General features: G+C 47.2%; 27 protein-coding genes and 4 long non-coding RNA genes across 70 annotated transcripts in view; 16 read left to right on the forward strand and 15 right to left on the reverse strand.

The window, feature by feature from the left end:
* Positions 1-45,067: 45,067 nt before the first annotated feature.
* ACYP2 (acylphosphatase 2) lies at positions 45,068-78,711 on the reverse strand. Of its 15 annotated transcripts, XR_008429817.1 has the most exons (9): positions 78,417-78,711; positions 77,840-77,856; positions 76,306-76,415; positions 73,840-73,965; positions 73,077-73,191; positions 72,021-72,145; positions 51,224-51,339; positions 49,064-49,110; positions 45,799-45,884 (listed from the first exon to the last, which is right to left on the reverse strand). XR_008429817.1 is itself a non-coding variant. In XM_053937686.1 (7 exons), the coding sequence occupies exons 3-7, from the start codon at positions 64,559-64,561 to the stop codon at positions 45,770-45,772; spliced, it is 495 nt and encodes a 164-aa protein (XP_053793661.1). In that variant the 5' UTR covers positions 64,562-64,564; positions 72,021-72,145; positions 73,077-73,166; the 3' UTR covers positions 45,068-45,769. The 15 variants fall into 15 exon arrangements, 5 of the variants coding, with proteins under 5 accessions (XP_053793661.1, XP_053793659.1, XP_053793660.1 ...); XM_053937686.1 differs by lacking the exons at positions 73,840-73,965; positions 76,306-76,415; positions 77,840-77,856; positions 78,417-78,711 and adding exons at positions 50,357-50,513; positions 64,502-64,564 and having other exon boundaries at positions 45,068-45,884; positions 73,077-73,166; XR_008429822.1 differs by lacking the exons at positions 51,224-51,339; positions 72,021-72,145.
* A 12,297-nt stretch (positions 78,712-91,008) lies between these two features.
* On the forward strand, positions 91,009-135,418 carry PSME4 (proteasome activator subunit 4). 2 transcript variants are annotated; one of them, XM_053937451.1, is made up of 47 exons: positions 91,009-91,326; positions 97,085-97,225; positions 97,716-97,832; positions 102,158-102,202; positions 102,895-103,044; positions 103,735-103,798; positions 106,041-106,115; positions 106,233-106,355; positions 106,765-106,857; positions 107,805-108,070; positions 109,517-109,703; positions 110,659-110,748; positions 111,704-111,768; positions 111,869-112,019; positions 113,134-113,232; positions 113,588-113,657; positions 114,067-114,134; positions 114,649-114,864; positions 116,011-116,168; positions 116,778-116,873; positions 117,457-117,512; positions 118,102-118,158; positions 118,346-118,401; positions 118,484-118,582; positions 118,669-118,731; positions 118,886-118,981; positions 119,309-119,440; positions 119,985-120,194; positions 120,327-120,463; positions 120,696-120,749; positions 121,277-121,406; positions 121,989-122,070; positions 122,374-122,527; positions 123,093-123,162; positions 123,601-123,726; positions 124,064-124,216; positions 124,628-124,732; positions 125,204-125,295; positions 125,673-125,804; positions 126,407-126,615; positions 126,741-126,826; positions 127,555-127,683; positions 128,256-128,411; positions 131,242-131,404; positions 132,203-132,336; positions 133,188-133,322; positions 133,924-135,418. In XM_053937451.1, exons 1-46 carry the CDS (start codon positions 91,154-91,156, stop codon positions 133,320-133,322), a joined length of 5,463 nt encoding a protein of 1,820 aa, XP_053793426.1. In that variant the 5' UTR covers positions 91,009-91,153; the 3' UTR covers positions 133,924-135,418. The 2 variants fall into 2 exon arrangements, with proteins under 2 accessions (XP_053793426.1, XP_053793427.1); XM_053937452.1 differs by lacking the exons at positions 91,009-91,326; positions 97,085-97,225; positions 97,716-97,832; ... (1 more) ...; positions 102,895-103,044; positions 103,735-103,798 and adding an exon at positions 104,210-104,277.
* Positions 135,419-140,087: 4,669 nt separating this feature from the next.
* GPR75 (G protein-coupled receptor 75) lies at positions 140,088-144,650 on the forward strand. Its single transcript, XM_053939594.1, has 2 exons — positions 140,088-142,395; positions 144,448-144,650. Exon 1 carries the CDS (start codon positions 140,292-140,294, stop codon positions 141,816-141,818), a length of 1,527 nt encoding a protein of 508 aa, XP_053795569.1. The 5' UTR covers positions 140,088-140,291; the 3' UTR covers positions 141,819-142,395; positions 144,448-144,650.
* Positions 144,651-144,955: 305 nt separating this feature from the next.
* LOC128786361 (toll-like receptor 2 type-1) lies at positions 144,956-151,547 on the reverse strand. Of its 2 annotated transcripts, none has more exons than XM_053939596.1 (2): positions 151,306-151,547; positions 144,956-148,672 (listed from the first exon to the last, which is right to left on the reverse strand). In XM_053939596.1, the coding sequence occupies exon 2, from the start codon at positions 148,669-148,671 to the stop codon at positions 146,047-146,049; it is 2,625 nt and encodes an 874-aa protein (XP_053795571.1). In that variant the 5' UTR covers position 148,672; positions 151,306-151,547; the 3' UTR covers positions 144,956-146,046. The 2 variants fall into 2 exon arrangements, with proteins under 2 accessions (XP_053795571.1, XP_053795570.1); XM_053939595.1 differs by lacking the exon at positions 151,306-151,547 and adding an exon at positions 150,161-150,514.
* Positions 151,548-153,867: 2,320 nt separating this feature from the next.
* ERLEC1 (endoplasmic reticulum lectin 1) lies at positions 153,868-162,512 on the reverse strand. Its single transcript, XM_053938204.1, has 14 exons — positions 162,207-162,512; positions 161,641-161,745; positions 161,469-161,549; positions 160,965-161,042; positions 160,348-160,411; positions 159,225-159,265; positions 157,270-157,493; positions 156,061-156,190; positions 155,590-155,751; positions 155,232-155,291; positions 155,011-155,135; positions 154,499-154,576; positions 154,252-154,327; positions 153,868-154,117 (listed from the first exon to the last, which is right to left on the reverse strand). The coding sequence occupies exons 1-14, from the start codon at positions 162,510-162,512 to the stop codon at positions 154,046-154,048; spliced, it is 1,602 nt and encodes a 533-aa protein (XP_053794179.1). The 3' UTR covers positions 153,868-154,045.
* ASB3 (ankyrin repeat and SOCS box containing 3) lies at positions 162,476-175,872 on the forward strand. 5 transcript variants are annotated; one of them, XM_053938199.1, is made up of 10 exons: positions 162,476-162,536; positions 168,972-169,182; positions 169,482-169,643; positions 170,417-170,529; positions 170,895-171,030; positions 171,229-171,406; positions 172,731-172,928; positions 173,665-173,916; positions 174,642-174,775; positions 175,349-175,872. In XM_053938199.1, the coding sequence occupies exons 2-10, from the start codon at positions 168,987-168,989 to the stop codon at positions 175,594-175,596; spliced, it is 1,617 nt and encodes a 538-aa protein (XP_053794174.1). In that variant the 5' UTR covers positions 162,476-162,536; positions 168,972-168,986; the 3' UTR covers positions 175,597-175,872. The 5 variants fall into 5 exon arrangements, with proteins under 5 accessions (XP_053794174.1, XP_053794178.1, XP_053794176.1 ...); XM_053938203.1 differs by lacking the exon at positions 162,476-162,536 and adding an exon at positions 165,353-165,436; XM_053938201.1 differs by lacking the exon at positions 162,476-162,536 and adding an exon at positions 165,353-165,436 and having other exon boundaries at positions 173,665-173,910.
* CHAC2 (ChaC glutathione specific gamma-glutamylcyclotransferase 2) lies at positions 163,419-168,958 on the reverse strand. Its single transcript, XM_053938205.1, has 3 exons — positions 168,199-168,958; positions 166,315-166,350; positions 163,419-165,499 (listed from the first exon to the last, which is right to left on the reverse strand). Exons 1-3 carry the CDS (start codon positions 168,331-168,333, stop codon positions 165,116-165,118), a joined length of 555 nt encoding a protein of 184 aa, XP_053794180.1. The 5' UTR covers positions 168,334-168,958; the 3' UTR covers positions 163,419-165,115.
* A 13-nt stretch (positions 175,873-175,885) lies between the features above and the next one.
* MALL (mal, T cell differentiation protein like) lies at positions 175,886-179,395 on the reverse strand. The gene is made up of 4 exons (XM_053938206.1): positions 178,312-179,395; positions 177,070-177,237; positions 176,742-176,870; positions 175,886-176,403 (listed from the first exon to the last, which is right to left on the reverse strand). Exons 1-4 carry the CDS (start codon positions 178,411-178,413, stop codon positions 176,341-176,343), a joined length of 462 nt encoding a protein of 153 aa, XP_053794181.1. The 5' UTR covers positions 178,414-179,395; the 3' UTR covers positions 175,886-176,340.
* Positions 179,396-180,015: 620 nt separating this feature from the next.
* On the reverse strand, positions 180,016-192,444 carry NPHP1 (nephrocystin 1). 4 transcript variants are annotated; one of them, XM_053938195.1, is made up of 20 exons: positions 191,841-192,444; positions 191,619-191,683; positions 190,854-190,914; positions 190,300-190,436; positions 189,768-189,963; positions 189,497-189,598; positions 188,918-189,009; positions 188,768-188,807; positions 188,406-188,490; positions 187,749-187,843; positions 187,328-187,456; positions 186,438-186,512; positions 186,059-186,169; positions 185,056-185,138; positions 184,068-184,144; positions 183,696-183,792; positions 183,474-183,586; positions 182,122-182,195; positions 181,846-181,890; positions 180,016-180,434 (listed from the first exon to the last, which is right to left on the reverse strand). In XM_053938195.1, the coding sequence occupies exons 1-20, from the start codon at positions 192,027-192,029 to the stop codon at positions 180,156-180,158; spliced, it is 2,145 nt and encodes a 714-aa protein (XP_053794170.1). In that variant the 5' UTR covers positions 192,030-192,444; the 3' UTR covers positions 180,016-180,155. The 4 variants fall into 4 exon arrangements, with proteins under 4 accessions (XP_053794170.1, XP_053794169.1, XP_053794172.1 ...); XM_053938194.1 differs by having other exon boundaries at positions 183,414-183,586; XM_053938197.1 differs by lacking the exon at positions 189,497-189,598 and having other exon boundaries at positions 183,414-183,586.
* A 93-nt stretch (positions 192,445-192,537) lies between these two features.
* On the reverse strand, positions 192,538-193,494 carry MTLN (mitoregulin). Its single transcript, XM_053938207.1, has one exon. It carries the CDS (start codon positions 193,361-193,363, stop codon positions 193,187-193,189), a length of 177 nt encoding a protein of 58 aa, XP_053794182.1. The 5' UTR covers positions 193,364-193,494; the 3' UTR covers positions 192,538-193,186.
* On the forward strand, positions 193,413-217,059 carry BUB1 (BUB1 mitotic checkpoint serine/threonine kinase). The gene is made up of 41 exons (XM_053938208.1): positions 193,413-193,518; positions 193,623-193,705; positions 194,257-194,371; positions 195,445-195,573; positions 195,776-195,892; positions 196,597-196,715; positions 196,847-196,948; positions 197,579-197,705; positions 198,603-198,804; positions 199,310-199,454; positions 200,522-200,707; positions 200,969-201,033; positions 201,317-201,404; positions 201,635-201,704; positions 202,231-202,450; positions 202,558-202,648; positions 202,896-203,009; positions 205,117-205,176; positions 205,299-205,443; positions 206,063-206,259; positions 206,745-206,785; positions 207,049-207,143; positions 207,451-207,497; positions 207,598-207,788; positions 207,955-208,103; positions 208,476-208,813; positions 209,463-209,515; positions 210,031-210,171; positions 210,930-211,025; positions 211,344-211,434; positions 211,803-211,878; positions 212,393-212,573; positions 213,065-213,143; positions 213,550-213,773; positions 214,156-214,296; positions 214,866-214,981; positions 215,620-215,781; positions 215,904-216,061; positions 216,145-216,322; positions 216,480-216,586; positions 216,766-217,059. Exons 1-41 carry the CDS (start codon positions 193,498-193,500, stop codon positions 216,959-216,961), a joined length of 5,256 nt encoding a protein of 1,751 aa, XP_053794183.1. The 5' UTR covers positions 193,413-193,497; the 3' UTR covers positions 216,962-217,059.
* A 4,480-nt stretch (positions 217,060-221,539) lies between these two features.
* BCL2L11 (BCL2 like 11) lies at positions 221,540-229,547 on the forward strand. The gene is made up of 3 exons (XM_053938817.1): positions 221,540-221,906; positions 226,408-226,520; positions 228,927-229,547. The coding sequence occupies exons 1-3, from the start codon at positions 221,555-221,557 to the stop codon at positions 229,014-229,016; spliced, it is 555 nt and encodes a 184-aa protein (XP_053794792.1). The 5' UTR covers positions 221,540-221,554; the 3' UTR covers positions 229,017-229,547.
* Positions 226,509-244,059, reverse strand: LOC128785928 (uncharacterized). Its single transcript, XR_008430110.1, has 3 exons — positions 243,938-244,059; positions 227,009-227,389; positions 226,509-226,671 (listed from the first exon to the last, which is right to left on the reverse strand). It is a non-coding gene; the product is annotated as an uncharacterized LOC128785928 (long non-coding RNA).
* Positions 244,060-245,522: 1,463 nt separating this feature from the next.
* ANAPC1 (anaphase promoting complex subunit 1) lies at positions 245,523-270,908 on the reverse strand. The gene is made up of 47 exons (XM_053938485.1): positions 270,592-270,908; positions 269,651-269,812; positions 269,472-269,523; positions 268,440-268,549; positions 268,206-268,288; positions 267,313-267,386; positions 266,930-267,075; positions 266,079-266,299; positions 265,243-265,452; positions 264,863-264,958; positions 264,524-264,614; positions 264,369-264,434; positions 264,079-264,216; positions 263,596-263,736; positions 263,301-263,361; positions 262,825-263,012; positions 262,345-262,419; positions 261,940-262,205; positions 261,640-261,731; positions 261,196-261,344; positions 260,154-260,232; positions 260,039-260,075; positions 259,876-259,946; positions 259,584-259,762; positions 257,449-257,675; positions 256,220-256,338; positions 255,580-255,851; positions 254,869-255,103; positions 254,047-254,138; positions 253,773-253,907; positions 253,572-253,654; positions 253,379-253,457; positions 253,008-253,082; positions 252,415-252,491; positions 252,135-252,225; positions 251,988-252,041; positions 251,535-251,728; positions 251,228-251,314; positions 250,712-250,829; positions 249,870-249,947; positions 249,491-249,558; positions 248,402-248,540; positions 247,755-247,841; positions 247,232-247,327; positions 246,880-247,078; positions 246,284-246,418; positions 245,523-245,804 (listed from the first exon to the last, which is right to left on the reverse strand). The coding sequence occupies exons 1-47, from the start codon at positions 270,802-270,804 to the stop codon at positions 245,689-245,691; spliced, it is 5,856 nt and encodes a 1,951-aa protein (XP_053794460.1). The 5' UTR covers positions 270,805-270,908; the 3' UTR covers positions 245,523-245,688.
* Positions 270,909-280,659: 9,751 nt separating this feature from the next.
* MERTK (MER proto-oncogene, tyrosine kinase) lies at positions 280,660-297,044 on the forward strand. Of its 4 annotated transcripts, none has more exons than XM_053938748.1 (19): positions 280,660-280,816; positions 284,041-284,386; positions 284,513-284,616; positions 284,706-284,879; positions 286,021-286,107; positions 286,683-286,798; positions 288,977-289,160; positions 289,369-289,520; positions 291,722-291,875; positions 292,146-292,299; positions 293,407-293,492; positions 293,585-293,680; positions 293,877-293,957; positions 294,071-294,163; positions 294,256-294,374; positions 294,585-294,694; positions 294,849-295,008; positions 295,299-295,435; positions 296,514-297,044. In XM_053938748.1, exons 1-19 carry the CDS (start codon positions 280,747-280,749, stop codon positions 296,905-296,907), a joined length of 2,817 nt encoding a protein of 938 aa, XP_053794723.1. In that variant the 5' UTR covers positions 280,660-280,746; the 3' UTR covers positions 296,908-297,044. The 4 variants fall into 4 exon arrangements, with proteins under 4 accessions (XP_053794723.1, XP_053794727.1, XP_053794726.1 ...); XM_053938752.1 differs by having other exon boundaries at positions 292,179-292,299; XM_053938751.1 differs by having other exon boundaries at positions 291,725-291,875.
* A 1,875-nt stretch (positions 297,045-298,919) lies between these two features.
* Positions 298,920-304,125, forward strand: FBLN7 (fibulin 7). The gene is given in 8 exon segments (XM_053937899.1): positions 298,920-298,940; positions 298,943-299,189; positions 299,279-299,449; positions 299,776-299,901; positions 299,986-300,123; positions 300,563-300,700; positions 301,700-301,838; positions 301,953-304,125. Coding segments are annotated over 8 exon segments (1,353 nt in total). The 3' UTR covers positions 302,326-304,125.
* Positions 304,126-305,860: 1,735 nt separating this feature from the next.
* On the forward strand, positions 305,861-319,205 carry ZC3H6 (zinc finger CCCH-type containing 6). 3 transcript variants are annotated; one of them, XM_053937889.1, is made up of 12 exons: positions 305,861-306,110; positions 309,969-310,149; positions 310,432-310,557; positions 311,114-311,369; positions 311,570-311,709; positions 311,799-311,915; positions 312,845-312,956; positions 313,478-313,587; positions 314,067-314,320; positions 314,776-315,278; positions 315,670-315,909; positions 316,786-319,205. In XM_053937889.1, exons 1-12 carry the CDS (start codon positions 306,019-306,021, stop codon positions 318,285-318,287), a joined length of 3,633 nt encoding a protein of 1,210 aa, XP_053793864.1. In that variant the 5' UTR covers positions 305,861-306,018; the 3' UTR covers positions 318,288-319,205. The 3 variants fall into 3 exon arrangements, with proteins under 3 accessions (XP_053793864.1, XP_053793866.1, XP_053793865.1); XM_053937890.1 differs by having other exon boundaries at positions 305,862-306,110; positions 311,588-311,709; XM_053937891.1 differs by lacking the exons at positions 312,845-312,956; positions 313,478-313,587.
* A 665-nt stretch (positions 319,206-319,870) lies between these two features.
* On the reverse strand, positions 319,871-328,174 carry LOC128785380 (uncharacterized). 7 transcript variants are annotated; one of them, XR_008429860.1, is made up of 10 exons: positions 327,921-328,174; positions 327,562-327,778; positions 327,239-327,419; positions 323,899-327,093; positions 323,137-323,379; positions 322,702-322,874; positions 322,326-322,443; positions 321,108-321,303; positions 320,913-321,016; positions 319,871-320,555 (listed from the first exon to the last, which is right to left on the reverse strand). XR_008429860.1 is itself a non-coding variant. In XM_053937888.1 (9 exons), the coding sequence occupies exons 2-9, from the start codon at positions 327,765-327,767 to the stop codon at positions 321,043-321,045; spliced, it is 4,209 nt and encodes a 1,402-aa protein (XP_053793863.1). In that variant the 5' UTR covers positions 327,768-327,778; positions 327,921-328,174; the 3' UTR covers positions 319,871-321,042. The 7 variants fall into 7 exon arrangements, 4 of the variants coding, with proteins under 4 accessions (XP_053793863.1, XP_053793861.1, XP_053793862.1 ...); XR_008429859.1 differs by having other exon boundaries at positions 319,871-320,691; XR_008429858.1 differs by having other exon boundaries at positions 319,871-320,758.
* An 82-nt stretch (positions 328,175-328,256) lies between these two features.
* NAPB (NSF attachment protein beta) lies at positions 328,257-337,044 on the forward strand. Its single transcript, XM_053937897.1, has 12 exons — positions 328,257-328,363; positions 328,459-328,870; positions 330,753-330,832; positions 331,109-331,225; positions 331,965-332,011; positions 332,089-332,166; positions 332,837-332,892; positions 333,102-333,186; positions 333,762-333,866; positions 334,111-334,179; positions 334,391-334,441; positions 335,417-337,044. The coding sequence occupies exons 2-12, from the start codon at positions 328,773-328,775 to the stop codon at positions 335,519-335,521; spliced, it is 891 nt and encodes a 296-aa protein (XP_053793872.1). The 5' UTR covers positions 328,257-328,363; positions 328,459-328,772; the 3' UTR covers positions 335,522-337,044.
* Positions 337,045-337,522: 478 nt separating this feature from the next.
* Positions 337,523-346,045, reverse strand: LOC128785382 (GDNF-inducible zinc finger protein 1-like). Of its 3 annotated transcripts, none has more exons than XM_053937895.1 (6): positions 346,021-346,045; positions 342,945-344,223; positions 341,351-341,445; positions 340,718-340,885; positions 339,551-339,708; positions 337,523-339,080 (listed from the first exon to the last, which is right to left on the reverse strand). In XM_053937895.1, exons 2-6 carry the CDS (start codon positions 344,207-344,209, stop codon positions 338,769-338,771), a joined length of 1,998 nt encoding a protein of 665 aa, XP_053793870.1. In that variant the 5' UTR covers positions 344,210-344,223; positions 346,021-346,045; the 3' UTR covers positions 337,523-338,768. The 3 variants fall into 3 exon arrangements, with proteins under 3 accessions (XP_053793870.1, XP_053793868.1, XP_053793869.1); XM_053937893.1 differs by lacking the exon at positions 346,021-346,045 and adding an exon at positions 345,367-345,450 and having other exon boundaries at positions 342,945-344,220; XM_053937894.1 differs by lacking the exon at positions 346,021-346,045 and adding an exon at positions 345,367-345,446.
* LOC128785386 (GDNF-inducible zinc finger protein 1-like) lies at positions 345,588-357,421 on the reverse strand. Its single transcript, XM_053937900.1, is given in 6 exon segments — positions 345,588-346,148; positions 346,953-346,999; positions 347,002-347,097; positions 347,657-347,824; positions 348,367-348,461; positions 356,811-357,421. Coding segments are annotated over 6 exon segments (1,260 nt in total). The 3' UTR covers positions 345,588-345,905.
* On the reverse strand, positions 357,418-360,696 carry LOC128785383 (GDNF-inducible zinc finger protein 1-like). The gene is made up of 4 exons (XM_053937896.1): positions 360,676-360,696; positions 360,350-360,456; positions 358,248-359,159; positions 357,418-357,658 (listed from the first exon to the last, which is right to left on the reverse strand). Exons 2-4 carry the CDS (start codon positions 360,361-360,363, stop codon positions 357,418-357,420), a joined length of 1,167 nt encoding a protein of 388 aa, XP_053793871.1. The 5' UTR covers positions 360,364-360,456; positions 360,676-360,696.
* A 26,715-nt stretch (positions 360,697-387,411) lies between these two features.
* On the forward strand, positions 387,412-391,007 carry CD93 (CD93 molecule). The gene has a single exon (XM_053939733.1). The coding sequence runs from the start codon at positions 387,446-387,448 to the stop codon at positions 389,123-389,125; it is 1,680 nt and encodes a 559-aa protein (XP_053795708.1). The 5' UTR covers positions 387,412-387,445; the 3' UTR covers positions 389,126-391,007.
* A 2,712-nt stretch (positions 391,008-393,719) lies between these two features.
* Positions 393,720-397,347, forward strand: THBD (thrombomodulin). The gene has a single exon (XM_053939242.1). The coding sequence runs from the start codon at positions 393,864-393,866 to the stop codon at positions 395,517-395,519; it is 1,656 nt and encodes a 551-aa protein (XP_053795217.1). The 5' UTR covers positions 393,720-393,863; the 3' UTR covers positions 395,520-397,347.
* A 564-nt stretch (positions 397,348-397,911) lies between these two features.
* SSTR4 (somatostatin receptor 4) lies at positions 397,912-400,202 on the reverse strand. The gene is made up of 2 exons (XM_053939243.1): positions 399,824-400,202; positions 397,912-399,334 (listed from the first exon to the last, which is right to left on the reverse strand). Exon 2 carries the CDS (start codon positions 399,285-399,287, stop codon positions 398,046-398,048), a length of 1,242 nt encoding a protein of 413 aa, XP_053795218.1. The 5' UTR covers positions 399,288-399,334; positions 399,824-400,202; the 3' UTR covers positions 397,912-398,045.
* Positions 400,203-417,433: 17,231 nt separating this feature from the next.
* FOXA2 (forkhead box A2) lies at positions 417,434-420,859 on the forward strand. 2 transcript variants are annotated; one of them, XM_053938411.1, is made up of 3 exons: positions 417,434-417,648; positions 418,334-418,403; positions 418,883-420,859. In XM_053938411.1, exons 2-3 carry the CDS (start codon positions 418,335-418,337, stop codon positions 420,125-420,127), a joined length of 1,314 nt encoding a protein of 437 aa, XP_053794386.1. In that variant the 5' UTR covers positions 417,434-417,648; position 418,334; the 3' UTR covers positions 420,128-420,859. The 2 variants fall into 2 exon arrangements, with proteins under 2 accessions (XP_053794386.1, XP_053794385.1); XM_053938410.1 differs by lacking the exon at positions 417,434-417,648 and having other exon boundaries at positions 418,317-418,403.
* Positions 420,860-423,314: 2,455 nt separating this feature from the next.
* Positions 423,315-441,521, forward strand: LOC128786497 (uncharacterized). The gene is made up of 4 exons (XR_008430306.1): positions 423,315-423,415; positions 429,646-429,800; positions 433,940-434,068; positions 440,616-441,521. It is a non-coding gene; the product is annotated as an uncharacterized LOC128786497 (long non-coding RNA).
* A 16,267-nt stretch (positions 441,522-457,788) lies between these two features.
* LOC128786498 (uncharacterized) lies at positions 457,789-462,325 on the forward strand. Its single transcript, XR_008430307.1, has 2 exons — positions 457,789-457,931; positions 459,212-462,325. It is a non-coding gene; the product is annotated as an uncharacterized LOC128786498 (long non-coding RNA).
* A 42,798-nt stretch (positions 462,326-505,123) lies between these two features.
* On the reverse strand, positions 505,124-510,875 carry PAX1 (paired box 1). 2 transcript variants are annotated; one of them, XM_053938312.1, is made up of 5 exons: positions 510,770-510,875; positions 509,395-509,976; positions 508,041-508,186; positions 507,620-507,833; positions 505,124-505,751 (listed from the first exon to the last, which is right to left on the reverse strand). In XM_053938312.1, the coding sequence occupies exons 1-5, from the start codon at positions 510,771-510,773 to the stop codon at positions 505,660-505,662; spliced, it is 1,038 nt and encodes a 345-aa protein (XP_053794287.1). In that variant the 5' UTR covers positions 510,774-510,875; the 3' UTR covers positions 505,124-505,659. The 2 variants fall into 2 exon arrangements, with proteins under 2 accessions (XP_053794287.1, XP_053794286.1); XM_053938311.1 differs by lacking the exon at positions 510,770-510,875 and having other exon boundaries at positions 509,395-510,085.
* Positions 509,898-513,769, forward strand: LOC128785590 (uncharacterized). The gene is made up of 4 exons (XR_008429943.1): positions 509,898-509,965; positions 512,883-512,975; positions 513,174-513,272; positions 513,367-513,769. It is a non-coding gene; the product is annotated as an uncharacterized LOC128785590 (long non-coding RNA).
* Positions 513,770-538,044: 24,275 nt separating this feature from the next.
* Positions 538,045-540,385, forward strand: part of NKX2-2 (NK2 homeobox 2) — an 8,397-nt gene continuing 6,056 nt past the window's right edge. Inside the window, exon 1 of one of the 2 annotated variants that reach the window (XM_053938531.1) lies at positions 538,045-538,370. The gene's annotated coding sequence lies outside the window, so the exon portion shown is untranslated. The remainder of the gene's footprint in view (positions 538,371-540,385) is intronic. The other variant, XM_053938532.1, reaches the window with a different exon arrangement.

Here is a 540,385-nt window from a genome sequence, read left to right on the forward strand (position 1 = left end):
TATCAGCCTGGCTCTTTTGGATATTTTGTTCTCCTTTGGTTTCCAAGACTGCCCTGCCAGAGCCACCTCCTTACAGCTCCTGCAGTGCATCCTCCTCCCAGTTTCCAGTGAGACCCCATAAGGACTAAGTCCCTTAAACATGGGCCTCTGGCATTCATAAAGTCTCTTTAAAATATTCTGTCACCATGAAGCCTACAAGATTCTTGGTAAGATCTAAGAACATACTTTCATGCTTGCCACTTGTGCTGGTTCATATCCAGACCTTGGGATGCAGTAAAAATGTGTGTATTTAGATACAAATTTTTAAAAATATGTTCAAATGCTAGGATGTTAAGAAATATCCTAAAAAAATCACCTTCACTCAATTATTAATATCCATCAAGCAAGTTGGAAGAGACAAAAGCCTGCAATGTCTGGAAATGAGCAAGGGCATGCAGTGTATTTTGGGATTCGTTAATCCCCATAGCTCAAAGATGGGTGGACCATGGATTCCCATGGAAATAACTGGGTAGGAATGAATGCCTGGAGAAGCAAGAACCAGAATAGCAGGGGGCACTGTGGGCTCCAACCAGTTATCCCAGTTACTGACAGACATTTTCTCCTTTTTAAAGAGCTGACATTTGGTAATGAACCGGGCAGGTACAAGTGTTGTGCTGATGATAGTTCACAGAAGCATTCCCAGATTTGACAGAGAGGATGCTCATTTAATTTTAAAAACCACTGCACCAATTTGTTTGTGTTTTCAGCATGAACCTTCCACTTGCAGAGTTAGAAAGCCAAAGCCTACAGCCTGGTGACAATTCATCAGGGAATGCTCACAAAGGTAAACTAGCAGCACTTCTTAATGTCAGTGAGTAAAGGCAGTCAGACAAACAGGTTGTTCAAACTGTTCACATTCCCGCTCCTTTAATCAAAATGAAAGGACTGGAAGGAATGGCCATGACAGAAACTGTTGTTAAATGAAGTGGAAAGGGGCAGCAACAATGTTGGGCAAAGTCACTCCCCTTCAGCCCTGTTACTTTGTAGTTAGTTTGGCTCTGAAGCTCAAGGCTTTTGCCCTCACACATTTTGCCCAGGCAAACACATTTCTTCACAGTTGAAGCAATATTTAAGCTTGGTTTTTTTTGTTTTTTTTTTTTCCTTTGAAAATCTACCAATGCACCACACTCAATATTATTGTTTGATTGTCATCCCACAGGAATAGATCCATATGCATATTGACACCTTCACCCAGGGGAAAACACTGCACAGGTGTATACAGGTAATCATATTTCAACCTCTCTGAAAGATAATTTTAAAATAAATCCTAGTTTAAATAACCTAATGTGTCATTCAAAATAAAATTAATCAAAATTGGAAACATAGAATGGTTTAGGTTGGAAAAATCCTCTAAGATCCTTGAGTCCAACCATTAACCCAGCACTGCCAAGGCCACCACTAAACTATGTCCCCAGGGCCTACATTTGAATTTGTAAAAGGGTACTTCCAAGCAGATACAAAAGCAGTAGTCTAGATGAGATATTAAGAGCCACAATTGTTAAGGCAATACAAAAACTCAAAAAAAAAAAAAATCTACTGAAGGATGGTGTCAATTTCCAACACAATAAAAATGCATACCATGAAATTCACACTGTAATAAAAAACTCCCTCGCTGTTCCATTAGACTGGAAAAGCCTCCTGTTATCAGACAGTTCCAGTTCCACAGGTTCCCAGCATGACTGAGATCCATTCCCCTCACCAAACACACCTTTCCTCCACCTGTAACTCCTGGTTGCAGACACACAGCAGGGCTCCAAGGCACAAATCCAGACTGGAGCTTTTTCTCGTGGCAGACTTGGCCAAGCTCTTGAGAGGAAAATCAAAGATGGGCAAGAATATGCCCAGAGGAAAAACTCAGCTCCCTCAATGTGCGTAGCACGTCTGGAAGAAGGATGGCTCCTCTTCACAAACATTTCCTCACAGAATCCTATTTCTCCTCAGCACCTTGGTTACACCCAGCTCAGGGTTACATCCTTATCTTCAGGAACACGTTGTAGCAATGCATTCCCCAGAATGGATTTTCTGGGATATTCCTGTTCCCCAATAGTCACTGGAAACATAAATGTATCTGATCCTCAATCCTTAGTTTGCCTTTGCTCTATGACCAGCTCAGGAGGTTGACCTGTCCAAAATTCTGCATCAGGGAGTAAACACTCATCCAGGTATCCCCATGCAGCAGCTACAGGGAAAGAGGTGTGTGAAACAGGAAGGGGCTTTACTGGGAGAAACAAAAAGCAGGGACATGCAGACCATTTGTAACTCTACTCTCTGGTTGCACATCAGAGGTCTAGCAATACTCTTTTGTTGAGAAAGCCTTATTTTGCTAAGTGCTCCCCAACTCTCTGTGCCTACCCTGTCCCCAGAGCATCCATTCTCAGCTGTTTTCTCTCCACCATCAGCTCCCTTGAGCTCCAGGCCGATTTCTCCATGTGCCCAACATGCCCAACATCCCCAACCCTGGAAAATGACTCAACCACAGGGTACTTACAAAAGTTTGGCCTTGGCCTCAGCCAGCTGCTGTCTCCTTCCCACACCACCAGAGTCAGCAGTGGAAATGCTGACACTGTGAAGACAAGATGGCTTTCCTGCTCTCCCTGCCAGCATCACAGCAATCTCCAGTGGCCAGGAGGAGTCCTGGCAGGAATCCCTGTGGAAGGACAGGAAGCATTAGTGAGAGCTGGAAGGGGCTCGGGGCCAGCATACCACAACATCCCCTGCAGACCTTCCCATTGTGTTCAAGACAGTACATTAAAAAATAAAATAAATGTCTTGGGACCTGCTCTTGTGTCCTGTGGGCTCCACACAGAAGAAATCCAATCACAGAAGATGCCTACAACTGCACAGGAAGTTTCTTGGCCTTTCAAAGCCCCTTTTGTGGTGCAGCAGTTTGAGGCTCTATGCCTCAAAGGTGTTGATGCAGCAAGGTTTCCCCACCCAAAGAGAAACTGGGAGGAAATTTGACCAAAATCTTCAGCATTTATCTATCCCACAAAAACCTACACAAACTATGCAAAAAACTTTGCCCCTTGTTGCCAAACATTATTCTCTTTCCTTGTGTTTTACCAGTTTTACTCCTCCATTTCCTCCAGATGCATCAGAAATGCACCTAATTAGAAATTTAATGGTTTTAATATGAAAGAGAATAGTTTTAGATTAGATATTAGGGAGAAATTCTGTGATGGTGGTGAGGCCCTGGCAGAGGTTGCCCACAGAAGCTGTGGCTGCCTCATCCCTGAAAATGTCCAAGGCCAGGTTGGACAGGGCTTGGAGCAACCTGGGATAGTGGAAGGTGTCCCTGCCTATGGCAGAGGACAGAACTGGATGGGTTTTAAGGTCCTTTCCAACCCAAACCATTCTATGATTCTATGAAAAATACACATCAGCCCGTGCAATTTGACAAAACAAAGTTGTCGGGTGCAGGTGGTCCATTAACTATACTACAGGAAAAAAAGTTAAGTTTTTAGCCCTCTCCCAGATTTTATTCATTTTCCTAAAAACCTGCTTACTTTTCCTACAGAAACTGAAGCTTTCAGGTCAGGTTAAGACATCAGCACATACTCCAAGAACCCACCAGCATAAACAAACTTTTAAATGCTTTCTGTGGTGACTACCTTGCTCTGGTAATGCTGGGCTTTAACTGCTGAGGCTGTGATTCCTTGTTCAGTTCCATGCAGCTGGACCATGTGCAGGGATGTGTCTGACATCAGTGAAGCCTCATCCAGGTGCAGTCATCTGCTCACTCTGCCTTAATGCTGCCACAAAGATGGATGGAATGATGATGTGAGAGGCACATTAACAGGAATTATTTACCAGGAGGCTGCTCTATCATTCAAAGCTCCAGGCTGGAGCTGCTCCCTCCCATGCTCACAACTTCCATGTCAGATCCTGGACACGCTCCACACTAGGGCTGTCGCTCAGGTGCAGGTCTGGAAGCAAAAGCTTGTAACTTTTAATTCTTAAGACTCCCCTTTCCTCATTTAGCTGAGGTCTCTCATCTGCCTCCATGCAGGACTGCTTACTCTAAAAATGTCCTGGCCTGTAACAGTCACTGCCTTAGTGAGCAATTCTCTACATGAACCCCAGGAATTAGAAATTTGAGTGTGACTCTGTCATGTTCTGGTGGGCAAAGAGCCCCCAGTGTCATGATTCTGCCTTACAAAGAATCTGGCCAAACTTTAAAAAGTCAAAAGTGGCCAAGCACAGTAGATTTTAAGGGCTTAAGACATTGCCTGCAGGATTTCCTTAGAATCCCCACACAGTAAGACACCTTTTCACAAAATCTGACTTTCAAACAGCAGTCAGAAGTTCTGCAGTGACTTTGAAGGCCCAAGTTTCATCTTCAAGTATCACCAGAGTCTTGTCTGTGTCCAGGCAATAGCACCCATATTCCCACATCACTCCCAAAATGGGATTGGATCCATGCAGCATTTGCAAACAAGGAAGGGGAATCTCTTGGTGAATACAGTTTTATCAGCCCCCCCCCCCCCCCCCCCCACTGCCCAGCCACGTTGTCCACAAACCACCAGCAACCTTCAGCATGACAAGGGAAGTATGAAGCAGCATTTGGGAAAATTCTGGCAGAGAAGGGAAATGTAGGCTCAGCTATTTATAAGTGAAGTCTGGAGTCAGCTTCAGCGATCACCCTATAAATAGTGGCTTGCCTGAAATCCAAAGCAGAGGATCTGGTATTTCACACACTCCTGCTCCTTGTTCTAGAGCAGCAGATTTCTGCAGAATGCTGCTTTCCCCCTCTTGCTGTGATTCTATTTTAAAGCTTTGCAAAGTTTACTCCTACACACTTCAAGGTCCAAAACATCTTTATTCCACAAGGAGAAAAAAAAAAATCAAGAGCATCAAGAGCCCTTTGCAGAAAGGATATGAAGGGAAATCTTATTCCACGACTGTACCTACAACATTTCCTTCAACATTTTCACTATTTCCTTGAAAAGTCCCTTTTGCAGGAGAAAACCCTGAGGCAAGCCCTGGAGGGGAGATGGGAGCCTCATTAGCACAGCAGCTGAGGTAGGAGGAAATTTTAAAAGCCTGCTAATATTCAGATAATAACAGTTTCTCCATGCCTCGAGGATCCCAGCCATCTGTTGGAAATTTCATCACAAAGCAGGATGGCTGAGGGGGGAATGGTGAATTGCAGAATTAAGTCTTAATTGTGGGCTAGTTTCCTTGGAAAACTCTCAACTTTTATCTTTATTATAGTTAGCCAGAGGTCACAACGTCTAAATTCCTGTCTTTCAGCATGTATGTTATTCCCAAAACTGCCAAAGCATAGAACAAGTTAGAACACTATTGTTTAACACACTGTCCCTCTAGGAACAAAAAACAAAGTGAGAAAAAACAGAGCAAAACTCACACAGCAGGTGATGCTTCTTGCATCCTTCCTGTCTAGGAACCCTGTCTCCTGGAAGCAGCTTTGTTTCCAGTTGACTGAGTGGTCACCTCATCTTCAGGGGTTATGACTTTTTATCCAGGGTATTTTCATGAGGAAAAATGTAAGTTGTACAGAGCCAAACAAACTGATATTTCCCTGTGAGCCATGGGGATGAACCCAGCACACTTATTCCTACCTGAAAAACACCAGGTAAATATCATGGTCCTGGGGAAGCAGCAGTTCCAAACCCACATGGCATACTTTGGCACCAAAACTGGGGTTTGGATTTCATGAAAAAAAAATATCCAGAGGTTTCTGCATTTTCAGGCAACCCAGCTTTGTATAAAGGACTCTTATTTGGGGGGAAAAAACCCCAAAACCAAAATGGCTATTAGGAAAGTCTGACAAGTGGGAAGCTGATGGGAGGAGAGGCTGTGTAAAATCAGACTGTCTTTGCTGCTTTTCCCAATCCTTAAGTGCTTTTAGAGCCTCTGTCTTACCCACGGCAAACAGCAAAAACCCAGGGGACAGCATGATGATTCTCTCAGCCAAGAGATGAACTTTTTTAAGCACCTGACAGACCAGAATTTATTTTTTCCTGTATCCCAATTCAAGGTACCACAAAGCACTTTCCAACTCAATGCTTTGATCTTGTCTAGCCAGTGGAAGCCTAGTTTGGGAAAACAGCCTTTAATAGATGACAAGAGAGTCTGATGCCGGAATTTCAAGATGAAATACATATGGAATGGTAAAGATTTGTGATGCAACTTTCCCCTCAAGTGTCTGGAACTCACGGTTTTATGCATATAGTTATTTAAAATCCAAATGTACAGTGTTGAATAAAAACAAATGTGGGTTACATAAAACAGGTTTTGTGGTACAAGGAACCAGAACTTGTGAAACCCACACAAGAAGAATGTCCCCGAAGTTTATAAAGAAAATAAAGGGGGGGATTTTTGGGACAGCACACTCCACAGTAGTTGTGGTCCTTCCCCAACCTTATAAACACAGCTCCACACTACAGAAACAAACTGGAGCTGTGTTTACCCGGAAGGAAATTGTAGCTTGTCAGGATACAGTTGTATAAATAATTTAAAAAATAACCCTGTACATACTGCACATCCTTTTAAAAAGGAAAATAATAGAATGGAAAATTCTATTTTCCCACTGTGCACAGAAAGTCATTCAAGTGTCTGTGACACACAGGCCAACGCCTGCTGGAAGTTTCCTTCCCTGAGCTTTGAATCAGGTCCATGCTGAAAACGGGGAAAATCATCGACATCTTTCCAATTAAGGTCAAAGAATTCAGCATGCACTTATCACTTGGAATAAAAGTTCTGTGTTTATAATGCAAAAGAGGGAAGGGAAGTAAGTGTTAAATGTAACCAAAATAAGCAAAAGTAATACAGCATGAAAACACAGCTTTTTTTTTTTTTTTTTTTTTTTTTTTTTTTTTTTTTTTTTTTTTGTGACTTTCAAGTGTTTTTGTTTCATTTTAGAATGAGAGACTTACAGGGAGTTACAGGAAAAAAGTAATAATTAAAAAACACTCAGTGGTGCTAGGGATAACTTTGGATATCCCTGTTTGCCCTTGGAGTTCTGGTCTCATCTCACCCATTTTTCTCCTGTTTTGCCACTTCCACAGTGGCTGACATTCACTCCTTAGAAGCCTGAGCTGCTGGACACAGGGAACCAGCCTGGAGCTTTCCCTTCTGGGAACAGTTGTTCCCAAAGAGGCCAAGACAGAAATGAGGTCCAGATTCAGATCCATGCTTAAAAGAATGTAAATTTTTCCCTAAATTCCTTTGTCCAGATGAACCCATATGGGCAAACTGCTCTCTGCAGAGTGTTCCCATGGAGCAGGGAGTGCCCAAGGAGGGCAGCCTGGAAGGTGCCAAGGATGCAGCTGTGTGAGGGAAGGGTCACTCCCAGAGCTGCTGTCCCCATGTTGCTCCACAGGTCACCACGAGGCACTGCCGGCCCTGCCCATCCAAATCCACACTCCAGATATTGCCAGGTCTTTGAGAGAAGGGTTTCAATGTGATTTCAGGGGCCCACTCAAAACCAGGCTGGCACCTTCTGTGCTGGCTGCGGGGAAAGCTGTACACGGCAGAAATGTACCGAGGACATCCCACATAGTCTGCACCAAGGAGAACAAAAGGACTAGGATTTGTCATTATTTATTTATTTCACAACATTTCTACTATTTATTGTGACTGATGGGTGTTGGGTCAGGGGAGCAGAGAATGATGCCTGAGGGTTTTTCATATTCCAGGAAGCAGCACACTGAAAGGTGTGGAACTTGCTTTGTGTTTTTACTCAGAAGGCTTTTCCACAAATCATTGCTGTCCTACAATAGACTAAAATATTTTATCACAGGAGGCCCAACTCACTACTAGCATAAAGATCACTGAAATGTGTTTTATCAGGGTTTTCCTTATGGATTTTAGGAGAGTAATTTAAAATTTTACACGTTCAGATATCTTCATAACTGCCTTTGACATTATGACAAGGGGAGAATCTGGGTCAACTCCCAGTCCCACTCCAGTTTGTTTTCCAGGACAAAAGGATGGCATTACTTCTGTTGTTACTGGGAATGCTGCTGGAATGCTGCACCTGCTATTGAGAGCTACGCTTGAAAAAAAAGTTTAGTACAGGGAAAGGATCAGATGGAAGTATAAAGTAAGTTTCCTTTTAGGAAACATCTAAAAAGTTAATTAGTGCTAAAAATTCAAGTGCTGAGTTCAGCCAGCAGCACCAAAAGATATTGGGAACGAAGAAGACACAGATGTGTAATCCTATGTGAAACCAGGCTAAAAATCACTGCAAAATAGTCCAGGTTTGTTATTGCTCTTATTCCCTCTGTTTCAGTGGAGTCAAACTAAGAGCTGAAGGAAGGAAGCTGGGGAAGCCTTCTCTTCCTCCATGTACCCCTGGATAGTTGTCCAAGTCCTTCCCTGGATGGAAAGGCCTCTTTGCATCCCTTAGTCCAGAGCCCGAAATGTCAGCGCTGCCTCTTTAACTCCCAGCTGGAAGTTTGTGATAAGGAAAAGCAGGAAACAACCTCACAAATAAACAAGGACATGTTCAGGGTGGATCCACATCCCCCTCAAAAGGGAGACTTTCCATTATGGAATGTACCTAGTAATAATCCATATCTGCTTTTCACAGTAAAGCCATATTCACTCAATGTATTTTTGCACTAAAGTTCATCAAAGCTCCCAATCAGATCAGAAAAACAAAGGATAATCTCAGTTTCCATTCCTGGGCTGTTGTTTGGAAATATCTTATTATCTTTCCATTAATTAAAGTAAAATAAAGGTATGACTAATATACTTTAGTTGTTCACATAATGACAAAAAGGAAGAAGTAAGTTTATTTTCCTTTTTAGCCATTCAAAAATGTTTTAAAATGCATCTGAGATCTCTGAAAGGCAAATATAAGAATGCACCCACTTTCCTTTTTTCTTCAATCTCATGAGATTTTAACCTACCTCCTCACAAGAAGATGTGATTTAGGATGGAGTGGAAGTGCAATGAGGCAGTAGCGCAAGACAAGAGAAGGACATTCACCTTCTCCCCTAATTCCACAAATCAACAGCACTTCAGGAAGCCATGGAGAAATCCACTAGTCTATGTTGCAAAATGCCTGGTGTTCCTTGGCTTTTGGAATTCAGATCTTCACACAAAGTGGAAGACAAAACAACATGCCAAAGAGGAAACTCTTATTAGGAGAGGGGACATGGAAATGGAGCTCTTCACCTCTGGGATGAACCCTTCAGGTCGTGATTGAAGAACAGCAACACAGGAGGGTGGAGAATCCTGCAAAGCCAGGCCTGGGGTTCTATCTGCACTGTGCATAAACACAGAGCTTCGCTTTACTTCCATACTTAGGACTTTCCATAAGGCATTGATTTCATTCTAAAATATGACTTTTACATAATCAGTACATTCTGTGCAAAATTGGTTAACTCTGTGCCCTCAAAAATATCATGTACTTACCAGCACATAAATCCCAGACCCTGACATCTAAAGAATGCTTGGCAGATCCAGCAAGAAGCACAGCCAAGGGAGAAGTCAAAGGTATTTGTTAGGTTTCCAGCCAGCCAAGAATATTAACACCTTGCCCAAACATAAAAGGAATAAGATTGTTGTGGTGCATGGAAAAGGTGATTTTAAGACAGTTTTTATATGTTCTGCAAAGGATTTATGTGCTGGGTTGGCTTTGAATGCACTGCCATGGGAAGAACACTCTAAGAGCTGCAAATATTCCTTCAGAGCTGGACTTGGTAACCTCATCTCAGGACAGGGCCCTTTTCATGTGTGCACATAATGGAATTATCTGGAAGACAGGAGTTCTGAAAGGGAGAGAGATGCTCCCAGGTGACAGCCTGCCTTATCTCAGCTGCATTTCACTGAGTGTCTCTTCAGAAAACTGCCATCGACAAAAACCTTTCCACTGCCTTGAACCAGAGGAAAATGGGAGTGGAAGAGATCCCAGAGGACTGCTATTCCTAGGGCACACCCAGACCTGTGTTTGAGATCCTTCTTTTGACAGGCCTTCAGTCACAGCCTCCGCAGTGCTCCCTCCCTTCTCTATACACCACTTCAGCTTTTCCAATTCTAAAAGTGTGCCCTAAAATCCAGCCCAAATAGTGGCACACCCTAAAGCAGGACAGTGGGATTTTCATACTGGATTGGCATCCCCCAGATTTTTACTAGCCTTACTTCGCAGTGGTTTTGCACCAGCTGAGGGGCTCAGCTGTGGGCAAGCAGAATATCCCCCCAGCCTTGGCAGAAATCAGGACACCTTTTCCTACAAGTTCACTAGGGATCTCTCAAAATCTAGGTGAGATTTGAGTGGATTTTGCAGGCAAACATCTGGGAGCAGTGAGGGAGTAGCATGTCAGCTGCAGGACTGGGAGGAGCAGAGCCCTCCATGCCAGGAGATAGCAGAGGCCACGGGGCTGGCCCCGGCCCACTGGCCTCCTTCCCACTCATTAGAGCCAACAGGTCTCCACCCAGGACAAAGCCTGGGACTTCCTACCCTTTTCCAAAAGGCCAGCAGCCTCTGGGGTTTATAGCAAAGCCCCAGAAAAGATCCTTGTTTCATCTTGGCCACTATACTCAGAGCCCTACTAGAGGTCAGCACTGCCTCCACAGCAGATTTTCCAGTGGTTTCCCAAATTATTTCATTGATTCTGGCATATTTCAAGGCATCAATATAATTTTCATGTTTGGAGGAAAAATGATATTTCCTTCCCTTCCCCCTGCCTCCCTTCCTGTGTTACATCATTGCTGCCTATATCCAGGCTGCAGAACAAATCCCTTGTCCCTGGTAGAGGCCTGAAGGTCAGGATCAGCTTCCTCTCAGCAGCCAATTCCCACAGGGAAGGCTGGAAATGGGAGCAAGCAGGCAGAGGGTCAAAAGCACCTTCTAGAATCATCTGGTCCCTGATGACCTCAGAACTCCAGGAGAGATTTGGGGCCCCTAAAGATGATCCTTCCTCCAGCTTTTCCAATGATGCTCACACTGCCAGGCCAGGCTTGTGCAGAAGAGAGGAGCCAATGGAACTGATTTGGCTGCCACCAAGTCAGGGAAAGACTTTCTGCTCCTTCCTGCACTTTCCCATGCTCATGGAAACCTGACTGTCCAAGAAACAGCATTCAAGTGGTGGTCAAGCAAAGCAAATGTAGAAATGTCAGGACTGAAGGAACAAGGACTTCACAATTAGGAATATTTGCCCGAATACCCCTCTTCCATATGCCACAACGCTCCCCATGATAATTTCCTTCCCCAGCTATAAATCCTGGGCAAACTGGATTACATCTTGGTTAGGTTTGTGTTCCTTAGAGATTTGGAGGTTCCAAGGGGAAGAGAATTCATTACTCATTCATTATGCAGCCTATTACATTTTTGCAGTGATTACTTACCCTCCTTGGTGAAAACAAAAAAACCCTGAGAACAAATAAAAAATACCAAGCCACTCCTCTGACTAATGCAACTTTCCAGTACTCTCCCACCTCCGCAGATGAAGAGTTGCTTGTGCAATTTTAATTCAGCCCTCCCTGTTATGAACTATTACACACTATTTTTCCCACTGGGCCCCAGCCTTCTTTCTGTCTCCAGGAAAAATGATCCCTGATAGCAACGAGTAGACACTGTTTTCTCCTCATTTTTCTACATGTTACTTGATGCCTGGTTTTCTGCTCTTAACTCTAATTTCTCATCTCTGTGCTGGTTTTTGGGTTGGTTTTGTTTTCCCTGGTGCTCACAACTAACACTCTGCTGCTTCCTAGCCCTGCCTGTCAATCCTCATTATTTGGCTTCCAATTGTTACCTCTGTTTATCTAGTCAAACTCAGGCTCCATGAAACCTGTTTTATTCATACTGATCTACTAAATTCCATTCCACCAGACCTCACCCTTGCACCAATACATCCCTGAAAGTGCTGTCTCCTCCCTCTTCTGTCAGTCAGGCTGCCTTGCCCTGCTGGCTGCCCTTCAGGAACATCTGTCACCCCTGGACCAGGGCATTCCTTGATCAGTGTTCAGCCCAGTTTTACTCAGAGACTCACCCAAGACCTGTTTCACCATACAGACTCTTCCCTGACAAACTCTAACAACCACCTTCCAAAAGAGCAAGTCAATGAAGTTTAAGCAATCAATAATAAACAAAACATATATGTGGGACACACTTGGTTATACAGAAGAGCTGAAGTGCTTTTGTTGAAAGCTAAAAACCCACAGCACAAACAAATTCAAACTGAGCCTGACACTGAGGGAGGGACACTTTGGTCTGAAAAGCTCAAATCTGACATTCACAAGCTACTGGAAAAGGGTACTTGAACTCTCAGCCAATGTGTCTGTGCCATTTATTGGCACAGACACCTGAATTTTCTACAATATGTTTTTTCAGCAGCTGAAGGTTTTGGGACATGTCAATGTCTTAAGACAGTCTCTGCATGCAGCTTTTCCTTTTGAGATGCTCTATCAGATACAGTTTTTCTTGAAAAAACAAAACCTGTCCCCACCCTTCTGATCTCTGTTCTGCTGCAGCCATTCCCATTCAGCCAACACCTCCAGAAAATTACAAGCAATTAATTCCACCAAATGCTCCCCTCTCCTGCAGCTCTGTTTAGGAAACACTCAGTGATGTCAAGGTCTTTTGGGTATATTTTCAATGCTCAGAGCCAGGCCCTGTGGCTCTCACACCAACCTGCTCTTCTGCCCACCTCCAGTGATGCAAGAAAGGATTTTCCTTAACAAAAACCAAATCTCCAGCCTTTCCTCTTCTGGAGAGAACAAATATAAATGGATTGCTAAGCCTAAAAGTCCATCACTGATGCTTTCTAGGATGAGAGCATTTATTTATATTCTCCTGAGATCACAGCTCACCTGTAAACAAGGAACACTTCTGAGCAAGCTAATAAAACAGCAACTAATACCTAGGAATTGTCTAAGGGAGCAGACTGAGTTATTCTTACAGTCAAAGAGAAAGATGGAAATGTAAATTATATTTAACTCCCAAGCAGCCTGCTGAGCAAAAATCAACTCAGGATATGCTAGGGAGCAGCAAAGTTGGGGTAAGAATGGCCTAGCCATTGAAAACAGGCCTCGTGATCCCAAATTAATGTTGGAACAATGCATGGGCTCACACAATGTGGATGTCTTCTGTGGATCTGGATGTATCTGTGACACTGACCTGGCATGCAAAGCTCTGAGATCCTCTATCTTCCACTTAGGTTCAGGCACATTAAATCAGTCACAGTCATGCACCAAACACTGAGGAAATGGTTAAGAGGTCTCCACACCCTATTTTCTCTCTCTTCTTCCTGACTAGAGCCTCCCAAGCCCCTTTTAGTCCCTCAAACTAATTGCAATAAGATGTCCTGTCATCACAGAGAAATATGTGTGTTAAGCATCTGCAGGATTTCTGCTCTACATTCCAGAGGGAGTCCCATGGCTCTGCAGCAGTTCCAGGAATGAAGTGAGCCCTCACTCATCAGAGACAGCACCACTGGTCTATATGCTTTGAGGGTTATGGATGTTGGATAGACAGCTCCTTTAGGCCTAGCAAAGGCCTAGCCAAGTGTTGAAAATAGTTTGCTTTAAGCTAGCAGCCAGCCCTAGTGATCATTCCATCATCTCAGTTCCATAAAGTTTTACCACTCCTTGCATGGAAATATCTGCACATTACTAACTGATGTTATATGTATCTATATCTATATTCTGATATAATTAAGACTGAGATTCAGCACAAATCTACCAGGCTACTCACACTCTGGTCAAGTCAGATGCTCCTTTGGGGTGGCACCAGAGGCTGGACCACCGAGATACTGCACACACCCATTTTACTCCAAGGAATAAAGTGTACATGGAAATTGGAGAGCAGGACAAGGCAGCAAGGCTGGCAGCACTGGGCTCCTCTGAAGTTTCACAGCTCTGAAGGGAAGGTTTTCAAGGGTCCCACGTAATTCAAAGTGATGTGATTTTTTTAAATCACAGAAAGAGTTGAGTGCACAGATATATGCCTTCAGATCCCTGCTTTGTTCCCTGTCCCTAGATATCATCAACACTGCCATGAAAGAGCTGTGAACTGGAAGATATGCACATATTGAAATGGAAATGAGGATACAATAGTCTCACCTGGCTCCAGGAGCTATTACGCACCCCCAGTGACTTCTGAACCAGTGGAGGCCTTAACAAAGGGCAGGGCAGAAGCATTAGATTCTTATGGACATGTGTTTACCCTGCAGATGTATCTAGATGGCTCCAACTGGTGTGGTAGGAAGGATGTGGAATAATTTACAATAAAGAAGTCAAGTGTGTGTTGTTCCTCTAATCTCTGCTCCTTGGCCTCAGATCCTGCTGTCCTGGATGCTCAAGAGCCCTGCCTTACCCTTCCGGATGCTGGAGTGCCTCGAACTAAGGTGGCATTGTGGAAATCTCAATTGTGGAAACAAGAGCCTTCCTCAATGAAAAGTACTCCTTGGGCAAGGAGAGATGCTCTCACTGGTGTCCTAGAAAATGCTCATGCTAAATTGGACCAACTCTGCACGAGTCCGAGCAGCTTCATTCCCACTGAATTCCATGTGAGTCACTCCCATGTGTTCCAGGTTTGGGTTTTCTCGGAGTCTCTGCCCCAGTGCTCCCAGGAATGTGCTGTCCTCCCCTGCACTGTCACTCCCATTTGGATTGGCTCTCCTGCTGCCCAGAATTCCCATTTCACTACTGGCTGTGCCTGTCCCTGCCCCCAGTATTCACCTCCCCAGCCTGCCTCCCTGCTGCACTGTGCCAGGAGCATCCAGAGGTTCTCCTGCCTGGCTCAGACACACATCCTGGGGACACGATTCCACTCCAGTGTCACTTGCTGTGAACAAAAAGACTCTCACTGACTCTGACAGTTACTTCCTTTCAGGTCCAGGACAGCTACTTCCCCATTCCACTGGTACCAGTCTGATTCAGCTTTTATGTTGAATTCAAACCAGAAGTGCACTCTGCCCAAACAGTTAAATCCCAGCCACATTCACCTTTGCCTTGACTGTTAAGGCTTCACATCATTCTAATCCCTAAGAAGCTGCTCCAAAGATGGATCCATTCCATACAGGCTTTTCTTTTAATTTACCCAGTTGCCCTTTGATATTGTGGATCTCTGTATTTTATTATGGGAGCTGAATGAGGTTCATATCCTATCTCCTGGTGCACTTTGCTCAGGCCTGTCCTTTCTTTTTGTGTTTGGGGAAGGAGAGTGCAATTCTTGGAAGCACAACTCTTTAATTTTAATAAACTTCAAGTGCAAGAGTAAGCTCACCTTTAACTGCTTGTCATTGTCAATGCATGAATAAACAACTGGCAGGGGAGGAAGAACATTGCAAAAAGGTGCTTCTAGATGGATATGTTCAGCAGCCATAAAGGACCTCAGTGATTTCCTGGGGCACAAAGGCCTTGGTGGTACTGCTCTGCTCCTTCCAATCAGCATAAAGGAACTACTTGAAAATTCTCCTTGACTGCTGAAAAATAATAATAAAAAGATTAAAACCAAAACAGATCTAGGAGAAAGAGAAGTTTATGTTACACCCCAAATTTGCAGTCCAGTTCTCCAGGAAGGAGAACTGTCACTTTGAAGTGAGCAGAACAGGTAAAGTGGGATGAAATGGAAACTCAGCTGGGAAAAATTCCTCTTGTTGCATTTGTGCCTCTACATCTGGTCTGACTGAGAGTCTGACCTCTTCTATTTGTAGCCCAGAACATTGTGGGGTGCACTGACAGCAACGTGATCATGACAGACTTACATTATCGCACAGGCAGGTCAGGACTTCGATCATGGATCCTCAGGCCAGCTTCATGCAAGCTTTGTACCACCAGAACATAAAGGATTGAGGATTTGGCCAAAGAGGTTGGATCCTGAGCTGGAGAGCTTCTCATTTCAGCACAGCAGATGCACTGTGGAATTCACCTTTGGGCAGGATCTTCCTGATCCTTGTGGGCAGTGCCAGGCACTGGAACAAGCAGCCAGACACTTATCAGTGCAACAGTCAGTACTCTGCTCTTTGGCTAATTAGCTGAGCTAGTACCCCTCTCAGATGACTTATTTTTAGTCCTTGCCTGCAGGGAACTGAGCCTTTAAGAGGCTCTGGAATGGGTCAGCTGGAACAGGCTGTTACATTATGTATGTAGCAGCTGTGCTTGGCAATATTCATGGGCTGGGACTGAGGCACCTGCAGGACCATCTTCACCTGCACCTCTTACCTAGTGTTCCAAGCCACCACTGAATGGCATCCTCCTTGTGCCATCCTAGCTCACCACAGGGGTTTAGAGTGTTCCCTAATGGATAAAACCAAAATCTGTGTCTAAAATTAAGCTTCTGGATTAGCTATGCATGGTATAGCTCATTAAAAATGGATCCTCCTTTCAAGCTCTGACACATACATAGGGAAATATATTGCTCCATATGCACAAAGTACTGGAATAAAATATCCATTACCTGCATGTCCCTGTTTCAGCACAGGACTACGGAATGTGGTGGTGGTTACAACAGCAGATTTGGCTGTCCTGACACAGATTGTCCCTGCTGCTGGGTTATGCTTATAAAGCCCTTGGGAAGGTGGAGGAAGTGAGATCAATGAGTGGCTAAGTGTCCCGTGGACACTGAGTCCCAGGCCATGGGAACAAGCCTTTGTCCCAGAACAATCCAGCTTGGACTGCTGCTCCTTTGAAGGTCACCCAGAGCAGGAGAGCAGCAGCACTGGAGAGCAGCCAACCTCTGCAAGCAGAAAACAGTCACAGGTCCTAAGGAGAGCTTTGCTATGGAATAATGAGCTCACAAACTTGTTCCTCCAGAGCTAACAAGCAGGGCTGCAAGGTCAGTCACAGAGAGCTCTGTGCCACAACCCTAAAGGCAGAGGGCTTCTCACTCCAAAAATTCCCCATGCCCATGCCCAGACATTTCTTGAAAGGCCAGCTACTTCATTATTATTACTACTACTATTATTATGTTAATATAGTAATACTACTACTACTAATATTACTGTAATAATAGTTCTGCCTCAGTAACCAAGTGAGGGCTGCTACTCTCCTTCTGAACATACTGCCTCACATGGAAAAGACAATGCAGTGGTTTATTGGTACCTGCTGCTTCTAATCCAGGTGTATGCTACAGGTTAAGTGTATGAGGGGAAATACATACCCAAATATTTTAGCACACTATCTGCATGATGGTCTGTGAAATGGTGATGAACCAAGGCACAGGTGAAGTGAACTGGGAGTCCCAGTGACAAGGACTGCAGTGGGTCCACACCTTATTTTGAGGAGACAGGCTTCTTACAATGTATTTCTTAATATCTGGGAGTAGTGCATGAACCAGCATTATTGAAAGAAAAACAAAAAAGACAGTGTCTTATGTGCTGTAATAGGATTAAACTGTTTTTCAAGCTCAATTAGCTGACTCACAAATTTAACTTGATACCAAGACTGCAGCAAAGTAATTTGTGGGATAGATGGCAAATACCTCCTCAAAAGGATGAATTCTACACCATGTAAGGTTGCAGGTATGTGTGAGTGAGCTGTAAACAAACCAAAAGGTTTTGGCTTCACCAAAAGATTTGTTTTGTACCTGTGATTTGGTCACAGAAAAGACATAATTTACCCAGTATGGTTCTTACATTAATCCTGCAGCCCGAGGGCTCTCTTCGGAGTAACTCGCTAGACAACAGGTCTGTGTGAACAAAGATTAAATCCCCTGTGTTCACGCCCAGCATTCGTTCTCACCGAATTCCCTACCAAATCCCTTCAGCTGCAATTGCTGCCTTTCAGCCCCATCGCGGGTGACGCAGGCTCGGGGACCAATTAGTGACACAAGCTTCTGTCACCTAGGAGATCGGGAGGCAGTGTCTTAGCGTTCCCATCTTCAGAGACTCTCCCTGAGAGTGGATTTGGGCTCTGCATGACATTTTACCACATCGGCACACTCCCAGGACAGCTAACTAAATATTATGGCTGGCCATAGTATTGCTACAGTTGTCGTGGTGCCTGAAATGCATGAGAAGCTTTAAGGATTCCTACAAAGGAGGAAAGCAGCATCTTTACATGCTTCTACAAATTGTCTAGCTCACTGTCACCCTGTGGCTGGGAGCTGAGAGCCAGGGATCTCAGATCTCCCCGGTCCCACCTAAATGCCAAAAGCTCATCATTCTGTTCCAGCAAATTCCTTCCTCTATTTCTGATAAGGAGAACTAAAGCTTGAAATCGCTCTGCCTAGAGATACAGGTCATGGTGACACTGCCAGGATGTGTTGCCTTTGTAATGTTTATATGAAAGGGTACTATAAAATCATGTAAATCCACAGCGACCCATTTCAGTGACAGGAGTAGCAATTGTTCCATGAAAGTGGTTCACAGCTCAGCAAAGCACCCCAACTATGCAAAAAGCATTAGAAAAATCATTCACTATTGATTACTTAAACACAGATACTTTTCTGTAATTTTACATGGCCAAGATTACTATGATTCTTAGGTTTAAAAATGAACAAGTCTATAAGTTTCCAATAAAAGTGTAGGAGAAGATTCTCCTTTTTAATTTATTTGGATACTCAGCAGCAGACTAAACATTGCTCAGATTGCCCACATTCTACCTTGGCATTTGATTAATGTTTAATTGACATTTGCAGTGAATAAATGATTTAGTGTTTTCTCTGTATTGTTCTCTCACAAGAATGACTCTGGAGCAGCTGAACCCAGTGTCTGTGTTGCACATCCCACCTTCAGAGACATTCCACTGTCCAGAGCTGTTTCCAGGCAATCTGGTATAGGGAGGAAGGAGCAGGGAAAGAGATGGGGAGATCAGTGCTAAACCTGTGTGCAATGCTCACCTCCCCCACACACCTCCTTAACTGCTTCTTGGCATCTAAAAATTCAGATTAGGACTTTTTAATGATCCCATTGCTCTCACATCTTCTCTCAAGTAGTGGCAAACAGATTTCACACTGAAAAACAATCTTTTTGAGGAGAGCTGGAGGGAGATTGGAGGCAGAGAGAAGACTACAAGCACAATTGCATTGGCCTGTGGTATGAAGGGGTTCTAGACCACCTGTACAGCTCCCAGTAAATCTGTTTTGTTACTGTTAAATTTAATAAAATCTTGGTCAGGACAGTGATCAGGACACCCGCACTTACTCTACAGAATTATTTCCTAGAGCAGACTTCAAACCTTTTGGCCACTGTGTTTGGGGTTTACTCACTTCATATCAGATATTCCTCACTTTCAGCCCTGGTCCGACCACAGTGTTTCACAGACACTCTGTGGTTGCACAAACCACTTCCCCTGCCATGTGCAGTGACAGCAGTTGTATTCACAAAGTAGTTCTAGTAGGAACTTCCATGGGTTACAGCTTAATCCCTGCTGATTTGTGCCAAAGAAACACAACGCAGAGCTGGGGCCTTTTCCAAAGACTGTACTTTTGTCCTGCCCCGATTACTTACTGCAGAGGGGAAATGTGTGTTCAACTGGGGCTCCACTCCTTTTGTTAGGCTGGAGCCACTGACGCTGCAGTTTCATTAACTTGGGACTCGCTGAAAGCCACGGCTCTCAGAGACAATTGGAACACAAAGTGCCGCCACCCGGCCGGATCCAACTGCTGCTGGCAGCATTTTCACTCACTCCAGCCCCACTCTAGAACTAAAGACTGACGGGAAAAGACTTCGTCGTACCTTACAAGTTATTTTGATTTTCAAGTGTGTTCTGTTCCCCACAGTGGCTGCCGCTTTACTGAAGGTAAAGCTGAGCATCAGCCGCCAGGGATAATGGCACATGCCACGGGAATGTGAGGCTATCCCTGCTCAAGTTGCCATGGAAAATGACAGCATGCTGTGATGCTCCAGTGAGGCCATCTCAGGCTGGTTCACTGCCCTTCACAAGCAGCCCCGAGAGAGGAGAGGTGAAATTCCTCCCACCCTTTGCAATTGTAGCCTCAGCACTACACTTTGGTGACTCAAAACCTGGGCAAGACACAATTCCCAGCCTGGGACTGGCTCTGGAAGCTGGTGATAAGCCATAATATCCCATATTGCAGCTGTTTTGGCTGAATTCCTGCATTATGGAATGATGGAATTTATGAACTTGCCACTGGACTGGAAGCAGACATGTCCTTGTGTCTCAATCAGCTGAGAGCAACACAACAATTCAGGCTGTGCATTGCAATTACAGCTGCTGACTAATTGTGAGAGGTTCCAAAAATTCACCTGCTCACCAGATAGATTAAATCTCACAAGTTCTGTTAAACCAGTGCTATGGAGACAAAAACAAGGCTAATCACTCACTGTCTTCATTCCACAGCAGAAATGCAGCAGCCTTGAATAATGAACCACCTTCAGCTTGTCTAGACTGGGGTTTCCTGCACACTGTGGAATCTTCTCCCAGGTTTCTTTTCACACAATTCTGCCTGCCCAAGGCATGCAAACAGATTGGTAACTCACATCACAGAGTGGCAGACACATGACCCAGAGACACTGAGCAGCACAGAACCCAAAGGAATTCCTGGTGCCTGAGTTCTGGACAACACACATGAGTCTGTCCAATTGATCTCTACCCACCATCCTGAATCACCTCTCCAAGGAGAGAAAAATAAATAGATCTATGTTCCCTGAAGCTCCCCTCATATTATATTCAAAAAACATGGATATCCCATTGACAAGATCTGCCTGGGAAGGATGAGTGTGCTACAGAGCAAACAATGCAGCCAGGAGCTGCCAGAAGCCTCAGCCACAAGTTTTGCCATTTTATGATCAGCTGAAGCAGCAGTAAAATGAGTTCAGTGCCAGATCCTTCCCTGTGAAGGTGGTGAGGTTGCCCAGAGAAGCTGTGGCTGCCCCATCCCTGGAAGTATGCAAGGCCAGGTTGAACGGGGTTTGGAGTAACCTGGGATAGGGGAAGGTGCCCATGGCAAGGGGTTTGTCCCTTCCAACCCAAACCATTCTGTGATTCTGTTGTTTCCCATCACCTAAACCAGGACAGGGCTTCCTAGCTGGTGCAAGAATGCTTCCGGGGCAGGATTGTGGAGTCTGCTCCAGTGAAACACCCTCTCAGGGCTGAAACCTGAGGCACAGCCTGCTCTGGGCAGTTGCTCTGTTCTGATCTACATCAGCAGCCAAGGGGGCAGCAGGGTCTGTCTAGTCAACACCTCCCCACTGAGCCTGTTTGGGTGGCTGTAAACTGGGCTGGTCACCTGTGACAACATAACCAGTGCTTTCATCCTCCTCTTGCTGCCTCACAGGATTTTTTAGCTGGCAGATGAATGAGCCAGACACTCTGGGTAGCACAGCTCCTGAGGAAATTCCTCGCGCCCGAGCACCTAACAATGCCTACAAATGTCACAAAAAGTCAGCAAACACTCTGAAAACCCAACTGCACATACTGGGAACTTCTGAGTTTAGTATCCACTATCAAGAGTCCTAAAATGTTGGCACATTTCAAAGATTCTACGATATGATTTTTCATCTTGGGCTCACAAAATCTCTGATTAAAAAAAAGAGATGTAAAACAAGACCCATCTCTTCTATATTGCACTTATTTCCTAAAACTCTTCAGGATACAGAAATGTATTTCCTAACAAGTTCATATTAAATGGCACTGATATCTCACTATGTACGGTAACTAATGAATTGATTTTACTGATCCTCAATGAAAATAAAAAGATCTGACAGACAGAAGTCCTCAAACAGATCAAAGTACAGGAAACACTGCTGTGGTGCCTCAGATCTGGTTGGTGATGATGCTCCAGGCACTCATGAGACTGAAAAGACACCAGATGTGATAGCAACACCCTCTCCATCATGTGAACTTGGTCTCCCATAGATTTTAATTTAGGCATTTTGTTCCTTTGAGACATCTTTTCTAAAAGCAGACTTTGCAAAACTTCACAGTAAATTAACATAGTTTGGGGATCTGTGTTGTTACGTAAATATCTGATTAAATATAATGCTGAGCTGCTGCCACCTCATGTTAAAAAACCTACCCAGTGAAAGTGCGCAAGAAGAAATGAAAAATTATCACAGCATGGTATATAGGGGAGTGTTTTTGAGTTAAAAAACAAGAATACAGGAGAAAATCTATTGGGAAGACCAGTGAACAGTACAGGGAAATATACTGGAGATATATTAATAAAACTTGTCCTTCAGCCTCTTGAACAATTGTTTTCTCTTAGTTTGGGGGGAAAACCCTGAGTAAATTTACTGTTTTCTTGCTTAATGTACCCCATTATGAGAAAAAAAAAAAGTAGACTTAAATCTTAGGCAAAAACATCCACTTCTCCCCCAAAAGGGCTTGCTTCAAGGATTTGTCTTCATTAACTGTGGAGAGTAGTGACATATTATTTTTGCGTTCCTGTGGACTGCAGCAAATTGTCCCTCTTGGCTGTCATTGTTTCCTACGGAAGCAACAATGGCTCCCATTTATCACAAACTGACACCACCCGGCATACAGAATTACTGTTCACACTGCAGCACCCAAAAGGATGCGGTAAATAAAGCCCCCAAAACACCTAGCAACCAGCAAAAACATGAAAGGAAAAGTACAACTAGTTCAGAAAATGAAGCACCTTTTCATGAATCACAGTGGCTTCCACTTCTAAGCAGTAGCTCTGAAAACATTGACAAACTTAAAAATTGTCTCACGGGGTGCAGGGAAGGAATCAAGGGGCTGATGGCACCAGGGAGGCAATGAAATTTCACCATTAGATAAGGTTCTGAAAAACACAGAGTTTTGTGGAGACATCAAAGCATGGTGCAGCTGCTGGTACGTCAAAGGAGGATTGTGCTGCCTCCAACAACTCCCTGGTGTCAGCTCATGGTTGGTGTCACAGACACATTTGAATCAGCAAAGAAAGCAACTCCAGGCTCTTTTTTTCTGTCACTTGCTGCTGGCTGGATCAGTGTCTCCATGTTTTCCTGTGCGGGAGGTAAAAGCCTCCTCCTGTAGTGATGGAAAGTGTTTCACTGCAGGACATGAAGGGCTCCTCCCCAGCAGGGCAGCCAACATCCACCTCAGCTGTCTGAGAAATGCCTGAACTTTTGTGTCCTCCCACAGGAATTCTGGGGTATGCCTTGGCTATTTCTCTGACGTCTGGTTTTGATAAGTGATTTTCAGAGCCTAGTGTCTCCTAGGAATTCTGCAGGAAGAAAGTGGGTGAGGTCATTCAGCTTTTCACTAAGTTTCCTTTCTCTGCTTTTGGCTGTTCTGGTGAACATGGCCCTCCAGCACTCGGGAATATTTCTGTCCCCTTAGGAGCTATCGACCACTCGTTGGTTTTATCAGTGCACACACAAAAGTTCCATATCGCTGGAAGGGGAAACAAAGTTGACATTAAGCAGGGGAACACAAGCAGCTCAGAGATGCAGCTGTGAGCTGAGTTAATTTATGAGCTCAAGTGCTGGCAGAGCCTACGCTTGTTTCTCGGCCGCTCCGCTGGCCCCTAGCCTGGCTCCGAGTAGTTGAAGGCCATGGAATAATGGCTGGTTTGTCAGCCCCTTTCATCCATGGCAGGAATACTCTGAACGAAGCAATAAGTAAAAGAAAATGCATCTTATTTTCTCTGCTTCACCAGCACTCTGCTTCAGCAAGTGTGTGACTCGCATACGGCTTTCCTCAGTGAGACTCTTCATATCAAATTTCATTTCTTGCTCCATGGGTTGCCATGGAGACAATGCTGAACCACTGCTTTTGTAGGCCAGGAGATTTATGACTGCATCCCCAACCAGTCTGCTCATCAGAGCCACACAGGATTCTCTTCAGTATTATGTTTTTTACATAAACAGAAGGGGAAAGAAGAAGGCCCTGCATTTCTCAAAATATTTTTCACAGTCAAATCCTCTATTTTGGATTTCTTGAAGCCTATCAGGGTCTGTTTATATATATATCAGCATATTTATGCTAAGTTACTGATTAATAAGTAATGTATAATCACATGTACAAGCTCCTGAGTGCCCAGGTCTGACAAGAGTTAAGTGCCTGTATCAAAACAGACCCTTCTGCATTAGCCCTGTTCTTATCTTACTCATTCCAGCTTTTTTGCAGGCAGAGACAGTGGGATTCGGTGAAGTCACAGCATAAACACCCTCTTTAGAAATCCAAATCATGTGATTTATGATTAGGTTATTGTTTATCAAGCCCACAGGAAGCCTGGGTGCTACAGCACACACAAATACAAAGGGGAGCATGTCCCAGCAGCACAAAAGAGCGCGTCGTTAATGTTAATTGTTAGCCAATCTAAAGCATCTGACAACAAATCTTCCTACTGCCCAGATAGTCGGAAGCTCTGGGATAAATGTTCTGCTCCACCTTCCTGGATGCCATTAATCACACCGGATGCACATTGTCCCACCTTCCCTCAGATGGGCTCATTACCAGACTCCCTGGCATTGCACCAATGGCTAAAGGAGGTCTGTTCCTGGAACAACTCCAGGAGACCTTTGGATGCTCTGGGAGCCACAAGTGGAACTGAAGAATATATTGTTATAATATTGTCAGGCAGCACTTGTGGGACATGGCCAAGGAAGCCCACAGGGCACAAACACACCTGGCAGCTGCTTCTCTTGAGCTGCTCGAGTGCATTTGCCAGACAGGGAGATCACAACACTTCCCACAAGGGAAAGTGGGCCAGGAGTGGGATAATGGGCTGGGCTCACACATGTTACAAACACATGGGTTTGCTGAGGGACAGTGCTCTGAGCTGGCTTCAGGGCAGTGCTTTGGCTGGCCTCTGGATGAAAAACATGTCAGAGGGATCATTTTTACAGTGCAGAGCAGAAAAGGCCAGTCAGATCACTCAGCACGTGCCTGAATATCCCTTACAGTATCCTTCTTCTTGTTTTCCTGTAGATTTTTTACCTCTTCATGTTTCCCATCCCCCCGGCAGGGCAGTTCAGAACACGGGTTCAGCACCAGTTGCCATTACACCTTTACCAGCAGCCTTCCAGGCATTTTTCCATCCATTAGCACAGCAGTATTACCCTCTAAATGAACACAAATAATTTTCCCTGTTAATATTTAATGAAACACAGACTGACCCATTACACTGAACCATGACACACCCAGGCACAAGGGGAAGAAAACAAGTGCCAAGCACAACTTAAATTATCTGTGTCAAATCCTCCAAAATGGCCATAAGTTCTGAATCTTCAGCTTGAGGCATGGCATCAGCCCAGGCCCAGTGGTGGACAAGTGCTCCCAGCTGTCTGGAAGCAGGGCTGGTTAACATGTTTCAAGTGGGTCAGGCTGTCTCACTGATCACCAGGGAAATGTAGGCCACTGCACTTCCATCTGCACAGCAGCAACTCAGCAGAGTTGTCAGAGTCACGGGACACAACCCCCTCAAATAAACCCTGAATGTGGAAGTAGAGCTGATATAGAGTAAATCTGTAGTTGGCATCCCTGTGATATAACCAGCAGCCCTTGAACAGATGCTGATTTATTGCTACAACGTTGGTGGACCAAGGCTTGCATCTGCTAAAGGATCCAGTCCTTTTGAAAAATATATGATATCCCATTAATATGTTGAGAGGCATCTATTATTAATTAAGTAATTAGATAATTATTAACCTCAAAAGAGCACATTTTCTAGGAAAAAAAAATCCAAATTGGCCCTAAATCAAGCTCTCTGCTGCTACAGCCAGACTGCCCCCTGTGCCCCCTGTAACTGAACCTGCTAATTTAAGGACATTTATTTTGGGAATATGCACCATCACACAGAAATAGTGGTCCATGGGCCCCAGATAGTAGCAAAGGCCAGATCAGGTACAGGAGTCTAAGTATGATAACCTGGAGTCCTTTGTTAGAGCAATAGCCAGGGAAATAGACTATGGGATTGGGAATCCAAGGTTGGCAGCTCCTCAAGGTCACCATGGCTGCCAGGCAGAGAGGCCAGAAGGGAAGGAGCCCACAGAGCACCAATGGATCTCCCACTCTTCCCAAACTAGTTGGCTCAATGAGGTCGTAATTAACATGAAGCAGTTTGTTAGATCAGCGTCCATCTAGTATTGACACACATGGCCAAGGCTGTTAATATGCTGGAAGTAGTTAATTAGTGCTAACATGGCTCTGAAGATAGGGCAGACCTACATTCCAGCAGGGGAGATAGAGCAGTTTTGTAGGAGAACGCATCAGTTTTTAGGTCAACCATGGCAGAGCAATCCTAGGCTTACCCCTGGTTTTCACCAGTTGCAGGAGGGGAATGGCAATCCCTGCAGCTCAGGAATGCAAACATAGCTCTGGAGTTCCTACAGAAGTGCACACCATGGATTTGTAGCTGTTCAGGAAGCCCTACAAGCTCGAGGCATCCGTGGAGCTACAACTTTCCGAGCAGGAATGAGGCATGTTTAAAATGAGTACTTTTATATAGAGAATTGTTTGGTTTGGTAGAACTATAAATTGCCTGATTCCTGATGTTTAATAACCAAATCTACACATGCAATTTTAGGAGACCTTAAAGGTGAAAAACAAATTTAGATGGAAATTCTAGCTCCCAATTTTAATGCTGGAATCTAGGGGTATACATTTATATATATTCACATCAACCATGGCAGTAGCTGCATGAACAGTATTGTTATCAATTCCAGACTCTGACATTTTTCAGGCATCAAAAGCATTATTTAGAGACAAGGTAGAATCCACACGTGAATAATGCCATTGTTGACATTTTGAGTGTGCATGTAGCTCCCATAAATGCACTGAGCATTTTTTTCCTCAATACCCAAACACCTGCTCAGAAGATCAAAACTCTTTTCTTAAAAATTACTTTAAAAGTTGAATACACTACATATCCTCACACATTTCAGTTTTGCAAATGAATCTTCCATTAAAAGACATTAGTTCATTCCCCTGAGTGGAATTTATAGCATCAAAAATCTCTTTAGATCATGCAATATATATTATGTAAATATTCCAGTAGAGGGTCTTAATAAGTTAATATTTCCAATAAATTAAAAAAAAACCTCATGCACATGACTGAAAAAAAACCAAATTTGTGTCTCTGCTTTCTTCTCACAATATTGCAAGTTTTCCTGGGAAGAAACTTGGCTTTTAGCATTCCAACAACTCTCTCCATATCTGTCCAAGTCTTGCACAGAGAAGATCATTCTGTGGTCAATACACAACCCCAAGATGCTCAAACAATATCACTGCAAACATTTCCAGAGTTAAAACTCCAATCTAGCCTACTTCCCTAAATGAAATGTGTGTGTGGCAGAGTGACTTGATGTGTTCTTTATTCCCAGTTGGAGGAAGGAGCATTGCTGCAGTGATTTGAGTGGTTCTGCCCACTGTGTCTCACAGTTGCAAAGGCTTTTGGCTGCAGAATTAAAAGCCTGATGATTGCTCACCATTTAGGGAGGGAAAAAATGCAGAATTTCAGACTGACTTTATAAAAAAAAAAATGGCCTGGATATGACACAGAATGAAGTCTCTGATGATCTGCCTGTGTTTTTCAAATGGGGTCACACACACACAACATCTACTGCAGGTTTTGTTGACACTACAGACACTTCAGAAATGATGTGATCCCTCACTGGCTGCATCACCATCAGGCAGCTTTGCTCCAGTGATGGTGATTCAGGGAATTGTGGATAGCTCAGGAACTCACAGAATATTTTAAATTGGTGGCTTCTCACTGTATTTAAACGCCCTCTTCCAGCAACCTTTAACTTCCCCCCCTCCTCCCCCCCGCTTGATGCAGGGCCTTGGCATGGAGGAATCTTACTGATGAAGTTTGAAAATTATATTAACTTACTTGTGCAGCAACATGCAACCAATCTGACACTTTATAAAAAAAACCCAAACCCCCCAAAATCCCAACATGATGGGTTTGGTAGTGCAGGGCATCTCTATAATCTGTTTCATGAGCCTGAATTCCAGCTGAGCAACAAAAGCTAGATTTAGTTAACAAAACCAGATGTAGCTGTTAAAATACCTGTAAGGAATTGGATTAATAAGAGGGGGAATCCTTCTGAGCCTCAGGAGGCAGCAGCCCATGCAGCCAAGTTAGCAACATAACCCAGCCCCAGCTATTGTTTTATTGGATTCCTTTGTGGGGGAGAGGGGGCTGCAGAGCAGGAAGGAATTTTTATGCATATATGCATAGAGAAAAGGCCTGTTTTTTCATCTATGTAAAGTCAAAACATACTGGAACCATAAATTACACCCTGGAGAAGTTCAGAGTTTGTATCCTTTTAAGGAATACAGCATAAAGTTAGCACCCCTCTTCCAAGGTATAATATTCCATCAGTGAGAGATGCTGCTGCCTGATTGCAGCCAGACAACTGGCTCAGCACCAAGAGCCCCAACGTGCCAACATATGGAAACAATTGCTTCCCTTCAGATTGGAAATGACATACCCTCGGTGTGTGGACAACACCCCCCATCAATCACCCCAAATGGTTAAGTATTTGGACTTTAACTTATTATCCAGTGGAGATCCCCAGAGCCTGGTGTGAAGGGCAGCAAAGGTATTTACACAGAGCAGAAAGCAAGAGAGTTGCTGCCCCAGTCTGAGCCTCTCTGGACAAGGCTGTGTTTCACACACCAGCACAGATCTTGCTCCAGCTTCATATAAAAGTAGCTAAATCTTGAAGTTAGACCTCTTCTTGCCTTTTACTTTCCCCTTTCCCTTGAAATAGAGCACACTTGTCATTTAAAGGTACCTGTGACACAAAAAGTTCATGAAAAAACAATCTTTGGAACAAAATCTCAGCTACTCTAAATAAGAAAATCCTACAGAAGCCAAAAACCACCCCCAGGGCTCCAGAAAACCCCCACACCTTGGCAGCCTCAGCAAGAGGAGTGAGGGGAGAGGTTTAAATGTTAATATCTGTCCATAAGCTACATGCTTTGACACCATTGACAACATTTCTGTCTCAGTGAAGCTGCCATGGGCCTGCAACACAAGTGAAAAATCAAGAGGATGTTTTTTAATGATCTGGAGGTAAGGAAGATAAATTCCTGTTAAGAATGTAAGGAAAGCCTTCATTCAAGGAGTTTTCTGGGCTCATACAGCAAAGGATGGTGAAGGGAAACAGGCAACTTCCTAAAGAACTGCTGGGACAAGTGAAAAGCCAGGAAGGGTCTGTGTTTTAAATCAGTAAACACCAGTGATGGTGGCACTTTTGGAGCCTCTCCTTAGACGTCCCAGGAAACTGAAATTATGGCTCAGTAGAGGTGAACATATATTTTTCTCTTGCTTTCACCAGAGCCAGGGGTTCACAGCAATGTTGGAATTCTATGGGTGATGTGATTATTTCATGCTAATGGAACCTCTGGAATTAGCTCTTCTGTGGATTATAGGAAAAGCAACATTTTCACATGGAAGACAAGAGGCAGAAGCATAACCGGCTGCACTGCACAGGAGATAAACCATAACCTGGGCTTTTGGCAGGAGTGGGGCTGTTGGTTAAGATCTTGTCTGGGCTACCAAGACAAACAGACTGAACCCCCACTGCTGTTCCTGCAGCAACTCCAGGTTTTCTCCAAGCCTCCCCAAGGCAGATTTTCCAAAAGCACGTGAAGATGCAGACAAGCACTGTGGAGGATTTACAAACACCTCTGCAGGCTGGAAGCTTATCAGCACCTGTTGGTGTCCTTTGGGTCCTGTCTGAGGGAACATTACAAATGTCATTATTCAGATCCAGCCAAATTCTCCCTTCAGGCACAGAACATTTCCATGCAAGTGAAAGAGCAGCGAGCTCATATCCAAGGGTGGGACTGAGCCCCAAGTAGAGTAGGAAAAAGGATTTGCTGTGTGACAAAAATAGGCCAAGTGCCTCGTCACATCTGACAAATGCTTCAGATGGCAGGGAACAGCTTTGGGGGGCTATTAAAAGAGCTCCTGTTTCCATGAATCAGCTGACTCCTTGTCACAGGTAAGTTGGTGGTCCCCTTCTTAATGGCAATGTAAACGGGTCTCAGCATCAGCAGGCAGCAGGGAACCATTATTATTTCCTCATCTCTAATGTTTACCTCATTGTCATTTGTTGATGAGCAATTCTAGGCTGGGTTCTGCAGATCACAGAACTTTTTATCCTCACTTACTCACAGGAGCTGCTCAAATTTCGGGAGAAAAAAATAATTGCAGCCATTTACAACAGAGGCTGCCAAATCAGGCGCTTTCTTGCTGAAAGCGGGATGTGATGATCTGCCTGGGTTTGGAGGTTTCCAAACATAAAATAAAATTAGGTCAGACCTGATACACATTCCTAAAGTCAAGGGCCCTGCTGCAGACAAGGATTTAGGTAATCACAGTGATCTGCTGCTAACGAGCAGTTAATTCGTGTTCCTTTCTTGTGTTTATCATTTGTAAACGGAAAGACTATATTAACAACTAACACTCGAGGAACCCCTTCAGTTGTGGGTTTTGTGTAACTCATCCCAGTTTATGTTCACTAAACACCTGGGGAGAAATCAGCTTGGTTTTGCTGCAAGGAAGCAGAGTGCCCAGATGAAAAGACCTCTAACTCATTTCAGTTTGAAGAAACAGAAGTGGGCAATTACATTTCCCAGCAGATACTGCTCCGGTGCAGGAGAAATATTTGTTGGTCTGCCCCTGGCTGGCAGACAGGCAGTTGTTGGGTGTGTACCACACAAAGAATACTTTCATTTTTTGGCACGGTGCAGCATTGCTGAAATACCAAAGACCATGGCTAATTAAGTGGAGTGATGGAACAGAATGATTTGATGATAATATTTAATTGGTATGAACGTTCCCATAGAGGAGTTACTGTGTCCGTCTGGGAGGACCAGACGTTCAGCTCAGGGGGGCATTGCTCAACTGGAGCTGAGGGGTAAAAGGCACAGGGGTGCCCTGTGCTTGCTCCCAGTCCTGGCACTCCAGCAGCAATGTAGGGAACACTGAACCAGTCTTTTGCTGTCATGTAGCTGCAAACCACCAGGATCAATCACAGCCCCTTTCCCCCATAGTGACTGCTGGGCGATGGAGTCAAAACGGAGCACCTATTGAACCTGAGCAGGGATGGGACTGCACCAGATGCTTCACAGGAGCACAGACCAAGAGCCAGCCATTAACTCCCTAATGCTGGTGCTTTCAGCTGATCATTCTGATTTTTCAATAATAAAAGATGCTTATCTTAACTTTCTAAACAGGAAATCAGCCACTCATTAGACTGATCCTTGCTTCACAGCTTGGCTGACATCACTGGAACAGGTTCCCCCAGTATTCCCCACGTGTACCTGCATAGAAGCTTTCCCCAAGTCTCCCATTTGGGGCTCCAGACTGGACTAAACTGGCAGTGCTGCAGTCTCCAGGGATACAAAGTTCCACAAGGCAAAAAATCACTGATCAAAGCACAGGGCAAGAACCACAGCCATATTAGGAGCAGTAAATTGGTATTGCCAAGGGGAAGGGTTGGCCCTTCAGAGCATTCTCCTTCCTTGGACATAGACAGATGATCCAGCATTCTGTTACAGGCCACTTCCATCTGCCTTGACACAAGGCCAACACCAAACAGCCAGGAGAGCAGAGCCAAGATCTTTCCTAGAAGAGCCCAAAAGATTTCCTGCAAGCAAACGAGATTTGTCACAAGGGAACATAGATCTTGTGCTCAGCACATGTTTAGGTCACCAAGTCTGGCAACAGCACCCATGGAAGAGTCACAGGCTTCAGGATCCTCCAGGTAAAGGTAAATACAATCCGCACACTCCAATTTTCACTATTACCTCTATAATGACTTTTGCTGCAGAAAGAATCAGAAAAATGAAAATAATTCCCTGATTATTTGTCTCACCCTTCTCAGCATTCAGCAAAATCTGTCATGGTTCTAAATGTGGCCTTTTATTTTCTACTACACAAGCTTGACTATACAGACTGAATCTTAAAACATGGTTTCATAACTCCCATTTGGCTGTGAATTCACTGCAAGAGGGTCTGCACAATTAGAAACCTTGCAGCAGTTGGGCTGTAACAGCAGCCACCTGACCCCTGAGCACCAGGTGACACTGGATAGAACATACACCCATGAGTTAAGATGGTCTCTGACTGTCACTCCTTTCTGCTAACACTTGGCAGGGATCCCCTGAAGAGCCAAGAGAACTGATTTACAGAGATTTGTGCCTGTCTGTATCATGACATTCCTGTCCATGCTCCCCTCCTTCAATAGCAGGGAAAAAGAGCCAACAACTGCTATTCTCTTTCCCCTTCCACCATGGAGGAAAGAAAGCCAGCACATGATAGTTCTTGCTGCAACACAAATGGTTTTCTTCTGATGCTGTTTCCTCCTTTTGCTGCCAGAGACCTGGAAAGCTCCAAGATCTGCCCAGTCAGCATCACCTTGGCTTCTGTGTCTTGCAGAATGGATCTGCTTCTTCAATTACTCAAGAGAAAGAGCCCTAAGTAAACACCCCTTCCCCTCCTTAAACGAGGGCAGACAAGAAATTGTCCCTCTGTTCAAGGAAACATCTCCCCTTCTTCCTCCCCCCCTCTCTTAATTACCATAATTGTCAAAGGGTTTTCCCTCCATATCTCAGATTGCTCAGAAGTTGCCAAGTAGGGAGCCCCCCTCTCTCCCAACTTGAAAATCTGTTCCTATTAGCCCACAGAAACAGAGCAGCTCAGAGCATTAGAGAATTACGCTTATTTCAAATATATCAGGCTCTGGTACTTGGGAAAACACATTGGGTTGCTAGAGTATAATTTGCTGTGTTTCCAAGTGTTTTTTGGCATTAAACAAGGGATCCACAGGACAGAGGTTTTTCAGTTGAAGAGAATGCAGCTCAGCCATAACACTCTGGTCTCCAGTGCTGATGCTGCCACGCTGCTCTCCTGAACACCCTTCGGTGACAGCAGCAGGCTCAGCTGATCCTCTTGGCATGCTCAGCAAGGGTGTTGGCTCCCAAACCAGTTGCCCCAGAATAAATATACATGAAGTGAAGAAATGCAAGATAGCAGTTCTCTCTAGCAACTTCTTGCAGAAACAAGCTGTGATGAAAGTCACAGCAGCAGCAGTTGAGGGTGAGTGGCTGATCAGACAGTGCTCCCAGGCCTCCCAAAGGACACCTGCTGTACCAGACAGGCAGCTCACCTGCTACTGACATGCTTTTAGATGAGGCTTTCCTGCTCACCTAAGTCTGGTTTTATGGAGCATTTAGTTCCCCAAATGCCCTACTTGCAGGGAATGACAGGCCAGTCAGCCATTATGCTGACAAAACACCAGCAAGAGGGAGAGAGCCTGTCTGAGCAGTTGGTTAAAAATTGGTCTAGACTTGCTCTCATTAATTTGCTTTAGAGACAGCTGGGAAAAAGGATAGAAGACTGAATTTACTTGCCCCGAGACAGTCCTTGTGACTCTGTGCTACCTATGCTGCTCAGCAAGGGGACACTGCAAACACTTGACCTCCCATGGCCCAACTCAGTCAAACTCTTTCAAAACCAGTAACTCTACCTTCGAATAGTTGAAGGGAGGCTCTTCCAACCTCACAGCCTCCAGATGTGGAGCTTTTAAATAGAAGTACTTCCTCATATGGTAACTCCCAAAGGTTTGCTTTATCCATGCCAGTAGAAGGGTTGTTACTGATACAGGGTTATACAGCAGGTGAACTCTCAGTTTTTATAGCTGTTTACTCAGGATGGGAACAGAGCCAGGAGGAAACACCTCAAGTGACATCAGCAGGGTAATTTTTAACAAGTATTGCTATATGGAAACAAAAATCATCTCTGCACACAGATGCTCCCCATAAAGTATATTTGAAAAAATGTACCTTTTTTCCATTTCTGAAAATAGGCAAAGATGAACAACACAACTGCTAAACCTGTTGGCAGAGAGCAACTGCTTGACTGTGTCCACAGTGCAATCAAGTCAGGTGACATCCAGTACTGGAGAAAAGTTTGAGGGTTTTCAGCTTCTGCTGATTGAACTCGGACAGCAAAGCCAACTCAGGCTGGTGCCTGATCAACTTTTAGGGGTCCTACAATTCAGTGGAGTTTAATGACACACATGGGACCTTAAAACCCATCCAGTCCCACCCCCTGTCATGGTCAGGGACACCTCCCCCTCTCCCACTTGGCCTTGGATGGGAAGGGGTAGCCACATCTTCTCAGGGCAACCTGTGCCAGGACCTCACCACCTTCACAGGGAACAATTTTGTTCTGTTTTGTTTTTCTTCTGTCAGCTGAAGCCATTCTCTCTTCTAATATTGAAAGAGGAAGTGCAAGTTGTTCATACCTAGCTTGTTTTGGTGCCTTTTGCTCCCCAATAGTACAACTGCTCATTTAGCAGCCTTACACTGCAGCTAATTAATCCTGAACAATGTAATTTGGATTATTGTGCCACTGGTGAACATGAGCAGCGTTTATTTGGGAGAGATATAAAGTCTCTGTTGGCAATTCTTGTGCCAATATTAAACATTCCATCAGTATTCAGGCTAAAAGACAAAAGAAGACAAGGAAGGAATTTTTACACCAATACACAAACTCTCCTCATTGATATTTAAATATGTTTATACCACTGTGTACTGGTTCAGAAGTCAGCATGCCCCAGATGAACCAGAACAAAGTTAATCTGGCTTTAAGTTTCTGCAAATGCCAAAAATTAAATTTTGTTCTCATTCACATTAATTTACTTCTACTTACTCCTGATTTATATGAGGGCAATGAAGGTCAGTTTGTACAGAAAGCTGCAGTGAAAATGACTCCTTGGCTCTCCTAAACTAAGATTCTGGCTCACTTACATCTACCACTGGATCCTGAAAGCACAAAATGGATTCCTGGACCAGGCTACCTATTTTGAGAGCTTGTTTGGTGTTTAATCCTGATTTAAATCTGTGATTTCTTTCCCTGATCAGACCATGATGCCAGCTTTCTTTCCCAAGTGCTACTGCCTTGCTGATTTCAATGGTTTTGACTGCTCTTATCAGCTGCTTTGGACACTGATTAGCTAAGGACTTTATGCCTCATCAAATATTGTTTTCCTGATTTGCTTGCCAGGACTAATCTTAAGCGATCTCTCCCAGAATCCCCAGTCACCTCTCTGTGAGCATTCCCAGATGCTCCATAGTCTCCTCCTCCTTTTCCTGTTTCCTGTCCCACAATGACAGCTCTGCCACTCCACTGACACCTTAATAACGTGCAGTTACCGGGCTCCCCCATCCTCTCTCTGCTCTCATTTGGATCCATGTCTCCTTTGCAACAGAAACCAATTAGAAGCAATTAAGTACTTAAGTTATAAAAGGAAATGGTTCTCAGTTACAAAACATTCACCAGCCAGTTCAATCAAGACAATGTGAACTGAACTTTTATCACAGTGGTAAACCAGAACTGATACTGTGATCTACAGTTAATGTTGAAAAAAGAAATGCTCTCCATCAGGGCCAAAGGCTGTTTCCTGATAATTTTCTCGCGGTGGAGACTTCTCCCATTGCCTTTGAGGAGGAATCACATCTCTGAAAATTTCCAGTTGGTTTTATTCTACATTCCAATTCCACTTACAAATAAATGCCTTTTATTAAGAGATTTTCTTAGACTTGGCAAAGATGTTTTTCCTGTCTAGGAAATCAGGTACATTAACAAAATCTTTAGAGAGTTCAGGTTAACTGTTGGTCTCCTTTCCATTTGTTCAAAGGTTCTAAATGAAGTCATAATGAAATCTTGTCACTAGGTCAAATCTCATGAAATAAGACATTTCTATGAACATTAGACACTGCCCAGCATTCTTTAAGGTAGGGACTGCAAGAGAAACCTTTTTTCCACTGGAATTCAGACATTTTTGTATCAGAAATTTTACAGAGTTGAGGCACAACCCTTTTTTCTTTTCCTGTGTATGTTTCGTCACTGCTGAGGGTGAGCCTTTGGATCCCAAATGCTAATTCCTGCACTTTTCTCAGGCTACTAAACCTTATGTATTCCATCTTTTATACATCTTTCTTTTGGCTGGCAGTCAACTGTTGTCCATTGTTCTGCACTTCCCCATAGATTCTGGATGTGCACAGAAGAACAAACACTTCCGTAATGGTGGCCACAACTTTGAGAGCTCAGGAAAGGGAAGCTTTTCCCTATATGGAGTTATTGGATGCTTGATGTTTTCCAGGATCCTTCCTTGGCCCCACACAGAAAGCCCGTAAGAGCATCTCCAGAGGATCCAGGGTTCACCTGTGGACACCATTTGACAGGTTTGGGGATTTAACAGGCCTGAGTTTCCCTGACAAAGCTAAATCTCATCTAAAATACCAGTATTAGAAGTAGGCATTGCTTCAGAGAGCCAAAACAGTGTTATTCTGCAAAATCTAGACTGCATTAAAGTTGATGATATCCATCTATTATGTGGCCTGGATATTTCCAAATACACTTAAAATACCGCAGCAAAACACTGCAAAAAGAGGGATTCCTGTATTTTTCCTAGCCAAGGTTCCCCAAAAGTAGTTTATTAGCATGAAATAATTAATGTTATTAACATGTATATTTCTGCCAGAAGAGGCAAGACCTGAAATACTTAGAAAAATACATAAAAGGTCTTATGAAAACCTATTTTGTGAAAGAAATGAGGGAAGAAGGAGCTTAGCTTTTAATCCTGTAATGGGGGACTCACTAATGAAAAACATTCTTATAGAAGTCTTTCCCAGGAAATACCTTGCTTCATAAAATTTGTATAACATTCCCATCTTTTGGATTTGGAAAGCTCTTTGAAACTCTGTTTATCCAGCATGTGAGTGGCTAAGTTAAAAAAAATAAGGGAGAAAAGAGAGAAAAAGAAGTAACAAAGAGGCAGTTTGATAGAGGAAGTCCCTTCAAGAAAGGTATCTGTACATAGGTTAGAGACATCCCTCCTCATTCCCAGGCCTGAAATATCTGGAATTACACAGAGCTGGAGCTTGGCTCCACATGGAGCCCTGGGCAGAGCCTTCCTCTTTGGCTGTGAGGAAACAGCTCCTGAAAGGGGCTGTTCCTGCAGGCAGAGAGGAGAAACAGGGATTGATGGAGATAAATGGCCTGGAGAGAGGCTGCTTCTCCGCCTTCCGCAGTTTGGGATGGAGCCTAGGATAATCCCCCTTGGGTTGTTTGAGCTCCCCATTCCCAGTTTCCAGCTGGTCATCTGCAGTATTACTCCATAAGGAAGTCAGAGAAGTTTTACCTTCCTGCACCCAGCTCAGTGTCTCCATCACCAGACATACCTCAAGCAACCTCTGGGTGCTCAGAGCCTTGGAAAAACAACATATCCAGAGTATTTTTTCTGTAATTCCACTTTGCACCAAAAATCTTTGCTGCTGTTTCAGCTCCGAGGAGAAATGAGCTGCAAAGGAAGAATATAACCTACAGGGTGATGTTCTGCAGCCAGACCCAGCTTCCAGCACCTGGGCAGACATTTCACTGTGGCAGGAACCATGAAACCCACCACACCCAGTTTAAATTACATTTTAGAGCCTCCTTCTCTTGGGACTGGACTCCTTAGTCCCTGCTTCTTTCAGAAACCTCATCCAGTCCTAAGAAATAACTTACCTGAAAAGGAGGAGAGTTGGAGGTTTACATTTACAGCCAGCACCTGAAGGAAATGACCCTTAATGTGTCACTGAAGCCACTTAACCTGACCAAGGGTGGATTTAAGTTCTCTAAATGACACATTTGTTCCCCCCATGTAGAATCCCAAGTGAAGCATGTCTGCAAATGTAAGTGGGTGCACTGTAGAGACTGAGGAAGGCACACAGAAAACTGTCTTCTGTACCTATAGTAAGAGTTAAAAATAAAGAAACTTGCTAAGTTTGGTACCTTGCAGAATTATTTAGGCACCCTGGATTCCTGAGGAGACCAACAAAGTGCCAAACTGGGCTTCCACTTGTTTGGCATAAGCCAATTGACTCTGAAAGGATTGTGGGATGCAGTCACAGAGGGATTTAGCGGGGGCTCCAGGGAAGGAGCTGAGGTGGTGAGGGAGAGATAAACTAAGTTTCAGGGTCCTAATAACACTGTTTACTGTAAAGCAGGATGAAGAAGAAATAAGATTGGTTCATGTAATTTTGTTTTCTTGGATTAAAGTTACTTGACTCAGGGCTAAACTGATGGCTCAGTGATTGAACTTCCCTAAGCCTACATATGCATGACTTCATTTTTTGAATATTAACATTTTCTTCATAATGAAAGAAGAGCAGATGAAATTTGAACAGATGAAAGAAAATTCACTGGATACTTATTGCAAAAAATCCCCACAAATTTATTGAAAATCTTAAATATTTGAGGGAGTCAGAGGGTGTATTACTGTACCTACACAGGGGAGAGTTTTTGAAGAACACTGGAAGCCCCAGCCCTACCCCTGGCTGGCAATTTTCCCCCTTCTGTGTTTATTTTATTACACTAGACAGGCACTTTCTCTTTTCTGCATGCCTGGCTAATGCAATCCCCAGTGGGGCTATGCTGTCAGGAAGGATCACCCCCAAAGATCCAATGGAGTGTGGCTGGTGAGGCCAGACTTCTGAGGGAGACTGAGTCCAGCACAAAGAGGAGCCATTAGTGATCACTATCAGCTAAAATGGAATAGGTTAGAAGAGAGCAATGAGTAGGGGGAATATAAGGTTGTTCCCAGCTTAGCATTATGCAGGGAGACAGATCAGTGGCAAAAGCCTGAAATAAAATGGAAAGGTAAAGTCCCAAAGGGACAGAGCAGAGCGGCAGAGGTTTCTGGGAGTTCACAGACTATAAAACTCCAGCTGACCTCAGACTCAAGGGGACTAAAAAAGACTGGAGAGAAGGAGGTGCCTCGGAATTGGCCAGTGGGATATAACAACTCTAATCTGAAGCAAAGGACTGTAAAATCAAATGGAAGCAGCTCAGTGTGGAAAAGCCTGTGGATGGTCCCTACACTCCATGCTGCAGCTTTCAGAGGACATCAAGAGCTCTTTAAAGTGCTTCAATATTTTAGGCTGTTCCACTTGAAATTTTATGTCAATATCCTACATCCAAATCTGCAGCTCTTTCATAAAGGAAAATGGTAACCAGGAAACAAGAGTCTGAGATTCCATCTTGGACTAAGAATAAACATCTCTGTCACAGACAGATGGATAGCAGCTCAGCTGTGCAAAACATGAGAAAAGATGTTTGAGGAAAAATAAATTAGTGGGGAAGTGTAAAGCTGGGAATTGGTAGGATTTATCTCACTAAAAAGAATATTTTCTGTACCAATTGTGATATACAGAAGCAGAACTAAACAGTCCTCACCTACCGAGCAGCAGGTACTACAGGTACTAATCCAGCCAAAAAAGCACAGGACCAAAGAGATAAAGATCCCCATTTCCCCCTAATTTTCTAGGCAGCAGATCTATATTCTGTCCTGAATCCTTGTTTCAAGTGCATTAGTTTAGTAGTTGCTTTGAGTCACTGTGGATGGGTTGTCCTCTCAAGTATTTTTCTTGCTGCAAGCCTTTGATTTGTGGTTATTTGGTTTGCTACCTCAATCAGATATTTAAAATTCAGAGGGTATTTTCCCTTGCTTCTCTTATTTGATGCATCAGTTGTTTGATACTAAATAATGTAGAGCTGCCATCTCATCTTTTCTTTTAGGGACTACAAGCATCTAAGGTGAAACTTGCCTCCTCCTCCTCCTCTCCAGAAGTTAATTCTCCTGGCTTGCAGCAGCACAGAGGAGAATCCATTTTTAATCTTTTGCTTTGTAGTGAGGGCAGCAAAGCTACCACGTTGTTGCTAAGATTCTTCAGAATTGATAATTCTGGGGCATTTTTAGCTGGTTTGAAAAACCCAACGGGCTTTCTTATAAAGCAATTTAATGTATCCCAGCCTTTCTCCCAGGACCCAGCACCAGGAATTCTGTAGTGATTTGCTTCAAGGCACTGAGCACATCAAACCATGTTAATTATCACAGCCTCATCACAACCACTCCAGCTTTTGGTGGCTCCACAGACAGGTTTAAAAAAATGCAGATAAGTCCTGGCTGTGGCTTTAAAAGGAAGGAAAAAAAAAAAAAAAAAAAAAAAAAAAAAAGGACATTAAACAAATCTCTCAGCTTTCCTGTGTGCTTTCATTCCTTACACTTCCTGAATGCTATCTGAAAATTCAAAAAAGCAACTAGCAACTGTTATCTCAGTACCTCCAGAACTCCAGAACAATTAACTTATTTCATTCAGAACACTGGGAGAGTTTTAAACATACCTTGACTAAGCCAAACATTTCAGAAGCTGTGGCTATTTCTGTCCCTTCCTCTTCCTTTCTCCCCAAAATATTACAGAATTCCCACTCAAGGGTAGCTCAGGAGTGCCACATTTCCTACCACCCACAGAGCAAATTTTATGGCTGGGTCAGAACAAAGCTGTTATTTCACACACAATAATTTCTACAAATAAATGTGTGCAGAGCTGTGAGGCTGCTCTCAGGACCCTCAGGGTATTAACACCAGAAAAATGAATTATTATTTATTCCACAGGACAAATCCCAGTCACATAAAAAGAAGCTGGAAGCACCCACACACTGCCAGCTCTAAAGAGGGATGATGTCCAACCAACACTTCATCACCAACACTTCTTACATGTACGGAATGACATCCCCCTATACCCATCAGATAAATACAGCAGGATTACTACTTTAAATAGCAAAATGTAAGAATTCAGTGGGTTTAACACTTTGCTTCACACAAGTCTTGTTACAAACATTGGTGTGGTATCTTAGAAATAAGACAAAGCACAATCGTGTCAATCACTCTATGCCTACAGTTCAGTTTAAAACAATGAAAATAGTTTCTTCCTTCTCACAGGCACATTGCTGCCTGCTAGATTATACTGGCTGCATAATGAATTGAAGGAATCAGCATTATGGTATTGAGGCTATGGCTTAACTGTGATAAATAGTGCCTAAATCCTATTAATCTTGGTGTATCACTCATTCTTTGGAGCATACACTACTATTTAGTCATCATTTTGTTTCCAAAGTGTCAGCAAACTTAGATAACTGCACAGTTGTGGGTTTTTTTGTTTTGTTTTGGGTGTTTTTGGGGGGCTTTTTGTGGGTTTTTTTTTTTTTGTTTTTTTGTGGGTTTTTTTTTGTTTGTTTGGGTTTGTTTTTTTTTTGTTCTTGTTTGTTTTTTTTTTCCTCCCCAAGTTATATTGTAGGTCATTAATGAGTTTTAACATGGTCTGCAAATTTTTTGTCTGCCTGTTTCCTGACAGCAGGCAGTAACATCTGCCCGAGATGGAAGAGATGTTACTGTTAGAGCCCCTCACACAATTCAGGGTTGTTTTCCTACCTGGTATTGAGATTTTTCTCCCAAGTGAGCTGAACTACTCACAGCAGTACAAAAGTTGTAGAGTCCAGGAGTGGATGGTCAAGAAAAGTTTGAGTCTGGTTGGTTTTAAACAGGGGGAAAATACAAAACCTCACCAACAGCTAAACAAGACTTGCAGTGAGTCTCAAATCCCTGCTGTGACCTGTCCAGAGCATGCAGATGCTGCCATCTGAACTGAGCATTCCCTTATCAGCTGATGAAACATTGGCCTCTCTTCTCATGCTCCAAACATCTCCTGAACTTTTGCTTCTAAACACTTTTTCAGACCCTTTTCTGCCAAGCTTCTCTTCCCCAGCCACCCCTTTTCTCTATGCTGCTCACATAGAACTCATTTCCAGTGGTGCCAGTAAACAACTGCAGGTAGATTTCTCCATATTCATCTTAAAACTACTGCCCCTGCTCCCTTCCTGTTCTATTTACCATCTCTATGCCTGCACTAGAACTTTACTTTTAATTTTAAGGCTTTGAAGAGTTGCATGTATCCACTCTCTGCTCCCACCCTTTGCAGAACAACTCTGTTACTACAAATTGGGAATTATTGGCTTGCTTGGGAGAGTGAGTATCTGGCATGGTTTTAAGTGCTGAACTCCGTGCAAGAAAGTTCTGGCTTTTCTAATGTTTCTGAAGCCCCAGTGATTCCTCTGTAATTAGGAAAAAATAAAACCAGCACCAAGAAAGTGGCTTAGTCTTTATTTTATCACCCCCTGCTCAAACACTGTCCCATTAATAATGCATTTCCTTGGTTGCATGACCAATTTCTGTTCCCACTAAAGTCCATGGCAGCATTCCAGTAGAACCTAAGTCAGCGCCTGCAGCACAGAACAGTTACCTTCCTGCCAAATCCAAGGGAATGCCAGGTCACCTTCCAGCTAGGAGAAACCCTGGGATGCTGGGTATTCCTCTAATTCAGCCTGTCACACCCAGAAAAGAATTGCTCCCAAAAATCCACAAGGGCATTGCCCCATTTTTTCTGGAACAAACACCATGGTTATGATGGACAAAATTTGCTTCTTGGTGCTGATCAATTGTCAATGAAACAAAAATATGGCTTAGAGCTTATTGCCCCCTTTTAGAACAACACAAATGCCGGAAGAAATGTTATAAGACTTTCCTGTTTCCAAATTGCAGGAATCACAGGTGTTAATTCCAACACCAAGGAATTATTATTATTATTATTATTATTATTACAGCTATGGGAGAGCCTACAATGCCTTTCATCAGAGACAGATGCTCATTGGATTTTGAGACAAAAACTTCTCCTATTCCCCCATTAATGCTGTTCAGAGTATAATTCTTTGCTTCTAGGGTAAAGACAACTTCATCTCACAACTGATTTACAGTGTTATTCATCAGAAACTACTTTTAAATATTTATATTTGCACTTACATATATTAAGTTTTATAGTAACACCATCTAATTGTGGAAGACAACTGGTCTCCTCCTAATTATTCAGACCATTCAGGAATTTTGATTGGTAAAACCTTCCAACCCACTCCTGCAGCCCTTTTAACCAAAAGTGAAGTTGTTCCTCCTTTGACCTTCCATGTCAGGATTTTTTATTCAATTATGGCAGTATTACTATCAAATGAGTTGGGGCAATTTTAGTTATTTTAAGTCCCTGTAGTGTTTTTTGAGGCAAAAATAACCTCTCTTTAATCCAAATACTTCTACCCACTACACAACAGACTGTGAGGAGCCTTTAAGAAAGAACGATAATACAGAAATCTCAATTTACGGGATTGCTTTTGTATAAACAGACTCTAAAAAATAAATGATAGCACAGAGCAGTGTTTGCTCTCATCCCTCACTGCAGCATTCCCCTCACAGCAGAGTGCTTGCAGCAGGATGGAGCCATGCATTAATCAGGAAGCTCGAGTGACTAATCCAGTTCACTCTGTCTAGTAAGAGGATTCCAGCAGCAAACATGCCCAGTTTTCCAAGAAGAAAGCAAGCCAAGCAAGGCAGCTCCAGAGGACATCAAGAAAATAAGAAGTGACAGATTGGTGTCACCTAAGAGAAAGTATGGCAGGAGATGCCACCACGCTTTTCTCCACACAGAAACCAAGAACGAGCAGGTCCAGCAGAACATCCCTGTTCTGCAAGGTTACATCATTCCTGGTGAGGCACAAAGCTCTCCTTCTGCTCATGGCCTTGGCAAGGTTTTATTTTTTTATTCTATAATCAAATGCAAACGAACCCATACATTTCTGAAATACCTGTCATTTAGGAGTTAAACTCCGATTTTAATTAACATGTCAAGCCTTTAGGCTTAATGAGGTGAATTTTCCTGAATTCCAGTAAAACACAAGTCAGGCACAATATTTTCCCCTCAAGAAAGTTAGCATTGTCCAAAATGCGCAAACAACTTGTGGAAGTCTGTTCCCACTGTTTATTTCCAAGTCTCAATCCTTTTTAGATAGAAAGTATTAGGAAAACAGAATAGAAACTACAGATAGAAAATACTTCTATTTAAATAGAAACTATTTAGTGGAAAGAATTTCCACTTACAGCAAGAATGAAGCTGGCCTAGGCATCATACATTCTTGCTGCACTGCATTTTGAAAAAATAAAATTCAGCTGTATCTATGGTCATAACTGAGTGATATTAGAATGGAGTAGAAAAGGAAGCATGTCTCAACTCAGTTTTGATGTCTAATTATCCAACTGTTCTTGCTTTTTTTCCTATCTTACCATTGGGATTCTTTGGCTCCTCAAAACCAATGATGTTCTTATCAAATCCAGAGACACTGCTCTGCTGTTCTGCACACACTGTACTTCCACAAATGGGATGGCTTTGGACTCAGGATACTTTACCAGAATCTGAGGATTAAATAAAATGAGAAGATTAATGCCCACAATGCCAGCCAAGGCTCCATTAGTTTCAGGAACACAGTAACACGTGATTTGCAGCACAGAGAAATGCTCTCTCTTCACATTTCCTCCCCCAAAAAATTAGCACTTTAAATGGCTGCTTCCCTCTCCTCAAGCCTTGCCTTTTCAGGGGAGTTGGGGTAAAACCCCCAGGTCCTTTTGAGCATCCAGCTCCACCCCAGGAGCACATTAAAACAATTTTTGGCTGCTCTTCCTCTGTATCCAATGACTCCTTTGTTTTTTGCCTTCCTCTCTCCTTGTTCCTCAAAATATGAGCAAAGCACTTGGCTGGAAAATCTTTGACTAAGGGGGTATTTTCTGCCAGGTAGCTCCAAGGAAAATGTAAACTACTTTGTTAGGCAGGATACTGTTTTCCACAAGGATGGAACAGTTATTGAGCTCCTGCTACACTTGAACTTTGCCATTTACCATCAGCTGAACAAGAGCCATTGATCACAACTTCAACAATGGGGGCTTGTGTATAATCACAGAACAACTCATAAGCAGCTCCTGCAAATTCTAGAAAGGAGATTTTACTGATTAACGCAAAGGTCCAAAGAAAAATCAATCTAGTGGTGAGCAGAAATACCTTTTAGGCACACCTTGCACTGATGGAGAAGTGCAGTGTTTAAGTTAGGAAATGTCCTACCTGAAATTCAAACCATGAGCTGCAGATGGTGGAGCTGCCCAAACTGACACCACCTACCCCAGGAAGGGGGACAGGGCAGCCAGTGGAAACACCAGCTTCGGTATCCTCATGAAGTCTCCCTGAATGTTCTAATCCTGACCCACAAGCACTGCAGGAGTGAGGATCTAGGTCTGATCCAGTCCTGACTAACTCCAGGGTGCCTGTGGAGACAGCGCTGGACATGGGAACTGGATCCACAATGGATCAGACTTATCCAGGATTTATTGCAAGCCCACAGCTCAGGACTTCCATGGACTTCAGATGACGGATGTGGGTGCAGGTTCCACCACAGTCTTAACTCAGGAGCAAATGCACACCCATATGGAAAATCTCTTAAATCTTCAATTTTAGTAAGAACAAAAAGCAAAGAGATTTAAACATTCTTTACAGTCAGCATGGATGTAAGCTACAGGTAGACAAGAGAAAAACAGGGTGAGAGGCCACACATTTCCTCACCTTGGAACAAGATTTATCTGAATTACAAAGGAGAATTTTAAACCAGAGCTGGTTAGATAATCGTAGTTTGAATCAACATATTTATTTTAAATTACCACTATAACCTTATTAATTATCACAAAGAGCCTGGTCTATAACAGACTTGTTACAGAGAACTCTCAAGTTATCCAGTTCTGTAGTTATGTATTTTTGGTGAGATTACAAACAGTAGAACATAAATTTATTATTTTTCATCTAAATATGACTCACAGTGTAAAGATTAGGTACCATCTGGTTGTATGTAACAAGTCTCATTGTGCACAAATAATCACCAGCACTTCTAAGCTTTTATCTGTCTTTCAAAGCTGCAACAAATTAGATATTGGCATTTTAGACACTGAATGTTGACATTCATGCTAAGATATCTAACACAGCAACCAGGAATTCTTATTTGGTGGGAACAGGGAGCATTTATGTTTATCCCTAGTACAGAAAAGTATCTCGATGCTCTTGTGACATTTGATGGAGGCACAAAAAATATCATGCAGCAGAAATGCCAGAGTTTTGTGCTTAGTGAGGTGCCCTCCTGTTAGTATCTAGTGTTGAAATCCGAGAAGTCAAGCTTGGAGATCTCCTTTTCATTGGAAAAACTTGTTTTATCAATGCGGGAACTTGGGCTTCCAACTTTGCTCAGCCAGGATTTCCTGCAGGAAAAATAAGAGAGGGTTAGCAAAAAAGGAACTGGACATGTGGGGGTTATTCTCTGTCATGCCTTCATTCACTTTTATTTTTTTAAGAGCCATAAAAAGCATCTTTCAATAAGAAAATTACCATAAATCTGTTCTTTTCTGTTTTCCCTCCCTTTCCCCTTTAAAAGCCAACCAACCTCTTTAAAGGTATCAGTGTTTCCAGGGGATTTACACAATATTACATACAAACACAGCTGACAAAAAGGCTAAAACAGATTTACTGCAATGATCCCTCCTAAACACTATTAATAATACTCCAATAGGTATAATTATCTTTGCAGAGTCAATACTGTGCTTTTAGCAAGGACCTATAAACCACTGATAACTGAAAAGAGACAGGAAAACAGGATCCCAACAGCCAGTTTGCTCCTTGCTGGCAACTAAAAGAATGGGAACTGGAAAGGAATGAGTTCAAAACCAGCAAAAAGACAGAAATTATGTCAGAGCAATACTGATTTGTAATAAATACTGAATGTTATACTCGATAACTGGATACCCAAACACGGGAAATGCAGCAGGTGAGTGCTTACACAGGTTTATTTACAGAAGTAGAAGAGAAAGTATTTTATTGTACCATATTGAAGGAGAAATATATTTCCATGCAAATAATTTTTAGAAGTTAGTACAGATACTTATTATTATTAAAAAGAAATAAATATTCACTTTATTCTGATTTGAAAACAATAGGAGCTGTCTTATTAAGGGTTAAGCTAATTAATCCTTTGCAGAATCACACTGAGCATTGTGAACTGCAATATTCTAGCAGTGAGATTTAATTTTGATGTTTTTATAATAAGAATCATGCACAGAAATTACTTACTTTGAGCCAGTAAATCAGTATATCACATCTGAGATACAGAAACACACCTTGCTAGAGACCCTACATGCAAGATCTTTTAAAAAGCAGTTCTTGACACCAGAAAACACTGCCAAACATCTCAAGGGGCTTCACCAGTTACCAGAGAAAAATAATTTCCCCATGAATCATGTTAGTCTCTCACAGATGGGTCTCATCACTGGCACAGACAGTTCTAAACTTGCACTCAAATTAAACAATAAAAAAGAGCCTGTGTATTCAACAATAAAAGAGCCTCTGTATGGAAAAACTTCCTGCAAAGCGGCAACCAGGTATCTCATGTTCCAAGTGTGACTTGCTTTATTTTAGCATAGAGAAATTAAAATATCTGTCAGATGCTTCTACTTCTTCACACCTCTTGTTCTTTGCTGCATGTAATGAACAACCTCCCCTCCTCTGTCTTAGATGAAGCCTTTCCAGTAAGGAATAGAACATGGGAATAAGAGTCCAGGAGTAAAACAGGAGAACACAACTTCCCAGTTCTGCTGGAAGCCTCAAGACAGAAAGGATATTTCAACAGAAGGAAACAAGCATAAGGACAGACCAGTCCCTTTTGCTTTATATTCACAAAAAACCTGGAAATGGTTCTTGCTTATTTACCAGGAAGTCTCTAATAGTTGGATGTCCTTGAGTGAGAAGAAAGAACATGTATTTGAAATACTGAATTAATCTCCTGAAAATAGTAGAAATTGCTTTTTAAATAATGTGATAGTTTGTTCACTATTTCCTTTTGTCTTCTCATTTGGAAGGTGAGCTTAATCTGGAAAAAAAACCAAAAGTAACATATTCCTTGTCCAGCCTTCACAACAAAAATTCATCCCTGGATGCTTCCAACTCCTAGGTTCTGCTGGGTGAAGAACTCTGACCAGAGCAAACAATCCACTCTCAGCTCCACATACCCTCCTTAACATGAATAAGGATGAAGCCGAAATTATGAAAATCCACTTAGAGCAACCCAGCTCCATGGAAACTCTACAGGACGTGTGTGTTATTTCTTGTTTAATGCAGCAGGGAGGGGAGGAGGCAATACCTCCCCTTATGTTCAGTTCAGGGAACTGAAGAACTTTGGGGCTCAGCTCTGCATTGACGGACTTTCCTCAGCCATCTCCCTCTCTCTGCTCAAGGGACAGCCCAGTCACCAGCACTATGAAGAAGCACATTTTTTACAAGGCAAGAAAGCAGACAATCAGTATTTCCTAGAAGTTAAATGTCATCTCCAATCTCATCACTACTAGGGGTATTTATTTTCTTCAACAGTGAAGAAAAGGTTCTGCACTCTCCTCCTCAGCCTTCTCAATTCCCATTCACCTCAGATCTCTTCATGTGTGTAGAGATGAGCTACAATTACTTGCATTTGGGCTCTTAGCTTGTCATTTATAGCATCCATGTTAAAATTCACTGCTCCTTCCCACTTCTCCTCAGGAGTGCAAAGACTCCCTCCCCCTCATCTGAAGCAAACGAGGACATTGCTGAGAGGACACCACACAACTTACTCTTGTTCTAAAGGATTTATTCCCAAAATTACTGCTCCAGTGAATCCAGAACAAGAGCTAACCTCTAAATAGTAATTGCTGACCATGTTTAACTTCATGGAATGGTTTGGGTTGGGAGGGACCTTAAAACCCATCCAGTGCCACCCCCTGCCATGGGCAGGGACACATTCCACTATCCCAGGTTGCTCCAAACCCCATCCAACCCAGCCTTGGACACTGCCAGGGATAGGGCTGCCATAGCTTCTCTGAGTAACCTGTGCCAGGGTCACCCCACCCTCACAGGGAAAAATTCCACCCCAGTATCCCACCCAGCCCTGCCCTCTGCCAGTTTCAAGCCATTCCCCCTTGTCCTGTCACTCCATTCCCTTGTAAACCATTCCTCCCCAACCCAAGCACTGCCTGTCCATGAAGTCACTCTTGGCCATGCTCTGATCCCACTGAGTTAACTGTGGATAACCACGGATTTCTGAGTTATACAACCTTCCTGTCCAGGGGAGAAGCCAGTGCTCCTGAAACAGCTTCCCAACCAAACCACACAGTTTTCCTATCCCCATGTTCATGGGGAACGTAAAACAATTTGATCTGTCACTCTTTCCCTTCTCTCCTTTCATTAACTAAAACCTTGCTAGGAGACACTGCCTTGACACCCAGGCAACAGAGCCCTTGCCACTCCACATGTTCTTGGAAAACAACATCCAAAGAGCTGGGGTTTCACCACCCCAGTTTATATCCCTGTGGAAACAGCCTAGCTGTGCACAGTATTCCAAGCAGGAAAACACTCATACCTGTTAACTTGGCAGAATGGAGTCTGGTCAGGTATCTGGAGAGCTCCCTGGAAAAGTTATTTAAGGAGTTACATCTCTGTAACACAGGATAATCACAGAATCCAGTGTTGGAAAAGACCTCCCAGATAGATTCCAACCTTTGACCAAACACCATCTTGTCAACTAAAGCACTAAGTACCATCATTAATAATAATGATTAATAACACTGGCACAGCCCTAAAAACCACTGTGCTTGAAATACTATGGTAACAGAGTAACTTTCTGATTTCCTGAACAATATTTATTTTTTAACTCCAGTCTCTGCTACAAAACAGATCTCTCTAAAATAAACAACTTGCTTGGCATTATTCTCTGAAGTATTTCTTTACAATATGAAAACTACTCCTGCAATAGTTCATTTTGTTATATGCAAAAAGACAAACTTTTATCCTGATATTGGAGAAATTTACAGTCTGTGGTGCTAGGAGAGGACCTGGAAATGCCCTCTAGCATTAATATATGAGGAACTAGGCACAGGTTAAGAATATGTTCTTCTCTCTTCACCTCAAGCAGAGTGTCACTTAAGTGGAACAGGAGAAACCTGTGCTTTTATTTAGCTGAAGAAAAAATAAAGGCACTGGCTTGTTTACACTATATTTCCCTTTGTTTAGGATAAATACTGCAGAGAATGTTACTTTTCGAAGATTGTATTTACATCTGTGACAGCATATAGACCAGGCTTGCAAATATTTATAAAATCCCTCCAAAAATATTTTTGCCTTCTGCAACAGCACTGTTCAATTTTCATAAATCCTGATATTTCAATGTTAGCAGAAGAAATGTGGAATTCTCTCTCATGGCTGTCTGGCTTCTGAGCTTTTGGAAAGAACTTCTGCCACAGTTTTCAAGCTTTGCTCTATAATCTATAGGGCCAGGAACATTTACTCAAAAATCTTTGTTTTTATAAACCCAAAATTCCTCTACATAAAGACACCTCCCACCTTTCCCTACTCAGCTTACTGCAGAGCCATTCCCATTGTCCCTACACCTTTGCTCCTCCCGCCAGGAAAATAGGTAATTGTAAAGAAAATTTACAGGGTTTCTAGTTGTGAAAAAGTAGTAGAAAGAATAAAAACCCTGGCAAAGAAGTGTGTTGGAAACACTGGGATTTGAGAACAAGGTGAAGTGCAAGGAAGGGGAATTTGAACCCCATTATTAGGATGGCTCCACCAGAGCCCACCACATCCAAGCCAGGTGAGGGGTTACTCCAGAGGATTAAAGCAAGGAAGCAAAAGCAGCAGGATTGAAGGATACAGACCAAGCAGTGGGCGGCTGGAAATGAAGGGACCTGCTGAGGCATGGGCATGGTGGTCCAGAATAGAGCTGCAGCCTGGAGGTGTGTGGGAGCCTGGCTGCTCCGTGCATCCCAACAGCAGGAATGCCTAGGCCCATTGGGTATTTAACACAAGGGCTGGAAGTGTTGGAGGAAGGAGAGAAATGTAGTTAATAAAAACTGGTGTTTGACTCTGTTTTTAAACACAGCTGTCAGATGAATGCTGTTAATTTGTTTATATTTCTTCCTTCCTTGCTGCACTCAGGGGCAGCATTTCCCTTGGGAATCCACAATGAGCTTTTCCTCGAGGTATATTGGAAAGGATGTCAATAGCAAGGGCAGATTAGCAGGATGTGAGATTTTACAGATATTGTGGGACACGGCCCTGAGTAAGCCTCAAATACACATTTTGGTGATGAATTTCTATTTATAAACTTGAGAAAAGTGACTTATGTGTTAATCATCACATTCTGTATGGTATTGGCAAGTTTTTTTTTAATGTAGAAGTGATCATGGCCAGTTTGCATCAGGGGAGAATTTGGCTCTATGTACCTCAAATCCACTCTGACACTGGTATCTGATCTATGTTAAATGTCCTCACCTATTACTTTAAAGAGGAGGAATTATCCCACAATGACAGAAGCCAAGCCTGGAGTTGTTTTGGTTTTGTCATGTACAATGCCAAGATCTGTTGTGCATTTTCCTGTTAATCATCTTGGTAACCTTCAAGGAGGATTTAATCATTTCAACATGAGATCATAAGTATATTTTTATTGAAATTTATCAGCATACCTCTTTGTTTAGGCCATGTTAGGCAAGTCACTTTTGGCTTCTTTCAGAGATCTTACCAGAAAAATCTCAGCAACACTGCAGTCATTTGTTCCAAAGTAAAGAAGTGAGTGGAAAGTAAACCCAAATTCAGCCATTCCAGTAATTCAAACAAAGCTTTTATGTCCACACTGACCTACAGAAAAGCAGGAGACAAAGGGAATTTCCAGTTAAACTTGTGTCCTGTCTCCCAGAGCAGTAAACATCCCAGGAAGCCAGCAGCAGCCAAAAGGCCCATTGTGTTTTCTCCCTGGAATCTGTCTGCCCCTACAGGGACACTTGGTTCCCCAGGCTGACTGGGAATTTTGGCTAACCCCACCCACTGCACAGAATGCCACTCAAGGTTCTCTGCCATTCCACATCTATTAAACCCAAGGCCACAGGAAGCTTGGATGAGGAGGAACTGCTGCTGTTAGGGCACCAACAAAAGAAAAGCTCTTTCTAATGCTCAGCACCCATCACCCATATAAGACTGAACAAGGACTAAAGGACTTCAGCTTCTGACCAACTTTACCCATCAAAATGTTAAGTAAACCCTTACACTGGCCGTTTCAGAGCCACAATGAATCATGACACTTGACCAGCTCAGCTTTACTTCAAGCCCGTGTCCTTACATAGCCTGGCAGAAATCCAAGAGCCAGAGTCCAGCTGATCAACACAGTCAGGAATTTGAAAGACAACACTTCCCTGTTCTGCAGTCCCAAGGTTCAGCTGGACACAAAAGCCACAAGGAACAACACCCACAGTTCTACACTTGCTGCATCTCCTCAGAGGAGACACACTGAAGAATAATTTATTATTATGCAAGAATTAAAAATAACGCCAGGCCAAACTGGAGTGAATTCCTTCAAGCACCTCTGGGATTCTATTTTCCTCAAAAGTCCCCCTTTACAAATCTCTTCGCATAGTTAAAGGACTGAAAAAATAAAAAAGTTAGAAGGCTCACTGAGAAGTTGCCATTTCCAATTGTAAAGGTCTTAAAGGAAAGCATCAACACTTTTAAAGCATCCTCTTGTAGAGCTCTGAGCAAGTCTGACGGCCAATATTTAACATTTTCAGTGTCGCAGTGACTGCACAAAAACTTATCTTTTCCTAGAATGCCTCTAAGAAAACTCATAAATGCCTTTGTGAATATTTCACAAACTAGCAAGGTTGGCCTACAAGTAGGAACTTTGGGTTTCTTTTTATCCTTAGTTTGCAAGAGTTTTGAAATTTTTTTTGTCAGTTCAGCTCTATTTTTCCCCAATTTTACACTCTGTGATCTAATTTGTTAATTTAAATTGCACACTTTCCAAGGAAGCAGTTACACCCCACCTTTTAACCTCCCATCTCCAACGGTTTTTTTTAAAGCAACTGTGATATAACATATAGCATAGATATAACATATAACATAGCATTTCACAACATAAGAGCAACAAGAAAATGTTTTAAATACATAATATTAGAGAGCACAAGTGTTCAGGAAAACAAGTGGATTCCGCTAGCTAATAGTCTGCTTAAATTTTACAAGCTGAGAAAATTTGAGCTTTATCAAGACTTATTTTCATAATGCTCTATTTTTTTTGGTATTACAGATATAGCTCCAACAAGCAGAAAGCAAAAAAATTAACATAAGGATGTTGCAGGGATTCTGTTCCTCATTTGACAAGTGTTCCTTGTAATTTCCAGCACACCAGAGCATGGAGGTGCATCCAGCAGGGTGTGTTTACAAGGCAGGGAACACTGCACCTATTATCCACAGGAGGCACACACAATATTCCCTGGAAAGAGGAAAGGAACTAGGATATGTATTATTTATTGTTTCCATCATATAACCCCCAAGACCCTCTGTCTGCTCTGCCTTGAGGTAAAGCTCCAGACACAACAGCCTGAGGCAGGAGGGGCTCCAGGATGGGATGTGCCAGGCTGTCCCTCAGGGACCTTATGGAAGCAAACACCCCTTTCCACAGTCACATCCCAAGGAATTGTATTCCACTTACGTTAAGAAAATAACTTTCATTCTTCAACACATTACTCCTTTATCATGTTTTTCTTATGACCTCACCTGTATTCAAAATACCATTTCTGGCAGATCTAATCTCAATTTCATTTCTCCCTGGCTTTCCAAGTTCCATGAGGTTATCCTTTCACTCTCTGCAGGCAGGTATTAAACACATCACCCTAACGAAGCCATTCAAGCCTTGATCCCAAACCACTCCAAAAGGAGGGATGCTGGATAGATCAGCTGAGATATCAAATAAAAAACAAATATAACTCAGCCAAGGCTACCTGATTTTCTCAAAGTCTACCTTACAACATCTCTAATTGTTGGGCTTCATACTTTCTATTAATATTTTAAAAAATAGAAAATACTTTTTCACCACAGCATGCTGAGGGCAAAGCCCATTCTGGGGTCCATGATCTGTCACTATGGATATACTCACTGAGGAAAAATAAACATACTTAAAGCTCTCAGCTATTTAAGGAAGCCATCAGAGTATGAAGAAGTATCCTGGTTCAATGTCTCTTTGTTTAAAAAAAAATGTTAAACAAAGCTTTTAATAAGTACTGAAATGAGATCTGATACATGTTCTTGCTGTTTAGTGTTGTACTACATCATGCTTTTATTAGATCTAATTTTCAGAGTATTTACCTAAAAGCATTCTCCTGTTTATCTGCAACAGTGATAAAATGAATGAATCAAGAGATAGATTTCTTTGAACCTTTTCTCCTACAAAATGAAGCCATACTGGAAATACCAAAATCTTGGCTTCTCAAGGCAGCTCTGGAACTTCCTACTTGAAATTACCACATACTGAAAACAAAACAGATTGGTTTTATTATAATTGAGGATAACTGGTTGCATCTTTCCATCTACATTTCCCATGGATTTGGACATTTTCCTGCTCATTTCAAATCTGCCTGTCAACAGTACAAGGTTAGGGTAGTGAGAGCTTCAGACTCCAAAAAAATCAGAATAAAAGTAGTACTCTACTAAAGGCAGTATCTTATTTCTACTGAAGTTAACAGCATCTTGTATCTACTAAAGTCAACACTTGCTAGGGACAGAGAGATAGACCTGATGTCTGCTTTTACAAAATTTAAACAAAGAACTACAACTACAGAAGAAAGAAATAACAAAATCAAAAGAAACCATCTTTGGAAGACTATTTCATACTGTTTAAGTATTTCCAAATAGGTCTTGTTAATATTATTATAAGTATCTTGTCCTGCAGAAATTGTTTTATTTCGTTGTTTATGCCTCGTAATTCCTTAATATACAGCAGGTTTTGATATTTTGTGAGATGCTTGGTAAGAAGAGAATTATTGACAAAGCATAAGTATGTTCCTAAACTCCATATTCCTGTTTTTTTCTATTTTTCCTTCAAGCTTCAGGGGCTGTCAAGAGGTATCAAACTCATTTGTTTTCTGTAATTCATGCCATTTTCTTTTTTTCCCTTCCCCCTTTTTGAAGTTGTTCCTATGGCTTTCCCATGGAGTCTGGCTGCTGCAGGAGCTACATGGTTTGGGATGTGAATTGACAGCTACAAAAAAAAAAAAATCCTTGAAAGCCACATATCTAACTAGTGGCTCATTTTACTGAAATTTATGTACAAGTATTTCAGAAAAACCCTCTACTCATTTCACAGTCAACTTGAAGTTCCTTGGTGCTTCCAGTGACAAATACTTCCACAGGCAGGGAGCTGAAACCCTTGCACAGAAGACAAAGAAGCATTCCTAGAATAAAACCTCTCAAAAGGCAAGCTCAGGCTCTTTGTTTTTGCTCATGGTTTATTTGAGCATTTCTAAGTGCACAGAGAATAAAAGATGTTTTCAGCTTTTGGCAACACCAAGACATTTGAAGCAAACCAACAAAAGTAATAATTTATAGGAGGAATTATGCAAACTTCCAAACATTAGCAGTGTATGACTGGGGGAGCTGCTGTGAAAAAATAATTTCACAAAATTCATGTCAGAACAGTTCGTGTCATCATGCTTTTTATAAAAACAAGCTGCCTGGCTGTCCAGAAAAAAACAGTCCAAACACTATATAAATCATATCAGTTAAATATGAACTTCACAGCAGCTGCACTGAAATTCAGGACAGAGCATGTGTGGGACGAAGAGAGTGGCTTGACCATAGATCTGCCTCCAGATAAAGGCACTAAAAGCCTCCAGGAATTCCCACCCTGAGATAAGGACTGAGTTTTACGAATATTTATGATGATATGACAGATTTTACCACCAAACTGAGATCAGGAAGGAGATCAAGAGCATATCACCTTTGAGTTACATTTCAGGCTCTCAGACTGCGTACCAGTAAAAGAAGGAATCACTGGAAGTCTTTCCAAAGGCACAGAAACAGCATTTCATCCTTTATAATCTCAACAAGCAGGAATAATTGCCATTTCATTCCACACAGCATTAAGACACAAGTGCAAAGTCAGTCTCATTTCTTACATCATGCTGAATTCCTTCTCCTGTGTTTGGAGAAATGACTGGTTGATTATTCTGCTGGAATTTTCATCAGTAAACATACATGCAAAGACATCTGAAGCAGCACAACTGCTGCTACTGTGTGAATAGATCCTACTGAGGGCAAATTTGCATTTATACCTAGAGTAAAAAAATATAAAAAGCTAATCTTGACTGTGACAACTCCACATTGAATATATTCTCAACCATATATAGGTTTCCAGTTCCAAAGACATTCAGTTTTAAAACAAGCCATCCCTCAAAGTCTTAGATACCAATCACCAAATTTCCTCTTGAACAGACACACTCAATTATTTAGGCAAACCAAATTCCTCGAAGAGACTGGAAATCCTGGCACTAAGAAGTCAACAGATGTCAGAACCCAGTCAACAAGGACTTCTAGGAATTCATTAGCCAGTGAACACCTGTAATGCTGATTCCAAGCATTAAACACATAATGCCATAAACAACCTAATTCAGAGCTGCTGCATCAATTTTCTCTGCAATCAAGGGCATTTGGTCACAGAACTTGACAAATTATTAAATAAATAATTCAAATTACATCAACCACTTTCCTGCCTTTGTATGAAATTCTGTGTGTGGACTGTAGGGACCAAATAAAACCAGAACCTTGCATTACAAGTTCATAATTCCCACATGGAACTTGGCTCTCCAGCTCCTTTGCTACAGGACAAACAGTACAAGGGTTATTAGGAAAGTGCCTGCAAGTAAAGAAATTCATCTCTACCAGAGAACAACTTTCCCCCATAATATAAAGCAGCAAAAAGGATTTTTATTTAATTAAAACATCTGTTTTGGCTTTAAAATTAGTACATGACATCACAGGCCTGCCTACATATTTATTTGTTTATTGAAACAATGGAAACAAGTTCAGGATTCAAATATTGACAGATAATCTACTATTGTGATGTAAATCCTTCTGTTCTTTCATTCTCCTTTGATTTCATGATAGCAACAACCTTCTCTTTATGCAATTTTGCTCATTTATCCATATATTGATCCAGTATGTAGAAAAATACTATGGCATTTCCTCAATTTTTAACCCTCTCAAACAGATAAAACTCCATATTTTAGCTTTAAATCATTATTTTCACCCCATTTTTAACTGTTGGACACTTTTAATGACTTACCTTTCCCAATACTGGAAGACAAAGCTCCAAAATTCCTAAGTATTGATGGGTCCAGTTCTTAAGAGTCCTTCATCTTCAAGGTGTATGTTAAGAAGCAGCTCAGTGACCATCTAGGAAACCTAACCACTACAATAATTTTCTATTTTGTATATAAATTTATAAATATTTTTAAGCCAAGTGTCTGATCCCCTACAAATACACCCAAACAACTGGTAATATAACTAACTCAAGGATAAAGTCTACCAGCTTGAGAAATCTGGGCTGAACTTCTCAGACAAAGAAATCCAGCAGGAACTTCAAGAAGCAACACCTCCAGCTAAAAAGTAATACGATTATGGTTGAGATCCAGAAATTTTCATTAAATATTAATATCTCCTGCTTTGCCTTGCTCCTGCAGCAGCAGCAAAAGGATAAAAACACAGAGAGAAAAACCTGCCCAGCTAATCAAGTTGTAGATGCTGGTTAAATGAAACTTTGACTCCTCTCCCTGTATTTAGAGATAGAGAATGAGAGCTCTGAATTGCTGGAGCAGATTCTCTCCAAATCCCACAGCACTCACAGATCCAAAATGCTGGATGGCTCCCAAGAACTGGTAACAGGATGACAATTCCCTACCTTTCACAAAACACAAACCACTGATTTTATTAGGAAACAACATACATTGTTCCCAGGTACACAAATGATACACGGCTGGTGTGACCAGAAAACAGCAACTGACCAAACCCTGAAGCAACGGGGCAGAAAATAAAACCTCTTTATTCCACCTGAACACATTTACAACCCTTACAAGACTAATTAGAAAATAAACAGGGAGAACCCTAAGGACAATCGATTACCAGAACAGAAAATCATGCATAAACAATTCAGGCCTTTATCTGCATGTATAATTTTAACACAATTACATTTACCACAAGCACATGGGACAAAAATGGTTGTGTGGCTGAAGCTTTAACATGAACCATAAGCAGCTCAAAGCTGTCACAATTAAACAGAGCAGCCACACAACTCTGATGGAAACCTGGCTGAACACCAGAGCCAAGCAGAAACACTAAAGAGGGTGCAGAGAGCACTTAATTCAGAGTAAGGAGGAGCTTTCTCATTCAGTTCTGTGTGGATAAACCTTTTTGTCTCTCTTCACCACCTTTACAAATCAAGGCTACCTTGCCATATCTGGAGTCCATTGCACACCTTAAGTGACAGCTGTATGTTCCCAGCACTCTGCTGCTTGGCACAATGATCACTTAGGAACTCAGCAAAAAGGACAGATGAAACCTACAAAACTGTTTAGAGCAGAGTGAAATGTGGCAAAGAGTAAGTATAAACAAGACATGTGCCTAAATCTGCAGAAATCAAAGCAGAGCAACAGCTCTCCACAACACCTGAGCTCTACATCCGCTGGTTTTATGCTCAAAACAGCCACAACATGCATCAACATAGGCAGAAGCAGAATCCCAGGATTGGTCAGGTGAAAAGGGACCACAGTGCCTCAGTCCAACCATCCCAGAGCACACAGCACAGGATTGTATCCAGCTGGTTCTGGAACATCTCCAGAGAGGGAAACTTCACAGCCTCTCTGGACAAACTGTTCCAGGAAGTTCTTCCTCTTGTCCAGGTGGAATCAGTTCCTGCCTGTTCATCGTGCCATGGCTGGCCCCCCTGGAACAGAGCCTGGTCCCTGCAGACAGGGACACCTGGGCTGAGGGCCCCTCTGGAGGCTGAACAGTCCCAGCTCCCTCAGCCTTTCCAGGGCACAGAGATGCTCCAGCCCCTTTATCTCTGCAGCCATTGCTGGCCCTGCTCCAGGAGCTCCCTGTGCCTCCTGTCCTGATGATCCCAGAACTGGACACAGCACTCCAGATGTGCCTCCCAGGGATGGGCAGAGGGGCAGGATTCCCTCCCTGACCTTTTGGGAATGCTCTTCCAATGCATTCCAGGTCCCATCAGCCTTCCTGGCCCCCACAGCACTGCTGGTCAGGGATACCTTGGTGTCCAGTAGGATCCCCAGGACCTTCTCCACAGAGCTGATATCCAGCAGGTTGGCAGGAGAAGTCTATGGAGAATGAGGGCAGCACTCCAAACCTCCTGAGGAGGTTCCTTGGTTGCTGAGTCTGTAGGAGAGGCAGTACAGCTCCAATGTGTGAGGGGACACCAAGTGACAGGTGACAAGGACCAAGCTTTCCTTTTGATCCCCATCCTCACACATGGAAGAGAATCAAAGAACAGGGTACACTTTCCACTCCTGTGCTTCTATAAAAATCACTTTGTAGGCTGCTCCAAAGCAACAGAGCTCAAAGCTGGGGATTTTTAAGTAAAATGTGATAAAGAGGACCTAAATCTGTTCCATGATGTTACTATGCAACATTCAAACTACAGCCTTTTCTGATATGTTTTTTTAAAAAATACAGTTTCAAAGAAAATTCCAGGTATAAAGCAATTACTTATTACTTACAGTTCTTCAAGGCATTTCAATGAATCCTGGGAGAGATTGTGTTTGCTAAGGAATGCAAAACAGTTCCCTTATGGCAAAATTCTTTCAGACAAAGAAACTGTTGCAGGCTAGAGAATACAAATCATCCCAGCTACATCAAAAGGATTTTTGGTAAAGCAAATTATTCTTCATTAATTATTACTTTATATACATTCACCATTTTAGCAGCTGTTTCACACAAATTTATGTCTCTTGAGCTGATATTCAGCCCTATGAAACAACACAAAATAAATTATGCATAATTGTGAAGGTCACCTTCTCCCATACACTGTTCAGGAACCTCCAGTCAAAAACCCAGGACTTCAGTAAACTCTTCAAAAATCCTAAATTAGAAATTTATATTTTCCAGAAGTTCAAAAGCATTTTGAGCTACCAAGTGGGACTGGGCACCAAAAAGCCTTTTAATATTTTAGAATAAAAAAACCTCACAATAATTAAAAATTTAAAGTTGGGTCAAAGAAATTCAGACCTGTCTCACTCTTCATCAGAAATCAACTTCATGATGAAGAAGAACAAACTCCTCAAGTCTCTGCATATTTAAAATTCTTATATAAATTTATTTTAACAAGCCATGATGCTCTGTCTGGCTTCTCTTTTACTGCTGTGTTGAATATATTCCTTCCCTTTTTAAACTGATTTCTAAATAATATAATTCTCCAAATGACTAGAAGTTCCAGCCAGTTTGGTTCTTCAATGATGAACCAGAAATAGAATTTTTAGTCTATTAAAGAAAATCCTGGAAAACTGTATTAATAAGGCACTTATATGCAATCCAAAAAATAAAAATTAATAAATATAGGATTACAGCATAACATAAGACATCATCTTGGTTCATCTTTCACAAATACAAATTAAAACAAGTTTTAAACACTGCTTGACTAGGAAAAAAATAGCTTCTATACTCTGGGGCCTCTCAGAAGAAGCAGAAAAGATCACAGAACTGAAGCGGTAACACAAGGGAAGAGGTTAATTTAATGAGGAGTTATATATTAAACAGCAGCTAATAACAATTATTAGTTGCTCTGTGACAAGAAACTTCCACATCATTCACTAAATTCTGCATTCCTAGCAGGAATTAGGTCCATTTATTCCTAAACAATTCATTGGAGCACTGGGTCTGCAATGGCAAGGTGGGAAATGCTTTTTTAAATTCAGAGATCTCATTTCAATCAAACCCTGAATGGTGTTTGAAAAGAGGGGGAAAGATTAAGAAATAAGACCTGGATCAAGTTTCTGTACATTGGCTGAAATTTCATTTCCCATTAAAGCTGTCAACCAGCTTTACTGAAATAAGTGATTTTAATTACACTTGACAACCCCAAAACTGCTGTCTTATTTGCTAAAGTCCTGTTCAACATCAGCTACCAAAAGAAAATCAATATTTCAACTCATTCCTTTTCTCCTGGCATTGATTCCCCTGCAAAGTAGATGGAAAGCAGCATTTTTGTAGGGGAGTTGCTGAGAGAAATATCTAGAAGGCACAACATGGTAACTTCCACATATGCAAGTAGATTGACATCTAGTGTAAAAACACTGAACTACAAAGCCACGTGAACAAGGATTAATTTAAAATATCTTTTTTAAAATGACAAAATAATCAAATCCTCCAAATACAACCACCTTTTTTTTTATAGCTACACAGAGCCAAAAACACTGTACCAGTGACTGAGGAAATATAGCTTCCAGCAGAGGAGAAATGAGATGTCAGCAGTGAATCAGAACAGCAAATGAGAAAAATCAAATTAAGTGTGTCAGGGAGAACGAGGAAGAGGAACACAGGCCAGTTGGTCAAGAAGAAGCTTTTTCCACCTCTGGATAAGGTGAAGTGAATAGCTAGAGACAAAGGCAGAACGTTTGCGTGGTTTAATTTTAGAATTTATGACTGAAAGATATCTTGGATACTCCCATTCCTGCATTGCAGGCCCAGAGTCTGATGAGGAGAGGTGTAAGTAGTCTCTAATCAACTGTGTTCTTTAACACAATGAATAGGGAAAGAAAGTGTATATGTTGTAGAAAAGATAAATAAAAGGCTTTTCAAAGTCATTCCACTGAAGACTGACCCCTTGTATCAGCATCATGATCCTAGAATTTCACTTATTAACTATCTTTGGGCAAAGATGTTTTCATTCCTTTCAGAGGAATACATTTCAAAGAAATTTCAAGAGTTTGTCACCTTTTTACTCTGTCCAGTACTGGTGGCATTGGCAGAGATTTTGGACCTCACCATGTTTTCCTGGCTGTTTCAGCCCTCTTTTCAGGTTCCTGCCTGTAATAATTTCACAAAAGAAATATCTAAAAAATAGTAGATTAAAAGCTGAGAGACAAGCATCCAAACAATTCCTCACTCATTCATAACTCATTTTCCATAATAATATTAGGACATCTCTGTCTCAAACCAAATTACTCATTGTGTCCTGATAGCCTATTGCCCTGAGTTATGGTGAAGGTGATATTTAAAAAAAAAAAAAAAAAAAAAGTAAATGCAATTCCTCAGTTTGCCACTGACCCAATGTGTTAATCATTACACAACTGACAGTTTGTGCTGTTGTAGATATGACCCAAAGGTTCTTTTGACTCAGGAAAATTAAGGACTCCAGGGAACCTCTGCACGATGAGTCAGAGGTGAGCCATGACTTTGGGATAAGCTCTGGAAATGGCAAATACAGCTGGAAAAATGAAACAAGGGCTGCTTCCAGGGCCATTTTTGCAAGGGCACAGGAGTGAGCTCCACTCTGAACTAAACTTTCCTGACAGTAACAACACTGTACACGCCAGGTCAGCTGGAAAATGGTTCCCTGGCACCTCTTAAACCCAACAGTATTCCGAAGGGAAAGCTAAGGAGAATTTGCTCAGTCCCAAAGACCCCACCAATCTCAAATGCATCCAGTTTTGCTCCTCAAGCTAAGGATGTTCAGAAACTGCAAACAGGTAGAACCCAAGGAAAAAAATCCAAATGTTGTCAGTTTTTTGTTTTGGGCTTGAAACCTAACAACATGAAATTAACTGGAGAATTGTACAACAGAGCTCTGTGACTACCCCCAAGTAACTACTGCAGAAATACACTGAAAATAAGGGCAAGTTACATGGTTTTGGAACAAAACCCTTGTTCTGTTTTCCTTGAGTGTCTGAATTACATTTTACATCCCTATCTGCTAAGATACAAAACCTCCACAGTCCAAAGACAGACTGCAGGAAATGATCCATCACTGATTCAGGATCTGCTTTTTCTCATTTGTCATCACACTGCATCACACTGGGTCTGATAAAAAAAGGTAAAACTTAAATATATCATAGCCTTACTTGAACATAATTGGGGTTTTTTAAACATTTTTTTAATTAGGAGAACTAGACACCAAAGCAGCAAAGTGTGCAATGAACCTGAACAGAGTAAGAAATACCTGGAAATTATTCATAATACTCTTACTATCTCCTTTTCACTAAGGATTAGTAATAATCCCTCATGTTCAGATTTATTAATCAACTGCCAAAATATCATGAGACCAGCTGAAATCTGAGATCATTACACCAAAACTGAGATGTTTTCCTGCCTTTGGGTTTCGGCATTATCTCAACAATGCAATATGGAAGGCTACAAACCTTTATTTAAAACAGAATTTCAATTCCTATAGAGTAGTTTTGTACCGAGGCCTTGGGCCTTGAGCAAAAAACATCAAGTATTGTCACAAATGTTTAATTAGCAATGCAGTCAATCAAGATGCTATCACTGAGTCATTAGTGAATTAAATATTATCAGTGCACCTGAAAACAGATTTAAAAACCACTAAATTCCCCATAATTAGCTAAAACTAATCTCCCTTTCTAGACTTTTTTTTTATTCAGCAACTAAAACACCAGAAGTTATTTGCTAGAACAACAGCCCTCTTGGCATAATTTCTTAAGTTATAAACCTTTCTCCAAGAGGAATTTAATTTTTAACCTTTCTTAAAAAAATCTTTTCATCAAGACCCATATGATTTGAAAACCCACTTCCCGAGGCTCTACTTTTTATTCATCACTAGACAGCTTAAATGTCATAAAGACAGAATTTCTTTGTCTTCCAGTCACTCTGCCACATTACAGTGGTATAAAATAACCAAAAATTCAACTTAAATTGCCTCCAGAGGATCTTGCTTCCTGTCAAGCTGGAATGGAGCCAGCCACAAAAGTGCTCCCGGATTTCAGTGTCTGCTAGTGTCAAAACAGCTGCTCTTCCCTCTCTTGCAGAGGGACAGAATCACCAACAAAAATGGAGGTACCTGGTTGTCCTTCCCATCTTATTCTCTGCTTTTTGAGCTGGTTACTGAACCAGAAGTAATATTTTCTTTTATCCAGCATTTAGAGTACTTTTCCTAATTCATTGCTCTTCAGCAAATCCCAGGATCGCTGTATAAAAGCCATACAGAGGATACTCTGCTCTTGCCTAGACTAGGGGGAAATATATCACAGTCCTTCCCTTTTGTTCTCCTGTATTTAGATGTGACCTTGAGATGAATTCCAAAAGCCACTAGCACGTTCCCTGCTGATCCACTAAGAGCAGGGAGGCAGGCTGAGAACAGGGTTACCAACCACAGAGCTCCAAACAAGTGGCATCAACACTCCCTGGAAATGGACTGTGTGTTCCACCCTTGGGCAGCCTCTGGCACCTGTGTCCCTTTCCACACCAGCTTCCACTGAAGGGTTTGCCCAATCGCATGACCAGCACAACATGCCCATTCTTTAATTTGAGAGCGTGGATCAGAGAACTTATTCCTACCTAAAGACAGCTGTTCAAAATTAACACTTGCTGCATACCAGGTATAACTTCATTGGCATCAACACATCATTGACTACAGACTCTCTGTCCTTTCCCACTTCGTCCTCTGAGGTCCTCTCTAACAACAGCCACAATAAACAGCTGCCTGCCAGGCAAACCACCCTGCAAACAAACACTTGGCTGCCTTGGACAGTACCCCATATAACCCAAGAACCCAAGGCAGGCACAGTCCCTGCCTTCAGTGCTCTGGCACATCCATTCCTGTTATTCACTGGAATCACTGGGATAGGCAGCACAGATCATCTGGCCCAGAACAAAGAATATTCTACTTCTGGCCAGTCCCCCACATCTCAAAGCACACACTGTGACTTAAATAGGCCAGAGGAGTGAGGGAAGTGTTTCCCATAACAAGTCAGGGAGATATGCACAGGCACAATCCCACTGAAGGTACCTGGACTCTGCACTCAGCCATCCATCTCAAGGTGAAGGTCATCCTTCTGGAAAGCCACATCAGCTGGAAAAACATGTAGAGAATTTCAGGAAGTTCTGTTTTCAAACCCCATGGTAACACAGACCACTTTTAGGCCTTTCTATAGGAGTCACATTCTCAGTGACTTGATCCCCTTGGGAGAAGACAAATTTCCTTGCAGGACTCCAGCTAAAGCCATTAAGTTCATTTTTTACCTCCATTTGGGAAGATAATTAGGAAGGGGAGAGCTAATAACACAGAGTGGTTTCCTCAGGGCAAAGGCATTGGGCAGGTCTCCAGCAGGAAGGATTTTTTAGCACAGGTCCCAGCACCATCCCAGAGCTCCAGCATCCCCTCCCACATCAATCCCACATGGCCAGGGGACATTTTTAGTCCCAGGCACCTCTGCCACCACCACACGGCTTCATGCCTGAGCCCCATGTGCTCCAGACTTGGCAATTCCCAGGTCTCCAGCAGGCATGGCTTGCATGTCTGACAACTACAAAACTCAAGATGATTTTAAATTCTATTTAACAACACCAAGCAAAATATTTAGCATTTCTCACAACACGTGAATCAGTAAATACCTATGTTGTCAGCCTTCCACACGCTCCTATTATTCCAAACCAGAAATATCCCATTTGATATTAGCTAAAATATTATACCAGATACCAAGTTGAATAAGTTTTTGTTAGTCTGCATAACTGTGACTAAACTCGGGCAAAACAGCAGCTTTCAAATGAGAATAATACACAGTTCTAATAAAATACAGCAGGTCTGGGGTTTTTTAATGTCCATCTCAGGGTCTACCAGCCCTTCAAAATTTGCTGTGTGTAGTCAGAGCGCATGGCAGAGAAATCCTGTTGCTCTTCTGGTCCTACACCTCTAAAAGGATAATGAAGACAGCATCACATTTCAGAAGATATTTCCTGGATGCCTGCTGAGCTGACCTTGTTTACAAGTACTCACTGAAACTGATTAATTGCTTGTATGTTCCACTCCACACTGCATTTTCTGCCTATACTATCCATATGGACATGAGCCAGAACAAAAATTTCTATGTAATTATCCAATTAATTATTATTAATGCTAGCATTTAACAACAACAACAACAACAACAACAAAAAAAGCCAGCTGGCATGTAACAATTGCTTCACTTCTGGTGTGTGAGAACTACAAAGGGCATGCTGGAATTTTATAGCTACTAACAAGGAAAGTTGAACAGTTTTGTTTTGTTTTAAACTACAGGACCAGAAGAGCAAAGAGCAGAGTGGTGAAGGGAACAGGGAACAACTTGAATCCAGAGTCAGCATCATAATTTCTGTGCAACTGAGCCAATTAGCTCCCCTCAGTACTAATTTACAAATGGAAACCTATAGCACATTCTCATTCTCTGGCTCTATTCCTTTATTTTACTATCTGTTTCTTGATAGTAAGAATTTCATGTTGATAAAGCAGAACAAGGTCCTGACTGACTCCAGCCTATCAGTTTTTTTTTCACTGAACATTTTGAGATTAGAAATATGGATTTCTTCTGGACCTGGCAGAAAGCAACAGTTCCATCTGGGCCAGAAGAATCAACTGATACAATAATACAGCTGTAGGGCTTGCAGCAGTCCAAAAGCAGTTACTGAAAATTAAACAAGCACATAACACACCCTGAAATTCTGGACAGTGATTCACTGACATTAGTTAACCAATGCACAGAGCCCCAACAATTTACAGGAACAAACTCTGTTCCAAGGATTAGCATAGGACTGGGTATCAACACTCCCACACTGCCTCTCAGCTCCATCACAAATTTGCCATAAGAGACTGTACTGACTCTGGTCTGTGCCCTCATTCCTCCATGTCCAGCATGGGAATAATCCATGTGTAACTACTCACCAAAATTATCTTCAATTTTAATTCACATTTGCACTAGGAATTTTTTTAAAAAGTGTTTACCAAATATTGTCTAAGCCCTCATTCCAAATTTAGGTAGTCCCTTCATAGCTCTCAATTTCAGCTTCACTAAAATACCAAAAAGCAAATATGAACTCTGGTATTTAAAGTTGCACTGCACTGCTGCTGATTTGGCATTTAGGACATCACAGACTGCAGTAAGATGATCAACCACCCCAGGCTGGGTAACAGCAGGTCCTGACAGCTGAACTTGACACAAAACTGCTCAAGTGTTGTGTGAGCTGGACAAGACAAATCTGGAAAACACAGAAATCCATTAGATCTTGATCACATCCCAGCCAAGGCTTTTTAAAACACAGGTGGACACAAGGAGTGATGTCTGTGATGAACAGCAAAGGTGTTTTCCCATCCCCGAGGTGGAGTGACACGGCTCAAGCATTTTTCCAGCAAAGCAGGGAGTAGCACAGGCAACAGAAATCTGCAGCAGCAGCAAAATTCCATCTCTGCGTGTACTCCCAACCAGAGACAGGTTACAGGTGTTACTCCCTGGAAAACTGATTTGCTGTAGGTTGAACAGATTCACCTCCAAAAGGAACTGAATTTGCAGTTTGCTGGGAATCTCCACTCCAACAAAGGAGCCCTGCAGCCCTCTGACTGCCAAGGAAGACCTCAATTTCCAGGCTCCAGCTCCTGGATCCACAGCCTGGAAAAGCAGGGCAGGTCAGGGAGATATGAAACTGGCTGCAGGCAGCTGCTTTCTTCCAACCCTCCTAGAATACTCAGCCAAGCATTCTCCTAATCTCTTGAAATTTACCCTGCAAATCACCAACCATCTAAAATTAAAGATTATTTTAACCCTATGCAGACCAACAGGGGGGTAGAATTGTGCTGCCTGAAAAGTTCCTAGCATTGACATTAAAATCTGATTTCAATGAAGGGTTTTTATTATACAGTGAGAAGGGAGAGAGGCTCAGGATCAGCACTGATAGAGTGTGATGGTTTCAGGTGAGCTCCTCTATGGTACTCCAAACCAGCTCAGATGTATAATGAATGAAACATCATTAAACAACTGCTAGGAGATCTGCAAACAGGAATGGATTGGGATTTTGCTCCAAATGGGTTTGTTTTCCAGCACGTATTAAAATTCTACAGCTCTAGAGTAAAAACGGGAAGGAAAACTCTTTGCCCAGGATCCTCTCCCACCAGAATGTCCACTGGGTGTTCAAGGAAACTGCTCAAACTGAGTATCAGCTGCCCAGTTTTAAATCAGGCATTAATTAAATTTAATGCTTGATTTTTTTTCCTAAAGTTAAAAACTCTGCCTTCCCCCCACCCCGCCCCCCATGAAGTTCTGAACACTTGGCAGCCTGATTTCCTTTGTTCCTTTAGCAGCAGGAAGAGCCCAGAGCATAAATGTGAACACCAGTGGAAAGCACTGAAGGTACACAACAGAGCATTCATTATAGATGAGCCCAGTCAGCTGTTTCACCCCAGCTAGGGAAAAAACATCTCCAAGAAAACCAGCTTTGAAAAGAAAGCTTCTCATCCAGTCACAGAGTGACTACAGTAAATCAGCTGGAGAGCAAAAGGCTGACAGACCAGGGACTTCTCCAAGTGACTCTTTCTAGAGAGACTCCAGGATCCCCCTTCAGACGGGCCACATAAAGACAAAGACACCAAAACTAATATTAACTCTGCAGGATAGCTGATGACATCCAGCACAGTTCAAGGGAAAAATCTCAGGGCACAATCTTAAACAAATAAACACTGTATTTCTGTGGAGAGTCAGACTACGGAGTAGAGGGAGGGAGGAACTGGGGAAAAAAAACAAGGTAAAATTGAGTTATGTACTTAAATCACCCAGAGAGACTTTTTTTTTTTTTTTACTGCTGCAATTCTCCAATAGTGGCTGAGGGAAGAGCAGCATCAGAAGTAATTTTGATTTTTTTTGCTGCTGGCAAATGGTGTATCTCAAGTACATGAGTGTGAAACATACTCATTTTTGATAAAAACATGGTAAATAAACTGAACACAGCTTGTTAATGAACCAAAGCAGAACAGCAGTAATTAAGGAATAAAACAAAACATCAACAGGCTTCAGAGCTCTTTCCCCATAAAAGCTGGAAGTAGCTTCCTCTCCCTTTCTGGCTAACACGGCATAAGGAAGAGATTTTGCTTCCAGTCCTATATTCATCTGGCTAAGGAAGTGCTGAAATCTCAGGGAAGATGCTTTTCACCATCACAATGTTGATAAAATCAGCAGCAGCAAGACCCACAATTTGTGCATAATTACACCAGCAAATTCAGAACTGCATCCACCTCCTCAGCACAGGGCTCTTGGTTAAGTCTGCCAAATGTTTTCCATTTGGGGTACACCTTGGCATTCGTGTGGGAGAGCTCCTGCTGTACTACACACAAGATTTAATACCCCTGGAAACATTCCCTCCTCACTTGCCACCAGGAGCAGCTTCACCTGAATATCTACCCACTTGTGGCACCCCTTTTGCGGACAGTAGCAGCATCTCCACAGAGGTCTTCTCATCCTCACATTATGCAAGTCTAATATTAGTTTAATGTTGCTTTGTCCTGTGGATTACAAACACAAATCTCCAGATCCAGAATAACACTCTTCAGAAAGAAAAATGGTCATAACAGTCTTGTTCCCTGCTCAGTAATTTTCAAATATCAGCACACCAAAAGGAAAGCAAAAAAATTGCAGTTCTGAAGTTGTTCTTTAAGAGTCACATGAGTTGGTTTGTATTTTCAGAACTTGTTTGAAGCATCACATCCAGAATAGGTTTCCAGGAAACTGACATTAAGTACATGTTTTTATTGATAATTACCAGTTTGTTGCCAAAGATCTATTTTTGACTGTGTGCACAGTTAACCACCCTGCTAAACAAAATAACAAAAGCCATTAAAAATCCTAGTTTAAGCTGAATTTTACTCATTAATGTCTCTCTAAGTGTTGTGGTAGAGCACTAAAGACACATTATACGTTTTATTCAGCACAAAAAGCCAAATGAATGGCACTGAAATGCACCACATCCTACAGCATCAGCAATAACAGAACACCTTCACTTTGGAAATAAAAAAGCATTACATGTGGCTAAATAATAAAAAATATCAGCATTAAAGAATGTATAAATGCTCAAGTGAACAAAAAGCTCCCAGTAAAAATCATGCATTACATCAGAAATTTAATTTTGAAATCAGTCTCCCACAAACCTCAACCAATCCTTCATAGAACAGTTATTATGGTTAAGATTAATTTTGAGCCAAAAGAAGTCCGACTTCCCAGTGTGGAAGAAAGGCACATGAGTCCTACTTATACAGTAAAATGCCTAAATTGAGTGTTCAAACAACAGGTCAACTTGTCTGTGTTTACAGTACAATTCAACAGAGCCTTGAAATCCTTCCTGCTTCTAATTGTTGCAGCTGGGATGTTGGGATTGAGTGTTCTTGTTCTTCATCAGCAAAGCCAATAAAAGTCTGGAATTCCACAGGAAACTCCACCTTGGTTCCTAACACTGCTAAAGGAGTGGGGAGCATTAATGCAGCATCCACCAGAGACAGGAGAAAAGTGAACTATCTTGCCCAACATCCCATTCTGAGCTTTCCAAGACAATGCAAACACTAACACTGCTTATTGTAGAGCCAAAATCCTAGAAATTCAGACCTGTTTACATGCAGAAATATCTGGTAAATGCTCTATAAACAAAATCACTTCAGCAGATACTTAATAAAGAATTCCAATTCCACAGAGCTACTGTAAAAATAATCTACAAGGTCATGCAAGGCAGCTATTTTCATACTCCTGCAGAAGAAACAAGGGTGTGGAAAACTTTTTTTTTTTTTTTTTTTTTTTGGCACTATTCTATATCCAGAAAGACCCAAGCATGGCTAAAAGCTTTTGTGGTAAGCCATTGCAGGGAATAGGCACATCCAGCACAGTGGAAAGCAGAGGAGCCATGCCAGGAGGCCACTGCTATTTCTGGCTGTCATTGGTAGGCTGGTTGACATTCAGGGCACAGGGACATCTCTTCCCTCAGCCCCTGGGGCACACAGCCTTTTCCTGGGCTCCAGAGAGACAGAGGACAGGGGAATTCCCTTAGGACACTGCACAAGATGAGCCACTGGGCCTCTGGGTTTCTGCTGGAAGCACATGCAGCTCTCCTTCAGCTAAGCAGCTCACTCACTTTATTCTCAGTAACCAAAAGCTCCATGTTCTGACTTACCTGACCCATTTCTTGGCTTTTAAAGAGAATACAGTTGCTACAACAAATTAATTAGTTCATTCATCTAATTTTATACGACTAAAAAAGCTCAAATAACAAGGTTTACTCCTGTTTCTCCCAGGCCGTCATTAGTAACAGTTCAGTACATTTCGTTTACAGGACCAATAACTACAATAATTCACAATTTAGACTGTCAATTTTAAGCAATAAATAATTATAGAGAAGAAATTAATACCTCAAACATTCAATATGAAAAGCAAAAGAATCACATTTACCATTTTATTACCCACAAAAGTTATAGCCTAATTTAGTTTTCCAGTATACATTAGTCTTACCTGTAAACAAAAATTATAATCAAACATAAAAAAACTAATCTTATTATTGGAGCTACACTGAATTATAAAATTCCCATCATATTTTCCTGTCATTTGCTATTGATTCACTGAAACACCGTAAATCACCTTCAGCAGTGATTAATGTAAAAACTGTTCTTCATTACCATCATAAATGAGACCAAATCTAACACCTCTCACTGGTTTGCATTTTAACAAAGTTTAAAAAATATTTAAAAACGTGATTTTCATTTCCGTCTGCCCTTTCTCCAAAATCTGTCACTGTCAGCCTCCCAAGAACAGCACATCCCAGGAGTATTTCAGCCATCCTCCTGGGGCACATCTCTGCCTCACCGACTAGTCTGCATATAAATCAGTGTTAAGGATTCTCCTAAACAACACTTCTAGTTTGAGCAAAATACTTTTAAAATGGAGAAAAATGTCAAAACATTTACTGAAATCTGTTCATTTTATAAGTAAACATCAATTGGGTATTAAGATCTGGATTTTTTTTACCCCCAGGTATTTTTAGTAGCATTTAGTTTCATTTAAGGGCTATTCTCTGCAACCAATTAAAAATTATATTGGGGAAAAAGGTATTTATTCAAAGTCACTTGGTACAGACCAGAACCTTGGCTACACCTGATTACTGAAAGAATGACAAATATGATAATAACAATTCAGAGTTTCATTCTCCTCTTCTACATGATAAAAATCTAGATTCTTCTATGCATTTATACACTACAGTAATTTAAGTCTTGTGTCAGTTAAATCTTAATTCTTCTTGACTGACATTGGTAATAAAAATGACATTCAAATTAAATTAGTATTAGTTCCCTAATTAAAACCCATTTCCAAGATAAGCCATCTATATTTAGAACTCTGCCTTTCTCTAGAGACGAGAAGAACACTCACTGTGCTTGTGCCTAAAAAATATCCTAAGATTTCACATTTTCAAGCCTGATTTGAAGCCTTGGAATTTTGGGGTAAATTCTGAATTTGGCACTCTATAGACTCTTATCTTACCTTTTTAGTGGATAACTAAGCAATTTGTCATCGAAGTTCCAAAAAAATTCTCCCAGGAAAGCAACTTCCAGCCTTCAAGTGCTGGTTGCTTTGGCAACAACCACCATGAGTATGCACGCCCCAACCTTATTTAATGGGGAAAGTGGAAGAAATAGCACAAGATAATATAATGAAAAATCCTGTGGTGCAAGTATTCCTGGAAAAAAATTAAATAAAACACAGGACTACATTCCTCTACCCCATTTTTAATCATCAGTTCATATCTTGGCTGGCAAAAAAAAGCCTCCACTCTACCATAAAATCTTAGTATGTTACAGAAATGGTGCAACTCTGCTTCTCTTGGGACTTGACAGGTAAAACTCTCTGAAAATGAGCTTTTATTATCTAAGGATAAGGGGTGTGATGTGTGCGGAGCAGAAGCAGCAAAGAGAACAGGACTATGAAATACAGTGAGAAAAAAGATGGATTCTACCATAACAGTCTAAAAATAGATTCCCTGCAAACAGAGCATGAATGGTTGAGGATCTTCAGAACTAACAGCTCCATCTAGAGTTAAAAACCAAGGGATACCAAAACAAGCTGACAGGTAGAAGGTTCTCAAGACTTCTTAAAAACACCCTCTAAAACATCCTCCAAGAGCTCTCAATTTAAGAATTTGCTTAAAATACTTTACATAAAAGTCACCTAATCCCTGAGAACCTAGATGGCTTTCATTAAAACCAAACTGAATGCAAAATTGAAAGGATAATATCTAAAAGTGCTCATCTATCCCTTGGGCTTCCTGCAGCTCAGCTGCATTCCCAGTGCGATCTGAGGCTTGGGGAGGTTGGTATATTTTGCCAGTTTTCAGTGGGCTCAAGATCTTAGCACCACAGAGTGTCAAGGAACCAGTCTCACAGCACTTCCAAAGAAATTCATACCCATGTTCAACACTAAATGAATGGTCCAATCAGGGATATGACTTCCTGCACATGCAGCACTTCCCAGGCCCCAGCTGTTCACACTTATTTAAAATTTAACACTGGCTTTCTGCAGAGGCAGGAAGCTCCTGCTCACCTGTTTGCTCCAGAGCAAAATATTTTGCATGGCATCTCCCAAAGTAACTCAGCATGACTACATTTGATGTCTGCTCATCCTCTTGTTCCTCCTAAGTTATATCTTACCTCGCAACCTGCACAAAAAAATAAATTATATAAACCCAATGCTTCTTGAGGTTGAGCATGCACTGGATATATTGTGGCTGTGCCTCCCAATATAATTGGTGATACAAAAATAGAATATAAAGGGGCAGAAAATGGGGAGCTGCTGGAAAACCATTGGGTTAGAAGTCTGCTGCATTCCTGCTCCAGAACAAGGGTAGCCTTTGTTAATCACTCCATGCTTCTGGCAACACTGGAGAGCCTCATGGGCTTTTTCCCACATTTTTTACACTTTCCCTCTCTTTACTGTCCTCTCAATCCCTTCTTCCTCTTTCTCCCCCTTAATTGCTTTGTCTATTTACATGTAGGACACCTGTACTTTACAATGGCATCCCTACTCCTTTTAGTCCATGTTCTTGATTCTATTAAGCACCATAAAAAGACAAATATTGTTTAGGACAGATCAAAACACCTTTACTACTTCCCCCTAAAGTACATTAACATTAGAAACCCAGAACCAGCAAAAACAACTGACAAATTTTCTTACCATCACCATGTGATTTTTAAGCTGTTCTGTGCTTCATGTTTAATTGAAAAGCTGGGGCAAGTGTGAAAATACTGGTCTAAATGACACTGCACAAACTGTTCTGGAAAGATTCCCACAGAGTAACAAACATTACCAGGAAGCTTTCTTGAAATATATGACTATTGATTCATGCACTTCTTCCTCTGCAGAGTGTTTGGTTTCCTTGACCATGCAGGAGCTATACAAGTTTTTAACAAGTGTCATCACAGCGCCTTTAAGTCTTGAAAAGATAAAACACAAACCAGGACATGCATAGGCAGTTGGTAATGGAATTTTTTCCTGGTGATTTATCACATTTGGAATACAAATACATGTTTAGGGTTATTGGTTTGTATCAATTTTCCTACAGCATAAGTAATCCTCATTTTGTTGGTTTTTAAAAATAGCATTTTAAATAACATTTACATCTAAGAACACAGCATTATGAATTCATAGCATTATTAAAAAATGCTGAAAAAACCTTTCAGAACCTCAAAGCCATTTTGATCCATCATTCACTAGTACCAGTAGAGAAAAATACAGGTCTTTCAAAGGCGCAGTTTACACACAAGCAACTTCACCAAGTTAATGACAAAAATAAACTCACTGCCTTTTCCATACATTGGAGAGCACAGAGGGCACAAGGAAGATGTTTCCTGTCAGGGTCAGCTGGTGAGACCCCAACAGTGTGAAAGTGCTTGTTCCCCTAGCCCAGCAGCTGAAGAAGAGGTCTGGAACATGTGAAGTCGAGTTTTCAAGGCTGTTTATTTCTCCTTATCTATAATATTTTCTCTCTGACCTGCCGAGGTCCGCCTAGTACAGAAGCCATAGGAGTCTGGCCTCGTATCTTGGGCAGCTCCCACATTATATACTCAAAATTACGTGTTATATGTTTACATATTTTTACCAATGCCCACCACCTATGTTAAACAGTGAATCTCTACCTTAAACCAACAGAAAAATGTCACCATCACAGCAGGACATGGAGGACAAGAAGAAGGAAGAAAAGGCTAAGACATGCCCAGATTCCTCCAACTTGTACCCCTGAATTACATTCTAAAAAATCCCAAAATTCTACTTTTTCACCCTGTGTCAATTAACCTATTACACTACTCGAACCCTTTTGGCTTGTAATTCCTCATATAGAGTTGGCAGCCTCTCCCACAGGCTAAAATCGAAGCCACAGGGGTTTCTGACTTCTTGCCAAGGTCCCCGAGCCCCCTGCTAGGGTCTTGAGACAGCCAAGGCAGCCAGAGGGATGTTCTGGACTCCGACAGTTTCCTTTTTCAGAATTTTACTCCAGGACCCCAAATTTAATAATCCATGGGTCAAAAACCACACTTTGACTTCACATTGCCACATTATTCCCACATCAGAGGAACACATTGATTTCCAACATGAAATAAAGGAGCAACAACCAAAACCAACTTTTTATTTCTTCTGGATCTGTGTTTTTAAACAAAAAAGTAGGACAATAAAGAGAAAACAAACCCTGGTTTCTCACGTGGTCAGTTTCGCATTCCAAGTTAAATAAAAACGTGGCACCAACACAGAAATGTACAAAACAGGAAGAGATCTGGATATTAACAAACTCCTACAAAAAGTAAGTGTAAATTTGATACAAGAAAATGCCTGACAATTCTCTGGCTTTGTACATGTTTTGCAGCCTGAGATAAGCAACCTCATGTTAAGCACAAAACCAAGGAAAATGACTGGAAATCATTTAAATCTCCTGACTAGAATGTGCAATACTTTTGTGTGCATAAAGCCAACTTGTCTTCATCCAAGTTCAGTTTTGAAGCAATTCCTGTTTGGGAAAGTGTTGGCAGAATGTGCACTGCTAATTTCCCATCTAGAAAAGGAAAGTTCTGCCCTCACTCATTCTTTGTTGAGAGAACAAACCCCTGAAGGATTTTTTAAAGTTCCCAACAATCTCCCTGTACACACTTGCAAAAAATGATAGTTGGAAGTAACTCAATCAAGCTTTGTGTTTTTCCAGGCATCATTTCCTCAGTGATAGCTTTAACCTCCTGGAAACTGGCAATCTCATAATGAAAATTATTACCCATTTTTTAAAAGACACCAAAATACTTCAAAACTCATTTCCAAATGGTAGAGACTGCGGGCCTTGGCTAAAATGTGTATTTATGTATTAGGAGTTTTTTTAAATCAGAAAAAAACATAGTATTTAAACCAAGTATCCTTTAAAATATTTTTTAAGCACAGACTGAGAAAGCATTTTAAGAAGTTCTTCTGTTTTTTTAACAAGAAAAGTTTTGATGAATTAAAAACCAGATCTTTAGTCACATGAATAAAGACTTTGTTTTCATTTCACAAGAAATGAGGACATTAAGGAAATACATTAACAAACTGTGTGACACTAGAAATGAAAACACAGTATTTTTCAAGTCTAAAGACTTGTTCAAAGCTTGAAGAATGCATCTCCTTACCTCCAAAGCTGAATAAAGACACTGTTACATTACTGACATATGGATCTACTTGTCGCTTTGCATTAAAACACTTTTGTGAATGACTTTAATGAGAGTAAGGAAAAAAAAAAAACTAACACAGAAATACTTACATTTCATTCACTTTCTCTTCTGGGCCCTGAACTTGGCCTGTCACGGTTCCTTGGCTGGTATTCTTAACCCAGCCAACCACTCCTAATTTTTTGGCTTCCTGTTCTGTGTACTGATTTGGGAAATAATGAAAGAGGACAGTCAGTGCCAGCACAGACATCACAGACAGAACACTTAACCCCCACCTGCATTTGCCCAGCTGTAAAAGCCACACTTAAAAAATAAAAATCCATGAGTGATGCTCATCCTCAGACTTTCAGATGTTCCTGGCAGCTCTGGAGTTGAAGCAGGTACAGCTCATTTTCCAAAAAGAACAAGATTTTGATTACAAAGGACTCTACTAATCCCACACCATTCCCTTGTACCTACTTTATTCCTTTCCATAGCTTCTATCACTGCTCATTTGACCCTTCAATCACCACAGTTTTTAAACTCATTAAATCTGCTACAAGTACAAACTTCCCAGTTCCCTTTCAAATCCTTTCCACCAGACTTCCACCTTTTAAATCCTACCCCAGCTGCAACATTTCTACTGACAAACAGCAGCGAAGACCATAATCTAATAGCTAGAAAAAAACAAGCATATTTCTGCAATATCTAAAAATTATGGTTTCCCAGCCACACAGTTGTGATGAAACTCAGAAACATCAAGAGCCAAACTTCAGGACTGTATGACCCATTCCAAAAGAGAAAACATGCTTTGGGGTGATGTAGCCAATGAAAAAGCAGTGCTAACTATGAAGAGCGTTTTCCAAGGTGATTATGAGCAGCTTTTCCAAACTAATTTGCCCAAAAGCACAGGAATGCAGCGGCAAACCTTTTCCTCAGTACTGCAGAGCAGCTCAGGACTGGCACTGAGCTGCTTCAGGTCAGCTCAAAACAAGGGACAGCAAGCTTGGACTTACCCTTTAATCTTGATAGAATAACTAAATTCAAGGCAAACTCTACGGCAGTCCTCTGTTCATTTCCACTTGGCACTATTTCACAATATAAACTTTACATAAAATCTCTCAAGTTTAATATTAAGCATGGGGCACTATTTTGAGACAAAAACACTATTCTTACTTGAATTATGTCCTCTTGTTTCGTGGATTTCTGTGAAATGCAAAACCACCTGCTGCACTTCAGAGCTGGTGGAGTCCCTTGCTCAGGGTATGAGCCACAAAGTGCTTATTTGCAGCACATTTTTTCCCACATTTTTCCACACTAACCTTCCTGAATTACAGGCACTGAATTGCCATTTGAAAAATTGAACTCAAAACACCTTGTTTCATATTTAACCTTTCAAAATATTAAGGTGTTACAACATTCTTGTGGCTGTTACATCACAAGTAATCCAAACCACAATCTACACAAGCAACACATTATTAAGCTTCTAAAAATCCATTTTAATATAAAACAATTTTAAGTCTACTCAGAGTACATAACCATCCAACCAAAGGCTGGATATGTTTACACTCCATAGACCTGCTGCCTTATTTTTAGCACTGGAAATATTATACCATAAAGTAGCTAGCAAATCCAGCATTGCCTTACCATCCTGAAACAAACACCTAAAAAAAGAAAAAAAAGAAAAAAGCAATTAAAGTCCTGTGCAAGCATATCACCTGTAGGAATTTCAGTTAATAAAAAAGAGCAATGATGTGCACACAAGTCACCCGTTGTGTTTTACTACGGAAATTTCAGTGACGTTAATATTACAGAACAGGACTTGTGTTTGAGCCTTCCCTTCGTCACACGACTATTGTATTCATACATTCACGTATTTAGAAGGTAATGAAAACGCCGCAGTGTGAATGGGAAGGACGGGAGGGGCATTTCCACACACCCGCGCTGACAGAAGCCAGGAGCACAAGTGCGCGGAATGGGAACTACTTTGGACAGAGCAGCCCGTGCTGCAGGAGGAGCCGAGCCTTAGGGAGGGGGACTATTTACAACTATTAAAAATTTAAAAACAAACACCTCACAACCAAAAAACTTTCCCGTCCCGCTGCGAACGCGGCGGCGGCGGCTCCCACCTCCCCTCAGGCCGCTCCCACCCCGCGCACGCGCGGTGGTGCCACCGCCTCAGCGCGGCACCCCTCGCCCGGGAGCCCCCTCAGCCCGCCATTACCTTGCACCCGCCCGAACACTTCGTAATCCACGGATCTGAGTGCGCCGGAGGCTTTGGCCGGGGCGGACATGGCAGCAGCGAAGGAAGAGTCGCTATGGCGGCCGCTGGTGCTCCACGAACCAGCGGCGCCCGGACGGGAGCGCGAGAGGCTCAAGCTTAGCGCGTAAGCGGCCGCTTCACGTGCGGATGGGGCGGACACGGCACCCCGAAGAGAGCTCCGAGTGAGGGGAGAACAGCCGACAGCGGTGGATGGAAACATCGTTCCTCCTGTGAGGGGAAGCACACCTGACAGCGAGGGGTGACACAGCTCTTCGTGTAAGGGAAAACATCGCTGCTTCTGCGAGGGGCGAGCGCCCAACCCCGAGGGCGGGAAAACGCTCCCGCCGTCAGGGATGCGGCCTCGCATCCCTAAGGGGCGGCTCCTACAGAGCCCTCGCAAGGGGTCATTCCCATCTCTGTTTCAGATTAGAAATATGTTCAGAGAGCAGCTGTCCAAATGTCATCATCTCCTCCTCCCGGACTGGTGCTGCCACATCCACACCTGGAGTCGCCAGCATCCATGGTGCAGGAGAGGAGCATTAGTCTTTCCAAGTCATTTTTAGGAATCATTGAAAACAAAGTGTGTTCCTTACATTGCTGAACTGAGGTAATTTTGCCTGGTAAGGTGGAAAATCAGGTAGTTGAAAACTAAAGCATAAGAAAAAACCCTCAAATTTGTCTTGGGCATCCCTCCCTGAATGAGGCTGAGTGACCAACTTACATCTCCAATCTTCACATGACTTAAAAAACTTCAGCTGGAGTTTGAACAGACCATTTCTCCCGCCCTGTGCTGGGCAAATGCCAGACTCCTCAGCTGAAGCAGCAGACCCCAGAGAAAGCAAGCTCGTTCCATGCAAGCAATTCAACTAGCTTTCAGCAGTATCTAATAGTGCTTATGTTCTCATTATAACACCTTTCCAAAACTCATCGTGAAATTTTTTTTTTTTTTGTCTATATGCTACAGATAAAAGAAACAAGTCAACAATTTATTATTTAGTAGGTTGAGTCTCCAGCAACACACCACACAGGTTTTTCTCTGGTGTGTTTGATGTTTTCTTGAAGTTTAACTTTCCCACCACCATATTTGTTTGTTTGTTTTTTTTTAAACAAAACTTTTCAGGCAAAATTCTACATTAGAAACAGCATTTATCCAACCTTAGAAGATGAACTCTGCTCTCACCAACAAAGGTAAGTTAACAGTAACTTCACAATAAAAATCAAAATAATTTTATTTGTTCTCTCAATTAAGTAATTTCCATCCACATACACCTTTTGTTCTACAGTAATACAGTATAACCTGAGTTGTTCACAGGTTTGGATCTTAAGACTACAGGGAGGTTCAAAATAAAGTCCTAGAAAAGTAACAAAATTATATTTCCCAGACACACAAGTTAACTAGAGAAACAACCACTCAATTCAGCACAGAACACAAATATTCACATAGAAACAAAAAGCTTCCAGTATGACAGGGAATAGGAACATAATGGACAAAACTTCATTTGCTTTACCTATATACCACATTAAAACAAATCTTTGCCTTTCACAGAGATCATACATTTTTTCTAATGTGGAATCAGCACCGTTTTGTTTTGAAAGAGGAGGATTCCACAGAAAGAGGAGCAGAACACAGAAAATCTTTTGTAATTTGCTGCCATCTGGCAGCAGTGAAGAGCAAGACCAGTAGTATTTATAGAAAGCCACACAAGCCCTGAAAGCAGAGCTTATCCTGGTGCTGATGACACTTTGCTACTTGCAATTCCAGCACTGGCAGCAACATTTTTTATCACTACAGTCTTTGACATTTCAATTATTTGTCATAACATCTTGTCCATCTTTCTTTAGACAAGTCCAACTTTCTCCTTATTTCATGACAAGTAGCAGAAAACTTCTGAAGGTGATACTGTGAAACATTTAATATTTTGCTGCCTATGTAATCAATATTAGAAACCAAAAGTTACTCAAACACACTAATTAGCAAGAGAGCTTTAGCACACACTATCAAAAAATGCAGGCAGCCTACAGAGAGTTCTGAATTTCCTTCCCACTTCCAGCTGTTTATTCCAGGGTGGTGGCATTGGCCAAAGTAGAACCAGTTGCCTGCACTTCCCAAACCTACAGCTAGTTTTAAAAAATAACAATAACACGTTTCACCACCAGGCCCTCTGCCCCTCCTCTGGACTGTAAAGCCTTTAAAAATCACCCAGCATTCACTCCAAGCACTGCAAAAATTTCCAACAACACTGTTCTTTAGCCATGGCATGAAAAAGGGTATAGTAAAAACGATTATTACTGGAAAACACCAAAACCCAGCAGTAGTACTCTTGCAGCTGAACACCAGGGACCAGCACAAACAAGGCTTTGCAAGGAGTAACCTTGGCACACCAGTGACAACAGCCTCACAGTACCTGGACAGGTAGAGGCAGGGCTGCCAGCAGAATCCCTCCAGGAGCAGAAAGCTGGCCTGGAACCACAACTACAACACAGAGGTAAAACCAGGACTGAACACACCCATGATTTAAAGGCAAGAGTTCTGCTCAGCCCTCAGCTTAGTAGAGCTCCTGCACCAAAGAGCAGAGGGGGCATGGGTGGGTCCCAGGTGAGGTTGGTTGGGAGGGTCAGGGCTGTTGGTGCCCTTGACTCTGGCCAGTACCAATAAAAAGAAATTTGATTAAAGCATCTCAGTTACTAAGTTTTTGAGTTTGTCATTTGAAAGTTGTAGCTTTCTTATTTATGCTGTTTGTTCATCTCTGGCACTGAATAGGTGGGAAACCAGCTTTCTGGTTCTTTCATTAGGCACTACTACTGCTATCTCTGTGTGTGGCTGTCACCTCATACCACTGCACATGCCTGATGTTTCCCACTCCCAAAATTACTGCCTTTGGCATTCACATGGATACCCCATCAAGCACATAACCTCCCACCTTGCTGTCTTGATTCATCCTTCACCTTGTAACTACTCTATTTTTCTGCACCATTTTTAGGTAACCTGGCTCCTCCTCAAATCTCCCTTGATTGCATGTCTCTCTCCTGCTATTTCTTATCATAAAAGTTTCTTGATGTATCTTTTTAGCTGTGCAGCTCTGTTTAAACTAAACTCTAGACCTGATTTACTTGCAAAGTGTCCCCAGATGATTTTGATGAGTTTCCCAAAGGACACCAAAGCCTCCAGATAAATAAATAATAAAGATACTGCTTCTGTTGCCAGGTTATCGCTGTTACCTAGGAAGCATGGAATATCAGGGATGAAGGTTGGAAAGCATTTAAGCTTAGTTTGACCTTTCCAGCGTTTTTCCTTTATTTTCTGTAAATGGTAAAGCACATCAGATTTTATTTTTCTGTCCTTTTAAGAAAATGCACTGCTGTTCCTTTATGTTTTATTCTTCAGGCAAACTTATAAACTTCTAACGTTTTTCACTAGTCTTCCTTTTTTCCTTATTCTCACAGAATGTTTTCTTTTCCTAAATTGCATTTACTTCTCATTTCTGAATGAAAAATAAGGGGATTGCTTCCTCTACTTCAAAGCTGTACAAGCTTCTTCAGGGTCTTTTTTGCAGTCCTTATTTATATAATATCTAAATATACTGAAACCTTTTGGAGGGCTTAATCTCCCAGTTTTTCCTCTTTACTGGCTATCAGGAACTTTCTTCTTTGTAGCACTGCAGATTATATTTGGAAGTCTAAAGGGCAAGACAGGCACAAAGAGGGGTTCTTCGAGGGCTTTATTCTGGTGGTTGAGTGATTAATGACTTTATAGCTGATTCCCCAGCATGCCCGTAGCACAGGGAGGTGACCTGGTTACAGCACATGTCTCCAGGATCCAAATCCAGGGACATGATCCGTGTGGGAAGAACCCCACACCTGCGCAGCATCCCCTGAGCAAGGGGAGAGTCTTGCAGGGTATGAGTCACACCCAAACAGATCAGATTTCAGGAGTGCAGCCAAACTTTGTGTAGACAGGAGCTAAATTTGTCCCTCGTGCTCCAAAATCCCAGACTGCTTACATAAGGTAACACAAGTGACCCATACAAAATTGTAAGCCTGTTATTCTATATTGTTTAGATTTTGTGTTATTTCTTGTTTTATTTTTGTGTCATAGCCTGATTCTTTAGGGCATGAAGACCTATCAACTGTTTCTCTGAAAGGAGTTTTTATTTTTTAAGTTGGGCAATAAACCTCTAAACCTCCACCAATAAAACCACATGGAAAAAAGTTCAAAATGTTTCAGTCTAAATTAAGCTTTAAAAGTATTTTCACTGATATATTAAAAAAAAAGAAAGAATTTTCAGGTAAATAATTCTTAATTGGTAGTTGTGAAGTTTTAATCTGAAATGATAATAAGAAACTAAACCACATAAATACTTGCTATGAGGAAATCAGCCTTGGAAACTTGCATGATCGCTGCAAAGTTCTTTTAAACGACAAAATGTTGGGAATTAAAACATGAGTATATGAACTGATGTGTCGTATGGCAAAAAAAAAACCCATCTCAAACAGAAGTGTGATGGATAAAGTTAAACTATTCAGTACCAAAGCACGGGAATCAGGTAGAATTTGGGGTTAAGTCTGTCAGTTGTCTGCTGGCATGAAAGGTCAAGTCAGTCTCGGCTTGATGACTAAATCCAAACACAAATCCACCTACTATAACACCTACATTTAAATTGTTTTGATAGGTACACAGATTGATCCAACATTTGATTTATGAAATATCCATTTACAGCAAACTCATTAACATTTGAGGAAAACATTGAGATTCTACTGTTTTGTTTTCCCCTCTTGCACATGCTGAGGAGGAGGAGGAGATCTGGTCATTTAAGGCAGTAACTTTTATTCCCATTGAAACATAGGAAATTTTAAGCATCACCCTTCCCACAGCTACAGAACAATGCTGTAAAATTTAGGGAGGATTCAGGGCTCTACAGAAGATCTAAGAACACACAAAAGAGTGTGGGTTGCTAAAGGAATGGTTTTTCAGGGAGGTGGGTTGTCAGCATTACATTTTGCAGCTCTGTGAAACTATTTGATTCATTCTCCTTAATTGCATTATTTCTTCTCAAAAGCAACAAAGAGAAAATAGTGAGTATTTCAGAATCTTGCCCTGTATTAGTGCAGCCTGTGCCATCAGAAGAAGTCTCACCAAATTAATTACTGCTTCACTACTAGGAATTGGATAACTTCTAGATTTCATTCTCCAAGTCTGAACATGTGGCCAGCTCTCATGAAAAGTATGATTCAAAGACATTTACTTGTGACAAATTTGGTGAAAGTCAGCATCTGGGTGAAGAAAGATGCTCCCTTGCATTCAAAAGGAGGGATGCTGTCAGTCCTAAACTTTCATCCATCTTTATAACTTGATGGCACCTTCCCCATCCAACCTAGCAGAAACTTTAGTGGTTCTGATAAAACAGGAAGAATCAGCACGATTTTTGTAGACCACACAGGTCTGTATAATCACAGATGGCAAAGAGGCCTTGCTATTTCTCACATGGAAGAACTCAGGTCACTAAAAAATTCCCAGATGAAAAGTTACCAACAATCAAAAGTGAACAACTTTTCACACTGTGCATGAATCAGAAATTACTGCTGCAGAACATAAGGAGCTTAAAGAGCAGATGAATGAGGGGATGAAAAGCCCATTTAGCACTATTAAACAGAACTAAATAGCCTGTGACTCAGGATGTCTGTCTGTGAACTAAGAAAATGGAGAGTATCCAGGGGGGAAGTAAGATTGTATGCACGCCCAGTTCTTAATCATTAGTTCTGAGTTTTAGTCTTGTCACAGGAAAATGTTCTTGCACATTTCCACAGCAAAGACTGAGGCCAGCCTGAAAGAAACAGAAAGCTTTGCAGAGAGAACAAGGCACCGAGTCTGGGAATCTAGTGAGAAAATAAGACTACCTAAGTGAATATCTAACTTCAAAAAAATCACAGTGAGGGCACCTGAAGGAGATACTCTACAAAGTAACTCTGATGGTACCAGCTGCTCCCTGAAAAGCCCCCGGAGAGCTGGTGGATGCCATCCCTTGCTCTGTGCAGTGCAGGATCAGGTCAGGTGCCCTGGACTGCTGGCCCTGGCTGGCAGGGCTGGCTATGGCTGCACTCAGACTGCTGCAGCTGCTGTGACTGCTGCTGAGGTGCTGTGCACATCCAGCTCTTCGTGCTCTGAACTTGGTAACACCTCTGGCATCCTGGACACCACCCCAAATTCACTTTGCTCCTAACTTCCCATCTCAAAACTCCCTGCTTTTCAGAGGTGCTAATTTGCTGGGGATATTGAGGGGTAAGCAGAATGATTCTGGCCCAGTTTCTTCTAATTTCAGAGCCTGTCAAGCCTCCTGCTAATACTGAAACAGAGATTTTTGGAGTTAAGTTAACAAAATGAATTAAGCATTTATAATTTAGCTTATAGAGTTATGTATTGAATTTTAACCTTTTACTTAAGAAACCTCTGCCTGGTACAAAGGGCATAAGAAAATGCAAATTTCTGAAGCTTCTTGCATAAAGAACAATACCAGAAGAGGCAAAGAACCCAGATAAAGAAGCTCCTCTGTCTCCAAGCCTATCAAGACTGACAGACCTACTCAGATAAGCACCAAAGGACCAAAAGCGCACACGCAGAGAGGAAAAGCTCAAAAGTTCAGCCATGAGGAAGACCACAATCTTCAGCCTCAGGACCACCGAGAGACCCCCGTATGACCACCACAGCAAACCACGCGTGCCCAGAAGGGCGTGGACTTATTTAGCATGAGAGGCGAGGACAGGCAGAGCCAAGGGTTGAATATGCATGAAAAAGTTGTGCAATGTATTGCATATGGAATATCTTTGAGAATAAAGGTGTGGGTCAGACTGAGTCTGACCACAGTGGGTCATACCCACTTCATAACTACCCCAGGTTATGGAGTCTATCTATTTATTCCACGTATCGCTTCAATACCACTGCAGATGCTGATGGCTTTATCATTCCCAGGCGAAGGGGGCTGGAATCTCCAAGGACAACCATTTTTCCAGCAATGCCTTTGGGTAAACAGATTAATTCAGAGCATGGCTACAGGATTTGAGCAGGCATTTGGCAAAGCCAAGAAAGCATGAATCAGGTTCTGTATCCATCCATTGCAATGCTACTGAAAAAGAAAACACATGGGGGTTGTAGATAGTGGTATCACAGCCACAGTGAACGCCCACCGAATTGTCCTGCAGAGCCCTCTCTGGAGATTACAACCTTTCTTTTTCCTGCTTTTTTTGTTCAAGGCAGATTCTGTTTCTCACTTGAATTTTCTAAACCCCCTGAGTTCTTTCACCCAGTTCTCAGTGCTTTGCCCAACAGAAGGGCAGCTGCTGCCTTTGTACTAAGCAAGGCTCAGTTTTCCACTGAGCTTGGTCTCAAAGTAACAACACACAAATGTGGCAAAAGCAACATTTCCTCTCCGTGGGATCTCTGAATTTACAGGCCTCATGTGCTCTTTAATTGGAGCATTCCTTCTATCCTAAACGGCCTTTCTGACAATTATATTTCCAAGGTTATAAGGAAGTGTTAATTTACAGTCATTGTTTCACTTTGAACCCTTCTTAACGGGATACCTGGGACCATAATAAACCAATTTACAATTCCTTGAATCCTGGTGTTAGTCAGCAGGCCCAGCACTACCATAATTATGCCCCTGACATAATTACACTCATTATCCCCACATTACCAAGGCATAGACATGAACACCAGAGAGCTCTGAGTTTGTGCCCTGTGATCCTCCCAAAGGTTTGTCAATCTGCTGGGTATCTCCCTAACACACCCCATGAGAGAAGCTGCTGCTTTAGAAACGTGCCAAAAAGTCTCCCATGCAAATTCCATGCACAAAACCACTCAACCAGAAGCAAAGGCTAGATAATTCTTTAGCAGGAGAGAAAGGATTGGTTGCTTAAGAGAATATTTAAGTGAGATTGCTTCTCCTCCAGAATTTATAAATATTTAAATACTTCTGATCCACATGTCCAAACAGTGAACACACAATCCACCCACAGAACTAAAGCCTGAACAACTACTTGAGCTATGGCCATGATAAACACAATTATTTGTGCTGAGTGCTGCTTGAAACAAGACTGAAAACCTGAGCAAAGATTTTTGGTTGTTATTTGATTTATCCCACGTTGGGAAATCAGACCTTATTTTTTTTCTTTTGATTTTTAAATAGACATTGCCAATTTTTCATCTTGATAAGGAATAGACAAACCAGAGAACTGCAGATGAAGCTGCAACAGATGCATTTGCCACTTAAAAACAATAAATATGATCATCCACCCAGGCACTTGGGGTAAGGTGTGTCACAATCCTCTCTGCCAAACACAGGGCAGCTGCATGAGATGCCTAAGTCCATAATGAGCAGTTTCTATGTGAGTGACTGAAGGCTGCCAAGGGACTGTGTTTCTGTGGTTTCCTAGAACAGCAGAATCCCTAGGAATGACCTTTGCGAGTTCACTGTCATCACATGCTCCTCTGAGGCTGATTTCTGTTTGGCAAGAGAGGGAGACAGAAAAATCCATTTCAAAGGCTCAAGAGGAACAGAAAAGTAACCCTAATGTCTCTTTCCCCGAAGTTGGCTGCATTTCTGTTATGTCCAAGGAATTATTATTTATTTCAAATAGCTGTGAGTAATTTGGAAAGAACCTCTTACAAAGAGGCTCAAGTCTATTGCTTTTTCTCCCTGCAGGCACAATAGTTTCCAGGGATATCTTTGGGAGTTTCAGACATGTAGAGGAAACAGCCTGTCACAGGCAGAACCTCTGCTGTGGATTTGGGACATTTATGCTTTCCAAATCTTAGGCAATAAGGCACCAAACGAGAACAAATCCAGGGAGTGGAGAGGAAAAAACACACTTTTCTTATAAATTAATTTATTTCACCAAGGAGAATTGAGGTCCTGTTCTTGTACAGATTGTCCATTGTAGGCACAGTAACCCAAGAAGTTCAGCTGGAGAAGAGCAGAGGCCAAACAATATCTTGTGAATGGATATAATTGAGGATGGATTTAACTCTCATAAACAGAACCACTGCGAATGTAAAGTGAAGGATAACAGTGCTGCACCTATTTGGTCAAGCTTGTCTACGTAATAGAGTTTTAAAAATTATACAGGTACCCATAATAACACTTTAACCTTTTCACAAGGGCCTCTAATTTCTGCTGAACAGAACTGTTCCACTTACATTAGAACACACAGATCTAAATAGGCATTGCAGAAAAAGAACAATATTCAGCGTATGTGCTGTAGGTGACACTGAACCCGCCTCCCCATCCAACTTGAAACATGTCATGGAGTATTTAGACAGCCTTATTTTAGGGACCTAAAATTAGTTCCTCTGAATCACACTTTAGAAGAACCCATTTTTGTCCCATACTACACAGGAAACTTTAAGTTCCTCATTCATATGCTGCAATTACTCTTGCCCACATCCCCCAAATAGACAAACTCTCTGTAAAATAGAAGTTTATGAGACAGAGATGTTTCTGAGTTGCCTCTTTGGCACCTTTCAGCACCAGCTTTGGATGACTGACCAGTTTAGAAATGCGGGGTTGAGGGAAAGTCTGAGTATCCTCATCAAAAAGCAGCTATTCCTCTTGTGGCACTTTGTGAGGTATGGAGGGTCACAGACTAGGACAGGTATGATAGAGGTAATATGAAGCTCCTGTTGGATTGGCTATTCTTTTCCAAACTGTAAAATCATAGAGTGGTTTAGGTTGGAAAGGAGCTTAAAGCCCCATCCAGTTCCACCCCCTGCCATGGGTAGAGACACCTTCCACCATCCCAGGTTGCTCCAAGCCCTGTCCAGCCTGGCCTTGGATATTTCACAGCTTCCCTATGCCAGGGCCTCCCCATCCTCACAGAGAAGAATTTCTTGTGTATATCTCATCTAAACCTATTCTCTTTCAGTTTGAAATCATCCCCCCTTGTCCTGTCACTCCAGGTCCTTGTGAAATGTCCCTCTCCACTTTTCTTGTAGGTTCCTTTCAGGTACTAGAAGAGCCGGAGGTGCTGAAAAATGGGTAGAAATCTGTCACTTAAAAATTATCCAGCTTGGGTGGAAAAGGACAGATGGGTCACCAAGGAAAACATCTGTGCTAAGTCATCCCTGGAGAGCTGAGGCAGCAGGAAGCAAGGCTGAGTGACAAGATTCCCAAATCCCTGTGCCAGTGCTGGTGCTGGCTGCCCTCGGGCATTGCCCAACGAGGGAATATGTGGACAACCCCCAGCATGACCCACGCCACTGTCAGCACTGAAAGTTTCTCATGAATGGGAAGATTGTGTTTTTCTCACAACTACTCCACTCAGATTCATCAGCTCTCAGGAGGCAATGCCAAAACCAACAGGTGGCTGCCATGTTTGGGTTGCTGGCAATTCATATTCCTCCTACTTAATAAGAGAGGAAGAAGCTGTTGATGTGAAGTGGCACAGACAGGTCCTGTGTTATGAAAGCCCCATCCTTCATCATCTGACTCAGGAACCAAATGTGCTCTCACACACTGCTGCAGCCAAAACATATTCCAAACTTGAACAACACATTTATTTTTTACTCACTTGGCAAAAGGTATCTCTTTTTTTTCTCTTTTTAAAGAGCAGAATGGCAGCATAGGAGGGAGGGGAAAGGATTACGGTTTTTTAATAATTACTAAATGTAATTAGTAAATGAATCAACATGCAGAAAATACATTCAAAAAGCAAATACTACAGGTATGCTTACAACTGTAATTACTAATGAAGAGGAATCTCCTTTCCCCTTGTTTCAGACTCTGAAACCAGGAATGAAGAGATCAGATTAGTTAGTAGGATGGCTGTCAGAGGTGCTGATGGCATATTTTTCCCCAAAAGAGGAGTGTTTAATCCTGGTGGAAGGCGTTCATGTGTCTGAAGCCACAGCTGAGAAGGCAGCTTGTTGGCTCAGACAGAACAGGCTCCCTGAGGTCAGAGGTGTTCATTCACATGCCAAATTTTCCAAAATGCCTGAAAAAATCAAGGCTTAGCTTTAACTTGGATTAGAAAGGGCAGGAGTAATTTTTTACAACATGGCTACAAAGCAACAGAATGCAGCTGGGAAGCTCCTGATGTATCTGCCAACTTCAATTTTAGAAAACTGGGCTAGAATTTTGATTTTTTTCTCCCTCCAAGTCCAAATAAACTGCATGCTTCAAATTTGACAAACACTTTTCCACACTGGAAATGTCTGAACAAATCACCATTGTGATTATCAAGAATTGCCTCTAAGTGACAGAAAGTAATTTTAGACTTTTCAATTTCAATGCACACATATTTTCACTTACCCTTTTCACTAACTATAGATATAGGGTTTTAATTACAGCTTTTGGGCCAATTTATCCTTGACTGAATTGCTGATAAAACTATTAATTTCATATTGTTTATTTCAGTTTTCACTAGAAAAATGCTAAACCAAGATACACTTTATCCCCACAGAAAGCTGACCATGATCAAGTTTTCATTTTTAATTCAAGCCAGAAAGGGCAGAGATTTATCTATTAATTGTTTTGCCTCATGCAGTTATGAGGCAACACAAGCATAAAGTCCCTATGAAAGATGGCAACAAATTTAGAGAAGTCCAGCTATTTTGTAATAATGTAAAAGTTGTGGATGTGATCCACGAGATCATGTGATACAAAATCTTCTAGGAATGGAAGGGTATTTCAAAAATCCTGGTGCTCCCTTTATTAAAAACACAGGTCTAGGAGGGTGAGAAAAGTAGATGATGTAAGTGCATTCGCCAGGAAGATGCCATGATGCCTTTGCCTGTCATACTTAGGTTTTCTGTGGTGGTTTTCCTCTCCCTATCGTGTTCCAGAATTTAGTTAGCTGTCTTTTTTTTTTTTTTTTAATTTTAAGCAGAGCTAGTTTGAGCATAAAGATAGAAAACAGGATTTGCCCTTGTCAGTAGCTCTAAATCTAATCAGTTTGCAGCTGTCGTATGGCCACGATGTAACTCTTGAGGGGAAATTCAATTATATTAGGACAGCTGGAGATAACAGCTATCAGTGCTGTTATCACATATCCCTCAGCAGTTTATCCCACACCCACGGCCCGCGGGCGAGCTCTGCGCTCCTGACTGGCGTTATTATTTCAAATAAGCCTCTTAGGCAGCCGCGCAATCTGCTATCAAACTCCGGGGCTAATTACAGCACTACTGAATCAATTAGGTTGGCAAAGACCTCGGAGATGATCGTCGAGTCCAGCCTATGGCCCGACAGACACCGGCACTGAGTGTCCGGTCTGTCCCTGCACCTCTCCAGGGATGGGTACTGCCCCGTTATCTCCAGCACCCGCCCCATCCCCACCTCACCCCGAGTGTTTTTGAGCGAGAACCAATGCTTGACTCCCTCCCGATGAGAGCAACCGGCGGGTGAATGTTTTCACTCCGAATTACGCGTCCAGGTGGTGGCAGTTTTAGGAGAAGGGCTTTTCAACAAACCGCAAAGCCGCAGAGCGCGACCCCTGATCTCGGGCGGGCGCCGTGGCCTTTCCGCCCCTCCCCGCGGCGGTGCCCAAAGTACCGCCCCAGCCCAGCCCCAGCCCCGCGCCCGGAGGCGACCCCGTGGAGTGCCCGGAGCCGCCCCGGACCCGCCTTCCGCCGGAAGTGAGCGGCGCAGAGCCGAGCGGGGCGGGAGGGGCGCGGCGGCCGCGGTCACCGGCCCTCCCCGGGCAGCGCCGACATGGCCCGGCCGCCGCAGAAGGAGATCGTCTACAACAAGCTGCTGCCCTATGGCGAGCGCCTGGAGGCTGAGGCTGCCCGCTTCCTGGAGCACATCAAGGGCAACCTAGCCCGCGCCGTGCAGCTGCAGGAGCTCTGGCCCGGCGGGCTCTTCTGGACCAGGAAGCTCTCGACGTGAGTGCTGGGGCGGGACGGGACGGGGAGCGGGGCCTCGGGCTGCGAGCGGCGCGTCAGTCCCTTGCCTTGCCTTGCCGAGCCGAGCCGAGCCCAGCCAAGCTGTGCCCTGCCCGCCAGGAGCGCCTCCCGCATAACGGAACCGCTGGCGCCCGGCCGGGCCCCGCTCCCGGCCGCTGTCCCGTCCCTGCCCTACACAAGGCCAGCACTTCCACGTCGGAAACGGGGACAAAGGTGGCTCCGGCCGCAAGAGCTCGCCTGCCGCCTCTGAAACTTCCGAATTCTACGACTTAAGCGCTTGTGCGTTTAGCTCGTGCTTTTGTTTTTAATACATGTATATTTTTTAATGCCTGTCTGGCCACCTGTTTCACCTCTCCCCTTCTTAAGCAAGTTGTGGTTGATACAATCTCCGTGTAACTACTGATATAGGGACACGAAGTCTTTCTCAGGACAGCCCATTTGTTGGATCAGTGCTGGCAGGATTAAACTCTGGCTTAATGCTGTGTAAACTCCGCTGGTGCCCTTGATATCTTGCCTGAACTCTGGCGTGGGGTAGTTTGTGCTGATGTTGGCCGTGCTATGTGTGCTGGCAATGTTATTTTTATACAGATGAACCCGTGGTGGTTTCATAGCACTGAGTACGACATAGGTTTCTTCTCGTGAATTTTACAAAGTACACTTGACCCTATTTTATTCGGGACAATCTGGCACTGTGTATGGCATCATATGACAGTGAGTCCTGTAGCTGCAATCAGTAAATTCTGTGGATGTTTATCATGTTTGTTGCTGAAGGCTGTGTGCGCTTTCACAAACAGCGTTTCCTGTGTGCCAGAAACAACAAAAGTACGTGTGTTTGAACCGTTTTGAAACATTTACTTACAACTTCTCTCCTTACATAAGTCCTTTTTTATAATATCAATTGAGAATTAATATACATTTGTCAGTCAAAGCCTCTTAGATTCGACTGTATTGGAATGTAAGCGTCTTTCTGTTTCCCAAGAGGCAGTCTTAGATAGCATTACGGTGGTGGTTGCAAAATGACTCACATGTTTCTGTTATATGACAGTTTGAACCTGCTTAGAGCCAGTTCAACACTGCTTCCCTTCCCACCCCCCAGCCATCTGCCAACTCATACTGGTTTCGGTGGTACCTGTTGCCTACACCTGTGGTGGAACTTCCTTTTTCCATCGAGTTGAAATAAACTTAGGCATCCCTACTGTGAGAAAAATGAGCTTTAGCCAAACAGGCTGAATAGGCGCAGAAATTAATTCTAAATGTGCCTTAGAATCACCCTGTTACTCACTGTGTAAATGGCAATTGCTGTTACCACTTCAGGCTCCAGGGCAGTGAATTTGGCCTGTTGGGAACCACTGCTGTGCTGCTTTATGAATCACAGAAAGGTCAGCAGGCTCCAATTTGTGGTTTTCCACCTACACTTTGAAGTTTGAATTCATTGTGAGTGTTTGCAGCTTGTCTGATGCCTGTTAGTACCAAGATTTTCTTTGTGGCATTTTAGATAAAGGGAGACTGTGAGTGTGTTTGGTGTGGGCAGGGGAGGAAACAGTGGGCTTGGTGTAAAAAAAATAATCTGGTGTAATTAATGTGAGAGATGTGCTGCTGCTCTGTTTGACTTGACAAAGTACTTACAGGGATAAAAGGCTGAGAGAATCGAGGTTGTTCAGCCTGGAAAAGGGAAGGCCTGGGGCAATCTAATTGTGGCCTTCCAGTACCTGAAGGGAGCAATCAAAAAGATGGAGAGGGACTATTTGTAAGGACCTGGAGTTCCAGGGCAAGGGGGAATGACTTCAAACAGCCAGAGGGCAGGGTTAGATGGGATATTGGCAAGAAATTCCTTCCCTGTGAGGGTGAGGAGGCACAAGCTGTGCAGAGGAACTGTGGCTGTCCCTGGATCCCTTGAAGTATACAAGGCCAGGCTGTATGGGGCTTGGAGCACCCTGGGATAGTGGAAGTTGTCCCTTACCCATTGCAAGGTGTGGCACTGGATGGGCTTTAAGGTCCCTTCCCACCTAAACCATTCTATCATTCTGTGAAATACAGTAGCAGAAGTTCAGGAGTAGATAAAACACTTCCAGTCCTTTGGTGTTCATGGCAATAGAATCCAGTTTCTACTGTCTCTCGATAGTCAGGGACTCATCTCCAAATTTACTTGCTCTCTTTTTTCTCTCCTGAAAAAAGCTATAATTAATAAAAAGAAAACGCTCAGAATCTTCATAATGGCATGATGGCTGCTTAGATTTGTTGCCAATATCTGAATTGCAAAGGCCAGAATTCTTGCAGTATTCTGTGAAACAATTTACGTCTTTATTTATTGTACAGATACAAATGTTAATACAGATACGTGTATATGCAAATGAGCAAAGCAGACATGGCATGCAGATAATATACCTGCATAGTTACACCTCCTCAGCTTTTTACAACTCTGTGCCACAGGAGAGAATGAAAGTGAAACTCGGATCTTTTTTTTAATTAAAAATTTGACATGGTGACAGCTGAATTTATACCCCCCACAGCTGGAACCATGACTTGCACATATTTATCTTCAGACCAGCTGTTTCAGCTGTCTGATGTCATGTACTGAGTAGGGAGGCATATAGGAGTTCATCAGACGTAAAGTCTGTAAGCTGATTTGAATAATTCTTTTATGGGTCATTTTCAGTGGTGACACCTGGTTCTTTTGGGATGTATGTGTGGACTGTGATGACAGAACTTTCCTTTGAGGAGAGTAACTTATGATTTGATGAGGCTTCTGAAGCAAGTAAAACTTGCCCCAAAGACTGGCAGTTAAATCTGTAATAATTGCTCTAAGATTCCTTCAGCTTTGTCTGGTAAAAGCTTGTAAAATACCAGACAGAAGAGTGAATCTCAGCTTGCCACAGTGTGTGTGGGGAAAGCGGGTTACATCAAAATAATTTGCTTAACTAGTCTTGCTCCATAATTTTTTATGGTCTTTATGTCAGCAGTATACATTGTCTCAACTTCCCCCTCTTTCATGATTCACAGATTGTTCTAAAAATTAAAAAAAACACTAAAGATAGTCAATAAATCAACATACTAATATAATATGGACATTTCATGGTTACTGTCCATGGAGTTAACTCTGCAGCCAGGCAAACAGACAAATGCTTTTCTATGCTTTCTGCTCCAGCAGTCAGGGGTGTGGGAAGATGAAGGACTCAATTGCTGTCCCTGACAAGGTCATTTTATGTGCTTGTCAGGTGTAGACTTATAAAATGACATTCAACTGTCTTGCAGTAAGGTGTGCAAAAAACTCAGCTCAACTGTTTGGAAGGGGAATGACAGGACACAAAGTTATATTGAGGATGGAAATGTCTCCGTGGGACTTTGCCAAGTATTTTAATCACTATCACCTAAAAGTCTTGTTTGACATCTTTCGCTCATCTTTATCAGGGAAACAGAAGCTTTCTTTGGCTGTGTGAGGGACGTGTGTGCTGTGTACATGTACATGTGATTTAAGCAGTCCTGCTGAGCATGATTCATTGCTTTTCACATCATTTGTCAAAAACTGAGCTTTAAACCAGTCATGATCCTGTTCTGAGTGTTGGGAAATGCAGATGGAGAGCCAGGAATTTCAGGGAGTGTGCTGTTCAGCTTCTGGGGGAGAGTTAATTTTTAACTGTAGCAGAGCAGCCAACTTTCTAGGGCAGTTTGGGGTGGCCACATGATATGATAGTACACTTCCTAAAAATAGACCTATTGTACTTTTGGAAGGAGAGACTGGATACCCAGCACTCCTAGACTTTGGCTTTACGTTTTTGTTTTTTTTGTTTGTTTGGTTTTTTTTGTTTGGTTGGTTTTTTTTGGGGTTTTTTTTGTGGTTTTTTTTGGTTTTTTTTTGTTTTGTTTTGGTTTTGTTTGGGTTTTTTTGGGTTTGTTTTTTTTTGTTTGTTTGTTTGTTTGGGGTTTTTTTTGGTTTTTTTTGTTTTTTTTTCTTTTTTTTCTTTTTTCTTTTTTTTTCTTTTTTTAATCTCCAGAGACCCTGTACTCTGTACAGAAAGGCTGGAGTTGGAAACAGAATTTTCACGCCTTAGGTTTTTCATGTTATGTGGGTGTGTTTTATTTGTTGGATTTTGGAGGTTTTTTTCATGTAGCTGAACAGTGAAGGACAATAATTTTATCCTTTTTGCAGGATAAGAACTTATATCATCTCAATGTAGTATTATCTGCTTTCAGAAGTCTTATCTTTTGTTTTGCAATAATTTAGTTCTACAATTATTTTTTTCCCCAGTAACTCAATTCTCTTGAAGAGGCACCATTTCTATGATGAACATTATCTGTCTGATTAGCTGCTGGACACCCTTCAGGGCTTATGAAGTTCTGCCTATATTCTTTTATTTAGTAATGGTGATATTTCATCCCTTCTGAAGGGATATTCTGAAAATTTTGCAGTTCCCCTCTGAAATATTTTTCCTGTTTAATCTTGAGGAAAATGCTGAGCACCCATTTCTAGAAGGATTTCTTTTTTGACACTGCCTTAATGCTCAGCTGGATTAATACAAATAATTGACCCCTTTCAGGTCTGCCTCCCTCCTGCATAAAGAAGCTGTAAAATATGGGAGCAATTTGGCATCAAGCCCTGCTGCTTGGGCATAGTGACATCTTTGTGTTCAGCATGTTTCTGTGTACTTTATTCCTTCCTTAATTAAACAGCATTTTGTGTAGCAGAGCTGTTGTTAGCAAATGTCACGAAGGAGAACCAGACAAACATTTTATTTTCAGTTATATATAGCAATACTGGCAGATAAATGGGATCTCTGTGTTTCTTTTACAGGCTTCTGCAGTTTATTTATTTATTTTTTGAATCATACATGTTTCACCCATTTTTCTTTCCCTGAGGATTCTTTTTCGTGTCTTTTTTAGGCATGTGAAAAGTGTAGGTGTTCAGCTCTTGGTGGTGTAATTCTGTAGGTAGGTAGTGTCTCTGGTCAATCCAGATTATTTAGGTTCCTGTGGTGGAAAAGTGGGTTATCCTGTATTTTGTTTGTTTCCTTCTGTGTTAAAAGTAAGTACAAGATGAGATGTTGAAATGAACATTAGTGAAAATACTGCCCATCAAAGGTAAACATCCACCCCCCTTGAATCTGACAGGAAAAGGGAAGTGGAAAGCAGCTTTCTTATACATCTTTAAGAACAGTCAGAGCAGTAATAAAAAGGGAAGTTGCCTCCCAGTGAACAGTAATTTACAGCTGTGCCACACCTAAAATGCTCTGATAGCACCTTATATAGGTTTTTCTGGTGCAGGATACCTTCCAAGACTTGAAATATGTTTCTTTTTTTCAATCTCAACTTAAAACCAGCAAACACTTCTTCTGGAATGAGTCTCATGGATCTACCCTTGCTGAAGACAGTGGGACACACCACCGGCAAAGCTCAGTGTCTAAATCAATTGTTCATCCTTGCTGGAAGCTATTGGATTTGGGCTTATCTTGGTACTTTTTGGGTTGTTTTTTTTTAGCTTCTGGATTGTGTCCTGCCCATGAGGTTACAGTATTTGTAGAATCTTAGGGGGCTGTAAACTTTATTTGGTCATTCTTTTTCTTCCTGTAATTGCAGTTGTAAATCTTCCTTTGGTGTGTGTCTTCAGGTTCTTACTTGTTGGGCTTGAGAACCAGGTTTAGTTTTGTTTCACTAAACAGCAAATCAGAGGGATTCTGGCTCAGGTCTTGGATAAATGGGATGTTTTGAAATATTGCTGACTCCCCTTGTGTTTGGTTTGCAGATACATCCGACTGTATGGGAGAAAATTCAGCAAGGAGGATCATGTGCTGTTTATCAGACTATTGTATGAGTTGGTGACAATTCCAAAGCTGGAGATCAGCATGATGCAAGGATTTGCACGACTGCTGATCAACTTGTTAAAGTGAGTAGAGATTTCTGCTGACTCTGGAAACTTCTGTGTCAGAACACTTGATCTCTTGCTCAATGTTGTACCTTTCATGTAGCAGAGTTCTTACAGATTACTTCACTTATCTGCCCTCTGCAGTGCTGGTGGTTAAAGGGTTCTCTTGTGCAAACACCTTCAAAGCCTTAGGAGTGGGACTGAAAGTGGAAGAATGCCAGTTTTCCCCGTATCAGGAAAACCAAACAGCTCAGAGAGCCAAGAATTAAGGCTGAATCTCAGCTAGGGAGAAGATGAAAACTGGCTCACAACTCAATAATGTTTATTTCACTTAGTCAGGGAAAATTTTGACAGTGTCACTTGTGCTGAAGGCTGCCAGTGGCCAGCCTGGTCCTGCCTGGCCTTCCTTCAGTTTGTGCCAAACTGGGAGCAGGGATGGGGGTATTCCCATGTGCAACATGTCCATGTCAGTGTTGAATCCTGAACTGCCTGGTGTTTTGTTTCCTATTAGGAAAAAGGACCTGCTTTCCAGGGATGATTTAGAGTTACCATGGCGACCACTCTATGAAATGTTGGAAAGGATATTATACTCCAAAACAGAACATCTGGGATTAAATTGGTTTCCCAAGTAAGTTCACATTTGAAAACATTTGATAGACTATTAATACCTGCTTTACAGTACTTTGTAATGTGCTTTTAATATTGGGAATTTGATACATGGGAAATATTCTGGGTTTTTTTTTCACAAGGCATCTTTCAATAATTGCATGCAGGGCTGCACTGAATCATATATCTCCTGCTTTGTGTTTGTCATGCTGTTTCTTTCTTTATGAACGTGATGAATTTTTAAATACACTGCAACAGAGGTCTCGCTCAACTGATTTTAGGGTGATAACCCACAGTTTAATAAATTTAGTATGAAATATTTAACAGTATTGTTGTGGTTTAACCCCAGCTAACAACTAAGCCTCGCATACTGCCCTTCCTGGTGGGACTGGGGAGGGAACTGGAAGGGTAAAAGTGAGAAAACTTGTGGGTTGAGCTGTAGATGGGTAATAATGTGAAGGAAGTTAACTTAGCCCAGCCAAAACCAGCACAGGTTTTGTAAGTTAAATGTATGCTGTTCTCTGCTATAACACAGTAAAGTTGTGGGGGAAAAGATACAAACAGTACTGTCCTTCAGTATTTGTCCTGTAATCATTCCCAGGATCTGGAATCCAGGTATAAATGAGTCTGCTCTCCAAGAAAAGTGAAATATTTTCTATAGGAAATACAGGTATTACTCAAAGTGATGCCATGATAGGGAGAAATAATTTCCTTTCTCCAGTTAAGAATTTTAGACATGTTCTGCTGATTTTAAAAATGAAAACTTGTTTTCTTTGCTTTCTCTGCGCTGTCAATCCCTCTCCATCTGTCAAATTTTCAGACTTAAAATTTTCATAATTATGCTAGTCAGAGAAGGTCCTGCTCTATAAATTACAAATTATAAAAGATAGCACATGGATTATGCATTATCTTTGGCTGAATTGAAACTTTATGTCAAGAAGTGCAGTTGAAAGTGCTTCATTTCCTTTTAAAAAAATAATTTTCTGAATGAAACTGAAACACTGCCACTGATTCTTGAGGGGAAGATCCTATTGCTGATAAGGAACATGAAGAGGAAATATGTGGAGCATAAATTTCTCTTGTGGCTGTGTAGCTGAAAAAAATCAGTTTGCTAAATTGAATTATTTTGGTAATGTAGGTAAAATGTGAAAGAGGAGAGCCTTCCTTGGTTTACTTTTTAATTTTTGTACCTGCACACCTTGCTCTGGGGGGATGGTGTTGAGTAACTGCTCACTGTGTAGGGGAGAGGGAACTTTTCAAGGAGGATAAAGGAGTTTAAGTAGGAAGGAAGATTTCTATTGTGATGATCTGACTGAAGCAATTCAATTTTATTAACTTTAATCCATGTCAGACACTCCATGCAGTGCGATTCCATCTCATACAGTGCTTATCCTTTTTCAAGAGGTACCTTTTTGGTGGAAGTCAAGGTTTTAAAAGCTAATTTATAGCTGTTTAATTTATCTCCAGTTTTAATTGAATTTTATTTTTGTTTACATTCAGTTCATATCGACCAGGCTGGGCTTCACCTAAAACATATGTGCTTAATGTATTACATAGGTGGTAAGAATGATTCTCTTTTTTTTTCTGTTGAGCTCTGGCCAGTGTCCCTTATGCATGTTCTGTTGGACTGTAACACTGTCACACAGTTGGAAATCTCTGCATAAATAATTGTATTTGGAAGGCCAATGTTAACCTGACACCACTGGTTATGAGAATGTCGCACTGGATGTAAACCTTGCTAATTGGGGACCCAGGCAGTGAGTGTGGAGTGGCTCTCCAGGGCTCTGTTCTAACTAATTAAACCAGGAAATATATTTCAGGGGTTTAAATGAGAGCTAAGTTTTCCATTGGAGCAATTGTTGTGTGTGATTATGGATAAAATCACCATTGGTGCAGGACTGAGTGAGGGTACCATCCTCTTAAATCCAATGAAATCATGGAAAGTGCTTTAGCAGTGAGATAATGGCTTCTGGAAAGTCCACCCAGCTATAACCGTGGGGCTGTGAAGAGGTTCTGTGTCAAGAGTTCACTGGGAATTTTTGTAGGGAAACAATATCAGGAGTTCTGGTATATGATAAATGGAGAAAACTGGTGGAAGTGGCAGCGGGATTGCATTGGGTTTGCTTTGTTTGGGTTTTTTTAGAAACAAGGGCTTAGTTGTACTAATCCAGTGAGAGATGGCTCACTCTTTTTAAGAGATCACTGAAATAATTTGTGAAACTGTAGCTGGTTGCTCTTTCCATTGTGTTAATTTAAGCTCTGTGGTGGAGTGTCCACTTCAGGACTGGACTTCACCATCAGACCTTCTGAAAAACTGTAATTTGTCTTAATGCTTTTTGATAATGTAATTGTCATTCCTCTCAGTTTACATGTTAATCATTTTAACTGAAACATGTTTCTCTGTGTAAATGCAGGGGGGAAAAAAAATCAATTGGCAAATCGCTATCATCATACCCTTTCCAAAAGAAGAAAATAATCCTGTAGTGCCAAAAAGGATAACAGTGATAGGCGTTGAAAGTGGTGTTGAGTGTTCTTTAATGTACCTCCCCAGCTGCATTGTCCTGTCCTTTCCTAACAGTCCCCTAATGGGAATGTTCCGGGATGTTTCTTGTAGCTGGGCAGTACTTGAACACTCTCTTGATGGAAGTCCCTTGGGTACAAAATTGTCTTGCTGTTGCTTTTTGTTTTCTGGCTTCCTAAATTTGTAACCAAAAGAGAGAAAAGAACATCCCAATCTTTCTCCTTTGCTCCCTCACACTGACAAACACTGAGATCTGACTTAAAACTCGTTAATTTTAAAAATTTTTTGATCTCTGGCCTCAGTGTTTGTTAAAATTCCCATCCTTCAGGTTTTCCTTAGTGAGAGCTGACTTGACTGGAATGATAGTCTGGGGAGAGCTTGTTTGTTTTTGTTACCCAAACATTTATCATGTAAATTTTTAATGTTCTTAAGGAATGTGCTGGTTCATGCTTTATTTATCTGCTCTTGGAACAACTGTTATCTTTTTTCTAACTCCTTCAAGGACAATATTCACTTGAATCCAGGATCTTCCTGAGCTTCCTGCAGAGTTTGGTTTTATTTTTGTTTAATGACTGGTTGGCCTTTCTCCTCCACATTTTAGAGTCAGTTAGCTTGAAATTTTCTTTCTGGGAGAGATCCTGAGTTGCCTTTGTCACTGTTGCATAAAATGTACATAATTTTGCATCTTCTAGGGCACTGTTTGAAGCAGTGCTCGGAGGGCTGGATGGGCTTTTGCTGGCTTGTATTGAGTGTTGAAGGAAATTGGTGGTTTATTCATTTTTCAGTTCTCCTGGCTGTATGGGATCAGTTTACTTCATGTAGGACTGGAGAGACAATAGTACAGGCTGAATATTTTTGTGTCTCAAAGTAATTTGATCTTGGTGAAATTCTAAAGATTATATATTTGTATCATCTTTTTCTGAGCAGAAAAGCATTTTTCAACGTTCCTTTGGGATGACGAATGAAAGAGCACACTATTTGTGTTTCTAGAGAAGGCGTATCTAAAAAAGAATTTATTCTGCCAGAACTTTTTTTTTTCATTCAGAGAACGTTTTTGGGTAAAAGTGCATGTTAGTCTTGAGGTGGTTGTGTAATAAGTGGAAGGTTTGAAGAACGTGACAATTTACTACCTTTGTGCTTGCATTGGTTGATCACTCTCTGCTCCCCCTCCCTTTTATTCTTTGAGCTAATTCTGAGATTTAGTCTTTTTAAAGGTTTGATGGCATCCTGTGACAATAGGTGACAATAAGAGTTGAAATGATTTCTCAAATAAGTGTTCTTGTTGCAGATGAAAGCACTTTTAAAATCAGCTGTTACTTGGGAGGGGCTCCAATGAAATAACCCTTGATTTGCACATAATTCCTTTCTTCTTAAAACCGCTGGACAAAGCCCAAAACCACATTGAGAAGGACAAATATGGTGTTTGGAGCCTAAAAACAAGTTGCCTTTTATTTATCTTACAAATATTCATTAATTCCACAAACCCATTTTTCTATGTTTTCATCTCCCCCAGAAGTCACTTTGCTGGTTGTTTATGGACAAAATGCAGGATGTCATTTCCATGAAGTGATAGTAATCCTTCACTTAAATGCAGGAAATACCAGAGTAGTATATAAAAAATAGGACCAGGAGTTGAGCAGAGCAGTTATAATTGTTATAGTTAGGTCTGTGGAGAAGGCAGGTAGCTAATGCATGTTCAAAGACATCTAATTACATCAACATTATCTTAAGCTCTGGAGGGAAAGGTCAGCAAATGGTTGTTTATTTTATACTGTCTCTGAAATTTAGTAATGTATTATTCCTAACATTTCCTCTTCTCATTTCAGTTCTGTAGAAAGTGTTCTGAAAACACTTGTGAAGAGCTGCAGACCGTAAGTGTTTGTTTCTTGATTTTTTTTTTTTTTTTTTTTTTTTTTTTTTTTTTTTTTTTTTTTTTTTTGTATCTTTAATATGAGTTTAGGAAGGAGGGGAAAAGTGTTTAAAAGACCCTACTCTACCTGTCATTGCTTGGTTGCGGTTTAAAAATATATGATGGAGGGTAGAGACTTCTCTGGGGTTTATTTTTCCTTTTTAACAGCCTTGGTTGCAATAATTCTGTCGTAAGAAAAATCTATCTAATACGCATTTTAAATACTGCATTGCATGCATACTTAGTATGTTTTAAAATAAATTAAATCACCAGTGTTCCTGTAATGTTTCTATAAATGATCCTTGTGCCTGAAGTGATTTTTTTTTTATGTTGCATCAAAAGTGAGTAATAGTTGTTTGATTTGGACCAGCCTTCACAGTGAAATGGTTTTGCATTGTACAGATTCTTCTCTCGTTCAACAAGACAAGAATCTTTAATTGGTGGTCTTAAAATGATGCACCACAATGTCCTTGATTTACCTGTATTTTGTGAAGGTTTTTGATGGTGAGGGCTGCCTGCCTATGGCCCCTGGGCACATAGTTTTACTCTAAAGCAAACATTGATGACAAATTAATAGCTGGTTTTCAATATGCTTAAAAAGAGCCAAACTTTAAAGCCAAGTCTGTGCATATTCAATGGTTTCCTTGTTTTCAGGTATTTCCCAGAAGATGCCACTGCAGAAATGCTGGATGAGTGGAGGCCTTTGATGTGTCCCTTTGATGTGACCATGCAGAAGGCCATCACCTACTTCGAGCTCTTCCTGCCCACCACCCTTCCCCCTGAACTTCACCACAAGGGTTTCAAGTAGGTGTCACTGAAGAGTGCTCTGTTCCAAATGCAGGGAATCATCTTTTACAGGATGATTTGAAGTCACTGGTGGTGGGATACCAGGACACCATATTTGTCCTTCTCGGCAGCATTTTTAGCAGGAGTTCAAGACAGGAATACTGTCAACCTGCTTCTTTGGTAAAAGGAACCTGCAGGAATCTTAGTCCCTTTTCCCTACTGAATAAAGCACACAGCAAATCAAACTAAATTGAATTAAGTGGAGCTTGTAAAGGTGAATTTAAGTGAGAGACTGGTGTGGAGGGTTTGCATCCTTGGCCTCAGGTGAATTCAGAGAAGGAGCTAATGACACTTGTGACCACTGATCAAAAGGGACAAAGGCAGAGGGAGATTAAGTGTAATTTATTTTTATCTGTTGGGATGGTAGAGCTGAGGTAGGTAAGGAAACTCCTGGAAAGATGGTTGTGTGAAAGGGGAACCAAAAGAGTCAGAGGAGAAATAAAGAAAAAAAAGCAAGGACTAGAAGTCATTGGGAATATGCTGTGAGCAGCAAATTGATAAAAGTGTGTCCATGTTGATCTCTGTTCTTGCTGAATGAATTGAGGGACAGGTGAATTCCTGCAACCACCTCTCAAAATGAGGGATAAATATTCAATGAGGGAGCTGCTTTCTCAGTGTTAAAATTATTTTGCTTCCGTTTTCTTTCAGGCTTTGGTTTGATGAATTTATAGGCCTTTGGGTGTCGGTTCAAAATCTTCCCCAGTGGGAAGGGGTAAGTATTTGCTTTTCATCTACACTGGAAGAAATCCTCATTTAAATATTCCTACAATGTGCTTGCAACGAATTGAAGCTGAACAGTGATTTAATGATTTTCTCCCTTCTGCTTTAACAAGTACAAGAAAGCAGAGACAATAATTTCATTATTGTTGGCAAGCAATTACTGTCTAAATAAATGAGACTGCAGTTGTGCTTGGTGAACATTGTCTAATGGCCAGTTCAGGCAGCTTTTCATTCTAGCCTTGGGAATGCTGGCATTTTCCAGACTGCCTGCTAATACTTAGAATTATGCGAAGTGCAGTTGTGATTTCTAGAAATTACGCTTCTGTTCTGTCTTCTAATACATCTTGGGTGGTCCCTAATTTTGATGGTGATATTTTGCCTTCACTGCAATGAGCTGCTGTCATCTTTGAGATACAAGAAAGAACCTGCACTTCCCTTGGCCAAAAATTCCCTTGGGCTGTATCTTTCAAGGCAAGTAGTCTGCCATGTATCCGTATGCCCCTGCTGTGTACCTCATGTGAGGAGATCCAAAGCTGGGAAATTAAAAACTCTTATCTAGAGGCAGCCCCAGCGGCAGCTCAGGTGCTGTTGGTGTCAGCTGAGCTGTGCCTTGGCTTTGCTGCAGTGAAACTTGGCCTATCCCCAGTTTCTTTCTCTGCTCAGTATGAACACAAGCTCATTGGCCATCTGTCTCCTTTTACTAATCTCCTGCCTGGATACACAAGGAGAACTTCTCCATGTCTGAGGAGAAAGCTGATTTCCAAACCACCGTGGTTGCACATTCCGTGGGTCTTCCTGCCTTCCATCACAAATCCAGGGAGGCAGCCTTGGACCCAGCACTTGGCAGTTGTCCAGATTCAAACACTGGTGATGCCAAAGCTGATTTTGAGATTCTGTGTTCACTTCTGCACTTTTCTGATGGCTTTCTTCCCCCCCAAAAAAACATAATTCTGTCTATTCCTTCTGGCAGAACTGTGGCAGCCTGCACTTGAACATCATGATTTAGTTTGTTTCTGTCAAACTGTGTAACAAATAATCATCAGCACCCTTTCACAAGTTATCTCTGACATTTTTTCTTTCTTCCACTGTATACTGATGGTTTGCTTACTTTTTTTCCCCTAAGCTTTCACTTCTCGTTTGCTTTTCTCTCATGTCCATTTCCTAAAGTCAGGTTCATTCCATCAGGTTGGAATGCAGATAATTTGACACATGGGTTCTGACTCTGCAATCCAGTTTAAGCCTCTGTATCCTGCAAGCTTTTCCTCAGCTTGCTTTGCCAGGAGTTAGACTTGCTGTTTGAAGGGGAGCTGTGGAATTAATTCCTTGTGTGCAAAGTAAGGTTTTTTTTTCAATGTGTATTTCCTCATACCTAATGAAAAACGCAGATCATTAAAGAAAATGTAACCCTTGTCTTCAGGCTGTGTCTGATGTCCTGAATTGAATTTGGGAGTTTTCCAAAGCTGTCATGTCCTTCATCCTGAGAGGTGACCTGTTCCTCTGGGCTATCTGTCTCGGAATTAGGCAGGATTATTTAAGGCCCTTCCCTTTGGCTTTGTCATTGCTTCAAAATACTGATAGAAGCATTGAGAGCCTGGTGGGTCTTTCCTGATTTGGAGAAGCTCTTAAAAGCAGAGTTGGTGGGTGATGTGCTTTTCATCATTAGGATACAAGAGTGATACTTCATCTCCTATTTTTTTGGTTCAGTCCTGATAACTGTCTTTCATGAGGACATCTTCCAGTTTCCTTTTCACCTCCTGAGGCTGTCTTCTGGTGATGGAGTGTCTAATTCTTCATGGGCAGTCACAGACTGCTCTCCCAGCTGACAGCTGATGCCTGTGACCTTTACAAGCCACTGATGGGTTTAAACCAAAACACACAAATGTGGCAGCCAGCAGCTTACACTGAGCAGGATGTATCCTGCAGGAACTAATTGTCCTAAACAGCTAAATATGAGCAGGATGTATCCTACAGGAACTAATTGTCCTAAACAGCTAAATATTGGGAAAAGCTAGATGGATGAGTTGGTGGAATTTTCTGCCATGTCTCTGTATAAATGCTATTTTAGGCTAATGAAACACGTTTTGTTGTTTCTGATGGAGTGAAATATCCCTTCCCAAGTGCTTTTAGTGCCATGGGTAGTATTGAGCGTGTGTTTGTGAAGTACCTGGAGGGCTTTGCATCTTTTATTCTCCATATATTCTAATGAATATTCCCTTTTTTCTGGTTATTTTCAGCACCTAGTCAATCTTTTTGCTCGCTTGGCCACTGACAACATTGGCTACATAGACTGGGATCCATATGTACCAAAGGTAACAGTGCTCTTTTCATGATATGCCTTACTTACCTTGCTTGGTGGGTTTGGTTTTTTAAAACACCTTTGGATTAGAAAATTAATTTTTGCCAATATGTGTTTTTCTTCCTGTCAGATTTTTACTAGGATTTTAAGGAGTTTAAATCTGCCAGTGGGAAGCAATCAGGTTGTTGTTCCAAGATTCTTAACAAATGCTTACGATATAGGACATGCAGTCATGTGGATCACAGCCATGATGGTGAGTAACTACTTCATAAAATAAAACAAAAATTAATGCAAACATTTAAATATGTATTTAAGATGAATATTTGTTCTGCTGAGCTCACTGCAGAAGTGTGGTTTTGGGCTTTTTTTCCCAAATTATATTGTCAAGTCCATTGTTCCACTGTCAGTGTGTAATGGGGCTGGAAAGGTTTGTGTTACAGCTGCTGCCTGTGGCATTTGGGAAAAGAACAGGCACCTGTTTTAGTGTGAACATTGGCAGATGGGGTGGAGAGAATTTGCTCGTAGTACTGAGCCAAGGGTGGGATGTGATTTGCTGCTTTGAAGTCTTACTGTGGGGAGAGCACTCCTGTGCCTCATGCTGCTGTTACCTGTTCATTTTGTCTTGGTCTGTGTGATAAGATTCTGTGGTTTATTTGTTTCAGGGTGGACCAAGTAATCTGGTGCAGAAGCACTTGTCTGGCTTGTTCAATAGCATTGCTTCTTTTTACCATCCCTCAAATAACGGGCGCTGGCTGGTGAGTCAAGTGGTTTGGGTGTCAAGACGAGAACTTTGGCTGGGATTTCAACCTGTCGGCCCTGTGTGCTCCAGATTGTCTGTTGATGTGTGGTGCTTGGAGCCTTGAATTATCAAGATCCATTATTGCACTGTCATTCGAACGATGCTCCTATTCTCATGTCAATGCGGAGGTCCAAAGCAAGACATCTAATTTGGATATAGCCAGGAAAAATAAGTCAGCACTTGAAATGAGGCTCACACACACTGTCAGTATTACCTGTGTGATATCACTTTTTTCTTACTGACTTACTGCCTTCAAGTTATAAAAATCTAGGATGGGCCTTAGGGCCACTTGTTCTAGTGGAGAGTGTCCCTGCCCATGGCAGCGGGTTGAAATTGGATGAGCTTTGAGGTCCCTTCCAACCCAAACCATTCTGTGATTCTATTAAACAAAGCAAAAAGGATTTTTAATGCATAGTCTAATTTGAAACATAATTTTTTGATGGTGTAACTAGAGGAATCTTCTGTTAAAGAATGTGCAAATCTCCCTGTGATAGCTGGTGGAAAATAGAGATTAAAACAGCAAGGCTGGTCACAGCAGTGCCAAGGGAGTTGGCTTGTTCTTGAACAGGGTATTTGCTTACATGTGAATGTGCAGAGAATGCTCCCAAAGATCCAAAAGATGTCCTAATTATGTAAATCATATTGATTCTTGACTGTTTAATGATATGATTTTCATTACTTTTTAAATCATAAGGCACAGTGCTGGCAGCACAATTACTGATATTTTGGGAAACAAAGTTTAGCGGCAAATTGTGAACATTGTAATTTAGAGCCCTTCTGAGTGTTCCCTTATTGTGGTCATGTAATTCCAAGATCTTGCCTGACTCATTTTTTGTTGTGCCCTGAGCAGCTCAGGTTGTGCTGCTGCCAAGCCACTGACCAACATTTCTGGCCTGTTCACAGAACAAACTGATGAAGCTGCTGCAGAGGTTGCCCAGTGGTGTGGTAAGGAGGCTGCACCGCGAGCGCTACAAGAAGGTGACCTGGTTAACTCCTGTCCCTGAGAGCCACAAACTCACCGACCAGGATGTGACAGACTTCGTGCAGTGCATCATCCAGCCTGTTCTCCTGGCAATGTTCAGCAAAACTGGAAGCCTGGAGGCTGCCCAAGCCCTGCAGAACCTTGCACTGATGCGTCCTGAATTAGTAATTCCACCTGTACTTGAGAGGTAAGTTTTGGAGGAGCGTTGCAACATCTGTGTGCCCTTCCCAAGAAGTAAATAGGAAAAGCAGTCATACTAAATAATAAATTAATTGCTTGCTGTGAATGAATGCCTGCAGTGAGAGAAGCTGCTGATACACCCTCCTGAGCAATCACCTCAGTCAGAATGGGAGTAAGGGAGAAGTCGATTTTTAAATTAATTTTATTTGTTTTGTTTGGTTTATTTTTTTAAACACCTGGCAAGTGGCATAGTTTTGGGAGCTGTTGACAGCTCGTGTGCTTTAGGGTAGGCAGTCCTTAGGTGGCTTGCATTTCTGGGAGCATTTTGTATCAGATAGTGGGTGGATCAGTTGAAAAAGCAGCTTTACATCCTTTATTCATAAGCCACCTGGTAGGTTCCAGATACATGGGATGGTTGTGTAGCAATAAAGATATAGTTTATATTTCTGTTTGGTTCAGAGCATGTTACAGTTCTAAAATCACTGGCATTGATGACTTTGTAATTGTCAGATGGTGTGCCCCGGTGAAGTACTTGGTTTGTACTATTTCTAATGCCTTGAGGCCTGAAATTCCCAAAGAAAAATGGTGCTCCTTCCTGCTCCACTGAAATCTTTCCTCCTAGCCCGTCTGTGTTCCCTATGCAGCCTTTTGTACTTTAATAAAACAGCAGAGGATTGAGTTTGATTGAAGAGCCCTTCCCATGTTCCACACCTCCCTGACGCAGCTGTTTGTAAAAACTCAATAAATCCACTCTTCTGCAAAACATCCCAAGCCCAGCAGTTGCAAGCAGGACAGCAGTGCTGGGTAGAGGTGCCCTTTCTGTTTTGAGAGCAGACCCAACATCTTCTCTGTAATTCAAACTATCCCTGGAATGTTTGTCTTGTCTGCAGTTCCAGGTGATTTGGGTGAGGTGTGCTCTGGGTGACTTAGGGCAGAGCAGTGTGACTCCTGTCTGGAGGCTGTTGGTAACAGCAGGAAGTGTTGTTAAAAAGTGTTAAGTGTTGAAAAAACATTAGGTTTAAAAATCACAGTAACTTCCAGGTTTTGATAAAGAGGTCGGGACTTTAGTATAGCATGAAATAAGAGATCCCCTCCCTGTTTAGAGGCAGCCAAGGCACATTTTTATGTTTGTCACAAGAACCGTAGAGCTGGCATTTCCACCAAGTCCAAACAGGGAAATTGTAGTAGCTTTGGATGCAGTTCTTAATTCCTGTGCTGCAGCATCTCAGATGGTCTTTAATCCTGAACCAGTGGTGGATAGCACTGATCCAATGGAGGGAGCATTGTAACAAAACAAAATTAAATCTTTTGGAAAATGATAAGAAAACCATTTTGGAAGCATGAAATTTTTTTTGTCTTTCATGCAGAAAATGCCATGTGCAGTCCACTTCTATTTTTTTAGAAGGCTTTAGAAACATTACTGTTGCCCATCTGCCTGCCTCCCATTTTACAGAACATATCCTGCACTTGAGACCCTGACAGAGCCTCATCAGCTCACAGCCACCCTGAGCTGTGTCATTGGAGTGGCTCGGAGCCTGGTATCTGGGGGGAAGTGGTTTCCTGAGGGTCCCACACATATGCTACCTCTGCTGATGAGAGCCTTGCCTGGGGTAGACCCAAATGACTTCAGCAAGTGCATGGTGAGTGTACAAATATTGCCTTTTTTAGAAGATAACCAGCCAACTAACTAATATTTTATATAGAAATATTTTCTATTTCTCTGAAAGCAGGTTAACTCCCATGTCCAGAATTTATCAGCCTTTTTTTTCTGCACAATTTTATTTATAAAAATTTAATATTGTGTGTCGCCGTTGAGTAGGACGGGAACAAAATTACGCCAATTCAAAGGCAAGAGAATGAACTGATTTATTTCAAATGCAGTGCTCTATATATAGAGAATATTGTGCGGACTAATTTCATTGGTCTTAGAGTAAAAACATCTCATACCATTGGTGTGCAGTGAATGACACACAGTGGCAGAACATATCTATAAACAATGTGAATAACAGAGAGATTAGAGAATTATTTACATTCTTTCCCAACTGTTTCCCAGGCTCTGGCCTGGTTAGAAAACCTTCTTTTTTTCTCTCTGACTGAACTGAGAATATCCACAATTATGAGCCTCTTTCGCTCATTTAACAGAGTAGTAATGATAAGCATTGTACTGACTTCTTGGGCTGTTCTGAAAAACAGAATTAAATAGCTGCTCCGCATCTCCTTGCAAATATTTGTAGTATTTTAAGATCAAAAGGAAGCCCTGTATCACTAGGTTTTCATTATATTAAGTTATAGAAGTCCATGTTTTCAGAAATTCATATTAATTGACTTAAAACAATGTAGATATTGAGGTTTTGTAGCTTTGAAGGTCAGCATAGAATAATGGCTACATTACTTTAAAAATTGAGACTGTTTTTACAGTGCTGCCTGTTAAGTTTTATATATGAAATCTGAAATAGCTGTTGAAGTTTTAGGGTGTAAGAATTGAGTTCTGGATTTATTTGGTTTTTTAGTATCATTTTCTTTAGATCCTATACATTAACTGTAGATTGTAGATACAATAACACTCATTAAAGAGCTGTTTGTACCTCTCAACAGATTACATTCCAGTTCATTGCAACATTTTCTACTCTGGTGCCTTTAGTAGATTGCTCATCTGTATTGCAAGAAAGAGATGATCTTTCAGAGGTAAGAGTGCTGGGTTGGTATAAAAACAAAGCTGTAGCTTAGTTTTCAATTTAATTTCTAGCAGTGTATGCAAAGATATGAATCCTGTTTGTTTCTATCAGTGGAGCTGATACCAGTGTACAGATAGGCTTTAGCAATTGTTCTTAGTCACAGCTTGTTGCAGAGAATGTTAAATTCAGGCAATTTAATGTTTCTATGTCAAAACTAAATTGCTCAGGGCCCTGTGTGGTGTCATTTAACCTGGAGCTTTCCCTGCCTTGAGGAGGATGTTGGACTCTGTAGTTATTTTAGATAGTGCATTAGATGGGTTTTTTCCTTTGTTTTCCAGGGCTGTTTTCTTCCTGAAGAAACCCCTGCTCTTCTTTAAAGTCCTGTTTCCCTTCCCTGATTGAGATTCTATTGCTCTCACTCCAGATATTTGTTAATCTCTTCCAGTCAGGAGATAGTAACAGCATTAGAAAATGAGTCTTATCCCCCTTATCACCACACCTGGTTGCTGCTGGGACACTTTGTAGCACAGACAGCTGCAGGTTGCCCAAATTAAAAGATGAATTTCATTGCTCCAGAGCAGCAGCACTCAAAAATGAAGAGGAGTTTGTTCAGTGAATATTTAATGTAAATCTCTGCCAGGAGAGCAGGTCTGGCAGCACCCCTGGCACTTGCTGACCTCCTGCTGCAAAGGAGGATCAGTGGTGAGGCCAAAGGTTGTATCAATGGAGGCAGACCTGATTTCACCGGAGAGGTTATTTGGATACACATCCAGGCCAGGAAATTAGGACAGGACAATGTCAGGAACCTGTAATAACTGTTTCATGGAGCACTTGAGTCTGTATGGTGGGAAATACACTGGAAGATGTTCTCACATGGACATTGGAAGTAGTTAATACAGGAAATAAACTTTGTTTCCTTAATAAAAGCCAACCTCATGTGTTTCCTTTGTGTTGGAAAACTGTAGGTGGAGAGAGAATTGTGCTCTGCATCTGCTGAATTTGAGGATTTTGTGCTGCAGTTTATGGATAGGTGAGTGAGCTAAGGATAGGGGAAAGCTTTACATGAAGAACTTTATCAAACTTTCCAGTTTCACTTACTAACCCTGCACTTACTGGGTTTATTTGTGTAGATGTTTTGGACTTATAGAGAGCAGCACATTAGAACAAACCAGAGAGGAGACTGAAACAGAGAAAATGACTCATTTGGAGAGTCTGGTGGAACTGGGTCTCTCCTCTACTTTCAGCACAATCCTTACCCAGTGTTCAAAGGATATCTTTAAGGTATGTAGAACATGGGCTTTTCATCTCTTTTGGGAACCTTAATTTTGGGTTGACAACAACTGGTGCATTCAAATCCTTCCTTCCTTTGTGAATGTGAACTTCTGCATTTAACCAAGGAAAGGACTGAGGGGCAGCTTAAATTCTTGTTAGTTTGGTTCATGATTTTATCTACATCCCTACAGAGCTCTCCTGCAAACTGATGATGAACACAAGAAGAAATCATTCCAACAGTTTATTTTATCCCTGTATCAGTTTAGGTTGTGGATTTTCCTGTCTTGATAATGCTGACCCACCCAAGCTCCCGCTTTCCTTTTCTCTTCCCCCTCCCTGCCACTTCCTCAGCTGGGCCAAAGAGGCTGTTCAAGGAGCTGTGTGGTTTATGGGATCAGAAAAATTACCTGGATTAAAATAATGCAGAGGGAGAGGGTAGAGAATGTGGGTTATTATACGGACAGCTTCTTTCCCTGTAGTTTGGGTTACTGTATTTCTGCTTAAATAAATATATACTTGGAGATACCAGGCTTTGGCACTTGGGTATGATTTTTTTTTTTTGAATCTTTTGGTAAATGCAAGTCTTAAGTTATTTCTTTGTTGTCATTAAGTATTTAATTTGTATTTTTCCTGTTTGTCCATTATTAAAGTATTTGTGGAATCTATATTGTATATAGTTGAGCTTGCCTTGCAAGGTGTTGCATGGAAATAATCTGCTTTAAGATTACTTAAATAGTTGCTACTTAATTCCCTATCTATTTGTTAACTAAGGGATGTCTTGGCTTTCCTTCACTGTGACATGTAAAATAAGTTTTCCTGTCATCAGCCTGTGACTTATTCCTGGAAAACATTTTCTGTGTAGTTTTTCAGAATTACCCTAAACTTATATTAGTCATCAAGAGTTATCCACCTCTTCTCTTCCCAAAGAGAACATTTCAGACTTTCCACAGAGCTACTTTCTCTGGCTCTCTATTCTGATTTTTTTTTTTCCATATGAATTCTAGGTTTTTGGTTTAAGAGAACACAGGGTTATTTAGAGATAGTGCTTCTTTGTAACATCAAACATTGAGAGATACCTAATTTGTTTTTTTTTAAAAAGCAATCTCCGTCTTTTTGTCCTCAGGTTGCCTTGGAGAAGGTTTTCAACTTTGCTGTTTCAAATATATTTGAGACAAGAGTTGCTGGTCGAATGGTTGCCGATATGTGCCGAGCTGCAGTAAAAGTGAGAGAAAATCCTCGTAACTTCACTCCCTCTTTAAAAAAGAAAATAGCTAATGCTGCTGCTTTTTCCTGTGTAATAGCTGTGTTTTTTCATGTCAATACAGGTAGCTCTTACTATTATGTCTTCTAAAATTGGCTTGTTGCATATAGCAGTATTTCAGGAGATTAATTTATGCAGTATTTATCTTGCATTTATGTTAAATTTAGGTTTTATTGACTGGGAATCATGAAGTCAGGCTGTCTGTAGGTTGAATTGGAGTTGGGATGTAATCTAGTCTTAGATATTTATCAGTGTGTGTGCTGAATTCCCTCAGATATTTTGTTTTAAAATGGACTTTTTGTTATGTTGTTTGCAGTGCCGCCCTGAGGAGTCCTTGAAGCTTTTTGTACCACATTGCTGCAATGTCATAACTCACCTCACAGGCAGTAAGTTTCTAACATTTCCAGTGTTAATGGCTTGCTTTTGGGTTGATTTTGTGAAGCATGAAAAGGATACCTAAAACTTCTGGATGTTTTCCCCAAGTTCATTTCAGCAATGGACAAAACCATTATTCTCTCTAAAAACCCCAAAGTAACAATTGTGTAATTTCAAGGCCAAAATCTGTCCGGCTGCAAGACCACATTAAAAATGTGGCAGTTTGAAATGTCTCCAGACATTCCTCAATTTCTGGACCGCACATCAGCTAAAGTGACTTCCAGCTGGACATGGGTGCAGTGTGAGTTGGAGGGTTGGGAGTCAGGTTTTTGGGATGGAAGCATCTGGATTCTGAGGCAGCTTATTTGGAAAACTTGGCTGCAGTGTGGTGACAGCAGTGCTTATCCCTTGTTCCTCTAGATGATGATGTATTACATGATGAAGAACTAGATAAGGAGCTGCTCTGGAATCTTCAGCTTTTATCAGAGGTATTCCCAAAAATGTTCTTGCCATGCTTGGTGTGTCACTGCATCCTGCTTAATCCTGCCCCTGAAAGGAGAAAAATATAAACTTCTATTAAAGCAATGTAAATGTTGTCTGAATGGCACTGGAGCGCTTCTGGTTTTTACCTAACTTTGAATGCAACACGAGTGGCTGTTATTTGAAGCAAATAAGCACAGTGTTGCATGTGGGATGACATTAAAGCAGCTATTGAGGGGGAGTGAAAGAACAGGGATAAATGCAGGGAGAAACATAAAAAGCTTTTTAGTAAATAGAAATATTTTTAATTTAAGAAAATACAGAAGTATTGCTAGAAAATTCAGGATGGGGTCAAGCAGACGGTATCACTGAAACTTTACCAGCAGCTGTGGCAGCATTGGTTTGTGTACAAGTTCAGTGGGAGCTGGAGAAAGGAGCCTGGCCCAGCTGGGCTGAGGAGTGTGACCCTGTCCAGCCCTGCAGGACCAGACTGATGTTTGCAATGTCTCTCTGCGCCCCCAGATCACTCGAGTGGATGGCAAGAAGCTACTACTGTACAGGGAGCAGTTTGGGAAGATACTGCAGCGCACACTACACTTAACCTGTAAGCAGGGTTACATTCTGTCTTGTAACCTACTGCACCATCTTCTTCGTTCTGCTACACTTATCTACCCCACAGAGTACTGCAGTGTGCCAGGTGGCTTTGACAAGCCTCTTTCTGAATACTTTCCTATCAAGGCAAGGATTTTCATTTATTTAGGATTAGAGGATTTTACTTTTGTTTGTTTGTTTGTTTTATTATAAAAGGCAGTTGTATGCGCTGTGGTTTTATTTGGAGGTTTCTGGACTATGGTAGCAAAGTGATGCTTTGGGCTTTGAAATAGAAAGGAAATGACAATTGATTTAAAGTATATTGATATCAAAAAATGAATACTGACTGTTGTTTGAGTAGTTGTGTAGTTTTGAATAGTTTTATATGACTTACTAGTGGTTTCTGATGTGTGTTTTTTACCATGATTGCATGATTACAATAAGTTAATACACAACAAGGAGATGCGGTGTTTTACAGGTCAGCAGAATGACAAATAATGATTCTACCATAAGCTTGAGATAAAATGAAAGCAGAAGTGGCAATATTGAAAGCTACTGCAACTGTCAGAAGCCATATGCTGCTCTGCTGTTAAGACTTTGAGGTCAATTTATCAATATTCTGGTTTAAAGGCAGCAATTTTCAGCTGGCCTGTTTCAATATACAACTGCATTTTGCTGAAAAATGTTTTCACATAATTGCCAATTGCAGATAATCTCTTGTTACTGAAAGCTAGTCCAGTTTTGTAACTGATGGAGATATCCATTTGGGCCAGTTAATCATTTAAAAACAAGCAAAAATAGCCTAAATGCTAAGCAGCGAAAACCCCCATCAAAACAAACAAACCACAAACCCCCCAAAAAACCAACAATCACACAGTCATTTTAAATTCCTCCTCTGAAACTGAAAAAGTTCACAATGACTTTGCTGTTCTCTATGGGAGTATGAAAAGTCTGAGTTGTACTTAAAAATGTGTAAGAATTTATATCCAGTCAAAGGAATAGTTAAGTTATATTTCAGTTAGACCAGTGCAGTCCTTTTCCTTTTAGTGCTTTCAGATATGTGTTATTTTCTAGATATGTGTAGACATACATAGGATTGGGATTTCTGTTTGATTTTATGGTAATGGTGTTTTTCCTGGACTTGTCAGGATAACTACTTTACTTTATAGCAGTAGCTAGTTCCCATGTGTTTGGTTTTTTTTTTAATAATATTAAATGGTTTTGTTTTTTTTTTTTTTTTTTTAACACAATTCAAATAGCTTGATTAATAAGAAGCATCTTTATTTGCCGCAGGACTGGGGTAAGCCAGGTGACCTGTGGAACTTGGACATCCAGTGGCATGTTCCTTCATCTGAGGAAATAAGCTTTGCTTTTTATTTGCTGGATACATTCCTGCAGCCTGAGCTCACCAGGCTGGAGCTCTATGCACTTGGAGAGCTGGAAATGTCCAGGTAGGATGGAGAAAGGTGCACGTATCCGTTCCTAGTAGTTATTGCCAGCCACACAGGCAGTACAAAAATTGAGAGGAAAATACTATAATGTTGCACTTTGATGTTATTTTAAGATTTCCAAAGCTCCTACTTAGCTGAGATAGCATCAAGATTCCCTTAAAGTAACACAGGAAAAAATTTGTTCACATTTTGCATTTTAATTTATCTTCAGACTGTAAAATATGCACTCCTAAAGTATTCCCTCATCCTTCCCATGGACAGAAGGAATTGTCTTGGCCTTGGGGTAAGGAGTTATTTCATAGATTTTATCTGAGAATTAGATAAAATTCATCAAAGCAGTTTTCACATTAGTTTATTTTACCGGCACAGTTTTGAAATATAAAACCTCCCATGTTTTCCAGAAAATGAAGTTAAATATTGGGGTTTGTAAACAAATTAGGTTGTCTCAAAAAAGCCCAGCTTGATTTCTGCAGTTCTTCCTCCTGTGTTTAGAAGTGTTGCAACTAAAGAAAAAATTTCCATAAAACTTCACAAAAAAGATGTGGTCTGTCATTTGTGTATTTTCAAGCGATTAACAGATAAGTAACCAGGTTTTCATCTTTGTTTAAGAGATGATGTGCAGCAGTGTCTTGCCATTGTGCACAACTGCCTGATTGGTTCTGGGAACATTCTGCCTCCTCTTAAAGGAGAAAGGGTGGCTCATCTGTAAGTAGCATTTATTTTGTATCCCAAACATTCTCATTGATTATGTTCCTTCATGCTGTGTTTTATGCTTTCTTACTGCTGTTGTCACACAGCTGCTGCTATAAGCCTGCTTTTAGGGAACACTCATAGTAGATACCAAGATACAGAAAATTCACTTGTCAGGAAAGGACTCAAACTCTCCTGTCCTTCCCTACAACAGGGAGCCATGTGTGTTTCAATGAGTGTGTTCACAGGTTTGACAGAGACCAAATTCCTGCCTGTTTAATAGAACTGAAGAGGTTCTGTTAACTGGGAAATTAAAATTCTGGGTTCAAGGTGTCTTTATGGTGTCCCTGCCTCTGACAAAGTCTGACCCAAAGGGTCAGACCATTAAATGGTTAATTTAATCAAATTAACCCATTGAATTAACCATTAAATGGTTAATTTATAAATATGAGAACTGAGACAATACTATTACTAAATCCAGAAGTCTGTGTGCTACTGCTGTGAAATTTAACTTGTTAAAATGAATTAAATGCTAGTGAAATGCACATACCTCATTATTTGTGTAATGTGTAATAATACTTAATTCATTGTCATGCAGGGTCCCAAGTCTGGTGTCTTTGGAAGAGACAAAGCTGTACACTGGTGTTGAATATGGTGAGTAGATCCCTGTCTGTTCAGGTAGGCTTTTAAGTGTTGGGTGTTTGTTTTTTGGTTTTTTTTGTTTTTTTTTTTTTGTGTGTGTGGGTTTTTTTTGTGGTTTTTTTTTTTTTTTTTGGGGTTTTATTTGCTTTGTTTTTGAGTTGGTTTATTTTTTTGCAAAAACAATGGGTTATTTTGGAGACCATAATTTTGATTCTTTTTCTCGTAGAAATGGGTTTTTATGACCAACACCAGAGTTCTGTGTACACACAGTTTTATTTTCAGCAGTGATACACGAGATGTGGATCTGGCTGGGGATGGGAGCTCTGTGTGTTCCTCAATTCCCTCAATTCCCATAAGCCAAATGAACTGCCTGAACTTAAAAATAAAACCAACTGTCAAGGCAGATAAAGAAGGTTGTGTACCTATAAAACCCAAGCAGCTGAGGTGATAAACTGATGAGAGCCATGTCCTTAGATATAACAAATGGTTATTTTTATAATAGTTCATACTGCCAGTTCTGAATAGTCTGCTCTGGCTTTCCACAATAAATTGCTTTTAATGCTGTTGTATGATTAACAGAAAATGTTTTGTTTTCTTTTAGATTTATCCAGGGAGAATTACAGAGAAACAATTGCAGGGGTTACAAGGAAATTGCTGCGTAAGTTTGACCACTCCTGTAACTAAAACCAACAGTGTCATACTTCAGTATGATTTTATAGATGAGGAAATTGTATTTGTTTACTTTGCCTGTAATTCTGAAAGTTAAGCTTTGCAGAAACAAATCATTGCTAATTTTTAAAGCTCTTTTCCTGTCTGATTATAAATTTCATTTCTCCCAATTGTAGATTACATTCTTGATAATTCAGAAGATGATACCAAGTCATTGTTTCTAATAATAAAGGTATGCTTTACGTTTGTCAAACTTACAGCCAGATGACTTGTTTTGCAAAAAAATCACTCTTATCCTCTCTTTCTTTCCACAGATTATCAGTGATGTTTTGCAGTTCCAAGGGTCTCATAAGCATGAGTTTGATTCACGATGGAAAAGCTTCAATCTAGTGAAAAAATCAATGGAGAACAGGGTCAGTGACTTGGCTTTGTGAAGCTTTGGTTCCTGATTTGCAGATCTGATACTGAAATCTAAACCAAAGGATGCCTTTTCTTGCAGCTTCAAGGAAAGAAGCAGCACATCAGAGCCTTGCTGATTGACAGGGTTATGCTGCAGCATGAGGTAATTCTTACCCTTCAGTCCTCACTAATTTGCTTGAAAAGCTGCTTTGCATAGTTAGCTAAATGTCATCATAACAATAGTCCCGCATTGGTGTTTTTATATGTGTGAAAAGTAAAAACAATCTGTCCTTTCTTTGTGCTTCCCATGAATTCAGCTGAGAACTCTGACAATGGAAGGCTGCGAATACAAAACTTCCCACCAGGAGATGATCAGGGATCTTCTGTATTTGTCCACGAGTTCTTATGGGCAGGTGAGGAGCAGCCCTTTTAAACTGAGATTTATGGAGTATTTTGTTGGTCCTTTCAAGTGATTCTACATCCTAAATCTATTGTTCTGGCTGTTTGCTTTCAAATGTGCTTAAAAACACCTGGTTTCTGGCAACATAAGGAATCTGCTGTAATTTTGTAGCTGTTCTCATGTAAATGCCAGTAACAAGAAGTAGGTTTTTATAAACAAGTTGGGGTGTTTACAATCTTCCACAAATAATTTTGTTTCTGTGCACAAATACATGATAAAAACTTAATGCATAAATAATAGATGAGAATGTTACATTTATCTAGTAAATTTTTTTTTTCAGGTCAGAAGTAAAGCTCAGCAAGCATTCTTCACAGCTCTGGGAACCTACAATTTCTGTTGCAGAGATATCATTCCCTTAGTTCTGGAATTCCTGCGTCCCGACCGGCAAGATGTCACTCAGAAGCAATTTAAAGTACTGCCTCATTAACTTGTTTTTGTGGTTGTCTTTTGAAAGTGTTTTTAGATGAGAATTTTTAATGGGGAAAGTGGGATTTGCTTGTGTATCAGCATGAATGATATTTTCATGGCCAATAGGCATGACTGGTGGAAGGAATTATTTGTATCAGATCTATTTTCAGGAGAAATACTGTGTTTAAACATGTTCCCTGTGTGCTCAGGTATTACCAAAATGTGAGTTAGCACCTATTTTTAAGTTATGGAATGGAAATTGAGAAGCTGTAGTCAAGGTGAAGCAGTTGTGAATCATCTCCTCTAACATAATTGAGAAATCAGGCAGCCAATCTGTGGATAAATTAATTGGCAGGGCTTCCAGTCTTATTAAATGAAGAGGACTCTGCAAAATCTTCAGTAATTTGACAGTGACGCTGAATGTTTATGGACATTTTAATGATTTGGTAGCTGCAGCTGAGTTTTTATTCTGCGTGGGTGTGTGCGTATGTCAATATCATGGATGAGCCGAGCTTTAACCTTCCCAAACCCCATCTTCCGCTCCACAGGGTGCCTTATATTGTCTTCTTGGGAATCATAGCGGGGTGTGCTTGGCCAATCTGCACGACTGGGATTGTATAGCACAGACGTGGCCAGCAATTGTTTCTTCTGGGCTTAGCAAAGCCATGTCCTTGGAAAAGCCATCCATAGTCAGACTCTTTGATGATCTAGCAGAGAAAATCCATCGGCAGTATGAAACCATTGGGCTGGATTTTGCAGTGAGTGAACAATTCCTTGGTGTTCAGGCTTGTCTCTATGGACAAGGAAATTCTGTACTCTGCTGAGTCCAAAGCAGAGACATTAAAAACTTGTTAGTTCAAGTCCCAGATCTTTGCATTGTCCATCAACAGGTTCCAGAGAAGTGCATGGAAGTGGCTGTTCTGCTGCAGAAGTCAGGACAGCCAAGTTCAGAGTTCCCAGCTCTGGGATCAGAGGAAATTCAGTTGGGGATTCAGCGACAGAAGGAGAAGAATGCTGAGGCTCTGAGGTGAGTTCAGCTTCCTTGAACTGCACATTAAATGTCATAATCCAAAGTGGCTACACTGAAAAATCCAGTATGTCCAAGGATTGTTGGGTTGCATCTTCTTCTCTACATTTCTATTTCCTCTTTGCTTCTTCCTTTTCACCTTCACACACCTTTTGTTGAGGAACTTTTCCTCTATTTTTCAATGGATTTCTAAAATAAGATGTGATTGATAAACTCCCTCTCTTTCTCTCAGGAACTATGAAAATTTGGTCAACATGCTGCTGGATTGTGTGGAGCAGAGAAATCTGTAAGTCCCCCTTTTTTGTGCATGAAAGCGTTTTTTCAGGGTGGATTGGAGGTGGTTGCATGGATCAATATCCAGGAGGACAGTTACCATGGTCTTGGACTTATTTGCACTGGGAGCTTGATTTGTTAATATAAGGCATCATCGCATCTTGGATGTGATGATTCAGCTTTTTCCTTAATTAGTCTGGACTGTTACTGAGTTTTTTTATATTTTTTTAATTAAAAAAGCTCTGGTTCTGTCTGTAACACTGACATCAGAATAGATTCTAATTGTTCCCATAGTATTTGTGTTAAAAAACTTTTAAAATAATATCCCTATAGGTATTTTACACCATGCATTTTATATTTTTACACCTATGTGTTCCCAGAACACTGGAGGTTTCCCAAAATGAGTTAAGCTCATTGATTACAGCAGTGCCATTAATTTATGTATTTCCATAATCTTAATACATGTAATAATTTCTGAGTAAAACCAATACATAAACTTTGGTATTTACACTCTGTTTTGAATATTTGGGGTTTTTTCAGGCCCTGGAAGTTCGAGCACATAAGCATTGGCTTCCTGTCCCTGCTGCTGAGGGATGACAGGATCCTGCCCCCCCGTGCCATAAAATTCTTTGTGCAGTGTCTCAACCATGATGCGATCGTGGTTCGGAAGGTGAGCCCAGGAGGAGGATTTCCTTTGGGTCTGCAGCTCTTTGGCCTTTATATCAAGTGCTCATAGGGTTTTGCTGGGATAAAGCACAAAAACTGAGATGGAACTCCCTCCTCCTCCTTCCAGCCATGCACATGCACAAAATTCCCAGTCCAAGAAATGGCAATCTTGGCAACACTGTAGCATGACACGTGTAAATCTGTAAACTGTGAAGATGTGGGATGGGCTGTGTCCTTATTTATTTCAGAGTTCTTTTGCAGAATTTCTTTTGCAGATGGCTGCTTTTCTCACCTGCAGTTTGTTATTTGAAGGGAGCCATCGATGTATTTTGTCTGTTCTGTTGCTGCCTCAGTGAGGCTCAAAACAAACCATCTTTTCCCCCAAAAAATTATTAAAACAAAATTATTAGTGAGAGTTTTCTGGACTCTAAAGTAATTCATGTCCTGTATCCCCTGAAATAATCAGGATTATTTCTTTATGGGTTCACTCCAGCGTTCAATGCCTTTTTAGGGATGATGAGCCACATCCTTCTGAGGGAAATGTATGAAATGAATACATTAATGCCCATTTTTTACTTTTCTTTAGGTGGCCATCTCAGCTGTGGCTGGGATTCTTAAGCAGCTTAAGAGAACACACAAGAAAGTGCCCATCTGCCCTTACAAAATAAGTATGTTTTATTCAATATAAGACATACCTTACATTCATCCTAAAATGTTTTTTAAAGCTTTTCTGGTTAAATTAAAAATAGATCTTTTCTCCCTGTTTGTTAATGTTCTAAGAAAATAGGTAAATATGATACAGAAGTAGTATAATTGGTAATTTTTCAGTTTCGGGCTTTTTTTGCTTTTGGGGGTTACTTTCTCTCTGAAAACCTTGTAATTTGTGAGAACAATTTGTATGTCTCCTTTAAAATTTTTATATATTTTTATCATTTTTATGCATGTTAATTTTGATTTTCCTCTTGGATCAGGTAGGAGCCTGAAGCCTTCCAGCATCCAAGCTGGTGACAGAGCTGACAACCAGTGGCTGCACTATAACAGCCAGAGCCTGCCAAAGACCAAGGAAGCCTGGGAATCCTGCTGTTTTGTGGAGAAAACACACTGGGGATATTACACCTGGCCCCAGTGAGTAGTGTTAGTGTTGAGGTGGAGCTGGGAGAATCAGCAGGAAAAATTCTGTGGGAAATAAAATCCTGGTTTATTATGATTTTTAATTTTTCTTGTATATATGTATTTAAATTGATTGAACCACACAAAAAAAAAAAAAGGCAATTTATTTTGTCCTTTGTGCTTCTTGCTTGTTTTAACATTTCTGGGTGGGTTTTGTGTTGGTTGGTTTGGGGCTTTTTGTTTATTATTTCTTTCCTACCCGTTTCTCTCTTTATGGGCTATAGGCACAAATTCCACATGGCTGTTAAACTGCTGCTGTTAAAATGAAATATTCATATTGGAAATTAGATACATATAGAGTATTCTATCCCTAATAATTCTACGTTGCTTGTATAGCAAAACCTTTAACAACAAACTTTATTCTGTTGTAAATTTTATTTAAATTTCAATCTTTTGGAGTTGAGGATAAGTTCTATTCAACATTGAGAACATGGAAAACAACACCATAGAAAGCAACAACATGTGCTAGTGTGTTTTTATTTTTTATTTTTATTACTTATGTTTTGTTTTTAATATTCAGAACTATGACAGTTTATGCTCCAGCTGAGCAGCAACCAAAGCTTGGGCGAAGGAGAGATGAGCTGACAGAGGTAAAAGTTGCAAGTTTGTGGGGATTTTTTTAATAGTACTTCTTCTCTTGATATTGTTAACAGATAACTGTGGAGATGCCCACAAGATGCTTTTAATTGTATTTTTCTAATTCTTATTGTCAGCATACCAGCAGGAGTTGTTATTTTAATGTATTGCTGCTTTTCTCTCAGGGATCATAGAATATTTGTATTAATGGACACCTTCTTGTTCCCTTTCAAATCATGATCAGACTTGAAAACAAGGTCATTAATGACAGTGGGAAGGACTAATTTTTAGGGGTTGTGGTAATTCCCCCCTATAAAATGCAAAGGGAAGTGGATAACCAAGACATTTCTTTCCTTGAGAATGCAAATGAAACATGGGACTTGTAAAGACTGGGGTATCACTGTGACAAGCAAACACCTCAAAGCTAATCCTTTTTTTTCTTCCTGTTACAGGAGGAACAAATTATATATGATCACTTTTCTGATCCCAATTTTGTTGAGCAGTTAATAAAGTTTTTGTCTTTAGAAGACAGAAAGGGAAAAGACAAATTTAATCCTCGCAGATTTTGCCTCTTCAAGGTAAGGAGAGTTCAATCACTAAATTGCTCTCATTTTGTAGACAATTCCCAGAGCATGGAAAAGCCACAGACTTCTGGGCTCATACTGATGCAAAACGTTGATTTTTAAAGCTGCTCTGGGTAATTCTATTAATCCTCTCTTCTGATTAACTACTTAAGGAAACATATTTAGAGTATTGTAATGGTCTGAAGGACACTGGTGTATAATGCTCTTAAAAAAAGCAAAGTAATTTCACTTTCTGCACATTCAAACTCAAGTGTTTGACAATTCTATGATGTTCTTGGGAAGACAGTGTTTTAGATAGTTCCTGAAGACCTTTTCCCCTCTTGTTTTCCAGGGCCTTTTCAGAAACTTTGATGATGCCTTTTTGCCAATTCTTCAGCCCCACTTGGAGCAACTGGTTGCAGACTCCCATGAAAGCACCCAGAGATGTCTAGCTGAAATCATAGCTGGCCTCATAAGAGGTTCTAAACACTGGACCTTTGAGAAGGTGCTGGAGCAGTATTTTTGAGTCATTCTTGGAAGTTAAAGAGTAATTTTGAATTATTAACTCTATTAGAAGTTGAGGTCTTGATTGCCAAACTCGGAGCGCAATTCATTGCTCGGTTTGGCTCCTGTTCTTGCCAGGTGTTAGGAATATGCTCCAGTATTAAAACTAGGAACAGTTTGGTGTAAAGGAGATGGCAAAGCTGATGTGGTTTGTAATTTCCAACAGGAATAAGTGATTATGTCCTCCTTGGACTGCTAAATATTTATTTAATTCAGGCTCAGCTGTCTATGCCAAAAAATAATCCTGGGAGAATCAGTACAAAAATAAAGAAGACATTTTAATATCTGGGCTGGGTAAAATCTTTTAAAAGTAAAATAGTAAAATCTTGTCTCTTGTGTTTTTGCTGGGCAGGTAGAAAAACTTTGGAACCTTCTGTGTCCATTGCTTCGAACAGCTTTATCCAACATCACAGTGGAAACATACAATGACTGGGGCACCTGCATTGCCACCTCCTGTGTAAGTATCTCATTTTTTGTCTTCTAAAGCTGGATCCACTGTGGATTAACATTCCTGCAGTGACCTGGGAGCTGTGGTGCAGGGCAGCAGGGTCAGTGATAGGTCACAAATATCTTGGGTCAATAATTCTTTCACACCACTCAGCAGAACTCAGTGTAGCTTGTCAGCCAGAACCCTAATTAGCAAAATTCAGGCATGGTTATTCAGATATCTCAAAAATGAAGCTAAAATTCCTTCTATTCTGATTGTATTTACCAATTAATTAAAACTGTGTATGGTTTTATTGGGTTTTTCTTCTATTGAAGTTCATTGTGAAAACATCCTGAATATTGCCCTTATTTAATAAATAAATCCAGGGGATGCAAAAAAAGAATCTGTCAGAACTTTCCTTGTTTATACGTTTTTTTATACATTATTTATGTTTTAAACCAGTCTCATTTACTTACATCTTTGATCCCTGTTCTTTTCCAGGAGAGCAGAGATCCTAGGAAACTGCACTGGTTGTTTGAATTGCTGTTGGAATCTCCACTGAGTGGTGAAGGAGGATCATTTGTAGATGCCTGGTAAAATTAATTTGAACTGTTTTATTGTGGTTGAATAGAGTAGGAAATACAGCCTGGATAAGCTGTATTGAGAGGATGCCGTGCCAGCTGCCTTGTAGGGGAGGGGAACAAAGGCAATGCTTTCCAAATAGCTTTCCCCAAACAATGGCAGGTTCTTCATGGTAATATTTTTTATGTAACTCAGTTAACAGGATGGGAAGGTTTGGGGCTGGCAGAGCAGGCTGTTGTTTCACTGGGCAATTTTTACCCATTTTTGCTCATTGAAGGACACTCTGGTGCACTGACATACTTGTGCACATTCCCAAACGAAGTCTGGAGGGGACTGGGGGAAGGAGGAATGTTCTGTATGACTAAAAATGAGCTGTTCTGATTCCCAGCCGGCTTTATGTGCTGCAAGGGGGCCTTGCCCAGCAGGAGTGGAGAGTGCCAGAGCTGCTGCACAGGCTGCTCAAGTACCTGGAGCCCAAACTCACCCAGGTCTACAAGAATGTCCGAGAGAGAATAGGAAGGTTAGTGTTGTCTGCTGCAGTTCTTGTTGGGTTTTAAATCTTCATTTTATTTGGGTAGTCAGGTAGCTAAATAATTAACCTGAAAAGCATTAATGCTTGTGACAAAAATCAGATGTATAATTAAGAGACTTGCTTCAGAAATTCAGATGACTTCTTTATATTTGTCTTTTCATAGAATGTTCATCTTTTCATTTGTCTATTCACAGAATGTTTTGGACTCGGAGGGACCTTAAAGCTTCTCCAGTCCCACCCCTTCCATGGGCAGGGACACCTTCCACTATCCCAGGTTGTTCCAAGCCCCATCCAGCTTGGCCTTGGACACTTCCAGGGATCCAGGGGCGGCCACCGCTTCTCTGGGCAACCTGTGCTAGGGCCTCACCAATTTCTTGTCTGTGTTTATGTTTGACATCTCTAAAGCTCTTAGAAGAGACATTTGGTTTTAAATAGCTTTGAATTGAAGATGAGAAGAAATTTTCTCTTAAGTATTAACCCTCAAAGGTCACCCAATTGATCTTGGATCATTTGAAGTTCACAGGTCACTGTTTTCTGGACAAGAGTCATGCTGACTGTGTGTTCCTGCTGGCTTTGTTTGTTTTTTTTAGTGTGTTGACCTACATATTCATGATAGATGTTTCCTTGCCAAACACTGCTGCAACTAAATCTCCTCGTGTCCATGAATTTACTACCCGGATACTTGAAAACCTCAAACCCCTCATGGAAGCAGATGAAGAAATCCAAAATCATGTTATGGAAGAGAATGGAGTCGGCGAACAAGATGAGCGAACTCAGGGCATTAAACTCTTGAAAACCAGTGAGTTAAGGAGCTCAAGGAATGGGGGGTATTTTAGCACATGGTGACTGAGGTCTGCAAATTGTGTAGCAGAGTTGTTAATATTTTTCTTCTTAATCAGTGATAGTTTCTCTTTATTTAAACAGTTCTGAAGTGGTTGATGGCGAGTGCAGGACGTTCTTTCTCTACAGCTGTCACGGAGCAGCTCCAGCTGTTACCTTTGTTTTTCAAGGTACAGCCTTCAATTTCTCCTTTATTGGTTATGTTTGATTAAAGAAGGATTATAAAAATAAACTGAAGTTACTTTATTTATATATATTTGTAATATTCCAAGGCCACGTTACACGTGGCATTGAACCACCAGCTCTAGTGGTTGTGTTTTATGTTTGACATCTCGACCCAAACCATTCCATGATTCTCTAAAGGACCTTGAGTTAATTTTCTTTTGTTTCCTGACTACACAATTCTTGACACACAATTGACTACACAATTCCTGACTACACAATTCTTTCTAAGCAGCTCCTGTTGTTCCTCTGATTCTTGTATTCTTTGAATCTGTGTCATCCAGTCTTACCTCTCTGAAATAATCCATGTGTGCCCAAAGTGCACAAACACAGTAATCTGTGTGAACATAAAATAAAGGTCTATTGAAGTGAAAGTGGCCTTGGTAAAGCTTTGTCTCAGTTTTGGACCTGGATCTAAAATATGAACTTAATTGGGTTTGATACCAAGAGAATAGCAGTGGGGAACCAAAATCTCACCAGGATATCTTGATCATTTACTGAGAATATTTAATGTCATATTGATTGTTTTTCCCAGCTAACCTAATCTTTCAGCATTATATTGAATGTATTTTTCCTAGATGCTGTCCTTTCATAAGATTACTCTTGTTTTGAGGATTTTGCTGTCACCAGTGCCTATTTACTAACAGAGTTTTGTTCCCTCCCTGCTCTTGTTTAGATTGCACCTGTGGAGAACGACAACAGCTACGATGAGCTCAAAAGAGATGCTAAGATGTGTTTGTCCTTGATGTCTCAGGGTTTGCTGTATCCTCAGCAAGTGCCTTTGGTACTTCAGGTGCTAAAACAAGTGAGTGTGGTCTAAACAGCTTAAAGCTTCTTCTCATCTCATGCATCCTCTGCTTTCTTTTAAGAGTATACAATACTTATGATTCTAAGCTAATCAAATACTGATTTAGATCTGAAAGGTTTTATTTAAAGTATTTTAAAACACTTAGTAAGTTTATCTTGTTTAACATTTAAGCCACTTACTTCTGATAACAAATGGAACAATATTTTGATATATTAACATTTAGTTCAGTAGTGGATCACTTTAAGTCTCCTCATGAGTGTAACGATTCAAAATCCAGTTTCAGAATGAGTCTTCAGCTAAAGAACTGCCCTTGAATCTGATTTTTTTTTAGGGTTTTACAGTATATTTCTGTTTAACAATCTGCTGTGGAAGTGAAGCCTGTGAAAATTATTGCCTAAATAATAACTGCCTATTTTGGAGATAAAAGGTCTATGAAACAAAATTACCTGAATAAAGGAAGTTCTTTGCTACTGCCTCCAGAAGCTTTTTTCTTAAATATTGTTCACTTTCCAGCAGGGGCCTGCTTTCTTTGACATTTTTGCCTTCTCACCCTGATTTATTCACTGCAGATAGCAAAAAGCAATTCTTGGCATGCCCGATACACCATCTTAACCTACCTCCAGACCATGGTGTTCTACAATCTCTTCATCTTCCTCAACAACAGCGAGGCAGTCAATGACATCAGATGGCTGGTGATAAAACTCCTGGAAGATGAACAGCTTGAGGCAAGTGATCCCTTCTCTGCACTGTTTCTTGCCTTTGTCAAGTTTTATGGAAAAGCTGACATGTAAATTAATTCAGGAGGTATTTCTAACACAGCATTCTTCCTGCTTTGAAAATGAGCTTTATAGGATTTGTTTCTTTCATATTCATTCCAGGAAAACAAAATACTCCATTAGTATAATAAAATAATAAATTGGATAATAAAATACTCCATTAGTGACTTTTTAAAAGTTCCACTGCTTCTCCTTTTTCACAGAATGTTGCATCACTTGGAGCTTGGTTTCAGTACATGAAATAGGGATTATTAATTCCACTATAAATGGGTGTTGGCAGAAAATTCAACATCCAAGGTCAAATCCCTTCATGTCTGAAAAGTGTGTAAAACCACTATTTATTACTCTATTGGTCTGCCTCACATCTAATCATATATCATATTAATGACAAAAATACTCTTTATATTTACATCAAGAACTACTTAGAACTGAGGGGCTTGCATTAAATTATGTTAATTTAAGTCATGTTTAAGCAAAGTGAAGAATTTTTAGTGTTAACCTCCTGCCTGTCCTATCTCCCCTATCTCCCTATCACCATCATTTTCCTTGGTGTTTTTGCAGTTGCCAAATATCAATGAAATCCTACTTTTGGATGCTTTTTTCCTTCTAGAAGAAACATTCTGCATCACTTTGCAATCCTACAGAAGTTGTTTGTCAGAACATTTACCTCATAATCTCACACCATTTTGAAAAATACCTTTTATTCACTTGAATGCAATTTATCGAGTTACTTTAAATGTACCAAATTATCTCTGCACCACAGAGGTGCAAATCCAAAAAGCCTACCTGTGTTCATAACTACTCTGGATCATGCTGTTGCCATGGAAGCTTTCACTTTTCTCTGAAAAGTAATCTTGTTCTTTCTTGGTAATAACTGACAAGATGCAGTATCCTGCTGAGTAATTCCTTTGTAGTTTTTGGATGCTGGATTTTTAAGATGAGAAACATTAGCTTTGACTAGGGTTTGGTGTCTTTGCTCTATAGAATTGAGGTTTTGGTTATTGGATTTTATGATACTTTTATTTTTTTGCTTATTTTGATAGCAAAGGCCAGACCTGATGATGATTGTTTTAATATGCACAGCACTCAGTCTTGATAAGCATTTTTTCATATTGCATTGCAGTTTTACAGGAATGAGAGTATTTTCTCTCTGTTTAAGTAGGTCCTTTCTGCAGTTGGGTTTGGCTTGTGCTATTGAGTGGTTTTGTTGTGATATTGCTGCACTTTTATAGACAGTGATCAGTCCCTTCTGACCAAAAAAAACCAAACCCCATAGGGGATGGGGAGATTCCTCTAATTTTTATATTCTGTTTTTATTTCATTGTGAGTGTGATCATTTATAAATTATTTAGTGCCAGAGGTGGTGAGTGATCAGCTGCTTCCTGAATGGTTTTAAAGGCTTTGCTTCCAGGTGCTCCTCATAGCAAAGTGTTCCTTCTAGCTGGGTGATTAATTTAGAAATTAAAGTGGTTGTAATACAGGGAGTAGGGATGTAAATGAGCTCCGCTCTCCTGAGAGCTCACTCACTTCCCAGCCGAGCTGCTTTGTGTCTGGCTCTTATATTAGCACATCATGTCTCATTTAATAGCTCATCTCTTCAGGGATTCACAGTCTGCTGATAAATAGCACTGCCAGCCTCTCACCTCATCCTTCCTCCTTCACTATCAGCAAAGTAGATCACGTTAGAATAGTACCTGGTAAAAATTTAAATTGAATGGGTCAGAGTCTCAAGAGCTGATTTGAACTTCCTTTGTTTAATTATTGCAGCTTTTGCAGCTGTACTTATGGCTTTGTGAGGCTTAGAACATCATGTTCAAGGACGTAATTTATTATTAAAATCTGCTGCATTGGATTCAGAGCAGGTGTTTGTGCTCCACAGAGACAAGTGTTCTGTTTGCAGTTACTTGTGACAGAATGTACCTATCAAAAATCTGGTGGCAGCATCTCAACCAGTTGATTTGGTTTGCAAGTTTGTAAATGTTAGGAGGCTTTTGTCAGAATGTAAGTTTGGAAAGTGGGAGTGAGTTTTGGAGGGACTCCCAATTTAAATACAGTTTTACACATCTATAACTTCCTGGCTTTGGGAGATTTGAGGAGATGAGAGAAATTAGTAATACTGATGGATTAGTCACTTGTTTCTAAAAGCAAGGATGAGTTGTCTCTACTTGGAATTCACTAACAAGGTGCTGTGGCTTCTTTAAAAAGAATAGAAAAGGAGATCTGTATTTAGAATGCCTTGGCAATTAGATGAAAGCTAAGTTTAATCTTGTTCTTTGGGATTTCTGTGTTACCCTTAAAAATATATTTCCAACCTGGATTTCTAGTTTTATTCATGCAGTGCAGAGATCTGGTATTTGAGACAAGGAAATCTGTCATGCTGGAGCATTACAGAACTGAGTTGTTGATAAAAAAGTTTGTTTTGTTGCTTATTAACTGATGTCAATGCAGAGCCTGTTAGGAATTTTGTGAAGCAGGTTGATTATTTGGTCTCAGTCAGTGTTTGTTTTTTAAACTTTCTAAAGCTCTTCTGTTGACAATGGAGTTAAATGTCATTATTTCCTTGAGTAGCAGGTCTCCTTATGGCAAATTTTTGACAGTAGTTCTGTATTACAGCAACGCATGTTTATTAATTTTAAAGAGATGTCTAATAAACTACTAATAGCAGGATAATACTTAAAAGGCTTTTGCTGAGCAAGATTTGCTCACATGGGTTAGTGGGGTGTGCTTAAAAGGGCAGTAATGGCATAAATAAATTGTGTTGTGTCCCACCTGTGGCCAGGTGAGGGAGATGGCTGCCACCACACTCAGCGGGCTCCTGCAGTGCAACTTCCTCACCATGGACAGGCCCATGCAGACTCACTTTGAGCAGCTCTGCAAGATGAGGCTCCCCAAGAAAAGGAAGAGGGACCTGGCCTCAGTGGGGGACACAATTCCTTCAGGAGGTAAGAAAGCAGCTCAGGAAGAAAATCAGTGTTTTGGGTGACATAGACTGCCATAGAATTTGATTTGCAACGTTAATGGTAAGAATACACAGCAAAGGCAAATATTTTGAGTATGTTAAATTAATTTCTTACTCTTTTAGAATTAACATTAAAGATGTTTTTCCAATTTCCAGTTCACAGAGATAAGGATGCAGATGATGAGGGATAGCAAGTTCCTCAATAAATAAAGTTCCTTAGCTGTCACAACATAGTTTCACTCCTTGCCCACCTTACCTTCTATTTGTTAGCAGTGTGGGTTTTTTATTCTTAAAAAAACCAAACAACAAACATACAAAACAACCAACCAAAAAATAAACCCTTAGTTAACCCTGATTTGGATCTTTGGCTTCTGCCTGGGCATTTAATGCATCTGAGTTGCAGTCATTTGATCCAGAAGTTTGCTTTCCATATTGTCCAGTAGTTCTGGGATTTGAGAAAACAAAGAATGCAGATAGAGGGGAACATGGAGATGTCATTATGAGTTATTAATGAGTTTCTTTGAGAGAGGGAAGCTCATTTGAAATGTTTATAAAGTGTCCAGCAGTTGCAGATTGATTCCAGTTGGAAGGAGGTGTAAAAAATTAAAGATACAAGAATGAATCTGGGATTCTGAGTAAGGAAACAGAAAAAATCTGGAGGTCCATAAGTTCATATCTGTAGAAGTCTCTGGATTTCTACAGAGCTGGAGGTCTCTGCAGTGCCAGGGAATTTGTTGCTGATTTTCTTTAACTGATGTAGGTTGACGCCCTGTTTTTGCAGACCTGGTGAAGCGCCACGCCGGTGTCCTGGGGCTCAGTGCCTGCATCCTGTCTAGTCCCTATGATGTGCCCACCTGGATGCCACAGCTCCTCATGGATCTCAGTGCCCACCTCAATGATCCTCAGCCTATTGAGGTAACAATACAGCAACTCTCTATTAAACAGAGCACAGCTGAATACCTGACTCATTCTTAGTTCTCTTTTCCTAGAAAAGCATAGGAACCTATTAAGAAATTTAATTTCTCCTGCCTTTTACTAAATGACTCTGAATAGTTTTAAAGCATGACCTGCTTTTAAATATTTATTGTGGTATATCTGTCCTTGCTTTCAAATTTAAAGCATTTAAATAAAAGCTACAAGAACTGTATTTATGAGGAAGTGGGTTTTTTTTCATTAAAGGTGTCACTTTTGTGCATGCCATTCTAGGAAACATCAACCTGAACCAAAACATCAGTCTGGAATTTTTAAAATTAAGTGTTATGAGCTGCCCTAGAAATAAGTTTTTAAAGAAATTGTTGCCTTTAAGTCTTACTGTTTTGTCCTGTTTGTTGGGTTTTGTTGACTGTGGCTGTTTTAGCCAGAGGAGTTAGATGAATAATTCCTTTGATGTTTTCAGACCAAAAACACGCTATTGAAACAGCCAAGAAAAAGGCAGTGGGGGAAAAGCACTTGGCTTTTATTTTGGCAGTGGGGGAAAAGCACACTTGGCTTTTATTTTATAAGAAAGTCTTAAGTGTTTCCCAGCTCAAAATTGTAGACCCTGGAGTCCTTTTTATAAGAATGTTGGAGTCATGACCCTAGTCAAAAGACTAAACAGAACTGGGAAAATAAAAATCATGGACTGAATTCCCCAGAGCCCTCCTATCCTCTGGGTTTGCTCCAAGCCTTGGTGGTACTGAGCAGTTGTGTTTGTGGTCTCCAACGTTGGTTTTGGTGTGGAGCTGGGGTCCCTGACTGACAGAGCTCCATCCCAATTGTGCTGGCAGATGACGGTGAAGAAAACACTGTCCAATTTCCGGAGGACCCACCACGACAACTGGCAGGAGCACAAGCAGCAGTTCACAGATGACCAGCTCCTGGTGCTCACTGACCTTCTGGTTTCACCCTGCTATTATGCATAGGTGGGTCAGCTGATGGGTTTTGCCATAAGGTTCACTCTTAGGAATTCTACCCCAGAGTCAGGAAGAATCCTTAACCACAGGGAAAATTTCTGGCCCTTGCCTCTTCCAGTGGTTTTGGTCAGATTTATTTTGGTTAAATATTTTAAATATTACCCATCTTTCTGTGCATCCCTGTGCTTTGCTAAGACATTTACACTTCTTTACTTGAGTACTGATGTACCTTTTTTCCATTTTATGCCAGTTGGCCGCCTTTTAAATGCCTAGCAGTGCCCCTAAAGTCCTGCTTTGTACTTCTGATGCCTCTGAGGACTTTACACCACCCAGTCCAGGCTATCACTTATATCTTGGGATAGGGAATGGCTGCTACTACTTGGTTTCCTCTTCCACACTCTGGCTTTGCTGCCAAGGACTCTTCACACAGGCATGTCCCCAAAGAGTGAATCCATTCCTGGGGTTTCTCTTTGTTACACTACAAGATTCCCATCTCTATTGTATTGCGATGTTTTGTGACAGTATTCCAAGAGAAGCTTTAATTAATCTTTCCATATGAACAAGAGCACGAGGCAATATTTGTGTTTTGAACTTTCTTCTTTCTTTTCAGGCTTCTTCTGGGGAGAATGAGGATGTAGGAATTTTTCTGCGAAATAAAGGAAACTCAAAAGAAATTGATCATGTAGAGAACTTTGTGCTGGAAATCCTGATGCCTAATCAAAACTACTGTTAAATACAAACATAGAGACCTGGTTGTACTCAAAAGGAATTTCACGTCCCTGGGGAGCAGCTGGGGGAGCCCTGAGGCTGCACCTGCAGGGCCTCATTGTGAGTCCATGGCAAGACTCTTCTCCTTGGCCTGCATCACACATCAGTCTTGTTTCTGCTTCCTTGCACACAGTGATCTACACTGCACATCCCTCACCCCCTTCTTCTGCCCCCTGTTCCTGACATTAAGGATGTGCAGAACCAGAGAGTGCCGCAAACCGGAATTTTCCCAGTGGAGCTCTCCAATTCTGCCAATGCAACTCCTCCCCCAGTCCATACGCAATCCCAGGAGCCTTCCTTCCTCAGAGTTTTATTTTTCACTACTGGGATTTGAGTACCATCCAGTCCACCTCAGGGCAGCATTGCCTTTTTCTATTCTTTCCCTTGTGCAAATGTAAATAGCTGAGCTCTGTGCAGTGCAGGATGCAGCATGGGCAGCTCCTGCTGCCTGGCCAGGCCTTAGGGGGTGTCTTGACCATGTGTGGAATAAAACATCTATTATTCTCTGCATATTTTTAAGAGGGAAATGGGTGTTTCCATGTCATTAAAACCCACAGATAGGAAATGATGGACTGTTAGTGGTGGTTGAATTCACAGAATGAAATGTATGCACAGTGTGGAAAGGCAGTTCTTAACAGTGTATTCTCCTTAAGATTGAGCAAGCATATCTTGTTTGAAGATTGTGGAAGCTCTGTGTTTTTTTGCCTGCAGCTTTGTTAAGAGACTGGTATCAACTGGCTGTTTAACAAGCTGTTTAGTAAGTGTTACATAGTTGTAAAAGACTGTATAAATTGTAGAGGTATTGCATTGACAAAGCATTGTACAGTTTGCAACCTTTTACATAACACCATTGTGAGATTAATTTGTAAAGATTCATACTTAGGTGTTAATAGAGTAGTGGTTCTGGCTTTTGTATCAAAACAAATGCCATTCTTAGTTTTTTAAATTATTTTCTTTAACAGAATATCTCTTTGTGTCTGAGAGGGTTTGTTTTGCTTTTCCTGTATCTCATGTCTTTATCTCATTCAGGTTTTACTGCAACACGTGTGGCCATTTCTCAGTGCTGACATCACATATTCTGGTGTGATCCATTCATAGAATGTGAGGTACTTGGTAATAACTCATAAACTGGCGTGTGTTTCATCTTTCATGCAAAATCCCCCAGGAGCACTGAGACCTTTGTGTGGCTCATCCCAAATTTCCAAGCACAGCAGTGCTCCTGGGACAGTATTTTAAGGAGAGTCAGCACACGGATGTAACCACTGTATAGCGTAGTGCCAAAATTATGATTTCAATTGTGTACGTAGTTTAAGGCCCAATAAATGGACTGTTTGTAACTACTGCATCTTCCTGTATTTTTAAAGAGGAAATGTGTTGGTTTGAGACCATAACTTCAGGTTTTTACAGTGCTTTTGGATGAGGCCTGTGTTTGTCCTGGGATTTGGTAATGAGTTACGGTAACATTAAGGATTAATTAAAGATCTTGTTCTAATGTCTAGGAAATCAGCATTTACATTTATGGAAAAATATCTTGTGCCAGGAAAACACCTGTTAACTTGTGAGAACTGGAGAAACTAGTTTTTGTTGGAGAGGGTTTTGCTGATTGAATGAAATCTTTACAAGTGATGGAAAGCCTTTGCTGCAAAAGATCATCTTTAAAGGATTCTTGGCTGATGATGTGTTGGAACAGAACATGTGCTGTTCTGCAGCTCTGCTGCTTTGTTCTGTACTTGTGAATCTTTCTTTAGTCAGGGTGTAGCTGGAATTGGTTGAGGATTCAGTGCACTGTAGGGAATCATGCTCTGCTCAGGAGTGGTATTAATTCCCGACACCTTATAAATCTACAGTAACTTGCTTTATCCAAAGAGATCCCCCAGTAAATACAGCAAAATATTCAAAATACATTTCTATATGAAAAAATGCACCTGTGGTAGTGTGAGCGAACTTGTGCTGATTGAGTTTTTGGTGAGGGAAGAATTGTTAGTCTCTTGTCCTGAAAATGCAGGAACAATTTTTTACCACCAAATCTTCACCAAATACCACAACTCCATTACTGGATTTATTCCATAACTTTCCCCAGGCAATACCTACATCCTGAATTCTGAACTTACACCAGTGATGTCTTGTACTGTCTCTTCTCTGAAGCTGTCAAGATGAACCAACTGCAGTACCTGTCTGGAGAGGGAGAGATTTCTAGCATGAGAAGAGAGAATTTTTCCCCTTGGAACAGGAAAGGAGATGGAAAAATATCTTGAGCATAGTTTGATAGCCTCAACATTCTTAGTGACCACCTGTCAGAGTGCACAGATAACCTGTGACCATCATGGGGAAGCACCAAAGAAAGGCAAAGATGGAGGACAGAATTTGGAAGGTATTTTGACTTGTTGAGGTTGGGGGTTTCTTGTTGGATTTTTTGGGGGTCTGGTTTGGTTTTTAAGCGCTCAAGATGCCAGTGCTATACTGCTCAGTGATTCCTGCTAGACCATTAAGTGGTGTGATCTCCCATATTTCGATAATCAGATGGGTATATTTGATGCTTATTTTGATATATAAGGAAATTACCAAGTAGGCAACTTAGACTTTTAACCTGTGCTTTTGGGTGGTACCACAGTCTCAGCATTGGTGAATTGTGTTGGTAACAAGTTCATGAATGGATGGATTTGGGTTTTAATTAAAGAGGCAAAGATTAAGTTCCTTATTTTTGGTATGACTGTATTCCTGTTATGTCCAGGTATCTCCCTTGCCCCCTTCTTTCCCAGGCTGCTGGGACTGCTGCGTTGGGTACACTGGGTGATGTGATGTCGTCTCCTGTCAGTTTTTCACAGTTAGGCATCCCCAGCATCCCACACCCTGCTCAGTCTCACACTTCCTTCCACAGCTTCAGGCTTCCTGGAATCCTGCAGCAGAGCCTCCAGCTCCCTTTTCCCCAGGGCTGTGGAAAACACAATAATCTGGTAAAATGCAAGGGGGAAAATAAAGCCCTGTGGCAGTAAAAGGGTTTGCTGGCCTCTGTCCTGGGAGGATTTTAACTCTCACCCTGCTGTGAGTTATCAGCTGATGTGTTTTGCATCCTCATAGCATCCTGCAGTACCTGAAAGGCAGTTTCTGGGGATTTCTAATTAAAGGAGGGGGATTTAACCTCAGCCTGCTCTAGACTTCCTGGGTGCCAGCAAGCAGAGGAATCCCTGCTCCAAGGAAGGGCTTCTAGGTGGTTAATCCAAGGCAAGGTCCTCAGGGCATTGGTGCAGTGGTAGTTACAGCCTTGGTTTAATGTCAAACTCTGTGAGAGATGTAGAATATTTCTGAGCAGATTTTGCTGCTGCAGATGGAGCTGGACACACACTTCCCATGGGGAATATGAGATGCCATCATTTCTGATTGGCTTCTTAGGAAAGGCAGCAATAAACCCAGTAAATCTGTTCTAGCAATAAGTGCAGTCATATTACAATAAGTCCAGGTAGAGGCCCAGCTGAGTTCACCCTGAAAGTATTCTGTTAAAAGCTTTTTCACTGCTACTCTTATTTATTCTCTCCTGGCATTTATTTCTAACTTTTTTTTTTTCCTGGGTTAATTTCCCCTTTTATTATTCCAGCTGCTTTCTCCTAGAACTCTTTTGTTAAAATCATAAGATACAAATCTTCAACTGAGATGAGGGCAGATTTCAACAATTAAATTTCCAGCAAATATCTGCAGAAGAACACTGTTGTCAAAAATGCCTTCGGAACATTGTTTCTTCTTATGCAGTAGGAACTCCAAGGTTGAACAATGAGAAGCTTGATCTAGAGAGCACTGGCTTTTAAGTGCTTTTTAAGTAATTTAAGGAATTAAAGTTTAAGGAAAGCCGTGAGTGCTGCAAAGAGTAAATACCCTTGTACCTTATGCAAGGTAAGTTTTGCTCTTGTGATTCTTACCTTGCAAAACACACTTTCTTCCACTACTTTTCTCCCCCACCCAAACTTTGGTAATTCTTTTAAAAGCTAAAAATAAGTCCTTTTTAAAAGGACTGGTGAGACACTTTGCTGTGCCACAGGGGCTGGGCAGGGCTTTGTGCTCCTTTTTGCCTCAGCTCATTTCCTTGCTCCCTGAGAACAATCCCTTCTCATTTTCTGCTGAAATGTTTAAGGCTTGCAGGCTTGAACCAGCTACAATATCCCCTCCATGTCAAGCCACAGTTAGTAATTGTAGAGGGGTAAAACAACCAAACCCCACTCTTGCATTAGGGTAACATTTTGTCACTCTTGTTTAATCCCACAATTAAGCATCCTTTAATGTTTATAAATGAGAAAATTCAAGGAGAGAAATCCAGTTGGTCGATGAAAAAGCAACTCTTACTCATGAGGGCCAAGATTCACCCACAGATTTCAAATTAACTATGACTGGCAAACAAAAATACAAGTAAGGGAAAATAAAGAGACAGCCAAGCTGAGAGAGGACATAATTTGAAGCCACAGAAAACCATGTTTTGGGTTTTGAACCTTCTTCCTCCTGTACACAACCAGTTTAAGGACCAAATCAAGCCAAAATGTACCTGTTCAGGTTGCAAGGCACTGCTGCAGCCAACTGCTGGCACTTCCCCCAAGAAAAATCGACCCCCATTGCCACTGGGAGCATGTTTAGCAGGGCAAGGCTCACAGGCCAGACTGCCATCACCAGCCAGAGGGTTACAAAAGCATTGCTCCGGAGTTTAGAAAGGAATGTGTTGAAAAATAAACAGGCAGGTGGCACTGGGAAGCTTTCGGGTATCAAACTTGCACACTTGCAGCTGTCTGGATGCTTCTACAAAGCAACTGGGGTAGGGTAAACTATTAAAATAATAGATTAAGGTATATATAATGATTTTAAGACAAGTACATGCATAAGTCAGAAATACTCACTCCACTGTATTTCCATAATGCTTTTGTGCCTTGCCTGGCTGGATTTTAGTCTCTTCCGCCTGGATTTCTAGTGTCATGGAAGCCCTTCAGCTGTGTCTGCCTCAGAGAACATGCACGGAGTGTTTCCTCACCCTCACATCCCTGTAAGTACTTCAAAACCACCCCTTTAATGCTCAGCTATCCAACACTCTCCATCACTACTATATGTGTGATAGCAGTTTGCAGTTAACAGATAAAGAAGTGATGCTGATTGTTTTCCCTCCCCATGGGAACACAGAAGGTGTTTTGCCTGTGCTTCTGAGCAAATACAAAGGGCACCCTGGCCACACTGAGCTGGCTCAGGAAAGGATGCAGAAGTGCAAATAGAGCAGGAGCAGCATGCAGAACTTCGATGTTGATGCTGAACATCAAAGTTGAAGCAGGTATTTTGTTGGTGCACAGTCAGCACAGATCCTCTGCTCTGGGTGGACCCTACCTGGAACACTGCATCCAGCTCTGGGTCCCTGGTAGAGGAAGGAGCTGTTGGAGCAAGTCCAGAGGAGGCACCAAGTTGATCAGAGGGATGAGCAGCTCTGCTGTGAGGAAAGGCTGACAGAATTTAGATTGTTCAGCCTGGAAAAGAGAAGCTCCAGGTTGACCTAACTGCATCCTTCCAGTACCTGAAGGAAACTTACAGGAAAGACAAGGCAACACTATTTACAAGGGCATGGGTTTAAATTGAAAGACAGTAGGTTCATATTGGATATTGGGAAAAAATTCTTCCCTGTGAGGTTGGTGAGGCCCTGGCACAGATTGCTCAGGGAAGCTGTGGCTGCCCCAGCCCTAGGAGTGTCCATGGCCAGGCTTGCCAGGGCTTGTATAAACCTGGGCTAGTGAAAGATGTCCCTGCCCATGGCAGGGAGAAGAACAAGATGGTCGTGCAGTCCCCTTCCCACCCGAACCCTTCTGTGATTCTCTAGACCACACTCTGTGCTGCTCCACCCGCTCGCAGCGCCGCTGCTCCCCGATCTGGAGCGGCGGGGATGCAGCGCCAGCGCGGCTTCTGGGAGCCAGCTCGGTACCGCCTCCCCGGGCCCGCTTGTGCCCGGCGGTGCGGAAGGCTGCGGCTCTGCCCCCGCCACCCGCCCCGGCTCGGCCCCGCCGCGGCGGAGGGAGCGGAACGGAGTGGGGAGGGGCTGGGCCGGGCGCCTTGGCGCGGCGGGCAGCGCTGAGGAGGTGGTGAGCGGGCGGTGAAGGGGCCGGGCGGGAGCCCTGAGGCGGCGATGAGGGGGCGGTGAAGAGGCAAGGTGGGAGCCTCGCGGCGGCAATGAGCGGGCTGTGAAAGGGCCGGGCGGCGATGAACGGGTCAGGGCGGCTGCCGGCCGGGCCCGCGGAGCAGCTGGGCGCGAACGGCAGCGGCCCCGCGGAGCTGCGGGAGGGCACCCACGCCGCCACGCTGGCTGCCTGCGCCTCCCTACTTGCCCTCGTCTTCTGCCTCGGCTCCTACGGCAACCTCATCATGCTGCTCTCCTTCTTCGACCCGGCCCTCCGGAAATTCCGCACCGACTTCGACTTCATGATCCTCAACCTCTCCTTCTGCGACCTCTTCATCTGCGGCGTGGCCGCCCCCATGTTCGCCTTTGTCCTGTTCTTCGGCCCGGCCCGCGGCGTGCCGGGCACCTTCTGCTTCACCTTCCACCTCACCAGCTCCGGCTTCATCATCATGTCGCTCAAGACGGTGGCGGTGATCGCGCTGCACCGGCTGCGCATGGTGCTGGGCAAGCACCCGCACCGCGCCGCCTCCGCGCCCTGCTCGCTGCTGCTCACGCTACTGCTCTGGGCCGCCAGCTTCACCCTGGCCACGCTGGCCACGCTGCGCACCCACGGCTCCCGCCTCTGCCTGCCCATGGCCAGCCTGTCCAGCGGACAGGGCAAGCTCATCCTCTACCTCTACGTCACCGACTTCATCTGCTGCGTGGCCGTCGTATCCGTGTCCTACGCGATGATCGCCCAGGCCCTGCGCAGGAACGCGCGGGCGAGAAAGTGCCCTCCCGCTGTGGCTGTGGGCACCCCCAGGGCTCAGCCCTTCGCGGGGCCCGGGGCCATACCCGCTCTGTACAGGACCCAGAGCTGCACCAAGCCACCCCATGCCCATGCCAAGCTCGCCGGCCGGCTCCCGCTGGCCTTGGCCGTCAACCTGGCCACGGCCAAAGACTCCAAGGCGGTGGTGACGTGCGCGGTCATTGTGCTCTCCGTCCTGGTGTGCTGCCTCCCCCTGGCCATCTCCTTGGTGCAGGATATGCTGTCTGGCAGTGGTGGCTTTGTGCTCTACCAGTTCGAGCTGTGTGGGTTTACCCTCATTTTTTTCAAGTCGGGATTAAATCCCTTTATATATTCCCGCAACAGCGCAGGGCTGCGGAGACGCATGCTCTGGTGCCTGCAGTACGTGGCCCTCGTCCTTTTCTGCTGCAAGCACAAGACGAGGCTTCGAGCCATGGGCAAAGGCAGCCTGGAGGTCAACAGGAACAAGTCGTCCCACCACGAGACCAACTCAGCCTACATGTTGTCTCCGAAGCCTCAGAAGGGTTTGGAGCAGGCATACGGTGCCAGCCACTCCAAGGACAGCGTGCTGAGTCCCAAGGCGTCCGCGGGGCAGCAGCAGCACTACGGGCAGAGCAGCTCCACCCCGATGAACACGCGTATCGAGCCCTACTACAGCGTGTACAACAGCAGCCCCTCGGCGGAGGTGAGCACCCCGCACAGCCTGCAGCCCGCGGGCTCCGCCTTCGCCAAGCCCTGCGCCCCCGCGCTCCATCGCTCCGGCAGCGCCGGGCGGGACTGCGGCGCTGCTCCCGCCAGGCACGTACCGCTGCCCTCCGCGTAGCCTTGGCGCCACCCAGCCGTTCCAGAGGGTCCCCCGCTCCGCTTTGGGGAGGAATCGCTCCAAACTCCGTGCTGCTGCTGCCAATGAATAAAAACACCGTTCCCGTTTGCGTTTGAAGCAAACACGGAGATGTTGGCTCCTTGACGCGCTCTGGAGTTCTCGTGGAGAGCCAGCAAGGGGGATATTTTAGATTTGGAATTGTTGCAGGAGGGTGGTTTTGTTACGAAGTTTTACTGCTGGGCAAGTAAAAAAAACCTAGATACCATGATTGTGTGGTTCATTATGTCATAAGGCCAGGCTGGACAGGGTTCAAAGTAATCAGGGACAGGGGGAGGTGTCCTTGCCTGTGGCAGGGAAGGGAACTGGATCATCTTTAAGGTCCCTTCCAACCCAAACCATCCTATGATAACACCAAGTATTATAAATACCTCGTATTTTCAGGAAGGAATAATTGGGGAGATGCTTGGTAGTATTTGAGTTTAAACTCTTCCTGTTGCAGAAGGTTGGAAGAATAAATGTTTTTCAGTATTAACAAAAGTGCTTTATCTTCACAGGGTGAAACCCTGCTTCTTTTGAGGTAAATGGCAAAATTTCTATGAACTCAGCTGAAGTTCAGGATTTCAGTTTTGGCTTCTTCAAGAGGGACAAGGCTTTGTTTGGTCAGTGTTGTATTTCCACCAGGGAGGGGCATTTGGGAAGTGTGGCACTGAGATAAACCTCTGCAGTATATATATTAATACCTGCTTGGCGTTGATGTTAATGATGGTGGCATTCTGTATCCCAAAATAAATTGGAGAAGTATTTTGAATCTGATAGAAATAACCATGCACTACTTATTTGCATTACTTGAGGATAAAGATGAATTTTGCAGTATTATGTGATTGATACACCAGGAGGAGCACAGTCACCTCTGGAATTCCCTAACTGGTCAGCTGTCAGGCAGAGTCGTGTTGCTGCTTGCTCTTTTGCCCATGACTTTGTATAAATTGGGATTTGGCTATTTGTCACCAGATGACACAAGGAAAAAACGACGCACCACAGCTTTGGTCACGATGAAGAGACTAATTTATTTTCTCTGACTCCAATCTTTTATAGTTCTCAAAAGGTGCCAGATTGGAGGGTGAACGTGCCACCTCTCCAACGACACTGGACAAACTACCTGTACATCAAATTTCTCCGCCTCTATGAAAGAATGCAAAACAATAGGTTGTTTACAGAAAGTTGTGTGGGAAAGTTCTCTACAAGAATGTAAACTCAGAAGGCTTTAGAAAAGTCTTGATAATCAGGGCGACAGCTATTCCTGACAGTCAGAACTGACAGCTGTTAACATTTCTAAAACCAGAATGACAAGTTTTTGAGGTTTTGTTAAGTCTAACATCAGTTTGAGTTCATCTGTCTGCTTAGAAATTTTGTCTGTTGGTCTACACAGTGAGCAAATAACAGAAGTGGTTTTTTTTATAAATTCATCCCTTTGTGTTGTATCTTATTGTGGGAATTCCCTGGGAGACAGAACAATTCAGGGGCATTTAAATTCTGACACTTCTTGCTGTAAGTGGCCAGATCTATTCCAAACAAGCAATCACCTTTCAGCTTCTGTGGACTTCAGCAGAACCTCAGTGTCTCCAAAATAATTATGCCCCAGGCTTTTGATGCCTTGCTATAGAAAAGTGCCACATCTTCAGGAAAATTACAGTGATGGGAACATGATTTGTTACTTTAGAAACAAACAATGTCCACATCATTCCTGTCTGTGAGTTGTTGGTTCAGGCTTTTTGTTAACTAAACTGTTCTCAAGATTCTCCTGGAACACTGTTCTTTGTTTAACACTGAAAGTTAATTAATTCTGAATAATTCAAACCAGCTTTCTTACAATAAAATCAGTGTGAACAACTTTCTAATACAAATGTAAAATGGAAATTATTTCCATAAGTATTTTCTCTCTGCTCAGATTTTTTTTTCTCTAAATGAATAATGTGGTTCTTTCTAAACTAAGCATAAAAGATAATGAAAAAATCTTGTTTCACTGTTCTGTATTTTAATTTCTCTTCAGTACAAATCATACTGGAGGGAAAAATATACATTAGACAGTTTTGGGGGTTTGCTGTGTGTATGTGCAACTTCTCTTGTGCCTTAGATCACATGAATTTCATCACATGTTTGAAAATTAAACCACTCACACCTCATAAAATATTTGCATTGAGTATTCATGTAAGAGTAAAGCAAGAAGGGGCCAAGCAGGAGGCTTTATTGCCCTTGTGTGACAAAAGAACTGAAATCCCATCAAAGCTCTTTGTAATTTGCTCTCTGTTAGCTTCTGGTGCCAGCTGTGCCCTTTACACCACCTGTTTAATTAATATTGGTGTTAATCTGTACAGTATCACAGTGCCAGATAGGAAAGCACATCACCTTTTAATCTGCAGGAGGAAGGAAACCTCATTTAAGTTGCTTTTACAGTTGCAGCTGTATTAAATAGCTGTTTTGTGGGAGGTTCATGGGTGTAGTAAATCCAGATTGGATTTTGAAAGCAGGTACAACTTTGCAGTGAATCATTGACTGAAATAATCAAATTTTTGATAAAGTAATTGGCTTAGACTCTTCTGGAGTATAACTTCTCTATTTTTTCCCTTAGTCTCTTCTCTCAGAAGCCTGCTGAGCACAGAACCAGTAAAGCTCCAGTAAAGAACCAGTAAAGAGTTACTGCAATGTTAACAAGCAATAGTGGAACTGAGAGGGAAGCAGCAGAATGTGGAGGTGGGAAGTGTGTGGGAAGAGAGGAAGTGAGAAGTGTGACCACTGAGTGCTTTAGAAAGAGGAAAGCATAAAGGTTATTAGAAAAACAACTGATTAATTATTTGTGGCTCATTAATATCATTAACAAGTGACTTCTGTTGCTTAAATGAACAAAAATATTTGTAATATTTTTATAATTCACAGTCTTTTTAAGCCCTAGATATCCGTGGTGAAGAGTTGGCTTTTTCAGCTGCTGGTCTGCAGGATTTTGGGTTTTATCCTAATATATAAAACCTCAAAGCTGATGATGCCAAATCGTTTTGCTGAGGAAAGGTGGGTTTGCACTGAGTTCCAAGGGATCTCTGTCAGTGGAGATGTTTGTTGCATGTTCCCCCTTTTGGCAGGAAATAGGTTGGTATTGGTCTTGTTTTGTCACAGCAGAGCCAATTCCTTTTCAGAGTCTGTGTTCCGAACATGCTGCATTCCTGGATTTGGGATTTTCTACTGGGAAGTTGTTTGTGTTTGCTCATCATAGGAGCAAGTCCAAGTCATGCTAAACCAAATAATTTGTCCTCACCTGGTGTTTATTTTCTGTCACAGTCTGTTGATTTCCCTTCAATGTGAAAGTTGGATGAGCTTAATTTCTTTTGTTTTTTCCCAAGCACAATAAATAAAATTATCAAGTGGCACTAGGTGAGGGCAAGGACCATGCAGAGGTAGTACTGAATCTATTGGAAATGGGTCAGGGTGACTGTGTAAGGTGGAACTTTCCTAAATCTAAACAATAATGTACAGAACTTGCTTATTTTCCAGAGATTTGTGATTAAACAAAGCTCACCCCAGTTATTTAACAGCAGAGACCACCACACTTAGCTGGTCCTTTTTGTACTGTCTGGTTGTATATTTTATTCTGAATTTACAAAAGATTTTCAAGTCTCATCTCTTCCAGTAGTCACTGAACCCAAAGTCTGTAGCAGTGTGGGTTTAGCCTCTCTCAGAGGGCTAAATTAAGTCAATCTTTACTCTTCCCTTGCCAAAGCAAAGAAAGGAGCTGCTCCCTGTGTACTAGCATGGTTTGAGGCTCTCTTAACTGCACACAGGGTGTGTTCCTACCTTAAGCTGTCCCAGAACTGGGAATCTGTAGTCCAGTCCTAGGACACTGCTTCTCACTGCCACCATCTCAGGAAGGCAGCAAGGACATGCAGCGTGACTTGAGCAGTTCTTCCTTTGAGGTGACGTTCACAGCACTTAAAGAAATGCTGGAAATAGCTGGACAAATTCAAGTATCCAGGAGGAAAAGGCTTTTTATCAGTGCTCAGGTCTCATCCCTTCAGGATTCTTTATCACGGGGAATAATAAATGTGCTGCAGATCCTCTAGGAGCCTCTCCTGGGACTGATCCAGACAAACCCCTGGGCATCACAGCAGCCTTTGCAGGAGGTAAATGCTTTTATCTGACCACAGACTTTCCAGGCACAGCCCTTAGAGTTCCCTGGGTCTCATTCCAGCTCCTGCATTTCCAGAGCAGATCCATTCTCCGCTCTCACAAGTGGCTCATTGGTTGTTTTTAGGACCGCTTTTAGCTGATGCCAGAACATTTTCTGCTTGTGTTCCTCAGAACTCCACTTCAAGTAAGTTTTCCTTCGCAACAATTTCCTGAGTTTGCTGAATTTCTGTGGGACGCTGTGAGGTGGGAGATCTTCCAGCACGATCATGATGAGGGAATCCAGGTTTTCATTCAGGACCCGGTGTTCGGCAAAATACAGCTCGTACTGGCACCAGCAGCTGTTCACAAAGCTGGGAGAGAGAACAAAAAGCACTTTATGGCTGTTCTCTATGCAGTAAAAGATGTTCCCAAGCACAGGATGCCCTGGCTTGAAATCCCTCTCATGGTAACATATTCTGAACCCGTCATTTTCCAGCTTTTTCAGCAGGTTCTCTTTGGTCCAGTTGGCATCATGCTCGCTGTATGAGATGAAGGCGTCAAAGAGTTTGTTTTCTGGCCGCTTCTCATACTGCTTCCTCTTGGCCATGCACCAGTACCAGCCCATCCTGATGTACCAGGGCCCGTCCAGCCGCCAGCAGAGCGTGGTGAGGGCCAGCATGGCCAGGCTGGCAGCGCCAGCGGTCACGGCCAGCTGGACACCAAGGGAGCAGCGCAGCAGCGTCAGGCGGCTGCTGCCCACCGGGGAGCCCCGGCGCTCCGAGGGGAAGCTGCAGCTCATGGCCTCCCTGCCCCTGATCTCCAGCTGGGGCTCATGGAGGTAAGCGTTCACGAACCAGTACAGGTCACAGGTACAGAAAAAATGATCCCCTTGGACAGTCAGAAGCCTGAGGCTCGTCAACGGGCCAAACGTGGCCTCCACAATGGTTGTGATGGCATTGTCACTGATGTCCAGCTCGACCAGAGAAGCTGGAAGAGACCCATGCTGCAGAAAGGAGATCTTATTCCCTGATAGGTTAAAATACTTCAGCCCTGGGAGGGATGCCCCGAAGCCATCGGGTAGTTCTGGGATCAGGTTGTGGCTGCTGTCCAGGTTGGTCAGTGCAGGAAGGTGGCCGGTAGGCTCCAGACGCATGATCAAGTTCCCAGAAATGTTGAGATGTTCCAGCTTCTCCAGGGCAGAAGTTAAGGACAACACCTTCACCTTGTTTTTACTAAAATCACATTTTTTTAAGGCTGATGGAAAAAACTCCGTGTGTATACCCATAATTTTGTTATTTTGAATCCTAAATGTTGTTAAATTGGAGAGGGATTTCAGACTGGAGGAGATCACTTTGATGTCATTGCTGCTGATGTCGAGATACTGCAGGGAGGGGGGGAAATTGGGAAGTACAGAAATGTAGTTGCTGCTGAGGTCCAGAAATAACAGTTTTTCCACTGTGTCAGCAAACCACTCTGGCAGTTCCACAATGGAGCAGTTGGACATTCCCAGGTGTTTCACTTTCTCGGGAAGGCTTTCAATGGGTGTCCCAGCCTTGTTTCTGACCAAGGACAGGGAGTTGATGCGTACAGTTCCAGGGGGAGGGGCACATGTTGGAAGTGTATTCCCACTTTCTGAGAACGCTGTGTAGATGAAGTGGTTTCCTTGAACATACATTTTTTCCAAGTTAAACAACTTTTTAGCAAAATTCAGGGGTATTTGGCTGATGTTGGTGAAGGACAAATCGATTTCCTTGATGCTGGAAGGGAGACACAGCCTATCCAGGCTGTTGATGGGGTTGTTGCTGATGTTTAGGAACAAAAGCTGGTGGGATGGGAACTTGCAGAAGGATTCTGGATTCAGGATGTTAATAGTTAACTTGTTGGAGCTGGCATCGATGGACAGCGTGTTTTCCATTGGGAAGAACAGGGTAAACAGTGACAGAAGATCCATTTCCACGTTGTTGTGACTGATGTCAAGTTCCAAAATCCTCTGCAGCTGAGCTTGGCAGAGATTCTCATCCAGTTTTAACATCAGCTCGTCCTCGGTGAGGTTGCTGTGGGACAAGTTGAGTGTCCCGTTGATGGGAGTTCCACAGAGGGTGGGCTCAGGTGTGGCCGTGGGAAGGGGTGTTGTGTTCCTCTCTCCCCTCCGAAGAAGATTCCCTGTGCTTCTCCTAAGCCTGGGGCTAAGGATTTGCAGGAGAGACAGAACTCTAGAATGTGATGGCTCCTCTGCAGGAGCAAAAGGCTGCAGAGCAGCCCCTGAGGATCTGCCAGAATTCCTGGAAAGCTGCAAAGACCTCGGCACTTTGCCAGCAGGTGAGAGCTTCAGGTGGGGTGGGAGATCTGACAGAAGCAGCTTCTCATCATTAAATGATAAATCCACAGAAACCAGGCTGAGCAGACTCTGGAACACTCCAGGCTCAACAGCCCTGATCTGATTGTAGGAGAAGTCCAGAACTTCCAGCCAGTCAAATCCTTCCAAGTCTCTCTTAGTAATTTTTTCAATGACATTGTGTGAGAAATTGAGAGCTCTTGCTGTTTTTGGAGCTTGTGCTTCTGAGACAGAGGAGAGATTTGAATAGGAGTAGTTATAAACCAGGAAGGCTGCAGGTGTTCTCCACATTAGGAATCCATGTGCCTCGCTGAGTAAGAAAGGAATGAAGTAGAAATGAAGGCAGCCAGGAAGGATCCTCATCCTAGAGAAAATAAATGTTAAATCTATCATTATAATATGTTAATGAATACCCTTAAAAATAATCCAAATTTACTTGAAGTCCAGAAATTGTTTCATTAGTTGTATCCATTAATCCCTTTTCATCCAGCAAAATAAAACACACCATGTCACTATAGGACACGAGAAAACACGACGCACGCCTCAGCTCTTGTGAAGGTAAAAAGGGGCAAGTTTATTTCTGATTCTAACATTTATAGTTTTCTAAAGGTGACAGTGGATTGGAGGGTGAAAGTGGTACTTCTCCAACAACACTGGACAAACTACTAGTTCATCAAATTTCTCCTCCTCTATGAAGGAATGTAAACCAATAAGTTATTTACAGAAAGTTGTGTAAGAAAGTTTGCTACAAGAATGTAAGCTCAGAAGGCTTTAGAAAATCTTAAAAAATCAAAGCAACGCACATCTTACTTCAGAGTAAGAGAGAAAGAGGGAGTGTCAGAGAATGATTTGAAGGAGAGCACTATTCATTGGAGGTCATGGAAGATAAAGTCTGAATTTTTCTTTCTTTTCTTTCCCAGGCAGCCCCTGCAATACCATCTTCTTCCTGCAAAATTTGTGTCTTAGGTTGGAAATGCAAGAATGTGGCCGGGGTGTGTGCTCTGTTGCCATCTGTTAGAGATGGGGTAGTCATCGTCTGTTAACTGGGCCACCTGTTAAAATCAGGTGGGACAGTTTTCTTTATCTCTTCCACAACCAATCCTCCCTCCAGAAAATATATTCTGTTAATGGGCATTGAATGTCACTGCATGACTGATGAAATGAAATCATCCCATTGGGAGATGCTCTTCCCAGGAGGAGGAGCCAAGCATTCCTAACTGGATATAACCTGAGATTTGGAAAGCCACTGGATTCCCAGAGGAGCAGCTTTCTTCTCCACTGGATTCCCAGAGGAAGACCAGGCCCATCTACACCACCATGGGATCTTCAGAGGAAAACTACACCCTTCTACAGGATCCTTGCTTCAATGGAACCACAGCTGTCACTCCAGGACTGCATCCAACACCCTGACCCACACGGTGTCAGGTCATATTCTGACTCTGTCAGTGTTGTTTTGTATTACTGCATTTTTATTTTTTCTAGTAAAGAACTGTTATTCCTACTCCCATATTTTCACCTGTGAGCCCCTTAATTTCAAAATTATAATAATTTGGAGGAAGGAGGTTTACATTTTCCATTTTAAGAGAGGCTCCTGCCTTCCTTAGCAGACACCTGTCTTTCAAACCAAGGCAATTTGAAATGCCCTTCATGGCTCTGTGGGACTCAGGTTTTATGTCTCCCATCCCAGTGCACGACAACCAAGTAAGTCTGACCCCCTCCAAAACCTGTTCAGCCACTTCAGTGACACCCCAGGGAGCTCCATGTAATTCTGTGACCACAGATCTTCCCCTGAGCCCAGCCCTGGAGCTTTGCTCTGCCGAGGATTTACCAGTGACCATTTGTTTGGCCTTACCTGTCAGAGTAAGATTTCCTGGAAGCAGGATATGGGAGGCAGCCAGGAGAGGTCACTGCCCCAGAGCCCCACAGCATTCCCAGTGCCGGGAGCGTCGCTGCCCGACTCTCTGTCACGAGTCCCTGACCCCACTACTCCAAGCTGATCCCTGCAAAGGCAGGTGCACAGCTCCATGCGAGTAACCCGTGTCACCACAGTCCCCTTTGCTGCCCACCAGGTTTAACTGAAGGGAAGGGATGTCAGTGACTTCCCAGCTCTGTCCGCCACTGCCAGCAGGACCTCCAGCCCACCCCATATCCCGCAGGAATCGCCAATTTATCACGCAGCTCTCTCCTCGCTTCCAGCCACCCTCCCATGCCTCTGACCCCTGTACCTGCTCTCCTGGGAGCTCCTCCCTCACTTTATGCTGCCTCGGGTGCCTTTTGTGGAGCTGGGAGCGGAGCGGGGCGGGCTGGGGCACCCTGGGACCGCCCAGCCTCGCCCCCTCCCCTGTGCCTGGCGGAGGAGGAGGAGGTGCCGGAGATGATGCTCCCCGGTGAAGCCCGCCAAGTTTTCCCCTTCACGCTGCTTTCAGGCGTTGCCCAACCCGTGGCCGAGGGGGAAATAAAAGGTGGAAGTTGCTCGTTTAATGCATCACAGCGTCGTCCTGAAGGTTTGCCTCGGCCTCAGCATCACGGGGGGAGGGGGGGTGGCGGGGTGGGAACTGTGAAACCGAGTATCAGCGAGGAAGGCATGGGCTGGCCTGAATTGAGCAGGGGCAGACTGCAGGAACAGTGAGGGAGCTTGGAGTGCTGCTCCCAGGGGAACACAGAGCAAAGAATGGAGCAACACCCTGGTGCTGTGGTCATGCTCTGTCAAAAACAACACTGCTAAAGGGAATAGAGCCAAAAGAATGATCCAGACAAAGCTGACTCTGGCTTCACTAACTCAGAAATTCAGGTTACTTGTGCTATTAGCCCATACTGATGACCAAAGTTACTTAACTCCTCATAACCATGAAATGACATCAACGGTAACTTCACCTTTGCCTCTCCCTCGAAGAAAATATAAAAACAGGGGAGGAAGGTCAGAGAGGCCATCACATCCTGGGGTCAGTTGATGCCACACAGGGACACCTGGGTAAGAACCTTACTCTACATTATTACCTGGAGCTTTCACTGGGGTCAGAGCTTGCCTTTATATCGCTTCAAATTGGTTTTTTCCCACTCTTTTGCAACCACCAGTAACTGGAAACTCTCACAGCAGTGCAGAGGCCCCTCTGTCCAGCCCTGGGGGCTGGAAAACCCAAGGTGGTTTGTGCTGCCTGTCTTTCTGGTCTGACCAGGCACTTCTCTGCTGCGGCAGGTTCTGGGAATTGCCCCACAGTCATCCGTTCTTCAGACAGATCCCAACCTGCTTTGATAAAAGGGACAGGAAATTGCTAAGTTGGAAGTGTCAGGGAAAATTTTCGCTCCTGCTGTCAGTGTGGGGTGATGCCCTGGAGTGGACAATTCTCCATCTGAATACAGGGGTGCTGCTCATGAACCTTGGGCTTTGCTTTGGGAAGATGGGACAGCTGCAGCCTAGCACAGGGGCCAGCAAAATCCCAGAGATGGTCAATCCTGGTTGGAAGGGACAAAGTTAACAAGGCAGCTTTTTGGTACAAGCACAGTTATTCCACCAACTCCCCGTGCTGGAATTATTCTGTCATTTGTTTCACCCAACACTCTCTCTGTGTATTGTTTGTTTTCTTTTTTTTTAAGCAACCTCTTATTTTGGGAATTGAGGGAAGAGCAGGACACAAGAAAGGTCTGAGTTAGCAAGGAAGGTCCACAGCATGTGGCCAAGAGCAGGACCAGTGCATTAATTCCCAAAACAGGTCATGTGCCACTTGTTCTGTCTCTCTCTGCAGGGAAAGGTTTTTTGTGCCCCAGAAATATTGTTTAATGGAGGAGAGCTGAACCTGCACAGGAGCTGCTCAAATCCAAAGAGGATCAGCACCAGCTTTGAGGAGGCCAGACCTCACAGGAGCTTTTCTTATTAAGGTGGGCTTGGATTTAGGTGCTGGATAACAATGTAAGGTACTTATGACCTGGAAATGCATTTGTCTGTGTGAAACAGCTCTACCTCCTGAAGGTGTAGGAGCAAATCTAAGTCAGCTGTTGGTCAGGAGAGGCTGGGAGAGGAGGGGGAACAAAGCATGTTTCTTTAGGAGGTGGATGTGGGTGCTGGGGCAGCCCAGATTCTGGGTGGGAATAGCTGTGAGCGTGGAGCTTCCTGTGCAAGGGGAAGTTGAGGCTGAGGAACACGGCTTTGCCAAGTTCCTGTTTGCTCATACCATGGCAAAAGCTGCTTTTGGGGGTCACCAGGTGCTGTGACTTCTGAGTCAGGGATGTTCTTCCCCCTCCTGCCAGGGATTTCCCCCCCATGCGGGGAATTCTGACATTCCACAAAGTAACTATTCTTGGCTTGCCCTCTGATCTAATCACCACAAGGAGGCTGGGCAGGAAGAGTGACTGTGTTGTGTTCCCTTCCCTGGTACAGCCTGAGGGATGCTGAGGCTGCCCAGAGCTTGGTTGCTCCAGCCTTTCACAAGGGCAGCCTTGATCCAAAATAAAACCATCCTGAGGGATTGTGCAGCTCGGAGCCATAATGAGGGGATCCAGCCAGCCACTTGCGCAGGCAGCAGAAGGTGAAATGCTTTCATCTTTTCCTGCTCTGTGTTGGCTGCCGATGCCTCTGGCAGGCAGGAAGGCTGGGAATAGAGGAATCTGGGTACAAGACTGTTCCATGGGGAAATAATCTATGTAAAAGACTCTTCCCCCTTTCCAGCTCCCTCTGCCACCTTGCTGAGCCTCAGAAATCAGGCTATGAGCAAGAGCAATGAGAGTCAATTTAAATGCCAAATCATGCTGCTGCTGCAGTTTGGTTTTTCTGCTTGGTGAGACACTAAAACAGGCTCTGTTGCAACAGTCCAGCAGCTCAGGGGAGTATTTTGGGCATTATTTGCCTACTCATCTGCCACATGGCTGGAAGGTTCCTGCCCCGTAGCCGTCAGAAATTCCTATGCCTGGCACAAGGGCTGCAGAAAGGAGGAAGTGTGGTGGGCACATGGAAGTGACCAACACGCACCAACTGGACACTGTTGCTACAGCCCCAAACCTTCAAGGCTCTACTGGGTGTTGGCCATTACAAACTTTCTCAAAAATATAATGTAAATCTACTTCAGATCCTCCTGTCAGCAGTATTTCAACTTATCTGATCCCTCCCAATTTACTTATAGGAACGTTTAGTGCCAGCAGATTAAAACTTCCCAAATGTTCTTTGCGAGGTAGACACACTACAGGGAACTGGACCTGGTGGCAGGAAGGATGTTCAGCATAATAATTGTATGAAGATGAATCTATAGTGTTAAATATAAATAAATAAACTGAATGTCCAGGGAAGCAGCCCAGAAACAGCAGCTGAAGAGGGATGAGGTACAGTGACAAGAGAATACAATTCCCAGCAGTTAGAGTGAGGCAACATTGGTGTTGGGAGAAAGCAGGAAAACCATGAGTCGTGTTGTGGCTCCTGAGCAGGAAGTGTTGGTTTCACCTTCTTCTGTTGGCAGCTAAATTCCTCCCTTGAAGTTTCAGTTGGTTTTGTGCCTTTTCTGAGTTGAGTTTATACCTTAACAATGACATCAGTGAGGGGGGGAATGTGCCACACACAAGCCAGGCAGGATGTGCAAGACAAGGTTTTAATCATTAAAAGTTTATCAATAAGCTCTTATATACACATAGTTATACACAAAGTGGTTCACGAGTCCCTCAGCTTGGAGAGCTGTGCTGGTGAGGCCTTTGTCAGCTCACAGACACTGTTCCCAGGGGAATACCAGGATCTGGCCTGGGGGCTTTGCTGTCCTCAGCTGGGCACCGAGAGGAGCCCATATTCATCTGCTGTGTCCAGGATTTTACAGATGACTGGAGACTCCACCTGGATCAGAGAGACCAAACCATGAACTCAGCCCTGCAGGAATCTTGGGAACAGTCACTGGGAGACAAGGGCCACGTTAAACATAGACCTGTGCTCTACTACCAGCCCTGACCTCTGGGTGTGTCTGTACATACCCCAAGGATGTATTGGCAAGAATGAGGCTCCAACATGTAAATGGTCACAGCATGAGGGGAGTCAGATTCTTTACATCTGAAAATAGAGGAGAAATTGGGGGCAATAAGCACACAGTAACACATATTCTACTGCTGCCTGCAGCATTTTATTCAAGTTAACAGATACTGCTTTCTGAGCTTTGTGACAACAGCAGCAGCTGTTCCCAGGAAAGAGACACAAAACATCACTTTGTAAAAGTCCACTTACTTCAATTTCACAGTCACCTGCCTTGGCTTGTCTGTCAAGTCACAAACATCTCCATTTCCATAGAAATGAGACACCATCCTGCCACAAAAGATCAGAATGGAAGAGTTTGGAAGTATCAAACACAATTTTTAAGCAGTCAAAGTTCAGTGCTGCAATCCAGCACCTCATCATTGGTCAAGTATTTAATATACTAACAAATAGCAACAGGTATACTATATATTATTATACTACTATTATACTATATATTATACTACTGTTCTATATAGCTACTATACTATTATATAGCAATAGGCTGTATTGCAGTCACTGCAGAGGGAAAGAGTTGTTCAGTGTTGAAAGATTTTTCTCTGTGCCACAACTGAAGTGATAAATTCCTTATTTGTGGTGTTGATTGGGGGGGTAAATCTGAACATGCTGCTCTTGGCAGTTTATTTTATCTGTTTATAGCCCAAATTTCACAGGGCTGGGCCCTGTGTCCCAGCTGTGACAGCAGGGCAGAGCCTGGTTGGTACCTGACTGTCTGGGTGCCATCCTCACGCAGGTAGAAGGTCCTGGCCGCGTTCTTCCTCGACCACTCGATATGCTCCTCCTTGCTCCACGTACCCACCACCACGGAGGTCTTGCCACTTTCCTTATCCTAAAAAGCAGGAAAAGCTGATCACTACACCCTGTCCAGAGGATTATATTTTATTAACAGGAACTTAAAGGAACTAACAGAACTCTTTGAACACACCTCGTGGTACTGGTGGATGTATTTGCCGTAGCAGAATTCGTATTTCCACCAGCCAACGCCCTGGGGAGAAGAACAACTTCAGTGTTAGAAAGAACCAAACAGAACCCCTAAAACAAATAGAATACCCCAAAACAAACACATCCTTTCCCCCCCCCAGACCTTAAACCAGCTGTTTCAGCTGTAAAACTCTGTATCTGTTAGTTAATGAAAACCCTTCATGGCTAATTCTGTAACCTACTTTCATTTCACTGCTCAAATAAACTGAATTTCAACAGAAAAGTTAAAGATAAAAACTAAACAAGTACATAAATTAGGATGTACTCCACACAGCTTTATTCCACGTGGCTTTGCTGCTCACCCCATGGAAGCAGTACGACCCACTGAGGAATTCCTTGATGAGCTGCTCATCAGTCAGTTTGGAGATGTGGGTTGTCCCCACTGTTAACAGCTGGTGGCTCCCAACAGCCACAGGCTTGTGGATGGAAGAGAATTTCTCTTCCTTCGTTGAAAGCATTTCTTCCTGCAATTAAAGGATACAATTAAGTCCCCTACAAAATCTTACAAGTTACATGAAGTTACTGAACACTGAATCAGGTTGGCTGTTTTGGGCAATTTTAGCTCAAAGAAAATTCCAGTCAAAATCTTCACACATTTGTGAACTGTAGGCTACAAAGGCTACAAAAATTTGAATCAGTAGCCCACACTTGCTTTGTTTTTCTTCCAAATAGGGTGAGTTACAGATGGTTTCAACAAGCTTAAAGACCAGTGAAAGACTGACATCATCTTAAAAAATGTCTTAAAGATGGAAAGTAAATGAAACAAATCCTACCTCCTTAACCCTCCTAAAAGGCATCTTTAGCATTTCCTGCTGTTTCTCCAGCTGTTCCAGGTTGTGGGGTTTAAGTGGGGATCCTGGCAGGGACTGGCAGAAGATGTCATTCACAGGGGAAGCCTTGAACCTGCCCAGCAAGGTAAGAACATGTCACTGTTTACACCTTCAAGTACAGTAATCAGTTCAGTGCTCTGAGCTTCTGGATCTGCTGCTGCTCGGGTGGTGCAGGTGCATCCCTGGATGAGATGCCAGGTGTACAGAGAAAGCCCCAGAGCTGAGGCACTGCTCAGGGCTGTTTTGGGAACACACAACAGGAAAAAAGGGTACTGAACATGGAATTTGGGTTGTGATCCCTGTGATATCACTGGGCAGCATTCCCAGGCTGCCACCTCCATCTTTCCTTTTTTACCAAGGTGATGTTACGTGGGGGGCAGGGGGCAAATGATGATCCTGTGTGTTTATTTTCAGTGTTTCCTCCTGGTGGCCAGGAACCCTTTGGAAGGAGGCAGCAGCTCCAGATTTTATCCTTATCAAGCAACAGAACAATTTCCCTGTGCACTTTCTATGCTTTTTTTCTACTGCTACAGAGGCTTAAAAGACTCACGCATTAAACAGATAACAGTGCCACAGATAACAGAGTATGACCAAACCCATCTAGATGAGAAAACTTACAGTGGATTCCAAACATTAAAAATGTTCTTAGCACTTAGTAACTCCAACTGCCAAGTGTTTACAAAATGCAGGATTTTGCCTTCTGACCTTGTGGCCTGTTTCAGATCCCTGATTAAATCCTCACTTGTTCCAACATCTGTGTAAATCCGGGAATCCTGTCCATTATCCCCCCTTGTCTGTATAGCACATTTCCTTTGCAGCTCCCTTTACGCCCCTTGGAAGGTCAAAAGACTCAGGGGGTCCCTCAGATACCTGGTAGAGTTCAGGGAAGGGGAGGAAGCAAGAAGCCTACACTTCATTTTTGGAAAATAACACTGAAATTGTGAATTCTCCATATGGAAATGGCTTCTGGAGAGCTCCTCATGTTGGGAGGAGCTAAAGTCAAGGTTAAGGTTATGGATGGAGGAGATACCTTTTGGTATTATAGACTTTTAAAGTGTACACACATGGTATCTGCAGTCTTCAAATACCATGAAGATGATCCCTCAAGAAATCGCAAACTAAGAGGATTCAGAAGTGCTCTGGCCACTGTACCTGTATTTGGGGTGGTTGCACAGCAGTGGGGTCAGGATCACCACCTCGTACTCACAAGTGGTGACTTCTGCTACGGAGAGGATCTCGTGCTTGGCCTCGGGGTGGCAGATGTACATCACTGTGCTGGACCTGGGCAGGTTCTGCCTCAGGCTGCAGGGAGTGCCATTGCCCAGCTCCACGGGGTAGTAGGGTGTCATCTGCCCTTCGATGTTTTTTGTGGGGATCTAGGTGAGGGAAAGGAACAGGTCATAACCACAGGAGAGTTCCCGAGACTCCTCTGAAACAAAAAATGTTATTCCTGTGTGCAGAGCCAGCATTACCAGGTTAAAATCAGACCCTGTGTGGCTACTCAGTGTTTCTGCAACATCCAGATGTTCACTGATGTTCCAGATGTGTCCTGGTGTTCACCCAGACTGGGTCTGCCAGGCTCGTCACCTGCAGCACAAGGCCCTGAAGAATCCAAAAAAACCCTTCAAAGTCACCCTGGCACCTGCACTACACCTCTCAGCATTCCCAGCCCAGGCTGCATCTTAACCAGAGAATCCCACATCACCCATGGCTGTGGCTAAAAAAGTTAATGGTATCTACAATGTAAATCCCATTTTGTCACACCTTCCAGTCTGCTCCCTTTGGGTTTGTTCCTTCGTGTTTCATCCAGCTCCCTCTTTATGATATTAATTCCCTAAAGTAGTAAAGTCTCTATCCTGGAAGCAGCTGGAGCTCCTGGCTTCCCAAAGTGCCCAAACCCACAAACTGACTCTTTTTTACCCATGTTGCTTGAGCTGCTGAAGGTTTTCAGTGCTGAACAGACATGGGTCTGTGCTAAAAGACAGAGGTGTTTTCTGGTGTCAGGACACTCCAGGGATCCAGGACCTTTCTGCCCCTCACCTGCTTTGGCTTTCAAGCCACGTCACTCTGTCCCAGGCCACTGACTCCTCCCAGAAACCGCTTCACCATGAGTGAAGACATTCACGAGATTAAAGAACCAACATGCCCTTTCCTGATAAGAGATTCCAGGAAATCCTGACATGGCAAGTGCATCATAAATAGTGCCCAAGAAAAAGGCAATAAAAAACTTAATTTCCTCTGAAGCTGAAGGAAAAAAAGCTGCACTGCAAAACACTTTGTTTTCTTGCCTTTCCAAGAGGGCACAGCTGCCACTGCCACCAGAACAGGCCATGTTCTGCCCCCACATGACTTTCAAAATGCTCCTCAGGCTGGGTACTCCTGAGAACACTACACAACCACCACCCTGGGCTATTCCAAAGGCCACAGATACAAAAACTTCATTTCAGCATGAAAATTAAGGGGAACTGGCAGCAAGGTCAAACCTGCTCTCACTAATTCCAAACTCCAACATGCTTCAGGTACTGCCATTGTTCTGCTATAGAATCAGCAGCTCAAGAGTTGAGTTTTGGGGCCTAAACAAGTGGGGAAGTCCTCTAAGGGGAAAGGGAAGCACAGAGTATTATGGGATGGGTCAGCAAGTCAGCTCCATCTCAGGGATTTTGTGCTGTAAGGCTTTGATAAGAGTAAGTAAGTAATTTGAGTAGCAAGACTAAATAAATTTTCTGAGCTAGGACTGATAATTAAAAGCAAGAGAAGTGCATCTCAGAAACAGTTCCATTTCTTGATATTAATTTTGGGAGGGGACTAAGTACATCATCTTATCATTAGATTGGATATTACGAAGAAATTCCTCCCTGTGAAGGTGGGGAGGCCCTGGTACAGGTTGCCCAGATAAGGTGTGGCTGCCCCATCCCTGGAAGTGTCCAAGGCCAGGCTGGATGAGGCTTGGGGCAACCTGGGATAATGGAAGGTGTCCTTGCCCATGGCAGGTGGCACTGGATATCTTTGAGGTCCCCTCCAACACAAACCATTCTGGGATTCTATGACCATATATAAATTGCCTCCACTGTTGATGGCAGAAGTTAAAATAGATGTTTTTCACTTGCCTCTTTTGCACCATCTTTGGAATTTTCCTTCTCTTCTTGATCTAGGGAATAATTAAGAACGAGGTAAGTTTGTGCACTTGAAAAAAAAAAAAAAACGGAATTTCACAGAGAAGCTTTTCTGGTTTGTGTATTTGCTGGTGATTTATACACTGCCAAGAGCCACTTGCAGGTGCAAAAGAGGAAAGAAAGGAAATAACCAGTGATCTGAGGCGCACAGCAAACAGAGCAAAATACATGTCAGTTCATCACAGAACCACCTGGAGTTGGTAGAATAGGCCAAATCCAGCCCTGACACCAAGGCAGGATTGGAGAACACATCACTGCAGCTGTTTGGGAAGGGTGGGAATTGGACAGGAAACAGGCAGGTGCTTTGGAAGGAGCAGGAGCTGCCAGATAGGAAGCACGGAAAGGACACAGGACACAATCTGCCACCTAAGCAGGAAGGGCAGAGGGACAACAGCCTGACAGCCTTGGTTATGGTGACCTGAGGTCCCATCACACTTTGACATTTCAGCCCCACAAAATGGGTGACTCGAATCAAACATTCTGTGCTCTGTGCAGCAGCAGAATGAGGCACCTCTGCACAGGCACTGCACCCATTCATTCAGAAAGGCCAAACAAGGCAAGTTCTGAAGCCCTGGTTCTTTCCAGGACTAAAATCCCTAACTCAGCACTGCAGCCAGAGATCCAGAAGTGTGATGAACAGCAGTAAATCCCCCCCAAAAAACTGCAGCATTCCAGTTAATCACTTCTAGGAAAACAATGGTGTCTGCCTTTCACACACTAGCCTAGAATGAAACAAACACCCCGGCCTAAGTGATGTTTTTCTATTCTGTTTCTGTTCTTTCCATCAACCCTGAATGAACACCTAGTCTGTGGATTTTGAAGACTTTTTTGAACTAATTTGCAGGCAAAAATACTCAAAAAATCAGTTATGCTAAACTGCTCCTTGAGTTTGAGGCTCAGCAGCCTCATTTCCACCCAAGTCCCACTCTATAGACACATGAATATTTCTGAGGATCTGTGCCAGGTTCCCTAAAAAAAGGCTCTCAAACTGGACAGACAGGAATAATTAAAACCCAAAAAATTCATTATCAGCAGAATGAAATAATCTAAAACACACCTGGTTCTGACAACGGGTTCTTCATTATCATATTCCCCAGGTAGTATTCTTGGATGTTTATTTTCTACAATCAAAACAAACATCAGTTACCGCTTTCCAAGTTTTTTCAGGGAATTCAATGTTGCAAATAGATAAAAAAAGTTATAAAAGAAAGGCCTTATGAAATCAGGACTTGCTCTGCTGAAGCGCCAAAGCTAGTCTGTCACTTCTAAGTGCAGATAGCTTGCAAGTTCCCATATGAAACAATTTTGGGAATGAGAGTTCATTAACACAACAATCTATTTCTAGCGTGAAGAACAAGTGGAATCTGTAATAACAAGAGATCTGTCTCATGAGAATCAGTAAAAAAGCATGTAAACTAACTAAAAATATAGAAGTTTAATAGACATGCAAAATACCATGTACCGAGCAATGAATTAAGTGTAAGTACATTGTCAACCAGTAAGATCTGACACAGTACTTTCTGATAATGCTATAAAATATGTCCTGTACAATAGAGATGCAGTTTTTCTGCATGAAGAAAACAGAGTCATCGCTAAATTATTACAATAATTCAAGCCTGCTGGAGGAGTTCAGCAGGAACGTGCCAGTGGGGAAAGGGCGTGTGAGCAGCCTACCTGCCCCGTTTCCTTCTCCTCATGGTACTGACGGATGTGTTTCCCATGGCAGACCTCGTAAGTCCAGTAAGATTCAATCTTAGAAATAAAATACTTTTTAAAAATTATCTTTAGATGTATTTACACACTACAAAACCACCCAAATATTGGCTTTTGCAGCAAAATGCTGGAGCATCCTCAAAAACATGAGCACAGTGAGTGGTCTCAGTGTTGCCCAAACAAACACACCAAAGAAGACTTTCTTGACTTTCGCACAAATAAAACAAAAGAAGAAAGCAAATTAAAAAAAAAAATCCATATTTTTAACTGCTACCATAGCAACCCATTTATCTGAATTCTGACAACTTTAATCACACAGAATTTTGTCAGCAATATTAAGGCATAAAGTTGTAAAGACCTTGTTTCAGACTGTATTAGTATCTCCTTTACTACCCTAAAACCTTGACATGGACTGGCCTGTAACCTTTAAATTGGCATTTAATGAACAAGACAGAAGTAACATACTCTATAGGAACAGCTGCTTTGCTTAAAGAGAGGCTCCAGCAGTTCCCCTGGAGTAGGACCTTTATAGTCCTTTTCTTCTTCCTGCAACAAAAGGATATTTCATTATATTAAAACTGCTAATGTAAAGACTCAGCTACAGTTTATATTTACAGAATAACTCGCCTGAACTCACCTCATTGCCACTGGCTATCAGTGGCAGGAGACACTTGTACTTCTCTTTATCCACAGTGGTCATGATGATATAATTGTCCTCCTTGTACAAGACACCAGTGGTCGGCTGAGAAAACAACCATGGATCAGCCAGGCAGGGGCTTTTTAATGCTACTCATTAGAAATACCCCTGAATTCCTGAGTGGTGCTCCAGAGTATTTCCTGGGATTTAATTGTACCACAAGATTGGGGGTTGGTGGCTTAGCTGGTTGGGAATTGCTTGCTGCTGCCTTCGCTTTGGACCTCCTACTTCCAGCCATATCCCCGATCCCCTCCATGCTCCCCTCACTCCTGCTCACCCATTTCACACCTTCATTACAGCCCCCAGCCCCAGCCACCCCCTTTCACCCCCAGCTCTCTCCATGCCGCTTTCGGCACAGATTCCTCCGGAATTCTCTCCCAGCTGTCGGGCTCCCTCCGGCGGTGGACCAGCCCCACCCAAGCCCTCCTGTGCGGCGAGGCGGCTCAGAGCCCCTCTCCGGGCGGAGCGGCCGTGCGGGCCCTCCAGGCTGACCAGGCGGTACCGACCAGGCTTAGCTCGGTGCCGGCCCAGTTCACCCTGAAAGGGATGTCGTCGCTGAGCTGCGGGAGCGCTCGGCTGCTCTCGGCCACCGCGGCCACGGTCGCCAGGAGCCCGCAGAGCAGCGCCGGGGCCGGGCAGGGCGGCCGCAGCCCGCAGCCCCTCCGGGGGGCCGGGGCTGGGCTCGGCGGCCGCAGCCCGCAGCCCCTCATGCCGGCCGGCGGCTCCGCCGAGGCCGCGCTGCGCCGCCGCCACGTCGGCTTCCGGCAGCCGCGATCAACAACCGGGGCGGCGCCCGCCGCGGGCAGCGGCATCCGGGGCAGCGCTTGCCGCCGCAGGTGAGGGGCCGGGCGGGCACGGAGTGAACTAAGGACCAGGGTGGGGGAGGGAGGGAGGGAGTGATGGAAGTAAATGAGTGAGTGAGTGAGTGAGTAAGTAAGTGTGGGGGAGTGAGGAATTTGAATGAGGAGTGTAAGTGAGGAAATGAGTGTGAGGGAGAAGTGGGAGTGAGGAGTGTGAATGAGGGAATGAGTGCGGGAGGGGGTGCAGTGGGGAGTGAGGGAGGCGTAAAATAGGGGCGAGTAAGAGGAGGGGGGAATGGGATGCGAGTAATTAACTTTGGTCATCAGTGTGAGCACTAAGGGTTAAACATAACCAACAGGTATGAGGTTATGAGCGTAAAAGAGCACTTCAAGGGCTCCTCTCTATACACCTGTGTGTGTTTATCTATACACATGAGAATCCAAGGGGGCCAGCAGTCTTCACATCAGAGCAGGTTAGGTCAGTCCCATCTGATCCACGGGAAACATGGAGCAGATAATTTAAGGAAAGGCAGGAAATTAATTTGCCATGCTACAAGCCTTGGAGTTATTCTGGTTGGAAAATACCTTGGAGATGATGGACTCCAACCCTGAAGTCTGGATTTCCCTCTCCCTCCTCTCTGCGTTATCTTCTGCTAATAGTCATGGATGTACCTGTGTTTCCCTAAACACTGTTTGAGAACAGGTTTAGCAGTGGCTTTGTGTGTGTAGTTGTGTAGTGAAGCCTGCAGATCTAAAATCTGTATTTGCATCAATAGAGATTGAGTTAACCAGTCAGAAAAAAAAATGAAGCCTAAGTGGCCTAAAATTTTTGAGATAACAGATCTGGGAAGCTTTTGTTTGGGACCAAAGTTGGGGGCAGAGCAGTGGCTTTAATCCCACACAGCAATAACAAATGTATTTATTTATATTTTTCATGCTTTAATTAATTCCTAATGTCTCACAGTTTATAGTACCCCCGTATGTTGTTTGTCATTCTCAGCAGCAATTTTACAGCATGGCGCAATGAACACATACCTTGATGTCCCACCCTCAAACAGACACACTTTAAACAACATTTCTGGAAATTTCCAACCCCATTAGTCATTGTAATGCATTTTGATTGCACTGAAGTTGTACACAGGAACGTGTATTATTGCAATGGTTTATGCATTTGGGAAGCAAATGAACCAAGAAAGCCTTGGAGACGGAGACAGAGAGTGTGGAGCTACACAGAATCCCAGTACTTAAATAATTAGCGTTTTAAAGGGAGCATCAGCCCTGATGGTTCTGGATCCTTACTCAGCACAAGCATCCCCTGCCCTGTTTTAAGGAACAAGGATAAGTCTTTGAGGAAAGAATTTTTAAATCTAAAAAGATTTTTCAAGAAAGAGAGTGCCATTGCACACTTTTACCTTTACAAATATAAACCAGGAAGATGTAAAGAACAGAAAGGGTCAACCTTTTTAGGGAAAAAACACATTGTTTTTGCAATTACTGATGCATAATCCAGGCTTCCAGGCTGCGACACATTCTCTGGATGGGAAAACAGGATGTTGCATGGTGTTTGAAACAGGACCTTTTATATTAAAATATAAAAATATACTTGGTTAAAAGTTAATAAACATAAAAGAGTTTTGAGGAGCAAGACAAGTCCATGTTGGGATGGTTTGCATCAGGAAGCCTACTGGCCTAAACTGGGGGCCTCCCAACCCTTCAGGATGTCCATACACACGCCTAAGGTTACTGGAGAGAGGGTTCCTTCCTTAATAACCTTCTGCTGGTGAATCCTTGAAACTAAAATCTATCCTTGCAGCTGGGATTTTCAAAGAGATGGGGTCCACAACAGCACCTGAAGTAACAAACAAAGATGAGTTTCTCTTCTTGCTGTGTTGCGACTTCAAGTCATGCTCTTAAATACTTTGGGGTTAGTCTTTATATTAGGATAAAAATTAAAATGAGGCACTGATAGGTTATGGCTTGTTTGAATCAGAGTGCCCAGAGCTTTGGTTTTCAGGGCTTGACATCAGCAGCCAAGAGAAGGAATGACTTCCTTTACAATAAAATGGTTTATCCTCTGCATTTAAGGATAAATTAACATATAAAGGGTGAGATGACTAATTCAGTGGTGTCACTTTATTTCAGAGGAGTTGAATGTTGATATAAATGTTCTACTACACAATTTAGGCCAACCACTTAAAACTCCTGCACTGTGGTCCGGGATCAGAACAAACTATTACTTAAATCTAGGGAACTTGTCTCTGCATGCTGATTTTGACCTCAAAAATATTCTAAAGATTTATTTTAAACCTGAAATAATAATAAAACATAAAGAGAAGTTTAGGTGGTTGTCTTGAGGTGTAGTCTTTGGATGAAAAGCTGAGATACCAAATTCAAACGTAGAACACTTTTGTTGCTCGCCTTTCTCTGGACTCCTGAAAGAATGATTTTGGCAATTTTGTTTTAAGTAACCAACTCCTATTCTGAATGCAGCATTAATTCAGATATGCATTATTAATTAGGATAGCACAATACAGAGGAGCATTCCTCCCTGCCACACACCCATGGCTGACAAAACCCCTCCTCTGAAGACAGAACCAGGCTGTTAAGAGGTTACTTTATAGACAGTTGAGATTTTGGTGCTTGTTCAAGAGCTCCTTGACCAGTGTCTCTAAGGAGAAGAGGTGCTCATCCACATCCTCTGGCATGAGGTTCCTGATGGAGCTGGCCAGCTCAAACAGGTATTCCGTATTCCTGCCACTAGGCCCAGCGGCGCCCAGGATCTGGCGCGCGATGTCCTCGAGCGGTGCGGGGCCCAGGTAGTTGGGGTTGTCACAGGTGCCGATGTACAGCAGCACATCGAAGGGCTGCACCGACGTGTCCTTCGGGTAGAAGATGACCGTGGTGGTTCTGTAGCCGCCCTTCTCCCGGAAATCCAGGTAGGCCTTCACTTCTCCTTCCTTCCCAGCTGGTAATCTGTAGGCAACACCCCACACGCACCCCTGGCCAAGGAGAGTTGGTCAAAAAGATGCTCAGAAATCACTGCATTTAGGCAAAACTTTCAGTGAACTGATTTTCTGCTGTTCTGCTGCTTTTTGCACTCTTCGTAAGAGTCCCAAGTAAAAGGGCTGCTTTATTCAGGCAATTATCAGTGAAAACACTGATCACACAGATTGATCGTCCTCTTTCTGCTAATGCTGACGTTTTCCTAACAGAGCAATTTCTTGTTTTGTTAATATTTGGAGTAGTGAATAGCCTTGGTACAGGCCACTAAGGAGCTGGCAAAAAGGACACAGTGTTTCTCCCTGTCCTCATAAAATTTATGTCTGAAAATGACAAATTTAAATGATGCTGAATTTGAAGGAATTTTGATCAGGTCCCTTCTGTTTAGCAACAGTTTGGCAAGGACTTGAGGGTCACCTACACCTGTTACACATCTGAACGGGTGTGGTGTACTGAGATCCTTTCACAATCTGGTCAAACCTTGTGAAGCTGAAATTAAAGCAATTACATTTATCATTCAATGTTGATATCAAATCATGTATGTTTGATATATCTTTCTATCAAATTCTACATCTCACAACTGGATAGCCAAAGTGACTATTCCAGAATATACTTTAAAATATCCCTGTGGCAATAACAGACCCAAACTACTTCCAGTTTATATTGATTATCTGAAACAATCAAGAGCCATTGGTGTAACTCTGGGAAACACTGAGAGAACTTTTCCCTAAAGATAAGACAGTTATCTGCTCGCAAAAAAGCAAAAATTAATGAGTGGAAATGCAACAGGACATTCTGTACAACAGTACTGTACCTCAGCATCTTCAACCAGGGTCACAACTCTTCCAGGCTAAAATTTAAAAGACAAAATCATCATTCAGTCAGAGGGTCTTGCCCTAAATCATGAGCAAAACCAAACCAAACCGAGAGAAAAACAAGGAACAGGAATGAAACGGTCAGAGAACTAATCCAGCACAATTCCAGTAATGTCCAGATCCAGTGTAAGTATTTTTGGAGAGTAGCTTTTGATGTGTATTAGATAAAATAAACAACATTTAAATTCTGGGTGGACAGTGGCTGTGACACAAAAATTAAAGGCAGTCAGAAATTGGGAGGGTTTGAATGTCCTTGCTTTACTTGTGCTGTCCAGACTCAATTCTACTGCAATGTAAACAGTGACAATTAACAATACAATAACAGTGATAATTAAGAGTTTCATTAATGTAAAACTATCCTCAAGGAGCCCTTGGAGCCTCACTGGATGGAGAGAGGATACCTTATACCTTCCAAATGGCTTGTTTTCCCCAGTAAGTTAATTATTGTAGGAAAAAGTAAGAAGCCAGTTTGTAAATACTGGAAATAAAACAGTTGAAGTTTGTTGTATAAAACTTTAAAACATAAAACTCTATGTTGAACTACATCTGCAGTTTAAAATTGCTGCTTTTGGCATTAAATTAGTTCTCTCCCAGCATGAGCAATTTATTCCTGATCTGACTGATAAAATAAGGCAGTAAAGCTACATGAACACTAAATGAGTCTGTTCCCATGATACATCAAAGATAACTTTGGTGTTCCTTTTGGAATGGTTTTTCCATAATCATTGATAGTTCTCTGACTTGTGCACTTGCAATGGGTCACAAAGATTTTTGTGAATGATGGGTTAAAGAGACATTCTGTGGTGGATGGAAATCAACTTTCTTGTTCTTGCTAGGAATGTCTGTAACTGTAGCCTAAATTCGTTAAATTTAATTTAAATCTAATTCAATTTAATATGAAGGGCAGTACTGAGGAGAAGTTTATGTTCAGGTGGGTTGTGTGATGGAAGAAGGATCTGTTTACCTAAGGAAGGGCAAAATACTTAGTTAATTGCTTGCAGAGTCCTTGTCTTGCCTGGAACTATCCAAAACAAACATTAAGAAGCAAATTACTAAATACTTACTGATCAGAGGAATTAATTACTGTTTGTACTACTGGGAATAATCCTCTGAAAATATTTTTAAAATACAGCTAACAAGTAATTTGCTGTATATTTGTAAGAACTTGTTCTTTCCTCATTGCTGTTCTTTTATGTGTGTCAGTGGTGGCTCAAGATGTGTTCTTTGAGCTCTGTGCAAGTTTTTTTATGGTGTTTGAGGTTCTAGCAAATGTTATTTACATCTGGATGGAACCTTCCACGAAGCAAGATGTGTTCTTTAAAATAATTCTGATGATTTTTCTCTCTCAAAGCCGCTTCAGGTTTACAGTGGAGTTACCTGGGTGCAGGTTATATACCTTATCCTCACCCCCGTGGCTTAAAAACACATGACACTGGGAAGGCTCACTTGAAATTTTAAGTTTCTTTTTCTCGCTGTTTTTATTTTCTCCTTTTCCAAACCGTGAAGAATTTTAGAACTTCAAGTATTTCCTAATCCATGTATTTTCACCTGAGAGTAAAATAAGTTAAAACACAGCCCGGGTTTACTTGGATTAGTAATTCTGGCTTTTCCTATTCCCTGTGCACAGCCTGACACCCGCCCCTCACCGAGAGTATTTAACGCCCTAAATGCCAAATGTGGGCATTTCTGAGCCCTTTTTAAAGCGCGTTGTGTTGTTCATGGGTTTCTTTGCAGCCCTTGCGGGCAGCTCCGGCCGCGGGGCAGGGCCTGAGCCCGAGCCCGGGCCCGACGCGGCGGCCGCGTTCCCCCCGGCCCCGGCTCACCTTGCCCGGCACCCCGCGGTGGTCGGTGCTGCCCTGCCAGAAGCGCCGGCTGTAGCCGCGGACGCGCCCCACCAGCTTCTCCTGGTAGGGGAAATCCACCTTCCAGATGAGGGAGCCGTAGCCGAACACCCACATGGCGGCCCGGCCCGGCGGGGCCTGCGTAGAGCCGCGGGGCGGCTCTGGGCGAAGGCGGCGGCTGCGGCCCCGAGCGCCGGCGGGGCGGCCCCGTTCCGGCCGGGAGCCTCGCAGGGACCGGCACTGTGACGGCTCACAGGGAGCCGTTCATCGGCCCGGACAGCATCCTTCAACCCCACAAACGACTGTCTCCCCCAAAACCCACCAGCGACCACATCCCAAACCCACAACCTCCCCCAAGCACCTGCCTCGCCCCCCAGTCGTACGAACAACCACATCCCCTCAATCACCTCGCACCAAAACCCCCAACCACCTCTGCCCTCAAACCCCACAAAGAACCACCCCTTAACCCCATAATCAACCATCTCTCCTCCAACTCAACCTCCCCTTAAATCCCCAAACACCTTCCAAACACAACCACCTTACCTCAAACCTGACAACCATCTCCCCTCAAAACTCATAAACGACCTTCCACAACCCACCAAAACAAGTACCTCCCCCTAAGCCCCCCAAGCCACCGTCTCCCTACAAACCAAACCAAATCCTCTGCAAAACAAACAAAACCCTTCTCATACCTATATTGTACCAACACATATTTCTCTTTTTTTTCCTCTTCTACTCCTTTCTTCCTCCTGCAGAGTTCCACGCCAGGGATGGATTTCACAGAAGCCTATTCTGACCGGTGCTCGGCCGTGGGCCTTGCGGCCAGAGAAGGAAACGTTGAGATACTGAGGGAATTGATTAATCGGGGATACAGCGTCGATGTCCCAGATAACAGGAGGTGGTTGCCCATCCACGAGGCAGCAGCGCACAATTCCAGTGAGTGCCTGAAACTGCTCATTGATACAGGTAAGGAAAACCTAATGGGAAATAGTGTGGTTTTCTGCTAAATTACTCTGTCACAGAAAATACAAGTTACATAGATTTATCCTATTCTTGTTTAGGGATTTTCTGTGTGGTTTCCCAACTGCGGTAAGTAGAAGTTGACACATTGCAATTCATGGGTGATACTTGGGGTGATAACAGCATATCCGTGGGTGTACCATAGGCCACATATCTCAAATAACTCTGTTACTTTCTTCAAATGATTATATTTTTCAATTCACTGCCAAATATCCCTTTTTTCCCCTCATTATGCTCCTCTGCAGCTCCAGCCGAAGACTACATCCACTCGAGGACGTTTGAAGGGATGTGTGCTCTGCACCTCTCGGCCCGTCATGGCTCTGTGGAATGTCTCCGGATTCTTCTGGAAGCTGGGGCTGACCTTGACAATGTCACCACCGAATCTGCCACCACTCCGCTCTTCCTAGGTGATACGAGCTTTCCTCAAATCCCTGAGTTTGACCTCACAGTTGAAACTCAAGTTTCTCCGAGTTTAAACTCACCAGAGTTTCTTACTTGCCTGCCATGTTGCATCTTTTTGTAGCCCTAAATACCAGGCTTTAGACTGAGAGATGGAGTGAGTCTGGAAATAATCTTTTGTTTATGGGTAAATCTACTTCAGACAGTGTTTTAAAACAAAATTATAAAAGCAAGCTGGTTTTCTGCATCAAACACAGAAAAACTTTAGGAGGTTCAGGATTACATCTGTGTGAGGCTGTTTCAAAGCCTTTTTGATTTTTATAATTCCTCTCTAACTCTTATGTAAAAAGACTTTTTTTTGACATTCCTAGTTTGACAGTTAAGGTCCATTGTTTTAGCATTTTTTCTATGACTTATGTTTGACTTAATTGAATGCTTAAAACTTTTGTTACGGTGAATCCTGAGGATCTAAATAATCTGATTAAATATGTTTATTGGTTTACTTGCCTCTCTACCCAGACATCATGCATGCCATATTACCTTTGGTACCAAGTCTTTTCCAAGTTTGGGGGAGTTTTGGCATCATTTCCATTCTCCAACACTGTTTTGGGGATCTAAATATAAAAGGCAAGCAAATATATAATGGGCAAATTTAAAGGAATTGTGATTATTTTTTCAGGAAGTTGGCAGTGAGACGTTTTGAGCTCTTGAATCCAAAGACTTAAATTATTTCTTTTTGAAATTCTTCAATATGATTTTTTTTATTACTGTTCTATGGAAGCTGTCGAAAATAAACATGCAGAGGTTGTCAAGTTCCTGCTCCAACACGGAGCAAATATTGAAGGTTCTCATTCTTGGTCTGGATGGAATTCTTTGCACCAAGCTTCCTTTCAGGTAACCTGTGAGCACATCATGTAATTTTGGTGTAACTATTGTATTCTGGGGGATAATTATTTATTTAATAATGATTGCATTTTTTTCAGGTAATTTTTCCTAACCTACTCTAGCAGTCATAAGCTCGTACTTAAAAATATGTTGGCGTAATGGTTCTAGCACATACAAATGACTTTATCACGTAAATGAGCAAAAGTGATCCATTTGAACTTGCCTGATTTCTTTTACCATTAATTTTTAAGTGCATCTTCAGAATCTTGAATATATTGTGGGTTTTATTGTTTCTATCTGGAGCACGTGGGGAAAAACGGGTTGTGTAATTTCCTTGTTTTCCTGCTGGTTGAGAATAAAAACATTTATTTCAGGGCTCCATTGAGATAATGCAAATGCTCCTGGAGAAAGGGGCCAGCAAGGACTGTCGTGATGACTTTGGAATTACCCCTCTGTTTGTGGCTGCTCAATATGGCCAGCTGGAGAGTCTGCGGCTGCTTCTGTCCCACGGTAACCACGATCCTTCATTTCCCTGGCCACGCTTCCAGCAACTCCCACTAAATGCAATTGTAGCTCTGCTCTTGCACTTCATAATTTCAAATGTTAGAGGTTTTATTTCCTTATTGCTGAGGAAAGCTTGCTGAATTTGAAGCCACCCTGTGAAAGATAATCACTGATGGATGTGACTTTGGTTTTGTTTTGTGTCAGGTGCAGATGTCAACTGCCAAGCCAAGGACAGGGCCACTCCCCTGCTGATTGCTGCACAGGAGGGACACCTGGATTGTGTGAAGCTGCTGCTGACTGCAGGGGCAGACCCAAACCTCTACTGCAACGAGGATAACTGGCAGTTACCCATTCATGCAGCAGCTGAGATGGGCCATGCAAAGTAGGTGGTTGCAGAGGCATTTAGACAGAAGATCCTGGTCACACAAATCTAACCCCCAAAGGAGGAAGTTCAGCCCTAAAAAGGGAGGAAAACTGAGTTTTCAAACTGATCTGTAGTTTAGAAGTTCTGATTATTTTTGTGTTTTAAATGTCTCTTCGTAGTTTCTTCCACACTGACAAGGAGTAGGTTTAGATGAAATATTAAGGAAAAATGCTTCCCTGTGAGGGTGGTAAGGCCCTGGCACAGGTTGCCCAGAGAAGCTGTGGCTGTGCCATCCCTGAAAATGTTCCAGGCCAGGTTGCATGGGGCTTGGAGCAACCCGGGATAATGGAAGTGTCCCTGCCCATTGCAAGGGGTAGAACTGCATCACCTTGAAGATCCTTTCCAACCCCAGTCATTCTATGATTATATGATTTTTAATTCAGTGTCTAACCTGGGTTTGATCAATAGCCTAAGGAATTTAGAGGGTTTTCCATGGTGCTGAACCAGATATCAATTCACTCCATGGCCATTTTACTTTTCCATTTAAAAACGCAAATAACCGTGTGTTATACATTATACATGACTTGAACAGCTGCTAATTAGAATTCTGTATTACGTAGTAGAAGTAATTATATGCAAATATTGAATTGGCTGGACCAGCCAGAAAAATCAAAGCCACAAAAACAGTTTCTTTAATCTTTCCAGAGATGAGTTTGTAGCTTTGCCCAATTTCAGATATACAAGTCAGTTCCACAGCAGCGAGCCAAGAGTGGAAGGAAGTTTTGGGAGTAGACCATTGAGGAGAAGGATCTCTCAGGAACTCCATGGTTCCATTTAAGTGCGGACAGCACTTAAATATATAAATGATGATACATCACTGGCAACTCTTATGCAGCACCAGTAAGTTCCAGCAGCAAAGGAGCTGGTGTTTGTCACTAATGTGATGTGGCCTGGAGTGTGAGCTGTAAACAGAATGATTTTTCTGTTTCACAGAACTAAGAATTCATTTAATTTGCAACTCACATTTACAGTTTGCTTCCAAACTTCCTTGGAGTTGGGATTTAATGTGCAGTGGTATTCTGTTGCTGTAAAAAGAGTTTCTGGGTAATAGGAAGTAGCTGTCCCTGGTTTGGTTTAAAATACTTCTTTCTAGCCCAAATCCATCCCAAAGCACAACATTTGCCAAGGGTCTGTGTATGGAATTATAAAGCTGCAAATTCAGGAGTGAAAAACCACTATTTTCTTCCAATGACTGCAATGACCCTGTGAAAAAATGGCTGTGTGTTTAAGACTAATCATTGCAATAAGATCAGATTAAAACAGTGGTTTTAAACATCTGCAGAATACTGGAGCTGCTGATTCCAGTCACTGACCGGATTTGTGACAAGGGCAAGGGCAAAGTGAGCCCCGTGTATTCCGCGCTGTATGGCGGGGACGGGGAGTGCCTGGAAATGCTGCTCAAACAGGGCTTCAGCCCAGATGCTCAGGAGTGCCTGGATTTTGGCTGCAGGTCCCCCATGTGCATGATCTTCCAAAAGCAGTAAGCAAATCTCTTCTATTTTGAAATTATTCATAATCATATTTGCTTTAATTAACTTACCTTAAAGGTTTCCCACTTTCTTCCCTCAACTGCTGTCTATCATCTAATATATTTCTAGAATTCCAGTGTGTTCCCCCTTTGCAGACACTCCTCATTATTCCCATTTCCTTGGGAATATTAATGTGAAGTCCTGGACTGTGACTCATGTGCTGCACTAAGGAAAACATCTTCAAAAACGGCTTTTGAATCCTCTCAGATTTTAACAGATTATTTCTTTGTACATGGATTGAAATTTATTTATGGCATATTTATTATTTATTTATGGCTGCCATTTAAATTAATGAGGTTTGTTAGTAGTGAATTTAGTTTGTGGCCTGCTCCTAGGAAGCTGCCTTTAAAAATCCTTGGACACCATTTTTCCCTTTCTGTCCTGATGTTGCTTTATAATAAATAATTTAGGAAGGGATGCAGAGCAGGTGATTGCTCTGTGAATGAGGCAGGTAACACATGTCGCCACTTCTGTGGAGTAATGTTCCCTCTAATCACTGAAAGGCAGCACCAGTCATAGTCTCAGTCCTTACCCTATTACCTTGTTGCAGTGGGTAATGATAAAAGGATTTTAATTATAACATTTTGAAATGTTTTATTGCAGACAGATGTAAAAAGTGGTAGGTGCTTTCTGAGGGAAAGCTCATGTTTCTTCAGGGACAAACCCTGTTCCTTCTCCCACTCACAGGTATTATCAGTTCATTGATGTCCTTCTGAAATATGGCATCACCTTGCGTGGGATCAACTTGGCACACTGCCTGTGCCATAAGAAGTTTGCTCTGTTCCGGCGCTTCCTGGGGTTCGGTTGTTCCCTGCCCTCGGAGGAGGAATTAACGGACTTCATCCTCTATAGCAGCACAGTGCAGAAGGAATACAAGGAATGGCTGCCCTGCCTGCTCCTGGCTGGCTTCAACCCTGTGAATTTCATGCGCAGGTTCTGGTAAAGCAGAGAGCCTTGTCTTTATTTACTTAAACATCTCATGCTAATGTGCAAAGCTGCTACAGGATGGCCCTTGGTAATCACTTGCCACCATCAGGAACGGGAGGGGTTGTGGAAAGTCTGAAATAAATCATTCACACGTCATGTCTGGAGGCAGTGAAACAGTTTTATTTAGGAAGAAAGCCAGACTGGAAATTGCCTTCCTCTAGGGTAGCAATAAAGCATCACTTCCCAAATTTATATCAAACATCTCTACTTAACCCCCAAATTTAGCTGCAAATTGTGTGTGCAATACTTTAATACAGCCATGGTAAGAAGAAATTTCAATGGGAGAAATAGGTCAGGAGGGTTGGGAAACAAATGGGAAGTAAAGCTGGGCCAAGGGTGGGAGGAGAGGAAACGGATGCAGTTTGAGACTCTTTTGTTTAACACAATGTGGCAAAAATTCCAGTCAGATTTTTTTATTATTATTATTATTGAAGTTTTTCCACATATAAACAACAGCTTAGTGATGTTTTATATTTATTTGGGCACTACAGGATTAAACTTAGAGTTATGAAATATTTGTATTTCCTGCAGGCTGTAGTAAACACACTGCAAGTTTCAACTCAGTGACTTAATGAATCTCACTGTTCTTCTGTATCACATGTGATGCTTTCTGGTCTTTTATTCTGTAATCTACAAATACTTTTAAAAGGTATTTTAGAGGAGTTTTTGTTACGCAGGATTTTCTCCATGAGTGAGGATGTCCTTAATTTCGTCCTGGAGTTCATGAATTGGAGCAGACTTCCTCCAATTGTGGAGCAGCACCTTTCCCAATACAAAGAGAAGTTCACTTGGACTTCCAAGAGCCATTTTGGTAAGGAATACAGGCAGGAAAATAATGTCTCTGTGTGTCCAGCTTCCAGGCTGCAGGTGGGGAGATTTAGGAGAAGATGACAGTATGACTTAGTTATGTTTTATTTTTCTAATTTGATTTGTATTTCCAGTGAAGCATCTGTCCTGTTTTGTAAGCATTGGACAATAATTAAATACAAACCATAAAAATCAAACATAATCAAAATGTGACCAACCAAAAAGATTCAATTGGTTGTGCAGGAATTTTTCATAGTTCAGCCTTCAGAAAAGCAGGTCATGTGTTACGTGACTGAAAAACTGCACTTAGGTGTCTTTGTTAATGATTCTTTTCAAAGAAAATTCTTCTTTAAAAGGGTCTGTAATAATTTTTAAGTTGTCCAAGTGATAATGTCATTTAATAAAAATTACTTCCTTTAGAATGTTTGAAGCTAATGAGGATGTTTCTGGAGTTTAAAAGAATGGGAGTTATTTGGGGAAATTGAGATTAAGTTCTCTCTTTATTTCCTTTTTTATTAGTAAATATATTGGTGTAGTAAGAGCTGCTCTGTATTTGACTTAGGATTTCATTTTCCAGCCTTCCTTCCTTCCCTGTCCCATCTGTGCCGCCTGGAGATCCGGTTCCTGCTGGGGAGTGAGCGCCTGCGCTCAGAGCACGTGATCCGGGAATTGCCGCTGCCAGCCTGCCTCCAGGACTACCTGCTCTACCTGGATGTGCTGCGAGCCAACAGTATCCCAGACCTGCATGATTGCCTGGAGCAGGGAGAGGAGGGAGCTCCTTCCAGTCACTCAGAGGCTGAGGATACGGAAGAGGGACAGCAGTAACACCAGTGCTCCGTGATGGTGGTGCCAGTGCCTGGACTCCACAGCTGAAGGTTTTGTAATGGGAATCAGGAAACACGGGAGGATGTGTAAATGTCTGTTCTCCTCCTGTGTAGTCATTGTTTTCATGCTGTATTTTTGTACTACATCTAGAAATTTCCTGTGGTGGGTTCTATGATTTGTTTGTTTAAAATCTCTTGTAGCTTTCTAAGTGAACATTTTCTGTTTCTTTTCTAACTCTTGGGAAGTAAAATGAGCTTTTTCAGTGAACACAGCTTACAGAGTAGTCAAAATCTGTCCATTGACACTTTATTCCAAATATAGCATTTACTAAATGAAACCATCTGAAAGTCAAGGAACATTGTATCATTGTTATGAACTTGTGTTGGGGAGGGATGGAGCTGAACCAAAGAAAGGTAAATTACATAAGGAAGGAGATTGTTTGCTGAAGGAACAGTGATTTTTTTTTTCCCCCCTCTTCCCATGGTTGTCAATATTTGGCAGAATGTCGATATTGGAGGCTTGGGGCCTGCACCTGGTCCCTCCCCTTGCAAGTCCCTCCCCCAGGCAAGGCAAGAAATGTCCCACAGGCAAACCAACGTGTGCCAGCAAAATTCCTCCTGTGATGAAGTGCAAAAGGACTTGCTGTTCCTGAGGCCTGGTGACAGGGCTGGGGCAGAGACACCTTGGGACTGTCACACTGGGAAAGCCCTCGTCCTGAAAAGATGAATCTGGGTGCTGCCAGGATCACTGGTAGTAGATGCTGAAGGCGTGGAGGATGTACAGGAAAGTCGTGAGGAAGGCAAAGAACTGCATGAGAAGAAGAAGAGGAAGGGTCAGCTGGCAGAGTCAAACCCCATCTCCTCCCAATGCTCTTGGCATGGGGAAGCCTCCCAGCATAGAGCTCCCTCCAGCCTCAAAGGAGAGGCAAAGCCTCAGCTTTTCCCAGCATCCAGCCATGTCAGGCTGTCTATGAACTGGTGGACCCTGAGAAGACAATGCTAGCTGCACGACCCACAGAGCTGAGGAGCTGAAGCTTTGCTCAGTTGGCACTGTGGGGCTTGGGGTGGCTCTGCTGTGGCTTTAGCACGTGCCGTTGCCCTTCCAAGGGTAACTGTGTGTCCTGCAGCCCAGCAGGGTGAACTCACCGATGCAGCGCTGTTGAGTTGGTAGTTGAGTGGCACATTGACGCCGAACTCAGAGTTGATGGTCGCATTGGCCTGCAGGACAGCGGCGCTCATGTACAGAATAGCTGTGGTGCCATGGTACAAACTGTCCTGCAAAACAAGGTACTTGTGAGTGCCCCAAAGGGGGACAGGTGCCTGGATAGGCCTGGGACCAAACCCTCCCAGGCAATGGTTTCACAGCAGAGCTCCCCTGGACTTTCCAGTCAAGGTAAAAGGAAGAAAGGGTTGGTGGGTCACCAGCGCCCACGTTGCTGCTGCCAACATCTCCCGTGTTCCATCCCCTCCTTACCAGCACTTTCCAGTTCTCGCTGTTCCTGTGGAAGCCGAGGAGGTAGCTTAAGAGGAGCAGCAGGGAGATGAGGCAGGAGGTGAGAGACACGTACATCACCCATCCCTGCAGCAACGGCAAGGAGACGGAGGTAGCAGCAACAAGGATCCACACCCAGGTCCCGCAGAGCTGCCAGGGACAATCAAGCGCCTCTGATGAGTGTGAGATGAGGAAAAGCTCTTTTCCTTCCCAGTTCCCTCCTCGCCTCCCTCCCAGGCCAACCACAGCAGCCAGCAGAACCCCTGCATCTTTCCCTTGCTGGGAAAGCAAGGTGCTCTGGGAAACAAGCAAGCAAGTTGGCACCGGTTTCCCTGAAAACTCATGGGAAATGAGTGTTCACACAAAAGGGAATGGTTTGCTGCCGCCTTCCACACAAGGAAATGTCTCACCCTGAGAGATTTGGTGGAGAAGCCAGAAAATGTGCTTTTATCTGGGAAAAGTGAGCAGTTGCCTCAACCCAGCCCTGCCCGCTCGTTAATCTCCGGGGCTTGGAATCACAGCACAAAGAAGTCTCCTCTCAGCTCCATGCACCAGCCTGGAGCGATCCACCCAAAATATTTACTGATTACAAAAAGCCAACAGAGTTATCGGGATGAGCCCGTGCCACCCTGTGCCATCCCAGCTGTGGTGGGTGAAACCCCTGGAATTGCAGCAGGGAGCTGAGCCCGCCACCACGGGCAGGGATTGTGCCTGTAGAGCACAGGGTGTGTGGGTTGCCAGCCCCATGCACCATGACAAAGTACACCAGCTGCAACCTTGGCCAGTCCCACTGGATGCCCTCTGGACCCAGAAGCAATTGAAAGAATCATGGAATGTCATCACACATTACCAGACGCCCAATTGCCTTCAACCCCTGGAACTACTTGATACAGAGAGCAAAATTCCCTTGATTTTCAAGCCATTTCTACAAGTTAGCGAGAGCTGCTTCATGATAACAAGAGCTGCTAGTCTGCCCTGGACAAGCCAACAGCTCTTCGGCCTCTCCCAGCCCCACGGCAGCCAGTGACCCTCACAGAGGCTGTGATGGAGCTGAATGTACCTTGTCCTTAAGCTGTTCCTAAAAAACCCATCAGGAATAGTTTGTGCATTCAGCATAAGCTCCAAGACAAGATGTCACTTCCCAGTAACGATGCTTTCAGGATGGTTTCAGGGGATTTTAGCCAGCAGTGAGTTCCATGAGGCAGCAGAGCGAGGCATACTCACGATCTCCGGCAGGATGAATGCATAGGGGATGGTTTTGAAGACGGCGGGTCCAGAGGGCAGGGCGGGCTGCGTGGAAGCTGCAGAGGGACCCACCGAGGCCATCTCTCCGCCGCTGACACCACTCTGCTCGGCTCCGCTGGCGCTTGCCTGCCCCGTGCCGCTCCTGTGCGGGATTTAAGGGACACGCCCGCGGGACGTAAGCATAGGAACAGGCCTGGGCTGGCACCACGCCACTGCCTCAGCCCGACGAGCCCCCGGCACCGCCCGAGACTGCGGCGGCTTTGTGCATCCCACTGCCAGCCGGGATGGGACAGAGCGGGACGCTGGCCCCACCACGCACGAATGCAAGGTCATTAACTGGAGGGGGAAGAAAAAAAAAACTTCCTACACCTTGCCGGAACAGAAATGTTTCCTGCAAACAGTTCTCTTGGCATGCTTCCAATCCTGAAATATTTTTGCTTCCACTGTTGTTGCCTCCTCCCCTTTCTGTTCAGGTTTCTGCTCCACGATCATGTCAGACCCCTCCAACACCCTTCAGGCACATCCAACCTTCAGAAACTAGCAAGTAAATTTTACAAACACACCAGAAGGGTTTGGCAGTGTGCTCCCAAAGTGCCCAGTAAGGTTTGAAGGGGAGCAACAGGAATTTCTGCCTCCTGGCAAATGCAGTTTGGATTCGGCAAGCACTTGCTGTCTCATCCAGTGCACTCTGCCTGGCCCCGGAACTCCCAGAAGAGGGGTGGGATGAAAGGCTAGGGGTGGCACTTCTGCCTGGTGGCCCAGAGAGGACAGAATGAACCCATTAACCCGGGCAATGGGCTACAGCAGGAGGAAGACACTGTCCCAATGAGTTATCCCAGCTCTGCTAGGCAAGACAGGTGATGCCCCAGGAACTCGGCTTCTATGCCAAGCTCTTGCACAACACAGAGCAAAGATCAAATCCATGTCTCCGAGCACTTCCTAGGCTGGGGGAAGTGTTCTGTGGTATTTCTGGAGGCTTCAGTTTACAAATACTCCAGTGGGAGCTGGTTTTGGCTCCATGCAGTGGAGGTTTTCAAAAATCTTTCAAATCTTGCCAGACAAAACTGAGCCTGGCCTGGGCTTAAATCCAGGTGTGATTCAGTGGCAATGTCCCCATCGCCCTGCAGGAAGCATCCAGATGCTCCAGCACTAAAGAGAAAGTGGATTGATCACTTCCCCCTGGGAATGGGCAGGACACAGAGCCTGTGGTCACAAGGCGCTCAGGGGTCAGCAGAGGAAATAATCCTGGGGAAACAGCATTCCCAGGATTCCCACCAGCTGCTATTTGTGTTGGGTCAGGCACATTCCTGAGAGTAACCCAGCCTTCTCCTGAGTGGGGAAGAAGAACAGGCAAACAGTCTAAAAATGGAGCAACCTGCTGATCACTGGTTGGGCAAGAGAGGATTCTTCCCCTAAGCTGGCTGCCCTTGTTCAGCAGCATTCTTAAAGATCACTGCTCTTTCCCTTCCCTGCTCTCAGGCTGTTGGGGGACTGGGACAAAGAGCCTTTTGTTCACACTGATTAAAATAACACTGGAAATTAATTGGAAGCTGCACGAGTGGAGAAAAGGGCTACCTCAGCTTTGGCAAAATATAATACCTGACATGGCTACAACAGGTAGTAACAGGCAACCAGAGCCTTGCTTAATGCTGCAAAGTTAAAAATTTAAAATACAATTTCCAGTAGATTAACAGATAAAATAATTTTAATCTCTCTCAAAATCTTAATTGTGCTAAAATATCCATTACAATTCAGCTCCTACACAATCTCTTTGGTAAGAATTTAATTTTATTGTTACCACGTTCTTAGAGAGCCTGAATTGTTCATTCTCCAGGACTCTTTCCCCTCACTTCTCCTAAGAAATCATAGGCCAGCTCTGAGATGTCAAAGGCTTTGTGGATGTTTTCTGATGACAGCAGGTACTCCAGTGCACCATCCTTCTCCCGGCTCCTTTTCAGGAAGTCATGGATCACCTTCCAGCGAGACAATTCCACCTCTTCCTCAGCCCATCTGTAGCTGGGGAGGAACGTGGAGCAGAGCAGAGGGAACACAGAGTCGTGGTACACTAGGACAAATGCAGACTTCAGGAATTCTTGATCTCTCTGCAGAGAAGAGTGTTTGAAAATACTTCAGTTCAAACATGTGATGTTGCCAAGCACTTTTCCAAAGTATCGTACATGGGGAAAAAATCCAAACAACTCACTCCCAGTTCCCAGGAAAACAACACAAAGAGATCTGACCTTCCTAAACACACATCAGTTATCTCGGATAAGCCTCCAGCATATCCACAAATATGCGCCCTGAACTCTGCCAGCCTTCCCACAAACTACAGGCACTGAGAGCCCTTTGCTGTGGGGTATTGATATTTCTTAAAAGCAGTGCCACATCCTCCCTGCCCTGGAAGCCTAAACTCCTCTCATTTCCTTGCTGTCCTAGGTGGAGCATGGCTCCAATCCCACTCCTTGGAGCCAGAGATGATGTTGCCCTTGGGCACTGTTTCCCACTCTTTGTGCATGGTGTGACCTGTGTGCTCCCCTGTAAAGATCAGTCTAGAAAACCCAGAGACAAAGGATCAGCCTGTTCAATCATCAAACACATGGGAAAAATCCAAGTCCAGAGTGTCCCAGCCCCAGGAGTGCTGTGCCTGGCAGGGAGCATTTCACAGCTCAGCCTCATGGAACCGTGTGAGGGGTGAGCATTCAGCAGGCAGCAATCCTCCCACGGGAGTGGCACATGCCAGTCAGGTAGAACTGGATGGTTCTGGGATCCCAGGGAGTTGCCAATTCCGTGAGCAGATCTGCTCTCCTTTTGGATGAACTGCCCTGAAAAAGCTGCTCTGACTCAGCAGGTGTTTGTTCTGTGTAAACAGGGAGCCATCCTTGTGCATCAATTCACGAGCATGTACAGGGAATGAAATATCCCACTGCTGCTTCCAGGAAATCCAGGATTGAGAGCCAATGGCTTTCTCATTCAGTTCCCTGATGCTGCTCTTTGTCCAGGGGACAGGACATAGGACAAGGTATGGGTGAGCCCGGGGACATCCATGTCTATTCTCCAGCTGTCTACGTGCCAAAACGTGGGATTACAACTCTCTGGGGTAGGGAGATCTGAGGAATTTAGGGGGCCTTTTCCTAGGCAGATTGTGGAAGGACTGAAGCTCAGAGTTTGGAGGAGGGAAGATGATTTTGTGGGCATACACAGCCCCTTTTTGTATCCATGGAAAGCTTTTACCAGCCGACTGTTGGAAGCACATCTTGACAGGGAGCCACTCTGGGTACCAACCTGTAACAGGTTCCCCCCTAACAACACTGAAATAAAAAGTTAGAAATTTCCTCCTGCTCCTGGTTTACTGTTATAAATCTGGGTGAGAAATATTAAGAACTTCATTTACATATCTCTATTTTCTAAACAGATGTATGGTGAGAGGAAAAGCTAAGCAGCAATTGCAGTTGCAGGGAGCAGCTAGTTAGAATTACCCTGAATATATGGAAAGAAAAACCTGTAGTTTGTTACCTTCTCAATTCTCTTCAATGTTCTTTCTTTGTCTGCCCAGGCACTCTGAAATGAAATGTACAATCAGAGCAAGGCTGAAGAACTTTGTATTCTCCCAGGACAAAAAAAAAAAACAAAAACAAAACAAAAACAAAAACAAAAACAAAAAAAAAAAAAAAAAAAAAAAAAAAAAAAACACAAAATCAAAAAAAAAACCAAAAAAAACACAAAACAAAACAAAAAAACAAACAAACAAACCCTCAAATTTTGCCTGGAAATCCTGACAAGGTAACATACCCGAAGTGCATCCATCAGGTCTGGCTGATCCAGGAGTTGAGGGAAAGTTGCTAGAACAGGATTACAGATTAAGTCTGAAACAGAAAACAAACACATTCAAGGCTAAGGAAGAATCAGTTTTCAAAATATTGGCACATTCAGTTATTCAGCAAGCACATCCTCTCCTGTCAGATTATTCCAAAGGGGAAATGATCTGTGACAGTTCTTCAGAGCAGGGAAGGTAGGAGAATTCCCTAAAAACTGTTCTGACTGCAGCCAGTTCTCAGTGGCTGAGAGACAGTTAAACCAGGAGAGGAGACACACAAACCTCAGTGCTGTTTATTGGGAATGCCAGCAAACACGAGCCCTTCCCGATTTACCTGCCAGAGATGTTTTCCCTCATTTCTGCACCTGTCTTTTTTATACACACCTGCAATTGTGCTGCTTAGTTTGGATGTTATGGATAAACACACTTGGGTTCTACCTCACCCTGGCACTCCTGGAGAACCAGGAGCCAAGTGCACAGTGAATTTTCCCAATGGAGCACATATTCCACTGCACAGGAGTCCTGGTGCTTTTTGGGTCACTTCCATGAGATATCACTCTGCTCTTGTGATTATTTTAATTAATGAGACTGTGGGTAAGATTCTAAGTGATGGAGAGCAGGATTTTGGCTGAAGTGTTTTCTTTGTTGTGTGATTTCAAATATTGAATGTACACTTATTCCTTCACCTTGAAGCTGATGGTAAGTTTGGTAAACATGAAGCATTTACTAATGCTCAAACATTTTGGGGAAGAGAGCCAGACTGATGACTTCCGGGAAGTAGAAGAGACATTTTCAATTGTCTATTCCTAAAGCGATGGTGGATTTTGAAATACCAAAAATCTTAGAAAAATTTAGAAATCTTCTTTAGTTGCACAGCTACCAGAACAACTCCTGGGATAAAGTCTTTCATTGACTTCATATGAAGTTTGAATCCAAAGGGATGCAATTTAACTCCAGGAGAGGTTGTCAGCCTGATCTACTGTCCTAAATTAAGAAGATCAAATCAGGTAAGTGTGGCAGTTCTCACCTATATAAATTCATACATAGTAGAGTTAAGAAATTTAATTTTTCTTTATTTCAAGTTGGTTTTAAAATGGAGAAGGCTATAAACTATCATTAGTTCTGCTGAATAATCAGGGCAAGACACTGAGTTCTAAATCCAGAATTCTCCAACTTCTATCTCTCCCTAATGTCAGTAAGTAAATAATGATTAAAAACTAAAAAAAAAAGAGGATAACTTAGCCTGAGTGCCAAAAACATCTCTTACCAAAGGGAGACCTGGCAGGAGTCATTCCCCGGACGAGCCTGATCTTCCTCCAGTGCTCACCTGTGCTTTGCATGCTCATCCTGTCCTTCAGGAGGGCATCTCCAAGGATTTGCCGATAAAACACCAGGAGATGGATGTAGCACATGCCTCCAACTAATGTTTCAGGGAGAAAACTGTTGGGAAAATAAGGGATAGCAGTTGAGGTGTTCATTGCAAACACTGCAGATTTCTCTAGGTTATCTCAAATCCTTTTTTTCATTTTATGGAAGCACAAGGACTCACTTCAGGATGTCTTTTGAGTGCACACTTGGTGACTTCACTTTCACCAGAAGCACAGGCTGCTTCCTGAGGCTCATAAACTGCTGAAAACCCCCAGAGCCTGCAGGAATAGACAGCCCAGATTCAAACAATCAGTTTGAAACAACAGTAATAATTATATTACAAAAATGGGCATTTCAGTGGGTTGAGAACTCTTTCGAGTTTAGTTAGCCTGGTAGCACCCAGCTCCCCACAGCCAAGGCAAAAGCAGATAAATAATGAAATACATGCAAAAACAGAACACACAAACCCAAACCAGGCTGTGGGGACTGTTGTGAAGGAGATGCATCATTAATCACATTATTATGTTTATATTATATTGAAAAGAAACCACACCTCTCCTTGATATTGATGGGTCAACCTCAATGCCTTTCTCATAGGGAGTTCCACCACTCAGGACCAGCTCATACATTCTGTCAATAAAGATAAATTTGAAGCCTGTATGATACTGGGAATTCAACTATTTTTGGAATTTAATTGTACTGGGAGGTCAATTTTAAAAGCCATTAGCAACATTCTTTCTTTTCCACAGCCCAAATATTTTTCTTGTATGGAATTTAGCAATTGTTTCACTAAAATGGTTTTGAGGAATCACCACTTCAACAATTAAAATCTTCTATATTTAAAATTTATTAAAGAATAATGTAACTCCAGTTCTGCCAAGAGTAAGTCACTGCTAAAACAAGCATGAAATTTAATCTGTAATACCATGCTTACTTAATGAAATAGTAGAACAATATTTTTAAAATATAAATAATAATAATAAATGAGACTTAGAAGAGATTTAGAGACTTCTAGAACAGTAGAGGTGTCCTGTGGATATTTGTTTTTGAGCTGTAACCCAGATAAATTCAGAATACATATACATAATATATATATACATCTACCAATATTTGGTAAAAACCAAGTCTTGCAAGTCTGAGTTTCAATGAATTATTTCTGTCAATAAACAGAAATTATTTCTGTCAATAAACAGAAAGTTTTCCTACATTTAATAAAATAAAAATATACACACTTTATTATTCTTTCAGATGACTGGACCCACTAATCAAAAATCAGCTGCAAAATATAATTTACAATCCAAGAGCAGTGAGAGATTAATTCACAACAACTCCTACCTGACTCCAGGTCTTGGAAACCAGTCTCCCAATGTTCAATGAAAGGGAAAATGTGGCAAAGAGCCAGAATCATAAAGGACTCATTTGGATGCCCCCTGACCCAGCAGTGTCTAAGTATGAAAGATGAGCTTAACTCTCAGTCTAAAACAGATGTATATACATCTATGTGTAAATATAGGGAGAGCAGGAAAAGGCAACAAACTCACTTGGAAGGAACAGGAATCCCACTGGAAGTGAAAAGCTTCAGAAAGGTCCAGCCACAGCTCAGCTCTCCTCTTTCACCTGTTGACTAGAAAAAAAGAGAAATGTAAATTATTTGAGCAGCTGACCTAGAATGAGCGAACTGAACCACAATTAGTAACAGTAACCACATGAAAATTGTTGTAGTTATCCCCTTTTCCTCTTTCACCCTTGTGTGTTTAAAAATCACAATCTGCCTTCTCTGAGGGTAGTTTTTCTGGCTTTACCATCTATTGTCTTACTACATGTTGTGCTTTCCAGCAGCATATCCCAGATGGACAGGCTCTATCTGTGTAAACTGGAGCTGGAAACCACTGTCCATGCTGCTGAAACAGTTAAAACTTTAGTTTTCCAACTGTACAGGACATTAATCTGAAATAAATCACAGAGATGGAAAACTGCAGGAGTGATCCCATGCCATGGGATCTTTGGCACAAGTTATTTCAGTGTTGGTACAGGGACACTCATGTCCATGAGTCAGACGGATTTTTATTCTCTAATTAGGGATATTCTCCCATCAGAGAATCCCAGAATGGTTTGAGTTGGAAGGGATTTTAAAGATAATCTCGTTCCACCCTTGCCACAGGCAGAGATATCTTCCACCATGCCAGGTTGCTCCAAGCCCTGTCCAACCTGGCCTTGGACACTTCCAGGGATCCAGAGGCAGCCACAGCTTCTCTGGGAACCTGTGCCAGGGCCTTCCCACCCTCACATAGAAGAATTCCTTCCCAATACCCCATCCATCCCTGCCCTCTGATAGTGGGAAGTCATTCCCCCTTGTCCTATCACTACATTGTGAGAGAGCTTGTGAAAAGTCTCTCTCCATCTTTCCTGTAGGCTCCTTCCAGATAATCCTATTCTATAATCCTGTGAGGGATATTCTCTAGTCCTATTCTCTAACTGGGAACAGCTGGTTCCCTTTATAAACCTACCCTTGGAGTGATTTCCACTGCACCTCCCCACACTCACATTGCACTTGTACGTGATGCCAAGCTCAAACAATATCCCAGTGTCTGAAGACAGGGAGTTGCACCTGACAAAAGAGTCACCATCAAGCAAGCTGGGTAAGATGCCCATCACCTGATACAGAGAGAAGGAGGAAAAAAAAGTTAATGTATCTATAAAAAACACAAAAAATCTTTTGAATTTTTAAAGGCCATCAAGCACATCCCCCACTCAACACAACATCTCAGACCCAATACCACTGGATATAAAAATGAGAGAACAAATTCCAGTCAAAATCTTGCTCTCCTTTTTGTCTTTCCATGGAGCACAGCTGTGCCACCAAGGAACACTTTAGTGACACTGAAGGAAGAAGCTTTAAACAGCCAGGGGCTGTGTCACCTACCCTTGGAGAAAAGGTCCAAGTTTGAGGATTTTTAGGCAGCCACATGGCTCTCACTGTGTGAATGTTACTCAGCACCTAAAGTGGGGAAAAAAGCTAAGGCAAGTTTTTCTGGAAAGCCCTGCTGCTTTCAGAAAATGCAGGGTTATCCCAGATGGATCCAACACTGCACACAACAAAGACAACTGGAAGAAAACTGCTGGATAATCAGGGTTATATTTTTACAAAAAGCTGCTCTGCACACACACAAAGGAACAGAGGATCAAGGGCACATGGAGGAATCTGACCCTGACCCAGCTGCTCCCAGGGCCATCCCAGGAGACAGATCAGCCCAGGAAACACTCATTGCAAGGAACACAAAGGAGCCAGGAGGCACAATGGCAGGTGGGGGACCCAAAATTAGGGACTCAGAGAAATGGAGCTCCTGCCCCAGCCCCTCCCAGGGCCACCCAGTACAGCCCTGAGCCCCAAGGGCCAGGTGTGACTGTCACTCTGAGTCAGGAGCAGCTCCCTGGCTCACCTCACACTGCTGAGGGACATTTTGGGGCTGCACCTGATTTACCATGACAGGAAAGCAGAGAGGGAGAAACCAAAGGCAGATAAAGGGAGGGGTCAAGTGCCTCGTGGAGTACCAAGGGTGGGAAGCAGGGCCGAGTCTGCTTGCCTGGCCATGCCCAGTGCTCATCAATGCAGTCTGGCCTGTTTCATCATTAAAGTTCCATTCTTCTGGGTGAGTGAGCTCAAATCAGACTCATCTGAGCATAAACTAAGCAGCTTGGGAGGCAGACTGTGTGTGTGTCTCTGAGTAAGACAGAGAGGAATCAGAATCTGAAGAATCCTGTAAGTTCCAAACCTCCTGCAGTCCATTTCTGGGAAGCAGACACGTTCCTTACCCGGCTGCCATCGAAGAGGCAGAGCCGGACATGGTGGCTGAGGACCCGCACACCGGTTCCAGGCAGAGGGATCATCTTGCAGCTGCATAAAGTGACAATCAGGGACACTCTGGTGGGTCTAGGATGGATCTGAAATACAGCAGAAGGAGGATTAAACCTACAGGGCCCTCTCCACGTGGTCTCATTTTGTGTTTATGGACCAAGATTATTTTCCCAACCACAAACCCAGTGCAGTGCAGTGGTAGCAGCAGGATTTCTTCACAAGCCTTTAGCTCTGCCCCAGGGGTGTTTTAGTGGGACAGACAGAAGGTCGCAGCAGAAGAAATATTTGCACCAGAAATGGTGCAAATTAAGACATAATCATTAGCCAAAAGGAAAGAAGGCAAATAAAGTTTGTGTCCCCCTTAACAGCAATACTCACAGTATTTCTCTCAGAGTTCCACACCAAGTCTTTAAAAGCCAGCTGGGATGGAGTAAGCTTAGGTTGCAAATAGTAACTTGCTCGAAACTCTTCACCTACAACAACAGTAAATTTAAAAACTCTTCATTTTTCAAATGATCTTTATTGCACCAGAAAGGACAACACCCAAAATTCATGTCCAGTTGAATATTTGACTAAACAAAACTATGACTTATCTGCCATGAGCACTGTCTACTATTTGTGAGCGTTCTGAAATATTTAATCTCAAAAGCACAATAACTTAATTTTAAAAAGAGATTACACAGCTTTAAACAGAAAGAGTAACAGAACATGAGATATCAGACTTTTGAAAAAAAGGGAAGATTAAAATAAAGCAAAAAAAAAAAAAAAAAAGAGTAATAATTTCCTGCAAAGTCAACAAGAATGAACTTCCAAAGAGGAAACCCTTTGAAATCATGAGGAAATTTGACAAGATTTCACATTGATAAATTAAACTTTAAGGGAAAAAAATCTTCTATACATGATTTGATGAGTCAAATATAGCCAGTTAGCCAATTAATTAAAATAAAGCAGTATGGATAGAGGTCCAACAGGCTGGTGACCAGGGTAAGAAAGCTACCACAGACACTTGAGAATCTTGCCAGGTGAAATCCCTACCTTCCTCCAAGAGATGGAAAAGCATGGATGGGCGGAATCCTGCAGGAACTGCCCCTGTGGTGGTCAGTACCTCCACAGTGTCATTCTAGTAAAAACAAAGAAAAAAAGGTATTACTATTCCTGCTATTTAACAGCAAATTTCATCCTAATTTACAGCTCTGTTTAAGACCAGAAACTCGAGATATGTCACCTCTTCTGAAGCATTTTTGTGGCATTTCTTGCTACCAAAAACTCCCAAAAGACAGATGTTAATTAAAAACAATGGTCTTTGATATGAGACACAGTGTTTGGGAAAAGGCACAGCTTGTTTACAAAATAATGAAGACTATGGCAGGTGAAGCTGCACTCTAAGGGGCACCTACCTCTATGATGGCTCGGACAGCACTCCAGTGGGAATCTGTTCTGGAAGAAAATAGAGGGATTTATAGTAAATCCTCATGTGAACAAAAATTTAACCACCAAATATTGCTCTGTTTCCAAATAGCAGCAGCTATCTGAGACAATCCATTTACCTTCTTTTAATTTCAGTTCCATCCGCTGTTTCATCCACCACTTCTGTGTGTTCTTCTGACTCCTCCTGGCTTTCTTCCTCTTCCTTAGGAACCTGGAATTCACATTTAAAATGGCAAAAGGCTTGATTTCTTCCTAGTTCTGTTCTTAAAAATGCCTTCTCCAACCATAGCCCATATTAATATAAGTTTAAAATAAATTAAGTAAGTTTAGAAGAAGAGATTTTCTCTCTGTGATGCAGAAAATTGTCACATGTTTCCACAGACTCCCATTTCAGATTAATTATTAAAACCCCATATCAATCCACAGCAGCTTGGAGTCTTCAGAGTTGACCTTTAAGTGACAAAGATTCTGACTTTGATATTCAAGAAACTTCTCTGCCACAACTTCACAAGGCACAGAAATGCTGCTTTTGATGGATATCTCCAGTGCCATGGACAAAAACATGGAGTTATTTCCAAGTAACTGACTTTATTTCCAAACACTACACTGCATTGCAACCCATTTTGTGCAGATATATGATAATTAATCTATATAAAAGAGCAGAGGTGAGATTAGGACAGAGGTTGCAGCACACCAACCGCAAGGTATGTCCTGGGAACAAGGCCTCTCTCTCCCTTGGAATTTTCAGCTACCCACCAGCCATCTGCCTTCTTGTTGTGTATGAGCAGGATTTCACCTTTCTTTGGCATTGGAGGACGAGACAGAGACAAAAAAACAAGCAAATATTTAAATGAAAAAGGACCTAACTCCAATTTCTCCCCAAATCCCACAACTGGCTAGGATTTCATTATAGTTACTGCTTAACTCAGAGTGATCTGTAGTAAAAACCCTTTACAGAGAGATATTTACCAGAAATGTGAGATCCCCTTCCTGCTGGGCATCAAAGTTCCCGACAGCAACACATTCTCTAACATTTGGATCATCCAACAACTTCTCCTCATCTTCTTCTTCTTCAGTGTCTTCTTCCTCACTTTCTTCATCTTCACTCTCCTCCTCTTCTTCATTTCCCCCTTCTGCATGAGGGCCTTTCTGGTGTTCCTCACCCCTACCCAAAACAAATCAAACTATTTTTTAGTATGATTCCCACCAAACTTTTTGAAATGATGTCAAGCCTCTGCAAGGACATTATTCAAATACAGCATTTTCATTCCTCTGTTTTGCTCTCTGTCCTGAAGAAACTCCTCCAAACCTTATATTGCAGCCATTATCCAGCACTCTGAGAAAATCCTAGCAAGTCATAAATTACTTCTCTCCTGAGCACTTCTTTTTTTATCCTTCTGTTATTTTTCAGCTAATTAAGGGGGTGAGATAATGGTTTTTTAAGGTCCATTCCAGCCATCCTTTAAAAAACCATTTGCAATTGTATCTTTAAGCTACTCACCCTGGATAATTCTTTGTCACATTATCCTGATCCAAGACAAGAAGGAGTTTCTGCAGCTGCTGGGAAAGTCTTAGCAACAGCTTTTCTTCCTCTTCCTTCCTCTGGCTGTAATTCCCCACTGGCGCAGGCTCATCAGACTGACAGAGAACCCAACAAATGGGTTTAATCAAAGAAGAATCAAAGTTCCCCAATAAATTGCTCAAATAATCAATGTTCCTCTATAAATTAAGTTTTCCAGACATGCCTTACAAGTTTTTCCCTTCCTGGGCTACTGTCACTCCCTCTTTAGTGACAATTTTCTTACCCTTTCACTCTGCCAAGGTGAAATTCTCTGTTAAGTTTTCACCTGGGACTTGGACAAAATAAAGCATTAAAATGAGTCTTAAATTATATAAATGGATATAAAAAATATGAATTAGAGAGATGACAAGCAGAGATTGTGCAGTGCTAGGCACTGCTCTTGTCCTGAGGCATCTAAAATGGAACACTGATTTTCTTTAAACACTTTCCATGCTGCATTTTGGAGAAAACCACGAATTAATCTCCATACTTACTTTTTTCAAACCATGGAGAGCGTTTGTGTTCTCTTCCACCAATTCCTTCAGCTGTGTACATCTGCATTGAAAGCAAGACAAGCAGATGGTATTTTCTTAAAATTCTGACCCAAACCATACCTGCTGACTGAAAGGCGTCATTTTAGGTGCTGTGTGTCCTTTCAGGTTGAGAATTCCAAGCCCAAACAGCAGCATTTGATGGAATCCCAGAATAGCTGGGACTGGAATGGACCTCTGGAGCTCATCCAGTCCAACCCCACTGCTCAGGCAGGATCACCCTGAGTAGGAGGTCACCAGGATCCTGAGTAGGTGACACAGGAATGCATCCAGGGGGGTTTGGGATGTCTCCAGAGAGAGAGACTCCACACCCTCCCCGGACAGCTCTTCCAGTTTTCTGCCACCCTCATGTTGAAGTGGATCTTGTGTTTTAATTTATGGCCATTGCTCCTCCATCCTGTTGCTGGGCACCACCAGAAAGAACCTGGCACCATCCCCTTGGCACCTGCCTTGGAGATATTTATATGGATTGGTGAGAGCCCCCCTCAGTCTTCCCTTCTCCAGACTGTCCTCAGCCCCAGAGGGCTGGGAAAGGGCCAGCCTGGAAAACAGGAGAGGGAAGGGGCAGGGAGAAAGCTGTACAATTAGAAGAGAAAAGGCATGGAGGGAACGAACACTGCTGAGGGTACGTGAGGGGACGGTGAGGGCAGCGCCCGGGCGGTGGAATCGAGGGATGGGGCTCGGGATGGGGGTCGGGATCCCCCTCACCTCAACCGAAGGGCCTCCCGCTGCCCGGGGGCTGCAGCCGCGCTCTCCGCCCTCAGCGCCTCCACCTGCAACAGGGGACGGGGCGGTCAGGGGCCGGGGTGGGGCGAGACACCCGGTATGGCACCGGGACCGGCCCCGGTATGGCACCGGGACCGGCCCCGGTACATCCCCGGGACCAGCCCTGGGACATCCCCGGTACCTGCCCCGGTACAACCCCGGTACCTGCGCCCGCAGCTCCCGGTTCCGGCGCTGCACCCGCTGCAGCGGCCCCCGCGCCCGCCGCTCCGACATCGTCACCGGGCAACGGGACAGCCCCGGCGCCGCCGGATGACGGACCCGGGGCGGGGCCGGCAGCGCTCCGTGCCCCAGACCCGGCCCCGGCAGCCCGGAGCTGTGAAACCTCCCTCGCATCCCCAACAGCCCCGGTGGCGCTTATCTGGGGACAAACGATGTGGCGTTTTATGATCCCAGCCATGGAATCACAGAATAGGTGGGGTTGGAAGGCACCTCTGGAGACCACCCAGTCTGATGGGCAGGATCGTTAAGTTTGGGAAAGAGCTCCAAGATCAAGACCAAACCTTAAGGGGCTCTGGGCAGTGCTTTTTCTCCCCCATAGATTTGAGAACTCCGTAATACCTCTGAAAACCGGCAGCCTGCAATGAGTCCCCCAGCGCTCCTTCTCCTGGCATTCTCTAGCAATAGGATGAAGGAATTTGCTACAGCTACCTTCACAATTCCTTATCCAAAGTGTCAGGAGGAATTCTTAATCCTTTATTTCACTTGTTCATTCACCCAGCCAACGCATGAGCTCTTTCATCACTTAATTGTCCCCATGCACACCCATAATGGGACTTGCTACATGTGCCCATAAGGCGCGTTTTCACATTTATTCCAGAAATAAACACCTAGGAGCACCATGTGATGACTTTTGCTAGTTTATTGTGTTGGCAGCGCTTCCAGGCAAGGTAAGAGCAGCAGGCTTAGAGTTGGACAAGTGCAGACAACCCTTTGTAATATGGAAATCCGAGAATCATGGAATCGCTGAGGTTAGAAAAGACCTCCGAGATCATCGAGTGCAACCCATGACCGATCCCCCCCACCTTGTCACCCAGCCCAGAGCACTGAGTGCCACGTCCAGTTGTTCCTTGGACACCTCCAGGGTCGGGGACTCCAAACCTCCCAGAGCAGTCCATTCCAGGTTTGGGATCGCTGCTTGCATATCCTCAATTCTTTGTTAGGTTAGTCTGACACAGTTTGGGATCTTGCTTTGCGAAGAGCAGAAGTCCTGCCATTCCATGGATGCTGTCCTCTCTGGCAGCACTGATATTCCACGGATGCTGTCCTTCCCCAGGAGCCCTGCTATTCCACGGGTGCTGTCCTTCCCGTTATTCCACGGATGCTGTCCAGCCGGCAGCCCTGCTATCCCAGGGACGCTGTCCTTCCCCAGCAGTGTTTCACCAGTTCCCAGCAGCTCAGGCAGCGCCACCGGAGGTCCGGAGGAGCCGAAGCCGCCGGAGGAGGCGCCCGGAGTCCGCTGCCAGGGGCAGCCCAGCCGCGGCTGCCGGCGCTCAGGCCGCTTCCAGCTTCTCCTGCGCGGCGGCGAGGCGGCGCTGGAGGTACCGCTGCCGCCAGCGCAGGAAGCGGCGGCGCGCCCGGCCCGCCTGCCAGCCCACCACCACCCCGGCGGTGAAGGCGGCCAGCAGCACCCAGCGCACGACCCGCGGCCGCAGCGCCTCCAGCACCATCCCGGCCCCGGGCTCGCTCCCGCTCCCGAGCCTGAGCCCGAGCCCGGCACCGCCTCCCGCTTCCGCCGCCGCGGGGGCGGGACCGGCCCCGTTAAAGGCGGCGGGGTCGGAAAGGCGCTGCGTCCGCCCGCGCCATGGCCGAGGCGGCAGCGCAGGTAGCGCCTCGCCTCGCGCCACCCTCGCCGCCTTCTCCCTCCCCCTCAATAACTCCGCGGAGTATCCCCGAAGCTCCTCACGCGCTGTCTTGTGTTTTCCCCAGGATCTCCTGCTGGCAGCAGCGTTTGTCTCCGATGCGCAATACAACAGGAATATTCCTTTTAAGACCTCTCCGGAGGCTGTCAGGTAAGGAGGGATGCGCCCCAACCACACCTGTGGAGAGCCGACCACATCCGTGGCCAAACACTAACAGCCAGAAAAAGTCGGGGGTGCTAAGAGGGATGGATGGGTGGGGTGCCAAAAACTGGACTTAAGCTGAAATGCTTAAAACGGGGCTCAGTGCATCTGTATGTTGAGGATGGGAAATTACATTAAAAAGTTCTGGGTTGCTGGAGGGGAGAAAATACAACTAACATAAAGTCTTCCAAGCCTTTGTGGGAATGAAGAGTGTGGGAGGCTTGGTCAGCCCTCAGCTGTGTGGAAGGTGCTGGAGTGGGAGAACCAAGTTAAATATTTTTTGTTTACTATAATAAGTATTCTGTTATTTAACCCTACTCTGAAATGCAGTATAGTATCTATCAGCTCTGAGACTGATTCGGAAACAAATTACCAAATTCCTTGCTGGCAAAAATGTTTGTCTGGGACAGCAAGTGCTGTTCTTCCAGGACACATTTGGTGATGCCCTGGGGATGTGCCATGTAGCCTTTACTTATGGTGCCTGTGCCTTCTTCCTCCAGGCTTTATCACCTCTATAACCACTGGATGATGCGAACAGCTACCTACTTCTTCATCTTCCTCAACCTGTCCCTTGCCCTGTTTGAGGAACCTGCAGTGTATCCGCTCCCCTTCCTGGTGAGTTTTTGGTGTAGGAGCAGCAAATGCAGCTGCTGGAGCCAACAAGGGCTTCTTACTTCAAAGTGGTTGTCAGAGGTGCCAAGAGACAGTGGATGGTGATGTTTTTGTGGATATCTTTGATCCTCTGCTCTGGTGAGACCCCACCTGGAGTCCTGCATGCAGCTCTAGGTCAGGACGAGCACAGGAAGGACATGGAAAGTTGGAGTGAGTCTAGAGGAGGTGACCAAGTTGATCAGAGGAATGAAACAGCTCTGCTGTGAGGAAAAGCTGAGAGAATTGGGGTTGTTCAGCCTGGAGAAGCTTCAGAGTGACTGGCTCTTCCAGTACTTGAAACAGCCAAAAAGAAAGATGGAGAAAGACTATTTCCAAGGGCCTAGAGTGCCAGGACAAGGGGGAATGGCTTCCCACTGCAAGAGGGCAGGATTAGATGGGATATTGGAAAGAAATTGTCCCTTATGAGGGTGGTGAATCCCTGGCACAGGTTTGCCAGAGAAGCTGTGACTGCCCCTGGATCCCTGGAAGTGTCCCAGGCCAGGCTGGACAGGGCTTGAAGCAACCTGGGGTATGGGAAGGTGTCCCTGCCCATGGCATGGGGTAGAATGGGATCATCCTTATGGTCCCCTTCAACCCAAATGATTCTGTGACTTTATAATTCTGTGATGTGTTTGAAATGGGTACAAAAAAGGAGCTGGCAGGGACTGTAGGAGCCATTGTGGTCCCCAGCAATGGCCCATGTGACTGTGGTCAAAGTCATGTTGCTGTTCTCCATCTCAGAGACCAATTCCAGCCCTCTTTGGGACTCAAGTCCAGTCCTCATGTGTGACAGTAGAAGCCAAGTTTTACTTTAGGCCCGATTTTTCTGCAGCCTTTTTATTTGTCCTGCACCAGTGTGATTGTGAAAGATGTACTCCCTGAATCCTAAGCAAACACAGACTTGCTGGCTTTAACCTGCCTGTGGCAGGGAATTCTGCAAAAGGAAGCCTGAAAATATTGCTCTGCCTGTTTTTTATTGTGCAAAAAGGAATATTGCTGCTCCTGGTTGTGCTGGCTGAGCCCTGCTCTCTCTGCAGGCCACGTCAGTGCTGGAGGTGTTGTGCCTTCTGGTGTTCCTCGGCCGGCTGACACACTTTGCCAAAGTCACCCTGCACAACGTGTTCTGGAAGGACACCAAGAATATCTGCATCATGGTGGCAATCCTGGTGAGTTGGGCCCAGGGGAGGTGTTTTTTTTTCTCCTCATGTTACTTTCCTGGGATCCCAGACCTGGCATGCTTGAGCCATGGCCAAACCAAACAGCTCTCACAAACCTGTCGTGTGTGCACCTCTCCTGTATCAACAAACACTTCACTATCTAGACACGTTCCAGCATTACTTCTGGGAGCTTTCCTTCTTTCTCCTACAGTTATCCCTGACAGACCTGGCCATATATGGGGTCCTCAGGCTGTATGATGTGAGGAGCATCCGATGGTCAAGGATTGTGAGGCCCATCTTCCTCATCAACTTCGCAGAGAGTCGCCAGGTAAAGAAAAGGTCCGGTAGGATGTCCAGGGTCCTGTTTTTTCAGACAGCCTGCTGCTTTCCACAATCCTGGGGATGTAGCAGAAAGGTTTTATGGCAGAATTTAGGGTCTTGTGAGAGAAGGTTTGTTTCAGAAGTGGCCTGAAGCAATAATTTGAGGTGGGCAAAAGGGTGGATTCACACAGTACCACGGAAAAAAACCCCTGTGTTTCTCCCTGAGTCAGGGACCAGGTTACTGATTTCTGGAAGTTTCCTGGGTGAACAAGTGTCATGGTGTTCTCAAACCTGTAGTCCAGATTTGGACTCTGATTCCTCTCAGCATGGAGAGATCTTTGTCCTGCTGCCCAAGACTGGTCTGGTCCTGACTTACAAATGAATAAACTGTGATGTGGAGGCCTGGAGGAGGGAGCAGCTCAACATTTGAGCTCAGAGCATGTGTTTTGTGGCCTGGAGTGGTGGATTTCTGTCCCTGACTGGTTCCCTGCAGCAAGAACATCTCAGCAGTGCCCTGGGGTCATCTGTCCCTTGGCTCCTGAGTTCACTGTGATGTGTAGCTGGGGCCTTTCCTTCTAGGATCCCCCCTGAAGAACAAAGAGGAAAGGCCTGGGACTCTCACACCCAGTTTAGGGGTTTGATCCAGGTGGGATGGTGAGGGGGAAAAAGGGGTGCCACATTGCCTTTGAACACTTCCCTTGTCCCTGGCAGATCCGGAGGGCCTTCCGCAGCATCCGCAATACGCTGCCGGAGATCACCTACGTCTTCCTGCTCTTCATGTTCAGCCTCCTCATGTTCTCCCTCATGGCCTTGAAGCTGTTTGGAGAGAGGTGTGGATACTTCCTTTGCTCCTGGGATAGTCTGGGCTGACTCCAAACAATTCCTAGGGAATGCAAGCACTGCTCTTGTTGCAGAACACGTGATCCCAGTGCTTAACTCCAGGCTTTCCTCTGCCTCCTAGGAATCTCCAGACAGCAGAAGGCTTGCCCTACTTCAGAAACTACCTGGAGACTGTGTTTGACCTCTACGTGCTGGTGACGACGGCAAACAGCCCAGATGTCATGTATGGATGTCATGTGTAGATGATCAGATCTCTTCCTCTCATAGTGTTCCCAGGGGTCTCTGTGCAGCCTCTAATTTGCACAGCAGAGTTAAAATTCTGTGGGTGTTGGGCTTTTCATCCCTATCTCTTCTGGGTTCCCATTGTAGTTTGTGCTGGGAAGGTGGTGTCAGGAGTAGGACAGGGAGGAAGGGCTCGATCATCTATGTGCTGAAAATATCTTGAGCACAACTGCAATGGTGCAGTGACCCTGGGAATTTAAACTGAGAAATAAAATGCAGCTCATCCTAGAGCAAGTGGAAAAGCAGATCTGAGTGTAGCAAGGGTCTGAGGCCAAAAAATAGCATATGGCTGAGGCATTGCCTCATGTCTGCTCTTAAATTTGGCCACACTGGTAGAGATTTCATCTCTGTGCTGTCTTCTGCACACCCTCAGTCAGGGCCTGACAAACCAGGATGAAAACCCAGCAGAAGAGAAGTGTTCTCTAACTGAACTAATGCAGTTTTTAGCTTTTATCTGACAAGTTCGATCTGGCAGTCCAAAACAGCACTTGGAAATCCACGTGGCAGTCTGCTTTCTCATGGACTCACTTTTGTCAGTCTGGCAAGCAGCAATCCCTCTCCCCTTCTCTAGGATGCCAGCGTTTGACTTCAGCTCCTGGTACGTCCTGTTCTTCATTGCCTTCATCATTGTCAACACTTACATCTTCATGTCGCTCTTCCTGGCTGTGGTCTACAACAACTACAAAAAACACCTGAAGGTATTGCCTGGAGGGGCTTGTGACTAGTGGCTTCCTGCTGTTCTTTGTCGGGAACTTCTGTCTTTCCCTTGGAAAGCTTTGAGAAGGGGAAACAGCTTCTTGCCTTTGTTCTGCAAACAACAAGCACAGACCCACTTTTCATATCATGAGGTTGTTGGGAGTTCTGCTCTTGGTATTTCATTAAATGTTCTATGGTGTTTCCCACAGATAAGAAGCACATTCTGCATTATCTTGGAGGCTTAGTCCTAGCTCAGGAATGCTGTATCCATGCAGGGAACTGGTTTTGCACAGCATCTTTGCATGTGCTCTTAGAGCAAGAGAACTTGAAATGGGAGGTCTGAGTAAATCAGAATTTTTGTTCTACCCAAACTGGGTGGGGGCAGTTTGGGAGTTGTGATCAAAGGAGGAGGGCTGGGAATTCCTGGGTGCTCCCATGATGGGGTTGGATCTTTCTCAGGAAGCACAGTGCTGGATGTTCATCTGCTCACAGTCATGTGCAGAAGAGGATCCCCACCCCTGCTCTCAGCAGGATTCACTTGTGGATTGGAAGCATGTGTGGGCACATCCTCTTTACTTCTGTGGCCATGCAGATCCTGTGATCTTTGTCACCTCCTTCCTGTCTGACACTACCCTCTGTCTTTCCTTCCGGTTTTTCAGTGTTGTCCCAGCATCCAGCAATCTGTTGATCCTTGCAGAGCTCAGTGTGGAGAGCCCACAGCTGCCTGTTAAATGCCATTTCTCACCCTGCCCCACCCCCCCACTAACTCTGCTGTGCTTTGTGCCCAGTGTCATTCCCCTGGGTCTCTTACTGCATCTCTGTGCTGTGAAAATGAGTTTATTTGTTAAAGGAAGGGGGAAGGACACCTGAAGCTGCCTGACTCCCAGCGCTCTCTCTAGAACGAGATCCGTAAACTCGCCTACATGAAGCGCCGCAAGATGATTGAGGCCTTCAACCTCCTGAAGGAAGAGGAGGGAGAGCAGTTTGTTGTTCGGGAAGCCCGGTGGAAGCAGCTGGTCAAGCTGGTGGCTCCTGACACCAGCAATTCCCACCGGGAGCTGCTGCTCCGCATCTCGGATGATGAGCAGAAAGGGTTCATAGGTGAGCAGGGGGGACTGGGGAGGGGCCAGGGGCCAGGACCCTGATCTTTCAAGGGGTTTGGCATTGAGATTTTTGATCTGTAATGGCCCCAGAGGGACTCAGAATCACAGTCATTGAGGTTGGAAAAGATCTTCAAGATAGAGTCCAACCTGTGCCTGTTCCCCACCTTGTCACCCAGCCCAGAGCACTGAGTGCCATTACAGTCATTCCTTGAGCACCTTCAGGAATGGGGTCTCTGGGTCCCTTTTCCTGTTTCCCTCCAGATTCCTGAGGTCCCAAAAGGTTGTTCTTACTGCCTGTGCTATAGCCTATGTCCCACACACTGTGAGTGGCCCTTCATGGCCATTTGACATTAGGCCAAGCTCTCTATGGCATGTGGGACCTCCTGTTCTCAGCAGAGGATGTGGAAAACCTCCCTTGTTATCAGATGCAATGTGGCTCCCCACACAGTCCTCTGGAGTGGGAGTATCAGGAGAGATGGGCTGACACTGACACTCTGCTGCAGACAAGAAGTCCTTCGTGCAGCTGGCAGACCTGCTCAACATTCAGGTGGTGACGCTGAAGATCCGCAGGCACCCCCTGGCACGCTGGGTGCCGGCCCTGTACGGATCTGCACCCAGCTGGCTCCTGCGCAGTGTCGTGAGGCACAGGTGAGTTCTGCAGGGCCCAGGGCTCACCTGGACATGTTGCTGGAGAGGACAGACCCTCAGGGGCTCTGCTACCGCTCCTGGTGTGCCTTGGTCAGTGTGGAGGAACCAGCTGTGGCTGTGGGTGAGGCCCCACCTCAGGCAGGCCCCACTGTCTGAGCTGGGGTTTACTGACATCAGGCTGTGCTTTGTGTCTTGCCATGCAGGACCAAAGTGCTGCACTTAGATCTGCTCCCACTTCAGCAGTCTGTGCTGCAGAGCTGTGTCCTACTGCCTCATCAGCCCTGGGAGTTCTGGAGTTCTCTAGAGCTCTCTTTCACCTCTGGGTTTTCCCAGAATCCCAAAATAGCTGAGGTTGCAAGGAACATCTAGGGATGGGCTAGTGGAATCCCCTGCTCCAAGCAAGGTCAGCCACAGTAGGGTACTCATGGCTACCCTAGAGTATCCCCAAAGGACAGAGGCTCCATAACCTCTCAGCAGCCCGTTCCAGTGCTTGATCACCCCTGGTTAAAAAAACCCAAGCAACTTCTTTGTTTAAGTGGAAGTTCCTGAATTTCAACTTGTGCCCCTTGCCTCTTGTGCTTCCACTGGATATCACTGAGAAGAGTCTGGCGCCATCTTCCCTGCACCTTCCCATCAGGTATTTATGCACAGGAACTGCTCCTGACCTTTCTCCCTGTCAGGCTGGACTACCCAGCTCTCCCAACACATCACATTCCACTGTCCTTCATTCTGTCAGTTCTGTGATCCTTTAATGCACCAGCTCTGTGTGTTCAGGCCTCTCTTGTACTGGGGAGCCCAGCTGACCCTGGTTCCTCCCCCAGCACCTCCAAGCGTGGCCTCAGCAGTACCGAGCAGGTGGGGAAAAATCACTTCTCTGGACCTGTTAACCAAATTCTGTGTTGGACTTCAAGAGCAAAACTAAACTCTTTAGTGACTCCCCCAAATTCTCAGGTTTGCGGAGACCTGATGGGTAAATAATTTTTGAGGGGAGGCAAAGAGCTTCTGAAGTAACTGTGTGACTTTGACCTTCTTGGGAGCTGCGGACTGATCTCTCTTGGTTCTTGCAGGGCTTTTGTTTGGACTTATGATGCCATCATCCTGATAAATGCAGTCTTCATTGCTCTGGATGAGGAAAGCCCCTACATTTCCTATGCAGAGTGGGTGTTCCTTGCTCTGTACATCATCGAGATCCTCCTGAAGGTCTACACTTATGAACCCAGGGAGTTCTTTGGCAAAACCCAGTTCTGGAACTGGTGAGTGGGAGTTCTGGAAGTTTGTGTGGAGTGTGGTGAGTGCAGTGCTCAGCTCCTCAAGGACTGAAAAGTTCCGAACTCCTGTGCCAGGGTGTGTTTAAGATGAATCGGAGGATGTTGTGACAAAGCTCTCCCATGTGCCTATAGTCTGAGCTGACCCAGGGCTGCCTGGGCTTGATGTGAGAGGAACAGGGGTCAGTCCTTGTTTAAACCTCACTCCTGTCCCCCAAAATCTAACAGCAGTGCCTTCCCTCATGCCAGGTTTGATACTCTCATCATCTTTGCTGCCCTGACTGCAACGATTCTCAATGCCACCCTCAAGTCCAGTAAGTGCAGCTTGAGCAGCCTGCATGCCTTGGGAATTTTGGTGTCCTCCCCAGCCTTCTGCCAGCACCTCAGGCTTGAGAGGCTTTGTGACCAGACAAGGAATTTCTGGAGGGTTTCTAAGAACTAACCCAATCTTCCTCTTTTTTTTTTTTTTTTTTTTTTTTTTTTTTAGCTCCCTGTTATAGTGTTTAACAAGGACACAATAATAACAAATGAAAGAATTTTATCTACACGCTTCCCGGCTTTATTTTCATAATAAAAATATCTTTGTTATTTTTTCAGCCATGAAGTACAACAGCCAGCAGATCCTGGACATTGTGTTCATCCTAAGAGTCCTCAGGCTGATCCGGATTGTTGACAGCATTCAGAGGTGAGGAAGAAAGTGGGATGGGAGATGGTTTTTGGGGAGGGGTTGGTCTGTGTCAGAGGAGGTGCTCTGTGTGCCCAGCACTGACCATGGCCACCCCACAAAGCATCCCAAGGCTTTGTCCCAGCCTGCCTGGGATGAGCCCAGTGGCTGCCTCTCTGGAGGCTTTCTTTGGGGATGTGGGGAGCATGGGTGGCCAGGGTGTCACAATAACCAGTGTGGGCTCTCTGTAGGTTCCAGGTCATCATGAACACCCTGATAAACATTCTCCCAACCATGCTGACTTTTGGTGGGCTCACTCTGGTAAGAAATCCTGGTGTCTTGGCTCAAAGCACTCCAGTTTCACAGAATTGTGTCTTAAATCTCATGCTCATGCTGTTTCCAAGGGGATAAATGCAATTCCCTGGATGGCAGGCCCTTGGAACTGTAAGTATCCGTTTGAATCGTGGCCATTGTGCAAGCAAAGGGCTGCATTCCTGCTTTTTCCTGGATCAGGACATCCTCCTTGGATCCATGGGGTGTTCTGGCAGCCTGGGCTTTGCATCATAAGGAATCAAATCATGGTTTGGGGAAGAGGCTGGATGAGAAACCTGGATTTCAGATGATTTCCTAAAATGAGCTTCTTTTATGATTTGGGAATATTTCCTATCCCTGTATTTGTAGTTCTTGGCTAATTATTCCTGCTTGGTCATTGCTGTTGGGTGGCTTGGGGCTCTTGGTGTCTGCCCCTTGCTGTGCCTATGGAAACTGGAAAAGCTGTTGGGATGCTGAGCTTGCCCTGCGGCTTGCAGCTTGCTGGAGAAGCAGGTGATGGGGTTTCTCTCCCCAGGTTGTGTATTGTGTGTTTGCTATCATTGGCATGGAGTTATTCCACGGGAAAATCCAGTACTTCCCGGCCAACTCGAATGCTCCTCACGCCCTGGAATGTGGGAATTCAGCTCTCAAGGATTCCCTGTTTGCCCGTGGAAAGTACTGCAAGAACAACTTCAACGACTTCGCCTCATCCTTCATTGTCCTCATGGAGCTCACTGTGGTCAACCAGTGGCACGATATCCTTTGTGGTACACATTCCCAGCTGGATCCTTGGGAAATTTGCTGGGTTTCTGGTTCCTCCCTCAGCTTCTCCTTTCCTCTTTTCCCTTAACTCCCACTCTACTCTTTGCCAATGGATTTGCCAATGTGACAGCTCAGCCTGCCAAGCTCTACTTCATTGCCTTCCACATTGTGATGGTGATAATTATTGTCAAGTACGTTTTTTGGGATGATTTTATATGAAAAGGGGATCTGCCCCTGTCAGGGCACTGCTGGTGGGTCCTGGGGTCACCCACTGGAGACAGGTGGGATGTGTTTAGAGGGATCTGCTGCATTCTTGTCCCCACTGGGTGCTGCTCTGACCTGGAGGGGATGCAGCACTGGGAAATGAGCCTGGGCATGCTGAGACAGTCAATGCCAGTGAGGAAATTCTGTCTCAATTATGCTTGTTGTTTCTTTCAGTATCTTCGTGTCGTTCATCTTGGAAGCATTCTTTGTGGAGTACTCCCTGGAGAAGAGTGAAGTGGAAACTGCCATCGAGCAGAAAATCCAGGAGCTGGGAATGGGAGTTCAAGAGTAAGCTCCCAAATGTACCCAAGCTGGATGTGGCAAATTTAGCACCACTGACGAGGGAATACCACCCTCTGTGTCGAGGTGTGAGCTGACATTCCCCTTCCTTGTCACAAAGTTCTGGCTCTTCTTCCTGAAAAATGGAGATTCCTCTTCCCTGTCTTGAAGTTCTGGCTCCTCTGCTGGCTTAGGTGCCAGCAGCAGGCCGCTGGTGTTGGCTTTGCTGCCTCCCATGGCTCTTCCAGTTGGGAATTCCAGCCCAGAGGACAGGAAAGATGCTGGAAGATAACCCTATGGCTGGTGCTTGTCCTGCCCCACTGAGAACCCATCACTGCTGGGCTCCCAGGGTGGGATGTGACCCCTTCCCAGAGTAATTCCTGGCCCTTGCTGTGCAGGGATGAGCTCCAGCATGAACAGCTCCTTGACAACATGGAGAGTGCGGAGCACGAGTTCACGGGGGAAGGTGGAGCAAAGCCACAGAGCAAAGGGCTGGTGTTCAAAATTGCCTCCAAACGTAAGTGTGATCCTCCAGGGTGTCCAGGCCCAAGGTTCCCAGGTGTTCCTGGGGAAGCTCCCAATCCCTGCTGTTCCCTTGGGGCTATAAAAGTGGCTAAATCCCACCTGGAAACTTTGGGACAGCTGTGGATATATGATGTTTGTTTTTACTTCTATAGCGTCTTCTCCTCTCCCACCTCAGCTCTTCTGTGTTCCTTGTCACCAATAACCTCCCTCTGGAGACACTGCCCTGGTGGCTGAGGTCCTGCTGTGCCAAGACACTTATTTTCCTTCCTCCTTCCTCTGTGGACTTTGCATTCTTGCTGCCTTGGATTACGGGATGACTATATCCTCCTTTCCTCTGGCTCGGTGACTATTTCCCTCCTTCTCCTGGCTTTCTTGCACTACCTCAGGTTTCCGTTGTGTGGGAATAGAAGGGCTTAAAATCCCAAATAATGGCCCTATCTTCAAGAAGGGCTCAGAGTACTTAAAGTAGATGGGATGGAAAAGCAGGGAGTGTAATTTGGGCAATTTTTCTTTCCCGTTTTCAACTATGGGCCTTTAAGGTATCCAGAGGAGCAAATCTAGTGTTTATAGGGCATTTTTTTGTCCCCCCAGGATACAGGACAGTGGATGCTCTGCTCCAGCGCATGTTCGAGGCAGAGATACCCCTGGAGGACGAAGGCCCTTCCTTTGAAGAGATCCTAAACTTGTCCCCCACCTCGGCTGTTCCCAGGAGCCCAAGTTCCGAGAGTGCGGCGTGAGGGGGGATCAGGGACTGGAGCTGATTCCCGGCTGTCCAGGTGCTCCCTGGCTGCTCCCACGGGTGGGGCCCGGGTTACACGGTGGGAACAAACAGCTTTGTCCTGTAAAGGAGCTTTATCTCATGTAAAGTCTCATATAAACGTCTAGAATGTGGGGGGAAGTCGGAGGATCCGGCTGTGCCCGGACAGGGATGGTGCCGTGGGCAGTATGTTATGGGATAACTACTTCTTGTAACTGGAATTGTATCGCAGCACTTTCATATGCAGCTATGGACCGGTGTACGCTGAACGAAGCAGCTCTTGAGCACAATAAATTCAGCAGTTTGGAAAAACGATGGAATATCTCCAAGTTAATGATGGGAGAGGGTTGCGGCTGCTCCATGATAACGTGCAGAGCTTGGACGTGGGAAATGAGGAGGTCGGAGAGGAGTGGGGGCCGCTCCTCGCTTTGAGGGCGCCGCGTGCGCAGCCCAGCCTTTCCCCTTTCCCCACTTCCTGCTTTTATCCCTCATTTTCCCTTGGGCGTGTCCCCGGGGCGCCGTCCAGCGGCCGCGGCGGGAACTGCACCGCGGGCGGTGGCGGAGGGCGGTGTTTCTTGCGTGATTGATGGGGCCAACGACCAATGGGAATGAGTGCGGAGCGAGGGCTGGCCAATGGGGAGGCGGCGCGGGGTCGCGCGCGGCCAGTTTGAATCGGCGGGAGCGGTTGAGGCGGGCGGCTATGGACGAGCTCCGGCGGTGAGCGGGGAACGGGATAACGTGGCCACGCGGCGCCGTGGGGGTGGCAGAGCCTCCGCCCCCCTCCCCCCACACCGGCGCTTCCCACCCTCCCTGATCCCGGCCTTTTCCCTGCAGGAATTACGAGGCTCAGATCCGGAATTACCGAGGGCCCGACCCGCTGGAGCCGTGGGACAGGTGAGCGTTGGCCCTGGCTCGGAGTGTCCCATCCCCGGTTTGGGTGTTGCCCCTTCCCTGGCCCATCCCTGACCAGGAGCTGCCCTTTCCCTGGGTCGGAGCTGATTCTGGAATGGTTCTAGGTACTTGCAGTGGGCAGAGGGATGTCTCCCTCTCCAAGAGAAGCAGACCCGCTGGCCTGGGCTCCTGGAGGAGCTGGTGGAGCTGTTCGTGAACGACAAGAGGTACCATCAGGACCCGCGGTTTGTGAGCTACTGTGTCAAGCTGGTGGGTACAGCTGCGGTTTTCTGGGAATTAATTATCCTAATTTGTTCACGCCGCAGTTCTGGGACTGCAAAGAGCTTTGGGAGGAGCGGGAGGCCTCAGCAATTCTGATCCTCTGCAGGACAGGGGGATCAGAAAAAAGCAAGAGTGTGTTTTTTAAGCTGTGTAGCTTGGAGAAATTTCCCTTCTCTTATCCTTAGAAAGCGATTCTTTCCTATGGATATTCTCAGTTCAGTCAGAGAGAAAAGGAGAGAGATTCTACCAGGCTAAGCTTGGGAAAAAGAGAGGAATGTAAACAATTCTCTCTCTCTCTGTTCATATTGTTTATAGACGTGTTCTACCACCGTGTGCTATTCATAGTGCACCAATGGTGTGAGATGTTTTTACTCTAAGACCAATCATATTTCACCTTAGCGATCCTCGTTATAACAGAGGAACGCTACTTGTTAATAAAGTTCATTCTTTTGCCTTCTGCCTTGGAGTCATATTCATTCCCATCCTGCCTCAACAGCGACACTTTCCTATTATGATGACTAAGAAATGCTAATGTTTTTTATTTTGTCTGCAACTCCCTTCGAAATTCTTGGAAGTGCTGATGGCTTTGTGCATTTGTGTTTTGCAGGCAGAGTTCATCTCTTCCCCGTGCCAGTACTTTGAGTACCTGCATGGGCAGGGAATCGGAGCCAAGACCTCAGATTTCTACCTGGCCTGGGCTCAGGTGCTGCTGAAGGAGGGCAACGTGCAGGGAGCAGCAGCTGTGCTCCAAAAAGGGCTCCTCAACCAGGCACAGCCTCGGGAGAACCTGCAGCAGCTCCACTGGTAACTCTGAGGCCTCTTCTACTCATTTACTCAGTGCTCATAATTAACCATGGGTAGCATGTGATAGATTTTTTTTTCAGTGTGCTTATTTTTGATAAAGGGAGGTTTAAACTTAAGAATGTTTCTTTGCTGTTGAATATTTATTAGGTGTTTTGGGATGTATATTAAAAAAAATATGCCAGAGTGAAGCAGATGATCCTTGAGCTGAATCTTGGAGTTTAGCTTCCCAGAATTAAATGCTTAATGCAAAAAACTGAAAGTAAAATGTAATATAAAACAAATACTCAATTCTGTTGTCCTGCTGCCTCTTGAAGGCTTTTTTAGTTTTGCAGCTGTGGAGATGTCCATATACAGTAAAAATCATGCTTTTCTGTATTGCATTTCATGGCATGATTGTACAAGGAAATCCAAGACTGCTGGGAGGTGGGGAAGGGTGAGGGACAGGTGATTTCATGGTAATAACTGAGAGTTTTTTTGCAATTTAGCTCCCTGCAGAGTTGTGATCCTTGGAATCCTCCTTTTCAAGGTGAGGATGAAGAGTCCTGTTTGATCTGTAGCTCCTCTAAATGACTTTTTTACCTCAATGAGTGAGTTTTGTCACTGAAAGAAACAAATTCCCTGTAGAAATCACTTTATTTTCCCTCTTTATGTGAAAAATTCTTAAGGGCAATGTATTCAAAACAAGTTATTAATTTTCCAGTGCTTCAGGTTAATCAAAATTCACAAAGGCGCAAATGATTTTTACTCATTAATGAGTAGAAAATACTTACATTATATTTTCTGTCCCAGACACTGCTGTTGTAAACCCACTTCAGACTTCCCATGCTACAAATCAAATGGCTCCTCCAAAAGGTGTTTCAAGTCCTAATCCCTGCAAAACTCAGGTAAATTATGAATTATTTGGGAAAGATGTTTCATGTAGAGTTTAGGTTGGTAAGCTTGGCTGAATAGGGTAGACTGACTGTATCTGGTGTATCTCAAAACTGGTATTGAGGTGATATTGTTCCTGTGTTCCTGCTGCAAGCACCACATCTCCATAGGAATGTCTCATCTAGGAAGCACTGGGACACACTCAGTGGCCTGACACATTCCCAGAATCACAGGAATAATATTAGCAGTGGACTCTGTGCCAGTTGTGCTACTTGAACTTAATTTAATTATATTTTTTGGTGGTTTATTTCCCTGCTTTAGGGTCTAGATGCTGCTGATTCTCAATCCTGTGCTGCTGGAAAAGAAGTGTAAGTAGTTGGGTGGTCCTTTCAAAGTCCCACTGTGAGAAAACGAGCTCTCCTGGGGTAAATCCCCCGACCCTGGCCCTTTCCTCCCTTTCCCTCCCAGGATCTACGTCGCCTACATTTCCAAGTCTGAGGTTGCGCCAAAGCCGCCGTCGGGTGCTGCTGGGTGGGAGCAGGTCCCGATGTACGACAAGAACCTGCTCCTGTGCAAGGGCTCCGAGCTCTCCTTTGAGGAGCTGAGGGCCAAGACATACTTCAGGAAACATGAGCTCCTCAGGAGGCAGCAGGCACTGGGTATCCTCCTTTTTCCAGCTCTCCAAATGGCTGTTTCCTGGTTAAGCTCATCCCTTGGGCTTCTCTTTTCAATGCCACATAAGTGGTGTCTCTCCTGAGGATACAGGAGGCACAGCACGTCATACAGACCATATATATTCATTTAATCTCCTTGTTTACTCCTTAGAGGATGAGAAGAAAGACTCCATGAGGAAAAAGGAGTCGGCAGTCCTGGAACTCCAAGCCCTGCAGCAGAAGCTGGACCAGCTCACACAGCTCTCCAGAAGCCTGGAGGAAACGAAACTGGAACCAGCAGTTGAGCCATACCAGAGGGTGGTAAGTGAGTTCTGGGATGGACAGGAAAGCTCTGCCTGGGCTTATCCCACAAAATCCAGCCATGCTGTAGGAACCAGGGTTGTTAACCTTTTGTTAACCCAGTCTGGAGGCTGAGGCTGCAATACCAGTGTGGAAACCTGGCACAACTTGCAACACCCAGATTTTAAAGGTTTTTACCCTGAGTGAGATGCAGCTAGAAGTTCTCTCGAGTTCTGGGCACATGAAGCTAACAGGAAATATGGGAATGGCTGTACCTGGGGGGGAACCTAAAGGTTCTGTTGCATTCTGGTCATGTGGAGCTAGTAGAGAAAATGGTAATGGCTGCATCTGGGAGGGAATTTGGGTGTCACAGAATATTTCTCATCCCTAAAGGTGCCCCCACCTGTGAGGCCCAGCACATCTTACATCCCAGGGAACTGGATGGCACCTGCTTCAGGGCTGGATGTGCCAAAGGGCCAAGCTCTTGTGCCTGAGCAGCTCCAATTCCAGGCACCATCGGCGACCGCTCCCACCCTGCAGCCAGCAAAGCCCCTTGGCAACCACATCCCAGCCACCTCCCCCTGGGAAGCACTGGAGGAGAAGGACACAGCTGGAGCTCAGGCAGAGCCTGGGGAGCTCCAGAACAGTTTGCTGCATCCTGCCTTCAGTGCTGCTCCAGCTCAGGAATGGGCTCGTCCTGACCCACCTCTGCCTTGGAGCATGGGAGAACTGTGAGTGTGAACAGGTTCCTCCTCTGCTGTTGTGTCCTCAGGGTCCACAGGTCCACACTGAGAATTAGCTAAAAATAAGCCTTTCTTCCCTTTCTGGAAGAAAGTACCTGACCTGAAGCCACTGTTTATTAAACTTAGATCAAACTTGCTCCTTATGGCCATGTTTAATTCCTTTTACCCTGTGGTTTAATTGCAGTAAGAGGAAATTTGGTGTGTAATGCCTGGAATAAAACCCAGGAAGTGCTTTGCTCCTGTAGATCCCACTCCAAGGTCTCCAGAGAAAGATAAAAAGTGCTGGTATTTCTCTCCTGCACTTTTGCTGTGGGACTTGGCCACAAAATAGGGGGGCAGAGGGAGAAACCCAGGCTGGCAAAGCAAGGGTGGATCAGTGGACTTGGCCAAGGTGGGAACAGTTATTCACTCATATTCCAGAATTCCTTAGAGGCAAACTGTGGAGAAGAACGAGAGCTTTTAATGCATTTTAACCTTTCCAAAGGACTCTACTGCCTCCCAGGTTATTGGCAGCTGTAGGAGAAACTTTCCAGAGTGATCTTTATTAAAGGACCTCTCACTTCATTAAAATAGAGATTAAAATGGTATTTAAATAGGTTTTATTCCAAGGTAAATGTTGTGACTCTTTCTTCTGAAGGTCCCCTAACAAGGGATCCACTGGATTAACTCCTGCTGTGAATGTGAAGGAAGGTAAGGAACCTTTGGATGGAGACTGATGTCATTGGTGTGGCTGTTCCCAGCTGGGAATCATTAACTGTGTGTGGACAACAGTTCTAACCCTGGCAAAGCTTCTTGACTTCCCAACCTCCATTCCTCCATGTCTGTGCAGGGTCTCTCTGTCCCTTCCATGGAACATGGATCCAGTCCCTGTTCCCATGTTCTAAGCAGTTCCTTTTGGAGCATGGTTGGGAATTGCTGTTTGTCCTCGCTGGCTTTCTGCTTCACTTTCTGTGTCAGGATAGAGCATTCCTGGGAATTGCAGGTAGATTCCTTGGAAGCCACCCAGCTGTCCCAGGTCCCTCTAGCCCTCCAGGGCAGTCTCCCTTGAGAGTCTGCCATGCAAATCTCTGAACAAGCCAAAATCTTTCCCCATATTCTGCATCACTGCTGCCTCTTTTGTTTACTTCCCTCACTAATATTTTGCTGGAATGCTCATAAACAATCCCAGGCTCCTTCAGGAGTGATCTTGCTGTTGTGTTTTCCAGCCTCCAGAGTTGGGAATTGCTCCCTTGCCCATGGAAATGCTTCCCAAGCCACCCCCAACACCTCGCTGGGAGGAGCAATGGGAACAACAACGCCCTTCAAGGTGCAGCCATCACCCACAGTCCACACAAAGGAAGCCTTGGGTAAGGTCTAGAATAAAATTTTCCTTCCCCTGGAGTCCATGGGATCTTCCCTGGAAATGTTAGTGGAGCCTTTTCTAGCCAAGGGAGCAGTCTGGGGATGGGCATGTGCACCATTCAAAGAGGAAAATAGCATTAAATCATTAATTGTTGGGATTATATGGGTGACCCAAAACTTCTGACCAGAAATTGATGTTTTAACAGTATCCCAGCAGCCACATCCCATCAATTCCTGGATAAATCACTGCCAGGCTTCTTGGGAGTGTGTTGTCTGAGCTGCTTTTTCAGGGAATCCTGTTTGGGATGTGAAGACCTAAACAACACTAATTTGGAAGTTCACAGTCAGCTCTGTTTGATGCTGAGCTGAATAAAAATGAAAAAGAAATAAACCCCAAAAGCATGTGGCATTCATTAGTCCTACAAATATCTAAGTTTTCCAAAAATCTGAGAAATGAAAGGAGAATTTGCTCTCTTAGGAAACTTGAAATCTCCCTTGGATAGGGAATAAAAAGGGCCGTGACCAAGTATGTGTTGGCCAAATTAGCCCTTCCTGTGTCTGATCGGTTGTCTGAGGTGTTTAAATGTAAGAGGGAGGAATAATTGGTTATTGACTGCTGATAAATTGTAAGAATATTTAAGGCTGTTAGAGTTAATTGGCATTTGATTTGGCTGCTACACAATGGAAGAACCTCTGAAAATTTATTTTTCTGGGAGTGTTGTTCCTTTATTATTTATTCCTTTATTATTTTTTTCTTTCTTAGGCGTTCTCATGGATATGTTCCAAATACCTTTCTTGCCTGAGCCATCTGCCCTGGAAGACAGTGAGGAACAATTTGAAACCTTTTGCAGAAAAAGTGGTGTGTGCTTTTTATTTTCCCAGTCCATGGAATTCCATCCTTTATTTCCCATTGACACCTCCCACCAGCCCTTGCTGTAAGAGTTGAGCCAGTCTGAAACTCAGGGGCTTTACACGAGTGAGTAGAGAGATTTCACGTGTGGGGTTGGGCTGGAAAAATCTTCTTTCCAAGAGTTTGTAAAAAAAGTGATTGGAGTGGGAATGCTGCAGGTGCAGCTGGATGAGCCCTGAGCATCATGTGCCTGGAGAAGGGAGAGAATGGGGCTGTGTAAATAATCTTTATTGGGTAAAGATAACAGGGGTTAACTTCTATTTTCAGAGCCTGGTGGATGTTTGAAAAATAGCATTGTTGTCCCTGCCACTCCTGCATTTGCCATCTTTGAGGACGAGGAGGAGAAGGAGAATGGCGGGTAAGGAGGGAAAAAGGAGCAGCTGAGCTCAACCCCTTAAAAATCATGGAAAAAGTCAATCCCATTCCATGGGACCTTGCTGTGGCTGTATCAGCACTGGCTCAGATACAACTGGTGGCAGCTGCCTGGAGTGGCATGAGAAAAGCAGGAGTTGCTGCTCTGGGATTGCACAACTTCCCTGTTTGGACAGTGCTTCGGAGGCTTCATTCCCTGCAGAATCTGAGCTGCTGCAGCTTCTCGAAGTTGCTGCAAATGGGGCTCTTAAAATTAAAAATTGAAGTTAAAACAAGCCAATCTTTGTTGTGACCAGTATGCCTGGGAAAGCTCCTGGGGAAAAGCTGTTCTAAACTTTTTGGATCATTTTTCAGGGTCCCACAGCACAAGAACAAACCAGAAGAGCCCAGAACTTTTGGAGAACATCCCTTGACTGACTGTGCAGCACAAGTGAGTGGTGATCCTACAGGGATTAGCCTTGGAAGTAGGTTATTCACTTAGGAGGGTTACCAGAGTGGGTGGATTCCGTTCTGCTCTATCCCAATCCCATAATATTCCTAGGAATGATGCCTGCTGAAGGCTGGATACCTTTTCCCATTTCTTGCCAACAAGATGAGCTTTACTGATTGTTGATTGACATAAAATTGATAGAGAACTCCACCTGTCAAATGTGTGGAGTTGGCATCAGTTTGGGGGAAGAAGAGACATTTCATCTTCCTGCAGCCACTTTGCAGCTTCCATAGCCAAGGAGATGTCTAAAACTTGGATAAAAGAGATCCCTTCCTATGGGATTTACTTTTCCAGGCTCTCACAGCAATTTCTGGTGGTCTGGCATTTTGCCGTGGCTTTGAATATTACCAACATTCAGCTCTAGTCTAAAACTATGGAAACATAGGATTTTGTTTATATTTCAGGATAATTTTGATGGTTTCATTTTAAAACTTAATTTTTTTTTCCTGCCTAGGAAGAAACAGGGACCACAGAATTTCTGCAAGACGATTACACGGTGTGGAATGGCCCCTGCAACAACAAAGCCCTGGCTCCCAGTCCAGACAACACCAGGGATTTTGCCCAAGCTGCCCAGCTCGTGTCCACACCCTTTAATTACCTGGCAGCTCCTTCTCAGCCCCCTTTGGAGAACAGAGGTAAAATAAGGAATATTTTGTGTGGAAAACATTGAATTTGGTGCCTCATGACTCCATTTCTGCCCAAATCCAAATCCCACCCAGGTGTGGCTCCCACTGCTGCCACTCCTGAGTCCATATTCCCTGTGAAACAGCAGCTCATAAGCTCTCCAAGGATTTTTAATTGGGATAAGAGGAGGTGGTGAGGGACAAGAGAGGCTTTGTGTGTCCAACTGCTGCTGTGAACCATTCCATGAGGTTGGGAATGTCCAAACATTGCCTGAATCCCATCTGGGAGCACCTTTAGGCTGCTCTGCCCCTTTTAAGTCTTGGAATCTGCTCCCTGGAGAAATCCAGCTGTTATTTTAACTTACGTATTTGAAATGAGGCTTTGTTGAGATCTAGTTTTCGTGGCAGCAGCTTTCAGAGCTGCTGGGTGCGAATACTCCAAATATTCCTGCTTTTGGGGAAACGAACATTGATTTGTTCTTGTTCTTGCTGTCTTTGTTCAGCCTGTAAGGAAAATTTGCCCCAAATGAATTTGGAATTCTCTGGAGAACTGCATAGGCAGCCAAAGCCCAAGAAGTTAAGGTATGCTGCTCCAATGCAAGTTTCCCAAGGTTTTCCACTCCATCAGCCTGTCTGCCCAGCACTCATCCCAGCGCTCTGGGGGTAAATGGACCTGGGTTTGGTGATCATGCCCCAAAAATCCTCCCAATATTTAAGTTCTGCCCCATGGAAATTAAAAATTAACTGGCCAAAAATTCACTGTTTTCTTCTCTTGGTGGACTTGAGATTTACTAGGGAATGGGTAAAATTACTTGACCAAATCTAATTTTCCTAAGAAAATTCCATTTTATTCACCTCCATGTTGGCCGCGGTGCCATTTGACACATTTTTGTTCCCTAAAGGTGCCAAACCCCCAAGGCAGAAGGTTAATAATAGAATACTATTATAACATTATTAATAATTAATAATATTTTTTTTAAATCTGTAGCCCTATTCTCGAACACATCCCAGAACAGAGAGGGCTTCATGGTAATGTCCTGAAACAAGGGACTGGAATCCAGGGAATTGCTGCAGCTGCTTCCCAACCATTGCATAAGCAGACAGCTCAAAGCAGAACTGGACAATCCTCCTGCCTTGGGGTGGATAGAAGTTCCCAGGAGGTGCTCTGTGGAGCTGGGCAGGACAGGACAGCCTGGAGTGGGAGACCTGCAGGTAAACAGCATTCCCTGGGTTTTTTTCCCTGGATTCCAAGGGCTGTGCTTTGTGCACTGGAGGGAGCAATTCCATGATTCCTGCGAGGAGGTCGCTGCTCACCTGCGAGGGATGTGAGGAGGGATGAGTGTGGGTTGTACCTGGATTGCACATTGCCATGGACACTCTAGAGTGCACTTTGGGAAACTCTGGATTTCTGGGCAGGAGCAAAAGCTGGAGTGTCAAAATCAAGGAATACTTCACATATTCTTATCCCTCCTGGGGGTTTTGGTTTATTATTTTCTTTAAATTAGTGATGCTCTCTCAAGCCCAAGCTTTTGTTACCTCCTTACCTCCTTGGAATGACATCCAGAGCTTAAACACTTCCCTTTTTTCAATGAAGTCCTTGTTGAGAGCCCCTGGGACAAGGAATTGATTGGCAAATTCTTGTCGGAACTTCCGAAGCCACTCCACACCTACACCAACTACTTTGAGTGGAAATCTCCCCTTCCATTCATCAAAGTGAAGGCTGAACTCTCACTGGGTAAGAGCTCCTTCAAATTTATCACTGCCAAGCATTTCTTGAAGCTTTTTCTAGGAGAACTTCTCAGAAGTATGTGGGAATTCAGCTTCCTTGTGTGTGTGTGTGTATCTCCAGATTATCTCAGCCTCAGGTTGGAAATTAGGCCTGGGGTTGGCTTGTTTGCCTTTTGTAGCATGAGCCTTTTGGATGAGGCACTTTTCCCAGTTCTCCCTGTAAACTGGGCCATAGCCCTCCAGCTTTGTGTGGAACAGCAGCAGGCCCATGTCAACAAAAGCTGTAGGACAGGGATTGCAACATCCATGTGGGACTTAAACATTTGTGTTTACTTTTCAGGCCATGCCCTTTGGAATTTGACTGCTTCTAGGGGGTCAGCAGAAATAGAAACACTGGGGTCAAGTGTGTGGCACATCCAGCACTCCTGCTCTCTCCTGTTCCTAGCAGGAGGAGATTTGTAGGGAAAGACTTGATCTAGGATTAAATAATTCATATGGGCTGATACTTTTCTCTTTTTTTCTCCTGTTTTTCCTCTGTGGAGTTGGCAAGCAGGATTTAATGTTAATCTTTTAAAGGTTCCAGCTCATTCCATGTGGACTGCTTGGTTGGAGAAGGAGCTTTTGCCCAAGTCTATCAAGCTTCCATCCTGGATGCCAGTAACCCTCAGAATAATCAGAAAGTGATATTCAAGGTCAGTGGTGTTGGGCCACAGCAGCTCTCCTGGAATAATTCTGGAGTCTGACCCACCCCCTCAGTGGATTCACACACATCCTTGGCCTTTCCATATCAGATCTGCCTCAGGAGCTTTTTGTGGATCTTCTCTCCAACATTTAGTCCTTCAGGAAAAACGAAAGCCCCTCTTTAACCCCTGAAGTGAAACTTTTTCAGGAGAGAAAGGTGACTTACACTTTCTTTGGAGCATCAGGGATTCACAAGGAGTGTGTGGAATTGTGGCATGGGGTTGTATTCTTGATTTGAGAGGATTAATCATGGAGTTTATCAAGTGAGGTTAATTACTGTGAGGGTGGGGATGCCGTGGCACAGGGTGCCCAGAGAAGCTGTGGCTGCCCCTGGATCCCTGGAAGTGTCCAAGGCCAGGATGGACAGGGCTTGGAGCAACCTGGGATAGTGGAAAGTGTCCTGTGGCAGGGGATGGAAGATGGGACTGGATCATTTTTCAGTTCCCTCCCAAACCAAACCATTCTGGAATAACTTAAAAAGGAAGATGCCTGATCTGCCATTAAAAATCAACAACAAAGCCCAGCCTGAGAGGAACTCCAGCTTTTACTGTTCCCAGATTTTCCCAGGAAATCCTCTTCTTTCTTCCAGGTCCAGAAACCTGCCAACCCGTGGGAGTTCTACGTTGCAACCCAGCTGGTGGAGAGGCTGAGCCCCAGCGTGCGCCACCTCTATATCCACTTCTATTCCGCCCATTTCTTCCCCAACGGCAGCATTTTGGTGGGGGAGCTCCACAACTACGGAACGCTGCTCGTGAGTGCCACTAGCTTCTCTTCTGGAGCATCTCCACTCTTACGGAGCGTTTCCTCCACTTGATTTACCTCCTTTAGGAATATGTTCTTCCTTAATCCATGCTGTGTGTCTCTGGCTTCCAGAATGCTGTCAATATTTACAAGAAGCTCCCAGAGAAGGTGATGCCCCAAGCCCTTGTCATCTACTTCGCTGTCAAAATCCTTCACATGGTGGAGGAGTTGCACAGCTGCAAAATCATCCACGGGGACATCAAACCTGACAATTTCATCCTGGGAGAAAGGCAAGTGTCTCCTGTTGTCACCAGATGTCGCCATATGGGAGCCTGGAGACACTGAGCGGGGGTGTTTCTTGTCTTGGTTGAAGGTTCCTGGACAACAACATGTGTGACATCGATGGGCTCTGCCATGGCCTGACCCTCATTGACCTGGGCCAGAGTATCGACATGAAGCTCTTCCCTGAGGGAACAGCCTTCACTGCCAGGTGTGAAACATCTGGATTCCAGTGCGTGGAAATGCTGACCAACAAACCATGGAACTACCAGGTAAGGGACAGCCTGGAATCTCAGAGCTTATGGCACACTGAACTCTACCGGAGCTGGAGCCTCTTGCAGAGCCTCTCCCCCTCCATGGGGTGTTTTCAGCTCATTTTTAGTGCTCTGAGTGTGTTTTTGACACAAAGCTGGTGTGGTTTTGGTTTAGACAGACTACTTTGGGATCGCAGCCACCGTGTACTGCCTACTCTTCGGGACTTACATGCGCCTCAAGGATGACAACGGGGTCTGGAAGCCTGAGGGAACCTTCAGGAGGTGGGTGTCCAAAATGCTCCCCAAATCTTGTGCCTAGATTTCCTAGAAACCCATGTTGGTACCACATTGCTCTGAGGTCAGGTTCTGTCACAGCTTTCCTAACTGGGAGCAGAGTAAAAATGAGTATTTTAACAGCTGAATTTAGTGCTATTTTGATGCTTTTTTGTCCCTTTTTGCAGGCTTTCCAATGCTGAGCTGTGGAAAGAGTTCTTTGAGAGCTTGCTGAACATTCCCAGCTGCCACAACCTGCCTTCCCTCAGAGTCCTGCGCCAGAAGCTCAAGGATTTATTTTGCAGGTCCTATGCTAAGGAAATCAAGTTCCTTCGGAACAGACTTGTTGTGTTGCTCATCGAGCACAAACGCTCACGGAAATAAGGCTTGAGTTGGCACAGTTTCTAAGGACTTGGGATTTTATGGATGTGGAATATTTTTGTAATAACTTGTTTTCAAATAATAAATGGGTTTGGAGTTGACTTCTGCAATGATGGCTTGCATCTTTCTGTGCTTTTTTGGGGGAAAATATGCTAAATTGAGTTGTTAACTGGTTTGGGAGGCAATGGGTGTACTTGGATTGGGCTCTTCCTGCTCTGCCTGTCCTTAGGAATTTCTAAGATGGAGGAAATGGAGGTTTGCAGGTCAGATGTAAGTTGGACAATACTGAACCCACCCTTGGTACCTCCAGTTCTGACCTCCCCCCCACGTCATTATTCAAGCTCAGGGGAAACTCAGAAGACAAATGTCTCTTGTTTGCCTGTAATGGCAGAACTTTGAGGAAAAAAGTGTCCCTTAAAAGGAATATTTTAGGAGCACAATCCCTGTGAGGAAGGAGAGGGCATTAATTTGATTTTTGCATCTCCCCACAGGAGGGAGACAACAGCCTATTCTCCCTCCTTCTGCTCCCTCCTATTTCCTATTCTCCCTCCTTCTGCTTCTATTTCAGGGGTGTTTTTCCTCTGCTTAAATTGTTCAGCTGGAAAACCATGGTGAGCCTGGGCACCTGGTACAGCCTGGGATGGTCAGGAAGGGCTGGGATGTGTTGGTTCTCCTAGGGGCTGCTGTTCTCCCTACAGCTGGGGCTCCTCTCCCTGCCCTGATGGCAGAACCTCTTGGATTCCTCTTGGAAGCAGCCTGCTTCCCTTGGCACATGGAAAAGCCTTGGGCTTTGATCTGAAGCAGCTGGTTCCTGACTAAGCTGGAGTGAGTTGCACCAGGAGGCACATCAGCAGGAGCAACCTCAGAGCTAGTGGAAACATAAACATTTGATGCTGGGGTGGCTTTTTTTGTTCCCTTTCTCCCCTTAGTTGCATTGCTTTTATGAGCTGAGCCAGAGCCAGCTGTTCTCTGGCCAGGCCAGAATCTGCCAGGCTTAAGTTTTTAGATCTATATTGTAAATTATATAAGTTTAGTTCCTCATATAATACAGAGGGATATGTGGAGGAGCCCTTTGCAGAGCATTATGAGCATGATGGAGCTTTTAGCTGCAGCTTTGCCCTTAAAAAATTGTGTTGTTTTATATTAAACACCCTTAAAAACAGCCCCCTGTCCAAACCACCTGCTCCTGCCCCCTTCCCACCATCATCCCATGAGAAGCAGGAAGGAGAAAGGTTAAAACCATCCCACAACAGGTAAAAAGGATGAGGTGGGGTGGAGGTTCTGCTGTTGTACTTTATGTAAACCAAGCTGTTAAAAACCCCAAGAGTGAAGCCCAGGGCCCAGCTGGCAGGGTGATATTTCCTCGCTGGCATGTGCCGGCTCTGTGCTGCTGAACATCTTGAGGTATCCCCAGAGTTGCCCTTTAGAGATAACTCATCTTGGGGCCTCCACCACCCACACCGGAGAGGAGAGATTTCCTGGTGTGTGGGTGGGTGGCTCTGCCTTTTCTTCTGCAGAAAACCCAACTTTACTCATCTTTCACCCTCTCCCATCAAGCTGGGGCCCCCCCTGGGGTCTGAGGCTCTCTGCCAGCTCCTCCATCCCTTGCTGGTGGTGGCTCATCACCATTCAGCCCCGGTCAAGCCCTTTCTGCTGTCACTTCCCTGCAATTCCTGGCCAGAATTCTTAATTTTGGTTTTGAAGGCATTAACAAAGATAAAGTGTGAGGCTGTTGAAAGCTGCAGCCACCTCACTAATTAGTCAGGTAAATGCTAATGAAGCAGCAGTCCTGGTCCCCTTTTTGGGGTCACCCATAGGGATATCATTTGCCTCATTAGGAACAATAAAAAACTTTAAATATACATTAACAGGTCCCAAATTCACTGGTGGCAGCAGGGAATCTAAGTGCCACCTCCTACCCAGCCCAGGGACCACTCAGGTCACAATGGGACCATTCTTGTTGCTTGATTCACTACCACATCACTGTCACCGCTGTGGATGTGTGGAGATCCTCCAGAGAGGGTTTGGGGGTTTCTTTAACTAAAATAGACATTTATTTAACAAAACCCACCTGTTCTTATCTCTATCCAACCTTTGCTGTTCAAGCACCCCCATGCAGTTGACAAAGGGTTTGATTTTGGGTTGGTGTTTGAAATTGGGAGCACTGTAAAGATCAGGCTCCAAGCCTGGCTCAGACAAAGCCTCACGCTTGAGGCTCAAACTTGATTTTATCTGGCAGCACGAGTGAAGTAACATTTATCATGATGATTGGAGTAGGAGAACAAGGTGTCATTTTTTTCTGTTGGTGTTTTATTCATATCAGAAGGGGTTTGATGAGCATCCACTGGGTGGGGAGGAGGGGTTGGGGGTGGTTTTCCCTGGGGGTTTTCATGGCACTGTGAGGAGTCTGTTCCTGCCAGCCAGGCCCCATCTTCTTTCCTCCTCCCTGCCCACTTCTCAGTGGCAGGGACAACCTGCTGGGCTTGGACTGGGCTCTATGATCTGGGAGGTCGTTTCCAACCTGAGTGATTCGGTGATGGCACAGAAGGAAGGCTGGGTGGGAGATACCACAACTGGAGTGCTGCAGCAGCATAGGATCCTCTCCATCCTCCTCTATCCCTCTCCTTTCTCCCTCCTCATTTCCATGTGGGACATGGGAAAGCTCCCTCCACATGGATGCTGGTGGGTGCATGGAAGGGCTGGAATGAGGCATTCCCAAACAGCATTCCTGGGGAGCTGGGGATGGATGCTGCAGGGCCTGAGGCAGTATTGCGGGGCAGGTTTCAACTTCCCCTCCCTCAATCTGTGCCCACAGTGCCAAAAATGAAGGACCTTTGGGATTGGCTTCAGTGCAAATTCCTCTGACATGGCTCATGACAAGAGGAACGAGGATAACGTCGAAACTGATTTCTTCCATGAGGCTGGAGCCATGATTCACGGTGGGAAAATGCACTTGGTGCCTGTCCTGGCTCTCCAAAATCCCAAGGACAGGAGGAGAAGGGCCAGCCTGTTCCCCATCCCCTTTCTGCTCACATGAGCCACCCATGCAGAAACCAAAACGACCCAGGAGGAGAAAATAGACTCAACATCTGCTGGCTGGCCCCATGTCCTGGCAGCCCAGGTACCCCCAGAGTATCCCCCTTGCTCTGCCCCACTGCCACAGGATGCTCTGCAGGCCCCAGCCAAGAGGAAAAGCCTCGGGTGGCTCCTGGATCCAAGGGAAGTGTGAAGGAAGCGGGGCTTTGTGGAGCCCCACCAGTGCTGTGCTGTGGGTACCACTGCTGGAGGGCTGGGAAAAGAGGAACAAGCCTGATTTTCAGTGCTGCTTCTCCCTCACTTTTCTGGTGTGGAAAGGTGATGGCCAGACCTTTTGAGCCTTTCCCTTCTGCTGCTGGTCCCTGTCTTCACATTTTTCCCTAATGTATCTTCCTAACAAATTTCCCTAATTATTTTTGCCCACTTGAACACCTGCAGACACTTTTCCTTCTCCCCCAGTTGGAGTGGGAACAGAGCTGAAGCAGCCAGGGATGCTCCAGCAGTGTGTGGGACCATCCCTGGCTGAGGTGAGGGACACTGGGATGGGATGGGGGACCTGTGACCACCCTGGAATCTGCTCCAGCAGCAGTGCTCAGCCCCTGTGGCAGATGGGCCAGGTCCTTCCTCTCCATAAGGCTTCTTGCACTCCATGGTCCTTCTTCCTCTCCACAGTCTTCCTTCCTTTCCATGGCCCTTCCTCTCCACAGCTGTATTTCTCCACAGGCTGGAGATGCTGCTGCTGCTTGAGGGGTGCATCAGTGCTGGGTGTGTGTGCACACACGTGTGCAAGGGGTGCAGCAGGATGGGCTGTGGGGTGCAGGAGATGCCCTGCAGCAGGGGTGTGTATGTGCAAGGTGTATGTGAAGAGCATGCACCTGGGTGTGACGTCTGTGCGCACATGGGGGTGCAACAAGGTGTGCCTGGGGTGTGTAAGGGGTGTGCAGGTAAGGGGAGCACCCACAGTACATGGGGTGTGTGTAGAGGCGAACCCCATGGGGCGTGTATTGTGTGTGCAAGGTGTGAGTGCGTGGTGCAGGGTGGGAAGGGTAAAGGTATCAGAACACAGCGCTGTGGGCTGTGTTTGTGTGGGGGATGTGTGTGCGTGTAAGGCTGGTAGTGCACGTGTGCATGTGTAAGGCTGTGCCGTGCCCCGGGCTGTGTTTATCAGCCGGGGCCACGTCTCTCTGTGTGTGTAAGGCTGCGCCCGAGCCCGAGCGCTCCCCGCGGGCGGGGCGGGCCGGGGCCGGGGCCGGGGCGGGCGCGGGGCGGTGCCGAGGCCGGGGCGGCGCCGGGCCGGGGGAGGCCGGGGCGGTGCTGGGGCTGTAAACACGGGGCGGAGCGGGGCTGGGGCCGCTCCCGCTCCCGCGCACACCCGAACGCAGCCGCGGCCGGGGCCGCTCCAGCGGCGGCAGCACTGTGAGCGGGGCCGGGGGCGCGGGGCGGGGGCCCGGGCCGGGGCGGGGGCGCGCTCGGCAGAACAATGGGGCGGGGGGGCGGGGGCCGAGCCGGCCTCGGCGCGCTCGGCCGCTCACCGCGCTCCGCTCCCCGTAGGCAGCCCCGATGGCCAAGCAGCCCCCCGAGGTGAAGGCGCGACGCGAGGGCGGGCGGCTGCCGGCGGCGGAGGGGCCGGGCCCGGGCGCGCAGCTGCGCCCCGGCGCTCCCGCCGCCCTGCCCGGGGCCGGCCCGGTGTCCGCGGCCGCCGCGGCGCGGGGCCCGCCCGCCAGCCCCGGCCCCTTCGCCACCCGCTCGCCGCTCTTCATCTTCGTGCGGAGGTCGCCGCTGCTGCCGCGCTCCTCCAGCGGGTACTTCTCCTTCGACGCCGAGCGCAGCCCCGCACCCCTGAGCTGCGACAAGGCCACGCAGACCCCCAGTCCACCCTGCCAGGCGCTCAGCCACTGCCTCAGCGCCATGGGTAAGCTCCGGGGCGCGGCTCCCCATCCTCCTCCTCCTCGCCTCCCCTCCCCGCTGGGCTCGGCTTCCCTCGCTCCCCCCTCCTCAGCGTGGCTTCCCTCGCTTCCCCCTCCTCACCTGGCGTGGCTTTCCTCAGAACCGAGTTTCTGTGGGGGCGTGTGAAGGTGTGAAAGTGAAGTGCGGGGGGAGATGTGTAGAGGGTGAATATGCAGTTGAAGAGTAGGTTGAAAGTGCAGGAGCGGTTTTCCCACCCTTCACCTGGCTTGGCTTTCCTCACCTTCCCCTCCTCACCTGGCTTGGCTTTCCTCAGAACCGCGGAAAACACTCTCGTGGGGGTGTGTGAAGTGCCGGGGTTTGTGTACAGGTGCGAATGAAGAGGAGGGGTGTGTAAAGCTGTGAGCGCACAGTGCCAGGGGTTTGTTGGTGCATGAGGGGTCCTGCTCTTTGCCTCGGCTTCCCCTGGAATAATGGAAAACGCAGGTAGCTATGCGAGGCACCTGCAGCAGCACCTCCTGCATCCCACCCTATGGATTTTGGGAGCATCCATGCTGAGGCTGGAGGCTCTCCCGGCGCTCTGGGATTTGTGGAAGCTGGCCGGGCCCGCCGAGCAAACACAGCACCGGGGAACTCCCGCGCGTCCAGCGCCGGGCTTTTTATTACTATGATGTTTATTCTTTTCCGGGCTCGGTCAGTTGCTGCCAGGGGAGGAGGGGACAGGGTTGTTGAGTCCAGCTTACTACTCAGGGCTTGCTCGTCCAAGGCTGTTTTGCCAAGCAAGTGGCTCCTGGCTCGTGTGCCGCTGCCGGCTCTCTCATCGATCAGTGGCAGTGGTGCTGGGGTCATGCATCCCGAAATTCCTCTGGGCCTGGAGGCAGGCGTGTTTACGAGTGGCTTTACCAGGTGAAGCCTCTCCAGCAGGGGAAACCTGCCCTTGGGAGCTGCCTGCTTGTCTAGCATTCCCCTCTCCTGATGAATTCCCTTTAATTGGAGGAAACCTTTGAACTTGCACCTTTTAGCTCCAGCACGGTGTGAGTGAGGCAAGCTCCAAGCTTTCTGGGATCTAAATCCCATCTTTTTTGGTTGGTAGTGTTTTTGCTCCCTCCAGGCTCTGGGCTGTGGCTCTGGCAGCGGAAGCCTGGCTGTAACATGCCCTTAGGAAAGATTTTGTGACATTATTGCAGTAATTACAGCTTAATTCACGTTTCACAACGTCACCCTGGCACAGCCAGGCAGGGATGCTCCCGGAATTCGTTGCCGGGAAGAGCCAAGGCTTGGGTTTCTTCTATCTGGGAAGAAATTGAAGTTTTCCCTGATTTTTTTTTTTTTCCTAAATTCTTGTGCTCTCATCAGCTGTTTTTTTGGAGCCTTTGCTCTGTGAGTGTTGCTAGGGGCATCATCCTAAACAACTATTAGCAAATGGAAAACCCTCAGTACTGTTTAACTGGGACTCCTGGATACTCCTGAACGGATTAAGCTGGGAACATGGAGCTACACAGCTGTTTTATCCCCATCCAGGCCTGTAGCTCCCAGGCTGTGACTTCCCATGCCGCTCTCCTTGGGAAATATCCATGACTTTGCCCTGCACACCTCCTGCTCAATCCCTGTGCCTTGGCAGTGTCCAGCTGGATGCGTGCCGTGAGGTTTTCCACATGGAAGTGGGTCAGTCCCTTGGGAAGGAAGCAAAGGAGATATTTTTGTTGTGCTTTTACCCACTGATTTTATCTGTTGTGAGCCGAGGCTGCAAGGTGGAGAGTTTCTCTCAGAAGCATAAGTAATAATAATAATAATAATTATTATTATTATTATTATTATTAAAATAAACAGACGTTTCCTGCGAGCAGAAGCGACGGATGCTCCCAGCCTCTCCCATGGGCAGTGGGGAACTGCTCCAAGGCTGCTCTAGCATGGCAAACTCATGCTTTGCCTCAAAAGTCCCTCACTAAATCTCACAAAACCTTCCCCAAAGGTTTTAATGAGGGCAAATAAAGGTGGAGGCAGCCCTTGGGAATACCTTGGGTCATGTAAGAAAGAGCTGTTGGTGTGGGGGTTTTGGAAAGTGATGCTTTGGGCTGTGCCGCCTTTCTGACAGTTCAGGGGATACATCTAGCTGCCTCCAAAGCTGTTTCTTTTGGGAAATGAGACAAAAGCAGCGATGGGATGCTCTGGGATGGAAGGGAACAAGGGTTGCAGTACCAGCCTGGTATATCCAGGATGATGCTTTTGGGGATGGAAAGGAGAGGAGCAAGGGTGAGTTGATTTGGTTGTGCCAGAAGAAGAGGCTTGATCCTGCTTTTGGGGAAAGAAGTTGGCAGGGATGGGGAATTCCCAGCTGGGTGTGTAAGTCACCCAAGACAAACTTACTCTTTCTGGGAGAGGTTGGGTGACTGTGTGCATGGTATTTTGTATCTCTCCTTCTTTTCCTTCCGTTGGCTTTTCAGTCTGAAGGCAATGTGTTTGTTTGCATGTGGATTTTGGGAATGTGGCTAGAGCAGGTGCTCTGGAAATGGGTTTTTCCAGTGCTGGTTTGATCCCAGTGTGTATTCCCATGAGGAGAGAAGCAGTATAAACCTGTTGCTCTCAAAGGAGATTCTCTATATGCAAATAGTTGGATTTAATGGGAAAACCTTGAGGTGGGAATCTGCTGGTGATGTCCTGATGCTCTTGTTTTGGAATCACTGCTGTTTCCTCACGGTTCTCCCAGATTTCCTTTAGGGGGGTTGGATACCTCACCCAGAGCTGACGTTGCAATTTGGGCTTGGTTTCTTTGCCCTTCCGAGCTGGAACTGCAGTAATTCCATCCTGGAGCATCCCATGGGCTGGAGCCAAACGTGGCTTTTTGGCGGTGCCGGTGCCCCCGGGTTGTCCCCATGCCCGGGGCAGACATGTCGCCCTCGGTGGCGGGCGCTGGCTTGCGCTATGACTGTGTCCCCCCGCCCCCGAAAGCGCCTGTGACTGGTTTGGGGTCCAGTTATGACTGGCCCCTTTCGCCGCCGCCGCTCGGCAGCGCCGCAGAAAGTCCTTTCTGAAAACCTCAGCCCGATTTCGCTCTCAGCCACCGAGCCGAGCCCGAGTGTCTCGGACGGAGGAGCCCCGTGGGCGCGATGCCGGGGCGGGAGGAAGGATGGCAAAGGGGTGAAAGGATGGAGCAGGAGCAGTGCTGCTCCCTCGCGTGGTTTTCCTCACGTCCCCAGCGCTCCTCGCCTCTTCCTGCCCCGGCTCGCCGCGTGTTTTTGTTTCCCTGGCTGGACCGGCCCTGCTGACGGCGGCGGTGGGATTTGGGAAGGTCGCTCCGCCCCGGCCGAATCCCGTTTGGCTCCCCGGAGGAGCCGGGCCGGAGGCAGGATCGCGAGCGCCGCGCGTGTTCATTCAGCGGCGAGAGGAGAAGCGCTCGGGGCGGGCGGCGGGCGCTGCTCCTGCACTACTACAGCGTGAAAACAAAACACATCCTCCGGCCAAGCAGCGCTGCCTTGGCTCGGAAATGCATTTTCCAATCAGGTTGGAGCCAGGCTTTTATTTAATTTTTTTTTTTTTTTTTTTTTTTTTTTTTTTTTCTAACTGCCCTACTAATCCTTTGAATGTTTGGAAGATTGGAAGCTATTCCTGTTCCCTTGTGATTCCTCCGAAGCTGTTGAAGCTGTCGTGCCAAAACACTGCTTTGTTTTTTGCAGTATTTTTTTGGTTTATTTTTGGTTGCATGGGGTTGTTTTATTTTTATTAGTTTGTTGTTTTTTTTTTTTTTTAATATTCCTTAAGGCTGCAGTTCCTGCTTGGATTCTGAACTTTAAGGATGAGGCAGTGCTCGTACCATACATGGTCCTGTTTCTTTTTTTTCTCCTGGCTATTTGGAGGATTTATCACATGTTTAATAACTCTTTGAGATGGAGACCTAAACAATTATGTATCCTGCAGTATAATAAACACATTAACTCTTTCTTTTCTCTTTCAAGCCAGCACTTGGATTTGCTGGAAATGTGGTTTCTCCGCACATAAATCCAATTGTGGCTTTCTCCTCCCTATGACAAACCCATTGGTTTTCCTTGTTGGGCACTTGAGGATGATTTGGGGAAGAAATGTGAAAATTGAATGAAAATATCCAGGCAGAGGGTTTTTAAGGTTAGGGAAAGAGTCACTACTGAAGGAAGAAAAGGGGGAAGAGGAGGTTTGGTGAGGGAGGGAAATTGGAGCGTGGCATCTTGGCTTTTATCCCTGTTTAAGAGGGACCAAATCTTGGAGATGTTCCCATGGACAGCCTGCAATAAATAAATAAAAGCCTAACAGTAGTAGTAATAATACAGAAATAACAAGGAATAAAAGCCTGTTCATTGTATGCAGTAAGTCCCCACATGTACCCCTGGGATTTAAGAGAGATAAAATATAATAGTAATAAAAAGCAGGAATAAGAGGGCAAGAGTTGATGGGTTATTACAGAGTTTTATGTAGTAAATTCTATACAATTTGTTCTTCTTCCTGGATTTCCAACTTTCCTGTTTCATCCCACACAGCTTCCCGGTGGCAGTCCCACTCTCCACCTGAAGAGGTGCAGCCGGAAATCTGGATTGCGCAAGAGCTGCGGCGCATTGGGGACGAGTTCAATGCCTCCTATTGTCCACGCAGGGTAACTTTCTCCTCTTCACCTTCCATTTCTCTCAAAGGGAAAGGCTGAATCATTTCTGGAAACTCTCTGTGGTGAGAATTTCGTTCACTCAGAAGAGAAAAGGCTGCGTGGGCGGGGGGTGGCCTGGACCAGGCAAATCAGCGGCGGCGGCCTCAAATCAATGAAAAATAACCTTTAAATCAATTAAAAATAACCTTGAAATTGGGGCTGGAAGCTTTAGGGCACCAGATTTGCACAAGGGTTTTGGGCAGAGGTGTTGGATTGGGCCTGGACCTGATGGTGATGAGGAAACTTCTAAAAAGGAAGAGGCAGGGAAGTTTTGGGGGATGCACTGCCCGGCACCATCGCTTTTAGAGAAGCATTCAGTGGGATTCCTAGCCCAGCTCTCAAATCCTGGCTGCTGCAAAGAAGAGACTTGGTCCTAGAACTTACTTCTTTTGCAAAGACTATTTTGAAAGAGGTTTTTATAAGCCCATGAACTCGCTCACCTTGGGGTGTTGCAACCCAAGTCGATGCAGTAATGCCACAGAGAAGCCCAAGGCAGCCCAGCCCAGGGGGTGAAGCAAGATGAGCTCGCTGGTGTCTCGGCTGTTGAGTGTTCCTGAAGGCTGCATGTTCCTGCTTGTGGATTCTGCTCCATCCACTCAGGCTCGGCTGTGGGAAGAGGGGCCAGGAGCAGTGTTGGTGATGGAATGCTGGCTGCTGGATCCTTATCCATCCTCTTCGGCTCCCACATAGCTCCTGCAGTGCTTCCTCACTGCTCCTAGGGTTGGCTTTCCCACAAAACAGGGGTCAAGTTGCTATGATCTTGCTTTTTCCCCATCATCTCCACCTGCTTCACTTTTCCCAAATGCCCTGGCATTCCTGACCTGCAACAAAATGGTGAAAAGCTGATATCCCAAATCCAGAATTCAAAATGCACATCTTCAGACCTCCCCCATCCAGGCTGATCCCCTGTGATGCAAATGGCTGCTTTTTGGGATGAAAGGACATCTTGCCAATGAAAGGGAGGGATCAGGCTGTCCAGGAAGCTGGAGGCACCTGGTAGCAGCAGGCAGATCCAGAGGAGCTGGAAGAAATACAGAGTGCCATAGAATATCCTGAGCTGGAAGCGACCCATAAGGATAATCCAAGTCCATACTCCTTGCCCTGCATAGCCCCAGCAATCCCACCCTGTGCCTGAGAGCATTGTCAACCATATTCCTTGAACTCTGGCAGCCTTGAGGCTGTGACCATTCCCTGGGGAGCTTGTTCAGTGCTGGACCATCCTCATCCCATCTCCCATCTCCTCCCTGCCTCCCAGATCAGTGCCTTAAATTTGGAGTAATTTGTGAGGAGCAGGACTGTCCTTCCAGCATTATCCTGGCTCCTTTGGTGCTGGAAATCTCTGGGCACATCATGCTGCTCCCTAAAACCCTGTGGTGGATAAGGGGCTGAATTTAATGGGAATGAGAGTGTTTCCCAGGCAGCAGCAGGGTGAGGTGCAGGGAGCATCCCCCAGGTTTGCACGAGGCTGTTCCCAGTGCCGTGGCTGCAATTCCAACCCAGGGCTGGCCCGGGGCGAGGAGTGGAACACACAGGACACGTCCTGCCTGCTCAGGTGACACGAGCAGGGGACATCATGCATGACCCTAAACACACTTTGTACCTGGTGCAGTCAGCATGTGACAAATGCTCACTCCCTGCACCCAAAACTGGGGAGTTTTCAGAGCATTTAAGCCAGTGTTTAATTATCATCCTTGAGGCACTTTGTGGAAAGGTCCCTTTTCCTTCTGGAAGCATTCTGGCTGCTCCCAAGCTGTCTCGGCTCTGGAGGGCAGAGTGGAAGGGCTCGTGCCTACCAGCCCTGCCTGGCTCCAGGGTTTGCCCTTTCAGCCTGAGGTTAGACATGGGGAACTGCAGCAGTGCCAGAGCCACACTCGCTGGGCAGGTCGGGGCTGTTGGACGGGTCCCGAGGCGCGGTCCTGGCTCGTTCCCTGTCACGTTCCCCAGGGGTGTGGCCTCCCCCAGGACCGTTTCTCGGACAAGAAATCAGGAAATCTGGCAATTCGTCATCAGCCGCTCCTTATCCCAACAGGGCTCATGGGTGCCAGGCTTTTCCTGGAAGAGGGGGCATGCCTTGACTGCTGTCATGAGCCCCAAGTTCTGCTGGCTGCAAAGTGTTAAACACTTCAGTTTGTCCCTCTGGAATATTTTCCAGGTGTTTATATAGCACGGGGGGCTTCATGCTGGGAATTAAAGTCACTGCTTTGTTTGGTTTTTCTCTCTTTGGTGTTTTTTTTTTTTTGTTTTGTTTTTGTTTTTTTTTTTTTGTTTTGGGTTTTTTTTTTTTTTTTTTTTTTTTTGTTTTGTTTTTTTTTGTTTTGTTTTGTTTTTGTTTTTGTTTTTTCCCTCCCTCTCTTTCAGGGCTTCTTGGATCACCAGGTGGGAAATCCCCAGGTCATGATCTTGCGCCTGCTGCGTTACATCATTCGCCTCATCTGGAGGCTCCAGTGAACACCAGATGCATCCCGAGCCACCAGGACTGAATTCCTCGCTGGGAAAGCCTGGGAAAGATGGACTCATGGATGGATGTGGGGCTCTCACCCTGCGTCTCCCCCAAGACATGTGGCAGGATGAGGGTGGACATCCTATTCCACGTGGTGTTTTATGGCAGAGTGGTGTTTACTCAGTGTTTCTCTCCACTCTTTTTATTCTTTTTTTTTTGCCTTTTTTTCCCAAAAAAGTCTCAGCGAAAATGCAGAATCATGTTTTGTCATCGTTCCTGGTATTCTGTGGCATGAGCCCTATGGCAGGAACGAGGGAAAGCTGAGCCAGCTCATGGGCAGAGCCCTCAGAGTTTGCCTCTGGAGTTTGCCTTGCAGAGGCTCGGATTCCTCCCCTTGCCCTTTGCCTCCGGGGCGCTTGGCCCCAAAAAGGCTGGAAAAAGGGCAGAAGGATTTAATCAGCACTTCTTTTACCTGTAAATACCTAATGCTACCCCAAATCCAACTTCATTTGCATAATGCAAATCAGCCTATTTCCTGCTGACTGATTTTTTTTTTTTTTTTGATCCACTCTGAATTTCAAGACTTCACTGTTGAACTCCAGGGTCCAAACCATCACAACCAACCAACCAAACCCCAAGCCACCAGGTTGCCTTTTTTTAAAGAAATTCTTTCTATAAAACGTGTGGAAGTGCTTCTGTAGTGTCTGCTATCAGATGTGGGGGACTGAGTAATCCAGCAATAAACTGTTCTGGAGGCAGGGAGCAGCTCCCGGAACACCACAGCCAGAGGCAACGGCAGCAGGACCTGTTGTGAGTCTTGGCTGTCAAAAGAGGTTTCCAAGATTGTGTTTTCCTGGGATCCTCTCCGTGTTTGGATGGGGATGAGCACCCAGATGCAGATGGAAGGATGCCAGCCTGACATGGATCTATCCAGGACATTCCAAGGGGATCTGACTGCTCTGTGTCCTCCCAGAGAAGTTCCCAGGCGCTCTGTGTCCCAGAGCCTGTCCCCTTCCCCCCTGGAGCCATGGATCCATGGGTATTCCCATTGTTTCCCAGCAGATGTTTTTGGGGGATTGGTTGGTCCAGCTATCCCATATCTATGCACAAACATCCCCCTTCCCTCAGGCTGGTGCAGGTGCTCCCCAAAAGCTACGGGGTTGTTTCTAATCTCACCAGCACCATAGGAAAAGAAGGAAAACCCCATCCCAAGCCCCCCTTGGAGCGGTTCTTCCCACTGGGAGAAGCTGCTGAGTGCCATGGATGATGATTAGTGTTAATTAATGATGGACAGATCCCAGTGGGACCTCTCTGCACGGCTGTGCCTGGCAGGTCGGAGCAGGGCCTCCCGTCCTGCTCCTGGAGGATCACAGAAGCAGTTTTAACCTTGATTGCCAATTTTATTCCCTTTTTTCTCTTGGAAGTGCAAGGTGAGCAGCAGGAGCAGGGAGTGTTTTGGGAAGGGCATTTTGGAGCCCTTTGGGGGAACCTTTGCACTGGTGGAGAGCGAGCAGTTCAAATAATGAGGGAGCTTGGCCAGGGCAGGTCCTGCTCCTCATCCCTTGGGATTTGCCTCTGGCTTTGGCTCACCGTGGCTGTGCTGCCCCAGCCAGCCCTACAGTAGGCTGCTATCAGGCATTTCCCATGGAATTCCACTGGTAAAATTAAAATTAAATGGATAAAACTCAGCAGCAGAGGGAGGGAGACCCAGTGAGATTTTTTTTCCTTCCAGTTGAGTTCCAGCGTTGCTGGTGGATGAAATGGTGCTTTGGGATCTCCCAATCTTTAGCATCCCAGAATGTGTCCCTTGGAGTACACCAAAGAATCACCAAAGAGCACTTTACCCTGTCCTCCCATGGAGACAAAAACCAGATTCGTTTTAAGGAAAAAAAAAAATCAAGATACTGGCAAAGTCTCCCAGGGCCTCCTCCACACCAGGAGTTCCCAGCCAAAAATCATAGGAAAAGGAACCCTCAAAAAGTAGGATTCCTGTGGCGTTGTGAGGTTTAGTGAGAAAAAGCCCCCCAAAAAGGCTCAAAACAGAAGAATGATATAAAATAGGGATTTATGCTCCTTTCAGCCATGTTGGCTGCCTGCTCTGGGTCGTGTTTAAGCATAGTCTGTGCTCTGTATTGCACCAAAAGGATGAAGAGTTTTCCTTGGAAACCAGATTGATCCTGTTCTTGCTTCTCTTCTTTTGCACCAAACTGTAAATACTCAAATATTTATTAGAGTAGAATACCATATTATTTTCATCATCTGAGCCAAATATCTGTGTGCAATGTACTCCCTCTCCTTTCTCTCCTGTAAGTTTTGTACAGCTTAGAAATACTTAAAAAAAAAAACCTAAAAAAATTTTTAAAAAAGTTCCTGTTTTTTTCCTACACTTTTTTAGAGTGGAATTGGTAAATACTGTAGGTCCTTTTTTCTTCTTTTTTTGTTTTTCTTTTTCCCTGTGTAATTAATGCACTCTACTGTTTAATGCTGTAACTTGTAGAAATGTTGTATATTTATTTCCTGCTTATTTAAGTTCATGTGAAGATTCGGTTTCCTCCCTGCCAGAAGTGTTCGATCCCCTTCCAAAGCCATCGTGGTGTGGATAACAAGATTTTAATCTTATTTTTCTCCAAGTGCCTAAGTCTTCACTTCCCAGGAGTGATTTAGGCACATCAGAGACTTCAGCATTAGTGAAATTCAGTGGGAATTTGGAATTTGGTTCCTCCACCTCCCAGGATTGCTCCAGCCAGGTTTTCCTGGAGCAGCCATCCCATGGGATTGCGTGAATCACTAAATCATGTCGCAGGACCCAGCTAATGTAGCATTTTTGACTGCAATTTCCCTGCCTTCCTTGTGTTTTGCACTGATGAATTTTGGACAGGGTAATTGCCACTTTACTTGTGCAATACTGCTGTAAATAATTGCAAGAGCCTTGTTTTTTGGGGGTTGTTTTTTGGTTTTGTTTTTAAGAATCTTTTATGTTCTTAATATGAGTTTTATATTAATAAAAACTTTGAACTATTTGTCCCGAGTGCTGGTTCTTTGTGGGGATTGAGGTTCTCCTGAGAAGAGGATATTTGTTGCTTTATACTAGTTTTCCCCATTTTTCACCCAATCTCCCTCCAGACCTGGTGTTCCCCTCTCCATTTTGGTGTTCCCCTTTCCATTTTGGTGTCCTGGAGCTCCAAGATGCTTCAGGCCACCCAAAATGCAGCTCTTGAATGAATTTGCTTTGTCAGGTGCTGCCTTGAATGTTCCCAACCCCAGAAGCTGCTCCATCTGGGAGTTATTTGGGGATTCCTTGGAATTTTTTTGCTTTTCCTCACATTTCTGTGGTCATGGGCACAAGCCCAGCTGATGGGCACCTTCCATGCACTTCTTTGTCCCCTGCTGGTTTTCACTGGCATTGAAGAAATTTTGGAGGTAATTTTATGCTTTGTGTCTTGTTGTTTTTTAATTTATTTATTTATTTATTATTTTTTATTTTATTGTTTAATGCGTTTGTTAACATTATTTTTTGTTATGGAGCATCACTATATTTTCCCTTTTATTGTTTCACATGGCGGTTTTTATTTTACAGTTTAAAATCTGCTCCTAAGAATTCCCATCCCACCTTCCTTCTGCCTGGACCCTCCATCTCATTTGTCCCTCCAGCCCTTCGTATCCCTCCACTTACTCTTCAGCAGTCACCATGTGAAAGGGATTTAAAAGAAACCCCACCAAGTCCTACTTGATAAACAACCTTTAAAAATTCTGGATTTTTTTTGTTTTGTTCTTGAGTGTGTTTCAAATTACAGAAGTTCCTGAAAGGGAAGTTTATTGGTTTCAGGTGCTATTTTGGGGGCTTCTTTAACTCACAAAAAAAAGGTTTAATTGCCCAGCCGAGCCTGTGGCAGCTGCTCACTCTGCTCGCCTGGTGGTTCTGCAGTCCTGTTGGAATTTGGGAGCTCATGGATGTGTCCAGGTGAGTTGTAACACCTGGGACATGACCCTGCTGTGATTCAGGTTGGGAGGAGCTCATGCCCTGCCTGAACCCAGTGACCTTGGTGATGCAATGGGATGGGAAGCGCTGCCCCTCTGTTGGGATCTGCCCTTGGGCCAGGTTGGCCATGGCCAACTCCAAGGGGCTCATGGCCACTTTGAAGGTGTTCCTGGCCCAGCTAGGCCATGGCCGGGCTCAGCCTATGCTGGCTGTGGCCAAATCCAAGGTGGTCACGGTTTAGGTTGGCCAAGGCCAAGTCCAAGGTGTTCCTGGCCAAGACAAAGGTGGTCATGGCCTGTTGGTCATGGCCAAGCCCAAAGTGGTCACGGGTCCACCAAACTCAGGTTGGCCTCAGCCCACGTTGGCCATGGCCCAGGCCCACCAAAGCCACATCACCAGCCAGGCCCTTTCTATGCTCTTAAATTCTAAGAGCTCATAAAAACCCCTATGCAATTCTGTTTTAAGGATGACAAATGGCCTTTATTCCTTGAAAAGGAGCAAACTCCCAGATTTTGTTCATGGAAAAAGCCACAGCTCCCTGTGTCTGTCAGAGCTGGACACTTATGGCTGCCATGTGCTCATGCTATTGGGACACACAAAACTGGGACATTTCCTGCACTCCCACACCTCTGCCGGCCTCAGGAATGCCAAGCAACCCAAGCTGAGGATGCGATTCCAGTCATCCAGAGCCACGGGAGCGACACCAGGCTCTCCCCACACACAGAAATAAACAGATTTTTTTTTTCCAATGACTCGCCACTGACCTTTCAAACACCTGTGCAGCCTAAACCGGCTAAAAATAGCCCCCGAGCTTTGCATTTGATTTTCATATTGCAACAAAGCTCACTCTTTCCAGTGACTTTTCTGCCTTTCTGGCAGCTCCTTGGATACTCGACCTCTCCTGGGGTCACATTCGGCACAGACAGAGATGGGAAGTGTTGGATACCAGGGAGGTCCCTAAAAGCAGTGCTCTAAAGGTGTTCTAGAGGGGTTTTTACAGGGTGGAAGACAACCGCAGGGATGGCTGGACCAAGGGGACCTTCCTGCCACACTTCCTGAGCATCCCAAACCTCTTTTCTGCAGAATTTTGAAAAATTAAGTCCTGCTACCCAAGAAAAGGCAGACAATGAGGTTACCCCTGATGGAGACACTGCTGTTCCAACAAAAGCTGGTCCTGTGGAGCTCAGGGGGCCTTACACAGTCCTTGTGGGGATACAGGGCCTGTTCTTCCCGGATTTGATGGATTTCTCCTCGCTGGGTTTGTGACAGGCTCCTCCATCCCTTTTCCCAGGAGGACACACAGGTAGCTGGTGCTTCCCGGCCTCATGGGCCGTTCATTAACCCACGCCTCATCTCGCTGCAATTATGGGCAGAGTGGGCTGAGCCAACTGTTTTTTGACAATCCCACAGTTCTCCTGGCTGGTAATTAATGAAAATAAAGTTGGAAGATGGCACGGTAGCCATTCCCTAAGGATGGAAAGGATAGTGAGTGCTGCAGCTCTGCCTGTCCACATCCTTACACCACATATGACCCCACACTAAAAAAGTCAGGATTTTCAGAAATCCTGGTTATTTTCACACAAATAATCCCCCTGAGATTTGAGGGAAGAGCCACGGGATGCCCACATTCCAACGCCTATCCTTCCCAGAGCCACCGGAGTCCCCCCGTCAGCCAGGGGCAGAGGGGACAGTCACATGCACCTGCTATTACCATTCAAATTACTTATTGGCAGAAATGGGTTTAAAAATAGGGGTTTTATGATAAACAAAGTAACCTCATACAGGAAGTGAGCTGCAAATACTAAAACATGGTGTACAAAGGTGGTAGAGAAAAGAGCTGTCCCACAGAACCAAAAAAACAACAACAAAACCCAAGCAAGGGGGGAGTCCAACTTTTTTTTTTTTTTTAATTTTTTTTTGAAGGAGGGAAAAGGGCTGAACTGAGGGGGAAAAAAGGGCTGGGAGGTGAGAATTTCTCCTCTCCACATGGCCCTGAAATAAAGGTGATGCCAACGCAGCTCCGCGATGTGAACCCCGAGTCTGAGCGTGCCGGGACTTCAAAAAGTGTCGGGTGCTGCTGCTGCAAAGGTTAAGAAGTTTTCCTCCCGAAACCCCGAGTGTGGGCTGTGAAAGAACATGGTAATGAAGAAAAATTTCCCCAGGGCTGCTCTTTGATTATCACCAAAGCCATCGAGTTTCAGTTTGAGTGATTTGTATTTATTTATAAAAACAAAGACGAAATAAGTAGAACGAAAACAAAAACCTCATCCTAATTTCTCAGCTGGAGCCTGATTTATTCGAGCAGAGATGTTCAGGTAGAGCAGGCTGGGTTGAGAAAATGAGCTGAGTTACCCATGTGCTGCAGGGCACATTTTTTAAGGTTAAAAAAATACCATAAAATCCCCCAAAAACACATCCAAACACTCTCATCGGTGCCAAAATGCTGATTTACGAGTCCCTGGGCTGGACAGCAGCTCCAGCCATGGGGCTCAACTCTGGTTTGGTGCTGGAGCATCTTAATTCAAGTGGGAGAACAAAAGGCATTTCTCTTTTCATGTGTTTTCACTTCCATCGTGAGAGAGCTGGTTAAAAAAACACACAAAAAAGCCCTCCAGTGGTCTCTCAGCCTCCACCGTGTTGTTTTTCTACCTATTTTCTGTTGTTGGCTTTTGTTATCAGTCTCATCTGCAATTTGTGGCCGATTCTGACATGTTTCAGGCAGACAACGTGTTCCCAAAACTGCTTGCAACCTTTCACGAGGGTACAATGGCAAGCACAGGCACAGTAGAACCACAGCACAACGAGAAAAAGGGCAGATTTAACCCCAAAATCAGCGTTTGCCCAAATCTGCGTCCCCAAGGCAGAGATGAGCCCCAGGGCAGTGCTGGGTAGCACCAAACCACCCCCTGCCCACCCCTTCAGTATAATAGGAATTAATTCCATCTCCCCCTCGCAGGAGAAGCCGAACTCAGCCCTGCATGACCCACTGGATTTTTCCTGATCCCAAACAGCATTTCCCATCATTTTCCCACCAGTGGGCACAACCCCATCCCAGATACCCCCAAATATCCCAAATACCCCGGTGAGCCCTGCTTTTGGCAGCAGAACAGGGATTAAATCAGTGGGGCTGTGAATTACCACCGAAAGCCAACGCCACCGACCTCGCAGCCCTGCAACATTAATAGCGAAACCAAAAAGCAAATTAAATACCACAGGAGCAAGCGGGAATTTAGCAATTTGGCTGAAATTCAAGCAGCGTCACCCCGGTGCCCACCACACTGGGTGTGGGAGGCAGTTCTGGCCAGCAGCAGCATCAGCTGAGGAGGAGCAGAGGGGTTAAACCGAGGGATATTCGGGGGGTTTGGGCTGCACAGGAGGGCTCGGAGCTGTCACCCCGCCGGGCTGAGCTCGGTGACGCCGGAGCAGCGGAGGCTCTCCCGGAGCGCCGGCGAGGGAAGCACCGTGCGGAGCGGCCCCGGTGCCCCCTCGGCGTAGAGACAACCAATTTTGGGGTTTTTCAGGACAAGAGGTGGCTCGGCTCGGGCTGTCCGGCCGGGGGAGGACTGAGCCATTGTGAAACCTGGGTCCTTCTCTTGAGGCTGCCGCTGCCGGCGGCGCCCGAGCCCAAAGGCGCCCGAGAAGCCGCTCCAACGGTTTCCCGGAGCGGCGGCACCCACGGGCTGCCCGCCCCGCGCCCCTCGGACACCACAATTTCAGGCTCCCCCGAGCAGGGAACAGCAGCCAGCAGATCCCTCAGGAAGGGCTGCCTTCACTCCCCAATCCACTTCAGCCCCGAACCTCCTCCCTCAGGGTAACTGATAAAGGCGGGGGGTCCCACTGCTCTGCTCCTCCCATCCCAATGCCCCTCGGTTTACAACAGGCACCGATCTACGCCATCGGCTTAGCCAGAAAAACACTAAAATACAGAATTTCAAGTCAATGTCTCAGGGCTCTCCCAAAGCTCTCTCCACTTCCTGTGACAAAACAAAACACGCTTCATTTGAAACTTATTCTTCCTCTATTTAGTGCCGAGAAACGATGACCAAAAGCACCCTCAAAACTCTCCTGGGATGCTGCTCCCTTTCCCAAGCCATCCACACCCCAGGCAGAGGACAGAGCAAGACTGGAACAGCCTCAGCAAGGCATGAAGTCTTTAATTTCAAACGATTTCATTTCAAATCTCGAGCTGGGCTGAATTTCCACGTCGCTATTTTCGTCTCGCTGCTGCACGAGTCAAACGCTTCCCTCCCACCCACCCTGCTTCCCCACGTCATTGATCTCAAACCTGTCAAAGGTGGCAAAAGGAGGAGTCAGGGGATAAATTTGGGGTTTGGCTCATCCGCTTCCCTGTGCCCGAGTCAGATAGACTGGGAATATTTGCAGAGAAGGAAAATTGAGACAAATCCATTTGCTTTGACTCATGTGGGGAGAGTGGAAAACTGAGAGTCCCCAAAATCCTCAGGCTTTTCCCACTACATTCACCATGGGTGAAGAAACCAGAATTTTGGGAAGTTTAGCACCAGGAACTGGACTTCGATAATCTTTGCATGTCCATTTCAACTCAGGATATCAGTGAAATTTCCAGCACTTCTGGGCTGCTCTCCTGCCAACACTGCTCTCTGAGCATCCCTTGAGCAGCTGAATGGAAAAATAGGGGGGAATTTGTGGCTGATCTGATTTTGCTCCATCATAATTTTTCAGTAGATGCCTGAAGGGGGATCACTCTGACCTGAGGGGGAATGGGTTTTTTCCCAGGAAAACAGTAACAGTTGGCTTAAAAATGTCCCACCTGGAAAATCATACAGGATTTCTCCAGGGGCTGGGAATTTGCCTCTGAGATTTAAGATAAAAAATTCAGTATCAAGAAACCCAGCTGGAAAATCAGACATGCCTTTCCCAGAGTCTGGGATTTGCCCCTAGGAATTAATCTGGAAAATTCAATACCAAGAAACCCACCTACTATGAATCTCTCAGCAGTAGCCATTAAATCTGTGGGTGCTTCCTCTTATTCCCAATCCTTGCATTTATTCCCAATCCTTGCATTTACTCCCAATGCTTCCAATTATTCGAAATCCTTTCCCATTGTAAAAATAATCCTTTTTATCACCCTTTTTTTTTTTTTTAATTAACCCCCACTTGGCTTAATTTATACCATTAAGGACATAATTCCTATTATATGAATTATATTATTTTCATTATATTTATCACATTACATTAATTCTATCTGTTCTGTCACACTCTGTTATTAAACTTAATTTAATAAACTTAATTTAATAAATATATATTTATATTATTCAACTTTATTCAATAAACTAATATTTTGATGTATTAATCACCACATTATTCAATAAACGTACAAACAGTTGACATATGAGAATATATTTAACAATTTTATTTAAACAGAAATAAATGTCTTTGTATGCATTATATAAATATAGATAAATACATTTACATATAAATAGAAATATATTTACATAATTTTAATTTTTATATTAATATACAAATGTAGGATTTATTTAAATATAAAAAGTAGGGGAATGTTGGGAGATGCTGGATATTAATAAATTGCCCTGATAGATTTTAATTAATTGCCCTGCTGGATTTTAATTGCCTTTCCTGACTTACTTAAATTCCCCTCCCTGATTTTAATGCCATGGAAAAGTGTGGAAGAGCTCAGAGAGCCTGGGAAGGGGCACTTTCATGCCAGGATTTGGTCCCAAATATTTGGCAAATATTTTCAAAAGAAAATAAATCCCAAACATCTGGAAAGCCCCAAATCCCTCAAACATAGCCTGGGTGGCCTTGGAATCACAACACCACAGGAATGGGCTCCAGAGGGACCTGGGTGCTGGGATGGACATGGCAAAATCCCTGTATGGAATTCCTGGGAATTCCTGGCAGGGGAAAAGAGCAGCTGCTCAAAGGTCCTGGGAATGGGCACGGGGAGAGGGAGAGGAGCAGCTGGGAGGCAGCCCCGCAAGGCAGCACCGGTAATCCCAGTATCAACACCAGCACCACCAGTACAACCAGAACCAGCAGCACCAATACAACCAGAACCAGAAGCACCAGCACCACCAGTACCAGCACCAGTACCACCAGCAGCACCCACAGAACCAGCATCAGCCTCAGTAACCTCAGTACCACCAGTAAAACCAGACCCAGCAGCCACCCAGTCACTGCTGACTCATTTTTGGCCAGAGCCTCCCGGCGCTGCTCTGTGGGGTTTTCCCTTCCTCCTCTGTCACCAAATTACCCAGCCCCCCCCATGACGTGGGGCTGCAGTTCCAGGAACTGCTCAGCTCCCCAAACCCCAGTTTCCAGCTGAGGAGCCAAACTTGTGCTGTTGGAAGTGCTGGTGGCACCCACAGCCTCGTTCCGGCAGTGGGACACGGATTAGGCACCCAGCTGGTCCCCTCAGCTCGGCACTTTGCACTCCAAGCAACTCATCCCAAAGCCATTCCCTGCCCTTCCCACGGAGACATTTATCCATCCCATGGAGGCACTCACTGGATCCACAGCTCCTTCCCCACATCCTCCAGAGCATCTGAGACCAGGAGAGGGAACATCCAGGACTGGGTATGTTTTCATGGGAATGGGTGGAAAAATCCGAAAGTGCTGACTGCATTTGTTTCCCACCATTAAGTGGGAAATAATTGGGACTGAAATAATTGGGAAGGGGACAAGATCCCCCTTTTCAGTCCTAATCCCAACAGGACAGTCGTGCTTCTGCTGGTTCTCTGGGGAAAAATAAGGAAAAAAGGCTTTTTTTAGTTTATGCTGCTTCAAAAACCTCTTCTGCTTTTTCGGTTCCAGAAACAGGGAATCACCTACGGAGGAAGTAGCACTGGGAATGCTGGAAGCAGAAGAGCGGGATTTCTGCCCCTTTGCTCCCAGGTTTATGCCAGTAGGATTGGGGCCGCAGGGTGGGAATGATCCATGCCTTTGTAGGTAGGATCACAGGTAGGATGCTCCACCACAAGGATTCATCCCTGTGCTTCCCACACTTCTTCCACAGTCATTTGATGGCAAGGGGTCAGGATCAGCTTCTCTGGGAAACCCTAGCCCCATCCAGCACAGCTTCTGCGGAATGTCATGAACTCTTTGATATTGATGATTAATGAGAATGATGGGAGGATGTAGTGATGACAGCAGAAACCTTGGATCCAGCATCCTTCCCTGGGCTACAGGAATTGTCCAGGCAGAGCAAGGGACAGATAAAAATCCATGAGCCAGGGAAAACTGTAGGAATTCCCTTAATTTCAGTCTCACTTTCCCTCTGCTCAGAGCCCCCTACTTCCCAGGCACAGGAGCATCCCCCTGGAGCAAATTCCCCCCACACCAATTCCTGAAGCCACCCATGGATCCCCTGCCATGGGATCCCTCCATGGATCCCAGGCCAGACCAAATCCATCCCACATCCTACCTGGCCTCTCCTCGCTGCAGCTCCCAGCTGCGCGGAGGGTTTATATGGCTCCGTCCCTCCCACCAGGATGTGGGGAAGGAGATTTTCCCATGGCTCAGGGGCTCTCCCACTTCCCCCATTGGGAAAGGATCAGGGAGTTTTTCTCATCAGAAGGAGCTTTTGCTGGGAAAGGTCTCATTTCCCAGGGCCTGGAGCCAAGTCCATGGGGACTGCTGGCTGAGGAGCTTGGGAAGGGGATGAGATATCCCAGAATGGGAGCAGGAGGCTCTTTCATCCAGGGAATGCATCCCTAAGCTCTCAGGCACCTGGGTATTCTTCCAGCCTGGAAAGCCCCATTTTACCCCCATTCCCATCTAAAAGAAGCCATGACCACCCAGCAAATCCCCTAGGAAAGGCTCTGGTTGCACTCCCGAGGGAACAGCTCCGGAGATGCTCATCCCACTCTAAGCCCTTTCCCTCCCAGCTAAGGGACCTTTTCCCTCTCTCCTGCAGCACGGGGGTGGCTGTCACCCTGCTGGTGTCCCCACCTCGGGTTTTTCCCACTACATTTCTGTTCCGTGTGCTTTGGAGCTGCTGTATTTCGGGAAAACAATGCGCCCCACACACAATGCTTAGGGCAGGGCCGTGCTCCTGGATCCAGCTGGAGTCTGGAGATGACTCAGGGGCACAAGCAGCCCTGGGAGTGGTGACATAGTGGGGAGGGAGAGCCTCACGGGGCTGACATGGAAGGAAGGGGGAGCTCCGGGAACCTTTAATCAGCCTTTTCCAAATCCACACTAATCAAACTTGGATTTATGACATCGGAGAAGCAGCTCAGATGCAGAGGGGTTTGGACTGAGTCCTCCGTGGCCATGCCATGGTCCAGCTGAGCATTCCAACCTCAATCCCTGTCTTCAGGATCTGCTAGTGGCTTTAACCCTTCCAGCACCATCACTGCAGCCCAAGGAAAAACCCAGCAGTGCCTGAGGAGCTGACATGGGATGAGCGATGGCTTGGCTCAGCTGAAGGAGGAAAGCCACCCAAAACCATCCCCTTTTTGTTCTCATCTGCAGCTTTCACCCATTTCCCATCCAGCTCCCTCGGCTGAGACTCCAAAGATCACAAACCTCTAAATGAACCCAGGAACTGTGGAATTCTGGAGGCGTCAGAGCACCACACCAGCTACAGTGGCACCAAATGCTTGGCTATTCCCCCCAAAAACTGGGAGATGGATGCTCCTCTTTGTTGCTTCCCAGCAACATCCCTGGAGCTCCTCCCAGCACCGCACAAGCTGGTGGGAAATGTCCTTCCTGGAAGAAACCAAACCATGAGCATCCTATGGGAAGGAGGAATATGAGGATTGGGAGTATTTTCCACTGTGGTAGGAAAACATTCAGCCTGCTCCCTTTCCACCTTTTTTTCCCCCCAATATTGCAACAAAACAGGAAAACGTGCTGGCAGTCATTAGCATCTCCCTGAAAAATGCCAGGTTGCCAGCCCAGCTTCCAGATCCAACTCTCCAGAAACCCCTGGAGTGGCTGCGAGCTTTAGGAACACCATCGTCAAAAATCCCATTTTCCTTCTAAAAAGAAAGGGGTGGAAACTGCTCCTGCTGGATATTCCCAGTGGGATGGAGCTGTTGCAGGATGCAGATCCCAAAGAATCATGTCACACCACTGCCTGCATCACCTGTGGGGTTCAGCCACATCCACTTGGGCAACACAACACCCCAAGGGATCCCTCGGGATAGCTGTAATCCCACGGGATCCAGCTGCTTTGCCGGGCATGCCGGCACCTGCCTTCCCGCAGAGCGAACAAACAAGTTGCTAAGTCACAGCAAAACCATGAAAGCAAAACCACAGAGCCCCAAAGCTCCTCTGAGTCACTCCCTGGCCGTCGCCACGGCCCCACAGCCCTCCCAAAATTTGCCACCACCTGCAGCTGCTGATCCGTGCTCCAAAGGGCTGGTCCAGAGGTGCTGGGAAGCATTTTCCTGCAGGGAAAGCTTCTCTGAGTGCACACAGGCATGGATGGAAGAGCTGAGGTGATGACCAAACCAACCTGGCAGCCCCCACTCATCCCTTCTTTCCATAACTTCACCTGGATTTTTTATTGTTATTGAACGGTGCCAAACACTCGTAAGGATGGGGATGGAGCCGAGCCCCGGGCAGACAGCACTCCCGGGATTAGTCACCGGTGGCAGCAGAACGGCCGACATGAGTCATGGAGGTTTGGCCGCCCAGTAAACCCGGGATTTTCGGGTTCCCGGCTCTGGGGTTGTCCTGGGGACACCTTTCGGTAACTGGTGCCCGGTTCTCTCAGCCACCTCCCGGCACTGCTGCTTTGCCGTGGGATTCCGCAGCAGCTGGAATGGCGGCATCGGTCCCAAATAACCCGTCTGTGTTTGTGTCCCGTTTGTGCCTGAGGTGGGAACTGCGATTGTGGGATGCAGCCGGGTGACAGCGGGGCGACGCCGGTGGCCCCGGTGGCGATGCCGACAGAGGTCACTGTTGCCGAAAAGTTGCGAGCCCCAGCCAAAAAAACAAAGGGAACTCGGTGGGGAAGGCGGCGATGGAGTCGGGCTAGAATAGGCACCGCGTCCCAGCTGTGGGACCTTCCCGGGAATGATGCACCGGGAAACGCAGCCGGCACCGCGATCCATGGGATGGGATGAGCTGGAGAAGCCGCGCTCTACCCGCAGCCACCGTGGGACATCCCAGGGGCCGCCCAGCCGGGACTAAAGAAGGATCATGAGGATAATTTCCCCCTGGAGAGGGAATGTGCTGCCGCCGGATGATCCTGAGGGCGAAAGCTGAGCCAGAGCAGGAAAAGGAGGGAGCCCGGAGCTGCTCAGCCCCTGACCAAGCCACTCAGCTCCGGGACAGCCCACGGGACACACAAGCAGTTCCCAGGGAACCGCAGTTTGGGATGTATTGGGTAGCAGGTGGTGGAAGAGCGGGAGAAGCAAGAAGGGAACTCGCTACTACCTTCCCCAGCCCAAATCCCAAAGGAGAGTACAGAATGAGCGGGAGAGGGCAGCACAAAATACCCCAAAAAGGTGACTAAGCACTGTGGGGGTAGGCATGACGCCAGCAGAGTCCGGCCTCCGTTCCCAGCTGTGCCATTATCATGGTATCAGGGAATGATTGGGTGGGAATGCACCGTAAGTCTATCCCGTTCCACCCCTTGCCATGGGCAGGGCCACCTTCCCCTCACCGAGGTTGCTCCAAACCCTGTCTGACTGGCCTGGGACACTTCCAGGGATGGTGAATGGAGTTATCCCGGTGCAGGACCAGGGAGAACCTCCACATCCATCCTCCCCTTTTTCCGTGCCTGAGCAGCGCAGCCTCCCTCCCTGCGGCTCCCGGAGCATCCCTAAATTCCTCCCAGCTCCACACCGCCTCCAGGGCTCCTCCACCAGATCCCTCCGCGACGAGGCAAAGCGCACCCCGAGCAGCAGCCCGCGCGAAATCCCAAACGTTCCCGCTGGTTCCATGGGGTTTTTCCCTCGCAATTCCTGGCGGCAGCCGAAGGGAGCAGCGCCTTACCGTGGGTGGTGGGGCCGGGCCGCCCCCGGACCAGGGGTTCCCGGTGTTCCCACGAGGAGCCGGGAAGCGCAGCCCCGGGCGTACGTAACGGGCGCGGGTGGCCTGGGCGCGCTGTGCCCCGATCATTGGTCCAGCTCATGGCAGCCGCTGCTTTCAAATTCTGCTCGAGCTGCGGAAGGAAACAGGAAGCCCCAGAGCTCCTCGCCAAAGCCTCCCGCGCCCACCCCCGCCCACGAACTCGCTTCCCTCGCCAAACGCTGGGAATGGTGCTTTTCCCGCATCCGGCGGAAACTGGGAGCATGCCGACGCCGAGGTCCTGGAAGGGAGTTGTTTCATGATACTCGTCATTTTTCATCTTATTCGTGGTGAAATGAATCCTCACCTTCCAGCTTGCCCGGCCACAAGGCAGCATCACCCTCAGAATGCAGGATAAACCCCATGAATCCATCGGGACAGCAAGAAGATTTAGGACACCTCCAGGTGTCTCAGCTTTCCACCCCAAATCCAGCATTTGGATTTTCGGCTCTTTGTCTAAGTGAGATAAAGCCGGAGGCTCATTCTGGGGCTGGGGTAGAGGCTTGAGGAGGCAAAAAAAGTATATGTCCTTGGAAAAGTCGTGGGGAATTTAATTCCCCATCCCCAAAGTGTTTGAGGCCAGTGTTGGATGAGGCTCTAAGGAAGGTGTCCCTGGCCATGGTCTTTAAGGTCTTTTCCAACCCAAACCATTCCAGGATGCCATGAAATCCCACTGTCATTCCCTCTGGAAAATTACCTTCCCATTTCCTCAGTTTAGAAGGAACTTCCCTGAGCTGCACCCACCTCCTAGGGGAAGGAACAGCCAGGATTGGCCCCATGAGATGAGACCTCCTGGCTCCTCTGATTTCCCATCTGTTCATGGGTTCATTGAATTCACATAAGGAAAGTGCTTGTGGAATAGGTGTGACAAATTAAATTAATTAAACTGTTTTTATTAAATTAGAGAAGTTTCTGAACAGCTTAAAAAAAAAGGGATGAAGGTTGGAATTTAGCACAGGCTCTGCCTCCTTCAAGCAATTGGAAAGCCTCAGTTAATACAAAATAAATTTGTTTTTTATAAGAATCAGGTTTGTATCATTTCCCTGCTTTTGTTCTCTTTTTAATCACTCCTGGTTATCCTCCTCCCTCCACTTGATGCTTTGCAAAATCCTTGAGGATTTGGGAAAAAACAGGGAGAAATTGGCACAAATCCCACAGGATTAAATTTGGAACCACAATAATCAGAATCCAAGCCTTTGGCTCTGGCTGAGTAATCCCTCAACCTCTGGCCGCTTTTTATGGTATAATTCTATCTGTTTGGTGACAAATTAAGGATCTGCTCTGCCCGGAACCAACAAGGAATGAGCCCTGCTCCACGTTCATCCAGGGGGATACACAAGGAGGAAGGGAACACAAAGTGTTTAAACCAGGAATTATTTCCATTGTCTGGAAATAAGATCCACCACAAGCAAAGGATCCACCACAAAGCAAAGCCAAGGAAAGACACCATTCCCAGCCAAGGGAATCTTTCCCAAATTCCCCACAAAAACCACACATTTGCAAACAAACCTTCGTTACAAAAGTAAATTTATTGTAACCTCACTTTTATAGCTTTTTTTTTTTTAATTCCTCATAACAATTTATAAATAACTCCTGGTTGTGGTTGCCACAGCTAGGGGTGAATCTGGTGTTTGGGAAGGTACAAAAAGAAGGAGATTTTGGGAAGTTTGGTGGGACTACAGCACCATGGCCTGGGGATTCCCGAGGAGCAGCGGAGCCAGGCGCAGGAGTGCCCGCATGGGCACGTGCAACCTCCGCAGCTTCAGCAGCAGCTCCGAGAAGTTCCTGCTCCCTAAAAACATCCAAAGCAAAGGAAAATGGTGTAAAAATGAGCAAAGATTTGCCCAAAATTGGAGGGAGAAGCTCCAGAGAGCTTTGGAGGTGTCATCCTATGGATCTGTTTGTTGTGTGCTGGATGGAAAGTAAAGTTCTACAAGAGATCTCAAATATCTTTTAAAAGAGATCCCAAATCCAGGAAGAAGGAAAACACAGAAGAAAAGAACACCCAGAAAAGAGGTGTGTAAAATGCCCAGACACAGCAATTTGTGGCTGGCACAGGATTCCTGGGATAAGCCCCTGACCCCTCATGGATGTGGTGACATTTCTGCCCCAGCCCTAAGCAAGGAACAGAGCTCCCAAAATTAAGGTCCAGTTGCCTTTCTTTTCCCTTAGTAACCTCAGGACTAGCATATTCCCAGGCTGCTGGAGGGCAAGGAAAAGCTGCCCAGTGAAAGGATCCAGGATTTCCCCAAATCCCAGTTCCAGACTCACCTTCCAAGCCTCCAGCTGCCAGCTGTCCTGGTGTGGGCACAGAATGGTAAATCAGGAAGCATGCCAGCACGCTCAGCTGGGATTCCTCTGGAGCTTGCCCGCTCAGGTAGGAATGCAGGGACACGTCCCCTCCAGCTGCAAGGCAAAAGGAATACTTTTGTTGACATTTGGGAAGCAGGATTTCCACAGATAAATCCCACTGAAGTGTCCACTCCCCACAGAAGGTGGGCTGGGAGGTTGCTTTCTGACCTCCTTCCTTCTGCCATGGTCACCCTGCTGTGGTCACTGTCTGCTTTTGCCCTGGGAAAATTCTCCCTGTGCAAGATGAGGAAGGAATTTTCTCTGGGAAACATCACATTCCCTGCTAAAAACCTCCACCACTCCAGGCAAACACAATTCTCCAGGGAATGTTCCACACCAAACTGAAAATGCCCTCCCTTCCCTCATCAGTTTTCCATACTTTTGAGGCAAAAATCAACCTGGATCAGCAAGACAAGAATCAGGTGAGCAACAGGGGATGGAAAGAGATGGTCTTTAAGGTCCCTTCCAACCCAAACCATTTCAGGATTCCAACTGGAATTGAAATTCCTCTTTACCTTGAAGCCACTGATCCAAGGTATTATCTATGGTGCACTTCATCACTGGCAGGAATTCGGAGTTCATGAAGAGCCCTCGGGTTGGATTTCTGCTCATCCTCTCCTGGTGGCTCCGGGAGCTGAAGAATTCCAGCACCAGCTTCATCTGCCACAGCTCAAAGGTCTCAGATATTTCCCGCCTTTCCAGCCTCCTCACGGCCTGGCAGCGGGAATTGGAGCAGGAATGAAACAGGAAGTTAATGACTCCTCAACCCCTGCCCTCCCTCCTCTGGAAAAGCACATGGAATGGCCACTATGTGCCCCCAGAAAGTGGGAAAAAGTGTTGTTTCCAACAGGAACAGGAGTTTCCTACTTGGTCGATGGCGATGTACGTGGGCAGCATCTCCGGATTCTCCTGGGTCACACACTCGTAAAGGATGGAGGAGAAAAGATCCAGGATTTCCTGTTTCTGAGGAAAGACAGGTGTCAGGCACAATTTATTCCAGGTTCCTGCCTCCATTGAAGTTAATCCATGCAGTGGCATCACAGGAATTTGGGATAATTAATGATACCACTTGACTTCTTCCTTGGGATAATTAAACTGGGTTTTATGCCCGCCCTTAAATAATTTTTAAAGAAATTCCATATAAAACACCTTCTGTGACTTCCCCTAAAAGCTTCATGGCTCTCTGGATTTGTTAAATACATTCGTCAAGGAATGGGACAAAAAATCCCAGTATCAAACCAACAGGAATCAGAGTTGTATTACACAACATCCTGCAGGATATCCCCTGTTCCTGCTGATTGCAGGGCTAAATTCTGCTCTAGAGTTTAAGGCAGGTTTTCCCTACTTCTTACCCATGGAATAAGTGTTGGTCCACACCAACGCTTCTTACCTGGCCCATGTTCACAGTCGGTTTGCAAAAATAATCAGCGAAGGAAAAGAGAGCGGGATCGGAAGTGAAAGCAGAAATTGCTTCTGGCTGGAAAAAAAAGGGATTAAAACACATCCCTAAAATGAACTTTTTGAATTTGTGCACAAAGATAACAACAGCTGATTTCCAAAGCGTCCAGAACACAAAGGAGAAAACTGGAACCCACACCAAAGGTTGGAATCCATGTCTAAAGGTTGGACTCAATGATCTAAAAGTTGGACTCAATTTAAAGGCTAGACTAGATGATCTAAAGGTTGGACTCAGTGATCTAAAATTTAGATTCAATGATCTAAAGGTCGGACTCCATGATCTAAAGGCTGAATTAAATCTAAAAGTTGGATTCCATGATCTCAAGGTTGGATTCCATGATCTCAAGGTTGGACTCCATAACCTAAAGGTTGGACTCCATAACCTAAAGGTTGGACTCCATAACCTTGGAGGACTTTTCCACCCTAAATGATTGCATTGTCAAGCACTTCATGGGCAGGACAAGTCTAACATTCGTGAACACCCATGGTAGATGCACCTACACCTGGCTGTCCTGTGAAAACCACCAGAATTCCCTCCCTCAGCAGTATTCCTGGCAGGAACTACCCTAGGAGCAGTACCTTGAATGCCCGTGCTTCGGAATTACGGTGGGTGACAGTCTGTGCCAGGAGGCTGCGCCAGCCCATGGGATCCTCCTTGTAGGAGAGCTGCCCAGCTCGGAGCTTCACGTACAGGATGCCACCCTTGGAAAGGATCGACCTGGAATGGCACAACGGGGTCGATTTACGGAATCGGTTCAAAGAGAGGAAATTCAGGCTGGGTATTGGGAAGGAATTCTTCCCTGCAAGGGCAGGGAGGCCCTGGCACAGGACACCCAAAGAAGCTGTGGCTGCCCCATCCCTGGAAGTGTCCAAGGCCGGGTTGGACAGGGCTTGGAGGAACCTGGGGTAGTGGAAGGTGTCCCTGCCCATGGCAGTGGTGGCACTGGGTGATCCTTAAATGCCTTCCAATCCAAAGCATACTGTACAAATGGACTGAGCTTAATTTAATCCTTCCAGCTGACAAGAGGACAATCAATGATTGGACTCATTATCTTGGAGGTCTTTCCCAACCTAAATGATTCTGGGATTGATTAATGGCAAGTAAATGACCTAAAAGCACCACATTACTGAGCAAAGACTGAGCTTCTTTCTCCCACCCCTCACTGGGGAGTGCAAAGATGAGAACGATTCCCTGCCCCCCTCCGATCCTGTGTTCCGGTAAAATCTCTGGTTCCCACAGCTGCCCCCCATGTTTTGAACATGTCACGAGGGCAGGTGGCACTTTGTGACATGGGGTGATAAGAGAAAAATCATTTCACAGGGCAGTAACAGTCCCCAACAGTCTGGGAAACGTGATATCACCACCACTCAAAACCAAACCAAAACCATGAGTTGTAGCTGCTCTCTGGTGCCTCCATCCCACTACCAGTCTCTGTGGGTTTTACTATCAGGTTTTCCCCGAACCTGTTTTTTTGCATGAATTATTCACCTCAATGGGTGAAACCCAACTCTGCAGTTTCTTTCTTCCCCTCTAAAGTGCAGTCAAATGCACAACAGTGACTTGATGAAACCCAGGGTTCAACCCAGAGCTGTGGGAGGGTTTAAAAAAAACCATGCAATACGATTACTACGAGGTCATGATTCAGTTGAGCATTAAAAAACACTTACTGGAGATGAGTCGTTCCCTTGCTTAAATCTATTAATAATTCCCAGTACCGGGGGCCCTTCACTCTGATCTGTCAATAGAAACATTTTATTACTAAATATAACCAGAATAATTTAATTAAGAGGTTTCTACTGTTTTTTTTCTGGGCTGTTTCATAGTGTTGCCCACACAGAAAATTCAGGAGGAGGTTTGTGTCTCCTGCAGGGAATTTCCTGCTGCATCAGATCTTGGAAGATCTTGATCAAGACAGAAGACAGGAATCATAATGGGACAATGCTGTCCAGAGTCAGGCTACGGAATCAAAAACCATCAGATCTCAGCTCTTGAGATTTGTGACACAAAATCCAGGTGATTTTCCATTAAAACAGAGATTTCCTCTACCTGCTTCAGTAAGTGGAGCTCTGGGAGAAGCGTGGGTGCCATCAGCTCCTCAGTGGCCTCCCCGTACCACTGTGTGCCCTGCAAAACATCATGGGAGCTACAGGTTAGAAAAGCTCATTCCCATGGGAAAAGGAAGAAAAAGGGCATCTCATGGGGAACAACTGCCCTGGCACCAGGCAGGGGGTTCTGTTCCTAAGTAAACACAGGACTCATATCAGGATACATGGACTTGCCAAGCCATTTTTCCATGGATGGATGCATGAACACCTAACGCTGGGCAAGGCTGAAACGTGAAGGTTTGGGAAGCAAGCTGTGATGGGAACATGGAGAACTCTTTGCCAGAATCACAGAGATGCACTTCGTCCCTCTAAAAATTCCAATAAATCAATTCTGAGCATCTCCCTTCTCCCATATAAAATAAATCCCACAGAAAGCACTTCCCTGAAGGACACCTGATGGAAGCACCAAGGAGAAACATCAAGTTGCTTATCTCAGAATTAGGAGAAGGCCTGGAAAACCACAAATACTTCCAGCCACCTCTGAGCCTTTGGAAATCCCTCTGAAGAGGAAGAAGAGCCTGGGTCAGACAGGACACCCTTCCTTGCCTGTTTGAAGACTCTGATGACTCTCCCTGTCCTCCCTTCTGCTCTCCGGGTGCCACCAAAGCACACCTGAGGTGTGAGTGGGTTGAGCCCAACCCTTCACTTATTTGTGCAGAATTCACCTCGTCTCCACCACAGCTCAAAACCAAACCCAAGACTGGAGACCACTCCAATGAAAATTGGGATAAATCCGAGTGTTTGGTCATCCCACAGCTCTTCACGGCCTCCCAGCCAAGTTACCTTGTAGGTGACCTCTATGAGGGCGTAGCAGGGAGTGTTGGTATCCACGTCCACAGGAGTGAGGAGCCTGGGCTCAGCCGCCAGCACATACAGGTGACGCAGAGCCTGCAGGTGGTACCTGGGGTGGGAACCAGGAGCTCAGCATGGGCTAGGAATGATCCCAGACACCCAGTTCCAGCTCCACACCCAAATACAGCTCGTGTAGCCATGGTATTGGTTAATCAACAGAACAGGGCTTAATGGAGCAGAACCAAAAGTAATTAACGGTCATAAATGGACAGATCTTCCACAAAAATCTTTCCAGCTGAGCAAACTGGAGCAGCCACATCACAGGAGCACAGCAGAGCTGATGTTTCCTCACTGATCAAAGATCCCTACCACTGTCACTTATTTCTTCCATTTCCCACTTTTTTAACGGACAACATCCAGAAACTGATTTTTGGTAAAAATCCATCATTTGTCTTTTGTAAGGAGATGGTTCAGCTGAAGGAAATGGGATCCCCATGAAAGCCTTACCGATTGTCCGTGCTGTGAACAGGGAAGTGAGGATAAAGAGCACAGAGAAGAGCGGCAATGGAGGAGTTGGAAGTGCTCAGGGAATATCTGTAGGAAAAAAACAACATTGTCCTTTAGTTTTCCTTCTAAAAAACACAGGAGGCCAAAATATTTTGGAGGCATGAGGAAAGGAATTTCCAAAGGTGCACAAAGACAACAAGACTTTCTCTTCCAACAGAAGACACCTTTATGCATCCATATATTTTAAAAAAGGAAATGGAGGAAATGGAAATAAGGCTGAGATCTGCCTTTGGAAAAGGCCCATTACCTTCCTCCTCCCAGGAAGAGGAGCCCCAAAGCCATGTGGTGAGCCAGGTGGAAGCCATAGTTCATCTCTCCCCCCGTCTTCTTGTGCATGAAACGGCAAAGCTGGAGCACTTTGAGGTTCCCAGAGCCAGCCATCACCATGGCCAGGGCCAGGAGAAGGACACTCAGGCACGTTTCCAGGTTATAGTGACCTGTCTTCAAGCACAACAGAGAGGTTTCATCGCAATTCCATGGCCAACAGCACATTCCAGGTGGGATGACCCACCACTTTCTACCCCGGAGCTTGAAAACCACATTTCCAAGAAGGAGGGAGAGCCAACAAAGTCCTTAAGTGATTTGCAGCTCTGCCACATCCTATATATCATGTGTAATCCAGGAAATTAAAAGGGCTGGGGTTGTTCCCATTGAGGTTTTGCTGAGGGTCACACAAAGCCATCTTTTTGCCAAAACTTACAATGGATGCTGTTGGAGCCGACAAGCACTTCAGGAAATCCGTGGCATATTTGTACTAGAAAGAAAAGGAATGCCCAGTGAATATGGATCCAAAAGATGAGTGACAGCTCCCTGGGAAGTGAATGCAATCAAATAACTCTCCTCTTACCAGGCACTGAAATGCTGCCAGATTTTCTGACCCGGCGAAACGAAATCCCAGGGATAAACATGCTCCAGCGATGATGTAGACATGAGCTTGCCTAAGGAACAACAGAAACAGGAAATGACTAAATGTTCCTCTTCTCTTCATCTGAATATACAGCACGAACTCCTTCATCCCTTAAAAATAAAAGGGAAGACTCATCCTTTATAGGATATCCCATATAAAAAGACTCTCCTTTACAGGACAGTAAAATACCCTAGGAGGACATTTTTGGGATGTTACTCACGCCAGTGTTTCCAAGCTCAGGTCTTCAGATGAAGGCAGCTCTGTTGCATGAAGAGAGATAATGTTCTCTCTTATGATCTGTAAAAAGCAGGAAAGGAAAATAAATCCAAGGGAAAACTGATGACTAACTGAAACTCTGGCCATCAAGAGTTCATAAGCAATACCAAACAGATCTAAGGGAAGGAAAAGCTGTTTTTTCCCCAACAGAAACCATCAGCATCCTGTAGTTCTCATAGGTATTGAGCTAATTTGGTCTTAAAAATTCCATACAATCACTGATTCCACTGTTGGGAAGTTATTCCTAATGCTCAAGTCCATGCAGCAGTTTTGGACCTGGCAATGCAGGGAAATGTTTAATCCCTTCCTTTCCCTGACATCATTTTGTGTCTGGAACAATCCTGTCTCTCCTCAATCATCTCCTTTCCAGTCCCTAGTGCTCCTAAAATCCAGGGATCCCAGGGGACAGTCACCTTGGTCATGTTAATGCTCATTTCCTTGTGCTCCTGACATGACTATGGAAATACCCACATGGAAAACAATCCAGGGAGGTGTAAACTTGAGCAGCAAACACACTACACATAAACAAACACCTACCTGAGGCACATTGCTGTTGACCCATTTGGAATTGGGCAGGATGTCATCCCACAAAATCAGGCATCGAGCCAGAGTCTGGAAAAAGGGGAAAAAAAAACAAATCATGAGGGAGAAAAATTATCTATGGAATTGGTAAAAGCTATAAAATACACCGAAAAATTCAATGTAACATTCCCCATAAATTGTGTCTTTCATCTATTAATCCCTAAATTCTGTCTCCATGACAACGAAGCTGCCACACTACAAGGAGGAATTGTTGGAAGAAGTGAGTTTAGCTGGGAAACAAAGGATTCTGGATGATGGGCATGTTGGGCTGGAATTCCTAAATATCACTTAAATAGACTGAGGAATGAACCCAAGGAAAATCTTACCCTCAACAAAAGGAATTCTGGTTTGACAAAGTCCAGCAGATACATGGTATCCGGTGCTTTGAGCCAGTCAGCAATGGATCTGCAGGGCATGGCAAAAGAAAAGGGTTTTCAGGTCACATTCCAGCAATTCCAAACCTCAGCAGAGCCAACACTAGGGCAGTTTAACCCTGCAGGAATTCTCAAGGAATTCAACCTGTTGTTGGTCTTCAGGTAGATCATGGCAAGTGCAAGGGTGGCACCTGGACACGTCACATCCACGTTGATGGTGTCTCCTTCCTGGGAAAACACAGGGAACACTTTCCACAGGTTCACTTGGAAGGGAATGATGCTCCCAAAGTCATGGAGATACCTCCCAGACTTCCAACTTAAATGAGCCAGCACTGGCACCACGTACCTTGATTTGGTAACTGGGAGATTTGTGCTTCTCTCTGTGCATTCCTGCCTGGAATCTCCTGTGTCCCCCCACCATGTACTGGTAGAGCTGCTCAGGAACATTGAGGTCTGACATCCCAATCAGGTTACTGCCATGCTAAGGAATGGAAAGGAGGAAAACATGGAAGTGCCTTCCTCTAGGAGAAAAACCCACAGGCAGCTGGGAGCCAAGGATAGAACATGCCTTGGAATGCCATCCCAATGGATAATGAGTCTCCTAATTGCAGCTGACTTACCCCAAGGCACACCATTCCCAAGGCCAGCCCTGCTGCCAGGGAATAGGACTCTCTGTCTGTGCAATATTCCATTTCTGGGCCGGGGGGACGCCCTGGAGAAACCAAACCAGCAAAATTAACTTTTGGAAATTTCAGCTTATTGCTTAATTCCTACTGAAAGGAGAAAAAAAATATCTGTCCCTCCTTAGGGAAGTCCTCAGTGGAATGACAAGGAGCTGGCAGTTCATCCATCCACTCCCAAATAGCAACTCCCTCCTACGTGTTATGGTTGGAGTTTAGAGCCATGGTGAAAATGCCAAGTTTAACTGAGGATACTTTGAGATCCTGAACCAATCAAAATGCTGTTGCTAAAAAAGGATTGCACATATCCAATTTCCAGAAACAGAACAATTTCACCCTTAAAATTTATCCCATTCCCTGTTTAATAAACCACACAGTCTCCAAGTACAGTCCCATGTAAACATGGGGAAAAGCGGTTACAAATTAATTCAGAATGAGAGCACAAGTGAGATCATAAATCTGCTGTTCACATCATCTCTTAGGGCCTAATGGTTAAAAACCTTTAAAATTCCAAACAGGGGAATTTAGGACACCAAATTTCCAGGTGGAAGAAGTAGGAACAGTAATGATGCTGCCCCATTTCTTTTTTTAAATCCAGTGACTTTCCTTTTTATGCTGCACAAGCTCTCAGGAGGGACCATGAGGTTTGGAAAAATGGGAAAAAAACGTGGTGGGAAGGTGCCAACGCTACAACTCCCAACTCCCTGGTGCACACTGCAACTATCCCAGCCCTCATCCTGTTTTTCCAGTGTCGGCACCCACCTATCTCAGCCAGCAGCACCTCGGCAGTGTGCCTGTGGGCAGTGCCCTGGTAGACCAGGCCTATCCCGACCACAGCAGCCACCTGGACATTGTGGGGGACATCCAGCTCTGTAGAGGTGGGCGGCAGCAGGGCGGGGATATGGATGCTCAGCAGGCGGGTGATGGCCATGTCCATGGTGCCCAGCTTGGCAGCGGAGACGCCGAGCAGAAGCCCGATACTCGTCATCTCGTGGCCCTGGGTAAGGGGACAAGGAGCAGTGAGGCACATCAAGGAATGGGAAAACCCCTGTCCCAGTGTTCCAGTGGCCTATCCCAATGAGCTGTGCACAGGGTGAAAAGAAAAGGGTGGTAAAACTGCTGAAAATCTTTGAATGGCAATGGAGGTTCCTCATTCTGAGGAACCCCAGAATATTTAAGATTGGAAGGGACCTCTGGAGACAGGTGGGTTTGGAACAGAGTTTATTCAGAGGCTACATGCCCTCCCTGGACAGCCAGTTCTCTACCACTTCCTTGGAAAGAACTCCTTCCCCACATTGATAAAGGATCCTTCCAACCCAAACCATGCACCACGACCATAATGAAGCAACTCAGACACTCTCCCACACCAGGAAACTTCCAATGCAGAAGTTCAAAGAAACCTTCCTTCCTTGTTTTGCCTAAAGAATCCAATCTCACCGGGATCTGGCTCTTGGATGTGCCAGAAGGCCTCACCTTTGTTAGGTAGTCATGGATGTTGAGGGTGGCCAACTTGGTGAGGTGCCCATTGAGGCCCAGGGCCATGAGGAACCCCGCGTACTCATTGGCCAGCTCGGCGATTTTGGGCTTGTTGTAGACGATCCAGGAGGAGTCGATCTGGGAAGCGGGAGCGATCTTCAGGCCGGCGGCGACCCCGTTGTGGAAGCTGGCCCAGCAGGCCATGTTGGGGGGCACATCGATGTTCCCGCTGTTCAGATCCACAGTGGTGTTCCTTGGAGGAGCACGGCCTGCCATGGGAGAGAGGATAACAATAGTCAGGAAAAGCCAAGCTCTTCATCCAGTGCCAAGTGAGGGAACAGTTCCGATCCAAGAATGTTCAGGAATGTCAGGCCAGCCCTTTGCAGGATCTCCATCCTCTATGACCCCAGCAATGTTTAGAATAATTTTTCCACTTTTCTCTCCTTCTGTACCTAATAAAAGGTTTCACTGGCCCTGACCATTCAAGAAGGATCTTCCACCATTCTAGATAGCAGATTCAAAGCCCAAAGGAACTGCTTCCTCACAAAATCCATACTTGAGCTGTAATGGGATAACAGCTGGAAGAAAGCCCATCCAGCTCTGGGATGGACTGGGAAGGAGCCCTTGATCAACATACCAGTAAGGTTCAGCTTAGGGATGGGCAGCTGCTCCGTTGGCACAGGATGATAGGAGAATAGGGTGAACATTCCTCGTCCAACTGGGAGTGCCATGGTTCGCTGGCACAGCTGCAGCAACCTGGTGGAGAGGTGAATCCAAAACCATATGGAAAATTTTCCCAAATATAAATGACCTACAAACAACAGGCACTGGACAGAACCATTTTTCCCTCACTGTGACTCCTTCCTTCTCCTTTTGAACGAAATCTTTGGTCCTTACAAGGTTCATCTCCAAGATACCTTTTAGCTGTTGGAACCTGGCACTATTTTTCCCTTAAATCTGGTTCAATACACTTCCATTCCACGAACACTTCCCAGTCATGCTGGAAGTGAGGTGAGAGGAGAAAGTCATGGTTGCCCTGTGGGATCCTGCTATGAGTAGTGATAACACCGAGTAATAACCCATGTACAGAGGTGATAAGGTGCTTCCAAGAATGCTCACCACAGTTCTCTATGATTTAGTCTGGAAACGCTTTCTAAACTCGTTAGATTACTCAGCTCCCTAGGTCAGACTCAGAACATGTTGCATGGTAATGGTGTTCTCAGGTTTGCTTTAATTTAGTTTTAATTAAGTTTTAATTTAGTTTTTAAAGAAGAGGTTTTTAACCGCCCCCAAAAGTGAATAAAGCAGGACAGGGATAGTCGAGGCCACTGGACAGAGGTTTCAAAGGAATGGGATGGGACAGTGAATGTGCTTTCTGTGCAATTCCAAGGTCTCCTGTCTCAAGACCAGCCTATCACAAAGGGTTCTCCAGCTTTAGACAGGGCATAGATAGTTTGGTCTCTACAGAGTAGGTCCTGCTTATATTTCACATTTTTTGGGCAGAAGAAAGTGCTACAAAATCCCTTCAACCCCAACTGACCTCAATGTGCTGTTTGTCCTTCCCAAGAGCCCCCTACTCCAACACAGCAGAGCTTTGATCCACAGAACTCCAAAGACTTGGATTATGATTTCTTTTTTTAATGAGATTCTGAGCCTCCAAAAATATCCCCACAACCTTTCAGCTGAACGAAATACTGGGAAATAGAAACAGCTGGAAATGGAGAAATTTCCAAGGCCACACTGGATGGGGCTTCAAGCAACCTGGGATAGTGGAATGGCCATGGCAGAGGTTGGAATGAGATGAGCTTTAAGATCCTTCCAAACCCAACCCAACCCAAGCTATTCCATGCTTCCAGGATTCCTTACCTGTTTTCCTTCTCTTCGATGTACTCATGGTCACTGGCTTCAGGCATCTGCACCACGTTGACCCGGACAGGCCGGGCGCTCTGGAGGAGCCTCCGCACCTCCTGTACCCTCAGGTCCTCGCTCCAGATCAGGGACATCACCTCCTCGTTCATGTCGTTCATGCCATCCTCATCCTCCTCCAACTCGGCTGCCGATGGAATATCTGAGGACAGCACCGTGCCCACAGACTGCAAGGGAAAGGGAAAAGACAGTTCCAGGTGGGGAAACTGTCAGGAAGGCACCACAACCTGAACTCACCCAGCACAATGATGGGTCTGTACACAGAAAGGACAGACACATCAATGGAGGGTCACAGCATTCCTATGCTCCTTACAGGAATTTAAAGGCCTGGAGGATATCTGAAGATGGAAATCAAGTACTTTTGCACAACCAAATGGGATAAGTAACTAAAGACAAGAGGGTATGACACCTCAAATGCATTGAGGAGGTGACGTGTGATGAAGTTTTTGTCCTTTCAAAATACTTCCTTGTTTTGGAGCAGTTGTAGGAAGGGGTTTTCCTTTCCCCATCTACTCCATCAGCCCAGTTTATGATTATCCCAGTTCGTGATCAGCCCAACCAGAACTGCTGTTCTGCAGATTCTGCTCCAAACCCTGTTATTTTTCAAAGCATCGATGTTTTCACACATCCATTTGGATTCCTTCCACAACCACCTTGGAAAAGCAAATTACCCATTAAAACAAACAGCCTGCACAGTAGAAAACCCCAAAATTCCTCACTATCAGAAATCTTGGGATTCATCACAGCACCAGAATGGTTTTGGAACTTCCACACATGAACAGAAAAGCACCAAAGCTTAGGAGCACTTCTGGAAAACCCTTTTTCCATGCAAGATTTAAGAAATGCTTTTCTAAAACTCTGCTCTCCTGTTTGCTCACACCACACAAGTGATGAGGGGACCTAAAGGGAACAGATCTTCCTGTGGTTCTCTGGGAACATGTGGCCCCAGGAAGGTGAGTAAATGAAGAGATGATGAATGAAACTCAATTTCTTCTGGTAAATCCACACTCAATCTCAACACACAACTGCACCACCCAGAGCAGCAGCGTCTGTTCTGAAACAGGAAACTCCACCCTGCCCTCCTGAGAAATGACAAACAATTTGGGGTTTGAAGCTCACTTTGGCCTTTTAAGGTCACATCAATTTGAGGCATTATTATAAAGTCAGTGATAAAATCAAATTCATCATCATTTTTGATGATTTGTGAGGGTTTCGGTTAGGCACAGCATCCACCAGCAGCAAACAAAAAGGATTTTTTGTGTGATGGCAGTGGGGTTCGACCTGGAGTTAATTAACCTTTCTGCCAAATTAATTACAGTTTTGATATGCAATTACTCATAAAGCCTTTGTTGCAGAAAACTGGAATAACTTTAATATCCCTTCCAAAGCTGAGACAGCAAAAAAGGATCATGACGAAGATGGAGTTGAGATTTCAATTCCAATTCCTGACTTTGGAAAAGGCTCCAATCTTCTGCCAAGATGGGGTTTTATGTCAGCCTTAAGACGATTTTTGGCTTTCGACAAAGGACAATTCAGTGAGATACAGTTCCTGGGGATGCTGGTGATAGCCACCATCAGAAGAAAATGTTGAAGAGAAAAACACCACACTGTTTTTTTTTAATTATTTTACCTTAGGATACAAATAACTAAAACCTTTTGTGGGGAAAAAAGAGAAATATGGCAAGTGTATTTCCAAATCTAGCTCTTCTAGTGGAAAGGAGGATGCTGGCCATGCCAACACAATGAGCCTCTGACAAATACCCACTTCCTTCTCCTTCTGCCATGGTTTCATGGCAGAGCCCTGGGAGAAAGCGCCAAAGATTGGGAGGAGGAGGAATACAATAGCTCTGGAGGCAAAACTTTTGTCTAAAATTTAAAATGTGATTTATTTTGTGAGTTAAATGTGAGTTTTCCCAGCTATCCATGATTATCCATCGCTGCTGGATGCTGTTTTTTTTTGTACATGTAAAGCCTCCATTTTGTTGCCCTCCATTTGGGAATTAAGCTGGAAATTCCTGAGCCACGTGCTCTGCCCAAACCCTGGGATTGGGAAATCCCTTTGTGGCCATACTCACGGATTTTCCCTTCTGCAGGCTCCCCTCCCAGGCCTGTTTGGACAAATCCTGGCGGCCGATAAGGAGGCAAACGGCTTCCGGCCAGTCCGAGGCCGGCTGCTCCCGGCACTGGTAGATGGCATCTCGGATGGGAAGGGCCACACCAAAGGGAAGAGATTCCAGATCCCTCAAGGTGAAACCTTAAAATTAGGGAGGGGAAAAACCCCAAATAAGTGCTATGAATCCCACACAAAGAGTGTTTCCCATTATCCAAGCACATGGTTATTTGGGAATGTTGTTGTTCCTCTCTTACCAACACTGGTAATCCAAAGGACCAATTTTTCAGCCAGGCTGGAAACAGAAGTGCTGGATTTGAAATTGCACCTGGAAAATTAAGGAGAAACCAATAAAAGCTCATCCAGAAGTCAGCAGGAAGTAACAAACTCAATAAAACAACACCAAAAAAGTTTCCATACCGATTGTCATCCTGCTCCATCTGCTGCTTCCGTTGGCCTAGGAAAAACAAGGCCATGTTAATTCCATGTTTTCCAAACTTGAGGCACTCCCAGGATGGAGTCAAAGTATCCTTACCTGATGTGATCTTGTACAAATAATGGGAGGCTTCATTCAGCACAGCGCTCTCGTCCCCAAGGATATACAGAGCCACACTCTGGGGAGGAGAGACACAAACAAAAAGTAATTTTGGGGCTGATAGTCCTTTCCTTCCCATAAAAACAGGCAGGAAATAACTGGAATACAACCTCAGAAGTGGGGCAGGTGTATTGTGGGAAAAAGGAGACTGAAACAACTGAACTACACCAAACTTTTAAGCTTTAAATTTTGTGAAAAAATCCACCCTGAAACAATGCACTGAATTTTCCCTCATTGCCCCAGAGATAAAAGATAAATATCTTCCCAACAGAAAAACATGTTCCCAGTTATCCTTCTTGTGTTTCTCACATTCCATTTCTCCTGCAGGACACACATATTGTTTGTAGACACCCTTTTCCACTTGGTCTCCTCCACATCTTGGATATTTTGTGAAGGTTCCATGTGAAAAACTGTTGGGTCCAGCCAGCAAAATCCAAGCAATCAGTCACTATATTTCACAAAAAAAATCACAACCAGATAAAATGATTTTGTGGGCTTTATGAAGATCTTTTAACTCTGAGCTCTGCAAGGGCAGATCAGGCAGAGAGAGGAAGAAAATAGATCCTATTTTTTTCTCCCTGTTTTTCTCCTTAGGCACCTCAGGCTTGACACCTCTGCTCCCAGCTGGAAGGGTTTTCCCACCAATGAGTAAGGAAGTGCTGCTGACGGGGAGATACCATCAGCACGCACAGGACTAAGTATTGATGTTGAGACATGCCCAAGGAGAAAATTGGGGAATTCTCATTCCCAAAATACAGATAATTCCGAATTCTATCATTACTTTGCACAAACCACAGAAAAACACAGAAGTGGGGAAGCTACTCAGCTCCAATATATCAGTAAATGAATCCTTTGTTATTTCACCCTCCTTTAGGGATGGTTCACTCCCAGGAAATTCAGCAGCAGGGAGCAAACCCTGCCCACAGGGCAGTGCTGACAGAACAAGGCACATTCCCTGTATTCCCTGTCCCCCAGTACTCACCACTACCACCAGTTTGCTCCTTTCACAGATCCCTGGTAAGTAGGGATAAGGCTGCACTCCCTCTCCCTTCAGGCAGGAACTCAGCCACTGGAAGATACTTGGAGGCTCAGCAGAAAAAAAGGAGGGATGGAGCATGAAACCTGTTTGGACTTAAGATGAACAGCAAAGACCATGAGCTCAGGGAAAAGGCACAAGAATTCCTCACCATTCCCAATTCCTCCAGTATTTCCTTCAACAACACAAATCCAGCATTTCCCCACAAAATGTTATAGATCCCTCCTGTCAGATGGGATTTTATGACAGGAATGAAAACTCAAGGCATCTAGTTAAGGAAGAAAAATTATCTTAAAGGAATAAGCAGGGGATAATCATCCAGAATGAGGAGAATGTTAAAAATAAAGGAACTATCCAAATATCCTGGAATAGCCAAAGGCTTAAACTCACCCTGGTCAATTATGCAGGTCTGCCTGGAGGTTTTGACAAGGGTTGGGTAGTCCCTGTAGTAATAATCCATGTAAGTTTCCAGTTTCAAATCCCTGGAATGAGAGAGGGGAGTCACAGACTGGGAAAAAATCATTCCAACCTCCTGGATGCTACCTTTGGGCAGTTGCTGCTACTGGGGAAGAATTTGGAGCCATGGAACAAATAGGAAAGGTTTTAAATATTCCTTTCCTTCAAATACAGGGCAAGTTTGCTCCAGTTGGGGCAATCCCATCAAAAGAAACAATTTTCCAGTGGGAATACCTGGCCAGCTGAACCAGGAGAACCACGAGGGAGCGGAGTCCTTCTCCCATCAGACTGTTCAGTTTGAGCTCTTCGTAAATGAGGTGGAGAACAAAGAAAATGGCAGGAATGTGGGAGAAAAGGAGGGTGGAGGAATCCAAACTGAGGCTCTGGGAAAAGTCGTCCTTGGAAGCCGAAACTTCCAGAGGGTCCAGGCGCAGAGCTTTGGCAACAGGATGAGACTCGAAATTCCTGTGGTAGTCAGAGCTCAGCAGATATTCCCAGTCCTAGAGCAAAGAAATAAGAAAGAAAGACAGAGGATCCATGGTGAATATAATTTCCAGAAAGGTAATTCCAAAGCACTGTTACAGAGGAATTTTTTCCCTAAAAACCAATCCAAATATAACTGAGGGAATCACTTCTTACCTCATCTGACCCAGTTTCTGATGGCCTTGCCTTCTTTGGAGCAATGACCGGAGAGAGTGATCCTTCAAAATCGAGCTGCAACAAATTAAAGAAAAATAAATAAAAATAAAACAAATAGAAAAATAAATAAAAGCAGCTGAGGACTGAAATTCCCAAGGTTTCCAAGGTGAATCACAACATCTGAACTCAAGCCAAATAGGACATGATGCTGCTTGAGGTACTTTTGGATTTGCTGAACAAACCCCAGAAATACAAAATCCTCTTTAGGGAACAACAATCTGAGTTGTGACCTGTGTTTAAACTCAGAATCGATTTAATATGGATGAGATTAACCAAATTTAATACAGCAGTGTTAGGTGCTGAGCTGGAATCAAATCTTCATAATTTATTTTTATAATAAGCACCTTGCAAATGTAGCTCATGATAAAGACAGAGTAAAACAGGCCTAAAAAATTAGAAGTGAAGAATGAATTTGCTCACATTCCGTGTCCAGCAGAGTCTCTCAGTATTGTATCCCATCATGTTCATGAGACAGGTGACAAATAAATTCCACTCTGAGTGGTAGCTGGGCCCTCCTGGGGCGTTGTAGGCGTTGTACCACTTCACCAACATCTGCACAGCTGTTTCCTTGGGCAGGATGCCTTTCACCCCCTGCAGGCACCTTTTCACTATTGGAAAAGAAGGAAATCATCCACCAGCTCTGGTTTCCTGGGATTTGCTTCATCAGTGGTGGAAATCTCCACAGGATCCTCTTGTTGGACCTGCTTTTAACTCCAAATAAAGCCACAAAACTCCCAACAGCTCTTCCTTGAGTTAAACACAAATCCTCCAATATGGAACAAAAATAAGGAAAAATACTCATTTTTTTGCTCATTACTGAAACCAGTCATGTCTCAGCCCTCATCTCAGCCCTTCCCCAAGCAAAGCAAAAGCCACCTAAAGCTTTGGAATCCTACCTAATTCCGAGGTGGCGATTTCAGGAATACTGATCCGAACCATGGTGTTATTGCTGAGCTCCTGGAAAATCCAACAAAAGTGGAAATAATTCAGGAAATGCATCAAGAGCAGGCAGTGCCTCTTCTATCAACTCAGAATTCCTTAGTGGGTGAAGATATTCCCAAATCCTGACTTTTGCTACATTAAGATGTGGAATTCAGGTGCCAGCTCTGTGAAACACCGGAAAGCTTGGAATTATCTTGAAATAATCTTTGTTACCAAAAGTGTTACCCCAAATGACAGGGAAATACCTACTAAAGTTACTCTGTTGTGGACAGGATCCCTCAGAGCTTGGATGAAAGTCCCAAGCTGCTGGAAAGTGCAGTCCTCAACGTAGGGGGAGTCGTGGAGCTTGGAAGAATCCCTTAATTCTGGAACTGGTGACAAAAGCACGCTCTGGAAAGTGGGAAAAATTAGCCCATTTTAGAGTTCAAATTGAAGTGGAATTCAAAATTAAAGTGGATCTGAGCAAAGAACAGCTATAATCATTGGGTTTGAAGGTTTGAAGTACTAACAAGAATCTTAGAAACTACTATAAATCTTTCTAATCCCTGCCTTGGAAATTTTATGGCAAATTGAAATAAATAAACAGAGCAGCACCACAGAAATCTTCTTTAAACACAGTTTATTCAGAGGATTTACAAAACAAGAAGGAAAAGGATTCAACTCCAAAAGACATCTTGGAAGATAAAAAACCACCGATCATTACAACAAAAGGAATATTTCCTTATTTGTTACCTCTTCCAGGGGCCCCAGGTGATTGTTCAAAGGCTTGGATGGAGTACTGACACTATCCAAGGGAGTGCTTGGCCGAGGCATTGGGTTGGACATTGTCAGGGATGGAGCAGGAAGTCCAGGAATAAAAACCTTTCCCACCTTTTTGGTGGAAAAAGGAAACAAAAAGTTAAGTTTTTGTCTAAAAATAACCCCCACAAAAAATATTTAATTGTTCCATTAATGCCATGGATGCTTCAGGACTCCCTTTTCAGCACCACACATAAATTAGGGATGGGAAAGGTGTCGCTTACCCGAACCACTCCAGAATAAAGCACCAGATTCCCACTGCCTTCCAGAACCAGCAGTGTATCAATTCCCTGGAATAATCAAGCATCACATTCAGCCCCTTGTGTTTAATTAAGGAGGCAACAGCTGCATGACAAGGACATTCCACAGGTAACAATACCTCCACCGGAGCCGCATCCTTTGCTGGAATATTGGTGACAGATCCAAAGATCAGCTGAGATTTATCATTGCTCTCTTGGAATTTTACACACCTAGGGATTAGGGAGAACAGGAAATATAAAAGGTTTGTCCTCGGTATTGTTACAAAAAGAAAACACAGACTTCCAACAGTGCAGTGAATTTTTTGTGGGTTTTGTGGTTCCTTCCTCCTTTTCCTTGCTTTGCCCAAAATAAATCAACTTATTTTTAATTTTCTAGTTAATTAAAACCCCATATGTACTTCCAGCTAGGAATTTCTGGAGTGCTTCTCCTGGTTCACATGTCCCCAAGGAATGCTCACCTTAGCTGGAGCTGGGATTCCACCAAAAAGCAGAGGAATTTCTGCCCACAAAGGTCAGTGGAAATGAACACATTGGATGCCTGGGAATTCTTCTCTCTGGAAAAGAGACACAAGGACCAGGTTAGAACCTGCTTTGCTTGGAGACTCCATGAAACCATTCAGAAAGCTTGGAATAACACACCAGGGAAAACTGGCCTGAGTGCTCAGTTCTCCGCAAGGGAGCCAGGCACTTAGGGAGCATCATTTCCCAAAAAAATCAGGGAGTGCAAGTCCATGAAGACTCCAAGATGGCTCCAATTGCAGAAAAAAAACACTCAAATAAGCTGTGATTTCACTTTAATTCCTGCTTCCCAACTTTCATCCCCAGAAAACCACCTGACCTCATGCTTGGGACTGTTTCTGTCCACAGGTGGTCGATGCAGAGCTCAGGAACGATCAGCTCTGTCTCTGGCATGAGGAAGGAGTCATTGGAAATGGAATTCGGGGAATGGGTAACGCTGGGTCTCCTTGGGGACTGGGCACTGCTGGAAAAGTTGAACCTCTGCACTCCAGAGAAGGAATGGACTCCCAGGGCTGGGGAATAGGAGCGGCTGCAGGCAGAGACAGGATATGGATGAGAAAAGGATCTTCAAAATCATGGAAAAATCAGATACTGATGCAGACAAAAAGTGGATCTTCAAAACTGGGATAGAATTAGAGACTTTGTATATTGCTGAAAAGTGGATGCTCAAAATCAGGAAGAATCCCAAGGAGCTCATCCACTGACTTTAGAATCCAACCAAACCCTAAACCAGGAACTAGCTCACTGTTAATTTCCTTTAGTTTTCTAGCACAGGAAAACAATTCTCTATTTTCCTGGCATCTCTATCCAAATCTAATAGATGAGATTTCAAAAGGATTTCAGATGGTCCATTCCATCAAAAATCCCTCCCAAACTCTTCCCTCTAATTTCTTTAGAGAAGTCAGCCCAAAACACTCATGGAACTTAAACATCCTGCAGACATTCCTTGATCCGTGACAGAGCAGCCTCCTTGGCTCTGGCACAGGCACTACCCTCCTGAACTATTGGGATAATGGCACAGGAAGGGCATTCCAAGGGAAATCTCAGGTGCTGCAACTCAAAAGGCACCTGAGCCTTGGATGGAAAGAGAGAGACCAAAATGTGTCCATGCTATTCCATAGCTCCCATCCTTTGGGATTTGCTGGGGATGCCCACCTCAAAGCAGCCATGTTGGAGATGGTGGGAGAGCGGGATTGCAGGTTGGGAGAGGAGCTGGATCTGCTCTGGCTGTGGATGGACGAGTAGTTCTGGAAAGGGGAGCCCCCAGGGGAGTCTCCTTTGGAGAAGCTCCGGAGATGTGCAGTCAGGGAGCTGCTGGTGGCCATGTGCTGGGGGGTGCCCCCCTGCTCTGGGAATTTCAGCACCAGGCTCTGCTCCTGGGAGGAAAACCAATGGCATGTGTGCAAGGACAGCCAGGGAGTGGCTTTTCCAACAGCTTTTCCCATCAGTTACATGTTACAAATTCATGCTCAGCCTACAGAGTTAATCCCATCAACCCTACTCTTCCACTCCCACAGAAACTGCTCCAATGGTTTTCACAAAATCACAGGATTTGGCTGGAAAAGACCTTAATGCCCAGCCAGTTCCACCTTCTGCCATGGGAACACCCTCCTCTATCCCAAGTTGGTCCGAGCACTGTCCAATCTGGAACATTTCCAGGAATGGAGCAGCCACAGATTCTCTGCGAAACTCTGCCACTGCTTCACAACCCTCACTGTCAAAGTTTTCATGGCACTAAGTTACTTTCCACTTTTCTTAAGACTTCTGGTCCAATGTATGGAGTAATATGTTAATAACAATCCATGACCATCACCACCCCATGATCTCCCTGCTCCAGGCAAATCCATGGAAAAAACTTCCAAAAAACCAAAAGAACCAGCCCCACCAAACATCTTACTCTTATAAATGAAACAAATCCCAAATCCCAGGCATTCCTAACAAACATAAGGGCATGGAAATGCACACAGCTATTTTCCAGGGATCTTTATTCCCCAGGGAATGTGTACCTCTGGCTTGACTCTCCTGAGGGCCCAGACTGTGTGTAAGCTCTGCACAGTGTCGTAGGTCATCACAATGGAAGGGTCAGCGCTGAGGAACACGATCCTCAGTGTGTGGTCAGCCACGTACTGCACCCTGGACGATCCAAACGCTCCTGGAAAACAGGAATTCATTCCAAAGGATCAGCTCCACAACAATACTATGAGCATTTCCCACACTCCCTTCCTTCCACAATCTGGGCTTCTCCCCTGAGCAGCTTCCCTGTTCATGCAGCTACTCTTAACTGCATCCTTGGAAGTGACTCTTCCCGAATTTTTTGATACAAGGCATCCTCCAGGGACACACTGGGATTTGCTGCTACCCTGAGGGACTCCAGTGACATCCAATGTACCTCCAGACTTCCAGACCAGAGGGGTGATCTCATCCAAGGGGTGCAGCATGCTGAACATCGTCGGCAAAGGCTCCCTAAGGAAAAGCCAGACAAATCAGAGCCTGGAGTGTGACAGCAGGGACACAGATTCCATCTCCAAAAACTTGTTGGACTGACTGAGTAGACTCAACTTTCAGGATCTCTATTCCTAATCCCAGCTCTTCTGAGGACTAGAGAATCCCAGGGGAAAACCCAAAAGAGTGGATTAAAGCTGCTCATCAGTGCATTGTCCAACTGCTTCCTTTGGGATGCACAGAGGGCTTCCACAGGGGCTGGGAGCCTCAGCCAACAGGGAATGGGATCCCCACTCAGCAGGGAATGGGATCCTCACCAAAGAGGAAACAGGATCCTGAAGCTGAGAGAAAATGTCTTGATGACAATCCCTCAGTGACTCTCCCAGCTGGCCATGACAGCCTGGAATCAATTCCTAGGACAAACCTTAATGGAATCAGGCTGGTGCTTGCCAGATCCTATTCCCGGAACCAGCATTCCCAAATAGTTTTTTAACACTCAGCTTTGAGTGTACTCACTCAGAGTCACTGGGATGGGATAAAAAGACTGGAAGAAGCACATCAATAAAATCCCAGAATGATTTGGGTAGGAAGGGATCTTAAAATGATGCCATTTCATTCCCTGCCATGGGCAGGGACACTTCCACTATCCCAGGTTGCTCCAAGCCCCATCCAAGCTGTCCTTGTACACTTCCAGGGAGGGTCAAACATAACTTCCTCCTTTTCCACCCAATTTTACCTTTTCCTATCAGAAACACACAGATCTTTCACCACTGCCCTCCAACTCCTCCATTCCTTATTAGATTATCCAACAGGAAACCACCTAAATTCCTCATCTCATACCTGGGTGGACTTGGAGGCACCTCATGGGAAGAACTGCTGCGCTCAAATAACAACCCATATTTGGTTGGCCAGACATTTGCAACCTATTAAAAAAAAATGGATTTATGGTGGGATAAAAAAAATCAACCATATGTTGTATTGATGATTGAGAGTCTTAAAGGAAAACAAGATGTTCAGGCTTTTTATGCAGAGCAGGGAAACATAAATGTGGACAAAAAGCATGGCAGAAGTTACCTGGAAAGGCAGAGCAGCGATGTAATCCTTCCCCTCCATGCTGTGCACGTTTATGCAGGAATTCTGCAAAATGCAGATACATTTCTCCACTATTCCCTCATTGCCTGACACTGGAAAGGAAGGAACAAAACAATTACACAGTGAAGTTTCACTCTGTGTCAGACATCCCTTATACACAAAAAGTAAATTCTGACATTTCAAGTCGTGGTGAATGAGCTCCTAGAATGTGACCAGAAAAGGGAATGGAGCTGTGTTGCCCTGATTTTTAAAAGTGTAAAGTTTTCTTTTATAGTTCTTTTGAAAGTCTTAAAGTTCTCATAAAACTTCTTCAGCCTTCTGATCTGTTTACATATTTCTACTGGAGTTCTCATGCACTGTTCTTGTAAATAATGATTGTTTTGCATTCTTCTTTGTGGGAGGAGAGAATTGATGGACTGTTGGTTTGACCAGTGTGGCTGGAGAGGTGGTAATTCCATCTTCCAATCCATGGTCACCTCTGGAATTCTACAAATATCAGATACTCAAATAAAACGCTCTCTTTTTTGGCCTTTGAACCTGCTGGGCATTTGTGTGCTTACTTTTGTGTCCAATAGTGACAGAGCTGAGAAGGGGCTGGAAAACAAGGACTCCAGACTGGCCGAGAAAGCTCAGTCTGGAGAAAAGAAGGCTTGGGGGAGACCTTCTGGGTCTGCACAACTCCCTGACAAGAGGGTGCAGCCAGGTGGGGGTCAGGCTCTGCTTTCAGGGAACAAGGGACAGGATGAGAGGAAATAGACCCAAGTTGCACCAGGGGAGATTCAGGGTGGATATTGGGAAAATTTCTTCCCCAAGAGTATCTAGCCCTGACACAGGCACAGGGCTACAAAAGCCATGTGGATGTGGCACTTGGGGATGTGTTTTTGTGGTGGCCTTGGCAACAGCTGGACTCAGCGGCCTTCGAGGGCTTTCCCAACCTAAACAATTCCATGATTCCAAACCAAGAGAGCTGAGCTCTGAGCATTTGCCCAGCAGCACAAGAAGCAGGACACTCACCATCAGCTTTTTCCAATTTTTCCTGGGGGATAGTGAAGTCACACCACAAGGCCTGAAATCCAACACAGTATCATTAATTCTCCAGAATGAGCTACTCCCATACAATGTCACCTTTCTCTGTTCCCTGACTGGAAAGGGTCTGTGGATTCTCTCAGTGCCCCTCTCCCACATTTCTGTACCTGCAGGACAGGGCTGTCGACGGTGAATGCCTTGTACACAGAGGATGCTTGGCTTCTGCTGCCCTTGCTCCAGATGACCACGTTGCTCGCCATGTACAGCTCCTCGTCATAGTCCACCTCCTCCCCAACATCACTGATGCCTTTCCTCAGCTGCCAGCTTTCCTGGAAAATGGAGGTTTGTCAAGGAAAAGCCACAAGACCCATGGGTGTGATGATTTTGCCAGTTACAAGGTGCTGGCACAGAGAAGTTGTGGCTGCCCCATCCCTGGAAGTGTCCCAGTCCAGGTTGGATGGGGCTTGGAGCACCCTGGGATAGTGGAAGCTGTCCCTGATCATGACAGGAGGTGAAATGAGATGATCCATAAGATCCCTTCCAACCCAGAAAATCCTGGCATTCCATGGTAAAGGACAATCAGGATCCATTTAGATTTATTTTGATGGAAGCCAGGGAGGAATGGGCAAGGGAGACCCTTTGTAGAGTTCTGAAATTTAGAGTGAACCCCTTGCTCCCTAAACTCCTTCTCAGAGAGGAGCTGGGATATGGATGGATCCAATCTTAGGCTCAATCTCCATCAGAGCTGGGGGTGTTCACCTGGAGAAGAGAAGCCTCCAAGGAGACCTTAAAACCCCTTCCAGTGCCTAAAGGGGCTCCAAGAGAGCTGACTTGGACTTGGACACGACTCTGGATTGACAGGACAAGGGGAAATGGCTTCCTACTGCCAGAGGGCAGGGTTAGATGGGATATTGGGAAGGAATTCTTCCCTGGGAGGATGGTGAGGCCCTGGCACAGGCTGCCCCATCCCTGGAAGTCAAGGCCAGGCTGGAGGAGGTTTGGAGCAACCTGGTCTGATGGAAGGTGTCCCAGCCCACAACGGCGGGCGGGAACCGAATGGGCTTTAAGTTCCCTTCCCTCCCAACCCCCAGCCCAGGAAGGCTCGTACCCGGTGCCGGTCATGGATGGTGACCTCTCGGAGGGAGCCCACGAGCCCTGCGGCGCCGTCGGAGGAGCAGAGCTCCGGCGCGGGCTGGAGCCGCCGCAGCTGCAGGCTCAGGGCACTCGGGTGCCGCCGGCAATGCTCGCGGCCCCGCGGCACGAACTCCTGCAGGTCGCCGGCCGCAATCATCGTCGCCCTCTCGTCACAGTGGTCCGACATGGGGCCCCGATATCCACATTATTTCCGGGACGCTCCGGCGGCTCCCGCGGGCACCGGGACGCGTGGGGAGCGGCACCGGCGGCCCCTCACGCGGGCGCGGCCATCTTGACGCTCCCGGCCTGCCCCGCGCGCGCCCGCTCCGTCATGGCCCCGCCTCACGGGGGGCCCGCGCTACTGCCGGGGGAGTGCGGCTGTTCCCGGCGTATCCTGGGGGGATTCCAGTGCTTCTCGGCATATCCTGAGGGGAGACTTCCCCCAAAATGCCGTTTCAGTGCCACAGTCCCGCCGAGCGCCGGCACGGCGGTGCCGGGCGGCAGCGGTTGGTGACTGCTGTCCTCCCATGGTGATTTCCGTCATGGATCGCCCAGCTCACAGCCTGGAGTTGTGCTAGACTGTCTTTAAACTGACGGAGAATACGTTTAGACGGGATATTGGAAAGTAATGCTTCCCTGTGAGGGTGGTGAAGCACTGGAAGAGTTGCCCAGAGAAGCTGTGGCTGCCCTCTGGAAGTGTCCCAGGCCAGGTTGGAGCAACCTGGGATAGTGGAAGGTTTCCCAGCCCATGCCAAGGAACTGGATCATGTTTAAGGTTCCTTCCCACCCAAATCATCCCAGCATCCCAGGATAAAGAATAATCAGAATCCATGTGGAGTGATTTTGATGGAAGCCAGGGATGTAAAAGGCAGGAAAGGGTAAGGGAGATTCAGAATGAACCCTCTTGTTTCCTAAACTACTTTTCAGAGAGGAGGTGGGATGAAGAAGGAATCTTAGCCTCAATCTCCATCAGAATTGGGAGTGTTCACCTGGAAAAGAGAAGCCTCCAGGGAGTTATTAGAGCCTCTTCCAGTGCCTGAAGGGGTTCCGAAATAAAGGAAGAAAGAATTCTGTGCTGAAGCTCTCTTGTTGTTGTTGTGTCTCCTGAACTGGAACAAGGATGTTTGTTCCAGAAAAACCCTGCCCTACTTCTGCATGGCCCCTTCTCCAGTTACATCTTGTTCATTTCCCTGGCATTTAGTACCAAAGATCCTTGCCCATTATCCCCAACAATTCGGCTCCATGGCCATCTGTTTTTGAGACATGGATATTAGCCCAGAGAAGCTGTGGCTGCCCCATGCCTGAGAGTGTTCCAGGTCAAGTTGACAGGGCTTGGAGCACCCTGGGATAGTGGAAGGTGTCCCTGCCCGTGGCAAGGGGTGAGACTGGATCATCTTTAAGGTCCCTTACAACCCAAAACATTCTGGGATTCTAGAATTCTCTGATACGGTGCTTAAGAAGCTACTTTGTGGGACTGATGAGGCTTCTGCAGCCACTCTGGGCATGGGTACAACCCTCTTGCCACCATTCCATGTGCTTGTGACATGGATTAGCATAAATCTACGTAAGTCTGGGCTCTGCTGACTTATCCCAGCTAAAATCCTGGCTTCTGGCACACAGGAGGGGCTGTTCTGTCTGGAGTGGAGGGAGATTGTGCCATCCCCTCTCCCTCCTGGATAGGAGCTAAGGTTGGGAAAGACCTTTCAGATCATAAAGTCCAACCATCAGCCATCACCACCACCATGTTCACCACTAAACCATGTCCTCAAGTGCCACATCCACATGGTTTTTTTGAACAGTTCCAGGGATGATGACTCTACCACTTCCCTGGGCAGCCTCTTGCAGTGCTTTACAACCCTTTCTGTTCTCATAGGATTTGTGCCCCATGCAACCTTGCCTTGGACACTTCCAGGGATGAGACAGCCACAGAATCTCTGGACAACCTGTGCCAGGGCCTCCTCAGCCTCCCAGGGAAGGATTTCTTCCCAATATCCCTTCTAACCTTCCTCTAAAACCTGTATGGAGTAGGGAACTGAAAGAGCAAATGATTTATTTTCAAGACATAAGTTTCACAATAATCAAAGAAGGGAGAAGCTGTGGATGAATCGAAAACATACTTGACATGGGGGTTTGGGGTTCTTTGGTTTAAGTTGGGACAGAAGCACTTCTCAGAAAGGAGAAGCAGGATGGGAAAAGCCAATGTCCAACCCTTGCTTTTGCAAAGTGATTTGCAGAGCAGGAGAAATTGTTCTGGGAAGAACCAGCTGAACCAAGGGACAGGATGTGCCCAGTAAGAGCCGCAGCGTGTCCCAGTGCCCAGAGCAGGCACAGCAAGACAAAGGCATTTTCGTGACATCACAAAATGTTCCGTTTTCCCCTGCAAATTGTTTGGGAGCTGCATCCTGTGCCTGGGGTTTAGCACTGAGCACAAACGGGCCAGCTGCCCTCAGCTAAAGACATGTTGCCAAAGGAGTTTGGCATTTGAAAGAACAGGAGCCCCTGCAAATTGAAATAAAAGTAGGCCCAAAGAGGAAGCAGGAATAAAGGAATGATTTAGCAAAATTAAAATAAAAACACAGAAATAGTGGTGGGGGGGAGGAGGGGGGAACCCTCAGCAGACAAAAGCTCACAAGTCTGATTGCCAAGTGCCATTTCTGCTAAACAATCTGATTTCCCAAAGGCTGTGTTGACTCTGAGGTCTCCCAAAAGTCTGGTGAGGGAACGGAGTCGATGCTCTGAAGTGAAACTGCAAGAAAGGGGTCAGACTCAGGCACCTGCATCGCTGGGATCCCGCCAAGGAAGAGCTGAGGATCCCTGTGGAGAGGGATCTTCTGGGACCTTCTCACCCAGGCAGGAGAAGCTGTGAGGATAAGGATCTCTCCCTCTGGTGCAGGACACAGCAGGAAAACATGGATTCCTCCTTGCTGGTGGTGGATTTGATAACCTTGGGTAGTGACTGGTTTAGCTGGTTCAGGGCTGATCCTGCTGCTCAGGCAGGGAGACTTTGTTTCCAGGAAAGGTTGTCCCTCCTTCCTTTGATATCAGTTGCCTTTTTCCCTCTCCCACTGGCCTAGGAGGTATTCTTAGGGCCAAATGCCACCTGATTCCCAACCCTGGGCATTGGGAACAGGGGATGCTGCTTGGGGAGATCTGGTGAGTCAGGGGCCAAAAACTGTGAGTGGTTTGTGGGGATACCCCCCAGCAACTGTTGAGTTTGGGCTCTGAGGTTGGAAATCCATCACCCGCTCCAAAAAAGGCCACTCCAGTATGTGCCGTGAGGAGCAGGAGGATAGCATTGAGGTATCCAAGAGCCAAAGGGGTCAGACTGGCTCTTGCCAGCTGCTTCCAGGCCTTTCCTATCACAGACCTCACCCGAGTTTCTCCTCTGATTTCTCCTCTCTGACTTTTTCCTCCCTCTCCATGCATCAGCCTCTTCCTCACGTCAGGTTGTGCAACAAACCCTCTGGAGCTGGAGCAGAACCCAACCTGCTGCAAAGAAATTACCCAAATCAGGGGATTTTTGGGAGCTGCTGAAATCCTCTTTATGGTCCTGCATGTTCTTGTTTATTTTTTTAATTCCTCTTTTGCACAATCTGCTTCTCTTCCTCAGCCCGTGTTAGTGGGGTGACTATCCTCATGCAAGGGCCCTTCCCACTCTGCAGCCCAAAAAGTCCAAAGGCTTTTCCATTGCTTTGTTTCTGAAAATTGCAAAGGCAGCAGGAGCAGCAAGGAATGCAGCCAGATCAAAGTGCACTCATGTGGCAAAGGCTGACCACAAATGACAGGCATGGGACTGTTCTGGTTTGAAAGTAAAACCAGTGAGAGACTCCAAGTCAGAAATACAATTTATTGGGAAAAGGGAAAACAAAAGACAAAAATACACACAATGATACAAAAGGAAGACCACTGGCAAAGTCAGAATACAACCTGAAACCCGCTTTGGCCAGCGTGCTGGTAGCGGTCCAAATTGGAGTGGCTGCAGTCTTCTTGGAGTGGCAGATGTGGTTGCTCTGTCTTCTTGGAAACCTGTGGAAAGGCTGCCTTTCTGTCTAGAAATTCCTGGATTTATTCAGGTGGGAATGCCTAGCTTCTCCCCCTGGGCAGAGCATCTCACAATGGGCTGATGTTATTTTGAGTCACGAGGTGTGTTCTTAATCACCTGTTAAACAGAACTGGCTCTTGGAGAGTGTTATCTCTGAGTCATGAGGCGAGACAATGATGGGCCTATTAACAGGAGATAAGGAAAACTGTCCAGATGCAACTGCTACTGGGATGGTAATAGGAAACATCTTGGTGCTCAGTCTTGGACATTATCCACCCCTTTTCCTATTTCCATCTGCATCATGATGAAACCTTACACATAGTCCTCACTTAAGACTAAGTTTCCTTGTGGTACACAACGGGTTTCCCCATCCTTCTGCATTACCCACCAAGTATAACCGGGTCCTTGAGCAAAAACAATCCCACGGATGGGTTTGTCTTTGCCTGGGGTGGGATTAATCCAAACAGTCTTTCCTAAAATACCTTTCATATGTACCACAGGGACTTTATCTCCATCCACTGTGTGCAAGGGTTCAGATTGGGCAGGACCAGCTCGATTGATGGACCCTCGGGTGTTGACCATCCAGGTAGCTTTTGCTAAGTTCAATTCCCAATTCCTGAAGTTTCCCCCACCGAGTGCCTTCAGGGTGGTCTTAAGCAGTCCATTGCATCGTTCAACTTTCCCGGCAGCTGGTGCATGATAGGGGATATGATATATCCACTCAATGCCATGTTCTCTGGCCAAGGTGTTGATAAGGCTGTTCTTGAAATGGGTCCCATTTCAAGAACTCAATTCTCTCAGGGGTGCCGTGTCTCCACAAGACCTGCTTTTCTAGGCCTAAGATGGTGTTCCGGGCAGTGGCATGAGGCACAGGGTAGGTTTCCAACCATCCTGTGGTTGTTTCCACCATGGTCAGTACATAGCGCTTGCCTTGGCGGGTTTGGGGAAGCATGATATAGTCAATTTGCCAGGCTTCCCCATACCTGTATTTCAGCCATCGCCCACCGTACCACAGAGGCTTCATCCGCTTGGCCTGTTTGATTGCAGCGCAGGTCTCGCAGTCGTGTATGACCTGTGAGATGCTGTCTATAGTAAGGTCCACCCCTTAGTCACGGGCCCATCGGTAATCCACCGTCAGTCTCCAATCCCCACTGGACTTGCGCACTGGCCATATAGGACTGTTGAAAGGTGAATGGGCCTTGCTGACCACCCCTTGGCTCTCGAGTTTACGAATCATCTCATGGATGGGGATCACAGAGTCTCTGCTGGTACGATATTGCCGATGGTGTACTGTTGCTGTGGCAATTGGTACATGTTGTTCTTCAACTTTCAGCAGTCCCACAGCAGAGGGGTTGTCTGAGAGACCGAGTAAAGTATTCAGCTTTCTGATGTCTTCTGCCCCTACAGCAGCTATTCCGAAAGCCCAGCGATGTCCTTTTGGGTCTTTGAAATATCCATTTCTGAGATAGTCTATGCCAAGGATGCATGGGGCCTCTGGGCCAGTCACGATGGGGTATTTCTACCACCCATTCCCAGTTAAACTCACTTCAGCCTCCAATACAGTAAGCTGCTGGGATCCTCCAGTTACCTCAGAAATAGAAATGGATTCTGCTCCTACATATCTTGATGGCATCAGGGTACATTGGGCACCGGTGTCAACCAAAGCTGTATATTTTTGTGGTTCAGACGTGCCAGGCCATCGAATCCACACAGTCCAATAGATCCGATTGTCCCTGTCCTCTACCTGACTAGAGGCAGGGCCCCTCTATTCCTGGTCATGGTACACGTTGCTCTCTTCCTGTAAATAGGTTCTTGAGGTTCCTTCAAGAGGATCAGTTATATCATCATTCCTATATTGTCTGGATTTCTGTGTGTGAGAGACTGGAGCAGCATTGACTCTAGATGAGCTTTTTGTGTTAGGTGTTCTTTTTAGTTCATGTACTCGGGCTGCTAAAGAAGAGGTGGGTTTTCCATCCCACTTCTTCATGTTTTCTCCATTCTCCTGAAGGAAAAACCAGAGGTTTCCTCGTGGAGTGTATCCTTTCTCCTTGGCTTGGGAACGCCGGCTTCTAATGGCAGAGACTCTTGTTGGTTCTGGTGAAATATGGTAGACTTCTTCCTTTTTTCGTTTCTGATTACTCTCTTCAATCAAGTCCCGGACTTGCTCAGCCAACCTTGTTTCCACAGATGAGACATGGATATGAAATGGGGCGGTGACAGTATCCTCGTAAATTCTTAATTTATTGGCTAAGACGCCTACCCTGTCCTCGCCTTTCCTCCACTGCAGTGTTGCCAGGTAACGGGAGTACATCTCTGGTCCAAGCCGTGCAAATCTCAACCACATTTGCGATGTGCACTGGACACAGTCTGGACTCTTAGGAAATCTCTCGTCTTCTGAGAAAATTATCTCCAACACAGCCAATTCCCTCAGGCATCGGATACCTTGTTCCATGGTGTTCAATTTTCTTTGGTGCACCTGGAGGTCTTCTTTAACAAGGTATCTGTCCCTCACACTTGCGAGCAGTCGTCGCCAGAGGCTGAGAGTTTCTTGGGTTCTCCTGATCCCCTGGTCAATGTCCACATCCCGGGACAGTGATCCCAGTTGCCTGGCCTCACTTCCATCCAGAATGGTGTCATTGGCTGCAGCATCCCAGATGCAGAGCAGCCAGGTCAGGATGGACTCGTTTGTCTGGCGGGTGAATTCCCTCTGCAGGTCACGCAGCTCACCCAGGGATAGAGAGCGAGTGATGATCTCTGGTTCTGTTTCTTCTGCTGGGTGCGAAGGTCCTGCAGCGTCCTCATCAGTCACTATGCAGACTGATTTGCTCCTTGATTTCTTCTTCTGAACGGGGGCAACTACTATTGGTTCAGGCTGCTCTGGTTTGGTGATGGTTTGTGTGGAGATGCTGATGGCACTTTCGGTTCCTTCTTCCTCTGTGTCAGTCTGTGTAGGCATAGACACCCTTGCTTTGCTTTTGGTTTCCTCCTCCGTGACAGTCTGCGTAGACACGGACACTGTTGTTTTGCTTTTGCTTCCTTCCTCCTCTGTGACAGTCTGCGTCGACATGGATGCTGTTGTGGCATTTTGTACGGACACGGACACTGCTGCTTTGCTCCTTGTTTCTTCTTCCTCAAGAAGACGCTGCATCACACTATGTATGTTTTGCTGCACCATACTATGTAGTGTTTTGTTTCTAAGCATGTTGCAGACTGTGCAGAGAAGACAAAGCAGAACTAACAACAACATTATGAACATTATGCTGTCCTTGGCATCCAGAGGGAACTTAACATTTTCAAAAACTGCTGTGTCAAGCCTGAAAGGTTGGAAAAAATCAATCTTTACCCCTCCCCCCAGGGGCTGGGTGTGGTTGCCGAGGCCCCAGACGTAGCAGCCTAGATTAGAACAAGCAAACAGAATTGAGTACATATTCCAAATCATGTTCATTGCCTCGGAGGTTATAATGCAATAGACATAATAGATCAATAAAGCAATTCTCATACCATACCCTGGTTTACACATGAGCATTACAACTGCCAGATAATTCCCCACATTCAGGAAAATATAGAGAGCTAGGTATAAGACACAAAAAAACATGTTAAGCATCATAATGAATAGGTACCCTCTACAATACAAAATTGTAATTCTGACTTCTCTCAGTACCTTCTTGCTCCACGTTGGGCGCCAAAAATATGTTCTGGTTTGAAAGCAAAACCAGTGAGAGACTCCAAGTCAGAAATACAATTTATTGGGAAAAGGGAAAACAAAAGACAAAAATACACACAATGATACAAAAGGAAGACCACTGGCAAAGTCAGAATACAACCTGACACCCGCTTTGGCCAGCGTGCTGGTAGCAGTCCAAATTGGAGTGGCTGCAGTCCTCTTGGAGTGGCAGATGTGGTTGCTCTGTCTTCTTGGAAACCTGTGGAAAGGCTGCCTTTCTGTCTAGAAATTCCTGGATTTATCCAGGTGGGAATGCCTAGCTTCTCCCTCTGGGCGGAGCATCTCACAATGGGCTGATGTTATTTTGAGTCACAAGGTGTGTTCTTAATCACCTGTTAAACAGAACTGGCTCTTGGAGAGTGTTATCTCTGAGTCATGAGGCGAGACATTGATGGGCCTATTAACAGGAGATAAGGAAAACTGTCCAGATGCAACTGCTACTGGGATGGTAATAGGAAACATCTTGGTGCTCAGTCTTGGACAGGGACAAATGTCTGTCCCTAGTCTCGTCCTGCTCCCTGAGGGATGCTGGATCCACAGGGAATGTGCCCAACATCTGAAGGAAAAGCAATGCTGCTGGATCTGCATGGAAGATGCTCCAACTTCTTGCGCAGTTTTAGTGAGTTTTCCTTCTCTTTCCTCAGGGCCTCCAAGTCCATGAGCCCTTCCTTGGCTGCTGATGGCTTCAATATGTGGGAAGCTGGGAGGAAAATTCAATCTCTGTCACCAAAGCCTGGGAATGTGCAGTGAATAAGCAGCTTTGCAAGTCAAAGAAGACTGGGAGTGGTTTGTTGGAGTTTTTTCGCTCAGTTTAAGGAGGTTTTTCTTCCCAGATGGAAAAGGCTTCAAAGTGGGTTAGGTATGGTTCTATTCTTTGGGAAGAGTACAGCAGGCAGTGACTTGTGTCACAGGTTCAGGGAGCAGAAAAGTTGGTGCAGAGAAATACCAGTGCCTTTCAGCCACATCATCAGGATGCTGGTTCCCCAAATCCCAGTCCCTTCCCATGGGGCAGCGGGCAGGGGGAACATTCATGACCTCAATACACCTTGGTCCCAAATGTCCCCATGCAAGGCCAGTGTTGGGGCAGGGTCTGAATATCCAGAAACTCCCTTGTTTCCTTCCCATGCCACAAGAGATGTCTTCAGTTTGCCTTGGGTTAATGGCTCATGTTGGTTTCACCTGGGTCTTCTTCCTTTCCTTGGTTTTGTCCCTGTCCCCTGTTATGCTGCTGGTGTGGGCCAGGTGAGAAGGAGCAGTGCCTTCAGCACAGCATTCCCATGCTGGACAGGCCAGAGGGCAATGGGGTGAGATTCCATAGGGGGAAGTGACCAGTCCTGTGCTTGGGTCACAACAACCCTATGGAGCGCTGCAGGCTGGGGCTGAGTGGCTAGGAAAGGTCCGAGGTGTGCAGTGGCTGAGCACAATCCCAGGCATGCCCAGGTGCTTAAGGAGGCCAATGGGAGTGGTGTGGCCACAGGACCATGGTAGTGACTATCCCCCTGTGTGACCACTGGTGAGGCCTCACCTCAAATCCTGGGGGCAGTTTTGGGCCCTGCATGAAAAGAAAGACTTAGAAGTGCTGGAGTGTGTCCAGAGATGGGAGTGGAGGTGGGGAAGGGTCTGGAGCACCAGGAGCAGCTGGGGGAGCTGGGGGTGGAGGCTCAGCCTGGAGACAAGGAGGTTCAGGGGGGACCTTATCACTCTCTACAAGTGTCTGACTCATAGAATGCTTTGGGTTGGAAGGACTTTAAAACTCATCCCATTCCCTGCCATGGGCAGGGGCACCTTCCACTAGCCGAAGTTGCTCCAAGCCCCATCCAAGTTGGACACTGCCAGGGATGGGACAGAGGAAGTTGTAGCCACGTGAAAGTCGGTCTCTGCTCCCAGGTAACAAGTGGCAGGACAAGAGGAGTCGGCCTCAAGCTGTGGCACGAGAGGTTTAGGCTGGACATTGGAAAAATTCCTTCACAGAAAGGACTGTCCAGCCCTGGCACAGCTGCCCAGGGAAATGGTGAATCCCCACGGCGGAGGGGTGTAAAAGCCGTGTGACCCTTGGGGACAGGGCTCAGCGGTGGCCCCGCAGTCCTCGGGGAGCGTTCTCGGCACGGTAGCGCCGGTGCTGCCCGCTCCCTCCTCCGCCGGGAGGCGGGCCGGGGCCGGGCCGGGGGCGGGGCGGCGGCGCTGGCGGCCCCCGAGCGCGGCGGAGCGGCGCAGCGGTGCGCGTCCCATTACGGGGGCCACTGCCAGTCCTGCGCCTGGTGGCGGCGGCGGAGCGCTGCCGCTGCCAGCCTTCTTCCCGGTGTCGGAACGGTGCCAGTCCCGGTGGCGGAACGAGGCGGTGGCGCTGGCGGTGCCGGCGGGCGATGGGCGGCGGGCGCTTGGCGCTGCTCTGGGCGCTTCTGGCGGCCCTGCGCCCGCCCCACGGAGGAACCGGTGAGTCCGCAGGGGGCACGGAGGGAGTCGGGGACGGCCCCGGGACGGGGGGCGGCGAGCGTAGCTTGTCCGGAGAGCGTTTTCCCCGCGGGCGCTACTCCGGGCCGGGCTGTGGCGTGGACACCATGGGCGCTGCGCGCCCGCTGAGCGCCCAGTGGGTCCCGAGGAAAAGCTGCGCAGGGATCTCCCGAGGGGTTTCTGGCCGCATCTCAACCCGGAGCGGGTCTGGCTGCTCTGGTACACGGGGTTTGGCTGTCCCGGGACACACAGTCTGGCTGTCCTGCGACACAGGATTTGGCTGTCCTGGGACACGCGGTTTGTCTGTCCTCGGACCCACGGTCTGGCTGTCCCGGGACACATGGTTTCTCTGTCCTCGAACACGCGGTCTGGCTGTCCTGCGACACACGATTTTCTTGTCCTGGAACACAGGATCTGGCTCTTCTGGGACGTAAGATTTGGATGTCCTGGGACAGAGTCTGGCTGTCCCAGGACATAGCTCTGCCTCCGCAGCGTAGTCCTGCCCCAGTACTTCACTGCTTGATGTGCCTCTGCTTGCCGGGAACACCACGACAGGCAGGGACCACAAATTGTGGCAGATCGGTCTGGGATTTATCCCGTTAGTCATGAGCCAGCTATGTAGTGATGGTGAGAAAAATCCTCGGGAATCACCACGGTTTGTGGAGCTTTGCATTGCAGGCAGTTTGGTGGCTTTTCAACTCCATTTGCTGAAAGAAATGAGGAGATAAAGTAATTTTTGGGCTTTCAAAAATCCTGTGATCAGGGCTGTCCGACCTTTGGGAGCTGCTGGGGGACCTCAGGGGTGCTGGGGGGTCTCGGAGTCGCTGTGCAGATGGAATTTAGCAGGGAAGTCAGGAATGTCAGTGTTTGCTTTGGGCAGGGAGGAGTTAAAGTCCTGACTGTCACAGCAGGAGCCTGAAGTGAGGGGAATTCTCTGTGGATGTAACCAGGAATCCTGGGCTGGTTTGTACAAAAGGTGTTTGAATAAGGAAGATGTCTTTGGATTCAGTTGTGGCCCTGGGGAAAATTAATTTCTTACAATCATGGAGTTGTTTGGCTTGGAAAAGATCATTGAGTCCAATGTTAACACTTCCAGGTCTACCACAGCTCCCAGGGGATGGGAGGTTGGAAACCCCACAGGCAGGGGCTCCTCATTCCTCTTTCTCAACAGTGCCTCAGGAGAAGCTGTTTTCAGCAGGTGAATTACTCCCAGCAGTGGGAATTCTAGGGCTAGGGATGCAGCCAGCGTTTTGGCAGACCTGGATGCATCATTACTGCAGTAAAGACCTTCTTTTTTTCAGTCATGGGATGTGCTTATTGTTCTTCATTCCTAATGAAGTATTCTGCCCGATTTTCCTGCTAAAATACCTCTCTCCAGGGAGAAAAACACACAGGACCTGTGCAGCAAGATCTGCCTCTGTTTGCCCTGGAATTTTGCTGCAGTTCCAGGTGTTTCAGGAGAGCAGCAGTGCCCTTGCAAGTGGTTTGATTTCCATGCCAGATTTTGCCTCAGGCCTGGCGATGGTTAGGACGGGAGCTGCTCTGGCACCCACACAGGCACGCCAGGCTTGCAGCTCCCTGGCTTTAGCCTGGGATTTTAGAGCCAGCCTAACTGCTCTGGACTCAAGCAAGAGCTGTCCTGCCACACCGGGCAAGTCCCCTCCAAAGTGGCATGAGTATATACCCATCCCAAATTTCTGGGGTACCCAAAGGCAGTGTTGGAAATGAGGAATTCCTGTACTCACATTCAGAGAGGAAAGTATTTCATTCCCGGGCCAGCAAACACCTCTTCCCACTTAATTAGTGTGAAAACAAGGCCGTCCCTACAGCTTTGCAGCAGTCACATGGGCTCTGTTTGTGTTGGTTTGGGAGGCTCAAAGACGCAGGTTGGAAAAGCTGCAGCTCGTTTTGTTTTTTTCTGAAAGGGAAACCCATTGTGCTGCGGGAGAGGCGGGGAGAGCCTCCCCTTTCCCTCTGGACTGAAAAACCCTGCTGGCATTCTGTCCTCAAACAGCATTTCTTGAGGGTTAAAAATAGGAAGAGATTTAGCAAAGGGATATATCCAGCCTCAAAACTGGGTTGTGTTTCTTGGCTCTGGGAAGAACACACCAGGCTCGTGCCCCATTACTCACAACAGTGATGACGTAGCTTTAAAAACTTGTTGTTTGATGTTTGAGGGCTAAAACCTGCCCAAAAACAAACTCAGCTGAGCTCAGGTTCAATAAAAACTGTGCTTTCTTTATCTTTTGAACAGTGAGTGGTTGTTTGGCTTTTCTTTCTTGGAAAAGAGAATTAATTTCATTGAAATTCCTGTCTGGCACAATGCCTTTGCTTGCTGAAAGGGAGATTTACCACTCGGCTTGGATTGCTAGTGGCTGGGAAAGCCTCAGGAAACTCAGAAATGGTCCAGGAAAACCAGCCTCCATGTGGTGGATCCCCTAGATCTGATCTCAAAAATACACATATTTTTGGAAGAGAATTGCTTTAAGTGGAGCTGCTCTTCATCTCAGCCGTGGCTGGGTGGGAAGTGCTGGGAGGGAGGGGGAAAATACCATTTGGCAATTTGGAGGTGGGGGTATGAAGTCCTCAAAAAGAGCTTTCCCTTGGGAAAAAAATGCGGGAGAAGACCCTGGGAGAGCAACATTGAACAGCAGCTGACTCCTATACACTGTCCAAAGGTATTTTTTTCATCTGTCTGCAGCTCTTTTCCTGGGAGAGGCAGTGAGTGGAGGCACTTAGCAAAAGTTGACTCAGAGCATGTCCCACTCTCCCTGTCCTGGGAAGGGACAGACTCCTGGCAGAGGAGCCTAAAATCAGCAAAATTCCAGCTGGGAGTTCTTCTTCTGCCCCAGCTGAAAATGCTTCAGATGAGGCCCTGCAAGGGGTTTGCTGGAGTAAAGTCCCAAATTCCTGCTGCCCAGGGATCCTTTCATATTCCAGTCCCGGGGGTATAATGCATCAGGAATAGCTCCTGCCTGTCCCCTTCCCAAAGAAACATGGCTGAGTGTTTTCTTTAGCTTGGGCTGCTCCCGTTTGTTTTAAAAAGGACTTTTTTAGAGGTGCTGCCTGTACAGAATCCTGGGACAACATTTTGGGAAATGGAAATGAGCTGCCTTTAATTTTTCTTGGAAGCAGTGGAGTTGTTTTGCTGCAAGGTCTCCCAGACTTGCTGGTGGTGGTGACAAACCACAGGTGTTCCCTTGCAGAGGATGCTGACGGAGGAGGTGTGAGGGTGTACCTGTTGGCACATTCCCGGCATTCCCAGCGGAGCCTGCTCAGCCACTGGCCCCACCGGAGCACCAGGGAGGAACCCCCAGGCAGCTCTGTTGGACAGCTCAGATTCAACCCCACGGTGCGACACGTGGTCATCAACGAGCACAAGGATGTCACCTTCAACTGCTCCATCCAAGTGCCTCAGGAGCTGCTCCGGCCCGATGCCCCAGGAATTTCCCTCTGGAAGGATGGGAGAGAGCTGCATGTGCTGGATCGCATCGCCAGCAGCCACTTTGAGATCCTTGATGAGGAGGAGGTGGCCATGACCTCCACCTTCAGGTGAGTGCTGCCAGCCTTCTGGCCTTCTGGAGCTGGAGCCGGAGTGGGAATGAGGGATGCCCTGAGGGCTGGCTCCCAAGGAAGATGGGAAGCCACGAGCCTTGAGGTGGTGTCTGTTCTGTCCAGCAGCATCCTCGGTGCCCAGCGCTCGGATAATGGTTCCTATGTCTGCAAACTCAACATCTCTGGCGTGGAGGTGGTGTCCGATCCCATCCTGGTGCAGCTGGAAGGTGAGCTGGAGCAGCTGTGGAGTTGTGTCCTGGCTGAGTGACCAGGGAGCCAGAAATAGGGAATTCTTTGCTTCCCTGTGTCCATCCAGGTCTCCCGCACTTCATCCGTCAGCCCGAGCAGCTGAATGTCACCAGGAACAGCCCCTTCAACCTGACCTGCCAGGCTGTGGGACCTCCAGAGCCTGTGGAGATCTACTGGTTCCAGAACAATATCCAGGTCAACCAGAAACCCCACATCTCCCCATCAGTCCTGACTGTGCCAGGTAAGCTGGGAGTGTCCCTGGTGTGGGACACCACAGCTGGGAATGTGCCTTGTGCTGTCCCAGAGCTGGTCCTTGCCAGGAGGGGCTGTTCCCGTGCCATGCACAGTCCTGGGGCCCCTCTGGGGCAGGAAGCCCCATCTGCCCCCCTCTGGCTGCTGCCAGCAATCCTGTCCTTGGAAGAGGCAGCATACTCAACCAACTCTTTCCTGAGCAAGCAGTAGATTTTTCCACCAGCCTCTGGCTGTGCCAACAGGAATCTGGCTGCTCTCCTGGGCTGCTGGAATATTAGTACCCACTTTGTGTATCTGCAAGAGTTTGGGATGCCCCCTGTGCTGTGTGTCCGTGACAGCTGGTGGGACACAGGGAGAAAAATCCTTGGTGTCCCATAAACCCCCACTCTGGTTTTGCTGCAGAGGCAAAAGATGGGGTATTTCTTGCTTTGCTTGTGAGGAGGAGGCTGGTGGTTAATTAAGAGCTGGGCTATAATTGCCCGGTCTTGGCATCCAGTGGCAGGTGGCCTTAAAAAGACAGTGAAAGCCTGAAGAAGTGACTCATTCCTCTTGGATGTCCTTGCATCCACCTGGCACCTGCTAGATTGGGTCATTGGAGTAGAGCTTTTCCTGTCTCAGGAGCCCTGGCACCCTGAGGCACTGCTGGGATGAGCCAACACTCCCCATGTCCACATTGGCATGGGACAGGCATCCCAAGCCCAGGGTCACCTTACCCAGGCTGGGAGAATCCGCCCTTGGGTATTTCCAGTGGTCCTTCTCTGCCATTAACTGGGGGATTTGAGCAATCCTTGACCAGCACTAAATCATCTGACCAGGCCATGGGAGGGACTCTTCTGCTTTCTGCCTTTCCCCTTTTGGAGGGAAAACAACCCCTTCCTCAGGAGCTTGTGCAAGGGCTCCTTAGGGACATCCCCGCTGTTCTGGGTCCAATGGGGATGGCACACGTGTGCCCCTGGTGTGGGAGTGGGGCAGCTGGAGCCTGGAGTCACCCCCAGGCACTGGCAGCAGAAGTGTCAGAGGGAAGTGAAAATGGGCTAAGAAAGGAAACCTTGAGTGTTTGCTGGTGGGAAGCTGGTGGGATTGGGATGCTTTTGGGATATCCAGGGAATGGGGCTGTGTTTTCCCAACAGGACTCAACAAGCCGGCGCTGTTCAGCTGCGAGGCCCACAACAGCAAAGGCCTGACTGCATCCAGCCCGGGCCAGGTCAACATCAAAGGTCAGTTCCCATTCCCTGTTAAACCCCTGTGTCCAGCACATCCCAGCACTCATCCTTCACAAGCTGAGGGAGATTCTGGCTTCAATCCTATAATTAACATCCAGCGGGATCTGGTTGTAACGTGGTCATCCCGGTTTGGTCATCCCAGCACCAGGATGGGGGAGGGAGCACCAAAATCTAAATTTGAAAGCAAAACTGTCAGCTTCAAAGCAGGATTCAGAAGGGCTGCATTGCTCCTTTCCTTCCTTCATAACCAGGGTGGTGCTCCATAGGAATTTTCCATAGGAAACAGTGGAAATTGCTGACATTCCTGATGGGAGCTGCTCCAGCAACGTAAGGAAGGTGTTTCCCAAAATAAATCATGGTCTTTAAGCTGCCCAGAGTAGTCACAAATATAGAAATGGCCAAAATAGTCCTGAAAGTGACATTTTTGTGGTTCCCTATCTGGTGGTCCAGCACATCCACAGAATTCGGATGTGGGGTCACACACTGAGCCCTGGGAGCTCCAGGGAAAAGCAACCATGCCAGGTTTGTGTTTAGGCTTCCAGCTGACTGCCCTTGGCTTCTCCCTGCAGGAATTCCATTGGCACCTGTCAGTGTGCAGGTCCTCAACAGGACAGCCCATGGCATCAGGATATCCTGGGTGCCGGGCTTTGATGCCTTCTCTGCCTTGAACAGCTGCAGTGTCCAGGTAAGCATCCAGAATTCCCATATCCCTGCAACTCCCCCACATGGATGCTCTGAGGCAGGTGGAAGTTGATGGTGTTTGGCATGAGCTGCATAGATTTCATGGAGTCCTGGAATAGTTTGGGTTGGAAGGACCTTAAAGATCATCCAGTTCCAACTCCCTTCCAACACCTTGAACTACCCCAGGTTGCTCCAACCTGGCCTTGGGCACTTCCAGGGATGGGGCAGCCACAGCCTCTCTGGGCAGCTTATGCCACAGCCTCACATGGAATATTTTCTTCCCAATATTCCATCTATCCCTGCCCTCTGGCAGTGGGAAGTCATTCTCCCTTGTCCTGTCACTCCATGCCCTTGTTCCCAGTTCCTCTCCAGCTTCCTTGGAGCCCCTTTCCATTGGGCAACACAGTCAGGTTGTCATGTGTTTTATGAACCTGGTCAAACCCTTCCCAACCAAGCAGCATTCCCAAAGTCAGGATTTGGAGGGGCAGGTTTCCCTCAGCTCTCCACTCCTGGGAAGGAGCTGAGGGTTTGCCTGTGTCCTGGAGAACTCAGGGAACTCCACCTCCATGGGTAGAGCCTGCAGGCATTTTCCACCTGCTGCATGTGGCTGGCTTTGCCAGTCCAAGCCCATCTTGCTGTCTCATGGATATGATTTTTATCCTGGAAAATCTCCACACCATCTGGGATAATATGTGGAGAGAGGAGACCTTTGAAGCCAGGTAAAAGTGAAAGGAATTTCAGGGAAAAAATCTACCAGGGCTAATATTAGCACCATGTCCTGCTGCTACCTTCCAGCCGGAGCTTGGGAAGTGGGGTGGAGAGCCAAGGAATTTCCTATGACTTAACATTCATGGTCTGTTTGTAGGAAATAGCCTTTGAAAGTGGAAAACCAGAGAGGGTTTCTGGCAAAAACATAGCTGTGACTCAGCCCTTTTGCTGCTGTCCCCTTGGATAATCCCTGGGCCCACTGAGCCAGTGACTCATTGACTGAGGGCTGCAGCTGGCCCACCTGCCAATTCCAACTGTTGCAGTTTGCAAACATCCTGATTTTGTTCCAAAATCTATGGATTTGGTGGGTTATTCTCAGAAGACAATTGAGGATCAGGCTGGATGCTCAGGATGTCTGGCCCTGGAAGCATTATGTGTGTTTCTCTGGTCATTGCTTGCCTCTCTCAGAGCATCTTGTGACAGCCTGGGGATGGAGGTGGCATTCCCAGACTTTTTCAGGAGACAGGCAACCCCTCAGCTCCTTCCCATTATATGTAAGGAATGGGGAGCTGAGGGAAACCTGCCCCTCCAAATGCTGACTTTGGGGATGCTGCTTGGGAAGTGTGTGACCAGGACAAGTGTGTGGCTGCAGGAACCCCAGGCTTGCAGAGTCTTACAGAGAACCATGTAGAGCATTTCTGGGAATTTCTCCATGAAAACCTGAGGATGAAGGCTGTTCCTTTGTATTTTGGCTGTAAAACAGATGTTGAGACCATCCTGGGATACCATGAGGAGCTCTTTTGATTGAGCACAAGGATAGGTGTCCTGCCATCCCAAAATCACAGATGGAGCCTTTTCAGAGGAGTGCACAGCCCTGGGCACATGGATTGGGTTGTCCTTGTTCTTGCTTTTCCCTCTTTCCCCCCTCTGTCCCAATCCAGGTAGTGCTTCCCACAAAATGAGATGTTTCCTGGAAAGCTGCAGTGGCTCTGTGGGCAGCTCCATGGGGACTCCACATCCATAAATTTGTCTTTATGTGAAAAGCAGGACTTTTTTTTGGGATGTTGAATTCATCCATGCTGCTAAATGTGACAAGGATTGGGATTAGTCCTATTACATCCCATGGAGATAAATCCTATTTTCCAATGATGTGCTGCACAATAAAGGAGCTTTATTTTGTTTATTTGGGATGTGCTGCCTAGTTATTTTATTTGGGGCTCCTTTTGCTCCATGCCACAAGAAACAGCAAATCATCCTTCCCTCCTTCCCAACATTCCTGGAATGTTCCCAGCTCCATACGTGCTGGAGCTCTCTCCCTGTGCCCTGTGAATGTCCTGCCATGAGCTTTCCCTGCAGGAGCTTTTCCCTGCAGAGTTCAAATGGGAGGCAGGGCTCTGGATCCTATTTTCCAACATCTCTCTCTGCAGGTTGTTGCTAACTAATCCCTGTTTGTGGACTGATTTTCCAATTAAAGGTCAAGGAAGTTGTTCCAAGAGGCAACGTCTCCCTTCAGCCCTTCCATACTTCAGTGCCTCCCCATGTGTATCACATCCAGCAGCTGGAACCCATGGAAGAGTACAACATCCGTGTTTCCTGCGGGAATGAGGTTGGCTGGTCAGCATTCAGCCCCTGGATAACGGCCAGCACCATGGAGGGAGGTAGGAAATGGGGAGTAAGGACTGAGAAGAGTTTCCCTGCCTCAATCCCTCTGGGGGAGAGGCAGCTCCGGAGTCCTCTTTGCTCCCAGGGTGGGAAAGGAAACTTCCCCTTTTTTCATGGGCTTTCTGGTTGAGCTCCAGCTCATTTTCCACATCTCTGCACCCCTTCTCCCAGCTTCCCTCAACTCCCTTCCCATTGATTCCACAGCTCCGACCATGGCGCCGCTGAACATCACGGTGTCCTTCAATGAATCCAGCTCCTCACTGGAGATCCACTGGGTGAAGCCATCACTGGAGAGGATCCATGGGGAGCTCCAGGGATATCACATCTGGTACAGGTGGCACAACTCCGAGGGCATGGTGAGTCACCAGGAAATGGAGAAGAATGGCTAAAATCCTGGAAAAATTCCCAGCAGGGATGTCCAGATGGGTTTTGGTGCTTCCACAGATTATTTTGGAGCTCATTTCTTTGCTATCTTGGTCTTTCATGTGGACTTCAAACCACTCCTGGCCTTGCATTCCCTGGATTTTGAGCTGTTCCTTACTCAGATGGGATTTATCCCTTCCTTAACCCACAGCACAGAATTTCAGAGCTCGAGGAACTCTTTGGCTCAAAGGCCTCTCCGTGAGTGCATGAAATCACCTGGCACACCCTGCTTGCCTTTTCTGGGATTTGGGAAGCAGCTGCAGGAATTTGCTAGGGCAAGGTTGGCCCAGGCTCTGGGCAAAAGATCCCATCCAGAGCCTGTGGATAACAGCAGGAATGGATCCAGCTGTGGTTTGGGTTCCTCTGTGCCAGGAGTGACCCCGGCTGGAAACAGTGACTCATCCCCATTTTTTTGTTGGATGCTGCACTTTCTGTTCTCCTTTTGCTCCCCTGTATAGATCCAGCCTAAATGAAGCCAGGGAAACAAAATCATGGTCTTGTGACTTGGAAAAAAAGTGCTGACAGGAGCTATCTCTCTCCAGCAAAAGGCCAAATCTAGGCCTTGCCCTTTAAGCCCTGAGAGGTTTATTGTTGCTGTTGTTGTTTGTTAATTTTTGTCCATTTTTCCAGCTTATGGAGTGAAATTTTTTCCAGTTCTCAATTTTTCCATGAGTCTGAAACACGAGACTGGAGTTCTGACTCCTCAAAAAGCTCCTTCTAAGGTTGGACTCAATAATCTCACAGGTCCTTTCCAACCTAAATGATTCTGTGCAAATGATTCCATAAAGTCCCTGAGTTGTGACCATGCACAGGCTAAATCTGGACTGCCCCAAAATAACCACCAGTTTTTGCAGGATAAAGTCAGAGAGAAGCCAGATTTTGGTGTCACAGGGCCACCTGCAGGTCTCTCAACAACCAGAAAATTCCCAAATTTGGTTTATTTTCCTCCTTAACCAGCAGTCCTTGTTGGAGCCAAGGCTGCCTGAGTTGGGTCGGGAAGAAATTCCTCAACTACCACAAAACTCATAAAATCCCATTAAATTTGGCAGGTCAGCCCTGCTTTGTGCTCATGGTCTGGGTCTGTCCTCAGATGATACAGCAGAGCCCTTTAGGACAGGGAAAGATCCCAGTTTTAGGCTGGTGATAGGGAAAGGATCCCATGTCGATACAAGGAGGAAGAAGGCAGGAATGTGGGAGCAGAGGTGAAAACAGGTCCCAGCTCCTGTCGCTGCCAGTAGCTGCCCACACATTCCCCGGGCCTGGGTGTTTCACATCTGTTTCTGTGGCTTTTTTGGGACAGGGAACAGAAACTGATTCCCTTTGAGGAGCTCTGATTCCCCCTCATCATCTCTCCTTGCCCACTGATCCCCCTCAGCTCCATTCCCTCTCCTCACCCACTGATCCCCCTCAGCTCCTGCTTTTTTTGGTGGGATGTTCAAGAAGGAGCCAGGCGCTGCTGGGCACAGCAGCCTGCCAGATGTTTTGGCTGCAGCTGGGCAGCTGTTTTGCAGTTGGAAATCGGCAGGGAGCAGCAGCAGCACTTTCTCAGCTGGAAACGACCAGGAAAGGATGGAATTTGCAGGGAAAGGCTCCTATGTTTTTACCAAGCCATGCTGCCTCCTGCCATGGTACCAGCCAAGGAAATACATAAAAAGTGGGACTATAATTAGCTGGACACAAACAGAAGGAATGGTTTTTGAGCTTAGGATCTACTTCCAGAGCACTTGGACAATCCTACCAGGAGCACATGGATCCATGGGTGCTGAGGCTCACAGGGCTTCAATGGCCAAACTGGCCACAATGAAGGCTGAGGGTCACAATCCATGTCACCAGAGCCTTTCCCTTCCTTGCCAGATCCTTCTCTGCCTCTTTTCTGGCGCTGCCTGCTGCTGTTGTGAAGCAGAGAGGGTCAGGAATGCTCAGACTGAACGGGAAGTGCTGCTCAGCTCCATTCCCCATCCCATCTGGCCTTTGCACACAGGGCCATTCTTCTCTTTAAATAGCTGGGTGCTGTACTTCCTCTGAGCTGGGAAAGCAAAGCAGCTCCAAAGGTTGCCAAGGGGACAATTCTCAGTAAATCCTCAGGTTTCCCTGCCTTCCCCAGCCCAGGATTTTCTTCCCTTCCTCTCTCCAGCAGATTGTCTCTGACAAGGTCTGGCTGAATGGCAGCATGGCCGTGCTGCCCGTGGTGGCCACCAATGCCACCTGCTCCATCCGTGTGGCCGCTGTCACCAAGGGGGGAGTGGGACCTTTCAGCATTCCTGTGGAGATCTTCATCCCTGCCAGTGGTAAGGAGGTGTAGGGCTGGATCCTGGGAATAGCCCAGGGTGTGTTTTCCATGGTGCCATTTGGCATCACTCCATCCTCCTTTGGATGCTTTCCCTGTCAACCAAGGATCCTGATTTGGGAGTAGGAAAGCCTCACTCCTCATTCCCTTTTTTCCTCATTCCTGTGTAACCCTTTGGGCTCTGCTGAAAACCCCTGGGAATTCCTGCCCCAAGCCCCAGGTGCTGCAGGCTGACTCTTTCACCAGATCCATTAACAGGATATTTTCTTAGGATTAATAACCTCAGCCCCCTCTTCAACTCCAGCCTCCGGGAATACCGACTCCTTTGTCATAGCCCTGGGATTTATCTGCGGGACAATTGCCGTTGGAGTCATCCTCTGCTTGTCTGTAGTCATCCAGAAACGATGCATGGAGACAAAATATGGGTAAGGGGATGGAAAACAGGGCAGCTTCCAAGGGGTGGGGGGCCAGCAGCCCATGCTGGATTTGGGGACAAGGATTCTGTCTCCAGGACTGATGTTGTTACCACAAATTACATGTTTTATACCTGTGGTGAGGGACTAAGTGGGTTTTTCCTTCCCCTCCCTTCCTTAGCTCAGCAGTTCACCTTTTGCTCACTATTCCTATTTTTAAAGGGAAGTGAACTTGTGCAACTTGGTGGGGGAGGTGTTTTGGCACGGAAATGAGAGAGCAGAGGGTGTCGCTGGTCACCAGAGGGTGACCTGAACCCAAGGAAACAGCTGGAACTCTATCAGGGGAGGTTAGGCTGGAATTTAGGAAAAGATCCTTCCCCCAGAGGGAGCTGAACAGGCTCCCCGGGAGTGGTCACAGCTCCAAGGCTGCCAGAGCTCCAGGAGTGTTTGGACAATGCTCCTAGGGATGCACTGGGTGGGATTGTTGGGGTCTCTGTGCAGGGCCAGGAGCTGGATTGGATGATCCTTGTGAGCACCTTTCAGCTCCATGATTCTATGATTCCATAATATCCCATGTCCCGGAGAAACCCTCCTGCTTCATCCCACGCCCGGGTTCAATGGCCCAGCATTGTTTAAAAACACAGACAAAGGGCTGTTTTCTCCTGCAATAACCTCCTCACTCATCCTCATGACTTCCCAAGTGGTTAACTGCCCCGTGCTCCCAGTTTGGAAACTGGTACCGAGTAAGGATCCCTTTCCTAACTGGTTATTGTCACTCTTTCCCTGCTTTCCCAGTTCTGGAGCATCCTGTCCTGGTTTTGTTTCCCAAAGCTGGACTCTGCAGGGCTCCAGCAGCATTCCTGCTCCTTGAGTAGGAAATGAGTATCCTATTTCCTCCCCAAAAGCTCCAAACTCTGTGACTCACTCCTTGATGGTTCAGTGGTGTTTGTGGAGCTGTTGTTTTGCTCAGATGTTGCAGGCAATGGTGCTGATCCAGGAAAAAGGAAATTGAACGTGCATTTCCCCTTTTCCTATGCATCCCCTGGGCTCCTGCCCCTGCTGTGCTGATTCCTTCATCCAGCTGAAGCTGCCACAGCAGATGTGTTTGTGTTCCCTTAGGAATGCTTTCAGCAGGAATGACTCAGAGCTGGCAGTGAGCTACACAGCCAAGAAGTCCTACTACCGGAGAGCTGTGGAACTGACCCGTAAGGATATGTTTTTATCCCTCTGGAAGGAGCTGGAGGGGGAGATGGCAGCAGGTGGGAAGTACCTGAACTCCTGTCCCCCACTCTTGCAGTGGGAAGCCTGGGTGTCAGCGGGGAGCTCCAGCAGAAGCTGCAGGATGTTGTCATGGACAGAAATGCCCTGAGCCTGGGAAAGGTCCTGGGAGAGGGTGAGTAAAACTCATCTCATTCCAACCTCCTGCCACGAGCAGGGAACCTTCCATGAGCCCAGCTTGTCCTCCTTCTGTCACTGATGAGGAACAAGCCTTTTGGCTACATCTTGGAGCATTCCAGATCTTAGGGATCTGGTGATGTCCTGAAAGGTGGTGCTTTGGATAAAGGGATTCCTTCTTTCTTGTGGTGCAGGGGAGTTTGGATCTGTGATGGAGGGATGGCTCAGCCAGCCTGAAGGGCCCCCACAGAAGGTGGCTGTGAAGACCATGAAGTGTAAGTTGTCTCTCTGCCCCACTGGATACCAACATTTCCAGTACCTCTCTCAGGAACAGCATCCTGGCACCATTTTGGGATTCTAAAGCTCTTTCTTTCTCTCTGCTTCCCAGTGGATAACTTTTCCCAAAGGGAGATTGAAGAGTTCCTTAGCGAAGCAGCATGCATGAAGGACTTTGACCATCCCAATGTCATCAAGCTCCTTGGTATGGGCTGTCCCTTCCTACCCTCCAGCTGGGATTTGGTGGACCTGGATCCCTTTTCCCAGGGCACTGTGTGAGTTGTCCATGTTTCCCAGGGGTGTGCATCGAGCTGAGCTCTCTGCAGGTGCCCAAGCCCATGGTGATCTTGCCATTCATGAAATATGGAGACCTGCACAGCTTCTTGCTCTGCTCCCGGCTGGAAATGGCCCCTCAGGTAGGGAGCACCAGGAGCAGAGGAGTGGGATGGAATAGAGGTGGGAAGGGAATCCACCTCTGCAGCTCCTGCAGGCTCATGGGTCAGTGAATGGCAGGGTCTAAGGGATGAGAGCTTGTCTGTTTCCGTGGGCTCATCCATTGGGATGGCAGCCCTGGATAGGGAAGCCTTTTGGATCAACACTGTGTAACCCTTACCTTCCCTCCCCAGTTTGTGCCCCTACAGACCCTGGTGAAGTTCATGGTGGACATCGCCCTGGGCATGGAATACCTGAGCAATCGGAACTTCCTCCACAGGGACTTGGCAGCTCGAAACTGCATGTGAGTGTTTTCCTCTGCTCCATCCCACGGGACGAACCCTGTGGATTCATGGCACAACTCTGCTCCTTTCAATAAAAGTTCCCTTGGTTTTGAGACACAGAGCTTAGCCTGGGGTTTGTGGCCTGGGGCTGTCCTGATCCCTGTTTGCCCCCAGGCTGCGGGATGACATGACGGTGTGCGTGGCAGACTTTGGGCTCTCCAAGAAGATCTACAGTGGGGATTACTATCGGCAGGGCCGCATCGCCAAGATGCCGGTCAAGTGGATTGCCCTTGAGTCCCTGGCTGACCGTGTCTACACCACCAAGAGTGATGTGGTAGGTCCCCATGCCTGGAGGGACAGTCCCCGGGGCTGAGCCACACCATGCTCCTGTTGGTGTCATTCCCTAGAAGCGCAGGAGGCTGTTGGAGCCAACTGCCGGCGCAGTTGGTTCCTTGAGTGGGCCTCATGCCTCCGTCCTGGTCATTTCCCATTTTTGGAGCACCACAGCTCTGCCCGTTGTCCCTTGCATGCCAGACAGTGACCTTTCCCCATTAAAAGGTTCATTCCATTCATTCCTCCTGGAAGTGTCCCTTCAGCCTTGGCCTTTTCCTTTTGTGCCGGCAGTGGGCATTTGGCGTCACCATGTGGGAGATTGCCACGCGTGGGATGACGCCGTACCCAGGGGTGCAGAACCATGAAATCTATGAGTACCTCTTCCATGGGCAGCGCCTGAAGAAGCCTGAGGATTGCCTGGATGAGCTGTGAGTCCTGGGATTCCAGCTGGGAAAATGGATTTTCCTAGGAACAAACCCCTTAATGTTTGCACAACGTGCCTAAGGAAAAGCAGATCCTGGAGCAGAGCAAAAATCCCAACAAATATCCTCAGAGGAAGCAATGGGTTTGTGGGGCTGGCAAGGTTACCAGGAACAGTCAGTGATGGGACTTTTTAGTATTTTATTTCTTTATTTTTAGATTTGTTTTGGCCAAAAAGGTCCTGGCTAATGATGCTCCTCTTTGTTCCACAAAATTCCCTCTAAGTCTCTTCTTTGCCTCAAATCTATAAATCTGTGTCCCCTTGGAAAGGGGAAATGCAGAATACACAAACCTTTGTATTTCTGAGCACCTCAGGAGAGGCCTTTCTCTCAAGCTACTTTGCTGAGTTATTCTCCAGTGTCATTAGAGCTGAAAATGTTAACCACCTTCCCCCCATGGCTGAGAGCTTTGAATCCCAACTGGATAAACAGAGTTGTACATTTCCTAAAAGGCTCCTCTCCAATGCCTGTTCCTGAAGGAAGCAGTGCTGGAACCTCTAAGAATCCAGCCTGCTGGAGGGCAGAGAGGCTGGCAGGGACATGCAGGGAGCTTCCAGGGCTCCCTGACATCCAGCCTGGGAGCAGGCACCTGCCAAGGGAAGGACTAGGCATCCCACACACACAGCTGGGATGTTCCAGGGAACAGATCCCAGGGCTGCACTGGAAGAGGCTTCTCACACTTCTAACAGCAGCTTGGGCTGATAAATCCATGCCCTTGGGAAACAGCCTGAGCAGAGGGAGTTTGTTTCACTTTGAATTAATGGGAATTTCAAGGCTTGCCTAACTTGGGGGGAAAATGGGTCTCCATACCTCCCCTAATCCAGAGGAGTGCAGGCTGCCTAGAGAAGCTGTGGCTGCTAAATCCCTGGAAGTGTTCAAGGACAGCTTGGAGCAACCTGAGATGGTGGAAGGTGCCCCTGCCCATGCCAGCAGGGTCGGACTGGATGAGCTTTAAGGTCCCTTCCAAACCAAACCATTCTGGGATGCTGGGATCCCCTGTTAATCACATTCCTCTCCCAATTTCTAGGTATGAAATAATGTCTGAGTGCTGGAGAGCCGACCCTGCCACTCGCCCCACCTTCTCCCAGCTCAAAGTCCAGCTGAAGAAGCTGCTGAAAAACATGCCCAGCGCCAAGGCATGCGGGGACATCATCTACATCAACACTGGCCTTCCCGAGCAGAGCCCGGACTCCACGCAGGATTCTGGCTTCCCGCAAGTGGACTCTGATTTGGATGCCGGGGAGGCATCAGAGCCTGGCTCCCCTGGCGCGGAGGCGGTGCTGGTGGCTGTGGATGTGCATCCCAGCGAGCTGTGGGACACCAGGTACATTGTGGAGGAGCAGCTCAGTGGCCCCGTGGAGGAGCCCTATGTGCCACTGCTTCCCTGCCAGGGCTTGGAGCCGGAGAGCCAATGGAGCTAGGCCAGCACTTTGCTGGCATCAGAGTGGCCACATACCGGGAGCTGTGGGGAGGACTCGGAAGTGCCGCTGGGAATGGTGTGAGTGGCACCACAGCAAGGACACAGAGGGAATATTCTAATAAACAGTCGTCTCTTTTATTTATTATCTCCTGCATGGTTTTCCTGGTGGAGGCTGGCTCTCCCCAGGAGCTCTTTCCTGGGCTGAAGTCCCAGGGGTTTGGAATTAACAGTGGAATTATTTTGCTGTAATTATTAATCTTCTTCAGAAGGAGCAGAGCAGGGTGGGGTGGATGGTGCTGAGGGGGCAGCTGGCCTTGCAGGGCCTGATGTTTTCCCCCTTTTCCGTCACGTGTTAAGGTTTGTGGGATGGGTATCCCCCTGGATGATGGGAGAAATGGATGCAGTGACTGAGATGGGGTGCAGGAGCTGGAAAACGGGGTACCGAGCTGGGGAGGGTGTGCAGGGCTGGGAAAGGGTTTCACTGCCCGGCGCGGATGGTCCCGGCCCCGCCGGAGCGCGGGACCTGATGGGCTCCTGCAAGGTGCCCGCTCGCGGCTGTACCAGAAACAGCTTTGCTGGGGGAAAAGCTACACTCCCGCACCCCAACCGCTGGGGATGGATGCCCACAGAGCCCAGCCGGTGTCCCGGGGAATGGATGCCCACAGAGCCCGGCTGGTGTCCCGGGGGATGCGCGGGGCCGGCCCGGCGCCGGGGCGGGGAAGCGCCGCGTCCCTGCACGGGGCAGCGCGGGGGCGGCGCGGGCGGCGCGGGCAGAGCCCGGGGCAGCCGGTCCCGGAGAACGGCGGGGCCGTACCGCACCATGGCGGGGCCGCGGGGGGCGCGGGGACGCCTCCCGCCGCTGCTGCTGCTGCTGCCGCTCCCGGCCGCGCCGGCCGCCCAGGTGAGGGGGGACGGGGACCCCGGGAGGGGCTTTGCTGGGGGCAAGGGGCTCCTCTCCGCTTCCCGCTCGCTCCCCGCTTCCGTGCGCCCCGAGAGCCCCGCAGCGCTGCCCGCGCTGCTGTCCCGGCAAACAGGTGGGCAAAGCCCCAACCCGCGCTTAAAGTGCACATGAGCCGCGATTAAAGCGCGCGCGGCTTCTTTTGGGCTCTTTTCGTCCTTCTTACCCCACGCCTGAAGCTGCCCCCGAGCACACCGGCAGCAAAGAATCCCCGTCTGGGGCTTTTGGGGGGGGGATTTTCCAGCTTTGCGATGGCTCAGCATCCCGCCGGAGCTCGCACTGGCTCACGGAGTTTAACCCAGCCCTAACAAAGAGCTGTTTATTAAATCCAGCGACGCGCCAGCATCTATTTGCCTTTGCCTCCATTCCTCTGGGCTCCGGGTATTCCAGAGCTGCCAGCACAGCCCGGCTCATCCCCCCCGGCAGCCCGGGACCCCCGAACCTGCTCCCGGGGAAGCAGAGGACATCGAGCGCATTGCTTGGGCTGCTGTGTTTGTCCTCTCTCAACCCTCAGCAGCTCTTTGGAAACAGGAATCATGCAGTTATGGAAAGGGGGGAAGAAATCCCTTCGACCAGGTGGGACAGAGCCCACCACCTCCGCTCACTTTCCCGGAATTCCATAGCCCCCAGCCCAGTCCCTGTGCACTCTCTCCTCACTGTGGTCCCCAGATTTCTGAGCTCTGGGAATGGCTTTGCTCTTTTTCCTCGGTTTCAAGTCAATTCCACAGGAATCCCATAATAACAGTGCCCGTCTCCGGCATGAGTCAGTCCCGTGGGAGTGATCGATTTGCAGGCAGGAGTCCCACCAGCGTTCCTGGCCCCAGCAGAGCTCACAAGACAGCTGTTTTCCTCTTCTTTTGTCATGTGGAAGTGGGACAGGGCTGGAGCTCCTGCAAGATGGAACATGAGTTATAGCATCTCTCCCACAAAGCGATCCCAGCCCTGCCTGGAGCGCAGGCCTAGGTGGAAAAAAACTCCTGGATCTGGGTAAATGCGGGGAAAAGTACAAAGGGTAAATGCGGGGAAAAATACAAAGGGTGCTCTGGGAACATCGGATGCTGCGGAGCTCCCGTGCCAGCCTCCTCCCACGGGCAGCAGGTTGGCTCCTGGGAGGAGTGGCAGCACAGGGAGGTCCCCATCCCTGTCCCTATCCCTGTTCCCGCAGAGCTGCCTCAGCAGGCAGCAGCTCCTGGCTGCCATCCGGCAGATGCAGCAGCTGCTGAAGGGGCAGGAGACATGGTTCTCCGAAGGGCTGCACGCTGTGAGAAGCCGCCTCAGCACCATCCATGCCTCCCTGGCCAAGGCCGCCCCGGAGCCGCCCGTTGGTGAGTCTTTGGGACAGTATTCTAGGGAAATAGCCCTATTGGAAGGATAGGGCCCCCTCCAAACTCCTCCCCTTTCCATGGTCTCGCAGCCGCCTGTCCTGCCCTCCAAGCCCCTGTGGATGTGAGGAAGTTCGGCACCAAATATTTGGTGGATCACGAGGTTCACTTCACCTGTGATCCAGGATTCCAGCTCCTGGGCTCCAGCACACGGATATGCCAGGCCAACGGCAGCTGGACAGGGCAGGAGGCCCGCTGTGCAGGTACTACTCATTGCCTGCCCTGGAATGTCGTTTGGAAAAGTGGATTTATATAAACACGGGGGGATATTGGGGTGCTCAAAGTGGGGAGGGATCTCAGTTACCCCTCAAAGTTCCAGGGATGCTGCAGCTCCCATGGTTTTGGGATTTCTCTGTTTTAAGGAAAACTGTGAATTACAGCTGGAGCAGCTCAGCAGGAGAAATCAGGGGAAACGGTATCCTGGCTATGACGTGCCGTAGGGTACCAAAGCATCCCGGTGTGTGCAGCATTCCTGAGCCTTGCTTCCCAAAAAGAGATAACGTGGAACGTGGCTGCTTTTTAATCGCAGAGATTAGCGAGTGCTCAAGCAGCCCCTGCCAGAATGGCGGGACGTGCCTGGAGGGTCTCAACCACTTCAAATGCCTCTGCCCCCCGCAGTGGACCGGAATCACCTGCCAGTACCAGGCTCAGACTGGTGGGTGACCCTTGCTGGGGGATAAATGGGAGTATTTCATCCTCCACCTCATCCCAAACTCTCCATCCCGCCGTTTTCCCGGAGCTCCTCCCACCTGGAGCGTGACGGATGACCCGGCCTTCAGCCGGCAGCCCCGCTGTGCCCAGATCGCCCAGACCCAGCACTGCAGCTGCGATCCCGGCTTCCACATGAGCGGCACGGCTTCCAACGGGATCTGCCGGGGTGAGCCGCGATACAGGAGGGCTGCGGGGCTGTTTCGGTGCCTGATCCCCTCACAGAGTCACGGAGTCACATTGGAAGGGACCATAGTGGCTCAACCCCACCATCCCAGAGCACACAGCACGGGATTGTGTCCAGCTGGTTCTGGAATATCTCCAGTGAAGGAGTGGAGGATCGGCCGCTGCTCCAAGCTCCTTCAGGAGGCTTCAACTCCTTCATCCAAGCCATGGATGGCTGAGTTCAAACTGGGCCCAGTGTCGCCCTCTGCAGGACACCGCTGGTCACAGCCCTCAAGCAGCCGCTGTGCTGCTTCTGCCATTCCCTGGAATCTGCCATCAGCCCGTTCCCAGCCCACCTTATGCCCGCTCCTCCAGCCCGCGCTCGCTCCCTGGGTTTTTCCAGGAGGCTGGAGTGAGATCTTGGTGAATCCCTGTCTCCGCAGACCTCAACGAGTGGGAGGTGTACCAGCAGCAAGGGGGACCCCGGCTCTGTGCCCACGCCTGTGTCGACATTCCCGGCTCCTTCCGCTGCTCCTGCCCCGCCGGATATGTCCTGCTGGGCGACGGCAAGAGCTGCGAAGGTGAGGAGGCTGGAATCCACTTGGTCCCAAATGCTCTGCCATTTTCCCCCACTTTTTTTCTCCATATCCAAGGGAAAGGCTAGTGTACAGGATGATGGATGATGCTTTGCAAGGTTGGCAGCGGATGGAGGCTATTTGGATTGGCAGGAGGTCCAGCTGGATGTGGAGCTGGGTGGGGAAATGAATCCCAGGGTTGTGCTGGGGAAGGGAAAACTCCACCAGAGTGCTTCAAAAGAATCCCTATAAATGAAAATAAAATGCTTTTCTGGAAGCATGGCTGCACCTCTCCCTCTCCTCCTCTTCCTTTCCCTCTCTGCTCTCCTTTACCTCTCTGGATGATGGAGCGACACTTTGGGTCTGTACTTCCTTGAAGACAACCACACTGTGGCTGTGGGGATGTTCCTGGAGCAGGGAATTCCTGGGAAGAACCAAAAGTAACGTTAAACCTCCAGAATTCCATGATCAGTTCAGAAAGTGGCAGCATCTCCCCCAGTCCAAGCAAATTGGGGTGCAGGTGGAAGGCAACGGTGTGAATGGTGGGAGGCCAAAACTGCTGAAAGCCTTCTGAAAAACAGGGAATTTTATGTGCCCTGAAGTGTTAATTGCTGCAGTTCAGGGTGAGAAAATCCCTATCTCCCCATTCCTCCCTGATATTCCTGTGTTCCATGGCATCTCACTAATGTTCCCAGCAAATCCTCTGCATTCCAGCTCCCGCCAGGTGTCCCATGGGTGTTCAGTAAATAAAAAGGGATGGTGTTTCCAAACAATCAAGCAGAAAGTTTGGAAAAGCATCTGCCTTCCTGCTGGCAGAGGGCTGCTCTTAACCTATGTTGGCCTGGGGCAGACCTTGGGGAGACAAGACGGAATTCCAAGATGCTCCCATATTTTTTGGATCGTGTTTAACCTGTTTCAAGGTGGTTTTGCCTATTTTCTGATGGAAAGGTGAGCTCAGTGGGAGGCTTCCAGGCCCTGACCCTGCTTCCCACCCCTGTTTTCCAGATATTGATGAGTGCTCCCTATTCCAGGATAACTGCACAAGCAGGAGCACCTGCATCAACACCGGGGGAGGATTCCAGTGTGTCACACCCCAGTGTCCCCCGGCTGCTGGCAACATCTCCTACGTCAAAATCTCCCCCTTGTAAGTGCGGGGCACAAAATCCATGGCACGTCATCCCTATGGATCCAATGCCAGTGAGGCGGGGGGCATGGATGCCTCATTCCCAAAAATCTCCCATTGCTTTTCTTTTTGCAGCCAGTGCGAGCGCAACCCGTGCCTCATGGAGAGTCGCTCGTGCCACCAGGCCCCCAAAACCATCTCCTTCCACTACCTCCCTCTTCCCTCCAAGCTCCAGACTCCGGCGCTGCTGTTCCGCATGGCCACGGCGGTGGCTCCTGGCCGGCCGGGCCCCGATAGCCTCTGCTTCGGCATCGCGGGCGGGAACAACCGCGGGCACTTTGTGGTGCAGCGCTCGGACCGGCACACCGGGGAGCTGCTGCTGGTGCAGAGCCTGCAGGGGCCCCGCACCATCCATGTGGACGTGGACATGGCCGAGTACCTGGATCGGGTGTTCCAGGCCAAGCACCTGTCCAAAATTACTCTCTTTGTTTCGGCTTATGAGTTTTAGGGGTGGCTCCTGCTCCCTGCTCAGCATCTCACCGCTCCCAGGGAAAGACCAGGCTGGAGCTACCCTGCAGCTATCCAGCCTACCCTCTGTCCTGAAGTTCTTCTTCCCATGTGGATTTACACCTGTCTAGGTGGATTTACACCACCAAATGAGGTGGACAAGCAGTAGGAAGCCCTATCTTCATCCCGGTTCCAGAGAGATGATGTCCTACAACAGCAGATGGAAACCACAGCCCTGATTTCCTTTGAATTCCCATTTTTTCCTTTAGGAAGCAGTGAAGCTAAGTGTGTGGGGAGAGGGAGGCTCATGGCCTTTCCTACTCTCCTCCCTTGTTGCACCCAGTCCTGCTCCCTAAAAACACACTTCTACTTCCCTCTGGATGCTGAGAATCCCCCTGGCAGCCTGTAAGGATTGAGGTCTGATGCTTCAATCCCGTGGGATTGATCAGGGCTGGAACACTCCATGAACATCCACCTGGGTGCCCTCCTTGGCAAGCGGGGCAAAGGAGGAATTCCAGGGCTATCCCTGCTCCTTAAACCTCTCAAATGGGGATCCCCCATGGATCCTCCTCAAAGGAGAGCTTCAGCTGCATGTAGAGGTGGGAATATTCCCTGCTCCATCAGTCAGAGCCTCCAGCCTGGTGTAGGAATGCTGGGAAGAGCTGGGATTCAGCTTTTCCTAGGGGAATTCACCCTCCTGCTTGTGCATGTTCTGCATGTTCCCTCATCCCACTGGATTTAGTACAATTAAAGGATGATGTAAAGGATGTCACCAGAGTGAAGCACCTGATGGATGTGTGGATGGGGGGAATGCTCACCCAGAGCAGTCTAAGGGGAATTGGGATCTGGGAGGGCAAGAACCCGTTGTCCATGGTTTTATGTTCCTGCTTTGTTTTGTTTGGAAGGGACTGGCTGATAGCAGGGGGCTCATTCCCAACGGAGCATCCTCATCCCTGAGCATTTTCAGCCTGAAGCATCCTTGCCCCCAAGGAATCCTCACCCTGGGAATCCTCATCCCTGAGCATCCTTTCCCCTGGGAATCCTTACTCCCTTACATCATGCTGAGCTGCACCCACTAAAACCATTCCCACTCCTTGTCCTGGAGAAAGAGACTTCCCAAGATGGATCTGCCTCCTCTGGGGGATCGAGCTCCTGGATTTTTGGGGGGTATAGGAGCCTGGGAAGGGGTTGGATCTCTCCAGCAGAACAAGAAGAGACATTCAGGGCTGTTGTCAGCGGATGGAGGATGTTTGGATTGGCAGGAGCTCCAGCTGGACGTGGAGCTGGACAGGGAAATGTATCCCAGGGTTGTGCTGGGGGAGGGAAGGGAAAACTCCAGAGTGCTTCAAAAATATCTCCAAAAATTAGGAGAAAATGCTTTTCTAGAAGCATGGCTGCTCCTCTCCATGCCACTTCCCAGCCTGGCTGGACATGCTCCTCCTATAGGCCATGACCCTGTTTTGGGATGATAACAAAATCTAGGAGCCAAAAACCAGAAATCTGGGAGAGGACAAGCTCCTGACAGGGCAGAATAGTTTCCATCTGCTGCTTTCTCCAGATAACACAGCTGGAGACGGGTGCCTAGACCACGCTCTGGAGGCTTTTCCTTGCGGCACGATCCCAAACGGACAACATTTTCCTAATTCCCGAGGCCAGGGTGAGCTGTTTCTTTTTTTTTTTTTTTCAGCCCTGGAAAAGTTTAAGTTCGGTTCTTTGCCCTTCTCAACCTCTGGCTGCCATTCCAGTTGACTAAAGGAGATTTTTTCCCTTCCCAGAGCAGCCGCTCCGACATCTTTCAGACTTCCTGAGGTTGGAATTTGCAGAGAGGTGCTCTTCCAGTCTTGAAATATAACTTTCATTTGGGATAATAATATTTGGGAGCTGAAAAAAAAATTAGCAGGAATGTGTCTGCTTCCCTTTGGTGGGCACAGCTGACCTCGGACGTGCTGTCCCAAAACCACCATTTCTCACCCCAGAATATTTAACCAAAATTGTAGGATTCTTCCTTCGAGTCCAGACTGGGAGATGATGCTGAATCCTGTGGGCATCAGCTCCAGGGCTCCACCTGTGCTGATGGGGCTAATTAGGCCTAAGCAGCCGTAATGAGGCTCCCCAGCCACCACCACCTCGTCCCTGTAGGAATGCTGTTTTCCAGCCTTTTCCTTGGATTTACCTGATTTCCCTGATGATTTGGACCCTTGGTCCTGTTTGCCTTGCTCACGTGTGTGAGGTCCAAGGGAGATGATTCTTGCCTTTAGGATCTGAGGCTCCTCCCACTCGGAATCCCATGGGAATCCATGCGAGTGTTCCGCCTTGTTTTTATAAAGTTTATTCGGTTGCTAGCACTGGAAAAAGCCGAGTCCCGTGTCCTGAAAAGCCCCGAAAGGCAGGGAGACAGCCTGGAACAAGAGACAAATGTAACTTTTCCCGGGAACGTTCGATTAAACGTCTTTGAAGTGACTTTGACAGAGGCGTCTTCTCTTCGCCCACCACATTTTTATTAAATGACTATCTTTGAACCACTTTATCCCGGTTTTTGTCACGCCCTGACCCCGACAGCGACTCCAGGGACTGCTCCTGTCCCGCCCTGGGGACAAACACTCTTGGCTGAATTACGACTATCACTAATTAATGACGCACGGGCCGATTCCCCTCACACACACCGGCCGCCAAGTGGCGCTGCCCACAGTGCGGGAGGAGGAGGGGGCGGCGGCCATGACGCAGTGGCGGGAGGGGAGGTCCGTTCCCGCTCCCGGTGCCCGTCCCGGCTCTCGCCAGGCGGAAGCCGCCGCCTTTTTCCCCTCTTCCCTCCCTTATCCCCCTTTTTTCCCCACCATTCTCGGGGGGACGCCGCCATCACGTGACGGACGCGGGGCACGTGACACCACGCGCGACGAGGCCCCGCCCCCTTCGCGCGCGCACGGCGGCGGCGGCCGAGGGGAAGCGGAGGGGGGCGGGGCCCGCACGTGACGTCACTGCAAGCTTCATGGGCGTGGCGGAAAACCAATAAGCGCGCGAGACGCGGCGGCCACGGCCAATGGCGGCGCGCGTGGGGGCGGGCCTAGGGTGGCGGCGGAGGAGGAGCTCGGCGGGCGGCGGCGGCGGCGTGAGGGGACGCGACGACATCGCGGCCCCGGCGGGCGCGGAAGACGCTGTGGTGGCGGCGGCGTGTGCGGGCCGCGAGCGCTGAGCGAGCGTGTGCGGGCAAAGCGCCGGGGGCCGCTGCCGCCGCTGCTGCTGCCGCCGTTCTACTCCTCCTCCTTCTCTTCCCTCAGCCGCCGCCGCCATTTTGTGCGAGTGCCTCGCGCGGGCGCCATGTTTGTAAGGAAGAATTAGGGCCGCCATCTCCGGCCAGCAGCACCTCCCTCCCCCCGTGTGTGTGTCCTCCCGCTCTCCTGTGCCCCGGGGCTGCCGCTCGAGCCGCCGCCGCCGCCACCGCCTCCCCGCAGCGCCCGCGCGGGGCGGCCGGGCCCGGGCGCTGAGTGCCCGTTAGTGTCTCACTAAGTAACCGTGAGTGCAAACCTTCATCATCTCTCCTCACTGAGGGGCCCGGCCCTCCTCCTCACCGAGCCGCCCCCAGCGCGGCCGTGCGCGCCGCCGCCGCCTCCTCCCGCCGCTCCGCACCGCGGGCAGCGGCGGGGCCCTGCCTTCCTCCACCTCCCTCCTCCTCCTCACCACACCACAGCCAGGCACAATGGCCTTTGAAAGCCTGTTCTCCAAACCCCCAAACCCAGTTCTTGACCCAAACATGCACGACTCTGACAGGCAACATGCAGGGGACGAAAGGTCGAGTAACATTCTTCTCTCTCTCCGCTTCTCATAATGGTGGTACTTAGTGGGGTGATGCTGGTAATGATGATGATGATGCTGATGCTGATGATGATGCTCTGTTAATGTGCCTGAGGGGGTTAATGATGTTTTTGGGGGGCAGGTCACCTTCAGGCTGGAGCGGGGTGGTGGTTGTGGGGAATGCAAATTGGGGAGGGGGGTGTCACTGCATTAAAAGTGCGGTTTTTTAGCAAGGTTTTAATTTTTCCTTTTGGAATGCATGCATTTTTACATCTTCATTGATTTATTCTGGCTGGGAAGGGGGGCTGTTTGCCATTCTTTCCATAAATTGCACTTTCCAGGCGGTGTCTGTTGAATTTCACCATTGTTCTCTGTCTCAGGCAGGAAAGGGTGCTCCGAGTTGGGCGGGTTTTTTATTTTTGGCTGTTTTTGTTGATACCACAATCTCTCACTAGAGCCATATTTAACGTCATTTTCTTGCCAGATTCCACCTTACACATTTAACTGGATCTTTTTTATGCAGATGAAGGGCTGACTGACGTTATCTTTGCCACCTCTCAATCCCCATGCGCAGAAACCAGTCCTGTTCCTGGTGAAAGGACCTCTGTTGCTCCCTCCCTCCTTCCCTCCCTCCTTTTCTCTCCTGCAGCTGCTGGAAATTCAAATCCTTTCTCCAGGCAGCTCTGGCCTTCCTAACTAGTTCCAAAAATACTGTGCTAGGGTGGCAGTTACCAATGCTTGAGCTTACATCTACCCTGAGCATTCCTGACAAAGCTGCAGGAGTTAAAAATGCTGGGGTTTTGGGATTCCCAGAGCTTGGCCTCCCCCCACACAGCTCAACAGCCATTTGTGGTACTTCAGAGGACTGGAAAACACTGGGAAAAAAACCAACCAAACAGACAAAAAAAAAAAAAAAAAAAAAGGCTTGTGGGTACATGCAAAACTGTTTCCTCGGTGGGGAAAAGAGTCACGAGTCCTATGTTATAAATTGGGAAGTGGTCCCAAAATGCTCCTCGGTTTTAGTGCAAGGGTCAGGGCAGAGCCCAGAGCTGCTGGTACTTGTTTTCCCCTTTCTTCTTGTCCTTGGGAAACGCTCCTGGGATTTAGTGCAAGGGTCAAGGCAGAGCCCAGAGCTGCTGGTACTTGTTTTCCACTTCCTGGTTGTCCTCGGAAAGTGATCCCTAAAATGGCCTGAGGTTTAGTGCAAGTTCAAGGCAGAGCCCAGAGCTACTGGTTCTTGTTTTCCCCTTCCTGCTTGTCCTTGGGTAAGGGTGGAAGTTGTGTCATGCTCTGTTTTCCAAGCCAAGTGCACACCAGGAATCTGCTGGGATCTCTGGAGCTGGGGCAGAGCTGTGCTGTGGAGTTCCTGCAATCAGGCTGTGACTTTTCACTGTTTCAGGGATTGAAAATATCTGGAGTTCTCAAATCCCTGAGGACAAGCCCAAGTGACTCCGGGTAGTGCTGGGAGCAGAGTTTTTCCAGCTTGGAGTTCTCGTCCTCTCACCAGCTGTTCCCACCAGTACAACCAGTTGTGACACTGGTAATTGTGAAATAGAGCCAATAAGTGCCACCTAACAACCTAATTAATTTTAATTTACAAGTGTTGCTTTATAATGTTTTAATTTATGAGGTGAAGAGCAGCAATACACACAACCTGGGAGATCATACTTTTTCTAAAACTGTAGCTCTTACTTTAGTAAAATAAGTTCATTCACTTCAAAAAAGGCCCAACTCCGAAGTTTCTGTGTTACATCAGGTGTGCAGATGTAGGACCAGTAAAACCAGTTCACGGAACACCCACACTGGCAACCTCACAATTCCCAATCAATTTATGCAGTAGAAATTTTGTTAATAGTTTGATTTGAGCAGATCTGGAATGATAAAGAAATTACTTTGTAAAAAAAAAAAATTTAAAAACCCTGTCTGTCCACACTTTGAATATTCCAATTTGGAATATTCCCAATTTGGAAGGTTGTTTTAATGCAGTTTTCTCAAGACAGGAATGTTCTTTAATTAGTTTTAGTTAATTCCTGTTGTTGACAGTATTTTGGTGATGAAGGGTCTGAGCCTTCCAGCACAGGGAAGGCTGCTTCCCTTTGGTGGGCACAGCTGACCTTGGACGTGCTGTCCCAAAACCACCATTTCTCACCCCAGAATATTTAACCAAAATTGTAGGATTCTTCCTTTGAGTCCAGACTGGGAGATGATGCTGAATCCTGTGGGCATCAGCTCCAGGGCTCCACCTGATTTTTCCTGCAAGGATTTTGTGAGGATTTCTTGGGTCTGTGAGGGTAAATCCATGGCAGGGTAAGGAATAAGTTGGAGGCAAGTTTATTTACACACAAATCAATGCCAGATTTCCCAGAAAATAGCTTGAAATTAATTTTCACTTTTTACTGCTCCCAGCCACCCTCTGCTTTTATTTGATTTTCCCAGTGAAAATTCTCTGTTATTTGGAGTTATTGTCCTTATTAATTCCTAATTTCTTAAGCAGCACCTTAGCATCAAAATTTGGGGAATTTTAGCCATCAGGGAATTTTAACCCTAAGTAAAATTATTTTTAAATGAAATTATGTGGAATGAAAATTTAAAGACCTCAGTAGTGTTAGAGGATGAAGATTCCCAGAATATTTCAGAAAAGGCATCCTGGGTTTGGATCTTGGACTTAAGGAGCTTCTGGAGTAAATCTTCTTTGGGCATAAGGAATTCTATTTTTAAGGATTACGTGAAATAAGGTCAAGGAAGGGGAGGGAGCTAAAATCCAGGTTTGAAGGTTAGAAATGAAATTAAAATACCAGAATTGAGATTTTTTGATTCTCCCTTCCCAAATACTTGTGGAACTGCCCAGGGATTTCAGCACATTGCTTTTCCCTGGAAGATCATTCGGCTTCTGTGCCTTTCTGATCCATTTGAGAGATGCTCTAGGAATCCACTCAGACAGTGGGAATGTTTTCTGGGATTGTTTTCACATATCCATCTAGCTCCAAGTATCTGGGGGATGTGGGAGAAGGGGAGAACTCGTGAAAAGGAGGTTCTGCACTTGCTTCCTGGTGCACAGCTCCAGTTTGGGATTTAAATGGGAATAAAAGCAGTTAAACCAGAAGAGAATTCCCACCTTGGCACTTCCTTGAAAAATAACTAACTTTCCAAGAAATGGTATATTTGACCATTATATTTTCAATTTATATTTATCCAGTTGTTGGGTTTTTCCTTCTTTTTCCTTCTTTTTCCTTCTTTTTCCTTCTTTTTCCTTCTTTTTCCTTCTTTTTCTTTCTTTTTCCTTCTTTTTCCTTCCCCCCCCCTTTTTTACATTCTTGAAGCTCAGTCCTTGGAAAATGCTCGGATGTTGTGGAAAGAATTTAGAGATCAGAGGACTTTTGTAATCTTCCCTCTGCCATGCAATCCAAGGGATTGTATTACTGAGACTGGTTTACCAGGAAAGTTATTCCAGTCCTGGATGCATCCCAGAAGTGGAAATCCATGAGTGTAATTCCCATAGGAACTGGGACACGGGAACAACTTTGTTCCCAAGGAGCATTTTCCGTAGGTATTTTATGGAAGAGGATATTTTAATTGATCCTTGAGGGAATGAGTTTAACTGATATTGTCAAAACATAATTGGATTTTTGGGATAGCTGCAGGTGTTTCAGGGATATTAATGTTCCAGTTTTATTTCATTCATGTAATTCCAAGAAATTCCAGGTCATACAGCAGTCGTGTCCTCTTCCTGGCATGTCCCATTTATCCCAAAAATCACAGGGGTCGCTTCAGACTTTTTAACTGTTTTTTTTCCAGTGACAGGTGAGTCGGATAATAACATGGAATTTTATTATCTTCCTGGTATCCCTCTTCCAGGGAAGATGGAGAGCTGGAAGATGGGGAAATAGATGATGCAGCCTATGAGGATGTGAAGGAACATGGCTCAAAAGGGGAGGATAAACAAAAAAACGAGAAAGGCCACCGGAAATCCCGGAAGAAACGCAAAAAGGAGAAGGAAAAGAAAAAATCCAAAAGGAGAAGACGGGACAAGCATAAGGTTAGGAAAGAACTCAACAGTTTGGAAGTGCTGATTTGATTCGTAGGTGTCCAGGACAAAGATCCAAGAAACTGGCGAAGGAATTAAAATAGTTTTATTACCATTAAAATTTAAACTGGTCTTAAATGTTCAAAGTTAAGCCCAAGTCTTGGAAGCTGAAGAGGGATTTGAGAGTTTTTAGGATAAGATGCACAATGTAAATTTATTGCTTTTGTGCTCATTATATTTATGGAAAGAAGATGATTTCCTCAAAATTCCCAGCTTCTTTGTTTTGTTTTCTAGCATAACTCCCCTTCCAGTGATGACAGTTCTGACTACAGCCACGACTCCGACATGGAGCGCACAGAAAGGCCCCACAAAAAAAGCAGCAGCTCTTCCTACAGGGATTATGATTCCTCCTTCAGTCAGGTAGGAAGTTTCAAACTCATTCCTCATGTCTTTATTGAGGTAACATTCCAAAAATACAAATATAAACAGTGTGGGTTTGGAAGTTTTGCTCCATCCCCATGCTTGTTGTCCCAGATTTCTGGAAGCACATCCAGTTCTCATCTCCTTGAGGAGATTCCCAGATGTAAAGCAGGATCTGTGGTTGAAAATAAGCCTGATACCAGTTTTTCCTCCATCAGGCAACAGGAATTAATTAATCTTTATTATTAAGGAATTTTTTTATTGCCTGCACTGGATTTAGGCTGGACTCAAAGGAAAAAAACTCTTGAAAAGCCACTTTTCAATATCTAAAGTTGATTCTGCTTTTTGGGAACTCTATTTTCTTGGCTTTTCTCAGCTGGTGAAGTAAAATTATTAATTTTTCCTGAAGAACTCATTTTCCCTGTATTATTGATGGTTTTTTTTAGGCAAATCTGGTAATGATAAAACAGCCCCATAAATAGATTTTTAGAGCAGTTTGGAGGGGTGGGGTTTAGAAATATGGAATTCCTTCCTAATGCAATTCCTTTCCTTACAGCATGGACACATGTCAGGGAATTACATGAGTTCCCAGAAAATGCAGCATAAAAAAAATGTCAAAACTAAGGAATATGACAACTACAGTCATTACAGCGATGAAAACTTTGGCAATTACAATGAGGAGGAAAAGGATGAGGATTTTGCTGACCAGCTCAAACAGTACAGACAAGCTAAAGAGATTTCTAGTGGGGATTTGGGACCTCCATTCCCAAAGGAACCAGTGAAGAAACAGGGCATGAAAGGGATCCAGAAAGGTAAGGGGAGTTTTAGTGGCATTTTTGGTGGGGAGGCCTGGATGAGAGAAGCTGCCAGGGATGGTTTTCCTGGGATATTCTGGCTGGTCAGAAATAACATTTCCAACAGTAGAAAAGGAGGGATTTAATTTATTCCATTTGTCTCTCTTTGATGCCATGAGAGAATCATTTTCCCTTAATTTCTGTGATCCTTTTAAGAGGTTATTCCTGTTTTCCAGGCATTTCCCAACGAGGGAACAACTACAGTGTTGGAAGAGGGCGTGGAATGCAAAAGAAACTGAAGCGCAAAGATCGTGGGAGGGGCAGAGGCAGCAATAAAGGATCTGATGGCTTCCATGAGGTACCTGCAATTCCAGTCCTTATTCCCAATATCTGTATCACCAGTGCTCTAAAGAGGAGCAGATAAAATGTGGATTTTTTTTTTTCCAGGATGGCAAACCAGTGAAGAAATGGGTTAATATGAGCCAGGAGTTCATCAACCAGCACACGGTGGAGCACAAGGGCAAACAGATCTGTAAATACTTCCTCGAAGGGAGGTGCATTAAGGTAAATTTAATTATTTTTTAAAATAAATTTTCAGCAAACTTGGGTGTTGAAACTCAATATTTTGATTTCTGATATGCTGAGGATTTCTAGATGGAATTATTTGTGGAAAAACATCCCCTTCTGTTACACATTTTGATTTAAATTCTAATAAAATTGATATTTTTATTAATAAAAACATCTTAAACTTACCCTGAGAATTATAATTTTTTAATGACATCATTTCTCACAAATCTGGAATCTAAATAGGCAACAATTCCTGAATATATTAAATTATTTCCTGCTGATTTGGGAACTTTGAAGGAATTGCTTTGTGGTGCTAAACTTTAAAAAGTGCGATTGGTAGAAAACACAACCACTGAATGAATGCTTCTCACTTTTATTTGGTTCCTCAGGATTTAGCGGTGGAATTGTGTTTCTTACCCAAATGGTAGAAATAAAAGTGAAAGGTTGTGTTTCTTGCTGCCTTTAAATACCTTTGGCTCAGATGACTATTTGCTGCCACCTTCAGTTTTAGAAGGGACTGAAAGAGCACTTGGTGTCCTTTTCAGAAAATTAAATCCTAAAAAAATACCCAACCCCCCATCCAGCAAAATAATCTTAAAGAATAACAGACTATATTAAAATAATTCAGTAAAATATTATTTCAATGCCTTTGTAATGCAAATTCCTAGGTGAAGGCAGAGAACAGGGATTGTTTACTGTCACCATTCCATCTATTCCTTTGAATTCCAATCCAGGAATTTTCTCCAGTTCCAGACCCCCTCTATTTATAGTTTTTATTGCTTATAATGGAATTGAATGTTGGTAAAGATGAAAAATGTAAATTCAGCTGAGGAGGATGTTCTTTTTACTATAGAATTAAATTACTCAGCATTTCAGATGGATAATGGTTTTTCCTTGGTTTTTTTTTTTTTTCAATTTATTTATAGGGAGAACAGTGTAAATTTGATCATGATGCAGAGATTGAAAAGAAAAAGGAAATCTGTAAGTTTTACATACAGGGTTACTGCACCAAAGGAGAGAACTGCATTTATTTGCACAATATCCTTTAAAAGTACTTCTAAATGCGCCTGAAATGTTAATTTCTATTATTTTATGTATATTTATTTTTATATAAATGATTTCTTAAGGTGAATGTTTTTTAAGAGACTCTACCAACTACTGTGTAGATTAATTACAAGATTCTTTTTCTCAAATACTTCAGAGGAAAAAATAAATATAAAATTACTGATTTGTAACATTTTTGAAAATAAAATCCCTGGAATGTTAGATACATTTATCCACACTTTTAAACTCCAGATCTGTTCCTTTTTGTCATTATTTTGGTGTTTTCCTCTGGAATTGAGACCTTTTCCTTTTTAATCATAATTGGAAAATTAAATCTGAAGGACACAGAAATGTAATTTTTAGGAAAATTTTAAATGGAAGTAAGAGGTAAGTTGGTTGTTAGCTTCCAAAATTCCTACCATAATGATGAATTCCTGATGAAGAACTGAGGGATAGCTGCCAGATGGATTTTACAACCTTCCCAAACTGTTAGGAAACCTTAATTCCTTCCTCACATGAATTCCCCTGCAAGTTCTACCACACAGGAGCAAAGTGTTATCAAGGAGATAAATGCAAATTCTCTCACGCACCCCTGACTGCAGAAACCAAGGAGCTGTTGGATAAGGTGAGCAATCCAGATACTGGGAATATCGGGATTGCTGCACTTGGAGTGGGGAAGGGATGGAGGAGCCTTTTCCATATGCTCTGGGAAATCCTGAGCTCTGGTTTATTGGGATACTACATCTCCAGTCATTGCCCACCAGGCCTTAAAAGAAAAGGGGTGTGAATCCAACACTAAAAACTTGAGGAATCCTGGAATAACTCCTTCCACTCATGTTTGAAGGAAGTGGACTTGTGGGAAATTGTTCCTTCCTGAAATAGAGAAGTATTTTCTTGGCTGGGATTTGGTGTCCTGAAAACAACTCCCAAAAATGGGTTTAGAATTCCTTTGAGTTGGATGTCAATATCCAGCAGTATTGTAGCAAATAACAGGAAAGTTGTTTATTTAAATATGGAAATAATATTTCAATAAAAGGCACAAGATGAAATTGAACTGGAATATTGGAAAACTGATTAAATGTTTGCCACGTGGCTTTGTTCCAGGTTTTGAATAATGAGGAGGAACCCCAAAATGAAGATGAGAAGGAGCTGGAGGAACTCCGGAAGCGGGGTATTGTTCCTCTTCCCAAACCTCCGCCGGGGGTCGGACTCCTGCCAACCCCCCCTGAGCAATATCCCTTCTCTGAGTCCGACATGGAAAATTACCAAGATCCTTCAGGAGATTATAAGAAAATCCCATCTCTTTTTGAAATCGTTGTGAAGCCCACTGTGGATTTGGCACACAAAATCGGGAAGAAGTAGGTGTTGGAATTCTGAGGAGAACTCTCCTGGATATTTATCATTTAATCTTTAATCATTGTTCCTGTCAGGATTCTGGGCTAAGTTGAGGATCTGCCAAATAGTTGATACCAGGATTATTTAATGTTTTCCATAGAAAGGAACTGAGGCCTGACCTTCCAGAAGTTGACTCTTGGTTTGGCATCTCCATCTGCAGGTGGAGCAGTTTGTTCCCTGCTCCAGTCCTTTTGTAGCTTGCTTTTTCTTGAGCAGAACTGATGGAGATGAGCAAATCTTGGAAAAAATGTGGTTTTGGCCAAGTTAAGGAATGTGAAATGGGTGTAGTTGGAAAATAATGCTCCTTTGGGAATTCTATCCAATATCAGGTCAAATAAGAATGGGAGGGGGCAAAGAGAGCCAACAGTTGGTGTTTGTAGGTCCAAAATTTGATTCCTTGATTTTCTTCTGCTTCCAGGCCACCAACCTTCTACAACAGTGCGTCTCCCCCGCGGCCGCCATTCCAGGGCAATGACGCACATTCCCAGCACATGTACAATCCAGGCTCGAGTCCAGGACCAGGTCCTGGCATGTCCCAAGGACACAACGGGCCCCCGATGCATCCTGGTTCTCCTGGGCACCATCCCTGCGGAGGCCCCCAAGGGCCGGGAATGCCACAGAGCCCCCCCATGCAGGGTGTTCCGCCAGGATACATGGGCCCACAGAACCAGACTGGAATGCCCATGCAGGGGCAGCAGGGTGGGCCACCCCTCACCCCACCGGGGATGGGAGGATCCTACAATTCCCCTGGCGTGCAGGGACACATGGTGAACATGCCAAGGGACAATCACTGTCCCCCGGGGCCACAGTACCAGCAGATGCCCGGGGAGTACGAACCCATGCAGAACCCAGCTGACTTCTATGACAACTATTATTCCCACCAAGCTGTACACAACTTCCAGCCAGCCAATAATTCTGGAGGTAAGGACATCTGCTGGATGAATTTTGGATAGAAACTTCCTGGAATGTCTTCAGTGTCCTGGCTTTCTCAGCTGATTCTGTTCAGTTGTGTTGTTAAGTCAGGTTATGCTTTACGATGAAATGGGATATTGGGAAGAAATCCTTCCCTGTGAGGCTGGGGAGGCCCTGGCAGAGTTTTCCCAGAGAAGCTGTGGATGCCCCATCCCTGGAAGTGTTCCAGGCCAGGTTGGATATGGCTTGGATTAGCCTGGGATAGGGGAAGGTGTCCTTGGCATGGCATGGAACTGGATGTCCTTTAAGCTCCTTTCCAGCCCAGTCCATTCCATGATTCCATGTTCATAGCTGTCAGCATTTCTCTAGGATAACTGCTAACTGGAGTTTTGTCCTGCAGATGGAGCATGGCACGGAGAATTTACGGATCACCAGGCTCACCTCATGGCTCCAGAGTCACATCCAGGCGGGAGTGAGTCGGACTGCATGGGTGGCCACATGGGCCACAACCAGGGCATCAACGTGCCTGATTTCCTGCCAGCCATGCAGAAGGCCCTGTATGCAAGGCTCAGCCAGAAGCACCAACGGGATGGAGACTCTGCCAGCAGCCAGGGCCAGAGGGCCATGAGCAAAGATGAAGGTGAGCAGGATTTGGTTGGAATTCTCATCATGCTTAATGACCGTGGTCAGCAAATTCGTTGACATTGACTCGTGTCATGTTACTGTTCACAGTTATTGGGAATAGTTATTGGAAGCAGCAGCAGCTCAGTATTTTCCGCTCTTCTTCCCAGCTTGTTCTAGGATCCTAATGTAGTTTCGGTCCATCCTGGCTCCAATGAATAATTTGTGGATCTAGTTGCACTTTTAAAAGGTTCTTTGGTTGATAATTACTTCGGAAGATCCCTCGTTGGACCAGAGGGGTTGTTTCTCCTGCCAGGACTGGAGAAACAGTCCTCGATCAATCCTCGATCTTGTTTCTTCAGTTGCACCTCTTGATCTGTTTCCTCTAGAGCAGCATTTTTCCTTCTCTGATATACTTTAAAATAATATACTGTAATTTCTTCCTTTCCTGAATCTCAACCTCTCCTGCAAACTTTGGGATTTGGATTAAGGCAGCAAATTTGTAATTTACCTGGATTAAAGACCAGTGCAAGGGGCCATTTTACTTTTCCTTCTCCTATCAAGACTCAGATTTTAGATCAGTTTTTTTTACTAGTACCGATAAGGGATTGTTTGAAAGCAGGTTACTTTCCCAAATTAGTATTGATGGATATGGAGACACTCCTGGGCTGTTTTGCATTCTCTCTCCACTACCTCCAGGTTTTTTTGTTATGGTATTTCTTTGATTAAATGGATTTTGGTCATTTGAGGTTGTGATTTTTATGACACTGGCAGTGATTTAATATCAGATCTTTTCTTTGACTTTACTGAGGAGTTTCCTATTAGGGAGTGTTGGATTCTCTAAGCATTATTTGCTGGAATAATCTAAATTCTGTGGCATTTCTTTGATTTTTAGATGACAATGTCAACTGGTATTCCAGTAGTGAAGAGGAAGAGGGGAGCAGTGTTAAATCAATCCTCAAAACCCTAAAGAAACAAAGTGAAAACTTTAGGAATCGGCAACAACATTCCACGGAGCAGCACATGCTTGGGATGCCTACGGATCCAAGGCTGGCAAAAGACAAAGGTGTGGGACCTCAGGCTGCTGACCCAAGACTCCGGGCCTCTCCGAGGCCCAATCCCAGGAAGCCTTCAGAGTTGGCGTCCCTGGATCCCCGGCTGGCCCGCGATCCGCGGATGCACAAGGTCAGCGAGGGCGGCCATCCTGGCCCCTCCCTGGCCGGGGCCAAGCTGGATTTGCACCACACCCACACTGGACTCAAGGTCAAGCAGAAAGGGCTGGATGATGATGAGGAGGACTCGGAGAGGGAGCTGAGGGAACGAGCTTTCCTCATTCCCTTGGAACCTCTACCGGGTGTCACGTTACGGGATCCCCGCTCCCAGCTGCGGCAGTTCAGCCACATTAAGATGGATGTGACCCTGATGAAACCCAACTTTGCCAAGCACATTGTGTGGGCCCCCGAGGACTTGCTCCCAATCCCTCTGCCTAAACCCGACCCCGTCTCTTCCATCAATTTACCTCTCCCTCCACTCATTGCTGACCAGAGACTGAATAAACTGCGAAATTTGAAGAACGATCCACACCCCAACGCGATGCCAGCTGATCCCCGGCTCGCTGCCAAGGCCAAAAACAGCCTTGTGGGCCGGGGTGGCTATTTGGATCCATCCACAGATTCCCATGCCAGTAGCTCCAGCAAACTGGGGGATCCTCGCTTGCAAAAGAACGTTGATCCCAGACTCCACAGACTGTCAAGTGCAGATGCTCACCACGGAGTCGGGAAGGATTCCCACCCTCCCAAGTTTGACCCCCGGCTTGCCAGAGCTGCTGCCAGCTCATCCCAGCCCTCGGAAGCCATGACTCTGAAATCTGACCCTGATGCTCTGCCTCCGTATGCACCCAAATTATCATCCAGTGGTGTTAGGCTCGGAACTCCTGGCTCCATCCTGAGTGGGATCAGTTTGTACGATCCCAGGGATCACAGCTTATCCTCGGACACGGCTCCAGCCAGTTTGGGAGAGAATGGAGAGAACCAGAAGAAAAGTATTTTGAAAAATTCCAGTAAAAACGAGCCGAGTCTCACAGAAGATGCGTCCCAGCAGAAGGCTGCCTCCAACGTGGAAAAACCCACGGAAGGATCAGCAGAAGCTACTTCAGACAAGGCAAACAGCACCAGTAAATCTCAGACTAAACACTCCAGCGCTGCCCCTGCTGTCCACAATCTCCCAATCCAGGCTCTGTCAGGATTAATCCGGCCACAGTACAGCGACCCTAGGCAGGTGAGGCAGCCCGGACAGGTAACGCAGGCCCCGGAGAGTGATCCCAACGGGGAGTCGGATGATAAATCCTTAAAAGATGTTTTCAAGACTTTTGATCCAACTGCTTCCCCGTTTTGTTAGCAGATGGCTTTGGAGTCTTTTTACCGTTGTGGGTATTGCAGTTCTCTGCTGTTTTGTACCTGGGTTACCTCTTTTGGCTTTATTTATTTTTAAATTATAATTCCCACCACTTTTCAGCTGCTAATCTCCGAACCACACACAGTTCTCCAGTACGCTCGAGTGTTTGCTAAGCTGTGGTATTTTCTAGAGAATCCTTTTTCTTTCCAATTTCAGGGAGACTAATAATTGACCTGTAGAAGGGAAACCAATCCCCCCAGATCGTGTTAGAGCTGAGAAAAGCACTTTCATTGTAAATAAGTAATGGAAAATTCCCAGAGCTGTATATGTGTGAGCTGCCTCTTTCTCAACCACCACTTAGATCCAATTGCCACATTTGTATAGATCCAAGCAATATTATGTACATGAATTCCCAGGAGAGATGCTTTTCCAGGACTGCCAAACCCCTGAATTGATGGAAAACCTCATGGAAATTATTTCAAAGGAAAGTGTTGCTCCTCCTTTTCCAATGAGTTGATGTAAGACACGGACAATTTTTATTCCTGCAGTCAATATTAGTGTAAAAGAGACTATATCACATATTGAGGATGAAAAATGTCATATCTTTTAAAAGTATTTTATTCTATGCTGTACATAGAAGAAATTGTGAAGTACATAACTAGCAAAAGTAACTGTTCGAAGTGGAGAAAATTACATTGTCTAATACGAAAGAAAAAAAGGTTTTTATTTAATTTTTTTCCACGCCTACATGATTGGGATTTAGTGCTCCAAGTTCCATTGTGCTGTTCATGTATTTCAACGTATTTTTGTATTCAGCTGCTTAATTTGTATTGCTTTTTTTGTATGGCTGTAACTGCAGTACTTGTATTCATGGTGTCTCGATGACATTTTTAACAAAACAATTAAAAAGGGTACAGTTAATTCCTGGTGATGACTCTGTGTGCATATGGTGACAGCTGGGAGGAGGGGGACTAAAGCTGGGCTTTTTGGGATGGTTTGTGGGGTTTTAACATAACCTTGTACCTGATCCCAAGGTCTAATGGAGAGAGTTGCCATTTTCCATCATGAAACATCCTGCATGTCTTGAATTCCCCAGGTTTTGCATGGGAAAGCACAACTGTCCTCCAGACCTCCTGTCCTGCCTTTGGGGATGCTTTTTCTCCAGAGGAAATGGAATCATTCCTAGCAAGCTGCTTTTCCAATAAAAATGTGCTGGCTGCTCAATCAATCATCTGCTTCCCACCCCTTTGGAATGTTTCTCTGCTTTAAGCCTCTTCCTTGGTGGACCTTTTCCTCTTGTTTTTCCCTTGGCCAAGTGATGGTCATGGACCTTTTCTTGTTTGTTGGCCAAGTGGTGTTTCCACTGGGACAGCAGAGTGTTTATCCCAAATTCTGAGGTTTTGCCTTGCATAGATGAGCCAAGGGAAGTCTGTAATTCCTGCACGGCAGAGGAGGCATGTCCGAAGGCAATCGTGATTTCAGTTTGCCTTCCTGATTTGCCAGAGCATGAATTCCATTAATCTTATGATTTTTTTGTTGATGTTGGTTTTTTTTGTTTGGTTTTTTTTTTTTTTTTTTTTTTTTTTTTGTTTTGTTTTTTTGTTTTGGTTTTTTTGGGTTTTTTTTTTGTTTGTTTGGTTTTTTTGTGTAGGAAATTTAGAGACTAGACATGGAACTGCTGGGTTGTTATTTTGGAGTAATCCATTAGTCCTTTATTAGTAGTCTGTTATTTCTTCATCTACTCACTGGTGTGGCTGGTCAAGGTTTTCCTTAAAAAACCAAGCCAGCAGGGAAAAATAGTGTGGAAACAGGACATGGATACAAAGGCCTGTGAGTCCTCACAGCCTGTTCACTCCATGTATATTTCTGCCTTACTTTCTGCCTTCCTCCCTCCTTCCCTCCTGCTTTATCCATTGCAGATAGCTTCCCAGAGTCTGCAGTGTGCCTGCTGCTGCTTTTTCTCACAATACGGAGGAGATTCCTTGCTACCATGCACATAATGGAATTCCTTGTCTGGGGAAGTTGGTTGGGATGCAGGTGAGACACCAAGGTGGGCTGGAATGGGCTGCAGCTACCATGGAGCCAGTTGTGATCTGCTGTGGTGTTGGATTGTGTATTCCATAAAGGAGGCTCCTTTCCACCTCTCCTGCAGAATTCCAGCACGGAGCAGTGTTTCCGTAAGACAACTCGTAATCCTGAGGCTCAGAAGGATGGATGTGGAGAACCAGGATACAGGAGAAGCAGTGTCACCAGTCTAGGATACTCTGGAAGCTGTGAAGTAGGTGATCTTGGGGATTGAATGTTTACTCTGGATAGGAGAGACTCCTGGGGCTGAGTGGGATTTTGAGAAGAAATATGCAGGCTCAGGGGCAGCAGGTGAGACAAAACGCTCCCCACTGCTGGATCCCTGGATATGTGAAGGAGGAAAGGCTGAAAGACGGCAGAAAGCCTGAGCATCTCTGGATCACAGAATCCTGGAATAGTTTGGGAATAGTTTGGGAAGGGACCTTAAACTCATCCCATTCCACCCTCTGCCATGGGCAGGAATACCTCCAGCACCTCCCCCTGGGTCAGGATTCTCTGAAGTCCCGTCCATCCCATCTCACCACCTGGGGGTAAAACACTCACCAGAAGATTCCTGGCCTCCCCACGGAGCCTGTTCCTGCCACAGTGAAAAACTCCAGCATGACTCCTTCACACTGCAAAGTATTCCTCCTCTGCTTCCAACGGCACTGGGACAAGGAGCCCCTCTCTGGATTTACAGATGTCTGTCCATAACCATATGTCCTTTCCTAGGACTGGGGTGCTTTGGGATAGTCTTACTCTGAGGGGGTTGCTCTTGCCCCAGAAACATCAGGGTGGGCTCAGCCTTTGCCCCTTGAGTTTTCCGGAGCCCTAATTCATCCCGGTCAGAATTTAAAGCCTCCTTGGCTCTGTGCTGTGTCAGGTTTTTCCTCCACTGCTGGCAGAAAGCAGCAACTTCTTCTTCTTCAGGGTCTGCTGGGGGTTGTCTCAAGCCCTGTTGGACAAAGGATTTGGTTTAATATATCCCTGTGCATCCTAAATTATGGAAAAGTCTGGATGTGCCGATGTGTGCATGATCCACACAGCATCGCTACCTCTTAATGCTTCAAAATGCTTCAGAATGCTTCAAAAGCTTTTTACAGGGAGAGGAAAGGAGGGCAGTTTGTTGATAAGCAGGGAATTTTCCAAAAGGAAATTTCCAGGTCATGAAGGACATTGGGATCTAGATAGTCAAAATTAATTAATTAATTCAGCATCCGCAAAGTGAAAAATGGACAAATAGAGGCAGTGATAAGTTTAATTAAGCACAGGAGGAGCTTTGTCACCTTTGGGGCTGATTGTTCAGCAAATGGGATTCCAAAAAATCTGTGCTTCCTTCAAAAAGATATGCTGATCCCAGGAAAAGCAGTAGGATTATAGAGGAGGATGGGATTCAGGTGTAAATGCTGCCTTAGGGAGAGGCTGGTGGTGTTTGCACTTGTTTTACAGTTGTTTTCAGGAAAAATCTGTTCCCATGGACTTTACAGTCAGATCAGGCGGCTGTTGATGGCAGCTGCATGGGAAACTCTTGGGAATTTGGCTTTTGGGAATAAAGAGGATAGCATGGGCTAATTCCAAATAAAGGTGCTCTACGATCTAAAAATTAAGTGGGGAATGGACCAGGTAAAGGTGACTTCAAGGACAGTCAATGCCTGGGATGATGCAGGGTGGGCTTTGGACACAAGACAGGCACAAAATGAAAGTATTCCAGGAGGAATATTTGCTCCAGCTGGAGTCCCACAGCAGCCAGATCCCAGCTCCCATAGAAAAACCTGGATGAGAAACTCCCACAGCATGGAATTGCTGCCATCAGACTTCACTGTTAGGGAGAAACCCTTTCCTGTGGGGTTGGGAGGCCCTGGCACAGAGAAGCTGTGGCTGCCCCATCCCTGGAACTGCTCAAAGCCAGGCTGAATGGGGCTTGGAGCAACCCTTCCCACCCAAATAAGTCCGGGATTGATTCCATGATGGACTCACTTTGACACACGCCGCCTCGGCCGCCCTCAGGACATGCTGGACTGCTTGAATGAGGTTCTGCACATTGCTCAGCAGCAGCTCAGAGGAGGCCTTGCTCTCCCCAGTCACTGCTTTCACCCTTCAAAGACATTCCAAAGGATTTTATTGGAACAACATTGGACATCCTGACAGTGTTGTTATTCCAAGCCCAGCTTGTCCCCTGCACCATCGGAGCAGGGAAACCCATGGAGGAAAGGGAGGCCTCCAAATTGTTCCACAACTCTTGGACAATATCCACCTCCCCTAGGACCTCTGGAGACCACAACCCACATTCCTTGGAGAAGGGATCCCTCTTGGATGACCCTGGGAGAAGTGATCCCAGCTGCTGGCAGCTCACCTGGCCACAATGCCGAGCTGGCTGCTGATGGATTGGGTGTGCTCAGTGGCACGGAGTACCTCCATGGAGCATCTCTGGTCCAGGCAGTGCTTGGCGAGGATGTTCCCAAACTTAACAACCACTTGCCCATTGGAAACCATTTGCCTGGCACAGGCAACAAACTGCTCCTTGCTCTGGAATGGGATAAAAATCAATGGGACTGGGGAGAGAAGGAAAAAAACCCTTTTCCTGCAGGACAGGGAAGGTCCAGGAGGCTCAGATAAATCCTGAGGAAAGGACAGGATGCCCAGCTCACATCCAACCAGAAGGAAGGAATTTGGAGTATTTTGCATAAATAGAGTTGGTGCCACTCTCCCAAGAGCTGGATGACAAAGGGATTTAGGATGGAATTGCCATGATCCTAAGGGAAAATTAGAGGGATGAAATGCTATCTACCGCAATGGGGCCCTTCCTCCGCAGGAACTGAGCCATGTGGAGCATCCTCGTGGCCATGTCCTGGGTCACCTGGGACACGCTGCTGGGGCCACCTTGCCACTTGTTACAGTTTCCTCTCTCCTGCTTTGCAGGGAAGATGCTGGAAAGGCCATCCTGGTGCTGTTGAGACAGTAATGGAGCAGATTCCAAACCTGGAATGTGTGGACACAGCGATGCTGAGTGGTCTCCTCCACCTGGGTGTTTCTGAAGGAGATTTTGGTGAGTAAAGTTGGTGAGAGAGCTGTCCACCCCCTTCTGGGTCCACTCCACCTTCCCACCAGCCCTTCTCCCTAAATCCAAAGCCCTTGGAGCCATCTCCAAATGGGAGTGGGGTGTCCTGCAAGCTGACAATTTGCAATTTATTCCCAGCACAATTTGAGCTCTAAAGCACTTTGCTGAGGGACCAAAGCCTTTCCCAGCTCCTGACACCCATGGGAATGGAGTTGCTGGTATTCCCAGAGGGAATGTGTGGAGGTGAGGGAGAGTGCTATAACCCCTCTGCCTGTGAAATGGTGGATTGGGATGGATGTAGGAGAGCCTGGCTGATTGGATATCCAGGAATCCAGGGCTGCCAGAAACCTGAGCTGCCTGAGTGGCCCAGGGTCAGCCTGCTGACCTCCAGAGGCCCTGCTAGCATCCCTCACATTCCTACTCCATTCTGGGAGCACCAGGAATGAAGAACAGCCCTGACCAACACCCTGCCAGGGAAAAGAGCTCCCTTACCAGCTCATCCACTTCCCGCATGGCTCCACGCGCTCCTCTGCTCCTGCGTGGATGAATTCCTGCTGCCTCAGTGGGCTTTGGGACTGGGGAGAGTCCAGCTGTGCTGTTGGGTGATCCTGGGAAGTGTTCCTGCTGCAGGCATTCTGTGAGGCACTGGAGGATGTCCCTGTCGATTCCATGGATAACCCAGAGCTGTGTGACAAGGTAGTGTGCCTTGGCCGACCAGTACCACACCATGCCATCCAGGTGGGGATCCCCAGTGTCCTGGCAGGGATCCCCAGTGTCCTGGTGGCTCCGGAATTGCCGCCGGACACTTCCCACCATGTCAGCCGTGAGGAGCAGGAGGTGGTCAGCCATGGATAGCAGGTCAGGCTGCGATGTAAGTTGAGCACTGGCCTCCAGGGCACCCCAGAGGGTGTTTCTGACCCTCTGGACACCAGCCATGAGCTGATTTGCCTTCTCCTCAAAACCTTCTTTGCTCCTCTCCCTCTCCTCTTGGGTGAGGTTGGACAGAGCTGTTCCAACCACATCTTGGATGAGTTGCAGCTGTTCCATGTTGACCCTTTCCAGGTGGAGCAACAACGCCTTGGCCCTGAGGGCCACGTCCCTCTGCAGGAGCTCAAAGCGGATGGCCAAGCTGACAGTAGGCAATGGGGAGAGCAGAAGGGTGTTGGACACATCCAGCAACGCTTCCATGAGCACTTGGATCTCTTCCCGGAGCACCAGGATTTCTCTGGCACTGTGGTCTCCAGGGCAGGATAAGTAGGAGAGCCGGGCAGCCTCCTGCAACCTGAGGGAATTCTCAGCCACAGCAGCCAGGAGGCTCTGTGGGCCAACCTTGTTCCTCACGGCTCTGCTCAGTTCCCTCAGGAACAGGACATCCCTGCCCATGAACTGATCCATGGCATCCAGCAGGACACACATGCCAATGGCCCACCGGACACTGTGCAGCTCCAGGATGGCCTTTTCCATCCCACAGGATTTCCTGAAGGACACTGCCTTCTCCAGGAATCCTTTGGTGTTCAGCTGAGCACAGGAAAACTTGGCTTGGAGCTGCAGAAAGCTCTCCTGGACATGAGAGGGATTGGGATTTTCCCTACTGCAGATGGTGCTTGCAATGTCTCCTGCCACCTGCACTGCTCCTGCTAAACCCAGCAGGGTCTCATCCAAAGCCTGCTTCCCTCTTGGAAAGTCACCCGACAGGATAAATCCAAGCACTTGCTGGGCCAGACCATTCCAAGAGCCTGCCACAGCTGCCAGGCACTCCCGAGTCTCCTGGATCCTTCCTGAGAGCCTGAGTGCCATTTGGAGAAGCCTGCCTGGAGCAGGGAGCTGCCTGGGGGCCATTTCTGTGGCCAGGCTGATGATCCTTGGGGTAAGTGCCTTGATATCCCAGTGCTGCTCCAGCACCTGGAGCTGGGGGACTTCAGCCACAGGCAGTGCTTCCCATGCGGCTTGCACATAGCCGTTGGAGAGCTCCAGCAGGACGGAGCAAACAGCACGGACAGTGTCTGTGTCACCATCTCGGGATGCTCCCAGGAGAGCTGTGATGACAGGGTGTGTATCCCCTTTCCATGGATCCAGGTGGAAGTTAGCTGGTGGTGAAGATGGATGACTTTGGATATCTTCTTGGAACGCTGCCTCATCTGTACTGGTTTGTGTCCCAGTGTGGGATGGGCTGAACTCCAGCCCCTTTTTCACCTTGGTGCTCCGCACTTGTTCCCGGAGTGGGCTGAGGATCTCCGGGTGGTTGGACCCGTCCAGCCCAGCTTGGACATGGAGAGCAGCATCCATCAGGGAGCTCACTGCCTGAGAAAAAGCATCCTGGCTTTGAAGGCAGGAAAACCTTCCTGGAATGAGGGCCGTGACTGCTCCCAGCTCCAGGACAGATTTGGCCAAATGCTCCACCCACACCAACAAACCATTCCTAAAGATGGGATCTGTGGTCCTGTCCACGTGCCGGGTGGAGGCTCCGACCATCCAGCGTGCCCAGCCCATGAAGCGAGCGGTGTGCCAGAAGAATCCTTCGGGATCCCAGCATTCCAGTGCTGCTTCACACCGTTCCTTTTGCTTGGCCAGCTCCAGGATGGATAACTCAAGGAATTCCCTCATGCCAATGGTCTCCTCAAAGCAGCACAGGAGGCTCTTGGTGGCTCTGGCCCAGGCACAGCACATCATCTGGAGCTGCTCCATGGTATTCCCACTTGTTTCCATGATCAGGGAAGGGAGGCTGGCCAGGAGGCTCCGCAGGTGCTCCACACCCTCCTGGATTTCCCTGGCAGTTTGGGCCTTGGCACATCTGGCCAGGAGCAGATCAGCCGCTCGGAGTATCCGCTGGGCCTGAGCGAAGAAGGTCACAATGAGGGGCTGGAGCTTCCTTAAAATTCCTCCTGGTCCTGCTGGACAACATCCTGAATGGGCAAGGCTAAGGGCACCTTCAAACAGCTGCCTCAGGGGCTCCTTCTCTTCAAAGAATCCATCCAGGATTTGGCACAGTGTGGCCCTGAGCACTGCCCGGTCCAGGTTTTCCAGCTCGTTCCTCAAGCGCTGACATTCCAATTCCAGTCCATGTTCTCCCTGGCCCTCCCTCTGGCTCATGTGGCTGCAGATGCTCCTCCTCAGCTGTAACAGGACCCAGCAACGTTCCACCAGCTCCAGCTGCAGATCCAGCCTGGATGACTCTGCCAGCAGCATTCCATGGAGAATGACCGCTTCCAAGTGGGAACTGAACCCACCCTCGGAGAGGCGCAGGGTGTCAGGGTGGGAGAGGAGAGCCTGGAGCCTGCTCACCTGCTGGGAGAAGATCCCACTCCTGTCCTGTGGCTCCATGAGCAGGGAGAGGAGCTCCCTGATGGTCCTCTCTGTTAGCTGGAAAACAGAATCTTGGGAGAGGTCAGCTTGACTATCCCTGGAATATGTCAGGGTGTCCTGCTTGGTTGTGTGGATGAGTGAGACACACTTGTGGAGCAGCTGCAGGGTCTGGGCCAAGCTCTTCCCTCCAGGACAATCTCCAAGTTCCTGGAGGCGCTTGGCTGTTAGGCGGCTCAGCAGGAGCACAGCCTCAGAAAAGGCCTGGAATGCAGCCAGCAGCCCTGGAGTGTCCCGGGCATCCCGCAGCACACTCAGGCATTCCAGGAGCCAGCTGGCAGCGCCAGTGATCCTCCTCATCCCTGCAGCCTCTTCCAGCTGAAGGATCTAACCAGGAAACAAGGCAGAAAAGCCGTTCAGGTCAGGAATTCCCATTCCTGTTCCATCCCTGGAGGGCGGAGGAGGTATGGTTTGCTCCATGGATCTGCTGGAGCTTTCCCTGACTCGTGTCCCTTCCCAGTGTCCCCCTCACCTTTGCTGTCTCCATCAGAGTCCTCTTGGCAGCTGCTGCCAGGTGCTCTCGGTGCCAAGGGCTGTCCGGATGCTTCTGGAGCTGGAATGCTGCCAGCACCACGTCCCTCCCAGCCTGGAGCAGGGATTCACCCATGGGACACATCTCTGTTCTCCTTTCCTCGCTGGAATCCTTGGACAGCCTGGAATAGAAGGACTGGGCTCAACACTCTTGTCTATTCCCCACTCCCAGTCCCACCTCTCCAGGAGGATGCAGGCTCCCTGCCACCTTTTCCATGTCTTCCCAGCCCCCAGATCCACCCGGGAGACTTCCATCCACCTCACCTCCTTGACACAGCAGCGAGTTCTTCCATAGCTTTGGCTAATTTTCCTGCCTTTTCCCCCAAAGTGGGAAAGGCCGGACAAATCCCATCTTCCCGTTCCAGGGCGAGGAGGAGGTGGCAGAGCTCCACACCCATGGGGCAGAGAATTCCCTGGATAGCTTTGTTTTCTGTTGGGAGCCCGAGCTCAGAGAGAGAAAAACGCTCCATTGTTGTCCTGCCTGGAAAAGGGAAAAACCCCTGGGTTTAATTGGGATTCAGTTTCCGGTTTTCACAGATGGAGATTGGATGGAGATGGCAGTTCCTGGCTTGGGAAACACTCCCGGCTTTAATTTCGCCCAGCCCTGAAACCAGGTCACTCACCTGGAATTCCTGGGACACTGGACCCGGGATTTCCTTTCCCGGGGAATCATCACAGGGTGTTCCGGCACTGCAGAGCCGGCATTCCCTCAGAGGGAGAGATTCGGGACAGCGAGCCGGAGGGAGCGCGACGTCTTTCTTCCCCAGTTCCCGCGGTTCCCGGGACGCCATGCGGGACGTTCCCATGGGAGCGACGCCGGGATGCGCCAGTGTCGCCATGGAGATAACGGGCGCGGGGAGATGACGTCACACAACGCGCCGACCGTACCGCACGCCGGAGGTTGTAGTTCGGCTGGTTGTTCAGGGTTACGGGATTCCCTTGGCCCGGGTGCTCAGGGGAGGGATCAGGCACGAATACCCCCGTTTTCCCCGTACAGCGCTCATTCCTTCCAGGGGCGTTCTTGAACAACTCAAAGGAGCGCCCATGTAACGGGGGCAGGACACAGGTGACCCTTCTCCTGATGATCCTTAGTGTGGAATATTCCCAGGAAAGTGTAGCCTACCTCCCGGGAATCTGAGCTTCAGCTCTCCTGCGTTACAGGTGAGGTAACTCCTGGAAACTCGGAGAGTGACAAAAATAACCTTCAGGATAAGGACTGATCTGCCACAGATCCCACCGCCAGCTGGGATCCCGCTCCCATTCCCATAGCCATCTTTTGAGTTAGCTCCTGAAAGAATCACGCTTTGGGAATAACCAGAGGGCCGCGGCTGCGCGGGTCCCACCCGCCGGGAGGAGCCGCTCATCCCTGATCCCCGCCGGATCCCGCATCCTGCGCACGTCCCGCCCCGCGCAGGCGCTCGCCGCGCTCCCGGTGTCGCGGCGGAGGAGGAGGGAGAGCAGGAAAAGCGGGAGTGATGGACAGCGCCGGCAAGGAGCGGGAGGCCGTGCAGCTCATGGCGGAGGCCGAGAAGCGGGTCAAGGGCTCGCACTCCTTCCTTCGGGGGCTCTTCGGGTGAGCGGCCCGCGCATCCCCCCTGCCCGGATCCTGCATCCCCCCTTCCCACGTCCTGCTTCCCCCTTCCAATCTCCTGCATCTCCCCCCCACTTCCCGGCTCCTGGATCCCCCTCTCCAGCTCTTGCCCCCCTTCCAGTTACTTTACACCCCCATTCCCAGCTCCTGCTCCCCTTCAGCTCCTGAATCACTCCCCTGAGCCCCTGGCCCCCCTCCCATCTCATACATCCCTTCCTTCCCCATCTCCTACATCCGCCCCCTTCCCTATTTCCTGCCCCCCCTTCCCATCTCCATCTTCCCCTTCCCGACCTCTTCCCCCTTTTTCCTAACTCCTACCCCCGCGTGTGGGTGAGAGTCTTCCTTATCCCTGCCAGAGCACGGCGGGGGGGGGAGGGGGGGGGCACACGGAGCCCTCCCATCCCGATCCAAACCCGGATGCCCCTGGAGCAGCCCCTCCTGGCCATCCATGGCCACAGGGATGTGACGAGCGCGCTCGGCCTCTGTGGCTCCTTTCCCCTCCCCGCGTCCGGCCCCGCCGCTCATCCCGGCCTTATCCCGGGGGGAATCATTTCCCGGCATCCCCGGGATTCGCCCTGGCAGGGACGAGCTCTCCCGAAATCTCAGGGAACCCCGGCACCCTGGGGCTGCGGCCGGCGTTATCCCAGAAAATGGCAGAGCGTCCTTTTCCCTGGGCCTGGTTGCTCCAGGCTCGCTGTTCCTGGGGGTGTGCCTAAAACCGGGCTGGTTTGGCCACCTCAGTGCTGCTTTCCCTTAAGTTTTTTAAGGAAACAACATTCCCGGAGCGATGCTTTGTGAAGGCCGGGAGGTTGTTATCCATCAGCCCAGAAAAACTGGCTGCAGCCGCCCTAAAATCCACAAGTTTTAAATAGAAATTCCTCTCTGGCCTCCGGCAGATTAATCAGTCAGGGCCTGCTCCAGGAGCATAATCCGGGTGGCAAATTCCTGAAAATCCTTGGAGGGAACAGGCAGAGATTTCTAGAGGGGAATTTTTAATTTTCAGTGCTAAAAGAGGGAGGGGGAAAAAAAAGAGGAAGGAAAGGTGGGGGTGACTCGGCTATTGGTATCTTCCCTGTAAACGGGATGTCCAGGTTTCCCAATGCTGGCCAAATGCCTTCTTCCCACTTGGGCTTTTCTTGGAATTGCTCCATCACCTTGCACAAAAGCTGTTATTCCTTTATTTCTAATTTTTGGGGATTAAAAGGCTGGGACCTGCCCTGTTCCAGAGGCCTCTCCGAGTGTAGCATTCTTTGGTGCCACCTCCATTGGCTTTGGCTCATGCCAGAGGTGCCTTCCAAGGGCAAGGAGGGATCCAAAAAATCCCACCTGTGCTTCCAAACTGACCATGCTCGACTGCCAGAGGGAGAGAGCAAGGGGAGAAAAGTGCCAGAATTCCCAGGGGATGGAAAAGAAAATGGAATAATGCTTGTTGTGAGGTTGATTTAAGAGCAGTGTGGATGTGGCACTTGGGGACATGGATTTTGTGGGAATGTTGGATTCATGGGCTTAAGGGATTTTCCAACCTTAAGGATTCTGGGATTCCTTTTTTTTTTCTGTGAGAGCAGAGCTTGATCCCACCTGGCTCCTATCAGGGAGTTACGGAGGGCAGGGAGATCCCCCCAGAGCCTCTTTTTTTCCCAGGGTTTCCATAAAAAATCTGCATTTCCTAACCAAAATGTGGCTTTTGGCATCTCGGAATTCTGGGAGAGCCCCCAAATCCAGCATTCCCCTCTTAGTGTTCTCACATGGGGAATGGGATCAGCCTCACAGAGCCTGGAGAGGCCAGGATTCCCAATCCCAGTTTTGGCTCCGGAATTATGTTCCTTCCCGGCCCAGCCTCAGGAGCATTCCTGCTGCATTCCAGGGGCAACACCCGGGTGGAGGAAGCCTGTGAGATGTACACCAGGGCTGCCAACATGTTCAAGATCGCCAAAAACTGGAGTGGTGAGTCCAAATCCTGGGATCTGGGGGGGCGTGGGTGATCCCAGAGCACCCAAATGCCTTCCTGTGAATTATTCTATGGGGAATGGTCTCTGTGTCCATGCAGTTCCTTTTTAATAATGGGAGAGTGGACAAAGGGAATGAGCTGAAGGATCTTGGAGGAATTTTAAAATGCCAGCTTGTGATCCTGCTTGGGAAGCCCTCATCCCTAAGTCTCCCAGGGTCCCAGAAGCAGCGCATTCCCATTCATTCACGGAATCGGTATTCCCTCTTTTCCAGCGGCAGGAAATGCCTTTTGCCAGGCGGCCAAGCTGCACATGCAGCTCCAGAGCAAGCACGACTCAGCCACCAGCTTTGTGGATGCTGGGAATGCCTACAAAAAAGCAGATCCGCAAGGTAAGGCAGCGGAACCTGGCAGCGGAATGTGGGATTGTTCCCAGCCAAACGCTCAGTGGTGGTAGAGGTGTATTCCTGCTTTTCCAGAAGGTGCTTTGGGATGATGCAGAAGGTCAGCACTGTCCTGGCATCTCCTCTCGGTGTTTGTTGGGATTTGGGATGCTGCACGGTGTTGGGACTTTTGGCAGCTTCCATACTGATTTGGCTTGGCTTTAGAGAATGGCTTCCTGAGGAATGGCTTCAGGCAGTTACTGGGCTGGATCACAGTAGGAGCCCTACCGTGTCCCCGAGGCTTTCCCTAGTCCTGGCCTTTGTTGGGATGAGAATAAAGGATCTGGGATTCTTTCAACTGGGTTGTGATTTTTTGGAAGGTCTCCAATCCACTTTTCCCTAGCTAGGTCTGGAATCAAATCTCCCACCTCACAGCAGTATTATTCCAGGAGACATGGGAACAAACTCAGGGTGGATAACACCCTTTTGAAATGGTGAAACTCCCAAATTCCCTGGAAAACAGCAGCATTTGGGAGATGATCCCTTGAAGTTTGCTCCATTGGGGGATGCAGACAGCAAACTCAGGGTTAGGTCATCCTGGTGTTTGTTCCTTTGAGAATTGCTAGGGGTGCTGGGGCTGAGGTCATTCCAGAGCCCACTCTATAGGTAGATATTCCCTGGAGCAGCTGCTGGGTAGGATTTAGGAATGGGATGTGGCTGACGCTGTTGTCTCTCACACATGCTGCAGAGGCCATCAACTGCTTAAATGCAGCCATCGATATCTACACGGACATGGTAAGGCCCCGCTCCCGGGAATGCCACGCAGCTTCCCGGGAATGCCGCACCTCATCCCGCTTCCCTCCTGTCCCCAGGGCCGCTTCACCATTGCTGCCAAGCACCACATCACCATTGCTGAGATCTACGAGGCTGAGCTGGTGGACATCGAGAAGGTGAGGGGATGTTGGTGACATCATCTGTGATGTCACTGGAGGCCCTGGCACAGCTTTCCCAGAAAACCTGTGGTTGCCACATCCCTGGAAGTGTCCAAGGCCAAGCTGGAGTAGCTTAGGATAGTGGAAGTTGTTCCCCCAGTGGAAGGGGATCACCGTTGAGGTCCCTTCCAACCCAAGCCATTCTGGGATTTCCTTGCCCTGAGCTCAAGGATTCCCATCTCCCATCCAGCACTGGAATTCCTGGTGTAGGTGCAATCCAACCCTGAGCTAGAGTTAATGTTTTCCCAGCCTGGAAGCTTTCATGGAGCAATCCCAAGTCTCTGGTGTGTCCCTGTGCCAGCAGGACTGGCCGAACACTCTGGTGAGAATCCACCTCGGTGTTTCCCATTAGAAAAGCTCTTCAGGAGTGTCATGGAGCCATTTTCTGTCACTTTTAGTTCCCTGATTCCCTCATTCCCACTTCCAAATTCCCTGAGCAGGAATCCTGCTGTGGATCTCTGCTGCAATTGTGCAGGATAAAACTGGATGGGATTTAGGGGTTATTTTCCAGGTAAGGATTTCCTTCTTTGGCTCTGCTCCATTGGATCCCATGTCTCTCCCTGAATGTTGGTGCTGTTCCCTGGTGTGCTTTATCCCGAGATGACTGATCCCACATTTCTGTCCCCAGGCCATCGCGCACTACGAGCAGGCTGCAGATTACTACAAGGGAGAGGAATCCAACAGGCAAGTCCTTGGGATCAGTGGGAAGGGCTGGAACCAGGGATCCATCTCAGCCACTCCCACAGCCAGCACACTTCTAATTTGGGCTATTCCAAGAGAATTCCTCTAAATCCCAGCTGTGGGTTCCCACTCTTCTCTCTGGGAAGGGGTGCTGGGGTGCAGGCTGGTGAATTCCTGGGATTCAGGGCCTGATTTTCGGGATGTGGTTGCAGCTCAGCCAACAAGTGTCTGCTGAAGGTGGCAGCCTACGCGGCGCAGCTGGAGCAGTACCAGAAAGCCATCGAGATCTACGAGCAGGTCAGGAGCCAAATCCCATGGGAATAGCACCTCTTCCCAAGAAAAAGGGCTCAGCAGTTGGTAAAACTGCCAGAATCGGGGAATTGTTTAGGCTGTAAAAGCTCTCTGAGGTCAGAGTTCCACTGTTACCCCTGCATAGCCAAGCATCCCCAAGTGCCACATCCATGATTTTCAGTGTTTCCAGGAAAAGCTTGGGAGAAATCCGTAAAATTTCCCCTTTGAACGTATTTACAACTCCCTTTGGCAGAAAATTCCCTCCCGGATTTATCAACTCTGCCTTTAGTTGGATATTTACCTGCAAATACCAACAGTGCTGCTTGGTGCTTTGAGAGGGATAATCCTGGAACAGCTTTTCCCCAGATTGACTTGTTTTTCTATTTCCTCATCAACCAAGGATCAGCCTGGTGGGATCTGACTTCCCTTGGGATGAGTTCAAAACCTCCCTGCTTCCCAGCAGCTTTTTGGCATTTTTTCCATGCCTTTTATTCCCAGCCCCGTGGCTCAGGGTGGAATATGAATTGGTTTAATCCAGGCTTTCCTTTCCTGCCCCTTTTTTTCCATGTTTTTTTTTCCAGGTGGGAACAAACACGATGGATAACCCTTTGCTCAAGTACAGCGCCAAAGAATATTTCTTCAAAGCTGCCCTGTGCCACTTCATCGTGGATGAGCTGAATGCCAAGGTCAGTTATCCCAGAATTCCCAGTTCCTCCTCACCAGCCTTGGCCATCTGGGAGAAGCTTGGTGGGTTCACAGCTATTACCCCAAAATCCCTGATCCCTCCTCAGCAGTGGCTGGAATTCTTGATGTGCCACTGTCATGTTGGATTATTGCTGGATACTTTCCCAAGTTTGAGGATGGGAAGGCAAATCCTGGGGAAAAAAAAAAATAGGAATGGTGTGCGAAGGGATCTCTTCTCTCTCCCAGCTTGCGCTGGAGAAATACGAAGAAATGTTCCCAGCTTTCACAGATTCCCGGGAATGCAAGCTATTGAAAGTGAGTAACCAGGGGGCTTTCCCACTTTTCCAGGGGTTTTCTCCTTTATTCCAGCATGTTAGAGGACATCAGCCTCACTTTTCCCCGGGTTTGGTCCAGACCCCTGTTTGTGGTGGGTGCTTTTCATGGGTCTCTGTTCCCTGGGATGAGATGCTGGAGCGGGAATATGCAGGAATAGAGCATTCCCTAATCTTTCCTGGTGTTTTCCCAGAAACTGCTGGAAGCTCACGAGGAGCAGAACAGCGAGGCCTACACTGAGGCTGTGAGTACTCATGGGTTCACTTGGGAATGCTGCTTTTTCCTTCTCTTTTTTGGGATGCCTTTGCCCTATTCAGTATTTGGGAACCCGCAGAGAGGGGCCAGGGACAGCAGCTCCAGCAAGGTCCCAGCTTCCTCCTTTAACATTCTTGGGGTTTCATGGAGAGTTAGATCCTGCCTGGGTTTGCTCCAGCTCCTTTGGTGTTTGACAGGACCTTAAAGTGCTCGGTTTGGGTTTGGAGAGACTTCTCTCTGGACTGTGGCCCTGTGCCTCTTCCCCTTTTCTTTTTTTTTCCTCCATTCCCTTTTTTTCCCTCTGCTTTCCGTTGTTTACCCCCGACTTCCCTTTTTTTTTGCCCTTCCTCCTTTTCATCCCCTTCCCTTTTTCCCTCTCCCCCTTTCTTTCCCTTCTTCCTTTCTAGCCCCCTTTCCCCCTTTTTTCCTTTCCTTTTTTTCCTTTCCTCCTTTTTCCTTTCCTTTTTCCTTTCCTTTTTTCCCCTCCCCTTTTTTCTTTTCCCTTTTTTTTCCTTTCCCTTGTTTTCCCCCACTTTCCCCTTGCATTCTTCCCTCTTTCTCCTTGTTTTTTTTCCTCTTGTTTTTCCCCCACTCCCTTTCCCCTTGGTTCTTTCCCTTTCTCCACTTCCTCTTTTCCTCTTCTTCCCCTTTATCCTCTTTTCCCCTTTTCCACCCTTCCCTTTTTTCCCCCCCTTCCCCTTGTTTTCCTTTTGCCCTTGTTTCACCTTTGTCCGTGCTTCCCCTTTGCCTTTGTTTCCCCTTTTTTTCACTTTTTCCCTTATTTTCCCCCCCTTTCCCTTTATTGTCCTTCTTTGCATTCCCCCCCTCCCTTTTCTCTCCTTTTTTCCTCCCCTGTATTCCCAGGACGAGCCCATGTCTGCCACTGCCGCCTCCCATCCCCGCCACATTCCTGCCTCATTCCCTTTCCCACCCACACCCTGATCCACATTTTTGCTGGTGCCAGGTGAAGGAATTCGACTCCATCTCGCGACTGGATCAGTGGCTCACCACGATGCTGCTGCGCATCAAGAAAACCATCCAGGGCGAGGGTGACGGCGACCTCAAGTGACGCCCACGGGCCCTTCCTGTCTCCAGCCGAGGACTTTTGGGGAATTCCTGACCCAATCCTGCGCTTTCTTTTGTCGCTTCCCACTCCCATGGCTCACTGTGTTTCTATAGCCCCTGCTCTGTGGTGACGCTCCGGGCAGATGCCAGGCGAGAGAAGCCCTTGGAGCGGAAATCCTCCTTCTCCTCCTTGGGTTTGGTCCCGCTAATCCCGGTGCCTGCACTCACAGCTCCCGGTTTTCCTGCTGTCCCGTTGATTCCAGCATGTAAATATTCCATCCAGGCCAGCACAGTACCAATAATTGCTCCCGGCCTGTTGTGTTCCCATTTTCCTGTTCTCAAGTGTTGGAAATACTTGGATTTGGGGGTCTGGAAGTGGTGCTAGGCAGAGGCTTTGGGAATTGGGAATACCCCCCACACCTCCACCACGCCATAGGCATTCCAGGAGCCTAGGATTGGTGATGGCCCTAGGTCCTGGTTAGTTTCCATCTTTCTTGGATTGATTTTCCACTTTAGTTTGTGGTGCATCCCATCCCTCCACTTCCCAAATAATTCCACCTGAGGAAGGATCTATTTTTTTACCTCACCCTCTGCATGTGCTGGGCACAATCCCTAAATTCTGACCCTTTGGCTGCATGCAAGTGTTGATCCCACAGGAGCCTTGTTGGAATTCAGGTGGCAGCAGGGCACAGTTTACTTGGGAAAAGTTGAAAAATTCTTGCAGGAATTGATGGGCATGTTGTTAAGGAGAGAGTATTGAGCTGCCTGGTTTTTCAAGGATGCATCAGAGGCGTCGGGAGCTTGTGCAATTTGTCACTCTTTGGGAAGAGTGAAGTCATTAATTAAGGGCTGTTCTGGAGGCTCCAGGCAGCCCCAGCCCCTCTTTCCTTTGGATAAAGTCAGGTTGGAATGTTGGGCTTTGGATAGAGCTTAGCTTGTTGGGCTCTAAAGTTCTGAAAACCAAAAATCCCGATCCATGCCAAATTCTCCTTGGTTTGGTGTTTTCCCACCCTTCCCGATCTCTGTTTCCCACACGTCCTTGTGTTCATCCCAAACATCCCAACCAGATGGAAAAGCCCAGGCTTGGGAGGCAGCATGGGGGGGGGGGGGGAATCTCCCAGCTCCAGGCTTGGAAACACATGGAGTTCATCCATTCCCACCCTTAGGAATGGCATTATCTGGCTTCCAGCACTGTGGGAGCCAGAATGAGGGGAAGCACAGCTTGGGAGGCTCCACTTTTCCTGGTGTTTTTTCGGTTCCCTGTGTCAGTGTTGTAGGTCAGGAGCAGCAGGATGGCTGTTACTCCATCCCTACACCTGGTAGTTGTGAGTAGCTCCAGCATGTCCTCTGCTGTATCCATGGTGAATTGTGACAGTTCCCAGGTGACAATTCTGCCACTTCCGCTGTATTCCCACCCCACTTCCATCACTCTCTACTTGGAAAACTTATTTAAGGAAATGGCCTTAGCAAGAATATCATGTTTGGTGTGACTCTGTACCATGAATAAAGTGAAAATCATGGATGGAAGGAGGGAGAAGTGATTCTTACAGAAAACTCAAAAGGCTGGAGCATGGTGGGATGATGGAGGCTGGGAGCGGTGTGATTCCTTCAATTCCTGTTTGGAATCATGGAATGGTTTGGGTGGGAAGGGACCTTAAAGCTCATCCTCTTCCAGGGATGCCTTCCACTATCTCAGCTTGCTCCAGGCCCCTTGAATACTTCCAGGGATGGGCCAACCACAGATTATCTGGGAAAACTCTTCCAGGACCTCCTCACCCTCACAGGGAAGAATTCCTTCCCAATAACCCACCTAAATTCCCCCTTTGTCACTGGGAAGCCATTCTCTCCCTCTTGTCCTGTCTCTGTAATTCCTGATGAAGAATCCCTCCCACTTTTCCTTGTAGGCCCCTTCTGAGGTTTCCAGGGAATCAAACCTTCTCCAGGTGAACTTTCCGAGCCTGTCAAAATCCCAAAGGGTCCCACTGGATATGACTGAGTCACTGGGAGGTGTCCATATTCCGTATTTTAATAGGAACAGCTCAAACAAGTAATTCACTTCCATATGTTCTCAGAGTACAAAACATTCCCCGCTCCAGATCCAAGTGCTCAGCCGTTAAATATATCTACAAACCCTTTCCTTCCATTGGGAATAACTGAGCTCCAGCAGGAATAAATATCTCAAATATAACCTCTTGGAAATGCCCTCTGGTACAAAAATTCCCTTTTTTCTAGCTTAGAATTCCATGAGAACACCTCTGCCATCCCTTTATCCCAAAAAATAGCTCTGTGCCACAGGTGGGGGGAGTATCTTTATTGCTGGATCTCACCAGGCTGGATTGTGCTTACCTTTCCCAAAGTTCTGCTCATAGCTTCAGCTGAGGAATTGCTGTGGGAATACTACAGGAACAGGCAAAGAAATGGGAAAAAGAATGGGAAAAGCTGTGGGTTTTTACACTGGAAAGCCCATCATGAGGTTTGAAGCATTAAACCATAGCAGTGAGCTGCTGTTGCGAAAAAACAGGAATAAGCCCAGCTAGACAAGGCTCCTTCCCTGCCCAAGGGAAACCCCCCGAATCCTATTCCACTAAAATGGAGCAGGAAAAGCCTCTGAACTGAGCCCCTTCCAGCACAGCTCCTTTTCACACTTTATTCTAGGAGATGTTTTGGTCTCCTAAGTGCCCAATTCCATGGGAGCTGGAGCAGCTGGAAGGTGAGAAGTGACAGGATCCAAGTGCCAGACTGCTCCAGTTTCCATGCAATTGTAAAACCAAGGAAGTAGCACTTGGCTGCCACCTGCCCCCTTTTTGCTGCTTAGAGACTCCAAACTCCTGGAATGAAACTCCAAAGCTGCTCCCACTCGTTGGGATCTTTGGCAAAAGCAGAGAGAAACCAACATTTCCTGAAAAACAAATTTAGCCAGACTTGTCCTGGATGAAATTCCACTGGGGAAAATGCAGCAAATGTCATAGAAAAACATCGGTTCTCCTGATTGCCCATGTGGCATTGAATTCCCTGGAAAACAAACCTGCACCACCAAGGTACCTCAGCCACCCCCTGAATTCCCAGGGGATCAATTCCTACAAATTCCCTAGTGTGGTGCCACCCTGCCTGACCATCAGGAGATGGAGCTGGGGAAGGAATTTCTAGAGGAAAGCTGGAAATCCACTCTTTCCCAGCTTCCCACCACCAGCCTCACTCAGGCCAAAGACTGTACAAAGGGTGCAGCCTAAGGAGCAGGAGGCAATCCCAAATCATTCCACGTTCACCAGGGCATGTAGCTGGGGCTGCCCAGCGTCTGTCTGTGTGTGGAGCACGGTGAGTTCTCCCAGCAGGGACTCCTGTGCTCCAGAGGCCTTACAGTCCGTGCTGGAATTCCTACTTCCCAGGACTGCTGCCAGGCTCTGGTAGGGGCTGTTCTCTGGGAAGGAGAGCAGCTTCTCTGGGATTTTGGGGGACACCTCGTATTCTTCATCAGGAAGCTCCGTTTTGTGCCCCTCGTCATTCTTTGCGGCTCCTTTCACGATGACGAGGAAGGACTTCCAGGGGGTGTTTTTATCATGGATCTGCAAAGGAATAACCAGGATAGAGAAGGTTGGATACAGGATGACAAGGGAAAGTTTGGATCAAGCTTGTATTTGATGTTGGTAGAACAGGTTTTTGTTATGGAGTCATGGAATAGTTTGGATTGGAAGACTGGACCGTAAAGATGATCCAGTCCCAACCCCTGCCATGGACAGGGACATCTTCCCCTGTCTCAGGTTGCTCCAAGCCCTGTCCAACCTGGATTTGAACAATTCCAGGAATGCAACACCCACAGGTTCTCTGGGAAAACTGTGCCAGGGCCTTCCCAACTTCCCACGGAAGAATTCCTTCCCAACATCCCACCTAACCCCAACTTCCATCAGTTTGAACTGTAAGTCTGCTCTGGGCTTGACCCGTGAGTCCACGGAACGCGGCTCCGAGGAGGCATGGTGGCGCTGAGCTGCCCGCCACCAGAAGGTGCTGCTGGCGCGCCAGGACTGTGGGATCATACCGAGGTGTGCCGGCGCAGTGTGGATTTGTCAGTGAAGGTCCTGCCGCAGGCGCTGCACATGAAGGGCTTCTCGCCGGTGTGGATGCGGTGGTGCCGCTGGAGCGCGTTCAGCTGCGTGAACTGCTTCCCACACTGGTCACAGCAGTACGGCCGCTCCCCTGGGAACGTGGCATGGGAGACAGGCTGGGAATGCGGGCAGAGCAGAGCTGCTGTGCCTCAGGAATGCCCAGTAATCCCTGGCTGACAGGGAATGGTCAGGGAAAATATCCTGGTGGCACAAATGTCACATTGCGACCCATCTGGAGGTAGCAAGTTCCTCCCAGCCCCATAAAGATGTGTTGCCACTCTGTTTTTTCATGGATTTTCCATTAGAGACTTAAGTCCTGCCCAGAATCCAAGTATTGCTCCCCCTTATTCACTTTTCTCTGAAAGAACTCCTGAGCCACCCCCAGTCCCGGGATCACTCTGAAGGCACCACAAACTCCCTGTTTGGAAAGAGATCCCATTTGTGGCAGCAGCTCTCTGGCCACAGAGAGCAGGCACAGACTTTCCCAGGCATTTTCCCAGGGAAGGCTGTGAGAAAAATCAGAGAAAAGAATGAGAAACAATTCTTATCTCCACTTGTTGCACCTGCTGTTGTGCGCATGTGGAATGTGTCATGGAGATTTGTTTACCAAAGGGTGATTTCTTAATTGGACACTGGATGGTGTTTGGGTGGATTGACCAATTAGGTCAAAGCTGGATCGGACTGGCTGTAAGGGTTACTGAGTCTCTTAACAACTATAGTATAATATAGTATAAGATGATATAATAAAATAATTGATCAGCCTTCTGCAATCATGGAGTCAATTATTACCCATCTGGGGGCCTGCAGCAACACCCATTTTCCTTGTTCCCACAATAAACCTTCGGAGCTATACCAGAGCTTTCTATCACCAATAATCCTGGCAGCTTATTAAGGTATCTCCACAGCCTGTGGATGCATTCCAGGGAATTGCTGTCACTCAGGACTAGTGGGAGAAGGGGAGAACATGACACATCAAGCAGTGCACATGGGGAAAATCCTGGCTGAGAATTCCTTGCTGGAATATTGCAGTGGTGAGGAGTGTGTATCCAAGAAAAAGAGAACATCCTACACGTGTATTAAAGAAAAGGGGGACATCTTACCTGTGTGGACTTTGATGTGCTGGTACAGGGAATTCCTCTGGGCAAAGGTCCGTAAGCAAACGTCACATTTGAAGGGCTTGGATCCCGTGTGGATCCGGTTGTGGTGTTTCAAGTATTCCTTGGAGGCAAAGCTCTTCCCACAGGTTTCACACATGAAAGGCCTTTCCCCTAAAAGAGGGGGAAAAGCAGGACTAAACAAGCAGAGCTTTGGGAATGCTCTTAAATATCCCACAGAAATTCCGGAGCATGTTCTCACTGTGACACTTAAAGGTCACCCAGTTCCAAACCATTCCGTGGGCAGGGACACCTTCCCCTATCCCAGGTTGCTCCAAGCCACTTCCAACCTGGCCTGGAACAATTCCAGGGATGGGGAATCCAAAGCTTCTTTAGGAAAATGGTTCCAGGGCTTCACCACTCTCACAGGGAGGAATTTCTTCCCAAAATCCAATTTAAATCAACCCTCCCTCAGCTTCAAATCACAGGATATCCTTGGAAACCTTTCTCAGGCAAATCCCACCTAAGAGACGACAATATCTCATTTTATCCATAAAAATGTGAACAACAAGCATTTTCTGAAGGCAACATTTTCACTGGAATGTCTGGGATTGGATTTTCCCAGTTTTCCAGCCTCACCTGTGTGGCAGCGCCTGTGGTAGATGAGCATGTGGTTTTGCGTGAAGCGGGCCCCACACTCATCACACACAAAGGGCTTCTCCCCCGTGTGGATCCTGCAAGGAAAAAGGAATGTTCAAACTCCAGGATGAGCCTTTCCCTCATTCCCATTGATCCTTACTGCTGGATCAACACCCACACCCAAAAATGTTACGGTAAAAGCAAAATTTTCAAGGTGAAATGCAGCCAAATTCCGAAAATTCTCTCCAGGTCGTGGCACCAAATCCTTTGGGATGTGAAGGGAAGCTTCTCAGGGGGTTGAAATGGCTGCTTTTCCTGGAAAGGCACATCCACGTGGCAGAACACATCCCCAGGGAGGAGAAATCCCCACCACCGGTTGCCACCACACCCAAATTAAGGCAGCATTGAGTTTCCAGTGTCCAAAATTCCTGAAAAGGCTCTGAGAATGGAAAAAAAAATCAGGTTTAAACCCTCAGAGAGTATTTTTTTCCCTCATAAAAATGTCTCTGGCAGAAGACAGATAAAATAAGTGATAAAATCAGGTTAAACCCCTCAGAGAAGATTTTTACTCTGATAAAATGGTCTCTATCATGAGACAAGGTAAAATGACTGATAAAATCAGGTTTAAGCCCCTCAGAGTTAATTTCTGCCCTGATAAAAATACCTTCAAAAAAATAAAACTGATAAAATCAGACGCAACCCCTCAGAATGGATTTTTTGCCCTGATCAAAATGTCTGCTCTGAGACACATGAAATAACTGAAAAATCAGGTTAAAGTCCCTCAGAAATGATTTTTGCCCTCATGAAAAGGGTTCTGCCCAGAGACAGATAAAAAAAATTAGGTTAAATCCCTCAGTCTACTTCTGCCCTGATAAAAATGCCATCAGAAAGATAAAATTGATAAAATCAGGCTAAAACCCCTCAGGATTGATTTTTCCCTTATCAAAATGCCCTGACGTAGATAAAATACTGACAAAATCACGTTAAAACCCTACAGAGATTATTTTTTTCCCTGATTAAAACACCCTGGGACAGATAAAACCCAGCATGTGCTAGATCAGCTCCGTGTGGGTGACATCAGTGACATGCCACCTCCTCCTATTCCCAGATCCATTGTTTTCCCTATTTCACACCCAAATCCATCATTTTCCCATTGAAAACCATGCCAAATCCTTCCCAAATATTTCCACATTGTCTTTGTATCGAGTCGAAGGATGTGCTGGAGGAATTCCACCTGGATTTCCCCACAGCACAGGCCTGGCCCATGCAGGATATGAGGAGAAAACAGGGATTTGGGAGGCCCTGAGGACTGGACCCCATTCGAGGAGAAAACAGGGATTTGGGATCTGAGGGCTGCACTCCATATGAAAATTGGGATTTGGGAGGCCCCGAGGGCTGCACTCCATATGAAAACTGGGATTTGGGAGGCCCCGAGGGCTGCACCCCATATGAGGAGAAAACAGGGATTTGGGAAGCTGTGAAAGAGAAAACAGGGATTTGGGAGGCCCTGAAGGCTGCACCCCATATGAAGAGAAACCAGGGATTTAGCAGGCCCTGAGGGCTGCACCTGGAGTCCAGGGAAAGCCGCTCCTACCTCATGTGGGTTTTCAGTGCCGAAGGCTGGGAGAACTTGGCCTCGCACTCGGGGCAGCCGTAGGGCTTGTGTCCCGTGTGTGTTCTCTCGTGGAGCCGCAGGGCCGTCCTGGAGCTGAGCCCCTTGCCGCACTGGTGGCACTGGTGGCGCTCCCCGCCACCCTCGTGCACCTGCAGGACATGCCTCTTGACGTCCTTCTTCCTCTTGAAGCGCTTGGCGCAGAGCTCGCAGGGGAAGCGGCGCTCGCTGCTGTGCACGTGCCGCTGGTGGCTGCGCAGGTTGCAGCGGTTGGCGAAGGTCTGCGCGCACGTCTCGCAGCGGAACTCCAGCGCCGAGGTGATCCCGTGGCTCTGCTGGATGTGCTTCAGGAAACTCTTCTCGTACAGGAACTCCTTCTGGCACGTGCCGCACTTGAAGGTGCCGCTGCGCTTCTTTTTGTCCACCTCGCCTTTGGGAAGGTTTTCTGGGGAGGTCCCCTCAGGTTTGCCCGAGTTCTCCTCCTGCTCCTGCTCTCCCTCCTTGCCCTTGGGCTGCTTTTCCTCCTCGGCGTTCCGCTGCTGCTCCCGCAGCCTCCGGGTGTATTTTTTCTTCGGGATCTCCACAAACACCTTCCTGCCGGCCAGCCGCCCGCTCGCTCTGCGGATCTTGGCATAAGGAGCCTTCAGCACTTCCTTCTTTTTGTCCATCTTCTCCTTGGACTTGGCAGCAAGCCCCTCAGGAGATGCTCCACGGCCAGGCACAGCTACAGAACAATCCGGAGAGTCCCACTCGGCCTTTGCTGTCAGCACAGTGCTCGGGCAGGCGGCACTTTCCTCCTCGGAATTCTGTGACTCTGAGAAGTTCTGCAGCTCCAGCAGCACAGATTCCAGCATCTGCTTCTTCAGCTGGAAGCAAGTCTCAGAGAGATCCAGGCACTTGAGCTTCTCAGCGATCTCAAGCATGCGCTGCACCCTGTCCTCCTCCACCTCCACACGCGCTGTGTACACAAACTCCAGAAAGGAGGCGAAATCTGCCACCTGCACCTCGTTGAGGAACACGTTGCTGTGGGGGCCATCCACAGGTTTCTCGTTGAGGAAAACCTCCTTGAAGAACTTGCTGGTGGCAGCCAGCACGGCCTTGTGTGCCGGGAACTCGGCGCGGACGCCCTGGTACTCCACGCTGACCGTGACGTCGCACAGGTGGCCCAGCAGCCGCAGCTGCTGCATCTCGTTCAGCAGGTTGATCGGGGAGGACTTGGATTCCAGCAGAACGGGGTTGCTTTCCATCTTTGTTCTCCCTGCTAACGAGATCCCACATCAGCCAGCAGAATTCCACAGGTTTGCAGCGGCTGGGGTTGGGAGGAGCTCCAAGATCATTTAATCCAACCTAGGACTGATCTCCAGCACCTCAAGAAAACCATGAAGTGAATCTGAGCTTAAATCCCAACCCTAATTTTCCATGGAACCCTCTGGGCTATCAGAAGCTGGGATAGGGATGGAGCAAACAGAGCTGGATCCAAGTTAAGGAACCTGGAATTAAGGAATGACCCCTGGCCTCACCAGGCAATAATAAAAGGAAGGCAAGATTAAGCAAAAGTTAACTGCTGTCCTAAAAACCCACCTGAAAATGCTGTCAACATAAAATTCCAAGCTCTTATGTGGTGGATAATCATATTCACACACTGAAAATCCCACAAATGATGGGAGTTCCTCAAAATGGACTCACAGCCTGCACATTCTGAAGGCCCATTTCCAACTTTCCATCGGCCCCTGTTTCTCGGAAATGTCTGAAGCTGCTCCAAAGCTTGTAAAAGAGTGGAACTTTTGAGGTGCTTTCCCAAACATCTAACCCCAGAACAAAGAAGGTTTCTATGGATTTAAAGGTGCTCTGAGAAATCTGTTGAGTCTAACCCTGTTACTACTGGAATCTGAGGAATTACTTTCCATGTCCTGGGAATTAGGTGATGTCTCACCCAATGCTTTATAAACAATCAGCGATACCAAAATGCCACTTTTTTACCCCAATAAAATGTGATTTTTAACTACTTCTCGTGTTACTTCACAATTACTCCTCTAATTCCATTTGAGCACTGTCCATTTCTCAGTAATGTCCATTTCTCATTTCCCCTTCCAGAGGCAAAACTGGCTGGCAAGAGGCAAAAAGCTCCGGCCCAAAGGGGAATGTGGAGAGGATTCCCAGGCGGCTGCTGCTGAAGTCATGGAGAATCCCACAGTGCCCACTTCCAATCCCATTTGCAAAGGACCCTGGATCACATGGGAATGATGAGGTGGGGGAAAAGGGGAGAGGAAAGGGGGGAAGGGTGGGTGAAGAAAAGGGAGGGGAAAAGAACGGGGGGAAAGAGGAGGAGAAGGGGGGAATAAGGGGTAAAGAGAGGAGAAAAAGAAGGCGGGCGGGGCTAGCCCGCCATGGCCCCCGCACTCACGGCTGCCAACCCGCTCCCGGTTTGTTCCCGGCCCGTTCCCGGCCGCTGCTCCCGCTCAGCCCCAGGCGCGGCCGGAAGCGGTGACGCGCCACGACCCCGGCGGAGGCGCGCCGGGCGTGACGTCACGAAGCGAGCCGGGAGTTGCTAGGCAACGCGGCCTATCCCGCCCCCTGCTTTGGCATTACCAAAGCCCGGCGTTTTCCCCTGGGAAATCCGGGCGAATGAAGGAGGGATGGCCTGGGCGGCACTGGCAGCTTTATTAAAGGAGGAATGGGTGATATACAGCGGCGGCATCGCACCGTGTTTGTATAAACACACACCCCACCCTGCCCATTCCAAATGGGATGCTCCCACAGCTTTGTGAAAAATAAACCTCTGGACAAATGCAAACATTTCAGTGGAATAAATACCCTCATGAGGAATTACACCTTTACCACCTGCAATGCAGCTCCCGAGGCAGCTGCAGTGACCATCTGGAATGATTCCCTGCATTCCCACCATTCTGCCTCCAACCGCCCATTTTAGGTCTAAAACTGACTTTATAAGTACAAAAGGGAGGAGTCAGTGTTCCCGGTGTCCCCAAGCCCAGGTGTCACGTGAGCTGCTGCTGCTTTAGCACTTCCTGGTTTATAAAGTTTCCCGTGGTCAACTGACCAAATTTCCGGCATGGGATCTCTTCCTGGATGCGCTTCCACTAAAGTCTCTATTTTGGACCAATTGTGGTCTTTTTTTTGTGTGAGGTCAGTTAAGAAGCTTCTCCAGTGAGCATTCTGGTCATGGATCTGGGGGAAAAAAAAGGGAGTGGGACAGGAAAACAATTAGATCTGATTTTTAACTGCCAAATATTTAACTTCATCCAGAGCTAAATCCAAAAAATTTTGGGATAACTCCACGATCCTGTGCTCCAAGTTTCAACTCAAACACAAACAAGGCTCTTTTGCCAATCTGTGCTGAATTTCTGGCTGTGCTGCCATGGAATGCTTCCAAAATCAGCTGGAATTTCAGCACACAGGCAAAATATTGACTTGGAGCTTGAAGGGAACCTCCTGTTCTGTCTGTGCTGTCACTTCCAGGACCTGGAGGTCTCTGGGAAGAGCCGAGCTCAGCGTTTTCCAGCAGAACGCTGGGAATGTGTGAATTCCTGTTAATGTGCGGCACAAAGTTGGATAAACCATCGTGTTATAAGGCTGGAATGAGGGTTAAAGCACTGAAGACTCTGCAGTTAATCCATAAAAAATCTAAAATTCTGAGTCCTTCCTCAAATGCTTTCATGGAATCTTTTAGAGGAAAAGATCTCGGAGATGATGACCATCAGGAAGTGCTGTATCCAGTCACTTCCAGGGATGATGACTCTTCCCCTAAGGCTGGAGATGACTGGATTGGCAGCCAGCAGTGGGAGCTGCTGTGCTGTTGGAGCAAAACCCCACAAAGTTCAGGAACAGATTTTAAGATGGCCGCTCACCACACTGACCTGAAACTCATCCCTAGCACAGCCCCTTCCGAGGGCTGGAAATTCTCGCTGCCAGGGTGACATTGGCACCCTGGAGGTGGCACTGAGGATGGGGAAGATCCTGTGGATGTCCTACCGCCACATGTCGGCGCAGGGTGGACATATCGGTGAAGGTCCTCTCGCGGCCCGGCATTTGTAGGGCTTCTCTCTGGTGTGCCGCCACAGAGCTCCCTGCTGTGTGAAGGCCTTCCCACACTGCTCGCAGAAATAGGGACGGGTCTCTGGGAATAACAATCCCAGCAAACACAGGGTTAGGAGCACTTAGCAGAGAACAGCTGGCTCTTCAGCTCCTTCCCTGGAAGTGTCCAAGGCTGGATGGGACTTGGAGCAGCCTGGGAGAGTGGAAGGTGTCCATGGCAGGGGGTGGAATGAGATGACCCCTAAGGTCCCTTCCAATCCCAACCATTCCATGATAAATATTTCCCAATACCTGCCAAGGCTACAGCCATCCTCTACTCCAAATTCCTTCAGCTGCACAATCCAGACCTCGGTTTTCTAGCATACGATGCAACGCTCCCATTAGCCAGGGTCAGGATGATGCCTGCTTCCCAACGTAATTTCCATCCTTGGAGGTGTCCAAGGAATGCCTGGACGTGGTGCTCAGTTCTCTGGGCTGGTGACAAAGTGGGAATTGGGCACAGCTTGGACTCGATGACCTCGGAGCTCTTTTCTAACCTCAGTGATTCTGGGATTCCCTAATTCAGCAATGAGATGGAATGTCCACATCCACAGTGGGAAGTACCACAAAGCCACCATTCCTTTTCCCAGCCTTGGAGTTACCTGCATGGACGTTGCTGTGCTGGGCCAGGGAGGCTCTGTGTCCGAAGGCTTTCCCACAAACCTCACACCTGTAGGGTTTGGTTCCCAGGTGACAGCGCTTGTGCCACTTCAGGTACTCGTCGGTGGCAAAGTGCTTCCCACACATGTCACATCCAAAGAGCCGCTCTCCTGAGGGAAGAGAAACTGGACATTGGGAATTCTCCCAGGGGAATTTTGTCCTTCAGAGTCAGCCTACAAATCACAGAACCCAGGCTGGAAAAGACCTCCAAGGTCATAGAATCCAACCTGTGCCAAATCCCCACCTCGGCAACCAGTGCCATATCCAGCTGTCCCCTGAGCACATCCAGGCATCCACCTATTCCAATGCCTGATAACCCTTTCCATGAAGGAATTCTTCCTGATAGCCAACCTGAATCTCCCCTGGCACCACTAGAGGACATTCCTCTCATCCTATCACTTGTTCCTTGGGAGTGGAGCCCAAATTCCCCCTGGCTCCTGTCAGGGAATTGTGGAAAGCAACAAAGTCCCTCCAGACTCTCCTTTCCTCCAGGCTAAAAGTCCTTCTACCCCTATGACTGCTATCTACTATCCCGGTGGTTGGATACTCTTCCATGAGTTACCAAAAAAAAAGGGAGGGGGGTATTTATTTCATATCTCAGCAATAAAACAGGAAAGAGATGGGAAAACCACCTGGTATATTTCATTCCCACCTGTGTGTGTCCTTTTGTGGCTGGTGAGTTTTCCTCTGTCAGCAAAGGAAGCGCCGCAGTCCTCACAAATGTAGGGCTTCTTCCCAGTGTGGGATCTAATGGAGAGAAAACCCCAAAGATTAATTAGATCTTGATCCCTAAAATACTGGATTTGAAACCATGTTTGGATTTTAAATGTAGTGGGGAAAGGAAATTCTGCTCCCACAGAAAACGGAGTGTTTCCAGGTACAGGTGCTACACTCCAGGAGTAAAATTCCCATTTAAAATTGATCTTTTAAAATTCAAAATTCCCATTTAAAATTTACCTTTTTCCTCACTTTCAGGCCCTAAAAAATCCACTTTTTTTTTTTTTCCCAGACACCTTAGACCATAGGAAAGGAGAAAGAAGGGAAAATGACAGAAAATTACACAGAATCAGAAAAATCAGAGCCTAATGTTTGGTCTTAACTTATTCCAAACCAAACAGAATGATGTCCAAAATCATCCCTGATTTTGAGCTGTCAGAACAAAGAATTATCATCAGTCATCTCCAGAGAAAGATGGGAAATTCCATGGGATGATTCACCCTCTCCTGGGAGAGGGCACATGTCGCCTTCTGATGAGAAGGCGGGCGACCTGGTTTCAGGATACAGCACGGCGACCCGGCCTCCCCCAGGTCACTCGGTCCACTGACATGCACAGACACCAATGTGGTGGATGGTCAAATGGCGTTTATTATCTCATCTCGTGGGGTTAAATAGTCAAGGGGGCTTTACTACGTCAAAAGGGGATGGTGGGTCTGGCTAGGGTTAGTAAGGAGTGGAAAACTACTGAGGTTAGGAGGGGCTGCATGCTTCAGGGGTGATTGATCACTTATAGCAGGAAGAAGGGGGGAAGGGTCTTGCTTTCCGTCACATCCCGAGATTTTCCGTTCGCCTGTCCCTATCTACCACATCTCCCCCGCCCCTTTTTTACTGATGAATGAGGTAGTTATAAACATAGGCACTGAGGTGAGGTACAAAGTTATAATATGATAAGGGAAAAGGGGTTTTTGGTAAACCTGAGTAATCTTCGCAAGGGAAGTTTAGAGAACCTTTGTGACTGGCAGTGTCCTCGTTTTTTGGTTCACAGCATTTGTTGCCGGCCTATAAACAGGATGTTGGCCCGTTCTAGGCGAGCTTGAACAAATGAGACCAGCTTGTTTAGCAGGCATGGTCCGAATGTGAAGGTTAAAAGCAGTATCGCTAGCGGACCTATTAGGGTGGAAATTAGAGTGGTGAGCCATGGCGATTGATTGAACCAGAATTCGAACCAGCCCTGTTGGGTTTCCCTGTCTCTCTTTCTTTGAGCCAGTCTATCTCGGAGTTCTGCCATGGAGTCTTTAATGACTCCTGTGTGGTCCGTGTAGAAGCAGCATTCCTCCTTCAAGGTGGCACACAGACCTCCTTGTTGCATGAACAAGAGGTCCAGTCCTCGCCTGTTCTGTAAGACCACTTCCGAAAGCGAGGAGACTAATTTCTCTAGAAAGGAGATGGATTTCTCGATCCTCTGCAGGTCCTCATCGATGGTCATTTGCAGCTGAGCAAGCCCTTGGTGTCGGGTCGCGAGGGCTGAGACACCTGTGGCTGTGCCAGCTGCTCCCAGGCCGAGCAGCATTGCGATAGTCACTCCCGTTATTATTTCTCTTTTGTGGAGTCGGCCGGGTTCCTCAAAAAGGTGGTATACCTCTTCATCTGAGTGGTACAGGACCCTAGGAACAATCAGAACTTGGACACAGAAGTCAATAGCGTCACTGAACTTGGCAAGGAACACACAAGGACTCACCCCAGATCGCTGGCACACCCACATCCCAGATGCGGATGGGACCGCCCACTTGTTGATCTTTCTGTTGGGCTTGACGACTTCGGTGCAGAAGTTGCCTTTCTGCTTTGCCAAGGCTGCATTGCCAAAGCATTTGCCCTGGCCTGTGACTTGACTCAGGGTGATTCCCCTACGGGGAGTGTCCCATCTGCACTGGTGAGGGGCTTCGGCTCTGGAGTAACTGAAGGGGGTGTCTAGAGTAACTCCTTTGTAGAAAGGAGGTTTAACATCGTAGCAAAGCCAGCAGGAATTGGTTAGGTTTGGGTTGGATTCGTTCAAGGATACCTTGTCACTTGAAAAATGCTGCATGACCCACCTGAATGGCTGATGGGGGTAATAGTCTGGGTTAGCTCGCCCCCCGGCGATGAGCCCTAATAGCAAGATCACACAAAGCCACCGTTGCTGTCTGGGTCTCACCGGTGTGGGACTCTTGGGTGCTGTCTGGCGTTTTGGTGGTTCGTCGTTTTCCTCTGGAACCGGGATGTACGCGTTACGGGGAAGACCCACGAGCATGTCCTGTAAACAGAAACTCGCAATTCTCATTAGTCTCATTCTGAAGGTCTGGCTTGATTGAATTAAGTGGGCACCACCTGATCTTGCCCTCTTTTTTAACCACCACATACCCCCGTCCCGTGAGCACCAGTCTCCAGCCCCGTTCCCATTCGCCCAGCTCGTTTTTGATTACAACCTGTGGGCCCTCCTCTAGGGCTCGGGTGACCCAGTGCTTTCGAACAGGACTGTCTGCCTCATCTCCCCTAGGGAACTGATTCAGTGCTAGCAAAGCTGTTGCCAGTATACGCGCTTGGTCTCCTGGGGGAACGGAACTGGCAAAGCCCTCTGCCTTTGCCAATACTTCTAGCTTAGCTTTCAGGGTCTGGTTTGCTCACTCAACTATGGCCTGCCCGGTGCTGTTATACGGGATACCTTGTACTAAGGTGATGCCCCATTTCGAGGCGCATTCTTGCACTGGTTTGGAGATGAAATTGGAACCGCTGTCAGTTTTAATTTGCTTGGGGATACCAAGCCATGCCATAGCTCTCAGCCAGTGCTGAATTGTGGCCTTAGAGTTAGCTTTGGGGTGCTGTGTGGTTACGATCGCTCCGCTGTAAGTGTCCACCGTCACTGCAAGCCATGCTTGGGGCTTTAGCAGTTGACATAAGGTGAAGTCCGACTGCCAGATTTCCGAGGCCTTGAGACCTCTTGGATTAACCCCACTGGTCCACAGGGGTGACTTCTGGCAGTGAGGGCAAGTGGCCACTACATGTCTTGCGTCCACGGTCGAGATCCCGCATCTCTTTGCCAGTGCTTTGGCTCCAGTGTGGAGCGACTCGTGCAGCTGCCGAGCTTCCTGCAGTGTCCACACTCCCTTTGCTGCGGCATCCGCTTTGTCATTGCTGGTCTGAAAGAAACCTTTGACTGGGTTGTGGCTGTTGACGTGAATGACAGACACGGTGCCCCATCGCGAGGAGAGTGCCTCCTCCAGCATTGAGGCTGCTGCTGACGTTGACACGCCTGGTCCTGACATGGCCAGGCAAAGCCTTGCCACGAATATAGAGTCCATTACGATGTTGAGGTGTTCGTCTTGGAAGAGTCTGCACGCCAAGACCACTGCTGCTGCTTCCAGTTGTTGCACTGACAGTGTGGGGTCACTTGTTTTGACGCAATGCCATTGCTCTCCTGCCTGCCACACTGCCGCTGCAGTAGAAGTCGTGGAGGAAGCGTCTGTGAAGACCGTCGGTCCCGGCTGCGGTCGGTCCATGACCTTTGGCGGCATGTCTATATCGACAATGGTCAGCAGCTGAGTCCAAGGTGGTCTGGTGGCGTAGGAGATTTCTCCTCCGAAGCCGGTGAGAGCAAGGGCCAGGTGCTCCGATATTGCGGTTGACTCCGTGGTTGGCCGCTTGCGAAAGGGGAAGTGGATTCTTGTCGGCTCGGTTCCCAGGTGTCTCAGGGCGAGTCTCCTGCCTTTCATGATGAGGTTGGTGACGCATTCAACTCCCGGGGAAAACGCACGAGTTGGTCTTCCGAGGACCACCCATTGGATCGGCCGAGACTTTTCGGAAGGTCCTTGGGCCAGTGCTCCCACTCTTCTCTTTTGTGTGAAGTGGACGTATAGATTGAGTGGCGCATCTGGGTCCCACCTGGCAAGCGTGCCAGTAGACATCTGGTGCTCGATGAAGTCGAGGGAGCTCGCTGCTTGCGGCATCAGCTCCTTGGGGTCCCAGGGGTGCTTTCCTTTCAGGAGGTCATATAGGGGTTCCATGACCTCGGGGGGGAATCAGGATGATGTTGCGGAGCCACTGCAGAGATCCCACAAGGCGCTGCATGTCATGGAGCGTCTTGATGTCTCGGCGGACCTTCACCTTGGGAGGTGTCACGTAGGAGTTCGTGATCCCCACTCCCAGGAAGGTCACGCAGGGTCCTCTCTTGATCTTCGTGTTTGCGATCTCAAAGCCATTGGCCTGGAGAGTTTCCGTGATCACGGTCACCAGGTGATCCACTTGGCTCGCCGATGGTGCAGTGACGAGGATGTCGTCCATGTATTGAATGATGGTCGCAGCGGGGTAGGACTGTCGGACTGGCGTCAGTGCTCTGTCCATGGTGATCTGGCATATGGTCAGGCTGTCCATGAGACCTTGCGGCAACACCTTCCATTGGAAGCGGAGGTTAGGTCGCTCGCTGTTTGGGAACATGACGGAAAAGGCGAACCGTTCCTTGTCCTCAGCGTGCAGGGGTATTGAAAAGAAGCAGTCCTTGATGTCCAGCACTGCACATGGCTGCCCTTTGGGGATGGCTGAGTTCGTGGGCAGCAGTGTCTGAACTGGACCCATGGGATGGATTGCCCTGTTCACCTCCCTCAGGTCGTGGATGAGGAGATGACCCTCTCCGGACCTTTTGGGGATTACAAATACAGGGGCATTCCACAGGCTGGTGGAGGGTTCTATGTGACCCTTCTGCAGCTCGCGGCTGACCAGTTCCAGCAAGGCTGCCATTCGAGGCTTTGACAGGGGCCACTGCTCGACCCATATGGGGTCTGACGATTTCCAAGTCAGTCTGATTGGCAGCGGTGGGTGTATGGCAGTGGCCCTCAGGATAAATTTGTGATCCTGACTCCTAACATAGCGAGGACATCCCTTCCTATCAAGGGTGGAGAGCTTTGTAGAATGTAGGGGTAGATTGCCACCGTCTGTTCCGGTCCCTTTTTCGTGTGGAGTGTTATAGCCACCAGCTGGGTGCTTTTCCACGCCCGGGATGGCCCTCCCACTCCGTTCACTGGGGGGACCTCTTTACATTGCCAATGCTGAGGCCAAAGCTGTTGGGGAAAAACTGAGCAGTCTGATCCCGTGTCCCAGAACTGAAGCCCTATGATATGGGGATCCTGACTGCCATACAGGCGGCATGTCCCCCACACCATCAGGGGCTCCTTCCCTATTTTCATGGCCAAGGCCACCCAGGGGTCCCGCTCTGGGGCGTCCCCTGCTGGCCCTGTGGCACAGGCGCGGCTTGTGGCGGTGGTGGATACGAAGGTGCCACTGGCGGCGCTGCAAAGCCCTGCGATTGTGTCGCTGGTGGGGGTGCGAAGCTGGCTGCCTCCTGTTGGGGCATGGGGTATGAGGGCCCCCCGCCCCACTGAGGGTTGACATAAATGAGCCGCTTCGCATTCGCAGCGGGAGGAGGCTGAGTGCGGCCAGTGCGCCCCCTCCCTTTCCCGTTTCCCTGAGGCCGGGACCTGCAGTCCTTAGCGAAATGCCCCTTCTTCCCACAGCTCCAGCAGGGCCCTCTCAGGCGTGCTTGAGGTGGGGGCACCGCCGCGGACTGCTGTGCTGGCTGGGGACAGCTCACTGCAATGTGACCTGCCTGACCACATTTGAAGCATGCCATGGCACTGGTTAAGGTGCGAACGGCTGCTTGGACGGGTGTTAGGTGTTCCTCTCTTACGACGTGTCTGATCATGTCGGCTAGGCTGGCTCCGGCTGGCAGGGAGCGCAGGATGTCCTTGGTGACGGAGTTGCATTGCTGGCGCAAGCAGTCCGCCACCACGGGGCCCTTTGCCTCCGCAGGCAGGGTAGAGGAGTCTACTGCCACCTGCAGGCGGTCTACGAACTGCGTGAAGCTTTCGCTCTCTGCCTGTCTTATAGTGGACCACGGTGACGGCTTGGCCACAACCAGAGAGGCAGCCCGAACAGCCTCCCTAGCAGCTCAAGTGGTGCCCCTGACTTCCTCAGCCTGCATCTGTGCGGCTTGTTGCTGAGGTGTAACCATCTCGTTGTGCTTCCCCAGCAGCCTGGATAGGCTCGACCCGTGCAGTGGTTGCCCCGCCCCAGAAGCCTGGGCTAGTGCTTTTGTACAATTGTCTTCCCATTCCTGCTTAAACATGATCATTCCCGCACCACCGAGTATCATGCGACTTATTTGTTTGATATCAAAGGGGAGCAAGTCGTCATTGCCAAAGAGGCCGTCCACGAGGGTGGAGACCATAGCCGAGTTGATCCCTTTCTCTGAGATCGCTTTGACAATTGCCTGTATGTCTTTGGGGTTTACCGGATTATATATCCTTTGCTGATTCCCCTCTGGCCCGGTGATCCTAACCGGGAAAACTTGGACCACACCTGAAGGAGTCCACTCTGCACAGGCTATCTTAATCTTAGCCCAGTCGGTAAACTGGGCTGGTTCGCATTGTGATTGCCTTTCAATGTGGCTTAAGGATTTATTCGTTTTTGTTTTAAACCGCGTTAGCTCCGCTTTTTCCGTTTCTGAGTCCCCGTCGGCTTCCGTCAGCTCTCCCGAGCTGCCGGAGCTGGTGGAGCTGGACTCAGAGACGGAAGTCGAATGCCAGTGCATTTCCGGGCTCCGGTGCCTTTTCGTGCGGCTCCGGCCCTGCCCCCACCCCTCCCTTCGGGGGTGGTGCTGTTCCCGCCCCCTGGGCTTGCCCTGCCGCCCGCAGGGGGAGGTCTCTCCCTTAAATGGTAGCAGCGCTGAGCGCGGCTCCCATTGGGCATGCGCTCTCTGCTGCCCCCCTCCTCCTCTTTTCCTTGCGGATGCGCACTAGCAAGAATCCGGGGCTCTGGGCTCTTCCCGCCGAGAGTCTCCGTGCCCCGCCCATCCCCTTGGTCGCCGGCGCCATGTTCGGCTGGGTATGGCGGCGGCACCGCCAGTGCCTCCGCGTCTCTGGCTTCCCTCGCCAGTTCCTCCCAAAAGGACTGTGCGCGCTGCCGCGCCCCCGGCGCCGAATCGCCGATCCGCGGTGAAGGGACGGATGGGGGGTCCGCGAGTTTTTCGGGAGGTCCTGCGGATTTTTCGGGAGGTCCCGCGGGGGGGGTTGGGCTCGGGCTCGGGGAGGGGGGGAACGCGCCCGTTTCCCCCGGGTCCCCGCTCCCGGGTAGATCCCTTTCGGGGGCGGTTTGCGTTGCCGTTCCTACCCCCAGCTTGGGTGTTGCTAATAAACATGTGCTTGCGGCGCTCCATGTTTCTTGTTCCTCTAGCGCCTTGCGCAGGGCCCGCTCGACCTTTCCCCAGGCCTTAAGACTTCTGCCGCTGCCTGAGGTCTTTGTATCCTCGGCTAGCGTGGCCGTGCATCTCCCCCACACCTCTGGGTGTAGTATTTCCACGGGACGTTCAATCGCCCCAAGCTCTAAGAGTCTCGCAATAGCGAGGTAAAAATCCTTGAGCTTGCATTTAATTCCCCACTGCTTATAAACTGAACTCACGACCTTCGCGATGGCTTCCATATCCGTCGCTGGTCCGGGGATGTCTCCCCCGCCAAGAATCGGACCCGCCGTTCTGGCCGCTGTTCCTGTCCAGGCGATACCCGCTACCCGAGGGTTTCTTCTTTTCCCTTTCCTTTCCCTTTTCAACTCCCGGGTTTCGGCACCATATGTCGCCTTCTGATGAGAAGGCAGGCAACCTGGTTTCAGGATACAGCACGGCGACCCGGCCTCCCCCAGGTCACTCGGTCCACTGACATGCACAGACACCAATGTGGTCGATGGTCAAATGGCGTTTATTATCTCATCTCGTGGGGTTAAATAGTCAAGGGGGCTTTATTACGTCAAAAGGGGATGGTGGGTCTGGCTAGGGTTAGTAAGGAGTGGAAAACTACTGAGGTTAGGAGGGGCTGCATGCTTCAGGGGTGATTGATCACTTATAGCAGGAAGAAGGGGGGAAGGGTCTTGCTTTCCGTCACATCCCGAGATTTTCCGTTCGCCTGTCCCTATCTACCACAGGCACATCTACACAGACACCACCAGGGAGCAACTCATCCTGTGAAGCTCCAGCTGAGTAGCATGGATTTGGAGTTGCACAGGAGGATAAAATCCCATGGCAATTCCTTGCTCCAAGAGCGAGCACGGCTCAGGATCCGTTTCTCCAGGAACCCTGACTCACTCTTCATCACTGAGGGCCATCGTGGGATTTTAGAGCCTGGCCCAAATGACAGGTATTCCTTGCAAGTTTGAAGAGGGTATCCATATTGAAATCCCGACCATGGGAAATGCAACAGGGGGCCAAAGCCTTTGCATAAGGGAATTAATCACAGATCCCACTGAACCCCATATCCTGGTGTTCCTGCTCTAAGTGGCAAGGAATGGGCATGGCTGGAATCTGACCTGGTATGGATCTTGAGCTGGGAAGGCTGAGCAAACCTGGAGTGACACATGCCACACTCGTAGGGCTTCTCGCCAGTGTGCGTCCGCATGTGGAACACCAGTGCTGTGCAGGAGCTCAGGATCTTGCTGCACACGGAGCACGGTGGCTGCTTGGCCCTGCCCTCGTGCTTCCGCATGGAGTGAGTCCTCACATCCCGCTTCCTCTTGAAGGTGGCCTGGCAGAGGCTGCAGGAGAATCTCCTCTCCTCACTGTGCATGCAGGCACGGTGCTCCTTCCAGCTGGTGTAGCTGGCGAAGGCCTTGCTGCACACCTCGCACTGGTACACCTTGCCAAGAAGGCTCTGGTGCACATCCCGGCAGTGATCCACGTATTTTTTCCAGGAAACAAACTGCTCCTGGCACTTGTCGCAGTGGATCACATAGATGGATTTCTTGTTGGCCACACTTTTACTGGCTTTCTTTAGTTTAAACCCTGGTTCAGGTTCTTTGCTGTTCTTCTCTGTTGAGGCTTCATCCTCCTCCTCCTCCTCCTCCTCCTCGTTGTCCCTGCTTCCTTCAACTTCCGAGTATCCTGTGTCGTAGTTTCCCTGCTCCTTGCCCTTCACACTCATTCTACCTCCATCTTCATTCCCTCCTTCAGCTTCCTGGGATTCCTCTTGCTCCTTTCTGCTTCAGCAATGGATGAACTTCTGGCATCTTCCTCACAACCTGAGGTTTCTGGTATCCCATCCCAAGTCCCTCCATCGGGATCTTTGTCATGGCTTGTAGGGTTTGGGCCATGTGTGGGTGGAACCACCATCCAATAAACAGGCAGGAGTTTCATCTCTTGCCCAGACTCATGGATTTTCCTGTTAAAAATGGAGGACAAGTTCCATTAAGTTTAATTGAAACTTATTAATTGTTGAATTGTCCCAATTCAGGCCGTGGAGGAAGAGTCCTTTCCTTTGAATTGTTCCTTGCACATTTAAGAAATTCCCAGCATGTTTAGAATGCCTGACAATAGGGAGATTTTGGGAAGAGTTGGACCAGATAATTAAAGAAAATTAAAATGCCTCAGTTCATTAAGATCTGTATTTTTCACCTGACCAGGAATGTAGGATGGACTTTTCCTCCCAGACCATGAAATTATGGATTTAAACTAAAGGAAATAGAGATTAAATGCCTACATAGAGACACAAAATGCCTATTTAAAACCCCAAATCTGAGTATTCCAAAGAAATCTGGTTGCACAAGTCCCCCTTAATCCAATGGGAAATTCCCTAAATTGCCCATCTAGGAGACCTCAATCCAGTCATCAGCACTGCAAGGCCAACTGAAAAATCCCTATTTTAACATGCTTCGAGTCAGATCCAAGGAATTCTGGAACTAAGGCAGGAAGGACTCCAGGAATGATTTATCTTGGAATCCCAAGGAAGCACATTCCCAGGAATGCCATACCTGAGATGGGAGGTGTAGGCAGCCCTGTGGGTGAAGCTGGCGGAGCAGTGCTGGCACCAGTAGGGCCCATCCCTGGTGTGTGTCCCGATGTGCACGGCTAGGCTGCACTTGGAGCTGATGGCCTTGTCACCGTAGCGACATGCCTGGGATTCCCACTTCCGCTCCTGCCCCCTGCAGAGGGAATGACCATCCTTGTTTTCCAGGCTGGTGATATCTACACCCAGTCTGGTTGGGGAATGTGTCTTGTTGCACTTGGGCAGCTTCGCTGGCCTGGATTTTGGGGCTGGAAAAGCTGTGGCCTCCTGCTCCAGGCCTCCTGCTTGGACTCCAATGAGCTCATAGCCCGGCAGCAGCTCCTTATGTTTCTGCTTATCCCAAAGTTTCCTCTGCATGGGAATTGCCATGACCTGGGAAGAGTTCCTGAGGTTTTCCTCTTGCTGGATACAAGGCCACTGTGATCCCCTATTTTCACCCCTCTGCCCTTTCAGGTGGAGGCTCAAATCCAAGCCCTTCTTGCCCTCTGCTTTCACTTCCTCACAGCTATCAAGCAAATCTTTGCATTCCAGCCTTTCTGCTATTTCCTTCATCCTCTGGAGTTTTCCCGCCTCGATCTCCACCTCTGTTGTGTACAGGAACTCCAGGAAGGAGGTGAACTCCTCGGTGTAGATGTCCTGCAAAGTCACCGTGGACTTCTGGGTGTCCAGTATCTCTTGGTGCAGGAAAAGCCCCTTGAAGTAGTTGCTGGAAGCTGCCAGGACGGCTTTATGAGCCAGGATTTCCTCCTGAATTCCCAGGTGTTGGGTGAGGACTGTCACGTCGCAGAGGTGCCCAAGCTGGTACAGGGAATGCAGAGCCCTCAGGAGGTTGGGAGCAGCAACCTTGGACTTCATCAGGATTTTCTTCTTCTCCATCCTGCCAGAAGAAACAGAAAAATGTTGGAATGATTTTTCCTATCTTTCCATTCATGTATGGCAGGGAAAGCCCAGTGGAATTCCATGCCCTAATTCCTTGTTCACCCTTCACAGGTGGAATTGTAGAACCACTGATATTGGAAAAGACCTTTGTTGGATCACCACCACCTGAACTAAACCATTTCCCAGGAGCAGGAAATTGAAGGAATATGAGCAAAATAGTGTTCCCTAAATTCTATTGAAAAAGGATTGCTCACATCCAGATTCCTACTGGGTAATTCCGACAGCCAGCAGGGATCTCTGCAACACTCCCAACCCAACACCTGCCAACTATTCCCAGGTGGAGACACAACCCCAGCACACTGGAAGCAGTGCAGATCCTGAGGTTCAGCTCCAAAATCCAAGGGAGCTTCCAGCCCATCTGCTGGCTCTGTGTTTTCCAACAGGAAATCCTGATTTGTGTGCAGTGCTTAGAGAAATCAATGAAGTGCTAATTTCCTGCTGCTCCTTTGCAAGATTCCCATCTGTGATAAGATCCTGATCCCCGTTCCCATGGGAGCTCCTCTAACACTAGGATCTGACACGGAGCCCGATGGAAGAGATAAATTCCAAGATCATCTCTGAGTTCAGCTCCTTCTGAATTAACCCCCCACCCCAGCAACCAAAGCATCTTCCACAAATGCATCAATTCCCACCATTCTTTCTTTCAGAAAAAAAACCCTGAGATTTGTATTTTCTGTTCCCATTTGGAAGCTGATCTTTAGTTTTCCAAAGTGCTGCCAAATACTTAAGTCTCCAAAACACTCACTCCAAGGATTTAAACAAAAACCCCATTTCCTCCTCATTTTATGGGTTTGTTTGTAACTTCTTTCCAGTTTTTTCCTTGGCAGTTTGGGAATAAATAGTTTAAAAATGTTCACACAAGCACAAGATTTGCAGAAAGCATAATTAATCCAAGAGATTATTTGCAAAGACACTTTAACTGCATCAGAACTGATACAAAACTCAAACCGTATTTCAATTCAATTACAGAGTTCCTGATGAGGAATTGGAATCAGTGCAACTGGAATTGGTACAATTCCTTTAAAAAATAAAGCCCGACACTGGCCTGAATTTCTGAAAAAAAATATTTATATCTGTTTATTTTTATAATCTCCATTTACCTGCTGGAAAATTTTCTGTTTTATCCACCTGAAAATCTCCATTTATGCTCCAAAGCATCCTTATTTATCGTTCAGGAACAATCTCCACTTACGCCTCCAATCTCCATTTATTCTCCAGGAAAATCCCCATTTATGCTAAAAAAAAAAACCAAAAAAAAAACCAAACAAACAAAAAAAAACAAACCAAACAAAAAAAACCCTCTCAATTTATGCTCCAGAAAAATCTCAGTTTATGCTCCAGAGAATTTCCGTTCTCCCTCCAGCAAACTGTTGGCCAAATTCCTCTAAAAGTCCTAAAGTCTGGGGGGTTTTTCTGAAACACAGAGCACTTGGATTTCTCCCTAACCACGTTACCTTCGGGACACCCCTGGAAAGGCTCTTCCCCCAAGGAATACAAGGATGGCCCAGCACCGACGTTCACCATCTTCTGGGAATACCGCCACGCCGTGTTGCTTCTTGTTACACTGGCACAGCTGGGATCATCTGGATTTTAAATGCAGCCACAAGATTTTCATCCGTGCGCAGATATCTGGTGTTATAAAATTGAGGCGAATAATTTGTTCAGCCTTTCGAGAGTCAATCAGAAATTTATTGATTACAGCAAGCGATGGCAAGCAAAGAGCGCTGGGTGTAGCTGGGGAGTCCCCGCTCCGCAAACGGCTCACGCCGTTTCCCCCTTCCCACAGTCTTTTTATACTCTTTTTCTTCCGTGTCCGCGGTATGTCTGGGTGTACTCTGCGCTTGTGCCCTCTGTTGCTAGGGGGTCTTCTTCTACTCTCTGGTGGTCGTTTGAGGAAGGCTCCTCTCTTCTTCCTTGGTGAAAGTCCACGGCCCTGTAATGGTCTTTTCCATATAAGGTTATATGTTATATGCACCTAAGTTCTAATTACACAACCAGCTTAAGTAATCAACATCCTAGCTAGTTTCGGTCTGGCAGTTTTCTGTTATCTACACAAGGCTTCTCCTTTGGTTTTCTGTTATCTTACACAAGGCTTCTCCTTTGATTTTCTGTTATCTACACAAGGCTTCTCCTTTCTCTCTTGATGAACAAAGAGTCCTTTCTAACTTATCACATCTGGGAAGCGCTGCGAGGAAAGCAGAGATAGGGAATGTTTATCCCAGCGCTTGGCGTATAAGCGCGAGGCTGAGCGCTCTGGGGCATAAGGGGTCACCTGTGCTTCCAGAGGCGGCAGCAGCCATGAATCGCCTCCCGCCTGGCAGGAGCAGCCGAGATCGCTCCCGCCGCTCCCGGGTGTTATAAATTGAGGCGAATAATTTGTTCAGCCTTTCAAGAGTCAATCAGAAATTTATTGATTACAGCAAGCGATGGCAAGCAAACAGCACTGGGTGCAGCCAGGGAGTCCCCGCTCCGTAAATGGCTCACGCCGTTTCCCCCTTCCCGCAGTCTTTTTATACTCTCTTTCTTCCGTGTCCGTGGTATCTCTGGGTGTACTCTGCGCTTGCGCCCTCTGTTGCTAGGGGGTCTTCTTCTACTCTCTGGTGGTCGTTTGAGGAAGGCTCCTCTCTTCTTCCTTGGTGAAAGTCCACGGCCCTGTAATGGTCTTTTCCATATAAGCTTATATGTTATATGCACCTAAGTTCTAATTACACAACCAGCTCAAGTAATCAACATCCTAGGTAGTTTCTGTCTGGCTGTTTTCTGTTATCTACACAAGGCTTCTCCTTTCTGTCTTGATGAACAAAGTGTCTTTTCTAACTTACCACAATCCCCCCTTTTCTTTTTCTTTATTTTGTTCATCAAACCTTTTAGTTCTTGTAAGCTAAGGGTTAAGGTTTCATTAGTTTCAGGATCCTCCGGTGTGGGTTCTAAAGGGTGTTAAATCAACAATCCTCACTAGTGGGTATTATTGTCTGGTTATTAATAGTTGAATTTTCCATTCTTGAGTTACTTTGATTACTGATTATTTTAACATAACCTGGCTCTCTATCTTTGGCTATTACTGGGTTAGGGCCTACTGGCCGGGTATCTGGTGGGATAGGCTCTTTCTTACTGGGTTCCATGTACCGAAAACCCCATGTTCGTCCTACTGTCCATCTTGGATCTGATGGTTTAGTTACATTCAGATACACAAATTGACAATTCCTCTGATTGACTATGCCGCCCGACTCGTCCTTCTGCGGAGCTTCACAGCCGTGGGGTCTTTAAGAAACAGTAAGCCATTGATCTCTTTCTACTGACCAATCTGATGCTATTGTTTCACAGCCCCAATACCCACAGAAGTATTCCCCGGGGTAATTGCAATATCCCTTTCCTGGATCTGATGCTGGACACATCGATGGGGGCCAATGTACATAATGACAATGTAAAACTAGGAGATCTGGACAATATCTGAGTTTGAATTTCCTTCCTATCTACTCGGGTTAATATCTATTTAAAGGGTTGATGTGAAAATTGAGAATATCTTCCTGGTAATAACATAATCAGAATTACAATAACGATAACTTGCCAAGGAGGATGGAGTCCTGGTTTTGCACTTAACTCATAATTTCCTACCATTTCCCTTTTAGCTTGTTGCCCTTTTTGTCTACCCGGGGTGGTTGAGTCGGTACCTTTTGGGAGATTATCAATACCCAGTCAGTAATATTTGGAGTATCTCTGCATTATTCCACTTGGGATTGGGAAGAGCCTGGTTCTTTCCCCTCTGCCTCGCCCGCTGACTCGGGTGCTTCGAGCCGCGGGGATTACCATCTTCTCGGCAGCAGTGGTACTCTCCAGTGCATCCATTCCCTTTTCCCTGTCTAGCCTTATACTGCTCCCAGTTCTTATCCTTGACTGGGGATGAGTCACACGGGATTTCTTTCAGCTCTTTCCAACAACACCGGTTTACAATATGGGCAACAAAGGGGGCAGGTTCATTCAGGTGGAAACAAAAATTCTCAGGGTTAACCCCTTTTCTGTAAACGTCCCACCACTCTTCTGATTTGAACCTTACCCACTTATTCTCCAATTCCCCTAACTCTAATATGATTCTTGTTAATCCTCGCTCTAGCTTGTAGCAGCTGGAGCAAATCCCAGTAGGTGGCTTTCCTTTGTAGCAATGGACCTACCACCATTCTTGGCAAGTTTTACAAACAAAGCACACAAAAGGATAACAATCACAATGTATTTCTTTACACACTACTCCATAATCATCAGCCAAGGGGTAAGTGTATCTTTTCTATTCCCCTTCTTGGTCTATCTGGATTACCCACACTGAGTCCGTCAGTTTTTCTTCAAGGTGATCTTCAGGTTTCTGGGTTGGCTTGTTACTCTCCAATGGTCAGCTGTAGTCCTTTTGTCTCTTGGATTGTAACCGGCGTCTGTCGGTCACACTAGGGGAGTACAGTGAGGCTGCCTAACAGGGCAGGATGCATACATATACTTTTATTCGTCCACATTCACTTAACTTTATTTTTCACTTACTCTCACGCACAACAAAACAATCACAACAACAAGGTACCTTTTATTTTTCAACACACTTATTACACTTTTAGGTTTCCCTGGCCAGTCCCAGTGTTCTTGGATACCCCTCAATCTAGCTGTGTTGTTCCCAACTCCAGATCCTCTCAGATTTATCTTCAAACCGGCAAAAATTTTTCTTCAATTCTGGGTGCTCTCGAATATTAATATCTCAACCCAGCAAACTTAATTCTGGGTGCTCTCGGAATGTTAATCCCTCAATCCAGCAAGTTTGAATCAACCCTGGATGCTCTTGGAACATTAATCCCTCAATCCAGCAGATTTGAATCAACCCTGGATGCTCTTGGAATATTAATCCCTCAATCCAGCAGATTTGAATCAACCCTGGATGCTCTTGGAATATTAATCCCTCAATCCAGCAGGTTTGATCTTGGATGTTCTTGGGCATTCTTATCCCCCAATCCAGCAAAATTTTTAGGGGCTTCTCCCACACATTTTACCTTTTATTTTTCCCCAATAGATTATGCCAAGAAAACTTTCTTTTTACCTTTTAATTAATTTTTTTCTAATTAATTACCTTTTATTCCCCCCCCCCACCAAGGGGTCCCACTCTTTCTCTGAGACCCAGACCCGGGGGGGGTTCTCTCACTCTTTTTATCACTCGCTTCGTCTCTTTACTGGCCGCTTTTCTTGCGAAAAAGACGGAAACGCAGCATGGGAGACTACTGCTCTCGCTTAGCAGGTCTGGGGTAACCAGCCCGCCTCTCATTCACACACATTCATTCTCCCTTTATTCGCCCCGTCTCACATAAATTTATAAACTCCTAAGGGTTCAATCTAAACTACTGGGGAGGAAAGAAAAGGAGAAAAAAAATTGCCTTAGTTCTTCCTTTTAATGCTAAGGCTGTGCCACTCCTTTATCTTTTCTCAATCTTCTTTAAACATGACTCAGGTTTCAGGGACTAGGTGGCTTTTAAATTCACTATTTCACACCTTGCTTGTTCAACCCCTGGGTTATAGTATCTCGGCAATTCAGGGGTACATGCACGACATGTGGATCTCCGTCTATATGAAATACAATACCACCTCCTCTGACACTTCAAGCATCAGAGGAGAACCCAAGCTGTGTGCCAGTCTGGCTTTTAGTAAAGGTTGTTAAACTACACACGAAGCAGGGGATTACCCCTTCCAGACCCCACCTCAAGGGGTTCTTAAGCGCCCGTTCAACTGGTTGTTCCCAGTCAAAGGCTAGATAGCAACTTGTTGAACTTTGGTATATCCCAGTTAAGAACACTCTCTCCCTCCGTTCTCCCGCTCTATGACTACCGAGTCCCCTGATGGATGAAGAGACTGACTTGGTTCAAGCTGAAACTACCTGTAGAGAGCCCGTCTAGGAGGCCGGGCTCTCTCGGGCCGGGCTTGGAATTCTGCAGCCACTGTGGGCAGATTGCCTCTCACTTTTAACAAGAACTGAACAGCAAACGCCGTAATGCAAAGGATCTCCCAGTGACAGCTTTTAACACTAAAGGGCAGTGCTATCGCACAACAAACACTTGACTCTTAGCCCAGCCGGGTTCGCTGGCTACTTTTGCAAGCCTTTTATGAACCAGCGATGCTTGTAAGCGGTGCTTGTAACTCCTAGCTTGTACCACGCTCCCACTAGCTGCACTATCAGCTAGCGGCGTTCAAAGCAGCTCCTCAAACCGCGGCTTGTGCCCGCGCGCCCGCTGCGCTATCAGCTAGGCTGCGCCTAAAGCACTTTGCAAGCCCCGACTTAAGCCCCGCGCCGCGCTCCCCCCGCTCGCCAGGGACAGCCCGTGCCACGCATGCGCACTACCCGCTCCATCCGGTAGTGTGGCTGACTGCCCCGCGCATGCGCTCTCCGGCACAAGCACGCACGTCCGGATGTAACAGACACACCACACCGAAACTGGGGCGCACCACACTGCAATCGGGACACAACACACAACACATTGAAATCGCGATTTCTCCCTCCCCGAGCCGCGCTATCAGCTGGGGAGGTCCTCCCGCCTTTTCCTAGTCTGGCTTCTAGTTACCCGCTGGTTATTCCCCTGGAGCTCAACATTCACCTCATTCTCACCTCATCCCCCTCCGACTCATCTTGTACCGAGTCGTCTTGTACCAGGGCAGAGGGATGTTGTGGTGAATGTGGAGGTAGGGGTGGAGGGGGAGGAGGTATGTAGGGTGGAGAGGTGGAATCGGGTAGGTCTGTATCCTCTTTCAATCTTTTCTTCTTCTCCCTAATACTAAGTGCAAACAACTTAGTGCGAGTTTCCCCCATTATCTAGAGGGAGGCGTACTCGCTTTCCTCTAAGTTCAAGGGCTCTTTAGAACTCACATAAATACTTAGAGCCTGACATATCTAATCCTCAAATGAGCCAAACACTGGCCAGTACAAATGGTCCACTCTTATTTGTTTCCCTCCCCAAACCTCTATGCAGTAGTGCACCATTTTCACCTTGTCCTTTCCTGGAGGGGAAGGCATCCCAATTTTTAATCATTAGTCCTTATGGACTATCTGGAGGAATTTGGGGAAGATTTACAGGGTTTCCCCTACCCATGGGACCAGAGGGCTTACTTTTCCTCTGTCCCATCTTCCAGAGTGCCTTCTTACACACACACCTCTACGCTTCCCTCAATTCGTGGCCCAGCCCGTCACCAGGTGTGGGAAACGCACTACTATGAGGTCCACACTCACGTCGTCTCACAGAGACGTCTCATTCATCACACTCCGGGATCCCAACCCCAACCAAGCGGGCCCCGCTCCCTCTGAACGGAGCAACCTCAGTAGCCCCGAAGGACCACTGAAAGGTACTTACACAGTCCTGTGTCTTCGCCCGGGACTTCGTGCACAAAGATTAAGGGGTTGCCGGCTATTCTTTGCTTGCCACCAAATTTGGGTTCGTTGGTAAGGGTCCCAGGAGGAGGACTCCTGAGCGGGGCTCGCTGACAAGGCAGCGAGGGCGCCTCCCCGTGAGGAGCTTCCAACGGATAGCCCTTATCCAAGTCACAGCACCAGATTGTTATAAATAGAGGCGAATAATTTGTTCAGCCTTTCAAGAGTCAATCAGAAATTTATTGATTACAGCGAGCGATGGCAAGCAAACAGCGCTGGGTGCAGCCAGGGAGTCCCCGCTCTGCAAATGGCTCACGCCGTTTCCCTCTTCCCGCAGTCTTTTTATACTCTCTTTCTTCCGTGTCCGTGGTATCTCTGGGTGTACTCTGCGCTTGTGCCCTCTGTTGCTAGGGGGTCTTCTTCTACTCTCTGGTGGTCGTTTGAGGAAGGCTCCTCTCTTCTTCCTTGGTGAAAGTCCACGGCCCTGTAATGGTCTTTTCCATATAAGCTTATATGTTATATGCACCTAAGTTCTAATTACACAACCAGCTTAAGTAATCAACATACTAGCTAGTTTCTATCTGGCTGTTTTCTGTTATCTACACAAGGCTTCTCCTTTGGCTCTCTGTTATCTTACACAAGGCTTCTCCTTTGGTTTTCTGTTATCTTACACAAGGCTTCTCCTTTGATTTTCTGTTATCTACACAAGGCTTCTCCTTTCTGTCTTGATGAACAAAGAGTGTTTTCTAACTTATCACACGGGGATGATTCCCGACGCTCCCGGCCCCGGCCCGCCCTTACCTCGCCGCCGCCTTCGCCGGCTCCCGCCTGAAAGCGGCATGGCGGCCGCTGTCTCAGTACCTCAGCGCCGCCGCCATTTTGCATGTGGGCAGGGCGTTCCCACAGAACTGGGAAAAACCCTCTTTAAATCTCACCTTAAAGCGACCCAAATTAAAACAAAACAAAAAAAAAAAAAAAAAAAACCACCAAAAAAACCCACAAAAACAAACAAACAAAAAACACACAAAAAACCCCCAACAACAAAAACAACAACAACAACAACAACAACAAAACCACACCAAAATACCCACTCCCAAAACTACTCATTTCGGAAACAATTTGTTTTCACGCTTTCAAAAAGCCGTGTTAAATGATGCGTGTCCCAAGTCTACTGTGGCAGCTCCTCAGCCTCTCCCAGTGTGGACACTGGGATATCCATGAGGATAGTGGGATATCCACTGTGGATACTGGGAGATCAATGCCAGAGTTAAGAGAGGTGTTTATATAAACCATTATAAAGCTCTGAACTTTAGCGGTATAAATCTGGGATTAGGAGAAACACAGAGTCTCCCTGTTTCTTCCCACTGGTGATCCCCTATTCCTGTGTTTTATCACATAAAATAATATCAAAGGTGGCTGCCAAGCACTTCCAATCTTTTTTTCCAAGATAAATTCCTCTTTTGAAGCATTTTTTTTCCCACTTAAGTGCAGGTTTTAAAATCTTCACATTTTAACTGCTTATAAAAATGTTGGATGACTGTAATTCCCTGAGGAAACGTAAAATAAATTCCTTCATAAAAAAATAAATCGGAAAAGGTAGACATCTGTGTTACCAATGTTTTCAATCCTGATTATTTTGTTTGTAGCCAGGGAATGTTTCTATTGTCCAGACACAGCTTTTGAAGAGGGAAGAAAGAGCAGCAATATGGGTGATCCATGTTGAAAATGTCAGGATAATATTCCTGTATCTTCACATGAGGGAATGGTGTTTGCTTTTCCTTTATCAGAAAACGGGCGTGCTTGGTGGCTCTCACCCAGAGGAGTTGGGAAGCTCCCAGCCAATTTAGTCTGAATTCCACAAGGATGGAGGGAAATTCTGGATACACTGCTGGGCTGTATCCATGTGTCTATCCCAGGAGGGATTTTCCCAAGGCTGGATGTCGCTTTGCTCTTTGCCACCAGTTTTGTTTCTCAGGAAATTCACTTGATTTTCCAAATCTTCCAGGTGCTTGGATGCACTTCAGGGGCTCGCTAGAACCTATGGAATTCTCCATGTCTCCCATGTGGGGAGAGAGAAGGAAGAGCATCATAGCTGCTCTTTCCCAATCTCTAATTTTGGAATTTCAGCAGGAGGGATGAAATGTGTGGGAGGCAGCTGTGGGAGATGCCAGTCTCTGATATCTTGTGGTGGGTGAAGAATTCCAGGGGCTGGGATTGCGAAATAAAACAACCTGTTAAGACAAAACAACAAAATCCAGGAAAGGATTGAAGCCTGGGAACTCAGATTTTATATGAGCACTTCCCTTGGCTGGGAGTGGAGAGATACCTCGGGCTTTGATTGTGGTGATGAAAACTGGGAAAAGGAGAAAACTGGGAGTCAGCTCTACCAGTCAGGTTCTGCTCTTGATCCATTTTGCTCCTTGAGTTTGTGGCTCAAGGTCAGCCAGGACATCTCCAGCAAAGCAAAGAATAGAAGTGTCCCCAAATCCTAGGTTCCTTCCCCCTGGAGCACAGTGGGAAGCGGCGCTGGGGTTTTGGCAATTTTGGCTCTTCCCAGCAAAGCTGGGGGACATTTTGGAACCCCCCAATGAAACATCCTCGTGTGTTTTCCCTGGATGGATATACCTTCCTTACGGCTCCACCAGAGGATGCTGCAGGCTTCGGAAAGAGCTGCCCAGACTGTAGCCTTGCTCATTCCTTTAATCCCTTTAATCCAGAGGAATCTAACCATGGATATCAACCATGGCACTGCAAAGAGAGCTTCCAAAAGCCTTTTCTCAAGAGCCAAGCAAACCTCCGGATCATCCGTGAAACAGGGACAGATCTTTCAGCATGGGCTAAAAATGCAAATTCCTGAGAAAATCCTGATGGAGAGCACAGAGCAGTCCTTGCTCCCTGTGTCAGCACTGAGTGCTGCTTAGCCTATTATCCTGTTCTCCATAAGAAATTTTGGCATGGGATCGTGCTACAAATCAAAAATCCCATGGATTCTCCCCATCATGTTCAGTCTCAAGGAGCAGGAGTTCTGTATCCTAGCAGAATGCTTCCAAGATCCTGGTGTCACTTGAAAAACACAGGAATTGAGGGAAGTCCGTATATGTTTTGTCTGAAAAAGAAGATTTTAGAATCCTGAAACCCAGCAAAGTTTAATTCCCACCAAGGTTCTGGTGGGAAAAACCTGAACACCAGAGTGAACCAAGGAGGAATAGGAGAAAACCTTTAAGATCATCAAGTCCAACCACCAAATTCCAAAATCATGGAATGGTTTGTATTGGAGAGGATCTTAAAGATGATCCAGTCCCACCCCCTGCCATGGGACACCTTCCACTATCCCAGGGTGCTCCAACCTGGCCTTGGACATTTCCAGGGATGAAGCAGCCACAGCTTCTCTGGAAAACCTGTGCCAGGGCCTCCCCACCCTCACAGAGAAGGATTTCTTCCCAATATCCCATCTATCCCTGCCATCTGGCAGTGGGAAACTATTTCCACTTGTCCCATCATTCCAGGCACATGGGAATAATCTCTCCCCGTGTTTCTTGTAGCTCATTCAGGTCCTGGAATGCTGCATTTGGGTCATTCCAAAGCTTCTCTTCTCCCAGCTGAACACTTGGAGCTCTGTAAAACCAACTACTTTTACGGATCAAGGTGATAAATTAATTAAATAAAATTAAATTAAATAAAAAACAAATAACAAATCAATTAAAAGACCTTTTCACCCCTCTGTGTTCCCTGGGGTTATGGAGCCAACACTTTGGATGCCAACTCCATGTCCCTGATGTGGGGACACATCCAGGAGTCACTGGAAGGGCTCCCACCAAGGTCAAGACCCCAGTTCATGAATGTTTCTCTGGAATGATCTTGGAGCTAGCTCAGCAGCACCCTGGGCATGAAGGCACCCAGGATTTTGGCTCTGGGCTGTTAATTCCAAACGTTCCCTCTCATTTTTCCTGGGAGCTCATTCCTGTGTAGCAGTGATTGCGATGGGATGTATTCCCACAGCTTCAGGGGAAGAGGGAGTGGGGCTGCTTTGGGATTAATTCCCTGCAATCCTGACCCCACACTCCTGACAAGGGACGTGTTAGGGTGATGGAAATCCAAATTCTGGGAGTTTATCTATGATGTTTTCCTTCTGGCACAAAATAAATCCTAAGCACAGCTCATTTACTTGTTTATCACACATTTTTAAGCTCTTGGCACTTTGCAAACTTCTTTTCCTTCTTCTCCCAAATATTTTAACCCCTGCTAAACCATGGGCATTAAACCCAGAAGTTGCCTCTGGAAGCAAAGGATTTTCCATCACATTCCATGGATACTGAAGGCCTGATCCACGTATTTTTAACTCCTTAACAATCCCAGTCAAACCCAAACTGAAAATGTCTTAATTGATTTTTAAATAGTTGAGTTCTGGTTGAACTTTGAAATAGTTGAGTCTGGGGGTTATGGAATATCCTAAAGATCCCATTTCTCTATCTGGGATCTGGAAAACAGGTGGATAATGTTTAGTCTCCAGCTAATGGACAGGATGTTAATGCTTTTCCTGCTTGAAAAGGAGCAGCCTCCTGTTTAGTTACAGTTCAATATAAAACAAATATTCCATTAGCAAAAGGAGATGGGGGGGGGGGGGGGAACCCTTTTTTTTTCCGCCTCTCTTCTCCACAGGGTTCCTTCCAACTCAATATTCCGCGATAAAGCTGTACAGAATGCAGAGGATCCCAGGGAGTCAATTCAGATTAGCACCTTACTGCCAGCCAGAAGAAATCCAGCAAAACAACCCTCAAAGTTATTCCTAATGGCAAGAAAAGAGGGAATTCCTGCCAGATTTACGCTCCTGATGTTCCAAGACTCCAATTAAAAGAGCTGCTGATTTCATGGAGGTGATTCTGGACAAATTCCATCTGATCCCAGCTGTTCACCAGGGAAAATTATAAGGAAAATAAATCTAAATACATCAGATTAAGTGATATTTTTTCCAACAGCTGTATGTGTTTTTCCCTTGTTCCCCAGAAAGCATCATTCCCTCACAAGATCCCAACTTCTTGTCCTCCTACAGAAGCCTCTTGACTTTTAGCCACCAGAATTATCCCAATATTTTTTAATATAAATATCTGTCTTCCCACAATAATATTTTCCCTCAGTGTTTATTTTTCCTTAGTGCTGAGCGCTCACCGTGGTTTGCGAATCCAAATTATTTGGGGAAAAAACAGGAATTTCAGTTTATATCTGCATCCTGAGCCTGAGTGTTTTCAGGGAGAGTATTCCTGCCTCCAGGTGCTCCTGCAGGGATGAGAAAATGCCCTTTTTTAGTCCCAATTTGGGTGTGGAATCTTGGCACAGGAATGACTAAACATGGAAGGATCAGCTGCCTGGAGAAACAAACACCTGGCAAAATATTTTGGGGAATTTCAGGATGAGTCATCCCAGGCCTTGCTGGGGAAGCTCAGCCCCAAGCTGCAGCTCTGGAGGTTGCCTTTAGTCCACAGAATCCCCTGGAATTACTGAGGTTGGAAAAGACCTCTGGGATCGCCGAGTCCAACCTGTCACCCAGCCCAGGAGTGCCACGTCCAGGTATTCCTTGGACTCCTCCAGGGGTGGGAATTCCAAACCTTTCTGTGCTGTTCCAATCCTTAACAACCCATTCCATGAAGAAATTCCCATCTGCCTTCATCTTATTCCATCTTTTCTCCTTTCAGCTCTCCTGCTTGGAGAAGGTCTATGCCAAGATCCATCTCACAAAGCCGATGGAACACCAGGAACTCATCCCAATCCAAATGTCCAAGATCATTAAAATCCCAATTAATCCCTTTTGATCCATCACCATTCGCTCCCAGCACAGTCATTAAGCATGGTCATTAAGCTTAAAACTGCAGAATGAGGCTTAAATGCCCATGTGGAGCGCAGGGTCATGCCAGCCTTCGTGATAAAAGTGCAGATTAGGGATTTCTGGAGGAGGAGGAGGAGAAGAAGGATTTGCTGAGTTTTCCCACTGCTAATTTTCCAGCTTTGTGCTTATCCTTAATAATGATCCCAGTAATTATCCCAATTAATCTCAGGAATGGCTTTTGGAACCATGTCCACCTTCAAATATACAAAAATCCATCTCCAGAAGTGTTCCCAGACCAGCCACTCATCTTTAAAAGGAATATTTTCCCAACTGGGATTTAAAAATTCGTATTCCTAGAGAGCAGTGGGGTCGGGAATGGCCAGATAACCTTTGGAAAAGCAGTGGGACTGACTTTGGGTCGGCCACAAACTCTTTGTTAAAGCATCTGCTTTTACTTCAGGATATTTAATGATTGCCAGGAATTCCAGGGATAGAGGAATGCCAAGGTGGATAAAGGAAAAGTATCCCTTTGGATGGAGCTGGAGTTCCAAACCCCAGAACATCCCCCTCCAATTTTTCCCATTTGGATTCATTATCCCTTATAAACCAGGATTGCAGAGAAATAGGAAAATGTTGCTGCAAGCATGGAGAAGGCTCCAAGTGCAAAGGAATTTTCTGGGATACCACAGGCAAGGCAAACTCCAGCACCAAAACGGATGGATCCAACCTCTGGGACCCTCTCCTCAGGGAAAACACATTCCATAGAGAATTATATCAAACAAAAACCTGGGGGCTGGACATAATGTGGCACCTAATTCCATCTAAAATTCCTTTATTTTTCCATACAGGAATCACAACAGCAGATACTGGGTACCCACCAACATTCCAAAGGCCAGTGATTTTATGGATCCATTTTTATGGCTCAGAGGGATCCATGGAGTCAGGAGGTTTTCCAGCAGCTGGAGAGTTGTCTCCAGGTTATCCCAAAAATCTGTTGGCAGCCACTGGGATGGCTGCAGCGGGGTTGCCAAGTCCAGGCTTGCATTGGAAGCTGGAAGAACATCCCAAAATATAATGGATCTGTGTTTTTATTGTCTACCTACTCCCAGGCATGTGAGGACATGGAACCCCATCCTTAGAAAAAAAATAAAAATAGGAAAACAAATTGGAGCCTGAAAGTGTCAGGGAAAAATGTGGGAGAGACAAGGGAAGGAAGATAAAAAGAAAGGCAAAAAGATCCAAAATTCCTTAAATGCAATTTTTAGGTCCATAGATCTGGTTCCAAGGATCCATGCTCATCCAGGAGATGCTGTGGATGCAGATTTCCAACTTCCCAAGGGAACAGGCTGTGTAAAAGTTCAGGAGTGAATCCATGTGACTCCACAAACACTTTCCTCTCTGGAGCAAAAGTTGGGAATTCAGGACATGCACCTGGAGCTGGGATAGGAGCAGGGAGCCATTTATAGGCCCAGAATTCCCAACTGCAATGCCAACATCCGAGCTTTCCCGCCTTTTACCAGAGCTGGGACAAGGTCACTGCAGGCTGAGCCACAAGGATTCAGGTGGGAATCAGGTGTTCCTCTGGAAAACAGGAGTGCATGGGAAGGAAGTAGAAGCTCAGAATTCCAGAATTCCAAGGACAAGGTGCCGGAGCTGCCCCTGGCATGGAGCAGTTGGGAATGGAGCACAGGAGGGTGCCTTGCCACCTCTCCCTTCTCAACATTCCAAATAAAGGTGGAAAAACCACTTTGGTTATTTTGCTAGGAAGAGAATTCCAAGAGGATCTCCACACCTTGCTGCTTCCACAGGGCCTGCTGATTCCGAGCCCGGCAGGTCCACCTGATCCAGGATAACCCCTCCTTATCCAGGCTTTGGAAAACTAAAGTTCATCCCAACTGGATCGCACTGCTTGGGAATTCTTGTGCTGACATGTCCCATCCCAGGGGTTTGCCTCTGGGACACTCATGGATTCATCACCTCACCCCTGAGTAATCCCAAATTCGCATCCAGGCGGGAATGACGGTGGATCATGCACACTGTGATGGAGGAGGCAAATCTCTTCTGGGGATCTGTGTTCCCTGGGGTTTTTCCAATCCTTTCAAGCTGTTCCCAGTGAAATGTTGGCAGGAGCCAGAGCTTGCTCTGACGGAAAGAGGCTGTTCCCTCTAATCCCCTTTTCCCAAGAAACTGCTCCAGCCATCCCAGGGCATTCCAAGCAGGGAATGACTGCCAGATCCCGCTGTGTCCAGCAGCAGAAGCTGGAACAGTTCCCTCTGGAAAAGCAGGATGAAGATGTGGAGCTCATGGTAAGGAGCCCTATTCTTGCTAGGATGCCGGCTAGAGCAAGCAGGAAAACCAGGAATGACCCCACCCCACTGTGCTCATAGAATCCAAGAGCTCCTTACCATGGCAACAGAACCAGGACCACAACTTGGGATTTTTCCAGCAACTCTGGGTACATTCCAGGCTGTTCCCACAGGGGGTTTGCGCTCCTCAGTTTGGCACCAAGACCTCCAGAGGAGGATGGAATGAAGCAGGAAGTACAGTCCCTAAAATCCCACAGAACTGGGAAGAACAAGTAACTGCTATTCCCAGGAAACAGCTGGAATACCTGGAACACCTGGAGAGGAATTCCAGGGGGGGAAATGGGTCCCGCCAAAAGAAACCACTCACTCCTTATCCCTGGAGCTATGGCTGTTTGATCCTGGATGGATCACCCCGGGATAGGGTGGATTCTCCACCTTTAGGGAATGGCTTTTGAAATCCAGGTGGGAGTGTTTCAACATCAGTGTTCCCACTCGGAGCCAGAACTGACAGGGAAATTTATAGCCTGAATTCCATAGGAGATCAGTCTGGAATGCTACGGATTTGGAAATAAGGATGGGAAATCAGGCAGGGAAAAGCTCCAAGGAAAGGGGTGCCAGCACTGCACATTCCTAAAATCATCGGCTGAGCCAGGGGATGACACTTTTGCATCTCTTCCTGTTAAAAATCTTGGAGATGGTGCCTGGTTCCAATTCTGCCAAAGCGTAGTTCAAAGGGAAGAATCCTGGTTAGCTGCTGGGAATTTCCATATCCAGGGTAACACAGTGGGAAGAGGAGCTATGGATACTGTGGCAATAAACCAACCAATCCCATTTAATTGAGATCAAATCCATCCCGTCTCTTTCCCTCTGTTCTTTGCAGGATGAGAATGACATTCCTGTTATTTTCCAAGTTGCCCCATTTCCAGTTCATGGTTCCCACTTCCCTAGGGATAATATTGGCTCTATCCAGCTCTGGCTGCCCTGTCAGGGTATCCCAATAGCTGCCCAATAAGGCTTTTCCAGCTTTTCCAGGGAATTTTGGGTAAATCACACCAAACCTGGGGTGTTTAATCAGGAAATGAATCTGCTCCAGCAGGATGAATTAATGGGAAGCTTGGCCTTAGCACAGCACATTCCTTGGGAAAAAGAAGAATTGGACCGTCTGGTGCTGAAGGTATCCAGACTGGATTTCAGTTGGAGCCCTCAAAAAATTCCAGTAGGATTTAGGAATGGGCTCAGCCTTTAGGAGCAGGCTCTTGGTTTTTTGCCATGGATTTTTCCTTCAATTTTGTGCATCCAGTGTCTCATTCCCTGCAAAACCAGGGAGGAGGGACTGTTTGCCCAATGAGGTCAGTGAAAAGCTGCCTCCAGCTGGGATCAGGCCTGCAGGTGGCCAGGAGGGACAAGAAACCAAGGATTTTATCCCTTTGGAAACATCAGCTCTGTTCGTTTGGAGCATCCCTGGTTCCTCCCCATCTTTCTCCTGCTGCTCCTTTCAGGATAACAATGGCAGGATCCAGATGCTTATCTACAGGACTCTTTCCATTTCCACACTGGCCTTCACCAAATTCCATAGGGAGGTCTGGAAAAGGCCACAAATAACCCGGCAAGCTGGGCTGGCTCCCAGGAAAGGTAAAACCCTTGGAATTATAGCAGGGCAGGGAGCACCAGGATCCCTAATTCCTTTCCAACATGGGAATGTGGCCATAATTAACCAGTGAAATCCCATTTCAGCAGCTGGAGAATAGATCCCAATTCATGTTTTCTTGTGGCTGTTTCCATTTTCCCAGCACTGCATCAAAGCCCTGTATTCCCTCTGTTCCATCCATTCCCTTTCCGTAGGCAAATCCAGCATTGTATGCCCACAGCCATGGCATGAAGGAGGATCCTACAGAAACACCAATAAATAGTGGTAGAAAAGAGGGAAAATTCCTTTTAAACCTCTAAGGAAGCATTTTCTTCCCTGTTTTCAGGGTGAAAAAAAAAAACAAAAACAAACAAACCATGGAGCTGGGTGTGGAATCAAGGGAAGATTTTCCTCCGGCTGTGATTCCCTGCCCAGCAGCCCAGGGAATTTTCACTTCATTTTCCCTTTTTGTCCTTGCTGAGGCAGGGAAATTCCAGCTGAAGCACTCCCAGCTCTGGCACATCCCTTGGCAGTAGCACCCACCTCCTATGGAGCCGCGATAAGGAGGGAAAAGGGCAGCCTTGGGACACGTTCTCCAGCCAGAAAACTCTGCCCAGACTTCCCAGCCCTTATCTTTATTGCCCACATTCCTAACAATCCCAAGTTTTATTTACGGAGCTCTCATCCCCAAGGTTATGAGTAGTTCTGGTGCATCCATGGGCTGGATCCAAGGTGAGGATTGACAGCAGTGCAATTCCAGCAAAAATCATAGGATTGATCCTCCTTGCTCCAAAGGCAGACAGGGAAGCAGAGCTCAGAGCCTCTGGAAAAGTGCTGATGTTTTCCTGCCTTGCTGGGACCCTCCCAGCAGGAAATTGGGCATTGTACTGGGAGCGCAGAGTTTTCCGGAGAAATCCTGCCAAGATCCGTGTCCCGCTCTGCCGTGGGCTGAGAGCTCTTTGGCCGTGGAGTGACACCTTGGCTTCCCAAAGAAGCTCAAAGAAAACCTTGGGATGGGGTTTAGAACCTGGGTTAAGGCAGGGATTTGATCCCTAAATTCTGTTAATCGAGCCTCTGTTATAATGGAGCGAATCCAAAGGGAGCTGCAGGTCCTGCTCCAGTGGTGGTGACCTCTGGCCTGAATCCAGTCTGGGATTCTGAGATTCTGGGAAGATCTGGGGACATTTCCCTGGGCCACTGAGCCCCATCCCAACACCAGAGGGATTGGGAACACATTTGGGATTGAATCCCAGCCACTTCCCAACTTCCCAGCTCACTCCCAGCTCAGTGACTCTAAATATCCCGGGGTCAAGAGCAGGGATTCATTCCCACATAAATCACCAGCACGGAGCAAAGGCCATCCCATTCTAGGAAAACCTGAGATCCCGGCGATGCTGCAAAAAGGGCAGGATTTGCTTCTTCCCAGAGCCCAAGCAAGGAATTAAAACCTTGCTTGACTTTTCCCAGGAATTGTAGAGCTTGTTTTGTTTTCTCCCTTTCCAAAACTTCCAAATTCCCTTACAGTTGGTTTGCCCTGGCTCCAGCTTTTGGGATTCCATTTTTCCAAGCCCTCCATCAGTTTTCCAGTGGAGTTGATAGGAGATTATTCCTCAATCCCATTAAAAAGTAGGGAAGCACCTCCAGATTCCCCCAGCAGCCCCTGGATGTGGAGCCAGCAGCTCCTGCCTTCCTCCCATTGAATTCCCAAGCAGCCCCATTTCCTTGGATAAATAGGAGGGGGAAGAGGGAAAAGAGTTAAACTGGACAAAACCAAAGGGAAGAAAACTTTGAGCAACAAGGAAAAGGAAAAGCAGCTTGGTATTGCTCTAGAAATACCACCAGGCTTTGCTCAGGACTGGGAATCTTTTCCATGAAAAAATGGAATTTTGGTGTTTTTCCCAATCCAAACCATGGAATTATTGCACCAACAGCTGGGAACAGCAGAGAGCTTTTCTTCTCTCCTGTTTGCCATGGATTTTCAATCCATCTGTTCCACACAAACTGTGGGAACTGAGGTCAAACCTGCCTGGGCTTGCACAGGGTAAAATGGGAATTCTTTGGGAATTCTGTCATTCCAGCAACTCCCACAAGGAGGTGGGATACTTCTGATCCTGCCACAGGGATTCCCCCATGGGAATTCCAAGCTCACACATCATGTTGGGCTCTGAGGCTCAGCTTTGGGTATGGAACAGGGATCCCAGCTCGGGATTTACGGAAGCACCTTGTAGGATTTGGGTTAAAACCACTCAAATTCCTTGTTTCTGGATTCTCCCAAGGATCTGAAAGGGAAGGAGCTAGCCTGGGATAGCTGTCCCAGGAGCCACCTGAGTCCCAAGCCAGTTTTTCATCCAAAATCTCAACTTTGGAATGTACCAACAGCATTTTTTAGCTTTAGTTGCCTTGGGGCTCCAAGGGCAGGGATGGGGCGGTTTTCCAAGGATTTATCCACATCCAAAGAGGTTGGAAACTTGGAATCTTCAAGGCAAAAACCCAAAGTATCAGCAATTCCAGGGGAATATTTCCTTCTTTTGGCCCAGGTGGGAACAGGAATTTTATTCCCACTTAAATCCTGTTAAACTGAACACACAGGGAAATAGAAAAGAAGGATCCTGGGATTTTCAGGGATTTGGGAAGTGGATCAGAGCTGGACCTGGCTCTGCAGGGCAGGGAATACCCAGGAATTCCTGGCACTGGGACCTGCATCATCCTGCATCCCAAGTGGGAAAACAGCAGCATCCAAGGCCTGACTCCCATGAGGTGGTAGCTAAAAACAGGGAATGCTTATTCCAATCCCTGTGCTGAACTTGGGATGCAAATTTTGGAGTGGAAACAGAGTTTTCCTGGATCCAGGAGGTTGGGAATGAAGCCTGGCCCAGTTTTTCCTACTGTAAGTAGGACTTCCAGCAGAACCCTGGGCCTTGGAAAACAAATCCATCAAAAAGTGGGAATGGGCTCCCACTTCTCTTTGGCTCCCCTTGGCTTTGTGTTTCTACTTGGATATGAGATGAGGTTTCTATGAAATAATTTTCCCTAAGGGTAGTTCCATGGTGATCCTGGGTTCAGCTGGATTTGATGGGAATAAAGTTCCAGCAGCACTTCCCAGCTGGCTCCCCACACATCCCGAGCTCCCTGGGAAAACCTGGAGCAGCTCCTTGAAAAAAGATGGATACATGAACAAATCCCACTTCCCTGCCTGTGCAATTGCTCACAATCCAAAGCATCTCTTTCCCTGTGGAAGCACATCCCAGAAGTAATGGAATCCCAGAAATTCCTTCTAAGTTTGCAAAGGAATGGGGGAAAGGGGGGAAAATATGGAACTGAGAATCCCGCGCTATTCCTGGTTAGAAAAGATACCCAGAATCAGCACCCAATGGCGAAATAAAGCGAGCTGGGATAATCTTCCTATTCAAAAATAAAATTCCAGTGGGAATATCTCATTTTTCTTACCTCCCAGCCACAAACTCTATCAGCAGAAAGGAAAACTGATTATTTTTCCCTCAGGATTCCCCTCCTATCCCTGGAATCATGAGTGCTACCCCATTCCTGGGGCAAATTCAAAGCCCTGCTGGAGTCTCTCCCTCTTCCTCCTCCTCTCCTGTCCTGGCTTGTAAGATAAGCATATATTCTATTTGCCTCTGTCAGAGGTGAGGCAGGTATCTTCTGTTGGGCAGTTTTCTTATCTCTTCCAAGAACAATGTCTCCCTTCGGGGAGATGTCTTCTGTTAATGTGCCATTGAATGGCTCACTGCATGACTGATAAAGTTACATCATCCCATTGTAAGGTGCTCCACCCAGAGGGTGAGCATCCCTACCTGCATAAAATCAGCATTTCTTGAGACAGCAACTCAGCCTCTTCACTGGATTCCCAGAGGAAGACTAGGCCCATCTACTCTATCACCAGACCTTCAGAGAAAACTACACCCTTCTACTAGATCATCGCTTCAGCAGCATTTCATCTGCCACTCCAGGAGCAAGAGGAGCAGCCACCATTTAACTGGACTATCACCAACACCCTGACTCCTCAGGGTGTCAGGCTTCTGACTCTATCAGTAGTTTTGTTTGTACTAGTTACATTTTTTTTAATTTAGTTTTTTTTCCTAGTAAAGAACTGTTATTCCCATTCCCATATCTTTGCCTGAGAGCCTTTTTATTTTGAAATTGTGGTAATTTGGAGGGAGGGGGTTTACCTTTTCCATTTCACGGGAGGCCCTTGCCTTCCTTCACAGACTCCTGTCTTTTCAAACCAAGACATCTCCAAGGAGGAAGATTTTCAGGATAGAAGGAAAAACCTGGAAAAGAGCCCAGTGCAGGAAGCAGGAATGGTGATGCTGCTGGCGGGAGCAATCTGGGCTTTGCCAGGATCAGCTCCCACCGGGAATGACTGCAATGTTTTCATGTGCTTTGAGACATTTTCCTGACTTTTTTTTTTTTTTTAAGGAATATTTGACCTTTTGGCTCTTCTCCCTTCTGAATTTTGGGATCTCTGCTTGGATGGGAAGAGGGGCTGGAGCGGCCACATCCTGACATGAGGGGCTCTGGATTTCCCAGTGGATGCCAATATTTATAATTCCCTATTTTTCATGGAATTTGTTCTGCAACATGATCCAGCAAAGAGATCCCACATTCCAAATGGGATTATCTGGGGGGAGAAGATTCTGGAAAGATCAGGATCAGGAGAACAATAATCCCAATCTGGACTGGGTTGGGAATGATTTTAAAGCCCATCGCAATCCAACCCCTTTGGAGAACAAGGAATTAACTCTACTGCTTCCACTGCAGGTTGGATTTCCCCTTTGTGGAGCCACGTCCCTGTTTTTTTGGGATGTCTTCACTTTTATTCCCCTATCTGAGCCCATCCCATGCCGCTGCCATGATCCCAGGAAAGCTGGGCAGGGTCTGGAGAAGCCGCTCATCCCTTTGGAGAATCCCACCCTGCTTTTCCTTCCAGTTGTTGCCGCCCTGCCTGGGCAACACCCGGCGCTTCCTGAGCCTTGGATGTGTTTCCAACCCTGCCTTTCCCTTCACATTCCAGAGCCACCTCCTTCCCGGGATTTGGCACATCAGTGGGAAAAGCGATTCGGTGCAGCTGGGCTGTTAAAGAAGCGGGAGGAAAATGGGAAAACAGGGAACAATCCAGCTGGGGGTGTTGGAAGCTCTGGGCTTGTGCCAGGGCTGACTCATTCCCGGCCCTCCCAGCCCTTCTGGCCAGGAATGGCATTTAGGAATGGGAGCAAATCCCGATTAGCTCAGCGCAAGGTGGAGCCGGAGCAGCCGGAGTGAGCCCAGATCCCACTTTAACCCCATCCTTGGTTTTTGCTGCTTGTGGGAATTTGGGAAGGACTGGAAATTTGGATTGTGCCACAAATGTGGGAATTCCAACAGGAGGGGGAAGGAAAACAGGCAGGGAAATCTGTGGGATGAGCAAACAGCCTCCAAAGTGGGGAAATCAATATTTAATAAGAGAGCCCAGCGCTTCCCTGACTCCGCTCCAGGAAAAAAAAAAAAAAAAAAAAAAAAAAAAAAAAAAAAAAAAAAAAAAAAAGATATATGGATCCACCTTCTTTGATTGATGCATGGGATGTCCTAAACATCACAAAGAAAAATGGGATTATCCAAATCCTCCATCCCGGATCCCAGTATCTTTTCCAGACCCGCCTGTCCCCATTTCTGGGATCATGAGGCTGGGTCTTAAACTGCTTCCTTTATGATTCTCCCCCTGGCACCACATGGGAATACAGGGATCACTTTGGATGCCCTGATCCTGATTTTAGGTGGAAATTGGGAATTCTGTTCCCCACAGCTCTTGTGGGCAGGGAAAACTTGTTTTCAATGGGAAAAAAAGTGTGAGACAGAGAGGAAAAAAGAAGGAATCAACTCCTCATGGATCCCCTGGAATGCTTCCTTCCTGTGGTAATTCCATGTTTATTCAGGCAGCATCTGCCTCTGGATACCCTCCCATTTATTTTTATTTTTATTTTTAGTTTTAGTTTTATTTTTAGTTTTAGTTTTAGTTTTAGTTTTAGTTTTAGTTTTATTTATTCCTTAATTATTTCACCTGGAAAACTGATCCTGCCACCAAACAGGATGAGGTAAAAGTGGGAATGCCCAGCAGAAAATCCCAATTTATCCCCAAAAAAAGCTCCAAAGTATCCTAAAGATGTTCCCTCTTGCCTCCAGCTTCCCACAAGGAACAGATACACAAATCCCAGTAAAAACCACACAGGATTTCCCCATCCTTAGTGAATTCTCCACTTTCTTTGTATTTTGGGGCACACATTTTCCCAATTTTCATTTCCTTAGGCAATCCCTGCTTGGGGAGGTGAATTGGAATTCCCTCAGGAACAGAAGGAACTGCCAAATTCCCTGATGGCTCATCCTGGATGACTAGGAAGTTTGGGAATAAGAGGGAATTTTGCAGAGCTGCAGCATTTCCCCCACTCCGTCTGGTCTGAACTCCAAATCCCAGTGCAGCCCTTCCAGATGGGTTGGATTGTTTGGAGAAATCCCAGAGTTTATTTATGTGTGTGCTCTCCAGGTGTCCTGGTGACATTCCAACATTAATATCCCCAAATCTCCTGCTGGAATGAAAAGCAGAGAATTTGGGTTGGGATTTGATCTCCATCTTCTCCTTCACCTTCCCCTTTCTATTCCAGAGTTCCCTCAGAAATATTCCTTGGAGAATATCCCGGTGGGAGGAGGGATCCATCCCCAGGGAAGCCTTGGACTGAATTCTTGTTTTTTCCTAAACTGGCTCCATCTAGAGGAGAGGTCGTTCCTGCCCCACATTCACGCCCTGGACCACACAGGACAATCCAGTCAGCAATTCCAGCACTCTGAACACATGAAAAATTCAAGAATAATAAAAAAATCCCTCAGATAACAAAGGAAGAGATAAAACATCCCTTGGAGTGAGGATTTTCTCCAGGGTGATTGTCCTGTTCCCACTGGGATCTGAGGAGCTTTTCTTTCTTGGATGGAAGGTTTCCAGAGGCATGATTCCCACTTTTCCACCTGCTCTCCAGCATAATATTCCAGCTGTGCTCCAGTCCTTCCACTTCCAGGAGGAAAGAGTTTGGGAACATTGCCTCACTTCTATCCCAAAGAAATTTCAAAGCATGGATCTGCTGGGGGCCAGTGGGATTTCTCCTCCCTGAAATCACAGCTACCACTTCCAAATGGAAACAGAAATGGAATTCTTGGTTTTAAACACAAAGTGGGCTGGAAAAATGGGACAAAACTCAGGGATCATGTTCTAACTTGGCATCCAGCAAATTCCTTGGAGCTGCTCAAAACACCTGGCAGAGACCACACAGAGCTCCTGGAATTTTGTCTTGGATTTTATCTGGAGAGATACAGAATTCCTGGATTTGCTCTGGGTTGTTTTGAACATCCCTCCTCCTCCAGCTTTAGTCTGGAAATTGCTCCAATGTTGGAAAAACGCGGACAGGATAAAGGGAGGGAAGGATCAAAAATGCCAGTGTGGAATCTGGACTCCAAGGAACAAATTCCCTGCTTCCATGAAAAGGAGGGAGATGCCTGGAAGGAAAGGGATATTTTGAATGGGAACTGCTCCTTCCTTTCTTCATTTCCATCTAGGTGGGCATTCAGCCACCCAATGAAAAAAATCACAGAATGGTTTTGGTTGGAAGGGATCTTAGCTCCTCATCTCATTCCATGAGTAGGGACACCTCCCACTATCCCAGGGTGCTCCAAGCTGGCCTTGGACACTTCCAGAGATGCAGCAGCCACAGCTTCTCTGGGAATCTGTGCCAGGGCCTTCCCATGCTCCCAGGGAAGGATTTCTTCCCAATAATCCATCTAAGCCTGCTCCCTGGCAGTGGGAAGCCATTCCCCTTCTCCTGTCACTCCATCCCTTGGGAATAATCTCTCTCTGTTTTCCTCCTTGGCTCCTTCAGCTCCTGGAATGCCAGAATTGGATCATTCTGATGCTCCTCTTTGCCAGGCTGAGTAATTCCAATTCTCTCAGTTTTTCCTCCGGCAGAGCTGCTCCTTTCCTCTGATTATCCTGGTGCCTCCTCTGGATTTGGTCCAAACACTCAACGTCCTTCCTGTGCTGGGAGCCAAACTTGGATGCAGAATTCCAGGTGGGACCTCCCCAGAGCAGAGGAGAAGGGATGTGAAAACCTAAACAAAGCAATTCCTTTTCCTGGCACTTGGAATTCTGTTCCCATTAAATCCCTGCTAATTCCTGCTCCTCTACATTGCCCAAATTCCCAAAATTTCATGTAACAGGAGCTCCCCCATTCCAAGAGCCTTGCCAGAGCTCCACAACTCCACCTCTGTGTCCTTGTGACGTCTCCAGAGGGAGCCGAGTTCCTCCAATTCTTTTCCCCACACAGGTGTCCCCCTCTCTGGCTCCATTGTCCCTCATCCCTGTCCTGGGATTTGTCACTGCTGATGTCACACATTCCGTGTCCTTTTCCTTCTTTAACCTCTGAGTGACATTTTTAAACCAATTCCTTCATTTTCAGCAATTCCTGATTTTTAAATTGGTTTTAATTAATTGTATTGGATATTCCCTTCAACAAGTATTCTGCTCTCCAGGAGATCACTGGGATTGGATTCCTAAGGAAAATGGGGGGTTATGGATGTGTTCAGCCAAAGGATGTTAGGAAAGAAAATTCTTTTAAAGTTTAGAGCCAGGACTTGGATTTTCAGTGGGAACATCCAAGAAAATTTAAGGAATGTGGAACATTCAATAAAAATCAAAGCAGCACCAAAAATTCCCCAAAATATTCCCACATAAGCTTGGAACATGGAGATCTTCCTAAAAGTGATGGGAAGGAGCTTGCCTATCCATTAAACTCATTAAACTCTTGGAAAGAAGGATAAACCTTTTTAAAAAAATAAAAAAAGCCACTGGAAAAGGTTTTTAGCTTTATTTTTGCAAATATTCCATGGTTTTGAACAAGAAGCTGTTCCCTGGGACAGGATTCCTGATTGGACATCCTACACATCCTAAGAAAGAACATTTCCACCAATTCCTTGATTATCCTGGAATGAATTTTAATATTTAAATGATATGTAAATATTTTGGGATTTTCCCCAGTTTGGGAATATCCAGAGGAGCTTTAGTTAAAAATTCCCAGATTTTGTCCAGGAAAACTTGGTTGCATAAAAAAGGCCAGGTTGGGATGTGGGAAGAAGTTATCGTTTGGAAAATTGTGGGATGGGATCAGCTGGGTGGACAAACCATGATCTGTTTTTTTTCCAACAGCAGAGCCATATCCTGGGCTGGCAGCAGGGAACTGCTTCTGTGCTGAACTCTCTTATTCTAAGCTGAAAAAAAATTACCCCATTCCTGGAATTCTGGATAAATCCAGTTAGAAACAGCATCTAGGTGGGGTTTCTTCCACCCAGTTTTTTGGGAAGTTGTTTTCCCAAAATGCTTTGGTTTGGGAGCATTGGCTGTGGTTCCCTGAACCACAGTTTTCCTATCACTCGGACAGGAGATTCCAGAAGATATCCCAGAAGTCAGGGCTTTCCCAGGAATGCTGTGCATGAGCAGGTCTGGGAATACTCCACAGTTTTTACTGGGATTTTTGGCAACTTTTTTATTTAGGAGGGAAGTGAAGGAGCAGATTCCTCGTTTTAATTTCTCTGTTGGATCACAGCCATTCCCTCAGGAATTCCAAACCCACCTAACCCAAGAAATCCTGGAATGGGCAGTGGATCCATGGCTGTTCCAAGCAGGAAAAGACTTCCCGGACTCCCAGGGTTAAATCCTGAATCTGCTGCTGCCAGAGTGACACTTCAGGAGAAATCCTAGGAGGGAACTGGGATCAGCCCAGTTGTTACCACAGAGCATCTCAGCATCAAGGTCTGGAACAGCCTGTTCCAGTGGAATTGTCCCTGCTCTGCTCATGGATGAGCTTTTCCAGCCCAAACCTAGAATTCAGTGAGGAATCCTCATCCATGGAATGTCCATCCATGGACAGTGCTGCTTGGGATGGCACTGGAGCCTGGCCGAGCTTGGCTCCATCCCAGTATTCCCAGGACCTTCCCACGACCCAGCTCCTATTTCAGGGCTCTTCTATCTATTTAAAGAAAGGGAAAAATGTGCTGGAATCTTTGCACATGCACAGGAGAGGCCATGCCAAATATCCCCTCTTTTTTAGAGGCTGATATCCACAGATCCCACGGCTTTTTAGCCGGGATGTTTTTCTTCCCCTTTTAGCAACATGTGCCTGAAAAATCCCGGCCCCTATTAGGGCTTGGAAAACTCAGCTGCTACTGGAGGGAATAAATAAAATTCTTGGAGGGAAAAAAAAAAAAAAATGCAGCGTGTTTTACCCAAAACTTTGGGACGGAAGCGAGGAGCCGGCGGGAAAGGTGTTATAAACACATGCTATATTGTTGGCTTTTCACAAATATTAGGCTGAATGCTGTATGTATAATGTTAAAATAACTTTGCTTTTATTTCTGCTATTAACAAAATCTTAGACATAGCAGTAGTGGCAGCTGATGTAGTTATGAGTGAACTCTGTTTGGTTGGGATAACATCCAGCGAACGTGTAATGAGGATCCTGCTACTGATATGCCAACTATCAGCATCTGCCATCTGAAGAAAGTGTGGACCAAGGCCCAAAGTGGAAGTGATAAAGAGGAACCAAAGCCACACACCCAAGTGACATGAAGGCTCCAAAAAGGCGGACCCAAGGAGGGGCCATGTGAAATAGTTCCTGGAATATATAAACTGGTTTATGGCTATGGATAAGGGTGTATGAAGATGCAAAGGACTGAGGTAATGGAAAAGGTATTTAAGGGGTATCCCCGAAGGTGAAGGTGTGCTCTTGGCTGAGTGCCAAGACGCACCAAGCTGTAATATTTGCTTTACTTTGTCTCCTACTGTCCTTTATTAAACTTTTTAATTTTTCACAGGAGAGTGAACGTGTTTCTCACAAAGGGAAGCCAGGGAGCGCAACGAGGTGCACGCTACAGGAAGCCGCAGCCTCCAGTGATAAATAGGAAAGCCGGGAGCACAGGATGTGTTTCGGGAGAGCTCGGCGGGACAGTGGGATGTGACCGCCGGAGGTGACTCTGCTGGTCATTTGTCCGTTTGTCCGGCAGGATGGCCACACTCCGGCTGCTTCTGCTGCTGCTGCTGCTGGCCTGGAGCTGTGGAGGGGAGGACGTGGACGTGCTGTGTGCCGACAGTGCCTGCTATACTTTGCACCGGGATGAGAGCAGCTGGAAAAGCGCCCAGGAGCGCTGCGAGGGTAACGGGGGCAATCTGGCGCCAGTGGGCAGCGCCGGCGAGGCCGCGCGGCTGCGGGAGCTGCTAGCCAGAGCCGACCGGGCCGGCCCGGCCTGGCTCGGCCTTGCCCTGCCCAGGGGTCACTGCGTGCGGCCGCAGGAGCCGCTGCGAGGCTTCTCCTGGGTGGCCGGAGGGGAGCCGACCAACTTCTCAGAGTGGGCATCCGAACCGGCGGTCACCTGCGTGAGCGCCCGCTGTGTCGCCCTGCGGCCACCCGGCCCGCACGGCCCCGGCGGCTGGGCGGACCGCGCCTGCCGGAGCACGCTCCCGGCTTTCCTCTGCAAGTTCAGCTTCCAGGGAATGTGCGGGCTCCTGCCGCTGGCCGGCCGCGGCACGGTCACCTACACCACCCCGTTCGGGGTGCGCAGCGCCCGCCTGGCCGCCGCTCCCTTCGGGACACTGGCCGAGGTGGAGTGCGACAGCGGCCGAGCCTCGGCCTTCGCCGTCTGCAAGGGGCCGCTAGACGGGGGTGGCTTCGCCTGGCACCCGTCGGGTCCCCTGTGCCCGGTCAACTGCGGCCACCACAACGGCGGCTGCCAGCAGCGCTGCCTGGATGGGCTCGGCGAGTCCCCGCGCTGCGCCTGCCAACCTGGCTACGTGCTGGCCGCCGACATGGCCTCCTGCGTTCCCGAGGATTCCTGCCATCCCAATCCCTGCCAGGGATCCTGCCGGGCGCTGCCCGGCGGCTTCGAGTGCGGCTGCGAGCCTGGCTACGCCCTGGCAGCCGACGGCCGCGGATGCTCGGATGTGGATGAGTGCGAGTCGGAGCCGTGCCAGCACCAGTGCCACAACTTTCCCGGCGGCTTCCAGTGCCACTGCCGGCCCGGCTACAGCCCAGCGGGGCCCGCTGGCCACCACTGCCACGACGTGGATGAGTGTGCCCAGCCCCACGCGTGCCTGCAGCTCTGCATAAATATTCCCGGCTCCTTTCGCTGCGCCTGCCGGCCTGGCTTCCAGCGGCAGCCGGGAGGAGAGTCCTGCCTGGATGTGGATGAATGCCTGCGGGATCCGTGTCCCGGCGCCTGCCGCAACTTCCCCGGCGGCTACGAGTGCCTGTGCCCGCCTGGATCCCTTCGGGACGCGGATGGCCACGGCTGCAGCCCCGGAGACGCGATTCCAAACAGTATCCCACAGAGCTCCGGTATCCCACAGAGCTCCACCGTCATCCCACAGAGCTCCACCGTCATCCCACAAAGCTCCGGCATCCCACGCACCACGCGCATCCCATGGACCACGAGCATTCCGCGTACTCTGGGAATGCCCACCGCGGGACTGGGAGTCGGCTCGGACGAGCACAGCGCCGACGGCCCGCGGCTGCTGCTCTATTACATCGTGGGCAGCCTGGTGGCCATCCTGCTCCTGCTGGCGTTCGCCCTGGCGCTCGTGGCTTGCAGGAAAAGGGCGGCCAAGAGGGAGAAGCCGCCGGCCAAAAACGCGGCCGATAATTATTGCTGGGTGCCCGAGCAGCCCGAGAACCGCGGGGAGCGCAGGTAGGAGTGGGTTAAAAATCCCAATAAAAGGGTGGGAGGGAATGCTTTGTACCCAAAGTGAGCTCCTCTGGCTGTTCCAGTGGGATTTACAGTCCTGCTGCTCCAAGGGTTAACGAGAGGGGAGAGGGAATGGGGTGGAATTTGTCTCCTCAGCTCTGTTCCAAAAGGCAAATTTGGAATTGTGGGATCATGTTCCTAAAGGGAAACTTCTCACTTGGAATCCTCCTGCAGTCCCTTGTACACTGCTCCCTCTGGATTTTCCTCGTTCTCCTGGAAAAGGGTTTGAAATCAGGATAGAAAAGGGTTTGAAGTCGGGATGGGTTTGAAATTGGAATGTGCCTCAGCAGAGCTCGAACAGGCCCCTGCAGACACAACCAGGGTGGGATTTAAGGGTTACTTTTTAAAGGGTTTTATTAAAAATCTGTTACCTGAAACCAGGGAAAACTGCTTATCACAGAGCCAAGGAATGGCATAAAGGTAGGAAAAACTGTGTTTGGAATAACCACTTCCTTATTTCCTGAGTATCCTGCCTAAATCCACTTCTAAACAGAGAAAACAATGCTCTCCTTCCCATCATCCACATGGGAGGCTGGGCTTTTCCTGTTGGATCTTTTTCTGGGGGGGAAGAATCCTTCCCAGCTCCAGGCTGAGTGTGTTTTCCCTCTTTCCCTGTGTAAGGAACACACTGGAATTGGAATATTTGCTGATTATTCTGTGTAAAACTTGTAACTCCCAAAAAACTCTCTGGGCCAAGTTGCTCCCCAGGTACTTCCCAAAATTCTTTGAGCCTCTTCCAGTCTTTCCAGTGGGAATTCTCCTCAATATCCTGAGGGCCACATCCAGCAGCACCTCCTTCATGGTTTATTTATGCTATGAAGGGCTGGAAAAGATCAGCCACAGGATTTGAAGGCTCCAGCAGCTTCCTGGGGTTTCTGTTTGAGTTATTTTGTCCCTGGAGCTGAATTGCTCCAGGAATGGGAATGGAACACAAAGGAGTTTGCAGTGGGTAGGGAGCTGCATCCTGTCATTCCATGTGCTGAGGAAAACCCTTTCCTGCTTTTATTTTTTTTTTTTTTTTTTTGTCTTGGGGCTCCATTGTGAGCTGCAAACAGGAAAATGGAGCTGATAGGAATGTTTTCTATGTTCTGCCTGGGTTGAGAGAAAGGCGGGGACTGCAGCAGCAGGATTCTTGGAAATCCTGCTGAAAATTCCCAAATCCCAAGCCAGCAGAGCATTAGGAGTAGCTGGATCAATGAAGGAAATCCCATGTAATTATGCCGGATTGGGATCTGTGGGAAGTGACAACCTTGGGGTTTTTTAATGGGATATAAGGCTATAAAAAAGGAAAAGGAAGGGTGAAGGTGGAATCAGAGCTGGGAAAAACCTGAGGTGTGCTGTTTATTCCCAAAAAATTGTAATCCTAATTTCTGTTGCAACCTCTGTGTATTCCATTGGGAAATGATGATGGATCTAAGGGAAGACAGGAATTTGTGCCAAGGTTTAGGCTGGATTCTCCCTAATGGAATGTTTCCTGCTGTAGCATCCTCCCTCCTGGTGCAATTCCACCTGGATTCAACCTTATGTCTCATTTTTCCTGCCACATCATGATCTGTGGCCTCCTTAGGGAGTTGTCCAGGAACTGGTGAATCCCACAAGTAGGAGCAAGATAATTTGGTGCCCTGTCTTCCAGAAGTGATGGGATGTTCATCCTGCTCCTTGGATTTTATTTTTTTTTTTGTCATGAATGAGTGTTTTGCTTTCCCAGAATGAAACTCCTGGATTTACAACATAAAGTTATCCCAACACCTCTCTCCAGATGAAATTCCAAGAAAACTTGAACAAAAATGTGTTTGTAGTGGGTTTTAATAAAGATATTCCTAAAAATCCATGGTCTGGTGCTCCTAATCCTTGTGTTCTCTACGGTAGGTGGGTGGTGATCCCAAATCCTTTCCTAGGGCTTATTCCATGATCTTAGCCTTTCTCAGGATCTGTGATCCTGGGCAGGGGCCATTCCCTTCATCTCTGCTGAGGCCATGGGGTAGGAGCATTGGAATGGGCTTTGTTGGATCCCAATACCACAAAGAAAGTCCTAAATCCATGAGGAAGGTCCTAAACCCATAAAAAAAGTCCCAAAGCCACAGGCAAAACACTAAATCCATGAACAGGGTCCCAAATCCACAAGCAAGGCCCTAAACCCAGGAAGAAGGGCCCAAGTCCATGAGCAAAATCCTAATCCCATGACCAAGTTTCTTAAACCACGAGGAAAGCCCATGAGGAAAAACCTCAACCCATGGGCAAGGTCCTAAGACCACGACCAAGTTCCTATAACCATGTTGTCAATCCCACAACCAAGGTCCTGATTCCACGGCTAAGGTCCCAATCATACAGCCAAGGTTCCTATCCCATGGCCATGGTCCTAATTCCATTGCCAAGGTGCCAATCCCACAAGCAAAGTTCCAATCCCATGACCAAGATCCCAAATCCATGAGCAATCCCTTTGATTTCAGCACCGTTCTGCGTGAGGTCTTTTTCGGGATCAAATAATAGGATAGACCCCTTTTAGATCCTATTATCCCATGATATTTCATATTATTTTACATTCCATTGCTTTCCATTCCCTCATGGACAACTGCCAGCATTCCAACAGAGCAACCTCATCCCAAAACCCTTCAAAGAAGCCAAAAATTCCCCCCTGTTGACACAAACTCCCGGATTTCAGGGTCAGGACAAGCATTCCAAGTGCTCGCTTCAAGTAGAGTGACAGGGACAGCCAGGATGAGTCAAAGCCAAAGGGAAAGGCAGGGAAAACATGATTAATGGAATTGGGGAAGAGGAAGAGCAGCCTGTCAGCAGGCAGGGCAGTGCTGGCACCCTGACTCAGCCAGCAGAGCAGTGGGATAAAAAGGAATTATGAAACTGTGATTAATCCCGTTCCTCCCACCCATCCCAATTATCTTTTAGGGACAAATGTCAGTAGGGCAAGGGCAGTGAGATGGGATCATTGTTTGGGAAAGCTCTGTTTTTTCCTGGAAAAAACCTTGACAAGGAATTTTTTATCTGGGTTTGCAGTTACTGAAAAAAAATTTCAGCAAGAGCAGAAATTTATTGTTTTGGTTTGTTTGTTTGTTTGTTTGTTTTTTCCATCTCCACTACATTCTCCTTTCCTTCTTTTCCGGTGGTTTGCCAGGATGTTTTCCCCCTTCTCTTAGTAGTTTTCTCCAGAAAACAGAAGCAGAAGTAAAAGGAGAAGTGGAAGAAGAATTGGAAATAGTGAAGTGAAAATTGTGTGAACAACAGGTGTTCCTAAAGCCAGTAAAGATCAGAGTTATCCAGGTCTCCAAGAGATTCCTGGGAATGATCCTGCTTGGATAAATTCTTTGTTCCAAGCTCCCCCATGGACACTCTTTCCTTGAAGTTCATCCCTGCTGCTGGAATTAAATTCCATGAACATTTCTTTTCAATTTTTGTGGCAGATCCAAAATGCCAATGGGATTAAATGAAAGTTAATTATTTATTATTATTATTACTACTATTACTATTATTATTACTATTATTATTCCAAACTTCTCTTTTCCCCACAGCCTCATGGGATTTATGGGAAGCACCCAGGGTTGTGAGAGGACAAAACAAACCCCAAGGGTTTAAGAAAGGACAAACAAAGTTCAATAAAGTTCAGTAAAGTTTAATAAAGGTTAATAAAGAAACCTCCTTGCTATGATCTGAGGAAATTGGGATTTGCTGCTCATCCCAAAGGACAAATGCAGTGCCCGAGGATGTTGGAATTCCATGAAAAAACAACCTCAAATCCCCTTTTTGTGGAGTGGAGAAGCCTGGGACATTTAGGTTGCATTTTTAGGTTGCTCTTGGCTCTGTTCTGGCAGCACAAAGGGATCCCCCAAGGATAAACTGATGGAATGGGATATCCATTTGGAGGTGTCTGTGGGGAATAGGGAAGATGGGGAGAAGGGTCATAATAATGCTTAATAACAATAATACCAAATAATAAATATATAATAAATTATAAAACTTTAGATGGAAATACATAATTATATATTATTTTTTTTATTAAAGAAGTTTTCACTAATCAAACCTAAACCGTTTTCCTTAATCATCTTCTGTATTCCCTGGGAGCAGATCCCAAACCCACCTGACTCCACCATCCTGTCAGGAATTGCAGAGAGGGTAAAGGTCCCCCCTAGAGCCTCCTTTTCCACAGGCTGAGCCCCTTTCCTAGCTCCCTCTTGGTGCTCCAGCCCCTTCCTGGCTCCATTCCCATCTCTGGACACGGTCCAACCTCTCTTCTTTCCACGATGGATCCAGAGCTGGACACAGGATTTGAGCTGTGATCTCCACAGTGCCGGCACTGTGGCAGCAACTGAGTGACATCCCAGCGGGATGAAGATCCCAGCGGGATGATAATCCCAGCGGGGTGACAATTCCCAGCGGCGCTGTTCCTACCCCGAGGCCCCCTCCTGTGAAATCCCTATGCTGTTTCCCCTTTATCCCAAGGCTCACCCTGTTTTCCCCGGCACCCGCCCGGCCGCTGCCGGCCCCCCCGCACTGCCGGGCGGGCCCCGCCGGGGCGGAGCCGCCGGGAGGATGCGGGAGGGGACGCAGGGCCACGGGGCGGGGGCGGGGGCAGCGCCCGGCCGGGATTCACCGCTGCATTCACTCCCGGCCCCACGGGCGCTTCCTTCCCCCGCCGGGGCTGCTATAAAGGGGGCGGCCGGGAGGAGCGGGCCATGCTCAGCTTGGGGCGCCGCCGGCCGCCCCCTCCGCGGGCCATGCGGCCGCTGCTGCCACTGCTGCTGCTGCTCGGGACGGTGGCGCTGGCACAGCCGCGGGACCTGTCCCCCGCGGGCACACAGTGCCTGGAGCACGAGTGTTTCGCCGTGTTCTGGGCGTCCCGGCCCTTCTCCGGCGCCAGCGAAGGCTGCGAGCGGGGCGGGGGACACCTCATGACCGTGCGCTCCACCGTGGCCGAGGAGGCGATCGCGCTGCTGCTTCAGAACCGCAAGGGGCGGCTCTGGCTCGGGCTGTCGCTGTCGCCCTCCTTGTCCTGCACCGAGCCCAGCCGGCGGCTCCGCGGTTTCCGCTGGGTCACCGGCGACCACAGCACCGATTACACCAATTGGGCGCCGTCGGGGCAGCGCTGCGGCGAGCGCTGCGTGACCGTGTCCCGGGAGCTGCGCTGGGAGGAGCGGCGCTGCGAGGACCCGGCCGACGGCTTCCTTTGCCAGTACAGCTACGGAGGCAGCTGTCCTCACTTGGCCACCCAGCACGGCGTCCCTGTCACCTACGCCACCCCCTTCGGCGCCCGCGGAGCGGACTTCCTGGCGCTGCCTCCGCGCAGCGTGGCGTTCATCCCTGACCTCGGGCTGGAGCTGCGCTGCGAGGATGGGGACGGCGCGGGGCCGCGCTGGGGCCTCGACACCCCAGGAGCGTGGCCCTGCGAGCTGGCCGGCGGTGGCTGCGCGGGGATGTGCGCGGAGGAGCGCGGGCGGCCGCGCTGCTCCTGCCCCGAGGGCGCGGTGTTGGGCCCGGACGGGCGCGGGTGCCGCTCGCCCTGCGAGGGGGCACAGTGCCAGCATCACTGCGTGGTGGCCGACGGCTCCTTCTTGTGCATGTGCGCCGTCGGGTACCGGCTGGTGGCCGATGGCATCAGCTGTGAGGACATCGACGACTGCGCCAGCGAGGCCGGCCCGTGCGAGCAGAAGTGTGTGAACACCAAGGGTGGCTTCGAGTGCCAGTGTCACAGCGGCTACAGGATGGTGGATGGGCACTGCCAGCGCCTGCCGCCCTGCTGGGAGGCGCCGTGCCAGCAGCGCTGCGAGGAGCTGCCCAACGGCTACCGCTGCGGCTGCCACCCTGGCTACGCCGTGGACCCACTGGATGCCACCCTCTGCCGCCTGCACTGCAACGCCACCGAGTGCCCTGCCGTGTGCGACGCCGGAGGGGCCTGCGAGTGTCCCGAGGGCTTCGTGCTGGACGGCGACGAGCTGTGCGTGGACGTGGATGAGTGCGACAGTGGTCACTGCGAGTTCAACTGCACCAACACCCCCGGCGGCTACCAGTGCCACTGTCCCCACGGCTACTACCTCCGCGGCGTCGACTGCATCCTCGACGGGGATGGCGAGGAAGCGTCCTCGGGGGATTTGGAGCCCGAACCGCACACGCCCGTCCCCAGTCGGCCCCCGCCGAAAGCGGAGCAGCTGCACCCCGGGGTGCTGGTGGGCATCGCCGGGGGTGCCCTTATGAGCCTCCTGGCCCTGCTGGCTCTGGGATTCCACCTGGCCAGGAAGCGCTGTCGCTCCCACGGCTCCATGGATTACAAGTACAGCGGCCCCCACGAGAAGGACCTGGGACTTCAGCCCGTACCCTCGGCACAGAAGCCGTAGGGACATCCGTAGAACGGACACTGGGAGACCGAACTGGGTGACATTTATCGGCCGCCACCCCCTCCCCGCCCCCGCCCCCCTCCCCGCCGCCCGGCTGGAATTTTTGAATGATAATTGGGGAAAAGCTGTGATCACACCACTCCCAGAAATACTCGCTGCTTCCCAGCCGGCTCTTGGAATGCTGGCGCCGGAAAGCGGGGTCAGCAGAACACCCAGAGACTGCTCCGCTCCAGCTCCATTCCCGCTTCTTTGGCATTCAGCTTTCATTTTCCCGAGCGGGCGGTCGGGAAAACCTCAAGGAAAAACCCAGGTGGGACGACTCCGTGTGTAAGTGACTCTAAATCCGTGGGATGAGAGCACGGTGTGACCAAGGCGGGGACTTTGGAAGGACATCTCGACCCAAATCCGCCTCCCTCGGGCTAGATAGTTTTCCCGAGCCGGGAAGATCCTGCTTTTCTTTGGGATGAGGTTTGTTTGTTTTAAGCTGAGGGAAGGAGGAGCAAAGATGTTGTGGGAAGCACTTGTCACCTTAAGCCACTGGTGACAGCAGGCTCGGTGTCACCAAGGTGGGACTCAAATTCCTGATTCCCATTCCCTCTCCTTATTTTTTCCGGGATGTGGAGGTTAAACAGGGACACGAAGGCTGCCAGGATGGGTTTTGTAGGAAAGGTTTGCAGTGCTGCAGAGCCACATCCAGTTCCTTCTATGACTTTCCACTGTTGTTGCCTTAAATTGTTGGATTTGGGATATTTTTACGACCCCTCGTACCCAAAGGGATTTTCCCTATTCCCTCGTGCAGGGCTGACTCTATCCCAAGGCAAAACATTCCTAGGGGGCGTGATCCAGCACGCCACTCATTCCCAGCCACGGACTGGGCGGGGGGAATTCTGAGAAGGATCTAGTTTTCCAGCTCCATCCTTCCCTGGGAAGCCAAAGGGGGTCCTGTTCCAGCTGCCATTGGAGCGGGAATGTCAGAGCAGGTGCTGATAGCTTTATGCTGGTGAAATATTATCCTCGAGTGGCAGAGGTTTTGGAAGCCTGGGATCAGAACTGGGGGGTTCTATTCCCCCACATTCCCCCCTCCCACCCTATGAACTTCCCAGCATGCAGCACCCCCCTGGAATGCTAAACCTCCGCTGCAAATTCCCAGGAAAATCAAAATGAGGCATTTGTAGGAATTGTGGTTTTCCTAAAAGGTTGTTATCCTGAAGGCTGGATAACTGAGGATCCTGTCCATGGATCCCTTGGGATGGATTAAAATGAAACCACATGGAGTGAGGGCTGTAAATCTGTGGATGTGCCAGGTTTATTTTAGGACAGTTTGGCTGTAGTGGGAAGGAGGGAGCTGTTCTGATTATCCATAATTATCCGTGATTATCCAGAAAGAGATATCAAATATAAAGGTGTCACTTCAGAAAATATCCAAAGAAAAGGAAGGGAAAGAAAGAATAAGGTTTGAGAGTGGAAAGAAATTGCTGAGGCATCATCTCACCCGCAGAATCTGCTTCCCCTGGATCTTTCCTTGTTATCCAGCTCAAACCCCTGCTCATTCCTGGGTGGATGGTTTTGCCACCACATCTCCAAAATCTCCTTCTTCTCCCTAATCTCAAATTCCCATTGTGGAGTTTTTTCACAAATTCCTTCCTTACAGTGTGTCAGAGTCCTGAATTCCCAGCACTCCCTGTTTTATCCTCTCCCCGCCCCGCCTGCTCCCCCCGGGCCTGTTTGTAAATCCTTATTTATTTATTGGAATTTTACCCTGTGTGATGGAATTGTCTCATGGAGATCCTGTGTGGACACCAATAAAGTTTTGCCAATCTGGTTTAGACAAACTGTTCAGGGACTGTTCTTTCTCTTCTTCCCAAAAATTCCTCCAGAAATCCAGGAAAACCCAGGATCATTCAGGGCAGGACAGAGATGAAAATGTTCCCAGTTGGGAAACTTCCCCAGTGGGATTAAAATGGAAGGAATGAGCCATAAATAATGGACAACCCTGATACCATTCCAAGGACAAAGTTAAACCCCAAATAAGCTGGAAGTGTCTCACTCCATTGAACCTCCATGTGCTGTTCCTCACCCTGGGGTTCCAAGCTCACCAAAATTTGGTTCTCCTGGTTTTTGGTTTTTTTGGTGGAAATTTGGTCCTGGGTGTACTAAAATCCTGAGGTTGTTGGGGAGGGAGGTGTGTATGATAGGCTCTCATTCTGCTGTAGATGTAGCAGAGCTGATGGGCTCTGGGATTTTTCCCTGTGTCTCCCTGTCTCTTGGGAAGAAATGGGAATTTATTACTTATTAATCAGGAGGGCCATGTACTCCATAACATTTTGGGATCCTCTCCACCCCCAGTGAAAGCTCCTGGATGCTGGAATAATGGCAATAACCACTCCATCCATGGAATTTGCTCCATCCCAGGCCAGTCTTATGGCTTTTTATTTCAGAGAGTGGCGCAGCACAACCGGTAATCGGACCCAGCATTGCAGGCCCTCTCCATCTGGCATCCCCTTTCATCCCCGATTTTGGGATCCCCTAGAAGGGGGTGGTTTTGGGGAGGAGGGCCCCGTGCGCGCAGCAGGGCTGGGGGCGCAGGGCGTCCTGCTGGTAGGGCAGGGGGGGACACACGCAGCCCTTGGTGTCACCGCGGGGTGCAGCGCAGTAATCCAGCGGCTCCTCCTCATCCTCGCTGTCCCCTCCGTCCCCATTGTCAGTGTGGCAGCAGCAGAGGCCGGTGTCGCGGCAGCGGCGCAGCACGCTGTGGAAGGAGTTGCGGAAATTCTCGGAGAGCAATCCATAGAGGATGGGGTTGGCGCAGCTGTTGGAGTAGCTGAGCAGCAGCGAAGCGTTGTGGGCACTGGCATCCAGGCGGCCGGGCAGCAGCAGCTCCAGCAGCTGCACCACGTAGAAGGGCAGCCAGCACACCACAAACATGGCCACCACAGTGACCACCAGGCGTGTCAGCTTGCCCTCGGAGCGCCGACGCTGCTGCCAGCCCATGCCCTGCGCCACCACGCGCATCTTGCCGGCCAGCAGCAGGTAGCACAGTGCCATGGCCACCACAGGCAATACGAAGCCCAGCACGCTGCTGTACACCACGAAGGCAGCGGCCCACGCCGGGCTGGGCCACAGCAGGTCGCAGGCCACCGCATGGCCATCGCGGGTGACCGCTGTGCCGGCAAACACCGGGATGGGTGAAGCTACCAGCAGCGCCAGCAACCACACACCACCGTTGACCAGCTTAGCGATGCGCGGGCGGCGGTAGGAGGCAGCACGCAGTGGGTGCACCACGGCGATGTAGCGGTCCAGGCTGAGCACGGTGAGGCAGAAGACGCTGCTGAACATGTTGAGGCCGTCCACGCCCAGCACGGTCCGGCAGAGCGCGTGGCCAAAGGGCCAGCGCTGCAGTGCCACCGCTGTGGCCACGAAGGGCACGCTGAGCATGAAGAGCTCATCAGCGATGGCCAGGTTGAGCAGGTAAATGTTGGTGGCTGTCCTCATCTTGGCATAGCGCAGGATGACAAAGATGACCAGCGCGTTGCCCAGCAGCCCCAGCAGGCACACCAGGCCGTAGATGCACTGCAGCACCACCATGCCCACAATCTCCGCCGCACTCCCACCGTGCTCCAGGGTGGCTGGGGGCCGGCTGGCCTCTCCCACTGCCGCCACCACTGCTGCTGCCATGCTGCTGTTGGGGGGCGGCTCAGAGCTGGCCCAGCTGGAGATGCTCCAGAGGGGAATTCCGGCTGCCAGGAGCTGCTCGGCATCCATGCTCATGGTGGGAGGTGATCCATGGATGGGAGAGCAGTGGCAATGGAGTCAACCTGTGAGCAGGGCACAGGGGTGAGGGCTGTGGGGCACAGAAATCCCAGTGGCCACATTCCTCTCAGATTGGGAACCTCCATCCACCACCCCCTGACTCCCTCCATCAACCTTCTCCCTGCCTGGACACCTCCATGTCATTCCTCAGGCTGTAGCATCCCAATTTTTTGGGATTTCAGAGGCTGTGGGGTGGGGTGGGAATTAACCCCGCGTGGGGCTACTCAAACTAGGTGGGATGGCCTGGGAATTCCAACTTGTCCTGGGAGTCAATCCCAACCTGGTCCACTAATTAATCCCAGCCTGGCCCGGGAATTAATCCCAACCTGGTCTGGGAATCAATCCCAACTCGGCCTGGGAATCAATCCAGACTTAGCCCGGGAATCAATCCTAATCCTGCCTGGGAATCAACACCATCCACCTTAAGTAGCCCCTGCAAATCTCGAAGATTTCATTCACCCTGCCAAGGAGAAAGCCAGCAGGGAATATTTTACCTTTCAGTATTCCAAGGATTGAAGGAGCCTCACTACTTCCTGCTGGGGGAAAGAAGCCACTGTGGGAAGATACTCCGGTGGGATACGTTGCCAACGGAAAGTCCTACTTGACCTGGATCAGATGACCGGGAAGATCCAGACCTTTTAAAGCGAAAGACAAAGCAAGGATGGACACGCAGGATCTTCCCCCTCTCCCGCATTCCTATGCCGCAGGCATCGGCTTTCCGTGAAAAAATAAACATGGCGCAACTTTCTGCTCCAGGATTTCCTCTGGAAAACAGCGCAGTGCCCTCCGCCCTTCTCCCGCTGGGCTGTGCTGTCCTGCGGCTCCCGGCCTGAGCATTCCCGCTCCTTCCCAGCTCTGCGGAGGGCGGGATCCGCAGCCCGATTCCCCCCCCCCCCGCATCCCAAATCCCGAATCCCAAATCCCACATCCCAAATCCCGCACCCCGCCCTCGCATCCCCCCGTGGCTCCGGGGAGAGGTAGGAGATGGAGAAGGAATGGTTGCCCTGGCAACGCATTCCTCATCCCGCATTCTTGCCGCGGATTCCCGCCTTCCCTGCGCTCATTCCCAGCACTGCAGGGCCCCCAGATCCTTCCACTTGAGCCCCTTCCCTGCCGCACCGCATCCCAGGATTCCGGATTTGGACATGTGAGGACCAGCCCGGCCTGGCCCCACATCCAAACTCACCAGGAATTCCACCCCATTTCGCAGTCTGTGCTGGAAATGAGGGTGCAAGAAGTAAAAATGGGAGGAAAGTCTGTCTTTTTGGGTTTTTTACAAAAATCAGTTGCTGGTTTGGTTTTCTTTTGGATGAGAGGGATGCAGGGAATCTTATCCCTGGCAGCAGCTCAGCCCAGGGCATGGAATCATAGAATCATGGAATCACAGAAGCACAGAATCACAGAATCACAGAATCAATGAGTAATAGCGTCATGGAATAAAGGAATCACTGAAGTTGGAAAAGCCCTCTAAAATCATGGAATCCAATGTTAATCCAACACTGATCCAGGTCCCCCAGTGTCATGTCCACATGAATTTAAATTCCTCCTGGAATAAGGAGTCCACCACTGCCCTGGGAGAGAATTTTTCCTGATATCCAACCTAAACCTCCCCTGGGGCCATTCCCTTTTATCCCATGGGAGCATCCCTTTAACCCTGGGACCAGGGCCCAGTTCCCACCTAATTTCTGAGACAGATTTGTAGGGAATGAAATTCCCCCAGATCCTCCTTTTTTCCAATATTCCCTTCTCCCTCGGCTCCTCCTTATCCGATTTATCTCAACCCTGGCCAGGAAGTGATGGAGCAAACTTGCCTCAGTCATCTCAAAATCACAGCATTGGGCATTTTTGGGAATTTGGAGCTGGCTGAATGAGCCCATTTGGGGCCCTACTGCTAGGATGGGAATAGGGATAAAGATCCTTATGATACTCCTGGGAATGGGCTTGGAAATCCTGGGAAAACAGGTGGATTTTCTCCTCGCTGCTTAAATCTATGATCATGGTTAATGGTGCAGCTGGCACTGATCCTGCTGGGAATATCCAGGATCCAGGGAATGCTGGCAGCCCATCTCCACTCCCAATTCCATGGGGTGTTCCAGTGGGATAAAGAGCAATGGATTCCCACTGTGCTGACACAGAAATTCCCGGGTGCCAGCCCAGGAGCTCCGGGCATTCCCGTTGCAGCCAGAGACCGGAAAATATGGAATTAAACAATAGAAGCGGCCGTAGATTCCATGGGGCCCCTCCACCTCCCAGAGCAACAGGAAACCTTTAAATGCTCCTTTACTGTAAAGGAGGAAACACTGCCATGGATTTGAGCCACATGGTGTTCCCAGAATTCCATGGAAAACTGGGCTGGGAGGAGCAGGAATAACCTTGGCTCCAGGGGGACAATTCCAGGTGGTTGGAGCCTTGCTGTGGGATAAGAATGCCCTGATTAGGAAGTCTCAGCTTTCTTCCCATTTCAGGACCATCCATAAAATCCTGGGATGTCCCCAGTAGGAAGGGACCCACAAAGAGCCCAACTCCTAAAAATCCTGGGATTCTCCTCAATCCCACCCTTAGGAGTTGCCCCAGATCCCAACCTTGGAGCCTGCTCTGATGCAGAGGGATAAGTGGAATTTGCTCCATGCATCCCAATGAATGTGTGGATTTTGGGATCAGCAGTTCTGGAATTTTAAGACCCAGGGTTTGTAGGGAGTCTCTAAGTCAAAGAATTCCAGGGAAACCATCGTCGGATTTAGTGGAATGTGTTTTTCCCAGTGTCCAAGCGAATTGGTCAGCTCTCCTTATCCTAGAATCCAGTTAATTTTCCTCTTTGTTCCTATTATCCCTGTCCATGGATCCTTGTCCTACTCCCTCACTGGGGCTGGATCTCAAATCCATGCCAAGGGCTTGGAAAAAGTGGGAAAAATGGAGAGGAGCCTGTCGATGTTGGGAATTAATGAACTCCTGAATGGGGTGGAATTTTCCTGGAGAATTTCCCATTTAAAGGGTCCCTCTCCCCTTTTCTAGGTAAATCCCCTATGGAATCCCTTTTCCACCCCTTGGATCTTCCCTGAGCCTCCAACAATTCGGAATCCATGAATTCCACACAATCCCAGAATATTTGGATGGGATACTAAAAGACACGATGTTCCAGCCCCACTTTCATGGGCTGCTCCCAAATTTCCCCGCCTCCTCCCTCCTCCCCGCTCCTTCCCGTTTTTCCCGAGGAAAGCCTGAAATGTGGAGATTTGCTGCCCTCTCCTGGGAGCCGCCAAATCCTGGGATTTGGGATGCTTGGAAATGTTCGAGCCTTATGCTTTGGAATTTTTTAAAGCTGATTAAAATGTCCGAGGCATTCCCAGGAATGACAAGAACTGTGGGAACAGGATCCTTCCCAAATTCTAGAAAAAACAATTTTGAACCTTTTTTCTCTCCTTAACCCCCATTTTTTGGAGGGGAATTGTGGGAAAAACTGGGTTGGGAACAGGTTCTTGGCCAAAATTTGAACTTGTCTCCCAGGAAAAACTTTGAAACTTCCCAAGCTTTTCCCCTCTTAACTCGGAGCTTTCTTCCCCTTCCTGGGGAAAAACAAAAACAAAAACAAAAACAAAAAAACCAAAAAAAAAAAAAAAAAAACCAAAAAAAAAAAACAAAAAAAAAACCAAACAAAAAAACAAACAAAAAAAACCCAAAAATAACCAACTGATTTTTTTTGGGGGGAAGTAAAGGAATTCCCAAAAATTCCTGTGTAGTTTATTAATATATTGGAGAAAATTTTTGGGAGAATCCTGGGATGAATGATAAGGTGAAAAAAAAAAGGGTGTATCCATTTTAGGAATTTATAAAGTGAATATCCCCCAAAAATTCGGGAAGCCTGGAATTTTGATGATGTTTGGATCCTGGATGTCACTTCTGTGGATCCATGGCTGCTCCTCAGGTTGTTTTCCTGCTGTTTTCTCCGTGGAAAACCTGGAACATCTGTAAAGGCCTCCGTTTCCCAGTGGGAGAGGAGGTGGTATTATCTCGGCAGGAAGTGGAGCCAGAGGTCAGAGCCTCATTCCCGATGCCAGGTGGGAGCTGGGGTGTGTTTATCCAGTCTGGGATCCACACTGGAGTTCCTTATTCCTGGCCTGGCGCTTTTCCCGGGAGCTGCTGGGCTCTGGCAGCCACTGCCACATTCCAGGCCCTGCTCAATGCTCCTGTGTCTGCTCCTCCAAAAAATTCCCACTGGGATGGGGGATCGGGATGCAGGGATGGAGGACAACAGTGGTGGTGTCCCAAAGCTCGGGGATCCCAGGATTGTGGAGAGGAATAAGGAGTGGATCCAGCCTTGCTTTGGGGCTATGACCAAGGAATGCAGGGAAGCTCCAGTGGCTCTTCCCATTCCATGAATTATCCTTGTCCCTGCTCCAATCTGGTCCCAAACTCAAGGATCACCAACTCCCAAGGAATTTGGGGATGATGAGGCAATTCCCTCTGGCTCTTTTCCATAAATCTGCTCAAAAAATTCCTCCCAGTTTCGGAGGGATGAGAAATCCTGATTAATATTGAAATGACACCTGGAATTTGCTTGAATCCTGCTGGATTCGACAGCAATGGATGAGCTTGGATTTCCAACTTGGAAATGCCAAAGGAGCACTGGGAAGCAAATTCCATGGGAATTTGGGTTCGGTATAAGGTGTGGTTCTCCTTGCTGGAAGCTCTATATTCCAAAACTGATGGAAAGGTAAAGAACTGGGAACACAGAAGAGAGGGAAAGCAGCTACAGCTCCATATGAAATCCCTGGATAATCCCATGTTTCTCCCTCTGTGGTTGTGGTGAATTTTTGAGAAGAGCAGGATGGACCCGGGACAGAGGGATGCATTATCCACCCTAAATCCAGGCTGACATCACCTTCCCACTCCCTCATTCCATAATGATTTTGGAGTGCTGGATCCAGAGGCTTTGCTGATTCCTATGGGTTCCTGGAGGTTTTTCCCACTTCCAGGCTGGAGGCATCAGGAATTTTTATGGAAAGCCAGCTGGGGATAATTGGCGTCCAGAAATAGAAAAGCTGGAGCAGTTCCAGAGGGAGGAAATCAGGGAGCCAGGAAGCTTCCTGTGCTCCCAGTGTTGGGATGGGGACACTGGGATGGGCTGGAACACCTGGAAATCTTGGATATGCCTTCACTGGGAACCTGCTCCTTCTTTTAATTCAGTCATTGATTTCTTTTCCCGCTCAAATCCATGGATTCTCCCCTTTTACAGACATTCCCGCAGCCTGGATCACTCCTGAGAGGAGGAGAGGCTTTTCCTGGGAATCCCAACTGCTCATCCCATGAGGAAACCCCTCCTGAGCTTCCCAAATTCTGGCACCACCCCCACCTCAAACCCATCAGCAAACAGCTGGAAAAAACACTGGAAAACATGGAAAATTGATTCCTTTTCCTGACAGCAGCTCCCATTTGTCTCCTTCCACAGTTTTTCCGCTTTTCCAGGAGTAATTTTCCCTTAAATCCAGCTTCTCCTGCTCAGGTCTGCCCCTGCACCAGCAGGGTGAGAAAGAATTCCCTGGAATTCTTTCAGTGCAAACTGGACTGGAGCAGCATTCCCAAGGGAATGTCCTGGCGCTCCCAAACCCTTCCCAGAATCCCTGTGTCCTTCAGGAAGTGCTCTCCTGTTGGATATCCCATGGAATTCAGCCCAGGAGTGTTTTCCTCCTGTATTCCTGTGCTCATCCTCTGCCAGAGGCTCAGGAAGGGTGGCAATTCCCAAGCTTTTGATTCCCCAGAATGTGGTTCCTGCAAGCCCCAAACCTGATCCCGGTGGGAAGAGGGAATGTGAGGGATGGATCCCATCCCTACAGAGTCCCCTGTGAGCTAGCTGATCCCACAGAAAAAACAGGATTTGCTGCTGGTTTTGGGGATTGGAGCAGCTGGTGGGACAAGGAGAGGGAAAAACCCAAAGGGAAGCTGAGAATATCCTGGAAGAAGCCAGAAGTCCCTAAAAAAGCAGCGAATCCATATTTTCCTAGTAGGGGTTGTTTCCTGTTCCTGGAGCACTAGGAAGGGCTGGATTTTTGGGATTGCATGATCCCAGCTCTGCTAAGGGGTCTGACTTTTCCATATATCAATTCCACATTCAGATCCTTGTATCCCCTGGCTGGGAATGTGCTGGGAACTGCTGCCATGGATTCTTATAACAATGCAGGATCTGCTGGGGAAATTTGGGAATGCCTACCTAAAAAGATATTTTAAAAACCTGGAATTTCAGGGGTGTTTGAATTCGCCCAAATGCAAGGAAGAAAGGAAGGAAGAAGGAAGGGAAAAGGAAGGAAAAAGGAAGGAAATTATCTTTTCCTCCTCTTTGCTTTTATCCATGGGATGAATAAATAAAACCCTAGGATTAGGGAATGGGAAGGATCATGCAAGGAACAGGATTTGGGATGGGAACTGTGATATTGCAGGAAAATGACCTGGCACAGCAGGAATTACAGTAATGTCATTCCTGTTTGCTCCGGCTCCTGCTTAATCTGCCAGGAACTCTGACATTTCCCAAAGAATTCTGCACCTCAGGAAATTTGGAAAAACGTCGCACCTTGCCAAAAGCCAGGGGATATTGGATCCTGCAGGAATAAATGGGAAGCAGGATGTGATCCTTGACCTGTGGATGGGAGGTGCTCCCACATCTGTGGTTGGATTGGGATAACAGTAATATGGAATCCCATGGGGATTCCATTTTTGAGATTATCCCAGTGCTGATCCCAACCCAGCTTTTCCAGGAGTTTGTGCATTTTTGGGGTGTTTAACATATTGGAATTAAAAACTGGGATGTGAAAGGTAAGGCAAGAGCCAGAGGTTTTCCTCTGCAATTCCAGTGCTTGTGGTGCTCCTTTTCCTCAGGGAATATAGGGAAGGGCATCCAGGGTCTGAGCCTCACCTGTGCTGCCCCTTTTCCTTAGGGTAAGCTGGGAAAGGGGAACTGAGGCTGAACCTCCCTTTTCCTCATGGAGTATGAGCTGGGGAAAAGGATCCATGGGATGCTGCCCCTTTTCCTCCTGGAATATGAATCAGGGAAGGGAATCCAGGCCCAGATCCAAGGCAGAGTTCCGTCAGGATCCACGGAGGAGCTCATTTGCTGGGATAATTGTATGCTTTGCCCTTAAGCGTATTGATTTGGAAAAGTTAATCAGGACCATTTGGAAGCGCTTCCATGAAATACCAGAAAATCCCATTAAACTGATTAAAACTGAACCCATCTTAAATAACCCCCTGCTCCTTAAAAATGTTGAAACAGGGAATTGTGTTCAAATAAAATTATTTCAGTCAAACACGGTCATTGGCAGCTCCTGCCTGCTGAGGTGTCTGTGTAATTCTGGGAAAATGGGAATGCTGGAAAGGGAATGAATCTCTTTTTCTGGGACAAATCCTTGGGAGGCAAAACTGGGGGGCAGTGGGGGAGTGCTGGAGGTGTAGCCATGTCTAAGGGAGGGATGGGGCACAACCTTCTCTTTTCCATGGATTTTAGGGAAAAATTCCTCATGGAAAAAGTTGGGAAACCCTGGCAGAGCTGCCCAGGTATCCCAGTTCCTGGAGGGATTTAAATCTTGGGAATATGGTTTAGTGGTGAAGGAATGGTTAGATGTTTCCAGCCTTTACTGTGCTGGGATTCCATGATTTTCCTTTAAAAATTATGCTTCACATTCGTTTATTCCCGAAACATCAGATTTTGTGTCTGGGGAATATTTCTGGATATTTTAAACTGAAACCCGGGAAGCCCCTGAAAAATGATCCTTATAGAAGGGCCCAGCTTGAGATGGAGTTTGGCCTCTGCTCATCCATGACTTGGAATCCCAAAGGATTTGGGATGGGTGGAATGTGGGTTTTCCAACCCTGGAGGCTCCGTCCCACAGGCAGAGCTGCTATTCCCATGTGGAAGTGCTGCAGGAGGAGACTGGGATAGAATGGGATGGCAGGGAAACCCTTGGAATGTGCCTTGGGATTTGCCTCACCCCCAGAGCCGCATGGCAGAGCTCCCTGATGACGTCAGCACCTGGAAGGATACAATTCCTTCTGGGAGGAGGGAGGGGATGGCCTCTGCTCATCCATGACTTGGAATCCCAAAGGATTTGGGATGGATGGAATGTGGGTTTTCCAACCCTGGAGGCTCCGGCCCACAGGCAGAGCTGCTATTCCCATGTGGAAGTGCTGCAGGAGGAGACTGGGATAGAATGGGATGGCAGGGAAACCCTTGGAATGTGCCTTGGGATTTGCCTCACCCCCAGAGCCGCACGGCAGAGCTCCCTGATGACGTCAGCACCTGGAAGGATACAATTCCTTCTGGGAGGAGGGAGGGGATGGGCTTGATCCTGGTGGTATTCCCATCCCTGCCATTCCATGGAATACACCAAGCTCCCAAATTGACTCTTCCCAAAAAACCACTTGCTCTTGGACAAGGCAGCTCTGAGAGTTTTGCTGAAATTCCAGCATGGAGAATTCAGCAGTGGGAGCTGATTCTGAGGGTTTGGGAAGGTGTTATCTGCCCACAGTTTGGGATTATCCCTGATTTCATCTCTCAGACAGAGTGCACTGGGAGATAATCAGGATTGCTCCCAGTTTGCTTCCAAATGGGTTGATTTTCCCTTTGGAGCTTCCGTGTCTCCCTCTTGCTAAATCCTGTGCACGTGCCAGACTTTCTGCCTTTCCGTGGAGCAATCCCAAACCCACATCCCTAGGGAATTATGGGAATAATGGGAATGATGCCACTGGCTACCATCCCAAGCTCCATCGGGATCAATCCTGAGGGATTCTGAGCATCCTACACTGGCAGGCCTGAGGTTTGATTCCCCTTTCCCAAAGTTTTCCAAATAGCACAGGCTCTGGCACAGTGAGGTATGAAATTCCACAGGGATGTTTTGGAGCTTGGCATAGGAAGTGTGTCCTATGCTCCATGCCCTTGGCATGGACTTTCCTTGCCAAAAATCCCCTTTTTGGGTCCCAAAAGTTTTCCATAGGTAAATCCTGTTAAGAAATGCTTGGAAAACGCCTTCAGGCACAGGGTGGGATTCTGGGGCGTCCAGGAGTGGCAGTCGAGGATCCCTGTGGATCAGAATTTTCTGGGACACCCTGCAGGTGATGACACAGGAAAGTGGGAGTAGATTGCAGGGATTGAATCCTTCAGGATGGATCCAGCAGCAGTGAGATGAGCTGGGCATGCCTTTCCCCATTCCTGCTGCTCCAGTGGATGTTCCTTCCTGAATTTTGTCCCATTCCCGGTGAGCAGGGATGGATGAGCATCCTGAATTGCCAGCCCTGACCTCCCTGGAGCTGCCAGGCTGCTTTATCTCCACCGCAGCCTCCGGATGCTCCTTGCAGCATTCCCAACAAAGGAGGTGCCAGCGGTGGCTCCGCCGCAGCCTCCGGATGCTCCTTGCAGCATTCCCAACAAAGGAGGTGCCAGCGGCGGCTGTTTGTCACCGCCTTGTTCCTGACTGCAGGAATAAATCCTGGATCCCTCCTTCCCTCCCTTCCCAAGGCCGGGGGCCGGGTGCCAGTCGAGCCCCCCGCGCTGCTCCTAATCCAGCAGCGGGAGCATCCCGTGGCTGGAGCAGCGGGAAGCTGGGATAATGGGGAGTCCATTAGCATCTCCATGGAGCAGCGGGATGCAGGGATGCTTCCTGAATCCACATCCTGGCTTCCCTGCTCTCCCAGGTGCTGTTTGCCCACCGAGGTGCTGGCCTTGGGAGCAGCTGCGCATCCAAGGGCCAGGAAATATCCTGCTCCTCATCCTCTTCCCGCGCCGGGGGCTCTGCATCACAAGGCCCACGGTATTTCCTTGGATAGCTGTGCTGTGTTTATCGGGATCCCCGGGAGCTGATGAGGTGTTAATGGGAGCAGGGATTGGGATTGGCACTCAGGGGGGCACGGCTGCATCTCGATTTCCCAGACAGATGGGAAAACCAGTAGAAAAACCTTTCACCCCAAGCCTAAAAGGGCAAGGAGTGAAGTGGAAGTTCGGGATGCAGAGATGCCTCGGGGGCCAGGGGTGGTGCCTGTGGATTGCAAATGTTATCTTGTTAGGGGGTCTTTTGTGATGGAAGTGGAGGGGAAAAGGGGGCAGGAGTGAAAGTTGTGTGTTCTAGTGAAAGTTGGGATGCTCATTGCGGAAATTGGGAAGCTCGCCGTGAGAATCAGGATGCTTGCTGTGGAAATTGGTATGCTCGCTGTGGGCATTGGGATGCTCTGGCACCCTCACCCTGAAAGCTGGGATGTGCCTGCACCCTTCCATTGAAAGCTGGGATAAGCCCCAACATTTAAACCTGAATCCCAGTGCTCCATCAGGTGAATCCCGGTGGATAAGGACACTCCCAACACATCCCCAGCCGCTATCTCTGGAGATAAGGAGCAGCCCCGCCATTCCCAAGTGGAGCCGGGATTGATGAGCTGTGTAGTGCTCCTAGGTCCTGTCCAGAGTGGATTTCATTCCCGGTGGGAGACCTCGGGAAGCCCTGTCTCCTCTGTGGAGATTGAATCAGCTGAAAAATGGGTCTGGAAAGGTTGGGAATGGAGACAGGCAGGCTGCTCCTGCAGATAAGCGGAGCCCTCAGCCCTCGCTGCTTCCCGGTGGGGTGAGGGCTGGGTGGGACGAGAATCATTGCATGGCCCCAGGGAATAGCTTTTCCTTTCTGTAAAAGAGAAGGAAAACCAGGAGCTCCTTCTGTGGTCCAGCTGAGCCCCTTGTATTAGTACCAGCAGAGTTCCTGGGATTTTCAGATGTCTCCTTTCCATTATCATTTGGGACTTTGGGCATGGAGTGAGAGGACAAGGGGAAAAGCTGGAGGACGGTGGATTCAGGTTGGATATGAGGGAAAAATCCTTCCCTGGGAGGGTGATGAGGCCCTGGAACAGTTTTCCCAGAGGAGCTGTGGCTGCCCTATCCCTGGAAATGTCCAAGGCCAGGTTGGAACAACCTGGGATAGCCCTGTCCATGGCAGGATGGAATGGGATGAGCTTTAAGCTCCCTTCCAATCCAAAGCATTTTGGAATTCCATGATCCATGACAAAAATAAAATTAAAATCTTATAAATATTCCAGGGTGTCCTGCCCCATGACTTTTCTTCCATAGGACTGGAATTGCCCATGGAAGCTCACGGAAGGAACAAATCCACATGTGTGCCATGTGCCACCATTCCGGCGGCTCCTGAAATCCCTCAGCTCACACCTGGCCTGGGCAGGGGGGGCTCTATCCCTGCTCCCAAAAAGCTGGAAATAGCAGCAGCTCTGTTGATTCACAACCACAGCCCTGACTTCCCTGCTCCGGATCCGAGTTTTTTTTTTTAACAATCCTCCCTTTTTCCCGGTGAGCCGAGGGCACATGGAGTGGCCAGGGCTCCCCTGGATATTCCTGGGGGGCCACGCCAGCTCCTCTTTTCTCCCTTGGAAAAACAACCCCGTGTGCCAGAAGCATAAAAAGCCTTTGTGTGACCAGGCCTGGATCCCTCGGGAACAGCAGCAGGATCGCACCCTAGGAAGGGGAAGGCTGGAGCCACCCTGGGAGCCCCAGCCGTCCCACAGGGTGATGCCTCCCCACGCCAGCCCCGGCAGGAATGTCACCGCAGCCTGCGGCAGGGAAATATTTTCCAAGGAAAAAAAAGGCCTCCCAGTGTATTCTGCGCCACCAGCTTCCAGCAGCCTCTGTAGCGGTCTTGTTCTGCAGCCGCCGGGACACTGAGCTGGAGGAAGAGAGAAGGCAAAGGTGGGAGAGCTTTAAAAAGCTCTGGTTAAGGTTGTTCCACCCTCTGGAAAAGGGATCAGGAAGCTGCAAAACAGCTGGAGCTGCAAAACAGCCGGAGGCTGCTTTTGGGGGAGAGGGCGGTTTTCCTTCAGACTCCATATCACAGCTTCATATCCCAGGAGAAGCATTTTGGGATGTTAAGGGATAACCTGTCTTTTTCCAAGTTGAGAATGTAGGTCAGAGCACACTCTCCTTCCCAAAATCCAGTGAGGATGCTGCTGCTTCAGGTTGGGCTGGAGTCTGTCCCTGCAGCTCTTTACTCTGGCACCAAAACAGAATGTACTCAGAAAACTGTGAAAAATAAGCCCAGCCCGGGAATGCAGCTGATTGGAAGTTTTTCCAACAGAAAGTGCTGTCCGATCCGTGGAAAACCATTCCTCGGGCAGGTGTTGATTTAGACACTATTTCCTCTGAGGGAAAAAAAAATCAGAGTGAAGGGGAAGAAATGTTTGGAGAGAACCAGAGCTGTCACCATCACAGAGCTTTTCCATCCCTCTGCAGAACAGCTCTTCCCTGTAAATGCACTGGATCTAGCAGCCCAAAGATGTTGGATTTCAGAGGCCAAAACCAATGGATTCAGTAGTCCCAAAAACATTGGATTTAAGAGGTCAAAAGCACTGGATTTAACAGGCTAAAAACATTGGATTTAGCAGGCCAAAAACATGGAGTTTAGTAGCCCCAGAAATGCTGGATTTAGTAGACAAAGGCACTGGATTTAACAGGCCAAAATCACTGGATTTAGTAGCCCAAAGAATTTGATTTAGGAGCCCAAAGGCACAGGATTAAGCAGGCCAAATCCACTGGATTTAACAGTCAAAACTCACTGGATTTAACAGTCCAAAATCACTGGATTTAGCAGTCCAAAAGCAATGGATTTACCAATCCAAAGGCACTGGATTTTGCAGTCCAAAACACTGGATTTTGTTGACCAAAGGCAATGGATTCAGTAGCGAAAGGCACTGGATTTACCAATCCAAAGGCACTGGATTTAGTAACCAAAACTACTGGATTTCAAAGGCCAAAATCCCTGGATTTAGTAGCCCAAACCCACTGGATTTAGCATCCAAAGGCTCTGGATTACTCTGCATGCCACGGGCCACCAGCACAGGGGGCGAGGTCCCAAGGACACAGGAATTCTGAGTTTTACTGTGAGGGAATCACTGTGTCTAGGGGGAAAAAGGTTTTTAGGGGGGAAAAAGTCTTGGAAATATTCTGGATTCTGGCTGTGGGAGCCAGCCTGGCTAGGATGAGCTGTGCCATCATCCCACTCAGGACAGGCAACCTGAAATTCCCTGTTTTCCACCTTTACCAGGGTTGGGAGCAGGTGTCAAAGGCTCCTCCTCAACCTGAGGTGGTTTTTCCATCAGAAAATCTTTTTTTTTAGCAGAAACAAAGGATTTCCATTTGTCTGGCAAAATTAAGCTGATCCCACACTCAAAGCTTCCCTGGATTTTAAAGCCTGAGTTGCAGTGGAATTTTTTTCCCTGGAAAAGAATGGAACTGAATGAAAATATCCTTGCAGGTGGCAGTGACCTGCAGGGTGGTGCTGGGATGGGGTGGCTCTGAAATTCCCACCATGATCCAGCCAGGCCAGGCCAAGGGTGGGGAGGATCTGAGTGTCCTGCTGTCACTGTGGCACCGCTGGTGTTTCATCCCAAGGCACAGAACTGGGATTGTGCCGACCCTGAACAGATTTATGGGGTGATCCTGGCCTGCTATTAGTGGTCATGGAACGCAGACTCCCAGACAGGGCCTGATCCCAAGCTCCCGTGGTTTTTTTGGAAGCAGAAATCTCCACTCTGGCTGTTTTGCTGCGGGCTCTGCCAGGGACCCCTCATTCCCAGGAAAATGGGGTACCCTGGCAGCAGAATGTCAGGAGGGGACATGATGGGTGACATAAAATGAGCAGTGCCTGCATTACTGAGCTCGGCGCAGCTCCGTTGGCTATTTATACCCGGAATGTGGGAATGGAGCCGCTCGGGATAAATGGAGCTATTTTCAAGGTCTTGGCCAGGTCTAACTGGTTTAAACAAGGCTGGGAATGACTCACAGGGCTATAAATGTCCATCAGAATCCTCGGAGAGGTTGTCTCCGATGGATCTCCTTGGAAAAGCAACCTCCTGGAGCGCTGAGAAAGTTGGGACATGCTCCTGTCTCCCTGCTCCGGCACCCATTCCAAATCCTGTCAATTGCAAATGGCTGGGACTGGTTGGACTGGGCACATCTCTGCTTTTATGGGATGTGTAAGAAATTTGGGAACTGGGTCCCTTAATTCTGCTCCTTGGATGATGTGCTGGACCATCCTTGGGATCATTCATCCCCCTACCCTGAGCAGCAAATTCCCAGTGGGAATTGAAGCAACTCAGCCAGGCTGGAAGCTCTCCAGCAGCGCAGGGGTTTTGTTAGGAAATAACAGGGAGCTATTAAAGCCCAGGGTTTTGGGAGGAGGCTCCAGATTCCATTTTCTTCCTGTTTGTTTTCTTCTTGGGAACCCAAGGACGTTTCAGTTTTCAGCAACTGATCATTAAACATAAAAAATATTTCCCGGGATGAACCCAAACCCTGGATATTTCAGTCAGGTGAAAATTCCCCTGCCTGCCTGGAGAAAATATCCACGGCAGGATTTTCCTGGGATGTGAGGAAGACTTTCTTTCCTTTCTTTCTTGATCTGGGCATCTCCCTCCGTTCATCCTTCTCCCTGTGCCGTGGGAGCTGGAGATGAATCCGTTAACTCCCGGTTTTCCGCAGCCAGCCAGCTCCTCCGGCCGTCATTCCAGATGCCTGCGCATCTTGTTTATCCAGCAAAACGTGCTGTTGGAAAGCTGGGAATGGGCATCACGTGGCCCACAGCAAACAGCCAACAGATGCCCTCTGTTGATTTTGCTCCAGAGTCTTCCAGAGGCTGCTGGGCTCTTCCAAGGGGGTTTTGCCCATTCCCACTGTGATCCCATCCCACCATCCCAGGATCCCCACCTCATGCTGGCATTGTCCTCAGGAAGCATTAGGAATGCTGTCCCAGGAAGTTATTATTCCCATCAGGATAACTGCCCGTGCTCCATTCCTAATAGTGGGGCTTTATTCCCATTGGGCTTTTCTACAGTTTTATTTTATTCCAGCAGCTCCTTCCCTTCATTGACATCAGATAATTACAGAGCAGGAAGGAACATTAAAACAGGGAGTGAAAATGCCAGAAATGGGGATATATCCTGACTGTCTGGATCCTCAGGAATCCTTGTGGATGAAGCCAAGTTGCCTGCCCCTGTGATCAAAGGATATCATTCCAGAGTTAAAAGGATGGATATCCTTGGGATATTAAAGAGACAAAATTTTTGCACACTCCTGGCTTTTCCTTTGTTAGCCTTGCTAAAGCCTTGGAAAATCTTTCCTGGAATTAAGTAACCCCATTTAATGTGAAATCTAATTAGGAGGGACTTGGTTGAAGAGTTCCTCAAATAGTTGAGTCAATATTGGCCGGTGTAATTGTGGGAATTCCCGGTGGAATACCAACACCTGTTCCAGAGCTGAGGCTCTGTGCATGGGGAAAAAGAGGGAATTTTGGTGGTCTTCATCTGAATCCTTCAAGTAGCTTTTCCCAATGTATGGAATTTGTAGGAACTTGGGAGCAGGATCCTGGTGTGTGTTCCCAAATTGGTGCTGGATGTGACTTTGGGATGTGCTGTTGGCTCTTCCTGGAGAGCTTTGGTGGGAATGCTCAGTTTAATTCCCAACTTCATGAATGTGAATCATCCTCATCGTCATCCTCATCTTCCCATGGTTTGTTCTGCTTGTTGGAACGGAAGCTCCTGGGAATGCTCTCAACCCAGCAGAACTCTTGACCTTACAAAGATGGATCCTACAGGAAAAATTTGGAATAAACCCAGCGAGATGCAGCACAGGAGCAATGGGAGCTTTCCTATGCTGCTCCACCCTTCCCTCTTCCTGCCTCAATCCCATCTCCCACCTCTTCCTGAAGTACTTCCAGGCACTGATTCATCCATAATTTCCATCTCTTATCAGGGAAAGGCCTCAATAAATCTGACAAGTTGCCTTTTGTCTCCAACAATCCTCCCAAAGGTCGGCTCTTCAGGAGCCGCTGTCTCCCAATTTCCTGATTTCAAGGGAAAAACCCAATCCTGCATTTCTTTCAGACGAGCAGCACAACTGGGAGAGTTCATTATCCTGGATTAATGATGATAATTATCAGGAGAAGAGGGATAATTATCCAGCTTGGAGGGAAGGCGCTGGCGTTGCCGCAAGGGATGGATGCAGAAAAAGCTCATCCAGACTCCAGCCATCCCTTGGGAAGTGGGAGCCCCCTCCCAAGCCTTGGCTCCCAATGCAAATGAGAGCATAATTTCAAAATTAAATTTAAAATAAATATTAGTTAAATATTAAAGAGAAGAAATCAGATGGAGATGGCTGGGAACTTGCTCTTTCCAACTGGGAATGTTTAAATAAGACACCACAGAAAATTTTCTTTTTTAGCAGTCCTAGTATTCCTAAAAATGTTCTTTTTATGGGAAAATATCAATTTTCCTGCTTCATTTCCTTAGGAGAGATTAATTTTATCCATGTGGAAGGTGAGAAGGCAGCAGGAGGTGGTTGGATGTGAGAGCGGAGCCTCCAGAGTCGATCCCACATCCAGCTGCTTTTCTAGGCCCGTGTTGTTGAATACAAATGTTGGAATTGCTCCATGTCCTCATGCTCCCGAGACAAAGGCTTTGTCTGAGGAGCAGGAGTGGGATGTGGTAGCTGTCCCTGTGGACACATGGAATGGAATGGGCATCACCGTTTCCAGTGGGATGTGCTCCATGGATGGAGCAGGATGGTAGAATTGTGGGACAGACAAAGGGAAAATGGGATTTAAGTGTCTGGGATGGTAGGAATGTCCTGAAGGATTAAAAATCCAAGGAATCAGGGCAGCTCCCAGTCCACACCTGGATGAAAATCCTCACCCTTGGTGGGGACAAAATTCCAAGTCCTGTGGAGCCAAAGCAGGGAAGCGGCACCTGGTAAAGAGGAAAAAGCAGGAAATTGGGAAAGGCAGGAGCTACTGAGCTTGGAACGGTGTCACCTCCGGCCACCCCTCACGTGGAGGTGCCAGACGTGCTCACATCTGTACCAACATCTGCCCCAACATCTGCAGGGTCCAGGCCTGAGGGTGGGAATTGCCCAGGGAAAGGCTCATCCCGGCCTCTCTGGAATCCATCAGAACAAACCTCGAAGTCTGAAGGAAAAGGGGCGGGGGGGGGGAACCAGTGGCATCTCATTCAAAACATCTGGATCCAGCCAGGAGTGGAGAGCAGGATCCTTGAGCTTGCCCATCAGCCACATCCCAAATTTAATTCCCCCTTCCTGAGCCTTTGGATGAGCAGAAAGCTCCTTGGAAACGCAGGAAGTGGAGATTCAGCACTTGGGGTGCACCAGCACCTCCTCCCAGCCGGGACGGGTGGTCTGCGGGTGCGGGCAGGGAGTGCAAGGGGGTGACCCCCGGGAGTGACCCCACAGGGTGTCCTGCGTGTCCCCCCACCGCGGGGTGTCGTTCCCCGTCCCCCCCGCACCCACAGCAGGCGACAGAGGGCGCCCCGCCACCGTGCTCGGGGCGGCCCCTCCCTCTTTTTGGGGTGTCCTGCCTCTTGGCAGGGCATCTCCCTCGGAGCCGTTCCCCCAAATCCCGGCAGAAAATGCCTGGAAGGGGTGGCGGGTGGCTGGGAGGGAGGTGGGCTACATCTATCACCGCGGCTATCGCGATGGAAACAGGGGTTGTTTTCCTTTGGCCATGGATCCTGAGGGATTTGGGAAACCAGGGAAAGAATCCTGAAGGGGTTTAGGGGGAGTTAAAAACTCTCGGCGATGTAGGGTAAGGGAGCTCCTCTGGGGAGCGCAAGGTCAATAAATAAATAAGTAATTAAATATATTAATAAATAAGTAATAAAAAAACCCAAATAAATCAGGTTTGCGGTTGGTTTGGGTTTTTGGTGTGGTTTGTTTTTTTTTTTTTTTTTTTTTTTTTTTTTTTTTTTTTTTTTTTTTTTTTTATGACGGTGGGCAGATCTAGGTGGGAATTCATAGAACACTCCCCAGGAGCGGCAGGGATGCTCCCGGAGGAGCCAGGCGGGCACTGGGAAGGGGCGGTGGGAATGGGGGGAAGTCCCCCGATGCCTCCCTGTCGCCCTGGGTCCCCCCCCCGCCGTCAGGACCGCGATGGGGGAGTGGGGGGGATTTAGACCCGCGGGAGGGTGATTTTGGTCACCCATTTGTCCTTCCTTCCTCTTTCCCTCTTCTCCTCCTTTCCTGCTCTCCCCCATTCCCAGGCGCTCCGGCAGCGGCGCTGCCCCGACGGAGCGCACCGGGATCCGCACCGGGACCCACACCGGGACCCGCACAGGGACCTCGCACCGGGACCCGCACAGGGCCGGCCCCCACGGCCCCGCCGGCGCTGCCCGCCCCCTTCCCTGCTCTCCCTGCTCCGTTCAGTCCCGATTTTCCTGCCGGGAAGAGCCGCGTCCCGACCTGCCGGGGAGGCAGAGCTCCGGGGCCCGTTCGCCGCCGGGAGCAAAGGTGCGTGGGGAGGGGACTGGGGACTTCAGGGGGGACACTCAGCCGCTCCAGCGGGACTGCTCCCAGCAGGAATGCCGCGGGGGATTCGCTGCCGTCGGGGCTGTCCGGGGAGCAGGGGGGGAATGGTATCCCCCGGGAGTGGGATGGGGTGGCAGTGGTGTCCCCCGGCGCAAGGCGGAGGCGGAGGCGCGCAGAGGTGCGCGAGGCCGCGGATGAGCCGCTCCCGCCTAGGTGTGAGCTGATTATTCAAATGGGCAGCCGAGGACCTGGGGATTGGAGGCTCGCCCGGCCGCTCCGTGCTATATCACTGGGGCACCCACGTCACTGCAGCACTTGTCCTCCTCTTCCTCCTCCTCCTCTTCTTCCTCCCTCCTCCCTCCTCCCTCCTCCTCCTCCTCCGACTCCTCCATCGCCTCCGGGCGCCTCTTCGCCGCGGAGCGCTGCGAAAACCCACCCAAGGAGCGGCGGCGGAACAAACCCACCCCAGCCCCAGCGCCGCTCCATCCCCCCCTTCCTCCCTCCCTCCTCTTCCTCCTCCTCCAGAGGCTCCGGCGGAGGGGAGGGAGGGTTGGGGACTATTTTTTTCCTTTTTTTTTTTTTTTTTTTTTTTTTTTTTTTTTGGGTCGCTCTCTCCGTCGTTTGTTGTGGCTGTTAAATTTTAAACTGCCATGCACTCCACTTCCAGTATGCTGGGAGCGGTGAAAATGGAAGGCCATGAGCACACGGACTGGAGCAACTACTACGGGGAGCCCGAGGTATGGACGGAGCCGGGACCCCCCCAAACCCCACCGGTATCCCGGCCCCCGGACGGGATTAACTTTGGCACCGGCTCGGTGCTGCGGGCGGGGATCCCGAGGTGCGAGTGGGGATACGGGCGACTCTTCCCTGTTTTTCTTTCCACCCCTCCAGGTATTCTTCTCTCTCCGGGCAGGGATGTCCCTTTCCATTTCCCTTCGTGCAACTCCACTTCCCGGGACGGCTCCGCCGCTCCTGCTGCCACCGCGATTTTTTTAAATATAAATACCAAAATATATTTGGGTTTCATTAAGAAGAAAAACAACCCCCCCGCCTCCCCCACCACCACCCCGCGCCAAGATTTAACTCTTTCCTCCCGTGCCCTCCGCGGAGCCCCGCGGCTGCGGCGCCTCCGGGCTGGGCTGGGCTGGGCTGGGCTTGGTTGGGTTGGGGCTCCCCCCCGCGCCATCCCCGTGCCCTGTGTCGCTTGTCCCCGCAGGGCTACTCCTCGGTGAGCAACATGAACGCGGGTCTGGGCATGAACAGCATGAACACCTACATGACCATGTCGGCCATGAGCAGCACGGCCAACATGACGGCGGCGGCCACCTCCATGAACATGACCTACGCTAACACGGGCATGAGTCCCTCGCTGACGGGCATGTCCCCGGGTGCAGGGGCCATGCCAGCCATGGGCTCAGGCGGTGTGCCAAGCATGGGCACCCACCTGAGCCCCAGCATGAGCCCCATGGGTGGCCAGGCGGGCTCCATGAATGCCCTGGCGCCCTACTCCAACATGAACTCCATGAGCCCCATCTATGGCCAGTCCAACCTGAACCGCTCGCGTGACCCCAAGACCTACCGGCGCAGCTACACGCACGCCAAGCCGCCCTACTCCTACATCTCTCTCATCACTATGGCCATCCAGCAGTCCCCCAACAAGATGCTGACCCTCAGCGAGATCTACCAGTGGATCATGGACCTGTTCCCCTTCTACCGCCAGAACCAGCAGCGCTGGCAGAACAGCATCCGCCACTCGCTGTCCTTCAATGACTGCTTCCTCAAGGTGCCGCGCTCACCAGACAAGCCGGGCAAGGGCTCCTTCTGGACGCTGCACCCGGACTCGGGGAACATGTTCGAGAATGGCTGCTACCTGCGCCGCCAGAAGCGCTTCAAATGTGAGAAGCAGCTGGCAGCCAAGGACGGCGCCAGCAGCGGCGGTGGCAGCAAGAAAGGCCCAGGCCAAGCCCCCAACCAACCCCTGGGTGAGGGCAGCTCCTCCGGTGGCTCCGATGGCTCTGCCGGCGCAGAATCCCCAGCCAGCTCCTCACCATGCCAGGACCGCAAGCGCACCCTGGCCGACATCAAAGGGCTCAGCCCCAGCGAGCCTTCGGCCTCGCCAGGCCAGCACCTGCTGGCCCCGCCACATGCTGGGCTGGCCCACGAAGGCCACCTCAAGCCGGAGCACCACTATGCCTTCAACCACCCATTCTCCATCAACAACCTGATGTCCTCCTCGGAGCAGCAGCACCACCACCCGCATCACCAGCACCACCACCCACACAAAATGGACCTGAAGGCCTACGAGCAGGTGATGCACTACTCGGGCTATGCCTCGCCCGTGCCCACGGGCCTGGCCATGGCGCCCATAACGAACAAAAGCGCCCTGGAGGCCTCGCCTTTGGCTGGAGAAACTTCCTACTACCAAGGCGTGTATTCCCGGCCCATCATGAACTCCTCCTAAGCAGGAAAACACTCCTGAAAAAAGGGGGAAACCCTCCCCCCCACCCAATAGCCCTCTTAGTGGACTCTGAGTACGGTACATATCTGGTATATATATATCTATATATATATATATTTTTTTTTTTTTCTTTTGGCTCCAGATGTTTGCATCCATTCGGGAATCTGCAGCCATGTGGCCCCTTCCCAAATCCACCTGGGGGGAGGGCTCCGTGTAGGGTGGTTTGGTTTGGTGGGGTGGGCATGGGGGGGAATTCTCCGGGACTTGTTTTTATTTTTTTCGTTGTTGTCGTCGCCACGAGGTCTAAATATATCTATTTTTTTGTGTGCGAGTGGGGGGGGGGGGCAAAAAATAACCCTCAATTGAGGCAGAACCAACCCCTTCTCCCTTGTGAATATTCCTAGTTCAGAAACCGAGAACCAAAAGTCTTGAAACGTAAAAAAAAAAGAAAAAAGAAAAAAAAAAAGAAAAAAGAAAAAAAAAGATGGGGGAAACGGGAAAGAAAAAAAAAAGAAAAAATACTAAAAAAAAAAATTTAAAAAAAGGCAGGATAGATTGTTGTAATTGAAGCAAATGCTTCTTGATGTTCCCGGGAGAGTAAATTACTTGGATCTGATTAATTTATCGTTTCTGTATGCTTTATTTATGGCTTCGCACTGTGTATTCTGGTTGCGAGCGGCCGCAGCTGCCGCAGAACTCCATTAAAGTCGTATTGGCGGTGCTTTTCCCCCTGAATCTCTGTTCCGCCGCCGCCGCCCGACGGGACCCCCGCCGTTCCCGGCTGGCATTGCTGCTGTCCCTGCTGGCATGCCCGGGATCTCCGCGAGCGAGCCGGTCCCGGCTGCTACCGCTTCAAACCCGGCTGGGATCGCTCCATGCCCGGCTGGGATCCCTCCAATCCCCGCGACGGAATCCCTCCAGCCCCCGCTGGAATCTCCGATGTGTCTGCCGCCATCCTTTCATCCCTTCCGGAACCCCTCCGTCCCTTCCAGGATACCCCCATCCCCGCAGGATCCCACTATTCCTTCCAGGATCCCGCTATCCCCGCCAGGACACCCCCATGCCCGCGGGATCCCTGCCAGGATCCCACGATTCCCACCCATCCCACCCCAACACCGGTGGAAAATCCGCACCCCCCGCTCAAAGTGGGAATCGGGGACCTCTTTCCCAAAGCCCCGCGATCCTGGAAAAATCATCCCAGCTGCGTTAACCGGGAGGGATTTAGGACTCGCAGGGGCAGCGCATCCCTGCCTTTCCCGGGACAGCATCCCGGTTTCTCCGCGGGCGGTGGAAAAGGGGCAGAGGTTTTTATTTTCAACACCTGCCGGATCCTCTCCTCTCCTTTCCTTCTATTCATTTTTTCCCCTCTTCCCAACCACTTGTTGTTTTTCCCACGCGGCGTCGGCCACGCCGCGATGTTGCTTTCCCAACTAGCATCCAAATCCTTCTTAAAATTCTGCATTGTCCGCGGCGAGAGAAAAGGGGAGAAAGGGAACGAGCGGGGAGGAGCGGGGCGAGGGGCGGCGGGGGGAGCAGGGGGAAAGAGGAGAAGGGGAAAAAAAGAACCTTCCCAAAAAAACAAAACGGGGCTGAAATGTGTCGGGATCTCTCCAAGGACACACACGATGGCAAGCGGGGCGTGCAATGGGTGGCATTAGCACATAAAAGGCTCCCGCGGCCAGCGGGCACGGGCGCGGGGGTGTCGCCGCTTTGGGGACAAGGACATCTCCCCCGCCCCCGCTCCCGGCCTCGGGTCCGGCCCCGCTCGGGTTCGCTCGCATCTCGCTTCCTCCGCGGAGCTTTCTCCTCTTTTTTCTTCCTTCTCCCCTCCTTTTCTTCCTTCTCTCTCCCTTTTTCTTCCTTCCCCCCTTTATTTCTTCTCCCCTTTTTTCGTTTTTTCTCCCCCTTTTGTTTTTTCCCCTTTTCCCCTGTTTTTTTTTTCCCTCGTCCCTTCCATTTTTCTTCCGTTTTACTTTTTCCCCTTTCATTTTTTCCTCGGCCCTTTCATTTTCCCCTCCTCCTTTTAATTATCTCCCTATTTCCTCCTTTATTTCTTCTCCTCCTTTTACTTTCGTTGCTCCTTTTTCCCTCTTCCTTCCTTTTATTTTCTTCCACCTTTTATCCCCCTCTTATTTTCTCCTTTTTTTTTTCTTCTCCCCTTTTTATTCTCCCTTCACCTTTTCTCCCTCCTTTTATTTTTGTCTCTCCTTTCTTTCCTTCCTTTTCTTTCTTATCCCTCCTTTTTTCTCCCTCATTTCCCTCCATTTTAATTTTTCTCTCTGCTTTTTCCTCCCTCGTTCCCCTTTTGCTTCGGTTTCTTCTCCCTCCTTTCTCTCCACTTCCATTTTTTCTCTCTCCTTTTTCCTCCCCACTTCCATTTTTTTCCTTCCCTTCATTTCTTCTCCTTCCTTTCTTCCCTTCCTTTTTTTTCCTTCTGTCTGTTTTCCCTCCCTCTTTCCTCCCCACTTTCATTTCTTCTCCCTCCTTTTTTCTCCCTCCCTTTTCATCCCTCTTTTCCTCCCTGCTATTCTTTCTTCTCACTCTTATTTTCCTCCCTCTTTCTTCCCCAATTTCTTCTCCCTATTTCTTCTCCTTTCCCCCCCCTCCTTTTCTTTCCTCTCGCTCCTTTTTCCTCCCTCTTTCCTCCCCACTTTCATTTCCTCTTCCTGTTTCCCCTCCCTCTTCCCTCCCCACTATTCTCTCCTCTTTTTTCCTCATTTTCCATTCCGCTTCCTCTGCCCCGCTTCACCATTTGAGTCAGAAACGACCCCCCAAAAAAAGGAAATAACCAAAAATCCTCAATCTGGGCGCCATTTCTTCCCTTTCTCTCCTCCCCTTGGCATTTTCCCCTCTCTCCACACAATCCCAACCTCGCAGCGAGCGCATTCTGCTCCTGCCTGGTTAAGCAACCGTGAGCTGTGAATAAACAAAGTCAGTAAACAATAAAAAAAAAAAAAAAAAAAAAAAGCAAGCGGCGGGGAGTGGGGGGGTGGCTGGAGCTCCAAATTCCAGGAGGGTAAACTTTCCCCACCACGTCAGAGTTCAGCAAATTTACACAGATCTTATATTGCAGCCCCTTTCCTGGCGCCCCCCCCCCGCACCGTTCGGAGCCGCGGCTCTGGAAGTGAATTTTATAAAGCTGATCGATATCTTGGTAAAATATTCATTTTTAAACGGGCGCCCGGCGAAATCTTTGCTTTGTGCTAAAGTCAACAGTGGCACAGTTGGAGCTCCAATAAATGCCGGGATGCTCCCAGCTCCCGCACAGCCGGGCCGGCGGCCGGGGCGCAGGTAGGGGACACCCGCCGCTCCTTCTCCTGCTTTTCCTGCCCTTCCTCTTCCTTCCCGCTTCCCTCTTCATTCCCAGCCCTTCTTCCTCAACCTTCTCTCCCTCAGCTCGCCCCAGAGCCGCCGGGGCCGAGGGAAGCGGCGCGGAGGCCGCAGTGGGGGATGGATTCAGGGTGGATTCAGGAATACGCCGAGCCCGCGCGTTTTTTGGGATCCCATCTCCCAATCTTGGAGCACAGAAGGAGTTTTGGGGCGTGGGAGGCACCTCGAGGCTCCGATTCTGCCCGGTTTAGCCCCAGACCATGGGACAGGGACGGGACGTGCGGGCCCGGCTCCCTCCCTCTTCCCGCTCCTTCCCAAATTCCCCAGCTTCCCTGAAATTTGCGAATTCCATTTTAATTTTAGCGGATTTTCTCCCTTTCCCCCTATTTTTCCTCCCAGTCTTTCGTTCTGGGAGGTGGTTTCTCCCAGGAAGCGCCGCTCCCGGTGACATTCCCGCGGCTCCCACATTCCAGCATCCGCGTGGGCCAAAAAATAAGTGATCCAAAGATTCCCGCGGATGTGTTTGCTGGTAAAACCGGGAATTTCAGCGGCCCTTCCCGAGGTTCGGGGACACGGGGGTGGGTGGGGGGGGTCACAGTTCGGAAGAGGTGGCCGTGTCCCTATATCCCTCTCTGTGTCTTCGTGTCTCTGTTCCCGTCCGTGTCCCCTCACCGCGACAGGTGACATCGCTAATGAGCTCTCGCTAATTAACGCTGACAGCTCCAATTAGCGCTCCGTGCCCGCCCGTCCCCCCCGCGTGGGGCAGCGCCCATCCCGCCGCATTCTCGCTCCTGTCCTGCCACTCCCGGCTGCTTTTCCGTCTTTCCTCGAGCATTCCCAGCTCCCCGCAATCGCCGAGATCGCTGTGTCCCTGCTCGGTTTTCCCGTCAATTCCCGTCAAATCCCGCGTTCGGGTTATTTTTTGGGATGCGGTTGGGGAATGCCGAACGGGACCGGACAGGGCCTGAGCTCCCAAATCAGCCCCCCTCCAGCCTCTTCTCCTCCCTCCGTTATCCATAGTTTTCTTTTATTTTTCCATGACTTCTCCCTCCAGGTAAAGCGACTTTTCCCCTTTGGTTTTTTGTTTTTTTTTTTTTTTTCCGTTTAATTATCCCGGCCCTTAATGACAATTCAGGCATGGCTCCAAGGACATCAAAGCACAAAGAGGACGGGGAAGCCCCGGTGGGATCCCAAATTCTCCCCCAACCCTTTCCCTCAGAATAACGCTGGAAGAGCCGGCCCTGCCTTCCCTGCCCGCAGCATCCAGCGCATTTCTGGATGATCCTAAGGAAAAAAAAAAACAAAAAAAAACCACCAAAAAAAACCAAAAAAAACCAGGACAGCTCAGGGCTGAGGATGGGACTAATTATTAATGGGGCTAAAAAGAACTGGAACACCCAAGTAGGGCTTATCCCGTCTCCCGGGAAACTGATGGAGCCTTCTTTTCCGAGCTGTAATTCCGCTCAGGCTTCAGGCAATTCCCACTATTTCTCCCAGAAATCGTTCTAATCCTAGACTATTTTTGGAAAATCCGCTTCGGTTAATCGAAAATCCCACAAAACCCAGGTAGGAAAGAGGCTGGAAAAGGGAAGGAAGGGGGGGGGAAAGGTTGGAAGTTTATTCCCAGTGCCCGGGAGTAGGAGAGGAAATATTAAAGGGTGAAGGGGAATCCGCCGGCTCTGGATTTCTGGGAATGTTAAACCCGGGATTGTGGAGCCGCTGGATGCGGGAAGAGCAAAATGAGCTGGCGGGGATTTTTTGGGATTTTTTAAATTTTTTTTTTTTTGGATGTTGTTTCCATATCGACCTCTCTGGAGCCGAGGAAAGGTGGGAGAGGTGGATTTGGGAGCTGTTTGGTTTCTTGGAATAAATGAAAATAAATAAATTAAAATAAATAAAAGTGAACAAAAGGCAATAAAAGGGAATAAAATAAAACAAAATATTCCAAAAATGGAAAAAAAAAAAAAGATAAAAACAAAAAGAAAAGGAAAAGAAAAGGGAAAAAAGAAAAATGAAAAGAAAATTAGGGAAAAGAAACATAAGGAAAAGGAAAATAAGGAGAAAGGATAAAAAAAGAGAGAAAAACAAAAGAAAAATTCAAAAAGGAAAAAAGAGAAGAAAAATAAAAGGAAGCAAAAAATATACACAGAAAAAAAATGGGGGGGAAAGGCGGAAAAGTAGAAAAAATATCTTCGCAATTGGTTATTTTGCCCCGAAATATTATGAAAGTAGCACTCCCGTCCCAGGGTGTCCAGAGGCTGTGTAACACTGGGAAAATCACAGAATCGGCTCCAGATGGCGGGGACAGGGTTTTTCTGCCCCCCGCAGGGATGGATCCCAGAGGGGCAGAACCGCGAAGAGGGAACGGGATGAACGGGAAAAGCTGCCCCGAGCCCGGGACCAGGATTTCTTTAGGAAAAGATGGATGGAGGGATGCGGGAAGGGATGCAGGGATGGATGGAGGGATGGAAGCTCCCTCCGGGCTGTTCTATTTGCAGGGACAACTAGAAGTAGAATTCCAGGGAAAAGAAAGAGGAAAAAATAGGGGGAAGAAAAAGGAAAGAAAAAGGAAAAATGTTTAAAATCCGGGAATGAGGTGGAGGCGGCTGCAGGGGGAGTGGACTGCTCCAGCTGGATTTTTCCCCTTTCCTTTCCTTTCCTTTCCTTTCCTTTCCTTTCCTTTCCTTTCCTTTCCTTTCCTTTCCTTTCCTTTCCTTTCCTTTCCTTTCCTTTCCTTTCCTTTCCTTTCCTTTCCTTTCCTTTCCTTTCCTTTCCTTTCCTTTCCTTTCCTTTCCTTTCCTTTCCTTTCCTTTCCTTTCCTTTCCTTTCCTTTCCTTTCCTTTCCTTTCCTTTCCTTTCCTTTCCTTTCCTTTCCTTTCCTTTCCTTTCCTTTCCTTTCCTTTCCTTTCCTTTCCTTTCCTTTCCTTTCCTTTCCTTTCCTTTCCTTTCCTTTCCTTTCCTTTCCTTTCCTTTCCTTTCCTTTCCTTTCCTTTCCTTTCCTTTCCTTTCCTTTCCTTTCCTTTCCTTTCCTTTCCTTTCCTTTCCTTTCCTTTCCTTTCCTTTCCTTTCCTTTCCTTTCCTTTCCTTTCCTTTCCTTTCCTTTCCTTTCCTTTCCTTTCCTTTCCTTCCTTTCCTTTCCTTTCCTTTCCTTTCCTTTCCTTTCCTTTCCTTTCCTTTCCTTTCCTTTCCTCCTATTTTCCCATTCCTTTTTCCTTACTCTTCATTTCTTTCCCCCTTTTCCTTTCTTTCCCTTTCAATTATTTCCTCCTTCCCCCCCCCCCACCATTTCCTTCCCTTACTTTTCCCTTTCCCCTCCTTTTTCCATTCACCTTTTCTCTTTCTTTTTTTCCTTTCCCATTTCCCTCTTTCCCTCCTTTTCCCCCATTCCCCCCCATCCTTTTCCTCTTTTATTCTTTCCCCTCTTTCTCCCCTTTTCTCACCCCATTCCAGCAGCTCCCCCTTCTCACATCCCACCTCATTCCCACTCCACCCTCTCCACTTTCCCTGAACAACAGACCCCTTTTCCAAGGAAAATGTGGGAAAGGCAGGGATCATTTGGGATGAGGCTGTGTTTTGGCTCCCACCAAACTGGAATTCCTGACACTCCACTGATTCCTGCATCTGGATCCCGGGGAAGGCCGGGCAAGGAGCTCTTCCTTGTGAAGGAGCACTTTTCCACAGGGTTTTCCTCCCACCAGCATTACAATGAATGCTCTTATCTCTGTTGGAAAACAGCTGGAATGGAAAGGTGGGGATTTGATTCTTGCCCCGCTTCCCAAGGCAGCAATACTGAGAGATTTGGGAGCCCTTGGAATGCTTTGCTTATCCCTGCTCTGTGCTCCCTGCTCCCACTCTCCCTGACCTCTCCTTTATTTATTCAGCTAATGGATATGGAGTCGGTGGCAGTGAGAGTTGGGATAAATCAGGATTCATCCATGTCTTCATCCTTATTAAAGGCCAAGATTCCCATCTCCAATTGCCTCTTTGTGTCTGTCCTCAGCAGCGATACCTGGGTCATGCTCCAGTAATTCCCGACAGGAATGGAGACATGGCCTGGATATGGATCCTGGCTGGGATATGGATCCTGCCGGCCCTAATGGAAACAGCAGTAAAATCACAACAGCACCTCGGGAATGCTGAGTTTCCCAGAAATTTGAGGGATGCATGGGGGGTGTTCCTAAGGTTGAGCACAGGAAAGGCTTTGGAGAGGAGGAAAAATTCTGGCAGGAAAAATCCCATAAAAGGGAGTGGGGATTAAACCCCTTCCAAAGCTTTCCTGAAATGCCCCACCTTGGAACTCTGGGATCCACAGTGGGAGGAAAACAGAGAAGGGATTGAAGTTTGGATGCACAAATCCATTTTGGAATCACCCCTGGGAATGGGGACAGGGCAACAAATCCAGCAGCTCTGGGTGGAAAAAGGAGACAGAAGGTGGGAATTGCTTTCAAAGGGGCTTTTCCAGGAGTTTCTGTCCCCTTGGGTCCGATAGGAGCCATCTTTCCCAAACCCATAAAATCCCTGCAGATGTTGAGTTGACGGCAGAGTCGTTTTTTTGGGAGCATCCAGAGGAAATCTCTGGTTTGGGAAGTCACTGTTTCATCCCTGCTTTTCCCTTTGTTTCCTCTGCCCCATAAATTCCCAATGCGGATTTTTAGGGAGAGAAGGAAAAAGACTGGGAAAGGCCTTTTCCATAAGGAAGGGCAAAAATCCACTGTGTGACCAGGAGAAATTCCTATGAGGCAAGATCCTCCAAGGAATAAATCCAGCGGGAAGCAGGTGCTGGAGCAGGGCTGCTTTTCCTGACACAAGGATGTGAGGAGAAGGAAAAGGAGGAGCAGCAGGAGGAGGAGAAGGAATTCATCACTTGGGATGATGGGAACTGCTGAAATGGGATCGGGCTTTATGCAGGAATAAAAGCCCCGGAATGGGGTGGATCTCCTGAAGTGCCTCTTAACCTTTTCCCTATTCTGTGCCTAACGGGAAAATAAATCCCACCAGGAGTTCTCCTCGCAAGGGGGGAAAGAAGAAAGGAGCATTATCCAGCTCTCCAAAGTGCTGGGATTCATGGAAAAGAAGGAGATGTGGGAGAAGGGAGAACTGGACAGGACAGGGAGCTTGCTCCAAGCTCCAGATCATCCCATAGATAAAGCAGAAATTTCAGCTGGTTTTAAGGCAGGAATATTCTTCATCCAGCTGAAATTTGGGATATTTGGGATCAGGAATAGCTCCTGCTGGGATGAGGAGAGGGATAACCACTTGGATATGCAAGAGGCTGATCCCATGGGATCATATGCAGGAATGAGCGAGGGGGCTGGAATAAGGAAAGGTTTGTGAATCAGTGGGGTTTGGGAAGGGTATGGAATGCACCAACGTTTGGGATGGGGTAAGATTTAGGATGTAGCAGGGTTTAGGGTGTCATAGGGTTTGGGATACAGCAGATTTGGGAAGCAGCAGGATTTGGGATAGAGCAAGGTTTGGGATATGGCAGGGATTGGGATGTGGCAGGGTTTGGGATAAGGCAGGATTTCGGATACTGCAGGTTTGAGATTCAGCACGGTTTGGGATTCAGCAAGATTTGGGATATGGCAGGATTTGGGATACAGAAAGTCCTGAGAATCCAAACACTCTAGAATTCGGGGTCTCCCAAATGCGCACTGTGGGATGCAGGCCCCTGTCCCAGGCTCTGCTCCTGGATCCAAAGGGGGCCAGGAGCCATATCCATGGCTCCCTGCCCCGGCAGGGAGCTCAGGCAGATCCGGCATATTTTTCCTGGTTACTCATTAACTGCAGTTCCTTTGACAGGATCAATATTCCAAGCAAACACTTGAGCAGCCCCACTCTGCTCCCCTCTCCTTTCCTCGGCAAAATGATTTATTCCCGAAAATGCAGCTGCCTGGAAAAGTGGCTCCGGGGAAAGGGGAGGGGGCTTTATCGGTGGGATATGCAAAGCACATTTATTCTGGCTTTTATCTCTCCCATTCCATGTTGATCCCATCCATACAGATGGATTTGGGGCAGGTAGATAATGAAAAGTCAAGTGGAAAATTTACACAAAGGCGCTCCTGGCTCCTGCTTTTCCAGCGGTGTTGGAATTGCTTTTTTCCTTCATTCCTTAAAGCAGGATCTCAAAGCATTCAAACATTTTATGTCTAACATAAATCTGTTTAATTCCCACCTGGAATTTTTTCCAGCGTTAATTTTCTCGTTAATTTCTGAGGATATTTGGATTAAACATGATCCCGCTCCTTCTCCTGCTGATCCATCTCCGTCTCCTTCCCGGTGTGCCCAAAGTCCTACTGGAGCTTCCTGTGCCACCAAAACCTCCGGACCCATTCCCTAATTCCCTGTAAGTGGCTTTTCATTGGGCCAGGCACTTAATGGAGGGCATGGGATGGGAGAGCACAGCTTGGAACAAAAAAAAAAAAAAAAAAAACAAACTGGAAAAAACTGGGAGAACCGTTATTAATAAACATCTCCTGGCCATTTGGAGGCTGCTCCAGCTTAAAGCAATTAATTCAGGATCCGGACATAAACTCTCCAGCTCTTTGACAGCTTGGAGCTGGAATAAAAATGCCAGTTCTCCAGGGAAAAGCCAGGATAGTTGGCTCTTTTCCGAACTGTTTGCTCACAGGCCCAGGGAGCAATCTTCCTGCAGAATGAAATGCAAGGACACAAACAACGTTCCAGGGAGAGAATGGGAGATGGGAATGAACAGTTTGAACTATTTGCTCAGCAGAAGAGCGTCCACAATGCCGGGCCCATGGATTTTCCATGGATCACCCGGCTACCCAATCCCTTTTGTTGTGGAGCCCCGGCCTCCGGCCAGATAAGGGCACAGCTGCAGCCCTTCCCTGATTCCCTGATTCCCTTATCCTGCTGATCCAGGAAAACCTGCCTCTGCTGGCATTCCTGAGCCAAGATCCGGGCTCTGGCCCATGGCTTTTCCATGGATCCTGAATCTCTTTTGTTGTGGAGCCCCTTCCTCCAGCCAGGTAAAAGCACAGCCCTTCCCTGATTCCATGGATCCAGCAAAAGCTGCCTCCACTGGCATTTCCACACCCTTCAATTGGCATATTTGGGAATGGCCAGGAAACCCTTTTGGGACAAGGAAAGGTTTTAGGGGTAGGGAAACCCTTTGGGGGCAAGGAAAACTCTTGGAGCAAGGGAAAAGAAAACACTCTAGGATAAGGGGAAACACTCTTAGAAAAACCAAGAAAAACACTCTTGGAAACCTCTTGGGGCAAGGAAACATTTTAGGGAAAGGAAGCACTTTTGGGCAAGAAAAACCTCTTGGATAAAGGGAAAATCCTCTTGGATAAAGGAAAACCTCCTGGGGCAAGGAACCCCTTTTGGCAAGGAGTTCTGTCCTCATTCCAAGCAAGCTGCAAGAATGCCACATTCCAAAGGATATTTCCAGCCTGGGCTGGAGATGTAGAGCTGCCAAATGCAGAATTCCATATTTATTTAGGGCACAACGAGCTTGGAATGTGAAAATCCTAAATATGAATCATCCTTCCTGGGAGACCTATCTGGGAGCCAGATGTGAAATACTGTGAATATCCTTGCTGGCTACCACTGCATGCAGGCCTTCATTCCCTGAAAATCCAGCGAAATTTCTCCCTCTTCTAGTCCAGGCCATCTCTCGTCTTGCTGAGGGCAGGGAAATGCTGGAATTCTAAATGAATCGTGAGCAAGGCCAGCAGGGATGATCCATCCTTTGCCGTTCCCACTTTTTGTCCTCTTGGTTATGGGAGCTGGGAATAGCCCTGGGCTGTTGGAGAGAATCCTGAAAGGATTTTACAAGTGAAAAGGGAAAAGATTGTGGATTCAGCAATCCCAGAGCTCTGTTGATGTCCCAAAAATCCATGGAATCGCTGTATTTTTTGTGGTTTTTTCCCCCTTCTCCCACGTTTTCCTGCAGGGTGGTCAGATTGGAAGGCAGGAGGCTCCTGTTGTTCCTGGGCTACCCACAGCTCATCCCACATATCTCTGAAATCCCAGATCACCTGGATACTCCCTGGTACTCTAATACTACATCCCAAAATCCCTCAGGAAGAGGGCTGGGCTCCTCCAGCCTATGAATTCCCATGGAATATCCCAATTTGGAAGGGATGAGACTCACCAAGCCTATCCCAATTCCCATTTTAAATGCGGATCCAACTGGATTTCCATTCCTGGAATTGTTCACCCCAAAATCCCTCAGGAAAGGGGTTTTATGTCTTTACCATGGTTGGGCTCCTTAATTCCATGATTTCCCAAGGAATATCCCAAGTTGGAAGGGATGAGGCTCACCAAGCTTATCCCTATTCCCATTTTGAAGGCAGACCCAGCTGGAATTCCTTTTCCGTGCTCCACCAGCTCCAACCTCATCCCAAAAGCAGGATGGGTTAATTAATGAGACATTAAAGAGACGGAATGACACTTCCAGGAGTTCATTCCTGAGCCACTCTTCTGGAGACAAAGAGAAGGTGCCGGTGGTGCCGGGTAATTTGCGTGGCGTTCCCGGGGAATAAATTTAGGGAAGCAAATATCGTTATGCAGGATTTAAATTAAAGTTGACACTAATGTAAATACGGCCAAGCAACTCCGTGTTTAAAAACTGGGATGAGGCTCCCGCTTTTTAATCAGCTCCTCTTAACTCCACTGGCATTTCAAATCCAGCGGTTAAATTGGATACAAAGCCAGGAGAAGGAGCTGCCAGTGGGTGCGGCTCCTTCCTGCAGGATGCACAGTCTCAAGGATTGGGATAATGTAGGGAGAGGTGGCCAGGAAGCACCTGGAGATGACCAACATTCCCATGTCCTGTGGAGATCCCCAGCCTTCTGATCCTGCTGCTCCAGATCCAACAGCACTTGGATCCTCTGGAACCCATTTGGTTCTTCCCACCTGTGTCCAGCTCATCCCAACATCCAAACCCCAGAGCCAGAGACAACATTCCTGGTCCTGGGAGGTTCTCCCAGCTTCCAACCACACTGCTTCCAGCCTGAATCATGGAATGATTCACGTTGGAAGTGACCTTTTTCCAAAAGCTCCTATTTTTCCAATCCCCATCAAAGTTAAATCATGGAACTGGGGGAAAAAAATCAGGGAATAAAAGCAGCCAAGCAGAGAGGAAGGAGTGTTCCCGCCTCAGCTACTTCAAAGTTGGGTGATCCTGAGCTCTGGAATAACAATGGGAGCTCTGTAACCTGGCAGGACTCGAGTCATTCCTGTTCCAGGAACAATGAATTTGGCACTGGAATTCTGCTGCCTTCCTTTCCAAGGGAATAAAGTGCCCCTGGCAGCGGTGCCAGCACTGGTTCTCTGCCACGAGATAAGGTCTTAGAATGAGGGATCATTTCAGCACCATTCCAACACCATCCCAAAGTTTTCCAGGTTCAGCTGGATGGACTTGGGACCCCTCATCCCCTCTTTGCACTTCCAAAATCCATGGTTGTTTTGGGAGTCAAATCCCACCTGAGGTAGGATAAAATCCAGCCCAAATCCATGTTTTCTTTGTGCTGAAAATGTTAATCTCCAACCCCAAAATAATTTTGGGAATGGTGGGAATAATAATAAAAATAACAAAAACATGAGTGGAATATCAACACTAATATTAATAAAAATATTTGCAAATATAATAAATCCTTTCCTTGGAATTTTGGGATACCATGGAATTCCTGGTATCCCAAATTTCTTGGACAGCTGGGGCTCCCTGGATCTGGCCTGAGGCACAGGGGATGCAGAGACAATTCCTGTGGGGAATTGCCAGACACAAGAGGTGATGGGATTAGTGTTAGCCCAGGAAGGTCCCATCCAGAAGAGATGATTCCCACAAGGTATCTCCCACTCCTGGCCTCATACCAAGATTCCAGAATTCCACCTGCAGCCCTGGCAGAGGATTTCATATTCCTAATCCCAAATTACAGTTTGGGATGTCAAACAGAGTCATACATCCCATTAATTACCTCCCTGGATAGCCCTGGGATTTTAGGAGTGTCCAATTCAGGGGAAAACACTGGGAAAACTCCCTCAGAAGTGCAGATAAAAGCCTGGGGTGAGGTGATCCCATTTTTCTGGGAAGGAAGGGGTGTCCCAGGAGCAAGATTTTCCTGGGAGCCATCCCCCAGCACAGCACAGGGGCTGTGTCCACAAACCCCCCCTTCCCGAGGAGTTAAGGAGCTTCCAGACATCCATTGTCTTGGAAAATCTGATGGAAAGCAGAGGGCTTCAAGGGCTGGGAGGGGAGACGCTGCCCTGGCCGCCTGAAAATGGGAATAGATGGGGCTCTTAGATAGGTGAGACCTTTGGAGTGGGATAATGGATGGAGGGGAGCAGCTGAGTGGCCCTGACATCCCATTCTTTACTGGCTAATCTCTGCTGGGAGATTTGATGGAGGAGCAGGGAAGGGAGCTGATGGAGAGCAAGGAGGGGATTTGATGTAGAGTAGAGAAGCTGATAGAGAGGTGGAGAAGTTGATGAGATCTATCCTGATTTTCTCCCCAGGCACAGCTCTCACCTGATAGGAAAACAGGAAGAGGTTGCCTGGGGATGTTGTTGGCTGAGCCAATTTTAATTCCACGGTTTTCCCAGTTTTTAGGGAGAATTGATCCTGCAGGCTGGATGGATCCCATGGTAAGAGGGGCAGGACCTGGGGAGGGTAAAAATCCCCTGATTTAGAGGCTGGAGCAAATTCCAAATTGCCCAACTGGACACTCTGCAGACCCTGTGGCAAATATTTGGAAGGGGAAACCCATGCAGAAACACTGCTGCTCTCTCAAATTCCTTCTGCTGGGAAAACTGGGAGCCCCTGGCATGGCAGCCCCCACTGGGTAGGGTGGGTTTGGACACCTTGAGAGAGCCAGGAATGTTTTGCATGTCCTGGAATGCCTTTGGAATCCCTAGATCACCACCACTGTGTGAGCCAGAGATAAGGAAGAGGGTAGAAGTTGGCTGGAATTGGTTAGATGCACCACCCCAAATCCTGGCTGTTGTTTCCGATGACCCAGGAATAGCTCCAGCCAGGTATGCTGGTAATGCTTAACAACCCATCCATCTTTCCCTGCTCCCACTCCTAGACCCCTTTGTTTGAGCCACGGGGCCCTCCAGTCTCCTTGTTGTCCCACTTATCTCCAGGATTAATCTCCCAGGAATCCTGGTATTAATATTAAACCTGGTTTTACCACTCCCAGTCTGCTGGATCCACATTGGTGGGACTCATCCCATCATCCCAACTCTAAAATCCTGACTACTTCTTACTCATCTTCCCAAAGTTTTGTTTGGGGGTGGTATCCCACCATTTTTAGGATGCTGCATGCCCAGCAGCATCTCCTCAGCACAATGTGGAAGCCGGAGTAGCATGAAATATTCCCAGTGGGAACAGGAAGGGTGAAGGGGCTGACACCAGTGCGGCCGAGACACAGGGAGGGAGCCGGGAGCAGGTAGATGTTGGGAAGGGAGGTCGGCCTCAGAATTGCTGGTGGAGAGCTGTGCACACAGCCCTTATCTCATCTGGCTGTGTTTGCCCAGCAGGAGCAGGGAGCTGGTTGATCCTGTGGGAAAGGAGCAAAGCCGGAGTCCCCAGCTCCCAGCTTTCCACCACGGAGGGGCTCTGAGCTGTTCCCTTGGCTTTTGAACAAAATCTTGGAGTCTCCTGGTGCTTAAACACCCAGGATGGACCTGCTTTCCATGACTCCAACCATATTCATGTCTTGGTCACATCCAAAATCCAGCCACATCCATGCCTTGGTCACATGCATATCTCCAACCACATCCATTCCTCCAACCACATCCATGCCTTGGTCAATCCATGCCTTGGTCACATCCAGACCTTGGTCCCAAGCGTCACCTCCAGGTTGCACCAGCTCCGCATCCTTGTGCCTCTGGGATATCCCATCTGGAAGGGATCTGCCATGAATATGTTGGTGCTACACATCAGGATGATCTGACTTCCTTGGTTTCCTGGGAGCAAGCCCAGCCTGTCCTTGTGGGATCCAGTGGGATGATGGTGAGGAGACACAAGGAGAGTGGGAACGAGCTCTGGATCTGTGGGATGCAGGGACAGCTGCCACTGAAGTTGCTAGGATGAGAGCAGGCAGGAGCTTTATTTGGGAAGAATCAGGTTCTGTGCCACTCACCCTCTGCTCCTTCCCAGTTGTATGGAGAACCTTGGGAATGTCCAGCTTCCGACTAATAATGGAAAATAATCCTGGAGCTGCCAGTGGCTCCTTCTAGTCTCTCCTCCATGGGACAAGGGTGTTTTTCCATCACATTAATGGAATGGAGATGTCTGGAATGTGCAGGATGGGATGTGCAGCCACATCCTGGCTATCCCAGCCCTCCAGAGCATGCCCTGGAATTCCATATTTCCCCACAGAAGACTCATTATCGCATTAACATCGGAGTGGCTCTGGGTCACCACGAATGTCACCAGGAAGGGGTTAATTGATCCCCTGCTGTCGAGGTGTTATCCTGAGGAGGCTTCCCAGGACATCCCCAGCAGGTTGGATGTGATCCAAGGGGCGTATTGAAGATCCTCACCCTGCTTCCCTGGAATAACTGGCCTGGAATAACCCTGTATTCCAGCAAATACCTGTCTGATTCCAGCTCCAGGAATGAGCTTTTCCAGCCCTCCCAGATGGATCTGTTATAAGAGTGACCAGGCTTTTCCATGGAAACCCATTTTACATGCCCACAGCCCTCTCCCTGGAGCATTCCCTTCCATGGTCATCCATCCAGGGAGTCCTGACTGTCCCATCAGTGCAGAGCTTGGAAAGAGCCCCTCGGAAAAAGCAGAATTTCCACCCCACAGCTGGAAAAGCGGCCCCTTCCCTTTCCCTGCCTAATTCCGGGCGGAAACCCAGCCTAGGCTGGCAAGGGACAGAGGCTTCCCTGTTTGGATTCGGGATGGGGATTTCTGCGGCTGAAAGTGGCTTTGTGATTTTTCCAGGAACGCTTCCTTCCTGGCTCCAGTGTGGGATGCACACCGCAAATGGGCTGTGGAGGGGAAGGAGCAGGGAAAATATTTAAACAAGGATTTGGGAATGAGTTTGGATCATTCACTCCGAGAGCAGTTTCCGAGGCCAGTGTTAAAAATGTGCTTTTCCTTTGGAGCCACCAGAGTTTTTAAGGACTAGGATTGGAGTTTTGCGGCTGGAAAAGGCCATAATTAATCATTTGTGTTCCCAGTGTGGATGTGCTTCCAGCAGGTCCTGTTTATTTATCCCATTTATCCCATTTATCTTCTCCCCGCTGGATCAAAGAGCCTTTTAGCACCCTGGAGTTTTCCTCCCAGGAAACTGATCCCATGCTCATTTATCCATGATCCCAGGCAACCCTGTTCCTGCTTCCAGCACACTCCAGCTTCGGGTTCAGTGTGTTAAATTCATTGATTTCCCCCAGGGCAGAGACACATCCAGCTCCCAGCTAAAGCCTGTGGAAAGCAAAGAAAGTCTTCCCTCTGGGAATTATAGGTGGGAAGCTACACCCTTTACCTGGAAGGAGGGTGCAGCCAGGTGGGAATTAGGATATTTCCTCAGGAAACAAATGATAACATAAGAGGGAATGGCATGAGGGGAAGTTCAGTTTGATATCAGGATTTTTTTAATGGAAAGGCTTGGAGCGGGACAGTGGTGGAGTCCCCATCCCTGGATGTGTCCAAGGAACAGCTGGAATTGTCACTCAGTGCTCAGATAAAGTGGGAAATGGACAAAGGTTGGATTTGATGATCTCCAAGGTCTTTTCCAGCTGGAATATTCCCATAATTCCATAAGGACTGAGTGAAGCAAGGGCTTCACACCTCATTCGCTGGAGGCTTTGCGGATAAATCCAGAGGCTCCTTCCCACCTCCTGAAGCCTCTTCCCACCTCCACAGTGCTGGAATTTGGCAGAAAGGAGGGGAAATCCTGCTTTCCACCTTCCTGGTGGCCAATCCCAGAGAGCCCAACCCTCCAACGGGATCTGGCCTCCTTTCCCAGCTGGAATCCCGAGGGAGCTGGGGTCTGCTCTGAGGTGGGAAGGAGTAGCAGTGGGCTTCAGAATTTGGGCTCTGCTTCCCATATCCTGGGTCCCCAACCGTTGTATTTCCCTGGCTGCTTGTCCAAGGTTTCAAGGAGCCAATAATCCTGAGGGATTGGAGCTGGAGGTGCAGAAGCTTCAGCTCCCGGAGCATTCCAGCCATGACATGAGCAAGGAGGCATTTCCTAGGCCTGGAGAGCCCTTGGAAGTCTGGTCTGGGAGTGGATCCATGTTCTCCAAGGGCTGAAATCCTGGCTCTCTGGCTCTGGAGTGGTTTAAGTGGAATTCTTGGCCAGAGTTGCAAAAGAGTGGAGCCTCCCTGGGTGTTCTGGCAGGTGAGGGGATCAAAGCTCTGCATGGCCTTGGAGCTCCAATGTTTCACTGGATTTTAGGAAATCTGCTTTGATTTGCTCCCATTTCAGGGCCTGATCCTTGAATTCCACCCAACTGAGGACATTCCCGCCTGAGGTTCCTGGGGGGATACTGCAGCTCCAGGGATTGCTTGGAACTTGTCCAGGTACATCCCAGTTGAGCAGGTAGCTGGTAGGGGAGAATTTCAGGTTTCCTGGCTCCTTTGCTGACCTTGGGAGCTTTATCTCCATGAGTCACCCAGGCAAATCCTGGACATTGAAGGGAGTTTCCTCTTGGATCGGAAAAATTGGGAGCCAGCCCCACATTCCTTTGTGGTTTTGAGGTGTGCCAGGATCAGGAGGGATCCAGGGGCAGAATTGCCTGGGGAAAAGTGAACTCAAAACTCTTCCAGAGGCTAATTTTCCATAAGTTCTCCCCCAGGCATTCCAGAGGGAGCAGTGTCAATCCATGGACCCACAGAGTTTTCCCATCCAGCTTCCAGAGGCAGCAACAGGGTGGCCAAAAATTGAGGAATTGTTTAATTCCTCCTTAAATTTGGGACTTGGGATTTCCACCTGTACTGGGAGCTGGGATGGAAATTCTCCAGCTGGGAATATGGGAGAAATCCATCTGGATTTCCATCCCTGGGTGCTATAAATGGGGGGATCCAGCTGGATTTCTATCTCTGGATGCCATAAATGTGGGAACATAGCCTTGGGAAGTCTCTGGCACAGCTCTACCTCCATTCCTGTCCTGGCAGCTCTGTGGAGGAGCTGTCAGGATTTGATGGAGTCAAGGAAAAGTTCAGGAACCTTGGAGCTTGACTGTGCCTCCGAGCTCCAGGAGCACAAATCACATTCCCAACAGTTTTATGGGAATCCTTCTGTCCTTTGGCGGAGCTTTGGCTCCAAAATGATTTTATTGGCTCCAAAATGATTTAATTCTCCAAGGAAGTGGAACTGTGTTCAGTGCCCAGGGAGAGTTTTCCCTCCCTGTGCCCTCCTTCTTGCAGCCTCTGGAAAAACAGGGCCTTCCTTCAGAGAGGATTCTGCTTCAAGCTGGTGGAAAACTGATTTTTTTTTTGAGAATTCCAAGGAAACTGAGCCATTGTTGATGCCCAGGGAGAGCCTCTCCCCTTTCCTTCTCCCTCTTTTCCACAACCCCTGGAAAAACAGGGCCTTCACTTAGGAGGATTTTGCTCCAAAGTGATCTTAAGGGAGAATTCCAAGGATGTGGAGCCATTTTGGAGCTTTACCTCCCTGTGCCCTTGGAACAACCAGGCCCTGGGAAAAGCAGTGGGGAGGCAGAAATTTGGGAAGTGATGATGAAACCGGAGAGGAGTGGGAGCAGCTGCATTCCTGTCCCAGTGCCCCCCAATTCCTAGGAATCCAAAAGCTTGGGAGGATAGCCCAAAGGATTTTTATCCCAAAAGAAGAATGAGATTGGAGCAGAGGGTTGGATGCGCTGCAGGAAAACTCCTGGAGGGGCACAGGGGTGCATGGAACACCCCAGGAAGTGAATCCCAAGGGAAAGGCCAGCTCCAGGCAGGCTGCTCCTCAGTACCTGGCTCCAGGCGCCCCTGGCAAATCTGGGATATCAAAGGCCTGTCAGCCTCAGGAACAGGACAAAGGCCGGCGCATTAATGATTAACTCCGCTAAAAGCTGCGGCTTTTTCATTCCCAAGGCGCCGGGAAGCTCCAGGCCCATGTGACAGTCCCAGGCATTTTGTGGCAGATTGGGAAAAGCTCGTGAGCAAACACAGGTGCTCCGGAGTCAGGGACAACCACAAACAGCCGCAGCTATTCCAGCTGAAATTAACTCCTGTGTTTGCCTCCCGTTTTTCCTGCCGGGAGATTTTCCCTGCTTTTTTTTTTTTTTTTTTTTTTTTTTTTTTTTTTTTGAGGCTTTCAGTGGCCAGGAAGAGAGAATAAAAGGAGTGGAAAAAAGTGAAAACTCCACCAAAGGCTCCTCACGTGGAAAAAGCTGGGGGAATTTATTAAACAGGGAAATAAGTTTTTAGGGAATTTATTGGGAAATCACAAGCAAACACATGTGGGATGTTGTGGGATAACCCTGGAGCAGCGGGAGGGGAGGGAAAAGAGGAATTTGAGGGTATCTACCCCCCGAATCCGGGTGTGACCTCGCTGTGGCTCAGCCCGAAGGTCCCTCTAGTGGCTTTCTTTGCTTCAATGAGGAATTGCCGGGTTTTATTCTCCGTTCCAAGATTTACCCCGGCCCCAACCACCGTAGCAAGCAAACAGCAGAAAATTGGGATCGAGTCCCAGAAAGGAACTTTGAGATGCGATGAAGGGGCGCAAAAATCCCGGGAGCAGCCTTGGTAATGAACAGCAGCGCTTGCATGGGGAATGGGAACGCTACCTCTTCTCCCGGCTGGAAGGAGGAGGGGAGCATCCCGCTTTTCTAAGGGAGGGATTTGCAGCCTTGCAGCGCCGGGTGATCCAGGCTGGAATAATTCTGTGGATTCCGCTGCAGGAACGGCTTGGGTCCAACAGATTTATCCCTGTGGAGAAAATGTGGATTTGCACCTGAAAAATCGGGATAACTCCCCCAAAGGGAGGAGGATTCCAGTCTGCACCATCCAAGGGTCTTTTTGATATGGGACTAGTCTTTGGTGCAAACAGGATGTGGTTTTGGGATAAGGTATGGGGGGGATGGGATATAGGGAATGGCTTCCCACTGCCAGGGATAGATGGGATATTGGGAATTAATTCCTTGCTGTGAGGGTGGGGAGGCCCTGGCACAGTTTTCCCAGAAAATCTGTGGCTGACGCATCCCTGGAAATGTTCAAATACAGGTTGAAGGGGAATGATCCACAAGCTTCCTTGCATCCCAATCCATGCTGGAATTCCATGATCCATTGTCTTGGTTACTTCAGCACAACATGGATTTAAGGAAAAATCACTCTGATCCAGGTGCTGGATCATCTGGAAAATCCAGGAAAAACAACCAACCTGTCCTGGTGAATGGAGCAAGAGGAGAGTTGGGACAGAGAGCAGAATCCCAAAAGGAGAATTGGGAAGCAGCATCCAGACTTTATCCCAAGGACAACGGCTGCAGATGGGGACAATAAAAGGGGACATTAAATTCCATGTGTTCTGTGGGATTATCCTGGAAGCAATCCCAATTTATTTTGCCAAATTGAGCTCCAGCCAATTCCTCTCCCAGGTGATGATGGATAAATATCATTAAATTGGGAAAGATGGAAACGAGGGATGCCCTTGAATCAGTGGGAACAAGTACTTGGGAAGGGAAGGACAAAACCAGGATATTGGGGTGCAAATCATCCAAATGAGGCAGATTAAACATGAAGGAAAATGAGATGGAGGCTGGGAAAGTGGGGAAACCGTTGGGATGTCTTTGGAACTTTGTTTTCCAGTGAAAAAAATGGGGAAAAATTTTCAGAAATGGGTTGGGAAAACTTCTGGAGGGGTTTCTTGAAGAGGGAAATATTTCTCAGTTTGATTCTATTGAATCTCAGCATTTTAGAGGTTGCAGTGTTTGGGATTGAAGCCAGAATTCCTTGGGAATGCATTTAAATCTCACAATAGGGTGGGAAATCCCAAGCACTTCCCATTATTCAATGTGGATTACCATCCTGGAATATCCCCTGTTTCTGTTTTTGGAAAAGCCAAATCCCTGGACTGATCTGTCGCAGGTGGAATTTAACCCTTCCTTTGCCTCCTTTCCAAATAAAAGATTTTAGTCTCCCAATTTTTTCCTAGTTTGGATTTTGGATTTTTTGGATTTTTTTCCTATATAAGTTCCCAGAGTAGTTTGATTGGGAAAAGACCTTAATAATGATCCCATTCCCACTCCCTGCCATGGATAGGGACAACTTCTACCATTCCCAAGCCCCATCCAACCTGGATTTACTCTTTGGCTGAATATTTCCCATTGATCCACTGCTTTTGGTTTCCAGGGAGGGAAAAGATGGGAAACTGGGATCTGGGATATGCTGGGCTGCTCTAGGACAGGGACATCCCTTGGAATTGGGAAAGATGGAGCAGATCCAGCTTTTCCTCCTTGGAAATATCCCCTCTCCCTTTCTGCATTCCTAGTGATTTCCGACGCTCCAAGACACCAAAGGACCTTTATCCCACCATCCATAGGGAAATTCCAGGGGTTTTGGGTGTTTGATCCCATTTCTCCTGTAGGATAGGGATGACTCCTGGCAAAGATGGATTCCCAAGCCCAGCATCAAAAAGCAGAGGATTTGGGCTGCATCCAGGTGTATTTTTCCTAAAAAAAAACAACCAACCAACCAACCAACCAACCAAACAAACAAACAAAAAAAACCCACCAACAACAAAAAAACCCCAAACCAAAACCAAAACCAAAACAAAAAGACCAAAAACAAAAACAAAAAAACAAAAAAAAACCAAAAAACAAAACAAAACAAAACAAAACAAAAACCAAACCAAACCAAACAAAAAAAAAAAAAAAAAAAAAAAACAAAACAAAAAAAAAACACCCAGAAAGAAAAAAAGGAAGTGATCCCATTGGAATCAGGATAAAGGTTTATTAGGGAGAAAGCAAATGAAGGGATGGAAAGAATTCCTTTATTCCCCAGATCCCAACTGGGTATGTGATCAGTGACCTGAAATATGCTCAAATCCAGGATAAATTAGAGCTGGATGGAATTCCACCCCCACTCCCCCCTCTCCTGCCTTTTGGGCAGCAGAGGGAGCAGCCAGTTCCCGGCTTTCTCCACTTCCTGTTTTTCTGGGAAGTCAACAGGCCTGGAAAGGCTTGGAATTCCTGAACTCACACTGGTGAGGTCACTGGTAGAAAAATGGGATAGGGAATTCAGAGTTTGGGAAGGAACTGCTGTGCCAGGCTCATCCCAAGTTTGATCCTTTACCTTTTTCCAAGGTTTTTCTAGGTGGAAGAGACAAAAATATCCCAAATATATCCCAGAGCCCGCAAAGAGATCCCAAACCCAGACAGATCCAATACCTCCCATTCCCAATGGATTTGCCCCCTTGGAAACTCCCAAAATCCCACTGGCTGCACCTCCGGAATGGCTCTGAAAAGCCTGGGAATTCATATCAGCTCCAGGTTTTCTCCTCCTGGGTGTTCATCCATTCTTGGCTCCCTTTTCCCTTTATCTCCAAATTCCCTTTGTCCACCTAGATTTGCCCCTGGATTGTCCATTGTATTCCAAGCCCAATGGGATGCAAGGAAAGGTCCTTTCAGATAAAAACAAGGAATTAGCACCTCAGTATTTATTGTTGGAGGTGGAAATCCTGCAAAGAGGTGATTTCCAAGGAAATTTGCATTTGCAGATGCCAACATTTGAGCAGCAAATTTTCTTGGAATCAGGAGTTTGGATTTGGAAAGGTTGTGGTGTTTTAACGGGAGAAAAGTTGGAAAAAACTCCAAAACTCCTCCAAAAAGTTGGAAAAATTTTAAAATCCCAGATTTTATTAGATTCCTGGCAAAGTGGGAAGAGCTGTGTTCAGCTGTGTTTTCCTTCTCCCTTCCAGATTTATCCGTGGCAGTGGGAAGTGATTAGTGCAAATCTCCAGGAAGGGCCATGGATCTTCATTCCCAGACTCATTTCCATGAAATAAATGTCACCATAAAAAAACGGGATCTCGGGAGAAAGCGGAAAACATATGGAGCTGTGCCAAGGAGGGCTCATTAATGTCCCACTTCCCAGCTGGAGTCCATAAAGGCTCCATTTCCCAGGATAATAGAGCTCCAAGGGCGCTGGGAAGGCCCCATGGGGGAGTCATAAAGCTTTGGAATTGCACATGGACACTGTGGAATCCTGAGAGTGGGGCAGGGCTCTGCTCATCCCAGGAATGCTTCCCAGAAAACCTGGGAGCAGCTGGTGTTGGAGGCATGGAAAGGGCTCCAGGAGGAAGGACAGAGCTTTTCCCAGTTATCCTTGGAATGCTGGGATGGGTGGCATGGAGATGAGGGGCTGGAATTCCATTAGGAAACAGCTCCTGATGGAGTTTTTAATTCCACCTTTCCCTCCCTGCATTCCCAGTGACTCCAGAGGGTTTTCCTTGGGATCCTCCCATGGTGGACACCAAGGAAAGGGGATCCTGGCTCCAGCCATATCCAGGGGGAAATTCCAGGGGTATCCTGGGTTTGATCCCATTTTTTCTGTGGGACCAGGATGACTCCTGGCAAAACAGAGGCTTTGGGCTGTATCCAGGGGGACTTTTTCTGAAAAAAAAGGATGGGGGGGGGGGCAGGGAATAAGGAAACCTATGAGGTGGGATGCACATGGAATATCAACCTCGTCCCATGCCTTCACATTCCTACTCCCACCCCCTCATATTCCCACTTCCCGCCCTCATATTCCTACTTCCAGCCCCTTATATTCCCACTTCCCAGCCCTTCTCCCGTCTGCTCCCAACACCATCCTGGGCCTTTCCATGCTGCCTGTTCCCTTTTTCCTGTCTTGTTTGCTTTTCCCACTGCTGGGCCCCTCTCCCTTCCCACCCTGGCATTTATTGGATTTCTCCTGCTTTTCTTTTTCCTCCCTTTCCTTCACCCTTTTCCAAGCAGGAAAAAAACTCCCAGGAGTTGCTGGGGCCTGGATGAACTTTTGACCCTCCTGGGTTTGAATTCTGGAAGGAATTTTAGCTGGGGTTGTGTCCCTGCTCCAACACCTGGATCCCAAATTTCCTCCTTCCGGGATACTGGGCTCCAAGTCACATCCCAGTGGGCAGAGAACAAGGAATCTTCTTGAAGATTCCTGGGAATGATGAATTTTTGGGGGTATGGGAGTAAAAGAAACGAAAATGGAGCAAGTGAGGATGTTCTGAAATATTTGGAATGCTCCTGATTTTCAGACTTATTTCAAAACATCATTCACAATATCCCAGTTTTTCCAAATATCCCACAATTTTTCATCCAGGAAATATTTTTAAGGCATTTTTTAAAATCCCAAATCCACAACAATTAATTAAAAATTCCACCCCAATTAACTCCAAATTAAACAAAAAAAAAAAAAAAAACCAAAAAAAAAAAAAAAAAAAAACAAAAAAAAAAAACAAACCCTTTTTAAGTTTTAACAGGAAAAGAATTCCAAAATTCCTAGAATTCCTTCCAGGCACCAGATTTTACTCCAAAAAGTGAGTGGGAAACAGGATTTTAAATGCACCTGGAGTTTCTGTGGGATCTGGAAATTCTGCCTGGATCCTAGCCAGCTCAGCATGGAAATATCCCTGAAAATTGCTTCTCACAAATCCCCAGGAATTATGTTCCCGAGTATTTAGGCCCAGCTGGAAATATCCAAGTAGAGCCCTGGCTTTTTGGAATGGGTTTTGCAAAGCAAAGATAAGTTCAGGGTCATTTTCAAGGATTTTTGGAGGGAGATTTTGGGAAGAGGGGTTGCCAGGGGGTTGTTTCTCCAGAAGAAAATTTGGGAGGTGGCTCTGTGGGATTCTCTGAACCTCCCCCATCCCAGAAAAGGGGCGTAAAGGGGGAAAAGGTGGATTTTTTTTCCTGGAATAGGAAGAAATCCAGGAATTTTGGGACATGGTGCTGTTTTCCTGGATTTTCCCAGTCCTGGCTTGCACCTGTTACCATTCCCACGTTCCCAAGGGTAGTTTTCCCACTGAACAAACTGCTGGATTTAACCCTGGAGTGGGTTTTTTTTTGGGATATCAAACCCTCTGGGTATTCAAACCCCGCCACCATTCCCACTCTGCCCAAGCCCTTCAGGGAGGCCTTGGAAAAAGGGGGAATGAAATTCCATCCATTGAGCCAATCCCGCTCCTTCCGATACCCTCCGGATGCCCATCCCGCTCCATAAAGGACTTTCTATCCACAGCAACCGGGAAGCAGGAATGTTGTCCATGGTTTATGGCAGCTCCTGGGATAGGGAGCAGCTGCCCCTAGCCGGCTTGATTGGAAAAGATGGAATGAGCCATAAATTAGGGAAAGTGGGAAGGAAAGAAGCAGGACCCTCTGGGACTCTCATGGCTGTAGGGTCAGAATCAAAGGAAGGCTTGATTTGATCCCATAATTTCCACCAGCTCTCAGTTTTTTATGGGAGTAAGGACAAGGCCGGGTGAATTCCAGTGGCCATAATTCCTGGAGAAATACTGTACTTACACCAGGAAAAAGCTGGATAAGATCCCAAGGTGCTCCGGGTCCTCCCGCTCTTGGAAAATGTGGATTTGGGAGTTTGGGGAATGTCAGATGCCTGTGGTTTTGTGGGAACAGGGAATTAAGGTATGTTTCCTATTGGGTCTGGGTGGGATGGGAATTCCAAAGCCACGATCCCAGGGATGCCAGGGAGACCCTGACGGCTCTTTGGATGTTCCTAAAGGGAATGACTGCCCAAAGCCAGGAAGGAAAACCGTCGGGAGTGAGGGGTTGGACAATTCTTACAATCTTAGATTTCCAAAGGCAACATTGGCCATGCTTCTTCCAAGAACTCCAAACAAAATTCCAATGGATACACATTAAAGGGATGGTGGCACTGATGGAGATTCCTGGGATTTGTGGCTGGTGGACATTGCCAGTACTGGGAATGATGTTTTGGGAATAATTCTCCTCCTCCCACCTTGATCCATATATCCATGGGGACACAGGATGGAGTTATCTCAGAATCCCATATCATCCAGCTTCCAACATTTATGCAATAACTCAGTCTGGGATGTGGTTTTCCATGGTTTAGGGGCTGGATTCTCCCACATCCAGAGGGAGATCCAACCTGTCCTTGCCCTTGTTTCCCCCAGGCACCAGGAATTCATTCCTTAAGGGAGATGATCCTGGGAAATCTCCCTTTATATTGGATAATGATCCTGGCATTTTGGGAATGGGAATTTCCACAGTGCTGCTGTGGAAACGCCAGGGAAACATCAAGAAAATCCCCATCTCTAAGGAACATCTCTAAGGAACATCCTAATTGTCCTTGCTCCCAAGCAGTCAATAGCATCCAGCAGGCTGATCCCGAGTTTCTGGGAGCACTTGGAATGCGCTGTTTTCCCCGGGATCAAGGAATTAAGGTTGGGGTTATTTGTATTGATTCCAGAGCCTCCAGCTCTGTCAGTCACGCTCAGATTTGTGGAGCACAAATTCCTCCTTTAAATGTCACCGTGCCTCATTCCCACTTCCATCAATAATTCTGGAGCTGGGATTTGTTTATTAACCCCCAGAATTCCCTTCCCACCTTGCTCCTCCTTCCCATATGAAAAAAAGGGGGAATTGGAGTCCATTTCAGGAGGGAAAACCCTCTGGTAAAATTTCTGGACCCTCTAGAGGTTCATGGGAATTTGGGATGGAATTTCAGGATGCAGTTTCTTCCCTGAAATGTTTGGATGGAATTTTGGGATGCAGTTTCCTCATGGTAATGTTTGGATGGAATTTTGGGATGCAGGTTCCTCTCACCAATGTTTGGGTATTGGGAATTTGGGCTGTTTCCTCTCAGCAATATTTGGGTAATGGGAATTTTGATGGAATTTTGGGATGCAGGTTCCTCCTGGCAATATTTGGTTAATGGGATTTGGAATGGAATTTTGGGCTGCTGTTTCCTCCTAGTAGTATTTGGGTAATGGGAATGCAGACGAAGATTCCAGCTGAGACAGCTTCATCAGGAGCCTGCTGCACCTGGGAATTCCCTGGAAAAGTGGGAGTGGTGGGGTTGCTACGTCGTGCCGGGGCTGCCTCCCAAGATTCGGGATAAGGGCAGTATTTATGGAAGTTCTTTGGGATCCCTGGGCAAACAGCAAACATTCCCTGTGTCTTGGGCGGGCGCTTCCTTAAGCTCTGGCTGTATTTGGCCATGGGAGGTTTGTAAACTTGCTGATGATATCTGGGAGCCATTTTCCAAACAAAGTCCCGCTCCCACCACCTCAAAATTCAGGAATATTGACACTGCGCCGGGCGCACGCTCCACAAACATTCCCGCCAAGGCCGTGGCCAAATCCAGCGGCATTGTTTGGAAAACCTTTCCCACTCATCAGCCTCTCCTCACACACTGGCACTGTTCAATTACCATCACTTCCAGAGCCTTAGGAAAACACCCTGTGTCCATGTAAATAGAGAGATCTGAAAACTCCCCAGAATGTTGGCTTTTCCAGACTGGAGGTGATGTTTTCCTTCGCTCCAATTTGTTCGGGAAACTAATCAGGCTGGGATAAAGCCGTCAGCAAATATGGCAGAGATTGACAGGCACATGTCAGAGTTTACACAGTCTGGCCAAGGGTACAGATCCTGCGGGATCATGCACTGGGAATACTGCGCTGGGCACCAGGAGCCTCCGGAGTGGCTGACACAGCCTGGAATGCAAAGGCTTCCCAGGGAGGGGGCAAAGCTGAAGATGAGCATGCTTTGCTGCATCCTGGATTTAACTGAGGGGCTGGGATAGACCTGGACTGGGGTGTTCCAGCCCCGCGGTGCTCCTGGACAGTGATGCTCCAACTCTGGGATGTGCCAGCCCTGGGATACTCCTGGTTTTGAATGCTCCAGTGCTGGCATTCTCACCCCAGTCTGGAATGCAGAGGCTTCCCAGGGACTGGGGGGAAAGCTGAGAATGGGAATCCTCTGCTGCTTCCCTGATTTCACTGAGGCATGAGGGACTGGGATGCTCCTGGACTGGGATGCTCCTGGATTTGGATGTTCCAGCCCTGGAACGCTCCTGGACTTGGATCTCCTGCCCTGGGATTCTCATCACGTTCTGGAATGTGGCAGCTTCCCAGGAAGGGTGGAGGAAATTGAGTTATTCCAAGCAAACAGAGGGGATTGGCTTGGGATAGGGATGTTGTGCTGCATACAACATTCCACTGAGAGATCAGGGACTTAGATGCTCCCAGACTGGGAAGCTCCTGGATTTGGATGCTCTGGCTCTGGGATGCTCCTGGACTTGGATGCTCCAGCCCTGGAGTGCTCACCACAGCCTGGAATGCAGAGGCTTCCCCAGGGAGTGGAGTGAAAGAGGAATTATTCCAGTTATTCCAATCTTGGCTAAGTCCAAATGGGATAGGGATGCTCTGCTGCATCCTTGGCTCACCCAGGGGATGAGGGACACAGCACTGGGCTGCTCCCACTGGGAAGCTCAATCACTGGGATGCACCCGCAGCAGCTCCAGTAACCACCTGAACTTCCTTTCTGCATCCCAGAGTCACTTCCTTTTCCAGAAGGGAAATGAAGCTCTTTTCTCCCAAGATTTGCCCCTGTGGGAGTGGACACAGAGCTGCTCCAAGAACACCTCCAGGACAAGGGCATGGCAGGAAAAAAACTCAGGAAAAGCTTTGAGGCAAAACTCAGGAAAAGGTTTTGCCACAAAATTCATTGTCCTGTTGCGTCCAAAGGCTGGATTCCCTTTGGTTTTCCATTGCTCAATCCCACTTTTGTTGACTCCCACTCCAGAGTTGGAGCTGGCCCTGCTGGCACCTGGATCCCAAAAGCCAGACTCCAGGAGGAACAAATAAATCCTTGGCATTTCACTTCATCATATCCTGAAAGAAAGGATTTAATGGACTTCCTGGCCTTGCCTTAACCAAGGGAAGTATCCCAGAGCCTGGATGTTTGCCTGGAGGGCATGGAGAAGGAACCAACTTGGAATATGTGCTGGGGGCAGCTGGAAAAAAACCCTGGACTGGGAGTCCACAGCTCAAATCCTCATTTTTCAGCCTTTCAGGATCTTGGGATTGCAGCCACTGCTGTGATGCCCATTCCAACCCTTAGGACATGGGATTTATGGTTGCTGTGGGAATTCCTGATGGAAAAGTGAGGATTTCTTGGAGCAGAGGGTGGAAATGCCACCCTCAGCTCAGGGATGTGGAGCTCCTCTTGCACTTCTCCCAGGTGTCTTTTTTTTGGAATACCATTGCTCCAGGGTGCTGAGCAGGAAATTTAGTATTCTGGCTGATCCTAAAAGCCATGGATGGCTTTTCCCATCCCCAGCTTTGCCTGTGGATTTCTAATATAAAATCCTCTGTGGTAGACAGAGAGAGATAAGAAGATACTACAGGACAATTCCTGCCTTTTCCTATCCCATTGCTCCCATAGCCTGCTCCAACCTTTCCAAAGGAGGAAAGCAGCCTCTGGAAGGACTTTTAAGGGAATGAATGGATAAATCCAGGAACTGCAGGTCCATATGTGCCAGTCGTTATGGAGACTTATTTGGAATCACATTGGGAATCAGGGTGGCACCTTTGGGGATGGTGGGGGTCCAGCAGGAATGGGGGAGTCCTGGAAAGGATAGAGGGATCCTGGAGGGAATGGTGAGGTCCTGGAAGGGATGGTGGGGGTCTGGCAGGGACAATGGGGTCTCAGCAGGGATGGGAATGTTCCAGTAGGGATAGAGGGATCCTGGCAGAGAAACTGGGGTCCCAGAGGTGGTGACAGAGATCCCAGCCAGACCGGGAGGCTGCAGCCAAGGGCACTTTGTCCAAGGGGGAAAACAGCCTCTGGATAAATCCAGTAGGTTGGGGCTTTCAGGAGCCTTGTTCGGGATCACGGCAGCATCAATCACTGTCGGCTGCTCCGGGCTGGAGCGGCGGGAGCGGCGCTTTGTCTGGGCCCCGCTCCCGCCGGGATTCAATTAGTCATGGTCAGGGGGTGCCATTCTTGTCCCGCCATTCCTGATTGTTCCCAAAGCAAACAGCGCCGGGATGAGCTCTGTGATCCTGCCTTGCACTCGGCCGGGACACAAAGGGAAGCGCTCCCCGCCCGCCCTTTGGAGCTTGTTTGCCAACTCGGCGCTGGGATGAAAAAAATCATGGGATTTTTCACCCCCATGCAGCACCCGTAATTTTTTATTTTAAACCTAATCATCGATCCCTGGAATGCCGCAAATACATGTCCGCTTGGAATATAATAATTATGGACAGACCGGCAATTAGCCGGGAACAACCGTGCTGCCACCGCGGTGTCATTTATATCCCTGGAAAATTGTCACTCCCGGCTGGAATAGCCTCGGGAGCCATCTGGCCACCGGGCAAGCCGCACCTCCGAGGACTGGGAGAGATTTCCTGTCGGGAAGCTTTCCCGGGAATGGTGCTGCGCTCGCTAATTGCCTGGCACCTCCCCGTCTGTGCCCCCCGCGCCGTTGTCACCTCGCTGATCGTGGCAGTGCCACCCAGGCTGCTCCGCCCGGGAGGAGCATCCGCGGGGTTGTAACCCCGGTGGAGCAACAACTCACTATTCCCAGTTATCCCGCAGGGTTGACAATACAGAATTAATGGAGCAGTTGGGTTGCAAAATCAGGGTTTAAGTAAGAGTTAAACCCTGGTCTAAAGTAGTGAGGACTAAAGTATTTTCCTAAAGTTTTGGGCTGTAATCTCTCATGAATCATTTTACCCTGGTTTTCCAACCTTGAGGCTTGGCTTGCTGGAAGGATAAATGGATTTCCAGGCTTGGAAAACACAGCCCTTCCCATACAACAGGAATGCAGAAGGTTTTGGTTGGCCTGAGGTGTTTAATCAAATTCCAAGCTCTTCCTTAATCATGGAATGGTTTGGCTTGGGAGATCAACCATCTCCCCCCCACCTTCTATAAATCCATGTTGCTCCAAGCCCTGTCCAGCCTGGAACAATTCCAGGGATGGGGCAGCCACAGCTTCTCTGCAAAAATGATGCCACCCACTCAAGGACAGATTTCTTCCCAATATCCCATCTAATTTTCCCTTTGTTCTGTTTGAACCATTGCTCTGTATCCTATCATTCCAATTCCTGATGAGGGATCCCTCTCTGATCCCGGACATCCTGGAAATTGTGGTGCAAGGGAGGAAAATTCCTTAGGGCATGATGAGGATGGAGAGGAGCTGCCTCCTATGTAGAGAGAAGGAAGAGGTTGTGATGAACCTGGAATCCCAGGATTTTATAAACTGGAAAAAACCCCCAAGACAGTTGGATCCAGCCCTCCCAACCCTGGAATTCCTGAAGGAAAATCACCACCTGACACTGCAACAAAAGGAAAAATGGGAGCCATCCCCACCATCCCATTGATATTCCTTGCCCTGCTCCTTGCCCTGCTCCTCTTCCAAGCCCAAAAAGAGGGAGCAGTGGCAGCGATCCCGAAATGCCAGATGCTCCCCGGGTGTCACTCAGAGATGTCCTTTTCCATAGTGGGATTCTCCCGGCCCCTTGACAGCTTGATTTAGGGCCGCCCTTGCCTGGGGGGTTGACATGACAACTGTGGGATGTGTCATAAATATCCCAGAAGAGGCCTGGAATTGTGGGGTGGGATTGTGCGGGGGCATTGTCCGGCATGCGGTTGAGCCGGTGGCTGCGGTTTTGTTTGGGAAAGAAAGCGGGAAGGGTGAAAGGGAAGGGGAATAATAATGGGGAAAAAAGAGGGAGCTCCATTGGGAGTTGATTTGAGCTTTGGTTGTGGGACTTGTTGGACCACACGGCATCTCCCAGTGATCCCAAATCCCATTGATAGCAATTAGGCTGGAGAGGGACTTTTGACAAGGGCAGGGAGTGATGGGATAAGCAGGAATGGCTTCCCACTGCCACAGGGATGTTGGGAAAGGATCCTTCCCTGGCAGGCTGGGCAGGCACTGAGTTTTCCCAGAAAAGCTATGGCTGCCATGTCCCTGGAAATTTTAAGTCCAGGTTGGAGGGGGCTTGGAGCAACCTGGGATAGTGGGAGGTGTCCCTGGGAATGATACTTAGATGAGCTCAATTCCAACCCAAACCATTCTAGAATTTTTTTTAATGCACAGTTTTCCAAAGAGATGGTGTTTGAGCATTACATTTTAATGGAACAGCAGAATTCCAGGATTCCCTGGATTTCACCATTCTGGGGTAAAACACAGCAATCCATGCTTGAAAAACACCTCAGCCCTGACACAATTCCAAGGCCTTTTTCCAGCTGGAATTTATAAAGCAGCACACACAGGTTGATTTTGGTTTCAAATTGAAATGAGACATTCCTGAAACAAAGGAAAACTTTCCTCTCCTCTCCCTCTTTTATTCCTGCTTTTATACCCAGCAAGACAAATGACAGGGAAAAGCTCCTTCCCACTTTTTTCTTTTCCTTTTTTTTTTCCTTTTGTAATTTGGAAAAAAAAGAGCCCGACTTGAAAGGAAGATGAGCCCAAGCAGCAAGGGAACAAAACCCGTCAGCGGCTCTGTGGCCGGGGATTTCCAAATCCTGGAATGCACCAGGGTTGCGAGGGAACAACTTCTGTCATTCCCAAAGCTTCCTAAGGTGGAGCAGCTGAGGAAAAGGGGCGAAAATGGGGAATGATGGCAGTTAAATATGGAATATTAAAGGGAAAAAGGAGCTTCAGGGTCATTTCCAGGAAGGCTGGACTGCCTTGATCCCAGGAGGGGAGTGGATTTCCCATCCCAAGGAAAGCTTGGATAGGGCTTGGAGCAACCTGGGATAGCAGGAACTGCCTCAGGATGTGGTGGGGAAAACTTGGATGAGCTTTGGAGTCACCTCAGCACTGGGCTGGGTGCTGGATCCAGGACAAATCCCATTCAGGACCTTTGGCATTATCCAGGGCACATCCACAGCCTGGAATGGGATCAGAAATTATAAATGCACCCCGAATCATTCCATCCCTTCCTGGATCCGGGAGGAATGTCCGGATGAGTTTTGGTTGGTGTGTGTTGCGTGCTTGTTCTTGTGGACAGGTGGGATAATGGGGAGGTTTCCAGGAGGAGACAGAGCTCCTGGATTCATGTATATGGCATTTCCATTCTCCCTTCAATATTAGTCCAGACCATGATGTACTTTGTGGAGGAAGCCACAGAAAGAGGGAATCCCTTCCCAAAAATCTGTCTGGACCCACCACCAGGTTGAGAGGAGGAATCTCAACCCATGGGAGAAGGGGATGGAATCATAGGGAATGCCTGGGACAATCCTTGTCATTCCCACCTCCATCATAGTCCCTGATGCCATGAATCCATTCACTATGGGAATGTCAGGATGTCTGGGATGGTTCTGGGAGTGTGTCACCTCTGCTCCCAGGAATCTCAGCCCTCCTCCTGGGCAGTTCAGCCCTTCTGGGAATCTCATCCCTGCTGCAGCCTGACCTGCGGTGCTGGAAGCTCCAGTCAGTGGAGCTCCAAGAGCACTTCGGGAATTTCAGGACCCCAAAGGTAAATAAAGGCCCCCTTTTTTTTTTGGGGGGGGGGGGGGGGCGGGGGGGAAGAATCCAGACTCACTAAACCAGTCTGGGGCTTTTTCCTTTTGAGGTTTGACTCCAGGGATTTAATCCCTGGGTGAGGGAAAAAAGGAGGATGAGGCAGGAGAGAAAAGGAGAATGACACAGGATGGGAGAAGGTGACTTAAATTGTCACTCGTAGGTCACTCTGGAGGGGTCTTATCCCCACTTTTCCCTGGATAAACACCTCCTTTCCTCTCTGCTCCAATCCATAAATCCAAGATTTAGCTGCAATTTGGGATTTGGGGCTCTGTCTCCCAAATTATCATGAAAAAGCAGCCCCAAAAATCCAACTGCAACACCACCGGGAAGCTCCAAGTTAAACCCAAATCCCCCCAATTTCATCTCGCTGGATCCTTCCTGCTTCACCCTGGCTGGAGCAACAAACCATTGGGATATTCCCAGAATGTCCGAAGGTTTGGGATACAGGTGGCAACATCTGCAGCTGCCCCGGGCAGGCGGGGAGAGGCCGCTGTGAATTATTTAACAGCGGTGCCATGACCTCCATTAACAATGGGAGATGCTTCCCGACCTGCGGGAAGCACCCTGGGAAGCAGCTGGATCCAAATCAATCTACCGGGAGCCGGCCTTGAATTTATTATGGAAGCGGGCTGGGAAGCAGCGAGAGACGCCGAGATTTTCCCGGGAATTCGTGGCTAAGCAAGGCTTGAAACCAGATCGGAAATCACTGTTTTTTTCTGCGGATCTTTTGTTTTGTTTTTTTTTTAAATTTTCCCCTCTCCAGCACTCCAAGGTTTTTCCAAGCGAAACTTCCTAATCCCCCGAAGTTGCCACTAGACTTCTTGCCTCCATGGCAACCCCAAAGCATTCATGCAAGTGATTGGCCTCCAATGAATTTTAGATAAGGCGGGCTGGCAGGGAATTGATGGGATTTTAATGCAGAAGGAAGCGCGGGGAGGGAGGGGCAGCGGGTTCATATTTGAATAAAGCAAACACGGCGCACAAAGGGCTGACAGCTGTAAATGACATTGTCAGCACCGAAATTATCAGCCAGTTTACAATCTGTTTGCTCGCCGTGAACAAACACCATGTGTGTGGCATCCCAGCGCTCCAAGGAATGGCAGCAATACTTCCCACCTCCGCGCCGCCGGCGCTGGGGCTCCAAGGGAGCCGCTGCAAAAGGAAAATTGGCTTTTCCCCCTGCTTTTCTCTTTTTTGCCTTTAAATTAATTTATTTTAGGGTTTTTTCCTCTCCTTTTTGCTCTGGGTTTTGCAGGTTTTTTTTAAGCATTCCCAGCTCCACCATTCCTGGCTCCAAATCTCTCTTTTCCCAGGAAAGCTGCATCCCAACACCTCTGCGGTTCTTTCCCCCCTTCCTTTCTTTGCTCAGCAGATCCCCGCTTTGATCCCCAGGAAGCTCAGCCCTGCTCCCCGGAATCTCAGCTTTGCTCCCGGGAAGCTCGGTGCTCCCGAGAATTTGAGCTCTGTTCCTGCTCCAAGAAGCCCAGAGCTCCTGGGAATCTCAGCCCAGGATCTTCTGAGCCTTGGCTTCACCCCTTGGCTCTGCCATGCCCTATATGTCTGTAAGCAAGCACCCCAAAAATCCCGATTTTCCTGTGGAATCAAGCTGGAAAAGTGATGCCCTTTCCCCACTAGATTCGTACATTTTAAGGGAAAAAAAAGGAAAAAAAAAAAAGAAAAACAAAAAAGAAGCCATTTTTCTTTGAGATTAGGCTGGAAAAGCAGTGTCCTTCCTCCTCTGGATGTGTGAGTTTAAGGGGCCAAATAAATCCTCTTTTTCCTTGGATAAAAGCTGGAAAAGTGGTGTCCCTTCCCCTCTGGGTGTGTGAGTCTAAGGGACACAAAAAAATCCCATTTTTCTTTGGATACAGGCTGGAAAAGCAGTGTCCTTCCCCCACTCTGGAATTGTGAGACAAAGGCACAAGTGCAAGAAGTTGTGGGATTTCAGTCCACCTTGATCCATAAATCCCATGATTATTTGTATTTCTTCTTTGATCCATAAATCTCACCATAATTTATGTTCCCTCTGCCTCAGGTGCTGGGTACCTTCCCTTTTTTAGGGATTTTCAGGAAGATTCCCATTATTCCCTTCATCTGTATACCCTGGCAGAAATTCTTGCCCACAAGGTCCTTTATTCCTGGGAGATTCCTGTGAATGAGCCTCCCTATAGCCCAACATTCATCCCAAACCTGGGAATCTGCCTTGACCAGATGGACTTATCCCATCCCATTCTGAGCTTTCCATCCCAAACCTGGGAATCCACCTTGTCCTGCCAGTTTTATTCCATCCCAAAGCTGGGAATTCACCTTGCCCTGGTGCTTTTACCCCATGCCATGCCATGCCATGCCATGCCATGCCATGCCATGCCATGCCATGCCATGCCAAACTTTCCAGCTGGAAGAGGCCATCAATCAATTCCCCTTCTTTCATGCAAATACAAGGGGAAAAAATGGGAAAAAGCAGTATTTATTTGATCAGCAAGGAAAATGACTGAGAGATGAGCACAGCCTGCTTTGAGCGATAAAGGCGCTGGAAAAATACCGTGAGCACCCAGAGCTGCTGTTCTGGGCAGCTGAGCATCCAAGGCTGGGGCGTTGGGATGCAAAGTTGATCCAGTTATGGCTGAGGCTTGCTTCGTCGTGTCGCTCTTCCCATTTGGATCCAAATCACTGTTCCCTGCTCCCTGGTCTGGCAGTGGGAAGAGGGGGCCGAGCCCCCAAAGCTGTTTGATTTGGAGCCGGGAATGTTTGCCCAAGAGCGGGAATGCAAATGTAATTCCCGCCGCCGGATAAATTTCCATATCAGCTCCAGCTCACATGGAGAGAGTAAACATTCTGTTTATCTCAAGTGTCACTTGATGATTCCCGGAGAATATCAACCTGACCTTGTGCAGACATTGGAAAAGCGGGAATGAAATATGGAGGTGGCCACATACAATTGACTCCGGCAGGAGGCGTCAGAAAAGCAGGCGTAATTCAGGGAGCAGGGTGAGACAGCGGGGTCGCTGTGGGAAAGTTGGGATAAAATTGGCCTGGAGGAACAGCTCCACCCTTTGGAGTTGGCTCCCTAAATCACAGCTCCAGATTCCAGGGAGATGCCAAACTCCAGCTGGGAAGGGCAAATTTAAGTGGGAAAATGATGTTCGACCACAACATAATACTTGGATTTTTAGGGATTTTTTAAACTCCTGGATGGAGTTGTTTCCCTTTCCTGAAGTTTATTCCTGCTCTTTGCAGGCTGGCACCTGGAAATAATGGAATTAGAGATTGTACAAGGAATTTCTACACTGTTGCTTCTATGGGGTTTGGGATTTTGAGGAAGGAATATGGAGCTTTAGCGGGGAAAAATGCCATGGTTAATGGGGGAAGTCAGTGGTTATTGGGGGAAATGCAATGGATAATGGGGGAAAATTCAATGGATAAATAATGCGGGGGAAAGTCAGTGGATATTGGGTGAAAATTCAATGGATATTGGAAGGAAATTCAGAGGTTAAGGGGAGAAATTCAATGGATAATGCAGAAAATTCAATGCATAATTTGATGGGGGAATACTGGGGGAAAATTCAGTTGTTAAAGGGGGAAACTTCAATGGATAATGGGGGAAATTTAATAGATAGTGGAGGGAAAATTCAATGGTTAATGAGGAAAATTCAATGGATTATGGGGAAAATTCAATGGATATTGGAGGAAAATGGAATGGATAATGGGGACAACTTAATGGGGATAAACAAGGGAAAATGGAATGGATAATGGGGAAAACTTAGTTACTGAGGGAAAATGGAACAGATAGTGGGAATTCTTCCCCTGCCCACAAATCTTTCCAGGCTCTTTCAACTAGACTGAATATTTTTATTCCCTGTCCCATCCAAAGGAAAAAGAAGTGTGGAGAAGAAGGAAGATTTTTCCCTGATGTTGCTTTAAGGAATGATTTGGGGTATTTAACAAGGAAAGGAGCCACGACTTCCCAAAAAAAATAAGGAATGATGGGATCTGACATCCCAAAGCACAAGGAAGCCAAACCTATTTTACCAGGTAAGTAAATCAATGGGAAATCATGATGACCCCTGAAAATCCAAGTTTCCTGTGTGACTCAGAATCGACAGGACATGAGCAGGGTGATTCAGGGTGGATATGGGAAAAGGTGGAAGGATCCCAGGGACAATTCCCAGCGCTGATCCCATGGGTTCAGCACAGACAAAGGCTGGAAAGGGAACAACAGGCAGAGGGAAAAAAGGAATTCACAGCACCTATTTGGGATCAATTCCTGCCTTATCCACATCCCAAACCTGTCAGGGAATGTTTTGGCATCACAGTTTTCCAAGATTTAGGATCCTTCATTAATCCATAAGCATTGACTATTGAGGGAATGCTGCATATCCCAAATCCTGGTGGGGATGGTTCCAATCCAGAAGCAGGGTACCAGAGCAGGGACGAGTTTGGGAAGAGAGATCAAAAATAGCCTGTCCCAAAAAAAATCCAGGAAAAATAAACCAAAGTGGATAAAAAAAGGCTCCTGCCCCATCCTTGATCTGTTCCCACATTTTCTAGGGAATATTTGCACTTCTAAAAGGCAGAACAATTCCCTTCTGCTGCTTTGTCTCAGGGCAGCCAAGGAAAAGGGGGACTTTTCCTAGTGGGAAGGGAGGAATGGATCCTCCCTCACTGAGGGAATCCAGTGAGCTGGATGGAAAAATTCCCATCTTATTCATTGGGATGCAGCATTTATATTTAAAGTTCCAGAGAGGAATAAAAAAATTCCTCTCTGAGGAAAGAAACACCCAGAATTCCCAGCTCCTCTGCCATTTTCCTGGAATTTTGAACCTAGAAGGAGATAATTCCATTATGGTTTCTCTGTTTTTTTGAAATGCGGGGGGTTCCAGATGACAAAATTCCCATCATCTGGGGTGGGGATGATCCCTACAGACCAACAGAATCCAGGATGGTCCAAACCTTCTTTAATCTTCTTGTCCCTAGGTTGTTTTCCCAAAGTTTGAGAAAAATCTTGGCTCTGTAGAGGCCACCCTGGAGCAACCTCCTTGTCATTCTACCTGGGAACCAAATTCCCAGTTCTTCCCTTGGCTCTGGAGCTGACAGAATCCCACCAATCCTGCCAGTCTCCCAAATCCAGGCCTGGTTCAGAATGCTGCACAGCAATGTCCCACCTCACCATCTCATACCTGGAGAAAGGAGGAATGTAGCCACTCTGGGCTGGCAGCATTGGAAGTGCTGACCTTTTCCCTCATGAAATCTGTGGAGTTGCTGGCACCACCTCAATTCTTGCTCCATAATGAAGGAATTTTCCTCTTTTTCAGGGAATTCTGATTGAGTCAGAATCCAGTGCAGGAGGATGGTGCCATCTAAAGGAACTAGAGCACATGGAGAGCAGCATCCATGGATTCATTCCTTCTGCTTCCCAAGGGAGTTTCAGATGGGTGTGGGACCGTCTCATACTTAGGGATAATGACGGCCCTCATTTACATGGAATTTGCTTATTCCTGTCAAAGCTGGCATCCAGAGATATTTCCCACCTGGCTCCTTTTTTCCACTGTGAAAAATCCAAAGGAATGTTGGATGTCTGGGATCCCCAGTCCAAGGAAAACAGGGCCATCACCCAAAGCCAAACTGTGTGATCCCACAGGATTTAGAATCACATTTGGAAATGCCATATCCAAAGTAGACAAGCTCTATCCTGCCCCAGGACCTTCACTTGAGCATTTGGAATAATCACTGGGAACCAGAATCGTGAACTCCAGCACTGAATTCCAAAAAATTCTCTCGGCATACGCAGCCAACAAACCCAAACCAATCCCAGCATTCTGATTCCACCTTTTTTTTTTTTTTTTTTGGACTGGTTGCATGCTATGAAAGAGACAGTCAGGATTTATGGAGTTGCCACAAAATTCTGTCAAGGTGGGACTTCCCACCAAATTCCAGGTGCAGGAATTCCTTTGGGCACTGAATGAATTTTCCCCAGCTTTTCCCTTTTCCAGCTTCTCTTCCCAGGTTGCTGAATTCCAAAGGAATCAGGCCACCTGGGATGAGGACATCACGTCCCTGTCATTAATCACCGCAGTTACCTTTCCACCCAGAGTGTTCCCTTTGTCAGAGCCTTGCCTGGAAATCCTGGAAAAACAAAGGGACACCATCCCGCAGGGCTGAGTCAACACTGCATTCACCTCCTTAATCCACAGCTGAGGCTTAGCTAAGGCCAGCTCTAAACCTCCTTAGAAAGCTCCAAAGCGGGAGCCAGCCTTTCCCGCTGCAGATAAATGGGATGATGACAGAATCCATTGAAAAAGTTTTTCTGGGAGTCCCAAAGCTCTGCATTCCCATCTCTGGTGGCATTGGAAAGACATGCTGGGACATGTTATCCCATGAAGGTTTTCCTGGGAGTCCCAAAACCACGGCAGCGCATTCCAATCTCCGGCGGCAGCGGGAAGACATGCCAGGACATGTCCCACTAAAGTTTGGCTGTGGAACAACAGGGATGAAAGACCTGGAATCCGTCATTGTCAACCATCCAAAGCACACAGGATTCGGATTGGGAAAACAGGTCCCAACAGGATAATCCTATTTTTGGCGGTTCCTGGAGGAGAGCGATGTGGAACCAAGAGCTAGAGGGTCTAGGATCATCAGGGATGCATCCATCCATCCATCCATCCATCCATCCATCCATCCATCCATCCATCCATCCAAGGAACTTGCGCCAGTCTCCTTGGCAATGAGATTCCCTGTTTACAGGATCTGGCACTTCTTAGGTTCCACTGGATCCTCCATTAAATAGCTTGGATAGGAAGGGAGTTTAAAGCTCATCTCATTCCAAACCCCCTTGCCATGGACGCCTTCCACTATTCCAGGTTGCTCCAAATCCCATCTAATCTGGCCTTGGACACTTCCAGGGATGGACCAGCCACAGCTTCTCTGGGAATTCCATTCCAAGACATCCCTATCCTTGCAGGGAAGAATTCCTTTCATAATTCCAGTCCTGAAGCTTCTAGCTCCAATCCAATCCTCCACCAGCCAGGTGCTCTATTCTCCTGAACGCCGGAGCCTCCACTGCAGCATTCCCAGCATTTTTGCCTGGAAGTGTCATTTGGGGATCCTCAGCATAGTCCCACCTACCCAAGCCTATTTGCAAAGTAAATTTACTTGGGATTTCCGATCCCTTGGAAAGTTTTTCCTCCTCTATTGATTTAAAATTATTGGAGTTGACATTAGGAACAGCTCAAACAATTAAAGGGAGAAGATAAATAACTGCATCCAGGTTCATTTTCCAAAATGCAAACACACGGCTCTCCTTACTCCATGATCCTGCAATGAAGTGCTGTGGAATTGGCCAATGCATTTCCAATGGATAAAACGGGTTTTTAGCCAAAAAATCCAGATTTTCTCTCATAAAATCCTGATTTTCACCAAAAAAAATCCTGATTTTTGCTTCTTGGGTCAGCAGCTCAGTTTTTTGAGGGATACCTTCCTGCTGGAATTCCAAGAGTTGGAATTCGATTGGAAAAGGACACAATCCATGCCATGCTTCCCATCACCGAATATCCTCCAGGGAATGTGCTCATTCTCCGGGATGCAATTATAAAAATTGGCTTTGGGATAATCCCATTAAGATTAAAAAAAGAGGGAATAACAGCAGGGTTATGCTGTCAAGTGGTACCAGAGGGCGTGGGAAGAGTGATTTTGGGAATATCCAAGGCATATCCTGAAGGAAGAACAGGGAAAATTAATTGTAAGTTGATCATGATGATGCTAATTAATTTCATGGAGAAACAGGAAAAGAGGATCATGGAAAAATAATAACTAATAATGCCCATCTTGGAAAAGGCTGGTGGGAAGACTGGGATTTTGGGAAGCAGGACATGGAGCCAGGATCCTCTGGAAGTGGGACAAAGCCAAGGAGAGCTGGTTGAGCGCCACACATCCCAGTGCTAAAAGTCAGGGGCACTTGAAATTAATTGGGGTGTAAGTTACAGATGAATCCCATCCTCAGGAACTGCGGGCCAGGCGCACAAAGGTCCTCAGGTTCTTAGGGATAATCCCATCAAACCTCATCCTGCAGCTCTTTGAAGGCCCCTCTGGCGCTCAGCGACCCAAGAGGAGAGCAGCATCTCCCAGCAGGTTGAACGTTCCAAAGGGAACTCCGGCCTTATTCCATTCCTCCATTGGCTCCCCAAGCCGGTTCCAAAACCAGAGGAACTCAGTGGAATCCGATGGATGCCACCACATTCCCCATAATTCACCACCCAGAATCCCAGTCCCCCGGTGGAAACCTTGCCCAGGGGACTGAGAAGCAGAGTGGGAAAACTGCAGGAAAATTATTGTTATTGCTGTTGTTGTTGTTACAGACAGAAAATATAATTAATAATATTTAATAATTATAATGTAAATATTATTGTTAATAAAAACTATTATTATCATCATCATAATCTCCTTATTATTATTGCTGCTTTAATGATATTAATATTTTATTGATATTCATATTATGAACATTTTTAATTCAATTTTTTTTCTTGCCTGCAACCTGGGCTGAAAAATCACAGGGAAACTTATTAATTAATTAATCAATTAATTTTATTTATTTATTTCTCCTCCTGCAACCTGATACATCATTGTTACTATTATAATAATCTTTTTTGCTATTAATCATTCTTATTACTAATTATAATTATCATTCCGATAATTATTATTACTGTTACAGTCTCTTTTTTCTGTTTGCAACTTGAACTGAAATATTGCAGGGAAACGTTTGAGAAAATAATAATAATAATAATAATAATAATAATAATAATAATAATAATAATAATAATAATTTGTTGTTATTGCGATCACAGTTATTACTGTTATTATTACTATTATGAAGGGAAAGGGAAAGGGAAAGGGAAAGGGAAAGGGAAAGAGAAAGGTGGAAAGCCCTTTGGAATTGTGCCTTTAGGCAAAGCTTAGTGTGCCTGGGAATCCCCCGGGCCGGGATGCACTTCCGTAGTCCGGGAATTGGAATTGTCACCCTGGGCTGTGGGCACGGAGCGTGGAAGTGCTGGGCCCGGCTGTGCCTTTCCCAGTCTCCAATCAAGAGAACCAAGAGGGGGGGGGCATCCCAGTAAAACCTCGACACAAGTGGGATTGAAGCTCCAAAATTCCCCGGACGCAGGCAGGATTCACCCCAGAGATCTCACCAGGAGTGGCTTACTCCGCCAGGAATGTTCCCACCCCCTCCAGACCAGAGTGGAGCGGGGTCCTCACCTTTCCCTGTCCTTTCAGTTTCCCGGGACAAGCCAGGAATCTCTCCGGCCAAGTGCTCTCCGTGTTTGCTGAGCCATTATCCCCTCCCGGCTCCCAAGGAGTTTCCAGGGAATCCAATCACAGCATTACAGAGGCTTTCAGCCTCTCCTCTGGGCAAACACAGCCATCCCAGCCCACTCTGGGATTTCTCCCTTTTGCTAGAGTTCAATATTTGTGGAGCCTCTTGGAAAAACTTTGGGAACACTGGGCACAGCTGGGCTTGCATGGGGAAAAGCCTTGGAAAAGGGTGGGTGGTGGGGAAGATATTCCCTCATACCAGCCAGTGGGATTGGTCATGGAAAAGGCAAATCTAATGGAAACCATTCTCCTTGAAGCTGACTTGGTGATCCTTACAGATCCCTTCCAGTTTGAAATATCCTATGAAATCCTGGAATGGTTTGGGTTGGAAAGACCTTAAAACCCCTCTCATTCCAATCCTCTTCCACAGACAGGGACACTTCCATTAATCCAGGTTGCTCCAAGCCCCACCCAACGATTATCCAATGGTTCTAAAATTCCTGGCACATCCTTGGAAAATGGAACCTTATCCATGATCAGACTTGGCTGGCTCCAAACCAGTCAAATTTCCTGGTGGATTCCATCAAGGAATAACCAGATGCTGAAAGATCCCTTTGGAAATCTCTTGGACACCTCCAAAACTCTGAGCCCAATGAGGGGTTGGAGTGGGAGAGAGTTTGGAAGGGAATCCTGGAATTCCAGACAGATTTCATGCAGTGCACATTATCCACCATCATGTTCCCTCTTGGCTCCATCCCCAATGAATCCCAAGAAAGAGGCACCTCTGGAGCCTGAGGGATATTGTGGCAAGATCCCCCATCCGAAATAAAACCAGGCTGTGTTAGAATTCCTGCCTTATTCCCAGATAATTTTGAATCAGGGCTATTCCAGCCAAATTGGAAGCCTGAACCTTTGTAATCATTCCCTCCTGGAATTCCAGAGCTTGGGAATGGGAGCCTTTTGTTCCTGCAGATAATTCCAGAGGATCTGGCTGGATTCTGGAGACAACCTGTCAGAAACCAGGCTGCACATTCCCATCAAATACATGGACTGAGGAGAGAGCATCAGCCCTGCTTAGAGGGCATCAGCCCTGCTTTGCAAAGGGAATTATGGCCCTAGGGATCATGATCCCGGTGTCATGAATTCCCTGGAATGGTGTCAGCGGAGTTGGATCCAGTGGCAGTGCTGTCTCCAGGGAAAAGTGGCTTGAAATGATCCAAATAAATAAATCCCACACCTAAACTTGGCTATTTCAACCATGAAAAACCTCTCTGGGATTGGGAACATTTTCCTGAGTCAGGGAATGATGGGAGTTACAACCCAGCTATTCAGGAAAACAGCAAGTCCTTGGAATTCTAATAGTGGCTGCAGGAGGTGTAAGGGAATTTTCTTGCTTGGCTTGGCCACAGCCAGGAACAAAATTCCAAAGGAGGGGATGGACAAAGGCAGCTGGAATTCCATCTCTAAAATCATGGAATGCTGCTGGATAGATGGGGATCACTGCTAATTCCTTAGAATTCAATATTCCATATTCCTCTCTCAACAGAAGTGATAAAAAAGAGGGATTGAGGGTCTTTCTTTACGGAAGGTCCTGGTCACTATTCCCAAACTTTTCCCTTTGCTCCTTCTTCCCTGTGCCCAAGCATTGACATTTAGGGATGATCCATAAATTTGGGAACCGCTGGAGAAGCAGAGGAATTCCCAGAGAGTGACAGGGTGGGAATTAGGGAATGCTGCTCCTCTTGTCCCTCTTTTATCTTCCCAGTGGTGAAAACTGGAGCAGATTTTAAGGTGTGGTTCAGCAAAATATTGGGATTTTTCCCATTCCCACTCATCAACTTCTAGGATTCCAGTGGATTTCCTTTTCTCTCCATGGATTTTGTTTGTTTAAATTTATAAGTTTTGCACTAAATTAATTCTTAATTTATAAATTATTAACTCTTAATGACCGAGTTATAAATAAATTAAGGGAAAACTCCATGGATTTTCCCTGTTGAATATTTTCCCGGTTGGAAAACTCTTGGAAAGAGAAGAAACCCCAGCCTGGCGTTAAATAAATCACATTTCTCTCCCATTTTAAATTGATTTAATATTCCTTTGATCCAGCGAGGTCTTTTCCTCAGCCTTGCTTAAATTCCAACCCTTTTCCAGCCCATGTCCTGAGTATCCAAAGGTTTGCCGGATGCTCCCTCCAGTGGGCAAAAGATCGCACAGGAGGAATGCTCCGATTTTCCAGAAGAGCTGGGAACATTTTGGGATTGACATCCAAAGGTGCTTTTCCATGTGAAAAATCCACTTTTTAAGGATCTCTCATCCATCTATTCCTATGGAAGTGTGGCTGACCCATCCCTGGAATGTCCAAGGCTACACTGAATGGGTTTGGAGCAATCTGGGTGCAGGGGTTGGAATAAGATTCCCTTTAAGATCCTTTCCAACCCAATCCATATTGGAATTCTGTGATCCCCTCCAAGTCTTAATTGGGAATTTCGCTTCCTAAAGAATCCACCTCAAACCAATTCCTCCTTGCAGAGCTGATATTCCACTAAACATCCTGTATTTGCCACCTTGAATGGCCACAACTCCCGTTGTTCCTCATAAATTTCAACACCGGCGGCTGCCAAGTGGGGATGTTTGGTTAATGAACAATGGGAAAGGCATTGTTTGGGATTTGGGAAGCGGAGCGGGAAGAATGGCCACGGTCAGCAGCATTCCAGGATTCCAGAGGAACACCGGGAGAGCACCGTGACCCATCCAAAGGCAGCTTTCCCAATAAAGTGTGAAATGTGCTTGGAATGTTCTCCAGATTTGGGATTTATAGAGCACTCCGGGCTTAGAATTGGCCATGCAAAGGGGTCACGGTGTCTGAGGAGGTTAGCTCTATCCCAAATCCGTGGATCCTGGAAATGGGGGACATTTCTTGAACACGCCGAGCCCGGGGTAGTGTGTGGGGAATGTCATGTGTTTTTATCTCCAGGAATTTATCCCATCTCCCTCTAACCCTCAGCATTCCACGCGGTCGTTATCCCATTTCCCCTAAAAGAGCCAATTTTCCCCAGCTTGGAGCACCTCAGGAAGGTTTTTTTTCCCGAGAATGCCGTGTCCATGTGCGGGATGTCTGCTCCAGATGGGTTTAATTTGGGACTACGGCCTCTGTCATTCCTGCTGGCATCGCCTGCCCGGGAACAATGGACCTCCCTCTGCTCCAACAAGCACCTCCACCACGAGCGCAATCCAAGCTTTTTCCCGATATCCCACCCGCCCTTCCTGAGAAAACGCCGTTTTCCCATTTAGCCTGCAAGCAATTATCTGTGATTAGCAGCAGATCAAAAGGGATTACTTCCAGGATTGTTTTCCAAGCCCTCAGGGAAGGCGGGATGCTGATACCGAGCGTGCTGGGATGCAGGGCGGGGGGGTGGGGGGGGAGAGGATGGGGGGGGTGGTCGCGCGCCGGGAACAATCCCGCTGGATCCAAGGATTTCCAGCAGGCTCTGTCCCAATTTTTTGTCCGCTTCCACGGTAATTTTGGGGCAGATCCACAATTTTCCTCCCTCTGGGAAGGGGCATCGTTCCTGCTCCAAGCATTCCAGTGGGAAAACACTGCCCTGACTGCCACAGTTTCTCCATTTTGTGAGGGGATGGAATTCCCTGGGAAAACCCTTTGGGAACATCCACCACTGATTCCTTAAGAAACGAGTGTTGCGCCTCGGGAGTCTCCTTAAGGAGCAGGAAAAGAATCTTTGGAGAGGGAAGCAGCCAGAGGTACTCTCAACATCCACATTTCTTCATCCCGGTGTCCCAAAACCATTCCTGAAACAACAACCCAGGAAGTTACAAAAAAAAAAAATTCTGGATGTGAGGAGATTCCAAGAGTGATTCCCGATGATCCCACACCCTGCTTCGCACTGATCCCACTCCCTTCTCCGGCAGGATTTAGTGGGATAAGGATAGTCGTTAAACAGGAACATCCCAGTGCCTGCGGAATTCCACGGATTTGAGCTCCAAAGGGTCTATGAAGGGTGGGAATTATCTGGATTGCAGGGGGATAAGGAGGCAGCTCCACTCCGACTATTCAGGCAGGCAAGGGAATGGAGATGGGAAGGAGCTGGAATACCAAGAGGGAGCTAGGAAAGGGGGTCAGACTGGAGAAAAGGAGACTCCAGAAGGACATTCGCATTTCCCACAACTCCCTGCCAGGAGGGAGCAGCCACTTGGGATCAGGATCTGCTTCCAAGGAATAAAGGATGGGATGAGAGGGAATGGCCTCAAACTGGGGCAGGATTGGACATCAGGAGGAATTTCCTTACGGAAAGGGAGGCCGGGCATTGGAATGGGATGGATCCTTGTCCCTGGAGGTGTCCAGGGAATGCCTGGATGTGGCACTCAGAGCTCTGGTGGGGATCGGGACTCGATCCTAGAATATTCTCTTAAATAATTCCGTGATTTCTTTCCCTTGTCCCCCCAGATATTTCCCCCTACCTCATTCCCTATCCCATCACAATTGACGATCCCTAATTTTCCCGTTCTTCTCCCAAACCAACCCTTCCTTGGCCAGGTATCCAAAGCTGACAGAATTTTAGTTTGGAAAAAGCAATTTACATAAATGCCGCCGCCGCTGATGGCTCCTGATTGCATCCAATTCCCACAGCAAATTCCCGCTAATCCAGTTTGTCTGGGCTGCGCTGCCTGAGGGAAATAATATCCATCCTTCCATCCTCTTTTCCCACTTGTTTGCCAGGACTTCTCCAATATATTTTAATCCCACCATTTATCTTTGTCAACGGAGAACAAGGAATCATTTGAGTGAGAGCAAACGGAGGAGCGGGAGTTTGGAATTATTAACCAGTGGAAAGCAGGTGTTCCTCAATCCCACCTTGATATCCTGGCAAAAACTTGGATCATTCTCCTGCTACATCATTGTGCCGGCAACAGGAGTGGAGAGAAATTCCAGGGGGTTGGATTTAATCATGCCAGGGACGAGGTGGGAATAATCCACGGTTTTATTTGCCGTGGAATACTATTTTGACTCCTTTTTTTTCCCCAGCATTTTTTGAGGGGAGAGGTGCGTGATGCATGGGATAATTTCTGGAGTGATGGATCCTGTCTGGATCCATGCAGTTTCCAGCTGGGATCCACACAGTTTCCAACCAGAATCCAGGGAATGAATACCCCCCCACTCTCCTTCCCTGTATTTCCACCGCTCCTCCTGATCCTGCTGGGAAGCAAAGCCCATTCCCGGTGTTTTGGGGACAAATTGGAATTGAAACCCCCCTGGAATGTCCCTGATCAACTTTCAGTCCTTTCCCTGTATTCCCACTGCTCCTCATCCCCGTATTTGGGAGCTTTGCCTGTTTTTTCCCCATTCCCGCTGTTTTCCCTGGCACCGCATTTCCCGATGCCTTTGGAGACGCATTCTTGCACTCTTTGGGAAGAGCCATCAGCAGCCACCTCTAATTGGGGCTCCTGAGCCGTTCCTGCTTTTTTTAAGGAGTTTTTTTTAAAACCTAGCTTAAATGGGGCTTTAAAAGGGGCGTCCTAATGAGCCTCATTACAGCAGATCCCGGGATTTAATTATCCCGGGAAGGGAAATTCCCGAGGCCGCAGCCACCCCATGTCACCCCTCGTGTCACCCGCGCCCCATAAAGCATTGGAATGAGGCGAATTCCACTCAGGAATTCGCTTTCCCTCAGTGCTGTCACCGGGAGCAGAGGGTGCCTGGAGTTATGGGGTGCTGGGGACACGCGTCCCTGTCCCCAGTAAATCCAGGCAAATCCCAGGATTTTAATAAAGGCTGCTTTATGGAGCGGCAGAATCCAGCGACGCCTTGGAATAAACGAGTGCCCCTGCCTTGGGATCAAGAGGAGTCTCCCGAAAAAGTCCCAGCGTTCCCCGTTCTGCTCCTTTCCATGTTATTCCCATCCAAAAATCATGGAAACGGTGCCTATCGTGCTCAGAGGCATGGAATTCCAGGCTCCTAAAAAAACAAAGGGAAGAGATTCCCAAAGGAAAAACTCTTTCCCAAATATTTATTCTCATTTTTGGGCTTTTCTTCCAGCTGTTTTCTCCCACATCCCGGGAGTTCAGGAAGGGTGGGAAGGAGATCCAGGGTTTCGTGGCTGAGGGGACAGGGATGGGTGGCACGAGGGGCATTCCAAGGTCTCCGGAAAGCTGGGAGATCCTCGTCTTCCCGAGCTCATCCCGAGCCCAGACTCTGTGGGAGACTGGGATTTAGGATGAGGAAGCGGGATAGAGGGAGGCCATGGATCGGGATCTGCTTCCTCGGCGGCTTTGAGTGATGTGTTTTTTAGGAATCCCAACATCTGGGAGCAAATTCATCCATAATTCCCTCTGGAAGTGCTCTCTCCTTAAAAGTCACTAGATGGCGGCCTAAGGCATCCTTTGCCTTTGGAAAAGCTGTGGAAGTTCGGAATGCCGCAGCTGCCTCCCCCGCCTCCCCAGCCTTTCCTGGTTTCTTGAAATCCCGACTTTCTGACAGACCGACGGCTCAGAGGTCAGGGCACCTCTGGATCTGCTTCATCACAGGATTTGTGCCCGGGAATAAAGGTGGACAGTGGCCACAAATCCCAGGAAAGATGAGTTTTCCAAGAGGAAAACAGTGGCTGAGGGTGGGAAATTAACTGGACCTGTTGGTGAGGTAAAAAATACTGGAATTCCTGGATTTGGGAGAGGTTGTGGAATTCTGTGGCCACTTTTTTGGGAATTCATTGTTTTGCCTTTATTCTTTGCCCATTTTTGTAGGTTCTTTCCCTGGGCTTTTTCGTGGAATTCTCTAAAAATATAATTTTTTTATTTAGCTGGGTTGTTTGTTTTTTTTTTTTTTCTAAGCGGATTTTTTTTCCAGAGGGAAGGGTGTTTCCCAGAAACATGGAATTCCTTAGAGGTTTGCATATCATAAAACAGCCAGGATTGGAAGGGAGGATATTTTTCTCCCAAATTTTCCCATTGTTTGCAGGGATTTTGTGGAGATTTGATTCCCTCCAGATGTTCCCAGTGTCTTTGTGGATGTCTGGTGGCATCTCTCCTGAAAGGGGATGTGAGAAGGACAGCTCCTTCTAGGCCTGGAAAATCCATTCCCTGAGGAGAATATTCCTTGTAGGACTCGAATAGCCATTCCCTGAGGAGAATATTCCCTCTAGGCCTGGAATATCCTTTCCGTGAGGAGAATATTCTTTCCCAGCCTGGAATAGCCTTTCCTACAAAATTTCAGGTGGTTCCAAAAACTACCTTTGGACACCCAGCTCACAAATCCCAGTATGATGAACTCCACACTCCCAAATCCATAGGGAAATACGCTCCCAATCCTATTCCTGGCACAACCCCATAAAGTTGAGTCCTATCCTTGACCAAAGAGAGGCTAGAAATGAAAAAAAAAAATCCCCCAAAAAAGTCCAGGATGTGCCAGAACTTTTCCTTTTTATTAAAATCCAGAGTGTGGCTGACGAGGGATCCACCTGGATTTGATTTCTTGTAATAAAAATTCCAATAATTCCCCCCAAAACAATTCCTGAGCACTGGTTCCAATCTCCCAACCCTCAAGATGGATTTTAAAGGCTCTTGTAAAAGAAGGAATATTCCAATAATTCCGGTGCACAATTCCAAGATCATCTTTGCCTTTATTTGACAGGATTTTATTTATATTTTTCCATTCTTTTTTTCCTTAGGATGCAGCAGGTCCAGAGAAAAAATTTCTTTGGGAGAATGGAAAAGAGAGAGGGATCCCTAGGCTTGGAATCATTGATGGAGAGGAATTCCAAGGTTTGGAATCACTGGGAAGATTGGCAGGGAGAGGGAAAAAACAAAGGAAAATCAAGAAAGAGTTGCAATTTTAAGGATTTTCCCTCAAAAGCCCTTAAAAATTGGGAGAAGAAAATATTTATTTGACAAAATATTTTATATGGGATTTGATGTATAATTGCTTTAAAACATGGGAAAAATCGAATAAGAACGGGAAAATTAATTAAAAATAATTAATTAGGGATTTAATATTGAAATTCCTTCAAAACATAGAGAAATTGAATAAAATAAGGAAATATTAATTAAAAATAAATAAATAATAAGGAATTCGATTTTCAGGGCTATTGATGATTCTAAATTGGAATAAATTAAAATTAAATTAACTTTGAATTCAATTTGAAATAATTTTAAATTAAATTGAAATTAAATGCAAATTTAAAAGAAATAATTTTAAATTGAATTGACATTAAGTGGAAATTAAATTTGAAATTAATTTTCAATAAATTCTATTAAATCTAGATTAGAATAAAAATAAAATTAAATTATATTTTAAATTTATTTTTTCATTTAATCCCATCTTATTGAATTTGAATATTAATTAGGCATATTTTATTAGAATATTGGATGTTTGTTATTTTATAATATAGATAAAATAAAGGATAAATTCTATCATGGTTAATTTATTTAATTAATTTAATGTATTGAATTAAATTGATTAAATTAATTTTTTCAACTAGTCAGAGGAATAAGCCCCAATTTGCTTTAGATCAAGAGCCATATTAATAATTTATTCCTGATTTTTAAATTAATTGCTATTTTTCCTACATTATTAAAATTTGCATCTAGGTAGGAACTAAAATTCCCTTTCTGGGACTGTTGGGACCAATCCCAGCAGGAATTCCAGAGCTCTCTATCGTTAGTATTTCCTTTTAACATTTCATTAATTCATTAATTTTTTATAATTTCATATTTTAAAGCTTGTTTTTAATAATTTTGTGATCTGGGAATTGCTCCTTTCCATGAAATCTCCTTCTCCCTAAGGAATGAGGAAAGCTGGAATTTCCTCCAAAACTGGGAATTTCCTGGCAACAGTATAAACCATTTATAAACCTCCTGGATTTGGCGAAATTGGTATTGATTTTATCCTAGCCTTTCAGGAAAGGGAAATCCGATGGGAAAAGAAATGGAAAGAAGGGTTTTTGTGGGATTTGCATGAAATAAAAGCTGGAAAATCCAAGTTAAGGACTTTCAGAGCTTTCCATTCCTGTAATTCCCCAACCACCAGCTGGGAATCCCTTGGGATTTGTGTTATCCCAGGACGACCCCAAATGTCACTGGGTGACAAAATCCCAATGTAACCGGGTGCTTCCAGGTTATTCCCAGCTGAAACTCAGTCTTTCCAGAAATTCTTAATCCAGAAGAGATTCTCACCTTTTTCTTCTCTTTTTCCGTTTCCCACCTTTTTCCTCCTCTGTTTTCCCATATTCCTGTGTCTGTTCCATGCCGAGGAAGCAGAGGGCCAGAAAATCCCCCTGGACTGGGATTTTCCCTACGACAGCCTCACACCCAGCTTCAAATCCCCGGGAATGGCGGGGGAAATTGGGAAGAGGCAAAAGTCACTCCAAAACTGTTTTCCCAGGAGAATTCCGGGAGAATTGCCAAGAGAATTCCCATTCCCAGCTGTCATATTCCACTGCAGGAAATGGCCAGGACCTTTTAGAAAGGATGGTCAGGAGCGGAATTGAGCCAAACGAGGTAAAAGTTGCATCTGAAAGCCATTTGCTGGTAACGGAAAGGAAAAGAAAAAGGAGTTTCCCGGAAGAAAGAGGGCTGGAAAAGACAGAAAAGAAGGAAGAAGAGGTTATTATCAGGGGGTCAATCCTGATCATTTTCCAAATCTGGATTCAGTTTCTATCAATGGCCTCAGCATGGTGCTGGCCTGATGACATTTTTTAAATTTTAAATTGGTGGCAGCAGTGGGATGCTCGTGAACAAAAACACAGCATGTTTTTTAACCACTTAGTGTGCATCTTGGGGAGACATTTCTTTGGGGTATTAAAGAAAAAATAAAGGTGTGACTCTCTCTGAAACTGGGTGTGTCCCCTCAGAAAGCGTTTTCAAAATTGTTGTGATTAATAATAACTCACAAAAACCAATACATAAATGTGAAAGCCAATAACTATCTTGCCATTTATAAGAACAGGCGCAGCATTTGAAGTGTGACAGATCCAGCCTTGGCTCTGCGGGCAAAAGCCAGCTCTGAGCCCGCGGTGGGAAAAGCAGCTGTGTGTGCTGTCTCAGGCGCGGCCCCAGCTTCTGCTGCACAGGAGGGAAATGCTGGGCACTGCCAGGACACGTCAGCGATCACGCCCTGCAGATCTGCGTCCAGGGTGTTATAAATAACTACATAGTTGTTGGCTTTCGCATTTATGTATTGGCTCTTGCAAATTGTTATCAGTCACACCAATTTTGATATAGTACTGTTTGTAACCACTTCTAACTGCTTTAATATAGTGCAATCTGTCAGCTTTTGTAGCCAATGCACTGTGTAACTTATCTATAGAGTAGTGTGAGGAATACATATTATAGCTTAGGCTTAATATTCACAAAATATTAAAATAAAAACTATGTGTTGTAATGCATTGTAATGTTAAATATTTTTATTTGCGTAACTAATGGTAGAAATAACTCAGACAATTGTGTGAAATAGCTATGATGATTTAATGTACTTGTGGAGTATCTTAGCTGAATGATAATAGTGAAAAGAACCAGGAAAATAAACACCAAGAAAAAAAAATGCAAGTAGGGATTTACTACTGACTCTCCAGGTTATCAGGAAGTATCAAACAACAGAACAGAGCCTCAAGGAGAAATAAAATCTATGAATTTCATTTGCAGGATGGCGTGAAAATAAGTCAAAGGTTGAGCCAAGCAAAAGAATTCACGGAACATGTAGACTCACAATATTTGAATATGTAGAATTCTCATGAATATGCATGTAACCAACGTAATGAAAAGGTATATAAGAAAATTGTTTTAAGATAACTAGTGTGCCCCTGGCAGTTTGCCATGCACCCAGCACTATACTGTCGCTTTCATTCCTTATTAAACTTTGAAAAATTTTCAAGAGGGAGCCTTATTTCTCACACGGACCTCAAGGGAAAGGCTGATGCCGAAAAGGTGGCTTGAGGGAGCGCCTGGGGGACATGCACTCGAGCGAGCCGCGCTGTGCAATGACGTCCCTTCCGGCTCCAGCGCTCCCTCGGAGCCCAGAGGAAGAGCGAGAACCCGCAGCAGCAGCAGCAGGAGCAGCAGCATCATCAGCAGCAGCAGAATCATCATCAGCAGCAGCAGCAGCAGCAGCGGCAGCGGCGGCGGCGGCAGAGGCAGAGGCAGCGGCACTGGATGGTGATGCCGTCAGCAAGCACCGCTGCCGGGATCTGCCAAGTCCCTGGAAACCCCAAGGCTCGGAAGCAAAAGTCCCCAAAAAAGGAAGATCCATCTCTGAAAGCACGCAGGAAAAGCTCAAAGTCTCTAAAAAGCACAAGGTGCAAGATCCAAAAGGCCCCCAAAAGACAACTCTCCCAAAGGCCCCATGCCAAAAAGCCCCCCAAAAAGCAAAGAGCAGAGTCCCCAAAGCCAAAAGGCACACCCATGCTGTGGTGTGGCTCCTTTTCCTGCCCTCCGGCTCCTCCCAAGCGCCACCATTGCTTCAGCCCAAATTTTCTCTGCCGGCCATCGGTGGGGACCTTTCCGTGTCCGACTGGAGAAGCTCTGCTCCCACTTCCTGCTCCCACCTCAGCTTCCAGGAAATTCCATCCATTCCTGTGGATGAGCAAGTCCCAGCTCTGGAGATGACAATGCTCCTTCTGGGAAGGAAAACATTCCCAGCGAATTCCCACCTTTGGAGGGGAATTCAGTTTTTTTTCCAGGATGGGGCTGCCCCATGCTGGCTGGGACACTTGGATTTAGTATTTTAATTCCATTATGTCTGGATATTGAGGAAATCTGGATAGGCTGGATGGATGCTGCTCCCGCGGGAGCAAAGCCACATTCCAGAGGGTGCCACAGCCTCTAAAACCTGTTGTTCTCTAAAACAATTCCTGATGCAGAATTGCCAACCTTGGGAAGCTGAGCTTTGCTCCAAGGGCTGGGCTGAAACTTGGGATTCATTGGTTCAAATCCTCCAGATTTTATTGGTCGGAATAAGAACCAAAAATATTTCTGGTTTTCCACTGGCATGAGGAAATCTGGGAGGCTGCAAGCACCTATTCCAGGCATCTTGATCCTGTTTGTCAGGGAAAAGCAGAAGCAGAGTTTTACTCTGGGAAAATTCGCTGCTGAAGTCTGGAAACATCTGGCTGGATCCCTTTGGATATCCCAGTCATGCACCTGGAAAATCTCCTTTGGATAAAGGAGCGATCAGGGTGGGATTGGCAGGGCTGGGGTTTTTCCAAACTCATTCCCAGGTGTCCCAGGGGGGTTGGAATGGGATGATCTCTTCCTAGGGAAATCCTGCTGGATAAGTCCTAAAGGAAAAATGGGAAGGTAGGATAATGAAGACCTCTCCAGGCATCTGGCTCCCATTTGGAATCAGCGTTGGGAATCTCAGGTCAGGCAGGATGTGCTGGAGTGTCCGTGCATCCATCTGTTTTCACATGGCCAGGAGTGCTGGAAGGCTCCAACCCCAGAGGGTCATAAATCCCGGCTCCGCTTTTCCCTGAAATTCAGCCCTGTCCAAATCTTACACAAAGGCCTGGCTCATTCCCTGGATTTATGGCCTCCTGGGAAGTGTTGGGTGATTAAGGCTTGGCCACCAACATGGAGCAAACAGTAGGAACTCCAACAGCTCCAACTGGGAATGTGGGCCAGGATTTATCAAACAAATCCTGGAGAAATCCATCTCTGTTTGGAAAAGCAGGAGATATATGGTATGTTTGGGAGACAGATCTGGCTTGGGAATGTTTGGGAGGGTTGGAATTCCGAGTCAGATCCGAGCTGGGTGCAGCCAAGGCAAATATACAACTCCAGGCAAGGAGCTTTTCCAAGGGTAACAACAACATTCCTGGGCAAGTGAGGTCATCCCGAATTTTCTAGGCTGGGATTAAAAAAGACAAGGGGGAAAAGTACTGGAAAAATACAGGAGGGGGAAAAAATTGGATGAAGTATGTTGGAAGTGGCTGACAAAAAAAAAAAAAACCCCAGGAGATAGGAAGGGAGAAGAAGGTGCTGGTGCTTCATGTCCAGGGTATAAAATTGGATGTTTGGGAATTTTTTTGGCTCAATCCCATTTTTTTCCTGACTTAATTAATCTGTCCCACTCACCAGCATCCCAGTTCTTCCCAAAAATCCTGTTAGAGATGGAAAAACAAAGGGAGAGAAGGGACAGAGTGGTGGGTAAGCCCTTTTGGATGGATCCAGGTGGGATCCACCTTTCCTGTGGGATGGGCAGGGAAGGGACATTCCAGGGTGGTGGGAGATGGCTGTGCCAGGTAGGAGGGGATTGCTGGTATTGAACAGTGCTGGAAAGGAGAATTCTGATGGATCCCAGCATGGAGGGAGGGAATGATGGGGAGAGTGATCCCAGGAAAGTGTCTGGACATGGCTGAGGTGCACTGGGAACATCCTGGATCTATCCTTAGGGACTTCCTTATCCCGTGGCTCTGCATGCCAGGAATGCGGAGGAATCATGGAATGCTTGGAATTCCATTATTCTTAAGATCCCTTTGGTTTTCCCCAGTTCATTAAAATCCTAGGTTTTCTCTTAGATTTCAGTGATTCTCTGGAATAATCCCAGGTTGGGAAGGCACTGAAGTGCTGTGGGTCTGGAATTCTCTTTTCCCAGTGAACAAAACCCCCACAGCTCCCATAAAATTCCCAGCGGCTGCATTTACATGGTGTGAAGCCATAAAGCAGCTCCTGAATTTTCCACACCTTCCTCCTGCTCCAGAGGCTGATGGAGCACCGAGAATTGTTCCTCCCAGTCCTCATGTTTATCACCCTGTGTTCCAACAGGAGCTGATTCCCAGCACAGGAATCCTAAGGATCATCCTGTGAGGATGGGCAGGGATACCTCCCAGTATCCCAGGCTGCTCCAAGCCCCATCCAGGATGGGAATTCCAAGGATGGGAAAAGGCTTGGATGGCAAAACCCTTTCTGCCATTGTTTCTCTCCCATCAGGAGAGGGAAATGTGGAATTATTTTTCCCTTGGGATGAGATGAAGCTTTCCAACAGGAGCAGTGAAATCCCTGTATAGTGTAGGCTTCCCAGGAGGGAATATTTGCCTCAGGAATGCGCCTGGGAGGAGGGAAAACAGAGAGTGGGAAGAGAGACAAATGAAATTAGCTCAAATTCTTGGCAGGAGTGGGAAGAGGGAAGCACCAATGGAGATCCAGGCTCCTGCTGGAATTCTATCCACAAATTGATCAGCAAAAGAAGGATCAGCAGCATCCAGATGAAAAATACAGCTCTACCTGGCTTGGAGTTCCTGCCTCAGAGCTTCCAGATTCCACGGACCTCTCTGGATTAGGAGCTCCCAATGCCATTTATTTCCAGCCAGCCCTGGATCCAAAGGTGAGGTTCCCATGCCTGGCAGTAATTTGAGGATTTTGGAAATCCTTGGAAGTGTGTGGGAGCCACATGGAAACAAATCATTCCCAGCCCCTGGAGATGCCAGCTGTGCTGACATCTTCAGGATTCTCCTGGGAATTCCCAGCTTGGGTGGCACCAAACCCATCCTGCTCTAAATTTAGGGAATTTTGAGTATTCCACTTATATTTTGCCCTTATTTTTTTCCAGTTCAAGCTGGAATGGCATAGGATAAAATTTTGGTAACCACATTTCCATTTTTCCATGGAGGAATTTGGTAGGAATCCAAAAATTCCAAACCCCAGAATTCCTCTTGAAACAGATGTGGATTTGTTTGTGACCTTTCCATGAATCCTTTGAGGATTTGGTGAATGTAATAAACAGGGAATTCTTGGAATGGTGAATCCTTTTTCCAAGAAATCTCAGGGCAACTTTGCTTCCATGTTTAACATGATTTTGGGGATTTTTTCCAGGGAATGATGGAATCTTAGGGTTGTGCTACTGCAGCACAGTGGAAATGGTTTCCCAAGCCTGGATCCCATTTGATTCTCAGCTCCTCAGCTGGAAGAGAGGAAAAGCTTGGAATGGTTCCCCTTGGAGCGTTTTCCATACACCCAGGAGCAGATCCATAAGGTCTCTCTGTTTCCATGTGACAGGAAAACACCTCAGGCTGTGCCAGGGAAAGGTCAGGTTGAATTCAGGAGAAATTTTTTCATGGAAATGGTGGTAAAGTATTGGAATGGGATGGATCCCCATCCCTGGAGATGCCCAAAGAATGTCTGGATCTGGGAATTGGGCACAGGTTGGTCTCTGATCCCAGAGGGTATTGCCACCTAAACAATTCCCTAATTCTAGTTTTGTGCCTCCCTTTCTAAGGAATTCCGTGTGTGCCTGTGCCCTCTGCTCGCTCAGTCAATTAATTCCCAACTGCAGTGGGACAGAACCAATGCTTCTGGAGCTCATTCCAAGCTCTGTTTCTAAAAATTGCTTAGTTTTTTGCCTTCTCAATGTCCAACCACAGCCAAAAAAACTCAGGAGCCTCCAACCCTGAGAAGCTGGAAAAGTCCAAACGAGCTCCAGGTTTTCCAGGCAGTTCATTCCTCATTTTTTGTGGCTTGGATTGTTTATGTTCCCTCTGCTTCCATGAAAACGACATCTTCATTAAAACTGAAATATGGATTTTGGGATTGATGGGAAGCGCTGATTTCCCTTGGCCACTGGCAGGAATAGGAGTTCCAGGGAACAGCCCTGCACTCATTCCTGGCTGATGGATAGCCTTGGAATGTTATTTATTTTGCTCCGGGTTTTTCAGCTGGTTGGATTAAAAAAACCCCAAAAAAACCAAAAAAAAAAACCACAAAAAAAAAACCACAAACAAACAAAAAACAAAAACAAACAAAAAAAACCAAAACCAACAAAACAAAACAAAAAACCAAACAAAAAAAAAAACCAAAAAAAAACACAAACAAACAAAAAAAAAACAACAACAACAAAAAAGCAAAAAAAAAACAAAAAAAAAAACAAAAAAAACCAACCAGTAAAAGCCCAGACAAGCTTTGGGATCACAGTGAAATAAAATCCTGGGCATTGTTTCCTGAAGCTGAGGGATAGGGAAAAACATTGGAATGGGTTTGGAGTCCTCATGCCTGGGGGTGTTCAAGGATTTAGGGGACAAATTCTGGGAATAACCAAGTGGTTTCTGCTTGATCATCCAAAGGAGCCCCAAAATCCTGAATCTGGATGTTGGTCCCAGTTCCACCCCCAGCCATATGATAATGCCAGTATTGGGATTCTGGCTGTCCTGGAAATCCCCATTCCATCCCCTTAGAGTGCCAGAATTTAAGGATCAGGATCCCAGAATTTGGGATATATAAGGAAAGAAATTCCCCAGCTCCCAAATGCCTCCTCTTCGTGGCCACTCTGGATTTGCCATTCTGGATTTGTCATTCTGGATTCGCCATTCCCTGTGCCTCTGGACCCCTCCCTCCTCTTCTAAATGGAGACCAGAGGAAATTGTGGAAAATCATGAAAATGCAGAACACATCCCAAAATCCCCATCTAGGCAATCTGTGGCAGCTTTTCCTTCCCCTCACCCAATGTTCCCAAAATCTTGGGTAATGATTTCCAATTTGGATGCCCCTGAAGTGCAATGGGGACTTTACTGCTGCTGTTGGAATTGAAAGAAAATGGGGTGGGTAAAGGAAGAATGCTGCGGTTAATGCCAAACAATTTCTGGTTTTATTCCACATTTCCCTGAGCCTAAGTTTTCCCTTGTTTGGGGAGGAAAAGGAATTCCTTCCCCTCCTGCTCGGCTATGACAGGTTTATCCCAAACTCCTCCAGATTTCTAGGATTCTGGATTCTGGAAAAAGGGGGAATGGGGTTTATTTTGGGCTGGAATGACAACTCCAAACTGGGATTTGATGTGATTTTCCCCCTTTTCCAGACATCAACCACATCCCTAAATACCCCCCTTGGGATCCACCTTTATTCCAAAGCTGTTTGATTCCCTTCTGGAATTGCTGGATTTCACTTAAAAACATTAAAAGCTGGCTTTTCCTGTTTTCAGGTGTTATTCCCATATTTATGCAGGTGTAAATAACCCAAAAAACTGGTCTCACAGCCATTTTGTGTTTCCTAACTGGGAATGATCAGGGCTACCAGACAGGGAATGGGTGTTGCATCCATCAGCTGGGGACAGGAATATACATCGGAAAACGAAACTCCCTTTTCCCAAGTTTTAGCATCCAGGTGCATTTAATCCAGAGAGTTAAAATCATCAGAGGAGAATCCAGGTTATCCCATTTCCCTGTTTCCTTGGTGTGGATTTAGTTCTGTGGGATTTTTGGGATTTGAGATTCAGCCACGCTAAAGGAAATGGGATGAGGGATGCGTTCATCACAGATTTGTTTGGGAAGGGCTTCTCCCTGCCTTGCAGCAAAATCTGGGATTGCACTGCCCCTTGGTCCAGAGATCTAAGGGGAGTTATTCCCAGGGTTTTTCCTTTGCCTGGCAGCAACGCCTGGAAGATCCGTCATGGCACATTGGACTTTGTTTTTCATTCCTGGCACCTCGGCTGGAAAAATAAGGAGAAGGAGGTGGACTCCAAATCCAAACAACCCAGCAGCTGGAATTTTGTCTGGAGAAGGACAGGGAAAACTGATTTATATCAACTCCAGGAGCAGCTCCAAGCTCCTGGCATGAGAATGGGAGCTTGGGGTTTTTCCTGCCTTTGGAATTCTCAGGTGCCACTCTGAAGGGTGGCTGTGCCTGGCTTTTCTGTGATTTATGGATCCTCCTGAATCTCCCGGAGCTGGAATGGGTCCGGCAGGGTGTAAATCAATCCCAGTCTGCCAGGTCCCAGCATTCACAGGGTTGTGTACCTGCCGAGCTCTTGGCTTTTCTCCTTTTCCCAATTTTCACAAAAACCTGTGGGAAGACAAAATGTTCAGCTGCTCCAGAAATGCTCTCGATGGACAAAGCTCTCCCTAACTCCGTAAAGGATGGAAAAAGCTGAATTTGGGATGAGAAGTTGGGAGGGAGGAGGGTGGATGCCTTCTGCATTCAGGGATTTGGGATTTTTTTGAGCGTTCCTGCTAAAAGCCACTCCTGAATCCAAGCTCTGCCTCCCTTCTTCCAGGTCAGTGGAACTTTTCCTTATTGAATCCCTACCATTCCTCCAATGGAAGTTGGAATCCAGGAGGATCTCCCTGCTGCCTGCTGGAAAACTGCACAAATCCCAGAAAATGTATTTTCCAGGGCTTGAGGATTTTTGTGGGAAACCGGAGGGCAGCCAGAGTTTGGGGATTTAAGGATGATTCCTTGGGATCATCTCTCCCAGTATAACCAGGGATTCCCAACTGGTGATTCCTGGAGATTCCTGGAAACCTGGGAAATGCCATTGTTGGGAATGGAGGAAAGAACCACCATGGACAGCAGGGGTGGGAATGGTGATGCCAAATCCCTTTGGAATGCTGTGTCTACCTGGAGGCTGTTATTTTACCCCAGGAATGATGGAGGAGTTGGGAAAATCTTGGGATCATGGAAGGGTTTGGGTTGGAAGGGATCTTAAAGCTCATTCCATTCCATGGGCAGGGATGCCTTCTGCTATGCCAGGTTTCTCCAGCCTGGCCTGAAACGTTCCAGGGATGGGCCTTCCATGCATCCTTTGATCCTTTCTGAATCCCAGGAAAGGCTGGATTAAAACCCAGATTTTGGGAAGTTTTTGGATTTTTTTAAAGGAATTTAAAGACCAAATAATTCCAGTGCCTTAAAAAGAAAAAAGATTTTGGATGTGTCAGCTACAAAACTTGAGAGTTGGGAACAAATTCTGCATGGTTTCATTGGATTTCCCTGGAATTTTTATGACCAAAAAGAGAATTACTCAAATGACAATGAGGATAAAACATCTGGATGGAAATAAATGGGATTTTCCTTGAAAATTGCCTTTCTAGTGGAAAATGGGCTGTGCTTGGCCTTGGGCCATGCTGACGTCAAGGGACACCATTCCAGATGGATCCCCTTAAATGAAAACACAGGCAAAATGGGGAACAGAGCCCAAAATTCCCTTAAATCTTTGGAAGCAGATAAAAATTCCCAAGGAACAGCTCAAAAAATGCCTCATCCTAAACTTATTTTGATCTATTCCCCACATTCCTGTTGTTTTCTCAGGTTGTTCCTTCTGGCAGCTGGAATTTCTCCAGTCCATCCCAAATGTGCTTTCCCAAATGTGTCAGTTCCCACTCTGGGATTTCATTGGAATTGAGTGCTGCATTAATCCATTGGCTGGAGTTCATCCTTTTCCTTTTAAATCCGTCCTCTCCTGCCTCCGGCACGTGGAGCCCAATATCTGGGGGGAAATGGAGCCTTTGATCTTTCCTTGATAGAGAGGTTTCCCAGGATTCCAGGAAAATCCCTTTGCCTAGCTGCTGTCCATAAAAATTTGGGAACACCAATGGATGGATGGAGGAGGAGGGGAAGGTCTGAGGTTTTTCATAGCTGGAATTAAATATTAATTAGTTCTAATAAATTGGATATTGGAAAGGAATTCTTTCCTGTGAGGGTGGGGAGGCCCTGGAAAAGCTCTTCATCCCTGGAAGTGTCCAATTCCAGGCAGGACAGGGCTTGGAAAAATTTGGGATGGTGGCATGGTGCCCTGACCATGGCAGGGATTAGAATGAGAGGATCTTTAATGAGAGGTCCCTTCCAAGTTGTCCCCCCGGCATTCCACTTCCCAAACTCTGGCTGGCATTTGCTGCCTCTTCAAGGGCTCTTTTCCATGTGACTAGAAAGACAGACCCTGATCCAACAGTGTGGGATGGAACCTGGGAAGCACACCTGTGGAATGCCAGTGCCAAAGGATGCTGGAGCTTTTACCTGACTCCTGGGAGTGTGGTGATGGGTATCCATCCCCAACACGCACATACCAAGGGATTTGTGTTTTTCTGGGAAGCAGGTGTTGTTTAGAGGGAAGGTGGGAGTGCAGAGCCAAGGAATATCTCATTCCCACATTCCTTCCATCCTCTTTTTTTGGGATGCACAGGATGTGTCCCAAAGCCTGTTTCAAAGCCTCACGTTCCATCAAAAGCTGCAGGTGGAGGAACCTGGAATGCTGCCAGGGACAGATCAGGTGCTCCTGAGTCATCCAGGAGCTGGGAATTGATCCCCATTTGCTGGGTCCATCCATGAGGCTCTGTGGAGCAGGGACACAGGGAATTGTCATGGTACTCCATGGGGATGTCTGCAGCATCCCTGACTCTTGGGATGCTGGTCCAGGGAAATTGGGATTACTCAGACCAGTGCAAACACTGATCCTACAAATCCAACCCCTTCCCATGCCAGAGTGTTCCTGGGAACATCACAATCCAAGCTTTGGCCACTTTAGTAAACTCTTTGGGTGAGTTTTGGTTTAGATCCCTGGATTTTGGGTCAAATCCCTGCATTTTGGGTCACGTTTTTACACAAGACCGTTTTTAACAGCATCAAACCCCTGGGAAGTAGCACTGTAGAGAAAAACTTTGAAAGACCCCCAGTAAAAATGGGAAGAGAAGTGAGAAGAGTCAAGGGTTTGCTATTTTTAATGTTGTGTTTGCCTGAATTCCAAGCTTGCCTTGTGTTTTCCTTGGATACAGCCAATACTTTTGGAACTCCTGGGGCTGCCAGGGCTAAACCAACAATCCTTAACCCCAAAAGGAGCCAGCCAGCCAGGGAGTGGAGCCTGGAGCTCTTCCCAGATTATCTAGCATCTGGGATGTGCCTGGGTTTGCTGGGCAGGTTCCCATGGCAAGTGGCAGGAGAATCATGGATTGCTCTTCCCCATACCCACATTTTAGGATGAATCCCTATTTCAGCACAACTAATCTGGACCTGATCCCAAAAGTACAGAACATTCCCAAACCTGACCGGAACGTGGGGAGAGAAATAAGAAAATCCATGGCTTTTCTCCAGTGTTTTTGTTAAGAATCATGGATTACAGAATTGTAAAACCTCAGGTTGGGCTTTTCGGTGGCTCTGGAAGTTCTGCAAAATTTAGGGAAGGTGGAAGGATCCAGTTTTTGTCCTTGGAGCTGGAGGAGATAAGAGAGGATGGAGAAAAATCTTCCCTTTTCCAATAATTGATTTTGGATGAGCAAATCACAAGGAACAAATTGCAAGGAACAAATCTGCTGGGTTTATCCCAAACTTTATCCTAAACTCCATTTTCTGGCCTAAAGGTCCCTAAATTTTCCCACTCTGGGAAAGTGTCAGAGATGCTCTCTTTTATCCTTTGCTGCCCTCTTTTGCTTCCCTAGAACTGGATATTTCCTTGGATATTTTTGCTGTGACTCCCCAAAACCACTGGAGAATAAATAGGATGAGGGAATATTGACTGATTAATTAATTAATTAAGACATCTGGGGAGGCTGTGAAAGGTGATTTTCCCTGACTTTAATTCCTTTCCCAGATTTTTATTTCCATTTCCCATCCACCAAGGCTCAGCTTTTCCCTTGTAATCTTAAGGATTTGGGCTGTTCTCATCCACCTCTGCCAAGAATCCAACTTGGAGTGCTGTATCCGAGGTTATGGATGGCTTGGCAGCAGTATCCCAAAATTCTGCAGCAATTCCACCAGATAATTCTAGACTGGATCCATGACTGGCTTGAAAATGGGGATGTTTCTATTCCTAGATATAACACAGGAGTTTTAGCCCTTTTGGTTTCCAGGGATTGGGATTTTATTGTAGAAAACATTGCATTTATTGGAATTTTACTTCCATAGATTCCCAGCCTCATGGGAGTGGGAAGTGTCTTCATGTAGTCTTTCCTTGCTGGGGCAGCTTGGAAGTTTGGGAAGGCAGAATTTGGGATTATTGGGTAAATTTGGGATAATTTTTATAAAGCTGCAAATCTGCCAGGGATTAAAATCAAAATCTCCCTCCTTGTGTTGGCTTTGGACACTGAAAGATGGATTTTTATCCCTAAAAAAATGTGGAACAAGTCTGGAGGTGGCCAGGCTGTGCAACAGGAGCCGACTGTAACATTTTTCCAAGGATTCTCCTGGGCTCCAGATGTGTGGGCTGGGAAAGCCGTTAACGGCCCCAGTTAGGCTTTAATTTATCTTTGTTTCCTCAGCCTTGCAGTTAAAAGTCACACCCCGGCACCATTAAAGCTCTGCGTTCCCATTCCCGAGTTTTGTCAGGTGTTGGCCAGCAAATCCAGCCCGAAACTGGACTTTATTCTCACAAAAAAAAGGTTTAAATGGGTCAGGAGCCTTTCCCTGGACATCTTCCTGAAGGATAACCCGGGGATATTTAAAAGGCTTGGAAGGAAAACAAAAAAAGGCTTCCACATTCCCAAGGAATTTCAGCCCCTCATCCAGCCTGTTTCTGCATCTCCCATTCTGGCAGCAGAGCGATGGCATTAAACATTGAAGGAGATTTATTAGGGATAATTTATGGCAGGAGCAGCCGAGCTGTGGGTTTGGGGGAGCCGAGCTCACCACGGGCAGTGTTTTCCTTCCTGCACATTCCAATTGTTTTAGTTTATTCCAGAGGCACGGCTCGGGAGCTCATTTATTCCCGGGACACATCAACACGTGGAGTGAGATCACTCCCATTCCTGGGGGTCAGCAGGCTGGAAGTGATGAAATCATGGATTTATCCACAGCTTATTCCAGGCGTTTGATTGACTGGGATCAATTTGGGCTGGACCAACAACGTTTTCCAGTGTTCCAAAACAGTTGCTAAAATAATTACTGGGATCTGGGAGCACAGAGCAGCTCCTGACACATGTTGGGAGTGAGGAGAGGACAGTTCCAGGCACTAAAAATATATCCCAGATGGAAAGCTCATCCAGCTCCGAGGGGGAAAGCTCAACCTGTTGGAGGTTGTTATAAGTTGGGAATGGGGCAGTGAATGTTTGGAATAAGCCGAGTCCCCAGTAGGTCTTTCCTGCCATCCATGAACTGCTGACCTTTTTTTACTTGGAGAGCTGTTAAAATGGAAGCAGAGGGCAGAGGGAGTTGTTTTCCAGCCCCTTTTGCACTTGTGTGGTCTGGAAAGGGAACAGATTTTCCCTGCTCTTCTCCAGGAGACAAACACAGGGATGAGGGGAAAGCAGAGATGGTTTAATGAACCTTTCCAAGGTATCTAGGGAATCAGGAGCTGCCTGGCATGGGAGCAGCATTTCCATCCCACCAGAAATGTTCACTTTGCTGACAGCTTTGGATGGGATTTGGGATATTCCTGGTGGGGTGGTGGAAAACAGGGGAAAGAAGAGGGATTTGCTGCTCTGGAAGTTTAAATCCATGGTCGGGAGGGGGGTGAATTCCCTTTGGGATAGCACTCACTTTGGAGAGTGGCCAGGAGGGTGGATTGTGGGACGCTGGACATCACAAAGATGAGGGAATAAGGGATGGGATTCCTTATGGGTTAAGATGAGACCTGAGAATATTCTTTCAATTTATTTGGTAGCTGGACAAGGAGTCAAAATAGAACAAAATGGGAAAATAAGATGGAATACATCCCAGGATTTCAGGAAATCATCCAAGGGCACAGTCCTATGGGCTGGACGCATGGGAAGGCAACATTCCCAAGAATTACCATCCCAGGAATGTCAGGTATCCAACCCCAGAAAGATGCTCGTATCCAACGAGCCATGGAGATGAGTTATCCCAGAAAACAGTGGAACATCTTTCCAAAGCGGATCCAAAGGCTAAAACTGGGCAGTGGGATCCCTTTCCCTCCAAACAACCATTCCCTCCCATGCTGCAATTCCAAGGACAATCCTAGGGAACACTGAGTGCTTTCAGCTGTGCCGGAGTGATAAAATATTCCAGACACACAGTCCCAGGGCTGATCCCAAGGTAGACGGTGCCTGGAAACATGGAGAAGGTTTTTGGGAATGAGCAGTGCATGGAAGTGGATTTCCAGAGTGTGAGGCTCTGGGTGGAGGGCTCTGGGTGTAGGATGGGGTTAGTTCCCCCAGGAATCTGGGGATTTAGTGGAAAACTGGAAGATTTGAATCATGGAATTTCAGACTAGTTTGGGTTGGAAGGCATCTTAAATCTCATCCCATTCCAACCCTGACACCTTCCTCTATCCCAGGCTGTTCCAAGCCCGGTCCAACCTGGCCTTGGACACCCCCAGGGATGGGGCATCCACAACTTCTCTGGGAACATGTTCCAAAACAACCTGAACGTTACTCTCAAAAAATTAAACACCTAAAAAATTATAACCCCTCAGAAAGTTAAATTCCCTCCCCTCTACCAACACTTCATCCCAGCGTCTTTTCCCTTTGGAATGGCAGCTCCCTGGGATGTGCGAGATCCAAAGGTATCCCTTGCCTCTGGATGTCACCCAAGTATTCCAGTCTATCTGGGCAAAATCCCAGTGGTTTGGTGATCCCCCGAATAAAAGAGATAGCTTTTCTAAGGGAATTAGAATGGGAAATCCTCCCTTTCCATTTGTAGCCAGTGGTATTTGGGATATTTGGAGCTGCAGCTTAAGCAGAAGTTGAAGGATCCACAGGAGCATGAAAACTTCGGGAAGAGTGGGAAAACTGAGCAATAAATAGGATATTTTTCTCCCAGAATGCTGGAATGCTCCAATGATCCCATCTGGCCCGCAGGATCATTGGAATGGCCTGGACTGGGGTGTGTGGTTACAAATGTGCCAGAGTTTTCCCTGTGCCTTTATAAATCCATGACTTTTGTGACTGGAAGGTTCAGCTTTGATGAATCCGGTCCCTCATCCAGCCTGCTCCAGAGGCAGGGCCTTAAATCAGGAATATTCCTGAGGTGGCCTTAAATCAGCTTTAAGTGACTTTAATTCAGCTCTGGCCGATTCCCGATCAATTCCAACGACTCATTTCATCCCAGCTTTCACGTCCATCCATCTTCCGACCTTGCTCTCCTCTTCCCAGCCCACAGAAATGGGATCCAGCTGTCGGCGTTTAGGTCGGGAACGGCTGCCAAGGCAGGGAATTGCAGAGTTATCCAAACATTCCGGAAGGTTGGCTCTCTGTGCAGGAGGCATCCCTGACAAATCAGACTGGAATGGATGTGGAGAGGTCTCCTCATCCAGCCCCACCACAGAGCCCCTTCCTGTGAATTCCTGCCTCCATAGCCAGTGGAAGGAATTAGCGACAAGTGGCTGGATGTATCCCAGCTCAAAGCCCCATTCCTTAGGGATGAATCCCTCTCCATCATCCATGGGATGGGATTGGGTTGGAAGGGACCCAACTGGGATCCAACTGGGATTGGGTTGGAAGGGACCCTCAGGACCATCCCATTCCATGTCCATGGAAGCAGGGATGTTTCCACTATCCCAGGTTGCTCCAAGCCCTATCCAGCCTGTCCTGGAACGATTCCAGGGACTTCTGCATCCACCAGTCACATCACTGGAGGTTTAACCTGGGTTCATGCCTTCCATGGAGCAGGATAGAGATTTGGATCTCAGCCTGTTCCCTCCTCGTCCCTCCAAGGTGTCTCCATTCTTCCCAAGCCACAGATTCCACCCTTTCTGAGCCATGGATTCCATCCTTCCCAACCCATGGATTCCATCCTTCCCAAGCCATGGATTCCATCCTTCCTGAGCCATGGATTCCATCCTTCCCAATCCTGGACTCCATCCTTCCCAAGCACGTTCCAGGCTGGAGCAGAGCCATTCATTCCATGGCCAAATTCCCAGTGATGGATGCAAATATCATCACTTATTTTTGTGGAAATTTCACTGTTTGTTTTCCTTGGTTTTCCAGCAATAATAACTCCTCTTCCATCCTGCCTCCAGCTTTTTATCTTCTGCCAGAGGCTTCCCCTCCTGACTTTCTCCAAATTATCTTATAAACCTGGAATGATGGACTTAATTTTAAAAGGGCACTTGGTTGGATTCTCCAGACTGTGGGATTCTGGCCAAACAGGAGCACAGCCAGAACACAGGCGGTCACTTTATTTTTTGGCACAGCAAATTAAAATAATCCATGGAATTCCAGCTTCTCCAAGATATCCTGCATTGTATTTAGTAGCTCTTCATATTTCAGGCTCTTCACTGCCTGACGGTGTTGGATTTTAGGAATGATTCTGTGGATTTGGAAGTTTCCTTTTCCGTATTTACTGTCAGAGATTTAAATGCCACATTGTGACCCAAGATGCCAAAATATTGTCCTAAATCCATTGATATATGGATATATGAGCATGGATATATGACCCTCTGAAATATTATCCCAGGATTATAAATTGGAGTGGCTCCCCTCATTTCCCTGGCACTGCCCAGCCCTGACCTGCCCTGGGCCTTAAGTCCAGCCTAAAATCCCTGGAATACTCAGCCAATACATTTCCACACGCTTTGAGCTTCTCCAGCGTGGAATATCTGGGATCAAACCATCCCAAACCCGGCCCCATTGAATTTACCCCCTTCAGTCTCAGTTCATCAAAAGCCTCTGCGATTCCTTCTTCTAATGAAGGTGGAAATGTCCGTGGCAAGGGGAATTTATGGATGAAGAAATTCCAGTGGCCATCATTCCATAATAAAGCTGACAGGCATGTAAAATATTGCCCCAAAAACCCTGGAAAAGGCTCCAGCAGCTCCCTGGAAGGTGACCCAAATATTTTATGGAGTGGGCTCTGATGACCTTCCCTTATTTATGAATTTTTAAATGAGCGGGATCTGTTTAAAGGGAAAAAAAAAAAAAAAACTGGGATATGAAAAAAAACCCCAAACCAACTTCAGATGGTGACTTTAACCTCCTGTAGATTAAAAACCATTCCATCTTTTTATCCAAATTCCAATAAAAATCCTGTCTCCCATGGATTTAGGGACTCCTTCCAATGCCACTCAAAAGCTGATTATTTTCAGGGCAGGTTTTGCACTCCAAAGCTTTTTTTTTTTTAACTATTTTTAAAATCCATTTTAAAGGATAACAATTTCTTTGGAAGATGTTTGGGACTGGGATAATTTTACCCAGGAAAATTGAAGGAATTTTAATGGAAAACCTTTAAATTCCATCCACTCACTCACTCTCCAAGCCCCATCCAACCTGGCCTTGAAAAATTCCAGGGATGGAGCAGCTGCGGCTCCATAGTCCAAGAGCTGAATCTGGCTGTTTGGAATCTCCCTTTACTCCAAAGGAAGCCAAAGTTATTGGGAATGGTGAAAAATCTAAAATACTGGGATAAACTAAGCCACTGGTACCCAGACTCCTGCTCTGCCCATTCCAGAAACCACCATTCCAACCGCTCCAGGGAGGAATTCTGCAGCCAGAAATGAGGGGAAAATGCTGCTTTTCCATCCAGGAGAGCATTTAAGGAATACTTTACACCAAAGCCCCTCCATTCCCGTCTCAGGGGGTTATAAATAGGACAATCCTGCCTTGGGGTTCAAACACCACAACATCAATATCCCGGCTGCTGGAAATCCGAGGAATATTTCTCCATGTCCACATCCCATTAATCATTTGAAAAGCCATTTATGGACCCAAATTACCAAGTGCCAAAACGCCCCTGACAGGGAGGGAAATTTATTCCTCTGCTTTATTGTTCTATTTATTATTAGAAATCCAATAAATTCTTCCCAGATTGGGAATTTTAACAGGAATTCTTCATGGCTGTGTCCCATTTGTGCTCTGAATGCTGTGTAAAGGGGGAACAGGGAAGATAAGCCAAAAAAAAAAATCCTCTCAAATTTCCTTTTTTTTAGGATGTACTTGATGGGAAAAAATCCCCTTCCTGCCTGGCAGTGAGTTCGGGATCAAATACAGATTCCAGGACTCTGATAGGAAAATTTGGAAAGGTCTTTAGCATAATCCTTTAATCTGTTTGTTGGGAGATCCATGAAAAATGCTTTATTTACCCAAGTAAACAGTGGCTCCCATTTCCAACTTGAGGTTAAGCTGTTTGGAGAAAGGCTTGGGAGGAAATCACTCCAAGGATTTTAAAGCTTAAGGTGTCATTGTTCAGTTTTTTTGGGATTCCTTCCAAGGAGATCGCAGGCAACTTTTAGAGGGAGCGGAATTCACTCAAATTTACCTGGGAGGGCTGAAAATCCTCAGTTGCTCCACTTTGTGGGCAGTCTAACTGGGAATGGTCCAGTTTGGGAATGAGGCTGGAAACTGAGAAGTGCCTGAAGCAGCATCAGCTCCCACTTTAATCCAGCTCCAACACATCCCAATTTTCAGGAGATGCCATGATCCCGTTTATATATTCTCCTTTAATCATTCCAGCACTTCCTCATTCCAGGCATGGTTATCCAGCATTGCCTTCTCCTGAGGTCAGGATAAATCTCTTCCCAGGTGCTGGAATTCTGCTTATCTCCTGAAAAAGGAAGAGGGGACATTCCCACTAAATCCTTCAGGATTCCCAAATCCTTTTGGGAATGGCAAAGGGAAGAGCTACTCCCAGGTAAATCCCCGGGAATCTTTTGGTCATCAGATGCCCCTGCAGAGCCATCTCAGGTCCCTGAGGAAAGCTGGATGCAATCCAATGATTTTGGGAAATCTCCATCTCCTTTTCTGCCACCCTTTCCTAGTGCCACTGTTCTCCAGGGAAGGAGAGCGGCAGGGATTTCTTTGGAAGTTCCCACCACATTGGAAGTGGTCTCTTGGACACTGGGAATGGCTAGAGGTGTCCCAGTCCTCAGTGTAAAGGTTTTTGTGGTGAACTGGGAATTCCCAGGATTTCTGCCCATGCCTGGGACAGTGCTGGATAAGGCTGGGGTAGGAGCAGGATAAAAGCAATGCTCCCAGTGGGTAAAGCATTTTTCCAGCTAAATTTTCCCTGGAATTCAGGGTTTGTCCCACACTACAGAAGTCAATAAAACCAGGCAATCCTTGAAAAAACGTCCTCCAAATGCTCTCCCTGTAAATGTCCTCACTCCAAGCTTCCCTGCCTTTCTTAAATCCCTGTGTAAGCCAGTTCCTGCTTCTCTCCATGCTCCCAGTGCCTTTCCCTTCTCCAGAAATAAACTGGGATGTCTCTTGAACTCATTTGTGCTCCTTGCTGCCTTCCTGCTGCCTTCCTGGCCTAACTCTTTCCATATGGCCACAGCTCTTTCCATGGAGCGCCTCCGCCTGGCTTCCCTTGTTCACTTCCAAGTTCCTTAATTTTATGAACAATTTCCGAACAATTAGAATGTGGAAAAGTCCTCCAAGGGAAGCTGGAGGATCCCTGCCCCTGGGATAATGCAAATGTGGGCCAGACAAAGCCATTCCGCCTGGTCCCTGTGGAGCAATCCTTGGATGGGCTGAGCTCATAAAGCCGAGACTTTCCATCTCCGCATTCCAGGGGCTGGATCCTCCTCCCAGTGCAACCAGTGTGACGTGGAATCACTTTGGGTTATCCTGGCTTCTTTTCCCAATTAGAGCCACTGCTTCCCTCCCCTGTTCCCTTCTTCCCATGTTTATCCCGAGTAATGGCCGACACATGCTTATTTCATGCTATTCCAGTGCAAGGAAAACATCGGCAATGAAACCAATCCACTTTAATGGATCAAATACCGGCCTGCGAAAAGCCACAATTTTCCAGTCAGAGTTTACATTGAGGCAGCCCCTCAGCATCCCATGGAATCCCAAAAGTTTTCCAACAGCCCCTTTCCTTTTCCCATCCTAACCAGGTCATTTTCCAATCAGCCCCATTACAGTGAATCTATTTATATTCCCAAAAAATACATAATGACGGGAATTAGGCCCAACCCCAGGCCTTTTTTTAATCCCTCGCCTGTTAAGTGGAACCACATCTATCTCCGAGCGGGAATTCTTCCAGAGCCCGATGGAAATGGATTCCAAACAATGCATTCCTATTCAAATTCTCCTCTGTTTTAATCAAAAAAAGCTTGGATTATCTGCAGCCAATATCTCTGAAGGCAGCCTGGAGTCGGGCCCCTTTGCTACCCCCCTGTTTTCTATGGAATACGTGGAATATATTGAATTAATCCATCTGAATATCCAATGTGATGCCTAATGACTTTGGGATCATAACACAGAGTTGTTTGCAGTCCATAAATAAGGAATGGCTTTTGCTGGGATTTCCCAAACCAAAACAGGCTTTGATTGGAAACAGGAGGCAGATCCAACTTGTCCCTTTTTCATGGCTGAGAGAATTTGGGCTGGAAGGACGGAGCACCCACAGGCAGTGCTTGGCAGGGGTTACTCCCAATTCCTGTTGTCCCAAAACCATGGGATGATGGGAATATCTTGGCATGGCAGGGACTAGGATGAGATGAGCTTTAAGTACAGCCCATTCCATGATTCCATGATCCTGTCTCTACCTGCCTGGAGCTGCCACTGGATCTTCTCCATCCCTGCCATGTGGTTGCTGGCAGAAATTCCGTCTCCTCTCCCGGCTGGAAGATCCTTTCTCCAGGATATCTTGTAGCTCTTCTCAGCACTGGCTGCACAGCTGAGCTTCCGCACAATTCCTGAATCCCAGTCCTGAATTGTAATCACTGAATTCTCTGTTAAAGATCTTCTGAAACAGGAATAAAATCTCCCTGTCTGGGTGGATTTACTTCCCATGATCCATCCCCTCTGCTATCCACCTCTTCCCGCATGGGGCTGAAATTCCAGCTCCTCATTCCCACAATTATCTGGATCTCACCTGGCTTTGAATCAGCCTGAAATATTTGGGAAAGAAAGGTGATTCCATAGGGCAGCTGAGATCACCCTTGGGAGATGCTGGTCTTCCACCAGGACCAAGAGAGGGATCAGGGAGCAATAGATATCTGGAGCACAACTCCTGGGAATGCTGATCCGTGTATAGTCGGCATATAGATTATGGGAAGGGGAGGAGATGCAGGAGTTTTCCCTGCCAGATCCCAGTCTCCATCCCAGGCTTTTCCTGGCACCTGCTCAGGATGGGGCTGGCATTCCCATCCCCCTGGACAGTGGGAAATGTAGGAATCCTGCCTGGCTAAATCCATTTATTCCTCTCCATGCTCCTTGATTTCTGGAGATGCTGAGCTAGCTTGGCAATATTCCGGTATTCCAGTAAAATTAAAGATTAATTTCCCTCTAAATGCTCCATAATTTGATTTTATTAAAACTTTTACAAGGAGACAAAAGGGGGAATTTCTTCCTCCATCCCAAATATTTGCCAATAAATCCTTTACACCCCTTCAGGGTCAGGTACTCCACGGTTGGGAAACAAATTCCATGTAAAAAAATAAATATTAGGGAAATGCTATAAAAACTTTATTGGCACTAAAATTCCTACCCCCTTCTTTCAGGAAGCTAGAGAGGGAAGGGAGGAAAGAGGGAAATAAACCCTTTGGAAAACAGAAGGATTGCTGAGAGCACTTCCAATCGTTTTCCCTGGGAAGGTAAAATCTGGATTTGACAGCCTTGAGCCCCAGGAATTGAGAGGGGATTAGAGGAGAGTCAGCCCTGGGTTGGAGGGGCTGGGAAGGGAAATTCCTTGGCTGGAGATGGGAATTCCCAATGTGGAGGTGTTGCAATCCCAGCATTCCAGGAAGGTTGGTGTTGGAAAGGTCCTTAAATCCCATCCAGTTCCACTTTCCACTATCCCAGGTTGCTCCAAGCTCCATCCAGCCTGGCCTGGAACATGTCCAGGTGTTTTCTCTGGGATTAAAAATCACTTCTTGGTTTTTCACCCCAGAGTTTTCAGTCCTGCTTGGACATTTCTTCACCAGCAGCTCTTCCAGACCTTGGATAAACTGGAGTAGCCACTCTTTATTGGAACTGGCCAAGCATCTGCTCTAGCTTTTTAGTTTTTCTCAGGAAAATTTGTTTCCTGGGTGAAGGAAACACCAGCAGTGCTTCCACAGCTCTTATTCCCACAATCTTTAATATTGGATAATATTCCTTAGTAAAAGGTGTTACAAGGTCCTTGAACAACTTTTTATGGCCCTTCCAGGATTATGTCCTGAGGAATCCCGGAATCCCTGGGATGCAGATGTTTGATGTTATGCTAGATATGTAAACTGATATTAATTGTACACATTTCCTCCTGAAAAAACAGGGATTTTTTTTCCCCCCTTTTTCCCTTGGCTCTGGAAGCAGACATCTCATAATTCCTACAGCAGGGAAAAGTGGTGCACGAAGTGAAAAAAAAAAAAAAAACGGGATGAAAAATGCTTGTGCAGCTCGGTCTTTCCTTGGAAATGAAAATAAGTGTTCCTAGATGCCATAAATTTCAATTCCTGCCAAAGCCAGAGCCCATCTCGGGATTGAATCCCAAGGAAAAATAGGAAACATTTGTTGGATCTGTCTGCTGAAAGCAGTGAGGAAATGATGTAATGGTTGGGGAAAATGAAGCTTTGGAAAACTCCAGTTAACACACCTGGCTTTGCTGGGGAAATTGGGATGGCTGGGAATGGGGGCTGCTACTCCATAGCAGGGTTTTCCAGGGAATATCACTTAATCTGGTTTTTTTGGGGAGGAAAACACCCATCATCATCCTCAGTCCCACTTGCTGTGCCATACCTAGCAAAACAGTGGGATAAAGGATTATATCCCAAATCACTGGGAATTGTATCCTGGCTTTCTGAGCATGCAGGATTTTCCAGCCCCAAATCCATCTCTGTAGCTTGGGAAGCCGCAGCATCCCATAGAAGGCAACTCTGTCCAGGATACCTTTCTCTTCCCATGGGATTTGCCAAACATTCTGGCATCTGGAGCAAGGGACATTCCCTTTGATTATTTCCTGATGAGATTTATTCCATTTGTTATCCTTAACGCTCTCCTTGTTTTTCCTTCTCTCCCTCTGTCCTTCTCTTTCATCCCAGAATTTCTGTCCATTTGTCAAGCACAGGGGAAAATTCAGGGAGACAGAAATAAAGATTGAAATATGTCACCAATGAGGCTTTTCCCCCCCTTTTTTTTGGCTGCCCAGAAATCTCCCAATCCCAGGCTGATCCTGCAGCAGGGGAGTGGGAATTCTGGTGAAATCCCACCTGGAATCATGCATGGATTCTGGAGCAGAATTGCACTTAGGCTTAGGATATTTTTTCATTTGCCAATGAAAGCAAATCCATTAAAAAAATAGAATTGCAGAAGAAAAGATAAACTCTTCGCACTTCAGGGTCAAACTCAGCTATTGATTCCAACTTGGGGAAAGCACGTATTTTCCCTTTCTTTTTTGAGGGAATGTCAAAACATTTCACTACAGACTTGGTAAAATATTTGACATTTCCCAAGCAAAACCTTTTGTTTCCAAAAGCATTTGTTTATTCCCAATTTGACCCAAATCAAGGAACAAAAGAGTTCAATAATTTGGGAAAACCAACCAAACAAACAAACAAAAAAACCTGGGATGGTTCAGACTGACCCAGTGTGACACAGTTAGGATTGGAGATTATCCCCAAAAAAAAATGGGATTCAAAATGTGCTGGGATTTTTTTGGCCAAAAAATCCACTATGGGCTCAGCTTTTCCAAAGCTTTTGTGGTGGGGGGAGATCCTGCTGTTCTTTCTTTGGGGTGGGAATGGGAAAGGGGAGACGAGACCTCTTGGACATTGGGACAACACATGAAAGTGGAGAGGAAGGAGACTTTAGGCAGAGTTTGATGGAATATTAAGGAAAAATCCTTCCCAGCGAAGGTGGGGAGGGACTGGAATGGAATTCCCAGACCATCTGTGGCTGCCCCATCCCTGGAAGTGTCTGAGGCCAGGTTGGATGGGACTTGGAACAACCTGGCATAGTGGGGAGGTGTCTATGGCAGGATGGAATGGGATGAGCTTTAAGATCCTTCCCATTCCCTGCATTGGGGATTCCCTGCAAACCACTGTGGTGATTGGAGGTGCCACCATTCCCAGGAATCCACATAATTCCAGGCAGGAAGTGACACACCCTGACCAAAGTGCAATTCCCAAGCTCTCTCTGCTGGAAAAGTTTCCTGTGGAAAATGATCTTTCCCTAAAAGTGCAGTTTTGCCCCCATGTCACCACTCTGGGATTCAGGGATTATCCTGCTCCGGGATTCAGGAATTATCCCATGTGCGCTCCCACATGGATCAGTAGGGGAATTTAATCCCAGGAGATAACAAATTCCGTCTCCTCCCAGCACTTGTTGTTGGCATTTCTCAGGGCTTCAGGGGATTTTAAGGAATTATCTGGAGATCTGGCTCCTTCCAGGTGCTTGAATTAACGCCAGTGCTCCTTGGACACCTTGGAATCTGGGAATGCACTGCCCATTCCGATTTTCCTCCCAGGTAGCTTTAGGAAGCATTTCTTGGTTTCCCCTCCAAATTGGGAAGTTTGTAGGGAAAAGTTGGACCAGGTGAGTCAATAACAATAATGCTTAAATCCATTTATACCAAAAATTATGGAAAATATTCAATTACATCAGATTGATTAATTAATTAATTAATATATAAATATTGTCTGGTTTTATTCCAGTTTAATATATATCCTTATTAATATAAATTTGGGGATTACACCAGTTAAAATATAAACGGGGATGTTACCAGTTAAAACAACTGGAATTCCATTACTTTTTTCCAGGATTTATGAATTAGTGGCTTCCACAAGCACCTGGGCATATTACTGCAAATTTCCTGCATAATGCCAGGGATGAGCAGGAATTCCTTCAGGATCCTAGCATGGATCACCATCATCCCATCCATATCCCCTGCTCATCCTCAGTATTCTCAGATTTCCCCTCTCTGGAGGGAAGAAAATCCAGGACATATCTGGGATTTATGGGCACATTCTGGTGCTTTGGATCCCTCATTTCCCAGCAGGTAGAGAGTACCAGGGCTCAGGACCTATCCCTATGGGAGGCTGAGAACCTTGGAGCCGTTCTCCATCAGATTTTCCAGCAGATGGAACACGTTCTGCTCAGGAATCCATCCCCCCTCAGGAATATCCAGCGTATCAGTTTTATTAACCAGGATCCAAGGAAATTTAGGAGCCTGGCTTAATTCGGGAAAATTCATCCCACTTAAGCATTTTTCCATGTCCTGCTCAAGCTGGTTTCTGATTTATCAATGACCTATTTCCCATCTATCCCAGCTTTCACTCCATAAATCACATTCCTGGTTGGAGAAATGCTGGGTTTTTACAATTCCATTTAAAAAAACCTTCATCTCTTTCTCAGAGGCTCCATATTTTCTGTGGAATATTGAACCATCACTTCCAATAGCAGTGAGTCTGACGATTTGCAGGATGTTCTGGAGGTTTCAGTGACCTTTGGGGCATTAATCTTTCCTACAAATAATCCTCATTCCATCCATAACTGCCTGGATTTTTTTATCCTTGCTCAGTATTCTGTGTTTTTTGGGGAAGCAAGCATTGCATGGAGCAATGCATGGAGCAGCGCTTCCATTCCAGCCCTTTCCATGCAGCAGGGGAGGTTTGTGGGAGTCTTTCCTTCCCTGAGCCTGATTTTGGGAAGTGCTCCCTGAACTGCTGCCTGAAAAAACAAACACAAGGCTCCAATCCCTCTTCCCATTCCCAAGGGATCCAACCCATTCTCTCCAGCAGGTGCTGGCCCAGGCTCCAACTGGGTGGGATAATTCCAACAAGGAAAATTAGTATTTTGGGAGGTTTATTGTTAATTGTGTCCCATCCCGAGACATTCTCAAAGACTTTCAAAGACTCAAAGGCACAGGGGAAAAATCCTGGCCTCCTGGAGGAAACTTCCATGGATTTAATGAGCTCCTACGCTCTCCCCATGGCTAGTTATTTATGGGGTGGTTCCATGAAGGATTGGCTAATGGATATGGATAAATGGCTCTGGAGGAGAGTGGGATCCCTGTGGTGCTTGGAGCTGTGTGGGAATGGGATATTGGGCTCCTTCTGTCCCGAAAAACAGGGGGTGAGGGAAAATATAGGGAGAAAGTTGCTGGTTTGTGGTGTCACTCCTGTGGCATCAGGAAAGAGAATGATTTCTTGGCAAAATTCCTCAAAAAGCAGGACACCTGTGATGGGAATGATCCAAGGCTGAATCCCACCACAAACCTGAGGGATCCACAGGGATCATGCAAAGAACCAATGGGATAATGAAGGATGGGATCCATGCATTCACCTGAAACACAATTCAGGGTGAAAATGCTTTTATTGGGAGGTTTTCACATGGCAAGAAAAGCAGGCTCACAGTTCAGACTGAGGATATTGTGGAAACCTCATCCTCCAAGACCATTTTAAAGCAATTCCAGAGGAATAAGCAGCAGCAGCATCCGAGAGGGCTCTGCCAGGCCCTAGCTTGGTGCAAAGGTTTTGAAATGGAAACAACTCAGAAATTCCTAAAATATTCCAAAAAAAATAGACATTTTCGCTTTTCCCCCAGCTCTGGTCTTGATTTTCCAGGCTGGAGGAGGAATGTTGTTGAATTTAATGGAAAGTGATAGTGGGACTCTCTGGAAGTGGCCATAAAAGATAACAGATTTTGTTTTAAAGGCAGATAAAAGTAACAGGCCCATGTTCCTTGGAACAGGAATTTCCTTGGATACCAATAAAAACGTTGGTTTTGAAGCATTTCCTGAGGAATGGCTCTAACCCCGAATGATCCTGGTTATTTGCTGAAGAAAATGGGTTTTATCCCGAACAATAAACCTGTGGAGATTTATTAACCTGGAAAGCACATTCCAGCCTCCAATCCACTCCCAGCCCTTGGAATTAATACTGTGGATAGAGTGAAAAATCTCTCTCCTGCTCCAGAGCCATTCCCTGCAGAATGTCTCCCATAAAAGAGTTCCTTGAGCAGCCCCTGAGCTGGATTTTCCTGGTCTTTGCCTGGGTCCTTCATTCCCAAAGCCTGGGCTCTGTTTTAATGGGAATATTTCCTCTGGATTGCATTACTCTGGCACTATTCCCTGCAGGAGTAACAGGAAAAAGACTTGGAATAGGAGAATTTAAAACAACCCATTGGCGCTGTCAAGGAGATCCCGGCTCCCGGGAATTCCATGGAAAAATCAATGGGAGAGGGCAAAGGGAAGAGTTAAGGCATCTCCTTTCTCCAGTAATGAAAGCTCAGGGAATCCCCCAAAATATTCCAGCCTCACCTGCCCTGGGATTTTTGGAATGGAAGTGAGAAAAAGCACAGGTTACCCCCAAAATATTCCAGCCTCAGCTGCTCTGGGATGCTTGGAATGTGAGCAGGAGGGTTAACAGAGGAATTGGGGTTTTGGATAAATCAGCACATTCTGCTCCTAAAAACACCTGGATGTGGAACAGGAGCCGGGGCAGGCCCAGCCCTGGGTTTTGTAAAGCTTGGCCCAAGTGTGCAGCCCAGCCTAACAGCAGAACAGGTAATTAGTGTTCATAATCAGTTTGTAAAGCTCAAGCAACTCCAGAGTGCCGGGCACTCCAGGAAAAAAGGTAATTTTCTCCTTCGGGATGCATGTGAATGCCAGGGGAACATCTGCACCCAATCTAGGCTCTGCTCAACCCCCAAATACTGTTGTGGTTATGGGCAATTCACTTAAAAGCCGATCCCGTTCCAGTCCCATGTTACTCAGGATGAAATGTTTGCTGTTCCTTTAACTCTTTTTAGGTTGGGTTTTTTTGAAGTTAAAATTGCACATTCAGGGTACTCCTATCCCACAGCTGCTTCCCTGTTCCCTGCAACAACAGAGTTTTGTTTGGGAATCTTTATGCTTACTCAATCCTTCCAACCCCAAAAGCAACCCCACTCGTTCCTTGAAATGGAGAGGGATCCATGGTGTTTGGAAAACAATCGGATTCCTGACAGCTTTTCCATAATGTTGGTGTTTTGTTATTGCTTGGGAGAGGGGAGGGAATTTAATCCCGGAGCAAGATGGAGTTTGACAGCTCTGGCTCTGGAAGCTCTTTTTGGCATGGATTTTTTCCTGGAGGTGATTCCCAGAGTGGATAGAGCCAGGTAGCCCTGCCTCATCCAAGGTGGAATGAAGGAAAGGGAATGTTTACGAGGCAGGGAAGTTTCCTGGAGGTGCAAAACTCCTTGGAAGGGTCTTGGGATCAACCCAGCAGGTGAAATGCAGGGAATTTTGATCATCCTTCCATGGACTCCCTCAGTGGTTTCTCACATCCCCCTTCAGCCTTGCTTGAGGTCTCCAGGCCCTCCTGGAAGGATAGATTTCATTCCAGATCCAAGCTGGGAATCCCTTATGGATGTACTTCCAAACCCCACTGACAGAGGACCCTTTGCTGCCAATTCCGGGTGGGGCGTTGGCTTTGAGGGACGTGGCTTTGGAATTCACTGGCTGCCTCCAAAAGCAACCAAGTTCCTGCCAGAGGGAATTTTATTCTCCCTTTCCAGCAGATTTCCAGCACTCTACTGGGTTGTTTTTTTTTCTTCTCGGCACATTTCATCCCTTTCCCCAATCCTCTGGTTCTCCAGGAGAGGCTTTGGAGTGGCCTCATCTGTAACCTGACCTTGCCTCCCGTCACATTTGCATCACCAGCTCCAGGGGCTGCGCCTGGATGCTGACAACAATTCCCGACCTTAAAATATGGCTCTGGCGATCCAAGGAAGCCAAAAGATGAATTCCCTGCTGGCTCTGGAGTGTTCCTGCAGGAAAAATTTTGGGCAGCCGGTATTTTCCAACGCTGCCTGGTTTATTCCCACTTTATCCCATGGGAGCACCAAGCAGCCCAAGGCATGTGGATCCATCTCCACGAGCCTCCTGTCTCCTCCTAGGATCAGGAAAATCTTTGGCAAACTGTGCTCCTCACTATCCCACAGGGCATGGATACTTTGGGACCTTGGGTCTTTGACTTCCCAGGAATTTTTCATGGATTCATGAGGCTTGGCAGCTCTGGGATCAGCTCCAAGTCCCTTCCTGGCAAAGGGGGGTGTTCCCTGTGGGAAGGGGCACAGGAACAGCAGTGGAGCAGAGCAGAGGGAATTGCAGCTCCTGAGAAATGAGCAGGGACTACTTTAGGGCCACTTCCCAAGGTTTAGGAATCCAACAGAGCCCATCAATCCATCCCAGCTCCTCTTCCTTGCTCCTTCTGCTGGCATCCACGAGGTGGGGACCGACGGAGGCTCCAGACAGCCCAAAAATGAAAAACGTAAATATGGAAGATTAAAACCAGACCTCCTCCAGAGAGGAACTTTGACATCGCCTCAAATCCAAAGAAGAAAGGGAAAACTCTGGAACAGAAATCCCGCATTACATCATTTTCTGGGATCGCGGTGCCAAAACTGGGTTATCTCTGGGAGTGAAAGCTTCGCTGGTCCTTGCCAGGTTCATATAACTTTGGGATTAAAAGCACTTTCATATTTCTGCTGCAGGAGAAGGGATGGCAGGGAGGAGGCAGGTTTTCCCCATGGGAATGATTAAATTCCTATCAGCAATAACAAGGAAGAAAAGGTTTGTCAGCCCTGTCATTGATCTCCCTTCCCAATTCCTCCAAAACCCATTGGAAGCTTCTGCAAGGAGCCCCAAACCCACAGAGCTGCTTGGTGGTAGAGTGAAACTATTATTAGGGTTCAGGGAATTTTTTCCTGCCATTGATCATCCCCAGTTTTCTACAAATTATGGAGAGTTCTGTCAAAACTCTGCCCGGGGCTGCACTCCTGCAGCCATTTGATCCCAGGGAATGTCTGATCCTACACATCCCAGACTGATCCTGGATGCTTCCCCTCACAACTTTCCCATTCCAAACCTCTCCCAGCAGCTTCAGGGAATAAAAGCCCCTTCTCCAGCCTCTCACTGGGAAATGAGGTGGGATTTTCCTGGGCCATGGGCTGGAAGCAGCAGAAAACTTTTGGGGAAGGTTTCTAGAGGTAAAAACCTGCTGGATTCCCCAAAAATGAAAAACTCCCTATTAAGGGGGAATGTTATGAAGTGCCTGAGGGAGCTGGGAATCAAATTCCTGTTTCCAAGTGCAACTTAATGAGTTATGGGCAGGTTTATAACCCTGCAAATGAGGAGGGGATTTGCAGCTTCTCCAGAGAGCTGGGCACGGATTTTTCCAAGTTCCTGCACAAGGAGGAGGATTTACCTCCAAAGAACCCAAAGGATTTGCACCAATCTGACTTCGGGAATTTTAGATCAATTCTTTTCCAGCCTGGGCCTGGTCTTTGGTATCTTGGGATCATCCACAGGATGATGAGCCTGGATCTTCCCTGGGCCATCCCTGATCTCCAAGGGGATCCCCTCCAGCCCCTTCCAGCTTCTCCAGCCACAACCTGGAGCAAGGAGCACTGGAAACCCAGGAAAGCAGATCCTGTGCTGGTGCCAAACTTCTGTAAGCCCCACTCTCCCAACCTGTTCCTACAGCAGAGGGATGGGTTTAAATCCTTAGGATTCCAAACACACCAAGAAAGAAATCAATCTGGGGTCCACATGCAAGTCTCCAGTAGCATTCCCCATCCTGCTCTGTGCTCTCCAAAGGGTGCTAAAGATATATGGAGCAGGTAGAGCTGATAGAAACAGTTCCAATCTCCTTTTTTTTCAGACTGTAAACCCCATTCCATCCGAATTGCTGTATTCCGAGGGATGGGATCAATTTTGACAGGACCATGGCTGCAGAAGTGTCAGAGTTGATTGTTTCCACCCCCTTGCTTTGTTCCCATCAGTTCCAAAAGTTCTGTTCCCACCAAGTCCAATTTTCCCTACATTCTGTCAGGCTGCCTAGTTTGTGGCCAGGCAGAGCAGCACCTCACCCTGCCTGAAAACCTGATTTTATTTTATTTATTTGCGGGATTTTTGGGGGTGGGAGGGTCTCCACTCCCAAGATTTTTCCATGAGCTGAGGTGCAGAGTGCAGGCACTTAATTCTCCTAGGGATTTTCCCCATGCTTCCATGGGAATACAAGTCCTGAAGGTGTTTTCCCACCCAGCAGATCTCCTCCTTTATCCCTTCTCCCTGGGCACTCCAAGCCACAATATCCTGGACCTTCCTAACAGGTGCCAGCCAGTTTAGGGCCTCTGGGTTGGGGTTTTTGGTGGCTCTGCCTGCCTCAGGAATTCTGCTGGGCACAGGGAAATATTTTGGGGATGTTTGAGGAGAAAATCCATTCTCCACAGGAAATCATGAAAATGGCATTTTTAATCACAGCCAGGGAGTGCCCAGGAATGGCCACCTTTGTCCTGTGGCTGTGGGGGATGCTCAGCATCCAGTTGGTTTTCCAGGGTTTTGGCAGGTCCATGGCAGTCTCGGAAGGGAATAACTCATGTGCTTATGCACCATCCCCACAGGACAAGAATGGAAAGGATCTGACTCCAGCCTTGCTCATCCCAGAGCCCCCAGTCCCATATCCACAGAGATATCCCTGCCTAGAGGGATAGAGAAATGAGGAGTCACATCTCAGCAGGACCAGAATGGAAAGGATCTGACTCCAGAACCGGTGCCTTGCTCAACCCAGAGCCACAGTCCCATATCCAGAGGGATATCCCTGCCTGGAATGCAGAGATGAGGAGCCCCAGTGGATGCTGAGAGCTGGCACACAGGAAACACCACACTTTAATGGTTTTACTGTCCCTCATCATTCCCAAAGCTGCTCTTCCACGTGCTGGAATGCGGCTTTTAATGGATAAACCTGGCAGGGGACGGGCCAGGGCCACTCCTCCTCTGGTTCAGGTGACTCCTCCATTCTCACATCCCTAAAATCCACTCAGCCACAGTCGGGCTGCAGATCCTGCCCTAGGACTGTACTCTCACCTCCTTGAATTTCCCAACTTCCCTCCCTGCCGAGCTCTGCAGTGGGAATCAAAGCCTGGCTTTAGCAGAGGCAGAACTAAATTTTGCCATGCCGAGGTTAGAGACAAAATCGTGTCCCAGGGTGGGCTGCATTTGGCATCTCTCGGCTCCCTCCCTCCCTCCCACCAAGACACCCTCTCCGCAGAAATCCTGGCGTGTTTTCTTCTGCCAGGATATTCCCTCCCTGCCCCGCTGCAGGACCTGCCCCTTCCCACACAATTGTGGGAACAACGCCAGTGGCAGCAGCTGGAGGAACCAGGGAATGCAAAACCCCATCCTGAACGCATCCCAGCTGCCCGGGAGCGATGGGACACGGGGACAGTCCCCTGGGAGTAGGCAGCCGGCCGGGGCCAGGTGATGTAGCGGGGGCGTGGCCAGGAGTCCCGGGATGAGGGAGAATCCCGGGAGGAAGTTCAGGGAGCGATTCCAAGGGATTCCACCGAGTCCTCCCGCTCCCAGAGAGCTTCTCTGGAGAAGGGACGGTGCTCACCCTGAGGGAGGGAGGTCACTGCAGTGTGCCCACGGTTGTCACTTTTTATTATGGTTCCTTATTATAGAAAAATCCCATAAAACGTCTTGGCACTTTTGGTCCATTTCCATCCTGGGGCAGAGGCACTGAAAAGGGGCTGGAGAAAAGGCTCCAGCACGGATGCTCCTTGGGAGAGCCGGGAATCGCTCCCGTGGGCTGGGACAGAGCCGGGAATGCTGCCGGCAGTGCCTGGGGACGGAGGGAATCACGGCATCCAACAGTCCTCAGGAATATGGGGAAGGAAAAGGAAAAACTGAAAGCAAGGGGGAGAAAATACAATACAATACAATACAATACAATACAATACAATACAATACAATAAAGAAGGAAGGCTGAGTCTCTTCTGTCATGCCTTTCCGATCCAATGGAGGCTAAGTGTTCCTCCGGGAATGTCCTGCCGCGGATTTGCCGAGGCAGAAAGTCACCTGTCACCGCCCAGGCTGTCCCCTTGTCCTCACTCCGGGCTTCAGTCCCGGGCTGCAGGAGCTGATTCCAAGATTCCAAGAGTCCCTGGGCAGCTGCTCGGCGGCTCTAGGACGAGGAGATCGGGATGGAGATTCCATGGATGGCGCTCAGGGGCTCCGGAGCTTTCCCCACGGGGCTGGGGGGTTTTCTGTCCACCCCTGCAGGAAGGGGGAGAGGGAAAAGGACAGACTAAGCAGGGGATGGAGGACTCCGAGCACGGGGAGACACCCCAAAAACCGCCTCCAGAGCCGCTCGGGGTCCCCCCAACAACGAATGTGACCCCCCCCCCACCAGTGACAGGGACAATGCTGGTGGCACTGGCAGGGAAGTGGGATGACCTGGCGAGGTGGCCCCGACCAGTCCCAGCCACGCACAAAACACATCCCTAAAAATTCCTAAAATTTGGGGTGTCCTGGGAGGGGACTGTGCTGGGGAGGGGAAGGGGACAGGACCTTGCCACCATTCCAGATGTGATGAAATTCCTGCTGAGCTCCATCCTACACCAGGTCAGCCCTCGGGAATTCTGCTTTCAGGGACCGGGATATTTATCCCGGGGCTGCTGGAGGCATTGGGATAAGCAAGGAGGGTTTTCGGGGGAAATCCAGGAAACTGGGAAAGGGCTGAAATTGCCTGGCTGGGTTTTCCTTCCATCTTTCCAGGCCTTTCCCATTTTTCGCACTCACTACAGGTACCCCCAGTCCACCCTACTCTTCCTCCTCCAGCTCGTTTGTCAGATAATCCAACATTTTCCTCGTCCCAGGCAAGTGGCAGAATCAGAAAACCGAACCAAAGGGAAAAATGGGAAAATTTTAAAATAAACTTTAAAGAGAAAAATAAAAATCAATTTAAAAACCACACACAATGAAACCCCATCAATAAATCCAAAACCTACAAAGGTTCAGAGAAAGTCTGGGGACAAAACAGCTTAAAAATTGGGAAATCAGAGAATTCAGGCTCCAAAAAATTTTAAATACCTCAAAAATATGTTAAATATGCAAAAGTGCCTGTGGTCGTTTTATATCCTTATTTTTTTTCTTTCCTTCTCATTTTTTTCCATTCCTTTTTGTTCCTTCTCTCTCTTTCATTTATCTTCCTTTTTTTTTTTTTTTTAATCTTTGAATAATCGGTTTGAACTATTTATTTTCACCCTCAATCACTCCTTCTGGGCACAGCTGAGGTTACAACTCGCAGCAGGTTAGAAACGGTAAAATAATTTAAAAACAAACAAATAAAAAACTCCAATCAAACAAATAAGCAAAAAAAAAACCAAACAGAAAACAACCAAACAAAAATTTTAAACCCCAGGGAAAAAAAACCCACCATAAAAAGAGGACGAATAAATAGCGAATCAATTGCAAATTAATTAAAATAACAGAAAGTCAAATAAAGTGGGGGAAATGACAAAAATGTCTAAGGGGATTTTATAGCCAGGGCGGAAAAATCGGGATTTTTAAAACGAGAGAATCGAGCTCTATTAATGAGGTGAAATAATTAACGGGAGATAAAAGCAACGCCCCCTCGGACAGCCTGAAATTGCTCCCGTGGGATTCCCGGCGGAGCGTTCGGAGGGAAATAATTCATTAATAACGCCATGAACCAATTAAATAAAATAACAGTTAACTATGAGAACTAATAACTATCAACAAATAGTTAAATCATTGCTGTCAGTTAATAATTACTAGGCAATTACTAGGAATTAATGCTTCCCTGTCAAGGCTTCTGCTTTTCCAGAAAGGCTCCCGGTTCTTGGAATCGGTGTCAGTTTGGGGGAATACGGGGAAAGGCTCCTGCTCTGTCTCGCCACACTCCCACATTCCCGGGGACATGAGCAGCCCGGGAATCTTCCCCATTCCCTGGCGGTTCCCAGCGAGCGAGGAGGGAAATTCCAATGTAGAACCGGTACGTGGCAGGGATCCACGGAATGCCGGGGTGGGGAATGGGGTGGATCATTCAAATCCTCAGCGGGACGGCCCCTCCTGAGGCTGGGGGTACCTCCCGGCCCTGTCCCCGCGCTGTCCCCGCTCACCTTCACTGCTGGCCTGCTTGAAGGCCATGGCCAAGTTGTCGCCGGCGACGGTCACGCCGTGGCCGTGGTGACCCAGGGGGGTCCCCTGCGGCTGCCAGGGGGGGCCTGGGGCGATGTAGGCGCCGGGGGAGCCGCCGTAGACGCCAGGCTGGCTGGAGGGAGGGTAAGCGCAGGCCGGCAGGAAGGTGCCCATGGAGGAGAGCCCCGCGCCGGGCTGGGGACAGGAACGGAGACAGAAGGGGACAGGGGCTCAGAACAGCCCGCCCACCGCGGGGCATCCCGCTTGGGGGCGGACGGGGCTCCCTGTCCTCTCTTTCCATCTCCCCGGCCCCTCCCTGATCTCCCCGCCTTGTCCTCCCCTGCCCCTTTACAGCCCCATTCCTGCCACGCTTCCCTGTCCCCTCCTGCCCCCAGCCCTCACCTGCGGGTATTTGATGTCGCCGTCCACGGCAGCCTTGTCCAGCCCGTTGACCATCTGGCCCGGCCCGGGAAAGCCGCTTCTGTTCACGCTGGGCCACTCCTCCATTTTGGGGGGGTACGCTGCCCCCTCGGTGCCAGCCAGAGCCCCTGGGGAAAAAACCGTTAGCCTCGAACCCCTCGGGTCGGGCCCGAGCAGCTTTTGGGGGGAAACAGAGGAAATTCTCGCTTTTCTAAATGCCTGGTTGTGTAAACCCAGGGACTGGGGGCACAAGATTCCGCGTTTCCTCCAGCATTCTGATATCTGTGATCAGAACAGCAGGGAGAGGCTGCGGTGTCCCCCCCAAAACCCGCTCGCCGTCTCCCCCCTCCCTCCCCCAATTCCCAATCCCGGGATAAATTAGGGGCCCAAATTTCTCTCCTGACGAAGGGGATTTGGAGAAGTGACATCGGAATTTTAAGGATAAATGATTGCACGGGGCGAAACGCATGCGGTTGATTTACTTGGGCTTTTGGAAGGATAAAAGGACCCGCACCCCCCTGCCACGGCCCGCTTGTCCCCCCTTGGAGCCGGCGGGACTCGGCCTTGGCGCTGCCGGCGCTCCCGGAGCCCCAAAATTCCCAGATTCCTCGGAAGAATCCAGGAGGCCGGATCCGAGTTGCCTTCTCTTCCCTTTCCTCCCTGATTTTTCCTCTCCTCTTATTTTTCCCTCTTTTTCCCTCCTTTTCACTTTTTTTTTTTTTTAATCCCCCTTTGCGGAGCGAAATTCAGGGCTCCGAATTTGCGGTCGACAATCTATCATCCCTAGGAAAATATTTTCCACATTTTTCATAAAAAGTTCAAGATGTGGCTGAGCCGAGGCCGCATCTGGCCCCGCCGCCCCGACAGGCTGATGGAGCGGGGGGAGGCCCTTGGGAGAAAAAAAGGGGGAAAATAGTGTGGGGGGGAAGGAAAATATACGAAATAAACAAAAAAATTTGGAACAAACAGCAAAAAACGAAAGAAACAACAACAAAAGCTCGAAATAAAATAAGAAGCTGAAACTAATAAAAAAGAAAGAAAGACGCAAAAAGGCACGAAATGAGCAAAGAGGCACGAACCAAATAAAAAGTCGAAACAAGCAAAAAAATCCCCGAACGAGCCAAAAGGCACGAAACAAACAAAACTCCCGAAACAAATAAAAAACCCGAAACCAACAAAACCCTCGAAACAAACAAACAAACAAAAAAAAACCCAACCGACCAAAAAACCGGCAACGCAAAGAGACAAAAAACCCGAAACCGACAAAATAATCGGCTAAAAAAATACCTAAAAAAGGACGAGACGGGTGAGGGGAAGCAGAATTGCCGGTACCCACCCGCCTGCTGCACGAAGGTGCGGATGCCCAGGATGTTGGTGACCGAGTGCGCCGAGGGCCACGAGCGGGGCAGCGCCACGGGGCGGGGGGCGGCTTTGGCGGGCGGCGGCGCCGCGGGGCCCGGGTACGGGTACTGGTAGATGTGGGCGCAGGGCAGCGCGGCCGGGGGCGGCCCGGCGGGGGCCAGCGGGCCGATCTTGTTGCGCAGGATGCGGCTGATGGAGCTGACCGAGGGCACGTTGTATTTGTCGCACACGCCGTCGGCCAGCAGGCGGTCGCGGATCTCCCAGGCGAAGATGCCGGGGTCACCCTGCTTGTAGTCGCGGATGTGCTTGACCACGGCCGGCGTGGTGACCCGCGGCTTGCTGCCGCCGATGGCCCCGGGCAGGATGGAGCCCGTCTCGTGGTAGCGGGCCAGGATCTTGCTGACGCAGCCGTGCGACACGCGGAGCTGGCGGCTGATGTCGCAGGGCCGGATGCCGAGCTGCGCCAGCTCCACGATTCGCAGGCGGATGGCGTTGGGCAGCGGGCGCCCGTTCACGAACACGCCGCCCAGCTGGTTCACCTCGCCGTACGTGTGCTCTGCGGGGCGGGATGGCACGGCATGGCACGGCATGGCACGGATCGGGATGGCACGGGAGCGGTCGTGATGCCCGCGGGCTGCCTCCGCAGCGAGCAGGCGCGGGATGGGGATGGAGCTGCAGCGGGAAGGGGAGAGGGAAAAGAGGGGAGAAAGGGAAAGGGGAAGCGAGAAAGGGAGGGGGGAAAGGAGCAAAAAAAGGGAAGAAAGGAAAAGGAAGGGAAGAAAAGGAAAGGAAAAGAGGGGAAAGGAAGAAAACATGCAAGGAAAAAAGAAGAGGGGAAAAAAGGAAAAGGAAAAAAGGAAGAGGGGGGAAAGGAAGGGAAAAAAGGAAAGGGAGGAAAAATGGAAAAAGGAAAAGCAAAACGAGAACGAGAGGGGAAGAGAGAGAGAGAGGAAAAAGCCCAAGGGAAGGGGAAAGAGAGAAAGGAGAAATACAGACAGAAAAAAGTGAGATAAAAGTGACAGTAAAAAAAGAAGGGGAAGGAAAGACAGGGAAAGAATGAGAGAAAAAGAAATGTCAGGAACGACGGGGGAGGGGGGGAAGGACACAAAAAAGGAGAGCGGCACAAAAGGAGAGAAGGCAAAAGAACGAGAATGGGAGAAGGAGTCGCAAGGAGGGAGTGGAACGAAAGCGAAGGGAGGCGCGGGGAGGACGCAGCAGCCCGGAGCCCTCCCGGCTGGGCACGGTACCCCGGGATCCCCAGCCGCCTCCTGCCCTTTCCCGGTGCCCAAGTCCGCCAGGAGCCCGTCCCGGACGCGTCCCGGAGACCGTCCGGGGCCGGCCGCACTCACCCATGGCCCGGCGCGGGGAGGGGGCAGCGCCAGGCGGCCGCTCCGCGGCCGCGGCATAGAGAGCCCGGGGGCGGCCGGGCCGGGGGGTCCTGGTGGCGCCGTGAGCAAGCCCCGCTCGCGGGGATCCCCCCCCCGCTCCTCGGGATCAATTTGACGCGGGAATCACGTCAATCGCGGCCGTCACGGCGGCAGCGCCGCCGCCCATTGGCTCCCACCCGCTCCTAAATGGCCGCGGCCAGTGGGGCCGGGGGAGCCGCCCCCTCTGCCCACTCCCTCGGGGCCCCGCTACCGCCGGGGACCCGCTCCGAGCGCCCCCGAGCTGCGGGAGGGCACGGCAGGGTCACCGCGGGGGTCTCATTGCCCCCGAGCTGCGGGTCCCCCGGTCCCTCCCCGACTGGTTCCCACGAGGGACAGGGACACGCACCTGCCCCGCCTCGGGCTCCGACGGGCCCCGTGGGTGGGGGCATCGCCGGGGGCTGTGGGACGGGACAGGACGGGACGGGCGCGCTTTCGGGAGACACGAAGCCCTGCTCGGGGGGGCTCCCCGGCGGACGCGCTGCTGCCCAGCCGCCGGCGGCGAAATCCGCCTGTTTCAGCCCCAGAAAAACCCTCCCGGGGGCAAATCCGCCAAACGCAGATGGGGCGAGCGGCCGCGGGATTCCCGGGGATTTTTATCCCCTCTCACGGAGAGCTCGGTAGCAAGACCGTGAGTGTTTCCCGCAAAAGACTGAAAGGGTGAGGGTCTCGGGGGAGAAGCAGCGTGTGGAAAAGTGGCCCCTTGGGGGGTTGTAAAGTGGGGGCCTCGGGCAGGGCCAACGCCCGTCACCCCCATGTCCGCCAGCCCTGGGCCGAGCTGTGGCTGAATCCAACCGGGGCCCCAGCGCTGGAAGAAGCCCCGGGAAAGGGAGCGGATCGATTAACCGGGAGCCTCGCCTCGCCCAGGGGCAAGGGTCCCGCGGGTGCTTCTCACCCCCGGTGGCAGCCACGATGCGATGAGTTCGCCGTGCTCGCCCCGGGGAGCGGCTGCCGTAGCCCCCGGGGAGGCGGCGATCGAAAAGCGGCCCGACAAGACAGGTGCGGTTCTCACGACCCTGCGGATCCCTGGGGATGGGTTTTTTGGGAGGTCTGGGCGTCCCCTGGCGCCGGCGGAGGAGCCTTTTCCCCCTGCAGCCCGTGCGCGGAGGAGGCGAGGCGCTGGAGCATCCCCTGCTCCCTGGGGATGAGGCTTTTCCAAGGAAAAGATGCCGGCAGGAAAAGATCCCTCAACTGCTCCCTGCACGCCACCTGCGTCCCCGGAACCCCGCCGGGTTCCCGGAGACATCACCGCGATCCAGTCCCTGCAGGAATGTGCGCCTGGATATAGCGGGGATGGAAAGGGATCTGAAGGAAACGGGGAAACGGGAAGGGAAAGAAGGAAAGGAATAATAGAAAGGAAACGAAGGAAAAGAAGTAGAAGATGGAGGGAAATCAACACGAAAATAAAACGAAGAAGAAAAAAAAAAAAAAGAAGGGAAGAGAGGTAGATGATGAAGGAAGGTTAAGCGGGGGAAGTTAAAAGAAAAGGAAGGGAAAACAAAAGCAAAAAGAAATTAGTTTTTAAAAGTATGATAAAAAAAACTAAGGAAAAATAAGGAAAAACAGAAAATTATTAAAAGGAAAGGGAAAAGAAAGAGAGGGAAAGAAGGAAAAGGAAAGGGGCAGCTGCTCAGGTGAGATGTGGCAGGAAAATCCCAGTTAATTTGCTCCCTGTCCAGCTCCCTGTGGAACTCCAAGAGCAGCATCGGACCTCCAAACCTGCTCTCTCCTGGCCATTCCCTGCCCTGGCCTGGTCACGATGGTTTCGATCTGCTCTGGCTCCTCTTTCCCTTCTGCAGCTCCTCTTTCCCTGCTTGAACATGATCCAGCATGAAAAAAATATTTTAAAAACCCTAATTTTCCCTGTTTTTGCCAAAGCTGCTGGGATTTTTGTGGGTATTTTTATGCCGGGCTGAGCCTCGGGTGACGGAGGCGCGATTTTGCGTCATTAATTTTGCTGAATAAAAATCCAGAGGAGCAGGGAGCTCTGGAAGCTTTTTTTTCTTTTTTCTTTTTTTTTTTTTTTTTTTTTTAATAGAAATATCAGGATTACTGAATGGAAATATCAAGGATATTAGATAGGAATGCCAAGGATGTTCTTCTGCTGCAGCAGCTGGAGATGACAATAAAGGTAGGGGGTCCTGGGTGTTTCACCAGTATTTATTCCAGAATATTTATTACAAAATAATATAATTAATATTATACTGTAATAGATAATGCTGTTAAATTATTATACAATAACAGTAATATATTCTATTGTTGTGTTGTTGTCTAATACTGCCATCCTGTGCTACATTATTTTATTATTGTTAATTCATTACTGATTCAGGAACGCTGGGGCTCTTACAGGATTTTATGGAGCTCCTTTTCCATCGGGATCAAACCAAACTGGAAAATCCTGCGGGATCAGACACTCTGAAATTCCCCAGTAAGTTCTGGGTACCTCAGCCTGTGCTTTGTGTGTCAGAGACATCACAAAATTCCAACAGGATTTTTTTCTCCAGTCTTTTGCCCAATTGCAGGGAGTTGGAGGATCCCAAAAAATCTTCCTGGTCGCTGAAGAAGAGCGTTTGAGAGCTCAGAAAATAAAATCCTTCTCCAGAGCTTCCCTCTGAGCATCTCTATCAGGTCTGTTAAGGCCACAGGTTCAATAATAAACAATAATATTTGTCAAAAGTGATTTTCTTCCGTAAAATCCCTCCCTGCCAGAGGCTCCTTAAATGCACCCGGATTAAAACCACACCAAACCCCCCAGGAGTTTTTCCGTTTGAATTTTTTTCCCCTAAAAAACCCTCTGCGGTCTGTGATCGGGGATTCTCAACGTGAAAACGAGAGCGGGATCCTAGATCCTTTAAATAAAAAATTGCTGATGGGAAAGGTTGCTGATCCGAGGGCAACAACGCTCCGAGGGAGTGTTGAAAATCCGCAAAGAATCGCATAGGTCCATCCTGCCTTTCTCTTTATCTGGATTTTCTCCTCTTGTTCTGCCCCGGAATCGTTTCAGTGGCTTTGGAATCTCATTTCATACCCTGAGTGGAGCATGGGGATGTGCAGCGCCAGCCGCATCCCACAGCTCTGGATGTGCCCGGTGCCAGGGATCATCTTTCCTTCCCAGGGGTTGATATTTAAAAACACCGAGAATTTTGGGAAAAATCCCAGTTAACAGCGAAGTCTGGGGCCAGGAGAAGGAGACTGAAGGTTGTTCCTTGCAAATCCTGGACGGCACATCTGGGAACCGCGTGCGAGGAGGGGCCGGCTGGCAGGAGCAGCTGCTGCCTCTGGAAAGGACTTGGGGAGCCGGGATTCCGCACGGAACGTGGAGAAAGGACAGAGCCGGGCTCCTTCCTCTCCCTCCCAGCATTCCCGGGAAAACCGGCACCCCTCTGCTGGAAGTTCATCCAGGGGAGCTGGGAACCCACAGCGCTCGTGCCTCTGGAGGGAGCAGGAGGTGCCATGAGACTTGAACAGCTCTTCCCTACAGGAAGCCCTCGTCTCCTCAGATCCCCTGGAATCATGGAATCATGAAATCATTGAGGTTACAAAAGCTCCCCAAGGCCATGTAGCCCAGGTGTCTCACTCTCCCTGGGGAATATTCCCTGGCTCCTCCAGTGCTCTGAAAGAGAAACAAAACTCTCTCCCAATACTTTCCTTCGGATTGATGTCCTGCTTAAGGCTGAGCCCACATAGAAACCTTGGCTGGGTGTAAATCCAGGCAGGATCAGCTCCTGAGCCCCGGCTAGCTCTGCAAACAAACCCCACATGTGCTGGGGCCGAGGGGCTGCTAAAGCCATTCCCGTTGTTTTCCTACTGGGATGGATCCCTTCTCCCGGCCACCACAGAGTGGGAAGGCCACGGGCTTGGCACGGAGAGGTATGTTGACTTGTGCTGCTGAAAAAACACCTCGGGGAGGCTGGAATAGCACTGGGGGCTTGCTGGGCTTGGCATAGGGCATCCAGAGAGCTGGGGAGAGCAAGGATTCTCTCCTCCTTGCAGAGAGTTGGGAGCAGATTCTATAGGATTTGATAATGCTTAAGTCATAATAAGTCATAATGCTTAAGATCCTGGTACAGGATCTTCTCATCCTGAGAGGCTCTTGTAGGAAAGAGGGTGGAGTGTACATGAGGGTGGCCTGAAAAGTGGGATAAATTATCAATTGATTTCCCGAAGGATGGCTCTGAACCTGCCGGGCTGCTCAGCCAGAAAAGGGGGGAGAAAAAACTCGGTTGGTTTTCCTCAAGGTCCTTTCGCTTTGATGGTGGAGGTGAATATTAAACAACATTTAATAGTGCTGAATGTGATAGTACTGAATATATAAACACTGAATTTGATAGTCCTGGATTTTCCAATGTCCCCTCTGCAGCTCTTCCTGCTGGTGCCACACTCCAGAGCCTCTTGCGAGGGCACCAAGCCAGGGCTGTGCCCAGGGTGCCATTCTGGCCATCCCAAAGCTCCTTGGTGCAGCTTCAGAGGATTTTCCAAGGATTTGGAGGCATTTGGAGGCAGGTAAACTATTTTCAGGGCTCATTTCCCAGCAGAACCTCATCTCAGTGTGAAAATGCAGGGCCAGAGCTAAATGAGCAGCACTTACAGAACGTTACAACAATTATAAAGGCCCGGAATAATCACAGCAAAACTCTGTTTATGTCTCCCTGTGTGGGAATGGGGGATATAAAATGGGGTTTAAAGCTGTGAAGAGCTGCCTTGTCTGCTCTGGCCAATTCATTAATCCCAGAAGTCCCTCTCCCTCTGCTTCCCATTCCTGCCTAGCAGCTCCTCCTTGCAAAAGGCCTTTAAAATTAAAGATGAGTGGGATAAAAAAGAACTTTTCCTCATTGCTCTGCCTCAGGAGAGGCACAGGAGACTGTCCAAATAAACCTGAAAATAATTATTTGCAGCCTTATAAATTGTCACAAATTTCTCCAGGAGTAAAAACACCTCTTTGGAGCAAAATGGTATTTTTCAGGTTTGTTGTTGTTGTTCTTGTTGTTGTGGGGTTTTTTTTTGGGCTTTTTTGTGGTTTGTTTTTGTTTGAGCTGAGAAGGATTTGGGGTTTCAGACTTGTTTGGGATTTGTTTTTGTTTTTTTTTTTTTTCCCAGATAAGAGAAAAGTCTGGGAAAGTTTCATTTCATTTTAGAAAAGCTCAAATAGTTTTTGGTAAGGTGAATTGTGCTGCTCTCCTGGAAAAGCAGTGGTGGAATGGAGCCTTGGAATGGGAATATCCAGGATGGGGAGCATGGACTGGGACAACAGTGGAATACACCCTAAATCCAACACTGCTCCCATAGGGAAAGCACCCAGGATATTGGAGTTATTTTGTGTTACCGGAAGTACTCCGTGCCAGAATTCTAGGCCAGTAATTGGGATAAAATGGAATGAAATTTCACATCTTGTCCTGCCAAGAGGGAAATGGGAGCTCCCTTTGGAAAGGCTGCATACAAACAATGCTCCTGCCACTCATACCATGGCATCACCAGCTGAGTGCTCTCCAGGCACTGGTTTCCATTAATTCTCTGGAATTCTGGGAGATGTCAGCAGAACTTAATACACATGATGCGGGCAGATGAATGATCTGAATCCTTTTCTGGGAATGAGCATTTCCGGGGTCCATGTAGTTCCACAGCTCCAGAGCCGGGGGTATTTATTTTGGGAGATCTGGACTCCATTTCAGACCGGGAAAATCACACTGAAGCCAAGGGAGACACTTCCCACTCACGTCACAAGGTCCCAGGAATGCACTTAAAACCCGGGGGTTTGAGTTTAAAGCCAGGCTTAAGTCTTGCTTCTGCTGAAAGGTGAGGGATTTAAAAGAGCACTTCTGGGTTTACCTGGCTCTGGGCTTGTAAAATAATCCTGCAGGATGCTGGAAGTTTTATGGATCCAGGTTGTCCCTCTGCGTTGTCTGGGAGCTCTGATATTCCAGAATTATCTGGATAAACACCACGTGCTGTGGTGTGGTTTTTGCTTTGCGTTTGCCCACTATTCTCCTCCCTAATCTCCTCCCTTCCCGAGTTACCAATCTCCTCAAGCCCTTCCCTAACTTCCTCCCTCCCAAGTTGTCAATCCTCCCTATCCCTACCCCTTTTTCCAGAGTGTTCCTTGTCTATCTTGTAGTATTCGATACCCCATTTGTTACTTTTTATTATCCCCCTCCCCTGCTCTCCTTGATAGGTTTATGGAATGTTAGTCCTGCCCTAGACTCCTCCCCTGCCATGCCCTCATTGGTTGGTTGCCCTATACCACTCCCCCGATAAAAAACTGTGTAAGCGCCCTGGGCTTTGTTTTGGCGTCCCACGTCGTGGACGTAATACATCCATCCAGTTTTACCCCAAGTCCCATGTCTTTGTTATCTGTTCCTGTGCTGGGCCAAACAATAACTTGGAATAGAAGAGCTCACAGGGGAAGGTCGCACCCCTGCTGTCGCTGCCCAGCACAATACGACAGTGCACTGTGACAATCATGGATATGCCCAAACAGCCATTTTTGGAGAGCCTGCCCCATCCTTCCCCTTTCAACCGTGATTTCCCCACAGGAGGTGAGGGATTTCCAGCCCAGATTCCTACTTGTGCCCCTCTCCACCTTCACTCCTTTAAGATATCAATTCCTGCTCCAAATCTTTCTTCCAGAGTAGTCCAGGTAGTGAAGAAATTCCCCCAGAACACGGCCTGGATCAGGTCATTGTCCCCCAAAACGTACTTGGGAGTGGCCCAACGCTGGTGCCACATGAGCCTGATGGCTCCAGATCCTTCCATGGGGAGCAGGATCCAGGGAGAGGGAGCATCAACGTCAGGGAATAATGCTGGGAGCTCAAAACCCAGCTCAGGCAGGGAGATGAAGGAACTCCCTGGCATTGAGGGACTGGGTACAGGAGTACAGGAAACCCTCTGCCATGAGTTTCTTTACCCTCTCCTTACCTGCTCCAAAATCCAGCACCTGCAGGGATTCATTTCCTCAGGATGAAATTCCTGTGATTTAAACCAAGAGATAACAGCCAAGGAGGGGAACCATCCCCATCCAGAGCCTGGCTCTGGCATTTCCCATTGGAAATAATTTATATTCTCTGGTCTGCTGGGCTTGTCCCACCAGCCCTAATGACTGGTTCTGTTTAATTTTCAGCTGCTTAATTGCAGCTGAACACTTCAACACCACTAAATTAAAACAAGTTCCCAGCTGTTCCTTGCCTAGGCTCCTGGCCCCACTCCAAGGGGCGCTTAAAGCAACCTCAGATAGTTTATTCCTGCCACACAGGCTGCTCCCTTCCCAAAAAAAGCATGTGTGTGCCTAAACCCACCAACGTGGGAGCATGGAAAACAACTTCCAGGCGGGAGACGACCGGGATGAGGCCGCCTTCCCTCCTCCTGAAGGTACCCAGCCATTCCCATGGCCTGGAAAGGGGTTTGGGGGCCAGGAGCATCTTACAGGGGAGCAGACCCCAGCCTGGAGAGACTGCCCTGACAGAGAAGCTGCTGTTGATGGGGTTTATGCCAGGCAATTCTACGTCTTGGAGCAAATTTCACAATGTGGAAGCACTGTGGATATCAGGTACCCATTAAAAAGGAACCAGAGGAAATGGAGCTCCTCCAGCAGTTCATATTCCCAGGTAATGGCTGTTTAGAGTTGGGCTGTGCCTTTCCAGCACCATTCCAGGGGGATTGTTTGCTCCTGACAGATTTGCTTTGGGGATGGATGTGCTTGTGGGGGGCTGGGAATCCATCAGCAGTGCCAGGGCTGGGACACAGAGCCGGGAGAGCAAAGGACAAACAGGACCTGGTTCTGCAGAGAGCGGGGAGAAATGAGCTGAGGCCAAAGCTGGCCCCTCTCCAGCCTCCCATCCCATCCCATCCCGTCCCGTCCCGTCCCATCCCATCCCATCCCATCCCATCCTATCCATCCAGGAGAGAGGGAGAGACTCAACCCCCCAGGGAGGGAAAGCAACCCCCTTTAATTGGGGGGTAAAAATAACCCGAACCTGCAAAAAAAAGCCCATGGAAAACTCCTATAAAGTTGAAAGGCTCTGGAAGCCAAGCAGGCTCCTTGTGCCCATAAATAATTTCCTCGTGGATCAGCGGAAACAATGCAATTAGGGACTGGCTGCATGCAGCATGGTGGGACTGTAGACAGTGAATCCCTGGGAACACTCAAACGTCATGGAGCAGCCCCGGAACTCCTCCCAGCTGCCTAGAGGTTTTAGGGTTTTAAAAGGGTTTTGGTTTTTGCCCTCTTTAGACAGGGTCAGGCCTGGCTGCTGCAGCAATGAAGCAGGATGGCTGGGATAAAGGATAGGATGGATTAGGAAACGGGAGTGGCGCAGCTCAGTCTGCCCAGGAAGGAGTTGTGGGATGAGGGGATGCTGCTCCATGGGGCCGTGTCCATCCTCCCCATTCTCCTTCGCCCCCCCCACTCCAAAAAAAAAAAAAAAATCTTTGCAGAAAACTAGGGAGAAACAGGATTAAAGGAAGTTAAAGGAGGCCTTGCATGGATACCTGGAGGAAGGAGGAGCCTGAAAAAAGCCTGAAAGCCTCGTTTGTGCCAGGTTACCTGATCCCGGTGCGGGCTGCCTGATCCTTCTCTTGGCAGGAGACACAATGCCCCACGTTTGTCTCTGTTCCAGCGACTGGAGAGAAAGCACTTCCAATGCACTTCCTTCTGCCCAGCCCCTGGGCAGCAGCGAGGAGAGGAAGTCCAGAGCCAGTGACCTGCATGGGATCTGCTCTCCTGCAGAAAATTCCTTGCCCTGGGATTAACAAAGCCGCTGACAAATCTGAGCAGGATTGATTTTAGTCAAAAGGCCCAGCAGTTCAAATCCTCTGGGACTCCTTCCCATCTCCTGTAGGAGCTGGAGTGGCTCCTGCATTTTTCCAAGGGAGTTAGAGTGACAGGGGACATCCATCCATCCATCCATCCATCCATCCATCCATCCATCCATCCATCCATCCATCCATCCATTCATCCATCCATCCCTCCCTCCCTCCATCCATCCTTTTGACCCCTATTACTCCATGCCCACCCTCTTTATCATCCACTGGCCAATCTCAGCCTCAAAAATCTTCATTTCTTCCCAGTGGAATATAGAACTGGGGGTGACCCCAAGCTATGTCCCTATCCCAAGGAGAGGGATAGGGAGCCATTAGCACATGGGAAAAGGCTCCAGAGCTGCTTATTCCTCTGTCCAGAGGGATTTTATCTGGAGAGGGTTCAGCCAGGATCCTGCCTGTGGGTGCTGCCCACAGCCCTTCCAGAGGCAGTAAAAGAGGGGTGATGAGCCCAAGAAGGGTGAGCAAATATCCCAGGATAATTTGGAATGGGCGGAAGGAAAAGAAGCCAGAGAGAATACAAGGAAACTCCCTTTCCATCAGCCCATTATATCTCCACACTGAGCTGCAATTCCCTATCCCTAATTTAGGACATTTGAATCCCAAACACCATCTGGCAGAGACTGTTTTCCAGCATGGATCAGCAGATCCAGAGCAGATCCATCCCGAGTGGATGTCGGCAAAGCTGCACTGGCCCGGGAGGAGATGGAGCCACCATATCCCTGCCTCTGGCTTCTCCTGGAAAATCCCGACAAGCAGGGGCCTGCCGAGCAGGAAAAGGCCCCCTGAAGGGGATATCTTTCACCTCTTGGTGACTTCTTCCACAAATATCCCATCTTTCAACACCTTTTTGTTGACAGAATCTTTGTCAATAGCGCCTGAACTTCAAGCTTGATCACAATCTCTGCACTGAGGGGAACCGGTTGTGCCAGAAGTGCCTCAGCGAGAGGTGTCTGGGTGGGAACCTGGCCCTTTCCATGGAAAAATTCCTTCTCAATTCCCAGTGTGGAAGGGAATTTTGCTGTGCAAATTCTTGGCTATGGGACACCCAAGGTCCTCAGAAGCAACAGGAGAGGTAGAGCTGCTCCATAAAGGTCATCCTGACATGAAATATATTTAAAATCCCCAAATGCTTCTTGGATTCAGCAGCACATAGAGAATAATCCACAAAGAACCCCAGAACTGTTTAGGTGGGAAGGGGATTTTAAAGCTCAACCCATTCCATGGGCAGGGACACCTTCCACGATCCCAGGCTGCTCCAAACCCCATCCAACCTGGCCTCGAGCATGAACAGGAAAAGTTGTTTAAAGCATTTAAAAGACTCCCTGAAAAAAATCTCTGGGAAAAACAAACAAACAAACAAAAAATATTTAAATATCAATAGGCAGATTTTTACCTTAAAGGGTTTTTTTTAAAGTGTTAGTGGATTTAAGGAAAAAACGGACCAGCAGAGGTGAAGGAGGCACTTTCATCACATCAGCTGTCATTTCTGGAAATCTGAAGATCTGAAATTTGGGAACGGAGATAAAGTTCACCAGGGTTTCTCTGGAAAAATTAGAAATATTTATGGATTGTCAGCATTATCCTCCAGCTGTGCATTTTCAGCAAAGGTTTACGTTTTTTAAATAAGAGGGGAAAATCAGTTTTCCTTTAAAAATAGTTTTGGACAGGGAAAGAAGCTGAGGGCTGGGCGGGTTTTTGGGAAGAAGCTTTGGGATGGCTCCAATGGGAGCCATGATGTGCCTCCCATGCACAGCTCCGGAACAGGTCAGGTGTCAGAATCCTTGACTGGGAAGTCTCCTGGAGGAGGAAAAGAGAAGAAAAAACCCCAAAAGGAGGCAGGAATGTGCTGCCAGCCTGGAAGCTCCCTCTAGCGCCATTTCCCAGAGCTGCCAGGGACCAGGGATCCTCTCATCCCAGCAGGAAAAGCTCTGGAGGGGACAGCTAGCAGAGCTGCCCCCAAGGGGCTCGCCCCAGCCATTCCCTGTTCCAGCCATTCCCTCCTCCAGCCATTCCCTGCTCCAACCCTCAGGACACATTTGGGTGTCCTTTTCCAGCTGGTGCCACCAAAACCCCAGAGGAGGGACCCCAGGGGCCCTGAGTAGTGTGGCCTCAGCTGGCCTGGCCTTCCTGCCCAGATCCCGGTGTGGCAAATCCCAGGAAGCACCGATAGCAGTGAGAAGTGACAGGTCCCAGCCCTGGGGACATCCCCGTCTGTGTTCCCGTGCCCATGCCAACACACACACAAGTGCGACTCATCAAATATTTGCCCTGGCCAAGATGAGATAGATTCGTGGGCAGTGTCGAAAGACAGAGTTTGGTGTTCCTGGATCCACCTGCACCAGCTCTGCCCCACACACATCCCCTTCTGTCCTATCCGTGTCCTCGAGGAGGGAGAGGGACAGGGACAGCCATGGGGACAGTAATTGTGGAGCAAAGGTCAGCCAGAGCATTTTCCAGCAGCTCAGGGACTGCCCCAGATTCCAACACCCCATCCCATGAGGAGCAGCCCCATCCCGCTGTGCCCTGGAGGATGCTCCCACTCCAAGGCCTTCCCAGAGCTCCATTTCATGGAATCTATGTCCCTACCCGGCACGATCTCCTCCCTCTCCCTGCACAGCATCCTCCAGGACCGCAGCTGGTGGGAGGGGAGGAGGAAGGGGAAACAAAACGGGAGAGTGGACTGGGGCTTCCCAGAGCACGGAGGGTGGAATGTGGGTGCTCCCGTGAGATGGGAGCCCGGCCAGGCCGCTCCCAGCAGCGCTGCAGCATCTCCACGCGCCGGGAGATGGCAGTCTCCATCTTCCGATGGCATTCCCGGCGCCGGGAAGGAACCTGATGGGGCTATGACACCCCCGAGCTCCCAGCTCGGCCCTGCGCAGGGAAATCCCGCTCCAGCCCTTCCAAAGGAGTGGGATTTATTCCCGTGTTTGGATCAATATCGAGTATTACCCTGCACTGCTTTATCCTCCTCTGTCTTCCCAAATAAACTGGGGGAAATTGGAGTGCCCCCATTATCTGTTTGCCATCTGCCCCGGGTTTAGCGGCTCCATGGACTAAGCTTTGGATCAACAAGGTTTTATTGGTTCCTGTCACTGCGGGCTGGCAGCGGCTGAGCTAAATGAGACATCAAACCTCCCTCCTTCCCTCCTCCCTCTGCTGGGCTGCAGCATCCAGGCAGCCATGGCTCAGCTTTTTTGAGGAAAGGGAGAAGGAAATGGGGATTTCACTCCAGCATTCCCTCCCTTCCATGGGGGTTGGAAGAGCAGGGGGTGCTTCCCCTCCTAGCAAAAAGGAGGACAGGATGGGCATAGCACACTCCTTGTTTAATCCTAATGCTACTTCTAGGAATAAATATGGGATTAAAAAGCAGCCTGGGAATCCAAACCTTGCTTTCCCGAGATCTCCACTGCTCCTCTCACCTCTGGAAGGTGGGGTGGGATACGTGCAGACACAACCACAGCAGAGCAGGAGGGCACAGGGATGAGGTTGGTATCTCTGGAGTTTTCCTCATCCCTGGGTGGGCAGGAAAAACTCTGCCAAATCCCAGGGACACGTGTCAAGGGAGCCTCCCTACCCTACCCTGAACAAATTTGGGCTGGTTTAAAAAAAAAAAATGGTGAAAGGGTCACCCCTGGGAGGCCTCATCCTGATGTCCCTGCCACAAACCCAGCAGGTGACAGCTTTGTTTGTGTTTAAGGACCTGTTCCAAACCAAAAATGGGCAGTGAGGGCTGAAATCCTGATGGATCTTGGACATCGTGATCCCACATATTCCAGGAGCAGGGAATTAATGAAGCAGCACATTGGCTTTATCCAGCTCCATCCCAGCAGCTTGGCTGCCTCTTCCAAGTTTCTGAGGGGAAAAGAACTATGGAGAATTGATTTTCCATCATTATAAATGGAAAAAAAAACCCAAGTTTTTAAATAGGAAACATCATCTCTGTGGGGGATCCCACATTATACCGATGACATCTTCCTTACCTGGCTGTGAGGTGAAAGGGGACACTCATTCCCAAGAAACTGCTTGGAAGCACAGGCATGGCATGTGGAAACACATCTCCTCCTTCCTCCTCCTTTTTTGCCTTTTTAACGGTACAAATGCCATTCCACCACCCCAAAATTCACCTGAGGGGTGACAGTGGTGCGCGAGCTGAGCTCTGGGAATTTGAGCCAGGTGAATTCCAGCCTAAATAACCTCTGAATGTGCGAATACAGGGCGAGCAGCTGGGCTGCTCCCTCGCCGAGATGTCCTGACTGGGTTTTTCTATTACTGCTATCAGAAGGATCTCGGCAGACAGATGCATTTACTGTTTGCTGCCCAAAGATAATGAAAAGAAACAGTTTATAGAATCAGATTAGGGGTGGAAAAATTGCCTAATGATTATAATTCCCAACCCCGCCACTGAATAATGATGTATTCAAGAGTTGTCACTGCGTGATGAAAGGGGCCTCATATGAGAGATGCTCGCCTCTGAAGCATGACTGCGGATGAATTGCAGTGAGATACAATCCCGCGATAAGGGACAATGAGAGCCTCGAGAACACTTCACGGGCTCCTCAGCACAAAGCCAGAGACGCAATAAAAGTCCATGAATTAAAAAAAAAAAAAAAACGTTTCCAAATGATTTCTGATAAAAGATGAGCCAAAATGAAGGAGAAAAGAGGGAGAATCCCTCAAACCCATGCACACACCGGCTATGGCCCAGTGGGGAAAGGAACACGCGCTCTGTAGGCCCAAAAGGATGGATTGGAAAGGGAATGCTGTCGCTTCTTCTTGGAAAATCTGTTCTGTAAGGCAAATCTGGGTGTGGGTGGGTGTGCCCTGGCTGGCGGGAAGGATCAGCTGCTCCCACGGGCAAAAGATGGATCCACAAGGAAGGAGGGAAGCATGGCTTGGGCACCTACCCACTCCTTCCCAGCCCAGGAGCAACTAAGCATCAACCTGCCCCAAATCCCTGAATGCCATTAGGGATTAAAGAGTTCTCCAGCTCCAAAGGCCTTTCCAGGAGCACCCTGGGCAACAGCTGGGCATGAAAAAGCTCGCAGAGGAGCACCAGGATGTGTCCCAGCAACGTGGAAAAGCCAGGAGTCCACATTCTCCAGTCTCAAAACCAAAAGAAGCCAAAGGATGGGATTGGAGTTACTTGGGAGCACTAAGCCGTGATCCTACCAGGAAGAAGGGAAAAGATGGATTTTCCACATTCTCCATGGCTGAAATGCAGATGTCTGCACTCAAAGCAGCCGTGGCACCGGGAACGGCAATGATTTATGGGAAGCTGCACTAGCATTCATTATTCATGTGGAAAGCAAGGGAAGGGCTTTGATACAGATCGGGAAAAGCTTAGAATCCATGGGGGAGATAAACTTGAATGGATGGTGTCACCCGGAGTGGGGATGGAGCTCTGGGGCACATCTTGGTATCACCCAGGACAGCTTCACTCCCAGGACAAAGTGGGCACTAATTCCACTTGGAAGAGATCTGCATCCCAAAATCCCCACTGGAATTGCTGTGCAAGATTAATGTTAAAGCTTTGTTTGCTATGGGTGCCCACAAACCTTGCTTAGAGCACATTTCCCTCTAAAATCCCCGATTTTTAGCTCAAAATTCCACCAGTTACCTCAAACTCTGCCTCACTCGGGCGGAGAGGGAATGGCAGGATCTGCCAGGAACCCTCGGTCAGAAATGCTGCATCTCTGAGGTCTCCTGGCAGCGTCGGGACAAGGCACTGCCTAATTACAGCTCGATTCCAGCTAATGAAGGGACACCGGAGCACCGGACACAGCCGCTGATGGCGAAGTCACCCACTAAACGGTTACAATTAGAGCGTTCGTTGTTAATTGCTCTCATTAACCTCTCGAGCACAGCAGCTGCAGGAGAAGCAGCTTCAGGGCTGGTGGCATGGTGGAGCATCCCTGGATTATCCCACTGGCATCCAGGACAATCCCATGTCAGTGTCATGATCCCAGAATGATCCCAGATCTCAAAAGGCAGGAAAAGGCAGGAAGTGGATTTTGGGACTCATAAACATCAAAAGCTTTCCTTTTCCTGATCCCCTTGGATAAAAACAGTTGTTTGTGGGATCAAACACAGGCCTACAACACCCAAAACTGGGCTGGAATCCTGAAAATCCAAATCCCACAGGAAGCAGAGCCAGCAGCACATCCCAACCCAGCACATTTTCCCCCTCTCCCTTCCCAGTGCTGCCCTTGCTTAATTTTGGTTTGGCTGATTGGGTGTTTATTCCGCTGGTATTATTTCTATTTTTAGCTTCCCAGACTGCAGGGGAAAAAATCCCTTTAACTTTCCTGTGGACTCTCCAATTCTCACAGCTCATTCCCGGGGAATGAAGCAAGACAGAGCCCAGGACCCCCAGCACCTCTCTCATCCAAGCACCCTGCTGTGCTTCCAGGGAGAGCAAGGCCCTGCTCCATCTGGCAGCCAGGTCTGGAATTTGGTAGGAAGGAATCTTTGCCTCGTTTTCCCTGTTTCCAGCAGGACCTGTCTTTCTATCACCTCGCTACAGCTCCTGCCCAGAGCTGCTACCGAATCCTAGATGGGCTGGAGGCAGAGCACAGAGAATGGGAGATCCCAGAACTCTTTCATCCCGAACTTTCTGCCTTTTCAGCCTTTCTCCACAGGACTTGCTCCAGTCAAAGGCTCCTGATCCAGAGATGCCCTGGATACAGTCACCTCTAATCCCCAGGGCACAGCACTAAGCACAGATTCCAGCTTCCCAACCTTACCATGTCCTCTCGGAGCCCTGAATTCCCTGGAAAAGGAGCTTCACCAGTTCTCCGGCTCCAAACCAGCTTCTCTGGGAGAGGTTTAGTCCCTTTCTCTACCAGAATATTCATATTTTCCCATCTGTGCCTCATTTTAAAGCCCTTTCTCTCTCTCCCTTCCTTCCCTTTTTTTTTTTCTTTTTTTTTTTTTTTTTTTTCCCTCCTGGACAGCAAATGTGCTCCTTTTGTCCCCTCTCTTTCTCTGGCCCTGATCCTGTGACAAAAAATTAACGCACAAGCATCTGGAGTGGCTGCGGTGGGGCAAAGCCTGGCTCCCTGGAGCACAACCCCCATTCATGCCCTGCGCTCACCCCGTGACTCCGACGGGACAAACTCACAGGGCAGAAAGTTGTTTGTTGTCCCTCAAATGGCTCCATTGTCCATTGTTGGGGCTCTTTCCTGAGCTACAAGTCTTCCTCCAGCTCCACTCCGCGCTTGTCCCAGGGTCCGCAGGGGATGGGCACGGCGAGTGCCCTCAGGGCTCCTGGCATGGTGAGGGGACATCTATCCTAAAATTCTGCCCTGCTTGGGAGCACTGGGTAAGAATCTCCCTGCCTTTATCCATGGGGTTGTGCTGCAGAAATGAAGAATAACCTCATTTTCCACTCAGCAAGACCCCCCCTGCCTGTCTCCAGCCCCCAGCCCTATCCGCCTGCATCCCAAATCTGCAGCTTTGCCCCCAGATGGGCAGAGCTGGGCTCTTCCCTGCCAAATCGTTGTGGCTGGAAAAGGCTGAGAAGAAAGGGCTTTTTCCAAGAGTGGCTGAATACATTGGGCATGGTTCCTCTTCAGGGCCTCATGCCTGCCGAAAGGGGAGATAAAAGGTCCTTGTCCTCCCCAAATCAGCTGCCTGGCAGAAACAGGGGGAATTAAAAATGTCTTGGAGCAGAGAGACACGGGCCAGGCGGGCCTTTCTGGGCAATCGCTGAATGGTTTGGGATGGAAGGGACCTTAAAGCTCATCTCGTTCCACCCCCCTGCCATGGGCAGGGACACCTTCCACTGTCCCAAGTTGCTCCAACCTGGCCTTGAACACTTCCAGGGATCCAGGGGCAGCCACAGCTTCTCTGGGCACCCTGTGCCAGGGCCTCACTAATCCCACAGTAAAAATCCCTTCTGATATCTTACCTAAATTGACTGCATTTAGTTTTAAATCAAGTTGAGTTTTAAACCGTACCAAAAAAGTCTGAATCCAGCTCATTTGGAAGTTCTCTAAGTGCCCAAATCCAGCCCATTTTGAGGAATGCAGGGATCCAGGCACGAGGCTGGCAGGGGAGCGGGGCAAGGGCCATCTCCTGCCTCCACTGGGTGACACTTCCCTGGGCTCGGAGGTGACTTTGGGGACATTTCGGGGCTGTTTGGACTGACATCCCCCTTGCCGGGCGCCGGGGCGAGATGCAGGGAGCGGCCACACGGTGTCAGCGCAGATCGCGACATCGGCGGCCCCGGTCCCAACCGGAGCCGTCGTCCGGAGCCCTCTGGCCACACCTAGGGGGACCGGGGGATCCCGAGTTCCTTCCCGCTGGACCCTGCCGCCCCGCTCCAACTGCGCTGGGAACCCCGGGGTGCCACCGGTGTCACCCCGGTAAGGGTGAGCCACACTGTCCCCTCTGTGCCACACCGATGCCACGGATGGGGCCGACAGGTTCCAAGTCAGTGACAGATCAGCTGTGCCAGCATCCCCCCTGTGGTGTGGTTATCCCACAGCCCCCGTCCCTTTTCCTGCACGTTTCCTTCCATTCATTCCTCTCCTTCGCGCTCCTTGTCCCACTCATCCTCTGCTGCCACATTTCCAGAGCATTTCCAGCTCTGGCCTTCTCTCCATGCGCCAAAACCTCTCTTTGTTATGGAATGCCAGAAGGATTTGGGTTGGAAAGGAGCTTAAAGCTCATCTCGTTCCAGCCCCCTGCCATGGGCAGGGACAATGCCACTATCCCAGGCCGCTCCAAGCCTCACCCAACCTTTTCCTTCAATGGGATTTTTAGTGGCACTGTTACCGCGGCACTGAGAAATTCTCCAGCTCCACCCCTCTCGAAACAGGGAGTCCTGCAGGTCCCTCCTTCCCTGCACACCAGGGGAAACACAAAATCCATCAGTGCAGACACTGGTGGAGGCAAGGAGCAGCAGAGCCCTGAGATTTGCTCTGAGGAGCAGCACACACCAGGGAGGGGTGTTCCATGAGCTTTGGATTGAAAAAAAAAAAAAAAACCAAAAAAAACAAAAAAAAACATTCCTTTGCTCTGCACTGCAGTTGTTTTGAGAATCTGGTATTGGCCAAAACAGTTTTCTTGCCTAAGGCACCTGAAGTGCCGAGATCTCTGCCCACACTTCCTCAGCCTGGGAATTGATGGCACTTAAGGAACGAGATCAGGCTCCCTCAGCCATTCCCTGCATTATCCCTGTACTGTCCCTGCTCTGGAGAATTCCAGGATGGAATTCCACCGGCACCCAATCAATGCAAGGAGGGGGCTGTAGCAGAGGCATTCTCGGAGTAGAGAAACAATTCTGCTTCAACACCATCAGATATTCGGGTTGGAAAGTTCTCCCCACAGGAAAATCCAGTGGGATTTTTCACGTGGGGCAGAGGGACGGGAAACTTCTGGTCCAACCTTTGGGATTCTCCTCTCTCATCCTCCAGCACAAACACTTCCCATAACCATCAGCCAGGGGATTTTCCATGTGCTGACAGGGCAGGGAACAGGAGGGAGATATGCTTCAGGTCCCGAGCAAACCGCAGCCCACCCCCCCCCCCCAAAAAAAAAAAAAAGCCCTCTTTGAATCCAAACCGTCACGCCCCCACGAACACAACCCCAGGACGAACACCTGTTTTTGAGGGGCGAGGGGGGAACCCGCTGGAACGATATCCGGACAATTTGCCAGGCACGAAACTGGAGATCGCAGTGATTCAGGAACAAAATGGCTTTTGAAAAGGCTCTGCGGTGTGACAGGGCACGGGGGCAGCCCGGCATCCTCCTAGAGCTCAGGGGTGGCGTGAAATGCTCAGGAGTTAACAGCAGCACCACTGCAGGTTCCCTGCAGCAGGTTCCCATTTGTGGCACCCTTTCGAGCCCCCCACTCTCCCTCCCCAGCCTTCCAGGGAATGTGTCCAAGCCAGTTCCAGAGGGATGCGGCTGGAGAGCCGCGCTGGAACGCGGCTGCCAACATTACATTCTGCTCCAGCTCTCCGCGCGTCACCTTCAATTTCTCTCTAAGCCGCCGTGTTTATTTAACCGAATCTGCCTGCCGTCACTCGGAGCAGTAGCACTCAACCTTTAAACAGCCCAAGAGCCACTTCAGCCCGCGGCGGATGCCGAGAGCTCCCGAGCCAGGCAGGCACAAAAGAGCCGCCGCTTTGTGCCGTGGGCGCCTCCAGCCCCGGTTCATTTATCTCGCCCGAGCTGGAGCTCATCCCGAGTTTTCCAGCCGTCCTTCACTGATGAAAGCTCCGGTGCAGCCAGTGAGTGATCCACAGCAGCTTCTGGCCATCATGTGCCAGCATCCACCCGCGGGCAGCTCTTCCGATTACCATTCCATCCCCAGCGCCAGGTAAAACACTTCCCGCTGGATTATATGGGAGCATCATCGCTGTGCATCAGCCTCCAGAAAAAAACTCCTTTCCAAGGCTCTCCATGCACCCAGAACTTCCCAGCCTCCAGAGGAATCCAAGGGACACCTTGGACCAGTCCCCAGTGGGAACCCCAGCACCCAGCAGCTTCCTAATCCCACCAGCACTTCCCTCTCTGTGCCACAGGGCCAAATCCAGCAGGATCTCAGTCTTCTGCCGCTGCAGAGGCCCCAAAAGCTGGGAAGCCTCCCCAGATACTTCCCAAAGCTTTGGGCGCTGGGATCAGCCCTTCCTTTGCGGGGGCTGAGGAGGGGACATGGAAACTGAGCTGTGACAAACCCATCTATACACTTGTCACTCTGGAAACAAACCCAGCTTCCCATACCCATTCCCGGGAGTTTTGTGTTGGCTCTGGGTTTACCACGAGGCGTTCAGGAATCCAAACGCAATTTGTAGGGAGGAAAAACCCTGGCTGGCTTCGCTGTTCACTCTCGCGGAGCATAATGAAAATGTTAAAACGCCGAGTCACTTGACACCTGCCACCCCGGTAATGCACTTGCTTCACCTTTTTTCTTTTTTTTTTTTTTTTTTTTTTTTTCTTACGAGAGTTGGTGAATTTATTTCAAGCTCTTCAATTCTCTGAAGTTGAGGAGGACTCGCTGCATATTCAGCGAGCCGCCGCCGTGCTGACACGTCTCACGTCCTTTGCCGCGTTAAGTCTCTTCATTTATTCTTTTACAGACAGCCCCAGAATTCGCTCCGTGGTGAATAAAATTATCTCGGATGTCCTTCAGGAAAATAATGCAGGGCTTTTGGAGCGAGTACGGGAAGTTCAAGGCAAATATGCCAGGTGGACAGCACGTGAAGAACAAGTCATTGAATCTCTCTCATCGAGCTGTCATCTCCTCTTCGGGCTCGCCTGGCTGCAGACAGGCTCCTGCCCCGGTGAGTAATGAACAGACCCACAGCCTGCGGGGTGGTCGGAGCAGCCCTGGGACGCTGCTCCGAACCCTGCTGCTCACCAGAGTGACGTCTCCCTGGGGAGGGCAGAGGGTGGCGAGGGGTGGGGAGCAACAGCCAGGGCTGCAGCCCTCAAATTGTGGGTGTCTCAGGGCCAAATTGGGGTGGCCGTGCCTCAGGAGCAGCTCTGAGCCCTGGAATCACAAACGCAGGGACCCAGGGCGAGCCCATGGTGTGGCCACTAAGGGCAAGGGAGGCGATGCCTCTGCTGGGGTTTATTGGGGTTTTTTGGGGGGTTATTTTTTACAAATAATGATCCTCTTCCTGTTTGCTGGTTCAGGAAGAGGCAGGAGGGCAGAGGACGAGCATCTGCATCCCACAGGATGCCCTGCTAGGGATAAAACGCCGCCTGAACATCCCTGATCTTGGATCAGCTCTAAACCAAAGGAAAACCAAGATTCCACATCCACAGACTTCCCCTTCCACTCCCAGCGGAAAAATCTACCAGCTCTATCCTGCTAGGAGCTGGAGAAACGGGAACCAAAGAGCCTGACTTTAGAAACCCCAACCCCTTTTCCTGCTTCCCCACTCTCCCCCTTTCCCAGAGAGCCTCTGCTCTCCCCCCTGCAGCCACGTGTTTTCCACGACTCTTTAGCCCCAGGGTGCTCTCAGTTATTTAACGTGGCCGAACCTCTGCCTTTTGTGCAAACCCGAGCCCGAGCAGTCCGGGAGAAAGTTGATCTCAGTGTTAATTTGGATTAGGGATGCACACACGCAGCAGAATAAAGCTGGGGCTGCGGGCTCCTCTCCCTGTGTAATTTGTTCTCCATTGTCAGCGTCGTTGTTGATCCCGAAATTACACAGCCCGAGGAATTATTCATCACGAGATGTTGGACATGGAAAGGGAGAGAGGCTCGGGAAATGACCGCGAGGAGAACATTTAAATCAACCCTGAGATTACAGAGGCACAGAGCGCAAAAGGGACTCCAAGCTCCTTCGGTTTCTTTCCACCGCGTTTGAGTGTTACCCAAGAGGGAAAAAGTCCCAAATGGGTTCAGCACGGTGAGGAAAAGCCCAGGAATGTCCTGCCTCTCGCACAGCCCAGTAATTACCCTCAGAGGAGCACAGGTTCATTCAGCACCCAGCTAATCCCCAGCCAGGGGCTGCATCAGCTCACCTGCATCCCTGCTCCCTTGAAAACCTTGGACTGGGGAGAAATTCATGGAACTATCCCAGAATGGTTTGGATTGGAAAGGCCTTTAAATCTCATTCAGTGCCACTCCCTGCCGTGGGGCACCTTCCACTGTCCCAGGTTCCTCCAAACCCCATCCAACCTGGCCTGGGACACTCCCAGGGATGGGGCACCCCTTGTATAGCTCAGAGTACTGGTGGTCCTATTTTCCCCTCTTTCCCATGTATTTTCCTTCTTTTTAAGGCCTCTCTGCTGTTTTTGCTCTGCCTGCACAGAAATTGAAGGCTGATGTAATTCCCAGTTTCCCCCCAAATTTATAGGAAACCCATGGGGAAGGGGAGGTTTGCCAGCGTCGCTCCTCTCTCAGCAAAGCCAAGAAGCAGCCCCTCCACACTCCTAGCCAGGAGTATTTCCAAGGCCCCCGAATTCCTGGAAAATCCCAAATCCAGCCAATTTCTCCTCTGTCTCTCATTCAGATCAGGGTTTTGTGAGCCCCCAGCCTTCCAGGGGGGAGGAAACCAGACCTTGCTATTGCTGTGAATAATATTTGGTGATAACAAAATCTTTTAGCTTTACTTCCAATTATCTTTTTTTCAAACAGCGAGTTTTATCTCTAAAAGAATCAACTTTTCTCCACCTTTGAAGAGCAGAACCCTCCTGATATTCATTACATGACTCAGAACCTTCCCTTTGATGGAAAACTTTGGATTAGAGGCGGCATTCGGCATCCTGATTAGTATGAATGTGACCTACTATTGCAACAAATGGAGTGTGCAGAGTTATCTCCTGGGCAAAAGAGTTTGCTTAGTGGAGCCAAGAGGAGGAAACAAACTCTTGACAGGCATTATCCAACATAAATACTGAATTTATTAAAGGAGAAAAAAGAGAGGGAGAAAAAACAGCCAAAATGGGCACATTTTTCTTGCTACATCTGCAGGATCCCATCCCCAGTGATCCTTTTGCCCCAAAGGCTTCTCCTGCTTCTCCCGGGGCTTGAGTACCAGAAATTCAAGTCTGAGTGGGTAAAAAAAAGGTGCACATCCCTAAAGGTGCTTCTACAGCCCCAAAAGCCCAAGTCCCACTAAGGAGAAGAATCAACCCAAGTATTTTTTAGTTATTCCTGTGGCAGGGCTGTGCCCAGCAGTATCTGTGTGGGAATGAGCAACAGCCATCCAACACCTTGAGCTGAGCATCCCGAGGGAGCAGCACAGACTCCAGCAGCCCAGTTCCCGCCATTCCAAAGAAAACGAGCAGGTTTTAACAGGAAAATAGTCTCTGTGCAAGTTGGGCTTGGTGCTTTTTTCCCTTGGGCCGCTCTGTGCCCACAAGGAAGCGTTCAAGGGTGCTGGAAAAACGTTTATCCATAAAACCCAAGGACATAAAATATTCTTCCCTGCACACCCCACCTCCCCGAGCCAGCCTAGCTACTGGGACATCCTGGTGGGAAGGAGCAGTGAGGGCTGGGATTACACATTAGCCAGAGAAGCTCGAGGCCGGGGATGGTTCCCAGACAGGAGAAAAGAGCAGCCGCTGTCCCGGTTAATGTGTAACAGCTCTGCCACGTCTCCCTCACCTTCTGCTCGCTAGCAGCTGCCAGGGAAGGCACCAAACCTGAGCCAGGCCCAGGCAGGGCTTATGAGCCCCTCAGAGACAGAGCAGGGGGCAAGGGAGGAGTGGGCAGGGAGGGTCCTGCCCCTGGGATGAGAGGTGAGGGAAACCCGGGGCACTTTGCTCCCAGGTAATCCTGAGTGGGCCAAATCCTGCTCAGAATCCCCTGGCTCCCTGTGCCTTCCCCATATGTCTCCCACGAATCCATGTCCTGTTCCCATTCTTCAGCAGCAGATGTGTGTGTTTCCCTCCTCCTCCTCATCCTCCTCCTCACGTTCTCCTTTTCCTGGCTGAATGGCTGTGGCAGGAATTTCCCTCAGGGTTGGGTTCTGAGGCACAGAGACCCCAGGGACAGATTTTATCCATCCTCTCACCCCACAAGAGCTGCCCTGTTCCACTGGGATTCCACTTTTCCTATCAGCCATTCCCACAGAAGTGGAAGAACCTGGGAATGAGCCCTTCCCAGCCCAACTTCGAAGAGTCCCTGAAGCTTCTCTGCCACACTGTCACTTGGGATGTGGCAGGGTTTCCCAGGAGTGTCCTTGGGACACATGGCACTGCTGACCTGCTCCCACTGGGATCCACTGTGGCATATAGTGGGATCCTGGGAGGGTCAGCAGCCAATGCTCCCACCAAGGTTTTCCATGTGGAAGTCATTAGTGATGGGCAAGTCCAGATGGCAAATAAGCTGAGCAGCACTCTGATCTCCTAGAGTATCAGAGAATCATGAAATATCTTGATCTGGAAGGACCCACCAGCATCATCCATTCCAGCTCCTGGACCTGCACAGGCACCCCAACAATCCCACCCTGAGCATCCCTGAGTTGAGTTGGAGCCATGACCACTCCATGGGGAGCCTGTTCAGTGCCTGACCACCCTCTGGATGAAATAATATAATATTCCCTAATATCCATTCTAAACCTTCCCTCTGGCCCTGTCTCCACTGGGGACAACACTGTCTCCAATCTTGCTTGGTCCCTTCCCAGGAAGCCACCAGCCGGTGTTGACACCACCACTGCGGTGGCCCCTTGGGCACAGTGTTCCCAGCAGCAGCCTGGCTGATCCTGGCTGACAGTGATCCCACCGCACATTCCTACCACTCCCGAGGTCCGGGCCGTGGGAGATGGATGCATGATTGATGGGGCATCCGCGATACAGCACAAGCGCTCCTTATCTGCGCCTCACTGGTGGCTCTGTGTCGCTCCCAGGGTTTATGGCATCACTGTCACTTGGCTTGCCTTTTTTTTCCCACCCTGCTTGGTTTTTCCCACCAGGGAATCTGTTTCACCTGCAGGATCTGTGGAGTTGGGTGAAGCATCCCAGGCAAAAGTCGTCGTCTGTAAGTGTGAATGGGCACAGGGGAGTTGGAGTAGACGCTTTCCATGTCAGGGTGCTGGGAGCTAAATCCATCCAGGGTAACTTCCTGAAGGATTCCAAGCTCAACACTGCAGTGGCAAATTCCACCCAAAAAAGTTGGGTGTGCGTGGCAGAACCAAGGTTGGCTGTGGAGACAGGGGAAGAGGAGAGGAGAAAAACAGTTCAAGTGGGAATGTAATTGGTGTCACTGGGGCATCCTCCTGCTCCCTCTGCTTCCCTAGGAACATGGGCCTCCACTTGGAAATGCTGGGAAACCTCCCCTGCTCTGCCAGGCAGATGAGATGAGACCAAGGCCACAGTGTCCCCATGGTGTCCCCAAAATTGCTGTTGTCACAGGACCCCCACAGCCCACACATCCTCCCATGGACAAGCACTGGTGTCCAAGCTGGTGTCCCGACCTGGGGCTGCTGTGTCCAGCAGCAGGTCCGACCACCTCCTGCTTCTGCTCCACCCCAGGGCAATGGCCAGGAAAAAGCAGAGTAATGTGAAATGAAATTCAATTCTATTCTGTATTTTACAAAGGGAAGAGTGAGTACATGTTTCCAGCCGAAACCTGGCTGGATGGGGCAATCCCAATCTCCCTCTGCGCAGGTTTTCTCCTTCCCTGCCCTGTTCCAGGTGCCAGGAGCAGGAGCTGGAGGGAGCTGCAGCAGATTGCGCTGTGTGCTTAGCCCGGGGACAGGCTGTGGCCATCTGTCACCCCTAGGTGTGCGCCCGGCCCGGTGCAGGCTGAGGTTTGAGGGCTCCTCAAACACACCAGGTTGTAAAGCGGGGTGTGGGGGCGTGGGGGTACTCTCCCAGCCCGTCCACCTGCTCCTGTCTCCTCCCTCACATTCCCTGCTCTGGTGGACTCAGCATCTTTTTAATTCCTTCTGCAAACCAGTCTGGAATAAGTAACTCAGCCCAGGCTTTCCAGTTCTTGCTCTTCCCTGCCATCTCCCAGTGCTGCCTTCCCAAGCTCTGCGCTTGGGGCACTCTGGATTCCTTCACTTTTGGGAAAGGGCTGTGGATGACAAGTGGAAATACATCCCTTCAGCCAGGGAATTTTGGAGGTGTTTCACCCCGCCTGGGGATTCCAAGCCCAGAGCTCCCAGGCTGCTCCCAATCCTGGGACACAAAAAGGTGCCAGCGGACTCTGCTCAAGAATGACTGCAAATACCTGGAAGTAAGCACCCCGTCATGTGGTGGAGCCCATCCCAACCTCCCCAGACTGGAGTCCAGACGTCCCACCTATACACCAACCCCTCCAGGAGATTCCATATGGGATGTCTGAGGAGTAGAAAGGACTAAATTTCCAAGGCTGAGTGAAACCCGCTTCACTCTCTATTCCCTGGGCCTGCTGGTTTGGTTCCAGCAGCTCTGGGGCATGGTGAGATCCACAGACCAGGTGCCAAAACACCCTCAAAGTAAAAATAATGAATAAAAATGGGTTTATTAATTAAATAAGGAGTTCTTATTCATAAAATAGGAACTGGTTTACAGCACAGACCAGGTTTTACAGCACAGTCCGAGACAGCTGTCCCAGGGAATGCCTGTCGGGGCCCAAATGCAGCTCCTGCTCCCTTGCCTTTTACTGTGCTTTCCCTCCTTCCTAGATGAGGGGAGACAGGAGCTGGAGCTGGTTTATAACCAAACTTTCAGAGTTCCAATCCCTCTGTGCAGCATTCCCTAGGAATGGAGCAAGACAAGGCCTGGACATCCAGCCTGAATTTCCTGCTGTGAAAGCAAAGACCCTGCAGATTTATGCAAATGAAAATTCTTTAGGCAAATAAATATGTCTGCAAATCACTATCATTTGATTGGTATTTTTATGTGGGTGACATAAAATTACAGAATTATTTTCTCCCCTCAGTTTCAGTCCCTTGCTCAGCAATCCGGACATTTTATCCAAACAAAACAAGCTTGGCAAAGTTATTAATTGCCTGGAATGAGATCTATATTGATTGATGTGGGGATCAATCACTTTATCTGCAGGCAGTTCTGCTGGAGCTGCCTGTGACCAGGGACTTTCACACAGGACTCCAAGGTCTTTCCAGGAACCGGGCAGGTGCTGGGGAGGATCCGGGTCAGATGGGATGGAGAAGGAGCTCTGTCGACTTCCCTCTGCCCCCAGCAGTCAGCGGTGTTTTCACGTCACCCACGAAGCCTTTGGAAGGGACATGGGATGCCCAGGAAGCCCCTGTGGCCGGCTGGGAGCTCTCCATCCTCTCTGGAATCCCAGTGGGATAGTACCTTTGGCAGCAGCCTCCTGCAACTGGGGACCACTGGGAAGTGGCCGCGACAGCAGGCTCAGGATGTTTGAAAAACGCTTTTGGGCACGTAGAGTGTTTTTTGGGGTTGTCCAGGAGCTGGGCTCGATGAGCTGCAACTCAGGATATTTCCAGCATTCCATGACCGCTCTTCATCCTTCAGGGAAGTCGGGCAGCACCACCTCTGTCACCAACTCCATCGCCTTCTCTTCGCCTCCCTTCCAAATAATAGTAATTTTTAAATGATGTTAAAACCCAAAAAGGACCCCAGAAAGGGGGGCAGGAGAGGGGGCAGCGGCCGGAGGGGGCAGCTACCGGAGACGGCCGTGGCAGCACAGCTCAGATTTCCCGCACACCGGCGCTATCAGCGGCCGGATCAGCGGCGTATCTAATGTAAACGAGCCTCCCCACATCAATAACGTGCCACATCTGGCTGTTTGGCTGCGCTACGCCCTGGCTACCGAGCCATCCGCGCACGGCGAGCGGGCGGCCGGACCGGCCCGGGCGGGGGGTGCGTAGCAGCGGGGCTGTGGGCGGGGGGGCCCGGCGGGGGCCCCAGCCAGCGGCTCCTCTGGGGAAGGGGGGCCGGGGGGAGGGCTCTGCCCCCCGGGGGGAGAGAGGGGCCGGCTCAGCCTTAAAAGAGCCACCCAGGAACCGGCGTGTTTGTGCTTCTTCCCAATTTATGGCCGCGGAGCATATGGCCGGTGTTCCGCCCGGCGGCAGCCGCCGGGGACGACAGCGAGCGGCGCGGGGGATGTGAGGCCGAAGGGACGAGGAGCGGCCCCGTCACACGGCGGAGACAATGCGGGAGGCGGGGGACCGCCGCCGGAGCCCCCCCTTCTAGGGACCCCCCGCCTCGGGACTCCCAGCCAGGTGAGTCCCGGGAGGCGCCGGGGGGACACTCCCGCGCGGGGACCCCTGTCCAGGTGGCTCCCCGGGGGACAGCGGAGGGACACAGCCGCCGAGGGACCCCCGCCCAGGTGAGTGCCGGAGGGTGGCGAGGGGGTCCCCACGCACAAGGACCCGCCCAGGTGAGCCCCGGCAGGGAGCGGGGGGACCCCAGGCTGGAGCCCCCGGCCGGTGAGCCCCGGGGGCAGAGGGGACAGAGGGGTCACCAGGAGCAGGAGCAGCAGGTGGGAAGGGGCTCTGGGGAGCGAGGAGGTCCGCGCAGGTAGGAGCTGGTGCTGAGCGCCGAGGGAGCGCGGCCCCGGCCCCGACGGCGCGGCTGCGACACGGCCACGGCCACGGCCACGGGTGGCAGAGAGGCCGGGGCAGAGGGGGGCAGGGCAGCCTGGGGCGCTCGCTCCTGCCCCGGCCGTGGGACACTTCTCTGCCGCGACGGCAGAGTCCGCCAGAGGACCGGGAATGATCGGGACTGGCCCCGGCCCCGGCGGTGCCCCTTCCTCCTTCACCCCTTCCCTTCCCTGCCCGTGGCACGCTTGTGTCCCAGGCTCGGCCCCCGCTTTTGGAGCCGAGCCCGCGCGGGTGGGCCCGTCCCCATCCAGTCCTGGTCCCCCCCACCTGCGCGGGGCGTGCGGGCACCGGGGGCTGCCTCCGAGGCTCTCCGCACCCCCCACTCGCGACACGCAGCCGGCGGTGACCTGGGCGCGGAGCCCTCCGCGGATTGCGAAATGAATTCAGATAACAGAATAAATCCCGCCGCGCTCCTTTCGCCCCGGGGCCAGAGGACCGGCGTTTCCAGGCCGAGGAGGAAAAAATAATTTTTGACAAAGCTTAATCTCGTCGGGACACGTTTAATCATTAGAGACGGGGGCAGGCAGAGCCGGGGGGCTCCGGGGGGGCCACCCCCGTTTGTCTGGCGAATAAACCGGTTTAGAATAGACTGGAAAGGGGAAGGGAGCCCCGGGCCAGGCTTACAGCTCACCCTGAGCGCAGGGGGGGGAATTAAGTAAGACAAAATGTGTGTCGGGGGGCTGCGGGCTCCCGGCTTTGTGCCCGTACCCCACTGCCTCCATCACTATGGGCAATAATTTCCAAAATCTCATTAAAGCGCATTTATCAAAGCCCTAACATGTGCCCTCCGGCTCTGCCATAACCCCGCCGGTCCCTGGGGAGCGGTGGGGGGGGGGGTGGTGCGGAGGGGGAAATCCAAATTTCTATGACAATTCGCCACCTCGGGAGCTTGGCTGCGGGGCAGATCCACATCTACAGATTTATAAGGAATATCGATGAATTGGAAGGATTTCTCCGCCTTTGAAGCTTCGTGGGGAAGGAGATAGAGCAATCGTGAGAATAGGGAAGCTCATTTAGATTCCTATGTCCTAGAGAAGAATTAATTGTCTGCTGGAAAAAAGCAGGCCGGCGCCGGGATTTTTTGGGGCGGCGGGGGCTTTCCCTGGAGCTTCCATAGGGATTGCTGCTGCTGACTCCCTTCCTGCGGGGCGATCTTCCCCCTTTTTTCCCCCTTTTTTTCCCCCCCTTTTCTTTCCCTCAAAACATCCTTAACGCCTTTGCTAATGCCATTTTTTCCAGCCAGGAACGAGCCGGGAATTTCAGCCCGCAGAAACTCCATTTCAGTTAAGTTCCTGTAAGTGCCGGAGGATTCGGGAGGGTCCGGTTCCCCTTGATTTTAGGAAATACGATTTTTTTTTTTTTTTTTAATGGCTGTCTCTCACTCCTTGACCGGGCTGTCGGTATGCGAGGCAATCTCGTGGCGTAGGCTCCGTGCCCATGGCCTGGTGTGGCCGGTCCCCTCCGAGCCCGAACCACTGCTGAGCAGCAACAGCAGCAGAATATCCTCTCCAGCGCTGGAAAATGCCGTTTAAAGCCCTCCGTGCATGGGTCTCGGGGGCGGGATGTTATTTGATCACGATCGTTTTACTCTGATTTTTTAATTTTGGTTTTATATTTTTTCGGCCGGGGAGAGCTGTCCCCTTTCGTGTGGCGGCTCCGCTTCTCTCCTCCACACTTTAAAACAAAGAGGGTGTTACTTACAGGGATGCTCCCGAGGTGAAGCTCCTCACGACAATTATCA

The sequence above is a fragment of the Vidua chalybeata genome, chromosome 3 (assembly GCF_026979565.1).
Source record: "Vidua chalybeata isolate OUT-0048 chromosome 3, bVidCha1 merged haplotype, whole genome shotgun sequence".
Classification (NCBI taxonomy): domain Eukaryota; kingdom Metazoa; phylum Chordata; class Aves; order Passeriformes; family Viduidae; genus Vidua; species Vidua chalybeata.

What these genes read in the sequence shown, in the direction of transcription:
- ACYP2 (XM_053937684.1), bottom strand. Translation starts at nt 73,106, where the DNA reads ATGCAAAATATTTTGCTCTGGAGCAAACAG. An exon ending in TTTTGCTCTGGAGCAAACAG is followed by an intron (nt 64,565 to 73,076) that starts GTGAGCAGGAGC and finishes ATGTTTTTCCAG; the next exon opens with CTGATGTGGCTTTCCAGAAG. An exon ending in TGGCTGAGTGCAGAGTCCAG is followed by an intron (nt 51,340 to 64,501) that starts GTACCTTCAGTG and finishes GCTTTTCTGTAG; the next exon opens with GTCAGTGTGGACATAAAAGC.
- PSME4 (XM_053937451.1), top strand. Translation starts at nt 91,154, where the DNA reads ATGGCCCGGCCGCCGCAGAAGGAGATCGTCTACAACAAGCTGCTGCCC. An exon ending in GGATTAAATTGGTTTCCCAA is followed by an intron (nt 97,833 to 102,157) that starts GTAAGTTCACAT and finishes TTCTCATTTCAG; the next exon opens with TTCTGTAGAAAGTGTTCTGA. An exon ending in GGAGAGATGAGCTGACAGAG is followed by an intron (nt 123,163 to 123,600) that starts GTAAAAGTTGCA and finishes TTCCTGTTACAG; the next exon opens with GAGGAACAAATTATATATGA.
- GPR75 (XM_053939594.1), top strand. Translation starts at nt 140,292, where the DNA reads ATGAACGGGTCAGGGCGGCTGCCGGCCGGGCCCGCGGAGCAGCTGGGC.
- LOC128786361 (XM_053939595.1), bottom strand. Translation starts at nt 150,237, where the DNA reads ATGCTGTGGGGCTCTGGGGCAGTGACCTCTCCTGGCTGCCTCCCATAT. An exon ending in AGGAAATCTTACTCTGACAG is followed by an intron (nt 148,673 to 150,160) that starts GTAAGGCCAAAC and finishes TATTTTCTCTAG; the next exon opens with GATGAGGATCCTTCCTGGCT.
- ERLEC1 (XM_053938204.1), bottom strand. Translation starts at nt 162,512, where the DNA reads ATGCCGCTGCCCGCGGCGGGCGCCGCCCCGGTTGTTGATCGCGGCTGC. An exon ending in AGGAGAAGGAAACGGGGCAG is followed by an intron (nt 160,412 to 160,964) that starts GTAGGCTGCTCA and finishes TTTTGATTGTAG; the next exon opens with AAAATAAACATCCAAGAATA. An exon ending in TGCAACCACCCCAAATACAG is followed by an intron (nt 156,191 to 157,269) that starts GTACAGTGGCCA and finishes CTTGCTGGGCAG; the next exon opens with GTTCAAGGCTTCCCCTGTGA.
- CHAC2 (XM_053938205.1), bottom strand. Translation starts at nt 168,333, where the DNA reads ATGTGGGTGTTCGGCTACGGCTCCCTCATCTGGAAGGTGGATTTCCCC. An exon ending in ACCGCGGGGTGCCGGGCAAG is followed by an intron (nt 166,351 to 168,198) that starts GTGAGCCGGGGC and finishes TTTAAATTTTAG; the next exon opens with CCTGGAAGAGTTGTGACCCT. An exon ending in CCCTGGTTGAAGATGCTGAG is followed by an intron (nt 165,500 to 166,314) that starts GTACAGTACTGT and finishes CTCCTTGGCCAG; the next exon opens with GGGTGCGTGTGGGGTGTTGC.
- ASB3 (XM_053938199.1), top strand. Translation starts at nt 168,987, where the DNA reads ATGGATTTCACAGAAGCCTATTCTGACCGGTGCTCGGCCGTGGGCCTT. An exon ending in TGCATGATCTTCCAAAAGCA is followed by an intron (nt 172,929 to 173,664) that starts GTAAGCAAATCT and finishes TCCCACTCACAG; the next exon opens with GTATTATCAGTTCATTGATG. An exon ending in AATTTCATGCGCAGGTTCTG is followed by an intron (nt 173,917 to 174,641) that starts GTAAAGCAGAGA and finishes TTTGTTACGCAG; the next exon opens with GATTTTCTCCATGAGTGAGG.
- MALL (XM_053938206.1), bottom strand. Translation starts at nt 178,413, where the DNA reads ATGGCCTCGGTGGGTCCCTCTGCAGCTTCCACGCAGCCCGCCCTGCCC. An exon ending in CATTCATCCTGCCGGAGATC is followed by an intron (nt 177,238 to 178,311) that starts GTGAGTATGCCT and finishes TGTCCCTGGCAG; the next exon opens with CTCTGCGGGACCTGGGTGTG. An exon ending in AACTCAACAGCGCTGCATCG is followed by an intron (nt 176,404 to 176,741) that starts GTGAGTTCACCC and finishes CTTCTCATGCAG; the next exon opens with TTCTTTGCCTTCCTCACGAC.
- NPHP1 (XM_053938194.1), bottom strand. Translation starts at nt 192,029, where the DNA reads ATGCGAGGGAGGTTTCACAGCTCCGGGCTGCCGGGGCCGGGTCTGGGG. An exon ending in GCATCACGTACAAGTGCAAT is followed by an intron (nt 185,139 to 186,058) that starts GTGAGTGTGGGG and finishes CTTTTTTTCTAG; the next exon opens with TCAACAGGTGAAAGAGGAGA. An exon ending in TCCTGCCAGGTCTCCCTTTG is followed by an intron (nt 182,196 to 183,413) that starts GTAAGAGATGTT and finishes TTTCTGTTTCAG; the next exon opens with ACTTAATCTGTAATCCTGTT.
- MTLN (XM_053938207.1), bottom strand. Translation starts at nt 193,363, where the DNA reads ATGGTGCTGGAGGCGCTGCGGCCGCGGGTCGTGCGCTGGGTGCTGCTG.
- BUB1 (XM_053938208.1), top strand. Translation starts at nt 193,498, where the DNA reads ATGGCCGAGGCGGCAGCGCAG. An exon ending in ACTTCGCAGAGAGTCGCCAG is followed by an intron (nt 195,893 to 196,596) that starts GTAAAGAAAAGG and finishes TGTCCCTGGCAG; the next exon opens with ATCCGGAGGGCCTTCCGCAG. An exon ending in AACCTTTTGCAGAAAAAGTG is followed by an intron (nt 211,026 to 211,343) that starts GTGTGTGCTTTT and finishes TTCTATTTTCAG; the next exon opens with AGCCTGGTGGATGTTTGAAA.
- BCL2L11 (XM_053938817.1), top strand. Translation starts at nt 221,555, where the DNA reads ATGGCCAAGCAGCCCCCCGAGGTGAAGGCGCGACGCGAGGGCGGGCGG. An exon ending in CCACTGCCTCAGCGCCATGG is followed by an intron (nt 221,907 to 226,407) that starts GTAAGCTCCGGG and finishes CATCCCACACAG; the next exon opens with CTTCCCGGTGGCAGTCCCAC. An exon ending in CCTCCTATTGTCCACGCAGG is followed by an intron (nt 226,521 to 228,926) that starts GTAACTTTCTCC and finishes CCTCTCTTTCAG; the next exon opens with GGCTTCTTGGATCACCAGGT.
- ANAPC1 (XM_053938485.1), bottom strand. Translation starts at nt 270,804, where the DNA reads ATGTCGGACCACTGTGACGAGAGGGCGACGATGATTGCGGCCGGCGAC. An exon ending in GAAACAGTCCCAAGCATGAG is followed by an intron (nt 264,959 to 265,242) that starts GTCAGGTGGTTT and finishes TCTCTTTTCCAG; the next exon opens with AGAGAAGAATTCCCAGGCAT. An exon ending in TCCACAACAGAGTAACTTTA is followed by an intron (nt 263,362 to 263,595) that starts GTAGGTATTTCC and finishes TGGATTTTCCAG; the next exon opens with GAGCTCAGCAATAACACCAT.
- MERTK (XM_053938748.1), top strand. Translation starts at nt 280,747, where the DNA reads ATGGGCGGCGGGCGCTTGGCGCTGCTCTGGGCGCTTCTGGCGGCCCTG. An exon ending in TGCATGGAGACAAAATATGG is followed by an intron (nt 292,300 to 293,406) that starts GTAAGGGGATGG and finishes GTGTTCCCTTAG; the next exon opens with GAATGCTTTCAGCAGGAATG. An exon ending in TTGGCAGCTCGAAACTGCAT is followed by an intron (nt 294,695 to 294,848) that starts GTGAGTGTTTTC and finishes GTTTGCCCCCAG; the next exon opens with GCTGCGGGATGACATGACGG.
- ZC3H6 (XM_053937889.1), top strand. Translation starts at nt 306,019, where the DNA reads ATGGCCTTTGAAAGCCTGTTCTCCAAACCCCCAAACCCAGTTCTTGAC. An exon ending in GAAGACGGGACAAGCATAAG is followed by an intron (nt 310,150 to 310,431) that starts GTTAGGAAAGAA and finishes TTTGTTTTCTAG; the next exon opens with CATAACTCCCCTTCCAGTGA. An exon ending in GAACTGCATTTATTTGCACA is followed by an intron (nt 312,957 to 313,477) that starts ATATCCTTTAAA and finishes TTCCTTCCTCAC; the next exon opens with ATGAATTCCCCTGCAAGTTC.
- LOC128785380 (XM_053937885.1), bottom strand. Translation starts at nt 327,767, where the DNA reads ATGGAGCGTTTTTCTCTCTCTGAGCTCGGGCTCCCAACAGAAAACAAA. An exon ending in GGAGGAAGGGCCCCATTGCG is followed by an intron (nt 322,875 to 323,136) that starts GTAGATAGCATT and finishes ATCCCATTCCAG; the next exon opens with AGCAAGGAGCAGTTTGTTGC. An exon ending in CAGCTCGGCATTGTGGCCAG is followed by an intron (nt 322,444 to 322,701) that starts GTGAGCTGCCAG and finishes ATGTCTTTGAAG; the next exon opens with GGTGAAAGCAGTGACTGGGG.
- NAPB (XM_053937897.1), top strand. Translation starts at nt 328,773, where the DNA reads ATGGACAGCGCCGGCAAGGAGCGGGAGGCCGTGCAGCTCATGGCGGAG. An exon ending in CAAAAAAGCAGATCCGCAAG is followed by an intron (nt 331,226 to 331,964) that starts GTAAGGCAGCGG and finishes CACATGCTGCAG; the next exon opens with AGGCCATCAACTGCTTAAAT. An exon ending in GCGAGGCCTACACTGAGGCT is followed by an intron (nt 334,442 to 335,416) that starts GTGAGTACTCAT and finishes TGCTGGTGCCAG; the next exon opens with GTGAAGGAATTCGACTCCAT.
- LOC128785382 (XM_053937895.1), bottom strand. Translation starts at nt 344,209, where the DNA reads ATGGAAAGCAACCCCGTTCTGCTGGAATCCAAGTCCTCCCCGATCAAC. An exon ending in GCACTGAAAACCCACATGAG is followed by an intron (nt 341,446 to 342,944) that starts GTAGGAGCGGCT and finishes TTTTCCTTGCAG; the next exon opens with GATCCACACGGGGGAGAAGC. An exon ending in CACTGCGCCGGCACACCTCG is followed by an intron (nt 339,081 to 339,550) that starts GTATGATCCCAC and finishes ATTCCTTTGCAG; the next exon opens with ATCCATGATAAAAACACCCC.
- LOC128785383 (XM_053937896.1), bottom strand. An exon ending in GCCTACACCTCCCATCTCAG is followed by an intron (nt 357,659 to 358,247) that starts GTATGGCATTCC and finishes CATTTTTAACAG; the next exon opens with GAAAATCCATGAGTCTGGGC.
- CD93 (XM_053939733.1), top strand. Translation starts at nt 387,446, where the DNA reads ATGGCCACACTCCGGCTGCTTCTGCTGCTGCTGCTGCTGGCCTGGAGC.
- THBD (XM_053939242.1), top strand. Translation starts at nt 393,864, where the DNA reads ATGCTCAGCTTGGGGCGCCGCCGGCCGCCCCCTCCGCGGGCCATGCGG.
- SSTR4 (XM_053939243.1), bottom strand. Translation starts at nt 399,287, where the DNA reads ATGAGCATGGATGCCGAGCAGCTCCTGGCAGCCGGAATTCCCCTCTGG.
- FOXA2 (XM_053938410.1), top strand. Translation starts at nt 418,317, where the DNA reads ATGCACTCCACTTCCAGTATGCTGGGAGCGGTGAAAATGGAAGGCCAT. An exon ending in ACTACTACGGGGAGCCCGAG is followed by an intron (nt 418,404 to 418,882) that starts GTATGGACGGAG and finishes TTGTCCCCGCAG; the next exon opens with GGCTACTCCTCGGTGAGCAA.
- PAX1 (XM_053938311.1), bottom strand. Translation starts at nt 510,010, where the DNA reads ATGCCGTGCCATGCCGTGCCATCCCGCCCCGCAGAGCACACGTACGGC. An exon ending in CACCTTCGTGCAGCAGGCGG is followed by an intron (nt 508,187 to 509,394) that starts GTGGGTACCGGC and finishes TTTTTTCCCCAG; the next exon opens with GGGCTCTGGCTGGCACCGAG. An exon ending in CAAGCAGGCCAGCAGTGAAG is followed by an intron (nt 505,752 to 507,619) that starts GTGAGCGGGGAC and finishes CCCTTCCTGCAG; the next exon opens with GGGTGGACAGAAAACCCCCC.